Genomic DNA, 524252 nt, shown 5'->3' with positions numbered 1-524252 from the left:
GTGCATGATTGTGAGGGTGTCGTGTCAGTCTTGTGAACGCCCCTTCAAGTAAAGTGTGGCCAAAAATAGTACTGTGGAAGTGGTGGGGCTCATGAATGATTTGGTTACAATCATTCCTCAAGATATCTTCCTTTGTGTTCATCGGAACAAGGAAATGTATACAGGTTTGTAACAACATTAGAAGGTGTAAATAATGACAGAATTTTCATTTTTGGGTGAACGATCCCTTTAACAAGTACAACTTTACTGTAAAATGTTACTAGTTAAATCCTACCCTCAATCAGCACAATAATGTAATAGACCCTCTTTGGAATATAAATTATTATGTACAGTATATTGCAAAAGTTATATTTCTAGATTTTTATAGCATAATTTTCCACGCAAAAGAGAGGGTTAATAAAGATTTAATTAATATAGTATATTCAATTATTTTGCTATTAAATCTGTTATATAATTAATTCCAAATTCAATATATTGATTAATTATATTATTGGTTTTGACCTGCTTAAATTACTTAGCATTAGTAAAAAAAATGCATGTATAGGATCGTAAGAATCTCTCCCTATAGTACAGGCCTATATGGCATTATATTCGTATCAATTATAGCGAAATTAGCACGTCCCAGACATAAAGGAACACTTCACTTTTTTTGAAAATATGCTCATTTTACAGCTCCATTAGAGTTAAACATTTGATTTTTACCATTTTAAAATCCATTCAGCTGATCTGATCTGGCGGTAATACAAAAGTATTAAAAGTTGCAATTTTCTAGGCAGATATGGCTAGGTACTCTTATTCTGACGTAATAATCAAGGACTTTGCTGCTGTAACATGGCTGCAGCAGGCGTAGTGATATAACACACTACCCGAAAATAGTCCCCTTGGTTACTTTATATTTTAATAGCAGGGGACTATTTTAGGGCAGTGCGTAATATCACTACCCTGCTGCAGCCATGTAACAGCATCAAAGTCCTTGATTATTACGCCAGAATGAGGGTATAAATCTTAGCCATATCTGGCTAGAAAATCACAACTTTTAATTTTCTGTTGATCTTTGTACTCGATGAAACTACAGAAGAGTCCAGTTTTAAATAGGAAAAATATCGAAACTCTTTGGTTATTTTTTGGCGCGATGCTAATGGTTTGATGGATTGTGCTAAGCTATGCGAAAAGTGGTACTGCAAGAGCCGGAGATCAGCTAAATGAATTCCAAAACAGTAAAAATCAAATGTTTAACTCTGGGGGAGCTGGGAAATGAGCATATTTTCAAAAAAAAAAAATGGAGTGTCCCTTTAAGATTGGCACAGTTTTAAGTTTCACAAGCCCTCAAGTATCCTTGCATCTTTTATACTAACTGGCATCTAAAGTTTTACCCATCCTCTGAAATGGCAATATCTACTGTATAACCATGATAGCACTTGCAGTATGGTATCATTGCATCCAAAAATGAAAATTATGTCAACATTTATTCACCCTCAAATAGCCTAAAACAGAATTTTCCCCTTATGGTTTCCAAAGTTTGCAAAATGAGAAGTAAAATTTCATAGCTGCGAATGCAAGTTGATAATGACTGGGGCTGCTAAATAAAAAAAAACGCTTTGTTCTTTTATGTTCATTGGAGAAAAGTAAAACCATACAGGTTCGACGCAGCACGAGGGTGAGTTTCATTTTTGGATGATGTATGCCTTTAATAATGAGTTCGAGTTAAATGGACTGTCTAAAAGCATTATACCCATTTCCAATATAATCTCCAGCGTACTACAGTAAAAAGAAAATAGCCCACAGAATCACTGTGCTCATAACTGAAGTGTAACCCACAATAAGATTTGTTATTGTGTTGCCTTAGGGTCACCTGCACAGAGCTACTGTGAGATGATGATCCATTACAGAAAGACAAGTAAAATGATAAAGTATCTACTTCAAATTATAGTCATTACCAAAGGATTCATGCTAGCTGAAAACATCATTTTGTATCTTGTCTAGCAAATTATTTTGTAATTGTTATGTTCATTATGATCGATTGATACCTTTGTGTTATGGGTAATATGGTCGATGGCAATATTTAGCCTGATCACACGACGATTCGTACATATTTTATGAGTTGGCTAATTAATATGAATGCATACAAAGTTAATCATGCAAAAACAATAATGAAACCCCACTCCTAAACAGTGCTGGGGAAAGTTACTTTTAAAAGTAATGCATTACAATATTAAGTTACTCCCCAAAAAAGTAACTAATTGCGTTACTTAGTTACTTTTCATGGAAAGTAATGATTACGTTACTTTTAAGTTACTTTTGCATTACTTTTGCATTACTTTTTCTTACTTGGCTGAGGCTTGATCTCTTTCAGGCCTTGCAGGTGTAAGCTCTGCCCTGCCATCTCGGTTTCTGACTCAAACTGTTCCCGCTCAGGCGCACAGAATTCGTAATTCTACGTTAATTGGTTCAGTTTAACTCAGTACAATATTTTATTTTTAAATGAAATTAATTCAACTAAAAAGTTATTTTTTTAAAAAGTAACTCAAAATTGTGTACATTTAAAAAGTAATGCGTTACTTTAGTCGTTACATCAGAAAAGTAATATTATTACGTAGTGCGCGTTACTTGTAATGCGTTACCCCCAACACTGCTCCTAAACCCACCGTCATAGGGGTCAAGGCAAATCGTACAAAAATGTACGAATGTGGACGAATTAGCCACCTTGCAAAATACGTACGAATTACCATGAGATAGCGTTGCAATATTTGTGTTATTTTTTTTCTGTAGCATTTTTCTTTTGCATTTTCCATCTGATACCACTGTGCAACATTAGATTTTTTCACTCTTCAATACAACCTCTTATTTAATCTGTCGAATCACATATTCACTTTTTTTCTAACCTATACTCAGTGTGAGACGTTTGACATTACCTGACAGAATGCAGCAAGTGACTTCATAAGATTATTTATTTATTTATTTATTTATTTATATTCAAGAATCGTCTAGCAGTTTGACTTTTTGAATAACTAGAAATGTGCTGTGAAGTCCTGCCAAACCAATTCTTTTTTTGAATTTCATGATGCTGTAGTACTTTCTGTTGAGTTTTTTGAAGGTGTCGATCCACTATTACGATTCTGTTTGATGGTAATATGTGAGTGCTTCATCATATTGTTGTTAGTGCAAGTGTTCGCTTTGGCGTACAATAATTATTAGCTGTCCATTTTTAGTGGTGCTAGATCTTCAAACTAACCTGTCATCATTCAAGTTAATGGCCTCGTGCCCAAGAACTCATAAAAGTCTAGGTAAGATCTGTTACCTGAAGTTACCTAAAGCCATATGCTGGAATTAAATCCAATTATACTTACGCTTTTTATAGTGGCCTAATAATGACATCAATTTCCAATGAAGAGATTTTCTGAGGAAGGAAATCGAGAATCTGTGCATCAGCCATTGATGAGGTTTAATGCTTATTTGGTCACTTCGGTCATAGACTGCTTGATTATCATTATTCACGGTTTAAGCCAGGGGTCTCCTTTTAGTGCAATGAATAATACGTTACGGTTTTTGCTTTGGTTTCTTTTTAGGCTAGAAAAAAAGATTTACACATCCAAGTGACCTTTAAGAGGGTGGATCTGCTATCCTTATGAAATATAACATGCACATACAGAACACTCAGTACTCCATATATCCTGCACCTATTTCTTTTTTTCTTTCTTCATTACATTGGTATATACAGTAATAGAATTTAACATTAAAATAGCAGGTGGACCATTACACATTACAGTAAAGGCTGAATGCCAAAGAAATCTCATTCACTACTCTGCTATGGATGGATGGCTTCTATTCATTCACTTATATGCCGAATATGCTGTAGGTATTTTTTTGTGAATTACTATACACTGTAAAAATGATTTGTTGGTTCAACTTAAAAGTATTATTTTCCTTAAAAATTGTGGCATCAAATATTTTTAAAGTTGAATACTAACTTTTTGAGTTGAACCAACTTTTTATACAGTGTACAGTTAAAGGGGCATTAAACTTTTTTTGAAGTGGGATTTAGCATCGCGCTAAAAATAACCAAAGAGTTTTGATGTTTTTCCTATTTGGAGCTTGACTCTTCTGTGGATGCATCGTAAGACCAGCGAAAAATTGGAAGTTGCGATTTTCTGGTCCGATATGGTTAGGAACTATACTTTCATTCAGGCGTAATAATCAAGGACTTTGCTGATGTAATATGGCGGCGGCAGGTGTGGAGATATTCACAGTGCCTGATAGTCCCCTGCGTTTGAAAGTAACCAAGGGCACTATTTTCCGGGAGTGCGTAATATCACTACGCCTGCTGCAGCCGTGTTACAGCAGCAAAGTCATATCTAGCCCTATCTGCCTAGAATATCGCAACTTTTAATTTTCTGTCTGTCTTAGTACACGATGTAACTACAGAAGAGTCAAGTTTTAAATGGGAAAAATATCGAAATATTTTTAGCGCGATGCTAATGGTCTAATCAGATTCAATGGATTATGCTAAGCTACGCTAAAAATGCTAGCGCCAGACCCGGAGATCAGCTGAATGGATTCCAAAACATTAAAAATCAAACATTTAACTCTAGGGGAGCTGGAAAATTAGCATATTTAAAAGAAAGTGGAATGTCCCTTTAACAACACCATAATTTATTACTTTGGAAAGCATTACAAACCTTACCAGATTAGTAGCAATCTTTAAATACATTTATGTCAATGGCCTGTTTTCAAGAAGTCTTAAAATAGTTTTTTTTCTTATACCCCAGTCACACCAACACACATCTCTCTTTCACCGTGCTACACAACTTTCATTGTAGATTATTGCTTTGTGTTTAAAATGACAATTTTGGTGTGTATCTCTCATGTTTCTATGGTTTGTGAGTGCTCACAATGTGTAGTGTTGTCAGTTGGATCTGATAATAGAGGGTTTGTGTGAGTTTTGGCCCGTCTATGAACTCATTTCTATACAGTATCTCGTGCTATTTTCATATGTGTAGTCCTTTTTATAAATGAAGTGTAAATCAGACGATGTTAAATAAAACCTTGTTTTCTTTTTTCCCATTTCTGTATGTCACTGCGATTTAACCTGCACTTTATAAGTGACTTAGTTCAATGTATTTACAGTACAACAAATTAAAGGTATTTTGTAAGTAGGAGCAAGTTTCTTTTGCCGACTGGAGGATTGGACTTTTCTTTCATTGATTTGTTCAGTGAGTCATTTTTTCATCTCATCCAACACTATACGGTAATTCAGTCAATTCCACATTGGTTTTAGGCCCACCACCTGTCAATAACATCCACAGTGCTTATACAGTACAATATATCAAAATAGCAGCTCAGCAATATACTGTATTTATTGACATCAGCCCTCTTATACACTGTCAGATATGGTCCAAAACTCTCATTGGTGCAGTACCCTTTCAAAAGGTCTTTAAAGGGTAGTTCACCCAAAAGCAAGGCTTTGAACCGGTTCACGGAACGAAAACGAAAACCAGAAACTTTTGATGTTCTGCAAGGAACAGAAACAAAACCAGAAACTAGATGTTCCGGAACAGAATCATTTATTTAAAATAATGGTAAACGGTTAATACCGTTATTTTTTTTCCGTTATCCTACAAGATATCTGTGCAATACTCTGTGAAGTTCACTTCCGGTCGTCGTTGACTCATCAGAGAAATGAGAAGCTTGCCACCAGCAAGTAACCTACTCAAGCCCAAGTCTTTAATGCTCAATCATAAGAGGTAAATATTGCATACCAAGTATCTCAAGATGTTTGTTTTTTAATACTAATTAGTGGTGTAACGGATCGCAGTTGATCCGTACAGATCACGACCCACGGTTCGGCTCGCTTGAGATTCACAGATTAATACGCAAATTTAAATAGGGTGAAAGCTGATCATTTGCACGTGTTTCAAATACATTTGGCGAATAAAGCACTGAAAAACAACGTAATTTTCACTTTATGTGGAGCGACTGTTTATGCTGCATCTTCTTCCTGAAGCGCCATTTGGAATTTGTCCTCCGTCTGTGTGTGTGCATGTGTTTAAGTGCACTCAACAGATGTAGGCATGTCAGAATTACAGTTATGCTTACATAATGTAGATTTTTTTAATGTTTGATGACAAGATAGAGACTTAAGGAAAATTATGTAGATAAACTTAATAATTTAAATTAAATGTCCCAATGATCAGCCTACTTATTTGTATGTCCTACAGCTGACATGGAACGTTATTAACTGGTTCAGGAACTTTTTTTTTTTTTGTTCTAACCGGTTCAGGAATGTCCATTTTAGGGTTGAACTGAAAACCGGAAACGTTAAAATACTGTTTCTGTTCGGAACGAACCAATTGGGAAAAATTTCTGGATCAAAGTCCTGCCCAAAAATGACCATTTTGTTATCATTTACTCACCCTCGTGTTGTTACAAACCTGTATAATTTTTTTTGTTCTGATGAACACGAAAGAAGAGTTTTTGAGAAATGTCTGTAACCAAATTGTTCCAAGACCCCATTTACTTCCATAGTATTCTTTTTTCCTACTATGGAAGTAAATGCAGTTTGGTTACAAACATTTCTCAAGATATCCTCCTTTGTGTTCATCAGAACAAAGACATTTATGCAGGTTTGTAACAACATGAGTTAGTAAATTATGATAACATTTTCATTTTTGGGTGAACGATCCCTTTAAGCTTGCTATTAAGTAAAAACAATTAAGAAAATTCATAGTAAGTGAATTTAAATAATGATGGTGCTCATGTAGAATTGTCTTTGTCTTATGTGTTCCTGCATGGTTTTACTCTTATGAGACCCTAATCTCTCCACCACTAAACTGTTGGAGTGGTTGCTATGGAAACATTGTTCCTTCTGCGTAATGAAGCGAAACCAAAGATGAGAGATGAATGATTTGGAGCTGGAGTATCTGACCTACTTTTTAAAGACATTTTACTCCTTATCTAACTTGCATGTGGTTTGACATGATCAGTCAGTGCTCACTAATGATGACCGTGCAGAGTTTATATAGCGTGTCATTAATGCGGACCATCAGTTCTGTGTGCACACACACACACACACAGATGTTATATCTGTTTAAGCACAGATCTTAAGAAATATCTCAATCATGCATAGTTTTTGCATAAATGAACAGCGGGAGTGCAAATGATGTTCATTTTGGGTGCTTATCTCTGGGCTACAGTAATAATTTACATAACTATACTTTGATATATGCACCCATGGTTACAGCAAAGCATTCATTTTAATAATACATCATTGTACGATGGGTGTTTTCCATAGTAAAATACTTAAATACAATTTAAAACACCCAAAACCCTTTTCATCTCACAATTTTGGTACCCTAGCATTATGAATTATTAACTCTGCACTTGGCTGTTCCCTTTATGAAGTTATGTCTTGTACATCCCAGAACACATTTTAGTCTTTTACACGGGATGGTGAATTTTACCTTTTGTCACTTTCAGACTCAACAGTGAGTTTTTTTCCTCTAAAAAAAACCTGACATGTATAATTTATTAAGAGATGCACTCAGTATAAAACATTCATGTGTTCTCCTAACCTGGTACAGCAAGAATATAAAGTCTCAACAAACATTTTTTTCTCAAGCTTTACAGTGTAAATGCCTGTCAGACACAAAAACCTGCTTCTGTTTATCACAAAAACTGGAGTATGTGACAATTTGTATTGTGAATGTTCAATAACTCAAGTATTTTTCAATCCCGTTTATTATCTGAATCTGAAATGCGGCATTCAGAGATACTGCAGATACTGTAAATACGGAGAGTAGACATGAAGTGTTATGACAAATGACTTTGTTGCACTGGCAGTATACAAGACATCAATATTTCTTCCCTGTCATTGAATCCAGCAAATTGTCTGACTATTTGATTTTCTTATAGATTTCAGGTTGATTCAGCATGGTTCAACTTTGAGCTTTTGGCCATAAAGTAAGGTAAAAACAATAAAAATGGTATTAATCTTAAGGCATTAGATCAACTGCACGATAAAGAACAATCAAACCAGATGGTTGCTTCAGTAATTCATCATCACTGTATGAAACAACACCAACATCATTCGGTCATTCTCCATCATTTTCACCGCTGTCAGTTTCAGATTTCCAACACATGCTGCTGTTTATTTTTATGCTATTTTTCTTCCTGGTGCCAGATTGGGTGATGGATGTTTGTGAATTTAGCAGGACAGGATGTCACAGTCTCGCTCTCATCCCTTCGCTCCTCTTCCATAACCGAGCGTAGAAAAACAGCATGAAAGTCCATCAGCAGCAACAAGCCGCTACATGAAAGATGGAACTGTATTGTGTGCGCTCTACAGATCCAGCTGAGCTATAGGCATCTTCTCTATTATATACCGCACCTCCTTCCCATCCCTTGAAAGCTTTCACAGTCCAGTTGCTTAGCTTTGAGAGCTCGGATGATTCCCTCGCATGTCGCATCTTTAAGAGGAGAAAACGTGACCTTTGTCTGCCCAGAGCAAAATTTGTTCCAACAAAATGGCCAGTGTCACACAACATCCAAGCATTACTGGCCAAAATATGAATAAAATCTAGAAAGGCACTTGCAATGTTTTAATAAATTAGTTTGATCAATAATATTACTTTAAATTTCTAACCTACTCAATCTGGATACCTTGCTGCACCTTGAGAAAAATGAAAAGAAGCAGATTCTCATGTTTACTGTGTTTATTTAACTAGACACACTGTTTTATAAAAAAGCTAAACTCGCCTTTGTATGAGTGACATGTTTGCAACAAAAACTCAAGTATTGTATAAAGCTGTGCAGTGGTGCAGACCAAAATTTTTTATATTTTTCAGTTTTATAGCTTCAGATTGCAGCATTGCAAAATTTTAGGAAGAAATCTTCATCTACCCCATTTCTACACTCTCTGAATAAAGGTACAGATGCTGTCACTGCCTGCACCCTTTCCAAAAGTATACCTTTGTACCTAAAGGGTGAATACTGTAGTAGTCTTAAAGGTACATACTGGTATACTTCAAAGGCACATCTGTACCAAAATGTTACATATTGGAAGTTTTTAAAGGGTGACATCTTTTTCTAAAGTACTTAGTTTAGTTTTAACCAACTAATGTTACCAACGCAAAAACAGGGAGGACATTAGTAAATTAAATGATGTTATGAAAATTCATAATTGGTAGATTTTTTGAGAAACACATTATAAAAATGGCTGGGTTGTTTTTAACCCATGCTGGGTATATACATGCTGGGTTAAAGGAATAGTTCATTTTCTTAAACAAAAAATTCAGATAATTTACTCACCACCATGCCATCCAAAATGTTGACGTCTTTCTTTGTTCAGTCGAGGAGAATTTTTTTTTTTTTTTTGGAAAACATTGCAGGATTTTTCTCATTTTAATGGACTTTAATAGAGCACAAAACTTAATACTTAAATCACTTAAAAAAAAATTAAACGGACTATAAACGATCCCACACGAGGCATAAGGGTCTTATCTAGCGAAACGAATGTCATTTTTGACAAGAAAAATAAATAATATGCACTTTTAAACCACAACTTCTCATCTAGGTCTGGTCGTGATGTGCCAAGCGTGACCCCACGGAAGTGTGGAAAAAGAGGACCGTTCCGATGTTGTTGTATGTTGACTGATACTAATTAATGTCTTTGTGTCAGTTTATTGTTTACAATGGTCCGCAAATGTGCATTTCATATATGTAACACGTGACCTCTCTACGTCACTACGCATTTACGTTAGGTCACGCTGACGTTTTGCTAGATAAGACCCTTATGCATCGTTTGGGATCGTTTATAGTCCTTTAAACTCTGTTGAAAAAAATTGTTAAAGGTGCAGTGTGTAATTTTTAGAAGGATCTCTTGACAGAAATGCTAAGCAATATACAAAACTATATAATCAGGGGTATATAAAAACCTTTCATAATGAACCGTTATGTTTTTATTACCTTAGAATGAGATGTTTTTATCTACATACACAGAGGGTCCCCTTATGTGGAAGTCGCCATTTTGTGCCGCCATGTTTCTACAGAAGCTCTTAAGGGACAAACTTTTTTATTAAGTTATCTCCAATGATGACATGTTTGTCCTGTGTCGGGTACCGTAGCTTCTCTATGCATTTCAAAGCAAGGGGTGAGCTGTGAACTGAGGGGTTGGTTGCAATTTGCAACCTCACCACTAGATGCCGCTAAAATTTACACACTGTACCTTTAAGTGTTGAGTTAAGTATTAAATGTTGGGCTTTATTAAAGTCCATTAAAATGAGAAAAATCCTGCAATGTTTTCCAAAAAACATAATTTCTTCTCGACTGAACAAAGAAAGACATCAACATTTTGGATGACATGGTGGTGAGTAAATTATCTGGATTTTTCTTTTAAAGATACAATTTGTATTTATGCGCCGCTAGATGGCGCCAGATCTGTATGTTTCCTTTTATGTAATGTTTAGTGAACATGCAATAAATAAAAAAAATAAAAAAAAGATGGCACCAGATCAAACAAAAACAATGATGTTGTTTACTGACGCTCTGAAGCAGTGTAAAATTATGGGATTTTTAGTCTTTAACTCAACCGCTGATGGCCATCAATCAGACGCGAACGAGAAATCACGTTGACGGATAAGGTAATCAAGTCTTATAAATGTTGCGTTTGATGACATCGTTTATTTCATTATGTAAGTTTATATCTGATGTTCAAAACGAAATTGTTAGTCAATATATTACAGTATTAGTCCAAATTCGATGGTAAACACAGCTCAGAATTAAGTTTTCAACTTACAATTTACAATGATTTTTCACATAATGTATTGACAGTACAAATCTTATTGTGAACTGTCTTAAAATGACCATTTATATTGCTGTACAATACCTCTTGATGTGCATATCGTCCGCGGGAAGACGCACTGATTACAGTCTACACACTAATGTTGTGATCAATATAATAGCACGTTTTTTGAAGGGTTACGAATCAAAACAACTCACCCATCGCGTAAAACACAAGCAGGATCAGAATCTCGGTCTAGTTAAATGTTGTCGTGAAGCTCTCTCCATCCAGATAATGCAACAACAAATTGATCCTCCCTCGTTTTGTTCCAAACTCTTCTTGGGTTGTTTGGTTGGCCCGTACGCTTACAGGAGCTGACACAACCAGCGGCAGATGGTAAAGAGTTATCCATAACTTCATAAGCAAGCGCGCCGCGTAGCCCGACAGGCGCTATCGCATAGTTCCGCATTTGTCCACGACACTGGCTGCGTCCGAAAACTCAAAAAAAAAACTTAAAGTGAGGACTTGTTGCCTCGCTGCCTCATGAGGAAATGACTTCGGACTCGGAGGCCTGAAGGCAGCTCAGAGAAAGGCTTTCCTACGCACTTCAAAGGCAGCGTGTTTGAAATATAAACAGAGAGCGCTTTTGTGATAACTAATCACATATTTGAAAACTACAATACTAATTTCTCGCTATAAATGCAATTAAAATGTGTAAAAAGTGAAAATATACGTTTATTTTCACTAAATTTGTGCTCCAGTCGCTTCCTTGGCCGCCATTTTATTTTTCGAACTCGACCACTGTTGTCATGTGGTTTTTACGTCAGTAAAGGTGGTAAAAAAGGGTCACATGGATATTAACGTCATTGACAGGAGACTGCACTGCCCCATAACAATGTTTTGAATGGCAATTTTCTCACGATTTACAAGTAGTTGAAAACATTACAGATATTGATAGTAATCAGTTGGACAAAATATATAATATATTTTTGGACATTTTACTGCAAATATCTTACAAATGGCACCTTTAAGAAAATGGACTAATCCTTTAATAAATGACCCAATGCTGGTTGTTGTTATGCAACTTGGGCTATAATAACCCAACAGCAAAGACTGATCTCACGGAAAGTCATGTTATAGTCAAGCAAAATTTGATCAATTTATTCGTGTCCACGACATGAATTTCTGCTTTTTTTCGTGCCTTGAGCATGAATGTCTTTTTTGTGTCACTCACATGAATTTCCATAAATAGTTTTTTGTGTGAGTTGCACGACTTTCGATTCATTTTATGTATTGTTTTCTCCTACTTTCTTACCATTGTCACTTGGAGTTGGGGTTAGAATCACTTTCTGTTACATTTTCAGACATCCTAACCCAAACCCCAACTATAACCCCAACTGCAGGTGAGAATAGTTTGAAAAGCGGAAGAAAAACATGTAGAAACAAATACATAAAGTACATCCTAACCCAAACCCCATATCTAACCCCAACCCCAAGCGACAATGATTTAAAATTAGGGAAAAACGAGAAAACAATACATAAAATGACATGTTGTCTGTCCAATATTTACCCAGAATGGGTTAAAAACAACCCATGCATTTTTAGAATGCATATCTAAGGGTTTAACCTGAATTATTTCTGACCAATTCCAATGAAAGGCTGTGAATTTTATTGAAAATTAGATTTGATAATGTCCTTTTGTTTGACAGGAAACTTTTATTAGATTCTGTATTTCCATTTCCTTTACTTTTCAACGACAATGAATTAAAGAAGTGCATCTGATAATGCCATTATTCATCTAATAAAGCACAGAAGTTATTGTGGTCATTTTAAAACTTTTCATATAATCTGAAACTAGGCTACATTTGAATCTATTGTTTTTTTTTAGAATTGTTTCTTTAGATGTTTCTTTATGATGTTATAATGATAATGTTTTAAATGCTTTTTTGGTAACACTTTACACAATAAGGTCGTATTTGTTAACAATTAGTCAATGCATTAGCTACACTTATTTAACCCAACGGCTGGGCTCATCCCTTTTTGACCCAACGCTGGGTTGAAAATCACGCATCATTGTTTAGAGAGTAACAATAAACAATATTTTTACAGCATTTTTTAATCTTAGTTCAGGTTAATTTCAGCATTTATGGTAATACATTTTGTTTCATCAAACGTTGTAGCTGTTAATATAACTGTATTGACATTAACTAATGTTAAAGTCAATTTTGAGTATGTCACACAGAAAAAATGTGTTACTAACCACCAAACCAAATTTAAATGCTGGAAAAAACAGCAAGTAAATAAAATAAGTTATCAAAATCTTAAAAAATATGCCGAATTCTCTGCTCTTTAGGGGTGGGGGCGTGTTGCTGTCAGTGCTGAAACCACGCCCACTCCGTCCACTCTTAACTTTCAAATACCGCTACAGCCTGGATTAATGTTCTCGATTCTGTTAGGGGCGGGGCCATGTTCAGGATTATTTGTGCAGGGTTAAAACGGTGGCTTAATGAAGCACTTGAGCCATCGTTTTAAATAATCCTGAACACAGAAATTGTGAAAAACTGAAATTCAGTACTACATATATTACAGTTTTTTTGGCGTGTTTCAGCAATACTTTTATAACACTTCGAATGTGTTTAGAAACAATTTTCAAGATTGACTTTAGAGCACTGTTTCTCAACGTTATTCCTGGGGGCCCACTGCTCTGCACATTTTGTATGTCTCCCTTATTTAACACACCTGATTCAAATCATCAGCTCATTAGAGATCCCTATGAACTCAACTGAGTCTGTCAGATGAGAGAGACATTCAAAATGTGCAGAGCAGTGGGCCTTCAGGAACGGAGTTGAGAACCACTGCTTTAGAGAGACTTTAACAAGACTTATAAATGCTGAAAAACTATATTGTTCATTATTCGTTCATGTTAGTGTTAACGTTTTCTTTTTTAGCCATTGCTTTTCTCTATTCGTCTATCCCTTCCTTTATTTCCCACATAAATCTGGTGTTAAGAAAACATATTTTTCCATTTCTGCCATCTCAGCTATTCGCTTCTCAGCTCAAGACTCCAGACATTTCTCAAGCGAAGACTTAACCAAAATTGAAAATCCTGTCATGTACTTCCCAAATGCTATTATTCTCCAGAATTGTTTACATGAAACACAGATGAAAATGGTTCATAATGACCACAAGCTGTCATGAGAAGCACTTTACATATACTATTATTATATTACCAATCTATAAGACTTATTATATAAGACATTATATTCTATCCCTTCTGATATTGGATTTGATCTAAAAAAAAACAGGCTGAAAATGAACTCATCATATACTTATAATCAGAAAATTGTTTAAACATTGACAGCATGATCAATATGAATTGCTGTTTTATGAAACAAAAATTGTGTTAAACAAGAATAAAAGAATTTGAACCATGGGCGTAGATTTAGGGTGGGACGCTAGGGACATGTCCTTACCAATATTCAGGGAAGACTGAATTGTCCCTAGCAATAATTTCAACCAAAATTTATCTGTATTTATATATAACCACTGATGTCCGTCTTATTCTCGTGTTTTCTATTTTTTACTTATTATATTTTTTTTCAGGAATCATTTAAATGAGATTAGAAATCTTTTGCAATCCCGTTCTGTAAAAATAACGCTCTATGTGGTACACAAAGGGTTAACAGCTTTCGTTCTCTGCAGTGCCCGCCTCCGTAACTCACATCGCTAATATGATTGGATTAGCATTTCTTTAGTCCCGCCTCTCTAACTCACATTGCTAATATGATTGGATTGGCATTTCTTGAGTCCCGCCTCTCTAACTCTCATCATTTTATGATAGGCTTTTTTACTCGCTAAGTGTGATAGGATGGTTTCACTTTGTACAACGCGCCAAAGTTCACTCAACAAAACGCGCGTGATTATTCGGGCTACAGGTAAGTGAGGAAGAAAGTATTATTATACCCACTGTAACTGTTTCATGCACAAAATACGGAACAAGTTGTGTCACATAATGAAAGGACAGTGTTTTCACCAATACACGACAATCCCATGTTAACCTGAGGAGTTGCAAACTTGTGTCAACCTTGTGGCAAGGTTATTTAGGGGGTCCCTCATCCATGAAAGAAAATAACCCCAACATAGTAATAACATGAATTCATGTCATGATTGCTGAATACTTTACATTACTGCACTGTGGGCATTACTTGCACAGATGTAGACATAATGTAGACATAAGGTTGCATTTTAAACTTAAACTATTTTTTTCACACTGATTAACTGTCTGTTAATGAAAAGAAGATTTAATGTGAACTACAGAAACGTTAATAAACGTTGTTCAGGAAACAGCATGATATACATACCTACTTCAACACTGGAATTTTTTTGGCAAAACTAAATTAAGAATTAAATATTAATTGCATATTCTTCAATGTTATAAAGTAAATATGGATTCATATATGTTACAAAGTGATTTTCTTTTTTTTGACAAAGACTTTAACAGTTACTGTTTGTTAGGCTCTAGAACATAATGAATTGTTTATTATAGTACATTAAATTTGGGATGGCACCGGGGGGGTCGAGTCAGATGTCACTGAGTAACGTGCATACTGAGTTGTCTGTTGTTTATGTCAAGTAAACGGTGATAAACAGTTTTTGCAATGCAACCATTTTATTTATGTCCCCACCAATGCCAGGAGCAAACCTACGCCCTTGATTTGAACATATGGGTTTGGAAGTACATTAGTAAATATTGACAAAATGTTTTGATTTCTTTGCTCCTTGATCCTAATGATTCATAGTTTGCAATGATAGTTTGCACCCAACTGTTGCACTCATTCATTTCTTTTCTTATATTTTTTTGGCTGTTTGCTCAGTTCTGAGTAATTGATCATTTAGCAGTACAGTAATGTTTCTCAGCTAAAACCTTAAAGGGACACCCCACTTTTTTGAACATTTTCTCATTTTCCAGCTCCCCTAGACTTAAACATTTGATTTTTACTGTTTTGGAATCCATTGAGCTGATCTCCGGGTCTGGCGCTACCACTTTTAGCATAGCTTAGCATAATCCATTGAATCTGATTAGACCATTAGCATCACGCTAACAAATAACCAAAGAGTTTCGATATTTTTCCTATTTAAAACTTGACTCTTCTGTAGTTACATTGTGTACTAAGACCGACATAAAATTAAAAGTTGCGATTTTCTAGGCTGATATGGCTTGAACTATACTCTTATTCTAGCGTAATAATCAGGGACTTTGCTGCCATAAATGCAGGAGGTGCAATGATATTACACAGTGCCCGAAAATAGTCCCCTGCTATTGAAAGTTACCAAGGGGACTATTTGCGGCTGCTGCGTAATACGAAAAATATCAAAACTCTTTGTTTGTTTTTTAGCGCAATGCTAATGGTCTAATCAAATTCAATGGATTATGCTAAGCAATGCTAAAAGTGCTAGGGCCAGACCCAGAGAACAGACGAATGGATTTCAAAACGGTAAAAATTAAATATTTAATTCTAGGGGAGCTTGAAAATTAGCATATTTTCAAAAACAGTGAAGTGTCCCTTTAAAGGGCCTTAAGCTCAACATTTCAGATAAATTCAGTGAAATACAGTATGTTTGCCCCAGTGATAGTTTGAGATTATTTTCTCTGACAGTAATGTGTAACTAATGAAGTCTACAGTAATATTGTGTATAAATATATCACTGCTGACTACACAAATGGTTCATTCAAAAGGTCAACTAAAAGTTCAAACTCTATACAAATTCGAAGCTAACAATAGTGCATTGTTTCGTTGTATACCCGATACACTGATAAGAAATCCAATTAGGTTCAGGCAAGACCCGTCTCATTTCCCTTCACTGCAATTACTTGATACATGTTTATAAATGATAAGCCTTTGTGATTGAAATATGTTTTAGTCATAGATATGCAAATGTCTCATTACAGCAGTCAAGAGTGCGAGAGACTATCAGCTCTGATCAGAAGAGACATCGCTTTGGTACTTGCCCTCTAAAACCTGTATTCTTCCCTTCAAAGTAGGTTCGGGAAAATGATGGGGTCCCACATGTCAGCCGTTTGATTTGGTTGAAAACAACATTACCAACACCTCTAGCGTATCAGGAAAATGACACACTTTACCTTTAAGAATTAGTCTCAAGAAGGAAAGACTGGAATTAGCCTGTCAAATTATTATCTTGTTCAAGATAATAATTGGTTCAAAACACAGTAAATCACAGAGGAGTGGCCTTTCAATTGGTGAACTTTAAATCTGAACTAAAAATTTAACGACAGGTGAATAACAATTACAATTACACATATTGCGTATGAAAAATAGACCATTTCGTTATAATCCAGGTCTGTAACAGGGCACCACATCTAACCCAGTTGTCTGAGATGTGGGTGTTCGATTTGGGTGCATGAATTTTTTATTTACCAAAGTGTACATCTATCGTAGGCTTTGAACATCCTCTCCATTGCATCATTCAGATAGTACAGAGCGTTCTAAGTGGAATCTGTCCATCTGAGATGCATCTTCTCCAGCTTTATACGTCAGTAATTTGTGGGCATTGAAGGAAGCTCAAAAGCAGCTTTCTTTAGCCTCCATTAGCTTTCCAGCTTTCAAAGGATGGAGGATATCACCCCTTCACAGAGAGAGCAAACTCCTAATACACTGATTTATACATACAGAAAAGGGCTTTTTATTATATAAAGTATAATATGAGTATATAAATAAATGTAAGGGAGAGTACTTTGATACGTGCTTGGAATGTATTAGTTTTGGGTCAATCATTTAAAGTGCACCTATTTAATTGCTAAACAACTATCTTATTTTGTCTATTTTGTATAATACAATGTGTTTGCGTGGTTTATGGTTAAAAAAACACATTCTTTTCCACAAACAGTATTTTTTTGTTGCTCCAGATTTCACTCTCTTCCTTAAATACACGGATTTGAAGAGCTCTGTGTCTCTGATTGGCCAGCTAATCTGTACGTTGTGATTGGCCTGAATACCTCTGACATCAGCCGGAAATGTGATGCTCCTTACCATGTTTGAAAGATTCAGTTGCTGACAGGAGTTAACTTACAGGCTGTGAGTCTAAAGCGGGAGGAATTATGATAATGTCGGTCTTGTCTACATCACCAACCCCACAAAGTAAACTGTTCCCTGCAGTCTGCGTGTTTGTCTGTTGCCTGCAATCCGTGTGTTTGTTGTAGTCCAAGAAAAGAGATTTACGTTGGAGACGATAACTCGCGTCATTGTTTACATTGGGGTTTGTAATCGTTAACATGTACTAATACACAATTACACACCAAAGGAAATGTAAAAACGTGAAATCGGAGAATGGGTGCTCTTTAAAACAATATTTGCGTTAGATTCATGTGTAACCCATCATATACACATCTCTGCTACAACTGAATATAAAGTTTGTTTTCTAGAACCTACTTGTACATTTACACCAAAAGTGACAGAAGCGCAAATGTTACAATTTACCCCATGGGTGGGATTAATTGTAACCGCCAGAGAATTTGTTGTAACACTAGAAAATAGTAGCCTCGATGCAGGTTTTTAATCATATTGGTTCGTTTCAACGTGCAATTACACATGCAGACCGCTAGTAGGCAGTATCCACAAGTTTTAGCAGTGCAACAGCCGAAGAAGAAGCAGCTTGGTCAGTAAACCCAAAATTGAAGAAGAAGAAGCAACTTGTGTGAATGTTATTTGAGAAGACCATCTGTGATAGACAGTAAATGGACAGTGATTATTGTTGCAGCTCGAGTTTATCACTCCTTGCCGTGGGTTCACGCCAGCCGAAATCGCGTCTACCGTGCCTTGTTACCGTGCACTATTAGAGCAAGCTCCTGATTGGTTAATGCAGCGAGTTTTTTAGCCAAAGTTCAAATTTTTCAACTCGCGAGTTTGCCGCGACAACGCTCAATTCGCGCGAACTAGACGCGCGAATGAGGCGGGATCGCGTATACCGCGCCGCGCTAAACGCCTCATTCGCACCACGAGACCTCCAGACGAGCGTCTTCACATTGACTTAACATTTGAATCACTCGCGCTTGACGCCTCTACCGCTGCTGGTGTGAACGCAGCATTACACTGCAAAAAATGACTTTCCTACTTAATATTTTTGCCTTGTTTTCAGTACAAATATCTAAAAATTCTTAAATCAAGATGTATTTTCTTGATAAGTAAAATGACCTAAGAAAATAAGTCTAGTTTTTTGACAAAAAAAAAATAAACAGTGAAATTGTTGTTAAAACAAGGAAAAATATCTGCCAATAGGGTGAGAAAAAAATCTTGAAATAAGTTAACTTTTTACCTAAACACTTAATTCTCACCCTATTTCACTTTATTTTTTCGCTTGTTTTAACCACAATTTCACTTAAATTGTATATTTTTTTGTCTAAAAACTAGACTTACTTTCTTAGGTCATTTTGCTTATCAAGAATATACATCTTGATTTAAGAATTTTTAGATATTTGTACTGAAAACTAGACCAAAATACTAAGTAAGAAAGTCATTTTTTGGGGTGTAACTTTATCCATCTTCGTTTTCACTATTGTATCATAAGCAGAAATGCAACGCAGATTATTTTGACCTGATGGGAGAGGTTCTAGCGGACCAATCACAGCGCTTAAAGGCACACAAGGCAAGTCTGAGTATTATTTCTCTACTAGCTCCCCCTAGTGTCTGGGAGCAAATGCTTTCTATATCTGAGACTTTACGAGACTGAAGGACACCGGGTCGGATACAGCGAACTTGCAAGTGGGGTATTCTTCCTACAGACGGTAGGGGCGGGCAAGAGAGTCTTCATTCATCATGTAATGAGTCATTTAACCATATACCGACTTACGAAGATGATTTATTAACATAAAAATGCTGCCTTGTGTCCCTTTAAGGTCTGCGTATATGTGGTCACATTTTCACGGAGGTGCACATCAGGCTACGCAGAGCTACTTGACGTAGAACGTACGCACAACTTTAATTATCCTGTATTCACAGATCTATTCATTCACCCATCAATCCATCTCTATGTCAACATCCTTCTATTAAATACAAATGGGTAGGTTTAAAAAAAAGGGCTGCATAATTATGACAAAAAAAATCATTATTGTAAATTATTCTCTTGATATTTTACTGATAATTACAGAGATTATTTTTGACTAATGTATTTTACTTTGTTTTTATTTCATTATCATTGTACATTTAATGGCTTAGGAACACTATGATACAACTAACCCCACTGTGTGAAAATGTTTTCAATCTTAGATGATAGTTGCTAGCATGTTTCAAATTGATGCTATGTTTTAGGCAACAACATTTATTTTGAATTAATAAGGTTGGATATGGTAACTTAAACTAGCAAAACATGAAGTCATGCTGGCAAACACAAGGAAACATATTAAAACTTGACATAAAAAGTTTTATATTTTACAGTTTCAATTGTTTCGTATAACTGTTTAAGTGCTTAAATTTGGCAAAAAAAGGTGCCGTTTAAAGTGGCATCTAGTAAATTGCAACCAACGGCTCAGTCCAAAGGGCACCCGTCCTTTTCGAAACGCATAGTAAAGCTATGGTAGCCGCCACAGGACAAACAAGTCGTCGTCTGAGACAACATAGGGACAAAACACACACTATAGTTTCTATTACTGTCAATAGATCCTCCTAAATTTTACTCATTGCACCTTTTAAAAGATATTCATTGTGACAACATTCCCAAAGCACATTTTCTGCCTTTCTCCAGGGATATAACGGAGGAATGTTCATTACCAATAAAAAAAACTGAAAATACTTTAAAAAATATATAAAAGTAAGACAACTTGTCCCAGTCTCTGCAATAAAGTGATACAAATGCTCAAAAGCTTCCTTTAAATTTCTGCAGCATAATGTTTCGCCATGATTTAGAATGTAACCAGAGGATGTTAGATCCATCTAAACACCTTCTCTCTCCGGGACAGCCAATGCCTTCAGGTATGAAGACACTTTTCAGTCTCAATTATTAGATTCTGTCTCTCTTTTCCTATCCAGGGCCACACTGACAGTCCTACCCTGAGGTTGGATTTCTGCGTGTCCCCCTAATAGATCTGATTTCGCCTCAGCCTGATGGGATCTGTAGATTGATTGCTTCAGTCTGTCACCACACAGTGGTGGAGGAGAGAGATAGAGGGTGTTTCCATGGAAACTGACCAGTTGTGTCTAACAACAGGAAAGAGAAGCTCAGTATACAAAAGCAAAGAGACAAAACAAATGTCAGACCAAGATGTACAGTACAACAAGAAGCCCTCACTTCTTTATTTAAAAAAAAAGGATTATTGGATGTCTGTGTGGTCATGTCTACTGCTAGAGGTGAACAAAAAACAGGAAGGAGAGAACAGAAAAGGAAGAAATGACTTCAGGGTAAGCTGGGATAGGCTTTAAGAAATGAAAAAATAGCTTGTGTTACACAAATATAACAGGATAACCAGACCTGACAACAAAACATTTTTTTCATAATTTCTATTATTATGCCTGCAAGTCAGAAGAAGTTTTGACAGATGCATTATCTCTTCTCCTGTCTTTCAACCATTGGTCAAGTAAATGGATACATAGATCTATCACTGGTTTTGCATCTGAGCTCTCGATTGTTATTATAGTTTAAAAAATATATATTGTTCTTGAATTTGTAGTTCTCAAATGTTAGTTTTATGGTAAAGTTGTTTTAACTATTTTCAGGATTAAAATTTTAATTACTACTATTAAAGGTACTGCAGAGGATTTTTTTTTTTTCCGGGTGATTCATCAAGACTATTGGTCCTCCTAGTTGTCAATCAGGAGTGTTGCGCAATTGCATTTTTTAAAACAGTGGAGTGGAGAAGGCGGTTCTTTTCTAAAATTCGAGAAAATCCTCCGCTACACCTTTAAATAAGTAGGACTGAGCAAAAAATTGATTTTTCTATTAATTTTTAAACGTGGTCAAGTAAAAAACGATTCTCAAAGGCCACGAATTGATTTTTTTTATGAAATAACCTGATCCTGTTTGATCGAGGAATGCGAATGTTTCAACTTTTTTCAGCATGCGTCTTGCATCAAAATTGTATTGTATTTGACATAATTGTATGCATTTGAAAATTAGAGATGGGTTCTGTTTTTTAAACAGGTTGGTGGCTCTTAATATCTTTTTTATTAATTACCCACTTGTAAACTAATGTTCACTGCTTTTTTTATAAATATAGTATTTGTATCTAATCTATATTCATTGAGTTCGAGAATTATGAATCGAGTATAAAAATCGATCTGAGAATCATAATCGAATCGATCTGATAGCTTATAAATCGAATCGATCCGGAACATCTGAATCGATACCCAGCCCTATAAATAAGCAAACAATCAGCATACACAGGAAGCGCATTACATTTTTTTTAATGCGGATATTAAAAATATTATGAAATTAAAAAATTATTAAAATGTACTAAAATGTTGTTCAATAAACAAATCTTTTAAACAAATTTTTCCTGACTCATAAATTACATCAATTTTTTAAATATTTTTTTATGTTTTTAAGCTTGTTTTCTTAAAACCTATCTACATCTAAAACATCCTATACCTTGTACTTTAACTTCAATACATATTTAAAGTCCACCTAAAGATGTATTAATGATGGGGTAACTGGAGGACCCATTTGCAGTCTTGAGTTCTTGCAAGAACAAATTTCATGTGACTAAAAATAAAATAAAAAAATGTAAGATCCACAGCAAAAACTATTATGCACTAGAGAGAAATGAACAAAAATTTGAGTGGCAAAGCACAATATAAAAACATAATGCACTTTCAATAACACACACACACACACACACACACACACACACACACACACACACACACACACACACACACACAGTTCTGTGCAAAAGTCTTCTGCCATGCCATCATTAGATTTGTTGTTCTCTTTATTAGAAACAACCCGAAAATACAGGAAATTTGTATGTAGTGTTAAAAACAGTATAAAGGTTGAGTGTCAAGTATTTAGGGTTAATTCCCCTTGCAGTTGAGCAATAGCAGGAAACTGCAGGATCTCTTAAACCTAAATGAAATTAAAGCCCCCCCAATCTAGAAAATGCATTTTTAAATGTGTTTCTAGCAGAAAATGAGTCGCCACACTGTAAAAAAATTCCGTAGAAATTACAATGTTATTGCAGCTGGTTATTTGTTATTTGTTATTTACTGGCAAGGGTTTGTTCGGAGTTAAATAAATTTTGAATATTGACAAGTCTTTATCTTTACAGAATGACACTATATAATAACAGCCTCATGCAAAGCATTCTGGGAACCAGAAATCATCATCAATCTTTTTCTGTTTTTTGCTTCAGATTTTGTTTTCCAGAATGTTTTGCTTGATGCTGTTTTTTTTAGTTTTACTCTGTAGAGACAAAGACTTGTGAGTGTTTGATGTTCATTTGACTTTGAACAAAATGTTGCCAGTGAAAACATGGGTTTAAGTCCGCGGTGGGTTGCCGGCAGCCCAGCTGCAATTTCTACGGAATTTTTTTACAGTGCAGTGTGTGTGCAAAAACATCCTCTTATTATACAAATCCATCATTTCTTTTTTGTGTAATCTCGTTTAAACCACAACAGACACACAAAACAGGCTGTTGTGGATCCCCTATCAATGTGATGTCACATTGATTACACCCTGCCATGACCGCTCACAGACTCCGCCTTATAAGTGCGTAGTTCAACCTTCTACCAGAGACACATGTTTTGATGTAGTCCAAAGTACAAGTGCTCTACCCCTTACTTTGCATACAGGGAGGGGAACAGAAGCTTTTCAATGCAGCCACAAATGGCCATGTTCAACATCGTATAATGAAAGATATGTGGTGTATTTTAAGCTGAAACTATACAGACACATTCTGGGGATACGAGAGACTATTTATATATTGCTGAAAAAACCTAGGTTAGTGGCCCTTTAAATCCTAATTTTAATCAAATGACTTCAGGCTCTTCAAAAAAGCTCACGATGTGTTTAGTGCCATTAGAGGTCACACTAAATACTAACTGATGTCTAAAAAAATCTGAAAATTGATTTGTTTTTAATTTTGTATACATATTTTCTGTATTTTCTGTTTGTAATAAAAAGAGTGAAAACATGGATGACATTATACTGCCATATGCTTTTAATTCAAAAGCAAACTGCTTGCTTTTGCAGACACATTGTGCAAAGAAAATAAAACGAAGACCTAGACTAAAAAAGCTTTTCTGAGTATAAAATCAGTTGATTGTGTAGATTAAGGCATGATTTCCCTGGAGATAGAATTGTTTGTGTCTGCAGCCCAGGAAATTGAATTAAATGAAGGACACGAAGCTATTTAGATGCATATGCCTGATATTCCATTATGATAGTTGAGAGATGGCTATTGAAATTTCACTCTGTGCTTTACACAGAATAATACATAAAGTCCTGAACAGCAAACCATCCTTAGGCTATCCATCAGACAGACAAGGCCACATTGCTAAACACATTTTAAAGATGTCCTGATTCAGATAAGATCTGAAATACTGTCAAATGGTAGAAAGGTTTTAGAGGAATGTTTAGCAATATAAGCCAAATCCTTGATGTTGGCATTGTATAGAATACAAAGTAAGATGTAGAGATGCCAAATGAAGATCCATCAGTTATATGGGCGATAGACCAAGCCTTCATGATGACATTTGGCATGATTGCCCAAAATACTTTTAAATTATTGTTATGCTGTTGTTATTATCATCATAGCTTTACATTAACATTCCCGCATTACCTGCACTTCACACCAACTCGCATTGCATGCAATTCCTCGCATGAGAGAGCTTGTGGGCTTCTCCCTAAATGAGAGAGCTTGTAATGTGCGCGGCTCTGCCATTTCTTTGAAAAAGAGAGGTTGTTATGTGTGCAGGGGTTAAAAATCAGTGAGTGAGTTGTTCCCGTTCCCTGGCACGTAAGAAATGACAAAACGTCTGGGCATCAATGACACACTCAGATTAATGGCATCACGTTTAAGAATGTTGCGGTCATGACAGTGTTGCCATTGCCCTTCAGTTTCCATTTTTTGTCCACCAATCCAGTGACTATTGATACTATTGTGTATCAGCAATCTCACAGGCTGACAATAGGATGATCTCATTATGGGGCATATCGCCCAACACTAGTAAGATGTCCACAATTTAGGGTATATCTTCAGTGCAGGGTAAATTTTTAGCTAACTATTAGCTTGTATAAATGTTATACACTCACCTAAAGGATTATTAGCAACACCTGTTCAATTTCTCATTCATTCAATTATCTAATCAACCAATCACATGGCAGTTGCTTCAATGCATTTAGGGATGTGGTCCTGGTCAAGACAATCTCCTGAACTCCAAACTGAATGTCAGAATGGGAAAGAAAAGTGATTAAAGCTATTTTGAGCGTAGCATGGTTGTTGGTGCCAGATGGGCTGGTCTGAGTATTTCACAATCTGCTCAGTTACTGGGATTTTCATGCACAACAAAAAATGGTGTTAAAAGGGAAAAACATCCAGTACGCGGCAGTCCTGTGGGCAAAAATGCCTTGTTGATGCTAGAGGTCAGAGGAGAATGGGCCGACTGATTCAAGCTGATAGAAGAGCAACTTTGACTGAAATAACCACTCATACAACCAAGGTATGCAGCAAAGCATTTGTGAAGCCACAACACGCACAACCTTGAGGTGGATGGGCTACAACAGCAGAAGACCCCACCGGGTACCACTCATCTCCACTACAAATAGGAAAAAGAGGCTACGATTTGCACGAGCTCACCAAAATTGGACAGTTGAAGACTGGAAAAATGTTGCCTGGTTTGAAGAGTCTTGATTTCTGTTGAGACATTCAGATGGTAGAGTCAGAATTTGGTGTAAACAGAATGAAAACATGGATCCATCATGGCTTGTTACCACTGTGCAGGCTGGTGGTGTAATGGTGTGGGGGATGTTTTCTTGGCACACTTTAGGCCCCTTAGTGCCAATTGGGTATCGTTTAAATGCCACGGCCTACCTGAGCATTGTTTCTGACCATGTCCATCCCTTTATGACCACCATGTACACATCCTCTGATGGCTACTTCCAGCAGGATAATGCACCATGTCACAAAGCTCGAATCATTTCAAATTGGTTTCTTGAACATGACAATGAGTTCACTGTACTAAAATGGCCCCCACAGTCACCAGATCTCAACCCAATAGATCATCCCAATGTGCTGGAAAGGGAGCTTCGTGCCCTGGATGTGCATCCCATAAATTTCTATCAACTGCAAGATGCTATCCTATCAATATGGGCCAACATTTCCTAAGAATGCCTTTAGCACCTTGTTGAATCAATGCCATGTACTGTAGAATTAAGGCAGTTCTGAAGGCGAAAGGTGGTCAAACACATTATTAGTATGGTGTTCCTAATAATCCTTTAGGTGAGTGTGTTTAAATTCTGGGTCACAGAAGTGGTTTGGCAAACTGCAGCAATACCAACAGAATCACTTGCGTTGTATTAGTTCCTGTGGATAAAAGTATTAAGTTTAAAAAAAGAAAGATTTGTTGGTTCAACTTAAAAATGCAAGTTACCTGGTCGCCTTAATATTTTGTATATAACTTTAAAAAATTGTGTCAACTAATAATTTTCAAGTTGAATTAACTATTAATTTTAAGGCAAAATGTAAAATATAAAAACAGGTAACTTCTTAAAAAATAAAGGTTTCTAAAACATAAACTGCATTAGATTAACAGTCTTCATAAAACATCAACTTCTAAAGTACAATAAAAATACATTATGCCAAAAACACTCTGACAATAAAATGTAAGATGAAACCATTAATGCAAGAAGGTTAATTGAAAATAAAGACGGATACCATGGCAGTGATTTATGTAGCTACCACACGACCAAGCTACAGCCAAGTATAAAGGTCATTCTCTAATATGTGTGATATCCTGGAAATGCATTTTCTCTCTGTGTCTCATGGGACGTGTCTCACAGCCAAACTTAAGAGTTGGTGTATCCGAGACAGTTTTGCAAGGCCATTCTTGCTAAAGAGAGCTATTGATGTGACAGATGGTATGTTGCTGATGGAGCAGAAAAAATGTTCTTCACTGTTAAGATGTTTTACTGATAAGGTGACTGGAGACCGGGTCACCTCCTCTCGCTGAGGTCACTGCTCACATTGGAAAAGGACAAAGACACCATACGTTATCCAAACATCATTATTGTATGTTTTATGACTTCTAGAAAAGGAATTTTTACCAAATGGGAAATCAAAGTGAGAACAAAATGGTGCTTTGCAGACTAAGTAAGATTTATTCAAAATGTTTAATCTGACCTATAACAATCCAAAATTCAATTCAAGCCATTCAATCAAATTTCACTGACACAAAAAGCATAAAATGAGGTAACTGGCTAATTATAAAATGTTCAGGAAAGAAAGACTTCCCAGAAGTTTTCTGTAATTTTTGTCCTCGGCTCAGAACAGGTTGCTCTTTTTATTTTTAGTCAAAAAAAAAAACATCGCTACCTACACTATATAAAAATTCAGCACGAAGTCAAAACAACTTGGTTTTGCAAGTCGATTCAACCTACTATTTTAAGTTTTGACTTAAAAATAACATAAAAACATGTTGAAATTGTTTAACTTTATTTGTTAAGTTAAAGTAACAAAAATATATATTGATTTGTTAAAAATTCTGCCTTTTTTTACAATGTATGTACAGTATAAGGTGAAAAATCGATCCTATTTGTTTTGACTAAACAAAAAGCATTCAAGACAATTCTTCTAGATAGCCTCCTTAACAAAACAAGGGCACATACAGTTTGCATGTTTCTCATTTTGTGCCTAAATAGAAAGGCTTATTCTGTTGCTGGCTGTTCTTTTGTGTGCTTGTTGTGTGCTTGTTGTGCTTATTGAATATGAACAGCAAGAGCTCTATGAATTCTGCACTGTGGTAGCAGACTGGTCAAAGTATATCTTGTTCTGATAGCAAGAAAATCGAGACATGTATAGAGATAAAGAGATGGTGCAGAACAAGGAATGAAGTGAAAGACAAACTGAAAGACTCATCTAATGTGCGGTAAATGAGGAAAATGCTTAAAATGATAAAATTACACAGATTATTCACAGAGAAAAGATTAATCATAATGTCTCACATAAACTAATTTCTTCATAGCCAAAGGATATCATTCAGACCTGCCAACCTGAGAATGAGATACCATGAACCAAAATCTATGTCCAAATTGATGTCGGTGATGCAATGCACTATAAAATGTACTACACTGGTGTGAATTTAAAGTACAGTATATGTAAAACATACAGTAGGGGAGAGCAGGAAAGAAAGTAAAATTTTTCAGAAAATGTCAATTTTAAAGATGTTTTAGAGGGAGAGATTTTTATAACTTTACAAGTGTGGTCTATCAACACCAGATGAAATTTTGTACAAATATAAAATTAGTATAATTTCACTTTGAACATACGTAGCGCATTGTTACTTTTGACCCTGCCAGCTAGGACAAAAAGTAACACAACAAAACAAGATAAACTTGTTACACTTTAAGTCTTCAGCGTGTTACACTTGCTTTTAGTAAATATACATGACTATGACCTCGTTAATATGTACAGTACACTCTAAAAATGGCTGCACTGTAAAAATACTCGGTTTTACAAGTCATTTCAACTTACTATTATTTATCTTGACTAGAGAGGAGTTGTTATAACTACAGGTGAGTTGTTATAACTAATAAAATTAAGTTCATTTCTGTTGACATGACTTGTAAATCTAAGTTGATTCAACAAAAAAATTTAAGTTTTTTGTTTTTCTGTAAAGTCAATTATAAATATTGGTAGTCACGGGTCGCGTTTTTTTTTTTTTGGGCTTGTTTCTAAAGTGTAGTTGCTTATTTGGGCTTGATCCCAGCTCCGCAAAAGTTGTCAATCAGATATTTTCTATACTGTATGTTATTTAAACGTGGGAGTCTGTCTAGCCTGTCTCTGTCCCTCCCCTTTCCCCGTACACACAGGAGACAGGCAGCAGAGTTTTTTTCCCACCCACATCCTGCTTCTAATTGGCTCTGACCCAGATGGCAACGAGTACTAGCCAATTGGAGGCAGAGCAGGGCAATCTGTTTTTTTTTTGGGTTAGGGAAACGTAGTGAATAAGTAAGGTAAACTTTAAATTAATGCGCGCGAGTTGCAACTGATGGGACTGTAGGAGAGTTTTTGAGGAACAAATGCCTGGGACAAATTGAGCTAAATATGGGAAGAAATATAACAAAGATTGGGAGAAAGAGAAAGGAGTAAAAGAATGGATTCAACCTGTAATTAATTAATTGAATTTACAGCAAACTGAGACAGAAATTTATTTCTATTTTTTTTTAATTTCACAATAAACTTATAACACTGTTGTATTGTGGTAAATGACTGTAAAATCTTGTCTGCCTTTTACTATTCTTTTTTAGGGAAATGTTTTGCTCTCAAACATGTTTGTTTTAGGTCCACTCACAGACACAAACTAAAAGCTTATATTTAGACATTAAGAGTGCAATAATGTTTTAATGTTTACTACAACGCTGTCGAATAACAGCTTTTGAAAATCTCTATGTTTTCACAATGTCAAATAGAGCTGAGTGCTGCTGAAGGACACCAATCGTCTTTCGTTTAATTTCCTTTGAAAGATAAATGTGGACATTTTGTGCCCACTGTGGACAACACTGTGACAAGTGGCAGGTCTGAAGACTTAATTAAATATGGTATAATGTACAATCAGAATAGTTATAAAGTAAATCCAGACGGAGTGATCAAGACTTGTTTTGCAGTGATGACAGCTGACTGTATTATCCTGGTTTAGTTAGGGCTTACTGAATACATGGATATTAAATACTGACAGTATGGACTGTTTTGTACTATACAAGCAATATGGAAAGAGAAAAGCGGTTGCCAGTGCCAAAAATACATTGACGTGTTTACTGTACTGTACCAAACATTTTTGCAATGTAATTGTCCAATCAAAATCAAGTATGCAAGTCATTTCATAACTTGGCTATTTCTTATTTAAGTAATCTACACGTATACATAGACCAGTGGTTCTCAATCTTTTTCAGCGTGTGGCCCCCTTTGTGTACGGTGCATTCCTTTGCAGCCCCCCCAAAGAAAATTTATGACAAAAAACAGTTCTAAAACTTCACATTTTAATTAAACAAAACATTAAATTATACAGAGTAGTGCTGCCTTATTTTTTTAGGTTTAATTTCACAGAATTCATGATAAATGTATTTTATAAAATGTCAATAAAACTGGGGGCTCCCTGGGACCATCTCGGACCCCAGTTTGAGGACCACTGACATAGACATCCTGACTACATATTCAATTAGATGTTTATTCATATGATGTGTAATTGTCTTCTTTTTGGCAAGCACAGTCAGCAATGTGTACTTCGATTCAGCTGCCCTTAAACACCGTCCAAAAAGTCACTAGTTGTCACTGGGGTACATCTTTGTACCCGAAGAGTTCATATTAGCACCTCAGACGTACATATTTGTACCAAATGTATACATCTGTACATAAATGGTACATATTAGGACCTTTTTAAAAGGTACCGCCCCATTTACAAAAAAAATTACCTTTTTATTCTGACAGTGTACTTGCACTTTAAAGCACAAAACGTGTGTGCATATTATCTTATATTGCAAGAACATAAATGCAGCAGGTTTATAAAAACAAGATGCAGTGAACCCAGCCAATAAATACAGTATCTGTCTGACAATAAAAATCTGTTGGCCGCCCCCATCCAGCTGAAGAGAAGACTAATAAGATTGTCATCAATATAGGTGTCACAGTGACTGGACTGCATTCACTATACTGGACATGACTTGTGTTTCAGTGCAGCTGAAAGCCCCAAAAAGCACCCCTTCACAACAACAGGAAAACATATGACATGCCACCACCGTAGCCATGGATACAGGAAGAGCCTCAACATTAGCAGCAGGAATTTGGAGAAAACTCTTTCAAAAGTGTCTGTCAACAACTTGTGTAGCAGCAGCATAGTGCAGGTGCCAACGTTTTATATAGATCTCTGAACATATATAGCCCTTATTTCTTTGTCTTCTTGTTTTTGAGCTAGGCGTCTACTGAAGGGCACTTCAGTAAATGAAATAGTATAATGTAGTCTACTGTAATGTGGCAGTATTTTATACAGTATATATACAGCTGTAATTGGGTCCCTAGTGCTTGTATTAACCTATAAAATGTGAACAAGATCAACCCAGTAACTTAGTTTTGGTAAACCATTCTCTGCAAGCATAAAAAATAGGTCATTTAAAATTTGGCTCCCCTTGTGATGTCAGAACGGGGATAATACCGCCCCTTAATCTGTACTATTCAACCACGGCACTGACATTTAGTGCAGAGATCAGCTCATTTGCATTTAAAAGGACACACCCAAAAACGGCACATTATTGCTCATGTCTACAAAGTGGCAATTTTAATATGTCATAATAAATTATCTATATGGTATTTTGAGCTAAAACCTAACATACGTACTCTGGGGACACCAAAGATTTATTTAACACCTTAAAAAAAGTCTCAAAAAAGTGAAAAGTCCTCTTTAAGAGTGTAACTCAAAATAAAAGCATTTTGTTCTCATTAAAACAAATTATTAAGCAGCTTCATTAAAGGTCATTATTGCATTGGCACCATGTTGCTATGCAACTAAAATGATGCTCAGTTATGTGTTGCAGAAGTGATATATTGAACAAATAATGTCATATTTATTTACACATTTGGCAGACACTTTTATCCAAAGCGCATTACAATGCGTTCAAGCTATAAATTTTCAATAAATTGTGTGTTCCCTGCAAAATAAATCCACAACCTTATACCTAACACAATGCTCTACCAGTTATAATAACACTTATAATTTACACCATACATTTTATATTTTAACAACAACACTGAAATACTATATTGACTAATAAACTTTTATGACCACACTCTCAGAAAAAAAGGTGCAAAAGTTGTACATTTTTGTCACTGGGACTGTACCTTTTTAAAAGGTCCTAATAGGTACAAAAGTGTACTTTAAAAAAAGATACAGCCACAGTGACAAACCTTGTAACTTCATGTACTTTTCGAAGAGTGCAAAAATAGAATATAATAAGATTCAAGAATATAACAGCAATATTAAAATGACTAGGGGACAATCCACTGTTCAATATGACCACTCTGGCAACGGAAGTCCCTGCCTTTTAGTTAAAAAGAACCAATCATCAATTGATAAAGACTGAAAATTCTCTGGGGGAGGGGCTTGAGGGTTCTTGCCAACCAATGTTGTCAGATGTATGATAATTATTGTATTTGTACCATAATTTTGACCGTGATGCACAATCAATAATGGAAAAAAAATCCCATAATGTACGATAATTTCCACATGTTGTGACGCTTCAAATGGTTGTTGCAATCATTTGGCTTTTATAGTTATTGATCTATCTATTGATCCTATATCTACCATCATAATTGTGAGGAGAATGTAAATACATGTACGTGTAACGCATGTCTTCTATCTCTTGGTTTTGGCTAGAAGGGATATAGCTATGGCCTAAATCTCGCTAGATGTTGGGTTTAGGGTTAGGTTTGTGATAAAACGGTGCTCATTCAGCGAGATTTATTGATTGCTGTTTCCCTTCTTGGCACAACTCAATCTCTACTTACAATATGTCTTCTCGGCCTATCTTCATTGAGAATGACTCTCTTTTTTCCCCAGTTGTTTTGACCCTTCGACTAAGGTACACTTAGTCATTTATCTACTGGGAAAAGCTATCAAAAGTTGTTTGTCTAGATAAAATAGCTGTATTCTGTACATTTGACTTTTGTACAATCATTTTCTTCCAAATACCATAATTTTGAGGTTCTGGTACGATACTTTTTACATTTCCAATCTGGCAACACTGTTGCCAACCTGTATGCATGTGCAGCAGCTGAAATTATCTGGAAAAATGTGTTTTTAAAGGGTTAGTTCGCACCAAAAAGTGTTTAAAAAATTGTCTCATGAAAGCAGCACTGATGCCGTTTAACCTTTCTAGGCTTTGAAAGATGTGAGTTGTGTTGCTGTCTGTGAGAGGTCAGAAGGCACTCAGATTTCATCAAAAATATCTTAATTTGTCTTCCGAAGATGAACGAAGGTCTTGTGGAATGACATGAGAAATTAATTGCAAAATTCTTGAACTAACCCTTTGAACATCTTGAAACAAACGTTAGTTGCTGTCAGCTTTAAAGGCACAATTCACTTTTAAAAAGTAAAAAAAAGCTTATTTTCCGACTCCCATAGAGTTAAACATTTGATTTTTACCGTTTTGGAATCCATTCAGCCGATCTCCGGTTCTGGCGGTATTACTTTTAGCATAGCTTAGCATAATCCATTGAATCCTTACGCAGCACCCGAAAATAGCCCCCTGGGTCACTTTCAATAGCAGGGGACTATTTTCGGGCACTATGGTATGGCAGCAAAGTCCTTGATTATTACGCCAGAGTGAGAGTATAGTTCCTATCGGCCTAGAAAATCCCAACTTTTAATTTTTGCGTCGGTCTTAGTACATGATGTAACTACAGAAGAGTTAAGTTTTAAATAAGAAAATATCGAAACTCTATGGTTATTTTTAGCGCGATGCTAATGGTCTAATCAGATTCAATGGATTATGCTAAGCTATGCTAAAAGTGCTACCGCCAGACCAGGATATCAGCTGAAAGGATTCCAAAATGGTAAAAATCAAATGTTTAACTCTAGGGCAGTGGTTCCCAAACTTTTTTAGCGTGTGGCCCCCCTTGTGTAGAGTGCATTTTTTGCGGCCCCCGGAAAGAAAATTTATGACAAAAACAGTTTTAAAATGTAATATTTTAATTAAACAAAATATATAAAATTATACCTAGTAGTGCTGTTGGTTAGTTGGCTTATTATTTTTTAGGTTTAATTACACAGAATTCATGATAAATTAATGTACTTTATAAAATGTCATAAAACTGGGGCCCCCCTGGCACCATCTCGCGGCCCCCAGTTTGAAAACCCCTGCTCTAGAGGACTTGGAAAATTAGCCTATTTTCAAAAAAGTGGAGTGTTTCTTTAATTCTTGGTCAGAAATATATTTTTTTAATTTTGTTTTTACTGTAGCATGTGATTTTAAGGATATCAGACTTTAGTCTTGCATGACTGAAATAACAGCCTGGCGTGACTTCCTTAAAGGAACTTTGATTATACATACTTATATTTCAGTAAAACCATAAAATAATAATAATAATAATAAAAATTATTTTAAGGATTAATAAGTGTTTGGCTTAGGCAAACTAAACCAATATTAAACAACATCATAATAATAATGCAAGTTATTGCTATCATTAAGCCCTGTTATTATTATGGTGTTGCTATTGTTTGTTTTCTATATTAAAATCTTGATAAAGTATTTTACAATTCAGTCATTAATTTATTTATTTATTTTTCTTTACCCCTAAATAAAACGTCCGGTCTGTAATTATGCCGGTTTAGAATGAGCTCCAGAAACACATGCTGGTTTCACGAGGAATCTCAAAGGTCAACAGGCCAACGCTTGAATATTCAGAACCCCTCCACGAGTCTCCCCTAAGCTCCAAACCCAACTTCTTAATTACAGTCGACATAACCCATTTAATCCCATTGTAATTAATACGGGACTCAGCGTGCAGTGGTATTGGGCTGAGAAGGGCAAAGAAAATTAGACACAGACTACAATCAGTGAGAGAGCAAACTCGGTCAGAGAGCTGAAGGGACAATTACAGTATCTGTCCTGATGAAACAAAAGAGAAACTGTATAATTTGTGTCGTAAAACTGTCGTGTCAACTGCACCCGCCATACATAGCATGCTGGGTATTCAACATCATGCATAATGGTGCCAAAATACAGGAGTTTACAGATTAGTCAAACGCCATATTCATAATACTGTATGTTTATAAAGCTTTCGAGCACCATTCATTATCCAGCATACTCTCTCTCTGCAATGCATTAATACAGATTAGTTTACTTGAATGACCATCCTGTTTCATGGTCCATTTGGATTATATGCCGTAGTCAGCATCAATGAATTTGTCTGCTTCAGCATACAGTAGAATTTCATTTGATAAGACTTTAACACACTGGTATGCCAAACCTTACACACAACTTTGCAAGAATATAAGGTTGAAAGACAGCCAAAGGCTTTTTTCTCTTGGGGATCAGCCCTCGAACAAGCGTAAAGCAGACAGATTAGATAGCGGGTGATGTAGCACCACAATAATGACTCATTCAGTCCTAACTAACGTTAATCAATGCTGGCAGCTGGGGTGCAGATTCAGCTCTTTAAATGGCATTTACATTGCATAGTAGCCTTGAAAGGCTAAGCGGAAACAAAGAGACGACCACATTTAAACGGATGACAAAATTGCATCAGTTTAGCTATAATGAAATTGTGTCCTCACATTCCATGTTGCCACCATCAAAAAGCCTGTTTAAGGCTTTCATAATGCAATTTTCTGCCAACCTCAACACCCCGGAGAGATGTGATTGTATTCCTTAGGAGAAAAAAATGACATTTTTCTGGGAAATAAAAGCGACAGGACCTGAAGGACACCAATTATCATGCTCTCAAAGGAAAGACATGGCAACCCCACAAAACACAGGACTATACTGAAGGGCTGGTGTCCTGCTGAGTTTCACTTTAATCCTAATCAAAAACATGTGAACCTTATCAAGGTTTTCAGGATTACTTGAAAATTACAAGCGGGCGCTTTTGATGAGGGCTGGACCTAAACTCTGCAGGACACCAGCTCTTCAGGACCAAAGTTAAAAAGCAACTACAGTATAGGAGAAATCTAGGAGACCACAGTTTAATGTCGTAAAAATACATACAAGTTCAATTTAAAGGTGCAGTGTGTAAATTTTAGCAGCATCTAGTGGTGAGGTTGCGAATTGCAATGAACGGCTCAGTCCACTGCTCACCCCTTGTTTTTGAAATACATAGAGAAGCTACGGTAGCCGCCACCGGAAAAACATGTCATCGTCGGAGACAACTTAGTAAAATAGTTTGTCCGTGAAGGGCTTCTGTAGAAACATGGCTGCTCAAAATGGCGACTTCCACGTAAGGGGGGACCCTCTGTGTATGTAGATAAAAACGTCTCATTCTAAGGTAATAAAAACATAACGGTTCATTATAAAAAGGTCTTTATAAACCCCTGATAATATAGTTTTGTTTATTATTTTGCATTTCTGTCAAGAGATCCTTCTAAAAATTACACACTGCACCTTTAAAGCAAAAAAAGATCAACACCTTACGAAATTTAATTGAAAATTAGCCATGTTTTTTTTTAGTAAAACCATGGTAATTTTCATGAGGGCATCTTTACAGTGGAAAAGTAAACCTAGTTCTTTTATAAAACTGTCTTCCCATCAAATTCTGTTATACACCATTTAATACATTTTTCTAATCTCAACCTGTAGAGCCGGGGACACGTAATCTCTGCATCGGTTGCCCTATTCATCTTTCCATTTCCTTTGCAGTGGTTGGACTGAAGATGTTTTAGTGATTGCCCTGTATTAAAGGGAAGAGAACACTAAGCTAGAAATTAGATTGTAACCAGCTGACAGAATCTATCAAGAAATTATAATTTATCAAAGGCTTTACTGCCAACCCAAAACATCAGAAAATAACAAAGTGTTGCATTATTATTAGAGGCTTGGACTGCTCTGGCAAAAATATAAAAAAAGTGTTGCATTAAAATCACAGCCTTGTACTGCACAACCTAAAACTTAATTTTAAAAAGTATTGCAGTATTACTAGAGGCATGAACTGCACAACCTAAAAGATTAAAAAGATCAAAACGTGTTGCATTATTTGTAGAGGTTCAGACTGTGCAACAGAAAAGATCAGAAAATAGAAAAAGGTGTTGCATTATTATTAGAGCCTTGTACTGCAAAACCTAAACTTCAGAAAATGATAAAGTATTGCATTATTATCAGAGGTTTGTACTGCACAACCCCCGAAAAATATGAAGATAACAATGCGTTGCATTAATATCACAGGCTTACTGTATACTGCACAACCTAAAATATCAAGAAGTGATTCTCGCGAAATTAGACTTATGAGGTGTCATGAAACATTTTGATAAAAAAGTAAATGCAAAATAAGAAAATAAGAAGCAAACAGTTACAAACATCTCTTCACACTGTAAAAAATACTTTGCTGCCCTAAAACTTCTTGTTGAATCAACTCGGATTTACAAGTCATCTCAACTTACTTTTATTTATCTTGACTAGAGATGAGTTGTTATAACTACAGGTGAGTTGTTACAGTATAACTTATAAAATTAAGTTGACTTTTCTCAACTATATTTTATAAGTTGTGACAACTCATCTTTGTTGACATGACTTGTAAGTCTTAGTTGATCCAACAAAAAATTTCAAGGCAGCAAAATATTTTTTACAGTGCATGTACTATTTTGCACATGATTTCAAATTACATCATACAAACCAATTTTGTTGTTTTTTCCACATTTAAGGGGAACATTTTCATTACCGCAACGTGTCCATGACTGGATTTGGGTTCTTTGACATGGAAATATTTATAATTTAAAAAATCTAAAAAATAAAATGCTATTCAGTGCATGTTGTACTAAACATTTACAGTAAAGAAACATGTGGTATTTGGTAATCATTGGTAAATGTAGAGACAATAATAAGAAATATAAATGTGTCCAAGATAAATTTTCTCATCCTCCGCAACAATTTTTAATCATTGTTTAAGGCCTCAAGGAACTAACATTTTCAAAAAAAAAAAAATAGTTGGAAGGGACATAATTGACTGTGATACTCAAGATGACTACCAGGTAAGCAGTTCATATTTTTTCTCTCCAGATAAAAGTTGAAATTTTGATTTTGTTTGTCATAGTACCTAGACAACCTTTTAGTTCTCATTACCGAAACATGAGTTTGTAAATGCATATATTTAATGTAATATAATGTTGCGGTAATGATAATTTTTGATAATGATAATCTAAAAAATGTAAATAATTCTATAGAAAATATTTTTAAATCCTCTAAAAATAATGGTTATAGTAAGTTCAGACCTTAATCTTATACTGTATGTGCAAAAAAATTTTGGCTCCAAGGGTTTTTTAAAAAATCTGTTGCTGGACACCTTCTAAATCTGGATTTCTGGATATATACGAGTCTGCATTAATGTGTAAAAAGAAACTGAGTGTCCTGCTGAGAAAAAAATATTTGGACATCTTAAGACTGCTTGCCAGTGGCGACCGGTGACTTCTTTTTCGAGGGCGCACGATTCGAAGTTCGTCACAACATGTATGTAGCCTGTCATGTGTGTGGTTCGTCATTTCAAAATATGTGTTCAGCGCATCAAGTGCACCTATGTGCATATATAAGTGCCTGGTGCAGATGCGTCTAAAGGGTTTATGATAAAAGAGACACTCGCGTTTGCCAGATACTCACATAATCCCATGCGTAGTCAGAGTTTACCCTGCTGAAAAAAAATTCTAATGGTTTTATTGGGAATTTTATTGGTTCTAATGGAATATGGCCCAAAACACACTACAGTGTAGTGGTTTTAATGGTAAAAGCTAATGGTTCCTATTGGTATTTTAATGGAAACCATTAGAATTTTCTGTAATGGTTTTATTGTTTATTTCAGCAGGGTACTGTTAAGTGAGTGTCTTGCGTGTTTTTTGTGAACGGTTGCGTTTTTTTCATCATAAACAGTTTTGAAGCATGTGCAGCAGGCACTTATTTTGGCAAGACACGTGATGCACATGGTTCACATGACGCAACAAACACATACCTTGAAAACACGAGCAACACACACATGACACTCTGAACCCCCATCGAAAAAGTTGATGATATTAATCTAACCTTAAGGCTATAGCAAGCATGTAAAAACGATTAACATCAGCAATTCTATATTAATGATTTACAATATAAAATGTTTATCTTCTACAAGATATTTAACTTCTGCCTAACCATCTAAAAACTACAAATATCTCAAAAATAACTTACTACAGATAAATGCGCATATGTCAAAATGCTAATGCTTTATGTGGCTGAGGCATAAACAGTTGATTGTACAAATGCTTGGCAGATGTTGCTGTGGTAGAAGTGTTAGCGTGCCATATGTGCAACTGTCTAGCTCAGTATGCTTTTGTCTGAAACTGAGTCAGAGGGGAACTGACTTACCTTTTAGCACATCCTCTCTATACAGCCCACAGCTATACACACACACAAATTCACAGCAATACACACACACATATATAAACAGCTATTCAGTTAATTTTGTTTGGAGATCTCTACTGTGCTGTTGTGAGAGAAAATCTAAGAATTAAAACAAATAGTTTAATTGCTTTAAATCATTCTGGGTAAACTATATGTTCCAGATTCGTGTCTTATAGTTGCAAGGTTTTAGATGTCAGAGTAAATTGCAGCTTGCAACAAATCTTAAATAAAGCAGCTATTCAGATGTTGATTAACATTATCCAGTACTGCACAATCTACAGGAATGGTTTATTTAGTTTTTGCAGTTTTAATAAATGTTTACTAGATGGCTATATTGGATGCACGTGCGCTGTCACGGTTACACACCTAGCCCGAAGTTAACTTCGGTCTGTTTTTTATTGATGTGGCTAGTGGCTAAACTGACCTCTGGAACAAATACCTTGTCGAAAATACAAATGTTTCGGTTTCTTAAAGACAAGGGGAGGCGGCGAGCATGGATCGGCGCTGTGCAAAGAGAGGTTTGGCAGCCAGGCTCGAACTCGCTCTGTAGCTAAGATTGTATGCATTAATTTTAAACAGTAACAATAGTTCAGTGTAGTAGTTGATATGCTTTAGCTATGATTTGAATTAAAGGAATAGTCTACTCATTTTCAATATTAAAATATGTTATTACCTTAACTAAGAATTGTTGATACATCTCTCTATCATCTGTGTGCATGCACGTAAGCGCTGGAGCGCGCTGCGACGCTTCGACAGCATTTAGCCTAGCCCCATTCATTTAATGGTACCATTCAGAGATAAAGTTAGAAATGACCAAACACATCAACGTTTTTCCTATTTAAGACGAGTAGCTATACGAGCAAGTTTGGTGGCACAAAACAAAACGCAGCGCTTCTCCAAGCGGACTCAAAAGAGGAACCACACTCCATGGCGCAATAGCACCCTTGGGAGCACCTCGACTCGCCTGAAAAGTCCGCTCCCCTTCTCACTCTCATAATGGGAGAGGGAGGGTGTTACTGCGCCGAGTCGAAGTACTCCCAAAAGTGCTACCACGCCATAAAACACAGTTACTCTTTTAAATCCGCTTAGAAAAGCGCTACGTTTTATTTTGTACCACCAAACTTGCTCGTATAACTACTCGTCTTAAATAGGAAAAACGCTGATGTGCTTGGTCACTTCTAACTTTATCTCTAAATGGTACCATTAAATGAATGGGGCTAAGCTAAATGCTATTGAAGCGTCGCAGCGCGCTCCAGCGCTTACGTGCACGCACACAGATGATAGAGGGATGTATCAACAATTCTTAGTTAAGGTAATAACATATTTTAATATTGAAAATGAGTAGACTATTCCTTTAAGGTAATTTACTGGTTATTTATTTTGATTGTTTTCAGAAATAATCTACTCTGTTGTTATTGATTTCATGCAAAAGTCTACTAAAAGTTAAGTTTGGGCCATAAAAGCCGTTTATTGAAACCATCTATAAGCTTGACACTAGAATTTTTATGTGATTTGATTATACTTATGTAGGTGCAATTTTCTATAGTTTGGTTTAGTGCCTGCTTGATTTCTATTGGTCTTATTTGGAAGGTTGAGAACATTTGGTCATTAAATGCAATGACCAATGACTCTTCCTATTTACTCTGATAGTAAGTGTCTGATGATATCAGAGTGTTACAGGACTATAAATCAGACAATATATCACTCTTTTGCATGAGAGTAGTATTTACAACATTAAACTTGTTTCACTCCTTGTTAGTGATTAAAGACATAACTCATTCAAAAATAAATAAAAAAACTGTACAAGGTTTCTTTCATTAACGTCTGTTACCCAACAATGTTCAAGAATCAGACACATTCAAATTAATTTAAGTCTATTGATCTACTGGCCTCCCTTCATCGTGATGCCCAGCGACCACAGACCGCTTCCAGTTTAATATTTTTATAATTCCAATACATTTTTATAATATTTTATTTAATATATAGTATATATAGGATCACCTATGTCTGTCTCTCTCTCAAGGACTTTTTTCTATACATTACATTATTACTCCGCTGACTAGTATGGTTTAATGTTAGCCGCTGTACTTTGCTACTTTTGATTTTTCTGTAACCTTGTTTTTATTAATGTAAAGCTGCTTTAAAACAATTCAACAAAAGGATTTATGCCCAGCTGCACTACTTCCTGAACTTCAGCCAGCTCCTTGTTTCCTGTCTGCCATTATTGGACAAACTGATTAATCCAGGTCTGTCTGATTATTGTTGTTGTGACTACTGAGGTCAGGCACACCTGGATTAATCAGTTTGTTTGCGACTACTGAGGTCAGGCACACCTGGATTAATCAGTTTGTCCAATAATGGCAGACAGGAAACAAGGAGCTGGCTGAAGTTCAGGAAGTAGTGCAGCTGGGCATATAGCCTATTGTAAAAAGTGCTTTATAAATAAAATTGAATTAAATTAAATATACAAGCTAACAATAAACAATATATTTTACTGCATTTATTGATCTTTGTTCATTTTAGTTCATACTAAAACCATTGTTAATTGTTTGTTCATGTTTATGCATTAACTAAAGTTAACAGATACAACTTTTGATTATGAACTATCCAATGCCATTATAAAGCTGAAAAGAGGGGTATCATTTAATATAACTGCAACTGTGTTTGGCTGAGAAAAGAAAGTCAAATACACCTATAATGGTAAGACAAGGGCTAATTGTCATTTTTGGGTGAACCATCCTTTTAACTTAGGCTAAATGGATCCTTATTTTAAAATATAGTCTTTGGCCTTTCATAGAATCAAGAGCAAAAGCATTGTGGTTTTTAGTGAACGCTCCATTGCCCAGCATTGCCAGTGACATTTTAAGGCGGCTGGAGGTACAGTAATCAGCACCCCTCTGACAATTTCATTTCACTTAACCTCCAGCATTCCAGACATTTCTCTATGAAGTAGGCTGGTGATATGCACGCTTAACATCAACTAATTACTGATGATGTGTTTTCAAGATATGCTAAAGAAGTAACACCGTGCAACAGGGAAAACTAAAATGGCAATTATTAAAATATTCAGTTTATCACAATTCCTGTATTAAAGCCACACAAAGAAAACTGGATTATGTAAGTTGCATGTAGTTGTTTTTTTATTGTTTGCTTTCCTGGAATCTGATCTCTGGTCAGTTTTCACATAATGAGGGTACAGTAAAGTTATCATGAGCTCTTATAGTCGGCCCTGCTGACTCAGTATTGATGAAATGTATGTAACATTTGTTATCTTAATGAACACATTGCATGTGTGTCTCTTCCTGGACTAAATTAAGTGCTTTGGTGAGATACAGTATGGCTCTGAGATGGACAGGATACATTGCTGGTTTCCATGCATGATTAAAAGGTGGAAAAACAAAGAGATTTAATACACAAACTGCACAGGTGTTTAGTCCGATACGTTCCAACATTTTACTGGTGCATGAAATGTTCTGAAAGGCACTGAATCAAATTTTTAAGTGCAGAATGGTTGTTTGTGCAAAACATCCAGCCGACCATCTATAATATGAGTCCATCATAAAAAATATGGCAATGGCAATTATATTACATTATTACACATGACTATCCTCATATAAAGTCAACAGGTACATTGAAATACACTCTAAAAACAAACAGTGCTAAATAGCACTAAAAGTGGTTCCCTGGCTCGTAATCATAGGGGAACTATTTTAAGTTTATAGCACCTGAGGAGACCCTGTTGTGCATAGAACCATATCTGATGCGATAGTAGTGCTATTTCACCCCTTTATGGTTCTTCATACACAGTAGGTGCTATAGCACTAAAATTGTTACCATGATTATTGCTATTTAGCACCAATTTTTGTATGATGTCATCAGTAAAAATGCATTTACGTGATGATACAATCCATAATTATTTACACATACACATAAATTAGTACAAAATGTTATAATGTTAGGTTGTATTTTGCTCAGGTTTAAAATGTCTGTGGGCTATAATGGTGAATTTTAATCAGACAACTTATTTTAAGCACGGATACATTTATGTAAATTCTTCATATAGCTGGTAGGTTTGGAAGTGGATTGTATTAGAAATAATGAATTATGCTCAGGGCTGAAATGGCCATATTAAAAAATGGCAGACTGATTAAAATGCAGGCTATCTAATGCATCATCGATTTTGTAAACTTAATCCTTGCAATCAGGAAGAACCTTTCATTGGTAATGAAAACAAATCAACATACACATATACACTCATAATGGGTAAATATTAAACAGAACACGTGCTGGGTTAAAAATTGACCCAATGCTGGGTTATTATACCCCATGGTTGCATAACAACAACCCAACATTGGGTCATTTTTAAACCAGCACGTGTTCTGTCCAGTACAGTATTTACCCATTATGGGTCAAAAATAACCCAGCCATTTTTAGAGTGTAATACAAAATAAAGCCTTTATGTGTAATGCATTATAATACTATATTTTCTATTAATAATTGTGTTCAGTTATAATTCTTCCCTATTTACCTTTAAAGATTTTAATACATTATATAATAATGTGAGATCAATAATTAATACATAACATTTATTTGTGATATTCGTGAATACTGTAGATACTGATTATAATGCATTGTATTGACGTTTGGTATGCCCCCATGACATTTGGTATGCCCCCTTTGATGATTTGATAATGTTGAGAATGTATAAAGAGTCTTAAATGTAAATATTTTTTATCCAGTTAGTTTACCTTATGACTTTTCTTAATTTAATTTTTAAATCCTTAAATGTAATCTAGGTGTGGTTTTGGATGCCACTTTATATTTTTTAAATAAAAAAGCTGTACAGAAACAAAGAAAACAGTGCTGAATTTTGGTTTGTGATTTATATAAACTTTTTAACTGTACACTAACAGAAAAGGTAGTTTGTGATGTCTTTTTATGACAACTTGATATTAACCAATATATCATAACTTGTCATGACAACTTGACATTATCAACACAACATAACCGACCACTTTTTACCATTGGTACCAATATAATTTGTTACTAAAATATCATTGAGTGTTAATACTCTGTTAAATAGTTTTATAACAGCTTCATGAATATTCTTCAGTTCATATTGTTTTTTTAAGTTTCCTCCAGGTGTTAGAGAAATAAACTCAATCATCTAATAATAATAATAACAATGATAATAATAATAATAATAATAATTAATATTGATACAATTTTACTTTACTGCATTTGGTGACCGATTCACCTAAAATTGTACAATAATGGGTTAAGGTAGTTGTCAGTTTTTTATGTATTATGCACATACATAAACTTAAGTATAATCTTTTGACATGTTTGTTGCATTTTGTTTAGGTATTTAAAATTATTTGACATAGTATTAACACTTATTGACATTTTAATGACAGGTTGAATTTGTACCACTTTAGTTGAGGTCAAGAAAAATATTTATGATGCTGTTATAAATTATTTGACAGAGAATTAACACTTCAAGACATTTAATTGACGGTTTAATGTAATGTTAACCCATAAAGCTAGGTTGCTTCTTAAGTTTGATAATTATTCTGCAATGTCATGTTTATGACTGATTTATGACATATTGGTTTATGTCATCTTTTCATTTTAAAATTACATAATTAAACAAATAACAATGACAATTGTCATAAACGTGCATAAAATCTCATTCATGTTTATTGCACGTGTCATGTCATGATTATGAAGGTGTCATGTCAGTCTTATGCACACCCCTTCAAGTAAAGTGTTACTCAACTTTTGTATATTTTTTCTGAGAGTGTGAAACGTGATGGCACATTATCCCAAGACACTGAACATGCAAGCAGGTGCCTTACTTACTAAATTAACAAATGTTTCATTATTTATTTTTTATTATTTAAAGGTATATGATATAAACGACATACATTCTTTTAATAAATTTCAACATTTATTGAGGGCCTTTCGGAAGTACCTCAAACATAAATACACTGTGAATATGCATCAATAAATACACATTTACCACCCAGATAATAATATGAGCATCCACACTAATAAAATCGATTAAGTGGTTTACTTTCTCTTATTGGCCAATTTAAACAAGCTTTCAAGAAATCACATCACTCAGCACATTTGTACCAAAAGTATCAATAGCACCACAGAGCAGTGTGGTATACAGATGACGGCCTGTGAGAAAACAACACGATTAGATCTTCTCATGGCCTGTCATCTTCGTACCTCTGCATGTTAACCGCAGTCTCTCCGGATGAATTCGTCAAATCTTCTCAGGAAGATCCGAGGCATCATTCAAACACATAAAGACATCCATACTCGCACACAAACTAACTCACAGACAGACACATTTTCTCTTCTGTCACTGGTGTGTAGAGGACATTTTTTAGGTGTTCCAGCCAAGTCCAATGTGAGTTGCGAGCAGGTAGCACATGCCTACTGTGCAGGTCATTAGCATCATGGGAAAGCCCAACCTGTGAAATAGAACACAGCAAGGTTTCATTACCCCACATGCACCAAGCCATAGACTGCATTACATGGGAAAATTCAATATGTTGCTTGGGGGTTGAGAGAAAGATCCCAATGTGGTGTGGCACTGATGTTTGCATTCTTCATGAGGAAAGACCAGAATACAAATATTCTTGTCCCACTGCAAGTTCAACATCTATCAAACGACAGCATCGGGTAGTTTCACATTATCCCCCCTCTGTGGCACATTTGTTGGTGTGTTTGGGTGTGTGGGATTCGAATCGAAACAGTGGGTGTTCTGATGCCATGCTGCAGAGCACGGCTGACAATTTACCTATGTCATCAAAAGGTGTGGATCTTTAAATGTCAGAAGAACAGCATTACAAAACCATTTGATACCGAGGCATTAACGACAAACGTAAAGGATGGAGATGCAAAAGGGCGATGATAAGTGTCTCCCACCATTTAGCATAAGCTGCTTTCCTAAAAGCTGTGACTCTTAGAGACACTCGCTTATAAAGACGTCCATCTGGATAGCGGTATAACCATTGTAATTACAACTGGACGCTTGTCTAATCTCCACACACATGCATCAGTGCCATTTAATCCATAGTTTAGTCCACTTCATCGCCATGCATGAGAACTGATTCTCTGTCTAAATAATGTGTTTACGTACCACAGATGACCCATGAGCCACACTTGTAAGTCTCAGTTGTGAGTCTTGCATTTGAACGAGACGAAGAAATTTCGCAACAAACAAAAGGACCTTAAATTTAAAAATAGCCCTCCTTTGGTCTCCTGTAGCTGTATTTTTGCCTTAGTACATTTTTATGTAGATCTGTCAGTGACATTGTTTCTTTTGCTGTTATTTGATTATGTGCTGGTCGTTATGATTTGCATGAGTCATTCATTGGTAGTCTTGCACTTCAGCGTCATGGTTTTACTATAGACGGTTTCAGCAGTAACAACATAAACACGCGGCTTTTGTGGTCATCACGTAACTTCCGGTAAACTCTGCGAAGAATAAATAACAACAAAGTAGTTTATTTATATAACAAGCAAAATAAACAACACGTAGATTACATAGGAACCCAAAACATTTATTTTCGACGAGGTTATTGTTTAAGAGTTCAGTTTCAGCAACTAGTCAGACTATTAAACAAACAGAAACCGGAAGTAAAGTTCGTACCAGACGCTTATCGCGTCATCGCATGTGCGCCCCATGAAACGGTCTATAGTGAGGGATTTATTTGCGATAACAACCTGGCTGGCTGTACATTTTCCCGCTAAATCCACAGCTAGTTGCTATATGAGAAAATATATAGACATTAAATGTTGATTTGATATCTTTAATTAGCTCATTTAAACCTATTGCAAGGGTAACACGCTTCCTAATGGGTGTAAGCCAAGATGAGTTAAAACAAGTTCAAAGTCGAACATTCGGTTTAGTCCTTGCAAATAAAATCTCATATGTTATTACTTATGCATATTTATACTGTATTCATTCTTAGGTATTAAAGAACCCATATTGTCCAATTCACGTTATTAAATTTCCTTTGGTGTGTAAGTGTGTATTAGACATGTTAACAATATGCAAAAGGTACAAACCCCAAAGTAAACGATGACGCAAGTTATTCTGCCCTACAAAGGCAAAAGGCAGTAACTTCGTTTTTGGTCAAAATTACTTATTAAAGAGTAACTAAACCCTAAACCAACTTTTTTTAGTTAATGATCTGTAAGAATGATGCTTTATTAGTGCTGTTCATTGATTTTAGTAAGTTTTTTGACATTTGGATATAAAGTGTTTCAATACTATAATATATGGTGTAAAAACGTCTGAGTGCTGCCCTCTTCAGGTTGAACGGTGGCTACTGCAGTTGAATTTTCCTATTGGATGTTGGGTCCAAAAAGTAACTCGTGACGTAAGCAGGTTCAAGCTCACCACGCCTTTGTTACAATCTCACCACACACTTGGTATGAGCTTAGTTCGTCCCCTCTATCTCCGTTGGGATCTGCCCACTTTTCTTGCATTTTTCAAATATTAACAGTGGGCGGAGTCAGGCTCTGACCAGGGGTTTAGTTACGCTTTAATATTTTTGAGACATTCAAGATCTCCTTTATTTGCATAAGTATCGAGTCAATTTTATGTTTTTTTTTTCAAGGAAAAAAATAAAGAAGAAATTAACTGACAACTGAAACTCACTAATAGTCTAAACTTTAAAGTCATTTTTCTCAGTTTCATACTCTAGTGAGTTAAGGTCTTTTGCCTTTGTAGGGCAGTATTGTATCCAAATTAAAATCTCTTTTCTTCGTCTACAACATTGGGATTGGTGATGTAGACAAGACCGACATTATCATAAATCCTTCGGTTTTGACTCACAGCCTGTAAATTAACTCCTGTTAGCATTGCATTGTGAGCTGATCTTTCAAACATGGTAAAGAGCTTTTCATATCTGTGCGTTTCAGGAAGAGAGTGAAATCTGGAGCTACAAAAATGTACGGTATGTGGAAATAATAAACCACGCGAACACATTGTATCATACCAAACATACATAATATGTTGTTTTTCTCTCGCAGTTCCTGGGTTAGGCTATATTTCAGGCCGTTTTTATCTCAAAATCAAATACATTGGAATGTTGCGACTGGCCAATCAGAATCAAGCATTTTAGAGCGCTGTGTAATAATAATGATAATACACTACTACTACCAATAATAATAAAATAATAATGTGAACAGGGTAAGTACCCCCCTAAGTGAAACATGGAGGCCCCCAAACCCTGCAAGTATGGGTAAATAAACAGTGCATACATTTTATCAGTTTGTGTGTTCCCTAGAAATCAAATCCATGACCATTGCAAGTACTACAGTATGTTGTACCAGTGGAGTGTTTGAACAAACTGTATTGCTTTACTAGCAACACGGATGCATAAAAACACACTACACCTTTAAATTTTAATTAATTTCTACTTTTCCTCACTATCTGCTGAGCTAAGACGATGACAAATTCTCATCCTCCATTAAAATGAATGCCAATACCCAAATGCAATTTGAATAATTTCCGTTCTGTTTACGTCGCTGATAGTTCATCAAAGAATCTGTTGCCTGAATAGGACATTTTTTGCGATGAATAAAGTGATGGATTGAAAGGATGGCATACTTGTGAAGATGAAAGCCCTGGATATCCATTTAGGTCAAGGACATACCTTCAGAGGTCCATTGGATACTCACTGAGTGCATTGGTAAATATGAAACATTTGGGGGCATAGAGAGATCAACAAGCGCTCAGACCAGCAGAAACAGAAAGAAAGAGAAATGGCAGAATTTAAGTACATTTAAAACAGTAAAAGTTATTAAGTACAGAATATTTAGTAAACATTAGTTATAATAGCTTGACAATGGATGCTTTTGGAAAACATGTTGCAGGCATGCTATTAACATTGCACAATATGGCCCTGATTTGCGGGGAAATAAAAGAAATTAATTTTCACATGCAACTTGATTCTCTTCTTACACTTCCTGTTCTAAAATGTGATTATTGAAAGGTGCAAAATTTAAGGAGTATTATATTAGTTTATTGCAAAGACAACAAGTGTGCAAAAAACAGGTGTTCAGAAGGCAGGTGAGGGGCTAAATACTAAAATCCTTGGTGTGCAATATCTATTTGGCGATGATGTGACATACATTGAAGCAGGTGTGCGTACCTCTGGTTTGAGGCCAGGTCAGGTGGTTAATGCACAATGCGAGTGATGTGAAGCAGCCAGGTGTTTGATTCATGACTACTGAAGTGGACAAATCAATGTGCAACGAAACACTAAGGATCAAGGGCGTAGAATGTGAAAATCAGTTCCATGTGCAGCTAAAATTTGTTAAAGCTGATGTGTAATGCTTTACAAACTGAGCTACAGGAACACCCTAACAGTGTAAATACTGTGGCTCTAAACATTGTGACATTGCAACACATAAGGCATGACTTTAGGGCGTGACTATCTGACAATCTGTCACTAACTCAAGCATTTACTGGTTTCAGAGCAGCTACTGATGCACACAACATGTAGGTTGTATAAAGTTATAATCATCTGGCATAAGAATGAGTAAATTATGAGAGTTTTCATATTTGAGTGAATACTGAAACTAAAAAAGCAAAAAAAAAAAAAAACTAAGGCAGATGTATTCAGTGAATGAAAGTTTTAAAGGATTAGTCCATTTTCTTAAAAAAAAATCCAGATAATTTACTCACCACCATGTCATTCAAAATGTTGATGTCTTTCTTAAGTTGAAAAGAAATTATGTTTATTTAGGAAAACTTTCCAGGATTTTCCAGGACTTTAATGGACCCCAAAACTTAAAGGAATAGTCTACTCATTTTCAATATTAAAATATGTTATTACCTTAATAAGAATTGTTGATACATCCCTCTATCATCTGTGTGCGTGCACGTAAGCGCTGGAGCGCGCTGCGACGCTTCGATAGCATTTAGCTTAGCCCCATTCATTCAATGGTACCATTTAGAGATAAAGTTAGAAGTGACCAAACACATCAACGTTTTTCCTATTTAAGATGAGTAGTTATACGAGCAAGTTTGGTGGTACAAAATAAAACGTAGCGCTTTTCTAAGCGGATTTAAAAGAGGAACTATATTTTATGGCGTAATAGCACTTTTGGGAGTACTTCGACTCGCCTGAAAAGTCTGCTCCCCTTCTCCCTCTCATAATGGGAGAGGAAGGGTGTAACTGCGCCGAGTCGAAGTACTCCCAAAAGTGCTATTATGCCATAAAATGTAGCTCCTCTTTTAAATCCGTTTAGAAAAGCGCTACGTTTTATTTTGTACCACCAAACTTGCTCGTATAACTACTCGTCTTAAATAGGAAAAACGTTGATGTGTTTGGTCACTTCTAACTTTATCTCTAAATGGTATCATTGAATGAATGGGGCTAAGCTAAATGCTATCGAAGCGTCGCAGCGCGCTCCAGCGCTTACGTGCACGCACACAGATGATAGAGGGATGTATCAACAATTCTTAGTTAAGGGAATAACATATTTTAATATTGAAAATGAGTAGACTATTCCTTTAACAGTTTTAATTCAGTATAAAATTGCAGTTTCAAACGACTCTAAATGATCCCAAACGAGGCATAAGGGTCTTATCTAGTGAAACGATTGTCATTTTTGGCAAGAAAAATAAAAAATGTGCACTTTTAAACCACAACTTCTCTTCTTTCTCCTGCTATGTGACGAGCCAGCGCGACCTCACATAATTGCGTAATGCCGTGGAAAGGTCACGTGTTACATACTGTATATGAAACGCACATTTGCGAACCATTTTAAACAATAAACTGACACAAAGACATTAATTAGTATCATTTAACATACAACAAAGTCGTAACAGTCCTCTTTCTCCACACTTGTAAACACTGGGGCATAGTTTCGCATACATCATTGTGACCTCTTGACGTGATGACGTATTACGTGAGGTCGCGCTGGCTCCTCACACAGCCGGAGGAAGACGAGAAGTTGTGGTTTAAAAGTGCATATTTTTATTTTTATTGCCAAAAATGACAATCGTTTCACTAGACAAGACCCTTATGCCTCGTTTGGGATCATTTAGAGTTCTTTGAAACTGCAATTTTAAACTGCATTAAAACTGTTAAGTGTTGGCGTTTATTAAAGTCCAATGAGAAAAATCCTGGAATGTTTTCCTCAAAAAACATAATTTCTTTTCAACTGAACAAAGAAAGACATGACATGGTGGTAAGTAAATTATCTGGACTTTTTTAAAGGTTTTTCCTTTAAGGTTTAAAACAACATAAAGCCAAACTACTGTACGCCAGTAAATTCATCTTCGGATGAACTGTTACTTTAATACCTTTGAAAGCACAACTTTCTCAAAGTCGCACAAGGATAAGTCCTCAGAGGAAATTAAGGTCAGCGTCTTTGTCTGATCACGGCTGATATTTCAGACCTCATTATAAATGCCAACATACCCATCATTCTGTACTCTTCAATAGAGACACACCAGATGGTTTGTCATTGGACAGCCATCTTTATCTTACATGCCAGTGTTAGAGGGCACATGGTGGATTGTGAAGGCCAGAGTGGTTTGGCATGGTACTGAGAACGTCAATGTAATCCAAGCTCTGGGTTTGTTTGTACAATAGGCCATGATTGCCCATGGTCACACACACACATGCTGCCTCTCTCATCTGTGTAAGCACAGAAATGTAAGTACACTCACACCAGCAGATGGAGGATTTGGAGTGAAAAAATATTTCGGAATGCGAAAAGTTGCACAGGCATCACTTTGTTTTAAAAAGTGTGCTAGAGGGTGCACATACTCGTGAATATTAATTAGATGATACACAAATAATGTATCATGGTCTATGTAACATTACAGTCTATGTGCCAAACATTTAGCTACACGTACACTGGCCAGTATACACTATACACATACCATGTACTTACAATTTGTAAGTACAGTGGAGTTTATTATTAGTTATCATATTGGTACACTATACGTTCCTGTCATTAACTCACACTTGCTGTAAGTACTAAATACTTATATTGTACATTTATTTGTAAGTACAGTAGTGTTTCTTGTTAGTTACAATATACATACACTATAAGTATGTATCTGGTATAACCTAGTACTTACCTAGAGTTACATAATAACTACCAAGTATGTAGCACTGGTAAGTACAGAAATGATACCCTTTAATTACCATGTAGATACGCAAAAGTAAGTACCACACATTTATCTGTAACTACAACATATTTACCATATATGTACAAGGTAAGTACACGAACTGTAAAATAAAGTGCTACCAAAACGTGAATAAATAAACCTCTACATCTAGTTTTAACTATATGTGAATTATTTGGGTACTCATTTATATTACAGTTTTATTACTGAAACTTTGGTATCGTAGACAGCTTTAATTCAAACAAATTCAAGAAAAAGAACAGAATATAAAGAGTAAAATAAAGGATGTTGTTAAATAAAAAATACACTATACTGTACTTATAAACGTAATTCAATTTATGAATTCTAACTAAACTAACAACATAGATGGTACAAATAGTTACATGTGTAGCTCTGAACTTTTACTCTTTCATCTGTCTCTCCCTCTCTCTCTCTCTCTCTCTCTCTCTCTCTCTCCATCCTCTCTCTCTCACATACACACCGGTATACCCAGGTGTGCCACTGAAACTCCTTCCCTTAATTGCAGAATCCTGACAGCATCCATCATGTTCCCAATGTGACTCTACAGAGGAAGCTATAAATAACACCAATCTAGGTCCTCCCTATCTGCAATAATGGGCTCCTAATCACTTGGTAGGTTGTATTCCCCTAAACCACACGCACTATCAAATACGACTCAGAGATTGACAGCTTTGAGAAGTGAAGCATGTTAAAGGTCCAGTGACTGAAACAACGACAAACTTAGATAAGCCTTTTTATTTGCTCTTAAATGAACGTTAAAGAGGAAATCCATTAGCATGTAGTCTGATCTCTAACAAGCGTCCCTCTGTGGCCATGACTCTTATGGTCCTTCAGACAAAAGGGAGCGTGATATAATTTGACACAAAGAGGGACTTATTACAGCCTGCAACAGCACAAAACTTTGGTCATAAAAGGTCTCAATGGACGGCAATCATGACTGAATCTAAAAGCGATTGCGTAAAGGTTAGGGAAAGTGGTTATAGCGTGACATATTGTTAAAAAGGAATAATTCAATTGGCTCAGTTCTCAACAATTATAGGCCAATTGCTCGACTATTATCATAAAGTATAGCATTAAGAAATGGGCCTGAATGTTGAATGCCTAATAATCTCTGTAAAATCTTGAAATGTTTCAATGACATCATAGCATTTAAACGACCACTATCTATGGCAGTTTTTGTTTTAATTTTTATAAAAGTTTTTGTTTTGTTGCTTGCATTTTTTATTGGACAAAGCTTGAATCTATTCCAAATCTGAAATAGAAATCTAGAAATATTATAATATCCAGTGTATAAACTTTTTATAGTTATTTTATAGTTAGGTATGAGTATATACAGTATGTCTTGCATAAACAATCAGGGCAAAATCAGAACACTATAATTTATAGCAGGGATTTTTAAACTGGGATCCACCTGGGATCCAGGTGGTTCTAGGAGGTCCCCAACAAATGTCAGAGAAAAAGACAAAAAAAATTACATTTAAATTTATTTATTAGGTTTATCTCTTATTTTTTACATTCCAAAATAATGTACTGTATTTTCTTTGTATCTTTCCAGTATGTTTTCCTTATTACAGTGCTCTTTATCTCACTTATGGCGCTTTTCCATTGCATAGTACCCCACGGTTTGGGTCAGCTTACTTTTGGGGGCTTTTCAACTTGGTGTTGTACATAGTACCCAATACTTTTTTTAGTACCACCTCGGTTGGGGTTCCAAGTGACCCGAGCTGATACCAAAACGTGACGCGAAAACACTGCAGATCACTGATTTGTCTGAGAGAATCGTCACTGCGAGCATCATCGCTATAATGTAAAAGATTACCTTTACCTTCATGCTAGCTTGCGCGTCTCGAGTAAACCTGTTGTCATCTGTGAATTGCTGTATGTTCCCAAACTCCCTTTTAGCGATGAAAAACATCCACAGGTTGAGAATCAGGAACACCACAATTTTTTTCCAGACTTGCAGTTTGTGGCGGCACATACAGTACGCGATGTGCACATCCGCATATATGCTTAAATGCAACTTCAATGAGGCTCAGCAGAGCGGCGTCTGTACAGAAACCGTCATGTGAGACAGAGGTAGTGATAAACGCTACGTGCAAACATCTATTTGTGGTGGTCAATTTTAATTTTGTTGCGGACTGAGAAATAACTGAATGTATGGGAATGTACAACGACACTCTCACATGTATTATGTCACAGCAGTAGGCAGCACAAATATAACGGCACGCTTATAATCCCTCCCACTCTGAAGTGTTACTAAACTCGATGGAAAAGCTAACCAAGCCAAAGTGAGGTGAGGTGACCCAAACCAAACCGTGGGGTACTATGCAATGGCAAAGAGCCATTAATGGGTTTTGTAAGGCAGTATTCCTTAAAAAACTTCTATCACACCAGATTTATTGTAGTTATTGTAGTTGCTTCAGTACTAATAAATAAATAAAAAAGTTTCTGTTCAGTAATACATTCAACACTACTCTAAGGGGCTGTTTACACTTGGTATTAAGATGTGTTTTCGTTGATCGGATCATAAGTGGATAAGAGAGACACATTACGTTTACACCTGGTATTTAAATCCGTCTCTTTTGTCTACTTTCGACCGCTTCTGTCCTGAATAGTTTGAGGGGGTGGTCTGTCGAGACCAAGCAATCCGATCGAAAGAGTTTTCGACTACCTTTGAATGTGGTTGAAAGTGGTCGAAAGTGGACGAGCTCAAAATGTTTTGAACACCGTTTACACCTGGCATTAACATCGTCCACTTGTGATCCGATCGACGAAATGTTAATGCCAAGTGTAAACAGCCTCTTAGTGTAACCAATTATGACATAAAATTAAGACATATTTTAGGTAGGGGGTCCCTCCAGGTTTAAAGGTTCATCATATTTGGGTCTCCTTTGCGTTATAAAGTTCAAAAGGCCTTATATGTACATCTGAGGTACTAATATGCACTCTTTAGGTGCAAAGTTACGTTTTGTATACGTTTTGAAAGGGTATCACACCAGTAACAGCCGGGGACATTTTTTGACAGTGTGTTTTCTCCAAAATCACACAATACTCCATACAGTGTGGCTTCCGAATAAACCTTTTTATTGTTGCAAAATTCATTTGGTAATAATTTAAAGCAGAAGGTAGCTGACAGAGGCAGTGAAAATCCACTCAATTATTTCCTTTTTTTTTTTGGTGTTCAGCTATTACACCTTGAGTAAAGGATGTCTGTGCTGCTTCATGCAAAATAGGACTCATTGTTCTTGATTTACTATACAGGGTAAGTAATTGGCTTCGGTGCCAAATGGAGATTACACCTGCAGTCTCTAAGCACAGGTTGGGTATTGTCTTAGGAATGGTGGTATCGAGACACAGCGGTCGTAAATGGGAATGCTAATTACATCACATGACAAGAGATCTGCGGAATGGGAATAAGTGGCGGCTTCTTTATTGGAAACAACAGAATGAGGCCTTTTTTCCACAAAAATTAGCCTGCATTGTCTCTGTTGTATTTGGTTACATCTTCCGCTTAGCAAGTCAATGCCATTTATGGATTCTTTGCTGGAAGTGTTTCGCTATCGATTCAATTAAATTAATTCAGCATTAATGAAATGTATACAGTTTGTTTCTTAATGTATTTGAACATCTAATCTACAACTGCATGCAGCTGCAAATTTACAATATTGTCCAAAGTGAAAGACCACAAGTCAAAAGGCTACTTTGCATTTTTCTAATTTATTATACTTTTTCCCAGGGCGACTGATATTATTAGCATAAAAATTGAACAGTAAAAAGCTGAGCTGAAAATTGGAACTAATTTTTTTTGCATTTTGTATACAGTATTTCGCATTCAATCAAGCTAGCACGAATGCTTAAAATTAATTGAATCACGACTATATAAGATAATATGACCAGTGACATCAATTTCTTGCATTTTATTAAAGGAGAAAAGTTTTTTCAAACACTAGTACAGTTTACATATCATGGGTAGGCCTTACATATCCTTTCTTTTAATGGGCACTTCCCTGGGAAAAGCACACCTACATGTCAATCAGCAGGAGAGGGAGAACCGAAGAAAGAAGAAGTATGTTTTTGGATGTAAGGAGAAGAAAGCCAGCCTTATGGAAACAATGGATATAGTTTGTTTATTCGGGGGAGGCAACAGAGTTTTGCGTGAGTTAGTTTAACGCTAAATTTCGTTGAAAAGTCCCAACCGGGTCATGAGTTGCATGACGGGAAGTAAAACTTCTATGTCATGTTGGAAATCGGCGCATAAGTGCATATAATGTAAATGGCACGAACATGTAGTAAATCATAAATTATCCAGTGTTGTATACAGTGTTGCTTGGCTCGTGACTCGCTCCTCCTGCAGCTCGTGAATGTTTCCTTGCGTTATCGGAAAGAATCACTAGAGCTGGGGTGCGTTTCCCAAACAACGACGTAACTCGTTGCTGAACGACCATAGTACGATGCATCGTTAGAGAAACAAACTACCTTGTCACGACTGTTTCCCGAAAGCATAGTAACTTTGTCGCACATTCGTCGTTTGAACCATGTTGGTTTAACAACATAGTTGATGATGTCATGTGGGAGGTGAAATTACTAATTAATCTGTGCAAATCTATTTAATGTCAGATTATTGCTGTAAATAACATATATTGCTTCGGAAGACTGATTTTGTTATCGTGATTTAGTTATCTGTTGTTTATTTTCAAGATATTTCATATAACACATATAATTAACGCGCAAGTTTCCTCTTACGTCACTCCTTCCAGGGATTCCCCAGGATCTTAAAGCCCGTAGACTTCGCACATGCACAGTTTTCAAATGCAGCGCTTTCATTCTGTTTACAAATTTAAAGGCGGAGTCCACAATGTTTGAAAGCCAATGTTGATATTTGAAATCACCTAAACAAACATGCCCCTACCCCAATAGAATCTGAACCTTCTTTTAAAAGACCCGCCCCACACATACGCAACCCGGCAAGGATTTCGGTTAGTAGACACACTCCTTACTGCTGATTGGCTATAAGTGTGTTTTGGTAGTCGGCCCGTCTCCTTTTCCAAAGCGTTTTTCAAACATTGTGCACTCCGCCTTTAAAGACGTAAAATAAAATGTTTATATATTTAGAATGATGGATATAGACTGTACTACGTGCTTATTTTGTTCAAATGCATGATCAACGTAAGTCTACATATGATAATAACAAGGAACTATGCTTCTAACGACAGGTCCAACGACACAAGTTAGCGATGCAGTTTGCGAATGTTCTTTTGAACGATGGTTACGGGAAACACCAAATCGTTGAACGATGTTAGTAACGATGGAACTTACGATGTTCGTTGGTTAACGATGCTTTTGGGAAACACACCCCAATCTGTCTTTTACAAATCTGATAAAACTAAAGGCTCTTCAGAGATATGAAGGATGGAGGTACTCATGATTAACATCAGATATGCAGAAACAACATATGGTAGCTTTAAGAAGCCTACAATAAAAAATTATTAATTCTTTATTTTGCTTCCTAAAATTGTTCCTGAAACTCGTAAAACTAGGATTCATAAAAGTTTAGAACAAATTGTTGCAGATTTTCATACTGAGCCACTATTGTAAGCTGGTCAACTGTATTCCTCACCATTGATTTATAAATGCACACAGCAACGCAGCTGTTCATAATAATTCTTGATGTATTGAACGATCAAGCCTTTAACTACACATTAAACACACTCATGTATCTTGCTCTCTTACCCAAGTAACCGTATTGTTGACATAAAATATGTATACCATCAATTGGGGGCTTGTTCATTTCACTTTCACATATTTTACCTCCAGGTCCTGCGGCGGCTACACTTGTATTTGGAGGTGTCAGGAGACCGACTCAAACCCTATCAATAATGTGGAGTAACGGTGTAAAACATGGATATACAAGCTCTGCACCATTAAATTTTTACAGCTAGTCAGAATATGTCTCCATGTGTCACTTCATTAATTCTGCAGTTCACTCAGAGGGCTTGGCCAGAGAACAAAAGTGACACCAGAAGATGGATGGTGGCGAAAGAAAAAACAGGCACTCAATATAAGCAACTTGCCCTGGTGTAGTAAACATGCTCAGTTTAAGAGCATGTCCCAAAAGCCGTGGTCATTCTGACTGCCCAGCTCTTGCCTAGGGCGCCTAGTAATGGTTTCCTTAGAAAGAGTATATGGAGGTCAGAGGGGAAGGGCCGTAAAGCCAAGTGAGCCATCGTAAGCCAATTTCACCAGTATTGGGATAGGTAAGTGCAAGCAGAAAAGGGCAAGAGATTGACAGGGAAGTCAAATCATGTGTGGTTTAATAAACCAGGACTCATCGGAATGCAGGTGGAAGATTTCCTGTCACTCACGATTGAAAGAATCACACCATAGGTTTTGTGAGCGGCTGGAAAGTTTTTATTAAACGAGCTGTTCGATTTCAATGTCAGAAAACAGGATCTAAATGCAGTTTGGTGACTTTGCAGTTTGTAAGATATTGTCATTTAAGAAGTTTAAGCGTCATTAATGAAACAAAACGCTTTAAAATGCAAACCTATTCTAAATAACAATGTCAAATACTTTGACACTTTAGACACTTTTAAAAATATTTGCTCTTGGTCAGGCAGTATTCCTTTTGGAACATTTAAACCTTTATGTGCACCCAAGGGTTTTTGTTATGGTTAATAGGTTCAATATACTATAAAAGGTAAGAAAGAAATGACTAATGATTTAAAAGATGCCTTGGAGGCGTATTCATCCGGACCACGTGACGTCACTGTGCTTTGTCGCCGCAATTTTTGTGTCCGGTCACAGCTGCGCGCCCTGCTTTAGTCTATCACAGCAGCCACAACTACCAGAGGAAGATCAATAAAACGCTCCCAGGAGGTTCACAACAAGATTACAATATGCAACAGGATATGTTATGCTGGTGGCTGTAACAAAAATCGTCAGAGGAACACCGAACACAATTTTATTCTATTCCAAAATAGTTAGATTGGCGAAATAAAGGATTGGCTTCAATTAAAAGTGACCATTAAAGATGCAATTTGTATAATCCGGACCGCTAGAGGGAGCCAGATCAAATCAATAACAATGACGTAGATTAATGATGCTCTGAAGCAGCGTAGACTGATGGGATTTGTTGTCTTTAACTCAAATGCTGATGCCCATCAATCAGACGGGAAAGAGAAATCATGTTACACATGAGGTAAAGTAATCAAGTTTTATAAATGTTGTTAAAAATAAAAAATACTTTGCTGCCTTAAAAATTTTTGTTGAATCAACTCGGATTTACAAGTAATTTCAACTTACTATTATTTATCTTGACTAGAGATGAGTTGTTATAACTACAGATGAGTTGTTATAACTTATAAAACTAAGTTGACTTTTTTCAACTATATTTTATAAGTTGTGACAACTCATCTCCGTTGAGATGACTTGTAAATCTGAGTTGATTTAACAAAAAAGTTTAAGGCAGCAAAGTATTTTTTACAGTGCATAAAAAAGCGAGTGGCCCGACATACGCTATTACTTCCGCTTTTGTCCACGACACTGTTGTCATGTGGTTTTTACGTCAGTAAAGGCGGTAACAAAGGGTAACGTAGATATTAACGTAATTTACAGGCGACCGGCTGCACTGCCCCGTGTCACTGTTTAGAATGGCAATTTTCTCATAATTTACAAGTAGTTGAAAACATTATAAATATTGTTAGTAATCAGCTAGACAAAATATATAACACCGTACTAGTGGTTTTTTGGATATTTTACTGCAAATATCTTACAAATTGTACTTTTAAGGATAACATAAATGCTTGCCTAATATTAAATGTATAGTAAAATGTTCTCAAGTAATTAAATAATCAAGTAAACAGTAAGTGATAATAATATAAGAACAGAGAAACAAATGAAAAAAGGAAAAATAAATATAACATTAAGTAGAGAGGTTACAGCTGTCACTTTAAAAGCCTACATTGATGCATAGATTCATACTTAAAACCCTTTTTCCCTAAACTTTTCACTTTACACATAACCTTTATTATATACATTTTCGCCAATGGACATTTTGACTTAAATGACTAAAAAAAATCCAGATAATTTACTCACTACCATGTCTGTCAAAATGTTGATGTCTTTCTTTGTTCAGTCGAGAAGAAAATATATTTTTAAGGAAAACATTCCAGGATTTTTCTCATTTTAATGGACTTTAATGGACCACTTAACTGTTTTAATGCAGTTTAAAATTGCACTTTAAAAGGACTGGCTCGTCACACAGCCAAAGGACGACGAGAAGTTGTGGTTTAAAAGTGCATATTTTTTATTTTTCTTGCCAAAAATGACAATAGTTTCTCTAGATAAGACCCTTATGCCTCGTTTGAGATCGTTTAGAGTCCTGCAATTTAAACTGCAATTTTAAACTGCATTAAAACAGTTAAGTTTTGGGGTCCATTAAAGTCCATTAAAATGAGAAAATTCCTGGAATGTTTTCCTTAAAAAAAAATTATTCTCGACTGAACAAAGAAAAACATCAACATTTTGACAGACATGGTGGTGAGTAAATTATCTGGATATCTGGACTGACTGGCAGCCGACACATTGTACAATCAGCATTTTTTCCTCTGGTAAGCCCTCCATTAAACGAATAAATGTGATTATTTAGCACATTAGATATGCTGTATTCGCTGCCAAAATGGACACAAATACTGTATATGGTGGCGGGCATTGCGGAAGTGACGTCTTTGGTGCCGATGAATAGTTTTGAATGTATATAAATCAAGATAATGTACACTTACAGTACTGTATATACAGTAAAATACAGGGAATAAAATATAAAACAAAAACTAAATAATAGGGCATTCTCTACGTGTAGCTGATTTATTAAGTTGGCAAATGCAGTAAATCTATCTATCTACATGTTTTAAAGGGATATTTCTCCCAAAAATGAAAATTATGTCATTTACTCACCCTCATGTTGTTACAAACATGTATAAATTTCTTTTTTCCGCATAACACAAAGGAAGATATTTTGAGTAATGTTCGTAACCAAACCGTTTTTGAATTCCATAGTCAGTGGTGCTCCTGTTTCCTACTTGATTACTATATCTTTTGTATTTTATACATGTTTTGAACAATTTGAGGGCGAGTAAAAAATGTCATTTTTGCTTTAAAACGCTTTAAAATCCGTTTGGTGGTCAGATGAACTTATCCTACTAATCAGTAGAAAACCAGCATGCTACATTTTGAAATAGACCTCTAGTGAAGCTCATGGGTTTTCTATCACTAGTTTCCAACCAAAGTGCCAGAGAAAGTCTCCATGCCCCCCTTCATCCCCATAGCAACCCACCAATCAGCCAATTACAGCCTGCGCTGAGATCTTACCCATTCATCACAAAGTTCTAGCCATTAGAGGCATACAAATGAGATCCCGAAAAAAAAGTGGATACTCTGAAGTGCAAATTTCTTCCAAGGATTGCAAAGCCATTTATAGACTTCTGGGACTCTACCTAAAGTGCTATAGAATTCGTTCAGCTGTAGTCTAAATGCAGCAGATACTGTAAGCATGGCATGGATTCTGTATCAAGCAGTAGAGAGGTTGATGATGAATGAGCAATTACTCAAACATCTGCTGCCACCCTGTTTGTTTTCACAGCACTGGCAAGAAAACTAAAATCCCACAGGCGATTGCCTCCTCCCTCGCCCACCTCCCACTGCCAGTGGTCCATCCCTTCTTGGCTTAGCTGTGAGCCGCCCAGCTGCTCTACCTGCCTGTGCACAGTTGTTATATAGGCTGTGGAAATACAAAGAAGGGATTCCAAGTATACAAACTTAAGAATGAAGGCTGAACAAGTCTGTGGTCATGCAGAGTCGGATGAAAGGGGCTGGAAGCCATTCAGCTAAAAGTGAGGAGCGAGGTAGTACCTGGAGTTCCTGGTAGGAGAGATTGGACTCACTCCCAAGATTAGCTTGAATTGATCAGCCTTATCTCCGTGTCTGATGCGCAGTTTAAACCAGGACCCAACTTGTTCCTTGTGCTGAGCCGAGGGACCAATGGCTCAGTGTAATGCCATTGATCTCTCCTGTTTCAAAGCGCAAAAGTGTCACGACCACTTAGAAGACAAGCAAAGGAACCACAAATCAACAGATGGAGTGATTGCTTTTTAATGATAAAGGGTTGTCAGGCTACAACAAAGACTTTTTGATGGAAAGGAAAGTAATTTGTTTTATATGATGTTTGATATTTATATGATGATAAAAAGTTTGCATATCTTAAATTTTGAAGTTCTTTAAGCCAAAAAACAAGAAATAAACTGTGACATTTTTCCTATACTGATCCAAATGTCCCAGCAAGAATTTTGCATTTAAAAGATGCAAAAGTGTCTCACAGCCATCCAAGCACAGCCCAGAAGTCTAGGCTAAAATGAGGCAAAATTTCAAATATCAGAGAAAATGTTGTAAGAAGAAAAATGAAATAAAATAGAAAAAATTACCTTGTAATCATTGTTGACTTTGCATATATAATACTGTGTCATACATCTCTCATGCTTTCTGTTTAAAAAGATGTAACCAAATTTAAGTTTATTTTGGCTAGAAATGGGTTACTTGTAGCCGGACTATATCGTGTCTATAGTAGAGATGCACTGACATAAAACATTTCCACCAATACCGATAGCCGATTATTTAGACTGATATCTACAGATAACAATGTCAATACCCATAACTTGGTGGTTATATTAGCTTGCATTAACTAAAATCTGTTTTTTTTTTTTTTTTTGAATGTTATTCATTTATATAATGACAGTTAATTTATACATTTACTCATTCCCCGCCAGCCATTTTTTAAAAGTTGCCCGCCAGCATTTTTTGTAATTTTCACAAAAGTTTCACAAAATGCCTTCTTCTAAAAATATATAAACATACAAATATATCAAATGATAGAACAGAGTCTGTTGCTTTCAAACAAACAATAAACAAACAAATAAAACTGGAAAAAAACTTTTCATCGTACAGTATCAATATTTTTTCTCTGCTTATAAACTCTTAAATATGGGTATTTTTCTTTTAAAATGTTTTTTTTAGCAGAAAGCTAAAATAATTGCATTTTTGTGAAGGAATTTTGTTAGAGATCAGATTCAGAACGATTTTCAAAACATACACAGAGTTTAAAATTAGTAAATAACATTTTTGGTGCAGTTTTTTTTTTTAATGGGTAAGTATCGCGGTACACCGTAAACCATAATTGCGGTATTGCAGAGTAACATAAAAAAATCATCAGGAACACGTTTTATGCAAATTGACAAGATAATTCGTCAATGGCAAGAAAAGAGTTAAACTAGTGATGTTTCTTTACATTTTCTAAACATTGGAGCTCGAATTTATTGATTTTCCTGTTCTCTTTTGATTGACAGAATAAGGGGCCAGTCACACCAAAAGCGTTTATGGCAGTTGCAGGCGCCTTTTTTGAATGATATTCTATGGGCAGGGCGCGTTTGCGCGCTGTTTATGCGCGCCGAGAAGCGCTCGCCGTCATTCGCGTCTTTCCATTGTCCAATCGAATGAGGGGAGAGGAGGCCTTACGTTGTGGTGAAGGAAGTTTACAGTTGCTTTGAAGAACCGTACTCCACTTTCTCACTCTCTCCTGCGTGTTTGTGCACCTCTCACCCTCAAACAAGGTCAGAGCAAGCGCCCTCTTTTTAAAGTTTCTGCTAATATGACAGTTAACAGCAAAAGAGCGCACGCTTCAATATTTGATTGATAAGACAGCTGACTCGGTGGTTGCTTAGCGATATGAAAAGCTGCGCCGCACTGCTCTTTTTTTTAAAAAAGGCAGTGCGTCACGCCTTGCGTTTGCAAGCGTTTAAAGCGCTTTTGGTGTGACTGGCCCCTAAATCAACCATGACTATCGGCGGATTATACTATCAGCCAATAGCTGATAGCATGAAAATTTGCTTTTATCGACCAATACCGATTATTGCATCATTGCATTACCTAGTTAACCTAGTTGATGAAATGATGGCTATTGCTTACTGGGGTACTTTTAGATGTCAAAAGAAACTAAATCCCACAAGCTATTTGCAAAACTGTTAAGTGGTGTCATGTCTGGCGTTGTACAAGGCATGTCTGAAGTCCTCTTTTAGATTCCCTATACCCATATTTGAAAAACCCTATTGTCTCCCTCCGGGAGTGTTTCACAGTCCAATCAGATGTGCATTCAAGCTCTTCTTTACCACTATTGACCACCAACATCCCACCAACTGGGAGAATGACAGATATCTGTACGCATCTGTATATGTATGGAAACCACTTCCATCGAGCAGGTGGTAACAAGCAGGGAGAACCAAATCAAAAGAGACGGTGAATGTCTCCGCGAGACTCTCACCAAGAGGTAATCAGCGAGCGGCTTTTTTCCACATTCAGATGTATTTGTTGATATGCCAGAGAGTGCTTGAAATCAAGACGCCTCAAGAGTCTCTCTAAAACCTGATCTGTCACTTTTCAAATCAAGGTACATTTAGAGATATTTTTGGAACATGATATACATAATTGATTTACACGGATTTTGTCCAGAACATGTAATATTAAATGTGTTAATACCATAAACTCAATGTTTTATATTTTAGATCACTTAAATATGCTACGTGAGAAGACTTAGGGTCAAATAAGTAACTTTGTAAGTTCTTGTCAACTGCCAGCAAAGATATTAGATATAACAAAATTGAGCACTGCTATTACTATGAATAGGGGACAATGAAACACTCAACATGTCCGCTCTGGCAACAGAAGTCCCGCCTTTCAATTAAAATAACCTATGGGAGAGGGGCTTTATACAGAGCCGCAGGAAGTGCTTGGCAACCAGTGTGCATACGCAAGAGCTGAAACAACCTCAAATATAATGCAATACTAACATAGAAATCAGGAACAACTCCTACAGTGTTCCCACTCTAAGCCAAATGTCAAATTCATGACTTTTCCCCAATATGATCTCACGGAAAGTCGTGTTATAATCACGAAAAATTTGATTAATTTATTTGTGTCCATGGCACGAAATTCTGCTTTTTGCATGCCTTGAGCACAAATGTTTTTTTTGTGACACTCGCACGAATTTCTATAAATAGTTCTTGTGTCCATGGCACAACTTTCTTTTTTGTGTTATTTTATGTATTGTTTTCTCTTTTTTTCCCCTATTTTTAAATCATTGTCGCTTGGGGTTGGGGTTACATTTGGGGTTAGGATGTACTTTTATGTATTGGTTTCTACATGTTTTTCTTCCGCTTTTATTCTCGGCTGGAGTTGGGGTTTGGGTTAGGATGTCTTAAAATTAGGGCTGTCAATAGATAAAAAATTTTAATCTAGATTAATCTTATGATTTCATGAGTTAACTAGCGATTAATCGCAAATTAATCGCACATTTTTATCTGTTCTAAATTTACCTAAATGTAACACTTTTCAAGTTTTTAATGCTCCAATCAGCATGGATTTGGTCAATGTATATGCTATATGCAAATGGTTGTCTAAAACAGCTTGTTTACATTTTCAACAGAACCATCAGCCATAGTTTTATAAATGATTTTCCCTTTAGAAGACCTTGTTCTTTCTCCATTTCTGTTTGCTGCTGATCATTTGTGACCTGTGCTGGCAAATTTAGTTGGGATGAGCAAATTTTCAAAAATTAGTAATTTTTATACCACGGGTCTGTTGAATGCTGCATTCTGATTGGCTGAGAAATGTTCTATGGGTGTTGATTATTTTTCTGTAAACCGCACACCTAACTTGTCAAATGTCTTAAAACTAGGCACCAGAGCAATGTTTGTGGTAACCGTGGTATAAGAGGAATAGTTGACTCCGGTCCTTTGAATTATTTGAAAATAATGCACACCTGCGGTGTAACTGGTGTGCATTATTTTCTTATTATTCAATGGCCCGTCGTCAATTATTCCTTACATATTTTAACATTCTCTATTAAAAAACTTCAAAACAATTTAAACAATTGTTGGAATCTGACAAAGCATGACAGAACCATACCTGTTTACGCAGAGCAAAAACAATATCAATATCTGTTAAATATGTTTTTCTTTCATTGTTTAATTTTGACATTGAGACAGACCACTTTAAGATACTGTAGGCTAATGCAAGGGTTTAATATAATGATACACAACAGATACTTTTACTCAACAACAGTTAATCCAAACATTCACTTCAGATATAACAGATTATAGGTCATACCTGCGTGAATTCTTGTCAAAACAGATATTTTTAAAACTGTAATTTTGTGTTAGATGTCTATCTAACACACTTGCACGTTTGTATGCATGCGTTTTAGACGTCTGCGTCAGACATCGCTTTTGAGTCTTGTCACTCTTAATAACTCTTTTAACATCAACAGGTCCCGAACTTGATCTCTCTTAATAATTATTTTAACATCAAGCAAGTCTTGCAGTCTATTTTCTATCATTTCTGAATGCTTTAAAAACGAAACCAAAAAGTGAATGATGACGCATCTTTGCTTTAGATTATGGATTTGGGACGGTACACCTCTCAGGAAACGTGCAGATAAAGATCATTTTAGATATTTAACAACCATTTACAGCATTGGATTCGAAAGCTTAATGTTCTTATTTTTATGAAAACCTCCGACTTATCTAGACAGCTCGGGTCACTTGCTGCGCCTCAATTCATCCAGCTGTGGGACAAACAGAAACTATGTGTTGCGTTAATCGTGCGTTAATAAAATTAGTGCCGCTAAAATGAATTTGCGTTAACGCAATTAATTTTGACAGCCCTACTTAAAATGTAATAGAAAGTTATTCAAACCCCAACCTCAAGCAACAATGGTAAGAAAATAGGAAAAAACAATGAGAAAAAAATACATAAAATGAAATGAAAAAAAAGTTGTGCCACAGACACAAGAAACAATTTACAGAAATTCATGTGAGTGTCACATTCGTGCTCAAGGCACGACAAAAGCTGAATTTCATGCCATGGACACGAATAAATGAATAAAATTTTGTGTGACTAAAACTCGACTTTCCGTGAGATCAGTTTCACTGACTAAAAAACTGAATTTTCATTTATGTCTGAGATGCTGTGAGCCTGATAATGAAGTGTACACCGTGAATTATAAAAAATAGCTTAAATGCATAAAATGAACAAAACAATGCCTAAAAACGGCATAGATTGTAGTTTGGACCCGGAAACAGCATTCCTTTTATCACAACTAAAAAAGGGGAATATATTTTGAACTAACATTTAAAGCGACAAAGAAAATTTGTGATATTTAATGACTTGGTCAAAAATATATATAAAAAGCCCTGACTTTCAATTAGGGGTGCAGCGATAAATGCCAATATATGCTAATAATACGTGGCCGATAACTATTCTGAATCGCACAGCAGATATTATTCAACTATTTCATGTACTACGACTTTTGATCAGTAAGTCCTTATCGATCTGAAATCACTGTTAGTTTGAGTCGTTTATAACATGCATTTGAAAAAGCAACACTTGTCAAACATAATCATACATATTCTTTATTATCATGAAAATAGCTGAAAAGGTTTGAAGAACAGCAATATGAATATATCTTTAAGCCATTTCCTGGAGCTGCGTGTGTGATGGTTCTTCGTCTGCAGCGCATATTGAGTTTCTGCACGAGAGCGCCCTCTGGCTTTTGGATGTAGCGGCATTTCACTGTATTTCAGTATAGCAAGCATCATCAGCCAATATATCGGTGCACCCCTACTTTCAATGTCTGGAATAGACTTTTTAAAATTCTATGACACTTCAAAAATTCCATGACCTGTGGAAACCCTGCTCCTACCAGCAGCCATCAGTGCAAAGGTTGTTTTACAGCCTCAAGCAAAGTATTGACCTGACTAAAAACACCTTTTCTTTATTTAACAGGAGTAATCAGAGATGTTAAGTTTCAATGCAATCTCAGCATGAGTGCAGAGGTGAGAAAACGTCCAGATGTCCAGAAAAGCAAAGTACAGCAGTTGATTTGGGATCAGTACATCTAAAAAAGCCATGACTCAGCCCTTAAGTATCACTTACGTGACCAGCAGATTTGGCTTGAATAATCACTGCTTTCCTCGACGAGTGAAAGCACATGAAAGGTCATAAACATCTTATTTAAAAGTAAGAGGATCGACACTTGCTCTAAAGCACTCAAGTCATTTTTCTGTTAGCAGTAAAAGCTTTGACATAAAGTATAAAGTTTTCTGTGAGGTTTAAGTAATTTTCTTAAAGGAAACAGTGTTCGATTAGGCTATACTGCATTTGGTCTTGTTTGCTTAAATGCTTCACTATTTGTTTAAAGGCGTGCAAATCTAAGCTTATGCCCAATAGAATTACCTGAAAAATTCCATGAAAGAAAATCCATAGCCGTGTTGTTCAGCGATCCCCGCGCAGACCACGTTAGCAGACGCTCCAATCAGAGTTCCATTCCCTTTGAGAACATAAAGAAATTGAAAAACCTTAAATAAACTTAAATATAACTGAATAAACAGACATTCATATTACTTAACGAAAAAAATGCCTAGTGATTTTTTTACAGCTGTATATATACTTTATCTGCTAAGAAAGAAAATTTTGAGAATGTTTAAATAGCGCTGCATGTCCTCCACAAAAACAGCACTGCACAAACGTAGCTCTTTATGAATTAAACACTAAAACTGATTTGGTGCCAAAATGCACAGCAGATTTTGTTATGCTGATTGCAATTTAAGGTTCGCTGCTGTGCAATCACTTCTTTAGAGTATTGGACATAAAGTGACCTTCAGTGGTAAATTGCAGAGGTGATTTAGCAAGCATTTCTTTTGTAGTACCTGCTTTGCTAATGCATGGCACAGGGTGGGACCTCCGTCCCAACTCGAATCAAAGCCGTGATAGCTTTCTGATGAAGAACAGAGGTCACCACTCAATCAACAGCAGGTCTAAAAAATTTACTCTTAAACATCTAGGGATATTTTTCCATTTATTGAAGAGGTTTTGACATTCTTTATCAGCTATGCGATGGTGACTATTCAATAGGTGTGTAACGATATACTAAGCTCACGGTTCTGTCTGTATCTCGATACTGAACTCACAATACGATGCACATCACGGTATTTTAAGCAAATAAAAAAAATGAAACTGAAATTCAAATAACATATCTAATTTCAGAATATTAACATTTTCAGTAATGTTTTTGTTGTACATATAACTTAATAAAGAATTGTAACATTTTAACGTAGAAGCGCACAGACATGGATTTGTCTCTCATGGTTTTGATTAAGATTCCCGGTAAATGACAGGAAAACTAAAATAAAAACCTCAGACTTAAAAGATGATGGTGCGTCGTCTATATCAATTTCTGTTTATTTAAAGTCATGTTGTTGACCAGTTCAAGCTGTAGGTGATTCAAGCGATGGCTGTGTGACTGCGGTGAAGCACAGGTGATGCTGGCGCAGAGTTGGGTCACGTGTTGACGAAATAACGTATAAATATCCCCATCATGCTACGATGCACATCGTTGCATTTTTGTATCACGAAATTTTTACATTTTACGAGGTGACTAATTCGTATGATGTGAATGGTACAAAAACATATGATTATTAAAAAAACAATGAAGCTAGGGCAAAAAAATGGATTTTTGGATTAATCGTTTTTTTACGTGGTCGATTCAGAATCGATTCTCAAAGAGCAGAATCGATTTTTTTCCATATTTTTTTCTGCAAACATGGAACGTAAGATTAACGTTAATCAAATTACTAGTCTTCTTCACTAGATGCCACCCTTTTTTTGCCTTGCGCGATGTTACCAAGGAGCCTGTAATTCTTTCATTCAGTGCTTAAAATGGCGGTTTTAGGTGCTTCGTCGACATTGATGCCACCTTCACATAAAAAGTAAGAGGTATGGAAGCATTTCGCAAGCAAGACGACAACGATAGTGTTGTGGCTTTTAATTTCTTTTTATTAATTACCCACCAAACTGCTGTTCACTGTTCCTTTTTATTAATATAGTATTTGTATTAAATCTATATTCACTGATTTGAATCGAGAATCGAGTATAAAAACCGGTCCGAGAACCGGAATCGAAAATTGAACCGAGAATCGAAATCGAATCGATTTGATAGCTTGTGAATCGAAATTGAATCAATCTGGAACATCTGAATCGATACCCAGCCCTATGAAGCTCCGATATTTACTAATATTTAATTTAATTTTTTACCTTTATGTCTTAAGATTTGCAAAACCTTGCAAATAAAAGTACAGTATTCTTCATTGAATTTATCATTTATTCATATTCCATAATCGCCATTACTTTTATCCTGATGTATTCACTGAAAAAAAAATGATTCATTGAATTTAATCAATTCTTTTAAGTTAAATGGTTGCAATCAATTTATTTAAGCTACATTTAAACAAAAGTTTTATATTTTATGTTACTTTACTAATCTTTTTTGTTTAAATGTAGCTTACATAAATTGATTGCAACCACTTAAAAAATTGATTAAATTCAATGAATAATTTTTTTCAGTGTTGTACACTGTCAGAAAAAATGGTAAAAATACCCATGAAAATGGCCTAATATATACAATTAGTTCCACCGATCAGAAATAACATAAAATTTTGGCCCTTGTCAAAGTCGCTCAGATCGCTTGCCCATTTTTCCTGCTTCTAACACATCCACTTTGAGGACAAACACTTGGAAAAATGGGATCTGAGTGACTTGGGCCAAATTGTGATGGCTAAAAAACTGGGTCAGAGAATCTCCAAAACTGCAGCTCTTGTGGGGTGTTCCCAGTCCGCAGTGGTCAGTACCTATCAAAAGTGGTCGGAAAAGCGGTGAACTGTCGACAAGGCTCATTGATGTACGTGGGGAGCAAAGGCTGGCCCGTGCGGTCCAACCCAACAGACAAGCTACTGTAGCTGAAATTGCTGAAAAAATGGATGCTTCTAGGTCTAGTGGAGTCCATGCCTCAACGGGTCAGGACTGTTTTGGTGGCAAAAGGGGGACCTACACAATATTAGGCAAGTGGTCATAATGTTATGGCTGATCGGTGTATGTATACATTTTGTACCAATATGTACCTCTGATGTACTAATTTGAACTCTTTGGGAGCAAAGCTCTACTTTTTTGATAGGGTACTGAACTAGTGACAGCTGGCTAACATATTTTGACAATTTTTTTTCGGATAGTGTTTTCTGTATTTTTTAAGTGTGTTTTCAGTATTTATATCAGGATGTTTATGTATTTTTGGGTATCCTTGACTTCACCGTCTGTAATGAGGTTAAAGGAAAACACCACAGTTTTTCAATATTTTACTATGTTCTTACCTCAACTTAGACAAATTAATCTATACCTATCTTTTTTCAATGAGTGCACTTAATCTTTGTACAGCACGTCGTGAATGTGTTAGCATTTAGCCTAGCCCCATTCATTCCTTAGGATCAAAACAGGGATGAATTTAGAAGCCACTTCTAACACTTTCATGTTTTCCCTATTTAAAGATGAGTTACACAAGTATGGTGGCACAAAATAAAATGTGATATTTTTTAAGAGGATAAAAATGAGAACTATATTGTATGGCAGAAGAGCACTTAGTTTGCAGCACTTTAATTTCTTCACTTTGACTTTCATCCCTGTTTGGACCCCAAGGAACGAATGGGGCCAGGCCAAATGCCAACACATTCACGACGCGCTGCACAAAGACCAAGTGCACGCACCGGAAAAAGATAAGTATGTACCAATAAATCCAAGTTGAGGTAAAAACACAATAAAACATTGAAAAACGGTGGTGTTTTCCTTTAAATGCTGGAGAATCTCACAGACGTTTGGGATGACCAGGATTTTACTGGTTTCCTGCCTAAAATGATGATCTTGACCCCTTCACAGAGGCTACAGCCCTCTAAAAATAGCAGTTGGGCCAAAACAACCCAGTATGGGGTATTTTTTAACCTAGAGTGTGTTCTATCCAATATTTACCCATTTTGGGTTAAAACTAACCCACCCATTTATAGAGTAAGTATAGCCAATAACACATCTTTGTTCTCAACATTCTAATAGTGGGGAAAAAAATCACCCTTTTGAATCAGAAAATAATTCCCATTAAAAATCATAAAGGCCATCAATTTGTCATTTGTCAAAGCTCATATCTTTAAAAGTGTCATCTTGATCACGGAACCAGAAGCATGCCTTAGCATCCCAAACGCTGATAGAGCTAATACATCTCTTATGATTAGGCCACATGGCTGAAACATCTCTCTCCGTGTTTTTAGAGCCAAACAACCAATGAAGCATTTTCACATGGCCTTGTAATCATTCCTAAATGTAGAGGGATATATTCTCCTCTGCCGTGCTTTCAGAAGGGAGCAAAAGAGGATTGCCATTGCAAAAAGTATTTATTGAAAATCCTATTAAAGCTCACACATTGTAAGATAGCCCTGTGCAGAATGCACGTGTCTCTAATAAATAATACAGAGTTACTGTACTACTGTTAACATGTTCGCATGCTGATTAGTCTCTAGTAAATTTGATTGCACATTACAGGACACTCTACCATCTGTTTAATGCTTTAGAGAAACAACAAGTGCAGTGGCCTGCTACTGTAAGTATGTTCTGTGTGAACCCTAAATGGCACAGTGTTTATTTCAAAGTGCGGATAACATTGTCTAATAAACAATTGTCTAATTTATAATTCATAATAGAGACACTTACCTCCAAGACAAGCTCCCATAGCTAACGCAAATATTAGTGGTTTGATTGGGAGATTGACATCGGCATCCTGACTAAGGTTTATAAGCACAGGAATCTGTAAAAAAAGATTACATATTTGAGTATCCATTTAATTATACTTACAGCATTTTAATTATAACCAGGGGTGATTCTATGTTTTCAATATTAAAGGGCCTTAAGGCCCTAAAAGTATAATAATCTTTTTGAATACCGTATTTTTCGGACTATAAGCCGCGTTTTTTCATAACTTGTGCTGCGTGCTGCGTCTTATAGTCAGGTGCGCCTTTTAAGTCAGTATAAATTAATTTTGACATTTATGAGGCAAGAGACATCATTACCGTCTACAGCCACAAGAGTCCGCTATATGCTGCTCCTGTATTTATGTAATTCAATGGATTCAGTGATGGGGAATGACGAGTATGTGAACTTCACGCTATTGGCTTGTTCATTTAATTTAGACTATTCAACCTTCCAGGTAAGTTCTGTATGCTATGGTTTATCGTTTAAATAACTGATAATATTACTTTAACGTACAGACATCTATTCAGCCTGCTGGTCTGTCTGCTATTGTTTAGTTGAATAACTTGCCTTTCCAGATTAAATGTCTGTTCTTCGGCTTGGATTTTGTGAAACCATTTTCTAAATAAACACAACGTATAGTCCACTGCAACTATACGCGACTTATATATGTTATTTGGTCTTAATGAATGATGCGGCTTATTCTCCGGTGCGGCTAATAGTCCGGAAAATACGGTACTATGATTGGATATAATACTTGTACCTTTAAAACCTTATATTTCACTGTATTAAAAAGATGGGTAACATTTGTGTACATTTACTTTTGTGTATGACTTAAAACACTACTGTACAATACTGATTGTGGAATAAATCACAATATTTTTGCTGGGCAGAAATTTCAGGGGGCTAAAGCCCACCTAAAAGGGCCTAATGATGGCACTGTAACTTTTTATCATTTTAGAAGGTTTGATCGTGGTTGATTTTATGTGAAATATTTAGACAGACAAAAGGTTGCGGGCCACATGTTAAAGTGCAACGGGTCGGATTCGGCATGCACGTGGGCCACCTGTATAATTTTTTTTTCTTTCCCATTCATTCTATCGTTTTACAGAATAAACAGCTAATGGAATTAAACATCATTGCTTAAAGGGGCCATGGCATGAAATCTGACTTTTTTATGTTTGAATGCTATGATTGGGTCCCCAGTGCTTCTATCAACCTAGAAAATGTGAAAAGATCAACCCAGTAAGTTAGTTTTGGTAAACCATTCTCTACAAGCACATGAAAAAAAATAGGTCGTTGAAATTTGGCTCTCCTTATGATGTCATAAGGAGCTCTTATTATAATAATACCACCCCTTAAATCTGCACTATCCAACCACAGCACTGCCATTTAGTGCAGAGAGAAAGAGAGAGAGAGAAAATAATTCACATCACAATTGAGTTTCAATTTCAACAAACCACCATCATTGTGATCAGTGTTTGCACTTCATCCACTCATTTGCATTTTAAAGGACACACCCACATTTTTGCACACACCTACAAAGTGGCAATTTTAACATGTTATAATTAATTATCTATATGGTATTTTGAGCTAAAACTTCACATATGTACTCTGGGTACACCAAAGATCTTAAAAGAAGTCTTGTGACATGGCCCCTTTAAAGCCCAAGCATGAAGCCTGAATGGAAAAAGATACAATATCCATATCCTGCAATACAAAGCATAAACATACAGTACAATGACAAGAACCAGATAATGTAATGCCTCCCTGTGGCAACAACAACAAACACATGCATCCATTTCTCAAGGCATATAAGCATTAGATTTTCCCACCAGCATAGCTGCAAAAAAGTTTGTATATTTGCAGAAATGTGTGGCCACTTGACCAATACATGCTGGTCTCCCAGCTAACAGCGGATTCAGCTGCAATCGACTTGAATAAATTACACAGCACATCTGTGATTACATTTTCTACTACATTTGCCATCCGGTTCATTCAGCTGTGCTATTGCCATCGTGGATGGGAGGGCACCAAAAGCCAAAGCAATCGTACTCTTGTGCTGACAAGAAAATAGCAGTTTTATGCTTCCAATGGAGCGCAAATAGAAAATTGAATCTGGAAAAACTTGACTTGATACACAGCGCATAGATATTCATACAAGTGTCGTTTGTGGGCTCTGTAATCATAAATCATATTAGTCTGTTTATTCTCAAAAGGCTGTTTGATAATTAACAAGGATACACTTTGATTACGTTGTCTACACATAAACAGCTGAATTTTTATTTTGGTGTTTAGGAGCTCAACTGGTAGATCATTGCATTAGCAACGCAAAGATCATGGGTTTGATGCCCAGGGAGCGCACATGCTGATAAAGGACAATATGTATGAACTGAATCCACTGTAAGTCGCTTTGGATAAAAGCGTCTGCCAAATCCTGTCTCTACTACACAGACATTTTAGGTTACAAAATTAGGAATGATCAAAAATGTGATCTTACAAGTTCTGTGGTCCACCTTACTGCAAGTCACATTACAACATGATAAGGAGAAATAGGGGAATGACTGGACGTACTGTATGATCAGAGATAATTCCTTATAAAAGAGTCCAGAGACAGATGTAGATTCTCCATATTGATCTTTATATCAGCTTTTCAATGCTCCATATCGACAAGAGTGTCATATTTAAAACTGTGTTAAATGTTGAACACTAAACACGCCATGCATTATAGATCTGAAGCTAAAGCGTGCTTAGGTCAGTTTTAAGATTGCTTTATGCATGGTATGATATTTTTGGTCCATACTTTCAATAACTTGAATGGAATCCTAACCCTAAAAAATTGACTTTTCCCCTCATTTTCTGAGCTTACTGCAATTTTAATATTTTAATACTTTTAATATAATAGAGTTCGCATTAACATGGAATCAGATTCGATAATGAAGCATATTTGGCGTGCTGTCCGAAGAGAGGGCTCAGAGCTCAGAATTTTACCCGAACCCTAAGTACTCCCCCCTCCATAACTGAGATAGATAGCGGCCGAGAGGGCCATGAAATAATGTAATAAAATACAAGCTGATTTTTGATGTAATAGATGATATTGTCAGAAATAGGCAAACGCTGTGCTCTACAGAAATGAAGTGCAAGTCTAACTGCGTGTCGTTTTTATTGCAGATTCACATTTTGAGAGGGCATGTTGGCAAACCACTGAGAGTTTATTTCCTTTATCTATATAGTGACAGGACCTGTGAAATCAATGTTATCCATTACTACCACTGGTGTGCACGGAGACCTCGAGTATATTTCACTGTTTATCTCTGCATCCTAACATAACGACAGAATGAGACAGAAACGCATTTTTAAAAATGAGACAAAGGAAAAGAGATGCAGACAACGATGCAGAAGTATAAGTCAACTGACGTGTAGCCTATGTGTAGAGGGCACAGCTAATGTCAGATACAGAAATATAAATCAGGCTTTAAAGGGACACTAGACTTATTTTGAAATATGCAAATTTTCCAGCTCCCCTTGAGTTAAACATTCGATTTTTACCGTTTTGGAACCATTCAGCCGATCTCCGGGTCTGGCGGTACCACTTTTAGCATAGCTTAGCACAATCCATTGGATCTAATTAGACCATTTAGCTTCACGCTCAAAAGAAAAAAATTTCCTACTCTTCTGTAGTTACATCGTGTGCTAGTTTTATACTTCCTAGCCATATCGGTCTAGAAAAGCACAATTTTTAATTTTCAATCGGTCTTAGTACATGATGTAACTACAGACCAGTCAAGTTTTAAGTAGGAAAAATATCTAAACACTTTTTTGGTCATTTTTGAGCACGATGCTAAATGGTCTAATCAGATTCAATGGATTATGCTAAGCTATGCTAAAAAATGGTAGCGCCAGACCCGGAGATCAGCTGAATGGATTCCAAAACGGTACAAATCAAATGTTTAACTCTAGAGGAGCCGGAAAATTTGCATATTTTCAAAAAAGTGAAGTGTCTCTTTAACCTAAACCCTTCCCATAACCTAAACCCTAACCACAAGTTAGCATTTAAATTAAAGAGAATTGTTAGATACACTGTTATTTAGGATAACAAGAATGGTTTACAAGCCTCTAACCCAGTCCGAAATCTAAAGGGTGTTGCACACCGGACACGCAGCTCAGCGCCACGCCATTCTAAAAATTTTGAACACATTGTTTTCTATGAGTATACGCACATTGGTGCCGACAGGTAGCACCTGTCTGCGGCGCCCAGCTACGACTCAGGAAATTGCTCAAATCCCTGTCGCGCAACAGAGCCCACTCACATAGTTAAACATTAAATAACATCATATTTATCCCAAATCATTAACGATTAACATTGGCTGCTAACATATATTTTGCGCTATCTGACTAAGCTCGCGGTATTTAATGTACACTTCCGGTGTACGATACCTCCGAGTTGTCCTAGACGCGACTCGACGCTGATCTGCGCTAAGCTGTGCTGAGCTGCGCGTCTGGTGTGCGACCCCCTTTACACTGGCCCTAAACCTAATCCCACAATCTGACTGCTGTTGATAAAATCCCATTTACTTGTATAGTAGATTGTAGTACTCGGCTGTGTTTAACACAATCTAGAGTAATTAAATCCTGCAAAATTATTTATAATTTTTGTTACATTCTAATGCATTTGGTCAAGTCTAATGTTAACATCTTCGAAGAGAAGAGTCGGGTGCACCCCAAAACCAGAATCCAAAAGTCAGTCAGTCATTCAAAAAACCCACCTACTACTCCGCATGTAGTTATGCACAAGACGAGAGAGGGAGGATGAGTACGAAAAAAGGGCAAAATAGAGCAAAAGACACAAGGGGGAAATGCTGGAGGAGGAAATGAAATGGCTTTTGAAATGCTAAGTGATTTCTGGGGTGAAGTTGTCTCTTCATCTGCCCTGCATTCTTCCCTTCTGCTCATTTGGCAGTGAGTGATCGGCAGCACGGCTCTGTCTGTTTGGTGCCATGTTCATCATATCAGCTCACAGCACGTCTTCCCTCACGATCCACATGATTCACGCGCCACTCTGATAGGAGATCATCACTTGCTACTGTTTTTTGCACACTTGAGGTGACTATAGAGGATAACGTGCGCTATTTTGACCTATTTGTCAGCAGAATGTGGGAGGATGACATGGTGCATGACAGCAGCATCCTGCGGTGTACTGCAGGCTCCATCTAACTATTTGAAATAGTATTTATCAATATTAAAGCTGCTATCCGTTACTTTTGCCTCTCTATCGCCGTCTCTGTATAAAGATTAAATTGCAAGTACTTATCTGTATGTGTATAAAAAGGGTCATGATGTGTTTATTTATTTTATATTTTTATGTTCCCTGAGGTGTACTTATAATACTAACACATTTAAGTAATTTGTTACCCTTTCCCATCATGTTTTTCATCCTCTGATTAAAACAGTCTGATTTGTGTAGTTCCCCTTTAAAGGGGACATTTCACAAGATTTTTTTTACATGTAAAATAAATCTTTGGTGTCCTCAGATTATATATGTGAAGTTCTAGCTCAAAATACCATATAGATAATTTATTTTATACAACAGTTCTTTCTGGTTCTCCAATCTGATTGGCTAAGAGCTATGCGATATTCTATGGCACAGTAACCGCTTCACCTTTCGTATCATTCCGCCACCTACTGGTCATTTTAGTATTAGTGAATCGAGGTTCTTTAAACAGGCTCATCTCTGACTGGAAAAACTGCACACACAGACGCACTGTTTTTAAACACTCTCCGTGTGTCTCATTAGTTCACTAGCTCATGAATCAGTCTGTGAATCCCAATCGGAAGTACTTATCCCGTCAAAGATCAGCGCTATTGGATGTAACTTTAAACTTAAGTGGAGTAATGTCACATCGTGTGGACGATTAACACTTGGAAAAAGGAATGTAAACAATCATTCTCTGAAGCAATCTCTCTCCTCAGAACGCGAAAACACCGTGGAACTGCAGGTAAGCACTGCAGCTTTTAAATTGGACAATTGATCATTTATTTTATTGTGACGTGACTATTAAAACACGTTATGAGATATCACCACTGAAATATTTATAAGCAGCATGCAAAAAACATCTGTGACACTTATAAAAAACAGTTTTATATAGTATTGACAAGAACGAAGTCTGATAATAAGCGCGTGCTCGTATCGCGTTAAGATCAAATGTGAAAGCAACGTTATACATATGAAGAGTTTCGTTGCAAAACGAGATAAATCCATTTTTTAACATTTTTGACAAAACATGTTTATTATTATGTTATCATGTTATTATTTTGTTTTATGGTGCTACTTAGCTGTATTTTTTAAGTTATGAATGTTTAAATCAAAACAAACCAACTGCAGTTGCATTGAAATTAATTGGAATGCACAACCAAAAAACGAGATTTCTGAACAATTAAAAAAAAGTGGTTATCTCGTTTTGCAACGAAACTCTTCAAATATAGTTTTACTAACTTTTACCTCGCACCAAAACAAAACACAAAATATGAATAAGAAAACAAGTAATAGTTTCATGACACCAAACACTGCTGATTTGATCTCATTTTTGACCATCAAACACAGACAGGGTCAACATCAGAGCCAGGGAATCCCTGTCAGAGATGTAGCCCAGATAGGGCGATGGTCAGCGGGGCGAGTGAACACTTGACGTCCGCTCATTGCTCTGGATCTCGAGTACCAAATCTTGCTAAACAAACGGTCAAACAGGCGTTATCTTTACTAATCGACTGCAGATTTGAATATTATACATATATACAGTGGGGCAAAAAGGCATCCAGTCAGCCACCAATTGTTCAAGCCCTCACACCCAAAAAGACGAGAGAGGCCTGCAATCCCCGTCAAAGGTACACGTCAACCACGAGAGACAAAATGAGAAAAAAAAATCCAGAAAATCACACTGTCTGACTTCCCAAGAATCCATTTGCAAACCATGGTGAAAAATAAGTATTTGGTCAATAACAAAAGTTTATGTCAATACTTTGTTATATACCCTTTGTTGGCAATGACAGAGATCAAACGTTTTCTGTAAGTCTCCACAAGGTTTTTACATATTGTTGCTGGTAGTTTGGCCCATTCCTCCATGCAGATCTCCTCTAGAGCAGTGATGTTTTGGGGCTGTCGCTGGGCAACACGGAATTTCAACTCCCTCCAAAGATTTTCTATGGGGTTGAGATCTGGAGACTGGCTAGGCCACTCCAGGACCTTGAAATTATTCTTACGAAACCACTCCTTCTTTGCCCGGGCGGTATGTTTGGGATCACTGCCATACTGAAAGATCCAGCCACGTTTCATCTTCAATGCCCTTGCTGACGAAAGGAGGTTTTGAGTCAAAATCTCACGATACATGGCCCCATTCATTCTTTCCTTAACTCGGATCAGTCGTCCTGGTCCCTTTGCAGAAAAACAGACCCAAAGCATGAGGTTTCCACCCCCATGCTTCACAGTAGGTATGGTGTTCTTTGGATGCAACTCAGCATCTTTCTCCTCCAAACACAAGAAGTTGAGTTTCTACCTAAAAGTTATGTTTTGGTTTCATCTGACCATATGACATTCTCCCACTCTTCTTCTGGATCATCCAAATGCTCTCTAGCAAACTTCAGACGGGTCCGGACATGTACTGGCTTAAGCAGGTGGACACATCTGGCACTGCAGGAATTGAGTCCCTGGCTGCATAGTGTGTTACTGATGGTAGCCTTTGTTACTTTGGTCCCAGCTCTCTGCAGGTTATTCACTAGGTCCCCCCGTGTGGTTCTGGGATTTTTGCTCACCATTCTGGTGATAATTTTTACCCTACGGGATGAGATCTTGCGTGGAGCCCCAGATCGAGGGACATTATCAGTGTTCTTGTATGTCTTTCATTTTCTAATAATTGCTCTCACAGTTGATTTCTTCACACCAAGCTGCTTACCTATTGCAGATTCAGTCTTCCCAGCCTGGTGCAGGTCTACAATTTTGTTTCTGGTGTCCTTTGACAGCTCTTTGGTCTTGGCCATAGTTGAGTTTGCATTCTGACTGTTTTAGGTTGTGGACAGGTGTCTTTTATACTGCTAACAAGTTCAAACAGGTGCCATTAATACAAGTGGAGGACAGAGGATCCTCTTAAAGAAGAAGTTACAGGTCTGTGAGAGAAAGAAATCTTGCTTTTTTGTTGTTGACCAGATACTTATTTTCCACCATGGGTTGCAAATAAATTCTTGGAGGGTCGGACAATGTGATTTTCTGGATTTTTTTCCTCATTTTGTCTCTCATGGTTGAAGTGTACCTATGATGAAAATTACAGGCCTCTCTCATCTTTTTAAGTGGGAGAACTTGCACAATTGGTGGTTGAATAAATACTTTTTTGCCCCACTGTATTCTCATCTTAACTAATCTTAAATCTACACTTTGTGACAAAGAAACGGCTATATATTAAGAAACGGCTATTCCGTCCATTGAGTTAGTTTGAGATTCAAAACAGCCGAAAGTGTTATCTGTCATTCTAGACTTCAAATCCGTGGCGGAAGAAAGAATTTCCCAAACAAAGAGGCTTTTTAAAAAACTCTGTTGTTGTTTTCTAGTTTTCTTTTTTCAAACGTGAGCCATCGAACTGTTGTATAAAAGCAATATCGCTCTCGGAGTCTTGTGACATAGCTCTATATCATCACGGCTGTGATTAGGCCAGAGGCACGAGGCCGTAGGAGCTATATCACACTCCTACTCAAGCGATATTGCTTAAATAGCGTGTTAAAATTGCCACTTTGTAGGTTTGAGCAAAAATGTGCCGTTTTTGGGTGTGTCATTTTAAATGCAAATGTGCTGATCTCTGCACTAAATGGCAGTGCCGTGGTTGGATAGTGCAGATTAAGGGGCAGTTTTATCCCCTTCTGAAATGACAGGGGGAGCCAAATTTCAATTACCTATTTTTTCACATACTTATAGAAAATGCTTTAACGAAAAAAAGTTACTGGGTTGTTATTTTTTGCATTTTGTAGGTTGAAAGAAGCACTGGGAACCCAATTATAGCACTTAAACATGGAAAAAGTAAAATTTTATGATATGTCTTTAAAGACGGGACATTTTTAGGCACATTGTGTGACAATCTCACAAGCACAACAATTAAAGTTTTTACCATTAAATAAGGCAAATAAATGAATCACTAGCAAACACAGACATTGGATTTTGGACCCTACTATATATTTATTCTGTAATAAAAGTAATTTAATTCTAAGTCTTCATGTTCAAAAAATATGTGACCTTGTCTGTGAAAGCAGCTAAAGTAATTTTACTGTTAGTAAGTTACTGTTTTCTATATCAAAATTTCTTACATAATGTAAAGAACATTCTGTGAAAAAATAACCTTGATATCTTTTATATTGGATGAGTTATGGCAGGTCAAAGATTGAAATTTAATGTGAAAACAATTACATTTAAACATTAATGTTTCAAATCTTTAGATTATGAGACTTACAGGGATACTCCAGCCTAATATCAAAATACCCCATGATTTACTCACCCTCAAGCAATACGAGATACATATGTCCATCATCTTTCAGACGAACACATTTAGAGTTATTTTAGTTAATGTCCTTGCTTTTCCAAGCTTATCAAGGTAGAAAACAGGGATCAGGGAACAACTTCTATCGTTGAAGCCCCAAAAAGTGCATACATCCTTCACAGAAGTAATCCACATGGCACTAAGTGGTTAATAGAGGTAAGCGGCATGATTTTGTAAGAAAAATATCCATATTCTAAACTTTATATTAAAGGAATATTCCATTTTCTTAAAAGAAAAATCCAGATAATTTACTCACCACCATGTCATCCAAAATGTTGATGTCTTTCTTTGTTCAGTCGAGAAGAAATTATGTTTCTTGAGGAAAACATTGCAGGATTTTTCTCATTTTAATGGACTTTAATAGACACCAACAATTAATACTTAACTCAACACTTAACAGTTTTTTTCAACAGAGTTTCAAAGGACTATAAACAATCCCAAACGAGGCATAAGGGTCTTATCTAGCGTCAACTGATACTAATTAATGTCTTTGTGTCAGTTTACTGTTTTCAATGGTCTGCAAATGTGCGTTTTATATATGTAACACGTGATCTCCCTACGTCACTACGCATTAACGTTAGGTCGCGCTGGACCTGACCTAAACGAAAATTTGTGCTTTAAAAGTGTATATTTGTTATTTTTATTGTCAAAAATGACCATCGTTTTGCTAGATAAGACCTTATGCCCTGTTTGGGATTGTTTATAGTCCTTTGAAACTCTGTTGAAAAAAACTGTTAAGTGTTGAGTTAAGTATTAATTGTTGGTGTCTATTAAAGTCCATTAAAATGAGAAAAATCCTCCAATGATTTCCCTCAAAAAACATAATTTCTTCTCGACTGAACAAAGAAAGACATCAACATTTTTGATGACATGGTGGTGAGTAAATTATCTGGATTTTTCTTTTAAGAAAATGGAATATTCCTTTAAACTATAATAACTAGCTTCCTGTGAAAACGCCATCTTGGATTCGACTTGATTTACGTACCTATGGTAACCAACACTCACTACGCTAATACTCTCTTGTGAATTGCCTGGGCTTTAAATCAGAATTTGTTCCCTAATCCCTGTTTTCCGCCATTATAAGCTTGGAAAAGCAAGGGCATTAGATAAAATAACCTCAAATGGGTCTGAAAAGATGATGGATTTCGAATTGCTTGAGGGTGAGGAAATTATGGGGTAATTTTGATATTTGGCTGAAGTATCTCTTTAAGGCTGATTATGAGACTAGATTATGTGATTTAAGCCTAGATTTCACAGACAGGGTCACAAATGTCCATCTTATTTGCTAGCTACCCATGTTTAAACCCTATATAGGAAACTCATCCAAAGTTGCCTGATGAAAAATGTTGTAATATATATTTTTTTAAATTGTTGTAAAAAGTTTTAACAGTTTGTGTAACTGGGCGAGTGTGTATATTACTTACCATAGTGGCAGTGAACGGTATGTTGTCTATGAGAGATGAGGCCAATGCTGAGACCCACATGACCAAAATGATGGCGATGGCCAACCGCTCATCCTCTGGCACAGCCTGTTGGAGAAGATAACAATAAAATATGTCACAACCAAACACTGCTTCCTCCCGAACACACACATGCACCCATCGCTCTCTCTGTCGGGCTTACCAAGGCTTGCGGATGCCAACACAGAGGTAGGAGTCTTAACACACAATGTGTTCACGACACACTCACACTGAATTCATTATTTCACAGTCGGCTGCTTACAACAAAACAATTATACGAAAACACATACACTTGCTTACCATATGTCTGTTTTTCAAAACGCTACCCGGTAAACACTGTAGCTTATTAAAAGGAAACACGAAACAGGTTGATCATAAGATGTTGTCTTGTTCTAGTCCTTTCCTTACTATTTTTTGCTTTGTTTATTCATCTGGTTGGATTTTGGGGTTCCAGGATGGCAGTTGGATTAAATGCATCAGAATTTCACAGAAGCACCTGTCATGAGCAATTATTGTGACTGTAAAAGTCCCACATACCAAACACAAGCTGACGGGTCTATCAGAGTGTGATCGCTGGCCAGACGCTGTTGGACACTAACAGGTAATCTCTGTACAATGGCTCACACAGCCCCAGTTTTCAATCTAGGACAACAACAATTTCAGCCAGACACACTATTTAATGAGATTCATTTGGCTGGTTTGCAGTGTTCATTTAATGTTACGAAACGCTTGCTTTCAGAATTATCGTCTGTTTATGATCAAATTAAAAGCAAAAGTAACACTACCACTAAACAAACACACAAAACAAAGCACAAAAACTAATCCAGAGAGGATTTAAGTTACAGATATTAGCATACTGTAGGATATCTATGAATTATTATACTGATTTAGACACTTAATACATTTTGGGGTAGTTTCCCAGACAGGGTTTAGATGAATCCAGGACTAGGACTTAGTTATGTTAGGACATTTAAGTAGTTCTTACAAACAAACCTTACAAAAAACAGTACTGGTGTGCATCTTGAGACAAAACAATGGCACTGATATACACTAACCTAAAGGATTATTAGGAACACCATACTAATACTGTGTTACACCCCATTTCGCCTTCAGAACTGCCTTAATTCTACGTGGCATTGATTCAACAAGGTGGTGAAAGCATTCTTTAGAAATGTTGTCCCATATTGATAGGATAGCATCTTGCAGTTGATGGAGATTTGTGGGATGCACATCCAGGGCACGAAGCTCCCATTCCACCACAACCTAAAGATGCTCTATTGGGTTGAGAATCTGGTGACTGTGGGGGCCATTTTGGTACAGTGAACTCATTGTCATGTTCAAGAAACCAATTTGAAATGATTTGAGCTTTGTGACATGGTGCATTATCCTGCTGGAAGTAGCCATCAGAGGATGGGTACATGGTGGTCATAAAGGGATGGACATGGTCAGAAACAATGCTCAGTTAGGCCGTGGCATTTAAATGATGCCCAATTGGCACTAAGGGGCCTAAAGTGTGCCAAGAAAACACCACCATTACACCACCACTACCAGCCTGCACAGTGGTAACGAGGCATGATGGATCCATGTTCTCATTCTTTTTACGCCAAATTCTGACTCTACCATCTGAATGTCTTAACAGAAATCAGACCAGGCAACATTTTTCCAGTCTTCAAATGTCCAATTTTGGTGAGCTCGTGCAAACTGTAGCCTCTTTTTCCTATTTGTAGTGGAGATGAGTGGTACCCGGTGGGGTCTTCTGCTGTTGTAGCCCATCTGCCTCAAGGTTGTGCGTGTTGTGGCTTCACAAATGCTTTGCTGCATACCTCGGTTGTAACGAGTGGTTATTTCAGTCAAAGTTGCTCTTCTCCTGAATCAGTCTGCCCATTCTCCTCTGACCTCTAGCATTTTCACGCACAGGACTGCCGCATACTGGATGTTTTTCCCTTTTCACACCATTCTTTGTAAACCCTAGAAATGGTTGTGCGTGGAAATCCCAGTAACTGAGCAGATTGTGAAATACTCAGACCGGCCCATCTGGCACCAACAACCATGCAACGCTCAAAATTGCTTAAATCACCTTTCTTTCCCATTCTGACATTCAGTTTGGAGTTCAGGAGATTGTTTTGACCAGGACCACAACCCTAAATGCACTGAAGCAACTGCCATGTGATTGGTTGATTAGATAATTTCATTAATGAGAAATTGAACAGGTGTTCCTAATAATTCTTTAGGTGAGTGTATGTTAAGATAGGTCAGTGCAAGTTGTTTTCAAAATAACATGCATTTTAGTCTGGGACTGGGATAAGCCTTGTCCGGAAAACCGCCCCTTAGCGTTTATTGTCTGAGTATGGGTGTTACAGAAGGTCATGTGATCTGGATGTGTGCATCATGAAACTCATTAAAATAAGATATTTTATTATAATTAACATTATTATTATAAAATTACAGTATATATTATATGATTAAAGAAGGAAGTGATTGAGATAAGAATTATAACTAAAGCTGATTCTCCTTATTGAATTAAACATCTTCTTAAATCAGATAAGCCGCCAGCAGTACATGAACCACCAACTGTTATAGTTGACAAAAATGAGTGAATCTATATGCACCAACCAGCGAAACAAAAAAAGTGGTTTAAGTTACAAGTTCACTGAATGTCAAAATATTTCGAGAGAGGCATAGGAAAAACGTCTCAACTTTGTGAAGTGTGAACAGCCCCTTAAAGTACTTTTTAAGTACTAATAATAGCAAATATGCTTTTGCATGCTAATAGGCAACTTGTTCAAAGTGAGCATGGATCCCCATACCTATGTATTACCGTCCTATCTGGTCCTATTAGGGCTAAAGACTTTAAGAAAAAAACATTTCTGGTGGAAATACTCACTTTTATCAACAGCGCCGTCTGCTCGCCAATGTAATCGATGAGCTGCAGCTGGGCTAAGGCCTTGAAAACACACCAAACACATAATGAATCCACAGGCCAGCAAGCAAGACACTAAAATGGTCTATTTTTGTCTTAGTGCTTGCAGTGCATATTGGTATGTGTTTATATCTGTGAATGTTGCAATAGAGGGCAAACAGTTTATCATGGAGAAGCATTAAACTCCCAACTAGGCTCAAGGTTCTGGGCTTCCCTGTGTGAATACTGTCCTCCTAACAAAACGAAGAATTAAACAAACAGCAAACCCAGCAGTTCCAATGCTGACTCCCTCACTTTTTCATTACATAAACCCCCACTTTTTTCCAGCATTTACTTATGAATGTGATGATAAAGCATTTAACAATACTTTATGAATACTTTGTTTTATTACAACAAGCATTTTTTTTTTTCATTTTTAAGATCCAGACATTTTCTTTTTTCCTGATTTTTAAATAATATCAGGGTAATTGTTATCATGCAGATTAGTTTTTAGGAGGTGAATCTCACAGTATATAGGTTCATAATCATACTGTCAGAAAAAATGGTCAAAGGTGGTACCAAAGAGTGCATGTTAGTACCTAAAGGTCATTGGTTACAAATGTATACATATATCTATACATATATGGTACCTTTTTAATATGTACTAACCATATGACAGCTTGGGACAATTTTTGACCATTTTGTTTAATAGTGTACATGTATATGTGCTACACAATTTTAACATGGCCAACTTGTAATTTATTAAGAAAAGCTCCAGGTGTTTCTTCATTTTCTTTATCTAATCAAAATGTTTCAGACATACAATGGGATTAATGTTTAAATTGTTAATGATTTTATAGATTTATGTTCATTTGTCTTTAATATCAAATTTCATTTTGTTAGTCTACTGTAATATCCTTTAATAAAAGCAAGTTCCTCAGTAACATAATACCATCATCCTCGAGGAACTGTAAGGAAATTAGTTTGTCTGATTTATTATGCTTTGTCTGATGAGAAAACAGCAGGACAAATATATGTATTGGTAATGGACTATGAACTTTTTGAATGTTTTGTGGACTATCAAAGAAATATATGTATTGGTAATGGACTATGAACTTTTTGAATGTTTTGTGGACTATCAAAGAAATCGATGTAATATTCTTAAAATAAATGTTTCTTTCTAACTTATTTATAGTCTATATTCCAATGGTCTCCAACATGGTGCCCACGGGCACAAGGTTGCCCGCCAAAGCACATTTTACTATAGCCTAAATCTTATTATTTATTTATTACATATTTTTATATTAGCTTGGCTTTTTTATTTATGTTAACATTTTAAACAAATGATAAAACATATCAAAAATTAAAATAAAATAAAATCAACTAAAACAAAAAGTTTTGAGTAGACTTCATCAAAATGGCTGCAGCAGGCACAATGATATTACGCAGCGCCTGAAAAAAGTCCCCTTGGTAACTTTCAATAGCAGGGGACTATTTTCGGGCATTGTGTGATATCATTGCGCCTCCTGCAGCCATGTTACGGCAGCAAAGTCCTTGATTATTATGCCAGAATGAGAGTATAGTTCCTTGTCATATCGGCCTAGAAAATCACAACTTTTAATTTTTCGTCTGTCTTAGTACACGATGTAACTACAGAAGAGTCAAGGTTAAATAGGAAAAATATCAAAACTCTTTGGTCATTATTGAGCACGATGCCAATGGTCCAATCAGATTCAATGGATTATGCTAAGTTATGCTAAAAGTGGTACCGCTAGACCCGGAGATCAGCTGAATGAATTCCAATACAGTAAAAAATCAGATGTTTAAATCTAGGGGAGCTGAAAAATGACCCTATTTTCCAAAAAGTGGAGTGTCCCTTTAATCCTAAGCGTAACCTTAAGCTGGGTAAACAACAACTAGACATCACTGTGACTTTTGGGATGTGTGTGTGTGTGTGTGTGTGTGTGTGTGTGCGTGTGTCCGTGTGTTTGAACATTGCTCATACCTCCATAAGCACGAACAAAGCAGCGAAGAACAACAGCGTGGCCCATTCAACTCTATGAAGTATGATCTCAAAGTCCTGAATATCAGCCAATACCAGTAACCACAGAGCTCCCAATATAGCAATCCAACCTAAGGGAAAACAAATTAAGTTGTGGTCACTAGAGTAGAACGCAAAGCACCATCCACGCAAACACATTTTGATTTCCTGTTGTTATCTGTAAAGGTTTTAAGCAAATGGAATTCTGTCTAACAGCCGGCCAGTGGTTAATGCAACGCATCAATCATTTGTTACGTCTTTATCTGTCTTGCCTTCCAATGAGCACATACGCACAGCACGCTCTCATCGTCCCGCCACCGTGGGTCTAAATCTGACATTTCACTCGCATAATACCACAGACAGCAGGAAAGAGACCATACAGCGGGATTCAATTAGAAACTCGGTCTCATAAATGCACTCCGCATCGATACACTGACGCAACCAAGTAGTCAGATACAGAACAATCTGGTTAGACTGTTAGATGAGTTAGCTCAATTTAAGTTTTTTGTGATGCACTTTTTAGGGCTTCAGAATCAAAAGTTTCCTATGATCCCTGTTTTCTACTGTTATAAGCTTGGAAAAGCCAGGACATTTACAAATGTGGACATATATATCTCTGATTGCTTGAGGGAGAGTTTTGATATTTGGCTGGAGTATCCCTTTAATGGGACATACCACTTTTTTTTTGAAAATATGCTCATTTTCCAGCTCCCCTAGAATTTTGTTTCTTACCGTTTTGGAATCCATTCATCTCCGGAGCTGGTGCTAGCACTTTTAGCATAGCTTAGCATAATCCATTGAATCTGATTAGACCATTAGCATCACGCAAAAAAAAACAAAGAGTTTCGATATTTTTCCTATTTAAAACTTGACATGGCTGCAACAGGCGTAGTAATATTACACACTGCCCGAAAATAGTCCCCTGCTATTGAAAGTTACCAACGGGACTATTTTCGGGCAGTGCGTAATATCACTACGCCTGCTGCAGCCATGTTACATCAGCAAAGTCCTTGATTATTAGAGAGTATAGTTCCTAGACATATCTGCCTAGAAAATCACAACTTTTAATTTTCTGTCGGTCTCACGATGCAACCACAACAGAGTCAAGCTTTAAACAGGAAAAATATCGAAACTCTTTGCTTACTTTTTAGCGCGATGCCAATGGTCCAATCAGACTCAACGGACTGCGCTAAACTATGCTAAAAGTGCTAGCGCCAGACCCGAAGATCAGTTGAATGGATTCCAAAATGGTAAGAATCAAATGTTTAACTCTAGGGGAGCTGGAAAATGAGCATATATTCAAAAAAGTGGAGAGTCCCTTTAACAAGCGCTAAATGATACAGAAACAAAACATTGTAAAACTGCAACAAAGATTACGGTTCATAAAACCTAAATGATTTTGTGAGATAAATTATGATAAACTCTAAATCTTCAATCTACTGTGTATGTACTGTGTGACATCTAGCACCACTCTCTCTACCATTCGTCTGTTTTCTGTTTAGTGTTAACCAACCATTGTATTTCGATACAAGCTCTTTTTTATTACTCTTTTTTTTCTTCATAAATAAACCAACATTGACAGGAACTGATTTGCTGATTTCCATTCAATACACATTCCCAGAATCCTTCAGGGTTAAAAAACTTGTGCGGCATGTCAGGAACAAAAGGCACAAAAGAGACCGACAATATGCCAGGACCTGGGCCGGTATTATACTGCTCAATCATCTGTAATCGTAGAGGTTTATTATAATGAGTATGCCATTTAGATGTTGAGGCCCTGGACAACTAATGCGTCACATGTCAGACTGTGGCCTTTACAATAATAGTCACAAAAAAGCAGGCTTTATTCCAGAGCTGTGAATTACGTGTAACTGTTTGACGTGTTTGACTAAAAAAAAGAATGACGGGCTGCAGATGTTAGAACAAACCTGCGGAAGCCATTAGCACAGTTAATGAATGTTTATGGGCTGAGAGATACACAACATTTACCGGCGGTAGGATCGGAATTTGAAACATACTTAAAGGGATAGTCCACCCAAAAATAAATTGCATTCATTGATAGCACCCATTGACTTAGTATAGTATTTGTTTTTCCTACTTTGGAAGTCAGTGTGTACCGTTAACTGTGTGTTAACCGTCAATTATCAAAATATCTTGTTTGGGTTCAACAGAATAAATAAACTCATACAGGTTTATACAACAAAGGATTTTTGGGTGAACTATCCCTTTAAGACATGTTAGATTATTTTCTCTAGGTGGTGTTACCGGAGAAATTAGCTAACATGATAAAATTGCATCTGGATGAAATGGCTTCCAGAAATAAAATCTGCAAATGGTTGTATCCTGTTTATCATCAATTACTAAAATAAAGGAGTGTGAGGGGAAATCTCATTTTAATGTTATTTTGCATTTATTTGATTTGTCCTGTATGAGTCTTTCTATTGACTATTAATCCTCGGTGTACTCAGAATGCAAATGCCGATATTAGGGCTTTTTAAAAGGCAGACTATAGATAAAGATCTGTTTGTACAATTTAAGTGTGTGTGCCTTTGTTTGGTATTATGTTTGAATGAATAGCAGGAACATGAAGTGAGAATTGCAGTAATTAAATCTTTCAAACAATATATATGCATTGAGCAGATGGCCACCCACCATGCAGTACTATCAGAGCTAGGGTTGCAACTATATTTTTACTATTTAAAGACGATTGTTTATGCAATGCATATATTCTGCCATACAAAGGCAAAAGGCAGTAACTTCGTTTTTGGTCAAAAATTGATATTTTTGAGACATTCAAGACCTCCTTTATTATTTGCATTAGTATCTTGAGTCAATTTTATGTTTTTTCGAGAAAATAAAAATAAAGATGAAATTTACTGACAACTGAAACTCACTATAAGTCTAAACTTTAAAGTCATTTTTCTCAGTTTCACACTCTAGCGAGTTAAGGTCTTTTGCCTTTGTAGGGCAGTATTGTAGAAACCAATTGGTGATTTTTGATGTCACCCAATACAGCAAGTAGAAAGAGGCTTTTATTCAATAATGCTCAGTTCACATAATGTTCAAATAATATCCTTTATATTCAAATCATATCAGTTTTTCTTTCTTTATCTGGAGATATAATACAACCCTAAGATTAACAGTAGAAACTCTGCCTTCATGAATAGCACACTTTCCCACCCATACTTAAATATGAGAGACAGTTCTAAAAGTCTAACATCTCATGTCAAATAATCCATCCCACACCATTCAGTGCAGGCTAGTGAATTACTGAGGAAGTATCTAAAGACTTCGACTCTCACAAGGGAATCATCTTCCTGTCTGAGAGCCAGAGGCTTTGGACTCTGGCCAGTGAGTGAAGCACATCCGTTAAAAAAATATCTGAAAACGGTCAAATAGTTATGATAAAGGTTCCCACATTTAGCACAGAAACACTGAGATGCAGACACATACACAAAAACACTTTAGGGATTATGCCAATAAATACCACACACTGAAATAAATGATATAGGAGCAGGTGTCAATACTTCTAAGTTTTGATTAAACAGGTAAGTGCTGCAGATTGGCTTGTGGAAATAATTATTAAGGAATGAGGAGAGGAGAAGAAGAGGAAGAGGCACAAACACTGTAACAAAATTAGCTGTTTAAGTTTAATCAAACTGGCTGTGCAAGTCATTTTAACTTGTTACTTTAAATTTTGAATGCACTTTAACTTACTTTAAGACAGCCAAAAAAAGCATGTCTTAAATTTGGGTTGGTCGCTATGGAGATGAGATGTTGCGCATGTGTTCTTTACATGCACCTTGCCAGTTAATCACCTGAAGGAAATTTCCCCCTTCCATCGGAGCTTTTTTGGAATTGTGCTCTTACGCCAATTAGCCCTTTTTATTAAATCTGGCCCTAAGTTAAGCAATTACAGTTTGTTTTAATGAGTTGTTAAAACTAATCAAATAGATAAATCTATTTAAACTTGTGTTTAGTTCAATTGTAGACAACATTTCAAATATATCGTTTAGCTGCAACGTGATCTCATGAGAATACGTGTGTATTTTTACGTTTCAGTGTGGTTGTACAATACATACATTTACTTACGTTTAAAACACACTGAAACGTACAATATCAACGTTTTGACAGGACTAATACGTAAATTATTTACGTATTTACAGCTTTACAAACATACAAATTTGTACGTAAATTATTCCTATTCATAAATATTAAAATCGCGGGCATTGGCGTTTCATACTCATAACAATGACATGTTTTCAGTCATATTTTCTGACTTATTTACTTAAGACAGTTTACCCAATTACCTAATGAAATGATTGATATTCAGAGAAATTCACAAAATTTAACATTTTAAAACTAAAATTAATTTATATATTTATATTTATTTTGTTTGCCACGTTTTCTCCTCCTGTCTTCTATGCATACGTTATTATTTCTACTATGCAATAATTACATGAAAATTCAAAATAAATTAACATTATATGTTACTTTATTCATTTGATGTAATCCACATATTTAAAATGCATATGATTGTGAGTAACATATCCAAATTCAGCCCTTTATCCAGCGATTTTGATCCGAGTTCTCATCAGCAACCGTAGTCAAATCGCGCGTTCGTTAATGTGAATTCAAATATCCCGCCTCAAGAAGCTTTACGACACATTACTTTACAGCAGTGATATCAAAAGCTCACTGGCTCTTTGAGTGCCACGTGACATATTTGCGTCATTTCCATTTCCGTTGGTGTACGTTTGAAATTAAAAAAGCGCGCCGTGACAGAGGGAAGCCGGATCAACGCTGATCAAACTCTTCAATTAATAACTTTAATACTTCTCTTTACTTTACTTCATATACTCCAGAGAGGACCTTGGCTGCAGCACATCGTCATTTTAACTACTTTTGGTACTGATTTTAATATTCGCAATAAATAAGTTGTTGTGATTACACTTGTCTGTCTGTTATGATTTTTTAAACAGTAACGTTAAATGATTTTTATAAACTGTCTTGCGTAGGACTGTAGCACCTTAAATTATCTTTGATTGCTATATTGTTACTAATATGTTCCTAAACATATCTGTTCGTTACGTTGCATAATTTTAAAAGAATACATTACGTATTTAAACATTTTGTATAAAAAGAGTTTGGGTTTAGGGTAAGGTTTGGGGTAGGTTAAGGTGGTAACATATCGCTAAAATGGTTAAAAAGAAATAATACAGCAATCTTTATGGAATGAAAGATACGTTAATGTTTTACGTTTATTAGCTGTCAAAACGTAATAATGCTACGTTTAAATGTTGTAAATACGTCTACATTGTACATTTTAGCATCTTTTAAACGTACAAAAAATAAGTTTTTTGTTGTTTAAAGTTACGTGTAAATACTACGTATTAACAGTGAGACCAGGCTGTTAAATGAGTCACACAGCCTTTTTTAGTAAACAAATATTTAGCTAAATTTTTACAGTGTAGAGCACAGTACTGTAATTGTGGCGGAGGCTGTGTACTTTGCATGAATACAAACAGTAAAAACATGGCCTAAAATTCTTTAACTGTCTAAAATGTGAATAGGAAGTTATTTTATATGTAAGGTATTATATATAAGGTATTAAAGACGCCATGAAACGGAAGTAGCGATTGTCTTAGTTTCAACATGGTGATGTATATCCGAGTGAAACCAGCTTCTGAAATGAAATAAGGCAGGGTTGGATTTGAATTTGTCCATCGATATCTGATTGGATCATTTAAAGTTGGGTCGTGTTGCTAAAGGCAAATCGCAGCGATCTTCCGGACCCCGCCCACCTGCCACACCATATGACCAAAAGTAAAGAGGGATCGTTTTGAGGAGATTAGCATTTTCTCGTCTATTAAAAAAAAATTGCATTAAAAATGTGTTCCTGATAAATTTATATGGTAATCTGTAGTACAGCGATTATCCAATTTATAAAAAACTGAAGCAAAAAAATATTTACTGATCTCTAACATTCCTTCACAAAAATGTAATTATTTCAGCTTTTTGCTCATTTTTTTTTAAAGAATTAAGAGTTTTTCTATATTTAAGAGTTTATAAGCAGAGAAAAAACTTTTTTCCTGTTTAATTTGTTTGTTTGTTTATTGTTTGTTTAAAAGTAGAGGGTCTGTTCTTTCATTTGATATATTTGTATGTTTATATATTTTTAGAAGAAAATTTTCCTGGAAGGCATTTTGTGAAACTTTTGTGAAAAAAAAAAATAGCTGGTGGCAACTTTGCTGAAGGGGAACGAGTTAAAGATTATGAGGGCACATGAATTAAAAAAATTTAGCTCACAAATAAGTCATTTTTAAAAAAACACCCAAGCCAATCTCACATCAAGTCGTGTTATAGTCACAAAATATTTTATTAATTTATTTGATCGTTATTGACACAATGTTACGCTGTTTTTTGTGCCATTAAACACTGGTGTCTTTTTCGTGTCACTTAGCACAAATTTCTATAAATAGTTTTTCATGTATGTGGCAGGACTTTCTTTATCGTGTAATTTTTATATGTTGTTTTCTCGTTGTTTTTTCCAATTTTTTACCATTGTCACCTGGGGTTGGGGTTAGAATGACTTTCTGTGATATTTCAGACATCCTAACCTAAACCCCAAGCAAGAATAGTTTTAAAAGTGGAAGAAAAACAATTAAGAAACCAATACATAAAATTACATCCTAACCCAAACCCCAAATCTATCCCCAACCATAAGCGACAATAATTGAAAAAAAGAAAAAAACAATGAGAAAATTATATAAAATGACACAATAAAGAAAGTTATGCCACAAACTATTTATAGAAATTCGTGCTGAGTGACACGATAAAGACATTCGTACTCAATGGCATGAAAAACTGTGGAAAATCGTGTCAATAACACGAATAAACGAATCAAATATTTTTTTACTATAACACTATTTGCCGTGAGATATGGTAGAAAATACCACAATATTCCAAAACAAATTAGGGCTACTATAGAAACATGCCGGTCCGAAATGGGGTCGTGTAAGGGGACCCGAGGTGTATATGTAGATAGAAATGGCTCATTCTAAGCTTCAACAGTTCATTATGTAAGGTCTTTATACACCACCAAATAAAATATGTGTTATGTTATATCACATTTCTGTCAAATGATATTGTATTTTATTATTTATTAAGATTACGTCTATTAAAATTGAAGCAATTGACATTATAGCGTGTTTTAACCTTGAAAATGCAGTTCATCTGCTTGTGAGTTTCGTGTGCATCATCCAAGAATGTAGTGCATGGTGAAGTTATGCAAAAAACTTCATGAATTTCATGCGCCTTCCTTACTGAGATCTGCATTTACTAAGAATGCAAGTCCAAAAAGTTTACTTTTGATTTGGTTTCCACTTGAATGTTCCCCCATGACATCCAACTGAAGAGGGAGGAGGAGTCAGAGACCTTCAGCAGTGCTCAGCACAAACGGAGTAGAAAAAATGAAAAAGAAAGAAAGCTATGCAATTAAAAAAAGTTTGTTGTGAACCTGGAAGGCTCATTCATCACAACCCAAACAGCATTGACATTTCGGCCCATTGAGTGAGACACAAACACCTCATCATGTTCTTCATTTTAAAGCAAATGTGTTTCTACTGGCGTCATCTTTATAAAGTCTCTCCCAGGATGTTTGAGGAAGAAATGAGCTGTTGTATGTTTTCCACTTTGATTAATCCTTCTCTTGTGGCTCATTCATTATTCGGCAGTACCGCATTTGTGCAGCTCTGAAGATAAATTATGTCTGGATCTTATCTTATTTATAAATAAATTACCATATCGAGCACTGACTGAAGTTACCTTGGTAATATATAATGCACTCCAGATCTCAAGCTACATTTTTTCATTTTAACAACATATCAGTAATGAGTAATGTCTCTTAAAGGTGCACTTGGTAATTGTTCTCATTAAAAAGTTGTATCCCTACAAACATTAATAGTATTTTGGCAAATACTGTATTTTTAAAATATGGGATGAAGGCTATAGTCATGTACAGTAAGTGACCTACAGTAATGAATGCTTGTTTTACATGAGGTATACAGGTAGGTCACCTCATGAAGGACGCTAGGTTGAACTCACACAACTGGCTAAATTTTTCTTGCTTTTTTGGGAAACATCAGACATTTTACTATAAGGGAATGAATGTGTCATGGGTGCCTGCCAATTGGGCATTTGTGCAGTGGCATAAGTAAACCAAAAACTTTTGCATTTGTGTTGTGCAGCATCCATGTCTTAGTATGTCAGTACAATATAACCCCAACATACCCTTGCCCTTAAAAGCAGTAGCAAGTGAAAATGCTTCCCTGCCAAAGACAAATTTTTACGGCAATCCATATTTCCGCTATTATGCACTAGTTGGCACTCTTACACAACTTAAAAATACTGAAACATCCACTGATCCAAAAACAGTAAAACTCTGTGTGTTTTGATGATTATTCCGAATCTGATCTCTAATAAAAGTCCTTTACAAAAATGCAATTATATTAAAGGTGGGGTGCACGATTTAAAAAAAAAGCTTTGGAAAAAGATTTGGGCCAAGTACCAAAACACACTTGTAGCCAATCATCAGTAAGTGGCGTGTCTACTAACCAACATCGTTGCCTGGGTTGTGTATCTTTGGGGTGGGTCTATCAAAAGAAGGTCAAGATTCGATTTGGGTAGGGGCGTGTTTGTTAAGGTGATTTCAAATGTCAGCATTGGCTTTCAGAGACCGTGCACCCCACCTTTAAAATTTTGTATTTTTGAAGAAACCTATTTGAGAGGTGATAAAAGATAAACAAATGAAGATAGGGTAAAAGTTTTTTTTAAAGCAGAGGGTCTGTTCTTTCATTTGATAAATTGGATGTTTGGGTGATTCTCACGAAACCATTGAAACACCACGGCACTAATGATTTTAGCTTTAAAATGTGTAATATAGTAACATTAAAAAGCATCAGAATTAACACAATACTGTGTTCTACCTTGCACAATGTATGATTTCAACATAAGAATTTATAATTGTAAATTTTATCTCATTTTCTGCTGAAATTCTCATTACCGCAATGTGTCCGGCTGTGTTTGAACATGCGTTATGTTGTAATTTAATCAAATTAACACAAAAATATTAAGAAAAAAAATAAATGGATGTTTTGCTAGACTACTTTAGATGACAGAAAAAATATTTACTGAATATGCATGTATAATAATAATGAAGAAAAATTAGGAAAATGATGTGTCCATGCCTGATGCTCTCATCCTCCGCAACACTTTTTGAGAACAGTTTAAGCACACATACAGAATTTTAATAAAGTTTGATTTTGAGTGACCAAGCACATGGACCAGTTACTTCAAGATGGCTACCAGGTAAGATCATTTTTTTACAGTTAATTTGAAATATTGTCTTGTCATAATGCTTACACGACATTTTGATTATCATTACCGCAACAGATGCTTATTAAATGTTAATTTAATTAATAGAAGCATAATACTTTGATTTTAAATGCATGTGCAGAATCTCCAAATTATGTTCTTTCAGGTTTGTCATGTCATTTTGAAAATATATCAGTGTTGATGTTTTCTGACTGTTGCGGTAATGAGATTTTTTTAGGACTAATTTTTTTAAACTATGTTACAAAAAGTGTTAAATGATAAGTAAAAGTTTTTAAATTAATGTTCCCATTTACTCCAGACTTTGTTTTTCAATGTCTGGTGGGAAAAAAAGTAAATTTAAGCAATTTTTACATTTTCATGTTTGACATGTTTAAAACCAAGTTTTCGTGAGAATCACCCGTTTATATATTTAAAGAGGAAAACTATCTGAAAGGCATTAAACTTTTGTGAAAATCATAAAAAATGTTGGCGCTGGCTGGCAACTTTTCTTAAAAACGCTGGCAGGAAAAGAGTTAAGCAACATGACGCATCACAAGATTTGTCTGCAAATGACAAAGAGGTGATCTGTTTTAAAGCTCGCCAGATGCAATGGTATTATTTGTTGCTTAAAAGGTTCAAAATGTTCTCCAGTCAATTACAGATGAAGTCTGATGGCAATCATATAATTATTCTGGGAAATGGATGGCCTTGAGGTTTAAGAATCACTTAATTGTCATAAAGGCACTTTTGGTTTGAACATAATGTGGAGCTCTGTGGGCACAGAGCATTTCTTTGCCCTCCGGCAGGCACACTGTATCCTCTCTTCCATGATTAAATAATCAATATCAGAGGTCAAATGGAGTGGTGATGTGTCAACCTAATGAAAGTCTAATGACAGTCATTCGCTGCGCATGCCGTTTGACCCTAGTTTGATAGGAATAAGGCGTTGATGACCATTTAGAAGCAAATTCGCAATTTTTTTTTTTTTTTGGTAATGGAAAATAGTTATTGCAATGTGTAGTGATTGTTTTAGTACTCCTTGCAAATTATTTATGTACACAGCTGTGGAAAGTGGGAAATATTGTCATTTTTTCTGTGCAGGTGAAGAGATAAGGCATATAAAATTATATTTTATATATACTATTGATTTAATAATATCTTCCAGACACTAAAGCCTCTCTGTTAAGTTCTGCACAGTGTTAGAAAAAATAGTCGAAAATGGACCCAGATTGTCACTGGCAGTACCCTTTACAAATGGTCCTAATATGTACACAGTTGTGCCGACTGACCACCACCATCATGTGTGCTGTATGACATCCCAACTAGCTAGTTATACAAAGCTACAGGACACAAAACCAAATAAAAGGTGGCTGTTTAGAGTAAAGAAAAAATATATTTAAAAAATAGAAACGATTAATTTTAGGATTTATTCAAGCACGTGCTGCTCAATTGTTTTAGTGTGTCTGTATTTAGGGCCCAGCTGCAAACAATTACAACATCAACTAATTGTTGGATTAAAACACGTACCCATTAGATCATTTGAGGAACGGCTAGCTTTATTAGCACCACATTTGCTTGTCTATCTTAACTTCCGATGAACCACAATATGATGTATAGAAAATGTGACATTTTAGGGTGGATATAGTTTTGGAAACTGGTAATTTTTAGACAAAAATAGCAAAGTATAACTGTGATTTCATTTCCTCTGCTGAAAGATGGGAAGGAAACAAGCCCTCATAATTATACAGTGAGACATGTAAACAGCAGGACCGGATCAGTAATAGAAACGGATGGTTCCTGATTATTTATGCCCCTGTTTGTCTCTCGCTTACCCAGATCCAGATGTATGCCTGGAACAAAGGAGTTGAGGAAAAACATGACGATAACCAGGCTCAGGACAGTCAGACACTTGACCAGAAGGACTTTGTCTGTTATTCTGTGCTGTAAAAGAGCACATTTAATACACATTTAGAGATAGGACACACAATAACCCATCTAATAATACGCATAACACCCTCTAAACATTCTACCAGGATCAGAATCAAACTGGTTAGTTATCTTTTTAAAGGCAATATAATGATAACACAATGCTGTCAAGCACTAGCAAAGTGAGGTAGGCTACAACCTTTATCAAGCAGAGACATTGTAAAGACAAAATGAAAATCAATAAGAGTTCAGGGCTTTTATGTGAACTCATTGCCTTAATATGCTAGTGCAGGTGATTTCAAACTTTATGATGAAAAGAAATCATGGAGGCGTCTAAAATTGTCATCGTAGGTGCATGTCCACTGTGAGAGACATAATATAAAGTGTATGATTTTTTTTAACTGTTTATTTGTATGATACAGCTGCAAATAAGTATTTGAACACCTGAGAAAGTCAATGTTAATATTTGGTACAGTAGCCTTTGTTTGCAATTACAGAGGTCAAACGTTTCCTGTAGTTTTTCGCCAGGTTTGCACACACTGCAGGAGGGATTTTGGCCCACTCCTCCACACAGATCTTCTCTAGATCAGTCAGGTTTCTGGCCTGTCGCTGAGAAACACGGAGTTGGTCTCATCTGACCACATGACTTTCTCCCATGACTCCTCTGGATCATCCAAATGGTCATTGGCAAACTTAAGATGGGCCTGGACATGTGCTGATTTAAGCAGGGGAACCTTCCGTGCCATGCATGATTTCAAACCATGACGTCTTAGTGTATTACCAACGGTAACCTTGGAAACGCTGGTCCCAGCTCTTTTCAGGTCATTGACCACCTCCTCCCGTGTAGTTCTGGGCTGATTTCTCACCTTTCTTAGGATCATTGAGACCCCACAAGGTGAGATCTAGCATGGAGCCCCAGTCCGAGGAAGATTGACAGTCATGTTTAGCTTCTTCCATTTTCTAATGTTTGCTCCAACAGTGGACCTTTTTTCACCAAGCTGCTTGGCAATTTCCCCGTAGCCCTTTTCAGCCTTGTGGAGGTGTACAAGTTTGTCTCTAGTGTCTTTGGACAGCTCTTTGGCCATGTTAATAGTTGGATTCTTACTGATTGTATGGGGTGGACAGGTGTCTTTATGCAGCTAACGACCTCATACAGGTGCATCTAATTTAGGATAATAAATGGAGTGGACGTGGACATTTTAAAGGCAGACTAACAGGTCTTTGACGGTCAAAATTCTAGCTGATAGACAGGTGTTCAAATACTTATTTGCAACTGTATCATACAAATAAATAGTTAAAACATCATATATTGTGATTTCTGGATTTTTTTTTAGATTATGTCTTTCACAGTGGACATGCACCTACAATGACAATTTCAGACCCCTCCATGATTTCTAAGTGGGAGAACTTGCAAAATAGCAGGGTGTTCAAATACTTATTTTCCTCACTGTAGGTGCTCTTTAAGTGTGTAAGGTACCAATAAGAACTCATCTTGCACTACACAAATCCTTGTCCAATCAAATATAAGGATAATGTCTTAATTGTAACCAAAATAGCAAATTACTAAACTACACAACACAACTAAAGCATAATGTCTGTTTATTCACTTAATATTTTTACCTTTTTCTGCAGTTCTTGAATATTGTTTTCCCAGTTTTTGTCCTCCTGTGATATTTGTCTGTGAAAATAAATAAATAAAATAAAATTGCATGCACAAATCCTTTCAGCCAGCATGAATGCATTAAAATGAGTAGAGGCGCTGATTTCATATGGTCACCCTAAACTTTTTGTACCCAGCATGTGAGAGTCCAAATGGCCTTCTGTGAGGGATCTATCAATCATCACAGCTAACCACAGGTACCGCAACACCACAAGCATAACTAATCAAATTTCAGTTGTGTAAAGAAGCATGTCTAATGAAAAAATAAAAACGGGCGAATGCGGGCAAAATTATTCTGCATGAATAACATGTCAGCTCTTACAAGGAATACAGAGAGCCAATGCAATTGAGAACAATTACCTGCTTTACAACAGGTTAATTGTTTATCGTCCTGGGTTTTGGGCATTTGCAACCATTACACTCAACATATGTCGTGCTGTACATTTCAAGGCTAATGGAGTATTTTGCGTAACCTGGAATCAGGATGGGAACGCACTTTGTCTTGTTTTGCAGTAAAAATATCTAAAGCAATTTACGTGCAGTACTTGCAGTATTATTTCATTTCTATGTCTTTTAAATTGAAAGGCAAGTACAAAATACCATAGATTCTCTCAGTAGTTTGTGGCAATTTAACAGTCTTTTCAATAAATATGAATGTGTCAGATCTCAGAAGTTCAAATCTCTAAAAGCAGCTAACCTTGCCCAGTCTGCTTTTACAGCATCGTTACACTGACAAACTCCACAAGCATTGACATGAAAATAAGCAGGGGTCTTGATTTCTGTCTGCTGTATTTTGGCTGCTTAGATGTAGCTTCAAAATACCCCCATCATTCAACATAAAAATGTAAGAGCATGAGTACAGCACCTCTGGAAGGTCTTGAGCTTCTTGCGCAGAAGACTTTCCAGATTGAGCACCTTCTGCATGAGCAGACACTTGACTGCGGTCTCCTCTCTGCTCGCTGCGTATATGCGATGGGCTGTCTGCCTCCACACCAAAATCTCATGCTTCAGTTCTACAAAAAGACAGAAACCAGAACAAATCCAAGCAATTAGCGAAAAACAAATGTGAACTACAAGAGACAAAAGAATTTCAATTTATGCCAAAAACTCCAAAGCAGCAGATAACATGAACTATTAAAAGATTTGAGCAGTTTTGGATATACATAATTTTTCTTCCAAAAGAAACCCATCAAGTTAGTTTTTGGTTATCTTTTGGTAATTTTTCTGGTTAAAATTACTTTATTAAACAAAACTGTATTGTAAAAAAAAAATGTAAAATCAACATATTTTTTATAACTTATTTTAACCTAACAAATTAACTTTAACAATATTATCTTGTTTTTTTAAATTGTGTCAACTTATCACAAGTCAAAACTTAAAATAGTTGGTTGAACTTAGACTTAAAATGTTTAAAGGATTACTCAACTTTCTTAAAAAAATTCCCAATAATTTAGTCGCCCCATGTCTTCTAAAATGTTGAGGTCTGTCTTTGTTCAGTCGAGAAGAAATAATTTTTTTAAGGTAAACATTCCTGAATTTTTCAATAGACTTTATTGAACCCCAACACTTTACAGTTTCAATGCAGTTTAAAATTTCTGTTTCAATGCAGCCTCAAAGGGCATTTAAGACATCAACATTTTGGATGACATGGGGGTGAGTAAATTATCTAAAAAAAAAAATGTAACAACGTGGAGTAATCCTTTAAGTTTAAACAACTTGAATTAATAAGTCATTTCAACTTTTTTGAGTACACTGTAAAAATTCCTTGTTGCACTTAAATTTTTAAGTTTAATCAAATTGAATTTACAATTAGTTTCAACATCCTTAACCAGCAAGGAGTTAGCTTCCTAATCTTCCTAAAAAAATTTGTATAATTCAACTTTATTTTTATAATTTATACACTGTAAAAAATACTTTGCTGTCTTAAAAATTTTTGTTAAATCAACTCAGATTTTCATGTCAATAGAGATGAGTTGTCACAACTTATAAAATATAGTTGAGAAAACTAAACTTAATTTTATAACAACTCACCTGTAGTTATTAAAACTCATCTCTAGTCAAGATAAATAATAGTAGGTTGAAATGACTTGTAAATCCGAGTTGATTCAACAAAAAACTTTAAGGCAGCAAAGTATTTTTACAGTGTAGCAACTCCTCACTAGTCAAGAAAGAAAGAAATTGTAAATTATAATTGAGTAAACTTAAAAATTTAAAAGTGCTACAAGAAATTTTTAGAAAGTTCTAATAACTTAAGCCCATTCAACTTTATTTTTTTTTATTTAAACGAACTTCTCACTAGTTAAGAAAGTGGAAATGACTTCTTAATTCAAGTTTAATTTAAACTTAAACATTTAAGCAAAACAAATGCACTGTAAAAAGTAATGCAGCATAAAGTTAAAACAATTTGTTTTTGTTTAATAAATGCAGAAATTATTAGATGACAAATTCTTATTTCATACTGTGCAGTGAATACTGCGACACAAGGGCTGTGTCCTAAACCTCCTACTTCCATTCTATATAGTAGGCGAAAAGTACCCGGGTGACCTACTACTTCCAGCGAGATCTCAAAGTGTTCATTTGATGGACACTTTGCTATCCGGTGAGCCCCCAGGAGAGGAGTTATCTAACAAAGAAGAAGACGAAGGGGCGTTGTTTTATTTTTAAACACAGCTCTATTCAAATGCAAATACATACATATATTTAACATCTGTCCCTTTCAATTTGTGTTTAAATTGCGCTTGTTTAATGTCATTCCAATGAACATCTAACTTGTTGTTATGAAGACGAATGTCACATCCGAATTCATTCATACTATCCATATTTATACTAGTACCTACTGTTTTAAGGTCGATGAGTACAGTAGGTACTTCATCCAATTAAGTCACAGTATGAGATTTTGGATGCAGACAGAAAGTCTTTCATCTAAAGTTTTTTTATTATTTAAAGTTTTTTAATTGAAAGAACTTGCATGACATCTTGCATGACTTTATGACAACTTATGATTATTATGTTTTGAATATCTTTAGAATTTCCCACTTTTTTTAGTTTTTACATGAAAAAGGAAAGTGACATTTATTTGAAATGATCACTTAATTTTTAATTGGTGTGATGAATAAAATGTGTTTCTTTAAAGAAGAATACAGTAGAGACAAGGTGGTTAAAAGATAAGTGAGGTGAAAAACTAGAAGGAGATATAGTAAGGGTGTTGTAAAAGGCCTCCAGCATGATTCCTCACCATGCGTCAGTAATACTGCTAGGCAAGCTTCCCAGAAGCTAATTGACACAGGAAAAACATGCTGATCACAATCGACACAGTAATGCATCACGCCGAGGGCCTGAAAAACTATTTCAGCCTCACAGCAGGTTTGATTTTTTGAAAACGAGGCTCTGTGGGGACTTAATGCTTTACAGAATTCGAAATTGGACTGCCATTGAGTGGTCACCATTAGACCTGGTGGATATCTTTCGTCCCAGACATGATGCACACCTGGGGTAAAGTCCCTTGTTCTTAAACTTCGCACCAACCTGGTACAAAACCAACACTCTCTCAATGTTTCAGCCACCCAATAATCACAAGAAAGGGAAAGATCGGACATTCTAAATGGTGGGAACACAATTCTCACAGTGGGCATAGACCAGTGGTGTGACAGACTGCCGATAAAGCATGCCCTCCTGCTTTCTTAGAGCTAAATCAGTATGGGTTTTTTTTAGATTTCTGCCTCTCTGTTTAATCTCCAAACCGGAGGATGAAAACATGCATTAATTCAATTAAAGCTCTAGGGGAGCTGCATGTATTCATGCACTCTAGAGCTGGTTGTTTTCAAAACAGTGCCGGGCTAAATAATTTCTTCCTACAGTAATGCGAGCATCCTTTACCACAAGTACTAGTTCTGTCCTTTTATGATAATTGGTACAATTAATTAAAATAATAATAAGGCTTTGCCAAACAAAACATACTTATCATGTTTCCCCTACAGCCACTCATAGTGAATTCAATCTACAATTTACCAATGCATGCTGGTAATCAAACCTATTATCTAGTTGTCAGAGCAATGCTTTATAAGTTAGCCTACAGGAATACAGAGACATTTATATAGTATTGCATTCAGAATCAGCTGGGAAAAGCACAACTGGATGGAACAGAATGCCATAGCACACTTTTTTCACAAAATTTTCACACAAGGTAAACAAATGAGAAGTTCATATGCTAGTGCGTCTGACATGTTTTGTTGTAAATGAGCATTTTTTTATCAAGCTCTTATGTTTAGATTCAGTAATTTCACTTTAATAACCTGAAAAGGCTATTTATTGAAAGTAATTGAAGTGCACTATTTTCATAAATGTCAAACATTTTCGCTGCAAAACCCTCTAAGTGCATGCAAGTAATTTTTGGCAAAACCTCCACTTCTACAAAAAATCCACTTCTTTGGTTAAGACAGTTGCAAAATCACTAAAGGTGCAACTAGAAACATTGCAAATGCTTAAAGACAAAATGATCCATGTCACTGCCACATTAAAGTTGTAAATAGGTCCAAGTACAAGTGACACAAGTTTGAATGTGATCCATGGTTGTTTCATGCACCATCGTTCATCAAATTCATCTTCCATGCACTTAAAGGACTTTGCTAAAAAATGTATTTGGCGTTTAGTGGATTCTGCCAACAAAGCCGTATTTCTAATATTGGGATAAAGCAGATTTTAATCAAAGGTATTTGATAAACATATACGTGCTGAGACCTTTCGGTCAATATCACTATATATTTTTTGACGGAGGTGGCGTTTAGCAGCTTTTGCATCTGAGCTCCTCATATGCAGGTAAACAAACCATTTTAAAATGTTGTACTGCATGAATTGCTCCTAAATCTACCTTGGACACATTGACTTAATTTAAACAACATGATCTTAGGGAAAGTCGTTTTATAGTCACGAAAAATTTTATTTATATATTTGTGTACATGGCACAAAATTTTTTCGTGCCTTGAGCACGAATGTCTTTTTCGTGTGAGTCGCATGAATTTCTATAAATAGTTTTTCATGGCCGTGGCACGACTTTCATTTTTGTGTCATTTTATGTATTGTTTCCTCTTTTTTTTCGCTTGGGGTTAGGGTAAGATTTGTGGTTTGAGTTAGGATGTACTTTTATGCATGGGTTTCTACATGTTTTTCTTCCGCTTTTAAAACTATTCTTCCCTGGAGTCGGGGTTAAAGTTGGGGTTTGGTTTAGGATGTCTTAAGCTGAAAGCTGAATTTCGTGCCATGGACACAAAAAAAATATACAAATTTTCGTGACTATAACACGACTTTCCGTGAGATCGGTCTGGATTTAAAATGAACTGACGTGGACTGTAAGCTTGCATTCAATGTTTTACTCATTTGTCACAATAATTTGATATCTATAAATAATAGACCTGCACCAATATAAAAAAATTCACAGATACCAAAAATGTAACAGAAATTGATTCTAACCCCAAATGACAATTGTAAGAAAATAGGAAAAAAAACTATAAGAAAACACCACGTAAAATGACACGAAAAAGAAAGTTGTGCAACAGCCACAATAAACTATTCATAGAAATTCGTGCGACTGACACAAAAAAGACATTAATGCTCAAGGCACAAGGCAAAAAAGCTGAATTTCGTGCCATGGACACAAAAAAAATTTTCGTGACTATAACACGACTTTCCGTGAGATCGGTCTGGTTTTAAAATGAACTGACGTGGACTGTAAGCTTGCATTCAATGTTTTACTCATTTGTCACAATAATTTGATATCTATAAATAATAGACCTGCACCAATATAAAAAAATTCACAGATACCAATAGCCGATTATTCAGACTTGATATCTGCCGATACTGACGCCAAAAGTATCAGTTTCTATTCTGAAGATTACATTTTCTTAATGTTATTCATTCATGTAATGAGCATTAATATTGAACATTAAACTAGTGATGTTTCTTTACATTTTCTATACACTGAGCTTAAATTAGTTGCCTTTTATTGTTTTCTTTTGACTGACAGGATATATCGGCCATGACTATCAGCTTTTTAAACTTTCGACTGATAGCCAATAGTGTGAAAAATTGCTTTTATCGTCCGATACAGATTACCGTATGGGACGAAAAATAAATTATAATAATTTCAGCAGTGGTCTCGGCTTTTGTTAAAAAACAAATCCATGAATGATGAATGAAAGTGTAAACTTCTGCTTACATTGCTGAAAGGAACACTAAAGATTGTACTTCTGTATTTCTGCTGCTTTTTAAAGCAACAAGATTAGCAGGTTACTGAGGACATAAATCCACGTGACCTCAGGCTGATCAATATGCAGTTCCCATATGCTCTCGTGCAATTTCGCGGAATGAAAGGATGAGTCAAAAAAGCTGGCATAAATTGGATGATCAACGCTGCGTAAATCTCAAAACGTTTAGAAAGGAAATATCCCAGTGTTTGAAAAAGGCTTTGAGCTTTCCTCTCATTCTGAGTCATGGGTTTGGTGAAAGCCTCACAGGGAACCCCAAGAACCTGTGGATGGTTGAAATGAGGGCTTTATCTGTAAAGAGCTATTGTCATTCTGTCAGGTGTGTGAGGGAGAGCTCAGGTGTGAAAGTGAACAGAGATGTGAGGGGATGGTCTCTGTGGAGCAGGGGGAGCAGCTGCTCAGGTGGCTAATGGCCATCTGTGGAGAAAAGTTGACAACTGAGGGACGAAGACGCATCTGATTATTTTGTGTATTCTCTAAACAAACAATGAAACAAAAAATAAAAGCAAAGCCACTTGAGTGAGGTTAAAAATAGCAACAAGCTCAAAAGCATTGAAAACAATTACATTGTATCTACAATTCTTTAAGATATAGTTCACCTCTAACAAAACTGAAATAAGTTCTCAAGACGTTTGGTCATTTACGTTTTTTTTTACATAAAATTCTGTGCAGAAATATATATATTTTTTATCATAAGAGAGTCTACGCGAACCTCTTAAACCCTGAGGACCCTGTCCCGGGTCCAAAATTTCGTATTTTGACTTAATATAAAATATTCTTTTAATCTTTAATGGTCCGTCATGGACCCCAGTAACACATATGAGATACTGTTTGAAAGCTTAGAGTCTCTACTTTCTGCAGATATGCATCACTTTGAGATATGTTTTATTGTAAGAAAGTAATTTACACTTAATTTACACTATCACCCCCCCCCCCATAATTTTTTATATCATTTAATATTCACATATTTCATATTTTTCAAATATGACAAACATGGGCAAGTCTTATATCAAATGAAAGCTCTCATTCTCAGGAATAAGGCTACAGCGTTATCCAACACATATCCAACAATCGTTGAATGAATAATAAGGTAAAAAATGGTCTTTTGTAAACATATGTGAAACTTGAGTGTGAACTGCCTCAGATAGCACATATAGCCACAAATGATACAGCATCTTTTATCTTAGGTCCTACTCTAAACAATGAGTCCATTCACAGCATTTTCTTTGGTTGTGTGCATATATAATCCCTTGCTATTTATTATATGTGCAAAACAAAACATTTATATTTATATGAAAAATGTATTTTCACACCCTTCAACATAAAAAAAGAAAATTTGGTGTTTCATCATATGAAAAACAACATAAATAACAATATTTGTCACAAACAGCAGCTTTTTATGTAACTTCAAATGGTTTTCTTTAAAATGATATAAAGAAATTGCATTTATTCCACTGTATGTGGTTATGGGGACACTTCAAATGTTTTTAGGCAGAAATTGTATACAAAAAGGGTATTATTCCTCCCTTCACTTGGAGTAAAATTACATTTGCATAGATTATGATAGATATAAAAATTCCTTTTTCCTCTGTAAGCTGCCAATTGCTGGAATCAAACTGAACTGTCTGCAGGTAGATTAGGCACCCAGGGCCAGAGTTATACACTTTCAAATAAAAACTTCAAAAAGCGCCTATTAGTTTTTGTGTTTATTAAAGGACTGACATCACATACAACCATGTTTAGCACTTTCAACAGTGTTTAATGTAATTTCAAAGGGTTTCCTGTAATATGATACCAACTTTTGTATGTAAACCTCTGCATGTGGGTATGGGAAGCTTTTGAAATTGGGTAGGCCAAATCCAGGCAAAAATCCCCAAAATAGCTTAAGGGTGTAAGAAGTTAAGAAAAAAAGACAATCATGGGTTTGGGTTAAGTAAAATAACAGAATATTAACTTTATTTGTTGTGTATTCCTCTAAGGCGGGGAAAACCTCATTTTAATTTCTATTGTTAAGCTACAGTTACATAACCTTAATTGCATAACCTTCTGGATTTCTAGATTAAGCAATGCGCAATTATAATCAGACTTCCATTGAGTAAACAAGATCTTTTATACTTAACAACATTTGATTTTGTCTGTGTTTTAGGAAGGTAATAATTGTATACGTACAGTACACCTGTTACGAATGTATCTATTAATATAGCTATTGATTTCTAGAGACTATATGGAAGATATTATGAGAAAATCATCCACATCCTGTCAGAGGAGGAGAATAGAGTATGTCTGGGCTCTCGGTTGAGGTGGTGGTGAAGCAATGACTCTCTAGGTGAGTGCTGTATTGACCTGTCAATGTTTATGATTGCTTTAATAGTCCTCCTGGCTGTGTTACCACCTTTAAACATAGGCTAAATGTGTCCTGTTTCCTAAATTGTCACAAATATGCAAATCCTAAACACATTGGGCCATATTTTAACGATTTAAGCGAATGGTCTAAAGCGAACAGCATACAGTCTAAAAGGGTGTGTCTGAACTTTTGCTAATTTAATGATGGGGAAAAATGGTTTGTCTAGAAAGGGTTGTTCCTATTCTCGTAATGAGTAATAGGTGTGTTTTGGACATACTGTGCAATAAACCAATGAGAGTCTCAGCTCTCATTCCCTTTAAAAGCCAGTTTCACTTGCGCCATGCCGATTCCCTATTTAGATGGCAGAAAACTTAAACTGAAAAACTAAGTTGAGGAAAAAGACCACCAGTTTAAGATTGATGTTGAAAAAGTGCCTTGTTTTTATTTGTATTGAAACGGGTATTTTTTTGTATTAAAACCTTAAAGGACAAGTTCGGTATTTTACATTTAAATTCCTGTTTTCAGATTGTTTATGATGAAATTTCAACATATGCAGCTGCCCCGAAAATTTTCGGGTGTTTGTTGTTTCACCTCCCACCTCTATAATGGCTGTATAGGTGCACTGGAACAATCTATCCTAAAATGCATTAAACTTTCGTTTACAAAGAGGTGAAACTCACCGAGTGGTCAGGGGTGTGTTCACTGATATGCTCACACAAAAATCGCTGCAAAAGATGCTTTCCAACAGGTGTTTTAGCATTCGTTGTAAACTTGTGGACCTATTTTTCCAAACGCCTCACACCCGTATATTCTTCCTTTGAGAGCTTAAATTATAGACACTCCAGATTATCGGTGGTGGCGATAATCTGCCTTTGCCAATTGCAAGAATACAAACGAGTTCCCGGCGCGGAGTAATACCGTACCTCACAGCACATCTAATACAAGTCAATGGAGTTGGCAAAAACTACGATAAAAGCTGTTGGAATGCGTCTTTTGCAGCGATTTTTGTGTGAGCATATCAGTGAACACCCCTGACCACTCGGTGAGTTTCACGTCTTTGTAAATGAAAGTTTAATGCATTTTAGGAAGGATTGTTCCTGTGCACCTATAAACCCATTATAGAGGTGGGAGGTGGTACAAGAAACACCCGAAAATTCTCGGGGAAGCATCATATGTACAAATTTCAGTCAAAACCGTTCTATTTCATCATAAACAATCTGAAAACAGGGCTTTAAGTGTAAAATACCGAATTTGTCCTTTAAAAAGTCGTTTTCTTTCAGTCATGGAAGTAAAATGAGCAGGGTTTTAACTGCTGTAAATATATATGGATAGCCATGATCAGTGTTATTTCAAAGAATACTTTACAAATATACAAGAAAATGTGTGTACTCTAAAAATACTTTATATGTAACAAACAGAATTTACAAAAGAGATAAAGAATTTACAAATGTGCGCCATGAGTGTTTTGAAAGGCATTACTTAGAAAAGGTCTTCATCTCACCAGAGGTACAAAGTCATCATATACAATAAATCCATGGGGTAACATGTACATTTAAAAAAAAAAATTCTAAATAAATGCAATATTTGCATTTGTTTAAAGAAAAACATTTAATTACTTACCAGGCTACAAGTGAAGCTGCTCTTTACACCATCAAACGTCTTATAATCGGTCCTTTATTTATGTCCAAGAGACTCAATAATAATCTTTTACATAATCCTTTAATCCTTTAATTTTTCATCCATGTGTGTGATAAAGTCGTCCCGTTTATAGGCGCATATTACTATCGCCGAGTTAGTAACAATATTGCGCATTTAGACCAGGTTTTAATTGGTCAACGACATAGTCTATTTCAGTTTCCTCAAAACAGCAATGCGCAAACAATGCGCCAGAACACACCTCGTTTTCAGACCAGAATGCCCATGGGTGCAAAAATTAGCGAAATGCATTTGCTATTTAAACAATGTGGCATAAAATGATAATTGCGCCAGGCTCAAACTAGCAAAAAACACTTGCGTCGCACATTGCGCTGCATTGCGGGGGGTGTATGATAGGGCCCAATATCTTCATCAAGTGAATTGTAACACTATCTTATAGACCCTTTTACAGCCCACGTGATCAAATAGCCTGCATGCGCATTTCGGCAACAGAAGTGGTGTTGTTCCCCATTGGTTCTAACGTGTTAGCAACTCAGAAAGTTTAACAAAGCGGTTTCCCATCATCAAAATGTCTGGTTGTTGCGTTTGGTTGCACTAATATGTAAGTAATAATTGACGACGGGCCATTGAATTATAAGAAAATAATGCACACCAAGGTGGTAATGCGGCACGACGCGAAGCGGAGTGCCGTTACACCGCAGGTGTGCATTATTTTCAAATAATTCAAAGGACCGGAGTCAATTATTCCGCTTATACCACGGTTACCACAAACATTGCTCTGGTGCCTATTTTTAAGACATTTGAAAAGATAGGTGTGCGGTTTACAGAAAAATACTCAACACCCATAGAACATTTCTCAGCCAATCAGAATGCAGCATGCAACAGACCCGTGGTATAAAATATACTAATATACGTATATGTATCTGGCCACTTTATATTTGGCCATCTGCTAACATCTTCTATCCACTCCACTACAGTACACAGATCTGGTAGCTGTGTTGAAAAAACTTTTTAAAATAACTTTCTCTGTCTGCGTTGCTTCACTTCTGATTCTTGACATACTTCCGTTGCCAAACTGTGCGCGCATACGTTGCCACGTCATATTGTGTACAAACAGTAAAAGGGTCAATAACACACTATAAGCTATTGACCAATCAGAATCAAGGACTGAAACTAACGATTTATAAAAAAGTAAACATATCAAAAATTTAGTCATATCTCATGTGGGCCACTATGTTAAGGTCACATGATCAGTCAACTACTTCTCACTTTAATCGCAATATCTCGCCATTACCAGACACAAAACTTGTTAACAAAACATTACAGAGTTCACCGTATTATGACCCTAATATAATTCCTGATGACAAAAATGTTCAATAAAAATATTAACGCAGTAGATTCAGATATCTGAAATCTATATTGCCATCATTCATCATTCAACTTTAATTAACACCCTTATAACACCATCCACAGTGACTGAGCTCAGAACGACAAGAAAGGGTCTTGTCCAGGTGCTAAGAAAGGTCATCTATGGCAGGATTTATGTACTTAATACCGCTGTGTTAAAGCTATAAGCGCAGGCTCATCCGATAAGAATAATGGAAAGACTGGACGAAAGAGCCTAAGGGGTGAAGATAGACCAAAAGCATCAATTGTTCATAGCAGATAATAAAGTGATGTATTCCTGAGTTTATAATCATCTGTGACAAGGTAGGCTGTGTCTATTCCAGTCACAGTAATTCAAAGAGCACAAGTAAAAAGGCTTTAAATCGGATTTGAGATTTGATGTAAAGAGTGCAGAAGAGCATATGACACTTCACATTCTAAACCAGGACAAACTGTTATTAACATGCCCCCAGATTTATCTTCTGAGAAGGTCAAGCGTGCCTTCAGCATCGCACTGCTTTAAAGAATGATTGCTCGTTCTTTAAAAACTAGGTCGATTAGGTAATTTTTCAGTGCATGTGTATAGGAACAAATGAGTGAAGAGGTGGCATTTACAATCCACTTAGACCTATTCAAAATATTCAAAATGTTGTAAAAAAAATCTATTTTTGGAGTACCTGGTGTGTAGGAACAAAATAAATGAACACTCACCCACAATTTCGCTGGATTCCTTGTTGTAAAGTTTCTTGTTCCAGTACAGCATTCTCAAGAAAGGAAATGAGGTCAGCAGCACCAAACAGATTCCCAGAAACATGTAGCCTGTAAAGGCCGCAAAGTCGATTCCCTAGAGAACCAAAAAAAATAGGAGGGCCCTTTAAAATGCTAAACGAACAAGTGCAATTAATTTGTTTGGATTTCATGTAATCTATTCAAGGCACTAATGGAAGAGATCACAAGCACTCTACAGCCCCCCATATGCTTTGGATACTGATTACATTTCATCAAGAGAGTCATATTCAGCATTTTAATGCTTGCATCTTGATGCATTTAGGCACTTATATGAGATTTAAATGAGCACCTGCATGCATTACAAATCCTCTTAATATGCTCTTGACTATTTATTAATTCCCATTCATATCAAGAGCACACAACTCTCTCTGCCAAACATCTAGTTTCAAATGATATCCCCCTATCTGTGTAGCCCATCCCTCATCTCTCATCATAACCAGATGGCATCAGATTTTCAAATGGCACCACTGAGAAAGATGTGTAAAGCAGCTCTGTGTCTCCTTAAAATCTAATCCAACTTATCTCCCACCGTTGCTGCTAGTGTATAACCTACAGTTTATTGCTGTGATGTGATACACGATCTACTGTACACAGAGGCATTTTACAAAGCAAAAGCAGGGAAATTACATCACTGTTTTACTTCATCCCCCACACCTCTGAGGTTTGGCAATAACCCAGGACTTGAAGGTACATCCTGGTAAGTGAAGAGAAAGGTAAGGCTGAAAACAAAAAAACTAAAAAACATTGATCCTGTTTTTTTGGCAGCATGATGTTCCCCAAAGTGGATCAAGGTACTAAATCCTCTACTCTTAAAATGATTCTGGGACTGAAAGGACAAACGTGGCTTTGTGTGATTGGAAAAACTGAAGGTGTGAGTGAACGAACAACAAACAAACAAAGTCATCTCATCTCAGGCTGAATATATTGGAAAAATATGAATGAAAGAAGAGGAGTGAAGATTGGTGTATAGTGACCTCTACAGGAAGTCAGGAGAGACAGAAAAATAAATGAAAAACAAATGAGGATAAATGAGGAGAGGCTTAGAGTAACAACAAGACAAGTATAACTAAACGAAATATTAAACTATCAGAAGGGCACAACGTAAAAATGCTGAACACAGCACTCAACCACAAGGATTGTAACCTATACATTACTGTGCAAAGGTCTTAGGCCACCATAATACCATTAGATTTGTTGTTTTTGCAATGGTATAGTGATCATATATAATTCTTCCTCAGTCACTTTATTAGAATACAACCAGAAAATACAGGAAATGTGTATATAGTTTTAAAACAGTATAAAAGTATAAGCTGATGTGTCAAGTATTTAGGATAAACTCTCCTTCCACTTGAGCAATAGCAGGCAACTGCAGGATCTCTTAAACCTAAATGAAATTAAATCCTAATTTCTAATTCTAGTCGAATGACTTCAGTCTTCTCAAAAAAGCTCAAGATGTGTTTCATGCCAAAAAAGGTCACACTAAATACTGACTGATGCCTGAAGAAGACATTTAGTTCAGAAAATGGTTTTGTTTTTAATTTTGTGTACATATTTCCTGTATTTTCTCTTTGTATTTTAAAAAAAGAGTGAAAAATAAATATGGATGGACTTTAAAACTTTGCTTAAACAACAAAGCTGTTGTTGGCATAAGACTTTTGCACAGTACTGTATGTGTCGTAAAAATGTACATCTTAAAAAAGTTCAAAATAAGTACTGTAACTCAACACTTTAAAATGCACTGGATTATTTTCAACCTAAGGTTGGGTCACAAACCCACAACCGTTGGGTTAAATTAACCCAGAAAATGTTTATAATTGACCAAAACAATAGGTTAAACAACCCAGCATTTTGGGTTGAAACAACCCAGCATAAGTAGGTAAATTGCAACCCAACGGGTTGGGTTTGGTCATTTTTGACCCAATGCTTGGTTGAAAGTAGCCTAGCATTTTTATAGATGGTTTCAGCAGTAACAACATAATTAAGCTGCTTTCGTGGTCAACAAGTAACTTCTGGTAAACTCTGCTAAGAATAAATAAAAACAAAGTACTTTAAACGTAGTTTATTTATATAACAAGCAAAATAAACAACACAAAGATTACCTAGGAAACTAAAACGTTTGTTATTTTTGACGAGGTATTTGAGTTCAGTTTAGCAACTAGTCAGACCATTAAAAAAACTGAAACCGGAATTAAAGTTCGGACCAGGCGCGTGTCGCGTCACCGCACGTGCGTCCAATGAAACGGTCTATAGTTTAAAACAAAATACACTTTTTGATAGCAAACAATGGCATGTGGTAAAACATTCCAAACTGATACTTGTAAGACTATTGTTTGGGTATCTGTCAGATGGTCAGGATGGGAGATAATCCATCTGACCAGCTAAACCAACTCAATACCAGTTTGGCCATCATGCAGGCTGGGAAACCAGCTATTGTAAGCCAGCTAAAATCATCTTTATGCATTTGGAAGACACTTTTATCCAAACACTGTCAGAAAAAGGTACAATAAAGGTACAAACTGTACCTTTTCCCAAAAGGATCTGGTGCTGGTATTCAGGACACTTTTTTGAAAATATGCTCATTTTCCAGCTCCCCTAGAGTTAAACACTTGATTTTTACCATTTTGGAATCCATTTAGCCGATCTCCGAGTCTGGCGCTACCACTTTTAGCATAGCTTAGCACAATCCATTGAATCTGATTAGACCATTAGCATCATGCTAAAATAACCAAAGAGTTCCAATATTTTTCTTATTTAAAACTTGACTCTTCTGTAGCTATATTGTGTACTAAGACCGACGTAAAATTAAAAATTGCGATTTTCTAGGCAGATATGGCTAGAACTATACTCTCATTCTGGCGTAATAATCAAGGACATTGCTGCTGTAACACGGCAGCAGCAGGCGCAATGATATTACACAGCGCCCAAAAATAGTTCTCATGGTTACTTTCAATAGCAGAGGACTATTTTTGGTCACTGCGTAAAGGTTCATTTTTGTACCTTTATGGGTAAACAACACATTGAAACGTTAAATCTTTTGGGGTACAATAGTTAATCCTAAGGACCTTTTGTGTACCTTAAGGAACAATTTTGTACCAGTTAAATTTTAGGGATACACAATAGATCCTTAAGCTACAGTAATGTACCCAAAAAGGTACAAAATATTTTATGTTTACCTGTAAAGGTACAAAATGGAACCTTAGGGTACCACCCCAGCTACAGAAAAGCCACAGTTTTGTAAAAAAAACAAATTCTGAAGCAACTCAAAGTGCACTGAACCTTTGCATATCTTCAGGAGCGAACACATGACCTTTGTGTTGCCAACGTAATGATCAACCAACTGAGCTACAAGAACACTCTCCTATTTCATTCTATTCTTTTTGGGTCCAATGCCTGAACAATCTAAAAAATGTCCTCAAGAGATGTCTTCAAGCGCTCAGGCTCACTGAGTTTCTGTGGATCTGTCGATAATGCTTTATTAAAGAGTTTTTTTTGCTTTATTCCTCACAGACTTATAGCACCATTGAGCTAAAAGCCCATCACATAGAGTCAATGCATAAATCCACATGATTTTGCCTATTTCTTGCAACTGCATTACTGGTAGTGATTGTGAATACGTCTTTGAAGGCAGTCATGTTGCGATAATGACTCTGAGACACATAGTGTGTAAATGAGACCTCCCTTCATTTCGATCTGTCATTGTTCCCTCGCTTTCAGCAGCCAAGAAATCAAATCCAAAAAATAACAGAAGTGGAGAACTGAGAATGATGAAGCACCATGCAAAAAGACCTTTACTGTTCACTCTTAAAAATAAACGACCTTTAAAGCGTCCATAACACACGATCTGATGTTAATCTGGAGTAGTATTACATCCTTCATATCTCCGAAGAGTCTTTAGTTTTATCAGATTTATAAAAGACAGATAAGTTTTACTCATTCTTTCCAATAAGGTACAAAAAAATTCGGAAGGAGTTACTAGCTGCGGGAGGAGCGAGTCATGAGTCAACACTTTATACAACACTGACTGGATATCTTATTATTCCCTACATGTTTGTGTAGTTTATATAATATGCACTTATGCACCTTTTTCCAACATAACAGAAATTTTATGTACCGCATGCAACTCATGACCCGGTTGGGAATTTTCAAAGAAATCCAACGTTAAACTAACACACACACAAAACTCTGCTGCTACCTAGGATAAACAAACTATATCCATTGTTTCCATAATGTTGGAATTTCTTCTCCTTACATCCAAAAACACACTTCTTCTTTCATGCCATTGTTGAGTCTTGATATAAAACATTGTTTTCGCGTGAAGTGATGCCTGTAACTTATGCTGCGTTCCAGGCAGGTTTTTAAACCCGTGAGTTACGACTTCAAAACCACGACTTACGACCCTATGCGTTCCAGGCAGCCTGTAACTCGTGTTTTTACAACCTTCTACTGGTGAAAGTGCACTGGAACGGCTGTCAAACCCGTGACTTCCCACTCGTGAACTCGTACTAGATCGATGTACTCCCAGTTCAGAGTCGTGACTCGTGGTTTTGAAGTCGTGAGTTACGGGTTACAGGTTGCCTGGAACGCAGCATTAGCATCCTTGGTTCTTGCTCTTTCGCCGATTGATGTGTGGGTGTGGTTTTCTGGAGGAAGTGATACGTATCGCTTATCCCTGAAATGTCAGCTGGACCCGTAATCAAAAAAAAAACTTTTACGAACCCTGGCGAAGTGCATTCTGCGCAGAAATACTCTGTAACACGTCCAACTGCTTTTTTGACACTTTGCATGAGGAATCTAACTCTTAAATTGTGTTAAAAAGTCAGAATGCATGAAATAAAGTTGAACCTCCCCCAACATCCAAAGAACATTTGTTCTTTGTTGCTAAAAGGTTAATCAGATTTTTTAAAAGTTGAAAAAATGGTTCTTTAAAAAATCTTTGAATGATTCTTTGAGTAAACAAAAATGGTTCTTCTATGGCATCTTTGTGAAGAACCACTTAACAGAGTGTTGGTTCTAGCAGGTTAGTGAGCAGTCAAGGGCTATGGCCCAGTCTTGTGTGCCTGAAGCCCAGGGACCACAGATTGGCAGCTGAGATTTCTGAAAGATTGACTGACAGCCAAGTAAATGCCGGGGAGAAAAGCACAAGCTGTAGGAGACGTCTCATCAACGACCCTGAAACCCTGCGTCTGCCCTGCCACAAATGTCTGATCCACTGAGAACTCTACAGATGGATGTTAACTGCTCAAATGGCAACGTTCCTGCTGTAGAGATCCTGTTGAGACCGAGGAGGGGGGCCCTTATGACCCTCACAGGCAAAACAAACAGAAGACCGACAAAACAAACAAAGCGTCCACAAATACAAGATGTTCCGTAGTTTCTGACAGTTACCATGGAAATGTATGGATGAGCATAGTTTAGGGTCAAGGAGGACATAGACAGAGCGTATTAAAGTTGTGATAAAGGAAATTATATAAAGGAATTATATAAAATTGTGACTCAGTCTTTAAAAAGCCACCTGAAGTCATCTTTTGTGTTTTATTGTTTTCTACACAAAATCATCCTACATAATGTAAAATATAACCTTGATACTTATAATACTGACTAGAGTCATGTCAAAGATTGAAATTAAAGTAAAAGTTTTGTGGATGAGTGATGTCCGCCACTGCATTTTTCATTAAGCTGCATTGTGGCATGTTATCCATCTATTTTGTATTTGCATTTGACAGAACTTGCATTCAGATTCACCCTTAAGATCCGAGGATGATTGGAGCTTAATAAACGGATTAAGCGACTACTGGAGAAAGTGCCAGCCTCATTACACTAAAAGTAAATCCACATATGCATGCAAACGTTTGTTTTTCTATCTCGGTGGAGACTTCTATTGCTTTTACACTGAGCTAATTATATTTTTATCCCATAAGCCTAATCCTTATATAAACCTACCTGCATTTTTACATTCATTTAAAATATAGTTATTTAAAGCCATTTTCCTTCGGGGAAAATGTTGGCAGTTCACCACAATGTCTACACATTGTAGGAAAAACTTGACCCACACACTCAACGATCAGCACACCAAAGATATAAACATTCACACATTTAATAATTTATGTTGTAGTTGGCCGAAAACCCCTGCACATACATGTCATACAAACTATGTGTCAAGATATCAGTGTTAGTTTCTCCTGTTGCAGTTTAATGTGCAGGGCCAGTACTATACTCATTATAGACAGTTTTATCGGACACACGTGCGGTGACGCGATTACGCGGTGGTTGAAACGTTACTTCCAGTCTCTTTTTGTTTAATGGTCTGACTAGTTCTTAAAATGAACTCTTGAACAAATACCTCGTCAAAAATAACAAATGTTTTGGTTTCCTTAAGATGACGAGCAGACGGGGATCCTGGATCTCTGCTATCTGAAGGGAGGTTTTGCAGCCGATCTGTATGTAACATTGTACACTATACATTATTTAGTACACATTTAACACAGTAACGTTAGCTCAGTGTAGATTTTGATACGCTTTAGCTATGATTTGAACTAAGGTAATGTACTCGTTGTTTATTATCAGAAATAAACTACTCTAAAAGGACTTTGTTGTTACTGATTCTTCGGAGTTTACCAGAAGTTACGTGTGTTTCACGAAAGCTTTTGTTTGTGTTGTTACTGCTGAAACAATCTATAAGCTGGATTTCTATCCAAACGTGAAGCGAATCTTTTCAAAATTCACAAAAGAGAAAAACAAACAAATGCAAATGAGGTGCGTTTCCATGAAGTTGTTCGAGCAAATAACGGTGGTAAATAAAACAAGGCACACTTAGAAAATGGAGACAGGACTGCATTTAGTTACGACTGGGCAAGTTCAGCCAGATCTCACGGGAATTCGTACATATTTTACAAGTTGGCTAATTCGTATGAATTCATACGAAGCTAATCGTGCAAAAACGTACGATTCTCATGAAAAAAACTAAACCCAACCCCTAACCCCACACCTACCCCAATGTCACAGGGGTCAAGGCAAATCGTACAAAAACATACAAATGTGGTCGTATGAATTAATACGAATTAGCCAACACGTAAAATATGTATGAATTCTCATGAGATAGCGTTGGCAAATTATACATTTACTAACAGTGCGGCTTGTAATTTGCCAAACTGGATGCATCAAGTATTTTTGATGCAGGCACTAGCAGCAAGGGCATTACGATGACGTCAATCCCAATACATGGGAAAGACAACGTCAGCTGATAGAGCTAGACAATCAGTCACGTGGGTTTAATGTTTGCTAAGTCAGAATTTCTTCACCAAATGTGTTTCCATCTCCCATTATTCACATTTACTCTTTTTCGCAAAAAAAACCTTAAGCGAGCGTAAAAACCTTTTTGCAAATTAAGGGATTTTTATTCTAAATTTGGCATTTCTATAACTCGTTTCTGATGTGTTACTTCAAAATGCGCATAAAATCGGGGATGGAAACCCAGCTATAGATACTGAAAAGAACTAGTACATCTGGTTAAACTAAGCCTTAGGACAGGACTGTTTGGATGTCCATACAATGGTAGACAGGATCAGAGGCATGGCAGGACTTATTTTCTCTCTCTCTCTCTCTCTCTCTCTCTCTCTCTCTCTCTCTCTCTCTCTCTCTCTCTCTCTCTCTCTCTCTCTCTCTCTCTCTCTCTCTCTCAGTAGGATTACCTGTTTAAAAATTATTCTGGATCATAGACTCATTCATGGAGAGCCCAGAGTTTCATAGACTCCTACCTCTATTGCATCAGAAACTTTGGAATCCTTAAACACACACAGAAACAGACAAACAAACACACACACAACACACACAGTCAAGCATACATGGTTTACATGGACAATTCCATAGACGCAATGCGTTTTATACTGTACAAACTGTATATTCTATTCCCCTAACCTACCCCACTCCCTATTCCCATCCATCACAAAAACCTATTGGCAGTATTTAGTCTACTGTGTGAAAAAGTAACATTTAGCATGTTTTTTAAGCCGTTGAATTCATAGCATTATAAACATGTCATTATACACTATTCATGTCCCCTTATACCACGGACCTACTGAATGCTGTATTCTGATTGGCTGAGAAATGTTTCATGGGCGTTGATTATTTTTCAATTACCGCACACCTAACCTTTAAAATGTCTTAAAAATAGGCACCAGAGCAATGTTTGTAGTAACCGTGGTATAAGCGGAATAATTGAAATAATGCACACCCGCGGTGTAACGCAATTGGGTGTGCATTATTTTCTTATAATTCAACGGCCCGTCGTCAATTATTCCTTACGTAAACCACATATACAAACCCACACGCACACACACTGATATCATGTTATAAACATCATAATAATTATAATCTTACATAATGTCTATATAATGACTTCCAGCTAAATACAGTCAGGAGCAAATCAATGCACAAGGCAATCAAACGAAAGAAAATGCCACGTATTGAATTTTGAATGCGTTTTGCTTGTCTGGGGTTGTTCAGATGAGAAGTTGTATCTTCAGTCATCATCTGTACGGTGTCAACACAAACACAAGCCTACCCAAATATAAACAAATCTGGCCTGTGTATCGCAGTGATAACACGAAGCACTGCATCCATGTCAATAATTACAGCACGCTCCTCCATGCATCCGCTACAGGAACATATTATTACAGAATGTTCCTGCGGAAAACCAGGATGATGTTTATGAAGTAGTAAATTTAAAGCAGTCGGGCTTCAGTGCATTTGATGGGTTTCACCCCCAGCTTTCAGGCCTCCAAGAACCATGAGTTTACGGATATTGCGTTTTTCGGATTTGTAATCTAGCAGCAAGTGACCTTGATGTGAAAAATGTAACTCGAGTATGATTACCAATGCATCAAAACGTGCTAGAGCCGTTTTGACAAGAAAAGACCATTTTTCTACAAAGGCACAAATTAAATGAAACCCCACTGTTTTTTGCTCTCAAGGCCGGCTTAGAAACATCAATAGGAAGAGTGTAAAGAAAAAGTACATTCATCGTGTGTAGGGGTGGAACGGTACACAGAAGTCCCGGTTCGGTTCAAACCTCGGTTCAGGGGCCACGGTTCGATTCACTTTCGGTACAATGGAGGGAAAAGCAAAACAAAAATGAAGAAGGCATTTTTTTTAGTACTTAAGATAATCTTAAAAACATAGGTGTCCTTATCACCTATGTTATTTTGAGATGTCATGAATATGAACTGAAATCCATTTAACATACTATCTCGTATTTAAAAAATGTATACCACTTTAAATAATCTTGTACTCATCTTTCATACAAATATGGGTTCAAATGTATTACAAGTGTTACCTAAATACATTTTAAAATTACATTTTGGCCTTATTTCATATTAATGTACTAAAGAACAAAAAAATAGGCTTGTAGGATGAATTAATAGGTGTGTACGACTTCACGAGGCACTGCAAGAAACGACAAGTGGATGACGTCAGAGTAACGCGAGAGCGATTTGAAGTCAGCCTCCTCCGCAAGATTTCTCGCGGTACTCTGACGCTGATGGCGCTGCGTAAAGTTGAGCACACTTTAAAAAAAGCAGCTGAACTCGACAGAACTGCACCTCATCCATTAATTGTATATTAGCAGGACAATTTATCTCCTACTTCTCAGCATGAGAAATACAAAGTGTGGCGTGTGAGCATGTGAACTGACTGAAATGCGTGTGTGTCAAGGTGAATGCGTGAGACTTGAGAGCCCCGATTAGATGTATTTCCACTCACATACCTAACAACTGCTGAACAATGCCGACGCACAGTCCTCGTCTTTTCCACCACTCTCTCGCCTGTACTATTGTAACTGACTGGAAAACTGAAGTTTTGCCAAACTTGCGATCTTAAAGAGGCTGGCGGAGCGTCTAACTCTTGTGGAACACCACTTGCCATCCTCGCTATCGCTGCTCACTAACTGACTGGAGTGGACCGGCGTCGACCTGACAAAAAACTGCAGAGTGCCAGACTGTAGACGAGCTCTGATAGAGCGCATATATAGGCGGAGCTCGGCTGCATCGGCGCCAATCAGAGCGTCAGAGCTAAAGCGGGGCAACAGATTAGCTGTCCATAAAGAATCCGCGGATCTAACAGGAGTTCCGCATTACATTAATTATTTTGCACGCAAGTTTTTTTTATTTTAATACCGTGTATTCTCAGTTTAAATTCATGCACCGAACCGTGACCCCCGTACCGATTCGGTTCGAAACGAATACATGTACCGTTTCACCCCTAGTGTATAATACCATACAGTTTTTTTCTGGAGACCAGTATATTTTTTTTATTGTTTGCTATGGAAGTGCCACATTTAAAAGAAAAGCTGCAGCTGGCGAGTGTTTCTTTCATGCTGAACGCCTAGCGCTGGCCATTTTTATCTGTCACTAAGTGTTAAAAAATGTTTAACTTTAGGTGAAACGTTGAGCTCATCAATGTCACTTTTTACTCAGCTATCCAATTACAGTGAAGGATGGGCAGGACAAATACCACACCGACCAATCGGCGCATCGTCCACAACTGATAAACAAAGTTGTTAATATCTCTAGATTATAGCAACCAAAACGCTGTCGAGCACCCACAGTCTGCGTTTTCAGGAGAGCGCCTGCTGTTTCCAGACGCGTTTAAACAATTTGGTGAACAAATGTCACCACTGTCTAATATCCTTGCTACTGTATAAGTACTGTACATTCAGAAAACCAGTCCAAACAGACTTTGTACACAAAACAAATGTCAGTAAGAATATTCCATTTAAATTGATCCTGATTATAATCTCAGACACAGTGACTTCTGTCCACTAACATCTGATAAAAATATGTGAGCCTGCCTGTAAAAAACCCAACTCCAGAGTCATTTTTGTGATTTACGAGCGTGATCTCATAAGAATTCGTATGTATTTTACAAGTTGGCTAATTTGTATGAATTCGTACAAAGTGAATCATACAAAAAGTATAAAAAACAATAACAAAACCCCACCCCTTACCCCAAAATCAGGCTGCACAGGCGAAAAGCGAATCATACAAAAATGTATGTATGTGGTCATACAAATTAATACGAATAAGCCACCTGGTAAAATACGAATAGAGATAGCGTTGGATTTACTGTTTTCTACATAAAATTATTCTATAGAATTTAAAGAACATTCTGTGAAAATATAATATAAGGTGCTTAAAACTTTAATTGAAACATCCCTTTGTACTATGCAGAACTAAGAGATTAAGTAAGGAATAATTGATGACGGGCCATTGAATTATAAGAAAATAATGCACACCAAGGTGGTAATGCGGCACGACACGAAACGGAGTGTCGTTAAACCGCAGGTGTGCATTATTTTCAAATAATTCAAAGGACCGGAGTCAATTATTCCGCTTATACCACGGTTACCACAAACATTGCTCTGGTGCCTATCAGAATGCAGCATTCAACAGACCCGTGGTATAAATGATATTATACCACGGGTCTGTTGAATGCTGCATTCTGATTGGCTGAGAAATATTCTATGGGTGTTGATTATTTTTCTGTAAACCGCACACCGAACTTGTCAAATGTCTTAAAAATAGGCACCAGAGCAATGTTTGTGGTAACCGTGGTATAAGCGGAATAATTGACTTTGATTTATTTGAAAATAATGCACACCTGCGGTGTAACGGCCCTCCGCTTCACGTCGTGCCGCATAACCACCTTGGTGTGCATTATTTTCTTATAATTCAATGCAGGCCAGCTGACAGTCTTGTCTGGGCCCGGGACAAGATAATCTTAGAGGGCCCCCCACCCCTTACTTTTTACTGGTAACAAGACATTTGGCATTATCAGATTCAGGACCCACGAATATTGCATATTATACATTGTATAAAACATTTAGTAAAAGGTGCAGTGTGTAATTTTTAGAAGGATCTCTTGACAAAAATGCAAAATAATATACAAAACTATATTATCAGGGGTGTTTAAAGACCTTTTTATAATGAACCGTTATGTTTTTATTACATTAGAATGAGAAGTTTTTATCTACATACACAGAGGGTCCCCTTACGTGGAGGTCGCCATTTTGTGCCGCCATGTTTCTACAGAAACCTTTAACAGACAAACTTTTTTTACTAAGTTGTCTCTGACGATGACATGTTTTACCGGTGACGGCTACTGTAGCTTCTCTATGTGTTTCAAAAGCGAGGGGTGAGCAGTGTATTGAGCCGTTAGTTGCAATTTGCAACCTCACCACTAGATGCTTCTAAAATTTGCACACTGCACCTTTAAATGTAGTACACTGAAAAAAATTATTCATTAAATTTAATCAATTTTTTAAGGTAAGTGGTTGCAATCAATTTATTTAAGCTACATTTAAACAAAAAAAGATTGGTAAAGTAAAATAAAATATAAAACTTTTGTTTTACATGTAGTTTAAATAAATTGATTGCAACCACTTACCTTAAAAAAATTATTAAATTCAATTAATACTTTTTTTCAGTGTACTGACACTGTATACTGACACAAAATATCATATAATCACGTATGAATTATGAACATACTATTGGAAATATCAGTAAAACAACTTCAGCTAATATTATGCCGTGTTTGGACTAATAATTGAATAAATATTACTCCTCTCTTTAGAAATTTTAAGTAAACATATAACTCAATCAATATTTCTCCAAACATGCACGCCTTTGAACCAAAAGCCCCGAGGGATATTATTTTGTAAAGAGCTATTATGATGAGCATGCATTAGATTTTTCTCAATGAATGTGACTGAGGGTAGAGCCCTGCATTTCAGCCCAAGCCCAACGAGGCCCGACCTTTTTACACCCCTCAGGTCGGATTTCGGGCCAATTTTAACGTCACAGCTGATACGCGGCGGACCTCGAGCTTATTTAGGCTTCTCAATCTTTTTATATTTTTCAATTTAATTAAAATAACATTTTGACAGACGACGATTGCAAAACAAACGTAGTAAGACTTTTAACCTCATTTACAATGCAGCTGTTGCGTATTTAACAGCAGGACCTTCAGCGCACCGGGAAAAAAATATTAATGGACGACTAGATTAAAACCTTGGATACTGCGCATAATCTATGCAAACAGCATCCAAGATATAATCTATAATATGCATAGCGAAGTTGTAAGATAGGGCAGGTTGCATGTTTATTCGGTTTCATGTTTTTTTCGTTTCGTTTTGTAGCTATAGCCCTTTTCATTTTTTTATTTCTGCACCCGTTGCAGCTGCGAGCAGCAGAGCAATCTGCCTCCGCTTTTTAAAAATAGTGTGTGTAGATAATAAACATTTAAACTAACACTGTGATATGCCGAAAATATATATTTTATATAGTTGTTCTTATAGACAAGTGAAGTGTTGATTTGAGAGTTCAATTCATCAAACATGTTGTCAACTTGCTGTCGGCTGCTATAACCGCTTGTTGGTTATCATAAAAAAACTTAAACAAAATACTCTAAAATGTAAATAAAAAAGAAATATAACTATTTTGCAATTTAAAACAAATCTGAACTGCTTTAATTGCTGCAAGAGTAGTACAGCTGTGTAAGGAATCTGCGTAAGGAGTTATTTTTTGTTATTTCTGCGGATTTATTTTGCAAAATCTATGCGGAATTTTGCAGAATAATTAAAAATGTTTTAAAACGATCTGAGAGAATGTGCGCTGTGAATATTACAAAACAACAAAATATTTTATAATTACATTTTATTAAAGGATTACCCTGAATTAAACTGGACCAACATGAACCAACAGATAATGGATAATGCTGTCACGACCATAGAGTTTTATATAAATTACATATATTACTGTCCACAGTATTTTGCACTAAAATTGATGATTTTATTAGGGAAATTTCATTTACATAAATCTAAAATACTATCAACAAAACCCACCTTTAATCTTTTTTGTATAGATTTAAAAATTTTCTATGAATCTCTTAAATCAAATCTTAAAAATAAGAAAAAGAAGAAAACATCTCTTATACTGGCCAAAATCTTAACTAGTTTATGATGATCTGGTTTATGTTGCTTTGTAAAGGAAATGTATCTTTTTTTTTTTTTCTTTTTTTTTCTTCTCTGTGTAAAATATGTATGTTAATGTAGTAAGGTCTGTTACGCATCTCCCCCTGTTATTTATGTTATGTAATGTTGTATGTTTTCTTTTATGTAATGTTTAGTGAACATGCAAAAAAAAAAAAAAAAAAAAAAAAAAAAAAAGACACACAGTGAGGTCAAAAAAAAAAAAAAATTACTGTCCACAGTGTAACAGTAAAAAGAAAAGGCTTCTCATAATGAATGTAGCCTATATCAAAATAATTTCATCTGTTTTAACAACACAATGTATATTTATCTTGTAAACGGATTTGAAATAATAAATAATTGTCGCGTCACTTAGCAATAGAGACGATAGAGATTTCATTATCTTCTTCGCGGTAAGTTTTATTTCAAATTCAAGTTTTACATTAAATATTAAATAGTTTGTGCTTTCTCTCATAAAAACCTCTCAGCAAACAGCACAGACTTCTAAACACACGCGATGCAGTGACTATATCTGCGGTCACAGATTCCTAATGGGGAGAATTAGGAATTCTATTTTCCTCTATTTTCCTCTATAAGGCCTATATTTTCTTCTTTTATTTTATTTTCTGAGCACCGGCCTTGTGCTGAGTCTGACCAGACATTTTGAGCGTACTGAACTTCAAATCATATGAATCAAATATTTTCTTTATTTTTTAACAATTATTCCATAGGTTCCAGTTCTGGGCCCCCCTCTGGGCCCCCCTCACCCTGGGCCCGGGACAACAGACCCGTTTGTCCCCCCCTGTCGGCGGGCGTGATTCAATAGCCTGTCATCAATTATTCCTTACATAGTGATAAGACAATATATTGCAGAGGCTGATATATCGTCCAATATTTAGATTTGTTTTTATTATCAGCATTGGCCAATACATTTTTTTTTATTGGCAAGTCAATTTCGCTATTACTTAAATTTTAGGTTTGTAATAAAGTTCAACACACTGTGTTCAAACAGTACCAAAAGATTTCAGATCCACATTAATTATGTCTTGTAAATATGTTTTAAGTACTTTAAAAAGGTATATTTATAAATGTAATGCATAATTAAAACTGCAAGCAGTGATGGAAGGGCCCTCGCACACATGACACCGCCACGCCGTGGCATAAGAATTAAAGGGAACAGTAGTAAATAGGCATTTAAGCATGTAAACATAGGTGAACTATTTAAAAGTGAAGTATAATGTGCCACATTTCCTGTTGCTAATTACAAATTACAGCGAGGTAGCATCGTTTAAGACAGCATGAGAGAGAGAGAGAGAGAGAGAGACAGAGAGAGAGAGAGAGAGAAAGAGAGAGTGAGTGAGCGAGTGTGTGTGTGTGTGTGTGAGTATGAGTGACTACATGTAAATATTGGCACGTAGATGTGTTCAGTCCAGGGGCCTCATGTATAAAACTTTGCGTAGATTCCATCCTTAAAGTGCGCGTATGCACATAAGGCAGAATTTGCGTACGCACAAAAGTTTTCAGATTTATAAAACCATGCGTACTCCAGAAACTGCGCAAAATTCCATTCATAAATCCCAATGAGCGGAAGATTGTGCGTACGTGCGTCCCACCCCCATCTCCTCCCCGAAACAACCATATATGGAGCGTACAACCCTTAGTTTTACTGGGCATAATATGGTCTGCATATCATTTTAATATGGATTGACATTACAAAACACAAGGAAAATATCGTAAAAATATATTTTTAAATTCAAAATAATAATAAAAAAATGCCAAAAATATATATTTGCTGAAATATATTTTTCACAAGTAAATACATTTTAAAACATTAAAACATATATTTAGCGCTTCATATATTTTAATTAAAGGAAATATATCCACGTCGCATTGGAAGAAAAACTTTGTTATGAACCTGTAAACAAAACAGTTTTAAAAAGATTAAAATTAAATAGTTTCAACTTAAAGTTATTGTGGAGGATTTTCTTTTTCCGGGTGGATGATCAAGACTATTGGTCCTCCTAGTTGTCAATCAGGACTCAGGAGTGTTGCGCAATTGCATTTTTTAAAAAGGGGAAAAGGCGGTTCTTTTCTAAAATTCGAGAAAATCCTCCGCTATACCTTTAAGTTAATTTTATTAATTATATTTTTTATTTAGCATATGTTTAAAATATACTTTTGGCCAGAGAAATTATACTTTTTTGCCTTATGGGTTTTTATGAAATTATAAAAACACTGTTTAAACACTGGCATTGTCAAAGTTGATACTGGTTTCACATATGGCCAGACAGGTGTTATTATATTCATAACATTTTTAATGGAAAACAAACTCAGAGGGAGATGAAATGTTTTTGACCAGCGGATGGAGGAGATCATTTCGGGTCATGTTCGTTTTTATCTCAGGCGGCAAGTGCATAATTTATACCATTGAACGCGACATGTGCATTAAGACTGCAATATTACATACCTTATAGAGAATATGCTGCTATAGGCAAGTAGATGAGCCCAGCATATAAAAGTTTTGTGTTAAGTGTTTCCCATAATAAAACAAAGACAATGATGTATTACGCGGCGCAGCCATAAGGCATTAATATATAAAAAAACAAAAGTTCAGTAGCTACAAACGAAAAGTTCAGTACAAAAATTAAAAAGCATATTTACAGGTAAGCAGATGAAACAAGAATATAAAAACCAATGAGTTTAATTACTTGTTAGTGTTTTTCTTATATAAACCCGCATTGAACGTATCTTTGTTTTAGGCTAAACTTTAAATGGGCTACGTTATTAAATGTCCTAGTACATCACATTATTTTTCATCATCTTACAGGTTATAAAGTTTATTGTAAAGGCACTCGGGTTTATTTCTGTCAATTGGCCCAATAAAATCAAAACAATGTTTTTTCAGTTTTGTCTATGATTAGATGATAAAGACTAACAAACTTCTTATCATTCCTCAAATACATGAAACATTAGCCTTTAGTGTTTGAGTGAAGAGAAGACTTATTCATATAGTTCTTTTGCGTTTCAAATACGCAGACGCGCTCATGACAGATGTGTGTGGGACTCCATTCACCGCAGAGGCTTCGTCTTTTCAATACTTTTCATCTGTTAAATATTTGCTACGCATAGGCAGATGCGACTCCTATATGCAGTTTGAGTGCTGATCTTCATGAATGAAACAGGAATATTAAAACTAAATGTGTTCTTTCAATCCGCTCAAAAAGAGTGCGTACTCACAGTAGAGAGCATCCGTACGGTGTGCACTTATTTGCGGCAAGTTTATTTTTTATAAATGCCGATATGTTCGTGGAAAATTGCGTACGCATATGCAACGTTTATACATCAGGCCCCTGGACTCTTATTGATCACGTAAAATGTAGGGCAGATCTGACTTTGAATAATCAGTGTAAAACATGTTACTTCTAGTTGCCAGCAGGTGGCGCTATGGCCATACGTGACTATTGGCATGTAGATGTGTTCAGTCCAGGACTCTTGTCAATTATGTAAAGTTTGGGACAGATCAGACATTGCATAATCATTGTAAACATGTCACTTCCTGTTGCCAGCTGGTGGCGCTATAACTATAAGTGACTATTGGCGTGTAATTGTGTTCAGTCCAGGACTCTTATCAATCATGTGGAGTTTGTGACTGATCAGACATTGCATAATCAGTGTAAACATGTCACTTCCTGTTGCCAGCTGGTGGCGCTATCACCATAAGTGACTATTGACATGAAGATGTGTTCAGTTCAGGACTCTTATCAATCATGTGAAGTTTGGGACAAATCCGACATTGCATAATCATTATAAACATGTCACTTCCTGTTGCCAGCTGGTGGCGCTATAACTATAAGTGACTATTGACATGAAGATGTGTTCAGTTCAGGACTCTTAGCAATCATGTGAAGTTTGGGACAAATCCGACATTGCATTATCATTGTAAACATGTTACTTCCGGTTACCAGCTGGTGGCGCTATGACCATAACTGACTATTGGCATCATAAGTGACTATTGACATGTAGATGTGTTTAGTCCAGGACTCTTATTAATCATAAGAAGTTTGGGACAGATCAGACATTGCATAATCATTGTAAACATGTCACTTCCTGTTGCCAGCTGGTGGCGCTATAACCATAAGTGACTATTGACATGTAGATGTGTTCAGGTCAGGACTCTTAGCAATCATGTGAAGTTTGGGACAGATCGGACACTGTATGCCTGAGTTCCAGCAACCTGTTTCATAGCGAAACATCAAACTTTGGCTGGCCGAAACAGACACAAATTTTAATATAGAATCAAATCCTTCGCAATTAAGCATCACAAAGGCCTTAAGATGAGACTCGCCAAATATGATGATGATCCGACGAAAACTGTAGGAGGAGTTAATTAAAGTATGACTGCTGGAAATGAGAAAAACGGAGCCAAAATCTGAGAAATAATTCAAAATAGCTGACTTCCTGTTTGGTTTAGGGCATTGCTCCAAGAGACTTTTTTGTAGGGCTTGTAATAATACATGAGCATACCGAAATTCGTACATGTACATTAAACACAGTCCAAGGGCTGCTTCATTGAATATTTGAAAGTGGCGCTAAAACATGTTCCTTCTGGTTGCCAGCTGGTGGCGCTATGGCTATAAATGAAAATTGTTATGTAGATGTGTTCAGGTCAGGACTCTTAGCAATCATGTGAAATTTGGGACAGATCGGACATTGTATGCATGAGTTCCAGCAACTTCCTGTTTCATGGGAAAACATCAAACTTTGTCGGGCCAGAACCGACACAAATTTTTACGTAGAGTCAAATCCTTAGCATCACAAAGGCCTTAAGATGACACTCACCAAATATGAAGATGATCCGACGAAAACTGTAGGAGGAGTTAGTTAAAGTATGACGCCTGGAAATGACAAAAACTGCGCCCAAATCACAAAAATAACTCCGAATAGCTGACTTCCTGTTTGGTTTACGGCTTCGCTCCAAGAGACTTTTTTGTAGGTCTTGTCATGCTACAGAAGCGTACCAAATTTCGGAATTGTACGTCAAACACAGTCCGAGGGCTGCTTTGTTGAAAATTTGTAGGTGGCGCTATAGAGCCATTTTCCCACGCCTAATTCCAAAGCCTACACCACATGTACATTTTCATCACTCTGGACATCTGTGCAAAATTTCATGAGTTTTCGAGTATATTTAGGCCCTCTAAAGTCCCGCTGAAGTCGGAGAAGAAAAAAAAAATAATAATAAATATAGCTGCAAGCAGCGATGGCGGGCCCTCGCACGTTTGTTTACCGCTACACGGTGTCTCCGAGAAAACGATGCACGGTGGGCAAGTGCATCAAGTGGGTAAATATCATGCTGCTACTGACCCATTTAGGTACTGTAGGTAAAAGAAACCCCACATTTTAGACAAACGGGGGCGCTAGTGAGCCACTAAATAGACACGCCTTTATCTGACGTTTTTGTCAACACTTAACAGCCGACAAATCTGATGTGTGTGCCAAATTTAAAGTTAATCTAAGCACACCAAGAGCCTTAAATATGCCTGACATAAAAGTAAAGTTTGACACGTTGCCATGGGAACAGCGTTAGAGATGTCAAAAATTCCTTCGCAATTTAGCGTCTACAATGTCTCAGCATCATGTTGACAACTTCTGGTGTGAATTGCATTATTTCCCTAGAAGGAGTATTAAAAAGAACATTGCATGCGACTGTCAGGCTTAAATAAGCCTTTAAAATGAAAGTAAAAAGTTTGACGCGTTGCCATGGGAACAGCGTTTGAGATATCAAAAATCCCTTCACTTTTTTATCATCTCCAATGTCTCGGCATCATGTTGACCACGTTTGGTGTCAATCGCATGAATATCCTAGAAGGAGTATTGAAAAGTTCACTGCATGGGCTTAAATATGCCTTTAAAATGAAAGTAAAGTTTGACGCGTTGTCGGGGGAACAACGTTTGAGATATCAAAAATCCCTTCGCAATTTATCATCTACTATGTCTTGGCATCATGTTGACCACTTTTGGTGTCAATCGCATAAACATTCTAGGACGAGTATTTAAAAGAACATCACATGGAACTGTCAAAAAAATCAACCTTTGTGACTGCAACACTTCCTGGCGCCTGGTGGTGGCGCTATACCCGAGACTTACAATAGGCACATCGATGCGATCGGAATCTTCAGACGAACAAACACCCCGCGTGTCATCACTATAAGACATTTTTTGCCTTAGATATTAGACACTTCCTGTTTCTCTGATTTCACCATGACTTTGCCGCTTCGCCATGGCAACACCGTTCGAGATATCAAAAATCCCTTCGCAATTTAGCAAGTCCAATGTCTTGACATCATGATCACCACATTTGGTGTCATTTGCATGAATCCCCTAGGAGGAGTATTCAAAAGTTCACCGCATGCATTTTTTAAACAATCCAAAATGGCGGACTTCCTGTTGGGCGGAGCTAAAATGTTAGAGGGCGAAAGTTGTTCGGGTCGATGAGATCTATATGCGTACCAACTTTCGTAAATATGCGTACATGTTTGCCCGATCTGTGCACTCCTGTTTGTTTTTGCATTACAGGGGGCGCTACAGAGCCCCCGTGCCACGCCCGTGTTCCAGCCTTTGGCTTTCGGCGATCACGGACGACTCTGATGTCTGTGCCAAATTTCAAGAGTTTTTGAGTATGTTAAGGCCCCCAAAATGTCCAAAAGTGTTGAAAAAAAAAAAAAAAAAAAAAATAAAAATAAAAAGAATAATCCGAGCAAAAACAATAGGGCTTCGCACCTTTCGGTGCAGGCCATTCTGGCCTGCTCCTCGGTGCTCGGGCCCTAATAACTCCTTGAAGAACAATAGGGTCCTCACACCCCGGTGTGCTCGGGCCCTAACTAATGTTCTTTTTTAGTTTCACCAATTTTCTGTTTTACTGTGATAACATTTGTGTTATATCGGCCTCATATTGGACATACAGCTTTCTTAATATGAAACCATATTGGTCGACCTCTAATATCATATATTAATATGTAATATACTGTATGTGTAAAAACCTCCACGCACTTATTCTGTTATTTTGACTTCCTTTTAGTTGGGGCAGTAATAAAAGCATACATGTATAAAGTGAAAGTTACAAATAAAGTGAAGATTGATATTAAGAAGAATAATTTTAATCCACTCTTGAGATTCCCTTCTTAAATCACACTTAAAACGCGAAGCTGTCTTAACGTCTTTCATAAACAAATTTATCCATCTCTGTCAGACAGTGTGAGAGGGGTTGGAAATCAATTTTGCTGACAAGGTGTTTATATGACACTAAAATTTATGGCTCCAAATGGATTGAAGTTTTAGGCACATAGTTGTTCTTTTGGCATGTAGCTTTTAAATAGACTGTCAGAAAAAGATGGATCTCCTATACTTTTATAGCCACCCTCCTTCCGCTTTCTCTCTCTCTTTCACACACACAAGGTTGTGTCTTAATCATTGTGTCAATGGTAGTGTGCTAAAGAGAGCTGCAGGGAAGAAGGGCTACAGAAAGAGAGCATCTTTAATCAGCATCCAGAGCTGGAGCTCTAATTTATCTTCTGGGTCTCGGTCAGGACTTTAGATGGACACTGATGCATGTACACACAACACACATCAGTGCATGCACCATTTAGTTGTGTATCAATTGTTGTAAGTCTTGCCTTCATTTTTACATTGTCCACATTGCTATTGTACTGTATGCACCTACTAGGTTCTGTTCTGTGTGGTTGCTAGGACTTCACAAGGTGGTTGCTAGGGTGTTCCCGGTGGTTTCAAATGATTGATTATCTAATCGAGTGAAAAGAAATCACCCCCTAGATTCGATGTGTCCCCTCAATGCAATTAAAACCAGCAAAAATCGCCAGTCCATTAGCTTAGACAATTAATTGTGCAGTCTTTAACAAGTACTGCAAGTATTACTGTTCTTTACAGGTACAAATGTTCTCACTGGGGCGGTAACTTTTTAAAAACTACACCTAAAAGGTGCATATTAGTACTTCAAAGGTACGCATTGGTACCTTAGAGGTACACACTGGTGCATACAGGACCCTTTTTAAAAGGACCCGTTTTTCCTGTTTTTTCGAAGATTTGATTGTGTTTATGGAGCGCAATATAAAATGTGTTCATGTTTAACATTTTTTGCACAGGAAACAAGTAATTGTGTGCACATGCCACCTTCTGGCAGGTGCAGGACAAAAAAACTACTAAAGTGAACAAAAATGTAATGTCCGCAACACTGCTTATAACTCCTATATTTAATAAAAGGCAACATTTCATTTGTAATGGTGTGGGGGATGTTTTCTTGGCACACTATAGGCCCCTTAGTGCCAACTGGGCATCATTTAAATGCCACAGCCTACCTGAGCATTGTTTCTGACCATGTCCATCCCTTTATGACCACCATGTACCCATCCTCTGATGGCTACTTCAAGCAGGATAATGCACCATGTCACAAAGCTTGAATCATTTCCAATTGGTTTCTTGAACATGACAATGAGTTCACTGTACTAAATTGGCCCCCACGCACCAGAACTCAACCCAATAGAGCATCTTTGGGATGTGGTGGAATGGGAGCTTCATGCCCTGGATATGCATCCCACAAATCTCCATCAACTGCAAGATGCTATCCTATCAATATAGGCCACCATTTCTAAAGAATGCTTTCAGCACCTTGTTGAATCAATGTCACGTAGAATAAAGGCAGTTCTGAAGACGAAAGGCGGTCAAACACAGTATTAGTATGGTGTTCCTAATAATCCTTTAGGTGAGTGTAGTGATGGCTGCATACACCACTATTACAGCACCTATATACAAAAAGACAAACTGACAAATGTGTTGGTACGTAGCTCAATTGGTAGAGCGTTGCATTAACAGCATAGGTCTTAGGTTTGATCCATTGGTTTGAAACATATCCTGCTAAAATGTATAGCTTGAATGCACTGTAAGTCACTTTGAATGAAACTATCTGCCAAATGCATAAACAGAAACCTTTAAGACAAACATATACAGTACTGAGCCATAAACTTTCATGTTAAGAGTATCCACAGACAAGGTCACCACATTGATCTTCGTCTGAATGTCTGAACATCTCAATTGCAGCCACAAGCCTGGGTCACGCTGTTCTGTCTTCTCCTGAATGATATATCCTGAATGAATGATATCTCACTAGAAGCACCTTTAACTTTTTAATCATACCAATGTAAGGCACTTTGAAGACAGAACATGCATCAGACTTTCAGTACAGGTCACATTATAAATGTGGAGATTATTCGTCCGCCTGTGACCTTGTCCAACCGTAAGGAAGGAACTATAAATTGCGTCTTACTTTGAGTCAAAGTTTGATGGAGGGCATGGTGATTTCAGACTCCTAAAGTTATAAAAGAAAGATAAAAGAAAGGCACCTCACCCCTGCTATGTGATTGAGTTGGAAAAGTACAAGCCAACGTTAGAGACGTGACATTTTATAATCAGTCACATCCATCTGGTGTTATTTCAGTGTAACTTCAACAGTGTAAAATACACATTGATATTTTGAAAAGCCACACGGTAGTCACGGATCATTATGAATAAGTTTTACATTGGTTTAACTGGAAGAGTAAGGATAACAACGTAAGGGCCATGGGTTCGATTCTTTACCTTAAACGCACTGTAAATCGTTTTGAATAAACCATCTCCCAAATTCATGAATGTAAAGGTAATAAGTGTGCGTACAATCAAAAAGACAAGATTTTCATTGCTTTCATCCTGTGTGTATGTGTGTGTGTGTGTGTGTGTGTGTGTGTGTGTGTGTGTGTGTGTGTGTGTGTGTGTGTGTGTGTGTGTGTGTGTGTGTGTGTGTGTGTGTGTGTGTGGAAAAAGAGAGAGAAACAATTTTGGCAGAGCATTGCCAGAGTTGGCAAGAGTTATTTCTACAGTACATAATTAATCGCAGTGTTTTACTCTTGAGAAGAGAGTGACAGAGTGTTTTGGCACAAAGCTATCACTATATGCCAGAACAAGGCTTGGTCACATTTGTGTGTGTTTGTTTTCTTGTGCAGTCATGTATAATTTATCCAATAAAAATTACAAGTTTCCCGAGACGCCTCAATGACATCCTATCACCCGTAAATGACAATGTGAAACGGGAGTGTAAATGTATAATGACGTACTTTTTTACGCAGGTCCTGGTTTGACACGATGATGACATTGGGGGGATCTCCAACAGCAGTGGCGGCTCCTCCGATGTTGGTGAAAATGACCTCAGCAATTAGGACGTGCCTGGGGTCCAAATTAAGCACCTCACACAACCTAGAATGCAGAACACAAGGCAAAACCTTTTTAGCACTAACTGCTAAGATGCTGAGATGGGGCATGTTAACACATTTAAAATTGTTTAAATCTAATGGCTTTACTTTGAATCCCTTGCCCCATAGACTTTCACTGTACCGTACACGGCATCTTATTTTTAAGGTAATAAATATGAATACCATAAATTACAATAGATTGCCTGCATCTGTGCAGCCAGTATTTACTGTAATTGAAAATACCAAAACCTCCTGTATTTTATGTTTACAGGAATAAACTGTAAAGTAATTTCACAATATGAATACTATAAAAATTACAGTAGTTTGCTGGCGTCTGTGCCTTCAGTATTTTACTGCAAATTGAACACACAGAAATCTACTGTATTTTATGTTTACAGTAATACACTGTAAAGTAATTTCACAATAGGAATACTATAAAAATTACAGTAGTTTGATGGCATCTGTGCTGCCAGTATTCTACTGTAAATTGAAAACTTCAAAATGTGGTGTATTTTATGTTTACAGTAATAAACTGTAAAGTAATTTCACAATAGGAATACTATAAAAATTACAGTAGTTTGATGGCATCTGTGCTGCCAGTATTCTACTGTAAATTGAAAACTTCTAAATGTGGTGTATTTTATGTTTACAGTAATAAACTGTAAAGTAATTTCACAATATGAACACTATAAAAATTACAGTAGTTTGCTGGCGTCTGTGCTGCCAGTATTTTACTGTAAATAAAAAATTCCGAAATCTACTGTATTTTATGTTTACAGTAATAAACTGTAAAGTACTTTCACAATAGGAATACTATAAAAATTACAGTAGTTTGCTGGCATCTGTTCTGCCAGTATTTAACTATAAATTGAACATACCGAAATGTACTGTATTTTATGTTCACAGTAATAAACTGTAAAGTAATTTCACAATATGAATACTATAAAAAAATTACAGTAGTTTGCTGGGGTCTGTGCCTTCAGTACTTTACTGTAAATTAAACAAATCGAAATCCACTGTATTTTACAGTAATAAACTGTAATTTCACAATAGGAATACTATAAAAATTACAGTAGTTTGATGGCATCTGTGCGGCCAGTATTTTACTGTAAATTGAAAAAACGAAATATACTGTATTTTATGTTCCCAGTAATAAACTGTAATTTCACAATAGGAATACTATAAAAATTACAGTAATTTGCTGGCATCTGTGCTGCCAGTATTTTACTGTAAATTGAACATCCCGAAATGTACTGTATTTATGTTTACATTAATAAACCCTATAGTAATTTCACAATAGGAATACTATAAAAATTACAGTAGTTTGCTGGCATCTGTGCTGCCAGTATTTTACAGTTATTTCAGCAAAAACAAACTTTCTGTGCAAGTGTGTTACTTTGAACAGAATATTAGTTTTTTTCATACACTTGTAAACTTAAGATAGAAAAAGAGCGCATTTAATAGCGTTACCTGATTGTAACAGGGGTGAAGAGCATCATGGTGGTCACATTATCAAGGAAAGCTGAGAGAACGGCCGCAATCAGGCAGAGAATCATAATCATTGGCCACACTCTTCCTCGGGACAACTGATACGCCTGTGTAGGGACATGCGCTGATTGGTTTACAGTTAGATCTTCTCCTCATAACTTCACATTATTGAAAACGAACAGGGCTGAAAATGAATTAAGCTTTATTCATGAACACTAACACGATCATCTGAATAAATCTCCAGCGGAAAGGAGAGTCCTCTGAGGCTCTCACAGAACACACTGTTGAAAAGGGAAATTTAATGAGGATTTAAGTCAAAAAATTGACACACATCCACAATGTTTGGCTCATTCAGGCTCTGGAGCTAAAGAATGTTCAGGAATGAAAAGTAAAGAGTTCTAAAAGAGACCTGCAGCGTAAGAGGCGGTCGCTATGGAGACATTATCAAGCTGTCTGAAATCATTCACATCAAGAGGCAACACTGGAGTGTTTTTACCCACCTGTGATATCACCACTTTCTTTGGAAGAAAACACACCCGCAACATGACTATACACATAGTCATTATTTTATTAGATAGAAAAGCGAAACTTCATGCTGTCCTGAGACTAAATTAAGTTAGGAGGGTTGTTACCATGAATTTATTTTAATTTGTGGGGCATGCCCCTGTCCAGAGTCTTTGTAAATATTCATGAATGGGACTGAAGGTTGTGTCATCTGGAGGACATATGCACAATTCTTCATACTGTCTCGTGCGCATCCATAATGTTTCTATGGGGCTTTTAAAGCAAGCTACAAAATCCTAGAAAATCAGGGTTGGCATATTCATCCCAATGGAGCGCATCACAAGATTTATTTTGATCCTTTTATTACGTCTAACCCATTTCCTTTATGATTTATGTACTTTTGCATCATTTCACAATGATTTGTTCGGTCTAATTTCTTTTTATCCATATATGGGCTTGACATTCAACCCATAAAGTTTAGATTAAAAACATTTGAGGGATCTCATCATCATGTGCTTGAGAGAGGGATTTTCAGGACAGCTATCATAATACCATTGCCGCAAAGCTTACTGGGTAAAATATTGTGATGGGATTACATATACAAAATAAAACAGGGACATCAGTAATGTAATCTGAGGGGTTTAAATCAATAACAGAAGGTTTACTTGTTGACTGTATGTCAACAGCTATTTGTATCTGTAAGCATATTATGTACAGTGTGAAATAATATACATAATATATTTAAGGTGGTGTGCACTGAGTGCTCTACAGGTAAACGTCCAATTGCTTGCAAAACATCTAACAAACATGCAGAAAACTCACCTTCACCGCACAATAGTCAAAGAAGCCGGTCTCAGAAAATATTGCCACCAGTATCATCTGTAGGTAAACAGGGAGGGTTATGAGACTCGAACATTTCATGGTTTCTATTTTTAGTTCTCCACCGTGACGTGTTGAAAAAAAATCACATTATGGCTGAAATACCACACGGTCTCCCGCTCAATTTCATGCCACATATATCCTGCTGTCATTTTGTCCACAGACACAGAAAAACACATCCTTGAAATATAGAAAATCAATACATTGAAACATCAACGTATTTTGGGTTTATTAAAGTGAACGTATCTAATGTAAAATGGCTCTTAGTGTCTCTCAGTGTGATTCTCTAAATTGACAGATAATGTGATTCATTTCCTTTCATCAATCTCAGATTTTCTTTTATGCCTCTCCTCAAATACTCCTACACATATAGTCTTCAGGATGAGGACTGATTGAACGTATTTGTTTCCATGGAGACAGCCACCGAACAAACAGAGATCTTGAAAAGGATGACGCTTGGGTAAAATTATTACACAGAAACCATGTTTTTATGTTTACTTGTGTTTCCATTTTCGTTATTTGTTTTATTGTTATGCGAAATAGAGACAAGGAATAATGGCAAAAAGAGGCCTTACTCCCTTGATGCCTTAGTAAACTACATCATTGCAAGTGCACAGAGGGAAAAGCTTTGGAGTTATTTAAGGAATAGCATTGGTAGATCTTAAAACGGATCTGTGAGAGTATTGCGGTAACCATGCATGTTGGTTTAATTTGCAGGGAACACACATGCACTCTTAGAATGAATATGTTAAAAACAACACATTAGTGTTGATTCTGGGACAACACACTAAATGCGTTGTCCCAGAATCCACCCATCTCTGTTACTATTGAAACAACACATTTTGTGTTACTTTTAACACAACTTGTGTTATATTTTAACACAAATCAACACAAAATGACACATGATGTGTTAAAATTACACATTGTGGGCCCAATCATACACCCGGCGCAATGCAGTGACTTTTGCTAGTTTCAACCCAGCGCAATCGTCATTTTCACATTTAGTGCAACGTTGTTTAAATATCAAATGCATTTGCGCCCAATGTTGCGCCCATGGGCGTTCTGGTCTGAAAACGAGGTGTGTTCAGGCGCATTGTTGGCGCCTTGCTATTTTGAGGCAACTAAAATAGACTATGCCATTGATCAACAAAAACCTGGTCTAAAATCTAAAGTCAATGGCGTAACAGTGTTTTTGTTATTTAATGAGCGCATTAGAAATATGCGCCTATAAACGGGACAGCAACTCGGGTTTGCTTAACACATGGATGCATAGCAGCACAAAAACGCTTTTAAATATGAAAAATTAAATGATTAAAATTTAAAAGATTATTATTGAGTCTCTTGGAAATAAATGAGGATTGATTATGCGACGTTAGAAGGCGTAAAGAGCTGCTTCACCTGTAGCCTGGTAAGTAAATAAATGCTTTGCTTTAAGCAAATGCATCTATTTTTAAATGTTTTTTTAAATGCCACCCCATGGGTTTATTGTATATGATGAGTTTGTACGTGTGGATTTGGTGAGATGAGAATCTTTTTAAGTAATAATTTTTTTTAAATCCATGGCGCTGTTGTAGTGCTGAAACGCTTCGGCTCTTGGCGCATTTGTAAATGATTTATCTCTTGTTTGTATTTTTTAGAGTATAAACCTTTTCTTGCATATTTGCAAATTATTTTATGAGATTACAATGATTATGTAGGATATCAATACATTTACAGCCATTAAAAGCCTGTTATTTGTACTTCTATGACTGAAAGAAAACGTCTTTTAAAGGTTTTAATTAGGGCTGTCAAAATTAACGCGTTAATAACGCGTTAACGCAAATTCATTTTAACGCCACTAATTTTATTAACGGAGATTAACGCAACGCGCAATTTCTGTTTGACCCTTGGTCCAGCCCATAGTTGAATGAACAGAGACGCAGACAAATGTGACTCTCTCTAAATGAGTAAAAGGTTTTCATAGAAATAAGAACATTAAGCAAATCGTCTACCAAATCCAATGCTCTAAATGCTCGTTGGACATCTGATATGATCTTTATTTATACGTCTGAGAGGTGTAACGTTACCGTCCTCCTCATGCTTAATCTAATACAAAAATGCGTCTCAATTCATTTTGGTTTCGCTTTTTTGCATGACTTAGAAAATAGACTGCAGGACTTGCTTGATGTTAAAAGAGTCATTAAGAGAGATAAAGTTCGGTACCTGATTAATGTTAAAGAGTTATTAAGAGCGACAAGACTCAAAAGCGATCCCCTCACGCTGACTGACTGATATCTGAAGCGCGTGCACACAGACGCGCGAGTGCGCGACCCGGATATATAGACATCTACACAAAATTACAGTTTTACAAATATCTGTTTTGATAAGAATTCACGCAGGTAGGCTCTATAATCTGTTATGTTTTAAGTAAATGTTTGGTTAACTGTTGGGTAAAACTATCTGATGTGTAACATTATATTAGATCACTTAGATTTTAAGCAGTCTGTCTCAATGTCAATCAAACAAAAGGAAAAAAAGTTGAACATACATTGATGATGTTTTTGCTTTGTGTGTGCTAAATCTATTAGTTTTACCAGTGATTTTAAGGTATTGATGTGGTAATATAATGTATGGATGTGGAAATGTTTGTGGTAATTTGACTCTTTCAACTTCAAACACGTGTAGTTCTGTCATATTTTGTTATATTTCAACAAATCATGCATTGTTCTATGTTTTAATAGAGAATGTCAAAATATGAACAACTATATTTTTTTTAAATTTGCTAATTCCGACTCAATTTGCCAGCACATGTCACAAATGATGCAGCAGCAAACAAAAATGGAGAAAGAAAAATCTTCTGAAAGGAAAATTCATATACAAAACAATGGCTGGTGATTCTGTTAAAATGTAAACAGGCTATTGTTAACATACATTTGCATAAAGCATCTATATATGTAAATATGATTAGAATATTAAAAACCTGAAAAGTGTTAAATTAGGGTAAATTTAGAATGGATAAAAATGTGCGATTAATTTGCGATTAATCGCAGTTAACTCATGAAATCATGCGATTAATCTAGATTAATTTTTTTAATCTATTGACAGCCCTAGTTTTAATCTTTAAAAATTTTAATTTCAATAAAAATGAAAACAACCAATTTTTTTCATTATTTTTAAACTGGGGGTCTTCTCCTTCCGCTTAGTTTTTCAGTTTACAAAGTCCGTCATCTAAATAGGGATTAGGCATAGCGCCAGCACAACTAACTTTTAAAGGGGATGAGGGATAAGACTCTCATTGGTTTATTGCACGTTACGCCCAAAACACACCCATTACCAGGCATGGATTAACGCACGGGCCTACTGGGCACTTGCCCAGGGCACTGGGCCAGCAGGGGGCTCTGTCAAATTTACTGTGTCTATTCTTTTCAAGTAAATATTTTAATTTTTATTTTATTTTCAGCAAAATTTTGTTAAATATTGAGGAATAATGTAATTTTTTTTTGCAGTTGAAAAGTATTACCTAGTAAATAAATCAAATAAGTAATTTTAATGTATTGCTGCGCTGTTGAAAGGGACATCTAGAGGCGAGTGAAAAGCATTGCGTAATATAAAAGTTACGCGTAGAAGATGGTTACTCAAAGACCAAAACAAAAATGAGTTTAAAACCACAACCAAGTGGATCAATGATAAGAAAGCACAAAAGGACAGCTTTTCCTGACCATGCCAGTCAGCAATTGTGAAGGAGAATGTTCATTTTCTGGCAAGAGTAAAAAACGAACTAAGAAGCAAAATGTATCAAGGATGTCTTTAATGACCATTGAATGCGATGTTGTGAGGGAACTGGATTTTGATGATGTGGTGGAAGCGTTTTCTCTGAGGAAATCGAGAAAGATACCCCTCAGCTAAGGTAAATGTAAACCAACTTTTTTTTTAAACCAACTTTTTTGTTCTAAGCTAGGGGCTGGACACACCAAAGCTTTTACGCCCGCGGCCGGCGCATGTTTTCAATTGATTCCAATGGAAACTCTGCGTTTTTCAAATAAGCAAGCAGCTAGCGGGTTTTTTCCGCGCTGAAAAACGGCGCTTGGGGTTTTATTCGCGCTCCGGGCTGAGCATCGAGAGTTCAAAAATATTCAACTTTGAGTGAAAAGCTCCGCTCGTCTTTTTGGAGTATGTTGTACAGTATGTTGACAGATACTGGTGAGATATAAATAAACCAATTTGTGGTGTGAAAGTACAGAATATTGTGTGCATTCTCTCCCCGCGTATTAGTGCCATTGTTAATCCTGTAAGATGGGGCATACAGGCAGAGGCGAACCAACACTTGAGCCCTGTGCATACAGGTGCAACGCTGTTACCCAAAAAATTGGTAAAGGGGGCCTTTGAGACATCTGTGCCCAGGGCACATCATCGCCATAATCCGTCCCTGCCCATTACTCATTAGGAAAATATGAACAACCCTTTTCGACTGTGCGCTCGGCGCACAAACCATTTTTCCCGTCGTTAAATTAGCAAAAGTGGCATTGGAAACGCCCATTTAGACCATGCGCCATGTACTTTAGACAATGTGCTTACATCGTTAAAATAGGGCCCAACGTGTTAAAAGTTTAACGCACAAAGATGTGTAAATCCTTTGTAAGAGTGTACACTGTAAAAATTGAAAATTGGATTCACTTAAAAAAACAAAAAATATATAAGTTGAAAAAAAGTATTTGGATTCACTTAAAATATATATATATATATATATATATATATATATATATATATATATATATATATATATATATATATGTATGTATAAGTTGGGAAAAAAAGCTTATTTTTAGGCTTTACCACTGAAGTAATTTTATTATAGTTTTTCCCCTTACACTTAAAGTGAAAAAATGTTCAGTATGCACGTACTCTTCTGATGACAAAAATTGCGTCAAGCAGACCCCCAAAAATTTGTAAAAAAATTTACTATACTTCAGTCTTTAGTCACATTGGATAAAAGCATCAAATGCATAAATGTAATGTAATTTTGAATATCCTGTAATGTTCATACCTAAAAGCATTATGCACTTGGGTCAGTGACAAAAACGGTTTGGCAAGATGAGAAATTTAAAAATCTTTTTAAAAAAACTTGCGTTGATTTTAGGCAATAAAAAATTACAATTGCACCATTTTTAGTAAAGTTAAGATTATATGGACCTGAAAATGTCAAATGGTTTAACCGCCAATTGCGCCAAAGAATGAGAAATATTAAATATTTTATCCACCTTGATAGCATGTAAGCGTAATCAAAAAAAAATAAAAATTATCATAGTATTAGTTATTTCTAAATGTCAATTTTTTTGCGTTTTTATAATATTTGTCCGGACATATGCTGAAAACATCTGTTTTCTAAATAATCTTTGACAAATAATGTAAAAATGTATGTAAAAAATAATATTACACTAAACTAGATGATTATATTTTATTTCACATTTCTATATTAATATATTTATATAAATTTCATTTAAAAAATACTAGTTAAATACTAGCACCAATTGACAGACCAGTTACACCACATTGACATTTTTGCAATGATCCCCCAAATATTCTTTCAAAATGAAATAAAACCAGAAATTTTAGACTTGGTCCTTTAAAAAGAGAATGTATGCAAGTAATCTGCAAATTTATTTTGAAATGTTAACACCTTTACATTTAATTGAACCATACGGACACAAAATAATTAACGTCATGTCATTGACCCACTTACCATTCCAAATAGCAAAGCAAGAGTCTCATAGTCAATCCATTCGACAACAGTCATTAGGCTTGGCCTCTGTTTTAAAGAGACAATGAGATGCACATTATTTCCAGAGCAGAATGGAAATACTAATGTTTAACTGGTTCTCTGAATTGTTATAATAATCAAAAACATCAAAATACAAGTCAGGCCAACATTCTTAAAAATTAAAGTGTTAAAAGGTTTTTTATGCAGTAATACCATAGAAGAACCAATTTTGGTTCCCCAAACAAAATTACAGTCAAAAGTTCTCAAAAGATTAATTTCTTTCCTAACTTTTTATAATCTGCAGAATAATTTCCACTACAAGGAGCCTTATGTGCCTCAGAAAAAGGTTTTGTGGATGAAGTCCAACAAGGGACCTTTTAGAGTTATTTTTTATGGTAGGGGGCACATACTTTTTTAGTGTTTACCAAAACATAACGTTTGAAGTTGAAATTATAAAATAAAAGTCTGAATAATAGAAAGTTATTCATGAAGAGCTCTCTGTCTCCATCAAATTGTCATAAGTGCATGAAGTAATTTTGCCTACGTTCAAATAATGTACTTATCCTCAGTTTCTGGAATACAATAACTAATTCAAAGAACCACAGAGATTTAAATTATTCAAGATTTTACGCTGCGCATCACAGTAAATCAGTGCAATTACTGCGGCTATCCCGTTTCTGTGAAATGGCCCTGTCGAATTTAGTTAATTGTATAAATGTAGATGTTTCTTTAATCTTCATATAAAATGTTCGGAAGCTCTGTAATTTGAATCTGAATATGGCAGTATACATTATTCATGCAACCTTCTGTACAGAACAGAATGTTGCTGTGTTCTCATACTTTAGGCTAATAAAAGTTAATGACCATTATTGGACTTCTCATAAATTAATGAAGTCCCACATTGCAACTCTTGACACAAAGTAAGCAATATGCACTTAAAACTTACGTCACCGATGAAAGCAAGCGCTGCCAGGGCAGCGAGCGATCCCAACATGGCAGCCAGAGTGCGGTGAACGATCTGCAACCAGAGTTAAACATTATTATTATTATGTGTATGTGTGGTGCGGGTCTGTCAACAGAAGGTCCAGATTTTATTGGGGTAGGGGCATGTTTGTTTAGGTGATTTCAAATGTCAACATTGGCTTTCAGAGAACATGCACCCCGCCTTTAATGCTAATTATTAGCGGTTGCCCAAAAGAGCCCATCCGCAAAGATATTCTGAGATAGTCTCTAACTATGGGTAAAGTGATGCTAACCTTTGCGAGCATCACTTAATACTTAATGTAACACGTAAAGCATATAATACATAAATCTCATATGTTTTAAAGAGGATTTTCTTAGTTTCCTCATTTATTTTGACTATAATGTGCAGTCTTTTAATCAAATCTCTATCCTCATCAAAAGATACGTTGCACTACGACACAGTTTGTTGCTGTTCAATCACATTCTGCACTAAAAGCAATGCCTTGAAGTGCAGTGTCATTATCTCCAGCATATTTTCTCCTACTGAGAACACTTGACCAGAACACCTGAATCAAACTGTGTCTCATGCACCTCTTTCAGGGTTGCGTGGCACGACGGTTCAGTCATTACATGACCGTGTAATCAGGCAGAAGTGCAGGAGAGGGGACACGCAAATCCAAACATGCAGGATCACAGCTAATGACAGCGGTCTCAAACAGCAAGTAATCTATGTCACTCTGACAACTTCCCCAAGGGTAAGAAATACTGGCTGTGATGTTGTGATTGTTAGTCTAAAACAGGTCATTAGGACAAATTGTTGAACATGGCTTTTGAAGCAGAATTAATCTGAAAGACGGATACTGTATACATTGCGTTGTTACTACTGAATGCATAAGAAATTATCTGTTTCTCTCTTTGGTAACTGTATATAACTGAATGACATGTAAAATTTGCCTTTGTAAGATTTATTCTTGGTTTTTCTGTCCAAAGCTCCCCAGTAACTAAGACTTGAGAAACTACAGTGCTTTAGTCAAATGTAGAAATAATCTATCAATCATTATTCAAATATTTGTAAGAAATGTGCAAGTACATTTTTTATGTAATAAATCATTATGCATGAATCATTTAAAGCATATAAATATTTATGAGCATGCATATCTTACTATTGTACAGTATATCTCCGATTTTGGGTTTGACCTCTTTCAGGGCAAATGAGTTTTAACTGTCACCATCTGAGCCCTTTTTATTAAAGTTCTGATTCTGAATCAGTACAGTAAGGATTATCAACAAACTTCTGTGCAATGCAATTGGCAAAATACATTAGGATATCAATACAAAAAAATGTGAACCATTTTCGAGACGCAGTTACTGTACAGGTTTTTAAAACAAAATTGAAAACCCATTTGTTTTCTTTAGCTTTAAATATGTGATTTTTTTTGCAGATGACTATGTGTGCTGTATGTTCTTTCAGTGTGATATGTTTTACTGTATTTTATATATAAATATATTATTTTTTCTATTTGTTTTTTTAATTATTTTATTGTGAAACAATATATTATATTTAAGGAATATCGCTCGAGTAGGAGTGTGATACAGCTCTATATCATCACGGCTGTGATTGGCACGAGGTCGTAGGCCGAGTGTCGGAGGCAATCACAGCCGTGATGATATAGAGCTATATCACACGACTCCGAGAGCGATATTGCTTTTATCCAACAGTTCGACGGGACACGTTTGAAAAACGAAAACTAGAAAACAACAACGAGTTATTTTAAAAGCCTCTTTGTTTGAGAACTACTTCTTCCGCCACAGATTTGAGGGCGGCCAGAATGACAGGTAACACTTTCGGCTGCTTTGAATCTCATAATAACTCAATGGACGGATAGGTGTTTCTTTATATTAATGTTTCTTGGTCACAAAGTGTAGTTTTAAGATTAGTTCAGTCGAGAATGTATATGTATTATATTTAAATCTGCAGTCGATTAGTAAAGATAGCGCCTGTTTGAACGTTTGCTTAGTGAGATTCGGTACGTATGAGAACCAAAGCATGAGCGGACGTCAGTGTTCACTCGCCCCGCTGACCACCGCCCTCTCTGGGCTACATCTCTGACAGGGATTCCTCATCTCATTTGTTGGCCTTGTTTGTTTTTGATGGTCAAAATGAGATCAAATCAGCAGTACATGATAAAACTATTACTTGTTTTCTTATTCATATTTAGTGTCTTTTGTGCTGTTATTGTTTTGGCGCGAGGTAAAAGTTAATAAAACTATACTTCTATAATGTTACTATTGGTTTACCATTTCATCTTAACGCGATACGAGCACTCGGTTATTATTAGACTTCATTCTTGTCAGTACTATATAAAAAAAAATTATAAGTGTCAGAGAGATGTTTTTGCATGCTGCTTATAAATATACCAGTGGCGATATCTCATAACATGTTTTAATAGTCACGTCGCGATTAAATAAATGATCAATGCCCACATTTAAAAGCTGCGGTGCTTACCTGCAGTTCCACTGTGTTTTCGCGTTCTGATAAGAGATATAGCTCCAGAAAAAAATGAGTGTTTACATTCCTCTTTCCAAGTGTCCACACGATGTGACAAGACATTACTCCCATTAACTTTAACGTAACATCCAAGAGCGCTGATCTTTGACGGAAAAATAACTTCCGATTGGGGATTCACAGACTGATTTACGAGCTAGTGAACTAATGAGACACACGGAGAGTGATTCAAAACAGCGCGGTTGTGTGTGCCCAAGTACACCTGGCTGCAGCCTGCAGAAGAAAAGCATTGTGTTTTTGGTAAAAGTGGGGACATGGACCCCCAGTGTCTCCATTAGCATTCTCACAAAGGCCTAATTAAACTCTTGAACATGCGGCACACTGTCCCTTCTGAAGGGATAAATGTAATTAAAAGGTAGATCTCGCCTGCACCCTCACAAACCTCTGGAGTTGATTTTAAGCAGGAAGTTCCTTCAATAACTGTGATATTCACCATTAAAACAACCAGAAATCATTCATTTTAAATAAGAATAGATTGGTGACATGAAAAAATAAACTAGTACATGCACATGCACAGTGATGTAATTGGTGCAAATAGAATTGTACAGATTGTATTGAATTGTACAGATTGTACATTTTTAGGCTAATTTTTGTCATTTCAACATCCATGGTTACTTGCTGTCTTTATTGTATAGAAAAGTTAAGCATGGCAAAGACAATGTTAATAAAGTCATTTTCGGGTGTGCTATTCCTTTAAAAGAAATGTTCTGAAGAGATCTGAAGAGCTTTGGGGCAAATTAAGTTCTGTGCCTATTGCAATATGTTTGCAATAATAATGTGTTCAGGATACAATTTCAACCCAGTCACTTTTGTTATCACAGGTTGTTCTTTGCTGTAGAACAAAATTCAATTTATTATACGATATAAGTAGGATTTTTTTTACATTGACTATTGTTCTGAGTGTTTCAGAATAGTTTTAATACTCTCTTCTAGCACTGCTAAAGTTATTAAAACACTTTAGCTACAATAAAGCTATGCACATCTGGACTCCAGCTTTTATTAACACTTGTCAATTTGTTAATGACCTCGGTTGTACCCTAGATTACTTAAGGCGACATTCAACTCATATTATTGTGGTCGAGTGAGCTGTCTGCTAATATTAGTAGACCCCAGTGACCCCTAGTGCCCAACTGCGGTACAAAAACTGTAAGTCACTGTAGTTTATAAATGTCTAAAACTTGATCTGAAACTTTAAAATATGTTCACCCATTACATTTGATCTCCCTCGAAAGTTACATAGGCTATAGACATAACAAAACCCACATATCAGACAACTTTGAGTCAATGTGGCACAACAGCAGAGAAGATTTTGATTATGAGAATAAAATACTGAATGAGCCAAATGGACCACTGAATAGATTATTTAACACTGAGAAAAGTGTCTTTGAACAGACACCACATATTTTACCTCGAAGATGATGAGAATGTAGACTCCTGTCAGGATCAATCCGGCAATAAGCACCTGCGTTTCCACGGTTACATAGAGAGACTGGTGAGTCATGGACAGGGGGACCACCTGGTTGTCGAGGAGAAAGGCCTGGACACTGATCGAAATTGGATCACTGCGAGGACAGAGAGTAACAACTATTATAGATATGGTCAGGGTTTGTGTTCATGTCTTTTATTTTGAAGTTGCCTTGTCATTTTGTAGTCCTTGTGTTATAGTTATTCTAGTCTTCATGTTAGCCCGCCCTAATTGTGTCCATGTGTGCCTTGTTACCCTTGATAAATCTGTGTGTATGAAGAGTTTGGTTCCAAAACGCAATAAATCCATTTTGACTAATTTCGGTAAAAATGTGTTTTCTATTCCAAGAAAGTGACAAGATGAAAGCCACTATTTTCTGTTACAAACTTTCACATACTGTAGCATCTTTAGGTTATAATAACATTTAAAATTCAAATCCATAATTAGATTTTTAAAGATCTATTATAAAAACCGAGTATTTTTTCAGCAAAATGCAATAAATCCAAGCAAAAAGTTTTTTTTTCAAAATGCTATAAATCTATTGAATCAACATATAAATGTGCTATCATCTTTGCCATGTTATAGTCATTAATCAAAACACTTACTTAAATAAATGACAATACAAGTTGCATACAAATTATATGAGAATGCGAGTTATACTTGACAGTATTTTACCAATGCAAAGAGCTATTCTTACCTGCTAACCATTTCAAATGTCCTTGTTCTCAGAATTTGGTCACTTCGTTGTGAATGCAAAGGTATAGTCCAGTTATACAGCACCTGTCGAAAAGATCTTAAACTTTATTTTGTTAATGTTTTCCATGCTAATGCATGTTTTGCATCCTCTGTTATCTAAATATTTCAAATAGATGCAATATATCGGCCAATACTCTGTAAAAGCATTTTTTCACAATATTGTCCGATAATCATTGCCGATACATCCTGCCAATCAAAAGCGAACAGGGAAATGCAATGAATTTGAGCTCTGTGTATAGAAATTGTAAACGAAGCATCACTAGTTTAATGTTCAATATTAATGGTCATTTTATGAATGAATAAAATTCAAATTTAATCCTCAGAACTTAGTTAATGCAAGTTAATATAAACACCAAACTATCGGTATCGGCATCATTAACGGCAGATGTCGGCCTGAATAATTGGCGTATAAATAACGTATCGATGAAAAACATTTCTAGTCATTTCCTTTCTTATCTTTTTGCACTATGCACTTTAATAAATTTTGTACTTTCTAGACCTTTTGAGTCTTTTTGGATTCGGTATGCGGTCAGCCATTTTTCTACCTCATTCTACATATCCTTCTTACTTGGTTCTATGCACCTGAAAAAATATATAGTTAATTGAGAGCGCAACAATTTTTTCCTATACTTTCTTATCTTTTGACATATATTTCGACATTACGAGATTCTATCATGCAAAATGGTTTCACACTGAAAACCCAGCAAGCAATCATTTTACTGTCTAGGTTAACTATAGACCCGATAAAGTCCAGCTATGAGTAACCCACAATAACCTGAATTTGGTTACATGTCATTTTTTCAAAAATAACTTGGGATTTATGACATTTCATCTTGTAAGCAAAGTCAATAGTGAATACAAGGTGTTTGTATTTATTTAATATTTATTTTTGAAATATGGTTACACATCTATTCAATTTTCACTGACAGCCCAAATTTTGACTTGTTTAAGCCTAGACACCTGGGCTGTGTTTGGACAGCTATTAGACGCACGTATTTTAATAGGGATATTGCTTGGTGGGTAGGACTGCATTTTACTGTTGCTAGGGTAAGATATATAATTGTTGCTTATAACATTGTTATAAGTACTTATAACAAATCCAACCTTTTGAGTTCTTTTCCGTCTAGGTCCCGGCTCCTCTGTCTGCTCCACTTGAATCAGAATGTACTCTTGAGCTTCCTGGACTTTCTCCATCCCTCCCAAAAATGGCCCACCAACTTGTAGCTTCAGCAGGGCATTGTCACGAAAATTAGTCAAGTTCATAGCTACATAGTAGGTTAAGAAAACTTTCATGGACTAGAGTACTGAGCAAAACACACACTGACATCACATAACATCCATCAAGCTTGAAATAAATAGCACACCCGAATTTCAACAGAAAACAGTGGAACACAAAGTGAGAAGTGTAGAGATGAGAAATTAACATTTGGATCTTTTATTGTTTGTTTACAGTTTAGTTTCATGCATGCTATTTTCGACTTATTCCATTCATAGCACTCTGATGAACAAAAAGGAAGATATTTTGTGGAATGTTTGTAACCAAACCAATCAGAAGCCCCATTGACTTCCATAGTAGTGAAAATAAATAATATGGAAGTCAATGGGGCTTCTGATCGGTTTGATTACAAACATTCCTCAAAATATCTTCATTTGTGTTCATCAGAACAAAAAATGATACAGGTGTGTAACAACATGAGAGTGAGTAAATGATGACAGAATTTTAATTTTTGTGTGAACTATTTCTTTAAGAAACACGGGTAACCGATTATTCGATCCTTTACAAATATTTAAAGGACAACACCACCGTTTTTCAATATTTTACTATGTCTCACCTCAACTTAGACAAATTAATACAAACCTATCTTTTGTCAATGTGTGCACTTAATCTTTGTACAGTGCGTTGTGAATGTGTTAGCATTTAGCCTAGCCCCATTTATTCCTTAGGATCCAAACAGGGATGAATTTAGTAGCCACCAAACACTTCCATGTTTTCCCTATTTAAAGACTTTTACATGCCAGTAAGTATGGTGGCACAAAAGAAAAATTTTAAACAGATAAAAATGAAAACTATATTGTATGGGGGAAGAGCACTTAGTTTGCAACACTTCTACCTCAGCGCACAGTAACGTATCATTACTCTTGACTACTCCCCCCACACGTCAATATTACTGTGCCCGAGGTCCGCTTTAAAAATCGCCACGTTTTATTTTGTGCCACCATACTTACTCGTGTAACACTCATGGAACAGTCTTTAAATAGGAAAAACATGGAAGTGTTTGGTGGCTTCTAAATTCATCCTTGTTTGGATCCTAAGGAATAAATGGGGCTAGGCTAAATGCTAACACATTCATGACGCGCTGTACAAGTTGAGGTAAAAACGTTGGTGTTTTCCTTTAAAATTTAGTCTGTTTCTCACCCAAAACTATTGTATGGAGAAAAACACTCATACAGAATAAAGTGCACAAATAATTTTATTTTACTCTGTTATTTTGGTAATGAGTAAAAAAACACAATTTGACAGGTTTGAAACAAATCTTTTGGTAAACTATCCCTTTAATCTGAGTACTTTGGAACAGTTTGAGAACAGATGTCAGCTGCCCATTTGGAACAAACAATCCTGAACTGCAATGTCTGTCGATTTCTTCCAGCAGAAGCCACTTTGCAACACTCGAGTGCATTGTTTACCCTTCATTCATTTTTTAAACTCAGCTGAAGCCTCACAATGGCACACATATCGGCCAGATCCCTAGTTATGCTCAAAGTTCACAGACCGTTACCATGAAACGTAGCAGATGGCGAGATTGTCACAGAACCGGAAATGAATTAGCACAGCCCTTCAGCGTAATCTCAGACCAACAGAAAATCCCTGCAGGGTCTGAGGAGTGCAATTGCATAAATCATCGCAACATACATTTGACACGTGCATTAATAATTCTTACATTTCAAGTAACCACAAACCATAAGAATGATGATTTATATTTTTGCAGAGGATACAAAAGCTCTCGGTGGAGGACACTGCCAGCATTCTCCAGGGTCTTTCCCTGTCAGGATACATGCTGAAAAACAGCTGATCGTGCACATACAAAGTTATAGCATGGTGAAAAATGTTGGTCTTTGTATGATAAGTCCTGAATAAGATGAATATGTGATGAATATGTAGAATAACTCGTAAACCATATAATCCAATGCATGTAGTGTTAATTACATTTGACAGCTGTATTATAACTTACTGAACACAGAACAACAATGGTGAAGATGGTCGAGAGTTTTGCTGTTCTTAAGCAAAATCTGTAAAAACAAAGTAGGCACTTAACTAAAAACTCAATGAATGTGTCAGAAGTTACAGTGCAGTTATTGCTTTCACTGACAGTTCAGTTACACGGTGACAAAATCCTTCACAGCATAATTGTGTATTTATGAAGCTACAAGTAGTGAAGAGATACAATTGTTAATTTTAAATCTTTAACAGTCAGTTATGTAGGGGAGAACCGGGGCAAAAGCACGCGGAACGAAAGTAACAAAGCGATTTTCTCAAAGCCCTGATAATTTGCATCCCAATGATGACAACATCTTCACACAACTCCTGACAGACCTGTCAAATATCGCGTAGTTTACTCACCGTTTTCCGCGTGTAGATCGAGAAAGGTGTTTTCAACCATAATAAGTAAATTCCTAAAGCATTTTTTCTTAAAACGCGTTGTGTTTTTCGTTTCATGTGTTACAGTACTGATCAATCTACAGGTTATTTAGTGACCTAACACATTCTGAAGTTTGACTTCTCAGAGTTTTTCAAAATAAAAGTAAATCTGGTTTAAATGTGAGGAGATCCTGTTAAAAATGTTAAAAATGTATATGATTCTAATTTGATTTAATTTAATTTTCATAGTGTTCAAACTGTTGAAAACAATTTTTTTCTCAACAATTTAAGTGTGTACTGTTGGTTGCTTTTGAAACATTTGATAAAACTGAAATTTAAAATGAAAATGTAATTTCATTATTTTTTACAAAGATAAATTACAAAATATGTTTGCAGTTACACAGTGTTTGAATTATGTCAAAGATTATGGGGGTCCCCTATTTAAGAACCACCCCACCTGCCCATCATTATAGGTTTGCAGTGATTTCACAAAGTAAGATGTGATCCTGGATCAACCTGCACGTTTTAATAAAAAAGACACCCAAAATTACCCTTAACTCAAACGCTAACCATTTTTACCCCTTAAATTGGTGTGAAGTAATAGTTTGAGACAGAAATATTTTGGATAATTTTTTATTTAATTGGGACAAATAATGGAGAGTATCGCTTTATAGTAGCGCAGCACGAGAATTTTACAGTTAGTTAGTATTTTAATTTGAATAAAAACCAGCCCCCCCCCCAATATATAATAATGTGCATTAAGGGGGGGTCCCTTAATGCTTATAGACCCTTTTACAGCTCACTTGATCAAATAGCCTGTGCACGCATTTTGGCAACAGAAGTGCTATTTGGTTCTAACGTGTTAGCAACTCAGAAAGTTTATTAAAACGGTTTCCCAGCATCAAAATGTCTGGTTGTTGCGTTTGGTTGCACTTATATAATATACTAATATATATGTATATACAGTATGTATCTGGCAACTGTATCTTTGGCCATCTGCTAACGTCTTCTATCCACTCCACTAATACACGGATCTGGTAGCTGTGTTGAAAAAGTTGATAAGTCAACTAAAAGGGTCTATAGGAGGTCCAGGTCCACCCCAGCCCCCCCTTAATTCAAACACTGCAGTTACATATTTAACGAGGTCATAGTCATGTATATTTAATAAAAACACCTGTAACACAAAATTTTTTCTTGTTTTGTTGTTGTTTTTCTGAAAAATGGTACTTTCGCCCCCTGCTCTCCCCTACTGCTGAACATCATTTGAGTGAACTGTTTCTTCATGCATCACGATAAAAAAATTTTGTTATACCTGATGGGGGATGATAATTTGAAGTATTGGTCAGATTTCTCCAGAGATGTTATATGGGAGAGACTGGTAACCTCACTTCCCAGTCTGCACCTTCTCTCCAGTTCACCAGAGCTTGCCTCCCATGACTCCTCTCCAGGCCCCAAACTGGAGTCGTGCAGTGTCATGTAGGTTATACTGCATTCAAGCAAAAATAACAAAAAAATAATAATATACATATTTGTACCTGAATGGTACTTACAGGACCTTTTCAAATAGTACTGTCATAGCTTTTGTATCGTGTTAAAAGCCTGTTATGCTACAAAATGAATGTATTTTATCAATTCGTGCTTTTCCTTTGATTATAGCCAACAAGATGCACCATTAGAATTCAGTGCACTGCCTAACAGAGAAAATGAGAAATGGATTACTCGGGGTAGCAGAGAGCAACCATCCATATTAACATTATGACAACAGTTTACGCCATATATGCTCTCTAATCTCAGAGGGCCGTTATTATAACAGAGGGGAACAATTAGTGCATCAAATTCTTGTCTGTAGTCCAATTTGAAGGTCCATTAACTATGAGAGATATAACTTAAAATAACTTCGAGAGTTGCAACTGGACTAAAGGTGCATCAGTACTATGTGGTATTAAATTCAAAGGGGGTCAGAGGAAGTTGATGGGATTTTATGAATTATGAAGATGGAAAATTCACCACTGATGAGAACTTAATAGTATCTCAACAAATAATGCCTGTGACTCTTTAAACAGTGTTACATAACATAACTGGCTTTGAGGTTCAGAAGGGACACAGCTGTGAATAAAGGTCACATGTTTCATAAAAGACTGAAGTAACAAATATTGAATAGCTCAGAAAAAATAGCTCATTTTTTTGATTCACACATAACAGTATAAATGTATTTTTTTATTTATTTGTATAATTTTATTGAATCATACAGTGGGGGAAATGAGTATTTGACACATCAGCATCAGTAAGGGGATTTCTAAGTGGGCTATTAACCAGATGTAGCCATCAAGCCAAATATTGAATTAATACAAAGAAATCAGAACATTTAAGTATACAAGTTGAGTCATAATAAATAAAGTGAAATTACTATTTTCCCCGCTGTTTGTGAACCTACTTGCTTCTGTGAGATCCAGACGAAAGTGTTCTAATTTAAATTATATTAGGAGAATGATTTCAATCATTAAATTCACTTTAATGACCTTATTCAGTAATTACTAAATATATCGAGGATATACTTTGACAGAATGCCCTTTACATAATGTAAGATGATTTTATGTATAAACAGTAAATCACAAAAACATGACTTTAGCTGTGTTTTCACAGACAGGGTCACATTTTGATATTTTTACCTGAAATGATAAATTAGAGCACATATTTGTAGTATATATTTTGAGATATTAAATAGTAAGGACACTCCCATACACTGTAAAAAATATATTTTTTTTCAACTTAAAAAAGTAAGTGTTTGTGCTGCCTTAAAATTTTGAGTTAATTAAACTTAAAAATATCAGTTGACTCAATGTAGTACATATCTACAACAAAATATAATATAATACAACAAAACTTATAAACACTGCAGCTACAGTATTGGTGCTTTTCCATTGCATAGTACCCCACGGTTTGGTTTGGGTCAGGTCGGGTCAGCTCACTTCACTTTGGCTTGGTTAACTTTTCATTGAGTTTAGTAACACTTCGGAGTGGGAGGGATTATAAGCATGTCGTTATATTTGCTGCCCATACTGCTATGACATCATACAAGTGAGAGCTTCGTTGTACATTCCCATACATTCATTTATTTCTCAGTCTGCAACAAAATTAAAATTGACCACCACAAATAGATGTTTGCACATCGCATTTAACACTACCTCTGTCTCACATGAGTTTCTGTACAAACACCTGTGGCGTTAGTCGATGCGCTCTGCTGAGCCTGATGTTGCATTTAAGCATATATGCGAATGTGAACGCTGCGACAGCGCAAGCTAGCATGAAGATAAAGCTAATCCTTTACATTATAGCGATGACGCTGGTAGTGACGATTCTCTCAGACCAATCAGTGATCTACAATGTTTTCGCGTCACGCTTTGGTATCAGCTCGGGTCGCTTAGAACCCCAACCGAGGTGGTACTAAATAAAAGTATAGGGTACTACGTACTGCAACCAGGGGAAAAGCCCCCAAATGTAAGCTGACTCAAACCAAATTGTGGGGTACTATGCAATGGAAAAGCGGCATATGTGTCATCCAATGCTGCAATATGTAGATACTAATGTGTGATATTAAGTGTTACATGAAAAATAGAAAATGATGCGGATTGTGATAACTCCTTTCTGACTGACACCAGTTACTCAGTAAACATCTTCACTGAATATCCTCTTCTATTTGGATCATATTCAATGTGTATGAATCATTTCCCATTAGCACAAAGACTGATGACTGAGAGCTGAGAAACCTTACTGCAGGTTGTGTTTGGTTTAATTAAAAAGTACATAAAGGTCATCACCACTTCAAGATATCAAAATGCCATACATTATCAGAGGAAATGTTTGCCTTCAACCTAATAAAACAAAGTAAATCTTGGAAATGAAGGTCATAAAGCCACATTTTCTCATTACTGAATTAGAATGAGGTCAGTAATTACAGACCCCAGGCAAGACTCACACAGCTGCTCCACTGAAGTCTGCTTTACTAAAGCAAAGATGATAAACAGTAACAAGTCTTATCAATGTAAAATATGCGATATGACCGACTTTAGCGACAGAAGTCCCTCCTTTCAATTAAATGAACCAATTATTAAACACTGAGTGGGCGTGTACACAAAGGCATTTTCGCCGGCATATGTTTTTAACAATTCTAATGGAAGCACAGCTTATGTAATATACTATTGTCTTATTGTTTCTGTTTAGTGGAAGAAAAAACCTACAGTAGATGTAAAGTAAAGAAATGAAATAAATTTAAGTACAAAGAAAAAACTCACCTGTCATTTTGTGGAAACTTGAGAAGAGGTGACCGTTCCGTGTGATTGGTCTGGTTAGATTTGCCTTTGAGAAGGTTTACCGTGCTAAAGCTGTGCCAGAGGACAAGAAAAGAACTTATTCATTTCGAGTATGATGCCTGTCATAAATAACATCTCAGACACATTTAGAAATCAATTCTTGGCATTCATTTTTAATGGCTCTTCTATAAAAACTGCCAGCTGAAATAAAATTGAACTTAAAGTCTTTGAGTAGACCTGAAAGAAATTTTTCCAGATTGGTCTCCGTCTAGTCACTTATACACCCCCAACAAATCACTTAAACTATTTTTAATGTATCAAACATTGTGATATGCGTTTTAAAGGAATAGTTGATCCAAAATGAAAATATAGTCATTGTTTACTCATATGTCAATGTAACTTGGTGACTACAGTGGGGGCAGTGGTTCAGTGGTTCTTGTAGGTTGTCTACACATCAGAAGGTTGGTGGTTCCACCTGACCAAGTGTCGAGGTGTCCTTGAGCAAGACACATAACCCCAGCTGCTCCCGACGAGCTGGATGGCCGCCGTCGATGTATGAATGTGTGAGTGAATGTGAGGCAATATACAGTATGTAAAGCGCTTTGGATGGCCATGGGTATATGAAAGCGCTATATAAATGCAGTCCATTTATCATTTACGACAAATGAAAGTTCGTGTCAGACTTTAACATAATGCACCTAAAGGGACCACATTTGAAAACCACGGTGTCCTTTTACTTTCATCATATGATAAAGAGCAGCCAGGATGTTTTACAACATAAACATAGTTTGTGTCCAATTAGAAAAATAAAGCTATACTGTACATATTTAAAGGTGCATAGTGAGACTTTAAAAAGGTTCCCTTGACAGAAATGCAATATAATAAACACAATTATATTAACAGAGGTGTATAAAGACCTTACAAAATTAACTGTATTGCTTTTATTACCTTATAATGAGCTATTTTGATCTACATACACCACGGGTCTCCTTACAAGGAAGTCGCCGCCAAGTGTCTACAGTAGCCCTAAACGCACAAACTGTTTTAGAGAGTGTGTTTCGTCCCTACGTTATCTCAAACGATGACATGTTTGTCCTGTGTCAGCTACCGCAGCTTCTCTTTGCGTTTCGAAATTGAGGTTGGTTGCAATTCGCAACATTTACATAGCGCTTTTCTGCAGCACTCAAAGCACTTTATATTTTCGATGAACATCCTGGGATTTTTAACTCTTTCCCGCCATTGACGAGTTATTTTATCAATTAAGAGAAAACATTTGCATAAAACAATGTGTTCCTGATTAATTTTTATGTTAATCTGCAATACCGTGATTATCCATCTAGTGGATAAATTACATTGACTTAGAGGTGAGCAAACAATGACTGAATTTTCATTTTGGATCAACTATTCCTTTAAAACACATATCGCGTGGATTGCAGATTAACATAAAAATGTACCCAATTTATGAAAAAAAACTGAAGCCAAAACATTATTTACTAATTTTAAACTCTTATGTTTTGATAATCGTTCTGAATCTGATCTCTAAACAAAATTCCTTCAAAAAAATTTAATTATTTCAGCAAAAACATTTTTTTAAAGAAAAATATCCATATTTAAAAGTTTATAGGCAAAGAAAAAAATACAGATATATAAATGTTTTTTTTGTTTATTGTTTTTTTTAAAGCAGAGGGTCTGTTCTTTCATTTGATATATTTGTATGTTTATATATTTTTAGAAGCCATTTTGTGAAACATTTGAAAATAACAATGCTGGCAAAAATGCTAGCAGGCAACTTTTCAAAAAATGTCTGGCGGGGAATGAGTTAACTACCACAGACAGTCAGGACCTTGGTTTAACGTCTCATCCGTAGGACGGAGAGAAAGGAAATAATGTCTGTTTTTTTATTTTTTGGTTAAACTATCCCTTCAGTTCAGAATTTGCAAACCTACAATAAGTTGCGGCTAAGCATTTCTTAAAGATTTACACAAATTGTACTGATCCACTGTGTCGTCCTACAGCTGTCTCCTGGCATGCGTGAAGGTTTCTTGATGATTTAACGGACAGCTCATAACTCGCCAGGGTAGATGGGCAGTCACAGAGGCAAACTCAGGAAAGAGTTTCATGAGAGGTCTTATGCACAACAACAACCTGCTTATTTAGGCCGTGAAGATTAAAACAATGATATGACCTTGGTGTAAATGTTATAAAATACAGTGTCAGGATAACATAAATCCCACAGTGGCTTTGTGGTTTTATCTTGTGCCAATGACATGGCTAATATAATGAAAATCCACCTGTATGTTATGTATGCCAGACAGCTATATTTCTTTCCAATTCTCTTGAATTTTAACATATGCAGTTCCTGTAGCATCACAAAGGTTCGATTCTTGAAGAACACAGAAAGATATATAAATTCACATGCTATGTCTCCAAGAAACAGGAAGGGGCGGTTTCCCGCATAGGGTCTAGATTCATTCAGGACTAGGCCTTTATAAGGATTAATATTAGGACATTTAAGTAGTTTTTACAAGCAAATCTTACAAAAAACTGCGCATCTTGAGACAAAACAATGTCACTAATATATTTCAGTGTCAGTACAAGGTGTTTTTAAATGAAGGCAGATCAAGTATGCATTTTAGTCTGGGACTAGGGTAAGCCCTGTCCCGGAAACTGCCCGGTAATGTATCTAATAACTGGGATTCCGACGTAAATATCCCTAGTGCCTTGCACAACAATACTGTACAAGAACATATTTGACCTGTACTGCTATATTTAGCTTTCATTTAAAAGGTATGATTTATATAATGAACTAATTTCAGCTACCAATGCTAACAGCATTCTGTGGATTTTCTCTTTTATAGTTTATCTTCCCAATCTTCTCAAACAAAGATAGCATAAAGCAAGCATTTCACATCCCATTGCTCAGTAAGAGCCGTGTGAAATAAAATGTAACTACAAAGAAAACCGAAAAGAAGGGATTTGTTAAGAGAGACAAGTAGTGTTGTGATTTGGCTGCCCTGTTTGAACACAAGAGATCTGCATCCTGAGATCTCCGGGATAATTACTGGAGGCTGTTTAGTAATCTGATAATCTTGAAAGATCCTCTGTTTGTCATAATTAATGACAGTCTGAACTGTAAAACTGGTAAAGACCCTTTTATCTCTTCAGTGGGTTTTGGCTTTCTATGTGTGTGTGTGTGTGTGTGTGTGTGTGTGTGTGTGTGTGTGTGTGTGTGTGTGTGTGCGTGCGTGCGTGCGTGCATTTGTGACAGAAAGAGAGAGAGAGAAAGAGTGATGGTGAGCATTTTACAGAGAGCCAAACTAGATCAATGTTGTTCAGCACAGGCTAAAACCAGTCCAATTCTAACACATCATTTGACAAATCCTAAACCTCAGCTGTGTAATACTATAGAGGACTCCTACTAACACCTCACCCTCCCTATTAATGCCTCAGCTCACTGCGAACAGCTGGGACAGTGATTGTGTGTGGCCAGACAATGCATAATAGCTATAGCCTCCTAGAGATATACTACGGTGTTGGGTTTGGCCAAAAGGGAGATTAGACAGGATATTTCGAGGCTTTTAATCCCGCTCTCTGCAGTTACACAACAGAGAAGAGATTTGAAATGTTAGCTCACTGAATAGTGGATTTATAAAGGAAGCAAAGGTGTTATTGTGCCTGAATCTGACTGTGTGAGGTCCAGATGAAAGTAAAACATGAAAGGGGGGAGTACAGTACCCTGTGGGACACCTACCATACCATCATGTAATACAAGCCTGATTTGGTTTACAAGTCTAAATTAATACTACCTACACTGGCCAATACAAATTCATAGACATGCTAGACAGTTGTTTGCAAAACAGTTGAATGTCAAAACAAATAGGGGTGCAAATCAAAACAATACAACATTTATTAAAGGGTTGGCTGAATGATTGTTTGAGAGAGAAAAGCAGGGGATTTAAAAAAAATTATGAAGTTATGAGACAATTAAAAAATCTTTTGTTACATCTATTATAGTAATTCATTTTTGTAGCATCACCAACGTTGTGCTTGAGTATTCCCAGGAGAAAAAAATATATAAATAGGGCATATTTTGTTAACACATGTGATATGATCAGCTGATTTCATTGAGACCAGCAGTGATCATTAAAAGCTTCCTGGAGGAAAGCAGTCATGAGAGTAGATCTGATCTGATCACATGCATGACTATAACATTTGATCACGTGCCATCTGATCTAAACCTTTAGTGTCTAATCCGTTTGAGCTTAAGACTCCCATCCTTATATTCTTTCCACTAAATCTCCATAAACTCATTTTTTAAACTCATTCTTGCAAAGTCATCACCACAGTTATGTGATTCCACACGTGAGCACAAATCCTCTTTAGCAAATGGTTCACAAAGAAAAGCAAAATACCTATAGTGTGCCAAATGCATTCAGTGTCAGGCTTAACATTGGAAGTGCACTGCTTCAATGAAACTTTAAAACAAATTCTGCCTTCCTTTCACTTCAATGAACCATTAAAATCCCATCCTGAATAAAGTATCTAGGAAACGTGTTTGAACATATTTCCCCCGATTTTCCCCGCATTTTATCCATCTGTCCAACCACTGGAAGTTTACTTTTACATTTATGCAACAAAGCTACAGAAACATATTCCATTGTTTGATGCTAGTTGTGCAGAAGTTATACACCTCACAATTCAAACTAATGCAGACAAAGATTTCTGTTTTGTTAAACTATTCCTTTAACTAACTAGTAATGAAGAATTGCCGGCCTACCGATCATCCTGATGGACGTCATTGTAAATTATACATTGTCCTGATGGCTGAGCTGAAGCCTGAAGCAGTTTCTGTGTCTCTCTTCCCCCCGAGAAGCCCTCCAGCAGACGAAGCTCATCAAAGTTCTCAGACACACATTCAGACTTTGTTCTGCCCACCCTGCTAGGGTGACCCTGGCCTCCAGTCTGAGACATCTCCACCTCCAGATTACTCTTATTCTCTAGGTACATCTTTACTCAAGCACCCTTGACCGCACCTGGGAAGATGAGATGAATGTTAAGGTTCTGATGATCTAATAATGCATGCATCAGATTTCATATTCATTTGAACAAACATCAAGAGCTGAGATCTTTCTTTGTAATAGACTTTCATGCAGTTCAAAAATGTAGAGAAATAATTTACCCAGACCTCCCCCACATAATATTATTTCTGCATATTTTTTTATATCTTACAAATGCACCCTGTAGTGCTTAACATGTACTGTATATAGCAAATAGAGCTTGCATATAGAAATCCCATTGCACCATTCACATGACAGGATGACTAACACACAAACTTACTATTTCTTTTCAATGTATTTTTCAGTTTAGATGACGATTTTTGCATCATCGGAGGACTTTTTTGCAGAACCAAAATGCAGATATCTCTCCTCTCAGGGGGAAATGATGGAGGGAAACATGGTCATTCAGTAATACTGCCGGGTTTCTACAGATACAAAGCTGAATGCTAAATCGGTGAAGTATCCCTTTAAGAATACAGCATGGGAGGAAAAACAACTCTAAAACACCTCTTTCAACAATTAACTAAGGTTTATTATAGTAAGTATTACAGTGTAACTATAATAGTGTAACAACTTTGGTGTAGTAACCATTGTTTTTGGTGTATTGATTACAAATTCTAAAACCATAGTTTTACAACAAAAAGCATGGTTAAACTACGGTTGCTATAGCAAAACCATGGTTCAGTTGTTTTACCTTTGGTTTAACTATAGTAGCCATATTGAAGCTGGGGCTGTGTGGTAAACAATGCTTTGGGTGACCTAAGTTTGAGTCCCGGCTTGTGGTATTGTCCTATCCTACCCTCTCTCAGAAATGTATCACTATCGTCTATCTGTCCTCTCAATACAAATAAAAAAAACTAAATATAACTTAACAAAATAGAAACTATTTTTTGTTTGTTAAAGCCATGGTTCATTTTTTGTAAGGTACCTCTGGGGACAGTTGTAGCTTAGTGGATAGAGTCTTGGGCTTGTAACCCGAGAATTGCTGATTCAGGGCTCATGACTGGCGATGTGACTGTGGTGCCCTTGAGCAAGGCACCTTTACCCCAGTTGCTCCCCGGGCGCTGCAGTGATAGTGATGGCTGCCCACTGCTAGTTTTTCGAGATAAAAGTCAAATTAAATAAAATTACGGAAATAAAGTCAATATAACGAAAATAAAATCATAATATATTGAGAATAAAGTCAATATAACGACAATAAAGTCGTAATATTTCGAGAATAAAGTCAATATAACAAGAATAAAGTCGCAATATTTCGAGAATTAAGTCAATATAACGAATAAAGGCATAATATTTCAAGAATAAAGTCAATATAATGAGAATAAAGTCAATATAATGAGAATAAAGTCAATATAATGAGAATAAAGTCTTAATATTTTGAGAAAAGTCAATATAACGAGATTAAAGTCGTAATATTTTGAGAATAAAGTCAATGTAACGCGAATAAAGTCGTAATATTTCGAGAATAAAGTCGATATAACGATAATAAAGTAGCAATATTTTTTTAATAAAGTCAATATAACGAAAATAAAATCATAATATATTAAGAATAAAGTCAATATAACAACAATAAAGTTGTAATATTTCGAGAATAAAGTCAATATAACAAAAATAAAGTCGCAATATTTCGAGAATTAAGTCAATATAACGATAATAAAGTCGCAATATTTAGAGAATAAAGTCAATATAACGAGAACAAAGTCGCAATATTTCGAGAATGACGTCAATATAACGAATAAAGGCATAATATTTCGAGAATAAAGTCAATATAATGAGAATAAAGTCTTAATATTTTGAGAATAGTCAATATAACGAGATTAAAGTTGTAATATTTTAAGAATAAAGTCAATGTAACGCGAATAAAGTCATAATATTTTGAGAATAAAGTCAATATAACAAGAATAAAGTCGTAATATTTCGAGAATAAAGTCAATATAACGATAATAAAGTCACAATATTTTTTTGAATATAGTCAATATAACGGAAATAAAGTCAATATATTTCGAGAATTAAATCAATAATGAATAAAGGCGTAATATTTCAATATAGTCAATATAACGAGAATACATTTGCAATATTTTGAGAATGAAGTCATAATATTTCGAGAATGAAGTCAATATAACGAGAATACATTTGCAATATTTTGAGAATAAAGTCATAATATTTTGAGAATAAAGTCAATGTAATGCGAATAAAGTCATAATATTTTGAGAATAAAGTAAATATAACAAGAATAAAGTTGTAATATTTCAAGAATAAAGTCAGTATATAATGAGAATAAAGGTGCAATATTTTGAGAATAAAGTCAATATAACGACAATAAAGTTATAATATTTTGAAAACAAAGTCAATATAATGTGAATTAAGTCGCAATATTTTGAGAATTAAGTCAATATAACGAATAAAGTCGTGATATTTCAAGAATTAAGTCAATATAACAAAATATTTCAACTTTATTCTTGTTATTTTGACTTTATTCTTGAAATTTTATGACGTTATTCTCGTTATTTTGAATTTATTCTCAAAATATTCTGACTTTATTCCCGTAATTGTATTAATTTTGACTTTTTTCTTGAATAACTACTAGTTAAATCTCACATTATAGTAAGTTTAATCTCGAGATGTTTTTATTTTTTATTTTAGCTTGGTCCTAATTCTCCTTGGCATGCCTTTGTGTGTGGTGTAAGTACAATAAATGTTTGCATGTGTGTATAAGTATACTGTGCAGACATGTTTCAATCATCTCAGTGACCAAAAAATGGAATTGGTGTCTAGGTGGTTGGCTAGTCATGGCTATGCAGTTGTTACCATGATCTTAGTGGTATTTAGAGCATTGCTACAGTATGCAGTGACCAAGGTGTTCGGGGTGGTTGCTATGGTATTATAATTCCTAGGTGATTGCTTACTGGGTCAATCCATTGCAAACACAACTGCTGTCGTGGTAAAAAGGATTTTATTAAATAGCTCCACCTAGTGGAAGTCTATAGCAAATCAAACTAGAACACAAAAATATTAGTATGCCATCTGGAGAAGAAAAGAATACAGCAGCTTATCAACCTTAATAACTATTCATTTTTAAGAAACCCAGTGAAAGGGATAGAGATACAGCGTGTTACATCACACATTCATTGACAGCCCTTCAGGGCAATACTTAATCTGCCTATGACCAATCCTTTCGATTTATTTGTACAAGAAAAAGAAGGCCATTGTATTGTTGTTTGTAACCCAGCATCACTTTTTGTGGCACAACTAATCAATGAAATGGCAAAAAATAATGTTTAGGTTATAATGAGATAAGGAGCAGATTAATCCTCACTACAATTTCCAGGGAAATTGGATTAGGACTGCAGGTGGCCATTTTCTTATAAAGCTGTGTGTTAGTGCGCATTGAAAGCTTAAGGTTTGCATAAAATTAAGAGAAATGAAATGGAAATGCAATCTTTGATGCCCAATAACTTGCATTGGCTTTAGTAGCTGGTATTTATGCCACAGAGCAAGACACAGTTCTGCCATTGGTCAAAAAATAAATAAAGAGTTCAGATTCAAATGCAGCTAAATGCCAGATTCGTTAAAAATTAGATAATGATATTAACTAAACCATGTGCTCTTGCCACGTATGATTAGGTCAATAAAATACCTTCACTTCAAATCCCCTTAATCCCGGGAAATTCAGAAATACTGTTTTGTTGGCAGAATTTTTTTTTAGCAAAATCCTCTAAATGTACAGAAACATGCACATTTAAACATGATGGGTCCCTTGTGAGTACTTGGGTTGCTTGTGCTTTTCAATAGCTATTTCTCAATCCGAAGGCTTTTAATGTAGCTAGACTATAAACTCTAACTCAAGTATGTTTTTTATTTTTCTTGTTAAATAATTTTGTTTTTAATGCACTTGATAATTTCATAATAGAAAATGAACTTCTAAAGAGAGTGAGAAATGAGGATATGCCATTTCTCTTAATGCTTTGACGACATCTAAGACACGAGGAAAGGAAAACAAGGATGCACAAAATTGAGAAGCACCCTTGGATACAAACTGAATGGGGCAGCCACATGGACCAGAAGTGTAGGTTTTTGCCAAAAAAGTTTGCATGCACTTAAAAGGTTTTGCAGCAAAATACATTTCTTAAATACCAATGAAATGACTCAAGTGTCATTTGTGAAAATAATGACTTTCAGTTACTGACTAATAACCTTTTCATTGCCATTAAAGTGAGATTACTGAACCTAAACATAAGAGCCTGATAAAAAAAGCATGATGGGTTTTCCATCAGACCTTCTCAAATACTTTTGAATAATAACACATGTTGTCTTGTCAAACCCGTGGTTTTATTTTATTTATTTCATATTAAATATTTCTTTATTATTAAGCATTGTTTTATTTTTACAAATAAACTTTAAAAATAAGCAAAGTTAATAATTAAAATGCTCTTTAATTTAAATATATACTTACTGTACAGTAATCTGGTGTATATCTGAAGCATGGTGTACATTAATTTTCTACTAATAACTGAATTGAGGATACGGAGTATCCGAGTTTTTTCAAATATAACTATTAAAGCTATTTACAACTGTTTATAACTATTAAAACTTTTCCTCTTTCAGCCCAGCTTAGACAATATTAACATGCACAAAGCCCTTACAACACTCCAGACATTACTGTACATTCCTCTCCCTGTCCCTCCCCCTCTTCAAATGTGGGAAGAAAAATATTAATCCATTGAAAAATGTGTCCAGTACAAATGTGTGAGAATGAAACCATTTCAAATCAAAGAAGCAGGACACACAAAACTCAATTTACACTCCACAGGTACTAACATTACAATCTAAACATAGATAACATTCAAAATCATTTGTGCTAATAATAACTCAATGACTTCTCACCATGTTTATTATGTAACCAAAACATTTTTTACTACTGTTTAAAATTCAAATAATGCCCATACATTTTCTATTTGAACTTATTTTAATGTAGCTGAACTTCTTACCTGCCAATGTAGAAAATGTATGGTCAGGAAGACACCACAGATGATGATGAGTTTAAGATGCTATAAACTGAGGGAAAAACTCAGAAAGGTCCAGTGGGTCCAGGCTGACATGAGAGTGTCTCACACCAGCTACAGGTTGTCCTGAGCTCAGGAGGAAGAAGATGCTCAGTGTGTGAAATGTAAGGGTGAAAGAGTCAACAGCACTGCACACTGACTCCAAGGAGGCTGGAGGGAGTGACCCACAACAAACCTCAGCACACAGACAGGAGAGTCAAAAAACAGCCCACCCTCTTTCCTGCGCTCTCAAAAACCCCTGACCCCTTATGAAAGTGGACACCCATTAAAACTGGAATTTAAAATGTATTCTCCACATGAATGAAGACCCACAGTCTTTCGAACAAAAATGCAACAAATATATTTGATAACATGAACGTTCAACTTCTAAACAAAAAAAAATACTTCTTGCACACACTTTGTTAGCTCAATAATCACTTCTGAATGTGTAATGCTCCTATTGTTTCCCAACTTATGAGAGCCAAAGTCTTACTGACCTAGATCTGCTTTAACAAGGAGTGGTCTAATGCATCTCTAAGTTTATTATACCGTACAAGTAAAACCTTAAAGGAGAGCTCAGTTTCTCATCTAGTACGTAGCAACAAGATTAAAAGAGCAATTGAAGACTTTTGGCTAGCTTAAAAATCCTGCATTTCCATTCCTTTTTGAGAGAGAATAGAGGTAAAGTGATTTAGGAACCATAATATCACAGATTTGCTAAAATCTGTTAAGTTTATAATAAAAAGTGAGATTTTAATATAAACATGAGCATTACCCCTTAAAGGAAAACACCACCGTTTTTCAATATTTTACTATGTTCTAACTTCAACCTCAGACGAATGAATACATACTTATCTCAATGCATGTAATCTTTGTACAAGTCGTGAATGTGTTAGCATTTAGCCTAGCCCCATTCATTTCAAACAAAGATGAATTTAAAAGCCACCAAACACTTCCATGTTTTTCCTATATTAAGACTGTTAAGTTACCCTAACCCTAGTTACACGAGTAAATATGGTAGCACAAAATCAAATATTGCGACCCTATCCCTAACTAAAAAAAAATCTTTAAAAAAATCGCGACATTGTATTTTGTGCCACCATACTTACTTGTGTAACTACTCATGTAACAGTCTTTGAATAGGGAAAACATGGAAGTGTTTGGTGGCTTCTAAATTCATCCTTGTTTAGATCCTAAGGAATGAATGGGGCTAGGCTAAATGCTAACACATTCACAACGCTGTACAAAGATTAAGTGCATGCATTGAAAAATGATAGAGTAGATATGTATTAATTCGTCTAAGTTGAGGTAAGAACAGTAAAATGTTGAAAAACTGTTTTTTTCCTTTAAGGCCAAAGTATGGTCAATTTAGACCAAGCGTCTGCAGCAGGCACTTATTTTGACAAGACATGTGATGCACATAGGATCACTCGATGCACAGAACACATACTTTGAAATAACGAACCACACACATGACGGGCTACATACATGTTGTGACACTTTGCATCGAGCGTCCTCAAAAAAAGAAGTTACAGGCCACCACTGTGTAACAGCCTTGCCCCGGTCAACAGTTTGTACCATCTGTAAACGTGTAATGGATGACTGAGACCAAAATATAATGAATTACAATAATCAAAACGATAGGTAATGAATGCATGAATAACCCTCTGTAAGTCTTGAAAAAACAGAAATGGCTTCAGTCTCAAAATAATCCTTCTTAACTGATAAAAACTAATTTTAAGCACAATATTATTTTGCTTCGTAAAACAGAATCCGAAATAAAACCAAGGTTCCTGACCTGAGGGGAAACTGAAGGAAAATGTGTATGGAGCTCATTTAAAAATTCAGTTCTCAACTTAGATGGACCAAATGCAATTATTTCAGTTTTACCCTCATTGAGTAGAAGAAAACTACTAGACAGCCATTTCTTAATGTCCGCAAGGCAGGGCAACAAAGGTTCAATGGTATCACCGGTTTTCACTGGTATGTATAACTGGGTATCATTAGCATACAAGTTAAATAAAACATTAGGCTTCCTAATAATATCCCCCGTAGGTCTCATAAATAAATTAAAAAGAAGTGGGCCCAAAATAGAACCCTGAGGCACTCCACAGGTAATCGGAGCAACAGATCAAGAGAACTTAACCTAATTCAATGGAAAAAGGACCTATCACTAAGATAAAAATTAAACTATTGTAAGGCAGTACCCCCAAAACCAAATAAATGCTCTAACCGCCAAAGAAAAATAGTATGATCGAGTGTATCGAAGGCAGCAGTAAGATCAAGAAGCAGCAGAACTACATTTTTACCTTTATCAACTGGGAGTAAAATGTCATCAAGCACTTTAATCAAAGCGGAAGTGCAAAATCTGTACAATACAGGGTCAAATAGTCTTCAGTTGACAATGGGGAAAAAAAGAGACCAAAAAGTAAAGGAGTGGTTTATCCAGAATGTGACTGTTGGAATCTCATTAAATATCCAATGGACCCAGCCATCAAAGGATCCCGGTGGTCTGAGATCTCCTAATCACAAATTCCCCAAAGTCAGTTATAAAAAAAAAAAAATGTGCCGCACATGTTCTCCCGTACAGTGAGTTTTGCTTATGTAACCATACTAAACGAACCCATTCTTATAAAAGATTTCTTTAGCTGAACATTGTTTTGTTAACATTAATAATTTATCTGCAGTTCATTGCAAAATACTCCTAAAATATGTCTATTCATAAACTTTACTGTACATACAGTACAGCTGACATAAGCTCATAAATAAAAAAAATGATTTCTATCCAAAAGTGCCACATTTTCCCAAACTGTTTGAATGATTTCAGAGAGAACGGCCGGTAATGAAGCTAAGCCTTGTAAGATATTAGTTCCACTCTAATGAAAGTACAGTAGCCTACTACAACCCTCACAGCTCATTTCTCCTGCCCGGAGCCAAGACGACATGAGCGGAGCACCTGACCCATTCCAGCATAATGTGCTCTGTGATTTCTACTTATGAAAGAAAGAAAAAACATTAAGACGGTTAAGAATGCATCTGACTTCTAAGCCAAATTAAGCCATCGTAAAACGCACTCCCTTCCTTCAGCTTTCTCTGCTCTGTCATGCAGCCCTAAGGTTCATCACCATGACGTATCACGCTCTGACCCGAAGGGAGGATAGAAAGGGCTGTCTGCCACTAACCTCTGACCTCTGAGCCTACTATTGTGACCCATTAACAACAAACCCTGTGAACCCAGAGTAATGTTCAGGGAACTACAACAATCAGCTGGCTTACGAGCGAACATCACTTGACTTTCCTCAGGCTGCATGTGAAAGCTGTAGGAGAAGGGGGGGCTCACTTTTCACAAGTTAAGCTAGTTTGTGCATAGGGGAATTTATTAAACTCTTTACGTTAGTGTTTCAAAGGAATGTGTCTTATGGAATTCCAACATGAGACTAATGTGCAGGGTTATTATTGTTATGGGGCGGGTTTTTTTTGGACAGGGTTTAGATTAATCCAGTAGTTATATTAGGACATTCAAGTACTTTTGTGCAAACATATCTTAAAAAAAACATTACAGGTGTGTATCTTGAGACAAAACAATGGCACTGGTATATTTTAAAGGAACAGTATGTAAGAAATTTACATCAATTAATCATAAAATGGCCCTGATATGTCACTAGACATTAAGAAATAATTTTCATTTCAAATACTTATATCACTCACAACAGTGGTCTGGCCAAGATATTGTCATTTAAAAAGTGGAGTTGCAGCCCTCAACTGATGTTTGTGTTGTCATGTTGTGTATTGGCCACCAGTTTTGTGATTGCAGTACCAGTTTTGGCCACAATCCTACTGTTCCATATGTCAGTGCAAGCTGTTTCAAACAAGCATTTTAGTCTTCGACTAAACTTGAGCCCTGTCCAGGAAAACACCTCTAAAACTAAAAAATATATATATAAATATTAGTTAAATAATAATATTAAATAGCAATATTAATTAAAAACAAATAAATAAATAAAAAGATGCTACATTTATAAAATTTTAAATGTTCATAGCAAAACACTTAATTATAACTAAAATTTATATTTTTATACTTTTTGTTTTAATATTAGTTCAATCAAAATATGAATGAAAAATAACAAGACTAAAATAAAAACTAAAATAACCCTGCTAATGTGAAAGCTAAGCTAACAGCAGCCTCGAGAACGATTTGAAAATCCAAGGTTGCAAAATATAGAAAAAAAAATCGCATTTAAAGTGCAAATGAAGTCTTTCCCAATCATCTTTCTAATGAAAGTTTTGTTTTAGTGTTCTCTACTTGCTTACCATTGTAATGGCGTTGTTAACCGAATGGGGGTAATTGTAAGCTTTTATGTAAAAACTAAGTTTCTGGGTAGATTTTTTTTCACATTTTCTAGGTTGATAGAAGCACTGGGGACCCAATTATAGCACTTAAACATGGAAAAAGTCAGATTTTCACGATATCTCCCATTTAATGAAAGTAGTTTATTGTCATTTTTCTTGATAACGCTGAGAAACGCACTGTAAATCTGATAAAGCTGATGAGGCATTAAATGCACTCTAAGACACTTTGGATAAAAGCATCTGCCAAACGTGTAAATGTATTTTCTAAATTGACAAATAAAAACACGAACGTTTCATAAAACGTTTATGAAAAACAATTTCGCTTAAATTTATTAACAGAAACATTTATTTATAACCTGGGAATGACACACATGGCACGATCAAATTATATACATTCTACAAGGAGAACAGTGCAGACACATAAGAAGAGAGGATACAATGACCGATGACCTATAAACAGCCCCTGATCAGGCATTTACTGTCCAACATGAGAAACAAATGAGCCTTAAAAAGGCTCTCTAAAAAAAACACTGCCGTTTTTAAATAAAGAGGCGGAGCAAATGTTAATAATACTACCCACTGAACACATAATGTAGTTGGATGTGGAGATCTTCACCTGTCAGGAGTCGTCTACCACAGTGCTAGGCTAAGCGGTCTGTCCTCTGTAATAAAAAAGTGAATGCGACGTTTAACACAAAATGATGTGCAGGTACATCTGCCTTATATTTTTTCCTCCCGACAAACATTAAAAATCTCTACTTTTCTCTTCATCAGTTTAATAGTGCTTTAAAGCTAATTGCACATAATGATATACACTTATTTCTCTTCACTTAGTAGTATTTGTATCTATGCACATATTCATCAGTGAGGTTAAAACGGACACCTTTGTATCATTATTCTCTTTAGCTTTCTAGTTTTTCTTGGCAGCTTATTGTAAAGACTTCCTAAAACTCCCATTAGTGTGTGCGCGTTTGTGAGACGTATGGAGTTTAACTACAGCTCAATGTCCTGTCAGGTAATCCTGCGTTGAATCGGAGGCGAACGAGTCGGCGTCCTCGTTATCGGAGTCGTCGCTGCTGTCGTCCGCGGCCGGCTCGCCTGTCAGAGCGATGCGCGCGTAGTCGTCGGTGTCGATGGACTTGCAGAAGTGGATGGCGTATTTGAGCTTCTCCTCCAAAACTAGCTTACAGGAATAGCGAGGCAGTTTTAGCAGGAAGAAGCAGGTGTAGGACTCAGGAAGAAAGTGGTCGGGTGGGTTGTATTTATCCAGCACCTGTAAAATACAGGTGTTTTCCATTTAACAGGAATAAGAAGTATGAAGCATGATGATACATCAGTACTACTGTAACTCAGTTGGGTTAACAGTTACCTGCACCACAAAGTCTCTCCCACGGAAATCCGCAATGGTCCTGGGCAGACGTGTGCGTCCCCAGACGAACCTGAGGAATAGCGAGCGCTCCGTGTTGGAAAAAGACTCCATTACCTCCCAAAACCACTGGATCAAGGGAGCAGTGGGCTCCACCCCCTTATACGTGGCTACGGACTTGAGCAAGTGCAGGGGGATATCTGGACTACCACACACCTACAATGGCAAACAAACAAGCATGCATCCGAGCGCAACTACGAAGTCTGAGACATGTTTATGAAGACAACATTTGCATTTACTCACCATGGTCTCCAGCTCATACCCAGTGAAGAGGGAGAGGAGAGGCACGGGTACCACACGTGCCATCCCCTCCCTTACAGCAGACACCTGCTCATCAAATTCATGCAGCCTGTAGGAAAATAAATCGAGACAAGGATCGAGTCAAGATGCCGGTTTAAATGTGATACATACTTGAAGATATTTTGCTGTAGCTGACCTGTAGTTTATTGCTAGTCGCACATATTCACTGCGGTTCTCCAGGCTGATGTGGGAATGTTTGGAGCTGAGCTGGACTTCCTGTCCACAGGCACTGGGTACGGTGAAGGGCAGAGGCATGGCCTCAAATTCCTCCGCGGACGCTTCATTATCCCTGATATACATCAGACCGGGGATGAAATCTTTGTCCACCTAACACACACACAAACACATGAGGAGATTTTTGTGGACTTGGGTTGATAGTAGGGGATGCCAAAGGTAGCAATATCAAACTTAATACTTAAAGGGACACTCCACTTTTTGAAAATTTTCCAGCTCCCCTAGAGTTAAACATTTGATTTTTACAGTTTTGGAATCCATTCAGCTGATCTCCTGGTCTGGCGGTACCACTATTAGCATAGCTTAGCATAATCCACCGAATCGGATCAGACCACCAGCATCACGCCAAAAAACAACCTAAAGAGTTTCGATATTTTTCCCACTCAAAACTTGATTCTTCTGTAGCTACATCGTGTACTAAGACAGACGGAAAATCAAAGCTGCGCCTTTCCATATGACAATATGTGGCAAGAAACTATACTCTCATTCCGGCGCAACAATCAAGGAGCCCGCCGCTGCAACATGGCCGCAGGGGGCGCAATGATATCACACAGTGTCTGAAAATAGTTCCCTGCTATTGAAATTAACCAAGGTGACTATTTTCGGTCAGTGCGTAAACTCACTACGCCTGCTGCAGCCATGTTACAGCAGCAAACTCCTTGTTTATTACGCCAAAATGAGAGTATAGTTCCTGGCCAGATCTGCCTAGAAAATCGCAACTTGTAATTGTCTGTCGGTCTTCGTACATGATGTAACTACAGAAGAGTCACGTTTTAAATAGGAAAAATATCAAAACTCTTTGTTTATTTTTTAGTGCGATGCCAATAGTCCAATCAGACTCAATGGATTATGCCAAGCCAGGCCAAAAGTGGTACCGCCAGACCCGGAGATCAGCCGAAAGGATTCCAAAACAGCAAAAATCAAATGTTTAACTCCAGGGGAGCTGGAAAATGGGCATACTTCCAAAAAAAGTGGAGTGTCCCTTTAATATAAAAATGGGGTAGGGGGATAATTTCAGTTACTTTATAGTCAGTTTGGTACATGGATGGTATCAGTGTGACTCCCATCCTATAGGAAGATTACCTTATGAATATTAATTTAATCATGTCCACACATACAGTAGCTTATAAACTTTCTGAAGTGTCAATCACTGAAATTAAAAAAAGCCTTAGGTTATGAATACTAATTAGGTTAAGCAAGTACTTTGGATTACCACTGCATTCATTTATTCTTAATATTTATGCTAAATTTCTATTTCATAATGATTATTTTGGTTATGGTACAGTATTACGCATAATAACTATTAGTCATTCAACAAAGACGTCTACAGAAAACAAAAACCTGCGCAAATGACCACAAAGAGGGATAAAGAATGTGCATGAGCGTCTCACAGCTGTCTTGTGCTTGGCAATGTTTCGTTTAACCTTTCTGATATCTTCAGGCGAAAGGCAAGAAACAACAGGAGCTCTGTGACTAACAGACGATATGTTCTGTGAAGCGGCATCACTGCAGACATCTCAGCAGCACATGATGCCGGTATGAACGCAGGAGAGAGCCGTCACATTCACTACACGTCACACGTGCACACACACAGCTTTACATCACGCTGCAGTCCCCCGGTTCATTTAAGCTCTAACTGAACCCTTGCATTTCTGGGCTTTACTACAAATCGCTGCTTAATGATGGTGAACTGCACGTGATGCAGTATGAGTGTAGTGTAAATTTCACATAGTACATAGCTTTGCAGTAAACCTTAAGTATGTACTGATCGGTGGTCAGCTGACATGGATTACAGGTCATAAACCATGTAAAGAATGTATACAGTATGGTACAAGCTCTTGTTCTAGTCATTTATATAACAGATTCAGTTCTTGCTCGAACCGCAACCATAATTTTTAGTACCACTAAAAAATAGGTTTTAGCTTTTCAGGTATGTTAGTACTGTACATTAATGAATTGTACAATTATGCATTGTAAATAAACAGACATCAAAATCCCATCCAGCAATGCAAAAAACCCTGTAACATTTTAATTTTGTTAACACATTTCCAGCTATATATTGACAAGCTCATTGGTATTTTGACAGTTAAAATTTTATATATATATATATATATTTTATAAAAATACGATAGTCATCACCAATAGTCTTGGCTGATATATCCTGTCAATCAAATCAGAGCAGGAAAATGCAAAGAATTTGAGCTCTGGAAGCCATTAAAAATTTGTAAAATCATAAAAAAATCTACTGCTGGTTGGCAACTTGAAAATAAAATACTGGCTGGGAAAGGGTTAACAGTGCATACGCAAACCAATACCTACCTCACTGAGATCAGCGATGGTCAGATTCATGCCTGCCAACTGCTTCCACACAGGTTCAGCCAGGTACAAGCTCAGGGGACTTCCTGTGCGAATGGCAATGCCCAGAAGCACCCCTATACCAACATAAACATCAGAGTATATTATATTACAAGATCTAATGAAGAGGATTACAACAGCTGTGACAAACTACGGACCACTTTATCAGTTTTGGAAGTGTATGCACATGGATACCTAAGAAGCGGAACATGCTGATGTGCAGAGGGGATTTGGCGGCCGGGTTGAGCAAGAAGCAGTCTCTATTTGCTCCGGATTCATCTCGCCCATTGGGGGTGACAATGAGAAGGGGAGTGAGCCCGTTCTGTAGCTCCTCGCACATCTCTGCGATGGATTCACTGTATCCTCCGCCGCAGTCATCCACCGACTCACCTACACAAAACATCATTGGGATCACGTTGACCTATTCACTTTCTTCCCATAACTTCCTTTCTTCATGTTTAAAGGTACACTCTACTTTTTTTGAAAATATGCTTTTTTCGAGCTCCCCTAGAGTTAAACATTTGATTTTTACTGTTTTTGAATCCATTCAGCTGATCTCCGGGTCTAGCGGTACCACTGTTAGCATAGCTTAGCAGAATCAATTAAATCTGATTAGACTCTTTGTAGTTACACCGTGTACTAACAACAACAGAAAATTTAAATTTGTGATTTTCTAGGCCGATATGGCTAGGAACTATACTCTCATTCTGGCGTAATAATCAAGAACTTTGTTGCTGTAACATGGCTGCAGCAGGCGCAGTGATACCACGCACTGCCCAAAAATAATCCCCTTGGTTACTTTCAATAGCAGGGGACCATTTTCAGGCGTTGCGCAATATCATTGCGCCTCCTGCAGCCATGGTACGACACTCTTTGGTTATTTTTTAGCGCGATGCTAATGGTCTAATCAGATTCAATGGATTATGCTAAGCTATGCTAACAATGGTAGCGCCAAACCCGGAGATCGTCTGAATGGATTCCAAAACAGTAAAAATCAATTGTTTAACTCTAGGGGAGCTGGAAATTTTGCATATTTAAAAAAAAAAGTGGAGTGTCGCTTTAAATCTGAACTTACCCACAAACTTGACCTTCCACACCCGATGCGGTAGCAGTAGACTATCAGGGCTGAAAGAGCTCATCTTAGCGCACATCTGTCCGAACACCGACTTGGTGCCGTCCGGCCCTGCCAGACCTCCTTTACTGCGAGACCGCTTGACCTGAAGGTAAAAGAGATGACGTTTATGTGGTTCTGTATATACACTTCTGCCCTAAGCAATAAACTCTTCCCGTATGTTTCCTGTAAGACTTGATAGATTGTTATAAAGAACACGGCCAGACTCCAGGGGCCCCATTAGAGACCCATTATTTAGAGGGAAGTCTCCCGAAGAACCTTGTGCTGAGCAGAGCAAGGATCCAAATTTCTTCATAAAAAAAAACTGAAGAAAATGCTACACTGTATCAGCACAGCCCTGCAATTAGGTTGAGACGGCAATGATGGGAGTTTATTATAAGACTAACCTGTATCCGGTTCAGCTCCACCACTGGCCCATGCTGACGGTCTCGAACCATGGTCGCCTGCACCACTTTACGGAATGCTGCCTCCTACACATAAAAAAAAAAAAGTACTTATTATCGTCCAAAATTTGGTTGAAAGTTGTTGTACCCGCAGGCACCCTTACCTTTCCCTGTGATATAAGGATTCCACGTAGCGTGTCAAAGCCAACAGAGATGCCATGTCTGGTCTCGCCGAGCCGTCCCTCCAGGTCGAACATTGGGATGCAGGGGCAGAAGAGCTCAGAGATGTGGTGCAACAAAAGGAGTCTGTTTCTTAGGGCCATGATGGGGATCTCCTGCAAGTGGTTGTACTCCATAGGGACCTACACGCATACAGAGATGTACTGTATAAAACATGCACTTCTGGCAAATACTATTGCAGATGAGCTAAGATTGGTAATGCAATACCTGAGCAGGCAGTTTTCCAGCGTTGGTGGGTTTGCTGGTGGACCAGGCCAGGGTGTGCGCTGATCCACAGGCCACCCGGTTGATTTTCTTGCCCTGTAGTGCCGTCACCAGCCTTGGCCGCTGAATAGCATTGGTGGTCCCGTCGCCAAGCTGACCTTCGTCATTATCACCCCACGTGTACACTTCGCCTGTACATTTACGTTTGGATTTTTAGCAAAATATAACCAATACCAATAACAACTAATGCCAAACTCACAGGAAGCTATTACTACATAATAGTGAGTGTCATAAATCAAAAGAAAATGCCTTACCATCCTCAGTGCAGCACACACAGTGAAGAGAACCCGTTGCTATGGCGATGACCTTCTTGCCTTGCAAACCCTGGACCTGCCGGGGTCTGCGGACATGATCGTCAGAGCCGTGTCCAAGCCTGTGGTAGTCGCCTTTCCCCCTTAAACACACGAGTATGTCAACAACTATAATCCTTTATTTACATCAACATATGTACTGCTGCCTTGTGGGATTGATTAGTGGACAACAGGGATTTTCAAGGAAAGATGCAATACAAATTGGCGTAATGGCATGGTTGATGGTGATATAATGCTAATACATATTTAGTCCCTCCAGAAAAAGGTGATTATGCGATCGCATGATTCAATGCATAATAATATTTATGCGGGAGCTGCATTTTTTAGATACGCCGCACTTTCGCTGCATAAATTGCAGATTTCTGCTCGCAAAATATGCGGGGCTTGCATGATTTCATAATTCCCGCATTTTCATAGCAAAATGTCATATATATCTTAGCAGAAAGTTGAAAAATGTTGCATTTACTTCACACGTGCGCAACCATGTCCCCTGTTGCCATGGGAATTTTACGGCGCATTCACACGGGGCGTAAGCGTTAACGCTTGACGGAAGGCTTGTCTGAAGTGTGGTTAACAGCCAATCACAGTGGCCGCAACCTAAGCTCCGGTCTTCCATAAACTTAATTGGCTGACTCCGCCTAGGTTATTTGCATAAGGTGATCTGATTGGCTGCCACACGTGTTGCCGCTTGAAAAGTTGAGAAATGTTCAACTTCTGCCGTGAGCAACGGCACTGACGCGGCGCCGACGGATCCACAATTCAGTTCGGCAACACATGACCTCACGCATTAAAAGTGAATGGGAAGCGTTAAAGGACAAGTTCGGTATTTTACCCTTAAAGTCCTTTTTTCAGATCGTTTATGATGAAATAGAACAGTTTTGACTGAAATTTGGACATATGATGCTGGCCCGAGAATTTTCAGGTGTTTCTTGTATCACCTCCCACCTCTAAAATGGCTCTATAGGTGCACTGGAACAATCCTTCCTAAAATGCATTAAACTTTCGTTTACAAAGACGTGAAACTCACGAGTGGTCAGGGGTGTTCACTGATATGCTCACACAAAAATCACTGCAAAAGACGCATTCCAACAGGTTTAATCGTAGTTTTGTCCAACTCCATTGACTTGTATTAGATGTGCTGTGAGGTACTGTATTACTCCGCCGCCGGGAACTTTGTTTGTATTCTTACAATTGGCAAAGGCCGATTATCGCCACCAACTGGGCTAGAGTGTCTATTATTCAAGCTCTCAATTGAAGAATATACGGGTGTGAGGCGTTTGGAAAAATAGGTCCATAAGTTTACAACGAATGCTAAAACAGCTGTTGGAAAGCATCTTTTGCAGCGATTTTTGTGTGAGCATATCAGTGAACACCCCTGACCACTCGGTGAGTTTCACGTCTTTGCAAACGAAAGTTTAATGCATTTTAGGAAGGATTGTTCCTATGCACCTACACACCCATTATACAGGTGGGAGGTGAAAAAACAAACACCCGAAAATTCTCGGGGCAGCCGCATATGTCGAAATTTCAGTCACAACCGTTCTATTTCATCATAAACAATCTGTAAACAGGACTTTAAGTGTAAAATACTGAACTTGTCCTTTAACGCTTATGCCCTGTGGGAATGTACTGTTAGGAAGTGACGTAATTAAGCGACGTAAACATCAATGAAAAGCTACATAAGCTGCAAACAGTTTTTGCAAGTTCCCGCAATTCTCGCATAAATATCCTGCATATTCCATTGCATTTTGTAAGAAAACGTGCCGCAAGATCAAGGATTTTTGCCTACAACAATCACAAAATGCGTTTTTCTGGAAGGACTGATACATATGTGACATGGGTCAATCAAACAATAAGGATTTGTAACTTAAGGACGGCCAATACAATACTGATGTGACAATTTTATTACAGCTTGGGCGATATGTACATATGCAGTGTAAATGAACAAGGCAGCGCTAAGGCTTCAGTTCGTCAGGCACCGTTTCTGGCTGATGTTATGGCTAAATATCTGATGGAAACAGTATATAATACGTTCACTATTATTACCATGTATAAACTGCTCCAGACTTGGTGAGAGCCACTGAGAACTGAGAGCCACACTCCACTTTCACAACACCCAATCCTGTCAATGAGTCAATCTAGAAAGAGAGAGAGAGATTAATCAAATCAAACTGGGATTAAACCCACAGCGTTTTGCGGCGCTAACGCAATGCTCTACCATTGAACAAACTGGAAGCAGTCAGCAGAAAGTTTTTCAGGAGTATGTAAAGCAGTGGGTCTTACTTTCATAGGCACTTTACATCCATCACTTCCTCCTCGGCCCAGCTTGCCGTAGTCTCCATCCCCCCACGACCACACCATGTCATCATCAGTCAGGCAGAGAGTCTGGGCATCTCCACTGCCACATGCCACATCTATTACACGATGCCCCTGCAGAGCTTCCACCTGAATGCACACACACAGTAACAAAACAAAGCTATTTTTCAGCAATGTGACAAAATAATCCACCTAGCTCTTTTTGAAGTTTCTGTCTCGCCCAATTTATCACTGGTACATTCAGTTAGTCACACGTATTTTGTGTTTTTAAGGGTAGAAAGATTTGATATTTGTATAATCAGAGATTATACATTATAGAGACTCCAAACTTGGCGACTAACTGGAAGTTTGAATTGAATTATACTTTAATTGACAATTCCTTCGTAAATCATTACGTTAAATGAAGTTGGCAAAATAAATGGTCCCAAGCTGTCACTGGAGTAGTAGCCTTTAAAAAGGTCCATTTAACGCACCAGTTTTGGTTTAAGCTGGTCTTCACTGTCTCCGTGACCCAGACGGCCGTAGCGGCCCTTGCCCCATGTGTAGAGCTCTCCGCTGGCTGTGATGCAAGCGCTGTGGGCTCCGCCGGCAGCAATGTCCACCACCTCCACCCCTCTCAGAGACTCAATCACGCGTGGACGGTCACATGGGCTGAAAAAAGCAGAGCCGTACCAGTCACACACACTGTACTTACAATCTGCTCAAGAAAATTAGTGGTAGTCTAGTGCACATATATCAGAGAGGGTAATAACTTCTGGCTCCTAAAAATTACAACTTCAACAAGGTACCATCACTTGTACCACCATTGTATTTTTTGAGGTACATTTTTTTATTATTGATTTAAAAAAATACAGTGTGGATAAAACATCAGTGATAATTAAATCCAAAGAAAGCCACAGTAAAGGTGACCACACTAAACATTAGTGGTAATCATAGTATGGAGGCCTGACCTTCTGTTGCCATGGCCCAGTTTTCCATCCTCTGCTTCTCCCCAAGAGTAGAGTTCACCTTCAGAGGAAAGAGCCAAGCAGTGTTTTCCTCCTGAGTTCACAGCCACCTTCCGGATAAAAACATGTTGGATTGACTCCAGCAGGGTCGGGGTGGAGACCGACTCGGTGCCTCCGATTCCCAGCCGTCCACCTGCACCATATCCAGTAGCATAGAGCTGAGGAGAGCACCACAGGTTACATACAAGTATTAAACATAAACCAATGTGGCATATTCAGCAATTTATATGATGCCTCAGGTAAAAAATAAAGTTAATTAATGTATATTTCGCTCATATTAATATAAACAGTACAATTGAGTATTGCTGGTGTTCTTGTAGCAGCACAACAGACTTTACAAAAATCTTTGTGTGTAAAATGTAATCATTGGATATCTTACTTTCCCATCGGCAGTGACGGCAAATAGGGTCTGCTCTCCACCGATAAGTTGCACAGGTCGCAGTGTAGCTAGTGCTTCTGTTGGTGTGGGAACTTTCACCTTTGCACCTTCAATACCACCTAACTGACCCCGGTGGTTGTGACCCCAGCCATAGATGGTCCCACTGCCACCAGCTGAGAGCGTCCAATCATCTGGCCGCCTACAGAAAAGCAAATTATTACAATTATACATTTGGCAGATGCTTTTAGCCAGCGATTTTTAAGTGCATTTAAAGGGATAGTTCGGCCGAAAATGAAAATTACCTTATGATTTACTCACCCTCAAGTCATCGGAGATACACATGTCTATCATTTTTCAGACAAATACATTTTCAGTTATTTTAGAAAATGTCCAAGCTTTTTAACAGTTAGAAATGGGGTCCACTTCCTAGCTAGTTATTCTAGTTTATAAAGTTTTAAATAAGGATATTTTTCTTACAAAATCACATCGATTACCCTCAGAAGGCCTGTATTTATCCCCCTGGAGCCGTATGGATTGCTTTTGTGAAGGATGGATGCACATTATTTGGGCTTGACGGAGGTAGACCCCATTTCTAATGGTTTAAAAGTTTGGAAGAGATAGGACATTTTCTAAAATAATTAAAAAGGTGTTCTTCTGAAAGATGATAAACTTATGCATCTCGGATGGCTTGAGAGTGAGTAAATCATGTGAGAATTTTAATTTTTGGACGCTTTAAAGGGACATTTCACTTTTTTGCAAATATGCTCATTTTCCAGCTCCCCTAGAGTTAAACATTTGATTCTTACCATTTTGGAATCCATTTAGCTAATCTCCGGGTCTGGTGGTACCACTTTTAGCATAATCCATTGAATCTGATTAGACCATTAGCATTGCACTAAAAATAACCAAAGAGTTTCAATATTTTTCCTATTTTAAACTTGACTCTTCTTTAGTTACATCTTGTACTAAGACCGACAGAAAATTAAAAGTTGCGATTTTCTAGGCAGATAATCAAGGACTTTGCTGCCGTATCATGGCGTAGTGATATTATGCACTGCCCGAAAACAGTCCCCTGCTATTAAAAGTAAACAAGGGGACTGTTTTCGGGCAGTGCGTGGCATCACTGCGCCTGCTGCAGACATGTTGCATCAGCGGAGTCCTTGATTGTTACGCCAGAATGAAAGTGTGGTTCCTAGCCATATCTGCCTAGAAAGTCGCAACTTTTAATTGTCTGTCGGTCTTGGTGCACGATGTAACTACAGAGGAGTCAAATTTTAAATAGGAAAAATATCAAAACTCTTTGATTATTTTTAGCTCAATGCTAATGGTCTAATCAGATTCAATGGATTATGCTAAGCTATGCTAAAACTGCTAGCCCCAGACCTGGAGATCATTTGAATGGATTTCAAAACGGTAAGAATCAAATGTTTAACTCTAGGGGAGCTGGAAAATGAGCATATTTTCAAAAAAACGTGGAATGTCCCTTTAAGCCACACATTTCCACAACAGAATTCCCTACCAACTGAGCTATTGGAACAAATTATAACAACTAGATTTTACCAAAACTCAAACATCTAAAAATGTACCTGTTCATCCACTGAACCAGCTGTTCATCCTGCTCTCTCTTGAACAAGTCATGACTCTCGTGAAGCGTGTTCATGTTCTCGTGATCTGCCATAAGCTCCCGGACTTTCTTAGCAACCTGGTGGGATGGACGCATTGGACGGTGTTATAAGCTCTCATTCTAAAATCATGCAAAACACGTTCAGTCTTTTAGAAAACTCACCTCGTCCAGGAAAGCTCGGGGCAAAGGGGTCCTCTTGTCGAGAGCCACCGACACCCTGGAGGCGGTGCAGTAACGGCGAAACCAGGCCCATTTGTGCGTCTCGGCACAACAAGGGAGAGTGTCCAACTCCAGATCGCACGCAAGTGCGACCAACACCTATAAAGGATAAAAAGTACATTACTTCCAGAGACAATTCACAGCTTGAGCTCTATATCTGTCTGAATGGAGACGCACCTTGAAGAAAGGACTATGGAGAAGCTGTTTGCCTCCACGAACAATGGGTTCTTCATACTCGTACTGTCTCTGTAATGCTTCAGGAAGTCCTTTCACCAGAGCAGCCAGCGCACTTCCAGTAAAACTCTATAAAACAATTTCAGTCTATTTTAGCCTATTAATTAATTAAATTCATTAAAAAAATCGAATTATTAGAAGAAACGAATGGAAGACATACACGTTTTCCCCCTTATTTAAAGGAAAACACAAGCGTTTTTCAATATTTTACTATGTTCTTACCTCAACTTAGACAAATTACCCATCTTTTTTCAATGCGTGTACTTAATCTTTGTACTCTGTGTCGTGAATGTGTTAGCATTTAGCTTAGCTCCATTCATTCCTTAGGATCCAAACAGGGATGAATTTAGAAGCCACCAAACACTTCCATGTTTTCCCTATTTAAAGACTGTTACATGAGTAGTTACACAAGTATGATGGCACAAAATAAAACGTTACTGCGCGCCGAGGTCGAAGTGCTGCAAACTAAGTGTTCTCCTGCCATACAATAATTCTCATTTTTATCCGCTAAAAAAAACAACAACATTTATTTTGTAACACCATACTTACTCGTGTAACTACTCATGTAACAGTCTTTAAATTGGGAAAACATGGAAGTGTTTGGTTGCTTCTTCTAAATTCATCCGTGTTTGGATCCTAAGAAATGAATGGAGCTAGGCTAAATGCTAACACATTCACACGCTGTACAAGGATTAAGTGTACGCATTGAAAAAAGGGATAGGTATGTTGATTTGTCTAAGTTGAGGTAAGAACATAATAAAACATTGAAAAACGGTTGTGTTTTCCTTTAAAATGTTACAACAAGTATCATAGGATTACCATTTTCTTTAAGCCAGTTGCCCAAGTAATTCAAAAAGGGACTATGATATTAGCATGGTAACTCTGTGGGATGCCAACTTGGAGTCCATTGCAGACCTCTATTATGTAAGACTATATAGTACATTAAACTACACATGTGGATGTATATGTGAATGAACTGACCACAGAGCGGGGCTCTCCTTCAGTGTCTCCTAAAAGCCGGTTGATGTTGATTGACTGGCCATATTCAGTAGTCAGCAGCTTACGTAACCTCTGCAGGGCCCACATGCGATGACCAGCCGCTGAAAAAAGGACACAGAAAAAAATAAACATTAGAAAAACTGAAATAATTTGTAAACTTGGATTTCACAGACAGGGTCAAATTTATGTAAAATATAAAAATCTAATTTAGCAGCATCAAAGTTTGATTTCAATAATTGATTTCACATTGATTTTAATCTTTGTTATGCTAGATAACAAGGTCATATCTCACTAAAATGCTTTACATTATGTATGATGATTTTATGTCAAAAACGATGATGGCTTTAGCTGGGTTTTCCCAGACAGGGTCACACATTTCGAATAATGCATCTGCATACAGTACTTCATAAACCAGCCTAGTCTTGTATATTCAATCTTTCTTTGAGGGGGTTAAGTCCTTACCCAAAGCACTGAGTTGGGCACAAGCAGCAAGTGATGCCGCCAACCTTGGCACGATGCTGCGGTTCGAAGCGAAATTCAGCCGGAAGTCTAGCAGACACGTTACCAGATCCATAGAGGGGCAAGACAGAATGCAGCGGTCGGAGAGGAGGTCTTTAGGACCTGGGGAAGTTTATTTGAAGATCAACCATTCCAGAATATCACATTGGAGCAAAAAATATTTATCTGTGAAAAACTGTGACATAAATTGGCATACCAGCAGCAGGCATGATGGGATAGACAGTAAAGCGCCAACCCCAGCCGTTGACAGACCCATCGCTGGTGAACTTCCATTTCAGCTCATCTCCTGGGATCCGCAACTCACTGGACCAATCAGACCACTCACGACCTGAAAGTAAGAAAAATAAAAACACTGTAAGTATGTAACAACCAACAGACCAAAGATCCAATATTGAGATGTGTAGTGCGTCACCTGATCGAACAGACACAATCCGGTTGGCTCCATCCATGATGGTAAGGGGGTCGTGCCTTCTTTCTGTTGAACACTGCCGATCAAACTCCACCCTCAGTCCTTCAGCACCTAAAAAAAAATACGTATCATAATTTTATGTGAAATCTCATGCTTTTTCATCTACTTGTGCTGATAAAGAAATATGGAGGTAACCTGGTATCTTCACAGTTCCGCTAGTAGATGTATCATCAGTATAAGGGTGGCTGCTCTCCACCACCACTGGCTGAGACGACAGACGTCCGCTTTGAGAGTCCGTGGCCACGTCCTCTAATTCAGTCACGCATAACTCCAAGAGCATATCTGCCACCTGCACCCCCACAAACATATAAGAATAGACCATCTCCAAACAAACATACTATTCTTACTAAAAGATTTGGTTCATACCTGCGGGTAGGCCGTGCCCATGCCGGACAGCACGGCAGAAAGCACCTCTTTGCCTTTATCACCCGAGCGCACCGACACAGCCAGTTTTAACAGGTCCACCATCACACGCGTGTCATCAGGGATAAGCAGGCTGGTGAACTCATCCAGATATTGTGGCTCCGGGCCCGCCGCTTTACTTTGGCTCTCAGAGTCCTGTGATAATAAATCAAATCAGCTCAAATCAGCTCAAATGCTCAGGGTTCCCTATAAATCTGACTGCATGGCTAACTGACCTCTTTGGTTTTGGTCATAGTCTCAGCGATGATGCTGGCAGCACCAGGGTCGTCTGTCACTGGGATGAATGGTCGAGAGGAGGCGGAGGCAGCAGAAGGGGTCACAGCCGATGAAGGTGTAGTGGCATCCTCAGACGTGGTCACCTGGCGACCACACAACACCATATTAGCATAAATGCTAAAAAATGCACATTTTACCTAAAGCTAGTGAAGCAAGTCTGAATGCACAGTTCCTCACATCTCCTCTTTTGCTGTCCAACCAAGGGTGCGGGCTGACCCGCTCTTCTGTCTCTGAAAGCAAGGCTGGTCCTTCAGCCTCACAGGGGCTAGAAGCTGATGAACAGTCTGAAGGGGGTACAGGAGAGCTGGATGGACACTCCAGAGGCATCATGCAAGCGGGCATCAATGCTTCCACCACTGCATCCCTGGCATACACATTACTTTAGTCACACCTGTCCAACCTGTCAACACCTTCTTGCGGACTACTTTTATGGGGTGAAATATTACTCTTATAAGCAAACATGGGTAAAAAAAAGATGCTATACATACCTGGCATACATGATCTGCAGGGCAGAAAGCACATGGGACAGGGCCTGTTGTTTGGACAGGTTGCCATCCAGCGAGAGCAGGATCTTTGCCAGAGACGGCCTGTTGGGCTTCACACTATTCCCTCCGTTGATCTTATTACTCAGTAAAGATGGGTCACTATCTGATGGCACACCTGCAAAACAAACAGCGCCCCCAAAACCTTGATTGACAACATGATTGGGCAAACACAGCAACAGAAAGCAATAAAGATAAAGCAGTTTGTACCAAGATAAGAAGCTCCGAGGGAATCACGGGCAGTCTGGAAAAGGACAGGCTCGTGAACGGAAGGTGTGGTGACGTCCACGGTGGTCCAGGCCACGCTGTGGGAAGAGCCACAAGCTACACGGGTGATCTTTTGCCCCTCCAGGCCCTGCACCAGCGTGGGCTTTCTGTTGACCGTAGTTGTGCCGTTCCCCTGCTGCCCGTGGTCATTATCCCCCCATGCGTACACCTACACAAACAGCAATTCCTTACTTGAGCACAAAGGTGAATAGCTTTATCAACAGGAGGTGAATGTTTTTACTACACATCATCAGTTGTTTAATGTGTCAAAATACTGTTGGTTGTTTTTATAAGCACGCCTGATGGGTACAAACACGCCCCACCTGTCCAGTTTCTGTGACGGCCAAGCAATGCAGTGCCCCTACGGCCACGTGAATGATCTTCTTCCCACGCAGCCCTTCCACCATCTGAGGTTTGCGCACATGCACGTCCGTGCCGTGACCTAGCCGAAAGTAATCTCCCTTACCCCTGCACAACATGAGAGCATAAGAGCTTGGAATATTCGGAGGAACTGGTTGCATGAACCGTATCAAATGGTATATACTTTAATCATTTAAAATATTCGTACCAGGTCCAGACGACTCCAGATTTGGTGAGGGCGAGGGAGAATTGGGCTCCACATTCAATCTGACAAACCGCTTGCCCGTTCAGCCGCTCGATGTTCTGAGGAATGTTACAGCCCTCGCTCCCACCACGACCCAGCTTCCCAAAGTCTCCATCACCCCATGAGAACACCATTCCTGGAAAACATACACAAATACAGAGTGCATGTCATTTCATCACATAGGTTTGAGGTCAAAGTTCAGGGTTAAAGGGACACTCCATTTTTTTTTTTTGAAAATAGGCTTATTTTCCAGCTCCCCTAAAGTTAAACAATTGATTTTTACTGTTTTGGAATCCATTCAGACGATCTCTGGGTCTGGCGTTACCACTTTTAGCATAGCTTAGCATAATCCATTGAATCGGATTAGACCATTAGCATCGTGCTCAAAAATAACCAGAGTTTCGATATTTTTCCTATTTTAACCTTGACTCTTTTGTAATTACATCGTGTACATCGAAAATAGTCCCCAGCTATTGAACGTTACCAAGGGGACTATTTTCGGGCACTGCGTAATAACATTGCGCATGCTGTATGCATGGTACAACAGCAAATTCCTTGATTATTACGCCAGAATGAGAGTATAGTTCCTAGCCATATCTGCCTAGAAAAATCGCAACTTTTAATTTTCCGTCGTTTCTAGTACACAAAGTAACTACAGAAGAATCAAGTTTATATTAAAACTCTTTAGTGAGCGCGATGCTAATGGTCTAATCAGATTTAATAAATTATGCTATGCTATGCTAAAAGTAGTACCGCCAGACCCAGAGATCAGCTCAATAAATTACAAAACGCTACAACTCAAATGTTTTACTCTAGGGCAGCTTAAAAATTAACCTTTTTTTTTTTTTAAAAAGTGGAGTGTCCCTTTAATGTTAGGTTAAAAACACTGTACGACTTCTAACCCCACCACCTATTAGATTGTTTACTAGGGAATAATTCTGAAGAGTTTATTTTTATTTTTACACACTCCATGCAACAAAATCATGTTTTTACCTTCATCTGTAAGGGCCAGAGTTTGGGCATCTCGACTTCCACAGGCCACCTGGACCACACGATGACCCAATAGCACCTTGACCTGCAAACCAAACACACAGAAGCTTAATCTAGTGCATAAAACATTAAATAACACTTTAAACTGATCACTGTGTGTTTAAAGTTAAACTAATACCAGTTTGGGTCTCAGTTGAGTGGTGTTATCGCCGTGACCCAGACGCCCGTATTCCCCCAAACCCCAGCTGTACAGCTCTCCACTGGATGTGATGGCTGCACTGTGTGAGCTGCCGCAGGCGATATCTCGAATCCGTTTAGTCTTGAGTGCCTCGATTAGCCGTGGCTTATCGCAGTTCCTGGTGGAAAAACAAGATTTATCTTGTTAGTTACTTATGCAAAGTGTTGCACATAGTGTATAGCTGTTGATATGAACAACCTACATCCGGCTAAAGTGCCCAAGCTTTCCATCATCACCTTCACCCCATGAAAACACCTTCCCATCTACAGTCAAGGCCATGGCATGTCTTCCACCTGCGGAAGAGCGTGACCAAAAGAATCATGTTAAACGAGAAACTATGTGGTTTGAGATGTCTCCTTTAAAAATTGGGAACAAGGGTCAGACCTGAGTGTACAGCAACTTTCTTCACCACATAGTTGCTTAGGGCAGATATCTGGCGTGGGATGGGGATCGTTCCACTTGATAGTCCTAAACCAAGCCGTCCGTTCGTGGCCTCTCCACAAGCATATACTTTACCTTCAGCAGTCACAGCAAACATATGAATAAACTTTATAGTAAAATAAAACAAAGCATTTAATACAAGAGTTAAATGGTTAATAACACTGATGGATAATATTCAGTAAACATTTGATCATGTTTAAAGCTATAGCGTGCCGGAGAGATTATGCCTTTTTATTTTTGACAGGTGTCTTGTCCAACAACTTCATAATTCATACAATTAATTTGCATTTATCAGTGAAGATTAACTCTTTCCCCGCCAGCGTTTTTAAAAAAGTTGCCAGCCAGCACCAGCATTTTTCATGATTTTCACAAAAGTTTAATGCCTTCCAGAAAATGTTCTTCTTTAAATATATACAGAAACAATATATCAAATGAAAGAACAGACCCTCTGCTTTCAAATTTTTTTTTAGTTTATTAGTTCTCTTTTTATCACCTCTCAAATACGGGTAGGTTTCTTCAAAAACACCCAATTTTGAGCAGAAAGCTGAGATAATTCCATTTTTGTGAAGGACTTTTGATAGAGATCAGATGCAAAGCAATCTTTAAAACTTATACGGAGTTCTTTCTCTTTCACATGAGGCGCTACTTCCGGGTTGTATAAGTTGTGGAAGTGTACCACCTGGTGGATAATAGCGGTATTGCGGAAAGACGGAAATTCACGTTATTGGCAAAGAAGCGTTTTTCTCTTAATTGACGAGTTATCTCATCAAATGGCGGGGAAAGAGTTAAGTGTAAATATGTTTACTAGAACTATAAAAAGCCAAATTTTGACTTCAAAATTCATAGAAGTTGTGAAGACAAAATTTTTGGACAAAACATGCAAGTGTCATAAACTTTTGGATTATCGCAAAAAATAAGCTCTGTGTTTAACAAAAGTCTATGGGAAAATCAATGGGTTTTTTTGCGACGGAGCCAGTGTCCCACTAACTTTGGATTGGCCTACAAAAATACGGCATCCCTCCGGTACTCTATTGCAAAATAGCTACATAGATATACAAAGGCGCACCAGTGGCTGCACATTAGTTAAAGCAAACTTTGCTTATATTTTATGCATTTAGTCTCACTTTGCTTTCAAGTTATGCATTCTGCATTAGCTTTAATCTGAAGCTAATGTATGACTTACTTTTAGATTTAATTTAAAAAGATAACAGAAAAATAAAAATTTGGTCATCATTTGTTCATTCATGTGTTCTGCTGAACACGAATGAAGATATTTTGAAAAAGGTCAATAACCAAACAAATCTGGGGCACCATTTCCATTAATAATAGGGATTAAAGGGTCTTCACAGGTCCATTTAGATCCGAAAACCCGAGGTCCGACCCGAGACCCGATCAGGTTCGAGTCTAAAGGTTTTACATGCGCCTCGGACACGAGTCGGGTACAATAATAGCGGCATCGGGTCTCAGGTAATTTAAAATGAATGGGTTTTTGCTGAACGGACCTCAGTCAATTTTAAATGTACATTTTAGCGGTTACCTTGGTGTCGTCGTCAGATAACAAAGTGAAAAAATGGAGCAGCTTGCCAAATTGGTTGTGAGGCCCCCGGAGTTTCTTTCTGTCTGACTGCTGCGCGAGTCTGCAGAATGCACACACGTCAGTGCCGTTTACATTCGGGTTAAAAAATTGCCAATAGTTCGAAGTTCGGGTCGGACTCGGGTCTAATTTTCCCGGGTTTGACTCGGGTCGGGTAAAAAATTATTTATGTACGTCGGGTTTGGGTATAAAGTTATTCAGGTCATTTCAGGTTGGGTACATTTCTTTGGACCTGAGAAGACCTCTAGTAGGGATGTCCCGATCAAATGTTTTGTCCTCCCGATCAGAGTAATTTCATTTTGAAGATCGACCAAAACCGAGTGCCTATCTGATAATTTGATGTTCCCAGTGCTAGGAGCACACTTAAAAATTATTAAGGTTATTAAATCAACCAAGGATATGTAATCAAATGCTGTTCTCTTCAGTTTTATTATGTTTTTTTATCAACAAAAATATACTTTCTTTAATTTTTTATTATTTGATTATGTAGCCTATTATTAATTAACAATTTAGCTTAGCAGTAGCACAGCATTATAGTAAAACTAGTCAAGTTTATTAAACATAAACAACATAAATCGTAGTCAAAATCAGTTCCAACATATTAGAATAGCAAATCTTTTTGATCAGCTCTATTCAGCTCACTATTCAATATTATTATTTTCTTCTAATATGGAAGTCAATGGTGCCCCAGCTCTGTTTGGTTAAAATGTTCTTCAAAATATCCTTCATTGTATTCAGCAGGACATAGAAATAGAAACAGGTTTGGAATAACTTCAACGGTATTTCAAGCATTCTGACTTATTAACACAGTTTAAGAGTTGGTTTCCTCATGCTAAACAAATGCAAAGTGTCAAAAAAGCAGTAGGAGGTGTTAAAGAGTTCTGTGCCGAATGCACTTGGCCTGGGTTCATACAAGTTTGGGAGAGTATTTTTCGATTAAGGGTTTCAGGGGTAAGCTATACGCATCACTTTTTTATGGGCACTTCCCACGGAAAACCACGCCCACACATCAATCAGCGGGAAAGCAAGAGCCGAAGTTACAGGCATCATTTCACGCGACAACTTTGCTTTATATCAACACTCAAAAGTGTGTTTTTGGATGCAAGGAGAAGAAAGCCAGCATTATGTATATAGTTTGTTTATCTGGGGTAGCAACGGAGTTTTGCGTGTGTGTATGTTTACCGCTGGATTTCACTGAAAAGTCCTAACTGGGTCATGAGTTGCATGCGGTAAGTAAGACTTCTGTCTTATGTTGGAATTAGGCGCGCAAGTGCATATTATATAAACCACACAAACTTATATAGCGAATCATAAGTTATCCAGTCAGTGTCGTATAAAGTGTTGACTGGTGACTCGCTCCTCCCGCAGCTAGTAACTCCTCCATCCGAATTTTTTGTATGTTATCGGTATAGTTAATCTGTCTTTTATAAATCTGATAAAACTAAAGACTTTTTGGAGATATGTAATACTACTCTATAGGTACTCCAGATTAACATCAGATACGCAGAAACAGCACGTGTTATGGACGCATTAATGATGACCGAACTTTCCTTTTTTAGTGAACTATCCCTTTAATTTACAGTGAATTTCAACTTGATTCTTTATCAAGGTTCACAGTTTCTTTTACACAAAGACTTGCAGGTGCACTTTTAAAGCACAATAACTCACCAGCAAACAGACTTTTAGAGCCTCCAGCCACCTGCACTACATTCAGAGCAGACAAGGTCTCGGAGAACGATGGGACTTTTATCTGAGACACAATAAAGGACACAAGGTGAAACATTTCAACTGTGATTTGTCTTTTTATAAAGATTACAAGCCATATCTAATAGAAAGGTTATACTACCAAACAACCGGGCCATTACAGAAAATGTTTCTTATAAAAAGGCATTTAAAACATTTAGAAATGGGTAAATTCTATAGACTTATTCTATAGATAAGTGTGCACCGATAACAAAACCAAAAACGTTTGCAGTTTGACACATTACTGACCTTGGACCCCTTAAGTCCTCCAAGCTGATCTTTATCATTGAGACCCCAAACAAAGACTTTGGTTCTAATGGTGGCAGCAGACTCTAGACCAGCAGATCTCTTTCTGGAAAGACTGTTTTGAGAAATAAAAAGAAACTGGTGACTTAAAATCTTTGCAATCCACCAGTGCATTACCTTGTTTAGAGAACCATCACACACACCTTCCAGTTGCAGTCTTTTCATCTTCCTCCTCCTCATTGTCAGATGCCAGGAAAGGCACGGTTGCCAGATCTTCATCTTCAGCGCGAACACGGCCCATTATACTCAAGCCGTGGATCTTACAGTCAATACCTGAACTCCTGCACTGTTTTATGGCGATCTCAATATACCTATGATACTAAACAAACCCACAAACAAACATGATATAATAAAAGAGGCCAAAGAAAGGCATTTGTAAGCCCATTTCAAACCAACCTCTGTGCAGTCGTTGAGTAAAGATACGGCAGTATCTGTTGGATTGATATTGATGGTCTTTAACTCGATCAGGTTATTCAAAGAGCTTCCACCTAAAAGAAAACCAACGTTGAGAAAGGTACCCACATAAAAAATATCGACCAATGACCTGAGAGTGTTCAACTGCATATACGTCAATGTTTTTTTTTACCTGATACCACCACTAGAGAAGGCATGTAGCTACTGTCAGCTGGGTCCACGATCATTTTAAGTCTGTGGACCAGAATATCTGGGAAAAGCTCCAATCTGATCCAGTGCTGATAAAAAATGTGGGGTTCAAACAAAAGCCAGCACGATCGTAGCCATTATTATCAAACTGAAGCGTAAATAAATGGGAACACATCTGTTTTTAGACTAACCTTCCCCTGAGAGCCCGATGACTGCCAGCATTGCTCTCCGCAGTCTATGAGCCGAGACGCCTGGTTGATGGAGGACGAAACGCTGAGGTTCTTCACCACTCTGGACCACTCATCGATCAGCATGCCACGTTGACTGCTGTGATGCCTCTTAAGTTGCTTACCTGAACGCCCACTGAATGTGGGTGACTGACCTAAGGGTCAGAGTTCAAGGGTTATCTCAAAGAGCACAGAAACAAATGGAGACATGGTATTTGAATATCTTGCATAGCATGTTTTCGAGTTTGAGACCAACCGGGTTCGTTTATTCGTCCGAATGAATGTCTGAGGTTGTGTTTACGGGTCTTGAAGCAGCTCTCGCAAAAGTCAAAGTCGTCACAGCCTCGACACTTAAACCTGGGACCGTTTATGGGGAACATCTGACATCCATCACACCTAAAGTCACAAGTGAAAATGTAAAGCTAGGATGCTTTTGTTATGTTTTATGCTCTTGTTTGTCTGCACTTAATACAAACCTGACACCAGGATGCACACTGGGCACAAGCTCCATCTCTGACAGCAATCCAGTCCAATGCGACTGCTGAGGAAAGTCCACGATTACATCTTTCCCATTGGCACTGAAAGCTGGACACACACACATTCACATTTAGACTATACAGAGACAGTACCATGAGCAAAATAAGTGTCTTTACGTCATATTTTACCTTTGACCACACCCACACTTCTGTGAGTGACAGATCCCCACTTGTACTTTGGCGTCGTAACCGAAGGTTTCACTCGCACTTTATCACCAATCTTTATGTGAGACGGAGAACTCTGAGGAGGAAACCCTAAAAGATACAGAGGGGAAAAACATTGATTGAGAAATAATATCATTGGTTTCATTCAATTATTGTCTACTATAGTCATTTCATGTTTTAAGAGTATGGAAAAAAAATTACCAAGCAGCTCAGTGTGGATGTAACGGACCCAGTAAGTTCCTCCCTTCTGCTGCCAATCACATTGCACGTTCAGATCATGCAAACCATCTCTGTCCAGTTTGATCACTTTTCCCACATCTCCTTCATACACTTCCTCATACGTCCTGCAGCATCGCACCATCATGCCCACCTAAACCACACACAGGCCTCAGAACAGTTCATCTCAGACACCAATATATGTGATCACACTAACTGCGCTACAAAGCACACTGAGAAAAATACAATATTAGTTTTACATGTAGTCCTGAATGACTACTTTTTCCTTGATTTTCACATTTAATATCCAAACATTTTAGACAATTTAAGGAGAAGCAAAACGACGTAAAAAAATTTATGTATATTTTCAAGTGTTTTTTACAACGTTGTTTAAGAAAAATATATCAAACTTAGGTTACAGACAGTATAAAAATCAGACTGATCGCACGGAAAGTCGTGTTATAGTCATGGCAAATTTTTATCAATTTATTTGTGTGCATAGCACAAAATTCAGCTTTTTTACGTGCCTTGAGCATGAATGTCTTTTCTTGACAGTCTTTCTATAAATAGTTTTTCGACTATCTTTTTTATTTCATTTTATGTATTGTTTTCTAATAGTTTTTTCCCCATTTTCTTACCATTGTCCCTTGGGGTTAGAATCACTTTGTTACATTTTTAGACATCCTAACCCAAACTCTAACCCCAAGCAACAATAATTTAAAAATAGGGGGGGGGACAATAAATGACACGAAAAAGAAAGTCGTGCCACGGACACAAGAAACTATTTATGGAAATTTGTGTCACGAAAAAGACATTCGTAGTCAAGGCACGTAAAAAGAGCTGAATTTCGTGCCATGAACACAAATAAATTGATACAATTTTGTGTAGATATAACACGCTTTTCCATGAGATCATGTTGATAAAAATACATTTAAAAATTATAATAAATAAGCTTTTAAATTTTTACTAACCTTATATAAAATTGTACTTCAATTGTATCTTTGTATCTGTTTTGAATCTTTCTTGTAATTTTGTTTAATTAAAGGGTTTAAACAACAGATTGTAAAAAGCATGGAAATTGTGTGTGTGACATCACCTAAAGGTTTATGAAAACCATTTTTTATCTTGACAGCAAGACATCGTTAAAGACAATTAAAAATATATTTTTGATAATGAGGCTTCTTACCTGGATATTTTCTCTCACGTACACAGCATAATCGTCATTGCTTTGGAAATCCGACCTCTTTTTAAACGTCTGACTCTCAGTAACCACGACTCCAGGAGGCTGATATGCAAGAGAAGAACTCGTCATTATCGTTAACAAAAGAGTCTATACCTCAAAGCTGCTGTGTGTGTACATGTATGCAATTACACGCACTACAGGAAAGGCGGGCTCAGGTTCCTCAAGCTCCTCCAGCACTTCTTCATCAGAGTACTCATCTGATACAGTATCAGCATCTGACAGATCTGTAATGTGAACATCTGGATGGTCCAACAACCAGCCCACCAAAGCCTCCACACCTAAAACCCAAACAAACATGCATTTAATCAAAATACATTAATCATTTCATACATGCAGCTATTTGGCTCGGTTTGGCTACAGACGGTAAAACCACGTTACTATGAGAAAATAGCATTTCTATGCTACTTGCACAAACTCAATTGTCTATTAGGAAAAATTTATACTTATTATAAATACCACTTATTTAGAAACCCATACATTTTTGTATACATGAGTCGTTGTGTCATTCTTGTATTTCAGCCAGTTAAACCAGAAAATATACCAAAACAATGCAATGTAGGACAATTCAAAGTAACCTGATGCTTGCATTACCTGGTGTTCCAGATGTTCCTGTAGTTCCAGACAGGGATTTAAGGGCAAACTCAATGTTTTTCCTCTGGAAGCCCATATCCATCAGCTGTAGGACAATGGGAACAGGAGGCACAGGTGAGGTCTTGTGTTTCTTCTGCCTTGGTGGGCGCATGTGCTGCACGGTGACAGGTGTGGTGGCTTCACTGGAGCTGCTGTCCTCGAACAGAGGAGACGACGGGTGTGTGGATTCAACCGCCAGGTACTGACACACAGCCAGAGCCGCTGCCTAAAACACACAAACCATTCAGGAAATAAATGGTGGAGTTTCGGTGGTGTAGAATAAAGATCTGAGGAAATTCACAAGCAATCACCACGGTATGTTTTGAGAACGGTTCGAAAAGCCTCATCCAAGATTGTGATTAAACTATTTTCAATTTTTTGTATTTCTTGTGTTGTGCGTATACTTTACAAGATGTAAGTACATGGAGCTCATTTTAATTTTGATGATCATAGGTTTGAATCCCTAAGCATACATAATATGGTAAAATGTACATTAAATAAACTGTAAATAAAAGTTTCTGCGTAAATATTTTGTAATTGTTCAAAACTACCAAACCTTCACATTGATAAGTGGTAAATAATTTTAAACAGATTCTCTGCCTCCAGTTCCTGCCGGTGGAAGATGGCTTTAATTGGAGAAGGTTGAGTGGATGCAGATAGTAGCTGCTGGAGGAGGATAAGAGGGGGCTGCGGACCCTCAGGAGACAAATCGGCCACATCAGGAGAAGACGCGCATTGATCCTCTGAACACAACAAGCACAAATGATGTGACTGTCAAGTAAAACAGGCTGTGATTGGGAGCTGTTGTGTGAGACACATTACACATGAAGATGCAAAAGCTGCTAAATGCCACCTCTGTCAAAAATCTGATAATAATATTAACCGAATGCTCTCGACACGTCCTATACATTCATCAAATACTTTAATCCCACCCATCAGACTCTTAATGGATTCTGCCTTTAAAACGGTAACAAACAAGAAATTATGCCAGACGCAGTTAGTGGGTTTTGCATGTGCGCTCTTAAAGATACACTATTTTAAAAAATTAAAAATATGCTAATTTTCCTGCTTCCCTAGAGATAAACATTAGATTTTTTAGTGCTGCCTCACGATTAGTCACGACTAATCGTTTGCAGAATAAAAGTTTTTGTTTACATAATATATGTGTGTGTACTGTGTATAATAATTATGTATATATAAATACACACACACACGTAGAATTTTAAGAAAAAAATATATTAATATAATAAATATTTATATTTATATATAATATAAATTATATATAAATATAAACATGTATATACACATGCAAATGTTTCTTAATTAAATACATGCGTGTCTGTGTGTGTATTTATACATAATTATTATACATTCAGCCGATATCCGGGTCTGTCGCTAGCACTTTTAGCATAGCTTAGCATATAAAAAAATGTGCATATAAAAAAAATTTAGTGTTCCTTTAACATAAAGAAGGATAAAATAGAGAAAAAAAAGAAATCAAGACCACCAGAGCAAATTCTACATATGAACAACAGAGGGCGGCAAAGTGATAAAACAGAAAGTTGTTGCAAACAGCATAATGAAACGTGTCCATAAACACGGCACGTTATTGATTCTTTTGAAAGTCAATGCGAGGGCATTCATTATAGTCACTTACCCGACGTCCATCCCTCTTCCTAAAAGCCCTGACTTATTACTGAGCTATGACCTTTATAACATTTCAGCATGGATACCACCCTGTTTACCCTTGAGAGACCAGAGTTTGATAATGGTCACAAAAACAAACGGATAATAAAAAATAACAAAACAGAGACAGGCAGACATCAACGAGACAAACGAAACAAAATGACAAACAAAACAAATCCACAAACAGACAAAAGAGGCTCTATGAGTCTTGCAGAATAAATGATTCTGGTCTTACCTGGTGGGTTAGGGCTGACATCTACAACAGCTGGCTGAGAGAGGATCTGCCGAAGTTTGTCCTGGTGGGACAAGAGAGCCCGCGCTGCTTTCAAGATGTATAGCCTAAGCTGCTGACACCGTAACAAATGCACATCCACCTGATCTGCTGTAAGGACAACACACGCAACAGACAAATTCTCTTTATATATACACATCTGTTTCACAATTATTCATATTTATTTTTGTTTGAAACAAGGCATGATAAACTGGGAAGACTGCTGACAATCAAGACCTGTCTTTTCATAAATCACAACATGATAAGTTAGGTTATATGAAGTACCTGTAAGTCCTCTGCTTAGGGATTTCTTCATGCGTTGCTTCTCCAACTTGCTTCCTGCTAAGTTGACCAGCTGAGCCCAAACAGTGAGCATGGGGTCAGTGAAAGGAAGGTTCTGGATGCTAAAGGGAATCATGTGGAGCTTCAAAGAAATCCAGAGAGAAAACATACGGCACAATGAGTCAAAAACAAATATGCAGCATATAAATGGCATTCATACGGTTTCTTTGCAAATGTTATGCATGGAATTCATGGATTACACTGTATTACTGTAATTCTGTATCATATTATTAAATATTATTAAAGAGATAGTTCACCCAAAAATGAAAATTCGGTCATTTACTCGCTCTCATGTAAATCAAATCCTGTTTCATAGTAGGAAAATCAAATACTACGGAAGTCAAAGGGTGCCGTTAACTGTGTGGTTACCATGATTTATCAAAATATCATCTTTTGTGTTCAACAGAATAAAGAAACTCATACGGGTTTAGATCTACATGATGCTAAATGAGTATATTTTTGGGTGAACTATCCCCTTAAAGGGATTTTTTGAAAATATGCTAATTTTCCAGCTCCCCTAGAGTAAAACATTTGATTTTTACCGTTTTGGAATCTATTTATCTGATCTCCAGGTCTGGCGCTAGCACTTTTAGCATAGCTTAGCATAATCCATTGAATCTGATTAGACCATTAGCATCACGCTAAAAATAACCAAAAAGTTTCGATATTTTTCCTATTTAAAACTTGACTCTTCTGTAGTTACATCGTGTACTAAGACCGACGGAAAATAAAAAGATTTTCTAGGCCGACATGGCTAGGAACTATACTCACTTTCTGGCGTAATAATTAAGTACTTTGCTGCTGTAACATGGCCCCTTGCTTACTTTCAATAGCATGGGACTATTTTCAGGCGCTGCATTGTATCTTTGCACCTGCTGCAGCCATGTTACGGCAGCAACGTCCTTGAGTATTACGCCAGAATGGGAGTATAGTCCCTAGCCATATCTGCCTAGAAAATCGGCAACTTTTAACTTTCTGTCGGTCTTAGTACACAATGTAACTACAGAAGAGTCAAGTATTAAATGGGTAAAAATACTGAAACTCTTTTGTTATTTTTAGCGCGATGCTAATGATCTAATCAGATTCAATGGATTATGCTAAGCTATGCTGAAAGTGGTACCGCCAGACCCAGAGATCAGCTGAATGGATTCCAAATGGATCCTAGGGGAGCTGGAAAATGAGCATATTTTCAAAAAAAGTGGAGTGTCTCTTTAATGCAAAAAGTCTTTTAGCAAGTGCACTATAGTTTTACAAATCAAGGTCATGGCATCCTGCCATCCAATTGCCAAATGGAGGCATTTTTTTGTTATTCCACAAATTACAGTCTGCTGCCCATGTGTACCCTGCGTGGTGGAGCATATGTACCGGTTTGAGCTGGCTGAGCAGACAAATTTTACAGGTCCTCATCTCGTGGAACTGCACAGTGATTCGTCCTTTAGGCGTGATGCGAGTCACGGTCCCCTCTCCGTATTCCTCATGAACAACAGGTCCACCCAGACGCAGACGCCCATCGATCCCTCCGATGACTGCTAAGACAGCCATCAGACTGCCCACTGCTGGGGCTTCTGCATTGGGGAGGTAGTCTTCAAGCACAGCCTGAAAAGGAGGGTAAAACAACAACAAAGTTCAATCTGCTGAATCAATTTTTTTTTGTAGTTAGATAATAAATGCAAAACCACATTAAAATTCAGAGTCATACTGCTTCCATGTGTCTGCCTGCCATGACGTCACCGATACCACTGAGCTGGGAGTTAATGTATTCGTTAATGAGACCATTCCATTGGTTGAGGGAGTGAAGTGTACGCAGTACGGCGACTATTTCCTCTGCTAGGGTACTGCTGTGAGTGGCTGTCAGAGATGCTTGTGGGCGGGACTTCCTCCTACGCAAAGATCCTTCTGTAAAGCACAAAATACAAAACAAAATAAACAAGGGCTCAAAGAGTATAATAGTAGAAAAAGGACTTATTTCCCCAGAAGATTTTTTTTAAGTTGCCAGCCAGCCCCGGCATTTTTTATGATTTTCACAAAAGTCTAATGCCTTCTTTAAATATATAAACATCAGTGGCGGCTCGTGACTGCTCATCCGAGGGGCGCAAATTCAAAATAAGTGTTCGGAGCATCATGTGTGTTGCTTGCGTTTTCAAAATGTGTCTTTGTTGCTTCATGTGGACCATGTGCATCACATGTTTTGTCAAAATAAGTGCCTGCTGCACACGCGTCAAAACAGTTTATGATAAAAGAAACGCTCATGTTTACAAAATACACGCAAGACACTCCCTTAACACTAAACTCTGATTACACATGAGATTATGTGAGTATCTGGCAAACGCGAGCGTCTCTTTTATAATAAACCCTTTAGACGCATCTGCAGCAGGCACTTATTTTGACAAGACACGTGATGCACACAGGATCACTCGGCGCGCAGAACACATATTTTGAAATAAGGAACCGCACATGACGGACTACATACACGTTGTGACAAACTTCGCATCAAACGCCGACGAAAAAAAGGAGTCAGCGGCCGCCACTGATAAACATACAATATATCACATAAAAGAACAGATCATCATCTTTCTTAAAAATACCAATTTTGAAACAAAAAGCTAATAATTGCAAGGACTTTTGTTAGAGATGATAAGATTCAGAGTATTTACTGCTTTTGGATCCATATATTCTCAGTTTTTTATAAGTTGGGTAAGAGCACCACCTAGTGCATAATAGTGGAAATATAGATTGCTGTAAAAACGCGTCTTTGGCTGGGAAGCATTTTCTTTAAATTGACAAGAAAATTTGCTTATTAAATATACTGTGTTTATTAACTCTTTCCTTGCTATTGACAAAGTAAATACACAGTACCTCTGAGGAGAGGAAGATCTGAGGAACAAGTGCTGAGCAGACTGCCCAGGAAACCGAAGAGTTTTTCCACCAGGAATTTCATATCCTGCGAGCGCTCCGTTTTATCCCAGGATGGTAACACTGCCTGTAGCAGCCGCAGGGCAAGAATCTGCCAGGGAGCGAGGGAAAGTGTTTTAATATTTGACACTGTCGGGATCCTGTTAGCATAACTAAAGAATGTGCTAACTTTAACCCCATGCCACTCATTAAAGTTATAAGATTGCATTTACACCACAAATAAACTAAAAGATCGGTGTCCAGAATTAAATACTGGCGTACTGTTTCCTGTGCAGCATATGCTGTGTGCAGTCAAGAAACATACAAATGGCATTTGCCACATTGGAAACGGAGGGTAAACTTATGTGCATTGCATAGTGAGATACTACAAAAAGTACGCAAATAACTATATATTACATACTATCCAGATCATGCACCATTTCACAATATTGATGGGTAGGATGGTAGTTTGCCATTTTAAACACTGTTATGGTGTTAGGCTAGTACCTGTCTCTGTAGTGTTACTGCAGTGAAGGACTGGTGGCCCTCCACGATACGTATGAGTACATTAATCCAGGGTACCGAGCTTAGAGTACTGCACATCTGAGGCATAAGTGCTATACTGCGAATAAATCCCAGAGTGCACCAGCTCCTGTGCTGTTCACGAGCCACCAGCTTATGAGAGGAACAACCTGAGAAAGAGAGGGAAGGAGGAATATATAACAAAACACGCAGTTTTTTTTCCAGTTTTACCATTTTTATTTTGTTACAACTAAATACTGAAAAGGTTTTCATGTAGACCACTTTATATGAACCGAATATTGTGATATCCAAGGCCAAGTTACCAGTTTTATCATTGGCTCCGCTCTCCACCAGTATCCTGAGGAGACCACAGAGGGTGCTAACGGCCTCCGTCTGCATCACGCCAGCATGTATGCCCGAGGACAGAGACAGCGTTTTTAACAGGTTAACTGTACTGGTCAACATGATGGCAGTCGGGTGAGCAATCTTCTCCACAACTTCTCCTTCTGAGAGACACCACAGAGAGAGAGAGAAAGCGTTAAGAGTCAAAGAGAGATTCTGTCCACATCCATCAACTTGATCTAAACACATCCTTGCTATGAAAAACATGTTTTACATTTTTAAAATTCAATTACATTTTTGTGGGACTTAAAATATCTAGAAAGTGTAATTGCCTGGAAAATAAACAATTTTAATCACTTATTTCTCCAACATTCAATTTACAAAAAAAACAATTTCTAAAATCCTTAAAATTCCGATTTCAGGATTTCCTCTTTTATTATATAAGACATTACGTTATTACTTGTAATTGACCCATAAATCAACATGGCATGGTAGAAGACCATTTGTTCCCTTTCAGTACTTTCTATTTGTAAAAAATTGTGGGTCTAGAGATTATTGGTTGGGTTGAAAAAGTTTGGAAACCCCCTATATACAATACACAAGCAAGATGTATCAAGTATGCGGGGGAAACAGATGCATTCCTTTTTGCATATTGCCATAACGTAAATTAGGTATACGTTGTGTCAAAAAAGACAAATATATAATACATAGACCCGTGGGAACCCTGACTTTATTCTGGGACTAGGATAAACCCTGTCTGGGAAACTGCCTCAATAGGGCAGGGCAGTAGACACCTAATATTTATGCTCTCATTTATGCGATTTTCAACTAGAGCACTTACCTGTGTCATCCTCAGTGTCCGAGTCTTCCGTGGTGGGTTGGGTGGCAGGTGGCGGCTCAGCCAGTTTAAGGTCATACTTGCCCTCTTTGCCCATCCTGTAGGAGTTGGTGCTGCTGGTGTCCCACTGGACTCGAATCCAGCCATCTTCTCCCAATTCCCCAATCACACGCCCCAGCCCCGGTGGTGGACCATCCTAACACACAGCATACAGGCACATGGTCAAGACTCTTCAATGCTAAACTGTTTAATGCCACATTCACCTTTTGAATGAAGAAGAATTCATCTCACCTGGTCACCCCATTTCCAGTCAGGTCCTCTCATCACCCTAGTGCCGATCTTCATCATAGCAGCCAGCTCAGGGCCGGAGGCAGGAAGAGGGGTGGGGGCCGTTTCTTTCCTGGACTCCTCGAGAACTGTCGCAGATCCCCCATGAACTGCAGAGCTCAGCTCCTCGTCAATGCTGTCAGAGCTGGGACCTGTGCAACAGAAGAACAAACCAAAAGAAAAAAAAAGGCTTACATCTAATCAAGTACATTTTTGAAGTTATCTTCGCCAATTGGACTAAAATAGGTGCTGACCGATGAGCCGGAGAACGCTTTGAGTGAGGGCGAGGATGCCAGAGTTCAGCAGCAAGCTCAGGCTGTTGGCTCCATGTTTGAGAGTGAGCATGTGAAGCATGGCAAGCAGGAAGCGTGCCTGAGGGATGGTACCCAGACTGGGGCCCGCTGGGTTCTCATTAGTGATGGTTTGCAGAGGTACTGGCTGCACACCTGGATGTGAAGCAGATACAATAACGGCTTTAATCAATACAAAATTAAACACATTAAGTATTTACACACATGAAATCTTGATATCTATTATAAATCAATAATCAGGAACTTATTTGAATTAACATTGTTAGGATTTAATGACTCATACCCAGCTCTTTAAACTTGCCGCTGGCCTCCAGCAGAATGTTGCGGACATTCTGGATGGACCACGCATAGAGCTTCCCAAAAGTGACTTCCAAAAGCATGCGGTTAAATGGGGGAATCAGATCTACATCCTTCAGACAGTCCGACAGTGGCTCCCTATGTAGAAAATGCATCAGAATAAAAACAATGTTTATATTTTATATGAACTAGGGCTGAACGATTATGAAAAAATTCATAATATTCACCTCGATATTCTAATTGTGTGATTATTATCGTCAAATAATAGGTTTTACATTGAAGTTTTGAAATGTTTATGGGTCAATGACGTGAGGTTAATTATTTTGTGTTCATATGGATAAATTAAATGTAAAAAGGTTAAAATTTCAAAATAAATTTCTTGCATACATTCTCTTTTTTGAGGCCCAAGTCTAAAATTTCTGTTTTTATTTCATTTTGAAAGAATATTTGGGAATAATTGCAAAAATGTCATTGTGGCATTACCGGTCTGTGTCATTTGGTGTAACTAGTATTTTTTAAAATGAAAATATAAATATATTCACAAAAATTATGTTGAATAAAATATAATCATCTAGTTTGGTGTAATATGATTTTTTTACATACATTTTTACATGTGTCAAAGATTATTTAGAAAACAGAGCTGTTTTCAGCATATGTCAGAACAAATATTACAAAAACGCATTACAATTTACATTTAGAAATAACTAATAAAATTATATTAAATTGATTTTTTTTATGATTACGCTTACATGCCATCAATGTGGATAAAATATTTATATTTCTCATTCTGTGGCGCAATTGTCGGTTACACCATTTGACATTTTCAGGTCTTAACTTTCATAAAAATGGTGCAAATGTAATTTTTTATTGCATAACATTTACATAAATACACTGTGCATTGAAATAAACCTGATGCATGCTTTTAAAACAAGCTTTTTTTATTGAATTTCTTATCTTGCCAAACCTTTTTTATCACTGACCCTTATAACTTTCTAAAGCAGCTGCATGGTAAATTCTAAACTTCCATAATTATTTGTTATTTACATTACATTATTTAGTTTTGGATGTTATGTTGTTAGTAAAAAAATCCAAAATGAATAGGACATGTTTATTATCTTTGATTCACCACTAAATTTGTTGCCCAAACATACTGACGAAAAGCACATAAATAAGCACAAACAGACAGCTGTAATTGCTTTTGGCGATTATGTAATTGCTTCATCCGTAATCCGTTTGGGATTGTTTATAGACCTTTGAAACTCCGTTGAAAAAAACTGTTAAGTGTTGAGTTAAGTATTAAATGTTGGGCTCTATTAAAGTCCATTAAAATGAGAAAAATCCTGCAATGTTTTCCTCAAAAAACATAATTTCTTCTCGACTGAACAAAGAAAGACATCAACATTTTGGATGACATGGTGGTGAGTAAATTATCTGGATTTTTCTTTTAAGAAAATGGAATATTCCTTTAATTCAGTATAGTTTATACAGTACATCAGCATGTTTATTTTTTACCTACCCAATATCAGTCCCTTCAGGAATGACTCTTTGCCACCCGCAGAGCATGGCGTACTGTACAGAGGGCAGGAGGAAGCTTTTGGACGCCAGCTTCAGCATGGTGTCTATACCCTCCAGCCTGACCTCAGCGCGCTCCAGCTGAACACAAAAGTGAGAAGATGTCCAAACCATTATAACCTTTCTGTCACGTCAGTGTTGTTCTATAACTTTAATTCCTTACAAAAACATACAGCATTTTCAGAGGTTTGTGAACTTTAGTTTAACTACCTGTTTTAGGAGGCACTTCCTCATCTTCTCCACATCCAGCGGCTCCTCTTTCAGAGCAAACTCTACGATGGTGCTCATGAGGCTGGACTGAGAGAAGGAGCCTTGGACGCTGTGCCGAAGCCAGCGATACTTCTGAACACTGCCTATGGTGTTAAGCAGAGGCTGCCACTTATCCTGCCACACACAAAACATAAACACACAAAAAAATAGACTTCATAAAAGAAATGATCTAGTAAAAAAAGTATTTTAAGTCTTTTGATAGAAGTGTGACTGTATAACCCAGATCTTAGGGCCAGACATGCCAGTTATTTATAGCGCACACCACAGCTGATATACTCTCATCAGATATGCGTGCATGATATCATGCATAATTTAATAAGTTCAGTGAAAAAAAATGGCCAAGTGCATAGCGTTAAGGGAGACAGCAAACCTTTGGGGCTTTGACAGTGGTTTGCTTTTTGTCCACAGGGGCGGGGCTTATCGGTGCAGGTGGCTCCTCATTGGTCCCTTCCCTCTCCAACTTACACTCCTCTAGGTCAGTCGACTCTGACTTTTTAAGCACTGTGAAAAACATCAAACACATGACATGATATAGTGTACATTGAACAACGCTTAAAGAAAAGACTCAGTTTACCTCTCTTTTTCCGGCGGTCTCTGATAAGTTTCTGTGTGATCCTCTTCCAGCGAGGTTGAGAGCTCAGCAGCTTAAGTTTGGACACGATGGACAGGTCATTACTGACCGCAGGCCTGAGTTCATTAAACAGGAAACGCAACCTCTCGATCACCGGTGCACAGACCTCTTTGTACGAGCGTCCCTGCTCTTGATGTGTCTACACCGCAGACAGGAAATAAAAGAGAGGTCAAAGAAGAGGTCATAATGCAACTGACCACGATAAGACACGTTTCATGTAAAATCTGCTCCGTAAGAGCTTAAATAATAAGGTGGCAGGCACAATATCATAATGAATATTTAAGATTCTTATTGCTCACTTTAATCAAAGAACACTTGGCCTGGTACACCATTCGACACACATCAATCACAGATTTGGGGAGCGACCTTTGTTTCCCCTGGTCCACAACCAAGGCACATTGATCGACGAGCGAGAGGGCAACATGACCTGTGTGAGAAACCAGAATTACCTAATCATCTCTTAAGATTTTTACAGGATGAAACCCAAAAAATACGAAGAAGTGTCAATGATAGTTGCTAGGTTACCAAGGTCTTGGTGCTTGAGAAGACAGCAGAGCAGCAGGCGGCCCACTTCCTCTACGGGGTGCTCGGGTGGGAAAGTGATGGGAGTGATGAGATGGTACTGTTTGCAGCACCGCTCGATTTGGCATAAGAAGTCCTGCGGAGAAACAAAAAGTATCTATCATTAACCGTCTGAAAACATCAGTAAAACAGATCTGATACTAAAATCTGATTGGATGAGCCACATTTATAGCCGTTACACAAGCTCAACATAAAAAAACATGTTAAATCAGTATGCAAAGGTTGCGAGTTCAAGCGCCAGGGAACACAAATACTTAAAAATAAATATATAAATATAAAGCGACTCACAGTGCATTAAAGCTATATATTTATTTAGCTTTAATGCACCATGAGTCGCTTTGTAAAAAAGCATCTGGCAAATGCATAAATGTAATGTATGACCTTCACAGTGTGGTCCTGGGTGGTGTTGTCAGCGATGGCCTGTAGGAAGGGCTGAGCGTGATCGCTGAGGGTGATTCTTCGGCAGTAGAGCTTGGATTTGTCTGGTGTTGTGGTCCCGGGTGAGCTGCAGTGGTCCTCGTCCTTCTCCTCATTATAGTTATAGTGGATCTGACTTGTCTGCAGACCACCGAAAAATATTGACGACTGGAGCCATTTGGAAAGAAAAAGCATAAGAGAAATAAATGTGGAAAATTTTGTGTTTCAACTGTTTAAAGTTCACACAACAAACGCTGTTTCTGCATCTTTCTTCTCATGTTAATCTTTAGTACCGATAGAGTAGTATTACTTTATTCATACATCCTGATATTGGTTGTGCAAAAAGTATTCCTTCCTTACAGTAAACAAAATTAAGGAGAGGTTAAGAATAGACTTTTGCTATACCATAACATAAAAATAAACAGACTCACTGGCACATTCTATTTCTATGCGAGAAAGTGGGGTGCTCATAGCCAGAAAGGAGGCATGTAAGCCCAACAGGAGACCCAGGTTCCTCTCAGCATCCACGAGAGGGGAGGACAAGCTGCTAAGGTCAGGTGTCGTCACCGTCTCCTGGTTAGGCTGGAGAAAGATAAGAAACAGCCAATGAGAGAAAAAAAAGGTGTTTATCGTTCTTATAATAAAAGTGAAGTCAAGCCAGACATCATTTAGTACCTCCATGTACTGGCCAACACAGAAAGCTTGCATTGACTCTCTGGTGTCTTCAAACTGAAGAGCGGCTTCCAAAGCCACCACAGGATCGTCTCCTGCGAACTGGGCTGTAGAAAACAAACATGTTGTGCAAATAATTTCAAAACAAACTATTAACAAGTAATAAAAATCTTTATACCAAGGATGCTACTGCCAGTTAGAGTCTGAGCCTGGAAGTCTTTGATGTCATAGACCTTCCCATCAATGACGGTCCAGAATCCACCATCCTTGTTGTGGTTCTCCAGATCAGCTTTGCGGATAAGCGACACCTCCTCGTTGTTCTTAGAGCTTGATCCATTGATAAAGAAACCTGTATGAAAAACGGTCATTACTTACACAATCGGATCTTCTAGTTTATGAAGAAAGCGTGCAGACAGAATAACACGTACCCATGAGTCCAGGCCAGGCAAGATCCTCATTGTCCTCTCTTTCTGCACCAGGGGCGAGATGGTTGAAACGATCCAGGTGTTCAAGTAGAGCAGCAAGGAGAGGAATGGACCCAGTCTCCTGCATCAGGGCAGCATCGTGGGTCAGCAGCAGCACAATGGATACGATCAACTCTGGTAACAACACACCTGGAGAACGAGGGAACAGGACGTTTTACCAATTTGGATTTATTGCATAATGACTGAGTTACAATACAAAATGTGTCCTTCTATAAGCTCATTGGTAAAGCATTGCATTAGCAGCGCAAAAGGTTGTGGGTTCGAACACATATACTGATAAAATGTATACCTTGTAATGCACTTTAAGTCGCTTTGTATAAAATGCATGAATGCAAATGCAAAATAGCATTTTACCTGTAAGGTCTCCTTCGATGACATGTGCAACTTCGGCAAAGTGACGGTGACTGTTATGGGCGATGCTGGTGGACACAGGAAGAATGTCCCCGATGTGTGTGCACAGCAAAGCCATGTACTTCTTTAACAGAGACCCCACTCCCAAAATCTCAGAGTGGCTCAGAGCTGCAACAATTAAGAGTTACAATTAATCGTCAAAAAAAAAAAAATCTAAGCAAGCAACTTTGAATCTGGTCTCAAGTTTGGTTTTGGTTACTCACTGTATCCACCTACACCCATGGTGCCATTGACACCCACGTACAGCTTGCAGACCAGAAGCCGCTGGAAGCGCAGCAGAAGGTCCAGAGAGGCCGAGCGCTCCTTGCTGACCTGCTCGGTGTCTTGGCAGTTTGAAATGCGCCGTGCCACTTCTTTTAAACGTGCTATGGTCTGTGAGGCAATGTTCCTATAAAACATAATGCACTGTAAGATCCAAGAATCGAAAGCAAGTTCGAAATAGTTCACAGCAAAAATGCCACCATATTGGTGGATCCCAATTCAGGGTCTGGATCCTTTTAAGGCCGCGGACTTTAAAGGCAAAGCTCGATAATTGAAGGCAGCAGCCTCTAAAGGCCACGAAGCGAACTGAAATGAGACGGTCTAGCATACGGGGGGAGTTGCATCACTTGCTGTTTCCAACCACTGCGCTTGTCAGCGGGACACAACAGCTGAGACTTATCAGACTTTTAAAGATCCTTGTGACCATTTTAATGTATATCTTCCTCCATATTTATTTTTGTTTTGAATCTATATTTCAAAATACCCAGGCGTCACAGGCGCGCATTGAATCTTGGGATAGCCAATGCTGTGAAGGATACATCTATAGATCCTTGGTTTCAGGGGAAAAAAAGGCCACATTTGGAGGCTTGGATGTGAAGGAGCCCTCGAATTGGGACAGCCTTTGCCGCGGCCCAGTGATGTTATTTGCCTTCAAATTAGGGATCGATCGATATGGATTTTTCAGTGCCGATGCCGATTTTTGTTTCATCAGCCTTAGCCAATGACCGATACAGGCTGCCGGTTTTCTTGAGCCGATATTTGGAGCCGATACTGGTTTTGCTCACTCAATTTACATCATACAAATTATGTAAAAAATGGCATGTTGTTAAAAAGAGATGTTATTAGTTTGCACAGTTCTTACATTTATTTTAGTCTAGGACTAGTCTAATCCCTGTCCAGGAAACAGCCCCATAGAGATGAAAAAACCCCACTTTGTTCAGCTATGATCAGCTGTTAAGCCGAGCTTTAAATGTTGTCGTGGAAAGGTTGGTTGTTTTTAGTCACATGACCTGCAATCGCTTACGGGTTCCAGCACTCTGTCTGTAAATTATACCGGAAAAATCGGCAAACACGGCAGCCATGTATCGGCCGATGCCGATACACATAAAACTCGCAAATATCGGCCCGATATATCGGCCGGCCGATATATCGGTCTATCACTACTTCAAATACGGTCTTGGAAGGCCGCAGCCCCTAAATTGGGATGCACCCTTTATGTCCTTTACGGAAATCGAATGAAGGAAGGAAAGTTAACTTTTCCTTTAAAGCAACATTAAGCATTTTCAGCAAGTTTTGTGTCTAAACCTCAGCAGCATTCGGGATCATTGACACACAGATGCAGTGAAAGTGAGTTGCTGTGGTCCTGAGCAGCTGTTGCACTAGCTGGACCAATGGGAGGGTCTGTTTGTTGGCAGACTCGTAGATGCCCGTGTTGATCAGGTCTTTGTCCAGGGTGGTGCGGCAGCGATGCAGAGTGGAGGCACTCGCCTCCTGCTCATCGATTTCCTTCTCCTTTTGGGCCTCCTTTTTTGCTTCAATGTCCTGGTGTAGAAAAAGAGAGAAACAATGGAGGTACACCTGAGAACGGCCCAGCTCAAATAGTGTTGAATTCATGCCTGGTATATTTTATAACATGACATTCTGTATACTAGGTATGTAAACTGATTTAAAGAGCACATATTATGCAAAATACACTTTTACAAGGTGTTTAGACATAAATGTGTGTTGGCAGTGTGTGAATGAAATAAGTTTCATTAGACATGCTGTTTTGATTATCTTGTTAATGTGACGTCACACAAACAAAGCCACGCCCACGGCCACTGACTGACTGGTTAATTTTACCCAAAAGCTTTTCTAATCACATGATATGCTTATAAATTGGCTTTAGAAAGCAGTTGGTAGTACACAGTTATTTATGAATGAATATAAGCCAGTCACTCCAAAGGCCATTCATACAAGGCATGTTTTTGTATTCTGTAATGCATATTAATTCAAGGTCTATGCAACATCCTGGCACCTGGATGTCTATTTATGTCATGTTTGGCTGTTCCCCTCATGGCTCATGAAACCACTTCCACTCTAAAAGTTTCTGGGCAGAGTATTGTTGTGTTTTCTAGATATGAGGGTGAATTAATGATGAAGCGGCTGATGAATAAAACATGCTGACCTGGATCTCGGCCGTGATGGCAGCGTTCAGAGCAGACTCTAGCCCTCCATCTGCCATTAGACTGCTAACCAGAAGGTCGATCATGAAGCGACGGCCAGGACTCACACTCATCTCGTTAGCAGACGCTGAAAAACACAGAAATGCTTTTAAGCATCGACCCCCATTGTGTTTAAAAAAAACTGCTATTTATTGCAGAACTTTTTGCATAATTGCACATAGCTACTCATACTGTGGAAAGTCATCTCTTTGTGATTTACTGTTCTTTACATTACATAGGATGATTTTGCAAAGAACATTTGGTAAAAATATAACCTTTATATCTTCAATATTGACTGAGAAAGGCCACGTCAAAAATTGAAATGCATATAAAAATCAAATGACTGAAGTGAAAGTTTGATGCTCCTCATAGTTTAATTATGAGACTTTAGTCTGGATTTCACAGACAGGGTGATAAATTGTTAGGAAAATATTTGCTTGTTTTCCACACTGAGTGCTGCTACTGTCAGCTAAAAAATAAAAAAATAAAAAATCCATCCTGCCTGGTATCAGCAATTCAATGTTGGTGGAATAATGGTGTGGGGGATAAAACAAAAGTTTACGCTGAACATAGAGAAACTAAAAACACGAATACATCACAGAATAATTGGTTAATAGAGTACAGAATGATTCAGCACTGACCCGTGTTGGGCAGCAGTGAGGACAGGGCTCTTGCTCTCTCCTCTGCAGTGGGCAGTAGCACTGACCAGCCACTCTGGAGCACAGCCTGGGCGGCTGCCTGAACAGTGTTTAACACCCCGGCGTTACTGGCCAGCGTCACCACCGTCTGCTTTAGGTTATTAAGCAGCCCGCTGCCCAAGCCCAGACCCAGCTCCTCCGGGTCCACCTGGTTACTGATAGCGGCATGAAGCTAAAGGGAAAACAAAGAAAAGTTCCAGGTGAACACATCTTACTTTCAGAATCTCACAAAAATTGTTTCATAGAGAATGCAGTGCTTAATAGACAGACAGACCAAAAGAGACAGACCCACCGACAGACAGAAAAAAATAGATAGAAAAGATAGAAATGACAGACAGACACAAAGGGAGACAAACAGACAGACAAATAGAAACAGACAGAGACAGACCAAAAGAGAGACAGACAGACCCACAGACAGACCAAAAGAGAGACAGACAGACCCACAGACAGACCAAAAGAGAGACAGACAGACCCACAGACAGACCAAAAGAGAGACAGACAGACCCACAGACAGACAGAAAAGATGGATAGAAAAGATAGAAACACCCACAGACAGATCAAAAAAGACACAGACAGATAGATAGAAAGACAAAGAGAGACACACACACAAACAGACCAAATAAGGACAGACTGACCTACAGACAGACCAATTGAGAGACAGACAGACCCACAGACATGACGAAAGAGAGACAGAACAAAAAAGAGAGAGACAGACAGACCAAAAAAAGAGAGAGCCAAACAGACCAAAAGAGAGACGGACAGACCCACAGACAGACTGACCAAGAGAGACAGACCGATCCACAGACATACCAAAATAGAGACAGACAGACCCACAGACAGACAGAGAGAGAAACAGACAGGCCAAAAGAGAAACAGACAGGCCAAAAGAGAAACAGACAGGCCAAAAGAGAAACAGACAGGCCAAAAGAGAAACAGACAGACCCACAGACAGACCAAAACAGAGACAGACTGACCTACAGACAGACCAATAGAGGGACAGACAGACCCACAGACAGACAGTAAAGATAGATAGACAAGACAGACAGACAGACAGACAAATAGAGATAGTCAGACAGACCCACAGACAGACCAAAAGAGAGACAGACAGACAGGCAGTAAAGATAGATAGACAAGACAGAAAGACAGACAGACAGACAAATAGAGATAGTCAGACAGACCCACAGACAGACAAATAGAGACAGACATACAGACAGACAGAAAAGAGATAGAAAAGAAAGACAGACAGACAGACCCACAGGCAGACAAATAGAGACAGACAGACAAATAGAGACAAACAGACAGACAGACAAATAGAGACAGACAGACCGACCCACAGACAGAAAAGATAGATAGAAAAGTCCGACAGACAAATAAAGACAGCCAGACAGACCAAAAGAGAGCCAGACAGACCCACAGACAGGCAGTAAAGATAGATAGACAAGACAGACAGACAAATAGAGATAGTCAGACAGAACCACAGACAGACAAATAGAGACAGACATACAGACAGACAGAAAAGATAGATAGAAAAGACAGACAGACAGACAGACCGATCCACAGGCAGACAAATAGAGACAGACAGACAAATAGAGACAAACAGACAGACCCATAGACAGACCAAAAGAGAGACAGACAGACCCACAGACAGACAGACAGACAGAAAAGATAGATAGAAAAGTCAGACAGACCCATAGACAGACCAAAAGAGAGACAGACAGCCCCACAGACAGGCAGTAAAGATAGATAGACAAGATAGACAGACAAATAGAGATAGTCAGACAGACCCACAGACAGACAGACAGACAGACCCACAGCCAGACAAATAGAGACAGACATACAGACAGAAAAGACAGACAGACCCACAGACAGACAGACCCACAGGCAGACAAATAGAGACAAACAGACAAATAGAGACAAACAGACAAATAGAGACAAACAGACAGACCGACCACAGACAGCCAGACAAATAGAGACAGTCAGACAGACCCACAGGCAGACAGACCAAAAGAGAGACAGACAGAAAAGATAGATAGAAAAGTCAGGCAGACAAATAAAGACAGTCAGACAGACCCACAGACAGACCAAAAGAGAGACAGACAGACAGACAGACTGACCCACAGACAGAGAGACAAATAGAGACAGACATACAGACCCACAGACAGACAGAAAAGATAGAAAAGACAGACAGACAGACAAATAGAGACAGACCCACGGACAGACCAAAAGAGAGACAAACAAACCCACAGACAGACAGAAAAGATAGATAGAAAAGTCAGACAGACAAATAAAGACAGTCAGACAGACCAAAAGAGAGACAAACAGACCGACCCACAGACAGACAGAAAAGATAGATAGAAAAAACACAGACAGACAAATAGAGACAGTCAGACAGACCCACAGGCAGACAGACTCACAGACAGACAAATAGAGACAGACAGACCCACAGACAGAAAGAAAGAGAGACAGACAGACTGACAGATTAAAAGAGAGACATCCAGCCAGACAAAATGATAGACAGCCTGCCAGCCATCTGATATGTAGTCGGAGTAAGCTGAAAACAGATAGGTAGATAGACAAATACTGTAGATAAACTGATAGGCAGGCATCTGACCTGTTGTCAGAGTAGGTTGACAGCAGACAGATAGACAGACAGACAGACAGACAAATAGATACACAGGTAGACATTCAAAAAGACATCTGACCTGTAGTCTGAGTAGGTTGAGAGCAGAAACAACCATGCATTCTTTTTCCTGCGGAGGCGGCCAATCAGAGCTGCCATCCATTCCCTCGCTGACCTGCCGCAGCAGAAGGTCCAACTGCTCAAAGGTCATAGTGCAGACGTCCACCACAAACGGCACACGGAGCCCCACAGACCACTCGGAGCAAGACGACCAAGAAAAACTCTGGGAGGGCAAGAGAGTCAAAATAACTACCATTAAACTTGCACATTTCAAGGCACAAATTCCTGTCAACACTCACAAAAGCAATACAGTACCTGACCAGGTCCACAGGAGATGCCCACTATGTGTTTGGAGTTTAGGCCTGGCAGAGCTTTAGGCTGTTTCTTATTGGAGAAAAGCGTGTCAAAGTGCTGTAGTTTATCATTGCTGCCCCAGCTGTGGACCTCTCCTTCCTCCGTGAGGGCCAGACAGTGCGTGGAGCCCACCGCCACATCCACCACCCTCTTACCTGAATCAAAAAAATGTATCAATCATGAGACATTTATAGCTCAGATATCTACATTACACTTCATAGAAAATAAAAAGACTTTGAACCTTGCAGACTGTCTAAGAGTTTGGGATAGCGGACATGCTCATCTGTGCCATGGCCGAGTCTTTGATTGTCTCCTTTGCCCCAGGTGTACACCTGCCCATCCTTAGTAAGTGCTACAGAGAACTGGCTTCCACAGCACACCTTCACAATATCCAAATCCTGAAGCTTCTCCACCAGCTTCGGGGTCTTGCAGCCATCGCTGCCCCCACGGCCAAGCTTCCCATAGTCCCCATCACCCCATGACCACACTTGACCTATACAGAACAGAGAAGGTCATTAGAACATCTCAAGAACGTAAGACCACAAATGAAGGACCTTAATCAGTTACCGTTCTCAGTCACGGCAAGGGTCTGTGCATCTCCACTGCCACAAGCCACGTCTATCACCTTGAGACCCTTCAGAGCGGTCACCAGCATCGGGGTGGTCTGGTCCTCGCTGGTGCCTTTAGAAGATACACAACTCACGTTTGTCTACAGGTAAGGGTGCTAAACATTGTACGCGTCATTTGTGGTTTGAGTCAAGAGTTAGGGATGTTACCGTGACCCAGCCTGCCGTAGTTCCCACGTCCCCATGTGTACAGTTCTCCATCTGCTGCGATCGCTGCACTGTATGTGCTGCCACATGCAATGTGCACCACCTGCTTTCCTACTGGCCTCCCAGAGAACATTGAGATTATGGTGGGATCCTCCAAATAACTGCAAAAGTAACGGATAAAGTACAAAACATATAAATACGTCGAGACTTTTAGTAGCAAAACAAAACATTTTAGATGCAAAAGCCCCAAATCCAAAGACTGTCCTGGAACAGAGGCAAGTAGTACATTTAATTGCTTCCAGAAAGTTTTGAATTGTTCCTATACAAGCAGTGAGTTGTTCATATTGAAAATAAACATTTTCAGTGCACTCTACATACAAAATAACTATATAACTAAATCAAAAAAAAAAAAAAATATATATATATATATATATATATAAAAAAAAATAAAAAAATAAAAATAATAATAATAATAATAATAATAATAATAAAGGTATAAATAAATAAATAAATGGAATAATAATAATAAATATATAAAATAAATAAATAAAAATAAATAAATACATAAATAGAAAAAATAAACAAATAATAACAAATATAAATAAATAAAAATAAGTGGGAAAAATTTTGAATAAATGGAAAAATATAATAATAAAATTAATAATAATAATAATAATAATAATAATAATAATAATAATAATAATAATAATATTTAAAAAATAAATAAAAATTAAATAAATAAAAATTAAATAAAGAAAGAATTTTTATTATTATATTATTTATTTTATTATATTGATTTATAGGACCTTCCTTTAAAATACAACATTTTGGAGACTGGTGTTAAAACTGGTAATTCTGTCTATGCTATTTACACAAGTCAGACAGAAAATGTAATGTAATGTATGTTACGGCATTGGTCTGACGCTCTTACGTGGTATCTCCATGTCCCAACCTGCCTCCATCTCCACAGCCCCAGGAGAACACCTCCCCATTGATCGAAAGAGCCAGATAGTGCTGCCCATCAGGATGAGCCGCAAGCTTTATTATCTTCCTGGATGACAATGCGTGAACTAACATAGGTGACTGATGGGAAAACACAGTTTTGGTTAGACGCTACAGGAGATGACGTGCTCTATGTATACTGTATATACTGCATGTGCGCAAACTATCACAAACAACAGAACTGTTTACAAAAGGCTGGACTTACTAGGGTGGTACTTTTGTAATTTTGAGTGTAGACAGCACCAGTGATGGTCAGAATGAGGAAACCCTTCTCCGAGCACACGATCTGAGTCACACCAAGGTTCGATAGTGCCTTGCACTGGATTGGTCCGTTCACGTTTGCGTAAGGCTTCCATCCAAGCAGACCCCAACCAATCACCTCCTGCAAAGTACCCTGTGCAAGGAAAGAGATGAAAAACTGTAAGGGACTATTATGGCACAGGGATATAATCTTGACTGAATTTAAATGAGGTTTAATTGAGGGTTCTCCAGGGCTTTTTGGAGAGACATTGTGCTCTGGAGCCAACTTTTACCCACACAAAAATGAAAAAGTGATGGGTTCGTAACCCAAATGAGCAAACACTTTACCCCGGTGCCGAGATACTTATTTCACAACTACACCTTTTTTCAGGATCCTACTGCATACGTTACCTTGTTAGAGGTGGGTGAGCTGCACTGCGGTGGGCTACAGGGGGCTGCCAGGCGGTCTAAGTGTGCCATTATGACTACAGCGGTCTGTCGCAGGTCAATGGCCAGATCATTATCTTGAGGCAGTGTAAGGTAGCGCAGAAAACTCTCGTTTGGGCTCAGAGGTGCTGAAAGGATCTGAAAGTGGAGGAAGCAAGATGTAAAAACAAAATAACAAAAACTCAAAACTATGTTACTACTATGATTTTCTCAGATGCATTCATCATACATATAACAAGCACACTACAATTGTACCAAAAGTGTAATCTGGTAAATTCAAGGGCAACAATATTTCTGATTTGGCCCTCTAAATTGTTTCCATTTGCACAGGGCTGAGGGCAAAATTCCTGTTTGAAATTGTTCAGAGTTTTGATCTCACCTCGATCTCCTCCTCAAGAACAGGCTCCTCTTTACTACTGTGGATGTTGTGAAAACGTTGCAGGAGGGGCAATAAGGGGGCGCTGGTGCCTTGGGTGGAGCGTTCATTATCCATCTCTCTGGTTCCACTGTCCCATAGTCTCAGCAAAAGCTGAACCGCTGACAGCAGCTGACTGTAGGTCAACAACATGCAAAGAATTATGAGAGATGACGAATAGGATCTTTCAGTTCTTTCAGGTGTCCAAAAATATACTATACACTCACCAAAGGCCAACAAGAGTCAAACTGGCTTTCAGTAAAAAGAAGCCAAGTTTGTGTGTATGCGTGAATATAAGATTGAAAGATAGAAAACAAAGTCGTGACCCCCTATAATTACTCTACTGAAAAAATTACAGTAAGATGTCTAGCCAGGAAGTAAAAAATGTTTTTCCCTTTAACTGTCACTCCTGAATTCTGCATAATGGACAAATTATCATCAAAAACATCAACAGCTTAAAGCTTTGTGTTTTGTTCTGTATCATTTCAATAAGAAATGATAATAAAGGAATAAAATAAATCATTCACCTATCATAGGGGCAAAATTTAATATTAACAATAATAGCAAAAAGCTATTTTTTGATTTCCAGTATTAAAGGGACACTCCACTTTAAAAAAAAAAAATAAGCTCGTTTTCCAGCTCCAATAGAGTTAAACATTTAATTTTTACCGTTTTGGAATCCATTATGCTGATTTCGGGGACGGGTGCGACTACTTTTATCATAACATAGCTTAGTTTTTATAATTTTCCTATTTTAAACTTGACTCTTCTGTAGTTACATTGTGTACCAAGACCGATATAAAAAATTAAAAGCTGCGATTTTCTAGGCCCATATGGCTAGGAACTATACTCTCATGCTGGCATAATAATCAAAGACTTTGCTGCCGTAACATGGCTGCAGGAGGCGCAATGATATTACGCAGCAGCCAAAAATCACACAATGTAACTACAGAAGAGTCAAGTTTTAAATAGAAAAAATATTGAAACTCTTTGGTTATTTTTTAGCCCGATGCTAATGGTCTAATCAGATTCAATGGATTATGCCAAGCAATGCCAAAAGTGGTAGCACCAGACCCGGAAATCAGCTGAATGGATTCCAAAAAGGTAAATCAAATGGAAAATTAGCATATTTAAAAAAAGTGGAGTGTCCCTTTAAGTTCAAGTTTACAAGCCATTGAAAGGTGTGAGAAAAGTTAATTTTGGAGCCTGGTCAGATGTTATAAAAGTGGGAGGAGCTGTGGGTACCTGAGAGTTCCTCGCTGTACTGCCAGCTCAAGCAGAATGGCCAGAGCCAAGTGCTGATCCTGCAGAGGAATGGGAGCTTTTCCACTGCCACTTCCATGGATATCACTGACAAACAAGAGAGCTGACAAATGAGCTTAAACAGCAATGACACCCACACCATATGGATTCCTGATCGGTATATTAGCTTTCTAAATGAAAGATTTAGAAATTAGTAATGTTTCTACACTGTAAACAAAATCCTTAATCAACTTGAAATTACAATAAATTTTTAACTTTCCTGACTATTGAGAAGTTGCTATAAAATATTAAAATAAAAATTTTAAATAAGCTAATTCAACTTATTTTTATAATTTATAGGAACTCCTCACTAGACAATAAAGTTGAAATGAACTGTAAATTTAAGTTGATTAAACTTATGTGCAACAAGGAATTTTTTACAGTGTAAACATGCCAGCTTCATTGCTATTTTCATGGCAAAAAACAGGTAAAATGGCAACTAACAAATTATTTTAACCTATTAATACGAGTTAAACTTTTTTTAATAAAAACAAAATTATTATGAATGAATTTGTTAAAAATCTCAGATTTAGAACTGCATCAGTAAAATAAAATAAAATAAAATAAAATAAAATAAAATAAAATAAAATAAAATAAAATAAAATAAAATAAAATAAAATAAAATAAAATAAAATAAAATAAAATAAAATAAAATAAAATAAAATGCCAGTGTTCACTGAAATATAATACACAAACGAAGATGATCTTTGCTTAAGTGTAAAACTTTGTCAAGACTATTGCTATAGTACAAAACGATTCAAACTTTTATTGTATTGTACGTTAACACCTCTGAATGCCATTACTATTTTAGGGATTAAGCATAGGAACCTGAGAAATTTGGTAGCCCTCTCGACCACTTCTAGCCAGACAGGTGACACGGTGCCCTCGTCAAACAGGGTGGCTTCTGGGAGAGCCCGTAGGGCATCCAGAGACTCCTGCAGTAACTCACTACATAGGTCTGCATCATCACCTGAAACGGCACAAACAGAACAGCTCACAGTAACAGCTACATACATGCACTGTTTTCATAAATCTATTATGGTATAAACAGTATAGCTCAGAGATGGGCAACTTCGGTCCTGGAGGGCCGGTGTCCTGCAGAGTTTAGCCCCAACCATAATTAAACACACCTGAAGCAGCCAATTAAGATCTTACTAGGCATATTAGAAACTTTTAGGCAGGTGTGCTGAGGCAAGTTGGAGCTAAACTGTGCAGGACACCGTCCCTCCAGGACCGAAGTTGCCCATCCCTGGTATAGCTTGATACATTTTCTTGTAGGGCAGTGGTTTTCAAACTGGGGGGCGGACACAAGATGGTGCCGGGGAACCCCATTTTATAAAACACACACACAATGTTTTTCTGACAGCACTACTTTGTATCATTTAATATGTTTAGTTTAATTCAAATTCTAAGTTTGAGATTGTATTCTTTTGGGGGATGCGAAGGGATGCACCCTACAAAGGAGGGGGCGCACACCAAAAAGTTTAAGAACCACTGCTATAGTCCAACAGATGGAGCCGGTTGCTTGGAATACCAAGGCCCTGGGTTTGATTCCCAGGAAACACTTTTACTGATAGAAATGTTTGCTCTGTAAATCACTTGGATGAAAATGTCCAGCAAAGGCAAAACTGCAAAAAATACTGTAAACTTGACCACAGTATAAACATTGAACCTTTCCCCCCCTTCCATCAACCTCCTCCCTTTCCCATTCTCATCTTTAAAAGTCTATGATCTACAGCAGATTTGCTCAAATCCAGCCGTTCAATGGAATGTGCATATGGCTCAAGTTTCAGGGAGGTTCTCTTTCCTGGGCAAGAGACACAAGTTATCCACCCATTCCCTGTGGACACCGGTCTGTTTGTACATCCCAACAGATCACAACCAGATCTCCCAGTATTTAAACTTCTGACCAGGCAGAGTTTCAGTTATAATCACTGAAGAACAGGAAATTCTGCTTACATTTGCTTTTAAAATTTTGCTTCACCTCTTCCTATCTAAAGAAAAAACAAAAAACATCTATCGGGATAAAAGCGTTTCTAGAAACCAATTAAAATAGTGTAAATAAAGTAAAAAACATAGGGGTTGAGCATTGCTTTGTTGCTAATGTCTATTATTGTCTATTTTGGATTACAGGGCTCCAGACTAACTTTTTTCACTAGGAGCACAGTGGCCCCAACTGAAAATTTTAGGGTCGCAACCAGAAAATTTAGGGGCACAGATCGTAAATCAACATGCTAACCAAATTTCTACTAAAAAAACAGATTTCTACTAATTTCCACTGCATTACTAATAAGTACTTTCATAATAGATGCAGAAAGTACAATGTGCGACTGGATGTAAAATTCAGTGGCACACTCTGAAAGTTTGGTGGCAAATGCCACCATTTGGTGGCAGTCTGGAGCCCTGGATTATGACTCAACTACATCTTTATCACTACATCAATGATATTACGCACTGCCCAAAAATAGTCCCCTGCTATTGAAGTTACCAAGGGGACTACTTTCTGGTGCTGCGTAATATCATTGTGCCTGCTGCAGCCATGTTATGGCAGCAAAGTCCTTGATTATTACGACAGAATGAGGGTAATAGTCCTAGCCATATCTGCCTAGAAAATCGCAACTTTTAATTTTACGTCGGTCTTAGTGCACAGTGTAACTACGGAGGAGTCAGGTTTTAAATAGGAAAAATATCAAAACTCTTTCATTTTTGAGCGCAATGCTAATGGTCTAATCAGATTCAATGGATTGTGCTAAGCTATGCTAAAAGTGATACCGCCAGACCCGGAGATCAGCTGAATGGATTCCAAAATGGTAAAAATAAAATATTTAACTCTAGAGGAGCTGGAAAATTAGGCCTTTATTAACCCTCTGGGACCGTGTGAATTACTTCTGGGAAGGTTGGATGCACTTTTTGGGTTTTCAAGTCAGAAGTTGTTCCCTGATCCCCGTTTACTACCGTTATAATGCTTGAAAGAGCAAGGACATTTTCTAAAATAACTTTGTCGAGGATTTAATTTAATTTCTGCCCAAGTAAGACACAACACAACAACCAAGAAAATGACAGTGTTCAACCACATCAAGTTTATGCTTCTGTGAACTTCGCATTAAATGGAAGGATTTCAGAACAGATGTTTTGCTTATCTTCCTTTGTAAGAGCCACAGAACAATCAGGGGTTCAAGTAACACAGGCAAAGGTAGCAAAGTAGCAACAAATCCTCTGACAGATTTGTCCTCTGAAATCACTTCTTCCAAGAATTAGATTTACAAAAGCAAGGTCTCTCAAAAAAACAGCACAGGGCTTTACTGAGAAGTGTAGCAATGATCACAGCATGCTCTGTCCAACACATTTTAAGTTGTCAAGAACTCCAAACTTTAACAGGAGCAGTAAAGTGACTAATCCAGTTGCTTGGTTTTTATGCAGGGCTCGAAATTGCGACCATTTTGGTCGCATATGCGACCGAAATTTAATCTGTGCGACCTTAAAATATATTTGGGAGCATTTGTGCGACTGCCCATTTTGTTGTGACGCGAGTTGATTGTGATCCTGCGTGCTGGCGCTGTCCCAGGTTCAGTGTTCTCTCCAACGATACATAACCAAATCAAATTTCACCATTAAGTTCTTGCGTTTAATGAAGACCGCAGATTGGCTAATATGAGCGTCAGTCATTCCTTGTTTCAGTGAAGCGCGGAAATGTGAAAAGACGAACGCGTCGCGAGCATGACGAGAATGCGAGACGATTACAGCCAAGGTTATTACTGTTTCTTTGACGACGATCGGGATTCAAATGTAACTCCACCACCGGAAAATACGAGTTGACGTTAAACCTTTCAGAGAGAGTGGCTTAAAGATTTCGAGTGTCTATGAAAATGTAACTGTTTACTGTAAATCCTGTAAAACGGTGTTAATGGCGGAATCAAAACATTTTAAGCGCCAGACGTACCTTGCTTAAACATGGCGAAAGTACCAAAAACACAAGACGTGTCATGACAAATGTGTTTATTATTGATGGAGACACCGACCTGTCTGTCAGTGTGTTTAATGGTGTATGTGCGCATGCGCTGGTGAATGGACATTTGACAAACATCCTTGTGGTCCATGTTGCTGTGGAATACGACAATGCTGATGGTATGTTTTTGTTGGATTTTTTAAAACATTGCCTATTTAGTAGTAAAAGCATCCTGGTAATGCAGTTATCAATACCAATATATATTAGCCTTCTATATTAGGGTCACTTTTGTAATGTCACAATTAATCAGTGTTTTACGTGTTTGCTAGATTTTCTATGTAATCTTAATCATGTTACCTGTAATTGTTAAATTATTATTGCTGCTATACTATTTCAACAGCATTTGGGTATTAATTTAGGAATTTATGCAGCAAAAAATAAAATAAAATAAAATAGAAGACCAACTTTTAAATGCTGGCCATAGGACGTGTAAAGCCTGGTGGTGGTGTTTTATTTTTAATAAAATAAATCTATTAACATTTACATTGTAGTTGTGGTACTTTTTAATTTTTGGATGGATGCGCCTAAATTTTTGCTGGTGCTCCTAACTCTTTAAAGTTGGGAGCACCAGTGCTACCAAATAAAAAAGTTAATTTTGAGCCCTGTAATGTGCTGCATAGGCATGGGTTACGGCTTTCAAGGTATACCGAGGTTTTAAATAGTCACAGTTTCAAAAACACGAACATTTCCTGTGATACCGTTTCCCAGGTATGAGCAGCGTTTACACAAAATTAATGATTAAATTATTAAAGGTGCAGTGTGTAATTTTTAGAAGGATCTCTTGACAGAAATGCAAAATAATATACAAAACTGTATTATCAGGGGTGTACAAAGACCTTACATAATTAACCGTTATGTGTTTATTGCCTTAGAATGAGACGTTTTTATCTATATACACAGAGGGTCCCCTTACATGGAAGTCGCCATTTTGTGCCGCCATGTTTCTACAAAAGCCCCCAACGGACAAACTTTATCAAGTTGTCTCCAATGATGACATGTTTGTTTGTGTCGGCTACCGTAGCTTCTCTATGCGTTTCAAAAGCAAGGGGTGAACAGTGGACTGAGCCGTTGGTTGCAATTTGCAACCTCACCACTAGATGCCGCTAAAATTTCACACTGCACCTTTAAGTCATGTAATTGATTTAATGTTTACATTTAAAGGCGGAGTCCACGATGTTTGAAAAACGCGTTGGAAAAGGAGACGGGCCGACTACCAAAACACACTTATAGCCAATCAAATCAAATAAAATGCCGGGTTGCGTATGTGTGGGGCGGGCCTATCAACAGAAGGTCCAGATTCTATTGGGGTAGGGGCGTGTTTGTTTGGGTGATTTCAAATATCAACATTGGCTTTCAAACATCGTGGACTCCGCCTTTAATGTATTGTGCAAAAGTGTTAGACCACCACCACCAGACTTGTTGTTTCATAAGTTTTAATGTCTATCCATATTTATTTTTCAATCTATTTTATTAAGATATAAACAGAAAATACAGGGAATATGTCCAAAAAAATTAATAATTACATTTTCAGGACTTAATGTCTTCTTTATGCATCGTCGGTGCTTAGTGTGACCTCTCTTGGCACTAAACACATCTTGAGCGTTTTTGAGCAGAATAAATTCAAGACTAATTTCTTTGAAATTAGAAATTAGGATTTAATTTTATTTATGTTTAAGAAATCCTGCAGTTCCCTGCTATTGTTCAAGTGGAAGATGAGTTTACCCTAAAAACTTGACACATCAGTTTACATTTTTATATATTTTTTAATACTATATACACATTTCCAGTATTTTCTGGATGTATTCTATTAAAGGAGTACTGTATATTACAACAATATATTTTTAAAAATATCATTTAAAGGCTTTATTTTTTTTCTGACCTACATGTTGTATGTTTCTTAAAATAAAATGTATTGTCTCCAGTTGAAAAGTTGTCGTTTGAATAAGCAGACATATGAAAATATCACATTTTAGTGTTGCAATGGCAACACCGGAACACCATGAAACCGTGGGATTTCTGCTTAAGGTTATTATAACACCAAAATCTCATTCCGGCCCACACCTAGTGCTGCATAAGGGCGAGGTAATCAAAAACTTTATACCACAATAATAGACATTACACCACGATAAAAGAAGTTGGTTTGTGTGTCCTTGGAGGTTGAAACTAAGATGGGAATTGGGACTGGGACTAAGCTCACCTGATCGCCAGGCTCTGCGGAGGAAAGCAAAAGCAAAGGAAAGTGCTGCTCTCGATCCCACCCGGGCCAAACCTTCCACACCTTTACTGACCGGCCGAGCGCTGACAACAGACAAAAAAAGAGTCTCGTTTTCCCCAAGAAATTTCATTGATACTAACCAGTTAAAAAGTGTGTGTCAGAAAAAAAAATAGTCGGAATATGTATGCCAGCTGTCACTGGACCTGTAACCTTCCAAAGCTTTGCACTTTATATAGTACAAAAAAAAGCTTATTAGTACTTCAAAGACACATATTAGTATCTCAAAGATACATATTAGTACCTAATGGAAAACATTTTCGAAAATAGCACTGCCCCAGTGACAGCTGGGGTACATATTTTCACCATTTTTGTCTAACAGTGCAGATGAAGCTTTTTGCCTACCTTTTGTTATCAACGCCTGAAAGTGGAGGGCTAGGCGGGCTCTTCCAGCGCACTTTGTATTTTTCTTCCATCATGCTGTGGGTGAGGGAAATGAGGTAACGCTCTAGGATCACCAGCCGTTGGCTCAGACGCAGTGCGGAGAGCGTGCTTTTAGCGGTCTGTGAAGATAACTTCTGCTGGTCGTCCACCAGCGCCATCAGACAGTCCTTCAACTCCACAGCTTCTGTAAGCATTATTAATAATAATACATTAATTAAAACAATACTAGGGAAGTTTAATATTTATTTACAACGTTTTCACTCTTTTCCTTTTATTTATGAAACATTTATTTACCAATTATGTATATACCTATACATAACATATGTAATGACAATTAGAATGGCAAAAATAACTGCTTTTCATTTAAAGGTGCTGCAGAATGAAAAACTGTATTCACTGAATAATAAAAGTTCTGTACATGGTAATGACATATCGTAAGCCTCAAACACAGTGGTTTCCTCCTTCTTAGCTGGAAAACAGGCCAATCTCAAAATAACACAGACTGTGATGTTACAGTCGGGATTTACGTTCCCACATTAAAGCAACACTATGTAGTTTTTTTACCTTTAAATAATGTCTCTAAAATTATTTCAGTGATAGAACAACTTTTAACTGGACAAATTGTACTGTTGCTACAACCTGAGCAACCTCCTAGCTGCTACAAGCACACTCTGAAAGTGGCGGTGGAGGGTAGAGCACACAGCCCCGCCCCTCCCCCTGCCTGCAGAAGAGTGTCTGATACCAAGCACCGTTGCGCTTTTCAACCACATGGGGGAGCTGTAAGTAATTTTTACATGGAAACTACATAGCGTTGCTTTAAATTACACATCAAGTACAATGTTGTTACAATGCTAAAAGCAAAGTTGTGACTGCAGAGTAAATGCTATATGCTAGTTAATGCTTTATGCTAACATTTAGCCTGAAGTACAACTATTGACAATACAGTTACGTTTCCATACTGAAAAAACCTTACCACTCAGAAACATCCATTAACAATCTCCAAACAATTGATTATTCCTCATATTACGTATCTAAGGGGCTGTTTACACTTGGTATCAAGATGTGTTTTCATCGATCGGATCACAAGTGGACGAGAGAGACACATCACGTTTACACCTGGTATTTGAATCCGTCTCTTTTGTCCACTTTCGACCGCTTCTGTGCTGAATACTATGAGGGGTGGTCTGTGAGACGGTGGGCGAGTCTCTCTGCTGTCATTAAAACGCGAGCGGGAGTAATGATGAGTTAATATGGACGCAAACTAATATTATGTCGGAGTCCACTGCTTGTTTAGCAAGTTAACATGCTGCACAGTGTTTTTTTACATGTATATGTAAGAGCTTTCTCTGAATTTTCAGCGCAATTGATGAAATAGGATTGCGCAACTTTCACATGCTTTCAAAACGAAACTACGGATATCAGCCGCTTTAGTTTTATCAATGAATGGCTAAAAATAGCACTGTTCACTGTATGTTCACGCCAGAAGTCAAAAAAGACGTAAAACTTGTGTTTAATACCTCAGATTAGATAAATGGGCGGAGAGAAGGCGGTCGCGTGTGGCTGTTCGAACGCATTCAACCACATGTGCGTTCCGCAATTCCAAAGCGATCTGATCGAAAGCAGTTTCGACTACCTCTGGATGTGGTTGAAAGTGGTCGAAAGTGGACGAGCTCAAAAAGTTTTGAACACCGTTTACACCTGGCATTAACGTCGTCCACTTGTGATCCGATCGACGAAAACGCATGTTAATGCCAAGTGTAAACAGCCTCTAAGTCTGATACAGGCTCAAACAAACAGTCTGTTTGCACACACACAGAGCTACTCAAAACGCTGCTCTGAGAATCAGCCAATAAGAGCAGAGCTCAACATTATTATTCATCACCCTTTCAAATAAAGTTATAATAGACCATTTTATTCTGGGGACACATCCTAGGGTTGTAAATGGCCATGTAAAACCACCTCTGGAACATTTTGCACTTAAAGTCACATACCTTCTATGTAGATATCAGAGAACAATTTAAAATATTATTTCAATGCATTCTTTGGCATCTTAAGTATGGCGCGGTGGCTTCAATAGTGTGATGTCATGTGCAATCCTGTTATTTATATTTATTTCATCCCAGGTTAGCTGAACACTGGATGCATAAAAAAACATACTCTCTTTTTAAAGTAGTTCCCTTCTCCTTCTAAAAGCCACAAACTCATTTTAATTTTATAGGGTCTTTAATGTGTGTAAAACAAATTGTCTAAATTGTCTAATCTAAAGTCACAAAACTAAAGTCACAAAACATCTAAGGGCAAGCAACTTTATGTGAAAGTGAATGGAATTACTTCTGGCTTATAACATTGTTGCAAAGCCTTGAAGTGCAAAGCAAAGCCTTTATTACGCATGCATGAAACTGCGTGCCTAGCTCCAGATGACTGTTGTTGTAGATGAATGTGCCTTCATCTGTGCATCGCCTCTGGTTAAAAGCCTCATATAGGCAGAGAGGGTAAATTAAAATAGCCAATCTGAAATCCACTTAAGCCTTATGTAAGCCAAGCTGTCTAACCCTCACAGGGCCTGAAGCAGGACAATCCACACAGCACTAACAGTTGAGGTCATAAAGGAAAAGAGGAGTTGTAACTTTTCAGATTGTTTGTTTGCCTTTAAACAGAATCAATCCCTCAGCTCAACAACAGATTCTTTCATTTCCTCTTCTATGTGCAACGCACTATTTTGCTTTAAGTATTTGGTGGTTGCTAATACACATTTCAGAATTCACTTTATTAACTTATTCCCCGCCAGCGTTTTTTTTTTTAAAGTTGCCAGCCAGCGCCAGCATTTTTTTATGATTTTCACAAAAGTGAATGCCTTCCAAAAAAAACTTTAAATATATAAATACATCTCAAATAAATAAAAAAACAGACCCTCTGCTTTCAAACAAAAATCATTTATTTGTTCTCTTGTTATCAACCCCCCAATATGGGTTTCTTCAAAAATACCAAATTTTGAGCAAAAAGCTAAGATAATTGAATTTTTTTTGAAGACCCTTTGATAGAGATCAGATTCAGAGCGATCATCAAAACATACACAACTGTTTAAACTGTTTGCCCTAAGGGAATGCTTCCGCCATCTGGTGGATAATAGCGGAAAAAAAGGATTGCCAGAAAAACTCGTCAATTGAGAGAAAACGCTTCCCTGCCAATGACGAGTTAACTCGTCAATGGCGGGGAAAGAGTTAAAGTGACACTTTGTAGTTTTTCAACCTTCATAATATATTTTCAAGACCCTTGAGATGGTACATCGACTGAAATAGGTTGAATGACACGTCTACTGTAGCCCGACAGGATCTGTATCACTTTTTCTTCGTACTTTTAAACGTGGAGTTTCGGGTAGTAACCCGAGCACTACAAAAGAACTACAAAATTCGACTGTTTTACGGCATACGTCACTTCCTCCACTTCCTTAAATTCGGACGTGAGAGTGCAACTATTTATTTTCCTGATGTTTTTGTCATGGCCAAAGCAGCAACAAAGAAAAAGAAACCTAAGGTTTTGTCGGAGGAGACCAGAAAGAGAAAACGGGAGCGTGACAGAATAAAAGGAAGGACGAGGATCAATCTTGGGCCAGCGTTCGCTCGCTGGCGTGAACTAAAGGAGGAGAAGGGGTTCCTGACCGATGCGGACTTGGCACTCATGCTTTTGTAATAGTAAGTAATGTTATATTGCTTGCATATATAAGCCCTGTCTGGACCCGAACATAAAAAATGTTTTTGAACGTGAATTTTGCTGGAGGCTACTTGGGGAGCAACTCTGTGGCGTCATGGTAGTGTCACAGACCTACTACACCGGTGATCCGAGTTTGAATCCTCTTTAAAGCCATATATTTTTTTTATAAACTTTAACTAAGCGACCACCTTTAAAACTGGCTTGTAAACGTGAGCTATGCAATCTTTTTGCGTTTGAAACAAATAAAACCCATGAAATTATATGTATATGACATGCTGGTAGGCCTGGTGTGACCTAAAGAGTTGTCTTCTTTTCCTTCACGACAGTGCTGCAGCGATTGTGACCTCTATGGGCGCTAGACGTAAAAATACATATCTATCGCCCCCTAGTGGCCAAATAGTTCCGCAATGTGCCTTTAAGACAGGTTTCAAAGTGGATATTTTTGAAAACAACGCCTTCTTGTTCCATTTCTGTGCGAACTACATGAACGCAAATCTGCAAAAAAATTGATGTCATGCGCATGCAAGAGCACCAATGGTCCGATTCACAATTTTACATTTCCTTTGGTTTGTGTGTGTGTATTAGTAAATGTTAACTATATGCAAAAGGTACATAGCCCAAGGTAAATGATGAAGTGAGTTAGCAGCACTCTGCAGTTCGGGCGGCCCGCCTAAGCTGGGGAACCCCACCGCCTTAACTAGGTTCTCCAAAAAATAAAAAAAATTGCTGCACAAAAGGCCGTCAAGTGCATCTCAGAGAATAGCGCGGACATGCTTCACACCGTGAGCGGGCAACACTGATTACAACACTGTGTTTTTTATTTGGACCCACTTGTAACTTGCTGCTGTAGTGCAGCGATCTAACAGCGCACAGTGTCAAAATGTTGACAAATCAAAATTAAAGTTTCCGTTAACAGAGTGAACAAAATTAAAAACAAAATTTAAACAGAAACAAGTATGGTTTCAGGGCATTAAAGGAATAGTCTACTCATTTTCAATATTAAAATATTTTATTACCTTTCCTAAGAATTGTTGACATATCCCTCTATCATCTGTGTGCGTGCACGTAAGCGCTGGAGCGCTCTGCGACGCTTCGGTGGCATTTGGCTTGGCCCCGTTCATTCAATGGTACCATTTAGAGATAAAGTTAGAAGTGACCAAACACATCAACGTTTTTCCTATTGAAGACGAGTAGTTATACGAGCAAGTTTAGTGGTACAAAATAAAACGTAGCGCTTTTCTAAGTGGATTTAAAAGAGGAACTATATTTTATGGCGTAATAGCACTTTTGGGAGTACTTCGACTCGGCGCAGTAACACCCTCCCTCTCCCATTATGAGAGGGAGAAGGGGAGCAGACTTTTCAGGCGAGTCGAAGTACTCCCAAAAGTGCTATTACGCCATAAAATATAGTTCCTCTTTTAAATCCGCTTAGAAAAGCGCTACGTTTTATTTTGTACCACCAAACTTGCTCGTATAACTACTCGTCTTAAATAGGAAAAACGTTGATGTGTTTGGTCACTTCTAACTTTATCTCTAAATGGTACCATTGAATGAACGGGGCTAAGCTAAATGCTATCGAAGCGCTTACGTGCACGCACACAGATGATAGAGGGATGTATCAAGAATTCTTAGTTAAGGGAATAACATATTTTAATATTGAAAATGAGTAGACTATTCCTTTAAAGAGATTTTGATATTAAATTAAACAGATAAACATTTCAAATGTATATTTACGAAGTAAGGATGGGATGTCATTAATCTGACAGGGAGGTGGGAGTGACAAGCACGTGATGTTCATGGGTGGCATATGAGGCTTTCCATCAGCATGTCCTTATCACCACCCTGCAGAAAGCCGCTCCACCTAGACCTGCATATAAACAAGCAAGGCCAACAACCATATACACAACTAATGAGATAAAAATAACCTCACACAGTCTGTACAGTCACCCGAGCCCCAAACAGCTCACGCGCCAAGGAGGAATTACCAAACACACACAAACCCACATGCATTGAGAGGGAGTAGGGCACCCGTGTGGTGACAGGACTGAATAACTGGGCCGCATTTAGATGTCGCAAATCCATCTGCCATCCTACATTACAGTGCTGTGTTAATGGGAAACGCTGCCAATGGAAACTGCTTTGCACTTCATGTGCTGAGGGGAATTTGATAAGATGAGAGAGGAGTGAATGTGCAAGTGTGTGTCAATCCAAATCTCCTGTCATGCAAAGCAGCCTTCACACAAACACTGGCAGGTCTGCAGATAAAGGCGCTCGGTTAGGACATCATGGATCTTTCACAAACAAAAATTATTTTAATTCATTTCTGAACCAACAACACCAAACAACCATGTGACGTAATCAGACGCGCCACGATAAAAAATGCCAGCGATATGTCCGTCCACAGCAGAAGCAACACAACTATGAAACGTGACAACATCAACAAAAAAAACACAGCCAATCAAAAAGACGTGAAGGCAGAGTTCTCTCTGTAAGTGCACAGTGTGAAATGGCCCATCAAAAGACATCAGTCTTCTGCTTCAAGGAGCAGGAGGGAATCCCCATGCAGACTCTGCTGATTGGCTATGAGTGGGATGACCTTGCAAAATGACAGTCGGGAAACACCAATAATCAGCATGTTGAGTTCAGCACTCTCCGTTTAAACCTCAACAACTACTACAAAGAAGCATCTCAACGTCAGTAGGCATCACCACCCACCTGGCTGCCTCCCCCAATCCCACGTCTCGATGATGGAGTGATGGACAGCTGACGGCGATGCCGCCTCCTCCTCTTCCTTCTTTTCCTTGTCATTTGTATCATCTTTCTTTTGGGTGCAATCAGCACAGTCCTCTGAAAAAAGAAATGGGGTGTGAGAAATGTTGGCTTGTTTCACAATAGGCATTCCTTTAGGAGGAGTAAATCATATATTTTTATTTACAAGAATAGATAAATGTTTACATGCACAAAATGTTGTCAATCCGATTGAATTTAATACGATTGAAGGTTACGACGACACAGTTTACATGCACCCTAAACATAGCAATCTGATTAAAATGTTCGTTTACATGTACATTCTATAGAATCCGAACCATACGTCTGCGCAAGGGCACAGCCAGGGTTGCCAGGTTTGCGTATCAGAACCATCCCAAATGGACATTCATAACTAGCCCAAAAGCATCCCAATGACTATTAACAGCCCAAATACCAATAACTAATGAACGAAATACTTTCATCTTTAACCCTCAGAAAAGAAAACAACTGGTGGAAACAGTTTAAACAATAGCTCAAATCTAAACTCGAAAAAAGCAGAGGACTTGGCAACGCCTCGCTGCGGACAGCATCTCTCGTCGAGTTCATGCTTTATCTCTGGATTAAAGTCAAAACAGAGTTGGGGAAAGTTGTTCTTAAGAAGGTGATGAAAACACACTTTTCAAAAAAGTCACAACGCTATTTTATTGCCTATTGCATGTTTCTGTGACGAGAATCATGTGTCCAGAAAGGTAATAAAAACATCATTAAAGAAGTCCACGTGACATCACTGAGTCAGTTAGAATGCGTCGAAGCATCGGAAATACATTTTGGTCCAAAAATAACAAAAATTACAACTTTATTCAGCATTGTCATCTTTTCCGTGTCTGTTGTGAACTGTGTGCACGAGACTCAAGTCACGTAACTGCAGTGGCGCGGCTGACGTACGACGCGGCTGACGTGCTGTGGTGCGCCCCAGCGTGGGGTTTTTTTTGTGCGCCCAAGCTTCGTTTACAGTCTGAGGGAGACGCACGCTGCGAGTTTGAAAACAAAACTTCGCAAACATGTCTGAGGATAACACGTCATTTGCGTCACTGCAGTCACGTGACTATAGTCTCGCACATGTGCTTCACAACAGACACAGAAGAGAAGACAATGCTGAACAAAGTCGTAATTTTTGCTATTTTTGGACCAAAATGTATTCAATGCTTCTAACTGACTCAGTGATGTCACATGGACTACTTTTATGATGTTTTTATTACCGTTCTGAACATGGACAGTAACCCATACAGAGATTTTCAATGGTGGGTCAGAAAGCTCTCTAAAACATCTTATGAACGGAGGTCTTACGAGTTTGGAACGACATGAGGGTGAGTCATTAATGACATCATTTTCATTTTTGGGTGAACTAACCCTTTATTTTTTTAAGTGTTACCAATTGAAGTTATTTAAGTAGATCCAACTTTCTCTTTTTACAGTGCATACTCTAATATAAAATGAGTCCAGCATGAACAGGCCCCAATTTAAATACATTAAATGTGTGTGTTATAAATGTACAAGAATGTGACTAGAAAAGATGTGTGGAAAATTGATGTAACAATGTCAATTATTATACTGAAAAAAGCTAAATAGTAATCTTCAGAGTATATACATAAAAATATGGTGCATTACATCTGCCTCACTTCTGATCAGATTGTTGCTTACTACATAATACTTAATAGTTCTGTTTCAGTTTTGTGTGCAGCATTCTTAGCAAACTATTTACAGAAAATTTGGGAAAATGCCTTTCAGACACGAAAGTCACATGAAAAATCACAACCACATAGCAATCCACCAAGACTCGTGGATAATATGGGTTTTACCTGGATTGGCAGACTCTTCTCGGTCAAAGACAATTTCTTCATCCTTCACCATCTCATTCCACATCTCACTCAGTCCTTCAGGAGAGAAGGCTCGCTGTAACAAACACCACAGGTTTCTGATTATATTCCATCAACAAATAATTCCGGCAATCCTTCATTGGATTTTGATTTTGTACGTCTGTCAAAAGTTTCACAGTCCCTGTTTTGCTTTTCACAGCTACTTTATTTTGCAACAGTCTGTCAGACAGAGGTAATTCGATTCAAGCAGAGTAAATCACATCCACCATCCTTATAGGTCTTCTGGTGAGTATCAGCATCTGCAACATACTATTTAGCTCAACTTCCCCGCACCTCCCCAAGCTGCCAAAGACTCCACAAGGACTTAGGCAATAATTACTAAAATTCGGAGCACAGAGTCAAGTTTCAAATGTCCGCATGACAAATTAAGACACTGGACCTCAACCAGTGAAACGCGGAGCGGCTTTCACAACCGTTGAGATGATGCTAATAACAGCTACAGGACTGCTTGAGCAACATGCAGGACAAATATCACAGAGACCCAAACCAACAGACAAACATAAACAGCATTTTGGGAAATCATTACGTTGCTTCTGCGAATCAGGACTAAATGCATCCAGTGTTTTGAAATTTTATCTGCTGAACAATTCTTAGCTTTCAAATGAGTGGAGGACTTTGCAAACACGACTTTGGCCGTGTTAGCCCTGTAGGTTTTTATTATATAGCTGTATAGCATATCCATAACTGGGTAAAAACCATTGATTCTCAGATTTTAATTGATTTAATTCAATTCAATTTAACGAAACATTGATTTGGGAAATCTATGGCTGCTTAATGATTCACGACTAATCATTTGCAGAATAAATGTTTTTGTTTACATAATATGCTATATGTGGGTGTACTGTGTAAAATAATTATGTATATATAAACACAAACATGCGTTTAATTTTAAGAAAAATAAATATTTATATAACTTACTTATAAATATAAAATGTATATACATGCATGTGTGCATTTGTATTAATACATCATATATGTGGGTGTACTGTATATACTAATTATGTAAACAAAAACCTTTATACAGTCCTAAAACCCCTTAATCGATTCTTTTTACATGGCACTTGATGCTTGATTCTGACTGGTGACATTGAATTTGCGACATTCCAAGGCATGTTATCCTGTGATAACAAGCGCTCAAAACTAACAACACATGGTTACCTGGATGCTGCAAATCATTTTGGCAGATACAGTTTAAGATTCCACAAAAATTAAATTAAAATATGTATTTTAATAACATATAACATTATATTTACAAGTGATTAAACTAAGGCTGTCAAAAGATTAATCGCATTTAATCCCATACAAAATAAAAGTTTGTTTTTGCATAATATGTGTGTGTGCACTGTGTGTAATTATTTTGCATACATAATTACAAATGCGTGCATGTATGTACTTAAGAAACATGTGCGTGCGTGCGTGTATACACACACATTTTTAAAATTATACATTAACAACATTTTCCTTAAACTTATACATGTATGTGTGTATTTATATATACATAATAATTACACACAATAACACACAAATATTTTATGCAAACTTTTATTTTGTATGCGATTAATCTTTTGACAGCTCTAGATTACACCAAATAGTGTGTTCGTGACATTTGAACTTCTCAAAACCTAAACTAAACAGGTTTTCTTTACGGAAGGTCTGCATTCGTCAAAATGAGCAAATAAAAATTTCAAATCAATACAAATCAATCTTATTTAACTTATGAGGTAAATAGCCTTGAAATAATCGGGATAATGTACAGGCAGCCGGTTGTTATCGAGAAACAAGCCCCTTCAGTGTGTTACAAGACCTCCTTGCTCCCTATACATGATCAATTAGTTAAAGGTGCCAAAGAATGCATTGAAATAATTAATTACAGTTCAATTGTTCTCTGATATCTACATAAAAGGTTTAAGCTTAATTAAGTGCAAAGATTATCCAGAAATGTTTTTACATGTCCATTTACAATCCTAGGATTTGCCCTCAGAATGAAATGGTGTATTATTACCTTATTTGAAAGGGACATGAACAGGGCCAGACGGAATCTGCAGACTTTTTTGCTTTCTCTCTGGAATTTTTTGGGAAAAATCTGCGGAATTCTGTTAATACGTTCTCATTATGAATTTAGCACGTATCAAGTTAATCATTTTTTACAAAGCAATGTAAACTTTATATTAAACATGATAAGATCATTTGTCTTGTAAACGGACTTAAAATGATCATGCGCTGATTGCTGACTGTTGCGTCACATAGACGACAGAATCAAGTAAGAACTCTGCGGTAAGTTTATTTTATCTCAAACATCAAATGGTTTGTGCTCTTTACCATTAAAAACGATCACGGCAAACAGCACGCGCAGGGTTTATGTACTCCTTGTCAATGACAGCTCACAAGCACGAGGGATAGGCCATGCATGTGTGCTTGTCAATGACGATCATTAAATCTGCGGAATCCCATAGATTTTTCTACGGAAATCTGCGGGCGCGGATTCCGTTTGGGCCTGGTCATTAATAAGAATGTTGAGCTCTGATCTGATTGGCTGTTATCAATTGTTTGGAGATTATTAATTAATGTTTCTGAGTGGTAAGTTTGTGTTTCTTTCACTATGGCCCTTAAAAACGTTACTGGAATGTCAATAGTAGGACTTCAGCCTACACGGTAGCATATAGCATTAACGTAGCAGTCACAACTTTGTTTTAGCGTTGTAACAACATTGTAAGTAATTAAATGTGTAATTTAAGTGAAGCAACTCGAAATTTCTTCTGCTAGGCTTAGTAAGTAACATATGTAAATGTTGACCAACAACAGCCTTGAACTCTGTCGCACAGGGGCTTTTAACAAATCCCTCCCCACCAGAACACATCAAGCATCAAGGCTGGGACAAACTTGAGGACAACATTTTTTGACCAATGAAAAATCAGTAAAACATTACCTGCAGGTCTATCTTCAGCCATTTGTCATGGAAGCGCAGCTGGGCATCGAGGGAAAAAGATGGAGATGGCATCCTTCCCTCTGCTCTCCTGGCTGCAGTTGCAGCCCTCCCTAAAAAAAAGAGACACATTTACAGATCAAACAGCGGATCAAAGTTTACTGTAAAGCTGTGATCAGCAGAAGACGTTTACGTCATGCAATCTATATGTCATCAACACAGCCATCTCTCCAGTTGATTTCCATTATTTACAAATGGATCTTCCCAAAGGCACAGCAGTCCATAGTAATGATGCAATAAGGCGTCATATAATCCAACTGTGCATTCAGTACACCACTTCGCAATAAACATACGGTGTAAGATCTTTAATGCATGGTTAAAACATTGAAATAGGCCTGGCAATTGCATCAACTCGTTAACTTAGAAATCCTAGTAGTCAACATTGAAATGTTCACATTTGTGTTCCACCTCCTGCAGCACTAAATATAAACAGCGTTTAGCAAAACATGAACGTTTAAAAAAATGTGTTTTAAGCATCCACGTCTGATCGAACACGAGCGACACTGTTCTACCTGCGCTTATGAAATAATTCATTAAAACAAACTGGGTGTTGGCGTGATCTGATCATATTCTCCTATCTCCTCATTACCACCCGTGTCATTAGATGTGGATGCGCATGAAATAATTTTGGTACATCAACAGATGTGGATTTTAAAGCTGCAGGTTGCTGCCTGGGATCGGTATGTTGTTGATGAAACTCAGGTTGTCATCCGCTAGCTGCTAAAAGAGGACGTTTTCAAATACTGACAGCGATCCATCCTGACATTTTTCAAAATACACCGGCATATTAATAAGTTACCACGACCGGCTATTTTTTCCCGTTGTGTAAAAAATAACGAAAACGACGTATCTTTTACCTGATCAGTTGTCTTATTGAAATGCCTTTTCGGTCCTACCACCAGCTTTACTGCACTTTAATGTCGGCCATATCGAGTGGTGACTGACAGAATTTGTAGCCAAAGAGTATAAAGTGACGTCCACACACCAGAGGGCGGGACATCACTCGGACCAATCACACACAGGCTTAAAGGAGTACGACTATGAGTACGACGCTCACATGAGAATATATCAAATAGTGTTCATTTCATATTTGAAATGGCTTGTCGTCAGATGTCATTAAACATCTTGTACATTTTAATTTAGATATATATAAATAAATTTATTTAAAAAGAAATAATTCAATTTTATTTAATCTACATTCTTGTAAAATATTACTGAAAACGAACACTCTCAATTCTTTTTGTGGAAACATCTGTAAATTAATAAAGTATTATTACTAGAAATGTATAAATAAATATTACAAATGCTTTTTGTAGAAATGTAATGATGGCTTTATAAAACACTGCATTGTCTTTTTTGTGTTTTCGTTAAACATTACACACAAAGACCATATCATAAGGGGTAGACAAATAACAGGTATTACTAAATTTATATGACACAAGGAGAAAATGAGGAAAAAACATTTCCAAATCTACAAGATAGACCATTATAAAACCCTACTACATTGTCCTGCAAGGCATACTTTTTATATTAATACGCCACCTGCTGTTGATAGCTCTTCACTGGTACTTTTTGTCCAGGTGTCTACAAATCCAAAAACCCAAACAATTGCACACATTACATTTACATTTAAGCATTTGACTATCTGTACATTTTATCGGTATGTGTCCCTGGGTAACGCATTACTCTTGCGTTGCTAGCGCAATGCTCTTGACAGGAAGACGCTACAGGAAAACACAAAGAAGACGTTAGAAAATACCTTTATTAAAATGTATAAATAGTAATTAAGTTAAAAAATACTGTTATATACAATACTGCCCTGTTACTATATTCTTCATTACATTAATTCTTCATTCATCCATTCATGCTCTATCAACCAGTAGAGGTCGTTAGTTTGTAACACAGCAAGAAAAGTCATGAACTTCCGGGTTCCTTTCACTGTCGCTGTATGCGCTTGAATGAATGACGAAGACACAAAGTCAACAATATAACAAACCTGTATGGCTTGCTCCAATACAAATGTAATCAAAGTTTAATTAGGTGTATAGATTAACACTGACTGATATTATATTCATAAACCCAGATTAAATGGAAGAAGCTCCATTTCCAGTCGCTGGTGTTTTAATTGCTGTTTTATCCAGTTTTATCAATGGATCTACGTTTGTGCTCCAGAAAAAGGGGATACTACGAGCCCGCAAATCAGGTAACTTATTTCCGGTGACAAGACCCCCAACTAATAATGCAGATCTCTAATAATACGCCCTTATATAACTGCAGGTCGGGTTTACCTAGCAGACTGTGTGTGGTGGTGTGGCACACTTGCAAGTGAGTCTGTACTGTACTACTGTACATGAAGTAGCCTAATGTTATTGTTTGCTGTTATTGTTAATCATTAATGCCAAATTTACAGTGGTTGTGGGACAAATAGGAAATTTTGTGGCATACAATGCTGCCCCAGCTGTTGTGGTCACTCCACTTGGAGCCCTGGGTGTCCTGTTTGGGTGAGCATGGCTTTATACTTATTATCGCTTTATCTGTAACTTATAGCATATCTGTAGCGATCTTTAACCTGGAGTGATTTTCTTTATTATGATTTCCTATCCAGGGCCGTTCTGGCAGCCTGGGTGCTACAAGAACATCTGAATCTCATTGGGAAACTTGGTTGTGCTTTGTGCTGCTGTGGTTCAGTTGTACTCATCATCCATTCACCCAAATCTGAGAATGTCACATCAAGAGCAGAGCTAGAAGAGAGACTGATGGACCCAGGTATGACAGACGCCTATTTGAAGCGGCATACACTGCATTCAACATAGACATTTTTGTTTTTGTGCATTAATACATAGCTGGTTAAAGATAAGGTTGGTTTTCATTGAAATCAATATGTTTTATCACTACAGTAGTTCTCGATTATTTTTGTATCATGTTTCTAATCATTTCATTCATGTTTCAGTGTTCCTGGTTTATATATCAGTGGTGATCCTACTACTGATCCTTCTGATTGGCTGGCTCTCTCCAGCTCATGGAAAATCCAACATTATGGTGTACGTGGGCATCTGTTCCCTCCTTGGGAGTTTTACTGTACCCAGTAGCAAAGGTCTGGGACTGGCTGCCCAGGAGGCTTTTAGCGGGATGCCTGCAAGTGACAGCAGGGCACTTTACCTCTTCCTGGGGTTGCTGGGAATTCTCATAGTCAGTATATTAATCCAGTTCACCTTCATCAACAAAGCCTTGGAGAGCTTTAGTTCTAGCATGTTTGAAGCCATCTACTATGTGACTTTCACCACTTGTGTCATCCTGGCCTCTGCTATTCTTTTTAAGGAATGGACAGCACTTGGCATTGTGGACTGTTTGGGTATTCTTTGTGGTTTCATCACAGTATCCGTCGGCGTTGCCTTATTGCGTATCTCTCAAGATGCTACGCTTACTTGGGGCCAAACTAAGGCTAAAAATGAATAAGTTATATTGAAACATTTTTTATTGGTTTCCTAGTGATGAATGGACCAAACTTATAACTTACTGTGATAATGGGAATAAACCGCTACAGGTCCTATTAAGGAGGATTTATCAGTATAGCAGAAATGACTTTAACTTTGGATCTTATTTTATATTTTAGGTAACATTAATTTTTTTTAAATATAATTTATCCTTGCTGTTTTAATTCCATTATTGATCAGTATTTTTATAATGATTATTAAATTGTGAAACTATTGATATAGTTTATGTATTTTTTTTCCACAAATAATAAAGTAAGTACTATTTTATTATGTAAAAAAATAAATATTTGTTTTCTGCAAATTAAAAAATATGTGACCCTGTCTGGAAAATTCTGGCTAAAGTTTCATAATTTAATGATAAGATTAGGAGCATAAAGTTTGATTTTATTCACTGATTTAACATTGATTTTAATATTTGACATTTGCCATTACTCTGTCTATATTAAAGATAGTGGTGTTAAATTTTTACAGAATATGCATTACATTATTTAGGATGATTTTATGTAGAAAAAAGTTTATAACATAAATCTTTATCTGGGTTTTCACAAACAGGGTCACGTTTAATCTATGCATGTTTTCATTGATGGAAATGTTTTTTTATACTGTGGCTTTGTGTTGCCATAATTAGATTATTTTGTACTAAATGTTCACCTTATAATAACTATTTGAAATGAATCAAACTGGCTAATAAAATAACTATATCCAAATAAATACCTTCTGTCATTTTGTCTGGAATTACTCCATGGTGACAGTTTTTATCAGTCTACCATTAATAATTTAATGTCATTCTAAACGTATTAAGATGACGACCAGCAGGGGTTGTTTGTCTTTGCCTTTGTAAAGAAGAGTTGGGCTTCCTCGTTTCCCTCTACATCCTGATCCTGTCCCAGCAGCAGGGAATGGCAATCATTTAAACAGTGTAGGTTAAACTTCTTATGTCTTTTATTATGGAATGTTGTTTGTTTAATTGTCTTTATAGTAACTTTTGAACTTTTAGATATGTATGTCGTATGGTTTCTACGCATGTATACCGTGATCGTAATCGTTTGAATAAACTATTAGTTGCGGGATCATCTATTAACGTTAACTAGTTTCAGAGATTTAAGTCCGAGGAAACAAGACTTAATACGTGTCTGGTTAGTTAAAGAGATACCAATAATCCACCGATCGTTGCTTTTTTTCCGCTAAAACATTATTTATTATTAAATTTATGGCGTTTGGCTTTTGATTAATAGTGTAGCAAATTCGCCATAGTTTTTGGTCAGACAAATAAAATCCTTGTAAAGGTTTATTTTAAGTTATTACACCTGAAAAAAAGGTACATTTTCCTAACAGCAATTACGTCACTCACTATGCTAACACATAAGGCACTCGAATAATTTAATTTTAAAGCGGAGAGGGCATTTTCAAAGTGCAAAAACCTTGCTGTCCTACACATAAATATATAACTAAAAATAGTTTTCGACACAAAAAAATACTAGTTTTAAATTATGTGACAACCTTTGAACGCCTGATGTGGACGCAGGACGTAAGCTGGCCAATGACCGGATAATGTTTTGCGCATGCGCGCTCGAGATTCTTTCGCCGTGTAGGTGGATCTGTGTGCTTCTGCAAAGGCTCGCGTCAACACCGCGTCTGAATGTCGTGGTTGAGAGAAAATGTGAAAGTCAAAATCTCCAAATATCCGTGACCAGACACGATGTCGAGCTGATCTCCGGAAAACAACAAGGTACTTGGAATGAGTCCGTAACCTTTTTTAGCCGTGCATGATTTTAAGATGCGTGTTTTGCTATAAATTATGAAGCTAATTGGCTAGGCTATCCAGTTGGGTTTGGCTGTTTGTTTGAATGTGCAATTGTCATGATGTTGTCACGTCAGGTTTCCCCAACGTTGACCCTAATATAACATTAGCTAATTTGCACTTGTTTAAATTCGATATGCTTGTTGTACGAGTGAGTGATCGCTCCATACTTGGAAAGTTTGCTGTATGCCCTTGTCTTATATCTTGCAATGTGACTGTGCTGATAACATGTCGTGTTAGTAGGACTTTGAGACGGCGTGGTTAATAAAGTCATTTCCTTTTTTGCTCATCGCGTGTCGTCATGTATGTCATGCTACATTACGTTGTCATTCCTCATTCTCGCTCTGAGCTGTGTGTGTGTTGTCATGAATACAACAAGCTCAGAAGATCGTATCAGCTGTAATGTGTGTAGGATTTCTAATGAAAACGGTATGGTATATGCGAATATCAATAATCTATTTTGAATGAATTACTTTGACTTTTTTCATTGACTTTATTTTTTTCCTTTAATAGGTATCACTTTTGGTGAGGACTGCTCTTCTGGGGTGAACCTTTTGTGTGTTTATGTCAATGTGACGGGTGGAAACTCTACGGACAACACTATGGGTCAAGACAGAGGAAAATACGATTTTTATATAGGCCTCGGCTTGGCCATAAGTTCCAGTATATTTATTGGGGGTAGTTTTATTTTAAAGAAAAAAGGACTGCTTCGACTGGCCAGAAAGGGCTCTATGCGAGCAGGTACGTGTCTTTATTTTTCTTTTTATAAGCTGATTTTAATGATTTAAATTTTCGTCGTACCTTGTTCGTCCGACGTAAAACTGGTACGGACAGGAAAAGTGTTTGCAATGCGTTTAGGGACACACCTGGTTGTCTCTAGTAGCTGTCATTGTTTAATGTAAGGGTGCAGCATAGTACAAAACAAATCACTGAAACTCCACTCACGTTTATTAATCAGTAACAATGTTTCAATACAAACCTTGCCATACATAACTTTTCATGAGTCACGTTATTTACAGATGACAAATGTATAAATGTATGATGGTAACGTAATATTTTTGAATACAAATATGATTTTATAAGCAATTTGTAAAACTTTTATAAAATTGATTAATAACATATCATTGTGAAGTCATTTTATTGCAAAATAAACCCTATATATTGAAAGTAGCTTAACATTGCTTTTTTTAATACTTCAAACAGTAATGTACGGTCAAAGTTTTAGGTCGATGCAGATGATGTAGTATCTGGCACGTGTAGTATATCACGTTATGGTAATATATATATATTGGTATTTTTCCCAGCGGGATATGGGATGAGATGATACCGTCTATATTGGCACGGGCATAATTTTCACTGGGGACAGGGGGGGACATGCCCCCCCCCCACTTTTCAAAATCCCATTTGTTTCCCCCACTTTCAAAGTTGGGACAAAATAGTCCCCTGCTATTGAAAGTAACCCATATCGGCCTAGAAAAACTCTTAATTTTTCGTCGGTCTTAGTACATTATGTAACTAAAGAAGAGTCGAGTATTAAATAGGAAAAACTCTTTGGTTATTTTTTAGCTAATGCTTAATTTTTTTTTAGCAATGCTAATGGTCTAATCAGATTCAATGGATTATGCTAAGCTATGCTAAAAGTGGTACCGCCAGACCTGGAGATCAGCTGAATGGATTCCAAAACGGTAAAAATCATGTGTTTAACTGTAGGGGAGCTGGAAAATTTTCAAAAAAAAGTGGAGTGTCCCTTTTACTTAAATAACTTAATTATTTTCTGGATTTTCTAGCATCAAAGTCCCTAAATGTATGTAAATGCAAGACATGGGATTCAAATCAAAAACATTTCCTTCCATTTTGTCCCCCCACTTTTCAAACCAAAGTTACATCCTTGTATATCGGTATGCTCTGATATGACCCCCATTTCAACAGAAGTTTTGCCAGAAATGTATACTGTGCTTAGACGTAAGCTTTCTAACCAGCTTGCATGTTGTGCAGGTGTATATTGTCAAACAGGGAGGGACACTCGTCTTTGAATTTGATTTTTCATCCTATGCTGTTGAATGTGACATCTAACATGAGACTTGCATGTAAACATTAATTTCGCTTTATAGAAAACTCTTTATTCGTATATCACCATCCATCCCTGAATTACAAAGATATGAAATTTGGTCAGTATTTGCCCATCGCGGATGTTAGTTGGGATATGCGTTATTCATTTTTGTATTGTTTGTTTAAGGGATGCATTACGATTAGTCGCGGTTAGTCTATTGCGGAATAAAAGTTTTTGTTTACATCATATGTGTGTGTGTGAACTGTGAATAATAATGATTATGTATATATAAATATGCACACATGCATAATTTTAAGAAAAATATATTTATTTATTAAGTATTTATATATATTATACATAAATATACAAATGTACATACACATGTAAACACTTCTTAAATATATAGATGCATGTGTGTGTATATTTATCTATACAAAGTTGTTATACAGTTGACAGACATATGATGTAAACAAAAATGTGTTCTGCAATAGATTAATCGCGAGTAATCGTTATGCATCCCTAATTTGTTGACTTGCTTTGTTAAAAAGTCTAATTTGTTTTTGCAACAGTAAAACGTGGCTGTTGACTTCAGAAGTAGTTGTGATGCGTTCTTGACCTGAAATAAGAAACATGTTAGTTGTAAAATAAAATAAAAATATTTTAAAACAATTTAAACTGAAAAAAAAAGGTTAAATACTGTAACATTATTTATTATAGTGTATATATAGAGAGAATATTGCACTATTTAGCATGTCCCCACATATCGCATAGATTTACCCTGAAGAGATTTATTTAGCAAAACCTACTAAATAAATGTACATCATCCTGTTTATTACACGGCTACTTGCCATATGAGAAAGTAATTAGATGTAAAATATGGATTTGAAAAGTTTTATATATTTTACACAAGTAGTTTCGGATATTCTGTGTGTTATCAGGTTTTGTGGTTGTAATTGGGAATAACAGACCTCCTGAAGGTTGCAAATGACCAATCAGAATCAAGTGATCCAGAGAGAAGCACAATAATAAACACGTAACTACTATATTATTCATTTCAAAGAGGTTAATAGTCACACAAGAAATTAAGCTTCAGAAATTAGGATATGTCTTTGTCAAGAATCACTGAATGATCTGGTCTATTTGCCTAGGCCAGTGGTCACAAACCCTGTTCCTGGAAATGTACTTTCCGGCAGAGTTCAACTCCAACCCCGACCAAACACACCTGAACCTGCTTATCAAGCTTTTTACGGCTACCTAAATATTACAGGCAGGTGTGCTGAAGCAGGATTGAATCTAAGGTATGCAGGTGGGTAGATCTCCAGTAACAGGGTTGGTGACCACTGGCGTAGATCATGTACTGTAACACAAACTGCTTAGGATACTTTGATTTAATTTAAAACGTTTGATAATGTACTCTTAAGAGGGTTATGGGAACACTTACATCTTTTATTTGATGTCAATATAAAGTTCAGGGTTGGGGAAAGGTGTCATTTACCTTTTACCTAGTTGCATGGCTTAAGGCTGTCAGTTTTAAAATGACACAATGTAAACAACCAGTTAATCGTCAACTGATCATAGCTTCCGTCTGACGACTCCTGTTATTTTAAAATGAACACACTTTGGTTTTATCCAGCGCTCTCTTTTATACCTGTTATGTGTTCATTTTCTTGCTTTCCAGGCCAAGGTGGTCATGCATACTTGAAAGAATGGCTGTGGTGGGCTGGCCTGTTATCAAGTAAGTGACCTACATAAAACACATTCCCCTGGTTTCACAGACAAGGCTTAAGAGTAGTCCTAGACTAAACGCATGTTTGAACTGTCTCAAATGAAAATACCAGATCTTAAAATATGCCAGTGCCATTTATTGGTCCCAGTAACACATGTTTATAAAAGATGCTTAATTTACTTAAGGCCTAGTTCTGGCTTCAGCCTTAAATTTATATTTCTTTTCACATTCCCGTCACTGGCCCACAACAGTGATCTTGTGGTTTAAATAGCTTGTCAGTTTTTAGTAACTATTTTAATTCTCTGTGGTTTGACAGTGGGGGCCGGTGAAGGTGCCAATTTTGCCGCATACGCCTTTGCTCCCGCCACCCTTGTGACTCCTCTCGGCGCTCTCAGCGTACTAGTGAGGTTTGTGAACTTTTCATTAATTGCTCCACAAGTCGGTCATGCATTAATTGTGGAATTTGTTATGCATCTGTGTATGGAAATATGTAGTGTGATTTACGTCATTTCGCCTCGTTTGCTCATCAGTAAGCCTCTGGTGGTGAGGCAGGGCTCAGCTGTGTTGTGCCCAGCTTCCTATTTCCTGAAAACGATTAGTACTATTTGCATAAAATAATGCTTTTATTTAGTTTAATGTATGAATGTAACAGCCTTTTGGGAATCACACTTAAAGGGGCCATGGCACAAGACTTTTTAAAATGTCAAATAAATCTTTGGTGTCTTAAGAGCACATATGTGACGTTTTAGCTCAAAATACCATATAAATAATTTATTATAGCACGTTAAAATTGCCACTTTGTAGGTGTGTGCAAAAATGTGCTGTTACGGGTGTGTACTTTAAAATGCAAATAAGCTGATGAAATTCAATCACTGATCACAATGATGGAATTAAAACTTAATTGTGCTGTTCTCTGCACTAAATGGCAGTGCTGTGGTTGGATAGTGCAGATTAAGGGGTGGTATTCTTATAATAAGAGCTCCTTATGATATCATAAGGAGAGCCAAATTTCAACGACCTTTGTTTATGTGCTTGTAGAGAATGGTTTACCAAAACTAAGTTACTGGGTTGATCTTTTTCACATTTTCTAGGTTGATAGGAGTAGAGATCGACCGATACTCATTTTTTTAAACCGATGCCAATAACAAATATTTGGATGCTTATGTGCCCGATAACCGATATGCTGAACCGATTTTTATTTACTGTTATACTTCTGTTTTTGACATCATAATTACTACAACACTACTGAACTGAACAAACCCTTATAATAATAATCATCATCACAATCACTCCCTCTTTGCATACAAAGTAATAAATAGAGGGGTCTGAAAGAGTGAAGAATAATATTAATTTAATGAATAATGTAGAAACTATATTCCCAATACATGGACCATTCCAAACACCCCTATCATTTCATCAGAAATGTACTGATCCAAAGGTTGCGCTGCGGTTGGCAGCGGGAGAGAGAGAAAAGTATAGCGGAGTTGGCTGCTTGTTAGTTTATAGAGTAAAACAGGTGGATTAAGTGCCTTTTTTGGAATAATATGGTTGTTTTGACCAGCAACATGTAGCCTTCAGCAGTAAAACAAGTAGTTAGCAAAGAGGTTTTGAAAATAAATCACTGACTGGAATACTTCATTCAGGAAAGTAACAAACAAAACGGCTTATACATCACTGAATTTCTTAACTGGTAATGTTATTTGATGTCAGAATAATTAATATTTTGTTGTTATAGCTTATGAAATGGCTGTTGACAGCGCTGTTATCTATGCATTTACTCACGCATTAACTGTATCGAACTGTGACCGCTTGCGGAGGTAATAAATAATTAATTCATATCCACAGACATTTATATAGATATTTTAGCAAAATAATGTTTATCTGGTAAATTTTAATATAACTTAGGGTAAATCTTGTTAAAAGCTTCAGCCTTCAACCCCGGTAAGTGAACAGCACGTGATTTTGTGAGTTCTTCTCTATTCTTGGACAAACTGCATACATTGCTTTTAATATATCAACTTATTTAACATAACATACATTAATGCACAAATAAGATGTGTTATAAATGCCTCAGATGCAAAGTAAGTATACTCAAAGTCCTTTTAATGAAGTCGCGTCACTCCGCCGTCATATTTGCTGTGCACGCTGCTGCTGCTGCTGTGAGCTCCTCTCCTCAGATGCGTCCAGCACGCAATTCTCAATTCTCTCGTTTATCGGTCAATCCGATATCACAAACCCGATATCCGATCATCGGAAAATGCTCAAATATCGGGGTAAATATCGGAAAACAGATATATCTGTCGATCTCTAGATAGAAGCACTGGGGACCCAATCATAGCACTTAAACATGGAAAAGTCAGATTTTCATGACATGGCCCCTTTAACTGTTTGCACCAATCAGTATTGGTTATGACTCTAAGCACGGGTGTTTCTTCAATTTAATGTTCTTGTTAAGCAAAATTTGTTTTGATCAGCCCTTTGGGAGCCTAAACAGTAGCACATAAGTCGTATCATTTTATATCCAATGCGAAATTAGGCGATTTATCACATTTTGGTAAGCGCTTTAAATCTTTCCCTGTCAGCGTTTTTAAAAAAGGTGCCAGCCAGCACCAGCATTTATTTTATGATTTTCACAGAAGTTTAATGCCTTCCAGAAAATGTTCTTCTTTAAATATTTAAACATACAATATATCAAATGAAAAAACAGACCCTCTGCTTTAAAAAAAACCTCATTTGTTACATATGGGTAGGTTTAAAAAAAAATAAAAAAATTTTGAGCAAAAAGCTGAGATAATTGCATTTTCGTGAAGGACTTTTGATAGGGATCAGATTCAGAGCGATGATCAAAACATACACAGAGTTCTTACTGTTTGCCCTAAGGGAATACTTCTGGGTTTTATAAGTTGGATAAGAGCGCCACCTGGTGAATAATAGCGGAAATAAGGATTGCCGGAAAAACTCGTTATTGGCGGGGAAGCGTTTTCTCTTAAAGCAACACCAGAGAGTTTTTTTTACTTTAAAATAACGTTTCCAAAAAAGTTTCAGTCGTTCATCCACTTGAAACAGGGTGAACAGCACTTTCACATTCGCTTTGCAGCCCTCTATCGGCCAAATCCGCACTAAAGAAGTTTCTAACCGTCGGGTTGCGGTCATGTAGTTCGAGTGAAAAAAAAAAAAAAAAACGTGCTTTACGGCAGACCTACAATCCAATCAGAGCCAGCTATGCTGCAGTATTTACGACAGTGGTAATGAACAATTACGCTTCTAACATGTAGGGGGAGCAAAGAGCAAAAACTCTTTAGTGTTGCTTTAATTGACGAGTTAACTCGCCAATGGTGGGGAAAGAGTTAAGGATGTTTTATTTGAACTAAAATAACTTTTTTCCTAATTTGTGCCATAATGATTATTATAATGTTTATTTATTCAATTTTAAAGTTGTTTAGAGAAGTTAATTCATTATTCGTCTGTTCTTGCAGTGCGGTCTTGTCATCGTATTTCCTGACGGAGAGGTTGAACCTGCACGGGAAGCTTGGTTGTCTGCTTAGTATTCTGGGTTCTACTACCATGGTGATACATGCACCTAAAGAGGAGGAGATCGACAGCCTGAACGACATGTCCAAAAAACTGGTCGATCCAGGTATGAGATCACGTAAAGGGAACAAAGGGCTCATTTGACGCTCGCTATAACTCAGCAATTATCATATGTTTGCACGCACTTTAAAAGTCAGATTTCAATCTGACTTGAGCAGTAATTCAACTCCATGTCACGTAAAAGTCTGTTTTAAAAGATATAGAGAGTCACCCAAAAATGAAAACTCTGTCATCATGTTGTTACAAACCTGTATAAACTTATACAAAAATATTTAAGTATAAAAATATTTTTTCTTTTAACAAATAATAAATAGTATAATGGTCAGACTGGTCCGATACCTACAATGCGATTTATATCCATATATATTACTATGATCGTTCAATATAACCTAATTATTCCTATTTTTTCTCCATCTGTCTACAGGCTTTGTCCTCTTCGCAACAGTTGTCATTATCGTAGCTCTCATTTTCATCTTCGTACTGGGCCCGCGCCACGGCCAGACCAACATCTTGGTTTACATCACTATATGCTCTGTGATCGGCGCCCTTTCAGTATCCTGCGTGAAAGGATTGGGCATCGCCATTAAGGAGGCCATCGCCGGGAATCCAGTTGCGGGAAACCCTTTGGCCTGGTTGCTGCTGCTGAGCCTGATAGCTTGTGTTAGTACACAGATCAACTACTTAAACAAAGCACTGGACATCTTTAACACATCTCTAGTGACGCCCATCTACTACGTGTTCTTCACCACCTCTGTACTCACGTGCTCTGCCATACTGTTCAAAGAATGGGAACACATGGGCGCAGATGACATTATCGGCACGTTGAGCGGTTTCCTAACGATTATCGTGGGCATATTCCTACTGCACGCCTTTAAGGACGTTAACATCAGCTTGGCGACACTTGCGGTGTCCATTAGGAAGGAAGACAAAAACGGCCCCGTTTTAAATGGCATGGCAGCTCACAACCACTCCGGTTACGAGCTGCTACGGGAAGAAAACGCAGAGGACATTGGCGACAGAGAGATGGGATTGCCATTTGACAGTATCTCTAGAAGAAATGGTACTATGGCAGCCTCTTAGGGTCAAAAATGATCCAGCATGCAGCAGTTTATGAAAGTTAAACGTTGTTTTTTGCTGCTGTTTGGACAAAACAAATTCTTTGATAAAACCTAAGACAATCAACTCTTGAGGCAAAAAAGGACCAATCGATTGTACTAAGAGAGTTATTGTTTTATTCGCCTTACTTTGGTTCAGACATGAGTACACGTTTAAGGGTTCATCTCATTCCTCATGTAGCAATGTAAATACACCCCTGTACATTTTTAAGAGACTTTTGTTAAATTTTATGTACAGATATCTGCCTTTACATGCACCAAAATTGTCCTTGACTTTATAATAAAGACATAACCGGAACACCACCTTATTGAAACGTATCAACAGTGCATTTCGCTTATTTTAAAGGAAAACACCACCGTTTTTCGATGTTTTGCTATGTTTTTGCCTCGACTTGGACGAGTTGATACATGCCTACCTTTTTTTCGGTGCGTGCGCTTCATCTTTGTGCAGTACGTCGTGAATGTGTTGGCATTTGGCCTGGCCCCATTCGTTCCTTGGGATCCAAACAGGGATGAATTTGGAAGCCACCAAACGCTTCCATGTTTTCCCCCTCCAAAGACTGTTACATGAGTAGTTACACGAGTAAGTATGGTGCCACAAAACAAAACGTGGCGATTCTTCTGAGCGGATAAAAAATGAGAACCACATTTATGGCAGAAGAGCACTTCATTTGCAGCACTTTGACCTCAGCGAATGATGATGTTACTGCGCCAGAGTAACTAAGTGCTCTTCTGCCATGCAATATAGTTCTCAAATTTTATCCGTTTAAAAAAAAAAATTGCCACGTTTAATTTTGTGCCACCATACTTACTGGTGTAACCACTCATGCAACAGTCCTTAAACAGGGAAAACATGGAAGCGCCCGGTGGCTTCTAAATTCATCCCTGCCTGGATCCCAAGGAATGAATGGGGCTAGGCCAAACGCTAAAACATTCACGACGTGCTGCACAAAGACCAAGTGCACGCACCGAAAAAAGATAGGCATGCATCAATTCATCCAAGTTGAGGCAAGAGCACAGCAAAATAAAAAAACGGTGGTGTTTTCCTTCAAAAAAAAAAAATTATGTGGGTGATCTCTAACTTGTTTAGAGAATGTTGAAGAATGACTCTTAATCCTGTATTTGATACATATTTATTTAATTAAAGTTTGATTACATGATTCAAATACAAAAGGCACGTTTAGCGAGAGTACTTGGTAACGCTAAGAGTTTTATTCGAGATAATAAATGAAAATAAAATCTAGCATGCATTTTTTTAACACCACCACCCTAATGGACTCACACCGCAGCAAATCCTTAATTCGCTGATAAAACCCACTCGACCCAACCCATAGCCACCCCCCTAAGTATAAAACATGAAAATGAGTAGTGCTGCGCTACAATTAACGCATAAGATAATAGTCATTTTTCTATAATAAGGCACGTGTGTGTACACCCTAAAAAACACTAAGTGAAACTGGGCTGCTTAAAAATTTCTTTTGGCCTGATTGACCAAACCTGAGACGTGCAAATCCAATAAGGTTACAAATGATTGGTGCCAAATCACTCGGCTGTGTATTGCGTAATAAGGTGGCTCTGCAAGTAGAATGTGACAGTGAAACTGGTCCTAAAGATCACTAAATGTTCCCCCTTCTGGTGCAAGTGTACAATAATCTCAGTTGCTGGCCAATGACTGATGAATGGGAGGCTGGAAGCACCGTACATGTTCTACTGGCATGTTCTCACCGTCCCCAGACTTCATGTACTTGTTTAAAATGGCAAAGATCTCATCGTTCAGAATCTGATACTTGCGAATCCGGTCAACCATTTTCTTGAGAGGCTACGGAGAGATCGGAATAAAAATGGATTATCGACTGGATTCCATCCAAAATTTAGAATGCAATTTCAGTTTACTCACCACGCTCTTGATGATCTCATCTTTGCCGTCGTGTTTCTGCACTTTTAGGAGATGGTAACTGAAGTCCAGGATGTCGAAGCGTCTATGCTGACCAAGTAATGTGATAATCATGCAGCCGGCCCAATTGAGTCCATCTCCAAAACATTGCTCGACAGTGAACTCGTGTGCTCCCACAGGGATGCAGTAGACAAACTGCATGGCGCTCCATAACCTATGAAACTCCACGCATTCGTCCACGTGCATCACGCCGTTGCTAGGCAACGGGCCGCGCCAGATAGGGTCGTCCAGGTAACCGCGGATGCGAGTCAGGATGACTTCAAACATGGAGAGACCACAGCACAGTCTCTCTTTGGTCAGCAGGTCACCCTCGCGAGCGATGGCAATTTGCTGATGAGAGATCATAAGGTATGATGAATGAAATTAGACCCATGCACCGATTGTAATAGCACATTAATGTGATTCAATCAACTAATAAATAATCTATTTTGTTTGTCTGGTCAGTATTAAGCAAAATTAAACGGTTACTGGCATGAATGGGCATATTAAAAAAGTGGGCGGTGCGTAGCACTTTAAAGGGATAGTTCACCCAAAAATGAAAATTCTGGCATCATTTACTCACCCTCATGTTGTGCAAAACCTGTATGAGTTTTTTTATTCTGATGAACACAAAAGAAGATACCCCGACAAACGATGGTAAGCACACAGCTGATTAACCATTGACTTCCATAGTAGGAAAAACAAATACGATGGAATTCAAGCACACATCAGCTGTGCGCTTACCATCATTTATCAAAATATCTTCTTTTGTGTTCATCAAAATAAAAATAAAAAAACTGATATAGGCTTAGAATTTTCATTTTTGGGTGAACTCTCTCTAAATGATTAGTCCATTTTCTTAAAGGGGGGGTTTAATGGTATTTCAAGCATTCTGACTTATTAACACAGTTATAGAGTTGTTTCCTCATGCTAAACGTAGGCAAAGTGTCAAAAATGCAGTTGGGCGTGTTTCAGAGTATTTCTGTGCCGAATGCACTTCGCCAGGGTTCGTACAAGTTTCGGCTAGTTTTTTTCGATTACGGTTCTAACTGACGTTTCAGGGGTTTTCGATACGTATCACTTCTTTATATGGGCTTCCGCCGGAAAACTTCCCCCGGAAAACCCCGCCCAGCCGTCAGTCAGCGAGAGACGCTAGAGCTTGCTAACAGCTTATCACGCCACTCAGCTTCGTTTAATTTCAAAAGTCAACAATGGCACAACAAGAAGTGTGTTTTTGGATGTAAGGAGAAGACATCCAGCCTTATGGAAACAATGGATATAGTTTATTATCCGGGGTAGCAGCGGAGTTTTGCGTGTGTGTTTGATGCAGTGGATTTGCACGCGGTAAGTAAGACTTCTGTCTTATGTTGGAAATAGGCGCGTGTATATTATATAAATGACACAAACATGTAGTGAATCATAAGTTAAAACAGTGTTGTAGAGTGTTGTATGACTCGTACTCGCTCCTCCCGTGTTATAACTCCTCCTTCTTCATTTTTTCGTACGTTATCGGAAAGATTCGGTAAAGCTAATCTTTCTTTTATAAATCTGATTAAAGAAAAGACTCTTCAGAGATATAAAGGATGTCATACTACTCTATAGGTACTCGAGATTAATATCAGAAATGCAGAAACAGCGTGTGTTAAGTGAGCTTTTCTTAAAAAGAAAATACAGATAATTTACTCACCCCCATGTCATTCCAAAATGTTTCTTTCTTTGTTCAGTCGAGAAGAAATTAAGTTTTTTGAAGAAAACATTCCAGGATTTTTCTTATTTTAATGGACTTTAATGGACCCCAACACTTAACAGTTTTAATGTAGTTTAACGATCCCAAACGAGGCATAATGGCCTTATCTAAAGAAACTATTGTCACTTTTGGAATGAAAAATCAAAAATATGCACTTATCTTCCTCCTTTTGCAATACGGCATCACGTCAAGAGGTCACAGATGACGTATGTGAAACAAGTGTGGAGAAAGAGGACCGTTCCGAAGTTGTTGTATGTGGAATGATACTAATTAATGTCTTTGTGTCAGTTTATTGTTTAAAATGGTCCACAAATGTGCGTTTCATATATGTAACACGTGACCTTTCCACGGCATTACGTGAGGTCGCGCTGGCCCATCACAGGACCGGAGATAGACAAGTTCTTGTGGTTTAAAAGTGCATATTTTTTATTTTTCTTGTCTAAAATGACAATCGTTTCGCTAGATAAGACCCTTATGCCTCGTTTAAGATCGTTTCGAGTCCTTCGAAACTGCAAATCCAAACTGCATCAAAACTGTTACGTGTTGGTGTTCATTAAAGTCCATTGAAATTAGAAAAATCCTGGAATGTTTTCCTCAAAAAACATAATTTCTTCTCGACTGAACAAAGAAAGACATCAACATTTTGGATGACGTGGTAGTAAGTAAATTATCTGGATTTTTTTTTAAGAAAATGGATTAATCCTTTAAGCATTGTATGTACTGGTCAGTAATAATGAATTTAAATAATAATATGCATTGCAAATGGGTACAGACATTTTTTAGTACCATCATCAATGTCTAACAGCTTTTAAATTTAAAGTGAAGTTGAAATTCACCTGACAATTGCATTAAAAATATCTATTTGCTTAATTATCGCTGGCAAATCTCATCAATAGCCAATAAATCTATAAAAGGTTCATAGAGTAGATCAAAGCAGATGCTAAGTGTATAATTGCTGAAATACTAATGACAATAAGTGAATGTGTGTCCCGGGGACGATAATGTAGTAAATAAATCATAAAAAGCGACTGTCTCCCACCTGCGGGGTTCCCAGACGCTCGATTAGAGGCACCATATGCAGAGCTGTGTATTTGGCCTCCAATCGCTTCATCTTTGCATCCAGACGTTCACCTTCTGCATAAGGTGGGAATTGATACGTGTAAGGAATTACTTGACACGGTAGTATGTAGTCTCTATACATATTTGCAAATATGACATACCTTTAACATGAACTCTTGGCAAGATGTTTTGGAAGGGTGCTGCATGCAACAGGTCGCAAACCTCCTCTTGAGACTGTGTGGAAAAAAGAAGGCATTTATTGAAAAAAAAAAAACGAGAATCTGAAAGGTTGTCATAAATAGAAATTTTTGTTGTATTAAAGGTCACGTTCTTTCTGATCCCATTTTTTAAACCCTAGCTTGTGTGTAATGTTGCTATAATAGCATAAATAATACTTGTAAAATGATAAAGCTCAAAGTTCACTGCCAGGCGATATATTTTCTTTAACAGAATTCGCCTTTCAAATCCTACAGCAGCGAATGGCCGGTTTGGACTACAGCCCTCTACTTCCTGCTTTAATGACGCTTTTTTGACTAAACTCCGCCCACAGGAATATGTCAGGTGTCAGCTAAGCTAACAGCAAGCTAAGCTGCTATCGAATCACAACACACTAAACAAACTACACAATCAGAACTCGATACGTATTTCTAAAGTAAGGACTTCATAGAACAAGGAAGACATCAGCCCGTTTTTAGGACAGTGAATACAGCAGTATAGTATACAAATAAGTTGTTTGAAAAATATCGCTTTTTTACACGTGAAACATGAACACATGTTATATTGTGCACTGTAAACACAATCAAAGCATCAAAAACACAGAAAGAACGGGACCTTTAAAGACTTCATTTGGTTACAGGTGCAGTTCCAGTAGATGGAGCCATGCAGTCATACAACGTTACTGAAGCTCTTACAGGTGACATGAAGTGTTTAAATATTGAAATTAGAATGCAAATATTTAAACCGACAACCTCAACTGCACCGTGCCAACCATCAGGCCAGGCAGGTGCATTCACACCGAATTATGCTAATGGAGGATAGCGAGTTTCTATCAAGCTTGGTTTCAGTAAAAAACCAAGGGAAGGGAAAGTTCACCAAAATATATAAATTCTGTCATCGTTTACTCACCCTTATGTTGTTACAAACCTTTATAAATTTCTTTGTTCTGATGATCACAAAGGAAGATATTTTAAGAAACATTTGTAATTCAAATGATCCGAAGCCCCATTGACATCCACAGTAGGAAAAAATACTATGGAAGTCAATGGGTTCCCTGATCGGTTTGCTTACAAACATCCCTAAAAATATCTTCCTTTGTGTTCATCAGAACAAAGAAATGTATAAAGGTTTGTAACAACATAAGGGTGAGTAAACAACGACAGAATTCTTGGGTGACATTAGTTATTTCGGTAACACTTCGCTTGAAGGGGTGTTCATAAGACTGACATGACGCCTTCATTTTATGCATATTTATGACAACTGTCATTAAGTGTCATTTGCTCAATTATGTCAATTTAATGCAAAGATGACATTGACTGAGATGTCTTTATTATGACAACTTGACATAAATCAGACATAGCAGAATAATTACCAAACTTAAGAAACTACCTAGCTCAGTGGTTTTCAAACTAGGGGCCGGGGCCAGGGGGGCACCAGTTTTGACGACATTTTATGAAATACATTAATTTATCATAAATTCTGTGTAATTAAACCTAAATAAAATAAGGCCACTAACCAAAAGCACAACTTTTTTGTATAATTTAATGTTTTTTATTAAAATGTTGAGTTTTAGAACAGTTTTTTGTCACAAATTTTCTTTGGGGGGCCGCGAAGGAATGCACCATACACAAGGGGGGCCACACGCTGAAAAAGTTTGGGAACCACTGACCTAGCTTTATGGGTTAACATTACATTAAACTGTCATTTAATACTATGTCAAATAATTTTAAATACCTTTACAAAATGCAACAGACACATCAAAATATTATACTTCACTTTATGTATGTGCTAATATATTAAAAAACTACAACTGACAAAATTCCCATTATGAATTGAAGAATATTCATGTTGTTGTTATAAAACTATTTGACAGACTATTAACACTTAATGACATTTTAATGACAAATTATATTTGTATCACTGGTAAAAAGTGGTCAGTTATGATGTATTGGTTAATGTCAAGTTGTCATAACAAAGACATCTCAAACAATGTCAACTTTGCATTAAAAATGACATAATTTAACAAATGACACTTAATGACACTTGTCATAAACGTGCATAAAATCTCCATGTTCATGTCATGATTATGAAGGTGTCATGTCAGTCTTATGAATACCCAGGGGTTAAATTGGGATTTGTTATGTGGGGGGGCTCTGCGGGGAGGGTACTTTAAGGGGTAACATGTTTAATACTGATGACAGCAAAGCCACTGGTGTGTTTTAATGACATTCTGGACCTCTGATAGGATTTGATAAGTTTCAACTTTAAATCTGTGCCAGAGATTGACCACAAATATTTTATAAAGAGTGTCTGAATTTTAAATTATGCAAATCTATGAGTTTGACACCCTATATTCATTTGTTGCACATGTCATTATGCACAATTGATCAAACTTTAAATGAAGTAAAAGGATATATGCATACGATAGGCTACCCAAAAAGATTAAATTAACCAGAAAAGGTACAACACACAGTACTGTATCATCAACATGTCTAATAAATTAGCAATAGAGATTCCCTATGCTGGTCAGCAGCTAAAACAATCATATAGTAAGGTTTGATTTGTGTAATCAAAATACATAAATGTATTGAACTATACAATGAGTTATATGCAGTGTTACCCAGTTAACATACTGTAATGAGTGACATACATAGTCCTTAACACGTTTCAAGTCTTCTATTAAATTTCCTCGACGTGGGCACCATTATGACATCTCTCTCTCTCTCTCTCTCTCTCTCTCTCTCTCTCTCGTGCTCTCTCTCTCTCTCGTGCTCTCTCTGTCAAATGATCCTGTGTGAAAGCGCGTTCTTGAAGTTACTGAGTTTTTTTCGCACGAGTTGCATAACTTGCGCGAAGACGCGTTTAAAAGGAAAAGCGCGTGTTTCCACGGCAATTGCGCCGCCCAATTCGCGTCATTTGCATCGCCCCGTGCGGACGCGTCTGATTGCGTCTTTGCATTGACTTTGTATGTAATCTACTCGCGCAAATCGTTGAACTTGCGTTGGTGAGTTTGCCCCATAATGAATGGAAACACATTATTCCCTTCGCGTCAGTGCACACGCACCAGCGCAGCGAGTACACACGCACAAGCGCAGCGGGTACACTGGCACGAGCAGAGCGAGACCTTCAGCCTATGTGCCGGAGCTTAGCCCCGGTCAGCCCCGGCCCAATTTAAACCCTGTGAATACCCCTTCAAGTAAAGTGTTACCGTTGTCTAATCCTGTTGAAGTGATGGTTCATGCAATCTATAGAAAAACATGAGATATCAAAGGATGTAAATATGACGTTCTAATCTGTGTTTAGTTTTTATATTAGATTCATTATTGGATTATAATAACCGTTAGAGCACCTAAAATATGTGTCTGATTTCAATTTTTTTATTTATTACAATTAGTAATTCAGTCACTTTGGTTGTTATATACTGCTGTGCTATGAACATTATTTGTAATATAATAACAACTTTAGGACAGACACATTTCACAGATCAACCAAATGGCCCAACAGTTTAAAAATAAAAATTTGGGTAAATTTTTTCAAGCTATTGTGTCACTTTGAAAGACTGGAGTGCATCACTTAGGTCATACAGAGCTATCACAATTGTTTTCCTATTATATTCCTTTGGCATGACGTAGGGCTTTCACGGTTATGAAATTTGGCTGACGGTTAATTCTCTAATAAATTGTGCTGATTATAATGATTAATTGGCTGTTTTAGTGCTTTGACGATTATTATGATTAATTGTCTGTTTTATTGGTTTGACATTTAATTTTCATAATTTTGTTTATGCTTGTTTATGAAATAATTTTCACACATAGTTGTAATTATTTAAAATAAATCTTTTGCGAGGTTTACCTGGCAGTAAATATTAATACACGTAACACATATTTAAAAGTAATCCGATAATGTCTCATTTGTACAGGCACTGCAGCTCCCCCATGTGTATTTTAGAGAGATGTGCAATCATTGCGGTGATCTGAAATCATCGCGATGAGACAATTATTTAATCATTGTGACAGCCCTAGCATGACGTCGGTGAAAAAATAATAATAACAACAACATGAACTATTCCTTTAAAAGGGAATTTTTCAGCAAGAACTAAAAAGCAAAAGTGAAGCTGATCTGCATCTTAAACGGCTCATAAAAAAAGAACCTGAAAAATCTACCAGTGCTGTCACAACTAACAATTCCAAAGGCGTTCCCATGACAACAGCCTGTCTGCCGTAGGCAAGTTGTTTTAGTCAAATGTCCCAATCACTACATGGGTGACATGATTGAATGTTGTGATGACAGGTGTCTCTTATATACAGTATCTTCCATCATCTGTGCTGCGTATTATCTATATCAGGAGTGCCCTGGAGGGCCGGTGTCCTGCAGAGTTCAGCTCCAACGCTAATCAAACACACCTGAAACACCTAAGCGATTAAGGTCTTACTAAGAATTAGTGGTGTGCATTGGCGCTGCCCTCACAAATCAATTCAATTACGATTCACCAGGTAACGATTCAATGCAAGAGTGCTACTGTACACAACAAGGCAAATTTTTAATAAGTCAAATAGTAAAGTCAAGTGCAACTATTCTCAACAAAAACGTAAGCTTAGCAGCTTTAAGACAATGACAATTATATACCTGAGATGAGAATTTTACACACAGCGTAAGTCTTGTCTGGTTTCCCATTAACTTCATAGAATCCGAAATGTGCCCATATGTCCACTTTCCATGGAAAAGGGTGCGTTTTTATTTATCCGTCTATCACGGTGATCTCTCTCCGCCTCAGCCGTCTTGATTGTTGTTGTTATGCCCCCGGAAGTAATTGAAACTTCGCAACTTTATTGTCCACTCGAGGCCAGAAAATAAACAGTGACATAATCGATTATGGCACTTTGCTGCATCGATGCTGAATCGTGCATGCGCGCATTGCCGAATCGATTATTGCTGACACCCCTACTAAGAATAGAGGGTATGTACATGACGTCATGGTCGGCGAGAGGGACTGTGGTTACGCCCACTGAGTGGCAAAACACAGAGCGGCAGCATTTGAGTACTGCTTGACATCGGCGAAAAAATTGTGAAAAATGGGAAAAAGCTGTTGTGCGATAGACTGTACTAACAGATTAACAAGAATTCGGAGCTATCGTTTTACAGACGAAAGGACACCGAAAGGAGAAATAAATTGATTGTTCATGCCAACGTCCACAGACCACAGGTGGGTTGATAAGTTGCTAGGGTCACTATCAAGCAGAGGTTTTACTTCCTAATTAAAAGTATTTTTCAAGTATTTGTATTTTATCCATGTTTTTCTTTGGAAAACATACATTCGAAAGCATATATTATCATAATTTTTATTCTATTACATTTCATAAATACAAGTTTTTGTTTTACATTTAATATTTAAGTACATTAACATACTTTAACTCAAGTAAAAGTACACAATTTTAATGTAATTAGGTATTAAATACATTTTAATATGCAATATTAAAGCCCATGAAAAGCAGCTATTTTGTTGCACGTTTTGACACTCAACCGGGTGAGCTCTCGCGTGACCACGCCCTGTTGAGTGGCAAATGTTCAACAAAATGGCTGTTTTTCATAGCGGCTGCTGCGAGAATGCCAGTAAAACCGACTATTATCAGCTTTAATTGAATTTAGTTGGACTTGATAGCAGAGGTGGATAATACTTCGTTACATTAGTTACATTTTCCAAGCATCTGTGCTTTATTAGGGTGTTTGTCTTGGGAAAAATTGTACTTCACTACATTCTAAGCATAGAATCATACTGTGTATTCTTTAATATTGCATATTAAAATTTATTTTATACCCAATTACATTAAAATTGTGTACTTTTACTTGAGTAAAAGTACGTTAATGTGCTTAAATATTAAATGTAAAACAAAAACTTGTATTTATGTAATAGAGTAAAAATTATAATAATATGCTTTTGAATGTATGTTTTCCAAAGAAAAACACGGATAAAATACAAATACTTGAAAAAATACTTTTAAGTAGAAAATAAAACCTCTGCTTGATAGTGACCCTAGCAACTTTTCAACCCACCTGTGGTCTTTGGACGTTGGCATGAATGATCAATTTACTTCTTCTTTCTGTGTTTTTTGGCTAACCCTGGTCTGTAAAACCATAGCTCCGAATTCTTGTTAATCTGTTAGTAAAGTTTCCCATTTATACGCGTTTTCACTGTGTTTCCGCTGATTTCACACTGTACACAAATTCTGCCGCTCTGTCTTTTGCCACTCAGTGGGCGTAACCGCAGGCACTTTCGCCAAAGGTGACATCAAGTGCATACCCTCTATACTAGAAACTTCCAGACAGGTGTGCGGAGACAAGTTGGAGCTAAACTCTGCAGGACACAGGCCTTCCAGGACCGAGTTTGGCCACCTTTGATTTATAGCCTTTCTTCGTGGCATCCACTATCCAAGTATAGACTACTGCTAGACTAAAGACTAAACAGAGTGTTTCATGTGTGAACAAAACAAAAAAATCCAACAACAAAGAAAGAAATGAATTAGTTATGCTGACTTCCTTGAAGAAAATCATTTCAAATCAATAAAGTTTTTGTTTGTTTATAGCATAAATTACAGTAAGAAATGTATAAAGTGGTTCTGTCATACCAAGCTCTGTTCACTCAGCATGCAGAAGAGCAGAGCGTTTCCAACCTCCCTCAGGTTCTGGAAGCATACGGTCTTCAGCTCGGCGTACTCCACGATATCCTTCAACTGATGGTGGAAGAACTCCAGTATACCTGCGTTCAGGAAACATGTGGATGTTTTTGTGGATGTCATAAAGATGTTTTTTCTAGACCTAATGTGTGTCATTGCACACTGATACACGCAGAACGTGTTCCTTGATCCTTTATTTTATCACAGAAATTTGAAAATATGCCACATTGCGGTGTTCCAGACTTCAGGAAAATACTTATAAGCAAGAAGATCTGGGGCACCATTCACTTCCACAGTACTATAGAAGTGAATGGTGCCCCAGATCTGCTCGCCTACAAACGATTTTCAAAATATCTTAATTTGTGTTTAGCAGAACAAAGAAACAAAATGAGAATGCGTCAAATCTTTTGGGGAACTATCTAGGGGTGCACCGATATATCGGCCGATGATGCTTGCTATGCTTCTTAATGAATTACGGTGAAATGCCGCTACACCCAAAAGCCAGAGGGCGCTCTCGTGTAGAAACTCAATATGCGCTGCAGACGAAGAACCATACATGCAGCTCTAGGAAATGTCTTAAGGATATATTTATATTGCTGTTCTTCAAACCTTTTCAGGAATTTTCATGATAATAAAGAATACGTGTAATGATTATGTTTGTCGAGTGGTGCTTTTTCAAATGAATGTTATAAACGACTCAAACTAACGGTGATTTCAGATCGATAAGGACTTACTGATCAAAAGCCGTAGTACATGAAAAAACTGTAAATAATATCTGCTGTGCGATTCAGATTAGTTATCGGTCAGGTATTAGAACTATCCCACAGTTAATGTCAGGTTTAATTGTTGGTAAAAAAAATATTGTTTGTGATTTAAGCACTTGATTTTGAAGTTATCTGTCTATCCCCATTCAAGAAGATAGGACTTTAATCATGTTTGACTGAAATAACTGCCTGAGAAATTAAAAACATGGGCGCCTAGTGGCACGACTTCCCTGAAGAGACTTGGGTAATACCCTTCCAATCAAAGACTTTAAATTAATACTGATCCTTTACTGTTTTTCTGCCCTCTTTCTTGTCTGCACCCCTTCATTTTGTTTCTCCATCTAAAGCCTGCATAATCAGACAGAGTCATGATTTCACCAAAGAGCTCTGTATGGTCACGCAGACAAAAATAAATAGAGAATGAGAGGGAGAGGCAATTACTAAGCCTTCTGAAGTGGGGTTTGATTAAGTCTTATAAAACACCCACCATCTTCATCTGTACGTCTGCCACGTAAGCTCTGCTTACAGAGCGTGGCGTGTGCCCGAAACGCTGCGCCCTGCCAATCTGCCCAGCAGAACCTTAGGAAAGCTTAATAATTCAGTAGTCATCCACTACTTTGTGATTAAGGAAACACAGGATCAAAGCTGCGCTCGGGTCAGAAAGCTTGTTAAGAGTTGGAGGGGTGTGGTTATCACCTGGCGAGCCGTACTCGTGGCGTGGCAGGCGGCATATCTTGGGCATCACTTCCATCAGGGTCTTCACATACTGAAGGATGGTGCCTTGGAGCTATAACAGAGAAACTTGTTTTAAAAGCATGCATCATGTATATTTCAATGCACATAGTGTATTTATGTAGATTTTATGCAATAAAAAAATTACATTTGCACCATTTTATTAAAGTTAAGACCTGAAAATGTCAAATGGTGTAACCCCAAATTGCACCAAAGAATGACAAATATTAAATATTTCATCCATCTTGATGGCATGGAATATATTTATATATTTTTATTTAAAAAATACTAGTTACACCAAATGACACAGACCGGTTACACCACATTGACATTTTTGCAATTATCCCCCAAATATTCTTTTAAAATAAAATGAAACCAGAAATGTTAAGACATCGGTCATCAAAAAGAGAATGTATGCAAGTAATCTGCAAATTTATTTTGTAATTTTAACCCTTCTACATTTAATTAAACCATACAGACACAAAATAATTAACGTCACACCATTAACCCTTAAATGACATGCTTGCTGATGTGTAAATATTTGCTTTGACTGTGATCTGATTAGACTCTTTATCAACCATTTTGGTCATATTTAGTTTGATTTAAAATTTGTTTAGTGATAGTTGTAAAAATATAATTGTATGAACAAGAAATTAACAACAATCATGCATTATTGCACTTACAAAATGCATTAGTGCATTTACACACCCCATTTATAATCAATAAAGTCTTAGGGGTCATTTAAAGGATTAGTCAATTTTCTAAAAAAAAAAATCCAGATAATTTACTCACCAGCATGTTATCCAAAATAATGATGTCTTTCTTTGTTGTTGTCGAGAACAGGTTATGTTTTTTGGGGAGGGCATTCCAGGATTTTTATCATTTTGATGTACTTTGGTGGAACCCAACACTTACCAGTTTTTTTCGACGGAGTTTCAAAGGAATCTAAATTATCCCAAACGAGCCATAAGGTTCTTATCTAGCGAAACGATTGTCATTTTTGACAAGAAAAAAAAATGCACTTTTAAACCACAACTTCTCGTCTATCTCCGGTCCTGAAAGCGCCAGCGCGACCTCACGTTAATGCGTAGTGCCGTCGAAAGGTCACGTGTTACATATATGAAACGCACATTTGCGGACCATTTTAAATAATAAACTGACACAAAGACATTAATTATTATCATTCCACATACGTCGGAACGGTCCTCTTTCTCCACACTTGTGCACACTGAGGCGTAGTTTCGCGTTCGTCCTCTGTGACCTCTTGACGTGATGACGTATTGCGTAAGGTCACGCTGGCACTTTCAGGTCCAGAGATAGACGAGAAGTTGTGGTTTAAAAGTGCACATTTTTATTTTTCTTGTCAAAAATGACAATCGTTTCGCTAGATAAGACCCTTATGCCTCGTTTGGCATCGTTTAGAGTCCTTTGAAACTCCGTTGAAAAAAACTGTTAAGTGTTGAGTTAAGTGTTAAGTGTTGGGTTCTATTAAAGTCCATTAAAATGAGAAAAAATCCTGGAATGTTTTCCTCAAAACATAATTTCTTCTCGACTGAACAAAGAAAGACATCAACATTTTGGATGACATGGTGGTGAGTAAATTATCTGGATTTTTTTAAAGAAAATTGACTAATCCTTTAAGTAAAGGGGAATTGCGTTTCATTTGTAAATCAAATAAAATACAATTTCAAGCAAGTCAATCCACATAGGACAAAAAATTAAAATACTACAATTAAATACATGTCAGTAATTTTACAAAATTAAAAAAACTTATCACTGAGAATGTTGCCATACATAAATACTCATTATAAAACGGTTAGTTCCAATCCTTGATTCTGATTGGTCAATAGGTGTGCTTTATTCACAATAAAACACTGCTATGACCGCTTCACCCAACTGTCTATTTAATATCACTGCGCCCTTAGCAACACCCTTAGCAACACATAAACATATAATGAGACAAAGTCTGAGAACAGTTTGTTGTTTTTATTTGAGCTTTCATGTTGTTGTTCGCAGTCAGGGACTATTTTTTCTAGTGGAAGGAATGCTTTTATTGATTTAACTTCATGAAAGTTGTACTAATATTTTTTTTACTTTAATATTGTGTGGTAACCGTTTTATAAAAGCAATAAGGTACGAGAGGCTGTGCTGTATCGTGAATAAGTAACGGCTGAAGGGCGTTGTTAGGCACGACGCGAAGCGGAGTGCCTGCAACTCCTTCAGCCGTTACTTATTCACGATACAGCACTTGCTTCGCGTCGTGCCTAACAACGCCCTTCAGCCGTTACTTATTCACGATACAGCACAGCCTCTCGTACCTTATTGCTTACTTAAAACATGGCTTTCCACCCACACGCATGAGAGCCATTAATTAAACCATAGCTCATGTCCATCACCTAGGGTCTTCTCAAACAACCCAGATCTCCATACATAATAAAACATGTTAATTTCTATGTTTGTGCACGTACCAGGCTCTTGACGACCTTTAACAGCTCCTCCATCACCACAGCGATGCCCTGATATCCCAGCAGTCTGCAGATCACCTTGATATGTGGTGGTCCCAGGAAGTGTCGGTAGAGGCCGTATATGCTACTGTATGCCAAATTCAATTGCTGCAATCATTATTGAACAAAAAAGAGTGATGTTTACCAAATATAATGTTTATCATTTTTCTTTTTAGTATGTTATCATCATTACCGTCAGCACTTTTGGTATTTTTCATTTAAAAAGATCCAAAAGTGTTCAAAAGAGTGTAGGTTTGATTACACCTTGTAAAGCACATCTAAGTAGCTTTAGATAAAAGCATCTGCAACATGCTTAAATGTAAATGTATCCATGGCACTTATGGGTTAGGATTAGTCACCTCACCAGCTGAACACGTACAGCATGGCGATAAGTGCCTTTTTAAGCAGGTCTACAGACATTTTTTGCCTTTTGGGTCACTGATTCCATTCTGCATAATGGGTTTATACCGGGTCAAACTAATTATACAGAACTAAAAGCACAGCACTATAATTGGTGCTTTACAAAATTAGCCAAAATGTTAAAAGCAACTAACAATGTGCAGGGGATGTGCAGTCTTTGTGAATGATGATGATGCACACACGTAGGCAGTAGGTGTTGTGGCAGTGACTCAGGTGAGACAGGTCACCGTTTCGAAGAAGCAATTCAGAGCAGACCGTGGGATAAAACAGCCGTGTGCTCCTTTAATTATAGAGAGAGATCGTGGCTGCGTAAGAGATGGAGGGCGAGCTCTCTCTTTGCTGTAATGCTGTTTAAAATTCACTCCCCCTCCCCATGATGCTCTGTCTCTCTCTCTTTCTGCCTCTATGTGCTGTCTGCTAGATGTGTTTTATCGCACAGTGTGGATGTGGAGCTCTTGCAGTGGGAGAATTGAACAATGCCAGACAGAAGAAGCTACAGGTCAGACATTTCGAGCGCTCCAGGGGGTTTACATCTAGTGTTGGCAACGCAACGTGACCCACTTAACATCTCCTAAGGTAAGATCTATCTCCATCACACTACAGTCTCTCAGTTTTTTAAGGACACTCCTCATTTTCAAATTTAAGGTAAATTACCTGCAAATGTGGTGAAAGGGTGGAATTCTGGAAGTCAAAAAATACTGTCATTGTTTAACAATGTGAATTGGAAAAAGGCTGACAGGTGTGTGTGGGTGGTAGAAGTAGAAAAACAGAAAATAAGTCCTGTTTCTGAGTGTTACTGATGCTGCTGGCAGATCACAACGATCATCCAGTTTGGAGATTGATTAATAATTTAAGTTGCAACACATCAGTGCCGGAATTACAGTGTTGTCGGAAATTTGCTGAATAAATGTTACTAAAATAATGCAGGGTAGTTTCCCAATCAATATCCATTGTGTCATGCATTTTCACAGACATTTATAAACTAAGTGAAAGCAGTTTCAGACTATAAATTGATTGGGCTTCGCGTCGGGTCCTGATCACACTGTCGGGGGTTATTTCTCAGATAACAACCGGCTGCCTGTACACATTATCCTGCCTATTACACGGCTATTTAACTAATAAGTAAAGTAAGGGACATTAAATATTGATTTGAAATATTTTATTTCACGAACACATAATTTGGTTTAATCATTTGTAAATATAATGTTTTTAAAAAGACATTTATATGAAATTTTCATGCAATATTAATCTGTACTATACTATACTATCATTCCGGCTTAATAATCAAGGACTTTGCTGCTGTAACATGGCTGTGCCAGGCGTAGTGATTACGAACTTTCGAAAATAGTCCCCAGCTATTGAAAGTTACCAAGGGGACTCTTACCGTTTTGGAAACCATTCAGCTGATCTCCAGGTCCGGCAGCACCACTTTTAGCATAGCCTAGCATAATCCACTGAATCCGACCAGACCATCAGCATCGAGCCAAAAAAACCCCACAGAGTTTCGATATTTTTCCTAATTAAAACTTGACTCTTTTGTAGTTACATCGTGTACCAAGACTGAAGTTGCTATTTTCTAGGCAGATATAAAACTATACTCTCATTCTGGCGCAACAATCAAGGACGTTGCTGCCGCAACATGGCTGCAGCAGGAGTAGTGACATTATGCACTGCCCGAAATAAGTCCCCTTGGTAACTTTCAATAGCCATGGTACGGCAGCAAAGTACTTGATTATTATGCCAGAATGAAAGTAGAGTTCCTTTGGTTATTTTTTAGCTCAATGCCAATGGTCCAACCAGATTCAATGGACCACGCCAAACTAAGCTGGCACAGCCAGACCCGGAGATCAGCCGAATGGACTCCAAAACGGAAAATAATCAAATGTTTAACTCTAGAGGAGCTGGAAATTGAGCATATTTTTGAAAAAAGTGGAGTATCCCTTTAATGGCCAAATACGGCCAGTGAGATTTTTTAGACTAAAAATACGGGAGAAATACAGGAAAGATTTAAACGGGATGATGGCGGGAAAGAATGGCAAAATACGGGAGAATCCCGACAAAAGTGGGAAGGTTGACGGTATGACCGTGTGTTATTAGTTTTCAGCGGTTGCTATCTGGGAATAACAAACCTGAAAATGTTAAAACTGGTCGATCAATAATAATGACCTCAGAAATTCATGTCTAAATTTATGAAGCTGATATCTGAATGCAATGTCAACTGGAAATTTCTTTCCAACTTGCTTAAATAATCCTGCTTTAGATACTTTAATACCTAGGAAAATAGGAGAGGATGCATTTTTATTGCACAGTCATACTTTCAATACCCAAGTGCTTTTCTTCTTTAGATACAGCTGCTTTGTCGAAAACACCATCATAGAGCGAACCAGCTATACTTAAATTTAAAAGAAAATTGAAAATACAATAGTGTGAAGTAGGGGTGGAACAATGCATGTATTCGTTTCAAACCGAATCGGTACGGGGGTCACGGTTCGGTGCATGAATTTAAACGGAGAATACACGGTATGAAAATAAAAAAACTTGCGTGCAAAATAATTAATGTAATGTGGAACTACTGTTAGATACGCGGGTTCTTTATGGACAGCTAACCTGTTGCCCCGCTTTAGCTCTGAAGCTCTGATTGGCGCCGATGCAGCCGAGCTCCGCCTATGTATGCGCTCTATCAGAGCCCGTCTACATTCTCTGGCACTCTGCATTGTTTTGTCACATCGACGCCGGTCCAGTCAGTGAATGAGCAGCCGACAGCGAGTATGGCAAGTGGTGATGTTCCACAAGACGCTCCGACCGCCTCTTTAAGATCGCAAGTTTGGCAAAACTTCAGTTTTTCAGTCAGTTACACTAGTACAGGCGAGAGAGTGGTGGAAAAGACAAGGACTTTGCGTCGGCGTTGTTAGGTATGTGAGTGGAAATACATCTAATCAGGGCTCTCAAGTCTCACGCATTCACCTTGACACACACGCATTTCAGTCAGTTCAAACGCCACACTTTGTATTTCTCACGCTGAGAAGTAGGAGATAAATTGTCCTGCTATATACAACAGGCATACGAAGGGCAGTTCTGTCGAGTTCATCTGCTTTCAGTTTTTTAAGCGTGCTCAACTTTACGCAGCGCCATCAGCGTCAGAGTACCGCGAGAAATCTTGCGGAGGAGGCTGATTTCAAATCGCTCTCGTGTTACTCCGACGTCATCCACTTGTCGTTTCTTGCAGCGCCTTGTGAAGTCGTACACACCTATTAATTCATCCTACAAGCCTATTTTTTTGTTCTTTAGTACATTAATATGAAATAAGGCCAAAATGTAATTTTAAAATGTATTTAGGTAACACTTGTAATACATTTGAACCCATATTTGTATGAAAGATGAGTACAAGATTACTTAAAGAGGTATACATTTTTGAAATACGAGATAGTATGTTAAATGCATTTCAGTTCATATTCATGACATCTGAAAATAACACTGATAAGGACACCTATGTTTTTAAGATTAGCTTAAGTACAAAAAAAAATGCCTTCATTTTTGTTTTGCTTTTCCCTCCATTGTACCGAAAGTGAATCGAACCGTGGCGCCTGAACCGAGGTACAAACCGAACCGGGACTTCAGTGTACCGTTCCACCCTTAGTGTGAAGCTAAAGAGACAAAAGCCATATTGTGCATTAATTGCTTAACCAACCATTGCTATAAAGACTAAATTATATGCTTTAAAAATGAAACAATAGGCTTTCAGTTTGCATAGACTAATGCGAATGGCAAAGCACCTGCAGTTTTTCTAGCATCAATGAACCATCAGAGTCACAAATTAAACCTTATAGACAACATAATTCAGTTCAAAACTACTGATTTGCTAGTCTTTAAAAACATGCTTTTATTCCCAAAGCAAGCCCATTATTCATACATTAAGGCTGCTTTGTGCCGATCTGTGTTTAAACTAATCAAAATAAATCCTGTCTTCATTTTTCCAGATTCCTTAATATTGCTGCATGTCATCCAATAGCATCCATCATCACCAAGCAGTTTACAAATGAGAAGCAAAGGCCTTTAAACGTTAAAGCACTACCACACGAAACCAACATGACTATCTCCATTCAAAACGTCACTGCCACCTCTGCCATCATCAGCTGGCTGCCTTCTCCAGGTTGCGTAGACACGTTCTACAGCGTCATGTATCACCCAAACTGGAACAGTCTTCTGATGGGTTACACTCGCAAGAGCTTCCTGCGTGAGGACAGGGTTCCCGTCAGCCAGACGTCCGCCAGCCTCATCAACCTCAGTCCACAGACTACTTACATCCTCTGTGTCACGTGCCAGTCTGCCAACCCTACTAGAGAGCAGTGCCAGGTCTTCAGTACCCTAGACGAGGGCACGGAGCAAAATGAAGGTGGCAGGGAGTTGGCAATGGGAGTTTGGCTGGCCAGCAGCATCCTCCTCCTGATCATTGCTGTGGCTCTGCTTTGGGGATGTGTTCACACCATATGTCCGGCCAAGAGAGATTTTAAAAGAGGTAAGCAGTCGGGTTCCAACCCTCCTCAACTGGCTTTGACTCCCATGGGTGGAATCATGGGAAGCGATGGACGGAAAAATCTGTACTCTCCGAGCTACAGTGAGGAGGACTATCGTAACGCGACAGTGATTGAGAATCCTTACCGTGTCGAGCAGGGTAACGGGCCGAATCGTGAAACTGGAACATGGTATAATATGCAGACATGTGGTCCCAAGTCCTAATAATTGTGTATGGTAAGAATCATTCATGTACTGACTCCAAAGGGTTTAAACTATTAGAACTTATACAATGAGGACGATTATTGGAACGGAAACCATTTTGAGGAAATTAAACTCTGACAAACCAGATAATTTTGGCTGAAGAGTGTTAAAATGGTTTTATGAAGTCAGATGGAAAGATGACTAGTGAAGAAAATTATCTACAAAATGAGGCTTGCCCAATTATGGTGGCCTCCATATTGAGATCACATGACTGGCCACGTCTTGGATTTCAATAAAAGTCAGCAAAACACAAAAGCATGATATTAAGTAGTGCAACACATTTCATATTCAATGCAAATATTATTACAGATTGTGTATAGTACTGTTCCTGTGTAAATTAATAGTCTGTTTTGTGTTAAATGAGTTGAAAATGTATGTATCTTACAAATAAAAATTTGCATATGTGCCCGGGAAGTTATCTTTAAGAGGCTTTTTGTGAATTAATGTTAATGCAGGAAGTGTAATTGATATCAGTGTGATATTTGTAATGAAGCAGGAAACAGAAGCACCATTGACTTCCATAGTAAGAAAAAATACTGCTACATGATGACGATCACTGGGACGGAAAACATTTTAAGGAAATGAAACTCTGACAGACCAGAAAGTTAAGGCTGAAGAGTGTAAAAATGTTTTTTTTAAAGTCAGATGGAAACATGTCTAATGAAGAAAATGATCTACAAAATGAGGCTTGCCCAATTATGGTGGCCTCCATGTTGAGATCACATGACTGACCACGTCTTTGATTTTTAAGACGACAAATGAAAGTCAGCAAACCGCAAAAGCATGAAATTGAATGGTGCAAAACACGGACACTCCACTTTTTTAAAAAATATTCTCATTTCCAGCTCCCCTAGAGTTAAATATTTGATTTCTACCGCTTTGGAATCTATTCGGCCGATCTCTGGGTCTGGCGGTACCACTTTTGGCAGGGCTTGGCACAATCCATTGAATCTGATTAGCAACAATTAGCATCGCGCAAAAAATAAGAGTTTCGATATTTTTCCTATTTAAAACTTGACTCTTCTGTAGTTAAATCGTGTACTAAGACTAAAAGTTGCGATTTTCTAGGCAGATATGGCTGAGAACTATACTCTCATTCTAGTGTAATAATCAAAGACTTTGTTGCCGTAACATGGTTGCAGGAGGCCCAATGATACTACGCAGCAGCCGAAAATAGTCCCTTTAGTAACTTTCAATAGCAGGGACTATTATCGAAACTCTTTGGTTATTTTTGAGTGCGATGCTAATGGTCTGATCAGATTCAATGGATTGTGCTGAGCTATGCTGGGAGTGGTCCCGGCAGACCCGAAGATCGGCTGAATGAATTCCAAAATGGTAAAAATCTAAATGTTTAACACTACGGGACCTGGAAAATGAGCATATTTTTCAAAAAAGTGGAGTGTCCCTTTAATGCAAATATTATTACCGATTGTTTATTTTAGAGTCCCTGTGTAAATTAATAGACTGTTTTGTGTTAAATGAGTTGAAACCGAAAATAAAAAATGCATTTGCGCCCAGGAAGTGTACTTGATATCAGTGTGATGTTTAGGAACATATTTGTAATGAAGCAGAAAACAGAAGAACCAATGACTTCCATAGTAAGAAAAAAATACTACTATGAAAGTCAACGGTGCTCAAAAACTGTTTGGTTACAAACATTGCTCAAAATATCTTCCTTTGTGTTCAGCTTAAATATTTTTTACAGGTTTGTAACAACAGAATTAAAAATTTTGGGTGAACTATCCCTTTAAATTTACTCATACCCACCTTTGAACCATACAGGTACTGTGGCTGGGCGTTGGGCGGCTTGTCTCTCTGGAACTCTTGTGAAAACGGCAGTATAGTGCGAACAAACCTAAGGTTAAAGACAAAAAAATCTTCAGTCTCTTTTCAGTCATTATATGATTTGACAATAACAATATCAGTTTAATCAGGCAGGGCTCAGCATGTCCACTCTGAACCCATTTACAGGTAACAACACATGAAAATAACTATCTATTAATCACAAAAGTCAACACAGCTTTCAGATGAAGATGATTTTAAGGTAAACGCTACAAATATTTCCTCTGACATGACCAGCTTTTGAGAGTTTGTCGTAACATAGTATGCGAAGGTAATGATGGAGGCATGTGAATAGTGATTGGCATCAATGAGCTATGTGTATCTCTCAATCTTAAAGGAAAACACCCCCTTTATTCAATATTTTACTATGTATTGTTCTTACCTCAACTTAGACAAATTAATCCATACCTATCCTTTTTCAATGTGTGCACTTTTAATCTTTGTACAGCGCCTTGTGAATGTGTTAGCATTTAGCCTAGCCCCATTCATTCCTTAGGATCCAAACAGGGATGAATTTAGAAGCCACCAAACACTTCCATGTTTTCCCTATTTAGAGACTGTTACATGAGTAGTTACACGAGTTAGTATGGTGGCACAAAATAAAACTTTTGTTTGGAGCCATAGGAATGAATGAATGGGGCTAGGCTAATGCTAACACATCCAAGAAGTGCTGTACAAAGATTAAAAGTGCACACATTGAAAAAAATAGGTATGTATTAATTCATCAAGGTTGAGGTAAGAACATAGTAAAATATTGAAAAAACAGTGGTGTTTTCCTTTAAAATCTCCTGAGAATCCTGTAGACAACACCACGGAGTCATTCATGCACACCTCTATTTAGAAATAAGCAAGGACCTTATTTGCATACTGTGTTGAAGCCAACAATGTGTCTAAAATGTGTTTCTAAAAACCGAAAGCTTCAATCACTGCAGCCTCCAGGAGGTCCTCCTACCTGTTGTGAGCTGTATAAAGAGCGTAGCTGAGCTCTGATAGCGTCAGCTCGCTTTGAAACACTATGATTACATTTGTCAGTCGCCAACAGGTCTAACCACCTCGATAAGCAGGAGACCGCCTGTCTCTCTCCTCATTTTCAATGAAATGTGTCAGAATCCTGTGTACAGGATCTTTTTACAGTGCAGACGTCAACAACACGTCAGCAAGCACAGCAAGTTTTTGTTTGGTGCCTATACTGACAGATTATAGTCTTCACATTTTATAGTGCAATTTAAGATATAAAAAATACAATTTATGGTAAAAGGCAAGCTAATATCAGGTTTAGGTGTTGGTTAGAGAGCATTTTCGAAATATCTGTCATCCCGTTTTCAAGCAGATGGAACTTGGTCTTGTATGACTCAAATAGCTTTCTGGGGGTGTTGTCAAATGGGGAGACTTTTCCTAAAGGAACTTTGTTATTGAGCAGATCCGCCAACGTGAAGAACATGCCTTTAGGCTTTTTTATCTGTAGTTCAATCTTTACCCACACTTTCGTTTTGATCAACTAACAGTTAAGTTCTTGAAATACTTCCCAACTCAATCCGACACTTCATCATACTTTCTTTCCATTTCTCACTTGCTCTTAGAAATTTTTCAGCCATCATCTGCTAATGGAAGTGTTATGTTAAAAGAAGTGTGATGTTAAAAAAACAAAAATAGGGGTCAGACTGTACTCTGTGCTCAGAAATATAATTAGGTTTGTGCTTTCTGACAGTGAATGTGCTAAAAACTGAAGTACAAATCAGACAAACACTTTTCAGGAAAACACAATTTATAAAGACTCTCATTTTAAAGGGATGACTGATTTACTGGGCCAGTTAGCAAACTTAGTTTTAAAGGGACAGTTCACTCAAAAATGAAAACAATGTCATTAATGACTCACCCTCATGTCGTTTCAAACTTGTAAGACCTCCGTTCATTTTCAGAACACAGTTTAAGATGTTTTAGATTTAGTCCGAGAGCTTGTTGACCCTTCATTGAAAATCTAGGTACGGTATATTCTCCATGTCCAGAAATGTAATAAAAACATCATCAAAGTAGTCCATGTGACATCAGTGGGTCGGTTAGAATGTGTTGAAGCATCGAAAATACATTTTGGTCCAAAAATAAAAAAAATTATGACTTTATTCAGCATTGTCTTCTCTTCCACGTGTGTTGTGAATCGCATGCGCGAAACTAAAGTCACGTGACTGCAGTGACGTGGCTGACGTGTTATCTGGTGTGCCCCAGCTTTTTTTGTGCGCCCAGGTTTTGTTTACAGTCTAAGGGAAACGCACGCTGTAAAATCACTGAAGAAGAAAAGAAATTCGCAAACATGACTGAGGATAACACGTCATCCGCGTTACTGCAGTCACGTGACTTTAGTCTCGCGCATGCGCTTCACAACAGACACTGAAAAGAATACAATGCTGAATAAAGTTGTAATTTTTGGACCAAAATGTATTTTCGATGCTTCAACACATTCTAACTGACCCACTGATGTCACATGGACTACTTTGATGATGTTTTTATTACCTTTCTGGATATGTACAGTATACGGTACATAGATTTTCAATGAAGGGTCAAGAAGCTCTCGGACTAAATATAAAACATCTTAAACTGTGTTTTGAAGATGAACGGAGGACTTACGAGTTTGGAACGACATAAGGGTGAGTCATTAATGACATTATTTTCATTTTTGGATAAACTATCCCTTTAAGGTATACAGAAGTTTTAAAAGGTCAAGGTTTCAATTAACATCTCAGAAAATGTTGCTTAGTATTTCATGACCCTTTAAGGTTATTGCCCCACCAAAATCTCATATCGGCCCATGCCAAGTCAAGATGTTTGGTCTTTTGACAAATAATCAAATGGATGTTACTCAGATTATACTGAAATATAAATCAAATCTGTTGAAATCTACATGAAAAAAATGATACTTCCTATATAAGTCCCTTCCTGTAGAAACTGTAGTACCTGTTCGTGGAGCCGTTATAGCAGTAGTTGGGTAAGAAGTCATAGTTGAGCTCCCAGAAGACATGCAAAGTGATTCTGCCGTAGGGCGCAGAGACGTTGTGGTTTGCCTCTCTGAACATGGCGTCAAAACTGTCCAGTGTCAAAAATTTACCCAGGAGTTTATGGGTCATTCGGCTTATCTCCAGCAAACCCTCCAACTCCTGAACACACACAGATAAAAAAAATCAGCAGAAAATCACTTATTTTTTAAATACACAATTGTGTTTTTTCCAAGCATCCACACGTCCCACAGTAGTTTGCATGAAAACTGGAACAATTTCACAGTACCGGTATTTTAAAATGCATGTCACAGTTAGACGTGAAATGCCCACAGAAATGCCAGCTTGTACACAAAACAGAGCCAGACTGTAAATTATTTATGTTGTTCTGAATTTCACTTGAGCTCTGAAAAAATGCATCGTTTATTTTTAACTTTAAAATAACTAATTAATAAAAACAGAAAATGCACATCTGCTGTATTTAATGCGATAAGATTTAGAACGATAAGGCACCATGATGGAGGTGAGGTCCTCGCTCTCAAAGCGGCTGATGGCAAGCTCCATGGATTTGTAAAGAGCGGAGGACACTCGCTGGGTGATCAGTCGGTTCAGGTCAATCGAACGACCCAGTAGCTGCAAAGCAGATGGACAAAACAAAATGAATGGACTCGACAGCGTTTATTAAAACGGTATGAAGACAAACGTTTATAGAAGTGTGGGTGTCTTTACCTGGACGTGTCTCTGTTTGAGCAACGTCTCGTAGCGGTTGGATGGAGGCCAGGGGATGTTAGCGCCCTGATTCTTACATTCAGCTCTTAGTCTCTTATCCAGAAGGAGACTACAGAGAAAATCGAGTTAAATTATAAAACAGACGTGGGCCACCAAGTGTGGAAATGAATCAGAATCAGATGATGTTTTTTTAAGAACAATTTAAACATTAAATTTACACTTGAAATTAATTTGTCACATACACAAAAAGGGAAAGTGTGACATTAGAAATATCTGTCCTGCTTAGTGTGCTTGCAAAAGTATACCTTAGTTGTCTATAACATTTCACATCTGTTTAAGTATCTGTTTAGCATTCTTCACATATGCACAAACTCAAAAGTATGCAGTGATGATATTTTTGCACAATTTTCATGCCTTTTGTAGTTTTACTGTATTTTATTTGGCAGATTTTGTCCCTTTCCTTCGGTTTAAATTACTTGTGTAAAGCAGCCTTCCAACAAAGCACATTGTGTGAAAAGAATAGGTTTTATAAAGAAATAAAATCAAATTGAAAACCATGAATGGCAAACTATTACAAGTGACAACAAAAGGATCTAGTTTATTCAATTACTTTTGGTTTGCCGGCTGACAAATGTTTGCAAAAAATAGGAATAGGCATATAGAAATAGTTTTATCTTGGCCTTAACAAATATTTAAGCTTGATGTATGGCACTTTAAAGCATAAAAATGTATTTATAGAAAAAACATTGTGCAGAACTGCTTCCTACCTTCCGGCAAGCACTTTGTAGTAGGCGAAAATCTGATCTGCGAGTTTGTAGACAAACTGGTCAAAGCAGAGATTCACCTGGCACCAAAAAATAAAACGTCAGAAAGCCAAAAACACCATCACGCAAAGCGATATACAGACAAACCAACAAATGTACACAGAGGAAAAGAGATTCAACTTTATTTGGTCTTACCTCAGCCTCAATCTCATCATAAAGGAACTGCTTTTTAAACTTGGTGAGGGCGTAGTGTGCACTGTCATTGTACAGGTCAAGTGAATACAACACATATCTGTGGAGACCAGACAGATTTAATATAGTTTAATTGCAATAATCCAGAAATGACAATATAGCTTGTTAGCTGGAAATGTCACAAAATTTGCCACCCATTTAACACATGCATGAGTGTTTGAAAGTTTGTTTTGTCCTCACTCCATCATAGATGCCTCTTTAATCTCCAGGATGTGGTCGGTGAGGATCCAGGGCACTGACATCTCAATAGGGAATTGGATGCGGCGGCCCATTGTGAGCTCTAGAAAGAACTCACGAAACCAGAGCTGGGACAAATCACAGCACTGCTGCAGTGTCTCTGAAATACAACATGCATGCATTAGATTAACTACCTCTGATCTCATCCAATACATTAACAACAAGTGTCTAGTCCAACTATACAGCTTCAGAAATTACAGTACCATAAACAACAGTTTAGTCTAAGTGTATTCTCATACACAAAAATGCTGTTGATTGGTTTTTTTTTGTTATGCATTACCCAAGCACTTCCTGTGCAGTTTCACTATGTAAACAATGTGTGTACAGTGTAGTTACACATTTTATTTTTCTTTACATGGTCATGACATGAGCTAAGAAAATCAAAAATTCACAGATAAATGTTTTTTTTATTCATAAATTCTTTGTTCATTTTAGCATGTTTATTGTTTTAATAGCTTGATTTTCTAAACAGTGCCCATAATGTACAGGCAGCCGGTTGTTATAGTAGAAATAAGCAGTGGCGGCTCATGACTGCACTTCCGAGGATGCGCTAATTCATAATAAGTGTTGGGATTGTCACGTGTGTGGTTCCCTTTTCCAAAATATGTGCCACGCGTGTGGAGAGATCCTGCGTGCATCACGTGTTTTGTCAAAATAAGTGCCTGCTGGAGACGTGTCAAAACCGTTTATGATAAAAGAGACGCTCGCGTTCCCCAAATACACGCAAGACACTCCCTTAACAGTAAACTCTGATTACGCATGAGACGTGCGAATATCTGGCACATGCGAGCGTCTCCTTTCAAGTTCAAGTTCAAGGCAGCAGGCACTTATTTTGGCATGACACACGATCTCTCAAAGCGCAGAACACATATTTTGAAATGACGAACCACACACATGACAAGCTATATACATGTTGTGACGAACTTCGCATTGTGAGCTTCAAAAAAAGAAGTCACCAGCCGCCACTGGAAATAAGTTATACAAATATTTTTGTATTACACTGAAGGGGCATATTTGACGATAACAACCGGCTGCCTGTACATTATCACGATTATTACATGGCTATTTACCTTGTTAATATGGATATTAAATATTATATATCAATTTGAAATTTTTTAAAGCTCATTTTAACAAATGAGCGAGGAAAACCTGTTTATTTCCAGTTTTAAGATAGACAAGATGTTAAAATGTCAAGGACACGCTATTAGGTTTAATCATTTGTAAATATAATGTGATACATGTTATTAAAAGACATATTTATATTTCATTTTTTGTGTAATATTAACTCATTCCCCGCCAGCCTTTTTTTTTTTTAAAGTTGCCTGGCAGAATTTTTTGTGATTTTCACAAAATGCCTGTCAAGAAAATTTTCTTCTTAAAATATATAAACAAAATAAAATAAAATAAAATAAATGAAAGAAAAGAGCCGTTGCTTTCAAACAAACAATAAAAAAACAAACAAACAAAACGGGAAAATCCTATCTATATTTTTTCTCTGCTTATAAACTTTTAAATATGGGTATTTTTCTTCAAAAATATTTTTTTTAGCAAAAAGCTGAAATAATTGCATTTTTGTGAAGGAGTTTTGTTAGAGATCAGATTCAGAACGAATATATCAAAACATATACTGAGTTTAAAATTAATAAAAAAAAATTGCTTTCATTTTTTTATAAATTGGGTAAGTGCGCATCTAGTGGATAATCATGGTATTACAGATAACCATAAAAACGGATCATGTTTTTATGCAAATGTTTTCTCTTAATTGACGAGATAATTCGTCAATGGCGGGGAAAGAGTTAAACTGTACCAGTCTAAAATGATTTGCTGCATCCAGGTTACCGTGTGTTATTAGTTTTTAGTGGTTGTTATCTGGGAATAACAAACCTGCAAATGTTGTGACTGGCCAATCAGAATCAACTATTTCAAACAGCCATGTAATAAATGTTAATAACGGTACATTGCATTGCCCCATGGACTACTGAAATGAACATGGATAATTTCAAGTGCAGGGAAAAGCAAATTTTATTTTTACCACCTAAGGAAATTATTTGACATTATTTCTGTGATAAATCAAGTCACAGGTGCTGTCCATACAGCTTAACTCAAACTAAACCCAAAACATTTTTGGGCAGTCCATCAGCCTTACCGCTGAAGTTGAGCACGTGAGTGTAGAAGAAGGACTCGCGATGAAACTTCTCGATGTCCAGGATGGTGGGCCCCTCCAGACTGCTGCGCAGAGTTTTCTTAGCACCGCTCTTATCAGCAACCAGAGACTCCAGCATCGTCCTGACCATATACAGCTATGCGGGGGAATAGAAAAAAGAAGCAGATGAAAGGAGAGGAACTCTGAAGAATAAAGAGAGACAAACTTCAGACTGCATTACACATAATAGAATCTGCTTTCAGCCAGCCCTCCACACACAGACCCACATCTCCATTCTGCACATAATCTTGCCACAAGTGGGTGGGTTCCCTGGGGCGATGGGGGCCGACCTACTATGCGTTCTGTTCTGAGTGCATTACAGCGAAGATGGAGGGGACCAGATGGCAAAGCTTTCTGGGAGAAAATTGGTATCACCAAAGAAAAAGTGTCCATAACTTTGAAATTGTATTGTATTTAAACAAAAATGTGAATTATTTTTCATTTATACCTTTGAATATTTGACATACTAAATAGCAAACTGCGAGCTGACAAAGAAACCATCACAACAGATCTAATTGATTTAATGGGGTTCTATGGGGAGTGTGTATTGGTGTTAATAGAAACTATATAATCTACTGGTAATGTTTTGTCTTCTATTGGTATATGTGTGAAGCTTTAGCTCAAAATACCCCACAGATAACTTACTATAACATGCTAAAATTGCGATTTTGTAGGTGTAGGCAAAAATGTGCCATTTTGGGTGTCGTTTTAGATGCAATAACCTATTTTTTCACATGCTTGCAGAGATTGGTTTACCAAAACTAAGTTACAGGGTTGATAGAAGCACTGGGGATCAAATTGTAGCACTTAAACAATGAAAAAGTCAGATTTTCATCATATGTCCCCTTTAAAACACTACATGAAGTAATGTTTTAATGGTTTTACACCTAATGGTATTTGCAGCTGAAACCATTAGCATTTGCATCGCTCTTTTTTTCAGTAGGGATGGCTTGTTTACTAGTTTAATGTGACATGTTGTAGTAGGAGGTAAACACAGGATGTAATAGGATGGTGAGATGTGGCTGTCCTGAAATATGCAATGCTTTCAAAAGAGCTGTGCTGGAGAAGCATTTGCATCAGAGTATGTTTCTGGCCTAAGGGTTTGCACTGTGGCTGCACGACATAATGTAAACAGAGCGCCATATACAGTTGAGTGCTGGACGGTCCTACGGCCCGCCGGGGAACTTTGATATCGAATCCGCCTTTAGGGTCCTTCTCGCCCCGCAGCGCCGGGTCGTTGTGTGGCTCTCTGCCCGTCTCCCAATCACAGATGGTCTTACGGATGGCTTGGAGGACACTGCAAAAATATCACTGTCAGACTGGACTCATCACATCAGCGATATGACAGAAAGATCATTCATTTAAATGAACAGTTCATCTGCCAAAAAATGACTCTCAACCTCATGAATAATCTTCACAAGACATATAAAAGTGTATGTAGTACACAATTCATATGAAGATCTTTATGATACTTTATTGACACCGGCACAATCTTCACTTTTTCTTTCCTTATGCGTTCCAGGTTAGGAACAACATAACATTAAGATAAAGGAAAACACCACTGTTTTCAATATTTTACTATGTTTTTACCTCAGGTTGGACCATTTAATGCATCCCTGTCTTTTTTCAATGCGTGCACTTAATCATTGTACAGCGGGTCGTGAATGTGTTAGCATTTAGCCTAGCCCCATTCATTCCTAAGGATCCAAACAGGGATGCATTTAGAAGCCACCAAACACTTCCATGTTTTTCCTATTTAAAGACGGTTGCATGAGTAGTTACATGAGTAAGTATGGTGGCACAAAATAAAATGTATAGAACTATATTGTATAGCGGAAGAGCACTTAGTTTGCAGCACTTCGACATTTTTAATTTCTGGGGACACTGTTCTTTTAAGATGGTTCGGCTATACAATTGTACCTCTGGACGACATTTTTCTTCTTTTTGATGGCCTGGCGCAGTGGCTCTCTTAGCGTCACTTGAGCAAAGTCCTGCAGGGCTGCGTAGATGGTGTGACGGATGGCGTGGTTAAAGACGCTCTCCATTCGGCCCATCAGAACCTGCAGGCCTTTTATCATGGCAATGACCTGAAGACAAACAAAAACAAGCGTTTTATTATAGTGGTACAGGCACAACTAAATCTGCTGTAAGATTTTTAAAGTCCCTAAAAAATTAAACTACAAATAAAAAGAAAAAATACATTAGCATAAAATATTCATGAACATGTATTACTTCAATTACTGCAATGCACTGATAGCTGAACAAATCAGTCAGCATCCAAACAATTACATACACTGATGAATCACTGAAGTATGATATTTAATAATCAGAATTAGTTAAAAGAAATGCAACAAGCTTTTAAGTAAACCTTTAAAGCTTTGTGTCATGCTGAGAATTCAGGCTTTGATCTCTTTTGGTTTCAAAGCACACACACACACACACACACACACACACACACACACACACACACACACACACACACACAAAGCATATGAATGCTCAGTGACAGTAGAGCAGCCGCGTGCTACACGGCTTTGAACCTGCAGCTGTATTACTGACCTCCACCAGGGCAAATTTCTCCTCGCTGGTGTAGTTGTATCTGGTGGCACGTTCATACTCCTCAGCGTTGTCTGGGCATTCTTTGTTGGAGTATTTGTCTGTGGGGTGCACCAATTTCCATGAATACTGCAAAAGAAAACAATTTTGCTTATTTTTCATATTTATACCTGCAGACAGGGATTAAAGGATTAGTCAATTTTCTTAAAAAAAATCCAGATCATTTACTCACCACCATGTCATCCAAAATGTTTATTTCTTTCTTTGTTCAGTCAAGAAGAAATGATGTTTTTTGAGGAAAACATTCCAGGATATTTCTAATTTTAATGTACTTAAATGGACCCCAACACTTTGTTTTAATGCAGTTTACAATTGCAGTTTCAAAGGACTCTAAACAATCTCAATCGAGGCATAAGGGTCTTATCTAGCAAAACGATTGTCATTTTTGACAAAAAAGCACTTTTAAACCACAACTTCTCATCTATCTCCATTCCTGTGACGCGCCAGTGCAACCTCACGTAATTGCGTAATGCGTTACGTGTTACATATATGAAACGCACATTTGCGGACCAAAATAAACAAAGTGACACAAAGACATTAATTAGTATCATTCCACATACAACAACGTCGGCACGACCCTCTTTCTCCACACTTGTAAACACTGGGGCGTAAGTTCGCATACGTCATCCATGACCTCTTGACGTGATGAGGTTTTGCATGAGGTCGCGCTTTGTTTTTCTTGTCAAAAATGACAATCGTTTCGCTAGACAAGACCCTTATGGCGCGTTTGGGATCGTTTAGAGTCCTTTGAAACCATTAGAGTCCATTAAAATGAGAAAAAAAAAATTTCCTCAAAACATAATTTTTTTTCGACTGAACAAAGAAAGACATCAACATTTTGGATGACATGGCAGTGAGTAAATTATCTGGATTTTTTTTAAGAAAATGGACTTATCCTTTTTAGGTGGTCAACTGACGTCTCAGCCCAGCTACCTGGGTTTGTTTTGGTGATTTTAGAGGGAGTTTTTGGCACTTTTCAGATGGTTAGGCTTGGAGATTAGCATATATTTTATGTTTAGGTTTGAAATAAAAGTTTTTTGAGAAATAAAGCTCTCTTTTGTGAAGTGATGAGCTTTTGCTTAGTTAGTGAGTGCATCAGGCTGGCTTTTCTGCCTGATGAAGTGTGCAGGTCCTCACATATTACAAAGTGCCCGAAAATAGTCCCCTTAGTAACTTTCAATAGCAGGGGACTATTTTTGGGCACTGCATAATATCATTGCGCCTCCTGGAGCCATGTTACGGCAGCAAAGTCCTTGATTATTACGCCAGAATGAGAGTATAGTTCCTAGCCGTATCGGCCTAAAAAATTGCAACTTTGTTAATTTTCCATCGGTCTGAGTACACAATGTAACTACAGAAGAGTCAAGTTTTAAATAGAAAAAATATTGAAACTCTTTGGTTATTTTTTTAGCGTGATGCTAATGGTCTAATTAGATTCAATGGATTATGCTAAGCTATGCTAAACTATACAATAAGTGGTAGCGCCAGACCCGGAGATCAGCTAAGTGGATTCCAAAATGGTAAAAATCAAATGTTTAACTTTATGGGAGCTGGAAAATGAGCATATTTTCCAAAAAAAGTGTCCCTTTAACACAGAGATATCTACTGCTGTGTGAATGTATATACGTACATTATTTAATGTGATGTTATAACCTTTTCTATGTTAAGATAGGATTGTGGTCTTAATTATGTGATGTGTTGTTAATTATGTATTTACTCATTTTGATCAGTCAATGATGTTTCTTCATTGTATTTGGTCATGTGAACATTTTAATACAACAGAGTTTGAAAAATGTGTTGATGCCTGATGAAGATCATACGATCGAAAAGTTGCAAATAAAGAGATTTTGATTCATTTTTGCAAGAAGATAGTTTGCCAGATGTTCTGAGTTTGTGTCTATATTTGGACTTCATTGTCTTCTCCTACACACCTACCAATTACCTACAGGTGTGCGACATTGCCTTGTAATTTATGCATTCCCTTTTGTGAAATATCAGTCCATCGGAGACCAAAATTTTGACATTTTTCAGTGATATTGGGGGGCTTTATCTATACTATACTGGAAGGCAACAGGACATCAGTGGGAGGATTAGAGTACATCACAGACTGGATTCAAACCTGCTAAACCCACATATGGCCCAAGTCTTAGCATGTTCATCTGCAACAGGTTGAATTTCACAGTTCTAATACAGACTGGACCAACTTCCAACTAGTTTGGGGCACGTACAGTCAATTTAAGTGCTACGGATCAGATTTTTGAAAACTCTCTGTCGCTGGTGGCAAAATACCGTATATTAATCTGGGTGTGACAGCCACACTTACCACTTCCATGACTTGTGCGCTCCACTGAGAAAGTAGCTGCAGGCCTTGCAGAGCCAGATCAAACAACTTCCTGTATTCGGAGTCTGTCTTCTGGGCCTCTTGCCGCCCTGAACCTGTCACCACCTGAGAAAACCAAGAAATGATGAAAGTTAGACGGTTTAAATCCTAAATAATATAGCAACTAATACAGAAACCATTTGAAAAGAAAATTGATAAGGCAGTGAAATGTCTTCAAGCATGTTAATTGACTTGGGGAAGGCAAAAAAAAAAAAAGAAAATTACAAAAAATCATTATAATGAAAACAAAAATATTCATTATTAATTAAATACAAAAAACTTTTTTTTTATGATTCTAACACTGTATTAGGGTCAACAGGGTATCTGTATAGGTAGTCTTCCTATAATAAAGTTAAAGCCACAATATGTAAGATTTTCACCACTAGAGGTCGCTATTACACAATAATAATATTAACAAAGGTGAAGCTTAAAGGGATAGTTCACCAAAAAATGAAAATTCTGTCATCATTTACTCACTCTCATGTTGTTACAAACCCGTATAAATGTCTACGTTCTGATGAACACGAAGGAAGATATTTTGAGAAATGTTTGTAACCAAACGTGGACACCATTTACTTCCATGGTATTCTTTTTCCTACTATGGAAGTCAATGGGGTCCACAAACAGTTTGGTTACAAACATTGCTCAAAATATCTTCCTTCGTATTCATCAGAACAAAGAAATTTATACGGGTTTGTAACAACATGAGAGTGAGTAAATGAAGACAGAATTTTCATTTTTGGGTGAACTCTCTCTTTAATGACATCATTAAGGAGAGATGAACGATGGAAGATGTTGTTTCATCATCCAGAGACCTATGAAATTCACTAAGCATGTTTACAGATAAATTATGTAATAAATTCATGTTTTTTACCTGTACGTTTGATAAGACTATTACTTTGTAATTTCTCACACAGAATATTATTATTAGGACTGGGCATAGATTAATCTTTATTAATCTCATACAAAATAAAAGTATTTTTTGCATAACATTTAAGTTTGTGCTGTGTGTAATTATTATGTATATATAAATACACACACATTCATGTATGTATTTAAGAAACATTTACATGCTATATATATATATATATTTTTTTTTTATATATTCTATATTATATATATAAATAAAAAAACGATATATAAATCAAACATTTCTTAAATGTATATATATGTATGTATGTGTGGTTAAATATAAATAATATTTACACACAGCACAAACTCCTATATTATGCAAAAAATTACTTTTATTTTGTATGAGATTAATCTAGATTAATCTATGCCCAGTCCTAATATATATACATATAGATTATAAAATAAAAATTTTAGATCAGGAAAAGTTTGATTTCAATCATCATTGATTTCATATTAACAGCTTCGGCATGGCCTAACTTGCCGTAGGATGACTTATGTAAAAAAAAGTCAATTTTGGCTTTAGCTGAGTAACATAATTTTGGGGTTGATTGCATGAGGATCATCATAGTTGGGGGTGCTTGCTTTCAAATAGCCTCGCTTTAGATCACTGCTATAGATGATTTCCTCCTATAGATACAGAAGCTGTATTTTCAAATGAATAAACAGGAAACGTCCCACAGATGTGCTTCTGATGCACAAGAACTTTCAAAATCTATGACACCTACTGAACGAAAAGTTTCCACCCCCTCTTCTCCCCATAAGACAGCTGCCATCGCAAACAACAGGCATGAGATATCATCCACATCATGATACCTTCTCATCTGCCTGTGTTACTGTCACATGTTTCAATTCCAGGACGACCACCTCCCCTCACATTTCCATATTCATCACTGTGAATTCTGACCACAGGAGTTTCTGATCGACCGCAAGCTCAAAGTTGCTGAGATTGAGCTGTGAAACCAATCGGCTGTGAAAAAAGGGAATCTTCTATGAAGCGAGAGCTGTTTGCCCACCCACAGTTAATGAATATTCCTGCACGTATTGATGTTTTTACATGAGCGAAAATGAGTTTAGAAATAGTGGTACTGGCACAGCAGCATCAGATTCTCATTAAGCTGTATGATTCTGACTATAAGAGAAGAGATTTAGTTTCATAGCTTCTAATACGAAGGATCATTAACTTTACAGGAAAATATCAGCCAAAGAGATATTGGAAGTATTTTATTGACAACGGTGGAAATAGAGCGCTCAATGCATATTAAAAAGACAAAAACAAACGCTTCGGTCACGCAGGAACTTCCTCGTTGCTCTGCTTTTTTGGTAGACATTTATTCGAAAATGTTAATTTCATTTTGTAATAAAAATTATTAAAGGATAATTACGGTATTTAACACTCCGAGTCTCATTTCTGGTTTGTTTTGGATGAACTACAGTGATGGACACTGAAATTATGACAATGGGTAGTGTCTTGACTTTTTGATTCGTTTAGAAGCGTCTCTTGACTGCTTCAGAATGGAAGTCAAGGGCCATGCACAAACATGTCATTAAAACAACACTTAACGTTCATTTTCAAAACTGTGCTACTCACCGAGTGATACAAGATAACCCTGTGTTATCTTGTATCTACCCTGCATAAAGCAATGTTTCACACTAAAGGGACTTAAGGCAGGATTATGACCCCACACAGCAGGGTTTTATGTTTCAGTTCAAGTCTGGCTTCAATCCAACCCTAACAAATGGATAAATAATTGAGTAAATGTGATGCTAAAAGGGCCATTCGGTTTTGCCAGTCATTGAATCACAGGACAAATGACCAAAATCCTTAATCAGCAAACCTAGTTAGAGCAATTCATTTGGCATATTAAGTAACAGTCATTTCACCCCACTGCCAACACCTCTGCAGTATGAGTCAGTGCATTGTGAATGAGGCATCAGTCAATGAAGAAAATACTTGCCTCGCTGTTGCTGTAACGGGCGAGCTCAGAAATGAAGCGCATGTGGTCATCACGGATTTGTATCATCTGCTCACAGATATTATACTGCGGACTACTCCCTGTCGATGTGCATGACCACCTGGAGAATACAGAGGAACCAAAACAGTAGAGTAGCGTTCATTAAAGGAAGTGATAAAGCCACGTCTTATAGGGCACTTACCTGGACTTGTTTTCCTCATAGTGAGCGCTGGTTTTGATGTAGCGGGACAGTTCAATCTGCATGTCACCAAACAGAGGCACCACCTGCAGTTGCTGTAGGGGCGGCACATAATTCACTTATTTAAGAAATGGGACAATGCACATTAATAGCCATGCAATACGTAGGAGCATGAGAATATGCTAAATCTATCCATACAGGCTAATTTTCAACATCTGTGTATTAACATCCGTTTCAAAGTGATCTGATTATAAGTAGTTAGTTGAGACACACTGCTGTTTGCACAGTATTAACATGCATTGAATGTGTTTTGTGATCTCTGCTGGATTGGTTAGAAATGAAAGGCAATCTGATTTTATCACCACATCAGTGTGGTAGTGATACAACACGTGGTTGCTTTTAAATATACTTTTATGTTGTGAATATCAGGACTCATAAGTATTTACACTGTCACATGCATCTCTGACTGCTTTCGAATGTGGTCTGGGTGGCACAGACCGCAGCTTCATTGTGTTTGCAGTAAGGATGGATAGGTGAATAAAAGCAATTTTGTTTTCTTCAGGCATCAGAGATACTTTGTCAAATCAAGAGCACACAAACCTTGAAAAACTTGTCAATCTTTGTAAGGTTGATTCTTTTCTTGGCGTCCAGTTTGTAGATGTTGCTGTTGTTTCCGTCCATCAGATAGAGACCAAAGCCCATTACCTACAAGAAATCAGATGTCAATTCACGCTTTAAAAGCAACAATGTCTGAAATTGCAATGAAATCAAGTAAATATGAATTATCAAATGGAAAAAAATTACCCGTACATATAAAGCACTTTGATGGTACTAAGAATGCACATGCTTATTTTTACTACAATCTTACTTTGAGCAGCATGTGTTTCTCACTGGGAGTGAGGTACATCTTGTTTTCATAGTACTCTACGCAGAGGTTAACAATGTCTGCCAACAGCTCATCATATCCATGGATCACCTCAAGCTGTTGCTGTAGGGACTGAAACAAAGACATCAACACATCAAGTTATTATCAATAACTTAGACACACAAGAGTTTGTCTGAAGCACCGCAGCATGCATCTGTGTGCATTAAGTTGCTTCATGAAGCCACACTGGCTCAATTACTGATGTGTAGTCTTCAGGAATCGGTTTAGGCCACACAAAACACAAGGAGGATATTCAAATTAAACAGAATCAACAACCCTGGTTTATTTTTAATACTGTATTTTCCGGACTATAAGTCAAACTTTTTTCATAGTTTGGCGGGTCCTGGAACTTATAGTCTGGTGCGACTTACACGTCAATATTATTTCATATGAACCAAGAGAAACCATTACCGTCTACAGCCGCGAGAGTCTGCTCTTTTCTGCTCCTGTATTTATGCAATTTAATGAATTCAGTGATGTGGAATGACTTTGGGACCTTTTTGAATTTGATTTGGCTTGTTCTGTTAATTTAGCCTATTCAGCCTCCTTAATATATTAAATGATGTAGATTTACCTGAGTGATCTTGTTGTGGTTTGCCAAGAACATGGATAAGTTCTGAGATTCCTGAATAGAGGACGGCTCAGCCATTTTCCTCAGGAACTGAGCAGCTCTGAAAGACAAAACATCCAAACATAGTTATAAATTAAAATGAGAAATGGAATGTGGTGATAATTAATGCACATAATATAAAGAAATAAGACCAGGTCATGCAGCGTGTGTCATTACTGCCAACAATTATAACAGTTATTTAGGGCACAGAGAGAGTGAAATAAACAAGTAAAATGGAAAGCTAGGAAGACCGCAAGGAAGCAAGAGAAAAATGTTACATAAGCACTATTCGGACGGGATTAGTTTTCCAAACGACGTTTGAGTTTCAACTTGTCCCCCAGGACGTCTGTGATTTTATGTACCGATTTGGACGGGATTAAAATGATGCAGGCTATTCCAGAGATGGGAGTGTCATTTTCATGCATTTGGGGCGTTGCAGTAGCACATGCTCTGTATACGCGTGTTTGTAATGTTTAATATTTTGCTTTAAATGTAAAATTATGACAGAACATGTAATTTATTAATTTAATTTTAACAAATCAAAATAAAATATACAAATCCTACTAAAGTAACGTTAGCCTACGTGTTTTATATAACTGTCTGCTTATAATAAACACAAAAGAAATGAAGAAATAATGATTAATAAAATGTAATATCTTTATTAATTAACATTACCATTCTGGAGTTAAACAACTTTGAACGGAGTTTCTTATAACGTTAATGATATTACAGTGACCAGTCTTAACAGTGTATGATATTCAGCTCGTCTTGATTTAATTATTTTATTTTGCCGAATGCGAAAAAACATTCATATCTGAATGAACGGGACTCAGGAAATACAATATACGCGCATAAGTAAGACCTTACGGCAGATCACGTTGGCCAAAACACAAAATGAACCGCGTTTTCAAAAGATATTGCGGGCAAACACAGACAATTGCATCCGGACGGGATTAAATTTCTCAGAGGACCTCTGAGTTCGGCGAAAAAAAATATGTAAATTGCTCTGGAATTCTTACGGAGGTCGTCAGAGAAAAACACAGACATGGCCGATTCGGACAGGATTAAAAACACAGAGGACCTCTGAGAAGCATGATTTTCTCAGAGGTAAAGGATGACAAATTTGACATTTCGTCTAGTTTAGAAGTCAGCCACAGAGGAAATAAAATTAAACCTACTAGGGGTGTAAGAAAATAAATGCAGTATTTTTTTAAATCATACAAGATTCAGGCAGTGGTTTAATTTGAAATTACATCCCGACCACTATATAGCATTCTTCTTGTCTCTGAACTTAAACAGTGACAGGAAATACTGGCATTGGGGTGCGGCACATATGTTTTGCTAAGGTTTGCATATGGTGCTGTGTTCTCAATGACAGCTTTCCTAAAATTATATCCTATTATATTCCCAAAACAAGGAAAGCCGAATATATCGACTTGGTTTACAATATCGCAATGTATCACACCATATGCACCATGATGACACATATCGGATCGCAAGATTTTTGCTGATACACACCCATGTACAACAAATAAGAGCAGAGAGTATAAAACAAACCCAATATCTTGGGAACTTTGTTAATACAATAACTACACAGATCTATATTCTGATTTTATCTTAGAAATAATTTTACACAGACAGTGTTGACACATGTATGCTTATTTTAATAATAAGAGACTGAAAATGAGTTTGGTGCAAATTAACAATTCGTTTCTGTAGCTCAGTTAATAAAGAATGGCGCCAGCAACAGCAAGGTCATGGGTTCAGTTCCCAAAAATGCTTCCTAATATAGGGGGCTTTGGATAGCTGCTAAATGTGTAATAGCAAAAATACAACACTAAGCACACTGCACAGAATGTATCCGCAAAAAAATTGTAACAGCCTCAGGCAATTGTGCCACATTGTGCTTTTCTTGAAACTGTGACAGAATTTTGATATTTTTTTAAATTGGAGAGTATAGGCTACCAATAGTACTATTTATACCCATCAGTGATTTCTAAGTAAGCAGCACTAATCCATATTGCATTTAAACTATCAACCAATTCATTACACTGCCATATTGGTTCTTGTGTACATATGCATATTATGAATATATCAGTCACTCTAAATCCATAACCTATCCAACGTGAAGTCATCTGACCTACATTTTCTCCCCAAAAATGCAGACAATTGACCAGCAAAGTCCAGACAGAGCTTTACTGCCATCTAGAGGCACTAATAAAGGGATTTAAGGCAAAAGCACAGTTCAGGAACATTGCATGGTTACCTCTTGTAGGCCGAATGGTCGTTTTTCACGCTGCACTTCATGTTCTTAAGTTCATCAAGCACTGCAAACATGTTAATGAACTTCCCCAGTGTAAGAAGATAGGCTTCAGACACAAAGTCCTTCCTACGCTCTGCGTGACAAAGGCGTCGCACTTCCCCACAGAAGCGATCTATTGCTGTTCGCTGAAAGAGGAACGTGAAAAAGAACATCAGCACTTCGGTGACTTCAAAACCAGGGTATAGTTTCAGAGATCAAATTACCTGAAAATACATGAAGTTCATTAGTTTGGTGACTTCGGGCTCCAGCACCTCCACTGTCTTCTCATAGATTTCCACTCTGTTGGGCTGTTCATTACACTTCACCTGAGAGAGACGGACATCGAGAGGTCAACAGAGCAGACCATCAAAAAATGCACTTTTGCAAATAAGTATTGCTGCTTTTCTAAACTTAACAAGTTGCAGAAAGAGCTCTTAAAAAGTCATGACTCATGGTGGTGGTAGACGTTTATTTTTTTTTTTCAAAAGAATGCTGGGTGGTTGAAACCTTGTGGTTTGAGGGGCATGTGGTGTGAACAGCCTATGACTTGAAAAAGCCTGTAGTGTGATGTAAGGCATTTGTAGGGCAAAGAGTCAGTGGCGTGAGGAGCCTATAGCGGGTCGCACACCGGCCGCGCAGCTCAGCGGAAAAAAAAAACGAACACATTGTTTTCTATGAGTATACGCACACTGGTGCCACCAGGTGGCGCCTGTCCACGCCGCCCAGCTTTGACTCAGGAAGTTGCTCAAATTCCTGTCGCGCCACTCACATGGTTTAACATTAAATACCATCATATTTGTCCCTAATCATTAACGATTAACATTTGCTGCTAACGTATATTGAGCATTTTGAAGTAGACGCTATCTGACAAAGCTTGCGCTATTTAATGTGCACTTCCGGTTTACGATACCTCAGAGTTGACCTAGACGCGACGCGGCGTGACGCTGAGCTGTGCGGCCGGTGTGCGATCCCCTTATGACATGAGAAGCCTGTAGTATGAGGCCAGTAGGGCTGGGGCAATAAATCGTGCGATTCTGCTTGCTACACTTCTCGATAAATTACGTGAAATGCCACTACATCCAAAAGCCAGAGAGTGCTCTTGTGCAAAAACTCAATATGCACTCCAGAAGTATTACTGTTCGCAGCTCCACGAAATGCCTAGAAGCATATTTATATTACTGTTCATCAAACCTTTTCAGGTATTTTTATAATAATAAAGAATATTTATAATGATTATGTTTGACAAGATTTGCCTTTTCAAATGCATGTTATAAACAACTGAAACTTAGTGATTTTAGATTTACACGGATTTCATACTGATCAAATAGGCATAATACATAAAAAAGCTGTGCACAATATCGCCTTTGGGATTAAGAATCGATATCAGACAAGCATTGTTAGGATGAATCGTGACTTATCGTCCCAGCCCTAGAGATGAGGCAGTTGTAGGAATTATGCCAGTGACACACTGGATGCGTGGCATAAGCGTCTCAGCTGTGTGGCGTGTTCGTTTTAAATTCGGCTCCCATGTAACAGGTTAGAGCTTGCAGACTGCCTGCATGAGACGCGTGTCTCAGCTGCGGATCGAGACACGCGGAATACGCGTGCATGCTAGAAATAAAACCAACGCCTTATTTTCACGTGACACACAAACGTTTCCGAAGCGTTTCCAGGCAAAATAGAATAGGAAAATATGTTTTATGTCATTTTGTACATAAATATATTAATGAATGACATTTTGTCTATAGGTTGACATAAATTTAGATTTAAATGTAGTTTTAAAAAATAAATAAATATTGATTTCAAATATTGCACCTGTCAAACAGTCTATTTTGCCCGTTAATACTGTTGTCCTTTATCAGTAGGCTTTATATTTATGTCTGGTCTGTCGGCGGCACTCCTCTATGTCACCTACAGCAGCAGCAGCGCACCAGCCCCGAGTCAGGCATGGTTCTGGTGAGTAAAGACACAGAAAACGCAACGCAGCCGCCACGCTCATGCCACGCAGCCAGTGTGTCACCGGCCTTAGTCTGTGGCGTGAAGAGCCTATTGCATGAGAAGCCTGTAGTGTAAGGTGACGCAGTTGTAGAGCAAAGAGCCTGTGATGTGAGAAGCCTATGACATGAAGAGCCTGTAGTGTGAGGTGACGCAGTTGTAGGGAAAAGTCTGTAGCGTGAGGAGCCTACACTCTAAGAAATCATGTGTTAATTTTAAAAACTGTTTTGTATTATCCTATTTAACACATTATGTGTCATTTTGTGTTGATTTTGAGCTCAAATAAATAGAAAGGACAACACAAGATGTGTTAAAACAACACAAAGTGTGTTGTTCCAAAAATTTCACAAAGATGTGTTAAAGGATTAGTCCATTTTCTTAAAAATAATCCAGATAATTTACTCACCACTATGTTGATGTCTTTCTTTGTTCAGTCGAGAAAAAATTATGTTTTTTGAGGAAAACATTCCAGGATTTTTCTCATTTTAATGGACTTTAATGGACACCAACACGTAACATTTTTAATGTAGTTTAAAATAGCAGTTTCAAAGGACTCTAAACGATCCCAAACGAGGCATAAGGGTCTTATCTAGCGAAACGATAAGAAAAATAAATAATATGCACTTTTAAACAACAACTTCTCATCTATCTCCGGTCATGTGACGCGCCAGCGCGACCTTACAAAATATGTCATCACGTCAAGAGGTCATGGAGGACGTATGTCAAACTACGCCCCAGTGTTTACAAGTGTGGAGAAAGAGGACCATTCCAACGTTGTTGTATGTCGAATGACATTAATTAATATGCGTTTCATATATGTAACACGTGACCTTTCCACGGCATTATGCAATTACGTGAGGTCGCGCTGGCGCGTCACAGGACCGGAGATAGACGAGAAGTGGTTTAAAAGTGCATATTTTTTCTTTTTCTAGAAAAGACCCTTATGCCTCGTTTGAGATCGTTTAGACTCCGTTGAAACTGCAATTTTAAACTGCATTAAAACTGTTAAGTGTTGGGGTCCATTAAAGTCCATTAAAATAAAAAAAATCCTCAAAAGCATAATTTCTCCTGGACTGAACAAAGAAAGACATCAACATTTTCGATGACATGGTGGTGAGTAAATTATCTGAATTTTTTTGTAAGAAAAAGGACTAATCCTTTAACTAGATGTGTTGTCCTTAACTAGACACAAGATGTGTTATTTTAACACATTTGTTTAAGAATATATGACACGAGAAGACTTTAGCGTGAGGTTAGGCAGTTGTAAGGCCAAGAGTCTGTGGTGTGAGGAGCCTATCGTGTGAGGTGAGACTGTGATGTGGGTTAATTACCTGAGGAATGGCTCTTGAACAGCTCCTCCATGTGTAAAGCATCACAGCATACTCCTGACCTTCCTCCAACATCTCATTCATGTAACACAGCAAATCTCATCATGAAATAATTGAATGCGTATAGACTTTTTACACAAACACATGTCAAGCACAGACTCTCTTTTCTCAAAAAAAGAATCTGTTTGAGATTTCACTCGCGGTCCCCTGAATGAGACTGTGTGTCACTGCAGTACTCTCACCAACACTGAATCCTCACTGATGCCAAGCACTCCTTGACAGTGATTACCTCTCGCTAATAAAGCCCATAGTAGTTTCCCATTCAACACAAAACCTATTCAGAACGGCACAGTCCGACTGGCCAGGTTTCTTAAATCAGCACAGGGGATGCGAATAATGAAGACATCTAATGGGCTGCCCTAAAACCATTTAAGCCACAGACAGATTTTAGCAGGGTTTTCAGAGGGGTGGTTCGGGCATTTGGGGTCAGGTTAACAAAGTTCTGATGATGCTGAGGTTTAAGCCAACGCAGTAATTTAAAGTAGGGCGGCCTGTGATGGCGGAGTTATGTACACAACCTCTTTGTATGGAGATGTTGAAAGGGTCTTACCATGTTGGAGTGGACCGTGGCCTGCTCGATGTATCGGGCTATGCCCGTCACGAAGGCATTGCGGTCCTCAAAGTTGGTGTTGAAGTTGGGCTAGGGGAGTAGAAACATGCAGTGTAAAGCAGTGTAAGAAATTAACAATTTTTTAAAGGATATTTATAACTTTATAAATCCAGATTTGGAATACCAGAGGCATTTTTTCACTGTGTATCAGTTTTGTATTATTTTATACAATACTGGCCATACAGGATGTTTTATACATCATTTAAATGATATGCGTAAAACATTTAAATATAAAGAGCAGATTTACGGTCAGGTGTTACCTGGTATATGAGGGAGGACGGCAGAGGTTCAATGCAGGGCTGCTGATCTGGGAGCGGCAGCTCCTCCAGCAGGTCCACGTTGGACAGAGCATCTTCTAAAGTCACTGTAGATGCCATGACTCTGAAGGAGGGAAAACAAAAAACTTGAAATGCATGCAAGAACAGGCTTGCACTCGGAGTGTCTGAAACAGCATTTCATTTGTAGTGCTTTTGCAAAATGTACTGTGCCCCGTATGCAAATTGAAGCAACCAAACGAACTACAACGTTTGTGCAAAACACCACAGCGCATTTGGTGAGGAATTCTGTATCCAATAATCCAAGGAGCTAGGCTTGCCTTTTCACTTTGTGATGAATGTATCAAAAACAAGAACAGCAATGAGTTTTCCCCTAAAAAATACTTTATTGAAATAAAAAAATAATAATAATTCTGTTATTCCTAAAATGTGGGACACCACCAAAAATAATAGCTGACAGTATCTGATAGGCCTACTTACAGCATATGAAGAGTTTGGTTCCAAAACGCGATAAACGTCATTTTTGAAAAAAATTAGTTACTGCCAAAATCAGTATTATCTCCGGTCAGTATTAAAAAGTAAATTCTTAATTTTACGCAAAATCCAATATACGCCGTGTTATTCTGTCATCTTTTCTCCCTTTTTTCCCAAAATGCAATAAACGCCTCTCCTCCTTTTTTACAGAACGCAATAAATCCACTCCAGAAATTCTAGCCCACCATTCCACGCAATGTAAACAAACAATGGCGGCGCGTTGAGTACACGGAATCCTAGTTTTCCGCATCTACTTTGTACTTCGTGATTAACAAACAAAACAAAATAATACTTTAAATCGCATTGATAAACCTGTGAGGGTTTTCTGTGACGGGAAAGAAACGCCAACATCTAATAATTTACGCGAAGCACTCGGGAGACTGGTGCTTCTCTTCTGACAGCATCAAGTTTCTCATGCTAACACATTGACCCCAGGGGATCTTATGAAAAACTTTACATTATTTTACTCAAAGTCAATGAAAATCGAGCAGGACCAAAACATTTTAAAGCCGATCGCTGTGAAAAATGTTAAGCGACAACGTCAAGTATAACCGCAGCAATGACAGTGATCTTAATATAACAAAGTAAGTGTTCTGATTATTGACATTAATGTTTATTTTTTTAATCAGTGTGTACAACTGTTCAACTAAATGAATATAACATGGCAAAGATGAATGCACATTTATATAGGCTATTGATTCAATAGATTTCTAGCATATTGAAAAAAAAACTGTCATGGATTTATTGCATTTTGTGGAAAAAATAATTAGTTTTTATAAAAAATCTTTGAAAATCAAGTTATGGATTTTATTTTTTTATGTTTTTATAACCTAAAGATGCTATGTGAAAGTTTGTAACAGAAAATAATGGTTTTCATCTTGTCACTTTCTTGGTATAGAAAACACGTTTTTACCGAAATTTGTCAAAATGGATTTATTGCGTTTTGGAACCAAACTCTTCATATATACTGCAGTGTGTCTCTCTAGATGGCTTTGATAATATCAAGCATCAACACACACAAAGGAAATGTTTGATAAAACCATGGCAACAAAGTCATTAAAGTTTTATAGGTGACAGGAAAAAATAAAACTTAAAACAAGCTGTTCTCTTCCTAACCGTAGCAGCTTTTCACACCTCGCAGCTCTTGACTGTCAAAACGAAAGTTTCCTAGTACATTAGAAATCTGCGCTCTTACTCCTCGGTTCTTCTCTTCCTCTTTTGTGTCAAACCCTAAGGCCTGTTTTATTAACGATGACACAGAAACGGCCGACAGGACACTGAAAGGACAAGAAATTAATAGAGACAATGCATGCTTGAGGAAGTGAAGCTGAGCTACTGTGATCTTAAACAGATTATTGCAGATAAGATGGAGTCAGATAAATACTGAAGTGATATGCTGTGAAAACCAGAAGATGATGGAAAGCAATAGATTGGTGATTAGGGCTTCGCTATATACTGAAATATTGTAGATGCACACTTCGCAATAGTTTGCAATACCTAAATTTTAATACTTCCACAGTATAGTATAGTGTATAGTCAGTTTTACCAAAAATAATGGCACAAAAATGAGTGCTTGCTTGCGTGTACTCTGACGTGTGGAAGATGATCAACAATAAAAAAGTGAGACGTACGTGTTATATAATAATATGTTTTAAAAATATTCTAATAAATTCAAACTTAAAGCATTATCGTATATAGCATAAGAAAAGTTATCACACTTTTCTTCAATATCATGCAGCCCTACTGAAGATGACGCGTTTATACTAATTAATTCTTTACATAGTAACATCACATCATAAACAACATCACACATACTGGCTGACATTCATATGCTGACATTGTGAAGAGTGTAAACCAGTGGTTCTCAAACTTTACGGTGTGCCCCGCCCCACCACTAAACAAAATGTATAACATAAAACAATCTCATGCATTAAATTAAACCTATTACATTATACAATAAAAGTGCTGTTGATTGGTAGCTAAATCTTTCTGAGGTTTAATTACACAAAATTTATGATAAATTAATGCGTTTTATAGACGTTTCAGCAGTAACAACATAAACAAGCGGCTTTCGTGGTCAACACGTAACTTCCGGTAAACTCTGCTAAGAATAAAATGAAAGTAGTTTATTTATATAACAAGCAAAATAAACAACACGTAGATTACATAGGAAAGCAAAACATTTGTTATTTTTCGACGAGGTATTCGTTTAAGAGTTCAGTTTCAGCAACTAGTCAGACCATTAAACAAACAGAAACCGGAAGTAAAGTTCGGACCAGACGCATATCGCATCACCGCATGTGTGCCAGATGAAACAGTCTATATAACAAGCAAAATTAACAACACATAGATTACATAGGAAAGCAAAACATTTGTTATTTTCGACGAGGTATTTGTTTAAGAGTTCAGTTTAGCAGCTAGTCAAACCACTATAAAATCTGAAACCGGAAATAAAGTTCAGACCAGACGCGTATCGTGTCCGATGAAACGGTCTAATGTCATAAAACTGGGGCCCCCTGTTTGGTGTGTAAGTGTGTATAAGTACATGTTAACAATATGCAAAAGGTACAAATCCCAAAATAAACGATGACGCGAGTTATCATTTTCAACTTAAATCGCTTTTCTTGGACTATAACAAACACACGGATTGTAAGCAACAGTTTACTTTCTCTGCCTGTTGACGTGGACACGACGGTCATTATCATAATTTCTGCCTGTGAGTAGCCTATGTTTTCATACTTTCTGGACTATAAGTCACACCGGAGTATAAGCCGCATCATTCAAAAATGCGTCATTAAGACGAAATAACATATATAAGTCACAGTGGACTAAACGTTGCGTTTATTTAGAAAATTATTTCACAAAATCCCAGCCGAAGAACAGACATTTAATCTGGAAAGGCAAGTTATTTAACTAAACAATGGCACACAAAAAGCAGGCTGAATAGATGTCTGTATGTTAAAGTAATACTATCATTTATTTAAACGATAAACCATAGCATACAGCACTTACCTGGAAGGTTGAATAGGCTAAATTAACCAAACAAGCCAGATAGCGTGAAGGTCGCATACTCGTCATTCCACATTACAGAATCCATTGAATTACATAAATACAAAAGCAGCATATGGGGGACTCTCACGGCTGTAGACGGTAATATTGTCTCTTGCCTCATAAATGCAAAATTAATTCATACTGACTTACAAGGTGCACAAGACGCAGCGCCAGCCAAGTTATGAAAAAAAACGCGTCATATAGACCGAAAAATACGGTAGTGACTAAACAATGACTCAAACGCAAGTTTTGTGCAGTGCAGAGTAGCACTTGTTTGTCGTTTCTACGATCACAAATCAGACATGGTTTTAAAGTTTAATCCTTACCTTACCAATCTGTTACGTTCTGTTCAAGTCGCGCTGGTAAAGTTAATCGATCTGTATTTTCTTCATCAGATTCGGCTCGTATTGATAAGGTAGTAAAGATGATATTAACCCCTGTCAGTATTGCATTGGGGGCGTATCTTCCAAACATGCAAGGTGAATTTAATGTTGATTTTAGCAATGTAATAGGTGCTTTTTAATACCAGGTGTAAACAAGGCCTGAGACAAGGTAAAACCAGGGACCACAGAGAGTCCCAAGTGTGAGAGACAGATAGTGAGAGAGAAAGAGAGAGGAAGCAAACAGTAGACAAAAGCAGAAGGAGGCAGAGGATCAGGAAGCGACGGACTGCAGGAAACAGTCAAAGTGAGCAGAACAGAGATTAAAGCACTTAAGGCTATCAAGAACAACAAACCATCCGTTGAGCAACAAAGTCACGTTATCACACACACACACACACACACACACACACATAGCCAGACAGCTGCTTTTGCCAAAAGCATTTGAGCGAACAGCTGCAATCTTACAGCAAAAGTGCCTTAAAGGGGACACAATGAGATCTGGTGAAACTTGTTAAAAAAATTGTTAACACTGGAAGCTGGTATTATTTCCCCTAGGCATTACAGTATACCTAAAACACGTGTACTTGCACAAGATAAATATTCATAAACAGGTAGCCAAGCAATCCTGCAAGCAATGGCATCTCCAAACAGAGTAAAACTATTTCCATACATTTTCAAAATAGGTGAATTTAAAGCAGGAATCCCTGCAGCTAAGTATCTATAGTTGATCTCTGCAGGACGCAGGAATGTGAGAGGGTTAGAAAAACATCAAAGCTCGGTCTTGTGGTTTTCTGTCAAAGACAAATACAGCATATGATGACGTAATCTAGTAGTTTTCACAGTAGTTTCCTAGCACCAAACATGTACTTGTACTCCTTACGTGACATAAGAATTCAGTCATACACAAACCACAAAGCCATTTTTTTTCTGCTTTGAAGCAACAGGGAAGTTGCCTTGAGACAGCTGGCCATCGTTCCTTTTTTAATACTTCATACGGTTCTTAAACTGATGTTCAGATGACACATTTAAAAATGCTGATGTGCAAGCAGGAATCTCATTCATCCAGGTCACACGCTGGGAAGTAAACCAGAGCATTTTGCTAAATAACCCCTGACAAAGTGTCAAAGTAACTACAGGACGGCAGCAAGTAAAGAAGTCGATTTCTTCACAAGCCTAGTCATGCCCCTGCAGAAATGCACATCTAAATATTTCTCTTTTGGGTAGATTAAGATCAAGCACCCTTTTATGGATGGGGGTGTGGCTGAGGAGATACAATTTTTTATACATATCTATTACCCTGATCTAGGCAATCAGATATGGAATTTTTGCCAAAAATCAGAGATTAAAAGAATGCCAGGAAGGAAGTCGAGTCATATACACTACGACGGATATATTACATAAACACACTATAGCAACAATCTACGCCCATGTTCACATGATACAAAAAAAAACCTTTTGCACTTTCGAAAACCTTCATGTACACATGGCAACACTGTCAAAATACTTAAAAGGCTGTCAGAGGATGGCAATGTTACCTTGTTAAGGAACACTACACGTTTGCGCACATATGCATTCTACTACAAAGCAATAAATACAAACAAATTTTGTTTAGACGGATGATGAAGTAGGTTTATTACTACAAGTGACCCTGGACTATAAAGCTGCAAAATTTTGTTAACTTTGTTGGAAAAGTGTTAATAAACTTAGTATCCTGTAGGCCACCATTGTTTCGATGATACCCGCTCATATGCATCTGTTATCACCGATTCGCGTTTGGTCAAATGTGTTCGAGAAGCCACATAAAACCACCTACTCCCCGCCTACTGATCTAATGTGATATACAGAGCGCAAAATTTTTCTAGCGTGAGCCCACAGTGTTAAAGGGGACGTTTCACAAAACTTTAAGATGCAAAATAAATCTGTAGTGTCTCCAGAGTACGTATGTGAAGTTTTAGCTCAAAATACCATATAGATAATATATTATGACATGTTAAAATTGCCACTTTGTAGGTGTGAGCAAAAATGTGCCACTTTGGGTGTGTCCTTTAAAATGCAAATGAGCTGATCTCTGCACTAAATGGCAGTGTCGTGGTTGGATAGTGCAGGGGCGATATTATCCCCTTCTGACATCACAGGGGGAGCCAAATTTCAATTAACTATTTCTAGGTTGATAGAAGCACTGGAGACCTAATTATAGCACTTAAACATGGAAAAGTCAGATTTTCATGATATGTCCCCTTTAAGGACAGTCTTTGGGCTTTCATTATTGAAACTGAACTGGCCTCTTTCATTCTTGTTTAATTTTGCAAGCGTGTGAAAGTTGAGCGAGCTTGTTTCATTAATTGCGCTGAAATATCAGATAAAGCTCTTACATGTACATGTACAAAACTCTGTGCGGCAAATTTGGAAGAATCCTGATACTTACACGTACAATGCCAGGATTTATTTGTTCAAAAATTTGTATTAGAATGATTTCTGAAAGAAAAAATAAATGCAGGCTTGAAGAGCATACGAGACTTCCTTCAAAAACATAAAAAATAGTAATGTGTCCAAAACGTTTGGGTGGTACAGCAATTCGTATGATAACAGAAAACTTGATAGCAAAATGTAGAAGAAAAAAGCATCAAAGCTTGAGCTTGCTACATGATAGCTGGCCTCATACATTTTCAATGAAATACTGCTAGCGTACGATTAGATATGATTATTGGCTAGATAGCTAGCTATTGTATAAATACATTTTGGCATTTGCTAGTTAAACTGTAATACCATAGATAAAAATATATTGTTTTATCATCAAAACTTACTTGACGATGAAGTCTTTAAGTTTAAATGCAGCTCAAAAGTGTGGCTTCTGTGGTAGTCAAGGCATGGAAAATGGAGAGGAATTCCCCCTTAAGTGATACATGGAGTTTTTTATTTCAGGGGGAGTGTGTGTGGGAGAGGGTCATTTTTAGACACTACCTTTTTAATTATCTCACCTAAACATTTTCTCATTCAGTGTATGTCTTTACTAGGATAATGTTGTTGCACACTAGCTTACACAAAGCACAAGGAAGTTTAAAACAAATGTATACATGCAAAAATTGACATTTTGACATTATTTTGTGTGCAAATCTACATTTTTGTAGCTCCAGATTTCACTCTCTTCCTGAAATTAACTAATTTGAAAAGTGATGTGCCCTGATTGGCCAGCTAATCTGTACGTTGTGATCGGTCTGAATAACTCTGAAGTCAGCCGGAAATGTGACGCTCCTTACCATGTTTGAAAGATTCGCTCACAATCCAATGCTAACAGGAGTTAACTTACAGGCTGCGCGTCCGAAACGGGAGGAATTATGATAATATCGGTCTTCTCTACATCACCAATCCCAGGAAGTAAACTGTTGCCTACTATCCGTGTGATTGTTGTGAACCAAGAAAAATTTACGTTGGAAATGATAACTAACGTCATCATTTATTTTGAGGTATGTAACTTTTGCATATCGTGTATGAATACACACTTACACACCAAAGGAAATGTAAAAACACGAATCTGACCATAGGTGCTCTTTAATTTCCCTGTAATAGGCAACTGTGCACTTTTTTCAAACTCCTTGTTTAGTTCCATTAATTCCCAGATATATTCCTGTTAATTCCCATCCATGTAAAGTTTCCAGCCTTGAAAATTCCCAGAATTTACAACCCTATCGCCAACAGACCACCCCCTCAGTAATCAGGACAGAAGCGGTCGAAAGTGAACAAGAGAGACAGATTAAAATACCAGGTGTAAACGTGATGCGTCTCTCTTGTCCACTTATGATCCAATCGACCAAAACACATCTTAATACCAGGTATAAACAGCCTCAGAATAAAAGTTATACAGGTATAAAAGACACTCAGGCTATGTCCACATGAAGCCGGTGCATTCCCTATCCGATCATTTTTTTTTCTTGCTCTAAAAAAATAATCCGTAAACACGAAACCACTGAAACCGACTGAAAGCAGTGTAGTATATATGCCGGACCAGAATGGGGCGCTGTAATTCGCCACAGATATACACTATACACGGAGAAGAAGACTTTGAGCATGCGCATAACCAACGTATGGTGTTGTCCATTATCGCTTGTTGGTCACCACAATTGCATAGAAGCAATAGATTTTGCTGTAATAAAGCTAGTAGGCTTTAGTAGCTTTTGTAGCACGAACACAATCACGTAGTCCGCCGTTATTGTTGTTGCCGTTACGTGTGACGCTTCCGACACGTGATGTGATGACGTTTTCGCTTCACAAAATATACGGATTGGCTGGCCAGACGAAACCGCAAGGGTGTCGGTTTCAGATTTATCCACTTTAGGACCCGGTTTCAAAAAATAGCGGATTCAGTCTCCCAAAACGCCGGATCCGTGTGGATGAAACGCCAATTCGATAACAAATTTATACGTATACAGTGATGCGCGTCTCCGTGTGGACAGCCCCTCAGAAAACTTTAGCAAACACATAACATAGCCTGGGAACTTTCCACAACCCTTTAGTATTGTGTCAGTTAATGCAGAGGAAAGCACATCTCTTATCTTTCTGATAAAAAGTTCGCCTTTTTTATTTATGGCCACTTTAAAGTCACACTTGTGATCTATTACCATCAGTCGTTTAACTGACTGCATCTGCACTGGTGATAGCTGCTCACTAAAGAGACTAAACATTTTGCTACATAACTAGGAAATCTACTGTTTGTCTTTAGAAAAAAACTGAGATCATCCAGCACAACTGTGACCTTGCTCATACTCCAGTACTACTGTTGATCCTGACTGCATGCATACATGACCCACAACCTATTATGAAAAAAACACTTAAGCTAGCTTTAAAGCATCTGAAAGAAAACCATCACAAGTCCAGTCCACCATCTGCACATCTGCTCCAGTCTGGCCATGCTACTACACTTAAGATTCAACAAACAACAACTATAAACTTCCCAGACCATGCAAAACACAATACAACCTTAACTTTAGCTGTAAACTAGTGGACTTATTTCACAGTTTGCAAAAAATGTATGCCTTTAACACATGTGGCACAGACACGTTGCCATCTTTTCGAAATGTTCACACTTAGTTGGTTGCAAACATTTTCAGCGTGTAGGCAATCACACCTTCCTCATAGCAACCTTGGTAGTACACAATTCATAACAAGAACCCTGCACTGCTTTGCCACAGACACAAATCATTTTAACACTTTAAACTACCCCTGCACTGCCATGCATACTGTACGTCATGGGGGGATGAACATTAGCCTGTTACATTAAAGTAAATCAAAGTAAAGTGTCTCTATTTGGGTCTTTCAAAACCAATTTAGATGATCGTTTGAATCGTAAAGTTTACACGGGCTGAGAAACAAACAAATTCCTACAACAGTAGGGCTGGGCAAAAAAATCTATTTTTCGATAAATCGTTTTTTGAAACGTGGTCGATTAAAAATCGATTCTCAAAGAGCAGAATCGACTTTTTTCATATTTATTTCCGCAAACATTGAACGGAGGAATGGAAGCATTTTAGATTTCGCAAGAAACACGTGTTGTGGCTTTTAATTTGTTTTTATTAATTACCAACTTGTAAACTGCTGTTCACTGTTCTTTTTTATTAATATAGTATTTGTATTTTATCTATATTCATTGAGTTGAATCGAGAATCGAGTATAAAAACCTACCTCGAAAATTTAATCGAGAATCGGAATCGAATCGATTTTATAGCTTGTGAATCGAAATCTAATTGATCTGGAACATCTGAATCGATACCCAACCCTATACAACAGCATTATCAGCATCTCACAGGGGTGTGGACTACATGAATGTCCTGTCTGATCCACAAATCCCAATGTCCCAAAATTGTGAATGATATCTTCATTTTCATTCCAGACAAGAGCTGGATTAGAGGGGAAAGTTGACTGAGATCATAAAGGTGGTATCATATAGACTATGCGATTTGCAATGAAGAACCACCCCTGACAAATCTGTTCATCCCGTCTCTTTTCAGGAAACAAACAGTGTTTTAAATTAACACTGTTCACTTTGCTATGAGTGACTGAAGTTGGTTGTTATGGATAGAGGTTAATCAACTAGCATTAAATAACTTAAGTTTTTTAAAAAGGCCATTTCTAAAAACATAAAACGTATATGAACAACATAATATTAGGAGACAGACATCATTATAGAAGTAATAAATATATATTGCACAAATTTCAACGCAATGCTTTTAAAACATACAACTGTAATACAGTATAGTAACACAAACTGTAACACTACTACCCAAGAGTGTTTCCTACAATTTCAGTAAAACTGTGCAAATTACACTACAACTACGCTACAAGCAAGCAAGAAACAAACTACAACGCTCCCAAAATAATAAACTAAGTGCTGCAAATGTAATATATTATGCTTTTATTATAGGGGCGTTTTAGTTTGTCGCGTCGAGCCCTCACCGTTTGGAATGTATGTTGCGTTTACTCACGCGCATTCGCGAGTACAGGCCCACCTCAGCGACAAACTTCAAACAAATCAAAGAAATGGAAAAAAAAACACCGCTTCTGTCATACAACTATAACAATCCCATTCACAACAAAACTACCTTACCCGAAAGCGGACTGTTTAAAAGTACGACAACTGTTTGTAAAAAAGACAACACCCAGAATGAAAGTAAGTCACGGCTCCGCTTTACCCACCCTTAACTTGAGTTTTCCAGGACAAACTATGCGCTCCAGTTGGTCAAGCGTGCATTTTGCGTTGTGATTTTGAAGTCTGCCGAGGGTGAGGGATAACTCTCGAAGTCGTTATCGTCGGTTAATCCGCTGAAGTTTGGAATTGCTGAGGGAGTTTGCGGAGGAATGCTGCCCGCAGTAAATGTTGTCGCGGGCCCGGAGCTTGAGCTGGAGTTCCTGTTGCGCTCTACAGGGAAATTCAACAGGAAACTCCAGTGCCGCGCGCACGCCAGCAGGGGGCGTTCGGGATCAGAGTCACTCAAGTACTCAGTGACGTCGTTATGTGGGTTTTACTTCAAGCAGCACTGCGCAGCCCGATCGGCGTATGACATCAAAGTACCGCGAGAGCGGTACGTCAAAGTACCCTCGCGATACTTTTCTGTTTTACGGCGATTGTTCTGCGCATTTCTGCGCAGTAGCGTATGAGGTCGACCACACCTATTCACTTGAGGCTACGGGTTTAGCTATGAATGTGTGCTAATGAGGACATTTCACATTGGTAACACAACATGAACTACAAAAAAAAGTTAAGAGAGATGGAACGAGGAAAACAAAAATATGAACTCTACTTTAAGTTTTACTACTGTAAATTGCAGTATACTGTATAATATTATACTATATAGAACTTATTGTAGTAAATACCAAATATACCGCAGTATTTTTATGTGGGAAAAGAGAAAGACGATTCATAACCTGTACATTGCTGATTGTGCACCATTAAGTACTTTTTCATATTAAAATCCTAAACGAACAATATTGCAGTTGTTTAGCTGCTTTACTTTTTTTTACATTTTGCCATTACGTCTATGCAAAATTTAACCTCCTTCTAAAATGAATTTACATCTGGACATGAAATTTAAATAAAACGAGTGATTTAATTTTAAATAAATAAAATAAAATTTTAAAATAAAAAAATCATTTATAATGAAACCAGCAAACAAAATGACTTTAATATGTAACTTTCCATACAGCTTTAAGTCAACACAACACATACATAAGCCTAAACAAACCAAAAACTACAAATGTAGTCTGCAAATTTCATAGTTAGGTTAAATTATGTACAATATTTACATTTGAGCTTTTGTTAGGACGTCCTAATGGCGTTATAGATTATCAGATCACCTGCACATTGAATTTCTTATGGCATACCCATCTCACACTATCTCCTATCTGACATTTATGTTTTACACCCAACAGTATGATTTTCCACAAAACAGAATGCATTAAGTATCTCAGCGCATGATTTGTGCTGTATACAGACCAATTTAACACACATTTCACTCAAACTGTTACTTCTGTAGCAATGAAAACTACTGTGATTTGTCTCTCTCGTATGTATATGATGTCAGACATGCTGGTGACAACAAACAACAACAATACAGCAGCTGTCATACAGCAGTACAATAAATATCTGCCTTGTGTTCATTGCATTGGATTGTAGCACCATGTTCTGTTAACACTGTTCAAACCCGGCCATCAGCGACAGCGCCAAAGACTCCACTGTAAGACAACACAGTTTATAATTTGCATTATACTCATTATTCACATTTTCCAGTTTGAGGTCAGCATAACACTTAAATATAAAATACAGTAAATATACCTCCGGTTTCACAGACAAGGCTTAAGGGTAATCCTAAACTAAAACACATGTTTAAGCTGTATCAACTGAAAATAAGGTGCACTTACAGATCTTAAAATATGCCATTGACACACACCAGTAACTTTTGTTCTGAGACATGTTTATAAACATGCTTAAACATCTTAATTAAACTAACTAAACCCTAGTCCTGGCTTTAGCTAAGCCTTGTCTGTAAAACCAGGCCATAAAGTTCACAAAAGGGCTTACAGTGAGGAAATGAGCCTCTGCAGACAGCCTTGTTTAAAATCGTCACCAGAAACATGTGACAGTTTTTAAAATCCGACTCCATTTTGTCAATCGATTCGATTCTGAGAAAGAAGAAAACATTAAGGAATTGTACTCTAAAAGGCATGGAAAAAGCTAAATGGTTAATCGAGAAGTGAAACCTGATCAAAAATGAAGTGAAAACTGCAACAGCACGTGACTAGAAAAGAACATCTGTAGAGAACCCTTCAGTTATTAAAAATAAACTTACTTCCATGCCCCAAAACCAGCCTGCCATCTGTCTGAGAAGATCAAAACTAAATTGAGCACTTTCATGATGGCCTCCTTAACAAAACTGACCTGCAAAGATAGTGACCTGAATTAATGCATAAAAAATAATAATAAATTAAATGTTTTTAGTAGTAAAACTAGGCCAAATATCATGGGTACACATAAGATTATAGCATTATAATAAAATAATGAATGTAATAGCAAAAGTGCAATAGTGAAATCATTGTTTTGTGCAAGACTGGAGTGAACAACTGACATAAATTTTCTGATCAGTGCAACTCTAATTTATTAACTTAAGTATAGCTTACTTTCTCTCGGAGCAGACATCGGTCATGAATGGTGGACAAATATCTGTAGTGGATTTTGATCAGCTGGTCCAGGTCCTTTGCCTCCTGTACTTGGTGTTGAAATTCTAAACCTGTACTGTGTAAGATCTGTGGGTGTAAGGTAAGCAAGAGTCAGGGATGTAAAAGATCAACATTTAAAGGGCACCTATTATGCAAAATCCACTTTTACAAGGTGTTTGGACATGATGTGGGTTTTGGCAGTTTGTGAACCCAACCACCCTACGATGAAAAAAAATCCACCCACTCCTTGTTTTTAACTCTTTCGCCGGCATTGCCGAGATAACTCGTCAATTAAGAGAAAACTCTCCCTGCCAATGACGAGAATTTCCGGCTTTCCGCAATACCACTATTATCCACCAATAGCGCATATCCGCAATTTATACAACCCGGAAGTAGCGCCTCACGTGAAAGAGCAAAAACTTCGTGTATGTTTTAAAGATCGCTCTGCATCTGGTCTCTATTAAAAGTCCTTCACAAAAATGGAATTATCTCAGCTTTTTGCTCAATATTGGGTGTTTTTGAAAAAACCTACCCATATTTTGAGACGTGATAAAACGAGAACTAATGAAGGTCGGATGAAACATTTTTTTGTTTGAAAGCAGAGGGTCTGTTCTTTCATTTGATAAATTGTTTGTTTATATATTTAAAGGAGAACATTTTCTGGAAGGCATTAAGCTTTTGTGAAAATCATGAAAAATGCTGCCGCTGGCTGGCAACTTTTTTTTTTTTTTAAACGCTGGCGGGGAAAGAATTAATCCCCATTAAAATCAAAAAAGTCTCATTCATTAGACATGCCGTTTTGATTCTCTAATAAAGCCCCGCTCACTTACAGTCCTGCATTACCATATTTTCCACCTAGGGGTGGCCGATAAACCGGTAGGTATGATAAACCTAGAAATTTGTCAACCGGTAGAGATTTGGCACTATCATCTCAATCGAGGTTCATGTTGCTGTCACACGCGTGGTCACGAAAACTTTTTGTTTGTACACGTATTTAAGCACCGCAGTTTTAAAACAAGTGATTTTAAGCCATTGAAACACCAACAACAGTGCTAAATGCGCGCGCTGTTTCTGTGTAAGAGGAGCGCGCATGCTGCAGATCCACTGCACATTAAGCTTGTGAGTGTTTTTGCACCTTTATTGGCCCTAGATACACATACAGTATGTGTTAAATTTCCTGTTTTTGCAAGTACCCTCATAAACATGACCATTTATGTCTTAAGAGAAAGTAAACGGCTGAAAAAGGAAACGCATGTTTAACAGTATATTGGATCGGGACTTTGGTCTTAAAGGGGAAGTTACCTAATTTTGCTCCTGTCTGTCACTCATGTTAATCAAACTAAATCAGTTTTCTACCTTTAATAAGATTTATAAAACGGTTAGTTCCAATCCTTGATTCTGATTGGTAAGTAGGTGTGCTTTATTCACGATAAAACACTGCTATGATCGCTTCAGCCCAACAGTTCTATTTAATATCACTGCGCCCTTAGCAACACATAAACATATAATGAGACAAAAGCCGTTTCTCAATACCAAGTACGCCAAACTCGGACTTGTGTCCTTCGTAGTTCGAACTTGCAAGTTCAAACTCGGAAGAACGAACTCCTGACGCGAAATGCATTATGGGAAACTTTGCTGTCATAAGTCCACACAAGTCTCCTCTGATGCATCCTCGATAAAATGGGCGGATCAAGAACACATCCGGGGATTTTATGTGAACTTGGGCTTGATGCGAACTTTGAATTGGAACAGTACTTGGGCCGCGACTGATGACGTTTCACAAGTCCACAAGAACGCAAGTACAGACAAGAACGCATATTGAGAAACGGCTAAAGTTTGAGAACAGTTTGTTGTTTTTATTTGAGCTTTCATGTTATTGTTCGCAGTCAGGGACTATTTTTTCTAGCAGGAATGCTTTTATTGATTTAACTTCATGAAAGTTGCACTAATATTTTTTTTTCCTTTATTGTGTAGTAACTGTTTTATAAAAGCAATAAGGTACTCGAGGCAAGTGCTGTATCGTGAAAAAGTAACGGCTGAAGGGCGTTGTTAGGCACGACACGAAGCGGAGCACAGCTTCTCGTACCTTATTGCTTACATATATATTTATTATACTCATCACTGACTGTTTATCTTCAGTAAACTTGAGATTTGTTTCTTTTTGTCTTCTTGTTTTATGCTTGTTTAAGTATATAAAAACCTTATTAAAAGAAAACTCTACCGTGATACATATTGTTATCATGATATAAAATGAATCCTATCGAGATATAGGATTTTGGTTATATCACCCACCCCTATTTCCACCCTAGTGAGCAGTCCACTAGATACTATTGTCTGAAACCCATTTTACGGTGGGTTCCAGTGTTAAGAGAGTGCTTTACTTCCTGTTTTCTTCAAAACAATCACATCCTAATGACAAAAGTGTGCCCGGGCTTGGATCGGTTAAAGTACAGTGTGAGTGGGTGCTTCTGAGAGAGTAGTGAGAGGGGAACCATCGTGCTCAGGCACGGTTCGGTTGATGTACAGTACTGTGCAAAAGTCTTAGGCCACCACCATCAAACTTTTTGTATCAGAAGTTTTAATAGATTTTTCAATCTATAGGGCTTATTCGATCTACGTCATCAATGTTCGCGGCGGCCATATTGTTGACATAAAACTGTCAGTCTGTCAATTGACAAGCGAGGCAGCGTGGGTATTATGCATGGTATTATCGGTGTCATTTTTTTAAAACCGCGCGATGGTGTGTGGTGTAATACACGGATGTTCTAACAACAGCAAAAAGAACCCCGGAATTAGTTTTTATGCGATACCGACTGTCAGAAAACATGAAAGGAAGGAGACAAAGGAGTTGAACCAGCGAAGGAGAGACTCCCAACAGCAAAGTCTGTCCCCATAATTTTACCACAGGTAACGTTAGGGATATATGCTCACAGCAAAGTCTGTCCCCATAATTTGATCACATATGGTTAGCTGTAAGCAGTGGCTGAAACTGCTCTTTCAAATAAGCTGCCATAAATTGAGACAGTTATTAAATTAGTATTAATAACTATATGAACATAATAATAGGTCTGGCATTGATAGGGAATTAAGGGCCGTTCACATAGTTTTGAAAATCGTTTTATATTAAACAGAATAGCGGAGCACCAAAACTATAACGATACAGATACAATGAACGACATAATTGGGATCACTTTCTGAGCGATTTTTCCCACCTGATAAAGGATAAACCATTGATAGCATTAAAATCTATTTGAACTTCAAGTGCACGGCCACTTAAAATTACAGTGAAGCTCATTGCTGAGGTCTATAACATTAGATTACCTCCAGTTGCTGTGAAAATTGACTACGTAATGCTTTTTAATCTATTACATTAACTAACTGTTATGCCAAAAGGTAAGAGATTACACAAACTATTAGATTCACTGTTTAGCGTTACGCGAAACGCTGCGTGTTGAGGACTGCAAAAGTTTTTATTACAAGCAATATTAAAGGCAAGTGATTTGCGCGAGTGCCGTGAGTGAATTAGCATAAACGTATTGTTTGGTGATGTGGACGATGATATAGTTATCGTCATAGTTATAATGTGAACGGCCCTGTGCTTGTATGATGAATGCGAATACTGTATGAACGATATAGTTATAAATATCCGGATAAGTTACGGCTGGCAATAAGGACGGATCTTTACTTAAAGGGGCTAGATGTAAGTTAATACTTAAAAAAATCTTTAAGATAGAGGTTTCATTTGTATATTTATGAGACAACCATAATGTAATAGAAAGAATGACACCTTGAGTTACCTCCACGGTTGTCTCTATCAGCCTGTAGGCTCTTTTGTGTGTGGAGGAGTCGGGTCCGAATTGGCGCGAAATTCAAAATGTGACGTCATGCGCGTGCTCTTCTACCTGGGTGTTCCATATAGACGCGTACGGCAGTCATTAGTAAACAGCGGCAATCGCTAGCATGTTTCACATGGACTCTGTAGACGGAAAGAAGCGACCAACTTCCAGCACAATCCAGACACTCACGGAAACTCCTCGTAAGTTTAAAAAAAATCCTTATCTAGTGCGGCCAAAATAGAGCATGCCATGACCGGCGTCGGGGAAAAGACAAGAGTAAACATCGGATTGGCATTTGATTCTTGGAGGGAGCTCCGGTCAGCGCTGGGTATGAAAACAGACCTTGAGCAGGTTTCCTTTTTACTGCAAAGGTAAGACATAGTTACAGGGCATCTGTAAGATATTATGTTATTGTTTTTGTGGTGTAATGCTAACGATAGCATTTGTTTTGTGGTGTAATGCTAACGATAGCATGTAGCACAGGACCGTTTCAAAAGTTACTTTCTTATATGAATTATCTTTATTCAGAGCACGAGTGCATTAAGATTGTGAGTGTCGGGAGTGTGTTTTACAGTGTCGTGTTACAAAACTTTTAGAAGTAGACTTCTGTTGAAAATATAAAGTAGCACTGCAACATTTTACTAAAATATGGTCTGTCAAACAATAACCTTACACTACTATAACTTTTCTTACATTTGTAAACATGCTGGTGAATCTCAATGAACTGTCTGTGGTTGCTACGGCAACTCTGGTTGTTGTGGTTGTGCTCTTACAAGTGTGCCCACCGAGAACGAGCATGAGACTGGCTGCAGTTTCTATGACGGCCACTGGTGTCAGTAACGGTTAAAAATTTCTCAACTTACGGAGAGCCCCTTTAAGGCTATTGGGTCTATTTGATATTGTTCCACAATAATCAAGCTCATCTTCTCTTAATACAGACAAGATTAAGCCATTAGGCTACTGCTCCCCTCGACTCAAATCTACGTGCGGCTAGGGGCAGGACAGATGTTATGTCAACAAGATGGCCGCGGCTAGCGACTTCCGGTGTTTGCGAATAAGCCCTATTTTAATAGGATACAAACAGAAAATACAGGAAATATGTACAAAAAATAAACAAATTAATTGTCAAGACTTAATGGCTTCTTTAGGCATCGTCAGTGTTTAGTGTGACCTCTCTTGGAACTAAACACATCTTGAGCATTTTTGAGCAAAATTTAGTAAAAAAAAAATACTTTTATTTAGGTTTAAGAGATCAAGTGGAACAGGAGTTGACATATCAGTTTATACTTCAATACGTTTCTAATACTATACATTTCCTGTATTTTCAGGATGTATTCTATTAAAGAGACTGAAAAACAATTATATATGATCACTATAATGTTGCAAAAACAACAAATCTAATTGTGGCATGGTGTCCTAAGACTTTTGCACAGTACTGTAGGTATAATATAAGTGCACCCTGAGTTTCAGCTTACAACGTTTTCAAATTTCGTAGAGACTACATACTTACAGTAAGCGACACTTACCCTTGTCATAATGTAGTTGTGCAGGCTGTTGACAAAGTGCATGAGTTTAACCTTCAGGAGAAACATCCTGTGAATCTGCTGGTTTACCGGCTCTTTGCTTGTGCTTGCTTCAGACTGGCAACTCTCTTGCTTCTTAGCAGCTACAGTCATATCTATGGGAAGATTCTTTTTTAAGATCATACATGAACCAAACCGAGGGCTGAAATGGATAGTTCATTTACCCACCTTTGAGTTGTTACGAACCTGTATAAATTTCTTTGTTCGGCTGGGCACAAATGAAGATATTTTTTAAAATGTTTGTAACCGAGCAGATCTGGGGCCTCACAAATTTCCAGTGTAGTAAAAAAAATACTTCTGTGGAAGTCAATGGTGCCCCAGATCCATTTTTTTTTTGTAAATATCTTTGTGTTGAAAAGAACAAAGAGATTTATACAGGGTTGGAACAACTTGAGGGTGAGTAAATTATGTCATTTTTGAGGGAACTATCCCTTTAAATATACTGACACTTTATTCTTTTATTTAGTTTGCTTATATAATAGAATATCCTTTTTTCTCAATACATACAAACTTCCCTACATTTTATAGCAAAGGTACAGAAGAACTGAGTACTTCTCTGTAATAACTCACCACTGAATCGCAATGTGTCCAGACTATATTTAGCCCATTTGATTTGAAGTAGCAGTAGGAAAACCTGATTATAGATTTTCTGACACTCTGAACTGATAACAATATCTACAGGCCATGGAACCTGGTGAGAGAAATTTTAAGACAGTTATTAAAAAAAATACTTCCAATATCCCAAAAGCAAAAAGTAATAAAACAATAAAGGTTTGCAACCTTATAACTCAATGTAAGACCATCAAGGTTATTCACTGGCTGTTTTTTTCTTCCAGGGTCAATGGTTTCAAGAAATATTGACAACCTGTGGATTTGTGAGAAAAACGCAAGACTCAGAGCGGATACTGAGCGGTAACAGTGGTTATAACAGGTAAACCACATGATTTCTAGAAGTGAATTATTAGGTGAGAAGCACTACCGGCTGCTGTCCTCTGGGTGGCGCTGTCCGACAGCCTCTTGAAGTTGCACGTTGAGGAACGCCAGCTGCTGCCAGCTCTCCTTCTCCAAAACTTTGTCAAAGATTGCCGTGTAGAAATCGTACATGGTGTCTCCAGCCTCCAACAGGAAGTAGTTTCTCATGGCCTGCAAGTATTCCAGCAGCCTACGATAAAAAAGATGGTGAATCATAAATGCCCTTAAAAAAAGATCTTAACCTTGATGGATGTTTATCTAGTATTTCACCTGTAGTCTTTTTTCAGAGTTCTCATGAGGTTCCCACAGCACTCGATGTATCGCCTTTCAATATGTGGGTAGAGACAGGACCGCAGTGTGAGCTCAAACGTCTGACACGTTACTGACTCAGAGGAGCGGTCCAAAATCACACTGCCACCAGAGAATTTCTCATGAAAGTCATTTTGCTCTAAATATAGCCTTGCAAGAGGGAACACACATATTATGTTGGTGGAAAAACAAGTTAATTTAATAGTGATTCACACTAGACACAATATCTTTGTACAGATGCAATAACACTAAAGCAAGTTTTGTGTTAAGATCCATATTTAGCATCTGCTGTTCCTTGTATGACGTCAAATCGCTGTATGATCAGTGCCTGTAGTAACCTTGCAAAATTAATGGCAAGCAGGGGGTCATGGATGTCATCCAGCTCCAAATGACGTGCTACGATGGACTGCATCTTGATCAGGCTCTTCTTAGTGGTCTGTTGCTCCGTAACCGTATTTGTGGGCGACTCTTCTCCGTGGCGAAGGCGTGTCTGAACTGACTCCAAAAAAAGCGTGTATAGACTCTTCCTTTCAGCATCTGCAACAAACTACCAAACTTTGTGTTGGATATAACAAATGCTATGTAAAGTAAAACAACAACAAAGAATAACTTGCCCACGTTTAAAAAAAAACTGACCTCTGGAGGAGCCATCCGGCTGCTCGGTCTGCTTGCAGTCCAGGTTCTTCAGCAGCTGCATGGATTTCCCAGCCATGATGATCTGCTTGAGGACAGGCTTGAGGAAGGACACCATGGTGTGGGGTTTACTGCTGGACGTCTGCTCTCCTCCAGAACTTCCGCTGGCTGCGTCACTGAGCCTCTCCTCATTCTCCACGGTTTCAGACACACTGTACAGCGTGTAAGTGGCATACCAGAAGTCTCTGTGGTTTACTGGAACATCCTTGTTCCTGATAAACACCATCAAGTAGTTCTTAAATGTGTGTGTTTTTGTATTTAGATAGACATGTTATATATGAGCATTTTCAACATAGTAACCCTAGACCAGTGGTCTCCAACATGGTGACCAGGTTGCCCGCATGGAGTCTCCGAGTTGCCCCCAAAGCGGATTTTATTAATTGCCTCAATTTTAATATTTATTTATTACATATATTTTTATATAAGCTTCGCTTTTTAATGCATGTTAACATTTTAAACATATCAACAAGTAAAATAAAATAAAATTAATAAATACAAATTTTTGAGTAGACAATATCAAAAAAGTAGCCTTTTTAGATTTTGTTTTATCCATTGTGGTAGCCCTTGCTCACAAAAAGTTTGGAGACCGCTTCCCTAGACTAGAGTTTCCATCAATTTTGGTCTAAATAGCTTATTAAATACAGTTAATCCATTTTAGGACATGCTTTAAAAATACAATTTTAGTATTGCAAATAAAGATATTAATATGCTTGGAGCAATACAGTGCACTGGAATTTTTGTAGACAAAACCCGGAAGCGAATTAGCATTTTAGCACTTCCGGTTCCATCGTAATGTTTTTTTTTATGGGGTTTTGATTAAACAAGTAGACTGTAAAAAAAGATGGACAACGCGACGTCGCCTCCCTCCATTGTAATGAATTGAAGCCAAAAATGTCAGACCATGGTCGCCGCCATGTTACGTAAAAACGTTGGTTTGGAGCAAAGGCATGCGCAGAAGGAATCGTCCGTGGAGCCAGAGGTGGAGCCGCGGTATCAAACTTCCGCCCAAACGCTCGCACGACCAATTCAACCACGCCTATCATAATGACACGCCCCGTTTCTATAGCATCAAATTACTAGCTAAAATGAAACTTAGCACAAAAAGGAACACTTGAACATATATCAGCGTAATAACAACTACTTGAAAGGACCAAAACCACCTTTCAGAAACTTTTATTGGAAGTGTAAATAATTTTTTTAATTTAGACCAGAGATCCATTCGTTTGAATGGAGAGGGCGGGTTTTATGACTTTTCAATACTTATGAGGCACACCCGATTAAACGCCTTAAAGATGATCATGGGTTAACAAAAGCCCAAGATATTTTCACATTTTATTCTATGACACACCAATAATACCACCACTCATGACTTTTTAGAGCTTTTAAACCTTTTTAAAGGTTGGTAACAAGTTGCTAAATGGGATTACAGATGTCAGGGATTTAAAACATCATCACACATGAAGATCTCAAAAACAATGCAACATGGGCACAATTCCCAACAAAGATTCATCCACAGAGTATTTCCTTAACAGGGAGCATGTGTTTTTAATAAAATTTGAAAGAGATGTCAGAAGCTTGGTGGTGATGGCGTTGATGTCGAAAGACTGTGGTGTAGTTTGCTTAGCTTTTCGTTTTAGTTATGCATTTATAATTCAAAAAGCATAAAAGTTGTGTTCATCAAGATTATCTTGTTGGACAAAACGTGTAACTTTCTTAAACTTTTGTTAAACAATGAGCCTATTTTTTGTCATAATCAAAAGTCTATAGGAAAAAATAATGGGCTTTTTGTCAAGGGAACCAACTTCCCGCTACCTAAAAATATATCATCCCTGCAGTGCTTGATTATATTTTTGTCTATAATTTAAAACACTCTGACTTAAGCATACAACTTCATATGAAAAGGTTTTGAAGATCATGAGAAACAATTCAGTTAAGTGACCCTAAACTTTTGAAATTTTAAACAGATTTATACATCACCTGGAAGATGGATAAATAAGCTTTATATAGATTTTTTTAAGAATAGGACAATATCTGGACGAGATACAACTATTTGAAAATCTAGAATCTGAGAGAGCACAAAACCAAAATATTGAGAAAATTGCCTTTTAAGTTGTCCAAAATGAAGTCCTTAGCAGCACATATTACTAATGATCAATACATTTGTATATATATTTACGATATTAAATGTACAAAATATCTTCATGGAACATTTACTTTACTTAATATCTAATGATTTTTGGCATTCAAAAAAATCTATAATTTTGACCTATACAATGTATTTTGGGCTATTTATTGCTACGAATATACCTGTGCTACTTACGACTGGTTTTGTTGTCCAGAGTCACATATGTGTGTGTTGCTAATACCTTTGAATAACAAACTCTTTGGCAGGATCAAATAAATGACCGTGAACAATCCATTCATCCACGATCTCAAGATATGGCCGGACTGTTTCTACCCAAAGAGAGAAAAGGAGTGCCACCTGACAAAAGAACAAAACAATGGGAATCCTTTAGCAATCAGGGCGTATAGGTTACATCTTAAAAGCTGCATAATGGATAAGTGGTAGAAATACAAACAAAGTCAAGCATCTGCTGTTCAACGGAAATAACAGACACACTCACAGACTGTTCGGACGCTTCACCCACACTGTCATACTCAATGATGGCCTTGTAGAGGGTGTTGAGTAAGTGTGAAGCTCGTAACACATTGGGCGTTCCAGAAGGGACCTCAGCCACCCCTGTGCAGAAAACCCTGTGAAGCACCGTAATCTGGGCCAGATGAGGACTTAATCGTTCCAGAACAGCAGACAAGGTCACAGTCTCATCTACAGAGAGTTTATTTTCAAAACATTAACAATGTCATTACTATCATTACCACAGAAACAACTGTGGTTGTGCCCAAAAGAGACCCCCATATTCACTATTCCCTACATTAGTCCACTGGCATAGTTAACTCGAAGGAGTGTATTGAGTGAGCCTCAGTGGATGAGTAACGGCTAGCAACATCGATTCTACACTCATTATTGCAGTGCATTGTGGGGTTAAATGAGTGCATTCAATAATGCCCACTATGATTTCAGACACCACTAAAAATGGACGTTCAATAGCGCACTATTTAATGGTATAGGGGCTATTTCGGACCCAGCCTAAGTGTATTAAGAGAACACCTCTCAACTTTGATATGTTTGACATTTGGAGGTTATCTAGATGCATGCAATATCAAACCTCAAAACCAATAGACAAAAAGTAGATACCAACCTTTTCCAATTATGTCTTTTTCAATAGCATTAAGTTCTTCTTTAAAGGTAGTGAAGTATTTATACAGGGCCCACACAAATGCTTGGTAAGTCCTGAAAGGAGGTTCAGAGCTCTTCTTGGAGGATGAGGATAAAGGGTTAAGACCTGGAGGGCAGGGCTCCGCACTGTGGCCCGTCACTTCGTCAATGAACTTCTGCAGTCGGGAAACGGCCTGTCCATAAGCCGCTATGTGCTCCAGGACTGAGTGAAGACAATTCTGTCCATAATATTACAATAAAGCAATTCATATTAACACACTGCTTTGTATTATAATTATCACGTATTATAATTATCACGTATTATATATATATATATATATATATATATATATATATTCACTTTTTTATTATTTAAAGTAATAGCATCTAAATGGTAAATTTGCCTTCTTTAAACTTTATGGGACAGTTTCCCAGACAGGGTTTTGATTAATCCAAAACTAGTGCCTAGTTATATTAGGACGTAGTTTTTCCAAACACACTTTACAAAAATTCATTACTGGTGTGCATCTTGAGACAATACAATGGCACTGATATATGTTAAGATATGTCAGTGCAAGATATTTAAAAATTAAGGCAGCTCAAACATGCATTTTATTTTGGGACTAGCATAAGCCCTGTGCGGGAATCCGCCCCTACATAATTCATGTTAAAGGAACACGCCGATTTTTTGGGACTTTAGCTTATTCACTGTATCCCCCAGAGTTAGATGAGTCCAAACATACACTTTTCATCTCCATGTGTCCCATAACTCTGTCTGACTCACCCACCGCTAGCCTAGCTTAGCACAAATACAGGAAGTAAATGGCTCCAGCTAGCATACTGCTCCAAATAAGTGACAAAATAACGCCAAATGCAAAAAAAGCACTCGTAGCACCTGAGAAGCCCCATGGTGAGGAGTAGAGAGTTTGCGCAAGTGTTGCGCTAATCACTCCGCCGAGGTAGCAGTGCTTCGCCTTCTGAGAATATAGTTCCCAGTATGTATACGGTTAAAAGATGGCTGTGTCTCATATGAAATTGTTATGTGTACACGCTGTGACTATACAAATCACAACATATAAATAGGAAAATGTTGGCGTTATTTTGTCACTTACTGGGAGCAGTATGCTAGCTGGAGCCATTTACTTCCAGTCTTTGTGCTAAGCTAGGCTAGCGATGAGTGCGTCAGACAGATTTACGGGACGCACGGAGATGAAAAGGGTATGTATGTACTTATCTAACTCTGGGGGATACAGTGAATAAGCTAACATACCAAAAAGTCACTGTGTTCCTTTAAATCAATCTCAACCACCATGTAAATTGAACTAAGAGATACATATTAAAGTTTTAGTCTCCGCTCACATTAGTTAGATGTGTGACCACCACATCGTTCCTCACGGTCACCTTGCCATCATTGTGCTGGAAAATAAAAAGTTTCTTCACACCAGAAAGAAGCCTGAGGAAAGGCAGAAAAGAACAAATGATTTTTTTTAAATTAAGTGCCAACTATTACAAACATCTTCATTCCTTAGCTCTTCATTCAATCAGTGCAAGTTTTAACTTGTAGCCCAATCCTTATCCACTGATGTCAGCTTCACAAACATAACGTATGCCTTTCGCTTTGTCAAGAATGTGTCTGTCAAGAATAGAAATCATACCACAGCGTTTCCCGAATCACTTGCGTTTCCGTAACAAAAGACTTCTCCTCTGGCAAGTAAAGAGGTCCCGTGTTATAAAGGTGCTGATCCCTGGAGAAAAAAATGGACATGCCTCTTAAACAGCTCTGTTTCTTAAAATGAATAGCGTAACAGAAAGTACAAAGTTAAGGTCTGGCAACAAATGCTTTGATGGTAAGCGAGCGCAGATCTAAACATTGTTACATTTGGACAAGTACACAATCGTACCAGACATTGTAAAGGTTGGAATGCAGATGAAGGCTGTGTGGGAAGCGAGGAGAGTTGGGAACCCAATATGAGGTCACAATATGCTGCTCCAACCAGGCCCTGCAGTCAGGCTCACCCACTACAAAAACAAGAGTTAGTAAAAGTCTTGTCTTGAAATAAATTTTCATTCAACTAAAGGCAACTTTAAAGGATTAGTCCACTTTATAGATGGGGCCCATTGACTTCCCATAGTATTTTTCCTACTACTAAAAGTCAATGGACCCCATCTTTAAAGTGGACTACTCCTTTAAACATTTTTGTAATACCACCAGTCCAGGTGACTTGGACGGTCTTGTCGTTTTGCTCATGATCCTCCTGTGGGGTTCTGTCCACCTGTATCCCAGAATCCTCTCGGCTCAAGGGCTGTTGACTGTCTTCCTCTTCACTTTCATCCTCAGACCATTCCTGTAACAAAAAGCATCACGTGATCTTAAATTGAGAACTGAGTCTTAACTGAGAACATCTGCACATCTCTAATGCCTCGTCGAAGGGTTAATATGAGCTTTCCCTAAAAACATTTAGTCTCCATAACCCCGACAGCTTATGATACCAAAACCATCATTGCAGTTACAGTTATAAATTTATTCTTACAGAACTCTGAACTTGTGAAAAATGAAAAAATAAAACCAGAAAATCAGCCTGATAATAGTGCAATAGAGTTCAATCACTGGTGTATCTGGAAAGGGTCCGGTATCAATATCTTCCCCTTCCATTAAGAATTTTGCCCAATCAAACTTGTCCTCTTTCTCCGTAAAAAAAAAAAGGTAGATATTTATCGAGAACCACGGTTTTGTCCCAACAGCATGCATGCGTGTACACTAAATAACTCACCCGTTTCCTTTAGTCTGGGTCTTTCACAGTAGTTAGTGTTGGATGGAGAGTCAGACAGGTGCAGTAATAAAGCCACCATACTGTAGTGGGCATCAGTCTGTCACACAGAGATTAAACAGATAGTTTAAAATGTCGAGGAAGAAGATATTTTGAGGAATGTTTGTTTGTAACCAAACCGATCAGAAGCCCCATTGACATACATATTAAAGGTGCCAAAGAATGCATTGAAATAATATGTTAAATTGTTCTTTGATATTTACATAGAAGATATGCAACTTTATTAAGTGCAAAAATTATCCAGAAACTATTTTAGATGTCCATACAACCCTAGGATTTGTCCTTTGAATAAAATGGTCTATTTTTGCTCTATTTGGAAGGGTCATGAATAATAATGTTGAGCTCTGCTCCGATTGCTCTGCTGTAAGGCTCATGTCCGTAGCTCACATTAGTAAATATTTTAACAAGTTTGTACTTAATTTAATGTGTAACTAAACTTAATGTTGGGGGCGTACATCTCGATTGTGACATCACAGTCGGTGTTAAGTTGAGATTGGCCTGTTTTCCAGCAGTTTTTTGCGTGCACGAGATTTATATAAAAATGAGGAAACAAACGCGTTTGAGGCTCACATATGTACCATGTACGGAGCTCTTATTATTCATCTATGCCCATTTAAATACAGTTTTGTATTCTATGGCACCTTTAAAGGACAAGTTCGGTATTTTACACTTAAAGCCCTGTTTTCAGATTGTTTATGATGAAATAAAACGGTTTTGACTGAAATTTGGACATATGATGCTGGTCCGAGAATTTTAGGGTGTTTGTTCTATCACCTCCCACCTCTACAATGGGTGTATAGGTGCACTGGAACAATCCTCCCTGAAATGCATTAAACTTTCATTTACAAAGACGTGAAACTCACCGAGTGGTCAGGGGTGTTCACTGTTATGCTCACACAAAAATCACTGCAAAAGATTCTTTCCAACAGGTGTTTTAGCATTCATTGTAAACTTGTGGATCTATTTTTCCAAACGCCTCACACCCGTATATTCTTCCGTTGAGAGCTTGAATAATAGACACTCCAGCCCAGTTGGTGGCGATAATCCAGCTTTGCCAATTGCAAGAATACAAACAACGTTCCCGAAAACTCCATTGACTTGTATTAGATGTGCTGTGAGGTACGGTATTACTCCGCGCCGGGAACGTTGTTTGTATTCTTGCAATTGGCAAAGCTGGATTATCCCAATATCCCACCATTGTAGAGGTGGGAGGTGATACAACAAACACCCAAAAATTCTCGGGCCAGCATCATATGTCCAAATTTCAGTCAAAACCGTTCTATTTTATCATAAACGATCTGAAAACAGGGCTTTAAGTGTAAAATACTGAACTTGTCCTTTAAGATAAAAGAATACTATGGAAGTCATTGGGGCTTCTGATTTGATTTGGTTACAAACATTCCTTAAAATATCTTCCTTTGTGTTCATCAGAACAAAGAAATTTATACAGGTTTGTAACAACATAAGAGTAGGTAAATGATGACAGAATTTTCATTTTAGGGTGAACTATCCCTTTAACAGACATATTCAGCACATTTACAAAGGTGAGTTAGTTTAAATCAATTTCAGTGTTATCCCACCTTGGTTCCTTCAGTATTAGGAAGAGGAGAATTGAGGAATTCTTCAGTCAGTCGCTTCCAGCTCTCTGCTTTGCTCAAGTCAGAGTGGATCATGAGTTTCTCATGAATCCTGAAATAAACAGTAACTTAAATCAATTAACAAAATCATAAAGGAAAACGAAAGAGCACTGAATTGTGTAAAGCTTTAGAGCTAATACCCATTGATGGAGCGCTGTACGTTGTGCCTGTTAACATCAAGAAACCGATGAAACCTATGCAAAGGGGGAAAACATATATGATATATAATTTCTGCTTAGTTTCCTTATCATAAACAATACAAGTGTGTGGTAAATGGAACAGACACATTATCAGAAAATAAACAAGAATGAGTTCTTACTTAAAATTGGACCAGGTAAACTTGAGAGCCATTTGAAAGTTTTGATCTTCCTCATCTTGAATACCAGTTAAATGTGAGAGGAGTCTCTTGGTCTCCAGCTCCAGCTCTTTTTCAAACCTGCTCCAATGAGCCATTCTGATATTCTCTACTTAAACACAAGATATACATGGAATAAAATGCTAAAGTCTTTATCGTTTCTTGTCACAAGTTTAATTTCAACATTAAAGCATGTATAGTCTGTTCTTCATAAGCACAAACCTGTTTGGGTTGTGTTGCTGAGACAGGCGAGCCGTTGACAACAGCAGCGGATGCAAGCTAGCAAAACAACAATCCCATGCCAAGGGTGTTCACAACGTGTCAAAGATACGACGACAATGTACTGTCCGTCTCCCGAAAATACCCTACATCTGATTTTAATATATATTTATGTCGTTTTTAATTATTTCACAGATCGTTTTCTCTGTTGCCGCCTCCATGACTTCAGGTGCTTCTTCTGTGGCTCAGTGAGGGCGATGATAAACCTCACGCGAGATTTGCTGCCACCTATCGAGCATAACGCAATACATCATCTGTAGCTGACGACACATTTGCACTAAAATGTATTTTTACTATTTTTCTCTATAATAAAATCTTATAAAATTTTATAAATACATTATTTGTTATATATTTTCCTATTATAAAGCATACCCTATAATAATCTACCTGATGTGTATTTAAAAAAAAACAATTCTCTAAAAACAAATGTCTATTTTTTTTTCAATTTATGCTTAAAGAAATTAGTTTCTTTTTTTTCTTTTTTTACAAAAAATGTGTTCTATATCAACAGATGTATAAGTGTGCTCATTTATTTCTCAACTATATCTTTCGGGCCTACTTTAAACAATTTCACTTAAAATATTAAAACAACTAGACCTTGTTGTAATTTTATTTAGTGATCATAGATACAACTGATACATTTCAATAGAAATAGTACAATATATGTACATTTAAAGATATATAAACTAAATAACTACAATATTTGTATTGTACTGCTAAAAAAAACTGAGCCTCACTTTAAGCATTTCATGTGTAAGGTGTCACTGACAACTTGTGCACGCGACAAATTATTATTAATATTGTTGTTATTAATAATATTTTATCTGCGCACATGTTGATATGATATGTAGTCGAAGCTTGTTTACTTTTCGCCCACCCAAGCGGCTCTCTGCACCCTCCCAGTCCCGCCTTAATTGTAAAACTCGTCATGATTGGTACGGCTGTAAGGATGACTTTCCAACTGTCCAATCACGTGCTGACTACAGACCCATCGCGAGCCAATCCTGACGCGAGGGGTGGGATTTTTCAGTAAACGGTGTATGGAAAAAGATTCCACTCGCCAAACTTTGCTGCGCTGTACGGTCTACATAGGCGCCTCGTCTGGAGTCGAGCTGTCCGCCGGGATCCGCGTCCCCGACTCCGCTGAGGCCATGAAGAGACGGCTTCCGAAAAAATACATCATCTTAATTTTAGGATATTCAGTGGCGCTGCTTTTAATCCCGTATGTACTAGATTACCGAAATAAATCGCCTCACGTAAAAGATGGATTTCAGCAACAGAAGTGTCCCGATCTGAAGAGCACCATCGCCCTGTGGAGCACCAGAGACAAGACTGGCGGTAACTCAACGGAGATGGAGGACTACGGCAACAGGAGTCAGTCCAGAATAAACATATACCTCCACGCAACCTGGAGGACAGGCTCTTCGTTTTTAGGGGAATTATTTAACCAACACCCCGATGTGTTTTATTTATACGAGCCCATGTGGAACATGTGGCAGGCTCTCTATCCAGGAGATGCGGCAAGTTTACAAGGAGCGGTCAGGGACATGATGAACTCCCTCTTCAGATGCGATTTCTCCGTGTTAAGACTCTACGCGGGATCCGCCAACATAAGCACGTCGTTTATATTCGGCTGGAAAACCAACAAGGTCATTTGTTCCGAGCCTCTGTGCAAAGCGTATAAAAAGCACGAGATCGGTTTGATCCAGGGCGACGTGTGCAGCAAATGCCAGCCCAGGGATCTGAAAGAGTTGGAAAGGGAGTGCAAAAAGTACCCGGTGATGGTCATCAAAGACGTGAGGGTTTTAGATCTCGGTGTTTTGGTTCCTCTGATGCGCGATCCCGCCATAAACCTACAGATCGTGCAGTTGTTTCGCGACCCGAGAGCTGTGCACAACTCCCGGTTGAAATCCAAACTGGCCCTGGTGAAGGAAAGCATACAGGTGCTGAGGAGCAAGAAACAGACCGATAAATACAAGCGACTTCTGGTGCCTAGCAACCGTGTCAATCGCGCCGAAAGCTACGTGTCCAGCGCGATGGAGTTAATCTGCGATAACTGGCTAAACGACATGCTGCTGGTCGTGAACGCGCCGGTGTGGGTGAGGAGAAACTACATGCAGCTCAAATATGAAGATCTGGTTCTGAGTCCCGTGGAAGAGCTGAGGAAGCTTTACCGCTTCTCCAATCTAACCCTCGCTCCGGACATGGTGAGGTTTGTGATGAACATGACCCGAGGACAGGGCTATTCGTCGGATAAACCCTTCCTCATATCATCCAGGGATGCGAGAGAGGCGATATATGCCTGGAGAGAGAGGCTGAATGTGGAGCAGGTGAACCAGGTTGAAGCTTACTGCAGTGAGGTTATGAGGCACCTGGGATATCGCAAGAGGAGCATGGACAACACCTAAGATCATCAGAGATCACGTAAGATAGTGTTTTTCTCTTCATATAAAAGTCAACAGCTGCATTTTGTCGATTTTAACAAAACATTGATGATGTTAACAATGGATACCTGGATTTTGAGGCCCAGCTGGAAACTAAACCATGTCAGGCCATATTAGTGGCCCTGTTATGATTTATCTACAGGGCAGAGGTTTTCAAACTTTTTCAGGCCAAGGACCTCGCTTAATGTACAGAGAGGGGGAGCAAGGACCCCCAAATACATGTATCAAATTAACACTAGATTTACAATCTTTGTTATGATGCTAACTTAATAATAGATTTTAACATGGGTACCTTCAATTTTACCCAAATTAATTTTTTTGTTGTTAGCCTATTAATAATCAAGTTTGATGCCTAATTTTATTTATCAAAGAAAAAATAGAATTAAAACGATATTTAGAGGACCCCAGTAATACCACCACAGACCCCAGGACCAGTATCATGGGTTTTGTGCATGGTACCATAGTAACACCATGTTTTTTAACCCTACCATGGTATTCTTTGAGGTACCATGGTATTAAAATAAGGCAATTGTTCAGTCAGGTGAGGTCTATTATATAGTATTACTAACTAAATATTGATCAGTTCAGCAGTGATTCAACACTACAACAGTGTGTGTCCCGACCGGTTAGGTAACACTGTAACCAATCTAGTTGTAAAAAGTTATACATTGATTTTAATGTCATTGTACTGTAATGTGGAACATCATGCACCGCACACATACTGCACAAAGGATGAGTAATACTGATCTGATTTATACTAAGTGCTTTAAATTTAAAGAATGAGCTTTGATATATTGTCCAGATTCCCCTTGGGTGAAATGATTGATTTCGTTATATCCATCAAGGTTAAGTTATGCTCTTGATGTTATATGTCAACATCACTCCTTTGCAGGTGAATTTTTATTTTAGAGAATTGATTTTTAGCCTTTTCACTTTAAACGTATACATTATGCATTTGGCAAATGCTTTTATGCTAGGTGACTTGCAATGCACTCTAGCTATACATTTGATCAGTATGTGTGGTCCCTGGGCATTGAACCCATGATCTTTGCACAGCAAGCACAAAGCTCTACTAGTTGAGCAATAGGAACAACATATGAATTAAAGGTGCAGTGTGTAATTTTTAAAAGGATCTCTTGACAAAAATGCAAAATAATATACAAAACTATATTATCAAGGGTTTATAATGACCTTTCATAATGAACCATTATGCGTTTATTACCTTAGAATGAGATGTTTTCGGGTCCCCTTACATGGAAGTCGCCATTTGTGCCACCATGTTTCTACAGAAGCCCTTAACGGACAAACGTTTTTTACTTAGTTGTCTCCGATGATGACCTGTTTGTCCGGGGATGGCTACAGTTAGCCAGGGGTGAGCAGTGGACTGAGGTGTTGCTTGCAATTCACAACCTCACCACTAGATGCCGCTAAAATTTACACACTGCACCTTTAATATTTAAACATATCTTGGTTAGGGCTTGGTATCGATTCAGATGTTCCAGATCGATTCGATTCTTGATTCAATTATCTGTTACGGTTCTTTGGTCGATATTTCTTTGGTGGATATTTGTACTCGATTCGACTCAATGAATATAGACTAAATACAAATATATTAATAAAAAAGAACAGTGAACAGCAGTTTACAAGTGCGTAATTAATAAAAAGAAATTAAAAGCCACAACACTATCGTCGTCGTCTTGCTTGGGAAATCTAAAATGCTTCCATACGTCTAACTTTTTATGTGAAGGTGGCATTAACGTCGATGAAGCACCTGAAACTGCTATTTTAAGCACTGAATGAATGAATGACAGGCTCCCGTCTCGTTCCTTGGTAACATCGCGCAAGGCAAAAAAGAGGGTGACATCTAGTGAAGAAGACTAGTATTAATTAGATTAACGTTAATCTTACGTTCAATGTTTGCAGATTCTGCTCTTCGAGAATCGATTTTGAATCGACCATGTAAAAAAAAAAAGTTTAATCGAAAAATCTATTTTTTTTGCCCAGCCCTAATCTTGGTATCTATTAGTGCTATTACAATGCACAGGTTGTCTGCATAAAGTTTGGTGAGTTAGCTACACAAGCTATTTTATGTTTTTTAAGACTATATCAGACAAATTCAATCAACAATCTGTGCTGTCCATAAATCACTGGCAAGGTAAAAAGTTAGCTGTCACTTGTCAGATTCACCAGGAGCAGCAAAATATCTAAGTCTATCAGGGGTCTCCAACCTTTTTGTGAAGGCTACCACAATGGATAAATCTGGAGGGCTACTTTTTGATGTAGTCTGCTGATTTTTTTTTTCATTTGCTTGTTGATTTAATTTAATTTTACTTGTTGATATGTTTTATCATTGTTTATAATGTTAACATAGATAAAAGAAGCCAAGCTACTATAAAAAATTATATGATTAAAATTGAGGCTATAGAATGTGCATTGGCGGGGCAACCTTGCACTATGTTGGAGACCACTCGTCTATATTATAGCAAAATATGCTGTATTTGAAGTTAGCACTTATTTCACTACATTGTGATTTTAAATATTAAATCTTTTTAGTGACACAAGTATGCAGCACTGCTAAGTCACGGTCACAAAATAATTTCATAGTGCGGTTAAACCACAGATGAACAATGATAGAGGCTTGTTTCAGCGATCAGAGGCATGTGATGAGGGCTTGAATGACCTAACACAGATCTAGCACACGTGGTTCGAACAGGCTGAAATAGGGACTGCTTTGTGTTGAATAGACCCTGGAGGGACCAGTCCTCCATGACCCAACTCTGTCACCAGCTCAATGTGTGAGTGCTATAGATGCTATGACTAAACTTAGACACACTGGCACCAGATTCACACCACTGACCCGTACAGTCCTCTATCTGTCCCTTGGTGACACGCAAGATAACTTTTGATCTAGTGTTTAAAGAGCACCCATCTTATTAATAAAAACCAACGTTATATTGTATATGTGGTATAATACAGTATGTTTGCGTGGTTTATGGTTAAAAACACATTATTTTCCACATACCGTACATTTTTGTTGCACCAGATATCCTGCTTTCCTCAAACACATTGATTTTGTATAAAACTCATTGATCTGAAAAGTCCCTGATTGGCCAGTTAATCTGTACATTGTGATTGGCCTGAATGACATCAGCTGGAAATGTGACGCTCCTTACCATGTTTGAAAGATTCGCTCACAATGCAATGCTGACAGGAGTTAATTTACAAAGCAGGAAGAATTATGATAATCCCGGTCTTGTCCATAATCCATGTGTTTGTTGTAGTCCAAGAAATCGTTTACTTTGGGGTTTGTACCTTTTGCATATCCTTAACATGTACTAATACACACTTACACACCAAAGAAAATGTAAAACCATGAATCGGACGATAGTTGCTATTTAGGGATAAACAGTGTATGAGTTGAATAGTTTTGAAACGAAAATCTGTTGGGTTGAACAAAAAGGAAAAACATCATTTTGACTAAGAGATACACATGTCCATCATCTTTCAGACTAACACATTTAGAGTTATTTTAGTAAAAATCCTAGCTCTTCCAATCTTTATAAAAAGGTAGAAAAACAGGGTCTAAGCCCCAAAAAGTGCATCAATCTTTCACACAGGGTTCCCACACCTTAGTTAACTTCAAATTCAAGGACCTTTAAAAGACTTTCCAGGTCCAATACCCTCAAATTCAAGGACTAAATGTGGGGACACATTTCGAGTGAGAGCAAGGTTACATCGTGTTACCTTTTAAGATACATTGTTACAGTTCCCTTTGGAGGGAACTCGCGCTGCGTCACTGCAGTGACATTTTGGGGACCCCTCCAGGGGTAAGTGCGTCTGAATGTGTATATCAAATTCAACCAATGGTGAGGCTTAACGACAAAGACAGGGTGCCAGGAAGTATATCACTATCTGAAATATTGCCAAAGACGGTGTTACAGGGAAGTATGGCAAGGGAGACGCAGCGCCTGGTTCCCTTCTCAGGGAACAAAAGTTACTTCCGTAATAAGAGACGTTTTTACACAACTATGCCAAAAAGCATTTTGGTATGAATCAACGTTCACATACAGAAGATATAAGCATTTAAAGCGAACAGTTTAGCACGTGTGCTTTAAAAGTCTAAAATTTTTATGATATTATCCTACACTACACATGGTATAATAAGATTTTTTTTTCAGAAAACTTCTTGGATAAAATAGATTCAAGCACTTTCAAGATTCAACGACCTGTACCTGTGTATGTATATTTTCAAAAACTTCCCAGGGCCTTGAATTTTTTCCACCAGATTCACAAACTTTCAAGTATTTCATGGACCCCTGGGAACCCTGTTCACAAAAATAATCCAGACGGCCCCAGTGGGTTAATAAAGGCCTTCTGAGGCCTCAATTTTTTTGGGGGCAGGGTTACCTGTCTGTAAACAATGGTATGGGCTAAAGTTTGGGAAACCTGTTTAGAATTCCAGTTACGCCTTTGCCCGAGACTTTTATTGAAAGTAATTGCTGGTGTATTAGGCTATACATTTAAATCAGTATGTGTGTTTTTCTTGGGAATCAAACCCACAACATTTTCCATTTGCTGTAACATCTGACCTACAGGAACATATGGTGCACACACTGTACCTGTACGACGAAAATGTTGATATTTATGCAGCATCAAAGAAATTTCCCAGTCTGGCACCAAAATTTGAGTTGTTGGTAATTTGTCGCATTTTTCATTTGGTTACAGGAGCCTAATGTACAGGAAATGGAGCTTACATGAAGCTACAGCAGGAGGTACGAAGCACTGATGGAGCAGAGGAACCACGAGATTTCACAGCGTTGTTGTTATGAAACGCAAAGTGGAAGACAGGACGGTTTGACAGTAGACACTTACAAACCTACCAACCAACCTCAAATGATACTGACAAGAATCTAACGATACACTAACAATATCAGAGGGAAAACATGGTAAACTAAAATGGATCATCGACTGTCCTGACGGCCAGATTTCATCAGCAATAATCCCTGCCCAATCCCCAGCAGCCCTATAATCGGCCACAGGAGAGAAAGACGCTCGAGTCTTTGTGCACGACTGTGTGTTTTTGAAAACATGCTAGGCCTAGTAAAGAGAGGTACTCTGCACTTTCAATCATCCCGTTACGTTTAATTGAAAATGACTGAGGGGGGAATGCACAAAACCAACCGTGTTAACGTCATAGGTGTCCCTATTTTCAACATTGTGCGAAACCGGATGTTAATAAAATAATGAATGCGTCACCTGCCAATTCATGCAATTTTATGTAAAGCTCAAATTCACTCCGTATCCAGCGAGTTCCCAAAGGAATTGCAAGCACCTGTGGCTTCACTTTCCTAACAACTCGCCCGACACCTCAGGTGGTGTGAAATGTCACAGATCCCCCTGGAGTTCACCATTGAATATTCAGATTGAATCTGAACGTGTTGATCCGCACACATGTAAACCGGCTATACAGCAAAGCATCCCGGATACTTGATGGCGTGAACACTATTGAAGCAGTCCTATACCTGTTTGAAACTAAAACGGGTGTGAATGAGCTCAAAATGACACGGACAGTATTATCAAAAAGTTATTTTTTGTCGACTAGTGTTCATCGTTCGATTTGCTGCACCTTTTAAACGCATATTTTTCTCGAAGCCATGTGAACATTAACAAGTGAACTCTATGAACAATTCTGTTATTTATAAATAAAACCTGTAAATAAAATTTTGTAGTAAACACCACAGTCGTCATCCTGTTTTTCGTTCTTATTTAATGACATATAAAATAAATCAAATACCTTATTTTAATATTGCTACTGTAAACCACTCTTAACACATTGGCTATAAACGTACAATTGCAGAACTAAAAAGGCATACCACAGTTTTCTTGCATTATTATAATTTTTTTTTTGACAGGCTTAGTGCATCTTTACATATAATTATTGTTATTATAAACAATAATGGCGACTCTTGGGGAAAAATAGAGCATCTTGATAGTTCAATACATCACAGACATGAAAAATGGCAGCTTTTATGATTTTGTTCGTTCGTTTGTTTGTTTATATGATGGCAGATACGACATGCACGACAGCAAGAAAAATAGGAATGCTACATGAGGGATTACATATCCTGACGCTAAGTCCGTCATAGGAAGGTCAGGAGAAAAGCTATCAGACGTGTTGGAAGAAGAGTTTTTACACCTTAGCGTGACTTCATCAGACGTTTGCTACAGCCAGTGCAAGTTTTGCCACCTGCCTATTCGCCGAAACTCCATTTAAATAGTGCAAATCTTTTTAACACAACAAAATGGTATGCGAAACTCCATTCTGTTAAAGTCGATGATGTTACGTTACGGACGGCCCGAAAGAGAAGCAAATAGCAGTCAGGCGCGAACACATATTATTGAGCCAGCTATAATATCATCCCAGTTATTTAGTGCAGAAAGTGAACAGTTAGGCTGCAGTCACACCAAAAGCGTTTATGGCAGTTGCAGGCGCCTTTTTTGAATGATATTCTATGGGCAGGGCGCGTTTGCGCGCTGTTTATGCGCGCCGAGCGCCTTGCGGTTTTCTGCCGCCTGCCGCGCACGCGTTTTTGAAGGAGCGCTGAGAGCGGAGGAGCGCCTGACGTCATTCGCGTCTTCCATTGTCCAATCGAATGAGGGGAGAGGCGGGCCTTACGTTGTGGCGAGTGAAGTTTACAGTTGATTTGAAGAACCGGACTCCACTCGCTCACTCTCTCCTGCGTGTTTGTGCTCCTCTTATCCTCAAACAAGGTCAGAGCAAGCGCCCTCTTTTTAAAGTTTCTGCTTATATGACAGTTAACAGCAAAAGAGCGCTCACGCTTCAATATTTGATTGACAAGACAGCTGACTCGGTGGTTGCTTAGCAATATGAAAAGCCGCGCTGCACTGCTCTTTTTTTAAAAAAGGCAGTGCGTCGCGCCTTGCGTTTGCAAGCGTTTAAAGCGCTTTTGGTGTGACTGAGCCCTTAGTCTGTTATAAAAAGCTGGATGTATCGGAATAAAAGGCGGATTTGCTATTGCAAATGGAAAGTTTAAGGTTAGTTATTAACTTGGAAAAAGAAATCATCACATGGACTTTACACTTGCATTCATTGACAATATGATTCTTCTGTGAATGATGATAGGAATGCATTAGCAGTGAATGGCAGCGAGCCAACTCTTAACAGTACTGACTCAGAAACAGCCCACTATGGAGGACCACAAGAGTCATGCAAAATGCAACAAAGAACCTCAACATTCAACAACCACCTGGACAATAAAAACAGCAATCAATAGATTTGTTCAAAAATTCATCAATGAATCCACAAATAAATAGACAAAGTCACAAAAAAATCACCATGCAACATTCTACTAGGCAACAAAAATGAGATTATAAAAATAACATAGAAATGAAATATGAATCCATTAATAAATAGTTCAAAGTAATATAACAATTTACAAAAACAACATAAAACACTCAATAAGTTAATCATTCCAAATTGCATTTACAAATTCCCAATTAAATAATAGAATTTCAAAATGTATTTCAAAAAGGGACTCAAAAAGAGAAACTAACAACTGGATTTATAAATTGAACCACAAATACAGGCCCAAACTAGGCATTTAAAAGGGCATTTCAATGGTTCTCCTTATTCTTTTCGCCACTCAATCTGCCCCTCACTTCAGCCTCTCTACTCAGCCCCTCCGTGACTCCTTGGGTCCTTGCAAATGGTCAAATGAGAAATGCAAATAAGCTATGGTCAGGTGGATGTAACAAGCTCGCTGATTGGCTCTGATTGTACGTCATGCGCAGATTTATAGATCCTCGGATGAGGACCCAAAGAGTCACGGAAAAGCCAAATAGAGAGGCCAAAATGAAAAGCAAATTGAACAGCGAAAAGAACAAGGAGAACCATCGGGAAAATGAAAACAGAAATGTTAAACGGAAATGCCCTTTTAAATGCCCAATTCAAACCTGTATGTATCTCAATGTATAAATCCAGCTATTCATCTCTCCCTTCAAATCGCTTTTCGAAATACACCTTGAAATTTCATCATTTAACAAAAAATTTGTAAATGCAATTCAAAATGATGAACTCATTGAGTGTTCCATGCTGGTCCTGCAAATTATATTAATTTGAACTATTTATTAATGGATTAATATTTAACCTCTACATAATTTTTATAATCTCACCTTCTATTGCCCAACAAAATGCTACACAATGATTTTTTTGCAACTCTGTCCATCCATCCACAGATTCATTAATGAATCTCTAAACAAATCCACCAATTGCTATTTTTATTGTCCAGGTAGTTACCAAATACTGAAGTTCTTTACTACATCCCGCATGACTCCTGTGGTCCTCCACAGCCCACTGCACTCTGTCAATCTCATGCTGTCACTTCACCTTCCTAAATTTTGGAGAGCTGGTTGTCACATACTGTAGTAGTGGCTCATAAAGAGACCATCCACCCTTATAAATTCTCTCTATATATTTTTTGTAGAGGCGCAAAGGGAACGCCACAAGTCCATCTACTGCAGAATGGGGTCTGTTCTGGTTTTAGGAAGTGTTTTATAGGTAACACTCTTTTTAAATTTGATGCAGCTAAAATGCATGGGTCAGACTCATGCATTCGCAGCTATTTTGCATGTTAAATTAAAGGGCGATGCTGCAGGAAAGAATTGGCGTAGGTATCATGCAAACTTGTCAAATAATGTTGCTGGGCTTTCACAAAGACTTGTGATGTACAGCTGTGAGTATTTACAAGGCCTGATGGAAATGATTAGATGTTTACTGTAAATGCAAATGACCTGAAGAAGATCCGATATAATACTGGGTTGTCTGTTCGGTATTTGTATATCAAAACAGTGACTTGTTTCTTTTAGTAATTCCAGCTTTGTGCGTTTCTCTGTAATTTTCCAGCTTCGTCCATCTGAATTTGTAGAAAACAAAGAATGATTGACAAGAAGTGCATGTACGTGACTGTATGGAAGTGCAGAAGGGAAACACACGGCTACTCTTCTGCATCCATCCATTATCAAACATGACAGCACTTATATCATTCAATAGCCAGATCCGTCATTATGCATTCTTAACAGGAGTTTCACATTTCTCTCACATTAATACAGGGATATACAGAATCAGAAGTCTTACTCCATCTGTTTGAGGATGATCTGACTACCTCTGCATTTCTCGCATTTTCCCTCTCCATATATTCCTTCACATTTTAAGCCCCCCTTCATGAGATATTTGAAGGGTCCAGTAGGGGTCGAATCGGGTGATGTGCTATGAAAGTGAAGGCATGGAGCACGGAGAGAGAGAGGCATGGCCTGAGGTCGTAATGAGTGGTGAGGGGGCGGAGTCAAGCGTGGTCCTCGATGGGGAAAACGAGACGAGTGCCGCGGCTCAAGAGCTCTTGTTCGCGCGTGTCCAGTTCTCGCTCCAGAGCGTCCTCCGACGTGCTGTCGCTGCGTTTGCCGTTGACGCCCCAGCCGCCGGCCGATCCCTCGGGGCCCGATGAAGACGAGGCTCCGTTGGCGGTGATGGCCGTGTCGCCGTACGTCAGCGTCAGGTCTCCTTCGTTCAGGATAAGGTCGGAATCGTTGTCTCGAAGCTGCTCGTGGCTCTGCGGGGCACAGTGACAAATCGGACGTGAAGGGAGGAGGGGAGTACACACAAAGATTCTACACAAAGGTTCATGACGGACACTGTGGGGTCACAAAAAGTAAAGAGTAAAAGATGAAGCTACAATTGATGTATTTGCATAAAAGAAAATTTACATACTTACCTGTGATTAAACAAACAAAAGCAGAAAAGTATGAGTGGACGACAATATTCTCTCCCGAAACGAAAAATCTGCTTCACGTCTAAGCAATAATCACTTTTTTCCGTTAAAGCAACACCAAAGAGTTTTTTACCTTAAAATAACGTTTTCAAAAAGTTTCAGTCATTCATCCACTCGAAACAGGGTGAATGGCACTTTCACATTCGCTTTGCAGCCCTCTATCGGCCAAAACCCCACTAAAGAAGTTTCCAACCGTCGGGTCGCGGTCCTTTAGTTAGAGTGAAAACTACAAAAACTTGCTTTACAGCAGACCTACAATCCCCTCTTTGGGGGAGCAAAGAGCAAAAACTCTTTAGTGCTGCTTTAAATGGAAGTTTGCACCCTAAATGGTGTACTTAGTGCCACCAACAATTGTCACAGATTATAAATGCTATACACACATCCTGATAGATATATAGTGTTAAAAGCGCTCTATTTTGAGCTGCCGGTAGTACTGCACTCTGTTTGCTTCAGTCAAGTGCGGTATAAATGTGATACAAATGGCTAAAAAGGTTTAAAGCCGTTGTGCAGTTATAACACTGCTGCTGCCTACATGCAAGCTATTATTAGAGAAATAATCTCTTTTGCACTTGTACATGCATGCTCATAGTGCATAAATGGTCATGTTTCATGCGTTTTCTATTGTGTATTGTCTGGACGGAGATCTTTTCTGAAATGTCGGTAGAGATGGGGCTCGTTTATCAACTTATGCTTTGCAGTATAATTCAATTTAAAAGAGTCATCTACCCACATACTTCGAACTAAATTTATAAAAATTGTCTTATTTTACAGAAAACTTTGTGCTCCACAACTTATACACCACTTGACTGTTAACTATGATCTTAAAAATCTTTTAATCCGAAGGTGTATAGTTAAATTCTTGAAATTACTTTTGTATACAAAAATGAAGAGTTTGGTTCCAAAACGCGATAAATGCAATTAAAAAAAAAAATTGTTACCACCAAAATCAGTATTGTATCAGGTCAGTATTAAAAAGTCAATTCTTTATTTTACGCAAAATCTTATATCCGCTGTGGCAATAATAACCAGTCCTCCTTCTCTGCAGAATGCAATAAATCCGCTTAACCAATCACAGCGCACCATTCCACGCATTGTAAACAACAATGGTGGCGCGTTGAATACACACGGAATCCGAGTTTTCCTCATCTACTTTGTACTTCGTGATCAACAAACAAACAAAAACAAAATAATACTTTTGATGGCAAACATGTGGTGGTTTTCTGTGGCGGAGAAGAAACGTAAGCCACTCGGGCGACGGAAAAATGCCGGCTGTTGCTTGTTCTCACACGACAGCATCAAGCTTCTGCCATGCTAACACATTGATCCCAGAGGATCTTATGAAAACTTCCCATTATTTTACTCAAGTCAACGAAAATCGAGCAGGACCAAAACATTTTACAGCGGATCGCTGTCAAGAAAGTTCATCGACGACGTCCCAAGAATGACAGCAGCAATGAAAGTGTTTTCGTTGCTTTATGATAAATAAAGCATTATGACAAAGTAAGTGTTTTGATGAATGCTATTAATGTTTATTTTTTAATCAGTGTTTTACCACTAGTCAACTAAATGAATATAACATGGCAAAAATGATTGCAAATTTATATATTGATTCAATAAATTTATAGCAATTTTGAAAAAAATACAAAAACAAAATATTTTTATAATAAATCTTTGAAAATCAAATTATGGATTTGAATTTTTAATGTTTTATAACCTAAAGATGCTATGTGAAAGTTTTAACAGAAAATAGTGGTTTGCATCTTGTCACTTTCTTGGTATAGAAAACACATTTTTACCCAAATTAGTCAAAATGGATTTATTGCGTTTTGGAACCAAACTCTTTAAATATACCTGTGCCAAACAGATTAATTTCTTTTATTAGAAAACTATTATTTTATTTTTAAATAGATTACTTAAACTGAATATTGAAAGAAAAGCAGCCAATAAGAGCCCAGATTAAATGTTAACTACTTTGGTATTTTTTAAAAATCACCTTAAAGTGAAACTTCAAGAAGTTTTTATAAAATAGAGTTTTGATTTATTTTGGATGACTTTAGTCACAAACATTATTCCCAGTTACATTTGTGTGATGCCATATGTTATGGATGAGGTGATATTTATTTTTCCACATTACAGCATAATAAGGAATGAGTGAGTGTCACAAAACTTTTGACCGGTAGTGTACATATATTTTTTAGATGCAGTTGGTGGCTCCACAGAGTGTAAGGGGTTAAAACGAAAACGCACTAATGTAAACATAGTCTAAAGTGACTTACTAAAGTGAGAAAAACAAATATCAATCTATATAGAATTCTTTAACTAATATATTATCACAAAATAATCTTTTTTTCAGTTAATCTTTCGATTTGGTTCCTTCTGAGGCGTTCATTTTGTCACCATGACCGGAAAACTCTGTTATCACTCACTTGACCCCCATAAAATAACATTATTAGTTCACCTTTATAATAACTGTAAGTGTCCTTCTTGTATACAGGAACAGAAACAAAATGGAGTTCATCACAAAAAAAATGAAAGTAGTTTGCTGGTACTATGATATCAAAGATGATACCAGATGATATGCTATCACATGGCTCTTTAATATATGCAATATACAGTTTCTTAGCACTATAAATCTACCGAATTTCAAAAAATAAAGATAAACTGCAAACAAACAAACAAAAGCAAGAAAAAATATAGTTTGAGGAAGTAAACACAGAAATGAAAGCTCTGGTTTAAATCTAGACTAGACAGGAGATCAGCGGTCGTGAGGGGGGTGTAAGACGTGTGATGAAAACAAAGACTTTAAAAAAGATAATTCAATTGAAAGAGACAGTGAACCAGGAAACACATGACAGGTTTATGATGGCAATGAGAAAACAATCGAGACAACGAAAGAGGAATAGAGAGATAAACAGAGAGCCACACACAGTGGGCCTTTAGAATAAATGACCCAGTTCAGGAGGATGTAAAATGACAAACATATGACTCACGTCCTGAGCTAAAAACCATCATCTTTATTGATCTCAAAGCCAGTAACAATCGCCCATTATTGTTGTTTTGTTTGCTACCAATACGAGGAGATAACCGTGTTAAGTGGGAGGACCCCTTTGGGCCATTTTTGCTCATTGTGACTCATCAACACAATGCGGGACTGTAAGACGTTTGTGAGCTCAGCCAAGTGGCCCCGGCTACAGTATGAGCTTTGTGACGAATAGGGGAATTTGCAGGAGTGAATGGCAATGTTCTCCCTGATGCTTGAGATATTGGAACGAAACGCCTCTCGGGCTCGCAACTTTCAGAATGCCATCTATGAAAGGCTCTTTTGTGACCGAGCGTCCTCCTTCAGCCAGTGTCCAGTCTAAAAGTGCCAATGCTTTTGTGAATCGGTTTTTCCTCCCTTCCCTTTTCAAACAGGCCTTTAGGAAGTCACAATAACATTAGAAAGCATGCTATGGAAACCAAAACATATCTTCATGGAACATGATCTTTACATAATATCTTAGAAAATCGATAACTTTGACCACTACAATGCATTTTTGGGTTTTGCTACAAATATACCTGTGCTACTTAAGACTAGTTTTGTGGTCCAGGATCTCATTTAACATACTAAAGAGCACTAAAATTAACACATTATTAAAACACCTTTTATTTTGAATTCAGTAATTGAGTAATTAAAAACGTATAATGTGCGTTGCCAATTGAAAATGTGGCTCTAAATCTGCAGATTTGGAATTGACCCAATGTGGTACTAATACGCATGTTAATCGGCCAGTTGGCATAGTTATCTCCAAATGTTGATAATCTCATAAAATATTTAATATTATTATTGCCTTATCTGTATGTTGGTCACTCATCATCACCTCACATTACCCATTGTTCTCGGCCCCTAAGGAAGTAGCTCTTTCTAAGCCATGAATATATAAAAACGTTATTTTTGTGGATGGATGCAGTTGCTAAGGACTTCGTTTGGACAACTTTAAAGGTGCTTTTCTCAATTATTTAGATTTTTTTGCACCATCAAATTCTAGATTTTCAAATAGTTGTATCTTGGACAATATTGTCCTATCCTAAAAAAAAAAAAAAAACCTGTAAAAAACATACAACAATGTAAAGCTTATTTATTCAGATGATGTATAAATTTCATTTTCAAAAAATTTACCTGTATGCCTGTTTTGTGGTCCAGAGTCACAAATTGATTAAAAAAGATTGATTGTGATTAATCACATACAAAATAAAAGTTTTTTGAATAATTCATGTGTGTGTGTGTGTGTGTGTGTGTGTGTGTGTGTGTGTGTGTGTGTATACACACACACACACACACACACACACACACACACACACACACACACACACACACACACACACACACACACACACATATATATATATAATGTTTGTATTTAGGAAACATTTAGATTTATATAGTTTGATATATTTTATATTACAAATAAAAATAAAAAAATATACCTAATAAATGTATATGTGTATTTATATATTATTTACACACACACACATATATTATGCAAACACAAACTTTTATTTTGTATGTGATTAATTACGATTAATCTTTTGACAGCCCTATTATATACACTATAATTCAAGAGTTATTAATATTATTGGGAATTATATTGTAAATGAGTAAAAAAATTCAAATTAAATCAAATTGCTATATTTTAGCATCTCCAGTATAGTCACACTAGTTTTTTTTGTTTTGTTATTTTGGCATCTTATCACCTAACTTGAGGTCTCACCCATGGATGCTAAATAAACATTACCGAAGAAGTCCTCGGTGCTGGGCTCTTATTGTCTGCATTTTTCTTCATTATAAAGTCATGCAATTTAAAGGGGACATATAATGAAAATCTGACTTTTTATGTTTAAGTGCTATAGTTGGGTCCTCAGTGCTTGTATCAAATTAAAAAATGTGAAAAAGATCAACCCAGTAACTTAGTTTCGGTAAACCATTCTCTGCAAGCATGTGAAAAAATAGCTCATTGAAATTTGGCTCCCCTTGTGATGTCAGAAGGGGATAATACCACCCCTTAATCTGCATTATCCAACCACGGTACTACCATTTAGTGCAAAGAAAAGCTCATTTGCATTTTAAAGGACACACCCAAAAATGGCAAATTTTTGCTCACCTCTAGAAAGTGGCAATTTTAACATGCAAATAAATTATCTATAGGTATTTTGAGCTAGAACTTCGTATACGTACTCTAGGGACACCAAAGAGTTATTTGACATCTTAAAAATATTTTTCTATTAAAAAAATGAATATGATGGCATACGTTTAGATTTAAATATTTTTATGATCATGAGAAACATTTCAGTCAAGTAAACCTAAACATTTGAACTCTAGTGTATTTATGTGACCCTGAACCATGAAACCATTTACAATTTGCACAAGTATATTTGTAGCAATAGACCAAAACCATCAAAAATTATTATATATTATGTAAAGATCATGTTCCATGAAGATATTTTATACATTTCCTTCCATAAATATATAAAAACGTGTTTATCATTAGTAATACGTGTTGCCAAGAACTTCATTTGGTCAACTTTAAAGGTGATTTTCTCAATACAGTATATTGATTTTTTTGAACCCTCAGATTCCAGTTTGGACCCGTATGATTGATTTCATGGTCCAGGGTCACACTTAAACATTTTACAAGTCATCGGCCACTCCAATTTCGGTCAATACACATGGAAAAATGACACATACTGAATAATTAATTAAATAATCATCCAAATTCATAGAAATTATCTTTTTGTGGATACTTATAAAATATGTACCTTATATATCATGTACTGTATATTACATACATATTACAAATATATGATAATGAATAAACTCTGTATGTGAGCTCTTACCTCATAAGCCTGGGGGCTGGTCAGACAGCGAGCCAGCGGACCACAGCAGGCCGGCAAAGTGGAGGTCAGTGGAGGGCCACTGTGGGTCAGGATAGGTTTCAGGTAATTGTATTTAGGTTAAGGAGAAAGGATCTGCTGACGTGTCAATACCAGGAAGCTACAGTAAAGGGAATGAGTTATGCAAACATCTCCATAATAAGCATCTCCATTATGAGGAGCTCAGATGCAAAACCACCAAACACCACCTCTGTCAAAAATGAGAATGATGTTAACCGAATGCTCTCTGCACGTATTATACAAATACTTTTGCTTCAAATTTCCTTAATCATAACCTTAGGCCATTCAGAAAGAGGTATTAGGATCTTGAGGTATTAAGAGTTACAAAAGATGCTTTTTATTTTAATTCCTATAAAGACACTTCAGACTGTTACAGTCCAAAGCAAACACTTGAAGCAGCCTGCAACTACGCAAAGCAACAAACTAAGTCTCTAAATTCAGCACAGCACTAAATGTGTCAGCGAGGACTTCTCTCACAACAGATATGTGCTAGTCTCAGCCTCATTACTAGTATGAACAAATCATTATCTGCTAATAAAGAGCCCAACACACACATGCATCTCTAAGCAGGTCAACTAATTCATGTTGTGGCGGCAATGCTGAGTTTCTTCTTTTGACAGACAGGGATAAAAATGGACTAATAGACCCCTTCACGGTTCACGTCACAGGCTGTTCCCACTGCGCATGTCGGGGTCAGAAAAGTCATTACAGCTGATTGAGTTGCGTATTATTCGGTATCGTCAAAAATGCCTACTTACGTCGTGGGCTGTGAAAATCGCACGAGGTCTTCCGTTAAGTTTTCGCGATTCATGCAGAATCTCAAAAACAAAAAAATACAACATCTGCGTCTGTAAGCAATAAACGTGCAGACTGGGACAATGCAAAGATCAAAGAGGCTTGTGTTTGTAGTGCTCACTTCATTTGAGGTAAGTCATCATTTTTCAGCACTGTTAGATTAAATTATAAAGCCTAAATGGTATGAACAGTTCGACCCCGTTCTGCGCGCGCACCCGATAATCATTCAATGTTTACAAACCTTGAAGGGGTCTATATGTCGATGGCTTGAAACCAAGTACACCATGTGATGGATTTGGAAGCGAATAATATGTATGAGTGAGATCAGAGACCAGGATGTCCCCTGAAGGGTTGGAGAGGATGCCAGGTATGCGTTCTGAATATCTCTGTAGGATATCCGACAGCATGGTCCTGTACTCGAAGAGTGGCTGTTTGCCAATTCGACAGCACTGGACTTTTGCATAGCGCATACAAATGCAAGTACCCTCTTTGAAAAGGATCTAAACTAGCTACTTACGCAAATACAAAACAGGACACAAACGCAAACATACCCTACTAAAATACATCTGTAATTTGTGTTAAAGACCTGCGATGTAACCACATGTGATGCCACAGCTGTGCAGGAAGTGGACTGAGAAACGTGAGAAAATAGCACATATGGTGCTTTCACCTCTCTGCAACCGCATGCTAAATAAAACTGGTTTCTACCACCCACGAACTGAAAAGGTGCAGCTTCTACAGTAAAGCACAAAATAATTGCATCGTGAGGGCCCTGCTGAGAGCTCAAAAATCACAGAGTGCTCCACTCCAGACTTGAAAGCTTATACAGAATGCACTGCAATCATGTCATTTGACATTCTGTACAAAGAACACACATAATGAATTTTCCAGCGGCTTTTAGAAAAGTGCAGAGCTCCGGCCGAGCTGGGTTAACTTGGTATTTTTGGAGAGCGAGTTGTGTAGGGAGGGTGAGTCGGTTCAGGGCTTGTGAGGCCTAGTTAGGGTTTAAGAGGAACTCCATCATTGGTCAAAACAAGTGGAATTATTCATCACTTCCATACTCCGCATTTATATTCATGCAGATCTGTTCATATTGAGTCTTCAGCAATATGCATTTCTCTTTTTTCATTTTCCACATCAGCAGATGTCACTTTTTTATTCAAGTCATTTGCATGGCGACACGAAGAGAAGAGTACAGAAGAGTGGGGACAAAGAAGTAAAGCTCAATCGTGCTTGAGTTCTTAATGACAAAAACACAAAAGTGTTTGTGTGTGTGTGTGTGTGTGTGTGTGTGTGTTTTTCTGAATGGCATGCTGAAAGGATACTTGTGGTCAAAAGTGTACCAAAGTCTAAAGAGCCAAGCACTCTCCTGCTTCGTCTTGCTCTGCCCTTCAGACTGGCTTCCGTCCTGAGGAGAGAAAGAAAAGGGGGAAGAATAATAGCGATCATAAATCTAAGTCCCTGTATGCAGGTTTGGGGTACTGATGCAATCTGGGGTCGTTTAATGTGGAAAAAACTCCCATTGCTTATATAATAAATTAATTGTGGATATAATGTTACTTAAATACATACTGAAGATGTTTTTAAAGCAAATCAAAGGTTTAGATACAGTAGGTATAGATACCATTATTCTATTTTGGAAATAAAGGCTTAAAATGTATGATTTCTGCATAAAACATATGAATAAATGAAAGCATAGTTGCCATTAACTACTTATTTAATAAGGTCACCAGTCTAAAAATAAACAATGTCAGTAGTGACATATTTCTCATGGCAATTAATTTGCACATTTTTGCGATTTTCTATCATGGATGTCAGAAGACAAAAATCGTGGGTGGGTCCAAAACATTTACTGGAGTAGATGTAATTTTCTTGTATTCTGGTGCCTTTTAACTCTTTCCCTGCCAGCTTTTAAAAAAAAATTGCCAGCCTGGACCAGCATTTTTTATGATTTTCACAAAAGTTTAATGCCTTTCAGAAAATGTTCTTCTTTAAATATATAAACATGCAATATATCAAATAAAAAACAGCCCATTTGCTTTCAAACAAAAAGCTTTTCATCCTACCTTTATTTATTCTCTTTTTATCACCTCTCAAATATGATTTTTTTTTCTTCAAAAATACCACATTTTGAGCAAAAATTTAGCATTTTTGTGAAGGACTTTTGATAGAGATCAGATTCAGAGCGATTATCAAAACATACATGGGGCTCTATCATTCATTTAACACTGGTGATTTTGCTGTGGCACCCGCCGCAATGCAGCGCAAATGCGCAACGCAACGCAAGTGTCTTTTGCTAGTTTTAACCCGGCGCAATTATCATTTTCACGTTTTTTAAATAGCAAATGCATTTGCGCCCAATGTTGCGCCCATGATCATTCTGGTCTGAAAACGAGGTGTGTTCAGGCGCATTGTTGGTGCGTTGCTATTTTAAGGCAACTAAAATAGACTACGCCATTGATCAACAAAAACCTGGTCTAAAGTCTATGGCGTAATAGTGTTTTTGTTATTTAATGAGTGCGTTAGTAATATGCGCCTATAAACGGGACGACAACGCAGATTTGCTTATCACACACATGGATACGCAGCAGCACAAAAAGGCTTTTAAATATGAAAAATTAAGGATTAAAATGTAAACGATTATTATTCAGTCTCTCGAACATAACTGAGGACCGATTATGAGACGTTAACTTAGAAGGTGTAAAGAGCTGCTTCACCAAATAAATGCTTTGCTTTAAACAAATGCATCTGTTTTTAAAAGTTTTTTTAAATGCTACCCCACATATTTATTGTATATGATGACTCTGTGGATATGGTGAGATGAGAAAGTTTTTAAGTAATGCTTTTTAAAAATTCCATGGGGCTGTCCGAGTGCTGAAACGGTAAATTCTTTATCTTTTGTTTGTATTTTTAGAGCACAAACCTTTTCTTGCATATTTGCTAATTATTTTGAGATTACAATGATTATGTAGAATATTAATACATTTACAGCAATTAAACGCCTGCTATTTTACTTCCATGACTGAAAGAAAACTGCTTCAAAAGGTTTTCATAAAAAATTATAATTTCAATAAAAATGAAAACAACACAATTATTTAACATTAATCTTAAACTGGTGGTCTTCTTCCTCCGCTTAGTTTTTCAGTTTACAAAGTCCATCATCTAAATAGGGATTAGACATAGCGCCAGCGCAACTGGCTTTTAAAGGGGACGAGAGATAAGACTCTCACTGGTTTATTGCACATTACGCCCAAAACACACCCATTACTTATTACAAAATTAGGAACAACCCTTTTTAATTTATTAATTTTTAATTTATTTACTTATTAAACCCAGATTTAATAAGTTTGGTAACCTGGTGTATAATAGTGGAAATACAGATTGCGGGAAAAACTCGTCATTGGCAGGGAAGTGCTTTCTTTTAATTGACGAGTTAACTCCTCAATGACGTGGAAGTTAATAAAAATAATTTTTTTGCCAAAAAGGTTTGTTTAGCTTGTTGTGTCACAGAAGCGCAGCAGGTAAAAGTAGTTAAAATATTAAGTTTAATTTATATGGACTCTAATAAATCAAGTGGACTGGATTTGAGGAAGCAGCAACGTGGAAGTCAAAACACGGAACAGAGTTTTATTTATTAGGGCATTCTTCTAGTGGAATAGATTTGATTGATGGCACTCTGACAAGTGAACAGACAAACGCGCTACATTAGAGAAAAAGTGAGTGAGTCCAATATCATTGGTCTAAAAACAGTGGGTGGGTATAATGGTTCCGAAGCCTATGTTTTCTATCATTAAACCTAATTTATATACAATTATATGTAGAGCTCAGATGCACAATTGGCACAGATGGCGTTAAACCCGTCCTCAAAAATAAGACATTGATTAACCAAGTGCTCTCTGCAAATATTATGTGTTCATCAAATACTTGGAATGAAAACATCATTTGCAATGTTTTTATTTGCATCTTTAGTGGATTTTGCCCAAAAAAGCCTGCATGCACTTAGAGGGTTTTGCAGTGAAAGACAGTCAAATTTGTTAAAAAACACTTTTGATTTTATGTAAGGGATAATGTATTGACAGCAGGTTGTTGCCCCAATACTGTGATGAGGACTTGACACGAAGCAGAGGGTCTTGTATCACACTGAAGGGGTGATAACCCACTGCCTGTACATTACCCTGCATCTCAAAATAACATACCTTGGAATGTCACCACTGGCCAATCAGAATCAAGCATTTCAGAGTGCCGTGTAGTAACATAAGTTAATGCACAATAAACTAACATGAATAACTGTACTGGCATAAACAACGATTAATAAATGCAAAAAATCATATTTTTATTAGATTTACACTTTTTAACTGCTTAAAACTCAAAGCTTGTACTAACTGTAAAACAACAGCCAGTAAGGCCACCAAAACAAATCACCAATGGCGACACCATACCATACTGCAGACATTTCACTGTGTGGTGTATGAAACCTTAAACCAGTTAACACACTCAATTTGAACTCAATATTCAGATTCACTCCTCAATCAGTGAAACCTGAAGAAAATCTTGTTCTGTTCTTCTGACACTCAGTACGTTTATTCAAACTAATCTAATGAGTTCAAAGTCTAACGTTGCACTGGAACAGATTATAGCTTAATGCTATCACATACAAGCTCACAGTAACACTACACTGCAATTCCTCCAATCTCACTCCTCCTATACAGTATGTGTGATGGAGAAAAATCCCAGAGTATGAACAAAACTATCATAAAGATAGCTAGATGGTGTTTGTGTTCTCAAATAAAACATGTGCTAGGTATTTCTGCCATTGTACTATTGTGGAATGAAGTAAACCAGGCAGTATAAAGATAAGTATTTAGTTTCTAGTTCAATTCTGATTAAAATGTTTTATTTAAAGTTCATCATGTCAGTGTGGACAGATGCATGTACACACACTCTTTTAAACAGGCCCACGGGTTTCATATTTACAGTTCATTACACGGCACTCTAAAATGCTTGATTCTGATTGGCCAGTTGCGACATTCCAAGGTATGTTACTCTGAGATAACTAATAACACATGGTAACCCGGATTCTACAAATCATATTCACAGGTATAATATTTATATTTTAATATTACAAAAAATTGAATATAAATATGCATTTTAATGACATATAAACATTATATTTACAAATGATTAAACCAAATAGCATGTTCATCATATTTGAACGTCTTTTCTTATCTTAAAGGGGTCATATATAACATTATATTTACAAATGATTAAACCAAATAGCATGTTCATGATATTTAAACGTCTCGTCTTATCTTATCTTAAAGGGGTCATAGTGTGAAAATCTGACTTTTTCCTTGTTTAGATGCTATAATTGGGTCCCCAGTGCATCTATCAACCTAGAAAATGTTAAAAAGATCAACCCAGTAACTTAATTTTGGTGAGCCATTCTTTGCAAGCATGTGAAAAAATAGGTCGTTCAGATTTCGCCTGTTTTGTGAGGTACGTAGCAAGGCCAATTACAACAATGCCGCCCCTTAATCTCCACTTTTCAACCACGGCACTGCCATTTATGCAGAGAGAGAGAGATAGAGAAAAAATAATTGACACCACAATTGAGTTTCAATTGCAACAAACCACCATCATTGCGATCAGTGCCACTCATTTGCATTATAAAGGACAAACCCAAATAAGGGCACATTTTTGCTCAGGCCCACACAATGGGAATTTTAAAATGCTATATTTAATTATCTGTGGGTTTTTTTGCGCTAAAACTTCATATAAGCACTCCGTGAACACCAAAGACTTTTTTGACATTTAAAAAAAAACTCAAAATATGACCTTTTCCTTCCAGAAGGTCTGTATTTGTTCAAAATTACCAAATAAATTGTTCCTTACCTTACTTAAAGGATTAGTCAATGTTTTTAAAAAAATGGAGATAATTTACTCACCACCATGTCATCCAAAATGTTAATGTCTTTCTTTGTTCAGTCGAGAAGAAGTTGTGTTTTTTGGGGAAAACATTCCCGGATTTTTCTCCTTTTGGTGGACTTTAATGGACCCCAACACGTAACACTCTTAATGCAGTTTAAAATTGCAGTTTCAAAGGACTCTAAACGATCCCAAACGGGGCATAAGGGTCTTACCTAGCGAAACGATTGCAATTACATGAGGTCATGCTGGCGCGTCACACAGCTGGAGGAAGAAGTGAAGTATCTGGTTTAAAAGTGAATATTTTTAATTTTTCTTGCTAAAAATGACAATCATATCACTAGATAAGACCCTTATGCCTCGTTTGGGATCGTTTAGAGTCCTTTGAAAGTGCAATTTTATACTGCATTAAAACTGTTAAGTGTTGGGGTCCATTAAAGTGAGAAAAATCTTGGAATGTTTTCCTCAAAAAACATAATTTTTTCTCGACTAAACAAAGAAAGAAATCAACATTTTAGATGACATGGTGGTGAGTAAATTATCTGGATTTTTTTTAAGGAAATTTACTAATCCTTTAAAAGGGAAATAGCCATGTAATAAGTGGGATAATGTACAGGTAGCCGGTTGTTATCCACTATATGCGCTGGGTCCAAATGCTTTTAAATATGTTTTAAGTTTTTTCATGAGCTATCACCCTACAAATAAAAAGGCCTAAAACAGCCTCCACCCATTTTAATAGATGTAAAAATGAAAACATTTGGTCTTTACAGCTATGTATGTGGTGTGAAACTGCAAAAAAGTAAAGGACCTCAGTGTTGTTTTTCCACACTCATTTGTGTGAATACTGGGTTGCCATATTCTTAATTCTGTCAAAAAGCGTAAAAAGACAAATTTAAACTTACACCCTGCAGGACCTGGAAACTGTCTCCACATGGCTGAAGATCCTGATCTGGGTCAACTCCGACTCTACAAGAAACACAAAATGTATGTCAGGGTCTGTGAAGGATATTGTGGTTTGTGTGTGTAAGCCCATGTGAGACATAAGCATTTGCTGAGCACACGCAGTGACACTTTACATCATTCAGCAGCTGGTTGCAGGCTTTTATAAGTAATAAAAGAAAGTCACGTACTCAAGCGAAGAAATATTAACAATGTCTGTACCTTATAACACACATAAATTTGCAGCAGGTGCTGTTTCCTGCACGGCTGATCAGTGATGACCAAGTTGCAATTCTGCATTCGAAATTTCAGTCATAAAAAGGACTCTTGTAAATCTATTTTACAAAAACATATTAGTGTTCTATAAAAATCTACGTACGGTATACTGTCAATGTTCAGAAAGTTAATAAAAACATCATCAAAGTAGTCCATGTGACATTAGTGGGTCAGTTAGAATGTGTTGAAGCATCGAAAATACATTTTGGTCCAAAAATAAAAAAAAATGACGACTTTATTCAGCATCGTCTTCTCTTCCGCGTCTGTTGTGAAGCGCATGCGCGGGACTAAAGTCACATGACTGCAGTGATGCGGATGACGCGGCTGATGTGTTATCTGGTGCGCCCCAGCTGTTTTTTTTGGGGGGGGTTGTGCCCCGGGCTTCGTTTACAGTCTGAGGGAGACGCATACTGTAAGTTTGAAAAAAACCTCGCAAATATGTCTGAGGATAACACGTCATCCGCGTCACTGCAGTCACATGACTTTAGTCTCGCGCATGCGCTTCACAACAGACGCAGAAGAGAAGACAATGCTGAATAAAATCGTAATTTTTGGACCAAAATGTATTTTCGATGCTTCAACACATTCTAACTGACCCACTGATGTCACATGGACTACTTTGATGATGTTTTTATTACCTTTTTGGACATGGACAGTAAGCCGTACATACATTTTCAATGAAGGGTCAACAAGCTCTCGGACTAAATATAAAACATCTTGAAATATGTTCCGAAGATGAACGGAGGTCTTACAAGTTTGGAACGTCATGAACGCGAGTCATGAATAACATTATTTTCATTTTTAGGTGAACTAACCCTTTAATTCTGTAAGAAATGCTGCTAAAAATCTTGAAAAATAGTGAATTTTGGGAAATGCTAAAACAGCTTTCCTCCTTAATTCACTTTTTCTGCATCTTTGTTGAGAAGCACACTTACACCAGACATCTGCTTTGTGTTAATGGTCAGACATGTTGCCATTGCTTGACCGGCTGAAATATGAGGACGACCCATGAGACCTTTAGGAGCTCAGAGGGGCCGAGACCATGTTGAGATAATTGATACATTAGGTAAACTTTCACTCTGGTCTTTCAGTACATTTGCTGTTCCTTGACGCAATAGCTTGTCTTTCTTTCCCGATATCAATTAAAGCAGCGGCTATATGATAAAGCAGAATTTAGGCCGGCTTTTAAACCCGGCGAACAAACAGAGACTTCATTGTAAAGTTAGAGTTGGCTTGCGGATTAACAGATGCTCAGGCATTCTGGGACATTCAGTGCCGCCCATGTGGACAAGGGCCAATTTAAACAGAATGAGCTGTATTATAATCAGTCTCTTTCTCACAACCTTTATTGAACATCTTATCTTTTCAGAGTCGGTAAAGAATATCTATTTCCCAAAAGGTAGACGACATTAATTAAAATTCTGGGGAGAGGATAAATAAAGAATAACATGCTCCTGCCAAATCCAGTCACATATATCAGCGACATACTGGGTGTTTTAACAAGCTGCTGTTATTTCTACCACGTCTGGAGGACTGTCTGAGAAACAAAAGAGGAGTTTTTTTACTCCCCCGAAGTTTTTTTTGGGGCGGGGGGGCTGAGCAGTCCAAATAGAAATACGGCTAAGAACTCTGGGAAGATCTGTTCAGCTCCTCAACTTGGGCCTAGGGGAAAGGAAATTATAGGGGAAGCCTGGATCATGAACTGTGTACAAGAAAAGGATTGAATCCAAAAACTTGAGGCGGTTGAGAGGAGATGACAATGGAAAAAGTCGAACAAAAGACAAGAGAGGATGGATAGCTTCAGTTAGACAAGGAGAAACATTAAGCTCCTTTAGTAACCAGGCATGCGGGCTGAAGGATAGATTACATTAGGGGGTCACAAAGGGGTCAAAATATGACAAAAAGGCAGTGCAAAGATCTTTACACAATGTGCACATAGATATGAGTGTGGTGGATAACCAACATTTCTTTTCTTTAAGATAGTCAGCTTCAGCGTGTGGTTGCAATACAGCAGACAGCTGCATGTTCCTTTCAATGCAGGTACAAGACAATACTGATTTAATTATGATAAAAAATACTGTTACTATTGCTGTTTGGTCTTACTCATTTGGAGTGCTGGAGTGTAAGTGGGACAGTGAGCTTATGGAGCATTTCCACTCAATAGTACGGCCGCCACAACAGTTCAGTTTTGGGGTACTACTAGTACCTGATACGTTTTTAGTACCACCTCGGTTAAAGTTCCAAGCAAGCCGTACTAAAACTGTAATGGAAAAGCAAAGCAAACCATGCCAAAGTAAAGTGACCCGAGCCGTGACAAACCACACAATGAAAAAGTGCCATTAGTGTGCAGATTTCCTCGGACACCTCAATGTGAACTAAAGTGACCGCCCCCACACATTCCCATTCCCTCAAAGTCACTCCCACCAGTTTGAAATACATTCCTGAAGGAGTCCACTGACACTGGAGAATATACGCTAAGAACAGATGTGTTTGTCCTAAGGAAGTAGTAACTTGCAAATGTTTGCTGCAGTTATTTATAGAGTGCAGAAGAGACTTAACAACAGTACATTAAAATAAGAGCAGACTAGATTAGAGTACAGTATGGTGGACTATAGTACAGTAGAGTAGATTAGAGCAGTGGGTTTCCAGGACCAGAATTGAGAGCCACTGCTCTAGTCTACTCTACTGTACTCTTGTCTACCTTATTTACCACAGCTGATTCAAGATTGTAGAATTTGAAAAATTGAAAAACCTAGTATGCTCTACTAAACTGTATAGTAAGCTAGAGCACAATACAGCAAAGATCAGTACAGCATAGTAAACTACAGTATAGCACAGTATACTACATCTGTGGTTCTCATACTTTTTCAGTCCCCTCAGGCATGGCCCCAGTTTGAGAACCACTGTAGTATAGTATAGTAAAGTATAGTATAGTAAGCTAGAGCAAAATACAATACAGAACAGTATAGTACAGTATAGTAGAATATAGTAGGGTGATTCTCACGAAAACTTGGTTTTAAAAATGTCAAGCATGAAAATGTAAAAATTGCTTAAATTTACTTTTTTTCCCACCAGACATTGAAAAACAAAGTCTGGAGTAAATGGGAACATTAATTTAAAAACTTTTACTTATCATTTAACACTTTTTGTAACATAATTCAAAAATTAGTCCTAAAAAGTCTCATTACCGCAACAGTCAGAAAACATCAACACTGACATATTTTCAAAATGACAAACCTGAAAGAACATAATTTGGAGATTCTGCACATGCATTTAAAATCAAAGTATTATGCTTCTATTAATTAAATTAACATTTAATAAGCATCTGTTGCGGTAATGATAATCAAAATGTCGTGTAAGCATTCTGACAATATTTCAAATTAACTGTAAAAAAATGATCTTACCTGGTAGCCATCTTGAAGTAACTGGTCCATGTGCTTGGTCACTCAAGATCAAACTTTATTAAAATTCTGTATGTGTGCTTAAACTGTTCTCAAAAAGTGTTGCGGAGGATGAGACCATCAGGCATGGACACATCATTTTCCTAATTTTTCTTCATTATTATTATACATGAATATTCAGTAAATATTTTTTCTGTCATCTAAAGTAGTCTAGCAAAACATCCATTTATTTTTTTTCTTAATATTTTTGTGTTAATTTGATTAAATTACAACATATCGCATGTTCAAACACAGCCGGACACATTGCGGTAATGAGAATTTCAGCAGAAAATGAGATAAAATTTACAATTATAAATTCTTATGTTGAAATCACACATTGTGCAAGGTAGAACACAGTATTGTGTTAATTCTGATGCTTTTTAATGTTACTATATTACACATTTTAAAGCTAAAATCATTAGTGCCGTGGTGTTTTAATGGTTTCGTGAGAATCACCCAGTAGACGAGAGTGCAGTAGAGTAAAGCTGACCAGTGTACAGTACAGTATATTGGAGTAGACTAGAGTATAGTAGACCATAACAGCATGGGTCTTCAACGTTTATCGGGGCGGGGGCCCCTTAGATAAGAGAGGCATGGAGCAGGAACCCCCTGATACTAAATGTGTAAAACAGAGATGTTTAAGTAAGCAGTAAGGTACAAGAGGCTGCTTTTTCGTATTAGGCACAATCCAGAATCAAGGACTGGAACTGTTTTATAAATAGAAACAAACCATATTGTCACACAGCCATACTATATTAAGACAGTACATTAGCACTATGATGCTGTTGTTGTACATGCATATTTTTAGAGTAATTTCAGAGTATAAAATAGATTTAGTTTAAATATTATTTTAAGGTATTTGCAGAGTAATACATTTTCATTTTACTGTCAGATGGACAATTACACATTTACCTGAACCTGGGCTTTCAGTTTATAACTGATCATGGTAAATGGCACAAAGACTTTTTTGGTGGGGATCAGTGTTGGGGGTAATGCATTACAAGTAAAGCACATTACGTAATAAAATTACTTTTCTGAAGTAACGAGTAAAGTGACGCATTACTTTATAAATGACACATGTAAATGTCACATTAATATTTGAGTTCCTTTTCTTAAAAAGTAATGTGAGGTACTTTTTTAGTTTAATTAATTAAATTTACAAAAAAAAGAACTGAACATACTAACGTAAAATACGCACTTTGTGCTTCTGAGCGGGAACAGTTTGAGTCAGAAACGGAGATAACAGGCCAGAGCTTGACATTTTTGCGATCATAAAAAACTCCTGCAAGGCCTGAAAAAGATCAAGCCTTAGCACAGTACGAAACGCAAACGTAACTTAAAAGTAATGTAAGCATTACTTTCCATGAAAAGTAACTAAGTAACGCAATTAGTTACTTTTTTGTGAAGTAACTTAAAATTGTAATGCATTACTTTTATAAGTAACTTTCCCCAACACTGGTGGGGATAGAGGTTGTGCGACTTTCTTCTCTTTTTTCTGAAAGTGTACAGAATTGCAGACAACATTGACAAGATTGCAGTACAGTAGAAAAAAGTGCAGTTCAGTATAGTAAAGTAAACGGTAGTATAGTAGGCTACAGCACAGTAGCCTATAGAGTAGAGTAGACTCTACTACCCAGGTCTCTAGCCATTAGCATCAGCAAATAAAAGCCATTCTGGCTGACAACTGCAGCAGAGCAAGATTACAACAAAGGAGAGTTCAATATTAGTATGATCGGGAGTAGAATAAAAGAGAGTTGGAAGCAGAAGTTAACACGAAAAGATGTGCTTGGTTGAAACATAAGCAAGTGCATTTGTAACAGTTGCAAAAAAAAACACATACTTCCCAATGTGCATGTTTTTAAATTAAGTGTAGTTACCTCCACCTGTGCAAGAATGCAAAACATCACCTGATGTAACGCCGTAGTCTATGTAGCCTCTCCGTCTCTGCTGTCGAAGACTCTCCCACTCTGGGTACAATACAGCAAGTTTTGAGACCGGTCCTTTACACATCAAACACTTCACACATCAAAGCTCACAGATCTATGATATTCTATCAGAAAGCAAAGAGTCCTTCAATTTCTTGGATTGTACAATCCAAGATTGATGTATGTTGAAAATTACTAAGAAAATGCATAAATATGTATTGTATATGTGTAGCCTATATATAAAGAGTTTGGTTCCAAAACAAAAAAACTTTTCAAAAATCTAGTTTTTTTATTGTGCATTTCAATTAATATCAATTCAACTACAGTTGGTTTGTTTTGATTTAAGCCTTCATAACTAAAAAAGCACAATAAAAATATGATAACATATTAATAAACGTTTAAAATATTTAAAATATTATTAAAACGTCAAAATATTTAAAAACGGAGTTATCTCGTTTTGGAACCAAATTCTTCATATATATAATATGTGTGTGCATATATTACACACCAGCTGCGTTTCCATTACTCTTTAAATTGCGCAAACTGAAATAGCGAATTAAAAATGTGCCCAAAAAAAACACAGCAATTTCACATAACCTCCCATATCACAAAAAAATTACACTAAGGTGAGTTTTTTTATGCAAACTCAAACAAGGATATATTAAGCAAAACTGCAATGAAAGCAGATTTTACACATTTACAGGTTACCTGATGTGCGTAAAAGTCACATGATCATTCTTTGAATATGTTTAATTGCAACACAAGATGGAAGATGATTTATGGTCAAATCACGTGGCGTCAAGTGCATGACATCAAAAAATTGCAAGAGCGATTCGGGAGTCTACTGCGCTTTACGTTTTCGAGATGCTGTAGGGATATTTTAATGTCATTCAGATGTCGTCTTCACGGCGACGTATTAAAGGGACACTCCGCTTTTTTCGGAAAATAGGCTCATTTCCAGCTCCCCTAGAGTTAAACATTTGAGTTTAACCGTTTTGAAATCCATTCAGTTGATCTCCGGGTCTGGTGGTACCACTTTTAGCATAGCTAAAACTCTTTTATCAAAGAGTTTCGATATTTTCCCATTTAAAACTTGACTATATTATAAATAGTCCCGAAAATAGCTCCCTTGATAATTTCTAATAGCTGGGGACTATTTTTGGGTACTGCGTAATATTATTGCGCCTGCTGGAGCCATGTTACGGCAGCAAGGTTCTTTATTATTACGGCAGAATAAGAGTATAATTCCTAGATATATCAGCCTAGAAAATCACAACTTCTAATTTTCCATCAGTCTTAGTACATGATGTAACTACAGAAGAGTCAAGTTTTAAATAGGAAAAATATCAAAACTCTCTCTCATTTTTTACTGCGATGCTAATGGTCTAATCCGATTCAATGAATTATGCTAAACTATGCTAAAAGTGGTAGCGCCAGACCCATAGATTGGCTGAATGGATTCCAAAATGGTAAAAATCAAATGTTTAACTTTAGGGGAGCTGGAAAATGAGCCTATTTTTTTTTTTTAAGTGGAGTGTCCCTTTAAGTCGAACACACTCGTCGTCACGGATTTTGGTATAATTTATCACGAGAAAACAAAATGACGTTTAGTCTCATAACATCGGTTAATGGAAACACCGTCATTGCGCAATAGTTTTTTGTCGACATTTAGAAAATGAGAGTAAAGTTTTATACAAAATGTATGCAATAATGGATAATACAGCTACTGTAAGACTGGAAAACATGCAGAAGTAGGAATATTTCAGCAAGACCCGTTTCTCTGTTGAGAATTTGCCATTGAAAGTACACATCTTCATTTTTGCCCAAGAAAGAAAAATCTAATTCTCAACTTTTAAATACTTTTAATTGCACCACTTAATGCAAAACAGGCATTACCATATATAAAACCCAGCACTGTGTCCCAACGTGTGGTTAACATTCCAGCTCTGAATTGGCTCTGTGTGTGTCGGGCTGAATGTTTACGGAGTGAGAGGAACTTCCCTGAGCTGTGCTAGAAAAAGTGAAGTGGTTAACACTCAGAATCTGAACCAACGCTAAGAAAAGCAGTCTGGCCTAGATCTGAAGCGATAGTTTTGAAAAGGCCGCTTTTGTTGCTTTGGTGCACTGATAAGGTCACTTGTACAAAAGTGCTACATGTACTCGAGTATACAGTGAATGCTAGTACCATGTATACGAGCGCTTTTTTACAATTAGTTTTTTATTTGTTAGACTACACTAAAGGCGGACTGAATATCCAAAGTAAGTCTTTTTAATACAATTTCCTCTAACGTTTTCCAAATGAGATATTGGATTATTTATTTTTTAATTGCACATTGATTACATGGCCCAAAGCACGAGACAATCCCAGTCGAAGATTGTTGGGTGTATGTGCGTGTATGTGAAAATGTGAAGAGTAATAGAAACCACTCCTCACTCAATATCAATAAATGCCAAAATGAGGGGTCACATGTAGTGCATTCACAGAAATGGAAACCCTTTGTAGAATGACAGAGAATAACACTCACTTTTTTGCTAAACAAAACTGTCAGCTGACTGAAAGTGCAAGCACTGCTGCACTTAAAAGTTGTCCATTATTGGCATCACAAAACAATGGCCTCCGGTAGCACTCAGTTAAATAAACACAGCATATTTTACCAATGAACAAAAGATTAATTTACTACATAACCCGTGCAATGAACAATTATCTAAGCGAATCTACTTCAAAGCAAATGCCTGCAGTGAGCGAATACAGGGTATGAATGAAACAGGAAATGACTGATAGTTGCATTTACTACATTTTCATAATGCATGAGCTCTCACTTTCTGCTTTGCATGCAAGTACACTTGCATGATTCAGTGTTTCATGAGCATGCTCACAAACCGCAAAGAAGATATTTACAGCTCTCTTAAAACAATAATTCTGTCGGTGTGATGTACACACCAGTGGTCTGCTGTCAATCAAAACCTATTATTTTATTTTTATTTAAATGTGATCTTTAGAGAAAAAATTAAGAGTTTAAAAATACAGTAAAATGTTGATATACCAAAAAATATAGCTTATTATCCGATATTATTATTATTATTACTATTATTATCAGTACTATTATTCAACTTGTATTGGGCTTTTATTTGCATTTTATAACAACCTGGATCCAAATTACCAATTTACTAAACAAAGTACATTTTAAAAAATAAAAAAAAAGTTTTTTCTGGACAAAGCAATGTTGGATTTAACCTGATAGTTATTAGTTAAAGTTCTCTGCTTTATGTTTACTGTATAGTATATGCAATTTATAATTTCAGTATAAACTCAAAACACCCTTATCAACTTTTTATCAAAAAGTGTGTTTGTTTACAGAATATACTCTTTCTTCCTTGCTGGTCGCTTTGCCAGGGCAAAACCATAAATTCAAATACATTTCATTGGGGAATAGCACATAAAATGTTTATTATTACCAGAAAGGTTTGTTTATCAATGAATAATTGGATGTTCCTGCAGAGAGGCAAAGAGCATTACTGTCAAGCTGCCATCTCACTGAAACTTAGTTTGACAAGCTGAACTCAGTTTGACGTTTCAGGAAAATGCGAAATGTGGTGCTTTCCCCTCTACGACCTGTCACCATGTGTGATGAGGTTTCGAAGGAGTTCCATGCGGTAACTAGGGGGTTCTTGGTGGGTGCAGGGGTTATTGCTTAGTGGTTGCCAAGGTGTTTTGTATGTTTATTGGTCAAAAATATGTCAAGCAGCAAGTCTCCAGGGAATGATTTTCTAGTCTTTACATTAAACTATTGATTTAACGAGATTAACCTATTAGTTAAAAGTATGTGCAATATTAGCAAACACAACAATTTAAAGCAATAGTTCACCAGAAAATTTAAATGATCACATATTTACTCATCCTTATGCTACGCATAATTTCCTATTTCAGCGGAGCACAACCGGAGTCATGTTAAATAGAATCCTGGCCCTTTCTAGCTTTGTAATGCCAACATTTTAAAGCTCCAAACGCATATCCATCCATCATTAAAGTAATACAAATTACTCTACACTGACAAAAATGATGCATGCAATTTACTCAAACTTTTGTTTAAATGTAGCTTAAATAAATTGTTTGCGACCACTTACCTAAAAAATTTAGTAAATTGAATATATCATTTTTTTTCAGTGTACTAAAGATTGCATGCAGGCTTTTATGACAAAAACCTCCAACAGTTCCCAAATCACTAAATATGCAACTAAAACCATTGCAAATGATGAGTCAAAATGTAAAAATGAAGAAACTAAACCACACATTAGGGGAGGCGCTGTGGTCCATGTGGCTGCCACATTCAGGTTGTATTCAGGTCCAAGTACTCACAAGGGACACAAGTTTGAATGTGATAAACAGTCTTTTGCATGGTCCGTAAAATTGGAAGACATGCTAAAAAATCGATGCGGATTCTGCCAACAAAGCGTTTTTTTTTTCTAAATGCCTGAGCCAGAGATTTAAAGTGAAAGTATTTGATAAACATGTAATACAGTACATGCTGAGAACATTCTGTCAATATCATTATATTACTTTTTGAAAGAGGTGATGTTTAGCGGCTTTTGTATCTAAGCTCCTCATATGTTTTCTAAAGCAAAACAATATATTTGTTACAAAAAAGATTAAAGGGACACTCCACTTTTTATGGATATATGCTCATTTTCCAGCTCCCCTAGAGTTAAACATTTGATTTTTACCGTTTTGGAATCTATTCAGTTGATCTGGCGCTACCACTTTTAGCATAGCTTAGCATAATCCATTGAATCTGCTTAGACCATTAGCATCACGTTCAAAAATTACCAATGAATTTGATATTTTTCCTATTTAAAACTTGACTCTTCTGTAGTTACATCATGTACTAAGACTGACGGAAAATTAAAAGTTGCGATTTTCTAGGCCTAGGAACTAACTATACTCTCATTCTGGCGTAATAATCAAGAACTTTGCTGCCGTAACATGGCTGCAGGAGGCGCAATGAAATTCGCAGTGCCCGAAAATAGTCCTCTGCTATTAAAAGTTTCCAAGGGGACTACATTTAGGTGCTGCATAATATCTTTTAAAAATCTTTTTTTTAAAGTGGAGTGTCCCTTTAATATTTTGAGCTTATTTAGCTATTAATACATTGCATATTATTCTTAACATACAAATTGGCTCTGTAATAGCAAATATGGTCAGTAGCGTTATATATTATTGGTACATGACTAGTTTTATCAAAACGTAAGAACCAATGAGATTTGATGTATACAACAATACAAAAAAAACACATTAAAAGTGTGTTTTTTTTTCAACCTTTAAAATGTTTATCACCATGGCATTTCAAAGCTAAAGAAAGGAATCAAAATTCACTTGGGATGGCATAAGGGTGAGTAAATTTTGGAATTACATTTTACTTTCCAGTAGCAATATAAGTACCTTTGCATGAACCTAAGTGAATTTATGTTGCTGACCTACAAACAATGTATACTGCTGGTCTACAGATGTGTTTGATTTACTACACTGTTCCAACCCACGGCTAATCTAATTAAGCAAAACACACACACCACACATCCTACAATCTCTCTGGTTGCAGATATAGTACAAAAAGTTAATTACTCGTTTAACTGGTGCATATACTGGTGCGCGCTAACATACCATCCCACACTGACCGCATAACACAACCTCCCATCCACATAACAACACAAGCACGTTTTATTTACTTAAAAACCCACCATTCCGTAGACAACACAAACAATGCCAGATGTGCATGAGCAAACGCCTGAGATGTTTATACAATCCTTTAAAACATTTAAATTGTTATTATAAACAACAAAATACAGGTTTCTACTACCACTAGAATTGAAGATTTCGTTTTTTAGCATTTATTTAGTTTATAAAATTAGGAAATAAAATCATAAATATCTTTTCATCTGTGTAGAAATCAATTTTTTGAGAAATGCAAAATGAAACATTTAGAGGAGTTATCTTCTTGGTAAAATCTCATATGTATTATGAACATTAGGGAGATTTTTAAAGGTCACGTTCTTCCTGATACCATTTTTTAAACCCTAGTTAGTGTGTAATGTTGCTATAATAGCAAAAATAATACCTGTAAAATGATAAAGCTCAAAGTTCACTGCCAGGCGATATATTTTCTTCAATAGAATTCCTCTTTAAAAGCCTACAACGAATGGCCGGTTTGGACTACAGCCCTCTATTTCCTGCTTTAATGACGTCAGTAAAACAGTTCGTTGACTAAACTCCGCCCACAGGAATACGTCAGTCACCAGCTTTGGCTCAAACTGCTCTGCTAAGCTAAGCTGCTATCGAATCACAGCACACTAAACAAACTACACAATCAGAACTCGATACGTATTTCTGAAGGAGGGACTTCACATAACAAGGAAGACATCAGCCTGTTTTGAGGACAGTGAAAACAGCGCTATACGGATAAGTAAATTGTGTGAAAAATACCGCGTTTTTTTACACGTGAAACATGAACACATGTTATATGCCCACTATAAACACAATTAAAGCTTCAAAATCACAGACAGAACGGGAGCTTTAAAATGAATTATGACTTTGAAAAATAAAAAAAATCGGAATGGCATGATAATGACAACATGTTTACAACAATTCTTGAACTATTGCTTTAAATGTTATATTGCTTATGTGTGACCCTGGACCACAAAACCAGTCATCATTAGGGTCAGTTTTTTATTGAGATTCATCCATCAACTGAATAAATAAGCGTTCCATCCATGCTTGGTTTGTTACGATGGGACAATATTTGGCAAGGATACAATTATTTAAAAATCTGGAATCTGAGGGTGCGAAAAAAAATATTGAGAAAATTGCCTATAAAGTTGTCAAAAAGATGTCCTTAGCAATACATATTACTAATGATAAATACATTTTTATATATTTACGGTAAAAAAAATTACAAAATATGCATATGAAACATGATCTTTACCTAATAATCTTATTTACTTATCAGTGTATATATACATATTATATATTATGTTTTAATTCCCATAAAATTGTAAAAAATGTTACCTATAATATAATATATCCTCTATAGAATCAGCTACGTCTGGCTCTCTCCCAAGGTTTTTTCCCTCCTAGGACTTTTCGCCCACAGGGTTTTTCTCCTAGGTTTTTTTCAACCCCTGGGGAGTCTGCTGACATTGGCTTAACTTAGCACCCTCTTACATGCATTACATTTTTACTACACTCGCTTGTATGGTTAATCTTAACCGCTGTATTCTGATACTTATGTTTTATGATTTTTTTCTGTGTTTTTTCCTGCATCTATTAATGTAAAGCTGCTTTAAAACAATTAAACAATTGTGATAAGCGCTATATAAATAAAATAGAATTGAAAAATTACATTGAATTTTTTTGCATTAAAAAAACGATAATTTTGACCCATACAATGTATTGTTGGTTGTTGCTACAAATATGCCTGTGCTTATGCCTGGTTTTGTGGTCCAGGGTCACATATCGCTTTCTTTGTGTGGCAGATGACAAATCCTTGTTACTGCTTGACAGCCATTGGTCATTATTGACTTTTTTATGTAAAAGAACAACCAGGACAATCTGCTTAACAAAACAGCATATGAGTGATCATTTATGGAGTGAACATTCATTCAATTCCTAGAATCAAAATGATTTCAAACCCATTTATATTCTGAAGAACCTTTTTTTGCCACAAAAAAGCTTTTGTGAACAGAACGGTTCTTATAGGTCATTTACAAAACCATGGCATCATGAAGCACCTTTTAGGAGTGAACGCATGAGCTCTCTAGTGATCCAAAGCCATTAGTTGGTTTTGAAAAGAAGTGTATTGAGCTAATCTGTTTGCATTAAAGGACAAAATAGACTTATTTACCAAAATGCTATTGATATTACCAAGCTCCTCAATATCATTTTACAGCAGCTGCCATCAGCATCATGCCTCAATAATCCTCTTTAATCTAATAAACTATCAGCTTTTGTTATAGGCCCTGCTTAGTCCAGGTCAGCCCCTGCTGAGAGACAGTCTGACAAACCCCAGAATATGGTCAGATAAACAACTCCAGCTCCTCTCCCATCTGCACCATTTCTACATCCCTGCGCAAGCCAGATAAAAATAGGAAATGTATTTGGAGTTGACAAACACAGTACAAATTTAGTTGCAGACTAAACTCAATGTTTTATGTCTGCACTCCAAAAATCATGAGAGGTCTTGCAAGGACAATCAAGTGTGACCCAATTTGTTGAAGTGTGCTTGATCACGGCAGTGAGCTTTTCTGCCACCTGCTGGACAGACCGTGTAAAAACAGCATTATACTGCTCACAAACCGGAAACATTTCCAATCTGTGGGCTTGTGCATAGACATTCAGTAAGCAGTCTATGGGTGGGTGTGACGTCTAAAGCAAAGACTACTGAGACAATGCTATGTGGTGTTTATAGAGTAAATCACATTTGTAAGTCACCTGCTAAATGACTAAATGTAAATAAATGCAAATATTTACAAATAAGTTTCTATAATATCCTGGTCCCCAAATATAGCCCAACTTTGGTTTTATCATGTGCCGGGTACAATCCTTGTTCAGATTGAGTGTCCCAAATGTTTTATGTAACAAGCCTGATCATTAAAACTTGTATGAATAACAGTAACACTGTAACACCAACATAAAGAAAGATCAAACAGACATTGTCTTTTATTAATAGACATAGAAACCCCAAAGCAGGAATTTTTGAGCTCTGACCTTATATGCAGCCAGGACAGCATTGGCGTTGTGCCTCCACCAAATACCCAAACCGTGAAGAACACAATAAGCAGGGTCGTAGTGAACATCATCTGCCGAGCGTATGTGGCGGTGTCGCGAATCGCCAATGCGAACGCCATCGCCCCTCTGAGCCCTATGGAAAACAAACATACACAACATTCACAACAGAGTTTAGCAGGAACGGCAAAGAAGCATCACATTCGATCAATCGTGCTTTTGAAAGGCAATGCACTTTACTGCCCTTTAATCTGAGCAATGCTGCTGATCTAGAGGGATCTGATCCACATGAAGAGCCATTATTAGATACATTCTAATTTCCGGTCTTAATTTAGGTCTCGAAATGGTTCATCAGGTTGGAGTTCAAACCAGACAGCCTGACACTGTTACAAATCTGATTGCAAAGAAATACTTCAAATCTTTTTTGTTCATCATGCGAGGACGTGGAGGTAAATTAGGCGTTGTCTTCTTACCCGCAAACATCATCATGTGCTGAAAGGGTCCACCGATTTTGTGTCTTCGGCCCAGATTGATCAGGAAAGACAGGGGGTAGATGTTTAAGGCCCGACCTATAAAGATGGCTATCTGGTGGTCAAGATGTGGTTAAGAGAACAAACTTGTCGAAACACAAATGAGCCAAACTATAATGAAAATTATGACTGGAACAGATGATAGTGTAAGATGCACAATATTGAATTTTTGCAAAAAAAAAAACTCTGTCATCCACTAATGATCAGGGCTCCAGAGTGCCACCAAATGGTGGCATTTTGCCACCAAAATTTGAGAGTGTGCCACTGAATTTTACATCCAGTCGCACATGTGTGATCAGTAAATTTGACCTTTTTTGTGATGTCTCTTTCTGCATCTATCATCAAAGTATTTATTAGTAATACAGTGGAAATTAGTATAAATGCGAATATTTGGTTAGCATGTTGATTTACGGTGTGTGCCCCTACATTTTCTGGTTGCGCCCCTAAAATTTTCACTGTGCTCCTAGTGAAAAAAGTTAGTCTGGAGCCATGTTGATATAGGCCTACATATACTGCATGTTTCTTCTTATATTCTGGGAATCATTTCGTTTCTAATAATCTTTGAAAATAACATTAAATCAAACAATCAATCAAGATTTTTCACCATCGGGGCCGATGCAGAAAAGTAATATTTAAAATCCCAATGAAATTGAAATTAAAAACTATAAATTTTTTGGAATATTGTGGTATTTTTTACAAATTCACGTGCCCTCATAATCTTAAATCAAAAATGCTAATCTCCTTGAAAACAATCTCTACTGTGACGAGCCAGTGCGACCTCATGTAATTGCGTAATGACGTCGAAAGGTCACGCGTTACATATATGTAACGCACATTTGCGGACCATTTTAAACAATAAACTGACTCAAAGACATTAATTAGTATCATTCCACATACAACAATGTCGGAACGGTCCTCTTTCTCCACACTTGTAAACACTGGGGCCTAGTTTTGCATACGTTATCCGTGACCTCTTGATGTGATGACGTATTACGTGAGGTCGTGCTGGCTCACAGGACCGGAGGAAGATGAGAAGTTGTGGTTTAAAAGTGCATATTTTTTAGTTTTCTTTCCAAAAATGACAATCGTTTAGCTAGATAAGACCCTTATGCCTCGTTTGAGATCGTTTAGAGTCCTTTTAAACTGCATTAAAACTGTTAAGTGTTGGGGTCCATTAAAGTCCATTTAAATGAGAAAAATCCTGGAATGTTTTTATCAAAAACCATAATTTCTTCTCGACTGAACAAAGAAAGACATCAACATTTTGGATGACATGGTGGTAAGTAAATTATCTGGATTTTTTAAAGAAAATTGACTAATCCTTTAAGAGCTATTGTAGAAACATGGCGGTGTGAAATGGCGGCTTCCATGTAAGAGGACTCGCGGTATATGTAGATAGAAATGGCTCATTCTAAGGTAATAAAAACAATAGAGTAGATTGCGTAAGGTCTTTACAGACCACTGATAATATAGTTACCTATATTATATTGCATTTCTGTCAAGAGATCCTCCTTAAATGTACACATTGCACCTTTCAGACAATATTGGTCGATATTATTGACGTGAGATTATAAAGTGGCAGAAGAAACTGGCATCCTGTTCACATTTAAAAAAAATAAATTGGTATAATAAACATGTAGGCGATTCTCCAGTCGAGGAGGTAATAAAACAGCATTTTTGCAGGTTTCTTTCAGCATTCAAAGTGCTTAGTTTGCATTATTAGACCAGAACATCGACTGTAACAGGCTGTTAAACTGAGAATTACACTGCATTGCTGCCTCTGCAGAAAGATTGTCGATCTGCGCACAGTACGGTCTCAGAGGTGGTAAACGGGAGAAAGCCGCCAACTCTCTGATACAAAGAGATCTAATTACGTTTTGAAAGCTTCATCTAATATACATTAGCGCCCACTCATGTAAGAGACAGGATATGAAATATTTATTTCAAATGAAGGTTGAGGATACAAAGGCCCCGACTATGAAAATAGGACTGAAGACGTGATTCTGGAAGGTGAAGAGCGCCAGGCCCATGTATGAGAAGATGAAGTTCTCAGCCAGGAAGTGCAGGACCTCAAACAACTGCAATGCAAAAAATAAAGTTTTGACCTCTATACTTTACACTGCTACAGAAACATATGACTGATGTAGAGCTGAGGTCAATATCTTCAATCCCTATGACTCAATGCCTTCTCACCCACTTCAAAAACATACGGGAGCTTTGATATCAGAAGGGCTGACCCCCTGGATAAGGAGAGCTGGTGCCACATAGGTGTCAAAATTACTGCACCCATCCTCGCGTCACACACTGATCTGACGACACCACAGGGGAGCTGGGATTTTAGTTAACAGTATTTCTCGACTGGTGGGTCTTAGCATCAAAGCATCTTTTGATGTAGATGCACGTAGTCTCTCTCAAGAAAACAACATCTTTGCCTCTTTTATCCATGCCTTACCATTTCATTTTCTTTTAACCAGCAAGCTTAACCTTAAAAAATATTGTGTGGCACCATGGTACACCATTGGATTAAAACACAATGTGTTACATTTGACATATATCGTTACCATATTAATGATCCATGGTATTTACAGTACACAATACCAACATAAAAATGTATATTGTAAATGTATATTGATTCCTTTCCTACTCTAGAGACCATAAATTAAAAATGTTTTGTTTAAAGCATAACAAGCTGTTGATCAATCCAAAATATAGCTTTCTTAGCATACAATCGTGTTTTCCCTATAAGATTGAGAAAAGCTTGTACCTGTTTGGTGCGTTTGGTCGATTCCTCTGAGAGATTGTTGTAAGTATAATGAGCCTGTGTGATTCCACAAAACAGCACTGACACAACACCTGTAAAGACAACGAGAATCTGTATCAATAATTCACGTGTATGAATGAGATGCAGATTCAATAAAGATCAGAAGTGACCCCTTAAATTGGAGCTATCAATTTATCCAAAAATATGTGACCGCGAACAATTAGAATCTTTGGAATGATGCTGTGGTTTAAATCAATGATTTCATTAGTACTGCTGTTTTATTGTACTTTATGGATTCACATTTTAAAAAATCAAATATTGAATTCTTAAAGGAAAACACCACCATTTTTCAATATTTTACTATGCTTTTATCTCATCTTAGGTTACTTAATACATACCTATCTTTTTCAATGCGTGCACTTAATCTTTGTACAGCGCGTTGTGAATGTGTTAGCATTTAGCCTAGCCTCATTCATTCCTTAGGATCCAAACAGGGATGAATTTAAAAGCCACCAAACACTTCCATGTTTTCCCTATTTTAAGACTGTTACATGAGTAGTTACATGAGTAAGTATGGTGGCACAAAATAAAACGTGGCAATGTTTTAAGGGGATAAAAAATGAGATCTATATTGTATGGTGGAAGGGCACTTAGTTTGCAGCACTTCGACCTCGGGCCTCTCAATTTTTATTCGCTTAAAAATCGCCAGGTTTTATTTTGTGGCACCATACTTACTCGTGTAACTACTTATGTAACAGTCATTAAATAGGAAAAACATGGAAGTGTTTGGTGGCTTCTAAATTCATCCCTGTTTGGATCCTAAGGAATGAATGGGGCTAGGCTAAATGCTAACACATTCATGACACGCTGCACAAAGATTAAGTGCACGCATTTAAAAAAGATAGGTATGTATTAATTCGTCTAAGTTGAGGTAAGAACATAGTAAAATATTGAAAAACGGTGGTGTTTGCCTTTAAAAAGCAAGTTAATTGCAAGTTAAACTGTTACTTTAAAGGGGACGGAGAATGAAAAAACATTTTTACACTGTCTTTGTTGAATAATGGTAGTCTACCCACATTCACAAACATACAAAAAGTGCTAAACATCTCAGTCTCATAGAAATTCCTCTTTTAGAAATGTCAGCCAGGAAACAGCCCAATCTAAAAAACTGATGCTTATGACATCACAGGCATCTCACTGCCCTTCCACATTAAAATAACTGGCTACATTTTTTGAGTGGCAGCAAAGTCAGCCAATCAGTAATGAGATTGCAAGTTAAGCCAGTAGGGGGAGCCAAATATGTGCAAAACCACTTGTTTAAAATCCCCCACCCTAATAGAGCTATCTGAGTGAGGTGTTTAGGAAGCTTCTAAGGCATTGCAGACCCAAACAAAAAAATTTTGTCTACATGTCACATCACAGAACAAGGATAAATACTCACGTTCAATCATTCTATGTCACCTTTTAAGAACTCATAACTTTTTCATTTAAAAACTTGATTGAAATAAAGATAAACGCATTGACCATTATGCTTCCATTACCCACAAACACCCACCTGTAAATCCACAAGCTTCAGCCAGTAGAAACGTGCTCCAGGACATGAGGAAGAACAGAGCCGTCTCCAGCAGAGGAAAATAGTGCAGCTTGGTGAATTTTGTCACGTGGCTAGAGTTAAGAACTTAAACCACATATCCACATACTAAACCAATTCAAAAGTAAAAACAACACGCCTTGATATTTACATATTTCTGCAAAAATCTGTTATTTTGAAAGCAATCCTTGTTAAGAAGATTCTCGAATGTGATTTTCAAACTTTTTGGCATGCGGTCCCCCTTGTGTAGGGTGCATCCATTAGTGCCCCCCCAAAATAAATTTTATCACATAAAACTTAGGAATTTAAATTAAACAAAACACATTAAATGCAGTGCTGTTGGTTTTCCGAGGTTTAAATTCACAGAATTTATGACAAATGTATGTATTTTATAAAAAATCTCAAGCCCCCCCAGTTTGAGAACCACTGACTTAAGATGGTCATGTAATTGTGTTACTAATTTCACCTTAAAGGGATAGTTCAACCAAAATGAAAATTATGTCATCGTTCACTCACCCTCATGTTGTTACAAACCTGTATAATTTTTTTGTTCTGATGAACACGAAGGAATGTTTGTAACAAAACCGTTCATGAGCCCTATTCACTTCCATAGTATTCTTTTTCCTACTATGGAAGTGAATGGGGCTCATGATCGGTTTGGTTGCAAACATTCCTCAAAATATCTTCCTTCGTGTTCATCAAAACAAAAAAAAACTATACATGTAATTATATGTTTTTAACAACATGAGGGTGGGTAAATGATGAAAGAATTTTCATTTTTGGGTTACCTATCCCTTTAAGGGGCGATTCACATTTTGCGTCTTTTGCGCACTAAAGTTCTCATCAAGTTCTTATTATTTCAAATGTAGGCGCGTGGTATGCATCCGCACCGCATCGAGTTAAAAACATTTCAACTTTCTAGAATGCCGCAAGCGCACTGCAGGTCATGTGACAAGAACCAACAGACGGTCGCGTTTTTTGCATGGATTTAGACGCGAATTGTGAACCGCCCCTAAAGCACCTTACTTACAAGAACTAAACTAGATTAAACATATGCAGAATTTGTGAATATTGGTATGGGATATGAGGGCAGTGACCACTCCAGTAGCTGCACCCATAAGAAATGAGCCACTGAAGATCCCCAGAAAGATCCCCACTGATTTGAAGAAGGCTGAAGCGTCAAACGTGTGTGAGTTTCCTCCTGTTGGCTGATACGCCACAATGGACCTGCAATCAAAAAAAAAAAAAAGTGATGATCTATGACCAAAGCATAAACATCAAAGAGATAATATAGTATACAAAAATGTTGTGCTTTCTGTCATGGCAAAGTTAAGTTTTGCATGTTACAAAAATCAAACACCACCACATGGGGTTTTTTTCACATGTGAAATTCATGTGTTTTTTCTGAAAGTGTTGTGATTGGCCTGAAAACCTCTGACGTCAGCCGGAAATGTGATGCTTCTTACCATGTTTGAAAGATTCGTTCACAATGCAATGCTGACAGGAGTTAATTTACAGGCTGTGAGTCAAAGCAGGGGGAATTATGATAATGTCGGTCTTGTCTACGTCAACAGGCCCAGGAAGTAAACTGTTGCCTACAATTCGTGTTTGTTGAAGTCCAAGAAAAGTGATTTACGTTGGAGACGATAACTCGCATCATTGTTTACCTTTGGGTTTGTACCTTTTGCATATCGTTTACATGCACTAATACACACCAAAGGAAATGTAAAATCATGAATCGGACCATAGTTGCTCTTTAATTAGAATCAAGACTTGAATAGCTCACAAAAAAAAGAAAATTCTGTCATCATTTACTTACCCTCAAGTTGTTACAAACCTGTATACATTTTTTGTTCTGCTGAATACAAAGAAAGATATTTTGAGCAATGATCTGGGGCACCATTCACATCCATAGCAGGAAAAAAAATATTATGGAAGTGAATGGAGCCCCATATATGCATGGTTACAAACATTCTTCAAAATATATTTCTCTATGTTTAAAAGAACAAAGAAATTTATACAGGTTTGTATAATTTACTCACCTGCTGGTGAGTAAACTATGTCAGAATTTCCGTTTTTCTGTAAATTATCCCTTAAAGACTACACAAAAATCAGTTTAAGACATTATAACTAGTGATAAGACAATATATTGCAAATCGATATTTTGATATTTTTTATTATCGGCATCGGCCAATAAATCTTTTCAATTGGCCAGTAAATTTCTCTATTACTTTAATTTGAATCAATCAATGTAAAACCTAAGTCTGACATACAGTAAAATGACCACCAATCATTATTCACTTTTATCACCCATTAATTATGTCTTGTAAATATGTTTCAAGTACTTTTAAAAGAGTATTTATTAATGTTACGCATAACACTTTTTTTTAGTTTCCCCAATTTTCTATTTTCTCTTATTTACTGTGATAACATTTGTGTTATATCAGCCTCATATCGGTCAATCGGGCCATACAGTTTTCTTAAGATCGGTATCGGCCATAAAAAAAAACATTATAACCCTTATTATAACACTCAGATTATACTTGGGTCAAGTCAAAAAATGCACTTTGAATACACATGCTATAGTTTTGAATTAATGTTAGTCTCAACGCCAAAAACAGTTTTGCTATAACATTTTGACAGATCACTGAATCTGTGGTGGGGTGAAAATGGAAAGCTTGTGGTCATTTTGTCCAAAAGGGGGAGTCAGAGTGCCACTAGAGGGATTTTTTGCAAGTGCTGCAGTCATTGTTAGCCTTTCCTATCCAATAGAAAAGGGAGAAATTCCCTCAACACACACACTTACAGAACTGACAAGCTGGGAAACCCTGCCAACTGCTGCAGGAAACACCATGATTTTCTTCTCTTTTTTCCAAAAACAGAAGGGGAACCAGAAAGCATGAAGTAAAAGTAGACTTACGATGACAGGACGATGGAGACTGCGTCGTTCATTACACTCTCTCCAAACAGCAGTGCATAAAGATCACCGTCGACATGAAGCTCATTAAAGATTGCAAGCACTGTGACTACAACCACACACACAAAGGCAAAAAAAATTATGCATTTACAACAGCTGCAGTCTTAAATAAGACCACCTACATATCAGGAGGAAATTAATAATATGATAACAGAGAATATACAGGCACAAAGTGAGATGGTGTACCTGGATCTGTGGCAGATATGATGGCACCAAAAAAGAGGCAGTCTGTGTAGTAAAACTTGTCGGTGAGTTGACCCAAAACCTGCATCAGTTTCACCACACCATACATGAGGTTTCTTAAATGAAAAACCAAAACAAGGTATCAGTTGCAGCCTAGGCTATATTTACACATCTAAATGGTACTTTTCTCTGCAGTATGCAGTATGAATACAGCACTCCAATTGTCTTTGTCCATGAAAAGTATGTCAATGACTTATATTTAATCAAAATGTCAACAACAACAAAATCGATATTTTTATTTAACCCTTATGTGTTGTTGGGGAGGTTTTCATCCACTAGAGGTTTTTTTTTACTCTTAATTTGGCCACAACTTTCTCTTTGTTTGAGCAAATTGAATGATTTTTGGTGAAAAAAAATTATATTTACATATATTTTAAGAAAATGCTTTGAAATTTTTCAAAAACTCAACGATAAACCGTAGGCAAATTTACTACCCTTTCGTGTTGTTAGTGGATGAAAACGTCATAACGGCTATAAAAATGTATCAGATTAATATGTTTTCCAAATTTTTTCATAAATCTGTTCATCCACCTCAGTACTAATCATAAATACAAAATCTTTACAAAAATCCATGATTTTAACTCTTTAATGGCCAAGTTCATTTGTGGTGTCACTGATTTGGGGAAAACACACAAAATGACCGATTTTCAATTTAAAGTGATTGTAAACTGGATTTTTGTTTACTTTTTTTCCCACAGTCTTGGACATGTCAAAGATTGGTAAAAACATTGGCTTTGAAGCATTTTTAGTTTTTGTGTAGCATCAGCTTAAAGTCTAACATTTAGTTAGTGGCTGTTTTTGTCCCATTGACTTCCATTATAACCACATTTTTTGATTGCAGAGCTATGGCACCTTTTTATTATGCATTTTTGAATGTTGATGTTTTTTCCTTTTGTTTAGTCTTTCCAAAAGGACTTGCAATAACATGCTTTTATTATGAAGTTATACTTAACGTACAAGACAGAAATTAAGCGCTGTTTTTGCATAGGGCTACTAAAGGGTTAATAGTGCCACATGGTGATTAAAGGAATAGTCTACTCATTTTCAATATTAAAATATGTTATTACCTTAACTAAGAACTGTTGATACATCCCTCTATCATCTGTGTGCGTGCATGTAAGCGCTGGAGCGCGCTGCGACGCTTCGATAGCATTTAGCTTAGCCCCACTCATTCAATGGTACCATTTAGAGATAAAGTTAGAAGTGACCAAACACATCAACGTTTTTCCTATTTAAGACGAGTAGTTATACAAGCAAGTTTGGTGGTACAAAATAAAACGTAGCGCTTTTCTAAGCGGATTTAAAAGAGGAGCTACATTTTATGGCGTAATAGCACTTTTGGGAGTACTTCGACTTGGCGTAGTAACACCCTCCCTCTCCCATTATGAGAGGGAGAAGGGGAGCGGACTTTTCAGGCGAGTCGAAGTACTCCCAAAAGTGATATTACGCCATGAAATATAGTTCCTCTTTTAAATCCGCTACGTTTTATTTTGTACCACCAAGCTTGCTCGTATAACTGCTCGTCTTAAGTAGGAAGAGCGTTGGTGTGTTTGGTCACTTCTAACTTTATCTCTAAATGGTACCATTGAATAAATGGGGCTAAGCTAAATGCTATCGAAGCGTCGCAGCGCGCTCCAGCGCTTACCTGCACGCACACAGATGACAGAGGGATGTATCAACAATTCTTAGTTAAGGTAATAACATATTTTAATATTGAAAATGAGTAGACTATTCCTTTAACAGTAAAAATTACAAATTTGACCTCTTTGCAAAAGAAAAAAACACCAACATTCAAAAATGCATGATAAAAAGGTGTCACAGCTCTGCAATCAAAAAATGTGGTTATAATGGAAGTCAATTGGGCAAAAACAGCTACTAACAATAAATGAGGGAGAAAAAATAAAAACTGATGCTACACAAAAACTAAAAATGCATCAAAGCTAGAGATGTTCTGATACCATTTTTCTCTTCCCGATACCGAGTCCGATACCTGGGCTCAGGGTATCGGCCGATACCGAGTACCGATCCGATACCTGGGTGTGTCTCTGTAAAATATACAGCTGTACATACTACTAGCCCTGTATGAATGGATATAACTGTTTTATGGTGTTTTTCAGACTTATTCCTTTATAAAACGTTAACAAATACATACAGTGAACTAGTATTTTTATTATCTGAAAGACATTTAACAGTAATATTTATTTTTCTTATGAGAAAATCAGCCACAAATCTAACACTGTAAACTGAAAGGCTGTTTTAGTTTTAGAATTATTGGAAAAATCTGTGGAATTCTTCAGGATGGTTTTAAATTAAAGAATTTAAGCTATTAAATAGTACAAAATTGCATCTTAAATAATTACTTTTTAAAGGCTTACAATTAAAATGAATACACCAAACCAATGAGTCCTTTGAATTAAACTGGACCAACATGAACCAGATAATGTGCTTGTCAAGATAGAATTATAGTTTGTAGCCTAAAATGACATATATTATTGTTAATATATATATTATAGCAAAATAAAAGCTTGTGTTACTACGTTCTTATTATGAATTAAGCACGTTTGAAGATAATTTCATCATTTTTACAATGCAATGTAAACTAACAAGAGCAGTCTTGTAAACTGATTTGAAATGATGATGTGTGCTGACTTTTGCGTCACATAGACGAAAGAGACAAGTAAGATCTGCGGTTAAACTCAGTGGTAAGTTTTATTTCATCTCATATATCAAACGGTTCATACTCTTATCATTAAAAACAATCACAGCAAACAGCACGCGCAGGGTTCATGTACTTGTCAATGCTGCTCACAAACGCATGAGGGTATGTGTGCTTGTTGTCAATGACATCTCAAATCTCAAGCGCGGGGTATGTGTGCTTGTCAATCACGGGCATTAAATCTGCGGAGTTTTCCGTGGAAATCTGCGGGCGCGGATTCCGTTGAGACATGTCGATGTTTTATTAGTCTGAAATACTTACAAACAGCGGACATACGGCTGCATGCTTTCATTCCTTCGCCGCACTAAGTAAACAATGGTTGCGTCACGCGTGTGGTAACTTCCTGGTGTTCGCATTCAGAGCAGCGAAGAAGAAATTAGTTTCGCTTTGCAGCGTTAGCTTTAGTGTTAGCTATAACGGGCATAACTAGGTTTATTAGGAAAATGGTATCGGATCGGTACATGGGTTCTAGGGGTGGGCGATAAACCGGTAGACATAATTAACCGGTAGAAAATTGTCAACCGGTAGAGATTTTGGACTATCGTTTCTATCGAGGTTACGTGCCCACGTCACGCTCCTGTGCGCGTGGTCGCGAAAACGTAACGTTTGTACACGTATTTAAGCACTGCAGTTTTAAAACAAGTTATTTTAAGCCATTGAAACACAGACAACAGATCTGTATGCGTGCGTTCTTTCTGTGTGTCAGGAGCGGACAAGTCGCGCAGCCGCTGCTTTTTCTGTCTGTGAGGAACGCGCAAGTCGCGCGACTGCTGCTCATTAAGCTCGCGAGCATTTTTCCCGCTTTATTGGCCTTAAATACATATATGCGTCAAAATTCCCGTCTTTGCAAGCATCCTCATAAACACGACCAGTCAGGTCTTAAGAGAAAGTAAACAGCTAAAACAGAAAGCGCATGTGTGACAGTGTATTGGATCTGGACGTTGGTCTTAAAGGGGAAGTTACCTAATTTTGCTCCCGTCTGTCACTCGTGTTAATCAAACAGCATTGAGAGAAAATCTCTCACTGCTCCTGATTAAATCACTTTTCTACCTTAAATAAAAATATGTATAGGCTTATACATACATGCATAATTATTTATTATCATTCTTATATGACTGTTTATCTTCAGAGAGCTTGAGTTTTGTTTGCTTTTTATCTTCTTTCTATGCTTGTATATGTTTTTTGTGAGAAGTATGAACATTTCTATGGTATTAAAGATTTAAACCTTATTAAAACATAAAAAAACCTCTACCGTGATACATATCGTTATCATGATATAAAATTAATCCTATCGTGATAGAAGATTTTGGTCATATCGCCCACCCCTAATGGGTTCAAGTACTCGCCGATTCCGATGCCAGAATTTTTTGTGGTATCGGCCGCATTTCTGATACTGGTATCGGAATCGGAACAACTCTAATCAAAGCCAATGTTTTTACTAATCTTTGACATGCCCAAGACTTTGAAAATGTCATTTTGTGTGTGTTTTTCCCCAAATCAGTGACACCACTTATGAACTTGGCAATTAAAGAGTTAAAATCATGAAATTTTTGTGATGATTTGGTAGTTTTGATCAGTACTGAGGTTTACTAACAGATATATGAAAAACATTTTGGAAGAAATACTCATCTGATAAATTTTTATAGCTGTTTAATTTAGTGGAACATCCACTAACAACAAGAAAGGGTAGTAAATTTGAACAATGCACGAGGGTTAATCAGACTTATTTTCCCATAATTCCATGTGTTATTTTATAGGTGTGTTTATGGAGTCTTTTAAAAGATGATGATGTATACAGTGTTATTTTTAACAATGAGAAACCTTTTATTCCATTTTATCTTCACACTCAACCAGCATCAAATAAAGAAAAACATCTGATGTAGCCAGGAATTCCTCTGCATGTCTGAACCTGCTTCTCATATTATGTCATTGGGCACTTGACAAATACCTCACCTTGCATGCTATAACTTTTTCCTCAATGGTTTTGAGTACTATGAATAAAATCTGCATGCAATATAAAAATAAAATGCTGCTTAATAGTTTAGATTGAGTACAAAATGCTACACCGCCAGATACAGCTGTCATATCTATAAACGGCCCCATTTCTAGACCCCTTCTACAAATTTTCCCGACCCACCTGAATAAACAAAACACACATTCTCCGAAGCTTTCACAGATCATCCCACAGTCTATGAACTGTGGAGTTAGAAATATTGTGAACTATAGGGACTTACCCAATGACAAAACAGGAAATGGCAGTGCCCAGAAAAGCATAAGTTATTATGGACCCCAGGTTTCTGAAGAAATGTCTCTGGAAGAACATGGTGGAGCATGTTAATATATAACAGTATCACAGTTGTCAGTGTTATAAAGCTTCAATGCATTTAGCAGACAGTCCAAAATTATATTTACATTTTTACATGTGGCAGACGCACTTGCATTACATTACAAGGTATACATTAAAGGTGCATTGTGTAACTTTTAATGATCTCTTAATATACATAACTATATTATCAGGGGTGTATAAAGACCTTACATAATGAACTGTATTGTTTATATCTACATACACAGCGCGTCCCCTTACATGGGAGTTGCCACAAAGTTTCTACAGTAGCCCTAAACAGACAAACTGTTCTGCAAGGTGCATTTTGTTCCTAAGTTGTCTCAGACAACGAAATGTTTGTCCTGTGGCAGCTACCGTAGCTTCTCTTTGCGTTTCGAATAGATTTTGGTTTCAATTTGCGATCTCACCACTAGATGCCACAAAAAAAACCCACATTCTACCTTTAAATCAGTATGTGTGTTCTCTGGGTTCGCACCCATGAGCATTGTGCTGCTAATAAACACCTCTACCAAATACGTTACAGACATTTTATTAAAATCAAAACTGATAATACTAATAAAGTTTACCAGAAAATACAAAATGTATTGTAAAGAAACAGAACCAAACCAGTAAAATTGGACCTGCACAGCATCATAAGTCACATAAATCTGACTTTACTCCACCTATTTTTAAAAGTTAGGTGTATACTTGACATATGTCCTTACAAATACGACAGGTCTGTTTTTATCTTCAATTTGCACATAGATTTTCCTGTGCGAGTTCCTGTGTGAGTCTCGGTCACAGGACACTGAGTCACTATGTTGGTCCAAAGTTTAGTGACTACTGGATCATTTGATTCAAGACATCTCATTGACATTTTTTTTTATTGTAAACTCCTACACTGCAGTGTAAAACTATTCAAATCTCAGTCTAAGTATTTATTTATAGCAGTTTCTTCTTACAGCAGAAACCAGAAATGTTATGTTTGTGTGAAATTGTTTTCTGGGCTTGGGTGCACATCAGTGAACTCTGAGCAGGAAACTTGGTCTGTGGAGTTACACTCTAGTGTGAACTCTAGGTATGATTCACAAAAGCAATCCGTTCTGACTTGAGAAAGTAAACGGATGTTGACGTATAATAAATTTCACCTTTGCCTGCTTCTAGTCATGCTTATTAGAGTAGGGGAGAGCGGGGCACAACCTAACGCTTTTTGATTTTGTCTCAATCAATCCAAAAATATTTAAGTTTGATTAAATATAATTTTACACAAGCAACACACACATCTATGCTACAAATGAACATTTGAAGTTTGTTTCTAGTACTTACAATTCTTGGACAATTACACCAAACGTGACAGAAGTGCAAACGTTACAACTTACCCCATAGGTGGGGTTCATTGTAACAGGCAGGGGGTTAGTTGTAACACTGTAAAAATTAAGTTTGCAGGCAAATATTTTGATACTATTTTGTCTATATACTTGATATGGATATTGTTTACATATCTGTCTATAATAGACAGGTATTCACACTGTATTCATTCATACAGTCCTTTTTTAAAAATAGTTCAATCATAAATGGATACAAATGTCTAAATATGCAAGAACAAGCAGCATAATTATGATAGAAAAAAATATGACCCAGTTCTGAGATAATGAGCATCAAAGTCTGATTTTAGCCATTAATTTCATTATGATTTCAATCTATGACGTGACCTTAATCAATCAATATTAAAGATATGAACAAAAGTAATTTTGAGACACAATTTTTGATAAGACAGACACATTTATTTTTTGGCAGCCAGCAATCATTCGTGTGTAGCCTATTTTAAACAACGGCAAGAATTTCGCTAACGTTAGCCGTTTTCATATTGTAAGTGCTGAGGGGCTAGTTGTAACACTGCGTTACAATGAACCCCCGCTGGGTCAAAATATTTTCAAGCCCACCAAAAAAGTGGCTAAGAGCTGCAGACATGTTGACTAAAACATAGCATCGTTTTGAAATAAGACACTGATTAATATGAAATAGCATTGGATCTGGTATATTACACACTCAACTTAGAAACTGAAAAAAAAACATATGATGAAAAAAAATTTACTTACATGCCACCAAAACACTCGTTCATCAATAACTTTTTGTAAAAACATTTCCCAGTATTTGCGGGAGACCGTCTTTTGGCAGCATGAAATCAATAAAAGTAAATGTAAAGTTTTTATAAACATCTCATGAATTTATAAATAAATAGAATGAGATCCACAAATATATGTTAGGAACTACACAAAATAAAATGTGATTTGCTAAAAGTAAGATATATACTTACAAATATATTTTAAAGGAACAGTATGTAGGATTGTGGCCAAAACTGGTATTGCAATAACAAAACTTGTGGCAAAAACCGGTACTGCAATCACACAACTGGTGGCCAATACACAACATGACAACATAAACATCAGTTGAGGGCTGCAACTCCACTTTTTAAATGACAATATCCTGGCCGGATCACTGTTGTGAGTGATATAAGTATTTGAAATGAAAATGATTTCTTAATGTCTAGTGACATATCAGGGACATTTTATGATTCATTTATATAAATTTCTTACATACTGTTCCTTTAATGTCACAAATAAAACTCTGCCTGCTCTGCGCTTTTAAAAAAATAAATATGAGTCGGTCAGATCCAAAATCGTACGTTTTCTTGTAAAGAGCCTTTTTTATCAGGCTCTTATGTTTAGGTTCAGTAATTTTACTTTAATGCCAATGACAAGGTTAGTAATTGCAATGCCTTTAGGGATGCACAATATACACGTGTTGCGGGCTTAAGAAGAGTATGCTAGTCTAGCGCAAAGACAAGATGTCCGCGGTCTGGGAGTTTTTCATTGTGAAAATAATATGAATATTTATCGGCCTATATAATATAAAGAGTTATCAGTATCGGCCAAAATTTCCATATCGGTGCATCCCTAAATGCCTTATTTTCACAAATGTCACTTTTTATTTCATTGGTATTTAACAAATATGACTTTTAATATGTCTTTTGGTGCAAAACCTTCTAAGTGCATGCAAGCTTTTTTAGCAAAATCCACTTCTTTGGATAATATATAGTAACAGTTGCAACTAAAGATGCAACTAAAAACATTGCAATGCAAGTGATGAAAGTCAGAGGAAACACTGTGATGCCACATTTGAATTGTATTCTGGTCCAAGTCCTCACAAGAGATGAAAGTTTAAATGTGATTCACGGTCGGTTTGTGCACCTATTTTCATCCAATTTGTCTTTCGTGCACTTAGAGGACTTTGCTGAAAAATCTAAATTTAATGGATTTTGCCAACAAACCTGTATTTCTGAATGGCCTGAGATAGGGTTAAATGGATTTGAAGCAAACGGATTTGATGAAGGTATAATATGTGCCGAGAGCATTCGGTTAGTATCATTATCTCGTTCTTGACGTTTTGTATCTTTTGCATCTGAACTCTTAACAGTTGTTGTTGTTGTTCGTGTCACTTTCTACATTTATTTGTGAACCATAATCTCTTTATTTGGTAATACGCAACAATTCTGATCCATACTAAATTCAATAATATAGTATATTATAAAATATATATACTATAGGGATGGGCACGAACGTGGCAATTACGATCGATCACGAAAACCATGATCGTGTGGGGTTTTTTATTTATTTTATATTTATTTTTTGGGATGTCTGGTTAGCGCTACAAGCGCCTGTGGTAATGACTGGGTGCGTGTTTGTCGTGTTGAACTGCGCAGACTGATGTATGACATCAGTGCAATGCATAATTCAAAAAACAAACAAGTCAGTTTCTATGCGCACCCAAGCCGCGGCAACCCGCCGATCCACGCAACGTTATGAAGCCAAACACCTCACATCACTGAGGCACTATGGTTTAAAAGGATGTAGTGATTTTTGTATACATGACACAGCTAACGTTAATCGCTAAAATCATAGCAAATGACTTAAAGCTGCTTAATGTTATCAAGCTTGTGCTTTGATTGGACGTGTTTTAAAGTGCTCTGTTTGATGATTACGGTGTACATCCACAACAGGAGTTAAACTTTCTGTCCAGTACATAACTTAGTTTAAGTCTTTTATTTTGTGTGGATAGATGCACGTTTTATAATACATTTATGTTGTATCAAGGCTTAATATTATGTAGAGTGCATCATATAGAAAGCCCATCAGTTTGTGTTTATCAACCCTTTAGTTTCACTTCCTCACAAAGCTATTACTGTTAAAAGTTTCTGTTAAAAACATTTAATTCATTAATTATCTAGTATGCCTTTCTTTTTCTGTCATAGTTTCTACAAAATTAAGTTTTATTTGAGTGTTTTTAATAAAAATATGTTCATATTCACAATGCCACGTACGCCCCACCCCTTTGATTCCCCCGTCCCCAGTTAATCGAGTACTAATTTTTCAGACCTATGGATTAATCAAAATGAGAAAATGACATACATGCACATCCCTAATAGACTAATCAACATTTAAAGTGAATCAAAAAAGTTAATCAAAGTTGTCCTAAGACAAGAACGGGTATTGGGTACTGGTTTAAGACCACTTTTATGAAAGTTTTGACCCACTTCAAATGTTGGCTAGTGTAATATAACAAAAACTGCAACCACAGCCTAAAACATTAGTCATCATCATTTGACCCTAACACAGCGGCACACATTTATCTTAAAAAAATTTAAATTAAAAAACTACTGCCCAATCCCTGTCGTCTCCCTTCCTGGCCCAAAAACTCAGTCATAACTGCCAAATCTGCACATGTGCACTTTTTCTCCATTCTCTTGTCTCATAAAATAGCATATTACAAAAAGTGTTACAAAGAAAGGAAACAATAAATGTAGACTTGTATGCGTTTTGCTGGCAGAAACCCATTCCTCTCACTTCCTCAGTCCTCCCTGCTCACTCAGCACTATGTGAAACTTCTCATCTCTGGAATCCAGAAGTCATAAGCATGATATTCACCTGACACACACTACAGTATTAGGAAATAATACATGTATACATACTGTATGTACAGAGCATTTTGTTGTGAAACCAGATAATCTACAATCTACTATACTGTGGAGATGTCTTCGACTTGCCAATGTACAATAAATCAGATTTTATATGAAAGCTCTGTACTTTCTCTCTCAGTTTAAACATGTCTTACTAGGGGTGTGACGAGACACTTAATCCCCGAGACGAGACACGAGATTGGGTTCACGAGAACGAGACGATATTTTTACACTTTTTAAGAAACCCTCGATGATAAAATAAATGAATAAGAAACTGAAATCATGTTATTTTTAAATGTTTTAACTAATCAAGGACTGGCCCTAACAATTATTTTACTAACTGATAATGAAGTAATTTGTAATTTTTGGGTAAAAAAAATAGACACAAGTGAGCAGTAGCCTTTAAAATTACATAATAACGAAGATGCAATAATAATTGGTTCAAATAAAGTATTAAAACCAAGTTACATTAAACAACAGAACATTAACAAACACATTACTTTTGTGGTCTATAAATAAAAAACATTATGTATATATTATAACAAATGCCTGCAGGGGGAGATAGTTGACTCGTCTCGCGGACACTATCTTCACTTTCACTTTAGACGGAGAGAAACGCTTATTTTTTAGCCAAACAATGTTTAAATTCATTTGAATATTTAATATACGTCCATTTCTTTACAATAGAAATGAACATGCAGACATTAAATCATGTAAACTCTGTGATGGTTTAATCTGACTTCACATCTGACAGTGATCAACAGACAAACACAACACGTCTCAGACTTCATACGAGCTCCCAAACGAACATTATTGGAAACCCAAACAAAAAAGCGAATGCAGTAAAAGACAGAATATAATGCATGCACTGTATAAGGCTAATTACACCAACCACGCTTTAAACGCCTGGAAACGCAAGGCGCGACGCCTTTTTTAAAAAAGAGCAGTGCGAGTCTACGCGGCTTTTCATATTGCTAAGCAACCACCGAGTCAGCTGTCTTGTCAATCAAATATTGAAGCGTGCGCTCTTTTGCTGTTAACTGTTACATTAGCAGAAACTTTAAAAAGATGACGCTTGCTCTGACCTTGTTTGAGGGTGAGAGGTGCACAAACACGCAGGAGAGAGTGAGCGAGTGGAGTCCGGTTCTTCAAAGCAACTGTAAACTTCCCTCACCACAATGTAAGGCCCGCATCTCCACTCATTCGAGTGGACAATGGAAAGACGCGAATGACGTCGGGCACTTCTCCGCTCTCGGCGTTCCTTCAAAGGCGCGTTCTGCGGCCGCCGGCAAAAACCGCAACGCGCTCAGCGCGCATAAACAGCGTGCAAAGCATCCATGCCCATAGAATATCATTTTAAAAAGGCGCCTGCACTGCCATAAACGCTTTTGGTGTAACTGGCCCCTAAATGGGGTCAAACAGAAAGCTGCATCCTCCGGAGGTCGCATATGCAGGCTGCATACGTCATTAAGGTTTATTTCAGATCATTAACTGAGCATTACATTCGCAAGTCATGAGCATATTACAACAATTTGCGATTAACTAAATTATTAGTAAACTTTATAATTGTTAGTAGTCTCTAATAAGACAGTCTTTATGAAGTAAATACAGTTTAAAAATGCGACCTCCGAAGGATGCAGTCTTTAATTTGAGAAACGGACAGAATTTCACCTACACAAGAAATCTCGCGAGACACACTTAATCTCGCGATACATATTTAATCTCACGTCGCACGAGATCTCGTCACACCCCTATGTCGTACTGTTGTGTACTTGAGCGTCAAACAGACATTAAAATCTGTCTTTAAAGAGTAATTTTTTTTAAATATACTATAAGTCTCAGGTGTGCCTAAAATGTTTCTGTATAGTTTCAGTTCAAAATACCACAGAGATCATTTGTTATAGCATGTCCAACATGCTCCTATTTGGGTGGGAGCAAAAAAACCTTTAAATGCAAATGAGCGAGCGCTTTCAGTTAAAATAGATATGATTCTTGTAAATACAGTCCAGGGTTTCCCGCAGCACTTTACAGTTCAGGCGGCACGCCTAAGCTGGAAAACCCTACCACCTTAACTAAGTCGTCCAAAAAAAACATTTGCTGCACAAAGGATGCCAAGTGCATCTCGGAGAATAGCCCGGACACGCTTCACACCGCGAGCGTGCACGCCCACCACACAGCCAAATGAGAGAAAGATGTGGTCCGTCACTGTCTATAGAATAACTAGTAGCCAGTTGATAAAACATCGCGGAGAATAGCGCGGACGCGCTTCACACACCGCGAGCGTGTACGCGCCACAGGGCCGAGATTTTCCGTCAATTGTCTGGACAATAGCCAGTTCGTGATAAATTCTTGCAAATTTAAAGTAAGTTAGCTGGTGATTTTTGATGTTTGAGCAACCTGCTAGCTAGGTTGCATGTGCCTGTTGATTCGATATAATTGTTGAGCGCTCTTGCTCACGTTATTTATATGCATTATTTACATGCTACAGTAGTTACACTCCTTTAAGATAATCAGTTTTTACAATCTACGCTCTATCTATCATCGTTTGCCAGACGTTCTGCAAATCTACTTAAGTTTGTGTTTATTAACCCTTTAGTTTCACATTTTCGTTGAGGTATCTGTTAAAAACATTTAATTCATTAATAATCTAGTATGTGTTAATTTTCTGTCATAGTTTCTTCAAAATTAAATTTTATTTAAGTGTTTTTAATAAAAATAATTTAATTTTCATCATGACGCGTACGCCCCGCCCCTTTGATTACCACGCCCAGGCCACGCCCACCCTCCCAATTGTACCACCTTAACTAACAAATTTTCTATGGTAAACCCTGCAGTCTGAGACAATAGTATATTTAGCCACATTAGTGCTACAGTGTGCTAACACATTTAGCAAAGCTTTTGGATAAAATTAACCAATTAGTCAGTGTCAGGGGCTTTTTTTGGGATGTCACATTACAAGAGAATTAAATGTGAATTAAAAATAGAAGTACAGGGTGGATTTTTTTCATTGTAGGGTTGTTGTGTACAAACGCTGTCAACACACATTTATGTCCAAAAACCTTATCAAAGTGAATTTTGCATAATATGTCCCCTTTAATAATAAGCAATTCAGACTAACAAGCAATGCTTTGATTAATTGATTACTGGGTCTTAACTAGGAAGTGAGCTGTTTGTCAAACACTTCAAGCCCTGAAGAAAGCCTTGTTGGCTGAAACGCGTAGGCATGTTTTTATTCTACTTAGCCATGTATTAATAAAGGCTTTTTAATCTTTATCCTCCTGAGTGCCTCAGACCCTATTTTAAAATAACAAGCAATGCTTTTTGGTTTATAACAGTACTTCTGTGTGTAGGTTTTAAGTCAATATGGTTTCCTGCCAAAGAGCTTTGTAATAGTTCCATAAATAGGCTCAAGAAAGACTGTAAGCCATTGATTAAAAGGTCACGAGGAGCAATAAAGCTAAACGGTATAACCAAACCAGATTGCAGGTCAAGGGTTGACTGCACATTAAAATAAGCACACTATAGTTCACTACGTACTTTAGAGGATGCCAGTCACTCAGGCATCTGATCTGAATCACACTTGTGCCCAGCGGTTAAACTTTCACTTGAGCATAACGGAGAGAGAATAAATATCAGGTTGCCTCTTATCTCACTTATTTCTTAATGTAGAGAAATAAAAAGCCATTATTGAACACTCCACTGAACAGGCAAAGTGAAACCTAATGATTCAAAGAAAGTCACTCATACCTTTTTGAGGCTGTATCCAGCGTGAAATATGATGGGAGGTAGCAGGATGTTGAAGAACACCTCTGGGTCAAAGGTCACCTGCAAGCAAATTTCATTGGAGTTTGTTTATTTGTGCAAATTTTTCACATTTCTCCAAGTTTTACATCATTTATCGCATTTAGATGTTCCTGAAGATATGAAAACATTAAACACAGTAGTTCACTGTCTAAATTAGTGTTTCTAATCTTGTTAAAGAACTGAAAAAATGATATTTCCCATACTGATGTATTTAATATTACAACACCAGGTCGAGTGTGTAGATATGGTTTAAACAGGGAGGTATCATGTCAGCTGCTGTACATGTTTTCATCAATCATCGGTGGTTGTAATGCTAGTTTGGATTATTGGGGGAGTTACTTCTTTAAAATTTAGAGAAGGGGACATTCTTATTCATGAGATCATTTTAAAGGAGAAATTCCTGTATATCTCTCCCTGTGAATAAGAGTTATTGATATTTTTGTCAAATACTCTTAAAAGGAAGTTGTTAAGTTTTTAAATATGCATGTATATGTGCTAAAGTTTACTTTGTCAAATGTCAAACTTACACAACCATATAAATTAATCTTTGTGTTTATGTATGCTTTATGTACCTTACGTAACATGTCATCTTGCTCCACATTGTGGATCTCTCTGGAGTTGATCTCGCCTTTCAGCGTGTACTCGAAAAACTTTCCGCTAACGTTGAGAAGCAGCGTGCTGACGGGTCCCTCCTTCAGTGAGCAGCTTGGTGGAGTTTTATTATGGTAGCTGGTGGAGGGGATGCCATACCGCAAAATAACACCCACCAAAAGACCTGCCCACAAACAGACCAAAAGAAGATAAAGTGCTCACATATATTACAATTCTGACTCATTGTTTTGGTAAAAACACACTCACATATACACAATCTTCTGTTAATAATACATTCCGTCAAAAAAAGAAAATTGTATTATGTCAGGCACACACAGACACTCAAGAAGAATGTTTTTTGTATCTTACAATACTTTTTAATAGTTAAATAAGAAAAAAACACACTGTTAACACTTTAAACATTTCAACGTCTATCTTAACCAATAGCGTTGAAGTCTGGAGCGGGACTACCTGTTCATCACTGAAAGTTGAGAGTGGGGTTTAAGGGGTGCTACGAGTGTTTTGTAACATGCAGTAGTGCAAAAACTGAGCATTTAGTCTTTAAATCACATTTAAACATTCATTTCTGTTTGATGACAGAACTCTTGATGTGTAAACCCTAAAGAGAGTAGCGCAATTGTGTCTCTAAATAAAAATACACTTGGGGAATAGAGCAACAAAAAAAAACAGAATTTTCAATTTATTTGCAGCGACTGTTTTTGCAATGTCCTATTCCCGAAGTCCCTTCAAGGGCAGAAAAATACCATTTGGAAATCACCCATAATGACAAGTCTACTTTGTAAAAAAAATTGGAGGGTATTTCCATGCCAGTAGTACATGAGGGGAAGTCAAGTGCACACAGAGTATAGACTAAAGATCAGAAACATGAACAGAGGTAAAAAGCACCAATCTCACAACCTTATTTTAAATGCAACCAAAACACTGAGGGCACTATCACACAATGCGACTCCAGGTGCCCATGGGCATGCTTGGTCTGCAAATGAGGTGTGTTCTGGCTTGTTTTTATATTTTGTGGAAACTCAAAATGATTGCAATATTGAACAACTACAACCTGGTCTAAAGTCAAACACTAATCTGCAATAGTGTTTACGAAACTGGCTTTTAAAGGGATTGGGAGATGAAACTCTGATGTGTTTATTGCACATACACCTAAAACACACCATTGACTTATTAAGTGAATAGGTACAACTAGGGTTGTGCCTGTATTCAATAGTATCGTGTATCGACGATCGTCAGACATACCGCTAATAGCGAGCTTTCATGACAATAGTTATTATTTTTATTTTATTTATTTGATAGTTGTTATAGTTTCACATTAACATGCGCATTGCTTGCTTTTCCTCGCATCAGAAGATGTGTTTGCTTCCCTTTGCGCGAGAAAGCTTGTAATACTAGCGGATTCCTTCTCGCATGCACTTGGACTCAACCTGAGTCTTGTAATACGTGCAGCTCTGGCATTTCCTTGCACTAGAGAGGTTGTTAGGCACGCAGACGGTTAAAACCAGCTGAGGGTTAAAAAAAGCTTGAAATGCACGCAGATTCCTTTTCGCACAGACTTGGACTAAATGTGCGCTTCTTGGACTCTTCCTCGGTCCTGATTGCATGCGGCATTGGACTCCTTCTAGCACCTGAACTTGTAATACGCGCAGCTCTGGCATTTCCATGCACTAGAAAGGTTGCTAAAAAGGGGTTAAAACCAGCGAGTTTGTTGTTCCCAATCCCAGGAAATTTTAGAGCGCCTGGACTTAATGACGCAGATAGATTCATGGCATCAGTTTTAAGAAGGTTGCTGTCATGACAGTGTTGCCCTTGCTTCTTTTTGTCCACCAATCAAGTGACTTGTCATGAATGAGTAAAAATGAACAAATAAATAAATGAGTAAACTACATTTCTGCATCAAAAGATTACAAAAATGACTGTTGTAGAAAGGATATATTCCACCCATTTACAATTGGGCAGTCAATTTGTACAAGATAGTCCCTCCCCACAACTAAAATGTAACTTAATCGTGGCATGTTACCATTAACAAACAAAAACACATGTAGAATGACAGGCCTGCCCTCATCATTACATAAATATACAAAAATGTACTCTGTATGTAAATACATTCACATGCCAATACCAGAATATTTGCATAAATGTTGGGTAGTGATATTAGGCACTGCCCAAAAATAGTCCCCTTGGTTACATTCAACGGCAGGGGACTATTTTCGGGCAGTGCGTCATATCACTACGCCTGCTGCAGTCATGTTACATCAGCAAAGTCCTTGATTATTACACCAGAATGAGAGTATAGTCCCTTATAGTAAGTACCATATCTGCCTAGAAAATTGCAACTTTTAATTTTCCGTCGATCTTAGTAGACGATGTAACTACAAGAAGAGTCAAGTTTAAAATAGGAAAAATATTGAAACGCTTTGGTTAATTTTTAGCGCGATGCTAATGGTCTAATCAGAGTCAATGGATTGTGCTAAGCTATGCTAAAAGGGCTAGCGCCAGACACGGAGATCAACTGAATGGATTCCAAAATGGTAAAAATCAAGATCCTCCTACTTTTACTTTTTTAAATCAAATTTTTTTTTGTTTTTAAATTTTCTGCCATTTTCTCACTCCCTCTAACTTCTGAGACATTGGCCGAATGGCCGTATATGGCAGAAAACTGGACAGTGACAACTACAGCAGCTGCAGAGGAGGTCGTTTGGCGGGTTTTAAAATATCGATAGTAGAGATCGAAATATCGATACACTATCACGATAGTTAGCTGTATCGGTATTTTTGCACAGCCCTAAGTGTAACTGAATTAGATTAGAAGGATGTGAATGTATGGTGTGGGGCAAATTGTATGCGACAGTGTGTATGCATGTAACCACAATGCTTCTGTTGTGATCATCAGTGTGTACACAGGGTATCCAAACTGAACATACAGAAGATGCGATTTTATAACAAACACAATGAGCTGCGTTTCAACCACTGTGCTCCAAGGCTAAATGAGCATGTGCTGGGCCGTAGTAATTGGGTTAGCATCACATTTAGAAGCAGGCAAAGGCAATGAGTGCCCTCGGACATCTCGCATCCAATCAGAATCTGGCTAATGCAGCTTAGTGGTTTCGTCCAACGCACAGTTCAGTGTGTTACTGTAAACCACTACACGACAGAAATACACCACTGTAAAGAGAGCTTTTGGTGCTCTCCAGAGACAGGTGTGGTTGAGCAAAAAGCCCCTCGCGGCCCTTTCCGAAACACAGTGCAGAAAGTATGCAGAAGGAAAACTGAAAACACCACAGTTTACAAAATAAAATACCATCTGTCCACCCCATGATGAACAGGTGTCAGTTGCGAGAGCCAGAACATGTCAAACTTGATTGAAAAACAGGTTTAATACATCAACACACAGCTTGGCACCTGCTTTATTGTGCATTATCCATTTCCAAGACATACTGATGATAGACACATGATTAATTAATGGTTAGGAGTAGGATGGGGCAGATTAATAGGACAGAAGCGCATACTGTATCAAAACTAATTATACACTATAGAAAGCTCTGATGTTTGATGGATAGCACAGTACAAGATCTGATTTGAGAGTGGGTAAAGAGTGAGAGTTAGTATAAAAATCAGGAAGTGATACACTGGACTGAATTGAAAAAACAACTGGCTCTGCCCATTTGAAAATTCTGACTGGTCATTTATACTGTATTTCAGAATATGTGAAGAGAGTATTAGGTCATGTTTACAAGACTGTAGTAAATGTAGTACTCAGAACCGGAAAAGACAAAAAAACTCTATGTTTACAATGATCCGCAAAAACGACTAAATCCACTGTATTGTGTGCCAGGCCATTAGATGCCAATGTTACTTTGTACAATATGCGCACATATGCCTTATTTAGTCCGCCGCCATGTTGATTACAAAACAAGACTGAGAGGGATGGACGTCCAGAGCATATGCTTTAAAACTTTTGTTTTGTATCAGAATGCTGGTCATTCAGCCATCAAAATACAGAAAATACATCGTTTTACAAATTTCCACAGCACAGAGAAACTCAGAGATCATGAATTGTTAAAATGAGAAGGGACATGTGACCTAATTTGACCAAAATTTTGCGCATTGTGTACATAATGTCTATTTTGGATATTAGCCTGTTAGCTAATCGCTAATTTATCATGTTGTCAGCATGTTTACTTTTCTTTAAAGCACTAATATAGTGCAGCAATACAATAGTTTAGGACAACATCAAATGTACATCTCCAGTTTGTAGATTATAAGAGTATGTCCCATGTATTTTTTTTGTTATGTTTTTTCAAGACATGAACATTGACTTAAAGGTGCAGTGTGTAATTTCTAGAAGGATCTCTTGACAGAAATGCAAAATAATATACAAAACTATATTATCAGTGGTGTATAAAGACCTTTTTATAATGAACCGTTATGTTTTTATTACCTTAGAATGAGACGTTTTTATCTACATACACAAGGGTCCCCTTACGTGGAAGTCGCCATTTTGTGCCGCCATTTTTCTACAGAAGCCCTTAACGACAAACTTTTTTTACTAAATTGTCTCAGATGATTTTCTGGTGGTGGCTACCGTAGCTTCTCTATGCGTTTCAAAAGCGAGGGGTAAGCAGTGGACTGAGCCGTTGGTTGCAATTTGCAACCTCACCACTAGATGCTACTAAAATTTACACACTGCACCTTTAATAACGTGTGATTGACTTGATAACAAGCTATTTATGTGATAGTTCGTTGTGCACGTATTGTTAGAGGTAAAACCCATATGAACCCCCAAAGTTGTGTACAGATGTTATTTAGTCATAATAACATTTAGTATTTAGTAAGTATTCATGCCTTGCGTTTTTGCAATATGTACAAATTGGAGATATATGCTTAGTTATAGGACTATATTAGGGCGGGGGAGCTGAGTTGCTGTTCAAACAAAATCCTTCTTTACAAAATGTATAACGTTTTAAACAGAAGAAAGATCAAACAACCATGCATTGGGAAAATTAATAATTGCTTTATTTATAGTACATTTTATATAGACGTGTAAAACCATATTTTGGCGGATAGTTTTTTTACTTTCGTTGTTTTGGTTTGCCTGCCCATTTAGTCTTAATAATTAACAGTAAACGAACTTGGCTTGCTTTTTCGAAGGCAGCTCGAATCTTGGTCGGGCTCGAGCCCCAAGTTCAAGTAAAAGAACGGAAGAAAAATGCAGTGAAGGAGGAGAGATTCCAAAAGAATTGCGGCTGGGTGCGGAGGCACGGAGACTCCCGTTTACCATATAATGATGATCAACGCAGGACAGTTTCGTTTCCTTTTAAACCTACGTTAAAAGTGTAGCCATTCAAATATTATTACTGCAGTAAAAGAGTTTATTTTGATCATGGTGCCACGATCTCTGGATAATTCTGAAGTTGTTTTACAGAAGAATAAAATAATTAGCCTACTTTTCATATGTCACACAGTTGGACGTCTCCGCGTATTTACGTGATTTGCGACGTACATTTGCAAATGATTCATTAATTCATACCTCTGCAATTCTTTGATCGATTGTGTTTTAAAAGTACTGTATGCTCAAACTCTGACAGCAATGTGATCGGCGCTGTACTGGTAGAGATAAAGAGAGACCGCAAGAAAGTGCGGCTCTGTACAAAAGTGGAAATGATTTATGTTATTTCGGCTCTTAAAGTACAAAATATCCGATTAAGCTATTACGTAGCTATTATACAATTTTTTTCAGGACGTTCTTGCGACCCAGTGGCAACTTGTCCATGACCCGGTACTGCTGTAGAGTATATTGCAATGCAAAGTATGACAAACACTCCTAAAGTAGCCTTGGCAATAGGAAGGTTTAATCAGACAGGCTGATCCAAACAATTAAGTGCTGCATAAATCTCAGCAGCAAAAATGACAATCATAACCCAACAGGTAAATTAAATTTAAGGGAATATAATATAATAGTTTTAATATAAAATAATAAATTTTCTATTTAACTGAAGAAAAGAAGTCATATATATCTGGAATGGCATGAAAGTTAACTTTAAAGGCAGAGTGCACGATTTCTGAAAAACGGTTTGGAAAAGGGAGGCGGGCCGACTACCAACACACACTTGTAGCCAATCAGCAGTAAGGGGCGTGTCTACTAAACGACATTGTTTTCTGGCTTGCATATGTATGGGGCGGGTCTATCAAAAGAAGGTCGAGATTCTATTGGGCTAGGGGCGTATTTGTTTTTGTGATTTTAAATGTCAACATTGGCTTTCAGAGATCATGGACCCTGCCTTTAATGGAAAGAACCAGACTGGTCAATCTGTATACACCCACTCAATGTATGGACGTTGGTACAGGATATTTACCTCTATCTCATAGAGATTCTGAGTGTGTATAGTAAATAGATTTTGAGGGAGCATAAATCATTAGATAAGTCCATAATTTAAGCTGCAAACGCAGGTATTTTGGATGAAATCAAGATCAAGCTGAACATTTTTTAATATACTCTTAAAAATAAAGGTGCTTCACGATGTCATAGAAGAACCTTAATGTCTAAATTATTCTTTAAAGAACAAGTTCGGTATTTTACACTTAAAGCCCTGTTTTTAGATAGTATATGATAAAATACAACGGTTTTGACTGAAATTTGGACATATGATGCTGTCCCGAGAATTTTCGGGTGTTTGTTCTATCACCTCCCACCTCTACAATGGCTGCATAGGTGCACTGGAACAATCTTTCCTAAAATGCATTAAACTTTCGTTTACAAAGACGTGAACCTCACCGAGTGGTCAGGGGTGCTCACACAAAAATCGCTGCAAAAGATGCTTTCCAACAGGTGTTTTACCATTCGTTGTAAACTTGTGGACCTATTTTTCCAAACGCCTCTCACCTGTACATTCTTCCGCTGAGAGCTTGAATAATAGACACTCCAGCCCAGTTGGTGGCGATAATCCGCCTTTGCCAAGTGCAAGAATAAAAACAAAGTTTCCGGCGCGCAGTAATACCGTACCTCACAGCACATCTAATACAAGTCAATGGAGCTGGACAAAAACTACGATAAAACCTGTTGGAAAGCATCTTTTGCAGCGATTTTTGTGTGAGCATATCAGTGAACACCCCTGACCACTCGGTGAGTTTCACCCCTGACCACTCGGTGAGTTTGTAAACGAAAGTTTAATGCATTTTAGCAAGGATTGTTCCAGTGCATTGTAGAGGTGGGAGGTGATAGAACAAACACCCGAAAATTCTCGGGACAGCATCAAATGTCCAAATTTCAGTCAAAACCGTTCATTTCATCATAAACAATCTGAAAACAGGGCTTTAAGTGTAAAATACCGAACTTGTCCTTTAAAGGGGACATTTAACAAGACTTTTTTAAGATCTCAAATAAATCTTTGGTATCCCCAGAGTACAAATGTGAAGTTTTAGCTGAAAACACCAGTTTGATAATTTATTATAACGTGTTACAATTGCCAGTTTGTAGGTGTAAGCAAAAATGTGCCGTTTTTGGGTGTGTCCTTTTATATGCAAATAAGCTGATCTCTGCACTAAATGGCAGTGCCATGGTTGGATAGTGTAGTTTAAGGGGCGGTACTATCCCCTTCTGACATCACAAGGGGAGCCAAATTTCAATTACCTTTTTTTCACATGCTTGCAGAAAACGGTTTACCTAAACTAAGTTACTGGGTTGTTCTTTTTCACATTTTCTAGGTTGACAGAAGCACTGTGTGGACCGAATTATTGCACTTAAAACATGTAAAAAGTCAGATTTTCATGATATGTCTTCTTTCAAGCACCTTTAACAGCTGAAGCACCTTTCTGTTTTAGAAAAGGTTCGGTGATCACCATATGCCATAAGAAAAGTGCTGACTATATTGGCATAGCAACATAAAGCCTTCAAATCCCAAGTCTGCAAGTATTACCTTCCATATTGTACAACACATGTGCAATATTATAGTTTTGTTGCTATGAGTTGATCCAAGATGTCAGTTTACTCAGAGCCTGTATGAAAAATTCAAGGAACCTGTAAATTATGCAATGTGACATTATGCAAAACGCGGTGTGTTGCATCTAGATCATGTGTCAGACATTTTGTAGTACATTCTAGAAAATGAATATATTCAACATTCCCAGCATGAATACGAAAGGCATAACATAACGATATTCGGTCCATCAGGTTTCCATTAGCACTCGTTCAAGCTAGCAAACAGGCTACAGAGGCTCACTGATACGAGGCTTAACGTAAGCGTTTACATGATGGCTGTGTCTCAAATCCAAGCATGCTGCCAACCTAAAAAGCAAATGCGCAAAAAACATGCGCACGCGATATCTAAAAAAAAATGAGTCAGCTTTCAGCTTAGATAAATGGTACCCAAAATGCCGTCTACGTCGTCATCTGAATAGGACACAACACGCGTATTTGCATTAACATTATAAAAATACTCACAAAAACACACTTATTTCTTACCGTATATCATCGCGAGGCCGGTCTCGTGAAGGAAGCGCACTCTTCTGTGTTTGAAGAGCCATATCGTGAGGATTGTGAGTGTCAAAAGCAAAATGAATGTGAGTAAATTCACGCTGTCCTGCCTGTGACTTTCCTCTGCCTCTTTCTCCGTGGCAAGTTCCTCCATGCCGCTGTCATCTGCTCTTATCCGACAGACTTGGCTTAAAATTATCGTCAAAATGGGAATTAGTGAGCTATGTCCTAATATATATGCTGTCCATGGCTTTGTTGGTGTGGCCGCCTCCATGGTGCAGCAGAGGATGCTGGTGGTGGCGGGTTTCCTCCTCGCTGCTTCAGCTGCGTCAGGTAGTCAGAGAGAGAATAATGAGGCATCAGAGCAGCCAGCGGCTCAGGCTCTTAAAGAGACATGCACACTGATAGGCTACTCAGCAGAAACAGAGTAAATGCAATGTAGATACAAAATAATACATTTTTAACATCTGATGGTAGGTTAGGTTTATACATTTAAATATAGAAGAGTTAAAGTGCATCAGATCTTAAAAATTCTCTTACAATTTACTCATCTTCATTCAATCCCAGATGTAAGCTCAAAATATTGATATTTTCCATCACAAACATATTGTTTCACTTCAGAAGACATTTATGAACTCAATGCAGTCTTTTAAATTACTTTAATGATAAATGTATATGGTTTTAGCGAGTTTCCACATTCTGTATCCATACAACTATTGCTTCACTCTATGTGTAAATCAAACTAAAGTCCAATTTATAGTCGTGCATAAGGTCTATGCCATAGGTAAAGCCCGATTTATAGTCGTGCGTAAGGTGTATGCCGTAGCTACCCCGTAGGTTATCCGTAGCCTGTGCGTAGCTCTGCGTAGCTTGACGTGCACCTCACAAAATTTTTAACAGCGCGTCAAGGGCTCGTTATAGTTGTGCGTAGGTCCTACGGCATAGCCGCAACGGCGTTCCGCGTCGGATGTCATTTATACCTTTGCGTCATCGTCCGCGTCAACGTGCAGACACACGCACGATCGTAGGCAGTATCCACGTGTGTGCAGCGCGAACGTCAAAGAAGAAGCAGCTTAGCAAGTTAACCCACAAACGAAGAAAAAACAGCAACTTGTTGTGTATAATTTGAGAAGACCAGCAATAATGGAAGTAAATAAACAACGACTTTTAATGCAGTTTGAGTTAAATCACTCCTCAACTTGGCTCATCCTTGTTTTCACCGTCACAAACGGAAATACCTATGACGCAGTTTTTTTTACCTGATGGGAGGGGTTCTGGTGGACAAATCACAGCGCTTGCGGTCCGCGTAGATTTGACGTGCTGTTACAATTTTTGCAAGGTGCACGTCAGGCTACGCAGAGCTACGCACAGGCTACGGACTTACACACGACTATAAATCGGGCTTTAGTTCTACACGGACCGCAAGCGCTGTGATTGGTCCACCAGAACCCCTCCCGTCAGGTAAAAAACTGCGTCATAGGTTTTTCTGTGTGCGACGGTGAAAACAAAGATGGGCCAAGTTGAGGAGTGATTTAACTAAAAAAAGTCGCAGTTTATTTACTTCCATCACTGCTGGTCTTCTCAAAACATACACAAGTTGCTGTTTCTTCTTTGTTTGTGGGTTAACTTGCCAAGCTTCTTCTTCTTTGATGGTCGCGCTGCTACTGTGGTTACACGTGTGGACAAAGAGTATAGAAGCCCAAGAAGCGAAACTCTGTTGTGTTATGGGTAACAGTCTGTAGATGGCGCTGCGGAGCCACGGCCGCCATTATGGACTGAAAGCTGCTGAAATCGTTAGCGCGCCTCACAACTGTGAAGACGAGCAAGTGGTTAAAACGCAAGCAGTGTTCTGCAATAAATTGCAAAAATTATCAGTCCACCAGAAGCGATTTGGCATTTCATCGGTTTCCAACGGATGCACAAAGGTCATCCAGTCATTTAAGTGGAAATATTTTAACTCTTAAGAAATGTTCATTTATCATTTTATTTATTTATTTTTCCAAATCATATATATGGTGATGTTCACTCATTTCAAAATCAACATTTGAATAAATATCTTATTACTGTGTGTCTGCCTATATATTATTTCATGAATTTCTGTTATTCATATAACAAGGAAAATGCATAATAGAACATAAACATTGATAGATTAAAGGTTTGCAGTAATTTTATAATTGTATCTTTGCAAACCGTAAGTGGTAGGCTAATGAAGCCGATTCGGTGGGGGACATACCCTTACGAAAAAGGAAGCCTGACGTGCACCTTGCCAAATTTTGAACAGAGCGTCGGTTCTACGTGGACTGCAAGCGCTGTGATTGGTCCACTAGAACCCCTCCCATCAGTTAAAAAAACCCTGCATCATAGGTATTTCCGTTTGCGACAGTGAAAACAAAGATGGGCCAAGTTGAGGAGTGATTAAGCTGAAACTGCAACAAAAGTCGCCCTTTATTACTACCATCACTGTTGGTCTTCTTAAAACATACACAACAAGCTGCTGTTTCTTCTTCGTTATTCGACGACACAGAAGTATATATGAAAACCGACGGGTATTCTACTCTTCTGATGATGAAAATTGTGTCACGCACACTGTACGCGGAACCTTGCTTATCCGTAAAATTGGACTATATTTTGGCCTTTAGTGTGATGGTAACCACACTGTTCACGCCATTGACTTTTAATTAGTACAGAACATTATGGAAGGCAATGGGTGCCGTCAACTGTGTGCTTACTATAATTTATCAAAATTACAAATGAAAAGCATTCATACAGGTTTAGAACAACATCAGGGTAAGTAACTGATTTTCAATTTTTTTGGGTGAACTATCCCTTTAACATCAGTGACAGTACAGGATATACACATATACAAAAATACATATTTTTGGCGACTGAGGCTTTATGATGGTTACTTTTCAAAGAACAATGCTTTAACCTCCTTAAAAATCATCTTTATGCCTAAGTATTTATTTATAAGTGCTTCTTTTTAAATCGGATGAGGTTGTTATGATGCTGTGAAGCCTTGCTGCTGCCTCCAAGTTTAGGCTGTCAAATTGATGGAAGCAAACAGGAATTAACATTTCCCTTTTGCTCTTCTGCATGTTATCACACTTCCTTTGCAATATGAAAAATGCTAAATCATATTTTCTGTGGCCAGATATTTGTTCTGGAAACTGACTTTAACAATTTTAACCCTTAAATAAATAATTATTGCAACACTTAAGCAGCATGTAATGCACCAATATTGGGTTTCATGTACAAATGTGTGTGTAAGTTTTAGTCACAAACAAATATTTAGTGTAAGATATCTTTTTTTTTAAATAAAAGGTTTCTATAGCCCAGTATACAGTTAAAGTGACAGCCGCATTTAAAGGCATTTTTTACAGTGCAAAACAAGACTTACAGAAAAAACAATAATTTACTTTTCGAAACTACAATAATTGGCACAGAGGTTAGTAACATTCCACTGTATGAAGTGTTTAACAATTTCTGTAACCAAAGTAATATTACAGTCCTATGTTCTGCAATTTTGACCATCTACAGAGACGTTTAAAACTTTATGACCTATAATAACTAGTTTCCAGTAGTGGCCAGAGAGTTTCAGCGTAGGACGTGTTGTACGATGCAGTTCTGTAGTGGTGTAGTGACGAACTCTGAGACACATAGCAAAGACCAAGAAGTCGTCTAAACCAAAGATTTCAAAGAAAATGGCGGAGGACTTCGATATAAGACAAGATGATATTGAGTTATCTGAAGCTAAAATAACTAACAACGCACAGTTCTCGTGAGAGTGTATTCTAACTGGATCTTACACATCATACGAAACCCATAATGAGCACTGGCCGCTACTAAGTTATTATAGTTCATAAAGTTTTAAATATGGATATTTTTCTTACAAAATCGAATCCATTAACCCCTCTGTCTGGAGCATATTACTTCTGTGAAGGATGAATGCAATTTTTTGGGCTTAAAAGTCCCTGTTTTGTTTTTTTTGTTTTTTTACATTTATGAAGATCGGAACAGCCAGGACATTTTCTAAAATAACTCAAATTGTGTTTCACTGAAATAAAGAATTGTTGGATTTATGTTATTCAATTATGGACACTGGTTCCACATGATTTAAATATTTTTCTAATTTTAAGTAATTTTATTTTAAGATAACTTATTTCAATCATGTGGAACCGGTTTCCATAATTGAATTACGTAAATCCACACAGTTTTATCAGTCTGTATCTATCCATATGTATCTTGGATGGCTTAAGGGTGAGTAAATCATGGGGTAATTTTCATTTTTCAGTAGTACTGAACAGTGTGGGTACTAAAAGGTGAACTGACAACCAAATTCAGATGCAGTGTGTTCGGAGCTAGTGTGTACATGGCCATTGACATTTAGGCATTTACATTTAGGCATTTGCAGATGCTTTTATCAAAATATTAAATCTGTCAATCAAACTGACAGAACCTTTCTGTGGCAAAGAACGTTCTATGTAATGGGAAGAGGCTATACAATTTGTGTAAGGACCTTGACTGTAGGAAAGCCAGAAATTGAATTCTGGCATAACTGCAAAGAACGCTTTTAATCACCTTTATTTTTAAGTTGTATATAAAGATTGCTACTTCTTAAAATGTTTAATTAGATTCAGGGGAGTACATACAGCAGATTTCCTTTTCCTCCGTTTTAATATGTTAAACTTAGCAGTTCTCTCTTTAACAAAATCCTGCATCTGCACTTTTTGCATTTACAATTTTTATGTCAATCTTTTTTTTTACCTTTAGCAAACTTAAACAACACCAGAAAAGTGTGATATATTGTTTTACTCAAAATGAGTAATATACTTTTGGCTCAAAATGAGTAAAATGGATAATCATGCAATATTAATGTTCAAGAGCAAATCCCCCACGGCTTCCTGTTATTTTTCTAAAAGTGCTTAGAAAGCAGTTAAATCTCATAGTGATAACATAAATAGATGGCAGCTGTAGATGTAACTGTAGGTTAAAAGAGTGCTATTTACTGTCAGCATAAACTGACACATTTGATGAATGGGTTGACAAAGAGGTAATAAGATTGGTTAAATGTTTAAAAACATGCACTTAGATAACTGTGTTAGATAAGGTTTATTAAAGGAATAATTTAGGCCTACTTCAAATTATCATTTGTGATTTTAAAGGCGGGGTGCATGATTTTTGAAAAACACTTTGGAAAGGTAGTCGGGCCGAGTACCAAAACACACTTGTAGTCAATCAGCAGTAAGGGGCATGTTTGTTTAGGGAATTTCAAATGTCAACATTGGCTTTCAGAGATCATGCATCCCGCCTTTAATCTTTGACATGACCTTACACGACATGACCTACACTTTAAAACATTACATATTTTACATTTATGTTATTTACTGCCAACAGTTTGTTCCAAGTTAAATGAACATGAAACATTTTCAGTCTTTATTTTTTACTGTAAGTTACTGGCAACCAGCTGCATAATTACAGCAATTTTTTTGCAGTGTACGTCAGTATTAAATATATCAAGGTTATATTTTTATATTTTATATAAGGTATATTTTTACAGAATGTTCTTTACATTATGTAGGATGATTTTATGTTGAAAACAGTAAATCACAAAAATTTACTTTAGCTGTTTTTTACAGGCAGGTTCACATTTTATCATGATTTTCTCACCCTCATGCCACATTTATAAGCATACACATATCACATGCTTTGCTATAGGGTGCTATAGTGAAGGGGAAAATTATCAGTGAAAGTCCTAAAGTTTTGATCTGTTGCACACATGCTTCAGAAAATAGAAAAGAATACACTCAAGTCACATAGTATATAGCACTTTAATTGTGCTGGTGACCATTTTACTTCGTATGGAAATAAGTGGAGTGAAAATGTTATGTTCTATTGTAGAAAGAAAGATAGGCGTTCAACAACATGAAGGTGAGTACATAATGACATAATTTTCATTTTTCGGTTCACCCTCCCTTTAAATCAATAATCAGAAGAGGTTTGTTTTGCCATGGCTCATTAAACATTACCTGCATCTATATTGCTCCTAGGCTGTTTACTGAAACCAAACATAAACAGTAGGCATATTATGTTTCACACTCATAAATGCTTTTTTTGAATAATAATAGACAGGGCATGTAGGCAGATGTATTATGTAGATAAGCGAGGGATAACAGAAAAGTAAAATCCTCCACGCATCAAAGCATTAGATTCGCTCTCGCGGTAATTTGATGTCATACTTCAATCTGTGTGCGCAGCGCCGCGAGTCGAAATCAGGCTTGTTCGACTTTATGCGGCGCCGCAAGAACCGACAGCCGGATGACGTCCAAGTACCCGCGAGAATGAGTCAAGAAATCATTTTTCGTCTCACTCTCGCGATACTCTGACGTCATTCGGCTGTCGATTCTTGCGGCGCCGCATGAAGTTGAACAAGCCTGTCGTCTTTTGACTTCACAAATGCGGGTCAGCTTTGATTCGCTGTTACCTGGTAACGAGGTCCGCCAAACTGATTGGCTCTCGGGTCAAGGAAACGGGAAGCACGCAGGTTGTGTGTGTGATTGAGTAATTTATGGGGAGGGTTTGAGCTAGATCTGCTGCTGTTGCGGACAGAGACTATTTCAGAAACGCGTGGCATTCACGACAGGAGGGGCGCGCTGACAAATCGCTCAGTATACGAACACATTTTTAAAGACCAGCCCGTTTGTCTTCATAAATGGGGAGCTTCTTTTCTAAAAAATCGAGGAGAAAATCTCCTAAAAAAAAGGACGCCGCTGGGGACGAGAGCGCTGCGGGTAATGACCTCCCCGAAACTAACAACAGTGCGCTCGGCAGCAACAGCAACCAGGAGGCTCCGAAGCAATACAGTTGGGACAAACGAGAGAAGGTAAGGCGATGCATTATAATACCAGCTTAAGTTATTTTTTACGTGCATAAAAAGATAATTGATACTGCTTTAGGAACTAACTAACGGTAACAGAAACAGCTGATCTAAAGAATAAAGTGCCGAAGTGACATAATGCGTCAGCTAAATCACTTCGTTAAATCCTAATGCTAGCGTGTGATGTAGTTTACAACATGCTAGCAAAGGGTTTGGCCACTCTTGAGTGTTTTTTACTGCAAGTCACTGTTGTAAAATCATCGATTTCTCTTTCATTTTAGCTGTTCACGTGCTATTGTAAATTGTATACAGAGTTTATTATCATCGGCTTTAAGTCAGTGCACGTAACTTGTTCGCCTGTCGCTGTGTTGAGGATTAGCAAATAAATGTGTCGACATTAACATACAGTATGACAGCAGAGGAAGGGAGTGAGGGAGTGTCTGTCTGCCCCTCTGATCGCAATAGTATTAGCAATGCTTTGAAAGCGTTTTTAGGTGTCCGGAAGTATGCATGTTTCATGCTCAAATATTGGTCTGGTCAAGGCTCTAACAGTTAATCAAAGTTTTCCTGTCAAAGACAGTGACTGATTTAATAATAAATAAGACTCTTGTATTGTTTTTGTATTGTTTTTGTGGTAGGCTGGTGTCCCAAATGTCTCAGACGGTCCATCCAGAGATACTTCATAACTATAATTTACCTTTAATATAAAGTACCTTAAATTTGTGTGCTCGCACAAAAAGTTGGATTGGGTTGAAGTGCAAGATGAGTTATTCACCAAGGTTCAATACTTACAACAAACCCCTAACCCTAAATATGAACAATAAATACAAGCAATAAAAATGGTTGGCAGGGTTGTTTTTACAGAAGCATTTCACTTACCAGGAAGAATTGATGTTTGTAAAAGTTATCTTATGTAATAAATAAGAACCCCCCTCTGAAAATGAGGACATCCTGTTGCAAAACAGATCAGAGAGCAAAAATAGCTAATAATAGTGTCATCGGTTTCTGAAGTACTCCCCTTTCTAACTTTGGCGTGTTTTTTTTCTCTCAGGTTGATCCCAAAGACTTCATGCTGACAGGCCTCAAGAATGAAACCGTTGGCCGGTTGCCAGGCACACTCAATGGCCAGCAGTTTGTCATTCAGGAGTGTGAGAACTGCAACATCTACGTATTGGACCATTCGGCGACTATAACCATCGACGACTGTGTGAACTGCCGCATAGTGTTGGGTCCAATCAAAGGCAGCGTGTTCTTCAGAGACTGCAAAGATATCAAATGCGTAGTGGCCTGCCAACAGTTCCGCACCAGAGACTGCAAGAAAATGGACGTCTTTTTGTGCTGCGCCACCCAGCCCATCATCGAGTCTTCTACGGGCATGAAGTTTGGCTGCTTTCAGTACTACTACCCTGAGTTGGCTTTCCACTTTAAAGATGCAGGCCTTAGCATTTTCAATAACAACTGGAGCAATATTCATGACTTCACACCTGTGTCCGGAGAGACCAATTGGAGTCTCCTGCCAGAAGAGGCTGTTGTCCTGGATCACGTGCCTTTACCGGATTCTGAGTCGGAGTTTAAATCCGTGAGAATTTCGACCGAGGCGAGCCGGAGCATAGTTCCCCTGACCAAAGGAGGCCGGCGTAAGGAGAGCGAAGAGTCCTGCCTGTTTGTGTTCTTCGCTGGAGACTACACCACTGCTAATGCCCGCAAGCTTATTGATGAGGTTAGAGATAGTTTGAGAAAGCTTCCAACAGTTGTTGCTCATCTGTAGGTGCTGAATTTTATTAGTGTTACTACCTTGAAATGTCTCATGCAGGAACTTCACAATGAGTCAGTAGCTGCGTTTCCATTACCCTTCAAATGGCGCAAATTGACATTGCAAATTTGAAAATACAAAAATTATTTCATTTCTTTTTTTTATTTATTGATCGTAGCAAGTTTGCCATGGTGATTAGGAAATGAAATAGGGTGTCTTTAGTCACTCTGCCTATAAAAATAGAAAAAGGAAATGGGTTGTTCCCTCTTCAGTTTAATTTTCTGACGTTTATTCGTCTTTAACTACTGGGCATGAGACCAACAAAACAGGGTATGACTAATTTTGTCTTTAAAATAGTGGCTTAAATACAGTTTGGTTTGTTAGTGCTCCTGTATAGCGCAGTGGTAGAGCATTGCGTTAGCAGCGCAAAGGGTTATGGGTTCGAACCCAGGGAACACACATACTGAAAAAGACGCATACCTTTTAATGCACTGCAAGTCTCTTTGGACAAAAGGATCTGCCAAATGCATAAATGTATATGTAGTTTAAATATATTTATGGTTTATTACTTCTATAAGTTATATAATATGTCTGTTTGTGGGCTTCCAGGTTCCCTTGAGCATTTTGTTATAATTGCCCATAAACTGCATGGAAAGAACATCATTCATGTATATTAAAATGAAACCCTACACAACTTTGCTGACATGCAGATTGGACTATAAAACTGACGCATCCCACCATAATGTGGGTTTATTTTTGTGTATATTTTGTAATTTTAGGGGGCGTGCACACCAAAGTATTTAACCTGATAAGTAACACTGTGCCGTACATGGTACACCCCCTCCCTTGCACGTGCCGTACACGGTACACCCCCTCTCTTGCACGTGAGGCAGCAGAAACGTCATTGTAACTTCGAAGCATTAAATCTTCAAACTATACGGTCATGCAGCACATTGGTTGATGTGATATTTGTCCCTCCCCTCCTTCACTGTGATTGGACGGCAGAGTGAGAAATGACGTTGGAAACAATTGAAAACATACGCCAGCCGCCAGCGTAGATGCTTTGGTGTGCATCTTAGGCAACACCTTAGTGTTGAATTGATATTACTTTGGGTAATAGCATAACATTGATGCCAAATCACAGGGCTTAATGCATGTCTGTATGTATGTATGTATGTATGTATGTATGTATGTATGTATGTATGTATATATATGTATGTATATGTATATATATGTATATGTATATGTAGTATATAAAACCTAACCATTAAATGTTCTCTATGTACCATCTAAATCCAGGCATCTACCAAAGGCTTTATCCTCATCCAGACCAAAGAGGTTTCCATGCGTCCTGAAGATGTGAACAGAGTGTTCCAGGATAACGCTGAAAGCCTCACCGAGTGTATCACCAAAGGTGCTTTAATGCATTGTGTTATAACTATGTACCTATGTACTTATGTAACTATGTATATATAGACCATTTACATCCTCTTAATCAAAAATATTGTTTGTAGAATTTAATCTACATTTATTCTGATCTTTCTAACTGTAGGTCCAGTGGTAGCCCTTGAGCTGAATGGAGACGGTGTAGTGGAGGCATGCCGAGCCATTGCTGACGAATTGTTCAATGGGACTAAGGTAAACGCACCACAATACTATCATTTCAAGTCCATTTCACTATCAAGTCCATTTGTTGAGGATGTACTCTGATCAACTGACACCATTTTGTTATCTGCTGGTTTTTGCACAGGTGTTTGTTTCTGAGAGCAAAAGCACGTCCTCGCGAGACGTTGACAACTTTTTCAACTTTGCTGACATGCAGATGGGACTGTGAAACTGACGCAGAGGGTCATCCCACCATGATGTGGGTTTATATTTGTGTATATTTTGTAATTTTACTGTTGTGACTGTTGATTACTTTGGGTAATGGCATAACATTGATGCCAAGCCACAGGTCTTAATGGGTATTTTATGTATTTGTATGTATGACCTGATAAATATTTTTTTTTCTGATGTCACAATGGTATTAATAATGGCATGGTGTCAATCAGTTCATCTGAATCAAGGCAAGTGCCTTTAGATATAAAATAAACTCAAAAAGAACTGGAATGTTAGAGTCTAATCAAACTTTGGCTGTGGACATTTTCATTTATGCTGAAAATCGTACATTTAATTATATAGATATTTATTTAATTGTTTTTAATGAATGTATAGAAAATGGTGTTTTATTCAGATTTGTCTGTATTCATGTATCAATGACACATTTGTATATCTAAGTGTATGCTGGGTAGCTGTAAAAATGTGTACTTGTTAAAATATTTGTCAGAAAACAATAATTGTGCTGAATCATATCTAATTGATGTGCTAGGTCACACATAGTCATGTATTAATTTTTTTTGTTATCAGCATGATTTTTGACCAATCTTTTATGTTGAAAATATATTTTGTATGCTTTTTCAGTATTTTTGTTTTGTTTATTATAAACAAATATGTGTCCTCCATATGTGTTTTTTAGGTAACACTGTTCTGAAATGAATGTAAAAATTTGTAACCAATACATTTAGCAAATTGAATTAAGATACTACTAAAAGGAGATTTAGTTTCTCCTTTAAACTTCTGTTTTTTTGTGAAAATGTTTAAGATCACCACTTTGCTGTGACCAAAAATATATATATTTGTACATTTCAGATCAAATTGTACTTTATCATTTGTAGACAATTTTGTAGAATTGAATACAAGCTGTGATTTGTCAATACATTTTTTGTTTGAAAATTCTCTTTTATTGTTTACCAAGCTAAATTAGATTTGTTTAGAATAAAAAAATTAAGATGATGCAAAGTGTATTTCCTTACATTAAATTTGTGAGTTACTAATTTTAGTTTCATTTTCTAATGTTGCTAGAAAAACTTGCACAGAAGTGTTAAAAAGTCAGATATAATCTTAGTAGTACAATCTTAGTTTACTAAGATTATATCTGACATTTTAACACTTCTGTGCAAGTATTAAACAGTAAAGTATTACTGAATATTAAACTGATTTGATTATCCCTCAAAAGCAACAAGAGGACATTTACTTTTCCCTGGAAAGAAATATGCTTAATAGTCGGTTTTGCCCTTGCGCTCTCAGTAAGCAGGTCAATGAATAGGCGGAGTTTAGGACCCAGCGGTCGCCCAGTACAATAGTGCTGTTGTGTCGTGGTGAGAGGGTGATTGCTGCTTTTGGGATATTGACAGTGGGACAGAAAAGAAATAAGAAATATACGCGTGTTTTCCGCCTCTATAGACTGCTGATTTAAAACACCTTTGCAGAGTCCACCGCTTTGTGCGATCGTCCCGTAACGGTGGATTTTTGGATGTGAGGTAAGGGTGCAGCGCGAACAATACTGCTCGTGTCTTTACACAGGGCTCAGTGTGCCAGTTTATCCAGGGCCTCCTTTATGTCCGGGATTTCGGCGTCCGTTTAAAAACTGAGATCGCATTGTTAGCAGCGATTCCGATCTATCGCGTTTAAGTTTGTGATTACACGTTAAACGGTGTTACATACGTGAGTATGTGAAAGTAGTAGTCACTGTAAAGTGTTCGCCATGTAGGGCGGCTCGAGTTTGGCGCCAAGGCCGTCAGAAACCCTGAAGCGTTCAGCAATGGAGGACACTACCACCTAATGCTCATTGCTCACACAGAGTTAACTATATAACGTTAGGTGTTCACATTTAACCTGACTGTGTGCAACGCTATTTACGTGGCTATGTGAACGTGCATTGGTTCATTGTGAACTGAATAAATTACACATGCATAAGTGAACATTAGGACAAGTTATTAAAATGAATATAGTAGTGTACAAAAATGATTGCTAAATGGCTTGCTTCTCGTTGCATCACGCTTTGGTTTTTACAAAGGGGGAGGTGATATTTTAATTCTCGTTTAATATCTTGTTTGATGCGGGGTGCAAAAATACACAGCTTTTTTGTTGGAGTTTGTAATGTTTATGCTTTGCATGTGTTACCAGTCAAAACATAATACAGTTTAAACGCTTTAATAATCGTATTGACTTCTTTAGTATGAAACACTTTTGAAAATACTATAGTGTGACAGAAAAAACGTTAGATTAAAAAGACACAGAATGTTATGTGATGTCTAAACAATCTCTAGTAAAGTTATTTGCGCCCAGAGAAAGTTTGGACCGGAAGTACACTTGGTGGAATGCGGGAATTCCCTCCCCGAGCTTCCGGTTCCCCCCTCTGGTTCCCGCGAAATCCCTGAACCGCATATTTTAATCTGTGTGGTTCTTGTCAATGGCCACTTTAGTTTAACGTCATAATCTGCAAATATTTAAAAATATTAATTCAGCTAAAAACCAGATTGCAGCATCTCTAATATAAAAGCAGAAATCCCACTGCAGTGTACTTTAGTATTTAGTATACTAGTGTTATACTACTATATAGGAATTACTATATTTTGTTGATACACACTATGGTATACCATAGTATTAGGTATAACGTTAGTGGATTTACCTGTAGCAAAGATTGTAGTATATTTCACTATTATTTACTATGGGAAGGTTTAAAAACATTGTATTATGTAGACTACAGCCTACCATATTAAATGCAAAAGTATGCTATAGTATTTTTATGTGTTTGATATTTTTTTGTATAGCCAGTTAAAGGAAAGGTTTGCAGGAGCACTAGGCCAGCGTGATATGTTGTTGTGGGGTGAAGCATGCAGCTCTGTTGGGGGTGTGGGGTGATCTTTTTGGGCAAAGCATTGTGCTTTGTCATGGCACAATAGGAGTGGGGGTTGGTTTTTAATTGCTGTCATCTTGTTGTGCCACAAAGCAAGGCTGCCCTGTGACCAATAGACCAGGTTGTTCCCTTACCACTAATATTGTTGCCTTAAACAGTCTGTTTTTAATAAAATTTAAAAAATCCATTATTCAAGACAATTTTATCCAAAGCGATATGCAGTGCATTCAAGGTACATTTGTATCATTGCATGTATTCCCTGGCTCGAACCCATCACCTTTGCATTGCTAATGTAATACTCTACCAATACTTTTCTTGATCAATTGCTTCATTTACACTTGACACTTTTAGATGCGAGTTGGATTCAGTGTTTAAAATAGCGCCCATAGTTGAATGTGTTTTTGGTTTATCTTCGAAGACTGCATCAGTTCACCGCTCTCAGACCTTCTTAAATGCAGGTCCCATTAGGGTTTCCTTTTTAAACAAGACGACTGTGTCTGTAAAGAGGAGTGTGTGCGTCAGAAGCAGATGTTTCTTTGCAAGTGAAAATGCAGGTCTGTTGCTGTCACAAATGTGGCTTTAGTGCCATGTGAAAAGTCCTTAAAAGGAAAACGGCACCGTTTTTCAATATTTTACTTTCCTCAACTTAGACAAACTAATACATGCCTATCTTTTTTTAATGCGTGCACTTCATCTTTGCACAGCGTTGTGAATGTGTTAGCATGTAGCCTAGCCCCATTCATTCCTTAGGATCCAAACAGGGATGAATTTAGAAGCCACCAAACAACTTCCATGTTTTCCCTATTTAAAGATTGTAACATGAGTAGTTACATGAGTAAATATGGTGGCACAAAATAAACGTGGCAATTTTTTTAAGTGGATAAAAATGAGAACTATATTGTATGGCGGAACAGCACTTAGTTTGCAGCACTTCATGATGATGTTACTGCACACCGAGGTTGAAGTGCTGCAAACTAAGGGCCAATCTCATTTCTCTGTCTTCCCCCTTCCCCTTTGTCTTCGTCTTCCCCTTGCCCCTCGAAACCGAGTAAAGGGAAAAGGGGTAAGACAGATCGTTCGTCTAAAAAATGAGACACCACTCGATTACCGTTTGCGTCACCTTCCCTTGTGCTTACTGGCTGCTACGTAAACAGACAAGCGTTGACAAACAAAGAAGATGCCGTTGTCTCAGGTTGTTGTATCGATTGCCTGAGCAGAGCTCAACAAATAGCGCATAACTTAGCTGCTAGCTAGCAACTTAACTAGCGATTCAAAACAAAAACATTACAATTAAAACCGCTTGAACATTTTATTAAAAGTATCATAAAACTTGAGTGTCATAATATAATCTCAATTAAATTGCAGAAAATAACGTTACTTTCATTCGTGTGACTTCTTGACATTCATCAAAAAAACGTCTTGATGCCGGCTCTCCTGAGATATTCCTACGTTAACGTTTACCCCTCTCTTTCAAGTGTGCTCCTTATCACACTTCGTTTCAAGCGCTATGTATCCCTACGCCTTGGCCCTAGCCCTTGATCAAACTGAGAATTGAGACACCACACATGAACGCGCAAAACCGAGGTGAAGGGGTAAGGGGAAGTGGTAAGACAGAAATTAGACGCACCCTAAGTGCTCTTCCGCAGGGCAATATAGTTCTCATTGGTTGTCTGCTTAAAAAAATCGCCACGTTTTATTTTGTGCCACCATATTTACTCATGTGGCTGCTCATGTAGCAGTCTTTAAATAGAAAAAACATGGCTTTTAAATTCATCCCTGTTTGGATCGTGGGGAATGAGTGGGGCTCGGTTAAATGCTAATACATACATACACGAAGCGCTGTGCAAGGATGAATTGCACGCATGGGAAAAAGATAGGTAAGTATTAATTCGCCTAAGTTGAGGTAAAAACATTGTAAAATATTGAAAAAACTGTGGTGTTTTCCTTTAAGGAGAGTGGATCCTTTTTTGTTTACTTAGTCTGACATTACAGAGCACTACATTTAAAATAGGCTTTATGCCTAGCTGCACTACTTCCTGAACTTCAGCCAGTAGGGATGCTCCGATCAGGATTTTTGCAGCCGATACCGATCACCGATTTGTAATCTTCGTGATCGGCCGATTCCGATACCGATTTTTTTTAAAGCTGATATGCAAGCTCTTTGATGACTGTAACTGTTACAATCTTTCTAAATAAAATAATACCATGGATGTTGCCTTTGTTAAATTACTTGCAATAATTAGGTATATCATTGTTTTAATAGAGACTCAAATAAATAAGCACAACAAATATTTATTCTGCAAAGAGAAATTTAATATGGCTTTAAAAAGGCTTATGTCTCCTAAAAGTACTGAAAATAAAACACTTCATAGACTTTACTGTATTAATTAAATATACACGCATTCGTATTAAGTATAAAAATTCTTAAGTCAAGAGCAGAGAGTGATTTTATTGAGAGATAAATTAGGTTACTGCAGCTTTAAGACGTGAGAGAGAGATCGCTCTGTTCACGTGCACTGATGACAGGCTGCTGTGTGTGTGGGCGGCGGCTGAACGCAGACAAGCAGCTGTGAGGAAAATAAAGTTTAAACGCTCAAAACTTTAAGACGCATGCAAATAAGAAACTTTTGGCATGAGGATGCAATTGTCCGTGATAGATATGTGTTGTATATGCTGTTTGATGGGGATGTGAAGACGTCTCGCGCTGTTTACCGGAGCGCGTCCTCCTGTAAATATGCATATCTGTGTAAAGGCAAGGAGAGACATACAAATCTGCACGCTGCACATGAGCAACAGGTTGTAAAAATGCTCGCGCTACGTAAAAAATGTCTTTAATTGCCACCGCATTCAGGATCCTTTTGATGACAAAAGTAAACAGAAAGGTCGGTTTATGAGATCGGCAGATTTAGCGAGCACCGATCGAGTCATTTAATGCCATTATCGGCCGATACCGATCGGCGGCCGATCGATCGGAGCATCCCTATCAGCCAGCTCCTTGTTTCCTGTCTGCCATTATTGGACAAACTGATTAATCCAGGTGTGTCTGATTATTGTTGTTGTGACCACTGAGGTCAGGCACACCTGGATTAATCAGCCCGTCCAACAATGGCAGACAGGAAACAAGGAGCCGGCCGAAGCCCAGGAAGCAGTGCAGCTGGGCACAAAGCCTATTGAGACTTTGAATTCACAAAAATCAATAACTGGGCCTGATAATACATTTGATCCTAACGTAACGCTGTTTTTTCCATACAGATCCATACTTATCAATAACTTGCTTGCATTACAGAGCACAGCCATTAGAATATGTCTGTACTTGATACCCTTATATTATTTTAATTCAATGAAAAGTCACAACTGGGTCAAAATAGATTTAATCATTTAATACATTAAGGTATGCAGTACAGATCTATACTATCCTTAAACTGTGCTTACATTACAGAGCAAAACCATTAAAATAGGTCTGCGCTTGATACCCATATATTATCTTAATTCAATGAAATTTATAACTGGGTCATTTCACTCCAGTAACACAATAACACAACTGCTGACAAAAGTCGCTTTGGATTAAAGTGTCTGCCAAATGCATAAATGTATGCCGTTCGGTTGCAGTCTCCGGACTTTAGGGGGTCTGGCCTGATGCTCCTCCAACTACATCCTGTATGCTAAACTGTTATATGATACAGTCGCTTTTATGTCTAAGTAGGACAGTTTCTCCAGTGGGTTTAAATTATAGTTATATAATGCAAGCTTATTTTCTTTCCTTAAAAGGGGTTATTATAGTTGGTTGATAGATATGCAGACAGTAAAATTGCTCTCAAATCTTTGTTCCTGTTTTTGTTTGGCTGTAGTAATTGGCCATGCAATCTAGGGGGCGCTGTGGTTTTAATTCACTGTAGTGTTACATTCTGCCAAATTGGCAAATTCCACCTAAGCCGCCCTCGTGCTGTTTCCTGTCTCTGGTATTTATAGCGCATGTGCCAGTAGGCTGAAGTTTATTGCGAAAACGGAGGTGTTGGACTACATCATAAACTTACCACTATCATAAATAAATAACCTACTAGTGCAAAATGATACAGTGATGCTTATAAGTCAGAATCCTTTATGTACCATATTAGTAGTTCTGCCTACAATTTAAGGTAGTTTTTATTAAGTCTTACTAGATTTATCTTATCAATGTCATTACTTTCAGAAGCGCCTGAAAGACTTTGCTTATATAAGCTGTGTGTGTGCATATTTTTATATATGTGGGTTGGCTGCAATTGCTTCTAGTGAAGCTGGTTAATATTTATTTAAGGAGGCCTCTCTTGGTTTAAAAAAAATCAGCATTTTCTTTGCAGGGTGCTTCATAGTCCCGTTACCCTCCATCGGGTGTATTACTGTCTTACAATTTTATTTTTCGGCTTAAACTGTATGCATTTCCTTTTGTTTTCCAGGCATGAGCGGACGACAGAAAACGCACGGCGGATGAACACAGTAGCATGCAATTTATGGTGAGTGAGAAACTTACAACAGCCCTTACAGTACAGTACAGTGATGGTACCATGGTAAAAGTACTTTACATTTTTATGTAAATAAATTTACACAATTTTCATCAAGGTACTTCACAGAATAGCTTTTAACTTATATTTTACCAATTATTTTTCATAAACACATCCTAAAGCATTAATGCTTAGTTTCTATCATTCATCTTTTATGAATGATTAATGAATAATTTAATGGGTTATTTATACCCATCTTTCTTTATCTCTCATTGCAGGATACGTCAGGATGAAACGACTCAGGGCTTCAAGCAGCAGTGACAGTTCAGACAATGAGAGTAAGTACAACTTCATGCTTTCAGATGCATCCAAACTTCTGTGATCTTAAAGTTACATTGAACATTTATAAAAAAGTAAGGCAGATTGTTGAACTTTTTTATCACATCGTAAAGGTCCCTCAACGTCCTTCTCCTCTAACAAGTATGGGAGCAAACCAGGCACCCCCGCCTCTGCTCAGAAGAAACCGGCAGAGGTACGAACAGAACAAGGACTTTAATAAAACTATTAGTTGCCAGATAAATTGGTAACGTCAGTCTGATACATGAATGTTTATTATTTTTTTGCAGGTGTTCAGAAAAGACCTGATCAGCGCGATGAAGCTGCCAGACTCGCATCATGTGTCTCCAGAGGATTATTATTTGCTGGCTGATACCTGGAAGCAGGAATGGGAAAAAGGGGTGCAGGTGCTCGCTAGTCCAGATACCATCCCTCAGCCTTTAGTGAGGTACGTCATGCGCTTTAATTACATGCTTTAAAAAGCACTTCTGATTACCCATAATGCCATTAACGTGCAAATAATAAAAATAAGTGATGTCGCTTTTGTGCAACTGAAGAGTTTGGTTCCAAAACACGATAAACCCCATTAAAAAAAAGAGTTACAGCCAAAATCTGTATTGTATTTGGTCAGTATTAAAAAGTCAATTTTTTTACGCAAAATCAGATATCCGCTGTGTTATCCTGTCATTCTTTTCTCACTTTTTTCCAAACGCCAGTCCTCCTCTGCAAAATGCAATAAATCCGCTTAACCAATCACAGCGCACCATTCCACGCATTGTAAACAATAAGGGCGGTGCTTTGAATACACAGAATCCTAGTTTTTCTCATCTACTTTGTACTTTGTGATCAACAAACAAACAACAACAAAACAATACTTTGATGGCATTGATAAAACTGTGGTGGTTTTCTGTGGCGGGAAAGAAACGTAAGCCATCATAATCGAATAATTTACGCAAGAGGCACTCGGGCGAAAGAAAAATGTCGGCTGTTGCTTGTAGGGATGCACCGAAATGAAAATTCTTGGCCGAAAACCGAAAAAAAGGAAACCAAGGCCGAAAAACCGAAACACCGAAATAAATTATTATGCCAATTATTAGTACAATTGCATTTATGGCTATCACTGTGTACTAAATTTACTAGGGGTGTGTGACGGATAAAAAAACTCACAGTTCGGATCACATTACAGTTTTTAAGGCTCAGATCAGATTATTTTTTCGGATCAGCAAAAAGCAGGTGGGAAAAATCTAATAAACAATAAAGAAATTGCAAACATTTACAAAAAAGAACAAAGTTGTACATTAATAATGTATGAAATTAGCATTAGGTACAGAAATCAAATTAAATGAATCATAACACAATAAATTAAATATATTATTATTTTTAGAGCTATTTGTCTCTTTGTCATGGGTTGTTTGATTAACATTAATGACACAGACTTTAGTAGGTTAATCTGACTGTAATCTATACATACTTAAGACATAAACAAATGTTTTTATTAGAAAAAAAATACTGTGGAGATCATTTTGTTTATATGTGCCCTGTCAATAACAGACAGATTTTATGTTTGCTTGTTTTTTTTTTTTAAACGCGTTTCTCTCGTATGTGCACTATTGAGGGCACTTAAACGCGCGCACACACAGAGACGAGGGTGAATCCCAAACAGCGCAACAGTCACTCCACATAAAAACGTTACGTTGTGTTTCATTGCTTTATTCGCCAAATGTATGTTAATGGATTACAGTATGAGACACTTTAGCGCGACTTTCTCTAAAGAAATTTCGGTGCACCCCTAGTTGCTTGTTCTCCCGACAGCATCAAGCTTCTATCATGCTAACACATTGACCCCAGGGGATCTTATGAGAACTTTCCATTTTTTACTCGAAGTCAACGAAAATCGAGCAGGACCAAAACATTTTACAGCTGATTGCTGTCAAAAAAGTTCAGCAACGACGTCCCAAGGATGACAGCAGCAATGACAGTGTTCTTAATGACACAAATATAACATAACACTAGACTGATAAAATGTAACCTTGAATGCACTGTGAGTCACTGTGGTGTGTAAAAGTAAAAATATATATAATCTTGCATTGCCTTCTAAGTTTTAAGCAGTTTTCATATGCACAATGTACCATGGTACTAACACAGTACTTTTTGTAAGGGGCATTGTTTGCTTAATAACTAAGTGGCTTCATCATGTTTTTATTTTTTTTGTATAGGATAATAGCAGAGAAGCCAAAGGAGGTCCTCTTTAGTAAACCAAGAAAGTTTATCCAGTGCTGGAGTCAGGACTCTACGGAGACAGGCTATGTCAACATCAAGGAGCTGGCAGAGGCTATGTGCAGATACGATCTAGATGATATAGATCTATACTGGCTCCAGAAGCTTAATGAAGAGCTTCTGCAAATGGGTAAGTGAGAGGAAGCCAGTATAAGAAGACCATATGTTCGGTGTAATCGATCCCCAAAAACCCAAGATTATCTTCTTTGGAATAAAGTATCATTCGTCCCTTTCAGGTGATGGGCCATTGGATGAGTTTACAGTGGAGCGGGTAATGGAGGCTCTGGAGAGGCAGTGCCATGACAACATGAACCACGCTATTGAGACGGAGGAGGGTTTGGGAATAGAGTACGATGAGGACGTTATATGCGATGTGTGTCGCTCGCCCGACAGCGAGGAGGGGAATGACATGGTCTTTTGTGACAAATGCAACATTTGTGTGCACCAGGTAAGACACTAAAAACTAATCTGTGCTATGGTAGAAGCCAAAGCCAGCATTAAACATAAATGTAAATGTTTGTAAGTACTGTAAGATAGAAGTATCAAACTTATCATCCTCTATCCTGCTGCAGGCTTGCTATGGCATTGTGAAAGTGCCGGATGGAAACTGGCTGTGCAGAACTTGTGTGCTTGGCATCAATCCTCAGTGCCTTCTATGTCCCAAAAGTGGGGGCGCAATGAAGGCCACCAGGGCGGGCACCAAATGGGCTCACGTGAGCTGTGCGCTTTGGATACCGGAAGTAAGTTGTCACAAGCTTACTGGAATGATGACAACATTATATTTTAACACTTATTACCCTCTGAATTTGTCGACTTTAAGTTTTTACTGTAATTGCAAATATAAAAGGGGACATATCATGAAAATCGACTTTTTCCATGTTTTAGTGCTATAATTGGGTTCCCAGTGCTTGTATCAACCTAGAAAATGTGAAAAAGAACAACCCAGCAACTTAGTTTTGGCAAACCATTCTCTACAAGCATGTGAAAAAATAAGTTATTGAAATGTGGCTCCCCTTGTGATGTCAGAAGGGGATAATACCGGCCTTTAATCTGCACTATCCAACCACAGCACTGCCATTTAGTGCAGAGAAAGAGAAAATAATTGACAGTACAAATGAGTTTCAGTTATAACAAACCACCATCATGGTGATCAGTGTTTGCATTTCATGAGCTCATTTGCATTTAAAGGACACACCCATAAACGGCACATTTTTGCTCACACCCACAACGTGGCAATTTTAACATGTTATAATAAATTATCTATATGGTGTTTTGAGCTAAAACTCCACATATGTACTCGGGGGGACACCAAAGATTTATTTTGCTTCTAAAAAAAGTATTGTGAAATGTCCCCTTAATGTTTGTGTATGTGTTTAGGTGAGCATTGCATGTCCGGAAAGGATGGAACCCATCACCAAAGTGTCTCATATACCCCCCGGTCGATGGTCACTCATCTGTAGTCTTTGTAAAATCAAGACAGGAGCCTGCATACAGGTAATGCTATAGAGCAAAATGCATGTGACCTAGTCTGTAGGGTGATTTTTTTTGTGTGTTTTACTGGTTTATTGTAAAGGCCATGTTGTAAGTGTCAGCTTGTCTCTCACCTTCCAGTGCTCTGTCAAAAACTGCACCATCCCTTTCCACGTCACCTGCGCTTTCGAACACAACCTGGAGATGAAGACCATCCTAGATGAAGGAGACGAGGTCAAGTTCAAATCCTACTGCCTGAAGCATAGCAAACCCAAAACTGGAGAACCAGGTTTGAGTCCGGCCCGACACAAACCTCCGACCGATACTGAGAAACTGGGCCTGAGGGCTCAGAAGCTTCAGGAGCTGGAGGAGGAGTTCTACACGCTCGTGCATCCTGAAGAAGTGGCACAGGACCTGGGACTGCCTTTCCATCTGCTGGATTTCATCTTTCAGTACTGGAAGATAAAGAGGAAAAGTAACTTTAACAAAGCTTTGCTGCCACCTAAAGACGATGAAGAAAACCTTTTGCTGCAGCCGCAGGAGGACAGCATTCACACACGCATGCGCATGTTCATGCACCTGCGCCAGGACCTGGAGCGGGTGGGTACTTCTGGTATTATCACGGATGCTTTCGAATGCTATCTTAGTATTGTGGTTCACTTGAATAGACGTCATTGGCAAAATATGCTTTATGCTGACAGGGTTCCCACGAATCCTTGAAAGTTTGTGAAATCTGGGGGAAAAAATTTAAGGCCCTGGGAAGTTTATGAAAATACACATACATAGATACAGGTTATTGAAAGTGCTTGAATCTATTTTATGCAAGAAGTTTTCTGGAAAAATATCCATATTATTCCCTGTGTAGTGTAGGATAATATCATACGATTTCTAGCCTTTTAAGCACACGTGCTAAACTGTTCACTTTAAATGTTTATATCTTGTGAATGTTGATTCATATCAAAATGCTTTATGCATAGTTGAAACGTCAAACGAAATGATGAAAACGTCTCAGGTTACGTATGTAACTGTTGTTCCCTGAGAAGGGAATGAGACGTTGCGTCTCTTTGGCCATACTTCCTGCGTCCCTTTAACGCCATCTTTGGCAATATTTCAGATAGCAATATACTTCCTGGCTCCCGTGTCACCCTGTCTTTGTCGTTAAGCCTCACCATTGGTTGAATTTGATATACACATTCAGATGCACTTATCTCTGGAGGCGTCCCCAAAGTGTCACTGCAGTGACGCAGCACGAGTTCCCTCAAAAGGGAACTGTAACAATGTATCTTAAAAGGTAACACAATGTAACCTTGCTCTCACTTGAAATGTGTCCCCACATTTTTTCCTTAAATTTGAGGGTATTGGACCTGGAAAGTCCTTGAAAGGTCCTTGAATTTGAAGTTAGCTAAGGTGTGGGAACCCTGTGCTGATTCTTTCCTTTTAATAATGGCTAAAATAATATCTACAGAAGTTGAACAGCACTTATTTTTTGACCAATTATCAGACAAGCCCTTTACTTCCTTAATATTTTATATTGCTTCATGAATAATAAATGTTACAAATGATGTAGCGCTTATTTTCTGCCAAATTAGGCAGTTAGGCTAACAGCCGAAACTGCTTACACATGCATTGTTAATGTTATAATATGATACTATGACAGCTGAAACGAAAGGTATCACAGATGAAGTCTTGCATTGATCTTTACATGTATGTGGTTTTATCAGGTGAGGAACTTGTGTTACATGGTGAGTCGAAGAGAAAAACTGAAGCTGTCTCAAAGTAAAGCTCAGGAGCAGATCTTCAATCTTCACGTCAAGCTCATCAACCAAGAGTTGTCTGCAGGTAAAAACGCTTTCCTGATGTTTTTATCTGTTAAATTATTTTTAAATGACCCCATGTTGAAAAAAGGGGTTTGCATAAATGCTTTCTCCTCAATAATTTCTTCTGCTTTTTCTGACAGGGCTTCCAGTATCGAGTTCTTTAGAGAACCTGCTGTTCCCCCCTCCTCCCAGGATAACCTTAAAACTCAAAATGCCCAAAGTGTCACTTGGTAAAACCAACTCCAAATCTGGTAATGGACCTTTATGCCCAGATAACAGCGTTAATGTGTACGACAGCATCGAGGGAGGCGTCGGTCAGGGAAAACCGCAGCTCCATCAGAGTCGGACAGAGGAGCGTGCCAACGGTCTCATCCCTACTTCCATCTACATCCGACGAGACGGTGGGACTCCGCCTTTGGCCGTGAAGCAGACGGGCAAACCCCTTGCACTGCACGCTGCCCTCCACGGTCAGTCGTCTAACGGCAAAGTTAAAAGCGAGACGGGCAAACCCCTTGCTCTGCACGCTGCCCTTCGCGGTCAGTCGTCTAATGGCAAAGTTAAAAGCGAGACGGGCAAACCCCTTGCTCTGCACGCTGCCCTTCACGGTCAGTCGTCTAACGGCAAAGTTAAAAGCGAACAGGAGAAATCCCGTCAACCAAAACCCAATGGCATTATTGAGAAGCCTGTGCTTCAAAGAGACACTTCCTGCCAGGTGTCTACCGAGCAGGAAACTCGTACTGAGATTCCGGGGAAAATTCAAATGGGTGGATTCCACAAAACCTCCCTTGAGCACTTCAGCAAATCCCTCAAAGAGGCCACTGTCAGTTTAGTTCGGACTGACGACCTCCGGGCTTTCGAGAAGAACGCACGCAAGGTGGCCGGCTTCACCAAACCGGTTTCCGGTGAGCGGCCGCTAGGGGGCAGCAGAAGGTATCAGGAGAGCGATGGTTACTGCCCTGATGCGGAGCTCAGTGACTCTGAGCCCGAGGCTAAGAGGAGGTCTCGGCCGGGAAGTAGAGGGCATAAACAGAAAACCCCAGCTGGCAACTTAGTCAAGTCATCCAGTCGAACAAAACTGTCTTTTGGCTCTAGGACATCATCAGTGCAAAGGTGACATCTCCAAAAGCATTGAAATGTCAAACACACTGCCGCATATTACCGTAAACACTCCGGTAATCCTACTTCCAGTCTCGCCCTCTGGAAAATAGTTTTCCTCTGTTGAGGATTAGGCGACAGTCATCTGATGGAGCAGATACAAACCAGAGCTCAGCCTTTATATGTGAGCAGTGTAGATTCACTTTTCACAGAAAAGGAGTGCCAAACAAATCTCTCCTGTCTATTGGCACAGATTCATCTGTTTTCTTGATGGGTCTCACTGTGTCTACCTTCCAGCTCAGTGTTTCTGTAAAACTCAGTAATGGAGCATACACTATATTAACTTGGTCTTGTACAGTACAGTACAGTACAGGTTTTATGGGTCTTGAAGCAGTGTTTCTGTACTAAATGTAAAAAAAAGAACCTCAGTTTTTAGACTGTACATAGTAGTTTGTGTTAAGACGTGGATCATATTGAGAAGATTTTTCACTTGCAAAAACATTACTTTCTTACTGATATGGTTATGCAAATAAATAAAAACCTGAGAACTCTGTGACAAATGTTTGTTCTGAGTTTGGATGATAACAAGCTGTCTGTTTGATTAGTCTTATTTCATTGCATTTCTTTCATAAAGTTAGTATTTTTATAAGTGTTTGTGTTCAGTCTAGAATGATTCAAATACTTAATTGCTTTTAATAGCATGAATATAGTGTAGTTAAGATAGTTAGAGAAAACTAAATAAACAAGCCGAAAATTAATGTGGTTAATAGGTTCTCTCATTTGTCTGGACAGAAAACATTCTAGACAAAGCAGGGAACATGCAAACACGTAATAAAACAAAATAACTTCCCAATACTTTTTAAATGCACAAATACGTTTGTTCACTATCGGTGTTACAGAGTGTTAAAAAAATATTTATGCTTCGATGATATAAAATTTTACCATACAGAAAATGCAGATTACTGGATTTATAAATAAATAACCTGTAGAGTTGATCATTTAATATAAATCTGGTGTGTTATGATGTGCGTTTGCATGCACAGTATTAATGATGATAAAGTTTTTATTTTTAACATGTATATTTTCTTCTTTTAGTAATACACATACTATAATAACATAAAAAATAAATGAAAGAAACCGAACCGACAGGTCACAAGTTGTATGATAAAACTTAAAAGACACAACTTAAACGTTATGTTTTTTATCGCTCTTTAACTTAATATCCAATGTAATTTTCCTAATAGTCCCAAAAGAAAAAGAGAGAGAAAATATTTAGTAATGCATTCTTTAAGCCCTTACAAAGTTCAAGTTTGTTCAGATAGATAGACAGACAGAAAGATAGAAAGATGGATGGATAGATAGATAGATACAAAAATAAACAAAGATAGATAGACAGACAGATAGATACAAAAGGATGGATGGATAGATAGATACAAAAATGAACAAAGATAGAAAGAGATAGATAGACAGACAGACAGATAGATAGAAAGATGGATGTATGTATAGATACAAAAAATAAACATAGAAAGATAGAAAGACACACAGATAGATACAAAAAATAAACAAAGATAGAAAGAGATAGATAGATAGACAGACAGACAGAATGATACAAAAAAGAAAGAACGACAGATAGATAGACAGATACAAAAAATAAACAAAGATAAAAAAAAGATAGATAGATAGACAGACAGACAGACAGACAGATACAAAAAAGAAAGAAAGACAGATAGACAGATAGATAGATAGATAGATAGATAGATAGATAGATAGATAGATAGATAGATAGATAGATAGATAGATAGATAGATAGATAGATAGATAGATAGATAGATAGATAGATAGATAGATACAAAAAATAAACAAAGATAGAAAGAGATAGATAGATAGATACAAAAAAGAAAGACAAACAGACAGACAGACAGACAGACAGACAGACAGATAGATAGACAAAAAGATAGAAAGATTAATGGATGGATGGATGGATAGATACAAAAAAGAAACATAGATGGATGGATAGATAGACAGACAGACAGACAGATAGATACAAAAAAGAAAAAGATGGATGGATGGATGGATGGATGGATGGATGGATGGATGGATAGATAGATAGAATAAGATAGACGGACAAAAAGATAGAAAGATACAAAAAAGAAACAGATGGATGGATGGATGGATGGATGGATGGATGGATGGATGGATGGATGGATGGATGGATGGATGGATGGATGGATGGATAGATAGATAGATAGATAGATAGATACAAAAAATAAACAAAGATATAGATAGATAGATAGATAGATAGACAGACAGACAAACAGACAGATAGATAGACAAAAAGATAGAAAGATGAATGGATGGATGGATAGATACAAAAAAGAAACATAGATGGATGGATAGATAGACAGACAGACAGACAGATAGATACAAAAAAGAAAAAGATGGATGGATGGATGGATAGATAGATAGAATAAGATAGACGGACAAAAAGATAGAAAGATACAAAAAAGAAACATGGATGGATGGATGGATGGATGGATGGATGGATGGATGGATGGATGGATAGATGGATAGATAGATAGATAGATACAAAAAATAAACAAAGATATAGATAGATAGATAGATAGACAGACAGACAAACAGACAGATAGATAGACAAAAAGATAGAAAGATGAATGGATGGATGGATAGATACAAAAAAGAAACATAGATGGATGGATAGATAGACAGACAGACAGACAGATAGATACAAAAAAGAAAAAGATGGATGGATGGATGGATGGATAGATAGATAGAATAAGATAGACGGACAAAAAGATAGAAAGATACAAAAAAGAAACATAGATGGATGGATGGATGGATAGATAGATAGATAGACAGACAGACAGACAGACAGACAGACAGATAGATAGATAGATTCAATGTGAGGTCACAAGTTCATGAAAGATTAGGATTGGTAATTTGTGTACTGTCATTCTCCACCAGCATCGCTCTTTTTCAAGTGCCCTCCAGCTACAGTAGCCCACATACAGTTGTCTCTACAATTTCTCTCCACTCCAAAAAACACAATTTCTGCACACTGTGGTGTTTTCTCGGGGCTGCACTTATCTCCCGTTGTTAGCTAAATACACTCGGAGAGCGCGGTAATTAGTTTATAATTTACATCTTTAAGATGTTTAGAAATAGAAATGTACTGTTACTGTTAATCTGATGGTTGCAGCAATCAAATCTTGGCTTGTAAAGGGTCCTAACATGCTTTTTTCTTAGAATTTTCTATAGGCAGTGTTGGGTGTAACTAGTTACTAGTAATTAGTTACTGTAATTTAATTACAGGAGGCGCAATGATATTATGCAGCAGCCGAAAATAGTCCCCTTAGTATCTTTCAATAACAGGGGACTATTTTCAGGCACTACGTAATATCATTGCGCCTCCTGCAGCCATAATAAGCAATTATTATGCCGGAATAAGAGTATAGTTCCTAGCCATATCTGTCTAGAAAATCACAACTTTTAATTTCTGTCGTCATTAGTACACGAAGTAACTACAGAAGAGTCGAGTTTTAAATAGGAAAAATATCTAAACTCTTTGATTATTTTTGAGCGCAATGCTAATGGTCTAATCCGATTCAATGGATTATGCTAAGCCAGTGGTTTTCAAACTGGGGGCCGCGAGACTGTGTCAGGGGGGCCCCAGTTTTATTACATTTTATAAAATACATTCATTTATCATGAATTCTGTGTAATTAAACCTAAAAAATAATAAGCCAACTAACCAACAGCACTGCTAGGTATAATTTTATATGTTTTGTTTAATTAAAATATTACATTTTAAAGTTTTTGTCATACATTTTCTTTCGGGGGGCCGCGAAAAAATGCACTGTACACATTGGGGGCCGCATGCTGAAAAAGTTTGGGAACCACTGTGCTAAGCTATGCTAAAAATGGTACCGCCAGACCAGGAGATCAGCTGAATGGATTCCAAAACGGTAAAAATCAAATGTTTAACTCTAGGGGAGCTGGAAAATTAGCATATTTTCAAACAAAGTGTAGTGTCCTCTTAACAACTACTTTACTAAGTATTAATAACCAGTAATTAGGAGTTTATTGAGGCAAAAGTAGTTAATAGTAAAAATTGGATCTTAAAAAGTGTGACCAGAATAATTGATGTACTTTTATATGATTTATTCGAGCCGTTTCAAACCTCATCTTTGTATCATTTACTAAATAGGATTCAGAAAATTATTTGTAATAAGTAATTAAATACTTTTTTGTAAAGAGTATTTGTACAGTCATGATTAAATTTTTTATAATTACTTACCCAACACTGACTATAGATTATATATGCTTACAAACTGTATTGTACGGTTTGAGAATCAGTATTGCTCCTAACACATTTCTTTTAACTTAAATATTGATACACACAATTAAACAATGCTGAGCTACAGTACTTTTGCTCGAGCCTAAACAGTTTATCTTCAAACTTGAATGATTTTATTCGGGTGAGCGACTGCTGTGTTAGCTCTCACAGAGGACTTCAGTGCTGGCTAAGGTTTATTGATCATCAGTGAAAAGGCTGAGTTTAAACCAGCACAGCATACCTTCTGTGAAACCTTAAATATAAATCATGGCTATTAAAAGAAAGATCCACATCTGCGGTATTATATAGATATTATATTTTTCTGATGCATAATATTTTACTCTCTGCAAATATGTATATGGTTTGTGTTACGGTGCAATAACACAAATGCAAAGTCAGGGGTTCCCAACCCTGCAGAGTTTACTACCAACCCTGATATGAAGCACCCGCCTGAATCTTTTACCTTTAACAAATTAATGATTTCAGATGAACACATTACACCCATGATTCTTTGTGCAGCAAGGACGCCTCCTTAATAGGCACAGCAAGATGACGGAGAAGTGTGTCAACAGAGCAGTTTTTTGGTCCTTTACACCCTTTATCCCTTTGAAACTGTTAGGCTTAACCCTTCAAATGGATTAGGGCACAGGTATGCGTCCTTCAGAATGGAACGTAGGGCTGATCATCTTTAATAGGGGTTGGGCATCATAACTAGATGAACCTGTTCAGATGCCAATAACAACTCTTTAAATCATTTTGAAACTTTGAACTCAGATTGTAATGAGTGTTTTTTAAGAAACAACTGAAAACATTTCGGTCCCACATGCACTTGACTAACTTAATCTTTTCAGAGGGTCAACTCGAGTCCTACTTAAAAAGATTGCTTAGAGACTATATAATATTGGCTATATATTATTAATATTATTGGCATAATGCATCAACAAAAAGACTCAGCAGACTCATTGAGGGTCTGCAGCTCATATACAGTATCACATAGAAAGTTAAATAACATCTGTCTTTATTCTGTCATGATATAATCAACATTAGACTATTCTTACAGTTCAGTAATCTGCTTAATGTGAAAAGGCTCTGTTGTGCTATAGCTGAAGTACTATATTGTTTCCCCCCTAGTGTATATTTAAGGGAGTGACATAATACACCACAAAGAAACCATTGGAGTTAGTCCATGCTGGTCAGTTTGAATTCCAGTGAAGGTCAACTAGAACCATTGTGCCATAATAAAATGGACTGGCATTGTCAAATTAGAACAATAAAATTGCACGTCTGCACTCAGGCCAATTGCGTTTTTTTAATGTACATTTACACTTATGCCTTGGCAGTCGTTTTTATCCATATCTACTTAAAATGCACTCAAGCTATACAATACTTTTTATCTGTATGTGTGTTGTCTTGCTTTTGCGTTGATAATGAATGACAGTTAGACCTCTGAAATGTATGATTAAATTTATATGTACGTTATGATGTATTTGCTGACTTTTCTGTAGTGTGGGTATGCTCAGTGCAATTGAGACAGAGAAAAGTCCCGCGTCATCGCGAAACACTGTTTCTCTTACCTCACTGATGTCCGCAGCTTAACATTTAAACCAGCTGAGCACAGAGGGGTTGACTTGCCAATTCTATTAAGAGAAAACAATGTATGAAATACATTTTGCGAATGTGCTGTATTATATGATCAAATACATTGACATAGTCATTTATCTTACAGATTATTGTTTCAGAGCATCTACCTTAACATGAAACGCCCTCTTTCGCTAATTTACGAATCCTACTATGGGAATACATGATTTACCCGTAACGTGCTGTAATCAATATTCATGAGACGAGCTTTGCGATTGGCGCTCACTTACTAAAGCGTGCCTTTTAACAAATCATTTCGTTCTACCGGGCAAGTGACTCGAATACGTAATTAATATTCATGGTCAAGCCTTCGCCTTAGTAGATTTTTAAACTGTCAGACTAGCCGGGTGGGGAATGAGGTGGACAAGTGCGCGCTTTTTAGCATCTTTTCTCTAATACCTCTACAAACGATACATTATCGACATTTCAAGTGATTGGTGAATGTTTGATGTTCGCTATGAAAGGGACACGCTGAAAGTAGTTCAATATCGGATGAGGGAGTTTCTTCCGGACTATTTCGGTTATCATATCACCGCGGGATTTTCTTTTGGTGCCGGTTAAACTGTACGCCGCCAATGACAATTTCAACTCCGCGTACTGTCAACCTCACGTTTATACGGCCATGATACCGTTTCGGGAATTAAAGAAATTGGCGGATATCTTGTTTCCTCCCAACATTAAATTCTGTTGAAGCCGGTTTAACATGTAACGTTACTCATCTGACTCAACTGTATAACGTTACTAATTTAAAATAGTTACAAATATCAATGTGGAACATTTTATGTCTGGATTAGGAGCCTAAATTAGACACAGGTAAATGTTTCTTTCACCAGGACTTCTCCTTTTGGATTTGAATGAAGTCCTCCATTTGAATAGGCAGAAGCCTAGTCTATACTGCCTATACGTCTGTTTTTCCTGAATTTGAATCTTTTAACAAACTGCGAGACTGTACTTGGTTTGCTTATATACAGTGTATTCATTTTATTGAATTTTTACAGAAATTCAAGATGACTTCGGAGGTGAGCCAAATGTCTTTGAGTGAGTTGCCAATGGACAACTGGATGGCCAATCTGCCTATTGCACTATGGGATACTCCGCTCTGTTTCATGGCCATTCCAGGTATTTAACATAACAATTTCATTTATACGAAGGCGGTAATGTTTGTATGCATGAATAATAAAGGACTAAACATTTCTTTTCTTGCCCTTTACAGTAGGTAGAGTTATGGATTGAATATGACTAATATTATTCACAGATAAATGTATGACTATTGTTATATTACCCTTACTTAAAGTGTGTTATTGTTTCCTAAAATAGCACATGACATTCAAACCCTTTTGACTTAACTTTGTTCAGACAAAAAAAGTAATTTTTTTTATTTACAGGCAGTCACAATGCAATAACTTATTGTCTGGACAAAAATGACCGATCTCCAGTCGACCTGACCCAGCCAGATATGCTGCAAAAGCTGGACAAGTACATGAAGCCCATCATACGGCCATTCGTTTACAAGTGGGCGATAGCACAGGTAGGGTAGTTAACATAAATCCAGATTTACGAGATTGCACGCAGTTTGTTTTGAAATATCTTTACATCAGTGTATATAATTGACAACATTTAATAAATGAGTATGATTTTTATGCTGTATGTTTACTTATGTATTTTACATTGGATTACTATATAAGTATAATATATTAGTATAAAAGTAACACACATGAATAATTCACAGGTCACCTTTTCATATACAAATTGGAACCACCTAAAGTTACGAAAAGCATTACTGTTTTTTAAATGTTAAATACTTCTGTAATATTAAAGAAGGCAAAATTACATTCTTAACCATCAATAATTACACTATTGCCAAATGTTTTGGGACACCCCTCCAAATAATTAAATTCAGGTGTTCCGATCACTTCCCAATTCTTCATCATACCAAGACATTTTGGACAATGTCATGCTCCCAGCTTTGTGGGAACAGTTTGGGGATGGTCCCTTCCTGTTCCAACATGTCTGTCCACCAGTGCACAAGCAAGATCCATAAAGCCATTGATGAGCGAGTTTGGTGTGGAGGAACTTGACTGGCTCCTGACCTCAACCCAATAGAACATCTTTGAGATGAATTAGAGCGGAGACTAAGAGCGAGGCCTTCTCGTCCAACATTAGTCTCTGACCTTACAAAGGTGCTTTTAGAAGAATGGTCAAAAATTCCCATAAACACACCTAAACCTTGTAGAAAGTCTTCCAAGAAGAGTTGAAGCTGTTATAGCTGCAAAGGGTGGGCCAATGCCATATTAAACCATATGGATTAAAGGACAAGTTCGGTATTTTACTCTTAAAGCCCTGTTTTCAGATTGTTTATGATGAAATAGAACAGTTTTGACTGAAATTTGGACATATGATCCTGGCCCGAGAATTTTCGCATGTCCGTTCCACCACCTCCCACCTCCACAATGGGTGATATGCTCACACAAAAATCGCTGCAAAAGATGCCTTACAACAGGTTTTATCATAGTTTTTGTCCAACTCCATTGACTTGTATTAGATGTGCTGTGAGGTACGCTATTACTCCACGCCGGGAACTTTGTTTGTATTCTTTCAATTGGTCAAGGCGGATTATCGCCACCAACTGGGCTGGAGTGTCTATTATTCAAGCTCTCAACGGAAGAATGTACGAGTGTGAGGCGTTTGGAAAAATAGGACCACAAGTTTACAACGAATGCTAAAACACCTGTTGGAAAGCATCTTTTGCAGCCATTTTTGTGTGAGCATATCAGTGAACACCCCTGCCCTGACCACTTTTGCGCGAAGAAGCCAGTACACTCAAAATGTTCAAGCGTCCAACTACGCGCGATAGACGCGAAATTGTGCCTCAAATGCAATTGGTGTGTAACAGTAACAGTGTTATGCTGCGTTCAGCTGTGGTAGAGGCGTCAAGCGTGAGTGAATGTTAAGTCAATGTAAAGATGCGTTGATGCATGTCTGGAGGTCTCGCAGCACAAATCAGCCGTTTAGTGCAGCATGGTAGATGCGATTCTGCCTCATTGGCATGAATTGAGCATTGCAGTGGGAAACGCGCTGCGTTAACCAATCAGGAGCTTGCTTTAGTAGTGACGTAATTAGAGGAAGTGAGCGGAGTCGCAGAATCCCGCTTTCACGCGAGAATGAAGCGAGTAAACTCAAAATGTTCAAGCGTCCAACTACACCTGGTAGACGCGAATTTGATGCCTCAAACGCGTCTGGTTTGAACCCACAGTAACAGTACTCATATTGTTACATCTTTCTCTCTCTCTTTCTTTCTTTTTTCTTTCTTTCTTTCTTTCTACAATACAATAAACTTTATCCACAAAATCAGTATTTTTTTCCCATTAAACAAATAATTGTATCAACAACATTAGATATTTTCCTCTTCAAACAATGTGTATCCCCAATATATCACTTGTTCTTTGTAGTGCAGTTTTTTTTTTAGATATTTGGATCATCATAGCATTGTGCTGTCTAAGCTGTTTGTTTCTGTAGTTTTTGTTGGATATTGGTGGATATCAGTCCTGGACAAAGTAAATTTTCGCACATTGGGAGTAGTTTGGTGCATCGTCCCATCAGTGCCATTGCTGGGCTACTATCTGCACCATGCCAAGAGCCTTTTTGACACTGAGAATATCTCGGCGAGAATGTGTTATGTAAAAAGTCCCAGGCTTTGCTGAATTTCTTGAATTCCTCTGATGAATACTGGGGTCCATTGTCTTAAAACACAGAATTTTCATATCTTGCTAAATGTGCTTGTAATTTGCATATTTCATTTTTTCCCCCAAAAATTGTACAGATAATCCACTGTGACCATGTAGTCTCAGTCATTAAACTGAAATAGGTCTGTTCCGAACTTTTCCCAGGGATGGGTTGGTTCTTTATGGGACCTGAGGGTCTCTTCAGTTTTACATCAGTGGGTCTGTGAGCATCTGTTTAATGACTGATAGTTTTCCTGGGTCTATTTTAACCCCTTCTGATGTGAGGCCGCATGAGGACTTAATTCTGATTTTTTTCTCTTCTTATCTTTAAAGACTTTTCCAAATTAAGGTCAGATATCGAAGTTGGCGCTCACACAATTTTGTATCTAATGAAGGAGTCTGCTATCACCCCAAAATTGCACTTTGCTGTCCTTGCCCATTCAGTTACATATTTGTCCAGACTTTTGCCTCTGGACTCTGGTTGCGAGTAAAAAGAATGTATCATGTATGTTTCATTTTTTTTTCTGGTCACAAAATCCATGCAGTTTTATTGCTGTATATACTGTTTGAGCATGGCTGTAATTGTAACCAACACTTGGACTACGGTTGAATCTCACCGTTCTGATATATAGCCATAACACACTCTTGTTTGTGTAGTATTGATTTTTTAAAGTACTTCTATAAAACACTAATAGATTTATGCAGGATACATATTTTAGGCAGGATACACAATGCATTATTACATAGAGATGGTTATTTTACTGTTTGTTTTTAGCTGGCTCTCCAAGTACACTACCTTGAAAGCCTGCATTGTTAATGAATGTGGTTTACATTATTTACCATAGGAGTGTAGCGTTAAGGAGCAGTTGGATTCTGGCATAAGATACTGTGACCTGAGGATAGCACATCGGCCTAATGACAGTTCGAATGATCTTTACTTCTACCATGGTGTTTATACCACTGTTACTGTGGAGGTAAGGATATCATAATTTTCCTGTGAGTCTTTTTTGTTTTTGTCTTGCACTTTTGGGGAAGATATTCTTATAAAACTACAGAGCTATGCAGCTTCTGTAGAACATAAGTCAGCAGTATATTCACTTTAATACTAAACTTTTTTTGCAGACAGTATTAAAAGAGATCAGAGAGTGGCTGGATGTTCATCCCAAAGAAGTTGTTATCCTCTCATTTAGTCACTTTCAGGGTCTCTGTCAAGAGCTCCACACACAGCTTGTCTCAACTATAAAGAGTGTTTTTGATTCCAAACTGTGCCCCAAAATGGTATGTAGCCATTGTCTTTGATTGACTTTAGAAACGTATATTTATGATCACGAATGGTAACTCATCTTTTTTTTATATACAGGAGTGCGTGGCACTACGCAATTTATGGAGCCAGGGTTATCAAGTTATCATTTCATATGAGCACAATATTGCCAACTGTCACAGAGAGCTGTGGTCCCACATTCCTTACTGGTGGGCCAACAAGCCCAAGGCTGAAGCCCTGATTGAGGAATTTGAACGTAGAAAACAAAATGGACGGCCAGGTAATCCTTAACTCTTTACGCGCCCGTTGACGAGATATCTCGTTAATTAAGAGTAAACATTTGCATTAAAAAAATAGGTGCCTGATGAGTTTTTATGTTAATCTGCAATACTCTGACCTGCTCAAATAATAAAGAACTGAAGCCAAAACTTTATTTACTAATTTTAAACTCTGTGTATGTTTTTATAATCGTTCTGAATCTGATCTCTAACAAAATTCCAGCTTTTTGTTAAAAAAAATTGTATTTTTAAAGAAAAATACCCACATTTAAGAGTTTATAAGCAGAGAAAAAAATCTAGATAGGATGAAACTTTTTTCTTGTTCTGTTTGTTTGTTTATTGTTTGTTTAAAAGCAAAGGGTCTGTTCTGTCATTTGTTATATTTGTATGTTTATATAAAAAAAAAAAGTTAATAATATGCTACAAGTAGGGATGCACGGATACAGAATTTTCATGCCAATACCCATATTCGATTACTTATGCAGGGTTCACACCAGATGTGGTAAGAGGCGGCAAGCCAAGTGATTTACATGTTAAGTCATTGCAAAGACGCGATTAGGCATCCTGCGGCATGGTACGCGCAAATAGCGCGGAATTGAGCGTTGCCGAGTTGAAAAATCTGAACCTCGGCGGTTTCCGCACCACGTTAACCAATCAGGACCTTGCTGTAGTAGTGAAGTGATTACAGGAAGCGAGCGGAGTCTCAGCAGAGTCCCAGAAGCCCCTCCCATGACGTGAATTTTCGTGTGAATGTCTCAGATGACTAGAATTTCACTCGCGGCTTTCACGTGTGAATGAACTCAAATGTTCAAGCATCCAACTACATGCGAATAGGGCATTTTTACCGCCTCTACCGCGGTTGGTAAGAATTAACTATTACCGTGGGTTCACACCAGCTGCGTTTGAGGCGTCTAGTTTGCTGCTTGAACATTTTGAATGCATTAAAAAAACAGCAAGCATGTTGATCGTACATTCATCAAGAGAGTTTCCGGTTTGTATTTGGTAACCTTACTATAGGGGGAAAATTGTTTAAAAAACGGCGGGAATGCCGCGGGTTGATAAACGTCACGTGACTCAAAAGTGAAATTTGTATTTACAACTTACCAGGTTGCTCAATGTCCTCACTGACACTCTTCTAAGTGAGGTCCTTTTTATTACTGTCTCTATAGAGATAAGAACAACTGTCGTACAGCTCCGGATGACTGCTCACGGACAATATAAAGCGTTCCTCCATGTTGAATAAGTGACTCCGGGCGGGGCTGCCGCCACAGCAGCAAACAGGCTCCTGATTGGTTAACGCGTCACGAAAATCCGCCAAAGTTCAAATTTTCAACTCGGGCGTCAGCCGCAAATTCGCGTCAAACACAAAATGCACAAAAAGCACCATTTGCGCGTACCGTGCCAGACACTCAATTCGCGTCATTTGCGCCACGCTAAACGCCTCATTTGCGCCACAACACCTCCAGACGTGCGTCAACGCGTCTTTACGTTGACTTAACATTGAAATCACTCGTGCTTAACACCTCTACCGTGGCTGGTGTGAACGCAGCATGAAAATGACATCTACCAATACCTATAGATACCGATCATTTTGCTTTTCACTCCTTGTTTCAAAGTATTATGTCATGAAATCCTGGAAGTGCAAAGCATACAAACAGCAATTCTGTGGTCATTGTTACCCAATTCAAAATAATCACAAGGCTTCAGTTCTGATGCATTTTTCCACCACTTTTGATTGCCTGAATATAATTTGCACTGATCATGTGCTGCTTTTTAAACAAGCGGCCAATGTCTGATAGTTGTAAAGAATGCTTTTATCTGCCGATGCCAATTTTGGGCTGATTTATCAGTGCATTCCTAGCTAAGTGTTTGAAGGAATAATACATGATAGTCCATTCATACTTAACATTTCATATAAGGTGAATTCACATAGATTGATGACTGGCATCTCAGTTGATTTGAATGCACCCCAGTTAAAGGACACATATTATGCCCATTTTACCAGATGTAATATAAGTCTCAGTTGTGCCTGTGAAGCTTCAGCTCAAAATGCCCCACAAAAAGATTTGTTATAGCATGTCCAAAATGACCCTATTTGGGTGGGATCAACAAAGCACTGTTTCATGTCTGTACCTTTAAATGCAAACGAGCTACTGCCCTCACTCCATTACCAACAGACAGTGAATGTTTTTGGTTAAAAACAGGTCTGATTTCTGTGAATACAGTCTAAGACAATTGTATCTTTAGCCATTTCAGCGCTACAATGTCCTAACAAACACATTTAGAAAAGCTTTTGGGTAAAAAAAAACAGTCAGTCAGTCAGTGGCCATGGGCGAGGCTTGTTTTTGTGATGTCACATTAACAATAGAATCAAAACAGCGTGTCTAATGAGACTGATTTGGTTTAATGGGGATAAAAAATGTAGAGATGTATTATTTTTCATTGTATGGTTGTTGTGTTCACAAACTGCCAACACACATTTATGTCCAAACACCTTGTGATTAAATATCTATCCAGTAATAATATAAATCTAATCTTGCTAGTTCTCACATGCATAATTTTCCACAGGAGGGTTCTTTGTGACAGGCATCAATCTTACCGAAGATCTGAAGTACATATGCTCCCATCCCACAGAATCACTTAAGGATGTGGTGATGTCTACATATCCCACATTACTTGGCTGGGTCAAGCAACAGAAGCCGGGCTCTAGAACTGGCTCTCTCAACATTATTGCTGGGGACTTTGTGACAGAGAGCCAGTTTATACCAACAGTCATTGCACTGAATGAAAATCTGCTCAACGGGAGCATTTGATAAGGTCCTTTATCCATTCATAATCTTCACAATGTACTTAATATTTAATGAAATAACTGTTTTGATGTCGCTCCTGTGATGGACTTTTTTACTAGTCAATTGCACTTATTAAGTATAATGGTAAAAGAGAAATTTGAGTTACGGGTAGAATAATGCATTGATTTTATGACTTGAATTTACTGTCTTTTTAAGCTTATTTATGCAGTGCCCAATATACCTCTGCAATATTGTTGGTAAATGTTAACTACCTGGTTCCAGCTGGGCATTATTATTATCAGGATCCAGTTGTCACTACTACAATAAAACACAGCAGCAATCACAAGCACAATGTTACACGCAGGATATCATTTCCCAATGAGCATCACACAGCACACCAGATTGCATTAGGAGTGGTGATGATGACTGCTCAGTGCACAAAAGGGATTTTCAAACACTCAGGATTGTGCATTCTTTATTATATAGTCTTTTCAATTCTTAAATGTATGTAATGCAATATGGCGACACTGTTACCATATGTACATTTCTGCATGGTGTGTACACTCATGAAGCATGAAGACTTCCTGAAAAATTATGGCAGCTGCAGATTTGTTTTCTGCCACAGTAGCATGCCATTTAAATCAGATAAACAAGTGATGATGTTCTCATTAAAAACAAAAAAATACATTATACTAACACAACTATAAGCACATTTCATGTTTGAGGATATCAAATAAAGAGAATCAAACAATACTGCAACTATAGTGTTTTTGTCATATAGCTGTGATGTATATGTCCTAATTTAAGATATGCTTGTCAGATAACTTTTTGTAAAGCTGTTTGGTAGTTCCGCGCGTGTGTGTGCGCGCACAGTGGTGTGAAAAAGTTTTGGCCGCCTTCCTGATTTTTTTTAATGTTTTTTGCATGTTTGTCACACTTTAATGTTTCAGATCATGAAAAAAATTTAAATATTGGTCAAAGATAACGGAAGTAAACTCAAAATGCAGTTTTAAAATAAAGGCTTTTATTATGAAGGAAAAACAAAATCCAAACACACATGGCCCTGTGTGAAAAAGTGCTTGTCCCCTAAGCCTAATAATTGGTTGGGCCACCCTTAGCAGCAACAACTGCAATGAGTATGTTACAGCGCTGTGGAGGAATTTTGACCACTAATCTTTGCAAAATTTTTGTAATTCAGCCACATTGGAGGGTTTTCGAGCATGAACTGAGGGGCAACCTTCCGATCTCTATGATGAAGCCAATACGGAAGTGATTTAAACTGAAATTCATTGACTGGCGGCTAGAGGCTTCAAAAGGGAGTCAATTCCCATAGAGACCCATGTTAAATTGCCCTTATTTATAGCAGAATTTTTTTTACAGCCTGGTACAAAAATAGTTTTTGGTCTGTATAGCTAATTTTGCCCTTCATGACAACTGAGGGGGGTGAATTTTTTTGTAACTCATCTGTTTAAATTATATTAAGCCTTAAAGTTCGGCACAATTAAGGGCGTGGCCACTTGAGTGACGTTGAACTGCCACTGCTGTCACTACAGTCTAGCTAGGCGGGCGTGGTTTCAGCAACCAGCCACCTCGGCTTCATCCACGTCCCACCTCTTTACCCATTTTCGGATATCCACGAGTGATGGCAATGACGCACAGCCAAGATGGCGACGGCAGACACCACCTACTATTGGCTTCAAAAACGAACTTCAGAAACCTATGGGTGTGACGTCACAGACACTACGTCCATCTTTTTTTGTTGTTAGAACAGTAGGTCCTGTATAGTATGAATCCTAGTAGTATGAATATGAATGAGATTCGAACATACTACATCCACCATGTTGATACATCACGTGACATACGTCGTCATCACGTCATGTCATACCAGCGCAAAAATGACCCTATCGCTGCTTTCGCCTTTCTTCTTCGTTGCATAACTCCGCTCCTGGGGCGTCATGGGATAGTGAAGTGTCCATCGTATGCACGCTTCGAAAGCTAACCGGAAGTAGTAGGTCATCCGGGTACTTTTCGCATACTGTTTTTGGAATACTACGTATTCGGACATACTACTCACCTCACCTACTGCTTTTCGCCTACTATACAGTATGGAAGTAGGCAGATTCGGACGCAGTATATTGCATGAACCGCATTTTTAAGGTCATGCCACAGAACTGAGGTCAGGACTTTGACTAGGCCACTTCAAAATCTTCATTTTGTTTTTCTTCAGCCATTCAGAGGTGGACTTGCTGGTGTGTTTTGGATCATTGTCCTGCTGCAAAACCCAAGTTCGCCTCAACAGATGGTTGGACATTTTCCTTCAGAATTTTTTGGTAGACAGCAGAATACATTGTTCCATTTATCACAGCAAGTCTTCCAGGTCCTGAAGCAGCAAAACAGACCCAGACCATCACACTACCACCACCATATCTTACTGTTGGTATGATGTTCTTTTTCTGAAAAGCTTTGTTACTTTTAGGCCAGACGTAATGGGACACACACCTTCCAAAAAGTTCAAATTTGTTAGTCCTCAGAGTTTTTTCCCAAAATTCTTGGGGATCATCAAGGTTTTCTGGCAAAACTGAGATAAGCCTTTATGTTCTTTTATGGCAGCGGAACTCTGCATGAAGGCCATTTTTGCCCAGTCTCTTTCTGATGGTGGAGTCATGAACGCTGACCCTAACTGAGGCAAGTGAGGCCTGCAGTTCTTAGGATGTTGTTGTGGGGTCTTTTGTTGTAATTCTGGTCTTTTTAGCTGGCCACTCTTGGGAAGGTTCACCACTGTTCCAGGTTTTCGCCATTCGTAAATAATGGCTCTCACTGTGGTCCCAAAGCTTTAGGAATGGCTTTATAACCTTTTCCAAACGGCTAGAGCTCAATTACTTTCTCATTTGTTCCTGTATTTCTTTGGATCTCAACATGATGTGTAGCTTTTAAGGGCCTTTTGGTGTACTTCACCTTGTCAGGCAGGTCTTATTTAAGTGATTTTTTGATTGCGAACATGTGTGGCAGTAATTTTTCCACACAGCACTTTTTCCACACAGGGGCTGTTTCTCAATTCAAAGAACACAAAGAAAATCGGTTTTGCCAGACGACCTTGAAAGAAAGAACTCAGAAGGTTGCGAGAACACAGAACGCACCTGTGAGAATTGAGATGTGTGCGATCTTCCTGTTGGTCACCTGATCTCCGCCGTTGTTTTTGGTAATTAATATATTTTAGTAATAAAAATATACAGTACTACAGTGATTACAGTGTAATTTGCACTGTACGCAGCCCAGCTGTAAATATTTGGCGAAGGAAATGTACAGTTTTTGTCATGACAATAAAGCACACTTAAAATTGTAGGAGTGTATCGATATTCCGCGATACACACTAAAATACTTGCCCGGTATGGACACCATTCAGTCATCATCAGTCCTTATCAATCCGAAATCACAGTTAGTTTGAGTCGTTTATAACATGCATTTGAAAAAGCAACACTCGTCAAATATAATCATTATATTCTTTATCATCACGAACCGCGATATAAACATGCTTATTTGTCTGTCTGTGTAATGGTACTTCGTCTGCGGCGCATGTTGAGTTTCTGTATGAGAGCGCCATCTGGCGTTTGGATGTAGCATATCATTTCACCGTAATTCATTGAGAAGCATAGCAAGCAAAAACTGAAGGAAGATAAAAGTAAGTACATTTACTACAGTAAAAACTAAAGTATACTACAGTATTGTTTTCGCGTGGGAAGGATCTGAGGTAAAATTTTGCTGTGCATTTCTGATTACAGTGTTAGCAGCAAAGTTAACCAAAAGATTAACCAAAGGATGCTAAAATGATAAGACCATCACACTTTATAAATTAAACTGATTTCTATTTTTTTAATAAAAAGATAACTATTAGTAAATAAACGTTTCTAAGAGTTAATGAGCATACTTTCGTTTAAAATTCAACAACAATTTTTAAAGCCTGCCACGGTTTTGACGCAACGTGGTATGAAACTGTCATCCGACCAGCTGTGAAGTTATGTGAAAGCATGGAACGGGGAACAAGGAAATAGCCCGTGCCGGGGGCGAACGCGTCGTTCGGTCTTTCGTGTTAAAACTTTACACAAGACCAAAACATTTAAGGCAAAACATGCATAGCACTTACTAAAGATGGATGTCATCTCGTGATGAACAAAGTTGGGCTTTGGACCCATTCATCAATTTGTTATCTGTTGTTTCGCTCAAAGGCGGAGTGTTTCAACAAAGTGTCCGGACTTTTTTGTTTTTCAACGTACGTATACTTACTTGCCTGTTGTTTTTAAACAACAGCGGGTTTACACGCACAAATAACTTTTGTTTGGCTCAATGGATCGCATTAGAGAGATTGCGGGGAGTAATGAAGACTGGATGTCGTGTTTGCCAGAGAAACTGTGGGATGTCTCTTTGACAAATCTCTCAATACCAGGTGAGCTCCTGTTAAGTTACAGAAAGTGAGGAAAGGTAGAAAAGCAAAAGGCCTATTTATATCTTGAACACGTATATCAAACAATCATTTAAGACACATTTTATTTATTTATTATAGTATTTATATTGTACTTGACTAAAGTAACATTTTACATTAACGTTTTAAAATTGTTTCTATATATATTTTTAAAATAGATTAATATATAAATCAATAAATCCTAAACTTGTTTACAGGTAGCCATGATGCAATGAGCTACTGTCTGGATATCACTTCTCCATTGATAAGGTCAGAGTCAGATACCTTCAGGTTACTGGACAGAGTTTGCTGCTGTTTCACCCGGCCATCTATTTATAAATGGGCAACTACTCAGGCATGCAAACGTCTCATTCACTTATTGGTTATTGTATTGATGGCTTACAGTGTATCCATATCTATTGTGTCTTTTGTATTTGCACCATTATATCAGAGCTTCTTACGTTGCAAACAATATTTGCAGGTCCAAAACATTGTGGAGCAACTTGCAGCAGGCATTCGATACTTTGATCTCCGAATTGCCCACAAACAGTATGATTCATCCAATGAGCTTTACTTCACTCATGTGATATACACACATGCAACGGTTGTTGTAAGTACAAACAATTGGTTCGGCTACTTTATTTCATGCGTTTTCCATTTTTTTGAACATGTATTGTGTTTTATAGGAAACTCTACAGACAGTTGCTTCGTGGCTTGAGTGTCATCCTAAAGAAATTGTCATCCTGGCTTGTAGTCATTTTGAAGGTCTGGATCATAAAGTTCATGAGGACTTTATCTACTCCCTGAAGAAAATCTTTGGCAGTAAGCTGTGCCCTCGAAATGTAAGTAAATGTAAATAACTCAAATAGGAAAACGAACAATTAATATATGACAAAATGTTTCATGTTTGGACACGTTAAATACCTTTTTAAAGACCTCTTGAACTCAAAATGAAAAAAAAAGTTTTGTGTTTTACTTTAGTCTGTGATTAGTTAATCCCATGCTTGCATACATTTAAAAGACTAAAATTATTTTGACCATTTTTTTCTCCTCTGTGAAAACATACCAACATTTTATCATACACTACACTAATTCTTGTCCAATCAGATGATTTCTAGAATGAGAATGTCACTTCCTTTAATTATACCACCTGAAACTGACTAGCAAGCAGACTCGTGCCTATGATGTAACTAAGGCCTAGTCCACACGGACACGGGTGTTATAACTGGAGTTTGTCCTCAAAAAAAAAAATCCTGTCCACACATGATTGGTTTAAAAGAAATCTCCGTCCTCATGAAAAAGCAAAAAACACTCTATCAAGCGCTGTCTAAGAGATTTCTACACCAATAGGTGGCGATATAATCCAAATCGTAAAGCCACCTTGACCAATCTGAAGCCTGACAAAGTCACGTCGCAAGGCAAAAACATTGTTTTTACTGTCTACATGACAATATTGCAACTGGTGTTTCTTAAAATCCTCACCCTGGCAGGGGTTTTCAAAAATGTTTGGTTTCAGTGCCCTGATACTGTGTTTTCATGTAGAAAAACCGCATAAAAAAGTCACGGACGGTTATAAAAATACCCATGTCCGTGTGGACTAGGCCTAAAAGTCTTAGCCAAACTGCCTTAAGTCCGGAATACACTGCACGATTTTTAGCTGTTCCAGACGAAAGATTGCCATTGTGACACAATCGTCGCGATTTCTGTGATCGGGGCTCTTTATCAGTGGTCCTATGTCGTACAGTGAGAGAGGTTCAAGAACGGCAGTTTTCCCGGTCTTTTGTCCAAAAATAGCCTACGATAGTTTTCTGACAGTGTCATTGTGGGTTCACACCAGCCGCGTTTGAGGCATCAAAATCACGTCTACCGCGCCTAGTTTGCCGCTTGAACAGTTTGAGTTTAAAAGAAATCGCTTGAAATTCTAGTCATCGAAACATTCACGCGGAAATTCGCGTCATGGGAGGGGCTTCTGCAACTCCACTAGCTTCCTGTAATCACTTCACTACTAGAGCAAGCTCCTGATTGGTTAACGCGGCACGTTTTTCTGCCAAAGTTCAAATTTTTCAACTCGCCCGAATGAGGCGGAATTACATCTACCGCTAAACGCCTCATTCGCACCAAGAGACCTCCAGACGCGGGTCAACATGTCTTTACATTGACTTAACATTGAAATCACTTGCGCTTGAAACCTCTACCGCGGCTGGTGTGAACGCAGCATCAGAAATTCAGCATGAACAACACACAGTGTGTTTGCTGCTATGAACTGCGTACTGGTATTTGTTTACCACTAGCGCATGCTGGTGATGTGCGCTAACGTGTAGGGTGGCCATTTGTGCCAGTTCCACCTGACACGTCCCGAACATGTTTTCGGGTTCGTTCTCCGGAAGTCGCGTTGCTCGACCGCATATGTCATCGAGGTTCTCACATTTCAGTTAAAATACATAAAAAAATTATGATTTATTTCTTTTTAAGACATACAATCATTGTAGTTTCATTCTTACCTTTAAATGTAACGGTTGCTTTTCTGAATTTAAACCTGAAATATTAAACCTTGATGACGTATGCGGTCGACCAACACGACTTCCGGAGAATGAACCCGAAAACATGTTCGGGACGTGTCCAGCGGAACTGGCACGAATGGCCACCCTACTAACGTGTGACTAGGGCTGTAATGATATATCACGTGTCCCATTAAAAAGACGTGTCTAAAATAGTTTTTGTATCGCATGGCTGCAATTCTATGTTTCATGCGCAGCTTGTGCATGTACTTTGGTGTTTTGGTCAGTAAGAACTCCTTATCAATCTAAAATCATTATGAGTCGGAGTCGTTTAAAACGTGCATTTAAAAAGGCACCGTTAAACAAAATCACTCAAAATATTCTTTATTATCATGAAAATTCCTGAAACAATTTGAAAAACGGCGATATAAATATTCTTCTAGACATTTCCTGGAATAGGGTTTGTAATGCTACTTCTTCTGTGGCACAATTGGAGTTTCTGCACGAGGGCGCCCTCTGGCTTTTGGATGTGGCGGCATTTCACAGTAATTCATTCATTGAGAAAACGCGCATTTGCACGATAAATCGTTACATCCCTACGTGTGACGTAGCCGTCGAAGCCTCCGTGCCATCATCGTGCAGTTTACATGCTTGTCCTACCCAAGTTTAAATGATCCAGTGTGGTAATAATCTTCTAGGAGTGTAAAAATCCTGCAGTGTATTCCGGGCTTTACACGATTTTAAGACAGAAAAACTGCCTTGTACAATTTAGTGCAAAATATGTACATATCTAAATATGTTTCCATTACAAATTTTTTCTTGTTATTAAGTGCCCACTCAAAAATATTTTTATAGGAGGGAGTTTTAACCTTGCGCAGCCTATGGACTTCAGGCTATCAGGTTGTTCTGTCATACGAGGACCAATCTGCAGCGCGGCATAAGGAGCTTTGGCCTGCTATCCCATACCTTTGGGCCAACAAGCCAAACGGTGAAGAGCTGATCCAGTACCTTGAATGGCAGAAACAACGCGGTCGACCTGGTAAAATGATTGCAAAATAGACTAAAGTGTCATTTAAATTTATATCATGTTAATGTTTAATGCCCACTATGCGTATTTCTGTTATGCAGAGGGGTTCTTCGTAGCCGGCCTTAATTTGACAACGGAGAGATGTTTTATTGCCTCGCACCCTCTGGTGTCTCTCCAGACTCTAACCATGGAAAACTGGGATTGTGTGAGGAAATGGCTAGAGGATCAGAAACCAGGAGCTGAATCCACAAGTTTAAACATCATAGCGGGCGACTTCATTGGACCTGTACCATTCTGCTCACTTGTTATCGCTCTAAACAAAAAACTGCTTTAATGAAGGAGCTGGTTAAGCAGAACGCTTTAGATGAAAGGTCTTTTAGGTATAGGTTAAGAAATCGTATGGGTCACAAACAATCAGTGCAGAGAATTTATTAAAACTGCACCTTTTCTCAGTTACTGAATATGTGAAAAAGCTGTTTACACATCAGACAAAAATGCTCCCTAGCTTTTACTGGGGTGGTACCCTTTAAAAAAAGTCTTAATATGTAGCATTTAGGTATAGATTTTGTACAAATATGTACCTTTGAGGTCCTGTTATGAACTACTGGGGTACAAAGGTGTACTTTTTGAAAGAGTGACCATTTTTCGGACAGTTTACAAGCTTTGTACAGTATTCATCGCTCTATAGTGTATGCAGTTTCTATGAAGCCTAAATGCTGACACTGCACATTATTTAGTTGCCAGTATATTTACGAGAGTGTCATATAAGAATATTTTTCGATCATGCTGAAAATTTCCCAGTGGGGTAAAAACTTGCACATTTTTGATAAAAAGACAACCTGCACATATTTTACTACTGTTTTTTACACGTTTAATATTTGACATTTACACATTCACTTTGTCGTCTTATTGAATTTATTGAAAACTTTTGAGTGCATTATTAGCAAATAAATATTTACACAACATTACTGCAGTGAGTGTTTAAATGATTTTGGATGTTTTAGTCCTGGGCCGTCTGTTGCTAGGTGACCTGAAACAGCTTCTTGTAGCGGCCATATGCAGCTTGGCTAATGATGACCTTGACGTTGGCAATACAGTCATCTCCCACATCATCCACTGCCTGAACTGTTGCCTCTTTATACAGCCACCTGTGCAGGACAAAAAAAACAACACTGAGAAACCTGTGGATAAAAATGATGTATATTCCCAAAGTCATTTTTTACCCAACACTTACGCTAATTGAGGGCTGTTGAGCTGCACCTTGATGGTCATAGTTTGTTTTCCAGTAGACTTCAAGACAGCTTCTTCAATCTTTTCTTTTAATACATCCAGCCCATGTTGTTTCAGAGCCGATATAGAAAGAACCTGAGGATCACTATCCTGGTATCTGTAGAACAACACACCCACAAACTTTGTCTATAAATTTTGTGAAGATGCTTAATAGCAAAATGTTGCTGAGTAGTTTTATGCACACTGTTATACATTTGCTAGAGTGAACGATGGTTGTTAGTTGGCTCCCTTGATGGTAACCACAAAGTTGATGGCACCTATTGACTTCTATAGTAGAAAAAAACAAATCGACTATCCACCCGTTTCTTGACGTAAATGTGGGCGCTGCCATCTTTCAAACTTTATAAACTATAATAACTAGCTTCCGGTAATGATGCCATCTTGGACTCCTGAGAGTCACTGCGCAACGTACCAAATGGCAACAAATGGAAAATCTATCGTAAATTATTCCAAGTCCAAGATGCCATCGTTACCAGAAGCTAGTTGTTATAGTTTCTAAAGTTTGAATTTTTTTACAAAATCGCATCGATTACCCGCAAAAGACCTTTATTAACCCTCTGCAAAGGATGGATGCGCTTTTATAAGGTTTAAAGTCAGAAGTTGTTCCCTGATCCCTGTTTTTTATCGTTATAAAGCTTGGAAGAGCAAGGACATTTACTTAAATAACTCCAAATATGTTCATCTGAAAGAAGATGGACATGTAGTGTTTGAATTATGTCAATAATTATGGGGGACCCCTGGCCAAGCCACCCCCCCTTGTCATTATAGAGTCGCCATGATTTCACAAAGTAAGATGTGACATTTTTTGTTGGTCCTGGATCAACGTTTTAATTAACGAAACCCCAAATTACCCTTAACTCAAACCCTAATCATTTTTACCCCTCAAATTAGTGTGAAATATTAGTTTGAGAAGATTTTTTTTAAAAGCCCCTAATTAGGGCAGGGCAAAAAAATAGATTTTTCGATTAATCGTTTTTTTAAAACGTGGTCGATTCAAAACCGATTCTCAAAGAGCCGAATCGATTTTTTCTTTCATATTTATTTCCGCAAACATTGAACGTTAGATAAATGGCTTTTAATTTTTTTATTATTTACCCACTTGTAAACTGCTGTTCACTGTTCTTTTTTATTAATATAGTATTTGTATTAAATCTATATTTATTGAGTTGAATCGAATATAAAAAGCGACCTGAGAACCAGAATCGAAAATTGAATTGAGAATCGAAATCGAATTGATATGTAACATCTGAATCGATACCCAGCCCTAACCCTAAATATAATAACTAAAGATTTTTACAGTAAAAGAGGTGAAAAAATTCACACGCAGGGTAACTGACTCGTCTGTCAATTCCTCCAGAAAACAGCGTGAGGCGCACTTGAGAGTTTACTTTTATTTCAGACAGAAATCTTTGTTGCAAAATTGGGAGAAATAATGGATAGAACTGCTTTGTGGCACACTGCCACTGGCAGCGCAGGACGAGAATTTTAAAGTCATGTAGTATTTTAATTTGAATAAAATAATTTCAATTTATATTTTTGTGTTTTATAGAGGGTTCCTCAAAGCTTATAGGATGTCCGGGGCCCCCCTCAATTCAAACACTGTGGACATGTGAATCTTGGATTGTGTGAGTAAATCATGAGGTCATTTTTTTAATTGGCTGTAGTATCCCTTTAAAATCCCTAAGATTATGTATGAGCAATAGTAATAGTTGTATAAAGTGCAATTTTAAAAGTGACTATCTAACGTGAAATATTTAATTATTTATTTCTTAATAAAATTAGTACAGAGCATAAAGTAAATAGCTATGCCTCACCCTTCAATAAGGTCAATCTTGTTGAGCACCTCTATTATGTTGTCAAATAGCCGATCTGGAATCTGAAGATTCTTCAGTACATTCAGTACATTGACCTTCTGATTAACACTTTCTGGATGACTAATGTCTCTCACATGAACTATGAGGTCCTGTAAAAGCAAAAGGTATTAAAATGTTCTCAAACACTGTTAATCATATTTATTTTCTACGTATTTTTATGACATGTATTCTGGATACACACGGAATGTGCCACATCTTCCAGGGTGGCAGAGAAAGAGTCAATAAGCTGGTGAGGGAGCTGTGACAGAAATCCAATGGTGTCTACATAAAGTACAGTCATGTGACTTGGCAGCTGTCCTGCGTGTACTGTAACATCCAAGGTGGCAAAGAGCTGATCTTTAGGTTGGAGACCAGCATCACCAGTCAGTGCTTTAATCAAAGTTGTTTTACCTTTGGAGACAAAGACTGTTAATGAGTTCCTGATCATAACTAAAACCGATACCACAGATTCATATCCAAGTCTCACCGCAGTTGGTGTAGCCCATGACGGAGATGATGGGAAAGTCTTTCTGTTTACGTTGGGAGCGGAGAAGGTGTCTCTTCCTCCTAAGTCGCTCCAGGGCTGAACGGATCTTCAGCTCTCTCTCCTTCAACAACCGCTGCTGTACTTCATACAGGGTTTCACCTGGAGATCAGCTGAGACTTTAGTAACTTCCAAGACTTTTTGTAAATGCAATTTTAAACCAGAACTGGCTTACAGTAGCAATGACACCAAACGGTAGTAAGAAAAGCATGTAGTTTGACATCGGATTAACTATTTAAAATGTGAAAAGCATATTCTTGTCCTTACCTGAGCCCATGATGTACCTTGAGCCACCACCTTGCTGGTCTAAGTTTGCTACTTCATTTCTGAGCCGGGATCTTGTGAGTTTAAACAGCAAACAGATCCATGTTCAATTAGAAAGATCAATGGTCATGAAAGTTATTACAGGAATAAAGGTGGGTGATTCTCACAAAATTCAGATTTGGAAGGTATCCAGCATCCAAATTTTTAAAAAGCCCTTGAAGCCAATAATTTTTTTGCACATTTAAGATTAAGGTCTGAACTTACTATATTTTTACAGGATTTAAAAAAATATTTCCTATAGAATTTTATCATTATAAAAAAATATCATTACCGCAACATGATATAACATTATATGCATTTACAAACTCATGTTTCGGTAATGAGAACTAAAAAGTTGTCTATGTACTATGACAAACAAAATTTAAACTTTTACCTGGTAGCCATCTTGAGTGTCACAGTCAATTATGTCCATTCCAACAATTTTTTTTCCAGAAAATGTTAGTTTCTTGAGGGCTTACAATGATTGAAAATTATTGCGGAGGATGAGAAAATTGGTCTTGGACACATTTATATTAATTATTATTGCCTCTACATTTACCAATGATCACCAAATACCACGTTTCTTTACTGTAAATGTTTATAGTATAACATGCACTAAGCTTTTTATTTTTTAGAATTTTTAATGATACATTTTCCATGTCAAAGAACCCAAATCCAGTCATGGACACGTTGCGGTAATGAAAAATTGGTTTGTATGATGTAATTTGAAATCATGTGAAAAATAGTACATAAAGAGATGTTTGTAACTGTATGCTTCTTATTTTGATAGCATTTACTTTTTTATCAAAATGTTTCATGACACCTCATAAATCTAATTTTGCGAGAATCACCCAGGTGTAAATACACTAAACTACCAATAAAATCAAAATAAAACTGCATGTCCACATGTGCACCATTTGGGACAAAGCATACTAAACCCACACTACCTCAGCATATCCCATCATGCATCATGTTCTGGGTATAAATTCTAAGAAGTTTTGCCAAGACCATGAGAGATCTCATAAAAAACTTTTCAGTGTAAATAATGATTACCGTATTTTCAGGACGCACTTTTTTTCATAGTTTGGCTGGTCCTGCGACTTAAAGTCAGGTGCGACTTATATGGCAAAATTAACATGAACCAATATAAAACATTACTGTCTACAGCCACCAGAGGGCGTTTTATGCTGCTCTTCTAGACCACTCCTGAAAGAATGAACTGAAAACAATTGAAACTGTAAGCTTAAAGACAACTGAGAAAGACTTAACAAAATGACCCCAAAAAGAAAATCCTATTCTGCAGATTACAAACTGCAATTATTAAAATATGCAGCCGAAAATAATAATTTTCTAAATAAATGCGACTTATAGTCAAGTGCGACTTATATATGTTTTTTCCTCTTGATGATGCATTTTTTGACTAATGCGACTTATACTCCGGAGCGATTTATAGTCTGAAAAATACGGTACATATAATTTGGTAGTAAAACATAAAGCGATTTTATTGGTGCAAACTGCAGAGATATATGGGTTACGTATTTTGTAAAACATTTTTAATCACAAAAATTGAAACACCACTATAATTAAATTGTGTTGTTTGTCCTGGGATTACTGAACAAACATTAACTTTTATAAAGTTGCATGCATAAAATAAAGAGGTTTTTTTACAGGTGCAAAGAATTCTTCCTCTGAAGGTTTCAGGCACTTGCTTAGTGTGTCCCATTGGGTACGAAATTCTACATGCACACCTGGGATCTTCACAAAAATACTATGGCCAAATACATAATGTAGTAATAAAGTGGTCAAGTGCAAATACCACAAGTGTGGGTATTCACTAGGTATTTACCTGAGCAAAGGTATCTCCGCCAAAGAGATCTGCAGTTTGGCTTCTTTTGTTTTAGCATTGCAACGAAAGATATGGAGAACGAGTGAGTATCTATCAAGAACTTTAACTCCCCAAGCTTCCTGCAGTTCTTTCTGGAACACAAATAATTATTAGCTTGTCACTGCTTGCTTCCCAAAGCAATTACTGTCACCTATACAAGTATAGAGAATTATTACTTCTGATGAAAACAGTGGCGGCCGGTGACTTCTTTTGTCGAGGGCGCACGATGCGAAGTTCCTCACAACATGTATGTAGCCCGTCATGTGTGTGGTTCGTAATTTCAAAATATGTGTTCTGCGCATCGAGTGATCCTATGCAGACGTGTCTAAAGGGTTTATGATAAAATAGACGCTCGCGTTTGCCAGATACTCTCATAATCTCATGCGTAATCAGAGTTTACTGTAAAGGGAGTGTCTTGCGTGTATTTTGTGAACGTGAGCATCTCTTTCATCATAAACGGTTTTGACGCGTGTGCAGCAGGCACTTATCTTGACAAAACACGAGATGCACATGGTTCACATGACGCAACAAACACATATTTTGAAAATACAAGCAACACACATGACACTCCGAACACATATTTTGAATTTGCTCCCCTCGGATGAGCAGTCACGATCCGCCACTGGATGAGAATATTATGAATTTATTACTACAATTGTGGTACTTTACAGCTACCATGACTGTCCCGATAGATCTTAATGGTCAATTATCAGCTTTTTTGGTATTCATTCAAAGTACACCATATTGGTTAGGAAAGTTAAAAGACACTCACCTCTGATGACGGCGAAAGACGTTCCACGTTCACAAAGACAGCCGTGACCCCAGCTGTTGCTTTGATCTTCTCTTTTCAACACGTCAGAGCAGAGAAAATGTCAATTTGAGTATAAAACTAAACTATTTGTTAAATTGAAGTAAACTATTTACCTGTTAGAGTCTGAAAGTTTCCCTTGCCGAATATTTTTTTCTTCTCTGGTGTCTTGGTGGAGAGGATGATCTTGTCAATAACAGTCCAGTTCTGCAAGGTGTTCACCAGACCAACAGCCTCATCCATTTGAAGTGCAGCTGGAAAGTGTAAAATATCTGTATTGTTAGATATCTCCTATTTTATTTTCCTGTGCAAAACCAGGATTTCAGGAATTATTATCCAAAGAATTGTCTTTTTTAGATATTTATTTAAAGGCGGAGTGCATGAACTTTGAAAGCCAATGTTGACATTTGAAATCACCAATAGAACCTGGATCTTCTTTTGCCAGACCCGCCCCACACAACCCAGACAATGATGTCGGCTCCAGGCCCCTTACTGCTAATTGGCTACAAGTGTGTTTTGGTAGTCGGCCCGACTCTCTCTTCCAGTGTTTTTCAAAAATCATGCACCCCGCCTTTAAGCAGTCTAAGTGTAATCAGAAAAAACATAAACTGTACAGTTTTACCTGTGGTTAGATGTTGCTTTTTGCTGCCCCATTTCACGTCAGGATGAACGATGAAGACCCTGTGGTCTTCTTCACCAATACCTACAGGTATCTGTTGCTGAAACAGCTCCTCTATTTCTGCCTCATCAATTTCATCTTCCTCTAAACTGTCCTGATCTGTGCTGTGGTTTTTGAACGTGCAAGTTGTCAAAGAAAAAGTCCTTGCTGGGACTAATGATACTGTCTTTAAACTTTGTTTAGGATATGGTGACCCAACACCCACTTTAGCAAATTGTAAGGTACATCGAGAAAAGCTGACTGGTTTGCATTTTGAAAAATTCATGTACCATCTCCCAATAACATGTTTTGTGGATATCCTCCATGCACATCTGCATAAAAATACATGCTTGGTCAAGTATTGTAACTTGGTTAAATCCATCTTCTCAGATTACAATATAAAGAGCGCACAAATCATGTTAGACTAAACTCATAGTTCAAAAAATCTATACACGTCCAACAAAGATATTTTTCAACTTATTTTGCAACTTACTACACAATTTCACCATGCATGTTTTGATGTGTCTTCCTTCCCTGTGTGTTTAAAAAGAGACGGTTGATCTGCATCGCCACCTGTAGTCTTGAAGTAGTAATTTTTATTAACGGAAAATAAAAAATAATTATATTTAAACTTACATGTTTTTAATGTTTATGAATGCAAATCTTAGAATATTATAATATTTCTAAAAGTACTTGAACATGTTAAGTATGTACACATACACGTGCCAAAAATACGTGAGGACTTTTATTTTGAATGTTTTGGAGTGGGCAGAAGGTGTTTTCACTCTGCTGTCTGCACGCTGTCACTGTATCAATGTCTTCTGTATTTAAAGCAATGTCAAGTGAGTTACATTTTTATCATTTGCCCTAACTATTTACATTATTTTATATATTTTTAGATAATAATTAAACCAGGCACATTGACACGGTTTTTTATTTTTACTTTGCCTCTATTTACATTCACACATTGACTGTTTGCATTTGGCAAAACGCTTTTTTTATATCGACTGCGTTCAATGACATATGCATGTCTCTGGCACATATTCCATAATGCACATCTGTCTTTATACAAAAGTGCAAACTTTATTAAAATTTACGAGGGGGGTGTTGGTTTGTTTAAACTTTAAAGAGTTAAATCACTGATCGTGTCGCAGGTAATGAATAATCTCTTGTTCACCCTGTAGAGTTTCGCCTTGCTGTGGTGCAGTTACATGTGTCAAAGATCAAGGCTGACAATTTAAGAAAAGCACAAAAGCTTGTGAAAGAGGCTGCAGTGCAAGGTGCAAAAGTAGTAGTCCTACCTGTAAGTTACATATATGTACATTCTCTAGGTTAATGTGTACATTTTAGGTGAGTTATTGGATTATACTTCTGTAGATGATACATAAATTCACATACTGATCAGTATTATCTCAGAATATATCAATCTGTTTTATGTTAATGCAAAAAAGAATATTCAAATGGTCGTCTTCTATTAATGTACTAATATTCCATTGTCCATGTTTGTTGTAGGAGTGCTTTAACTCCCCATATGGAACCGGATTCTTTGCCGAGTATGCTGAGAAGATCCCAGGAGAATCCACACAGATGTTGTCAGAGACAGCCAAAGAGTGTGGGATCTATTTAGTGGGTGGTGAGACCTTCAGTCCAAAGCATCACATTTGGTGTAATTGAAGTCCCATCAATGTACCTAACCTCAGTGTGTTTGTGTGTTGTAGGTTCCATACCAGAGGAGGATGGGGGGAAGCTCTATAACACCTGTTCGGTTTTTGGTCCTGATGGAAAGCTGCTTGTAAAACACAGAAAAGTGTGCATTTCAATAATATATAAACAAAAAATTACATAAAAGCAGTGTTTTAAGCTATGTTGGATATGATGCATGGGTCAATGGCAAAAACGGTTTGGCAAGATGAGAAATTATTTTTATTATTTTTATTTTTTTTAACTTGTTTTAAAAGCATGCAACAGGTTTATTTCAATGGACATGTATTTATGTTAATTTATGCAATTCAAGACTGAATGGACCTGAAAATGTCAAATGGTGTAACCGCCAATTGTGCCAAAGAATGAGAAATATTAAATATTTGATCCACCTTGATGGCATGTAAGCGTAATCATAAATTTTTTTAATATTATTTTATTAGTTATTTCAAAAGGTACATTTTAATGCGTTTTTGCAATATTTGTCCTGACGTGCTGAAAACAGCTCTGTTTTTTTAAATAATCTTTGACAAATTATATAAAAATGTATGTAAAAAATCATATTAAACTGAACTAGATGATTATATTTTATTCCACATTTTTTATTAATATATTTATATTTTAATTAAAAAAAATACTAGTCACACCAATTGACACAGACCGGTTACACCACATTGACATTTTTGCAATTATCCCCCAAATATTCTTTCAAAATTAAATAAAACCAGAAATTTTAGACTCAAAAAAGAGAATGAAAGTGATCTGCAAATTTATTTAGAAATTTTAACCCTTTTACATTTCATTTATCCATAGGAAGGAACACAAAATAATTAATGTCACGTCATTGACCCACATCCATATTTTTTTTAAAGGTGCAGTGTGTAACTTTTAAAAGTATCTAATGACAGAAATGCAATCTAATATACATAACTATATTATCAGGGGTGTATAAAGACCTTGCATAATGAACTGTTATGTGTTTATTACCTTAGAATGAGCCGTTTTTATTTACATACACCGCGGGTCCCCTTACATGGAAGTCGCCATTTTGTGCCCCAAACAGACAAGCTGCTCTAAAAAGTGTGTTTTGTCACTAATTCTGTATTTTTTCCTAGACAACATGTTTGTCCTGTGGCGGCTACCGTAGCTTCTCTATGCATTTTGGTGAACGGTGGACTGAGACGTTGGTTGCAATTTACAATCTCACTGCTAGATGGCACTAAAATCGACACACTGCACCTTTAAATAAATTGTTGTTTAGTTGTTTTGTCAGCATCATAGTCCTATAGGTAGATATTTTATTAAGAAAATAAAGATGCCTTGAAAAACATAAAATATTTAAATTCATGTATTCATAATATTTCCTCTACTTCCCCTGCAGATTCATCTCTTCGATATTGACGTACCTGGAAAAATACGTTTTCAGGAATCTGAAACATTAAGCCCAGGAAACAGTTTGTCCGTGTTTGAGACACGTGAGTTTTTAATATTGAGTTCTTCACCATGTTCCCTTTATGTTGTGCTCTGTGATGTCATACTGTGTATCCGCTATTTGCAGCATTTTGTAAAGTAGGTGTGGGGATTTGTTACGACATTCGCTTTTCGGAGCTTGCGCAGATCTATGCCAAGAAAGGCGAGTGTACTTAGAATAACACATGTCTTGTGTACTAAATATACAGTACTTTATATAATTGCTAATTTCTCTCTCTGTGTAGGTTGCCAGCTTTTGCTATATCCTGGTGCCTTCAATATGACCACAGGACCGGCTCACTGGGAGCTGCTGCAGAGAGGGAGGGCGGTATCCAGAATCTATATGCTTTGTTGTCCTTTGTACCTCTATGTACGACAGTTTGTGTCCTCTTAACAGGGCAGTAGATAATCAAGTTTATGTGGCCACTGCTTCACCAGCAAGAGATGAGACGGCCAGCTATGTGGCCTGGGGTCACAGCTCTGTAGTTAACCCTTGGTAAGGGCTCTCTTATTGCTGTTTCATCAGTTACATGGTTTTATGTATTAACATGGTAAAGGTGACTTTTTTACGCAGGGGTGAGGTTATTACGAAAGCTGGGACAGAAGAGGCTGTTGTGTATGCTGACATAGGTGGGGTTCCAAAAACAGCTGCATTTATTTATTTGTTAACATTATAAGTTAATCATAAACATTAATAGAAAGTTGTTTTTTCTCTTCTCTTCTCCAGACCTGCAGTACTTGGCTGATGTGCGTCAGCAAATCCCGATCACCGCCCAGAGACGTAATGACATATATAGTGTAAATGCTGTTCAGGAAGGCTGACGTGCAGGTTGGTGTGGTTTATGTGAATACTCGGTTTAATGTGTTGAGACAAGCCACCGTCATTTGGTGTTATTATAAGAGTCACCCGGCAATGATGTTATAATGGGACTCATGATTTGAACGCTGTTGCTATAAAATGAAAATGATATTGACATAGTTAAAATGTCTTAATACATCAGTAAATGTATTGTACTGCTATTACAGGACAAGGAAATTGTTTTTCTAAATCCAATGCTAAGATTTGTTTGCTAAAATAAATAATGTCATTTTAATTATCATTATAGTACTGAAGTATAATTTATTCTGTTCTAAAACCTTGCATCGCTTCACTGTCATGAGTCACTGTGTCATTTTTTTACAAAGATATCAGAAGCATCTATATCAAATGGCCTTGTATAGCCTATTTTGTGCGAATTGTTGCCTCTGGTGGATTAATTCCCGAATCTGATTGACAATTGTTACCATAAAACTTGTTTCCTAGTAGCGCCCCCTGTTGCTTACAGAGGACCACTTTAGGCACACTACGGAAAGCATAATGGACAAAATCCATGCAAAAAAATTTATAATAATTTCCCAATTATACTAATTAATTTCCCAAAAAACTTTAATCAGCTTAACTTAGCCCTAATAAGACCCTTGGGGTCAATCTTACACCCAAGACACTTTTCTTTAGTTTGAAAACATGGTTCCCTTCATCTCAGTGAAATAAGATTTTGTGACTTTTTCAAATTATCTGTCAACATTCATATAAAAAAACGGGCTTGATTCGGTCGTTCAAATTTTTTTTTACCTTAAATAGTCCCTTTGGGATAAAAATGACCCCAATTAAAAATGAATGGGAAATGCAAAAAAAACATTTTTTTCTTTTTATTTGTCAAAAAAAATCAATGCATCCAGAATAAATCAACACAGAAAAGTAGGCTTGGTACTAGAGCACAAATGCAAACATTTCAAAATGCATCAAAAACTACAAAAAATTCTACTATTTAAAATAATATTTATTTTTAATGACCTTTCTAATGTTTATATACACATAAATTCACAACATGTATTACTAAAGTAGTGATTTGTAGTTGGTCACATCCAGTGAAACAAATGGGTCTCTATGGCCCTCTACTGGTCGAAATGATTAATTTCTTAAACTGTAATTCTTTTGTTTTTTTTCTAAACACTGATGGCTGAATTCAACACATAACATCTAGATCAATATCTAAAAACAATTTAAATCAAATTTAGATAATAATTTATGTTAATTTTTCACAAAAATTTGATATTTTACAGGCAAGCTGAGGAATTTAGTGATAAACGGGTACAAAAGTACATATCTCCCAAAACACAGCATTAATGTATAGATGGGAAGTAAGCAAAAAAAAGTATTATAAATATATAATATTATAAATATGTAAAAAATATATTATTTGTATCATTAAAAATTTATATATTTTTTGTAGTCACTCTTTTAAACTCTGGGCTCATTTTTACCCCCGCGGAACTATAACGTATACAGGAAAATTGGGTCTTATGAGGGTTTATATATTAGTGGAAATTATAATGATTAAAGTATTTGCAGTATTTGAGTGATAATGTTGTTTGGGACTTATTCATTAAAGTATTAATATCTTTCTAAACAAACATTCACATCTTTTGTAAAAGCATTTTTATTTCTCTGTGGCACAACTAAATAAGGTCAAACAAGATCAAAAGGGCTGTAAATGACAACTTCACAAGGTTTATAGCTTGTAATTTTATATAGCTTTATAATGTCCATCAAAATCCACAAACATTTCCCACAAAAATCTATACAGATATACATAGAAATATAAATATAGTTTTAGAATAGAGTCGACTGAATGATTCTGGGATGCCACAGCACTTATAAATAACTCATAGATATAATTCATTGCATGTCTACAAATTGTAGAAAACTTACTAAAACAACACCTCTTTCTGGCTCATCGAGTTAATGTGCACAGCTGTATGGTTTAACATTGAACTTTGCCCTCTTTTAACTCTTTTTAATGTAGGGGTGAGGTAAACACAAAAGCTGGGTTACAAAAGGTTGTTTTGTATGCTGATGTAGGTAAGTTTTGTGCCAGGTGCATTTAGAGTAAACTGATCATCTATGTCTGCTCTGTGTAAATCTCTAATTCAGTTCTTGATAGCTCATGTTGTTTACAATCTTTGTTGCCTAAAATTACAATTTAAACCAATTGAACTGTTCAGATTGGTTCACAATATGCTGAACAGAGCATGTTTTAGTGTCTTTGTGTGATTTAATGTTTTTACTGTATATCCAAGTACACTTTATGTATGTATGCACAACATATAAACCATAAACATAAAAACTATGCAGAAAGTCCTAACTTCAGAAAGTCTATATGAATTGTTAGTTATCAGTCACATTACCATAAATGTGGAGGTTGGCACAAAACAAGGATATTTTAATTACTTGGAAGAACAAATGCTTTATAAGCTGTTCAAATTGAAATAAATTATATTTACATTGCAATTTTGTGTCTACTGTACGTGTTATATTGTACTGTACACACTGAAACTCTAAAAACAGTAAAAACATATATAAATATTTTAGATTAAAAAATGTCCTGCTATAATGAGCATAAAATAATTTTTTTACCAATCTATACACTCCAAAAAAACTGTTGCTTTGGATCGTAATCATAGAAGAACCGTTTTTAGTGCCATATAGCAACGGTGAAGCACCAGTGAAGCACCTGTGTAGAACCATATAGGTGCCATATAGAACCACTATAGCACCAAATATGGTTCTACATAGCACTATATGGTTCTACACAGGTGCTTCACTGGTGCTTCACCGGTGCTATATGGCACTAAAAACGGTTCTTCTATGATTACGAGCAAAGAACCACTTTTGGTGCTATATAGCACCGCTTGTTTCTAGAGTGTAACAACCCTTTTAAAGGGACAGTTCACCCAAAAAAGTATATTCTGTCATCATTTACCCAGACTCAAGTTGTTTCAAATCTGTATACATTTCTGTGATCTGCTAAATGTATTTGTTTTTCTTTGTTCTGATATTCGTAATCAAATCACAAAGCAGGAGCAACCCTAAATTCCATAGCAGGAAAAAATAATATGGAAGTCAGTGGTGCCCCAAAACTGTTTATAAACATTGTTCTGCTGAACACAAAGATATTTTGAGTAAAAAAATGTATACAGATTTGAAACTAAGTGAGAGTCAGGAAATGTTAACAGAATTTTCATTTTTGGGTGAACTATCCCTTCAACAGATAATCTTTCATTTCATTTTTTAGTTAAAATGATGTTTTGTTGAAGAAATGTATAATGTAACACTGTGTTCCAGCCTTAGGCATGATCTTTTAATCTCTTTGACAACTATCTAGGACAAGCTGTTCTGTTGTGAATGTTAAATATCCCACACGTAACTCAGGCAACAATGTCGGTTAGTAGACATACCCCTTAGTGCTGATTGGCTACAAGTGTGTTTCGGTACGCGGCTTGACTCCCTTTGCCAAAGTGTTTTTCAAAAATCATGTAGCCTGCCTTTAAGGATCCATGCATTTAATCTTAAAATTGTATCAAAGTTATAAATATTAATACAATTTTGGGAACTTCAGGCAAGAAAATTTATCATTTTGTCTAATACCAAGTTACAGTATATAGATCTTTGATAATTTGATAGTTTATTATGAGTGATTCAACTCAAATCAGATTATAAAATGATACAGTGAATCACCCCCAGCAGGCCACAACACACAGGGACACTCCACTTTTTTTGAAAATATGCTAATTTTCCAGCTCCCCTAGAGTTAAACATTTGTTTTTCACCGTTTTGGAATCAACTCAGCCGATCTCCGGGTCCGGCGGGGCCACTTTTAGCATAGCTTAGCATAATCCACCGAATCCGACTAGACCATCAGCATCGCACAAAAACATAACCAAAGAGTTTCAAAATCTTTCCTATTCAAAACTTGACTCTTCTGTAGCCACATTGTGTAACAAGACCGACGGAAAATGAAAGGTTACGATTTTCTAGACCGATCTGTCTAAGAACTACACTCTCACTCTGGCGCAATAATCAAGGACTTTGCTGCTGCAACATGAATACAGTAGGCGCAGTGATATTACGCACTGCAGGAAAATAATCCCCTTTCAATAGCAGGGGACTATTTTCATGCGCTGCGCAACATCACCGCGCCCGCTGCAGGCAGCCATGTATGTTACATCAGCAAAGTCCTTAACCACCACGCCAGCATAAAAGTACAGTTCCCTACCATATCGGCCTAGAAAATCACTACTTTTTATTTTGTAAGCAATGTAACGACACAAGGGTCAAGTTTCAAATAGTAAAAATATCGAAACTCCTTGGTTATTTTCCGTGCGATGCCAATGGTCCAATCACATTCAATAGACCATGCCAAGCCATGCGAAGAGCCGCCAAACCCGGAGATCAGCTGAATTAACTCCAAAACGGCAAAAATCCAATGCCCAACTCTAGGGGAGCTGGAAAATGAGCATACCTTCAAAAAAAAGTGGATTTTCATTTTTGGGTGAACTATCCCTTTAACAGATAATCTTTCATTTCATTTTTTAGTTAAAATGACGTTTAGTTGAAGAAATGTATAATGTAACACTTGTGTTCCAGCCTTGGGCATGAACTTTTAATCTCTTTGACAGCTATCTAGGACAAGCTGTTCTGTTGTGAATGTTAAATATCCCACACGCAACTCAGGCAACAATGTCGGTTAGTAGACATACCCCTTACTGCTGACTGGCTACAAGTGTGTTTCGTTACGTGGCCCGACTCCCTTTGCCAAACTGTTTTTCAAAAATCATGTACCCTGCCTTAAAGAATCCATGCATTTAATCTTAAAATTGTATCAAAGTAATACATATTAATACAATTTTGGGAACTTCAGGCTATTTTTTGTGCGATGCTAATGGTCTAATCACACTCAATAGATTATGCTAAGCTATGCTAAGAGCCGCCAAACCTGGAGATCAGCTGAATTAATTCCAAAACGGTAAAAATCTAATGTTTAACTCTGGAAAATGAGCATACCTTCAAAAAAAAGTGGAGTGTCCCTTTAATAATCAGTACAACAGTGCGTGGCATCTACCCAGACCATATTATATTATACGGTGTATTATATTAGGCTATACATCAGTCTCTGGTAGGGAAGCCCACTGCTCCATGTTCATGGTGATCATCTCAGTTTCTTCACTGCATGAATCATCTGCAACACAGACCATAGATAATCGTCAGGAAGACCTTAAAACCATATTCATACTAACACATAGGACTTCAGTACTTTTGCAGACCTGCCAACCTTTACGCATTTTGCGTAACAGATACGCATTTAGACATCAAACTACGCTGCTACGATTTGTCACTTCAAAATACGCGAAAAGCCTTTGGTGGCTTTGAGTTAAACTGTCTGTGCATTTGCGCACTAGGCAACTCGTCTATCTGTGTAACCGCATTGGGCAGCAACCTGTTGGTAAAAGACGACGTCGACCAATCATAGCGCTAGTTTTAAACTCTTCAAAGCGGAGAGCGGGGAGCCATCGAAGCGAATAACGAAAATAACGAAATTGTTTTTCATCCCGGTCCATCTTCATACTGTGACTTGTTTTACAAGGTAGGATGGTTCTAAACACCGTTTTTAAAGGTAAATGGGCAGGGTATGGGAATTGTGAATTGGATCCACTGTAATAAGCCTGCCAACCAGGGGCGTCTAGACGCCTTACTGTTGTACGTGCCCTAGTGTAAATCTGTTGTACCCAGTGTCCTATGTTGTGCCTCAAGTTTAAGTTTTTACTTTATTTGCCAGTATATTCATTTAAATTGTTAATCGCGCCAAAAAAACTGAGCTATATGAACCGTAATTCACGCTTGTAAACACGTTGCAGTCCCACAAGACAAACTGGCGCGAGCGCGCAGAAATCGATGTGTTTACTTTTTGTAGCACTCTGCCGCCGCTCACTCAGAAGAGCATGTGATGTGAGGCACGCGAGAAAACATGACAAAACAAAAGTACGCTTCTGAATTTAAATCAATCTTATTCTTACTCGATTGTTACTGGCTCCTGTCGATGTACATTAGATTTTTTTGTGCAGAGCAGGGAAATAGAAGCAGAAAGTATAGATGATGAGGGAGGTATATGAACTATATCCTCAGCCAGTCAAAACCAAGTATAGAGGTTTGCATTATTGCTGAGAAAATCAATGTTTGTGTACTGTTCTGTATTGTCAGATATGACATTACTGTTTAGTTCACTAGATCTACTTTAGAACACTACATAAACAGTTGGCATCACTGCTGAAAAAAAAGCAGTATACCAGCAAGACCAGCATATGTTGTGTTTTGTTGCTGGTTTGCTGGTGACCAGCATAGACCAGCTTAATTCTCATGATGATTTGGTGCTGGTTTAGCTGGTGGTCATCATCAGCATACCAGCACCACCAAGACCATGTTGTGTTTTGCTGCTGTATGCTGGTGTCCACCAGCTAAACCAGCATGGGAATTATGCTGGTTTATGCTGTTTTTTCAGCAGGTTTAAACACTATGCAGATAATATACACAAAAGGATCATACACATATGTTTTTTATTGTATTAGCAGCTAAGTAATGTTATTGTAAATTTGTGTAAAAGACTCATTATCATCAGTACTGTAGAATGCACATTTGCTAACATGGCATTTATGCATTAAAACATATTAATACTGTTCATGTTAGGTATGTTAAAGAAAAAGTAGTGGTAGGCCTGCTGTGCCCCATTAGAGGTTCATGTCAACGTGCCTGCTGGAATATAAAGCAAGGACATAGCATGCTATTTGTTGATTCTTTGTTATTTATAATGTCCCATGTATTTAAGACATATGCCATAAGCATATTGTTTAATAGGCATATTTTTGGAGGTTGCCTTTTCATTAACCTGATAACCTGCGCGAGGGCGTGGAAGAGTTCTTCATAGCCTACTTGTATGTTGAAAGACTAGATATGGTGGTGAGTGGGAACAATTTGCTTAGTAATAAGTTGTAGTAATAAGTCATAAGTAAGCATGTGAACTCAATCACTACTGATCAGCAAATGTGCCTGACCTCGCGCCGCGCCGCTGCGGTAAGTTGCTACTCAAAAAATTTTTCCAAGGTTGGCAGGTCTGCTTTTGTACCTCTACGTCTGTAATGTTTTTTTCTGTCCTTGTCCAGTTTCCTCTGGATACACAGAGACAGAGCCACCAGTAGGAAAACAACCACGCACATCACAGTGGTAAACATCCACAGAAATTTTGAATGTCGTCCATCTTCTAGACTTGACTTTACACCATCTAACCACAAACACAAAAAAACTCATGTCGCCTTTATACAAAATAATATCCTGATTTTTGAAACCCCACAGATTTGTGTTCCAGTAAGCAGCGTAAAAGGTCATGGGTTTGATCCAAGGAAACACTCATCATCTACTATACAAAAATGTATAGCTTATAATGCACTGTACTGCAACTCAATTTGAATATGAGTGTCTGCCAAAGACATGCCGTATTGATTCTGTTGTTAATGTGATGTCACACTGATAAATCCCTGCCCATTGCCAATGATTGACATTCTGCATTACCATAGTTTCCACCCTCAGCAAGTTGTACGCTGTATTACACTTATATTACTTAAAAAAGGGCATATTTGCCCTTTAATGCTTTGTAAAGTATCAAAAAAGGGATTGTCAAGCTCTTGCTATACTTTGCTTTTCTAGTTTGGAATCAAACTTTTAAATACTGTACTGTTCAAGTTATCCAGGACTCCACTTGTTTTGCATATTATTTGGTGTATGCAAAAAGGTTTACTGAACATGAATAAAGGCACTCACAGTTTGTTGCAGTCAAAGTTTCGTTCAGCATTTTGTTTTCTATGACACATGATACAGCAGTTTCTGGTGAAATGTTGATGGATAGGACACTGGTGATGTTGTAGAGTCCAGACTGTGGTAAAGTATTTACATATGTGGTAACTCTTGTATCTGAAGGGCGCTGTGTGTGGTTGATTCGCCAGTAGATGTTTGGAACAGGAAATCCTCCTGTAGTATTACACACCAGTCGAGTTTCTTCTCCGTTCATAATGTTCTTCCTTAATAAAGTAGGATGACTGAAATGAGCTACAAAATAGAAAGGCCAAGATGTAATTCGTGCTATTTTGACTTTAAAGTCAAATTTATAGCATCACTAAATTTAATGGGACCCTCTTTCGCTCTCTGGCCCCTAAACAGGCTGTATAAGCCAAATTGTTACTTGCAAATATTTAAAGCTGACTGATATGTTATCGCATAGCACTAAAGCAAATCATTGGGTTTAAATAGTTTTATTCTTACCTGCTACAGAGAGGCAGACTGTGCAAATAAGGACACTGTTTTCTTGACCATGAACCTTTAGATGTAAACTGTAGTTTTGTGCATCTGATAAATGTATATCACGCATCTCCAATGTGAAGTCTCCAGTATTGGAGGCCGCAGATGAGACAGTGGTCCGGGACACATTTTGCGAGTCAATCCATTCTGTGATGTGTACTTTCATGTCTCTTCTCCATTCAGATGAGATGAGTAGGGCGGTCAAATTTTTTACCCCATTATAAATACAGGGAAGATGGACATTCTCTCCGACTACTCCAATTATGCATTTATCAGCTAGATATAGAGATAAAGTTTTATTATTGTGTAGTATATAGCTTACAATGTATCAATACAAAATCAAACAGTCATTTAAATGGATAATTCACCAAAAAATTTAAATGTATCATTATTTACACCTTCAAATATTTTGTTGTTAACCCAGTTTTTTTTATTGTTTGGCGTTTTCTAGTTACTGTGGATGGTGACCACCTCGTGCACCATTCACTCCTATTGTAATAAGAAAACCTTTCAAGCTTCAGAATGGCCCAAAAATGTTAAAAAACTCTACTTGACATGTGTCATATATTTTAAGTGTCCTAAAACATTTACTCCTCTACTTTCTTGTTGTGGATATCATAGTTGCATTATTCAAAAGTAAACATCATTAAACTGCCTTAACAACAGTTCAGTCACAGGTAATGTGCACTGAAAGAAGAAACACTTAAAAAAGCAAAATTTTTGGGTGAACTATCCCTATAATTCAAACACACCTCACAATACTTACCTTGTGATGTGACGAGACTTAATGTGAGAAGTAAAGCACTGAAGCAGGTCCGTTCCATCACATAAATGTGATTTATGATTTAAAGAGCTCCTCAGGTAAAAAGCGGACACAGCGTACTAAAGATTTATTGTCACATTATATCTTCGAGCCAAACCTAAAGCAAAATACACGCAACACCCTACACGCAACACAACAGTCCTCTGTTTTAGTGCCAGCAGTCAAATGAAGTGAAAAAAACTGTACTGCTAATTTTCATAAATGTTGCTCAGTATGCTCACATGCCAATAAACAGTGTAATGCGTATAAAAAGAAATAAAACTATTGTTGACCATGACTCAGATGCAGGTTTCACAGGTAGTTTCATTTCTTTAAATTAAGTGTTTTGTCAGAACAAGTTTGACAACTTGTCATACTAGACCTTCCCAAAAACGGTCAAATATATCACCCTTTTCATATTCACAACAGGAAGTATGCATGCAAGACTGTCCCATGTCTTAAATCTGGCAAAGTGCAGTGCCCTTAACCACACTAAACCCACACTTTCTCGAATACTGCTTTAGAGTGATATTCAAGGCTGAGTGTATCCCATCATGCATCATGTTCAGGATGTAACAGTGAGACTTTTGCCCAAACCTCGACAGTTGTCGTGGAAACTTTTAATTGTTAAAAGGATATAATTTTGATAGCAAAACAAAAAGTGTTGCACATTTAATTGGTGCAAGCATGTATTTTGTAAAACATCTGCAACTGCTTTTATTACATAATTAGAAACGCCATTAATTGTGTCGTTTATTCAGGGACTACAGAATAAGCAATACTTTAATAAAGCTGCAAGTACAAAATGAAGAGCTTTTTAGGGGCGGTAAGAATTTTGCTTATGAAATTTAAGAATAAGTGTAGATTATAATCTTTAAAGGGGCCATGTCACAAGACTTTTTTAAGATGTCAAATAAATCTTTGGTGTCACCAGAGCACATAAGTGAAGTTCTAGCTCAAAATACCATATCAATTATTTATTATAGCATGTTAAAATTGCCACTTTGCAGGTGTGTGCAAAAATGTGCCATTTTGGGTGTGTCCTTTAAAATGCAAATGAGCGGATGAAGTGCAAACACTGATCACAATGATGGTGGTTTGTTAAAATTTAAACTTAATTGTGTTGTGAATTATTTTCTCTGTCTCTCCCTCTCTGGACTAGGGGTGGTATTATTATAATAAGAGCTCCTTATGACATCATAAGGAGAGCCAAATTTCAACGACCTATTTTTTCATGTGCTTGTAGAGAATGGTTTACCAAAACTAAGTTACTGGGTTGATCTTTTTCATATTTTCTAGGTTGATAGAAGCACTGGGGACCCAATCATAGTACTTAAACATGGAAAAAGTCAGATTTTCATGCCATGGCCCCTTTAAGTTCAGCAAATTTTCATTTCTGAGTGTTTGTGTTCATTTTATTTAAAGAAAAACTTAAAAATCTTCATGCCCACTAGAACAGTTGAGCCAAATACAGGAAATACGTCATGTAGTCAAGTGCAAAGCAGGGGCGTAGCCACGAGTGGGCCTGGGTGGGCCTTGGCCCCCTCATTTACATGTCCGGCCCCCTCAGATTTCCAATTGCCTAAAATAAAATAAAATGTTGATTTCTTAAGTCTGATTGATAGATTGACCAATCAATTTTCAAACTTGATTAGATTATCTCATGTCACGCGTTGTTGTGCGTAATTTATGCTGTCATATTCGCATGAGAGTTTATTAATATTCCGTGACAATGTGCCATCTACATCATATATGTATATATATATATGAGTTGCCCCCTCATTTTAGGATAGAACCCCCAAAAAATTAAATTCTAGCTACGCCCCTGGTGCAAAGACTACAGGTGTGGGTATTTGAAATGCCTTTTTATCTAAATTTTGTGATGTAGCTGACATATGTATCTACTGTAAAAAAGAAAGTGAAGATATCTTCCATTTATTTTTCTCATGCAAGGTTTCAACACTTTTTTTGGAAAGATTTGAGTTCCTATTGTTTTTAAAAAATAAATGTGAATTGTAATTTACAAATTAACATGTGATTTGTTTTTTTGAAAATCAAAACAAATCTGTAGAATCAACTGTTAACTTTCTTGTCCTTGTGGCAAAATTCTATTTTCACAAAACAAAGGAAATACCCACTTTTATAGATTTCTTGTGTAAAGTAGAACATTTAACTAAATCACTAAGACTAATTGATAACAAAAAATTATTTATTTTTGGAAAAATATAAGATCTTTCATGTACTGTAATTAATACTTGTTTTGGAATTGTATTTATTTATTTATGTACTTTTTCCTTTTTTTCCTCTTTCTCTCTTCTCTTCCATCTGTTCAGATGACTTTGGATGTAATGTTAATACACGTCGTGTTATATATGCTACTTGTACTTCATATATGACATTTCTGAATAAAAATAAATAAGAAGTGGGTATGTGAACGCAGCCATAGATAAATACAAAGATAGATAGACTGATAGATAGATGTCTGGTACATGTTGCATCATCTGATTGTTGCTCTATGCCCATTGGTCACGTGACACCCCGCCCCTGGGTTATCGCCAATCCACTCCATTCTCCTACGCTACACATACTGTGATTGGCGTAGACGACACGACAGGGTTGTTTAATGTAAACTGTGTTATAGTAAATGAGAGAGCTGTTCAGTCTTTTGTGTTCTCAGGGACCCGGTTACGTTATCTAATAATTAGTCGTATCAAGACAGTGTACACATGGCTTCACACGCGCAGAACGACATCTCAGCCGGCTTCCTGCACGAGTACAAATCATTCGCCACAGACGCGGTACACGCTGGATCAGAACCGGAGCAATGGAACTCACTGGCCGTAGTGCCCCCCATTTCATTGTCTACCACATTTAAACAGCACGCTCCGGGAAAACATGCGGTAAGGCATAATGTATATTGTCAAGTGGCTTAGGGGTATATAATTTGCCATTTCCTATATCTAAAATTGATGACTGTAGTATATTCAAACGGACTTGAACGCTTCGTGTCACAACAGAGCAGGACTTTTAGTATGAAAAATAAAATAACACATTTAAAGAATATGAAGTTAATAAGTAAAAAGTAGGTTTAAAAAAGACTTCGTGTAAACAAAACGTGTCGTGACTCGCACGTGTCATACATTTTTTACACTAGATAATAATAATATATGTTTACACGCATGTTTATGATGACACGCATGTATTAGAATATTACTCATGTTCATGAGGAAAAATCACGATGTGCCTTCATATTTTTTTGACATGTGCAGATTACCTCATCTCTGTAACGTTTAATGCTTTGAGTTAACTTACTCAAAAATACACACGGACGAAAATAACGTTACATACATGTAACGTTAATAACGTAAGACATATACAAATGTATGGCTGGTAGGAAAAATTTCTGAGCACTACATTTTGCTAAACGAACCCAAGAAGTTATGTCACAGTGACTAAGCACTAAGAAACTACACATTTACAAAATTCAAAAGTTGTCAAACTTGTCAAAAGTTGACATTTTTATTGAAACACTAACACACCTTCAGGTCAAGCTAAATACGTTACGGTTTATCAACAAAAATGCTTTAAACCGACTGACAGGAAGTATGTTGACGATTCGTGAGAACAGCCAGATGTCAAAAATAAAAGCACGTGGCTTGCTGTAACTATTTTGTGCCTACTGTGACACGTGTTTTTTGGCTTACTAATTAAAAAATATTTTGCATAATCTCCCTAAACTGCTGTAACCCAAATGATTGAAATTATGTAATTTTTTTTTAATTATCATTATTTAACTCAACATTTTAGGAATTTCAGTGTGAATATTATTTATTGAGTCGCTCACAAATTTATGGTTTTTATTTACGTGGATTCAACACATTGATGCATGTACACTCGGCTGTGTATTAACCCTTTTCTAATGTTTCAGGGTTTTGAATACAGCAGGAGTGGAAATCCCACTCGAAATTGTCTTGAAAGAGCAGTTGCTGCTTTGGATGGTGCACAATACTGTGAGTTAACATTTAATACTAGGGATGGGCATTTTCCAGTAAGTTACTATTCGAATATTTAAGCTCATAAAGAACGAATATTCGAATATTCGTTTATTTAAATTATGTTAATTAAGACATGCGTCTTTTGTATTTTTCATTTTGTCATAATTTCACAGAAGGCTTATAATTACGAAATATCCACAACAAGCTAAACTTATATTCTGTATGTATATGTATGTATGTATTTTTAAGTTGAAAACATTGTAAAAAAATATATATTTTTTTAATTCTTCTTAAAAAATATCCCACAGAAAAAAAGGCGTTAAAACCCCATGCGGAGCGAAGTCTGAGTCAAATCCTTAGTTTCAAGTCGGTCGTTAGTATGAATTCATTACTGTTTGATCTTACATACATTATATCATACCAAATATTATACATTAACCCCAAATCTAAGCGAAGTTTGAGGACTTGCGAAGTTTAAAGTTTGAGGACTTGACAAAGTAGGCTATCATCATTTAAACCCTTAAACAGACTCCAAATAAGAGCCCGGAGCAAACGAAAAAACACATCTACATAACCGACTGCTCAGTCGCCGTATAAATATCTTCTCAGCTTAGTTTGACATGTATTTGTGATTAAAGAAAACCATATTTATCCTACCTGCTTCGGTGAAAGCCCGTTCTTCTGACTAGATACAATAATGCCGGTGCTGCGGAGAAAACTCTTCCTTGTGATGATGGTTATCCGATTAAAAACAACAGACGTATTGAACAAGATTGAATATCTGTATTTAACATTATTTTACAAACAACGTAAGCGGCTCGATAGATTATTGTTGACTGTGCAAAGTTACAAACGTTAGCTTAATTTAACAACATGTCACGAAGACGGAGCTTGCTTTTAAACAGCCATGTGCAGTTGGCTGCATTTTCGAAAGAGCACCGCATATAATAAATGTTCTCTGTTTCATTTCGTTCTCCGTGTCTGTCTCGTTATTAACAAAATAAAGTAGACTTTATAACAGAAAGCTTACAAATCTCTCATGATGTGTTGATGCGTGCGACGGAGAAGCACGTTTAATAACACGTGAGCCTTCACTGAGCCAGTGGCCAAATACGGCGCGGTGCGGCCAAACCCGGAGATAAATGTTAAAACTTAAATTTTGTTGAAAACAATCAGAAATACATACGAATTAATGTTCATGTATGTCTTACATTTAAGTCTGTAAAAGACAGTATAGATGAAGTGAAAAAGCATTAAATAAGTCGTAACGCTTTGGTGGCACATTAAAAACAAACAAACATTCGAATAGCATTTTTTAAATTCGAATTATTATTGCCGATCGAATATTCGAATATTCGAATATCCGTGCCCATCCCTATTTAATACAATGTTTTTTTTATTATACGTAAAGAAAACAAAATTGTACACCTAATTGCCGGTCTGTTTGACATAATAGGTCTCGCTGTTGCGTCTGGATTGGCTGCTACAATGACTATCACACATCTTTTTAAAGCTGGAGATGGAATCTTGTGCATGAATGATGTCTATGGAGGTAAGTGGATCCAGTTTGACACTATTGTGCTTACAGGGATAAACCAATAATGAGCCATATTCACTTCCATAGTAGGGAAAAGAATACTATGGAAGTGAATGGGGGTCATGAATGGTTTGGTTACAAACATTCCTCATAATATCTTCCTTCGTATGTATACAGGTTTGAAACAACATGACAATGACAGAATTTTTATTTTTGGGTAAACTATCCCTTTAATAGAAAATTAATGACATTTACCTAACACAGTGTGTCTCTATAATTTTTTTCCAACCAGGTACTAATCGATATTTCAAAAAAATAGTAGCCGAAGTGGGCCTTGATGTGTCGTTTGCAGACTTTACAAAGCTGGAGGTGCTTAAGGCGGCTCTTAAACCCAATACAAAGGTACACCTGGCTTTACAGTTTTAACAAAAGAAGGCTTTTGCAAAATGTTTGTGCAGTATATTGGTTTGCTTTTAAAGGAAAACACCACCATTTTTCAATATTTTACTATGTTTTTACCTCAACTTCGATAAATGAATACATCTTTTTTCAATGTGTGCACTTTTAATCTTTGTACAGCACTTCTTGAACGTGTTAGCATTTAGCCTAGCCCCATTCATTCCTATGGCTCCAAGCAAAAGTTTTATTTTGTGCCACCATACTTACTCGTGTAACTATTCATGTAACAGTCTTTAAATAGGGAAAACATGGAAGTGTTTGGTGGCTTTAAAATCATCCCTGTTTGGAACCATAGGAATGAATGTGGCTAGGCTAATGCTAACACATTCACTGGGGCGCTGTACAAAGATTAAAAGTGCACGCATTGAAAAATATAGGCATGTATTAATTTGTCTAAGTTGAGGTAAGAACATAGTAAAATATTAAAAAATGGTGGTGTTTTCCTTTAACACAACTGCATTTTATATCTTTAAGTGCACGACTTAAAAAGCAAAATATATGAATGGTATATTAAAGTGGTATTTTCCCCTTTCTGCAGATGGTATGGATTGAAACTCCCACAAACCCAACAATGAAAGTTGTGGACATTCAGGCTTGTTCAGATATTGTCCATGAGCACAACAAGGACACAGTTGTTGTAGTGGACAATACTTTCATGTCAGCCTACTTCCAGGTATACACAATATTGTTTATTCTACTTATTGGCACCATCTTATATATTTGATGTCGCAACTAAGGATATGTTCAAGTGCCAAGTACATAGTGCATGTTTTTGTGTTACACAAGATTATACACTCACCGGCCATTTTTTAGATACACCTAGCTAGTACCGGGTAGGACCCTTTTTTACCTTCAGAACTGCCTTAATTCTTTGTGGCAGAGATTTTGGTACAAGGTGCTTTATTGGATTGATATCCGGTGACTGTGGAGGTCATTGGAGTACAGTTAACTCATGGTCATGTTCAAGAAACCAGTTTGAGATGATTTGAGCTTTGCAACATAGTGCATTATCCTGCTTAAAGTAGCCATCAGAAGAAGGGTACACTGTAGTCATAAGGGATGGACATGGTCAGCAACAACAATCAGGTAGGCCGTGGCTCAATTGGTACTAAAGTGTGCCAAAAATATCCCTGACACCATTACACCACCACCACCAAAAAAGGATAGATCCTTGCTTTTGTGTTGTTTACGCCAAATTATGACCCTACCTTCTGAATGTCACAGCTGAAATTGAAAGTCATTATGCTGGAAATGCTTTTCCAGTCTTCTATTGTCCAATTTTGGTGAGCTTGTGCGAATTGTAGCATAAGATTCCTGTTCTTAGCTGACAGAAGTGGCACTCGGTTTGGTCTTCAGCTGCGGCTGTGGCCCATCTGCTTCATGGTTAAACGTGTTGTGCATTCAGAGATGGTATTCTGAATACCTTGATTGTAACGATTGGTTATTTGAGTTACTGTTGCCTTTTCTATTTTCCTAGAACCAGTCTGCCCATTCTCCTCTCTGGCCTCTTTATCCACACAACAGAACTGCCGCACACTGAATATTTCTCCATTTCGGTCCATTCTCTTTAAACCACAAATATGGTTGTCCGTGAAAATCCCAGTAGATCAGAAGGTTTTTTTTTAATACTCAGACCAGCCCATCTGGCACCAACACACATGCCCATGCCACGTTCAAAGCGCGGACGAGCCATCTAGCCTTTATACATATCTATGGTTTCCCAACCCTGGTCCTCGGTCACCCCCTCCCAGAAAGTTTTAGATGTCTCCTTATTTAACACACTTGATTTAACTCATCAGCTTGTTAGGGACACATGTTTACCATTTAAGAAGGGGCCTGATGAGTCGAATCAGGTGTTTTAAATAAGGAGACATCTAAAACTTTCTGGGAGGGGGTGCCCGAGGACCAGGATTGGGAAACACTGGTCTAGATGCCTGCATGCCATGTGTTGCCATGTGATTGGCTTATTAGCAATTTCAAGCAATTGAACAGGTGTACCTAATAAAGTGGCAGGCGAGTGTGTACTTGTAAGATTTCATTGCAGTTTTGAAGTTTCCCAACTATTTTTTTCCCCTATTGAACAGCGCCCCCTGGCCCTTGGAGCGGATATCTGCATGTATTCTGCAACAAAATACATGAACGGTCACAGTACTGATAACATATTAATTAAACTTTTTATTTCAGCTATATTCAGTAGCCTAAAATTGAGATTTCTTTGTTATTTCAGGTCACAGTGATGTTGTTATGGGGCTGATTTCTGTCAGCCGTGACGATCTGTATGAACGACTAAAGTTTTTGCAGAATGGTAAGACTTTTCTCCTGGCCTTAATCAAATCTATAATCTTTCAGATTTAGGATGTGAGTAGTTTATCTGATACCGTTTTTATTTGCTATATATGCCAGCAGGTCTTCTAAGTTACTGAGGTCAATACAGAGGTATTTAGGCCTAAATGATTGATGTCAAACTTTGAACACTTAAGATTAAGGGCTATAAAGTGATGTACAATAAAAGACAGTTTATAACATGAGACATAATTAAGAGTTTTTACCCTTTAAAATACATTCGCATTTATGGACAGAATTGACAACTGAGTGCCTCAGCAAGGGGTTGACAAACATTTTTTTGTGATTTTTGCAAAAAATAAAAGTTTGCTTAATTTTTTTTCAGCAGTAGACTTTCCAAAACCCTGAAGAAACATTGTATAATATTTCATTGCACAACACAAGTGCATCCTTTAGATACTTTGCTATATTTTGACTCTAAAACCATCTGGTGTGTCTTTCGGGTGCTACAAAGACACAGCTGTCAGGAGGCCACTAACCAGTAATGGGCACCATAAGCAATTCTGTTATGAATATTTCTTAGCATATTGCAAGCTTTGATAGCTTTTTTGGTATTTGTAAAGCAACAGAGTCACAGTTGATTTAGAACTTAATGACAGATGCGACCTTGCGTGTCCTGCCAACAACTCACAAAGCAACTCTGTATGCCAACATCACGTTATGTGATGAACTTTTAAGGGCATAAAAATCACAAATTAATTACTAAAATTAAAAGTAAAGTCCATACATCCATAAAATATTAAATTTCTGCTTTCTATACCCTAGCTCTTGGAGCTGTGCCCTCCCCATTTGACTGCTACATGTGTAATCGAGGTCTGAAGACACTGCACCTGAGAATGAAGCAGCACTTTAAGAATGCAATGGCTGCGGCAAAGTTTCTGGAGGCTGACCCAAGGGTGGACAAAGTCATCTTCCCAGGTGTTGATCGTATTATTATCCTAACTTTACATAGTGGTGTACGTTGACAAATTATGAAAATCTTCATTTAATTCCCCTCACGTCATTTCAAACCCATATGATCCTCTTTGGTGTAGATTAGATTTAGCTTTATTCTCGTTGTGCAGAGCCAGTGAAACGTTGTTAGCACCTTACCAGAAGTGCAAATAGCAGCATGTACATAAATGAATATAAATGTTTAATGGAGTGCAAAGTATGAAGTAGAAAAGCAAAGACCAGCTTAATGCAAATGTGTGAATACAAGATGAGGTGCAAATGAAGACATAAACAGACCAGTTCAATGCGGTGCAAATGAAGACATAAACAGACCAGTTCAATGCAATGTAAATATGGGTCAATGACTTGATGTTAATTACAGTGAGGAAAATTTTGCAAGTTCTCCCACTTACAAATCATGGAGGGGTCTGAAATTGTCATCGTGGTGCATGTCCACTGTGAGAGACATAATCTAAAAAAATCCAGAAATCACAATGTATGATTTTCTTTAACTATTTATTTGTATAATACAGCTGCAAATAATTATTTGAACACCTGTCTATTAGCTAGAATTCTGACCATCAAAGACCTGTTAGTCTGCCTTTAAAATGTCCACCTCCATTTATTATCCTAAATTAGATGCTCCTGTTTGAGGTCGTTAGCTGGATTTATTACACGGCTCTCTGGAATGCTTGATTCTGATTGGTCAGTTGAGACATTTGCAGGTTCGTTCTTTTCAAATAATAACCGCTCCAAATTAATAACGCATAGCCGGACTACTTGCACGAGTAAAATCGCGCCAATAAAGATCAATAAAGATTACTGTCTGTTTGGCGCCATCTTGTGACAAACACTCGACAACCACGACAAGACACAGACAGCTTACTGAGACTGAACTTGACAAAATAGAGCATGACAGCTACGAAGCCAACACACACAAAAATACAGAATGGGGATTAAAACTTCTCAAAGACTGGCTAAAAGAGAAAAAATGGGGACAGACAAGTATGAAACAGCGGATCTTAATAAGGTATTACGATCATTTTATGCATCTGTGCAAAGTTTCGCGGAAGGATAAAAATGTTATTTTAAAACAAATATGCCAATAAAATGTTTAAAATTCATATTCATGTCCAGTTTGTTTTCTTATGTGGCAAGTAGCCGTGTAATAAGCGGGATAATGTAGAGGCAGCCGGTAGTTATTGGGAAATAAGCCCCTTCAGTGTGATACAAGACCCTCCGCTTGCGTCGGGTCCTGATCACACTGTCGGGGCTTATTTCCCAATAACTACCGGCTGCCTCTACATTATCCCTTACAAAGACACCTGTCCACCCCATACAATAAGTAAGATTCCTATTTTGCGTTCGTATGGATTAATTGGTAACACTTTACAATAAGGTTCATTAGTTAACATGAACTAATAATGAACTGCACTTATACAGCATTTATAAATCTTTGTTAATGTTAATTTCAAAAATTTCTAATACATTATTAAAATCTTGTTAATATCATTTAATGCACTGTGAACTAACATGAAACAACTATTAAAAGCTTTATTTCTATTAACTAACATTAACAAAGATGAATAAATACTGTAACAAATGTATTGCTTATGATTTGTTCATGTTAGTTAATACATTAACTAATGTTAACTAATGAACCTTATTGTAAAGTGTCACCGATAATTAAATGTAAAAGGGTAAAATGTCAAAATAAATTTGCAGATTACTTGCATGAATTCTTTTTTTTGTGTGGACCAAGTCTAAAATTTCTGGTTTTATTTCATTTTGACAGAATATTTGGGGTATAATTGCAAAAATGTCAATGTGGTGTAACCGGTCTGTGTCAACTGGTGTAACTAGTATTTTTTCAAATTAAAATATAATGATAAAAAATGTGAAATAAAATATAATCAACTAGTTTAGTGTAATATGATTTTACATCATTTGTCAAAGATTATTTAAAAAACAGCTGTTTTCAGCATATGTCAGGACAAATATTACAAAAACACATTAAAATTTACATTTAGAAATAACCAATAACATAATATTTTAAACTTATTATTTTTTTGTAGTACGCTTACATGCCATCAAAGTGGATAAAATATTTAATATTTCTCATTCTTTGGCACAATTGGCGGTTACACCATTTGACATTTTCAGGTCCATTCAGTCTTAATTTTCATAAAAATGGTGCAAATGTAATTTTTTTACTGCATAAAAATTAACATAAATAAAATTTACATTGAAATAAACCTGATGCATGCTTTTAAAACAAGTTTTTCATCTTGGCACGCACCTCCCGGCCCCCCGACCATCTCGTCCGGGGTCCCCTCACGCGGGGGACGGTAGCGCGAACAGGTGCCATCGGGTATATAGGGGAGAGCGTCCTCTCGAGCCGGCCCTTCGATCTCGTGCGAGCCTACCCGACCTAGGCTCACCCTCCCCGACCCTACCTTCCCTGCCCGAGGGGAGGCCTCCGAGGCGGGCGGGACAGGGCCGCCCTCCCTCTTGGAAGTCGGGGACCTCCAGGGCTTATGACCACATTCCGTCTTAATTTTCATAAAAATGGTGCAAATGTAATTTTTCATTGCATACAATTAACATAAATACACTGTGCATTGAAACAAACCTGATGCATGCTTTAAAAACAAGTTTAAAAAAATAATAATTTCTCATCTTGCCAAACCGTTTTTGTCATGTAGTGGTCAGTTGTACAAATGAAACCAAATGTTACATTTTCTGTTTGATGAAATTAATTCCTATGGTTTTGGAAAAACATGATGGTGTTTCATTGATTATTTACATTTTGTATGTTGTGTCCTTTTTAAAACACCTGGATAGAAATACAATCTCTTTATCTCTACAGGTCTTCCATCTCACCCTCAGCATGAGCTGACAAAGAGACAGAGCACAGGCTGTCCCGGGATGATCACCTTTTACATCAAAGGAAAACTGGAGCATGCCAGCACATTCCTCAGCAATCTGAAGGTCATTTACTGTAAAACTGTTTTGCAAGGCAGCTGAGCTACATATTGTTGAATTTTTTTTTCAAAATCTCTTGTGTTCTGCATTTCAGCTGTTTGCACTTGCTGAAAGTCTCGGTGGTTACGAGAGTCTAGCCGAGCATCCGTAAGTACAGACTTACCTAGTACACACTACCTAGTACACAGTACATATTTCTGTGTCCCCTTAATAATAAATACCGGTACTCATACTAAAATAATTATAGTATAGCAAAGTATAGTATAGTTGCTCGTTTTTGTACACATTTGCTTGTTTTATTTACATTTATAAGTATCTGTGAATGAGTCAGAAATAATAGCATTCAATTGAGTTGGCTTTATATCATATGAACACAAGGGGGCGTGAGTGCTTTAATGTTCCAGTAACTGGGAATTGCAGAAACAACATTGCTGTTGTCTTAACGCTTTGCGTCATTTATTCAGTAGGAAAGAATAGATGATATCTTTAAGCTATAGAATCCTGCCATCAATATAAATACAAAGCTCAAGGTAATGCATATAACCAATAGCCTATGAAGCAATTACAGTTCAAGTAATTCACTTTAGTGAATTAATCTTCTGTCACTAAAACTTTCTCGCATACCTTACAATGTCTGCTGTCACTACGATTGCCCTGGACAACAGGCTTGAATTAATCAAAAGGTTTTATTAAATGGTATTAGGGAATGTTGCATCCATATTTCAAGATGCACTTCTTTTATTTTAAATTTTTTTTAGTGCCATTATGACTCATGCTTCAGTGTGTGAGGAAGAGAGAAAGGAGCTGGGTATTAACGATACTCTCATTCGTCTCTCTGTGGGCCTTGAGGATGAAGAAGATATTATTGCAGATTTAGACCAAGCCCTTAATGCTGCTGTAAGTATTTAAAAACGCAAATTACATGCACACATCTCCATTTTTTAATTAAACCTTAAAGGAAAAGTTTACCAAGAAACAACATTTCGGCTCACAAAGCTATCTTAAGACTCTGAAAGCTTTAAAAGACCGGGAACGTGTCGTGTGAACTACTTTTATTGGTCTTTTATAGTGCTTTTATATCCTTTTTGAAGCTCTCGTCCCTAGGAATGGCATAGAAAAACTAAGTTACACAAGTTTTGAAATTACACAAATTTAAGTTTCATTTTGCGGTGAGTTTTTTTTAATTCAACATTCTCCTACATAAACAAATACTTGTTGTTCACATATACATGTCCATATGGTCATGCACACTGCAAATAGACAGTTCATATACCACTAATCCTAAATGGATCTGTTTACAAAGTACTTTCTGTATACATAGCCTGTGGCTTATCTTTATGACCAAGGTCATCGTTTCCATACTCGAGCGTTATCGATAATCGTGTGCAGTACTATTTATACCATCTCGGTTATTGCTCGCAGGTGCTTTCAAAAAGGTGCATCTACAAATAAATAGTTTTATTCCCTGAAATAAAATGCTGTGTGTCAACACTGAGATTATTTCAGTCCATAAAGTTCAATGATCCATCTCGGAGAGCTCTTTTAAGTGCAAAACAGGGTTCCTGGAAATGAAGACGAATCGACTTGGGTCCGACTCTGATAATAATTCCCATATTTGTGAGGTGAGAGGTAGGGGTGGCCGCTACAGCGCTCCTGCTGTGTTCAGTCTCTTGGGAAACCCTGGTTTGCTCGGCTGCATTCAGTTTTTGATATCACACCAATGCAGGCCAAAAGTTATTAGAGAGCAAAGGTGGTTCAGCTCAGTCTGATAAGAGCTGTACAGTGGGTATACTAGGTGCCCTTTTATTATGAATGTGTGATAATCCAGTCTCACAGGTAAGAGCCTTTCATGGCATCAACAATTCAGTGCAATCGTTGTGCATGGCTTTCCGTTGCGTATCTGATCCCAGAGATGTGCTTTGTCGCTCGCTCAACTGAAGAAAATGGAATTGAAATCCGGACTTTCCATCCAGTACCCATCTGAAATCATTACAAAAGAGCCTTTGTGATTTGTGGTGTGTTTTAATTTAAGATGACATAAGCTCTGAAGGGGAAAATTCCATTAGGTCTTGGCATGCGGCTTTCTTCCGAGAGATCCAGATCTTTAGTTCACTTTAAAAACACAAGTTAATTATCTGCACTTTGGCGAGGTTAAGTGCTGTCAGGTTTTTGTTAGTTACTCAATATGCTAATGTTCACAGCATTTATTGAATTGCTTTACATGGAGAATCTCAATTTGCCACCTCTTGACAATGGGCTTTTCAAGCGGTTGTGCGCCGCTACTTATCAAGCGATCAGTGAACTGTGAATCCCTAAAGGAACAGTTCATCCTACAATTTAAATTCTGGTATTATTTCGCATGCAAGTAAATTAGTAGTCCTGTTTTTATGTGCAAAACAAGAAAATATTACAGCATAAACTTATACTCACCTAAAGGATTATTAGGAACAGCAGTTCACATGGCAGTTGCTTCAATGGATTTAGGGGTGTGGTCCTGGTCAAGACAATCTCCTGAACTCCAAACTGAATGTCAGAATGAGAATGAAAGGTGATTTAAGCAATTTTGAGCGTGGCATGGTTGTTTGTGCCAGACGTGTCGGTCTGAGTATTTCACAATCTGCTCCGTTACTAGGATTTTCACACACAACCATTTCTAGGGTTTACAAAGAATGGTGTGAAAAGGGAAAAACATCAAGTATGCTGCAGTCATGTGGGCGAAAATACCTTGTTGATGCTAAAGGTCAGAGGAAAATGGGCCGACTGATTCAAGCTGATAGAAGAGCAACTTTGACTGAAATAACCACTCGTTACAAACGAGGTATGCAGCAAAGCATTTGTGAAGCCACAACACGCACAACCTTGAGGCGGATAGGCTACAACAACAGAAGACCCCACCGGGTACCACTCATCTCCATTACAGAGGCTACAATTTGCACAAGCTCACCAAAATTGGACAGTTGAAGACTGAAAAAAATGTTGGCTGGTCTGATGAGTCTCGATTTCTGTTGAGACATTCAGATGGTAGAGTCAGAATTTGGCGTAAACAGAATGAGAACATGGATCCATCATGTCTTGTTACCACTGTGAAGGCTGCAGCTGGTGGTGTAATGGTGTGAGGGATGTTTTATTGGCACACTTTAGGCTCCTTAGTGCCAATTGGGCATCATTTACATGCCACGGCCTACCTGAGCATTGTTTCTGACCATGTCCATTCCTTTGTGACCGACATGTACCCATCCTCTGATGGCTACTTCCAGCAGGATAATGCACCATGTCACAAAGCTCGAATCATTTCACGTTGGTTTTTTGAACATGAAAATAAGTTCACTGTACTAAAATGCCCCCCACAGTCACCAGATCTCAACCCAATAGAGCATCTTTGGGATGTGGTGGAAAGGGAGCTTCGTGCCCTGGATGTGCATCCCACAAATCTCCATCAAATCCAAGATGCTATCCTATCAATATGGGCCAACATTTCTAAAGAATGCTTTCAGCACTTTATTGAATGAATGCCACATAGAATTAAGGCAGTTGTGAAGGTGAAAGGGGGTCAAACACGGTATTAGTATTCGTGTTTCTAATAATCTTTTAGGTGAGTGTATAATATAGTGCACAAGGTGCATGGAGTACATCTATGCCAATTTTATGATGTCGTCTTGTTGTATTTAATAATATCCAAATACTGATTTAATGCTATTAAAAAGCTTCTGAGCCGTATTTTAACAGTAATCTAATGTTATGTTTGTTACAACAGCATCCCAAAAAATAAGAGGCAAGATCCAGTCAAGATAGCCCTGGAACAAAGCTGATGCCACGATGAGATCAGGACGTGATTTTTGGCACATTTTTAATTAAAGTGTGTGCCAATGAGGCTTGAAAAATATGTATTGCAATTATCAGGGATCAAATATGTTTAACACATTCAGCTCTTTCATGCATCAGGAATTTACCTTTTTAACCTCACTCAACGAAGAGAGATATTCAGATTGCATTTTATGAATTTAAAATTTGCTGCTTATGCATTTCTATCTACTGTAATGATTTCTTGGTAAGGCAGTCATCAAGAAACGATTAAAGTTTTAATAAGGGAAAATATTAAAATATCCGCAAAGGGAAAACGTACATAATGAAATTATTTTTAACATTTCACGCTGTATATTTATACTGACTGAGTGAATCAACAAGTGGTTCATTCTGCCTAATTTGCAATGAACAGTTAACACCTACACAAAGTTTTTGAACAACACACAAATGCACTTCTCCAATGACTCAAATCAGCCATCACTGCTCAAATTGTATAAATACGTCATATCTAAATGCTTAAGCTTTTTCATTTCTGAAAGGGTCTCGCTTGAACATTGTTTGTGCTTCCAGACCCATTAAAGGCCATTTGAAGTCTCTGTGTTTTTTCTTCCTGCACATCTTTGATGGTGGTACATCATAAGCAATCACTTTGAAGTCATCCAACACCGCCCATGTAATTGGATGATAAATAGTTAAATGTGAATCTAATCTAATGTGACCATCAGAGTGTGATCATCTAACAACATCATCAATAATGCTACAATACAAGATTGAATGACAGCTCGTACTGAGAAATAATTACTTCTTTAAAGGATGAGTACGTATCAAATATTACTTTGCTAGTGGACCGTGGTGTTTTGACAAGGCTAATTTTTATTCTTTAATTTTCTACACAATGTGAGATTTTTAGGGCACTGGCTGTGATGAGGAAAATTAATCTAGTTCTTTATGATGGCCTTGAATATTTTTTAAGACATGGGTAATTTGTTATTTTCATACTGCAATAAAGTGTCAAATGATATCCAGTCGGACTCTAATCCGTAAATTTTGGGATCTCTACTATGTTGGAGGATTTAGGGGTGTGGGTGAGGTGCATATCAATGCTTGTTTGTCAGACTGTTTACCACCACCCTCAGGCGAGCATTTTAAATATGAATAGTACCTCATTTAAGTTATTTATATACTTTAGTTGAATGAAGCTCTTTTTAGCAAACCAAATGGCATTAGCGTCCACTTGGAGATTTTTCACTTGGAGATTAATAGTTTAAAGATTTAGGGGCAGTTCCCCCGGACAGGGTTTAAATTAATCCAGGACTAGGCTTTAGGTTTATTAGGAAATTTATAGTTTTTACAAAATATACCCTACAAAAAAGACAAAACAATGGCACTGATCTATTTTAAGATATTTGAGTGCAAATTGTTTTTAAATTAATGCAACTTAAACATGCACTTTAGTCTGGGACTAGGATAAACTGTTTGCGAAACTACCCTATTGTGTTTGCTGCCAAACTACTAATCTGTTTAAAATCTTTACACGAATAGAAGGTTGAACAAACAGAAAGCAAAACATTGTTAACCTGAAAACTTTGTAACAAATGTTGTGTTTAGAGAAATTAAGAGACCCAGCATTAGGTATATGAAATTTTATTAAAGACAGATTTGTCTGTCTGAAAGATCATTTTGAAAAATCACTTGTTTTGCAATAAGGTAAATCTATTTTGGGAGCAGTGTGTACTCCTCTTGTAGTCTATAAATGGTCCGGTAATAGAGTGCTGGCCTGGAGGGATATTTTTTAGGCCAACTTGAAAGTTAGTGGGACTTAAGATTAGCGCAAAAAAATAAGCACTGTTTTTAATAAAAGTTAAAGACACTTAGGGCCCTATTTTAACGATCTAAGCGCATCGGATTGTCTAAAGCGCACGGTCAAAACGGGCGTGTCCGATTCCACTTTTGCTAATTTAACGACGGGAAAAATGGTTTATGCACCAAGCGCACAGCCTAAAAGGGTTGTTCCTATTCTCCTAATGAGTAATGGTTGTGTTTTGGGCGTAACGTGCAATAAACCAATGAGAGTCTCAGTTTCCAGTTTTCAAAATTGTGTTGTTTTCATTTTTATTAAAATTGTTATTTTTTGGATTAAAACCTTTAAAAGTTGTTTTCTTTCAGTCATATAACTAATAATAGAAAGGCTTTTAATTGCTGTACATGTATTGATATCCTACATAATTGTAATCTCATAAAATAATTAGCAAATATGCAAGAAAAGGTTTGTACTTTAAAAAAACTTTATTTGTAACAAACGAGGTAAAGAGTTTACGAACGTGCGGAGACGTTTCAGCACTCAGATAGCGCTATTGATTTTTTAAAAATAATTTACTTAAAAATGTTTCTAATCTTACCATATCCGCAGGTACAGAGTCATCATATACAATAAATTCGTAGGGTAGGATTTAAAAAACATTTAAAAATAGATGCATTTGTTTAAAGCAAAGCATTTATTTACTTACCAGGCTACAGATGAAGCAGCTCTTTACGTCTTCTAACGTCTTATAATCGGTCCTCATTTATGTCGAAGTGATTCAATAATAATCTTTTACATTTCAATCCTTTAATCTTTCATATTTAAAAGCGTTTTTGTGCTGCTGTGCATCCATGTGTGTGATAAGCAAACCGGCGTTGTCGTCCCATTTATAGGCACATATTACTAATGCGCTCTTTAAATAACAAAATCAATATTGCGCCATTGACTTTAGACCATGCAGGTTTTAGTTGGTCAATGGCGTAGTCTATTTTAGTTGCCTCAAAATAACAACGCGCCAACAATGCGCCTGAACACACCTCATTTTCAGACCAGAACGCCCGTGGGCGCTAAATTGGGTGCAAATGCATTTGCTATTTAAACAACGTTTCGCTAAACGTGAAAAGATCATTGCACCGGGTTGAAACTAGCAAAAGACACAATCTTTGCAGATGAATACAAATTTTATGAATTTTACAGGGTAAATGTGTTTACTAAAAATACAAAAGCTGAAGTTTGACTTCAAATTTCACAAAAATCGTGGTCATCTGTGGAAATAAAATGTGTGTCATAAACTTGTTAAACAAAGTTTTGTGTATCTTCTTTGCTGTGGTTCCTCTGGGGTACATTCCCACAGACTGACAATAACAGAACAGATCAGAAACATGAACAAGGATGTGGTTGAATTTGTGACCTTGTGTTCCTTTTTCTTAATCAAAATTAAAGTTTTATGTTTTGCTCTGCTCAGGATCCTTTCATGCTGTGGATTTTACTTATTACACATCTTGGAGTGAAGATGTTGTTTGATTTTCACCCTCAAGAGTATATACAGTACAATTTGATGTGTTTTTTTTTTTTTTTTACATATAATGCTATTTAGAAAGGCAGTTTTACAACACATTTAAATGAATAATTTCATTCATTTTTAGCACATGTACAAAATATGTGACTGCAATTTTTTGGCAATATCAAGCTTGATATTGGATGTGAAAGTTTATGGGTATAATTATTGGACGATGGCACACTTAATTCTTCAAAGCGTTCTTCGAAAGTTGTGCCAGCACATATTATATATGCAACTGAGGCACTGTAGGGTCATTCAGATAGATCCAGTGGGAAATTACTTAGTTCCACTTGAGTCGTCCATCTGCTTTGAGAGAGCACTTGGTTTTTAAGATTAGAAATCCTCAAATAGTTTAAATGCGCAATTTTTCTATATGATGTAACATTGACCTTTTTAGGAAACAATATTAATTTATTCCATAGGGAAGTAAAACATTTTGATCATCCAAATCAACCAGTTACAATAAATGTATTGCAAAAATACATAAGCAGGGGACGGTACCCTTTTAAAAAGTCCTGTATATATATGTACAGATAAGTACATCTAGTACATATGTACCTTTAAGTTGCACTTAGGTACAAAAGTTTATTTAAAAGGCTATGAGCCCAATGAAAGCTTGTGAACCGTTTTTGTGAAAGTGTAGGGGAGCCGACTTGACGACATCATCTGCAGTGGTTTGTGGGTTTGAGCAGTTGCTGTTTTGCAACAACTGTTGTAGACTATTGTCTAAAGACCAAGGTCAGAGTGTGCTGAAACCAAGACAAGATTAAGACCACGTCAGGGCCAGACCAGAAATTCTAAAGGAATTATCCTTTTGTTCCTATTTTATGTACATTTTTGTCACAATGCCCATTCATGGCTGACTTGACACAACAGTAACAAAGAGCAATCAAAATATAAACAAATTATTGTTTGCATTTGAAGTGGCAGTTTATATTGCAGTTTATATCTCTGCAATTGTGGACTTGACCAGTGTTGATGTAAAGTCTCATGTCCTCCTAATCTGAAAAATCAATACAAGACTGAGTTCAAATACAGGCGAGACTGAAACAAGACTGAGATGATGATCTTCAGTACAACCCAAGCAAGCAATTTCGCGTTTATGTCTAATAGCTGTCCAAACACAGCTCAGACGTCTAGGCAAAAACAAGGGAAAGTGTGGGCTGTCAGTTAAAGCAACACTATGTAGTTTTTTACCTTTAAATAATGTCTCTAAAATTATTTCAGTGATAGAACAACTTTTAACTGGACAAATTGTACTGTTGCTGCAACCTGAGCAGCCTCCTAGCTGCTACAAGCACACTCTGAAAGTGGCGGTGGAGGGTAGGAAACACAGCCCCGCCCCTCCCCCTGCCTGTAGAAGAGTGTCTGATACCAGGCACTGTTGCACTTTTCAACCACATGGGGGAGCTGTAAGTCATTTTTACATGGAAACTACATAGTGTTGCTTTAAAATACAATAGACGTCTAACCAAAGCCCCAAAAATGAATAAATAAATAAATAAATTAAACCATACACATTCTAATCACAAAATGATAAAATGTCATGCAAGTTAATTTGACAAAAATGACATCTACAAACACAAGGTTATTATGACTAGAATTGGATTACTTATAGCCAGACTATACAGGTTTATAGCAGTTAAAGGACAAGTTTTGTATTTTACACTTAAACTCCTGTTTTCAGATTGTTTATGATGAAATAGAGCGGTTTTGACTGAAATTTGGACATATGATGCTGGCCTGAGAATTTTCAATTTCTGTTGTATCACCCACTACCTTTACATTGGGTGTATAGATGCACTTGAACAATCCTTCCTAAAATGCATTAAACTTTCGTTTACAAAGACATGAAACTCACCGAGTGGTCAGGGGTGTTCACCGATATGTTCAAACAAAAATCGCTGCAAAAGGTGTTTTAGCATTCGTTGCAAATTTGTGGACCTATTTTTCCAAACACCTCACACCCGTACATTCTTCCGTTGAGAGCTTGAATAATAGACACTCCAGCCCAGTTGGTGACGATAATCCACCTTTGCCAATTGCAAGAAAAACAACAAAGTTTCGGCGGCGGAGTAATACCATACCTCACAGCACATCTAATACAAGTCAATGAAGTTGGACAAAAACTATGATAACACCTGTTGGAGAGCATCTTTTGCGGCGATTTTTGTGTGAGCATATCAGTGAACACCCCTGACCACTCGGTGAGTTTCACGTCTTTGTAAATGAAAGTTTAATGCATTTTAGGAAGGATTGTTCCAGTGCACATATAAAGCCATTATAGAGGTAGGAGGTGATACAAGAAACACCCGAAAATTCTCGAGCCAGCATCATATGTCCAAATTTCAGTCAAAACTGTTCTATTTCATCATAAACAATCTGAAAACAGGGCTTTAAGTGTAAAATACCGAACTTGTCCTTTAACCTAGATGGGAAAATTACGGCTATTGCTTGTGTTAATTTTTTTACAATTTTTTTGTGTAATGCTATTTAACACTGTATGTGTCATCTTGCGTTAAAGAGCACCAATTATCCGATTCACGATTTTTCATTTCCTTCGGTGTATAAGTGTGTTTTAACAATATGCAAAAGGTACATACCTTAAAGTAAATGATGACGCGAGTTATCGTCTCAACATAAATCTCTATTCTTCAACTACAAAAAACACACGGATTGTAGGCAACAGTTTACTTCCTGGGATTGGTGATGTAGACAAGACCGACATTATCATAATTCCCCCCGCTTTGGACTCACAGCCTGTAAATTAACTCCTAGCATTGCATTGTGAGCGAATCTTTCAAACATGGTAAGGAGCGTCACATTTCCGGCTGACGTCAGAGGTATTCAGGCCAATCACAACGTACAGATTAGCTGGCCAATCAGGGAAACAGCGTTTTTCAAATCGATGAGCTTTGTGCAAAATCAGAGCGTTGCAAAATGAACGGTATGTGGAAAATAATGTGTTTTTTAACCATAAACCACACGAACACACTGTATTATACCAAATTCACAAAATAACGTTGTTTTTAGCAATGAAATAGGTGCATTTTTAAATTAATAAAAGTTGTGTTAAAGTAACACAAAACATGTTGTTCCAATAATAACACAGAGATGTGTCTATTGTGACTGATTGTCTTGTTTTAAACACATCCGTTTTTTTAGAGTATATTCAGGATTATGGGTAGTTTAACATTATAGGCTGTAGTCTTGTTACTGTTAAAAATCAGTGAATGTGAAAATCAATGTGATTTTTACTTTTACAACCTGCTATGTTATGTGCATAAAGAGTTATGTGCATAAAGATAGCACATAAAGATTCATTGTTAAATGAGAAGAAGCCATGATTTATTATAGTGTGTTGTTGTTGTTGCTCTGGGCAGAGAGACATTTTCTCTCTGACATCACTACATTTATTTATTTATTACTACAGAATAATTCTTCTTCAGCTTGGTCATCTCTTCCCACGCTTTATCCATTACGCCATGCAGACTAACACAGTGTTTTAATCGGTGTATGCATTCAGTCATCCGGTCATTGTATTAAAACGCCGTCTTCATCACTAATCGTAACCCACGTGAATTCTTATAAAGCTTTGGCTGTCTTTAAAAAGAAAAACTACAAATTAGGACTACGTTTTGCCAATAGCCACACTAATCGTATTTCCTTTATATTATAAACTTGTGTTCAAGAGCAGGTCTGTCAAATTATGCTAAATCATATATCCAAGAAAACCAATTCGGATGTTTACAAGCAATGAAGTCGTATGGTGTGTTGTGAACCTAACGTCAATTTCTGTGGTGCTGCATCTAATAGACTTGTGTCATGTATCCATCTGTCAGAAAGGAAAGACAATCAGCTAATTGGATATATTGAAGAATGCAAACCCATCAGGAAGAATTGGAGCGCTCGTGCTGTCGTCTTTGGAAACGGGAAATTATTCCGCATCCAATCGTCCTTGTAGCCTTTAGTAGGCTATTTGTACTGAAAATGAAGGGAGCACAAACCCGATGTGTAATTTCAGTAAAACCAAAGCAGACGTGACTAACGTCTTATGAAACCATTCAAAGGAACAATTAAGAGTCCTTCTGTATTCATTTCGAAACAGTAACCTTCAGCTCCACTTAACAGCAGACTTTAATTTATTGAATTCATCTGTCACGTCATTAAGAAGAAAAATCGTCACATGCACTTCAGGTTCAGATCTGCATCTCAGGAGAACATGTTGTGTTACAGAGAAATCATTCAGGTGCGTCAAACAGCGCGCATCAGCAGAGGTTTGTCTCGGGGCAACATCCAGTTCTGACAGGAACAGGGTTTGCTATCACTGACGCACTCTGCAATGAAGATTACATGTCATTCTGAGGAACTAAATTACTTTATGTTCCTGTATCAAGGAGAGCTTTGTCAAATTCATCACTGGACTCAGAGGACAAAATGGCTTTGTTATATGGACTAAAAGCTGAACTTCATCATGCGTAACAGCGGCCGGACATTTGCTGCATGAAAAATCTCTATTTTGAATGCCATTTTTCAAATGTACTTTCAGGGTAACCTACTTGTGAAATAAAAACCAAGGCGTTTTCTTTTATTTTGTCACAGAATCGTCTGACTATAAACACATTTATACTGTATGATTGATACAACGTGAGCTTGACAGAAAAGTCCAGGTTGATGTTAATGATTTTTTGTTTTTGTTGGCTGCAATCATTTTGCTGCCTGTGACTACACCTGACACCACCGGACGAATTTAAAATGTATTAAATATAATTACACTAGAAGGCCTCTGAAATGAAAGTAACTAAATTTGACCATGGGTCAATGATAAATGAAAATTTGAAGTCCTGAGTGTAAATTGGCTCCAGTTTTCAAGATACAGCTTCAGGTCAAAATTGCATAAAAATAATTCATTTTGTGCGATTATGCTCCACACGTTTCTGCAAAATGTGCAATGAGAATGTTGCCAAACCAAATTTATACATTTATCTTTTTATTGATACCATTAACAAAACTTTCCATTGATTAAAGCAACACTATGTAGTTTCCATGTAAAAATGACTTACAGCTCCCCCATGTGGTTGAAAAGCGCAACAGTGCCTGGTATCAGACACTCTTCTGCAGGCAGGGGGAGGGGCGGGGCTGTGTTTCCTACCCTCCACCGCCACTTTCAGAGTGTGCTTGTAGCAGCTAGGAGGCTGCTCAGGTTGCAGCAACAGTACAATTTGTCCAGTTAAAAGTTGTTCTATCACTGATATAATTTTAGAGACATAAGGTAAAAAAACTACATAGTGTTGCTTTAATAGCTTTTTTATGTAACATTTTTAAGCTTTTTTCCATGAAAAATCAAATCAAATTTTCTGAGGGAAAATATTGTGGCTGTTCTTTGGAAATGTTAGGCAATGACAATTTCACAAGCCACCAAATGTTACTGTATGATGCGTAGACCTGGCCAAGACGAATGTACATGTAGGGGTTGTGCACACCAAAACTTTTAAATGCGTCTGAAAACGCATGCGTTCAGCCCCGACAAAACGTTGCTTAACGTTTATTTAACCGAAACGGTGATGCATTGAACACCCTGTTGTGATGACGCAAGAGTTGCAACTACGGTAGCTGAGAGGCCATTCTTTGTGTTCTTTTGTAAATGTTTCTGAAGCCTGATGAAATCGTTATAAATGTGTGTTTAATGCTGTAAAATACCCTTGATGTTACAGTCACTGACCTTGCCGTCCAGAATGAAAGACAAAATTCCAACTTGAACCCATTGAGCGAGCTGTCTCTTTAGTACCGCGTGGTTTATATACATCTTGCCGCTGATTGGGCCGACATTTCTGACACACCCACCAAACAAGAGAAAACTTCTAAAACCTGTTGCACGCCGTTGCACACCGTTTCCAGGAAACATGTCGTTTGACCTGGAAACTGTAGCAAAACGTTGCGCACCGGTATGAGATTGAACGTGCCCCTGGACAACGCCAAATGCAAGCTGTTTTTCAGCTGAGTGCCAGATTTCTTCAGCTAAGCGCATTGGTAGCTCTGATGCGTCAGCTGTGAGACAGTTGGTTGCTGTGATACTTGTCCCGCCCCTCCTCCACTGTGATTGGACGGCCGCGTTAGAACTGACATTGACGAGCTGAACTTTTCATCCAAAGTTGAACATTTCTCAACTCTCGGCGCTCAGTGCTGAGCGCGGATAAACCGCCGGGCGGCGGTTTCAGCGTGGAAGAAAAACACTAGCTGCTGGCTTATTTGAAAAACTCTGAGATTCCATTAGAAACAATTGAAAACATACGCCGGCCGCGGGCTTAAAACTTTGGTGTGCACGCCCCCTTAGTCATTTAGCAGACGCTTTTGTCCAAAGCGACTTACAAATGAGGTAAACAATAGACGCAATTATTGCAACTCAAAAACAGCAATACATAAGTGCACTGGAAATAGTCTCATCAAGTCTAACACAGTAAAATACCTATAAATTACAGTTAGTTAATAATTTTTATTCAATCTTTATAAATGTATACATTATATTTTTTTTATCATACTTTGTTGAGAAGTTACGAGAAAAAATGCACTTGTGTAAAATTTTAAAAACTAATGATATCTCCAGATACTGATGCAGATACCAATAGTTTGGTGGTTATATTAACCCATTCCATTTAAAATAAAATGTTGCGTGCCAGCATTTTTTTGTGATTTTCACAGTGTTTCACAAAATGCGTTCCAGAAAGTTTTCTTTTTTAATATCAAACAAAAGAACAGACCCTCTGCTTTCAAACAAATAAACAAAAATAACAGAAAAAACATTTCATATCTTCATTTGTTCTCTTTTTACCACCTCTGAAATATGATTAAATCTCTCAAAATGCTGAAATAATTGCATTTTTGTAAATAACGTATGTTAGAGATCAGATTTAGAATGATGATCAAAATATACATGAAGTTTTAACTGTTTTTGAATTAGTTGATGCTTCAATTTTTTTACAAGTTGGATAAGCCACCTAGTGGATAATAGCGGAATTACTGTAAAAACTCATCAGGAAAGCGTCATTGGCTGGGAAACGTTTTCTCTTAAAGGAGCATTTCACCCGTGGAAACATTAATCTTTATTAAAAGTGGATCATATTTGTAGTCGAAATGTAACATAAATTTCTAATTTGGTGCCTATTTGACCGAGAAAATGAGTGTTTGTTGTCTCACCCTCTCTACAAAGATATTGGACTTCCTCCTTTAAAGGGACACTCTACATTTTTTTTAAATATGCTCATTTTCCAAATTCCTGTAGAGTTAAACACTTGATTTTTACCATTTTGAAATCCATTCAGCTGATCTCCGGGTCTTGCACTAGCACTTTTAGAATAGCTTAGCACAATAATCAAGGACTTTGCTGCTGTAACATGGCTGCAGCAGGCGTAGTGATATTACGCAGCAGCCGAAAATAGTCCCCTTAGTAACTTTCAATGGAAGGGGACTATTTTTGGGCCGTGCGTCATATCATTGCGCCTTCTGCAGCCATGTTACAGCAGTAAAGTCCTTGATTATTACGCCAGAATGAGAGTATCGAAACTCTTTGGTTATTTTTTTAGGCGCAATGCTAATGGAATAATCAGACTCGATAGATTGTGCTAAGATATGCTAAAAGTGCTAGAACCAGACCCAGAGATCAGCTGATTGGATTCCAAAACGGTAAGAATCAAATGTTTAACTCAAGGGCAGCTGGAAAATGAGCATATTTTCAAAAAAAGTGGAATGTCCCTTAATTGATGAGATAACTTGTCAATGGCAGGGAAAGCATTAACTAAATTCTGAAGATTCAATTTTCGGAATGCTATTCACATGACCATTTATATTAATCATTATACTAGTGATGTTTCTTTACATTTTCTATACACAGAGCTCAAATGGCATTTTCCTGTTCTCTTTGATTGACAGGATATCTGCCATGACAATCAGCTGATGAAAAAAATTAATTTTTTCGTCTGATAACAATTGTTGGTCGACATATCGGTCCATTTCCAGTTACGAGACATCATGATAATCAGACACCACATCCCTTAGGCAAATCTATACTAGCCTTGATAATTTTAAATATTTATGGTGAAATATCTTTAAAACTTTAGTCAACCAGCATCTTTATCATCTGTTTACTTATTCATCTAATCAAAATATGTAAACAGAAACACATTTGATCTCAGAGATCGATAATTTCCCAAATTTGCAGACCAGTAGAGCTGATATTTTTTTCAGACAGCCAATACCTCATCATAACAAGGTTGAAGGTTTCCTTATTTGTAACCCAGTCTGTGAAAACCTAGCATAATGTAAAGAACATTCTGTGACATTTATATAAATATAACCTTATCTTTAATATTGACAGAGTAAGAACATGTCAAAGACTGAAATCAATATTGAAGAAACCATATGACAACGTTAATGCTCCTAATCTCACCATTAGATGCTTGAATTTCACAGACGGGCTCACATTATGCATATACAATGATAACTGTTTAATTAAGAGTAGTTTTAATGTTATCATCCTGGTGCTATATTGATCCCATTTGCCAGTTATCTGAATAACAGATTAGTTGGAATTTACAGAGATGTCTTTTGAGTCCTCAAACAGTCACACGTCTGTTGTGCATCCATGTACAAAGTGACAGTGGGATCGATAGACGTATCAGGCAGAGAACATGACGCACTTTTTAAAAGGGCTTCATGGAACATTCAGTCCTCTTGAAAAAAAAACTTTTCTCCAGCAATGATTCATATGTGGGTAGAAAGTGTAATTGTTAGGGAACTGAGTTTTATTATATATATATAATACTATTCCAGAAAGAAGTTCATGTGCATTACACAATTGTTTTGCTGACCAAAACATTTAAAATATTTTAAAATTACACAATCTAAAACAATGTAATGCAATATACACTCACTTAAAGATTATTAGGAACACCATACTAATATTGTGTTTGACCCCCTTTCGCCTTCAGAACTGCCTTAATTCTACGTGGCATTGATTTAACAAGATGCTGTAAGCATTCTTTAGAAATGTTGGCCCATATTGATAGGATAGCATCTTGCAGTTGATGGAGATTTGTGGGATGCACATCCAGGGCACAAAGCTCCCGTTCTACCACATCCCAAAGATGCTCTGTTGGATTGAGATCTGTGGCGGCCATTTTAGTACAGTGAACTCATTGTCATGTTCAAGAAACCAATTTGAAATGATTTGAGCTTTGTGACATGGTACATTATCCTGCTGGAAGTAGCCATCAGAGGAAGGGTACATGGTGGTCATAAAGGAATGGACATGGTCAGAAACAATGCTCAGGTAGGCCATGGCATTTAAATGATGCCAATTGGAACTAAGGGGCCTAAAGTGTGCCAAGAAAACACCCCCCACACCATTACACCATTGTATTAATGAGAAATTGAACAGGTGTTCCTAATAATCCTATTTAAATTGTTAAAAGATGCTAAAAATCTCCATGATGAGGCATTTGCCAAAGCAAGAAAAACATCTAAGAGGCTCAAAATCTCCTGGAAACAACATAATCCGGCAAAATGCTCTGAATATGGTCACATGGCGGTCACATTTGAATTTAAATTGAGGTGCATCAAATGATGCTACAATACTGCATAAATATTTTTCTTTATGTACTGTGCCCTTTATAGTGTCTTGTAGACTAACACGTTCTACCCTTCAAGTTAGTTCTTCTAGTGTTTCAACCCCACTTTCTGACATCAGAAAATATGGTACCATTTCAAAAAGTACACCTTTGTACCTGACATATACATATTCATATCTCAAAGGCACATTATGGTATCAAATGTGCACATATCTGTACCTAATGGTACATATTAGGACCTACTGTCCCAGTGACAGCTAAAAGTGAATACTCTTTTTGGACTGGAGAGAAAGTTTTGATTTCTATTTTATTATGTTTTTATACACTGAACATGTTTCATGATATGAAATATCACCCCTTGTGTGTAATACATTTGTGGAGTCTCTCCCTCTTTCTCTCTGTACGTGTAAAAGAATGAATCAATGAATCAGCGATTATTGTTGGTGCTGTAGCTCCCAAATCAGTTTATACGGTTTTTCAAGATTTAGTAGATCCTTGAAAAGCCACAAGCAGCACTTTCATAACCATAAATCAAAAAACAGCAGCATCACACCACAGAACTTGTCATCCAATGGGAGCTCTTGCCCACAGACTTTGACTCCACAACATGTTCGCAGCTCTCAGCAGTTTGCCTGACTAAATGCTTATCTGATCTGAATTACAAGACCTTCAATAGTGGTCAGATAGAAATGCACATGGGCAGTACAACATAAGTAAACATCATCTTTCTTTCTGAATTATAAATTCATACAAGAGATAAGAGAGTGAAATTTACCGCATTTGTTAAAACGGATTCATTTGATCAGCGGTCCTGTGTAAAGGTGATTTTATTTTCTTATGTACCTTACACTACATGAAGGATTATTAGGAACACCTGTTCAATTTACGCTATAATCCAATCAACCAATCACATGGCAGTTGCTTCAATGCATTTAGGGGTGTGGTCCTGGTCAAGACAATGTCCTGTTCTCCAAACTGAATGTCAAAATGGGAAAGAAAGGTGATTTAAGCAATTTTGAGCGTGGCATGGTTGTTGGTGCCAGTCGGGCGGTCTGAGTATTTCACAATCTGCTCAGTTACTGGGATTTTCACGAACAACCATTTCTAGGGTTTACAAAGAATGGTGTGAAAAGGGAAAAACATCTAGTATGCGGCAGTGCCTTGTTGATGCTAGAGGTCAGAGGAGAATGAGCCGACTGATTCAAGATGATAGAAGAGCAACTTTGACTGAAATAACCACTCGTTACAACCGAGGTATGCAGCAAAGCATTTGTGAAGCCACAACACGCACAACCTTGAGGCAAATAGGCTACAACAGCAAAAGACCCCATCAGGGACCACTCATCTCCACTACAAATAGGAAAAAGAGGCCACAATTGGCACGAGCTCACCAAAATTGGACAGTTGAAGACTGGAAAAATGTTGTCTGGTCTGATGAGTCTCGATTTCTGTTAAGACATTCAGATGGTAGAGTCAGAATTTGGCGTAAGCAGAATGAGAACATGGATCCATCATGCCTTGTTACCAATGTGCAGGCTGGTTGTGGTGGTGTAATGGTGTGGGGGATGTTTTCTTGGCACACTTTAGGCCCCTTAGTACCAATTGGGCATTGTTTAAATGCCATGGCCTACCTGAGCATTGTTTCTGACCATTTCCAGGATAATGCACCATGTCACAAAGCTCGAATCATTTCAAATTGGTTTCTTAAACATGACAATGAGTTCACTGTACTAAAATGGTCCCCACAGTCACCAGATCTCAACCCAATAGAGCATCTTTGGGATGTGGTGGAACGGGAGCTTCATGCCCTGGATGTGTATTCCACAAATCTCCATCAACTGCAAGATGCTATCCTATCAATATGGGCCAACATTTCTAAAGAATGCTTTTAGCACCTTGTTAAATCAATGCCACGTAGAATTAAGGCAGTTCTGAAGGCGAAAGGGGGTCCAACACAGTATTAGTATGCTGTTCCTAATAATCCTTTAGGTGAGTGTATGTACTACAGCTTTAAAATGAGCAATTATTATAAAAAAACACAATTCAGGAATTCAATCTTAGAGATAAATGTAAGTTTAACTCTCAATAAATCAATGCCTGAAAATAGCATAGTTGCAATAGTGGACATCCAAATCACTTTTGTAAGAGTTTTTGTCAAATAGGAGATGTCTTTTTCAGGTGGAGATGTGCCAAATAATGACTAGTTTGATTTGGATTGAAATTATGTGTGCGTAAATCGGTCCAATCTCTTCCAGTTACCATGGCCACAAAGTCATGGACAAACCACAATAAATATTTGACTTGCATGCAGAAAATCATTTTAGTCGCACAAGGCAGTTGAAAACCAAAGTTGGTAGGTTTGTAAGTATACATTTAGCTTTCAATTAAATAATAGTAATTGATTTAATAGTATTTAGGGAATATGGTCACGCTTAGTAACCAGATTGTTCAGGATGTGCATGTGTGCATTTGCACGGATCGATTAGGAAGAGGTTTAATGAAAAACGACTCTGAGATCTACATTAGACAGATTTACTGATTCAACCCTTAAATGCGATTTGAAACAACCCTCAAGTCCTAAAGTATAAATTACTCCCCAGCCACATTAAAATGTCTTTTATACAGCTTTTCTTAATGTCTTTGGATATTGTCAGCTTTATGTGCAATCTGATATTTATTATTATTAGCTGCAAGCTGCAGAATACACACCACTTGACAGTACAGCAAAGCTTTAAATCTAATAAATTCTGACAAGACTTTAAGTGCAATATTCTGCAGTGCGGACAGTTATTTAGGGGCTAATACATAAAAAAATATTTAATGTACCGCACTCTATAACAGCAAGAATGTTTAGCACTCCTCTGCAGTTTTTTCGGCCTATATTTCACCCCTGCAGAGGTCACGGAAACTGCAATAACTGAAAATGTGAGATGTTTACAAAACACTATAGTATAATGCAGGCTTCACACAGTGGACACAGGAGAAAAAGATTTATTACATGGTAACACGTGTACTACCATAAGCCATTAAACCAATGCTCCATCGTGCACTATAGCACTGATTCAGCACTTTCCTTTGCTTTTAATTCATCTTTAAAAAAGCATTTACAGTACAAACAGGAAATTAGGCCAAAACAAGACTGCTCTGTTGCAGTCTCCTAAAGGCAAACATGATTCATGATAGTTTAGAAATGACTGTTTGGGGTATTATGTGAAAAATGCATACACCCTAAAAATGCTGGATTGTTTTTAACCTAAATATTGGACACAATTACAACCCTTAGTTGGGTAACAACAACCCAGCATTTGGTCATTTTGATTCCAGTGGTGTGTTCTGTCCAACACAGCATGGGTTAAAAGCAACCCAGCATTTTTTTTGAGCGTATAGGTATGACTCTTGACAGTGATATCCAATGATAAAGCGAATAGAGTAAACCTGACTGTTTGCATTCTCATTCAACAACTGCACTGTTTGTTGCATCTTGAGGATATGGTTGACCATGGGTAATTTCAGAGATCAAGATCTTTCTGCTTCATGACGTGAAATCAATTTCTGCGATACTCTGTTTTTCCTCATGAGACTAACAACAGGTAATGAAGCGAGAGCGTGAGGGATGGTGAATGCACAACAAAGCAGCAGCCATCAGATTCATTTTCAAAATCGACGTTGGGATTAAATCCTAACGCGTCTGTGTGTCTTTCAATGTGGATTTCCCAGATGTTACAGCTTTTGAAGCTTATTTCCAAGACAGTTGTCACTTCAAAGGCTTTCTTGCGGTGCATGCCGGGTCAGGAAATAATTTACCGTTGTAACATCCTCAACCTTTGAACAGCTGAGCACTATGAAGTGCAAATGACTTTTGAAGAGAAAAACAGTTTTTATATTTATGTTTAACAATATTCCAATTTTTTTGTTATTTGCAGGTATTTTTGAAGCAGGCACAGCCTAATATTACCTCATACAGTCTAACATTTTTGTAATTTTCCCCCTCCTAGTTTTGAAACACATTAACACTCCAGTACATTTATAATTGCAATTACTATTTCTGAATACTTTTTATTTATATTTATGCATTTGACTCGTATAAAATAGCATTTGGTCCTAAAATACAAATAGTGTTACATCCTGATGTGCTGTAACAGATCTATATTTTCATAAATTATACAAAAACTTTACCAAGAAGAGGTAATCACACTGTAATGGTATTACATTTTCATAGTTATTTTCTCTTATTTGTATCTTATTCAAACTAAAAAAAAAACAAGAACAAAAATCACAATTAGAGGGCATTGAATACCGGTACATATATTTCAATATAACTTTAAAGGATTAGTCAATTTTCTTAAAAATATCCAGATAATTTACTCACCACCATGTCATCCATAATGTTGATGTCTTTCTTTGTTCAGTCGAGAAGAAACCACGCTTTTTGAGGAAAACATTCCAGGATTTTTCCCACTCCAATGGACTTCAATGGAGCCCAACACTTAACAGTTTTAATGCAGCCCAAAACTGCAGTTTCAAAGGACTCTAAACGATCTCAAACGAGGCATAAGGGTCTTATCTGGCGAAACGATTGTCATTTTTGGCAAGAAAAATAAAAATATGCACTTTTAAACCACAACTTCTCGTCTTCCTCCGGTCCTGTGTCGCGCCAGCGCGACCTCACATAATACGTCATGACGTCAAGAGGTCACGGATGATGTATGTGAAACTATGCCCCAGTGTTTACAAGTGTGGAGAAAGAGACCCGTTCCGACGTTGTTGTATATGGAATGATACTCATTAATGTCTTTGTGTCCGTTTATTGTTTAAAATGGTCCGCAAATGTGTGTTTCATAAATGTAACACAGGACCTTTCGTCATTACGCAATTGCGTTGGGTCGCGCTGGCTCGTCACACAGCCGGAGGAAGAAGAGAAGTGCATATTTTTTATTTTTCTTGCCAAAAATGACAATCGTTTCACTAGATAAGACCCCTATACCTCGCTTGGGTCTGTCCAGAGTCCTTTGAAGCTGCGTTGAAACTGCATTTTTAAACTGCATTAAAACTGTTACGTGTTGGGGTCCATTAAAGTCCATTAAAATAAGAAAAATCCTCTAATGTTTTCATTAAAAAAACATAATTTCTTCTCGACTGAACAAAGACAGACATGCACATCTTGGATGACATGGTGGATTTTTTTTAAGAAAATGGACTAATCCTTTAAGCAAACAAATTAATTGTAATAGGGAACGCATTCAACCAAAATAAATAAATTCACTGGATGAAGTAAATGATAAAGAACTTTGCAGAAATGTAATGAACTATATTATCAGTCAAGAGAAAAATTATGACTCACTAAGCGGTCATGTGCCACGGCAGCATGTATGCTGGTAGTAGATGCTTTTCTATTTCAAGTACACGTTCTAGGGAAACACCTATTTTATTTATTACATGGCTTGTTGAAATGCTTGATTCTGATTGACCAGTCGCGACATTTGCAGGTTGGTTTTTCCCACAACCACTCCAAACTAATAACGCACAGTAACCCAGACAATTTTAAATAATTTTGACAGGTACAGTTTAATATTACATAAAAATGTAATATGTGTCTTTTAATAACACATCTGTAATGAATCTCCAGAAGGGAGAGAGAAAGAACCCAAGCGGATGATTAAATGAACACTAACAGACTTTATTAACAAAACAGAGAAATCAAAAAAACCCACGAGGGGGCAAAACACAAACACAATACTAAACAGGCTTGACATACAAAACAAAGAACTTGACAACAACTTTCTCTTATGCTATTTGCTAGACAGGACTTAACAGTTACATGACAAAGATATTTTATAAAACGTATCAGCACGAGACAGCAAACACAAGGTCATTAAATAAAGGAGCAAATCCAGAGGGGAACAGGTGACAATCATGAAACAATAATGGGATAATTAATGAGGGGGCTGGCTCAAGAGACAAGACAGAAAGCACATGGCCTGAATAAACCACACTAAACACGGGCCTGTCATAATCCTGCCTCGAGACTAATGCTGGCTACACACCAAAAGATTTTTTACATCTTATAAGATTTTCAAAATGTGATAGACCACAAACATGAGGATAAAAAAATCCTAGATTTAACCGTTTTGCACATATAGTGTGTGGTGTGCCATGATGTGTCAAAGACAGCACACCACACACGAACAGAATTTCAACCAGAGTCTCGACTGTGAACACAGGAAATCTCGCAAAATCTTGCGAGACTTCAGAATAACCATGGCGGATGATATTTCAGATGATAGAAATTTCAATGCTAGTGTTTGGAATGATTTTCACAGGAAATTCAAGGGAATAAAAGAAAATGGTTTGGGTGAAGTCATGCAGATAGCGAGAACATGGTCTGTAAAAGTTCACTTTGCATCCACTTCACTTTGTGCTGCGCCATGACTGCTTCCGTCTTCCACCATCTCGCTTTCTGATTGGATATTGTTTCGTTTCACGTGATAATCTCAAGAGGGTGCGCGCATTTGTCCTCGGGGTTCCCCCCACACATCAGGATTTCTAATCGTAAATATTAAACATGTTTAATATTTACGATTCGTGATTGTCCTATTTTCTTACCATTGTCGCTTCGGTTTACGGTTAGATTTACATAAAATGACTTCCCAAATCCAACCCTAACGCCAGGCGACATATAAAAAATAAATCAGAAATAATAGTATAAAGTGACATTGTAATGCAAGCACCAAATCTAACCCTAAACCGAAGCGACAATGGTTTAAAAATAGGAAAAAGCAGTTGAGTAACCAATACGTGAGAATATCACGAAAAAATAATAACTATATATCACGAAACCTCCGTGGGTAGCATGCATCAGGCACAGTACCTGCGATCAGTTTTTAAATGACAGTTCATTTGTGACCAAATGATATGAAATAAAACCTGACATTGTACATCTAACAGTGGCGGCTCGTGACTGCTCATCCGAGGGGCGCAAATTCAAAATATGTGTTTGGAGTCTCATGTGTGTTGCTTGCGTTTTCAAAATATGTGTTTGTTGCGTCATGTGAACCATGTGCATCATGTGTTTTGTCAAAATAAGTCCCTGCTGCACACGCATCAAAACCTTTTTTGATAAAAGAGACGCTCACGTTCACAAAATACATGCAAGACACTTCCTTAACAGGAAACTCTGATTATGCATGAGATTATGCGAGTATCTGGCAAACGCGAGCGTCTCTTTTATCATAAACCCTTTAGAGGCATCTGCAGCAGGCACTTATTTTGACAAGACACGTGATGCACATATGATCACTCGATGCACAAAACACATATTTTGAAATACGGAACCGCACACATGACGGGCTACATACATGTTGTGATGAACTTCACATCGAGTGCCCACGAAAAAAGAAGTCACCAGCCGCCACTGACATCTAATGGGGTAATTTTCCTTAAAAGCTGCAGTAGAAATGACAATTAGATTAGTTCTTTACACACACCTGTCATAAGACTCAGAATGTTGTTAGTGTCTTCAGCTGGGGTAAAATAACAGTTGGGGTTAAATAATGGGCACAATAAATTACAGAAATTTTCTTTAATACAATTTTTTTCTGTAATTTTACATTATTTTAAAGTTACTTTTTAAATAACAATGTTACGCAAATAATTATAATTAGGCCTATTATTGGAAATATATATACAGTCCCTTGTATTTCTTTAATGGCTCTATCTTTTTGGGCAGCACACAGTCAATTATTATCTCCTAACACCTAACATCCATGTGAGCTTTGTCACACCTAGCTGACATTGAGACTGACAGTCAGCCTCACTCTACAGCAGTGATCCAGAAAAACCTATCCAATTAATCCTCTGGAAATTCAGGGACTGTTGGACAGTTTGCCCATGAACTGGTCCCATTTACATTGTACTGTATTGCGACGTGCATCTAGTTAAAGAGATAGTTCACCAAAATTATTTAATTCTGTCATAATTTACTCACTCTCATGTTGTTGACCTGTATTTTTTTTTTGATGAACACATCAGGAATGTTTGTAACCAAACCGATCAGAAGTTCAATTGACTTCCAAAGTAGGATAAAAGAATACTATGGAAGTCAATGAGGCATCTAATCTGGGTTGCGTTTCCCAAAAGCGTTGTTGCTAACTTGTTAGCAACTTAGTTGGTTGGCAATGGGAAATTGCATTGCAACCAACAAAGTTGCTAACTTAGTTGCTAACTTGTGATGCTTTTGGGAAACGCACCCCAAATTATCACTTTACAAAGGTAGCTGGCATCCACATTTGGTTAAATATCCACCAATGTATAAATATTTGTCGATGTTTAATGCCTGTTTTCTTATCACACTTTCAGATTTCACAGCCCTGAAGGCTGCATGACTTTGCTAAGATAAAAAAAAGATAAATTTTTTTTGACATTCTGCAGTGATGAAGACTTTATCTTGACAGCAATAAAGATATTTTAGATTGACAAGCCCACCAGTAATAAAACCACCAATACATACTAATTGTACTTAGACATCAGGGCTTTCACACGTCTGTAATAGAATCTAAATTAGCATGAAGACAAATACAGCAAACTGAATGCATCCTATTATGTCTAGACAATGCCCTTTAAATAATCCACTTTATAAGATATAAAAAGTTACATCTGGTTAAATTTGGCAGTAATGTTTTGTCAACAAAATATAGTCATGCGAAGATGTTAAATAGCAGCTCATTTGATGTTTTTTTCTAAATTGTTTCACAAAACTTTCCAAAACAGTATATACACAAATAAAATATCAGTTATAGTTATATTAACAATGTAATCGACTGTTTGTGAAAAAGAATAAACACAGAATAAACATGTTAATCAAGCCGTCATGATGTTATTTCTCCATTTACTGTAACTGAAGAAAACATCATCTCCTGCTAACATATGGACTCTATTTTCCACATCACATGAAGCCTGTTGGGTCTCGAATATGCTTCGCTGTTTGTAGCACAACACCTATCTTGTATTGAAAATCTCAATGAATTATTTATGAAGACAGCAGACGGGTTCTGAACAGCTCGACAGAAATACAGCACAAATAACCATCCTGTTGTTTATATCTCATTGTGATTATGTTAGATTTAATTAAATCCAGCGTTTTTTATTGTACATTTTCATCATCTAACAGAAGTTATTAGCAGAGCTGAGTGCCATTCAGATTTACATGCAGAATCGCAAAGGATATCTTTCCAAGTCCTAAATCAAATTTCAATCATATTTAAATCCCAAGTTCCTAAATCAAATTGAGATGGTAACAAACAGTTTGCAGATTTTGAATTTAGTCAAATGGAATTATGTTTTTATGTAAAGTACCTTTTCTGTCGCTGGGGTGGTACCTCAAGGTTCCGTTTTCTACCTTTACAGGTAAACTAAACATAATACAATGTTGTACCTTTTATTATTGTACCTTAAGGACACAGTGTACATTTACAGTTAACTGTATTGTACCACTAAAATGAAACTAGTAGAAAAGTTTCATTAGGTTAGGACACAATAGGTCCTTAGTGTATAATATTGTACCCAAAAGGTATGAAATTTCAATGTGTTGTATACACTGTAAATACAGCAAGTTAAAACAAGTTGAATGTTTAAAGGGTGTTATGATTTCGGTCTCATTGGCTGCTTTGTCTTTGTTTCACTATGTGTTGTGTTTTTGTTTTGACAGCTCCACACGTGCGCGTCTTCCACCTGGTGATCTCATTACCTCTGACTTCTCTCACCTGCGTCCCGCACCTGATTCTTATTATTGTCCAATCCGGTTTGATTTAAATTCCCCTCGTTTCCTTTGTTCTTTGCAAGTTCGTCTTTGTATGTTCCTGCCAGCTAGCTTGTCTAGTTCTAGTCCTGTCGTGTCTAGTATCTGTTTCTAGTAATCTATTTTGGATTATTCACCATGCTCTCTGCTGCCTTTGCCTCTGCAGATTCCCTGTCCCGCTGTCAGTCTCTCCCGATTGGTGTGTCAACCGTCAAGCCTCTGTGTTCATTCTGTCTGTGGATTCTCCGAGCGCCTGTTTACACCTTGCGCTGTCCAGCCGCAGTGCGCTCTCGAGCGCGTAATTCTGCGTCACACTCGGACTGCCTCAGTGCGCTGTCCAGCACGGACTCTGCTGAAGTCTCTGACCGCCTCTCTCTCTCTGTGCCCCGCCAGGAAGCTCTCTCTGTGCCCCGTCAGTATTACATCGAGTTGTCTACGGTTCATTGTGGACGTCCTACAGCCCTGCTGTGTTTCCCACGGTTGACATCTACGAGAGGACTTCGCTGTGTTTCCCTCTCCAGTGTTTTCAGTTCATCGCACCTTTTACACATGGACTTTGAGTGATTTTGCATTGCACACATATATACATTACATGAAGACATTGAGTTACTTTATTATATACATACCCACTGATATTTGTGATTACTTCATTAAAACCCTCTACATTGGGATTCCTGACTTGTGTGGTTCCTAACAAAGGGGACATATCACAAAAATGTCATGATTTTGAGGAGATATCACATCTTTTAGTACAGTGAACTCATTGTCATGTTCAAGAAACCAATTTGAAATGATTCGAGCTTTGTGACATGGTGCATTATCCTGCTGAAAGTAGCTATCAGAGGATGGGTACATGGTGGTCATAAAAGGATGAACATGGTCAGAAACAATGCTCAGATAGGCCGTGGCATTTAAACGATGCCCAATTGGCACTAAGGGGCCTAAAGTGTGTCAAGAAAACATCCCCCACACCATTACACCACCACCACCAGCCTGCACAGTGGAAACAAGGCATGATAGATCCATGTTCTCATTCTGTTTATGCCAAATTCTAACTCTACCATCTAAATGTCTCAACAGAAATCGAGACTCATCAGACCAGGCAACATTTTTCCAGTCATCAACTGTCCAATTTTGGTGAGCTTGTGCAAATTGTAGCCTCTTTTTCCTATTTGTAGTGGAGTTGAGTGGTACCCTGTGGGGTCTTCTGCTGTTGTAGCCCATCCGATCCGCCTCAAGATTGTGCGTGTTGTGGCTTCACAAATGCTTTGCTGCATACCTCGGTTGTAATGAGTGGTTATTTCAGTCAAAGTTGCTCTTCTATCAGCTTGAATCAGTCGGCTCTGACCTCTAGCATCAGCAAGGCATTTTCGCCCACATGACTGCCGCATACTGGATGTTTTTCCCTTTTTTACACCATTCTTTGTAAACCCTAGAAATGATTGTGTGTGAAAATCCCAGTAACTGAGCAGATTGTAAAATACTCAGAGCGGCCCATCTGGCACCAACTACCATACCATGCTCAAAATTGCTTAAATCTTCTTTCGTTCCCATTCTGACATTCAGTTTGGAGTTCAGGAGATTGTCTTGACCAGGACCACACCCCTAAATGCATTGATGCAACAGCCAAATTATTGGTTGATTAGATAATTGCATTAATGAGCAATTGAACAGGTGTTTCTAATAATCCTTTAGGTGTGTGAATATCGGTTATATAATTTTCAGGTTTTAAGTATATTTTAATATAGTTTAAAGGAATTCTACAAACTTAGTATTAAGTACTAAGTATTATCGTATCGCATATTGAACATTGCAATTTAGAAGGTACAGTAACTGAGCAAGAAACTTAACCCCTAATTGCTGCAGAGGCGTGTTACCTCTGACATATATAGCAATTGTAAGTCGCTTTGGATAAAAGCGTCAGCTAAATGAATAAGTAAATGAGTAAGTAATTGCATATCACATTTTTCTGTACAGCCCTAAATAATGCTCACATTTTTATTGGTAACTACACTGTCCTAAGAAATTATAAAAAAATTGTCCCAAGCTGTCACTGGGGCAGTACCCTTTGAAAAGGTCATAATATTTAGGTGTGAATTTGTATATATTTGGTAACAATATGTACCTTTAAGGCAGTGGTTCCCAAACTTTTCAGCGTGCGGCCCCCCTTGTGTACAGTGCATATTTTTGCGGCCCCCAGTTTGAAAACCACTGCTTTAAGGTACTAATATGAACTCTCTAGTTGCAAATGTGTTTTTTATGTCCCAGTGACACCTAGGGATCATTGCTTTGCCATTTTTTCTGACAATGTAGAGTCGAAGAGACAACCTTTTAATGAAAATGATGAATAATGAATTCAATTTTTGAATTTTAAATTTTGCCTACCCTATGAATCAATAATGTTCAGAGGAGCGGCTACCAGACCTGTACACATTGTTCGAATTTTGACTATTGATGACCTACAGTAGCTAAACAACAGTCCTTCAGCACTCAGGATCAGCATTAACTCAGCCATCTGGTGTATTCCAGACTCACCTCGCTACCAAATTCATATAAATGACTCCACAAAGGCTTGTGTTTCACAGTGAAGCCTGTTGTTAATCCTGAAGGTCTTCACAACCACTCATTTATTTACGCAGAGCACTGAGTTCTTTGTATCATCAGATGCACCTCTTACAGCTGTACATGACAGCTAAAGGAAATAATGCCAACTTTAGATTTTGTAAAATAGCAGCAGTGAGAAAGTATAAATCTGTATGCAATCTGAACATAAAACAAGCAGTAAATGATTCATATGTGGTTTAATTTGAAAATAAGTTTTATGTAATGTACTCTAGCTTGACATAGCCATTGATGCAAGTTGACACAAGCTGGTTTATACAGGCTTGATTTAAAATAATGATGCAGTTTATTCTTGGCTGTTAGCCACAACATTTTCATCATAAATTTTGATGGCCTGTCAAAATTTATTTAAGTGAATAAATACTAACTTCTGGTTCCTTTATTCAGACCCTGAAGGTCCATCTTTTAAATATCCTCTTGTAAAACTTTGGGTTGAGGGCAATGAGGTGAACATGAAGGTATTGGCTCATTTGGATTCAGTTCACTTCCATCACAGAAGCATACTGAAGCATCTACAGGGTATCTGTATTTGTGAGGTACAATAGACTATATTCAATTTTATGAGAGAGATATTGCTTTTGTTATTCTCTGTATTAGTTATGCCTCACCCCGTATTCAATAATTTCACCAGTGGGGACTTATAAAAGATTTTTAGATTGACATTTGATCTTTTTGCTTTTTTGTTGCTCTTAAGCTTCTGCCACATCGCTCTATTACGTTAAAAATATGACAGAGCAATTATTGATTATTTTCAGTCCAAAATACATTAAAATCAAAAGCTTGGTTTTGTTGGCACATATACAAGTATTGTAAAGCTGTATGAGTTTAAAATGCAGTACACGTAAGCCATCTGAATGTAGGTACACATATGGGAGCACTTACCTTTTATTGCTCAAACCCTATATAAAGCCTGCACAGCAACATAGTTTATTAGATTTATGCAGCTTTTTATTTAAATTGAAACTCACGTATGGACTTCTAAACTGACATTGATTGAACAGTTCTGACGTGGCATAATTAATCTGTTATGTCTGGTTCATTTCTCTGCCAGTGGAGGACATTATGATCCATCAGAGTGTTCACCCTGCTGCCACACAATAAATGATGCTGTAAGCATGTTTTTATCAATGCAAAAAATCAGTGTAAAACCCATACCAGAGTAACAGATTCTCGGATTCGCTGTTGCAAATTGAAATATGATATTTCATGTTGGCAGAGGATATTGATGTTAGATTATTAGATACAGTATTAGAAGAAAACATGTACAGTGGAGGTAGATATTGCTTAAAGGGATAGTTCATCCAAAAATGAAAATTCGTCAAAACAATTTCCTCATTCTCATGTTGTTACAAACCTGTATGAGTTTCTTTATTCTGTTAAATACAAAAAAAGATATTTTGATAAATAATGGTTAGCACCAGTGTTGGGGGGCAACGCATTACCAGTAACATGCATTACGTAATAATACTACTTTTCTGAAGTAACGAGTAAAGTAACGCATTACTTTATAAATGTACACAATCATATTTGAGTTACTTTATAAAAAAAGTAATGCGAGTTACTTTTCAATTTAATTAATTTGATAACAAACATTGCACTGAATTAAACTGAATGCAGTCACGTTAAATACACACTCTATCCATGCGCGCCTGAGCGGGAACAGTTTGACTCAGAAATGGAGATGGCAGGCCAGAGCTCGACATTTTTGCGATGGAAATATGCAATTTTGGAATGCTGAACTTCTCATTTATAAAAACACCTGCAAGGCCTGAAAGAGATCAAGCCTCAGCCACGTAAGAAAAAGTTACGCAAAAGTAACTTAAAAGTAATGTAAGTATTACTTTCCATGAAAGTAACTAAGAAACGCAATTAGTTACTTTCCTCAACACTGGTAAGCACACAGTTGATGGCACCCATTGACTTCCATAGTATTTGGTTTTCCTACAATGGAAGTCAATGGGTATCATCAACTGTGTGCTGCTTACCATCATTTATTAAAATAATAAAGAAACTCATACAGGTTTGTAACAACATGATCGTGAGTAAAAGATAAAAAAAAATTTCAAATGAGACAGTATGTTACTTTCTCTAGAAATAGGTACAGCTTGTTAAATGGCAATTTTGACAACTAATCTAGATTTCCAATATAAAGCATTACAAATGCTCACATTGATTTTAACCATCTTTGTTTGAACTCAACAGGATCTTAGTCGATAAAGCATGGCCGCTCTCTACTTGCATCTATCTTTCATTCAGACAGACTAATATTAATCACTGTTGCACACTGACCGACAGTCCACAAGTTAAATGAACTTCTAATATATTATTTATGGTTTCTGCACAGACTTTGTCCCTTTAATGTTTTCATAATGTTGCAATATTCTTATGTAAAAGTCATAGAATGCAAAAACATCAAATGGTTTATTACGCTCGACAGAAGTTAAATACAAGTCAAGAACTTATTTATTATTTTGTGTTTTCCTACTTTCAACATTTTAATCACACAGTAGATATAGCAAAAGTAACCGCAGCAGAGTAACCATAGCAACAGAAGGACATCTAGTTATTTTTGGAGCACAACTGGATTAAACAAGTGAAATAAATGAATTTATTGTGTGAGATAAGCAAATTTGAAAGAGGTATAATATTATATAGTCATGTATTTTTTTAAATTCTTTTTTCGTGCTATTATCACGAAATTTTGTGTTTTTTCGTGATCGTATAACGAATTCCTGTTTTCGTGTGATTATCACGCATTGGCTACTCAACAGTTTTGTCCTATTTTCTTACCATTGTCGCTTCGGTTTAGGGTTAGATTTACATAAAATGACATCCCTAACCAAACCCAACTCTAACCCTAATGCCAGGCGACATTTAAAAAAATAAATCAGAAAAAATAGTATAAACCAATATATGAAGTGACATTCTAATGCAAGCACCAAATCTAACCATAAACAAAAGCGACAATGGTTTAAAAATAGGAAAAAGCAGTTGAGTAACCAATATGTGATAATCACACGAAAACAGGAATTCGTTATACGATCACGAAATAACACAAAATTTTGTGATAATTGCACGAAAAAATACGTGACTATATCACGAAACTTTGTGAGACTGGGAAGGAAATAATGCTGGGTTGCAATGGTTGGGAAAATATGGACAATCCCAACTATTTGTTCTAATTAACCTATAAAATTTGACCTAACCATGTGTTGAAACATCCCAGCACTCTAAAAAATACTGGGTTGTTTTTAACCCAACGTTGGTTCAAAAGGGACGAGCCCAGCAGCTGGGTTAAAATTATCTTAGAAAATTATATATTTGACCCAACAATGGGTTAAAACAACCCAAGTTTTTCGTTGAAAAACCAAAAATTTGACCCAATGCTGAGTGTAAAATACAGTAACTCAGCTTTTTAAAGTGTAGCCAGTGAGTTACTGTAACTGCCCCATTACAGTACCATAACTGTACATGTTTTTTACAGTATGATGCCTTTACCGCAGTTCCATTTTACAGTATAATACCCTTACTTTAACCTAGTTTAAAAAAAAATATTGCCTTGATTGCCTGTGTTGTAGGTCCGTAACACTACCACAGTGCCACAAAGTCACTTGATGAAAGTTACTCGCTACACTCGCCAAGTAGCCTCTTCTGGCACTCTCCCGACACTCCGAGGAGTGAAATCTTGGCGTCAGTAGTGTTTTGAAGTCTTGAGGTCAAATTCAAATCTGATGGTCAAGCATTTATCCATAATCCCTTTCTTGATTCTAATTACAATTCTCAATAAATTATTTACACTGCTGAAAAACAATTCACATTTTGAAATTTGCTTCACTAATAAAAGCATTACAAATTCAACTACAGTAGCACTACTGCTGTTGTTTTACAGCAGTCTACCGCAAAACATACAGTAAATTACTGTAAATTAAATGTTAATACCCATAATGCAATGCATAGTACAGTAATGAACTGGAAAAGAAAATGATGGTATTTTACTGGGCATTTTATGGTAAGTAACTGTAGAAATTACAGGTAAGTCTAACAGTGAGTATATTAAATTACAACAGGTTGGGTTCGCAAAATCCAGCATTTATTTTTTAGAGTGAAAACTATAAAAAAAAATTACATTTAAAGTTCATTGGTTTTGAATGAACTTGTGCTGTGATGTTTCAACCCAAAATGCTGTGTTGTTTCAAAATATTGACATTTTCTGGGTTAATTTACTAGTAATTTGGGTTGTCCATATTTTACCTAACCATGTGTGGACACAACAAGTGTATGTTTATATCTTTTTCTTTCAGTATTTAGTTAACAACAGATGAGCAATTGTTTTTATACAAATATATCTCCTGGGAGCTCAAGGGTAAATGACCTCATTGAGAGTGAGGGAGATTTTTAATGAACTCCATCTGCCATGATTATTCATGGATTATGAGGTTTAACTTACAGGGTCTCGCATCTGAAACAAACACTTTCCAAATATTATTAGAGGCTTATAAAGTGTATAAAGTTTGTTGGCACAACCGTTGGCACTAAAGTAGATTTAATATGGCTGTTTATGCCAAGCAATTAAAATTACATTGTACTTCTGACGGTTAATCCAAATTGGCTTTTGCCCTGACCTCTCAAACTAAAATTTTGTTCATTTAAATTAAAATGCTCAGTCTTCCTTGAGTACATTGACAGTATTAAATAATTTACAGAGACTTGCATATGAACTTTACTTGCATATGAAACACTTTCTTACTGCTCGGCAAACAACAGAGACCCATTAATACATAAACAGATGTATTATGTGTTTTTTAACAACCTTGCAATATCATCAACATTCAAGATGACAAAATCAAGCAAATGCGTTAGCAATTTGGTGTATGGCAAATCTTTGGTTTTGTAGGATACAACATGCTTGAAGGTTAGAGCATTTTTATTTGGCTATCAAAGCATGAAGTACTCACTTTACCTTTAAAAAAGTTAAAGAATTTTGTGTAGATAACAAAATTCCACATAGACAAAATATGCACAGCATGCCTGCTATTAATGTAATCATGAACAAAATGTACAAGATTTGAATTTTATTTTAGAATGGCAAATGTTTCAGTCGCAAATTATTTTCCAACATACCTGAACATTCCAAATCAAACAGCCATGTAACCTGGTCAAAATCACATGACCAATCATTGCATCCATATAAAAAATATTTAGGTTTGTTCGACTTTATGCATTAGCGTAAGTACAGTGGGAGGGATTCGAGAAATCTTATAAAGGATTCTTCTTTCGAATCACTCTTGGTGTACATGATATCAAACACCTTTTGGGTTGCGTAGAATACAGAAGAGTCTGTGCAAAACAAACTGGTATGAATATTACAATTCTTCTTTCTTGTTTTCTTGTAATCATAACAATAATTCATGGCCACAGGGGCTTCTGCCCTTCTTCTGATTGGATCGTTCAAACACCTTGCTTTGCCGTTAACTCAAGGTCATGGGTTTTTATTCAGCTTGATCTCACGAGAAATCATACATATTTCACGAGTTGGCTAATTTAATCATGCAATATCGTACGATTCTCATGAAAAACAACAAGGAAACTGAACCCCCAACCCTGCACCTACGTCACAGGGGTCAAGGCAAATTGTATCAAAACTTACGAATGTGGTCGTATGTATTAATACAAATTAGCCAACTTGTAAAATATGTACGAATTCTCGTGAGATGGTTTTATCCATGTATTTATCAATTTGTTAAATGGGTCTGGTAGTGTAAATTATCTAGGGTGACCATATGTGCCATTCTTCCAGGACTCGTCCTGCCAGGATTTCGGTGCGTCTTCCGGGAGTCGTATTTGTTGACAGCATACGCCATTCAGTTAAACATAAAACATACAATCGTAGTTTCAATAATAATCCTCTATGACATGTGCGGTCGACAAATATGACTTCCGGAAGACGCACCCGAAATCCTGGCCCGGGAAGAATAGCACGTATGGTCACCCTAAAAAATTAAAAAAGAAAAAATGTTGTAGAGCACAAAGTTTTCCGTAAAATAAGACAATTTTTTTATCAATTTACTTTAAAGGCATAATATCACTATGTCTGATGCAGCCATTTTACATCAGCAAAGTCTTTGATTATTACGCCAGAAAAGAGTATTGTCCTAGCCATATCTGCATAGAAAATCGCAGCTTTTAATTTTCTGTCAGTCTTAGTACACGATGTAACTACAGTAAAGTGAAGTTCAAAATAGGAAAAATATGGAACCTCTTTGGTTAATTTTTAGCGGGATGCTAATGGTCTAATCAGATTCAATGGATTGTGCTAAGCTATGCTAAAAGTGGTAGCGCCAGACCCGGAGATCGGCTGAATGGATTCCAAAATGATAAGAATCAAATGTTTAACTCCAGGGGAGCTGGAAAATGAATATTTTGAATATTGAATATAAATATAATATAAATATATTTGAATATAAATTTTGAATATTTAAAAAAAAGTAAAATGTCCCTTTAAGTAAAAAATTTAAAGTGAACAACTTTTAAAAAATTACTTCAATTGGTAACACCTAAAATATTTAAACATCTTCAACTTAAATTTGTCACTTAAAGTGGGAAAATTTTGTGTGAAAAAGTTTAAATTAAGTTGATCCAACTTTTACTTTTTACAGTGTAGGCCTACTTTTATTTACTTTGCTGTTATCAGAAATGATCTACTCTAGGGAAAGTGTATCGGAAGGTAAGTTCTGGGAAGGTCAGATGAATGTGTTTTTTTTCTCGGAAAAGGCATACCATATCTAGTCAAGGACTCATAGGGCATTGGGTTAGTGTTTCTGGTTGATGTTTTGGACACAGTCCTGTGTGACAGCTCTATAACAGTGAGTTGAGAGTAACATTAGAGAAAAGTCTCGCAGGCCTTTCTTTGGCAGAACTGAGGCCATCTCGTATAGGTCACGTGACCGGTAAATGTCTTAGACAAAATGAGTTTTACAGTCCATTACTCTGTGAATTGCTCACTAGGTTGGAGCATCTGCTTGATTTAACTGATGACTGATTGCCGTACGTGTACATACTGGCTGTGTTTGAGGATTGAGTTTACTTCTTTCCTTTGTGAACCCATGAGGGACAGAAAGAAGTAATGTGGGATGATGAAGAGGATTTGCACCAGAAGACCCCTTACATTATGCAGAGGGGGCATTTTAAATGACAGTAGGGAAGAGAAGCAAAATTTTCCCAGTATATAAATTGAATTTTTTGCATATAGTGCTGGACTTTAGCAGACATTTTGAAAGAAGAATAAGATGGGTTGTAAATCAAGTGGAAAGTCATTTTACAAACTATTTCAAAAGCTGTTTCTGTCACTTTAAATAACAGCCCCATTTCATTTCTATTACTTCCATCTGGATTTTTATAGGAAAGCCCAGTCGATAGCACATCAAAGTTTTAGCTAGCACTGGGACATCTAGTATGTGCTACTGAACAGTTAAGTAAAGTTGAAAATTTGCATTTGTATAAGGAAGTTAACCAACTCTTGCTAAACCTTTTATGCGAATTTTGGGACTGCGCATAACATTAAAAAATTGGGAAAGGATTACCATGTTGTTCAGAAAAGATTATCATGCAATATATCAATCACTTTGCTTAGGACGAAGGAGTCAAATATTTTCACTTTTAACCGAAAGGAAGCTTGTAAATTTAGAGATAAATATTCAATTAACATATACGTTAAAGAAAAAACATACAAAAATGCCAGAAAATTTGTAACAATTCACTAAATAGATACAAAAATGGTCAAAAGTCCCAATCTGTCCCCAGCAGGGTACAGGTATGTATACACTTGGTACCAATATGTACCTCTGAGGTATTTGTGTGAACTCTTTAGGTGCAAAGGTGTACTTTTTGAAAGGGTACAGTCCCAGGGACAGCTTGGGACCATTTTGTTTTCTGTTTTAAGGCAAGGAAATCCTGCAACACTGATTACTTTCAGTGACAAACATTATAGCACATCCATATTTTTTATGTGATAAGTTTCTGTGCCTCTTCTCCCTTTAATATAATAATGAGACACATTTTACATTCATGAAATAGCCAAACCAAAATGCAGTGTTGCAGAAACAGAATAGAGCTATTTACTGAATTCTCGGGGCGTAAACATTACACAGCAGCAGCAGAAACAACATTATGCACAACAAACTTTTATTCGATTGTTGCTGTTGCTTTGTTAGGCAACTACTAAGGTTACATGCCTATACCATAAATACTGATGACGTTGCGAGTCAGTGAGTTATCTGGCACTGTGCCATTGAAAGATGCTAATAGAATTGAATGAAAAGGGAAATAAATGTATTAGTGAAAGTAGCCGTGTAATAGGATGAAGTTTTTATTAACAAAAATAAGCACACATGCTATACTGATTTGGAGATGCCTAATAATTGAAGCCTTTCCCTGTTTGTTCTGCAGAGACCTTGAGGCGGTTTAATCGGAGGCATGCATGCTGCCACGGTTACCCACCTGGCGCGAAGTTAACTTCCAGTTTGTGTTTGCTTATGGGTCTGGCTTGTGGCTCTGGCGTCCGGTAAATCAAGAAGGTCTGTATAAAATATTCTTGTCTCAACAATATGAACGGGTCTGGTGGTGTAAATTCATCGCATTTAAAGTTTCTTGGCACTGTGCCGTTGAAAGATGCTAATAGAATTTAATGAAAAGCGAAATAATTAGTTAACAGGGTATTGAATGTAGCAATGTAATGAGATGAAGTTTTTGTTAACAAAAATAAGCATGAACACTTTCTCATTAGTCCCAATAAAGCGTAATAAGGTTTAATTGACTGTGATTAGTGCTGCCCCCTGCAGGTTGGATAATTGTGCTCATCAAACGTAATAAGAAACAATCAGGGTGTTATAAGTTTGACAGAGACACTGCAATTTAACAATTATTTAGAAACGTTCAAAGCTTTGACTTTAGAGACGTTTATCATTTGCAATTCGAGTACTCAAATGTTTGTTTTCAGCCAAGATGCTGCCAAAAGTAAGAGATGAAATAAATGATGGGCTTTTCTGGCAATGCATATTTGTAAGGCTTAAAATTCAATTTGTGACTATTTGTTTCAAATTAATTGTACAGTGATCGAGTTGTAAAAGATGACTCATGGCAATGTTCTTTTGAAAATACTGCCAGTCGTGATTCAGACTTACAACAGATCAAGTCAAGTGTCTGGTGACTCTGGAATACAGATCGATCATTTTCACATTGACTAATTGCTTGGATCTGTAACATAACTTACCAAAATAAAGTATGCTACCTTAACATGTTCAGTTCTCTCTCTCTCTCTCTCTCTCTCTCTCTCTCTCTCTCTCTCTCTCTCTCTCTCTCTCTCTCTTTACACATGCTTATGTTCTCAAGAACTACATTAGGAATTTCGAGACTTTAGTCTATTTTAGTAAAGTGTTCATTGGGAAGTGACAAAGTAAGGTCGATTAAATTACCTTCTCACCGAACAACACAACACTAGATTGTCTCATTAATAAACTCCCTTAGCTCCTGTGCAATGCGTTTACATTCTCTGCCACATCATTTGAATGCATTTCTTAAGACAGTAGTCCTATGCATGAAATAACAACAGCAAATCATGGCTGGAAATAAGGAGGGGGTGTCTTGGGGGCACTGAGTTTAGGGACTGAATTTCAGAGAGCGAGTTTCAGTTCAAAAAGTAGAATTTACATCTTTTGGAAATGTCATGAAAAAAAAACAGATTTTCTGGATCTATATGTCAACAACTAGTCTCCATAGTGTATCACTGCCATTTCCACCACTGCTGAAAATTGCATTTCCACATTTAGGATGACATTTGATAGCAGACCTGAAAGTAACATATCTTGTTTACAGGAATCCTGTCCAGTCATATTGATTTGAGATGACACTTACTGGAAAACCAATACTTTGTTGTGTCATTGAAGCCGTATTCATTTACATTCTGAGGAATATGTGACCCTGTCTGGGAAATCCAGGGAAAAATCTCATAATCTAATTCTAAAGTTTAATTTCAGATATTGATTTCACTCAAAAAATGATTTCAATCAAAGACATGACTCAGTCAATATTAAAGTGCACCATTTTATTGCTAAAAACAATGTTATTTTATGTGTTAAGTATAATACAATGTGTTTGCTTGGTTTATGTTTTAAAACACATTATTTTCCACATACCGTAAATTTTTGTAGCTCCAAATTTCAATATCTTCCTGAAGCGCACAGATTTTGTAAAAAAACTCATTGATTTAACAAGCGCTGTGTCCCCAATTGGCCAGTTAATCTGTATATTGTGATTGGCTGAATACCTCTGACGTCAGCCGGAAATGTGACGCTTCTTACCATGTTTAAAAGATTCATCACAATGCAATGCTGACAGGAGTTCATAGCGGGAGGAATTATGATAATGTCTGTCTGGTCTACATCACTAATCCCAGGAAGTAAACTGTTCCCTACAGTCCGTGTGTTTGTTGTAGTCCAAGAAAATAAATTTGCGTTGGAGATGATAACTCGCATCATTACATACATTTGGGGTATGTACCTTTTGCATATTGTTAACATGTATTAATGCACACTTACACAACAAAGGAAAGGTAAAATCGTGAATCGGACCATAGGTTCCCTTTAAAGATATCACAAATATTTGGACTGTTTTATCTCAGAGAAAATATGGAAAGAGACAACAAAACTTAGCTCATTATAATGCTTTAAAGGACTCAATAAATTTATATTGTGTATAAATATCTCTGGAGACTCTTCTTACAGACAGTTTATTCAATTATGAGAAATTACCAGTTATTGAATTTTATAAACAAAATTCATTCGGAATGAAGGAATAAAAACAGAAACACTCTGTTTATCATTATGATTTCAACTAGTGTCCATTAAATGAGAAGAAAATAGAGACGTATGTCACCAAGATTACAACAGATCAGGAATGGAATGCAAATGGTGGGACGGTTTCCAGGCCACTACACTATTGGCTGCGCTAACTGCATACTACCATCTCAAAAACTCACATACAGTTACATTTATTATCAAGTCTCCCAATTTTTCTCGATTTAGTCATTTCATTCAGCCTCATGTGGTCAACAGATAGCATCATTCCCAAACACACCCACTTAAAATTGTGATTTAGAGAGTTCAAATGCACACAAGGGAGTTTATTATTTTCATTCTATTATTATTACTGTCTCGACTCTCAATGTTATAAATTACACTCGCCAATTATGATCCATCTAAGCCCAACAGACCTCTTATCTGTTTAATTACATAATGTAATCTATGACATCACGTCTTATAAATCTTCATTATCAAGAAAAATGTGTCAAACCATAAGTGATTAAATGCACATTAGGGTGCGTGTTTATTTTCGACATTGTGATATTTATAAAACAGTAAGCTTCAAATTATTAACCTCCTAAAACCCTAGCATTGGTTTGTCTTTTTTTAGATTTCTACCAGCTATTTTGGGGTTAGGAAGAACAAATAAATGGGTGATTCTCACGAAAACTTGGTTTTAAAAATGTCAAAGTATTATGCTTCTATTAATTTAATTAACATTTAATAAGCATCTGTTGCGGTAATGATGATCAAAATGTCGTGTAAGCATTCTGACAAGACAATATTTCAAATTAACTGTAAAAAAATGATCTTACCTGGTAGCCATTTTGAAGTAACTGGTCCATGTGCTTGGTCACTCAAAATCAAACTTTATTAAAATTCTGTATGTGTGCTTAAACTGTTCTCAAAAAGTGTTGCGGAGGATGAGAACATCAGGCATGGACACATAATTTTCCTAATTTTTCTTCATTGTTATTATACATGAATATTCAGTAAATATTTTTTCTGTCATCTTAAGCAAAACATCCATTTATTTTTTTTCTTAATATTTTTGTGTTAATTTGATTAAATTACAACATAACGCATGTTCAAACACAGCCGGACACATTGCGGTAATGAGAATTTCAGCAGAAAATGAGATAAAATTTACAATTATAAATTCTTATGTTGAAATCACACATTGTGCAAGGTAGAACACAGTATTGTGTTAATTCTGATGCTTTTTAATGTTACTATATTAAACATTTTAAAGCTAAAATCATTAGTGCCGTGGTGTTTCAATGGTTTTGTGAGAATCACCCAAAAAACAACTAAATTTTTTTCCACGTTTGTGTACAACAGGTTAAAGTTACACAGAAATAAGTATTATGGTGCAAACAACAAAGAAATGTGATGTCCGCATATGTGGAGGTTAAGCTCAAATTGTGACCCTGCCTGTAAAATTCAGGTTTAAGTCTAATGATGTATAGAAACATCAAAGTTTGATTTTGGTGTTTGATTTCACATTGATTTTAATCTTTGACATGACCTTATTCAGTCAGTATTAAAGATATCAAGGTTATGTTTTCACAGAATGTTCTTTACCTTGTAGGATGATTTTATGTAGAAAACAATAAATCACAAAAATGACTTTAGCTGGGTGTTCCTGTACTGTAGCTCAATTAATGGTGCATGTTAGTAACACAAAGTTCATGGTTTTGATCGGGAACACAAAAATGTATTGATTGAATGCACTGTAAGCCACTTTGCTAAAGCGTCTGCCAAATGCATAAATCAAATCTATTGATCTAAATAAAATGTTCATCACCAAAGAGTTCCAAGATTGTGTACACCAACAAAAAGTTCAAAGTTGCCTAGTTTGCAGTCTGTTTAAGTAAATAATTACTTAAGATTTTTGTCAAATCAATATAATTTGTTAAGTTAAAGGTGGGGTGCATGATCTCTGAAAGCCAATGTTGATATTTGAAATCACCTAAACAAACACGCCCCTACCACCAATAGCATCTGGACCTTCTTTTGATAGACCTGCCTCACACATACGCAACCCAGGCAATGGTGTTGGTTAGTAGACACGCCCCTTACTGCTGATTGGCTACCAGTGTGTTTTGGTACTTGGCCCGACTCCCTTTTCCAACGTGTTTTTAACGTTAATCATGCACCCTGCCTTTAAAGCTATTTCAAACTTAAAATTGTAGGTTGAATTGACTTGCAAAACCATGTTTTTTTATCTTCATGCACATTTACACTGTACTAAACTGGTTAGCCTAGTTTTTTATTCACCAGTTTGCTGAGTTTACACAATTGCGGTGATGAATCGCACCTTCTATACTGAG

At 37.3% G+C, this 524252-nt stretch overlaps 17 protein-coding genes across 29 annotated transcripts; 10 read left to right on the top strand and 7 right to left on the bottom strand.

Moving 5' to 3' along the window:
• Positions 1-44937: 44937 nt before the first annotated feature.
• oca2 (oculocutaneous albinism II) lies at positions 44938-171234 on the bottom strand. The gene is made up of 24 exons (XM_055213307.2): positions 171008-171234; positions 165740-165995; positions 160945-161034; positions 157965-158138; positions 156246-156303; positions 156010-156082; positions 154120-154280; positions 152957-153039; positions 152203-152356; positions 148212-148283; positions 147248-147313; positions 141472-141528; positions 140128-140252; positions 138523-138661; positions 114268-114400; positions 102776-102923; positions 101871-101928; positions 100157-100265; positions 88914-89041; positions 86894-86953; positions 83974-84078; positions 72942-73035; positions 68595-68688; positions 44938-45546 (listed from the first exon to the last, which is right to left on the bottom strand). The coding sequence occupies exons 2-24, from the start codon at positions 165967-165969 to the stop codon at positions 45459-45461; spliced, it is 2499 nt and encodes an 832-aa protein (XP_055069282.2). The 5' UTR covers positions 165970-165995; positions 171008-171234; the 3' UTR covers positions 44938-45458.
• Positions 171235-175734: 4500 nt separating this feature from the next.
• herc2 (HECT and RLD domain containing E3 ubiquitin protein ligase 2) lies at positions 175735-243163 on the bottom strand. 2 transcript variants are annotated; one of them, XM_073870316.1, is made up of 93 exons: positions 243009-243163; positions 242095-242204; positions 239091-239184; positions 237199-237330; positions 230734-230956; positions 230314-230414; positions 224939-225080; positions 224054-224158; positions 222773-222944; positions 222358-222531; positions 221912-222100; positions 221636-221787; positions 220708-220865; positions 220499-220612; positions 220173-220424; positions 219893-220086; positions 219600-219800; positions 216841-217069; positions 216163-216287; positions 215361-215537; positions 213938-214124; positions 213678-213842; positions 213267-213452; positions 213017-213187; positions 212842-212945; positions 212601-212748; positions 212131-212348; positions 211693-211825; positions 211467-211594; positions 211111-211306; positions 210907-211037; positions 210477-210650; positions 210211-210347; positions 208681-208832; positions 208341-208532; positions 208051-208238; positions 207763-207955; positions 206903-207085; positions 206565-206749; positions 206022-206169; positions 204865-205061; positions 204531-204761; positions 203109-203247; positions 202788-202934; positions 201467-201609; positions 200828-201092; positions 200372-200514; positions 200180-200278; positions 198979-199147; positions 198742-198867; positions 198553-198661; positions 198333-198472; positions 198041-198231; positions 197833-197938; positions 197643-197734; positions 197390-197565; positions 197190-197301; positions 196875-196947; positions 193547-193699; positions 193365-193455; positions 193103-193280; positions 192928-193009; positions 191899-192070; positions 191654-191798; positions 191274-191499; positions 191010-191181; positions 190699-190885; positions 190461-190604; positions 190189-190380; positions 189958-190111; positions 189766-189873; positions 189550-189681; positions 189297-189455; positions 188817-188935; positions 187779-187904; positions 187545-187700; positions 187345-187460; positions 185759-185957; positions 185323-185537; positions 184846-185023; positions 184340-184501; positions 184103-184194; positions 182000-182139; positions 181689-181876; positions 181406-181603; positions 181245-181328; positions 180802-180943; positions 179922-180116; positions 179691-179803; positions 177274-177464; positions 177081-177186; positions 176781-176993; positions 175735-176684 (listed from the first exon to the last, which is right to left on the bottom strand). In XM_073870316.1, the coding sequence occupies exons 2-93, from the start codon at positions 242164-242166 to the stop codon at positions 176412-176414; spliced, it is 14484 nt and encodes a 4827-aa protein (XP_073726417.1). In that variant the 5' UTR covers positions 242167-242204; positions 243009-243163; the 3' UTR covers positions 175735-176411. The 2 variants fall into 2 exon arrangements, with proteins under 2 accessions (XP_073726417.1, XP_073726416.1); XM_073870315.1 differs by having other exon boundaries at positions 202788-202944; positions 203110-203247.
• A 922-nt stretch (positions 243164-244085) lies between these two features.
• Positions 244086-246350, top strand: nipa1 (NIPA magnesium transporter 1). The gene is made up of 5 exons (XM_055212465.2): positions 244086-244354; positions 244429-244476; positions 244562-244652; positions 244757-244917; positions 245102-246350. Exons 1-5 carry the CDS (start codon positions 244240-244242, stop codon positions 245605-245607), a joined length of 921 nt encoding a protein of 306 aa, XP_055068440.1. The 5' UTR covers positions 244086-244239; the 3' UTR covers positions 245608-246350.
• An 85-nt stretch (positions 246351-246435) lies between these two features.
• Positions 246436-256231, top strand: nipa2 (NIPA magnesium transporter 2). 3 transcript variants are annotated; one of them, XM_055213978.2, is made up of 6 exons: positions 246436-246564; positions 247960-248187; positions 251175-251231; positions 251539-251629; positions 254699-254859; positions 255238-256231. In XM_055213978.2, the coding sequence occupies exons 2-6, from the start codon at positions 248049-248051 to the stop codon at positions 255891-255893; spliced, it is 1104 nt and encodes a 367-aa protein (XP_055069953.2). In that variant the 5' UTR covers positions 246436-246564; positions 247960-248048; the 3' UTR covers positions 255894-256231. The 3 variants fall into 3 exon arrangements, with proteins under 3 accessions (XP_055069953.2, XP_055069951.2, XP_055069952.2); XM_055213976.2 differs by lacking the exon at positions 246436-246564 and adding an exon at positions 247208-247374; XM_055213977.2 differs by lacking the exon at positions 246436-246564 and adding an exon at positions 247713-247875.
• An 818-nt stretch (positions 256232-257049) lies between these two features.
• On the bottom strand, positions 257050-312856 carry cyfip1 (cytoplasmic FMR1 interacting protein 1). The gene is made up of 30 exons (XM_073870314.1): positions 312584-312856; positions 301914-302034; positions 301599-301683; positions 300987-301069; positions 297885-297986; positions 297625-297806; positions 295323-295419; positions 294692-294820; positions 294424-294528; positions 293827-293918; positions 293628-293745; positions 290704-290826; positions 288324-288449; positions 287685-287851; positions 286914-287061; positions 285708-285861; positions 283505-283661; positions 283268-283364; positions 283076-283152; positions 282309-282417; positions 282093-282212; positions 281542-281741; positions 278518-278605; positions 271519-271662; positions 269015-269105; positions 267507-267637; positions 260829-260901; positions 260648-260742; positions 257826-258212; positions 257050-257747 (listed from the first exon to the last, which is right to left on the bottom strand). Exons 2-30 carry the CDS (start codon positions 302028-302030, stop codon positions 257583-257585), a joined length of 3762 nt encoding a protein of 1253 aa, XP_073726415.1. The 5' UTR covers positions 302031-302034; positions 312584-312856; the 3' UTR covers positions 257050-257582.
• On the top strand, positions 272231-278511 carry LOC129450395 (fibronectin type III domain-containing protein 9). The gene is made up of 2 exons (XM_055213109.2): positions 272231-272550; positions 275952-278511. The coding sequence occupies exon 2, from the start codon at positions 276061-276063 to the stop codon at positions 276709-276711; it is 651 nt and encodes a 216-aa protein (XP_055069084.2). The 5' UTR covers positions 272231-272550; positions 275952-276060; the 3' UTR covers positions 276712-278511.
• A 681-nt stretch (positions 312857-313537) lies between the features above and the next one.
• On the bottom strand, positions 313538-331223 carry tubgcp5 (tubulin gamma complex component 5). 3 transcript variants are annotated; one of them, XM_073870313.1, is made up of 24 exons: positions 330813-331223; positions 330555-330699; positions 330376-330429; positions 330179-330287; positions 328546-328638; positions 328379-328462; positions 327980-328115; positions 327672-327789; positions 327426-327515; positions 327130-327223; positions 325754-326009; positions 325118-325320; positions 324860-324975; positions 322437-322705; positions 322139-322337; positions 321762-321950; positions 321499-321681; positions 321300-321384; positions 321090-321210; positions 320463-320614; positions 315062-315187; positions 314734-314822; positions 314466-314566; positions 313538-314119 (listed from the first exon to the last, which is right to left on the bottom strand). In XM_073870313.1, the coding sequence occupies exons 2-24, from the start codon at positions 330686-330688 to the stop codon at positions 314073-314075; spliced, it is 3048 nt and encodes a 1015-aa protein (XP_073726414.1). In that variant the 5' UTR covers positions 330689-330699; positions 330813-331223; the 3' UTR covers positions 313538-314072. The 3 variants fall into 3 exon arrangements, with proteins under 3 accessions (XP_073726414.1, XP_073726413.1, XP_073726412.1); XM_073870312.1 differs by having other exon boundaries at positions 327977-328115; positions 330555-330702; positions 330813-331222; XM_073870311.1 differs by having other exon boundaries at positions 327977-328115; positions 330813-331222.
• A 671-nt stretch (positions 331224-331894) lies between these two features.
• On the top strand, positions 331895-339051 carry chst7 (carbohydrate (N-acetylglucosamine 6-O) sulfotransferase 7). The gene is made up of 2 exons (XM_055213107.2): positions 331895-333293; positions 338039-339051. The coding sequence occupies exon 1, from the start codon at positions 331910-331912 to the stop codon at positions 333275-333277; it is 1368 nt and encodes a 455-aa protein (XP_055069082.1). The 5' UTR covers positions 331895-331909; the 3' UTR covers positions 333278-333293; positions 338039-339051.
• Positions 339052-341617: 2566 nt separating this feature from the next.
• On the bottom strand, positions 341618-402561 carry slc9a7 (solute carrier family 9 member 7). Of its 2 annotated transcripts, XM_073870309.1 has the most exons (17): positions 402198-402561; positions 393697-393899; positions 393068-393145; positions 384215-384291; positions 379208-379320; positions 378965-379070; positions 377130-377271; positions 376009-376114; positions 374457-374545; positions 373657-373770; positions 371636-371747; positions 371145-371298; positions 362372-362431; positions 356712-356775; positions 351214-351292; positions 349033-349142; positions 341618-342939 (listed from the first exon to the last, which is right to left on the bottom strand). In XM_073870309.1, exons 1-17 carry the CDS (start codon positions 402481-402483, stop codon positions 342676-342678), a joined length of 2157 nt encoding a protein of 718 aa, XP_073726410.1. In that variant the 5' UTR covers positions 402484-402561; the 3' UTR covers positions 341618-342675. The 2 variants fall into 2 exon arrangements, with proteins under 2 accessions (XP_073726410.1, XP_073726411.1); XM_073870310.1 differs by lacking the exon at positions 362372-362431 and having other exon boundaries at positions 402198-402559.
• A 6142-nt stretch (positions 402562-408703) lies between these two features.
• rp2 (RP2 activator of ARL3 GTPase) lies at positions 408704-413593 on the top strand. Its single transcript, XM_055213995.2, has 5 exons — positions 408704-409089; positions 410135-410803; positions 412136-412250; positions 412389-412474; positions 412587-413593. The coding sequence occupies exons 1-5, from the start codon at positions 408919-408921 to the stop codon at positions 412668-412670; spliced, it is 1125 nt and encodes a 374-aa protein (XP_055069970.1). The 5' UTR covers positions 408704-408918; the 3' UTR covers positions 412671-413593.
• A 383-nt stretch (positions 413594-413976) lies between these two features.
• jade3 (jade family PHD finger 3) lies at positions 413977-427607 on the top strand. Its single transcript, XM_055213783.2, has 12 exons — positions 413977-414195; positions 420008-420064; positions 420331-420390; positions 420505-420584; positions 420679-420836; positions 422605-422795; positions 422902-423113; positions 423238-423405; positions 424043-424159; positions 424277-424735; positions 425857-425974; positions 426093-427607. Exons 3-12 carry the CDS (start codon positions 420342-420344, stop codon positions 427064-427066), a joined length of 2526 nt encoding a protein of 841 aa, XP_055069758.2. The 5' UTR covers positions 413977-414195; positions 420008-420064; positions 420331-420341; the 3' UTR covers positions 427067-427607.
• A 5756-nt stretch (positions 427608-433363) lies between these two features.
• plcxd1.1 (phosphatidylinositol-specific phospholipase C, X domain containing 1, tandem duplicate 1) lies at positions 433364-441180 on the top strand. Its single transcript, XM_055214261.2, has 7 exons — positions 433364-433852; positions 434038-434158; positions 434425-434567; positions 437607-437735; positions 437884-438039; positions 438122-438302; positions 440869-441180. Exons 2-7 carry the CDS (start codon positions 434047-434049, stop codon positions 441111-441113), a joined length of 966 nt encoding a protein of 321 aa, XP_055070236.2. The 5' UTR covers positions 433364-433852; positions 434038-434046; the 3' UTR covers positions 441114-441180.
• A 3921-nt stretch (positions 441181-445101) lies between these two features.
• plcxd1.2 (phospholipase C, X domain containing 1, tandem duplicate 2) lies at positions 445102-450038 on the top strand. Of its 2 annotated transcripts, XM_055213278.2 has the most exons (7): positions 445102-445356; positions 445445-445530; positions 445764-445900; positions 446027-446155; positions 446232-446387; positions 448899-449082; positions 449172-450038. In XM_055213278.2, the coding sequence occupies exons 1-7, from the start codon at positions 445253-445255 to the stop codon at positions 449402-449404; spliced, it is 1029 nt and encodes a 342-aa protein (XP_055069253.2). In that variant the 5' UTR covers positions 445102-445252; the 3' UTR covers positions 449405-450038. The 2 variants fall into 2 exon arrangements, with proteins under 2 accessions (XP_055069253.2, XP_055069254.2); XM_055213279.2 differs by having other exon boundaries at positions 445198-445530.
• Positions 449968-456965, bottom strand: gtpbp6 (GTP binding protein 6 (putative)). The gene is made up of 10 exons (XM_073870305.1): positions 456376-456965; positions 455870-456007; positions 455718-455788; positions 454907-455037; positions 453025-453095; positions 452701-452859; positions 452416-452624; positions 452175-452323; positions 450305-450457; positions 449968-450218 (listed from the first exon to the last, which is right to left on the bottom strand). The coding sequence occupies exons 1-10, from the start codon at positions 456791-456793 to the stop codon at positions 450092-450094; spliced, it is 1626 nt and encodes a 541-aa protein (XP_073726406.1). The 5' UTR covers positions 456794-456965; the 3' UTR covers positions 449968-450091.
• Positions 456966-457124: 159 nt separating this feature from the next.
• On the top strand, positions 457125-468288 carry nit2 (nitrilase family, member 2). Of its 4 annotated transcripts, XR_012370732.1 has the most exons (12): positions 457125-457253; positions 457596-457714; positions 457924-458044; positions 458130-458218; positions 459494-459587; positions 459671-459745; positions 459828-459909; positions 459983-460078; positions 460157-460212; positions 460310-460411; positions 462429-462484; positions 467617-468288. XR_012370732.1 is itself a non-coding variant. In XM_073870307.1 (11 exons), exons 1-10 carry the CDS (start codon positions 457166-457168, stop codon positions 460402-460404), a joined length of 915 nt encoding a protein of 304 aa, XP_073726408.1. In that variant the 5' UTR covers positions 457125-457165; the 3' UTR covers positions 460405-460411; positions 467617-468288. The 4 variants fall into 4 exon arrangements, 3 of the variants coding, with proteins under 3 accessions (XP_073726408.1, XP_073726407.1, XP_073726409.1); XM_073870307.1 differs by lacking the exon at positions 462429-462484; XM_073870306.1 differs by lacking the exons at positions 462429-462484; positions 467617-468288 and having other exon boundaries at positions 460310-460682.
• On the bottom strand, positions 464813-469711 carry LOC129450478 (ICOS ligand). Of its 2 annotated transcripts, XR_012370733.1 has the most exons (6): positions 469572-469711; positions 468770-469081; positions 468272-468556; positions 467580-467735; positions 465467-465641; positions 464813-464924 (listed from the first exon to the last, which is right to left on the bottom strand). XR_012370733.1 is itself a non-coding variant. In XM_055213281.2 (5 exons), exons 1-5 carry the CDS (start codon positions 469627-469629, stop codon positions 465562-465564), a joined length of 891 nt encoding a protein of 296 aa, XP_055069256.2. In that variant the 5' UTR covers positions 469630-469711; the 3' UTR covers positions 465456-465561. The 2 variants fall into 2 exon arrangements, 1 of the variants encoding a protein (XP_055069256.2); XM_055213281.2 differs by lacking the exon at positions 464813-464924 and having other exon boundaries at positions 465456-465641.
• A 2475-nt stretch (positions 469712-472186) lies between these two features.
• On the top strand, positions 472187-519532 carry LOC129450573 (cystathionine gamma-lyase). Of its 2 annotated transcripts, none has more exons than XM_055213441.2 (12): positions 472187-472507; positions 473536-473617; positions 475059-475154; positions 475432-475541; positions 476137-476271; positions 477683-477740; positions 477826-477903; positions 478707-478859; positions 481744-481865; positions 481954-482006; positions 482618-482756; positions 519509-519532. In XM_055213441.2, exons 1-12 carry the CDS (start codon positions 472334-472336, stop codon positions 519515-519517), a joined length of 1209 nt encoding a protein of 402 aa, XP_055069416.1. In that variant the 5' UTR covers positions 472187-472333; the 3' UTR covers positions 519518-519532. The 2 variants fall into 2 exon arrangements, with proteins under 2 accessions (XP_055069416.1, XP_055069415.1); XM_055213440.2 differs by lacking the exon at positions 519509-519532 and adding an exon at positions 485614-486259 and having other exon boundaries at positions 472189-472507.
• Positions 519533-524252: the final 4720 nt, after the last annotated feature.

This window comes from Misgurnus anguillicaudatus, chromosome 8, assembly GCF_027580225.2.
Source record: "Misgurnus anguillicaudatus chromosome 8, ASM2758022v2, whole genome shotgun sequence".
Taxonomy (NCBI): domain Eukaryota; kingdom Metazoa; phylum Chordata; class Actinopteri; order Cypriniformes; family Cobitidae; genus Misgurnus; species Misgurnus anguillicaudatus.
Note: the sequence above shows the minus strand (reverse complement) of the source record. Positions and strands in the feature narration are given on the sequence as shown.

Coding starts and splice junctions, on each gene's coding strand:
- oca2 (XM_055213307.2), bottom strand. CDS start 165,969: ATGTACCTAGAGAATAAGAGTAATCTGGAGGTGGAGATGTCTCAGACT. Junction 141,529..147,247: donor TTGCTTTGCTATTTGGAATG/GTAAGTGGGTCA, acceptor GTTTACCTACAG/ATGATACTGGTGGCAATATT. Junction 68,689..72,941: donor TATGGGAGCTTGTCTTGGAG/GTAAGTGTCTCT, acceptor ATGTTCTCAAAG/GGAATGGAACTCTGATTGGA.
- herc2 (XM_073870315.1), bottom strand. CDS start 242,166: ATGCCATCTCCATCTTTTTCCCTCGATGCCCAGCTGCGCTTCCATGAC. Junction 220,087..220,172: donor ACTCTTAGACAGTCTGCAAG/GTTCAAAGTCTT, acceptor TTTTTGATTCAG/GTAAGAGGGTGGTGGATGTG. Junction 201,610..202,787: donor TGTCAGCCCTAACCCACCAG/GTAAGACCAGAA, acceptor TGTTGTGTTCAG/AGGATCAATGCGCGTCTTCT.
- nipa1 (XM_055212465.2), top strand. CDS start 244,240: ATGGAAGAAGCTCCATTTCCAGTCGCTGGTGTTTTAATTGCTGTTTTA. Junction 244,355..244,428: donor ACTACGAGCCCGCAAATCAG/GTAACTTATTTC, acceptor ATATAACTGCAG/GTCGGGTTTACCTAGCAGAC. Junction 244,477..244,561: donor GTGGTGTGGCACACTTGCAA/GTGAGTCTGTAC, acceptor CCAAATTTACAG/TGGTTGTGGGACAAATAGGA.
- nipa2 (XM_055213977.2), top strand. CDS start 247,752: ATGTCATGCTACATTACGTTGTCATTCCTCATTCTCGCTCTGAGCTGT. Junction 251,232..251,538: donor GTGGGCTGGCCTGTTATCAA/GTAAGTGACCTA, acceptor GTGGTTTGACAG/TGGGGGCCGGTGAAGGTGCC. Junction 251,630..254,698: donor GCTCTCAGCGTACTAGTGAG/GTTTGTGAACTT, acceptor CTGTTCTTGCAG/TGCGGTCTTGTCATCGTATT.
- LOC129450395 (XM_055213109.2), top strand. CDS start 276,061: ATGACTATCTCCATTCAAAACGTCACTGCCACCTCTGCCATCATCAGC.
- cyfip1 (XM_073870314.1), bottom strand. CDS start 302,030: ATGGCATCTACAGTGACTTTAGAAGATGCTCTGTCCAACGTGGACCTG. Junction 287,062..287,684: donor AAGAAAAATGTCGTCCAGAG/GTACAATTGTAT, acceptor ATATTTTTGCAG/TGTCCTCCAAGCCATCCGTA. Junction 269,106..271,518: donor TAAAGGTCGTCAAGAGCCTG/GTACGTGCACAA, acceptor TCTCTGTTATAG/CTCCAAGGCACCATCCTTCA.
- tubgcp5 (XM_073870312.1), bottom strand. CDS start 330,688: ATGGCTCATTGGAGCAGGTTTGAAAAAGAGCTGGAGCTGGAGACCAAG. Junction 326,010..327,129: donor TGGTCACACATCTAACTAAT/GTGAGCGGAGAC, acceptor TATTATGGACAG/AATTGTCTTCACTCAGTCCT. Junction 325,321..325,753: donor AAAAGACATAATTGGAAAAG/GTTGGTATCTAC, acceptor AACTCTCTGTAG/ATGAGACTGTGACCTTGTCT.
- chst7 (XM_055213107.2), top strand. CDS start 331,910: ATGGAAAAAGATTCCACTCGCCAAACTTTGCTGCGCTGTACGGTCTAC.
- slc9a7 (XM_073870309.1), bottom strand. CDS start 402,483: ATGGAGGCGGCCACACCAACAAAGCCATGGACAGCATATATATTAGGA. Junction 371,748..373,656: donor TTTTCATAGTCGGGGCCTTT/GTATCCTCAACC, acceptor CTTGACCACCAG/ATAGCCATCTTTATAGGTCG. Junction 342,940..349,032: donor CCAGCCCCCAGGCTTATGAG/GTAAGAGCTCAC, acceptor TGTGCCCCGCAG/AGCCACGAGCAGCTTCGAGA.
- rp2 (XM_055213995.2), top strand. CDS start 408,919: ATGGGGAGCTTCTTTTCTAAAAAATCGAGGAGAAAATCTCCTAAAAAA. Junction 410,804..412,135: donor CCCGCAAGCTTATTGATGAG/GTTAGAGATAGT, acceptor ATCTAAATCCAG/GCATCTACCAAAGGCTTTAT. Junction 412,251..412,388: donor CACCGAGTGTATCACCAAAG/GTGCTTTAATGC, acceptor TTCTAACTGTAG/GTCCAGTGGTAGCCCTTGAG.
- jade3 (XM_055213783.2), top strand. CDS start 420,342: ATGAAACGACTCAGGGCTTCAAGCAGCAGTGACAGTTCAGACAATGAG. Junction 420,391..420,504: donor TGACAGTTCAGACAATGAGA/GTAAGTACAACT, acceptor CACATCGTAAAG/GTCCCTCAACGTCCTTCTCC. Junction 424,160..424,276: donor AGACAGGAGCCTGCATACAG/GTAATGCTATAG, acceptor CTCACCTTCCAG/TGCTCTGTCAAAAACTGCAC.
- plcxd1.1 (XM_055214261.2), top strand. CDS start 434,047: ATGACTTCGGAGGTGAGCCAAATGTCTTTGAGTGAGTTGCCAATGGAC. Junction 434,568..437,606: donor ACAAGTGGGCGATAGCACAG/GTAGGGTAGTTA, acceptor TATTTACCATAG/GAGTGTAGCGTTAAGGAGCA. Junction 438,303..440,868: donor AAAACAAAATGGACGGCCAG/GTAATCCTTAAC, acceptor AATTTTCCACAG/GAGGGTTCTTTGTGACAGGC.
- plcxd1.2 (XM_055213278.2), top strand. CDS start 445,253: ATGAACAAAGTTGGGCTTTGGACCCATTCATCAATTTGTTATCTGTTG. Junction 445,531..445,763: donor GACAAATCTCTCAATACCAG/GTGAGCTCCTGT, acceptor ACTTGTTTACAG/GTAGCCATGATGCAATGAGC. Junction 446,388..448,898: donor GTAAGCTGTGCCCTCGAAAT/GTAAGTAAATGT, acceptor ATATTTTTATAG/GAGGGAGTTTTAACCTTGCG.
- gtpbp6 (XM_073870305.1), bottom strand. CDS start 456,793: ATGGATTTAACCAAGTTACAATACTTGACCAAGCATGTATTTTTATGC. Junction 456,008..456,375: donor AAAGCAACATCTAACCACAG/GTAAAACTGTAC, acceptor TACACTTTCCAG/CTGCACTTCAAATGGATGAG. Junction 453,096..454,906: donor GCGGAGATACCTTTGCTCAG/GTAAATACCTAG, acceptor TAAACTCACAAG/ATCCCGGCTCAGAAATGAAG.
- nit2 (XM_073870307.1), top strand. CDS start 457,166: ATGTTTTGGAGTGGGCAGAAGGTGTTTTCACTCTGCTGTCTGCACGCT. Junction 458,045..458,129: donor TGGGATCTATTTAGTGGGTG/GTGAGACCTTCA, acceptor TGTGTGTTGTAG/GTTCCATACCAGAGGAGGAT. Junction 458,219..459,493: donor TGCTTGTAAAACACAGAAAA/GTGTGCATTTCA, acceptor CTTCCCCTGCAG/ATTCATCTCTTCGATATTGA.
- LOC129450478 (XM_055213281.2), bottom strand. CDS start 469,629: ATGGAACGGACCTGCTTCAGTGCTTTACTTCTCACATTAAGTCTCGTC. Junction 469,082..469,571: donor AAGTCTCGTCACATCACAAG/GTAAGTATTGTG, acceptor CTCTATATCTAG/CTGATAAATGCATAATTGGA. Junction 468,557..468,769: donor AGTCTGCCTCTCTGTAGCAG/GTAAGAATAAAA, acceptor TCTATTTTGTAG/CTCATTTCAGTCATCCTACT.
- LOC129450573 (XM_055213440.2), top strand. CDS start 472,334: ATGGCTTCACACGCGCAGAACGACATCTCAGCCGGCTTCCTGCACGAG. Junction 472,508..473,535: donor ACGCTCCGGGAAAACATGCG/GTAAGGCATAAT, acceptor CTAATGTTTCAG/GGTTTTGAATACAGCAGGAG. Junction 473,618..475,058: donor TTTGGATGGTGCACAATACT/GTGAGTTAACAT, acceptor TTGACATAATAG/GTCTCGCTGTTGCGTCTGGA.